The sequence below is a fragment of the Canis lupus genome, chromosome 31 (genome assembly GCF_011100685.1).
Source record: "Canis lupus familiaris isolate Mischka breed German Shepherd chromosome 31, alternate assembly UU_Cfam_GSD_1.0, whole genome shotgun sequence".
In the NCBI taxonomy this organism is placed as follows: domain Eukaryota; kingdom Metazoa; phylum Chordata; class Mammalia; order Carnivora; family Canidae; genus Canis; species Canis lupus.
This window is the reverse complement of record NC_049252.1, coordinates 38,806,025-39,342,926: the sequence shown is the minus strand read 5'-3', so window position 1 is coordinate 39,342,926 and position 536,902 is coordinate 38,806,025. Positions and strand designations below refer to the sequence as shown.

The 536,902-nt window shown below is 56.7% G+C and overlaps 5 protein-coding genes and 1 long non-coding RNA gene across 30 annotated transcripts; 2 read left to right on the top strand and 4 right to left on the bottom strand.

Annotated features, from left to right (window-relative positions):
* Positions 1-43,272: 43,272 nt before the first annotated feature.
* On the bottom strand, positions 43,273-60,796 carry COL6A1 (collagen type VI alpha 1 chain). Its single transcript, XM_038581692.1, has 35 exons — positions 60,621-60,796; positions 60,023-60,152; positions 58,420-58,620; positions 57,806-57,965; positions 57,561-57,689; positions 57,445-57,465; positions 57,198-57,218; positions 57,079-57,123; positions 56,295-56,348; positions 55,831-55,875; positions 55,710-55,736; positions 55,495-55,521; positions 55,365-55,409; positions 54,808-54,861; positions 54,576-54,638; positions 53,828-53,890; positions 53,656-53,709; positions 53,531-53,566; positions 53,264-53,326; positions 52,302-52,364; positions 49,898-49,960; positions 48,955-49,017; positions 48,596-48,646; positions 48,429-48,464; positions 47,891-47,953; positions 47,627-47,692; positions 47,152-47,187; positions 46,879-46,915; positions 46,564-46,572; positions 46,339-46,472; positions 46,126-46,235; positions 45,544-45,727; positions 45,269-45,449; positions 44,442-44,471; positions 43,273-44,316 (listed from the first exon to the last, which is right to left on the bottom strand). Exons 1-35 carry the CDS (start codon positions 60,712-60,714, stop codon positions 43,694-43,696), a joined length of 3,081 nt encoding a protein of 1,026 aa, XP_038437620.1. The 5' UTR covers positions 60,715-60,796; the 3' UTR covers positions 43,273-43,693.
* Positions 60,797-87,581: 26,785 nt separating this feature from the next.
* PCBP3 (poly(rC) binding protein 3) lies at positions 87,582-336,099 on the bottom strand. 21 transcript variants are annotated; one of them, XM_038581682.1, is made up of 17 exons: positions 172,692-172,784; positions 169,870-169,999; positions 142,654-142,785; positions 138,493-138,586; positions 116,662-116,816; positions 115,655-115,678; positions 115,099-115,131; positions 114,732-114,848; positions 113,676-113,807; positions 112,735-112,863; positions 108,393-108,536; positions 105,486-105,527; positions 96,965-97,043; positions 96,230-96,289; positions 93,767-93,819; positions 89,181-89,350; positions 87,586-88,326 (listed from the first exon to the last, which is right to left on the bottom strand). In XM_038581682.1, the coding sequence occupies exons 5-17, from the start codon at positions 116,728-116,730 to the stop codon at positions 88,290-88,292; spliced, it is 1,089 nt and encodes a 362-aa protein (XP_038437610.1). In that variant the 5' UTR covers positions 116,731-116,816; positions 138,493-138,586; positions 142,654-142,785; positions 169,870-169,999; positions 172,692-172,784; the 3' UTR covers positions 87,586-88,289. The 21 variants fall into 21 exon arrangements, with proteins under 21 accessions (XP_038437606.1, XP_038437607.1, XP_038437605.1 ...); XM_038581674.1 differs by lacking the exons at positions 138,493-138,586; positions 169,870-169,999; positions 172,692-172,784 and adding exons at positions 257,726-257,761; positions 336,023-336,099; XM_038581673.1 differs by lacking the exons at positions 138,493-138,586; positions 169,870-169,999; positions 172,692-172,784 and adding exons at positions 240,278-240,353; positions 257,726-257,751.
* Positions 336,100-337,591: 1,492 nt separating this feature from the next.
* Positions 337,592-342,855, bottom strand: LOC119867097. 2 transcript variants are annotated; one of them, XR_005382475.1, is made up of 6 exons: positions 342,594-342,855; positions 341,836-341,936; positions 340,116-340,918; positions 338,737-338,914; positions 338,068-338,238; positions 337,592-337,671 (listed from the first exon to the last, which is right to left on the bottom strand). It is a non-coding gene; the product is annotated as an uncharacterized LOC119867097 (long non-coding RNA). The 2 variants fall into 2 exon arrangements; XR_005382474.1 differs by lacking the exons at positions 337,592-337,671; positions 338,068-338,238; positions 338,737-338,914; positions 340,116-340,918 and having other exon boundaries at positions 341,695-341,936; positions 342,594-342,767.
* A 42,047-nt stretch (positions 342,856-384,902) lies between these two features.
* SLC19A1 (solute carrier family 19 member 1) lies at positions 384,903-405,199 on the top strand. Of its 3 annotated transcripts, none has more exons than XM_038581670.1 (6): positions 384,903-384,985; positions 390,487-390,724; positions 393,937-394,678; positions 394,750-394,942; positions 397,195-397,336; positions 404,365-405,199. In XM_038581670.1, the coding sequence occupies exons 2-6, from the start codon at positions 390,530-390,532 to the stop codon at positions 404,599-404,601; spliced, it is 1,509 nt and encodes a 502-aa protein (XP_038437598.1). In that variant the 5' UTR covers positions 384,903-384,985; positions 390,487-390,529; the 3' UTR covers positions 404,602-405,199. The 3 variants fall into 3 exon arrangements, with proteins under 3 accessions (XP_038437598.1, XP_038437596.1, XP_038437597.1); XM_038581668.1 differs by lacking the exon at positions 384,903-384,985 and adding an exon at positions 386,044-386,120; XM_038581669.1 differs by lacking the exon at positions 384,903-384,985 and adding an exon at positions 386,956-387,109.
* A 1,975-nt stretch (positions 405,200-407,174) lies between these two features.
* On the bottom strand, positions 407,175-448,934 carry COL18A1 (collagen type XVIII alpha 1 chain). 2 transcript variants are annotated; one of them, XM_038581665.1, is made up of 41 exons: positions 448,250-448,934; positions 437,464-438,008; positions 432,003-432,089; positions 431,334-431,381; positions 429,942-430,071; positions 428,739-428,809; positions 428,414-428,533; positions 428,106-428,132; positions 425,907-425,969; positions 425,714-425,800; positions 425,233-425,286; positions 424,973-425,131; positions 424,319-424,381; positions 423,772-423,798; positions 422,754-422,885; positions 422,367-422,429; positions 422,027-422,053; positions 421,397-421,432; positions 420,495-420,566; positions 420,203-420,238; positions 419,841-419,930; positions 419,218-419,247; positions 419,104-419,130; positions 418,876-418,938; positions 418,583-418,657; positions 418,099-418,125; positions 417,870-417,923; positions 417,361-417,435; positions 416,388-416,456; positions 415,734-415,776; positions 415,424-415,486; positions 411,652-411,695; positions 411,352-411,474; positions 410,947-411,100; positions 410,787-410,860; positions 410,387-410,518; positions 409,975-410,007; positions 409,046-409,303; positions 408,604-408,801; positions 408,338-408,453; positions 407,175-407,552 (listed from the first exon to the last, which is right to left on the bottom strand). In XM_038581665.1, exons 1-41 carry the CDS (start codon positions 448,902-448,904, stop codon positions 407,339-407,341), a joined length of 4,464 nt encoding a protein of 1,487 aa, XP_038437593.1. In that variant the 5' UTR covers positions 448,905-448,934; the 3' UTR covers positions 407,175-407,338. The 2 variants fall into 2 exon arrangements, with proteins under 2 accessions (XP_038437593.1, XP_038437594.1); XM_038581666.1 differs by having other exon boundaries at positions 410,387-410,515.
* On the top strand, positions 432,375-436,271 carry LOC119877781 (translation initiation factor IF-2-like). Its single transcript, XM_038581667.1, has 2 exons — positions 432,375-433,726; positions 433,829-436,271. The coding sequence occupies exons 1-2, from the start codon at positions 432,766-432,768 to the stop codon at positions 433,936-433,938; spliced, it is 1,071 nt and encodes a 356-aa protein (XP_038437595.1). The 5' UTR covers positions 432,375-432,765; the 3' UTR covers positions 433,939-436,271.
* Positions 448,935-536,902: the final 87,968 nt, after the last annotated feature.

The following is a 536,902-nucleotide window of genomic DNA, read 5'->3' as shown; positions in this document are numbered from 1 at the left end:
GGCCGAGCTGGGGCTGCAGCTCCGTCTCCATGGGCCTCGGTTTCCTCCACCGGGATTAAAAGAGCGGCGGCCTCCTTGGGGTGCCATGTGGTCACTCCTTGGGGCGCCACGTGGTTGTCTCAGCCAAGAAAATCCTTGGGGCCGTGGAGCCTGGCACCTCGTAGGCTCCCAGGGACCATCTGTGTCCTCGGGGAGCTTTGTGTCAACCTGGCCTCAGCTCGCAGGCCGGGCCATCGAGGCTTCCGGCACACGGACACCGCGCGGGCCTCGTGCAGGACGGACACCTGAGGCGCCCCCTCCCGCAGGTCACCAGTGGGGGCCCATCCAGCCTGCACCCCCCGCCCCGCAGCCACAGTCCTCGTCCCTAAAACAGCACATTGCCTGACCTTGACCTTTGTACGGCCGGACTCCTGCACCGGCAGCTCCTTCGGGCACAGGCGTGTCCCAGCCCCGTGCTCGGCTGTGGCCCGCACCCCGGCCTCCCACTGTGGGGACGCTGCGGCTCGGTCACCAGCACCCCACGCTTCTGTGGGCGCCCGGGCCTGGCGAGCTGAGCCTGGCCGCACCCCCCACAGGGCACCCCCCCTCCAGGTGCAGGCCGCTCCGGGCGTCAGCGTCGTTCGTGGTGAGCGGCACCTTGCATGTGAAGGCCACGTTTGGGCGCAACAGGTGTGGGGGGACCGGTGGGGACAGAGGGCTCCGGGCCGGGCTCTGCATTCCGTGGCGCTGACCCCTCTTCTTGCGTGGGGCTGACCTTTGTCACTGCAGAAGGGAAGTGCGTTCCTGCCCAGGGGCCCCCGACAGACCTTGGGGACCCCCCACTACGTGAGAACCTCCACCAGAGGAGCCCTGGTCCCCATACATCTTAAATTCTCTCTCACTGTTGTTTTTTCCCCCTGCTTCATATTCTCTTCCATTGCCTAGGAAATTTTCTCGAGCTTTTCTTTGAAATGATCTGGTTTTCTGTAAAACCTGAATCGCTATTCATTCTCTGCCTTTAAAAAATGGACTATGGCAAACGAAAAGCTACAGAAACAGCGTTATCAACACCATGGAGCTTCCACTTAGGTCTAACATACGGTGGCTTCTGTTTTATTTGTTTTCTTCCAGAAACGAAACGTCGTACACATAATGAGACTTTTGTGTGCTCTTCCCGATTCCGGGAGGCACCGGCCCCTGAGAGAAGAAATAACCATCCTGTTCAACACTAAGGAACGCACTGAGTCACGGCGCTACAGGAAGAGGTTGAAGAGAGAACCCGCACACTCACGATGGAAAGGGCAAAAACACCATTTCATAAAATTCACTACTCACTCAAAATAAAATATTAGCAAGTAGGAAATGTTCTTAGCCCAAGGGAGGGTATTTATTAATAAGAAATCCAGTGTTAACATCAAACTTAACAGGGAGGGACGCCTGGGTGGCTCAGCGGTGTTCTTCTCCTTACTTTCAGCCTGTCAGTGTGGTTTATTTTAGGTGTCTCTCACGTAAGCAGCACGAGCTGAGTTTTATTTTATTTTCATACAGTCTATTGGTCTTTATCCTTTAAAATATGAGCTTAATCCATTTGTAGTCACAATAAGGACTGACATCTTTAGACTTTTTTTTTCCCATCTTATTTTGGGCTTTTTACCTACTAGAGTTTTTGCCTCTGCTTTTCTTTTTCTTTCTTTCCTGACTCCTGAGGGGGTGGTAATTATTATTATTATTATTATTATTATTATTATTATTATTATTATTTTAAATCTATCCCCCTCCTCTGCTGGATTGGGAGCTAGGCGTTGTCATTCTACTCTCGCTGAGGTTACCTTAACGTTTTATGATGCCTTAGCAATGTTCTAAGGAAATCTGCAGTTACTCAGTATTTCCACCCTTCCGCAGAACACGAAATCTTAGCAGGCTCCCACTGTTCACTTACTTTTCTGAAAGACTAAACCTTCCAAAAACTAATTTATTTCAGAGACACAATTTAACCTTTTTTCTTGTAACCCATTGCGTTTGTTCAGATTCTTTTTCTTTTCGATGGAGGTACCTCCCTTAATCTCTCTGTGAGGAGGAGGTTTAGGTGGAGGGCTTTCCCGACCGCCTTGTGGTTTCCTGTTGCTGCCTCGCAAGCCCTGGCCAGACGCAGCGGCGGGAGCGGCAGCTCTTGCTGTGCTGCTAGATTCTGTGCGTCCGGAATCCAACAGAGCGCCGGTGGCCCGTCTCTGCCCTGTGACCCCGGGGTCTGGGCCGGCTATGTTGACCCGAGCACCTCTGCTCGGCCTGTGGGGCAAACCTCGGGGGCCCCACCCAGCACCCTCCATCCGTGGACCGGATCCCAGGCTCCTTGGCACTCACGGGGAGGCCCCCAGACTGGCTCCTCCCGGGGGGACGGGCTCAAAGAGCTTGCACCCATGTTTTCAAACCAGCACAACCTCTCCAGACAAACCTTACTTATATCCTTCCCCAAGCAGGATACACACTTTTCCTCCCACAACCTCCCCCCGTAGCTCCATCCCCCGAAGGCTGCTGGCACGTGCTCAGGGTTGAGTCCGGATGTGAGTAAGGCTCCTCAGGCACGGTCCCTCTCGTTCTAGAGACGTGAGAGGAGAGACGAGGTGTCTCCCCGCCACGCTCAGCGTACGGGGGCAGGGCCAGGCCGTCCCAGGGAGCAGCCCCATCGAGCACGACTGCAGCCAGGGACACCGCGGTCACTGGTCCCCGCGGGCTCCAAAGCACTGGGCATCTAGCTCGGGGCCTTGATCGGGGCTCCCCCACTTCTTCGGGGAGACCCTCTACTCTCTCACCTTGGCTTTCCGCGCTCTTGTTGATCCTCGGACTCGTCCCTCATCCTCCGTGAGGAATGACCAGTGTGTTCGCAGCTGAGTGTGCCTGGGCTGTTAGTTCGCTGCTGCTCTGTCCCCTTCAGACCAAGCTGATATATCGCCTTAAAAACATGTGGGGCTCAATTTGTATAAACTGTACCAGACCAAAGCTGCACCTAAAAATGGATCCTTCAGTACCTGGGCCCCCCACCCCGGGAGGTTACTGTGCAATGGGGGCCTTAAAATTTGTAGAGTCCTTCCTGGTTAGCATCGATGGTCTGGAGGGCGGCCTGCAAGAGCCTCAGAAAGCTGTTGTTCAACTGAAATGATCTTCGAGGCACTGCTTCAGATATTTCTGGGACCTTGGGGACTTCACAGTCACACCCTTGGTTTCGGTCTTTACCCTGAGACCACGTTTTCTGAACGGGGACCTGGACCGGAGTGTTATTCTTAGGTTCTGCAGCACTTTGAGAGTCCTACTTGGACGGGGAGGACTGTGCCTCTCTCATGCCTTTAAATTGTATTTAGAATCTGAGAAGTCTGCCCTTCAGTTTATCTCTTTCTTGTTGTACTTTATGGTGGCCGGAAGTCCCCTGCCCAGAAGTCGCCTTGCTGGGTCACCACGAGCACTAGAGCATGCCCTGTTTTCCATGTTCCTGCAGATGAATGTTGCCAAGCTTTTCTTTTTCTTTTTTTTTTTTGCAATTCATAATTATTATTATTTTTTTAATAATAAATTTATTTTTTATTGGTGTTCAATTTGCCAACATACAGAATAACACCCAGTGCTCATCCCGTCAAGCATGCTGCGTGATGCGTTTCTCTCTGTCCAGCCCCGAGGATGCTCACCCCGTTTCCTTACACCTGCCCAGGACCCCAGGCTTCTGGAGGCCATCTCCTCCCCGCGGTGACAAACTTGAGTTTTTGTTACGGCGACACTCGGCTTCCAGCTACCAAAATCTCAACAGATTTCTTCACGGTCCCACCCTCGGCTCTGTCTTTTCTCTGAGACGGTCTCCCCACCTGGCCTGGGTTTTATCTTTGCCCCAAGGCCCTTCCTTGCTTTGAGAATTCTCTCCCACCTGGGAAGACTGTCCTGACACTCCTGTTGTCCCTAAACTCTGCTGAGAGACTGAACGGCTCATTCCTTTCCTGTCATGTCTCCGCCCCGTTGTTTATTATCCTCTCACTTCTGAGGCAGGCCTTAGCTGGGTATAAAACCCTAGGTTGTCAGTCGGGGCTGTGTCTCCATCATTTTTCCTGGCTCTGGGAATCTTGCTGAGAAGCCTGCTGTTGGTCTCACTGGTCCACTGTTCAGGCACAGAACTGCAGTGTGTCTGGATGGTGGGCAGTAGCATCTCTGTTGGAAATGGGGACTCTGCTTCCTATTTAAGACAAGACAAGGAAGGGACTGAGCTCCTTGTGAGGACACAGCAGGTTGGCACCAGAGCCAGAATGAGAGCCCGGGCCTCCAGGCTCCCCAGTGAGTGCTCTCCCAGGACCTTGCTCCCCTCAGAGGAGTGTGGTCCACAGGCTGCTGTGTTCGCTGTCTCAGGCGATGTGTAAGGGGTGAGTGAGCAGGGGACCACACTCCCGTGGTGATGTTCTTTCTTCCCTAATTGGATGCACGTCTACTAAGGGCAGGGCTTCTATCTTCCCTTTTCCTTATGCTCGTTGACAGTGCAGTGTCATGGAGCATGGTAGGCTCATTTGAAAGAGAACAGACCTGGGTGCTGGGTGACCTGGGTTTAAATCCAAACTGCCGCTGAGAGCTGTATGGTCTTGGACAACTAGCTAATATCTCTGCGTCTTGCTCTTCTTGTTTATAAATTGAAGGCATCGCCATCTTCCTATAGGGCATGGAGATGTTGGGGCGCATAGTAGATGCGTGGCAGGCGCTCAGGACCGGCCTGCTGGAGAGGCGTTCGAGGCTGATGATGTGGGACTGCGAACAACTGACTCAGAGCCACCAAGATGCCACTGTCAGGAGGAGAGGAAGGGCTCACCGTAGGAGGACAGAAGTCGGCTCTTCCGCGTCTCCGTGAGCGCCTAGACCTGAGGGCACCTCTGGCTGGGAGATGTCTTGGGCTTCTCTGCTCCACCACGTGGATGGTGTAACTGTGTTCGGCTACCACCATCTCTATTTTTCTGAGAGTGGAGGAGAAAGAGAAAACCAGATGCCGTTCCCTGGCCTACTCCGTGAGGCCATCTGGAGCCTTCTGGTCATGTTCCCCAGAACTGTGAGCAAGTGTGGACTAAGGAGGGGTGAGCGTTTTGGTGCTTTTGCTGGAGGCTGGCTACTTTCCTCCAGCACTGGGGTGAATGGCAGTTTCCAAATGGGTTTCAGGCCTCGCTGTGAATAATGTCTGTTTGCTTCAGAATTGCTTAAAAGCAGGGTGATACACAAGTGAATGAAAAAGAACATTTTGAACTTATTTTCTCCAGGACAAAGCATGTGCACTGAAGGGCTCTGCAAAGATAAATTCCTTCACCTAACATACAATGACCTAACACTTCCAGCGCAAGTGTTTCGGGTGCCCGCTGACCGGTCAGTCCTCCCCGATGCTGGTGCCAGCACCCACCTGAGCCGAGCGCCAGCAGAGCTGAAGGACGCGTGGGGCTCAACGCAGAGGAGAGACCAAATCTCTTCTTATGAAAGTCCTGGCAGGCCAGACAGTCCTCCGTCCAGCAGATTCCCCTGAAATGAAAGCTGTTTATAAGAAATGCCAGAGCCTGGATCATGCTTTGAAAATGTTTTCTAAGCTCTGTGATAACCTCCCCAGGGTCACATCTGGCCTGAAGGCCGCGTGCCAAACACTCCATGCTTAGAGCTGAATTTGCAAGTTCACAACAGGAGGGAAAAATACAATAGAATGTGTCAAAATACCTTCTTTAGAGGGAACCTAAGGACACAGAATTTGTTGATTACGAACTTGTTTATCTCATTGGTCCACACGTGGCCAACGCCTTATGTCCTCACCAACATTACGTGTTGTCAGTCTTTTGAACTTCAGCTTTTTGTTAGTACAAAGTGGTATCTGATTGTGGTTGTAACTGGCATATCTCTGCTGGCTAATCATGTTGATCACCTATTGGTGTGATTATTGGATATCGTAGTATTTGTTTTTTTTTTTTTAAAGAAATGACTCTTCAAGGCTTTTGCTCACCTTTAATTGGGTTGTCTTTTAATTATTGACTGACAGGGTTCTTTATATATGATGAATACAAGTCATTTTTCAGATATATGCATTATAAATATGGTATCTCATTCAGTAGCTTGCCTATTTATATTTTTAACTGTGGGTTTTGATAAGGAAGTGCTTTGAATCTTGATAAGCTTAAATTTATGTTTTATTATTTCATGGTTAGTGATTTCTGCATATCCTGTCAGTGCAAAGGTTGCAAAGCTATTCTCCAGATTTTCTTCTCGAGGTGTTACAATTTTAGCTTTTATGACTACGTTTTTGATAGATCCATCTTGAACTATTTTTCATGTATGTTGTGAGACAGGCATTAAGATTCATATTTATTCCTTATGGTTAACCAGCTGTTCATGCACAGTTTGCTGACAGACTCTTCCCCTTAATGAGTTGTTTCAGTGGCTCGTTTGAAAATAACTGGACTAGATAAGTGCTGGTTTATTTCTGGACTATATTCTGTTTCATTGATCTATTTATCTGCCTTTACATCAATACCACACTCTCATAATTATTAGACCTTACTAAGTCTTCAAATCAGATATGTAGTATAAATTCTGATTTGGTTGTTTTTTTTCTCTAAAACTTGATCCTTTGTCATTTTCACTTGAATTTTAGAATCAACTATTACTTTCTATTTTTAAAAAGTCTACCGGGATCTTTATTGACATTTATGAAACCTATATATCAGTTTGGGGGAAATTGGCATATTAATAGTATTGATGTATCCCATCCTTGAGCATGATACCTATTTTCATAAATGAGTTTTCAAAATTGTCAAAATTAGATTTTTCTTAAATTTTTCTCAGCAATGTTTTATAGTTTTCTGTGGAGGGTTGTGTATCTTTCATTCAATTTAAACCAAAGTATTGTTAAATATTGATGCCATTCCCGGTATTTTTTCCATTAAATGGTTGCATTTTCCAGTTGTTTGTTGCTAGTGTATAAAAAATTCATCTGATTATTGTATTGACTTTATATCCTTTGACTTTGCATAATTCACTTGTTCTTAATTTTTTGTTGTTAATCTTCAGGATTTTCTCCATACACAATTATATCCAATAAAGACAAGTTTACTTCTTCCTTCCCTGTGTTTATCATTTTTATTTCTTGTTCTTATCTTATTGAACTTAACTAGGAACACCAGTACAGTGTTGAATAGAAGTAATAAGAGCCAACATCTTTGCCTTGCTCTCAATCTTAAATAAAAAACATTCAACATTTTACTACAAAGCATGATGTTATTCATAACTTTTCAGCTTAAGGAAGTTCTTTTCTATTCTCCGTGCTTGATAGTCTTTAAGATGAACAGGTTTTGAATTTTGTCACAGGGTTTTTAATACATTTATTTAGATGATCTTATGGATTTCATCTTTTAATATATTAAGGTTGTGAATTACATTTATTGAGTTTTGAATTGAATTCCTAGAATTAAACCTCACTTGATCATGATGGATTGTCCTTTGTGTATTGCTGTTTGATTAACATTTTGTTTTTCTTTGTTTTTCACTTATGCTCAGTAAGGATATTGATCTGTAGTTTTTCTTTCGTTTTGTAAAGGTTTGGTATGAGGATTATTATGGCCTTATAAAGTGATTTGGGAAGCATTCCACGGTCCTTTGTTCTTTTTTGAAAGGGTTTGTGAATAATAGGTATTATTTATTTCACAAATATTTGATATAATTTACCAGTGAAGCCATCTGAACTTGTAAATTTCTTTGTAGGAATGTTTTAAAGTATGAATTCTATGTTTATTTATTCTTGGGCCAGTTTTGGTAAATCCAGTCTTTCAAGGATTTTATCCATTTCATCTAAACAGTTGGATTTATTGATATAACATTGTTTATATAATATTCTACTAATTTTAGTAGTGGCTTTGAGACATAATTCATCTGCCAGAAAAATTCACCATTTAAAAGTATATATTTCCATGGTTTTTAGTATATTCATAAGGTTGTGCAATCATCATCATGATCTAACATTACAAACCCCCAAAGAACCCTTATACCCATTGGCAATCCCTCCATTTCACACCCTCCCAGCCCCTGGCAAGCACCGATCTCTGTCCCTGTGGATCCCTATCCTGGAGAGTTGAGATCATACAATGGTCTTCTGTGAATGGCTTCTTTTATTCAGCATAATGTCTACATGGTTCATGCAGGTTGTAGCATGAATCAGTACTTCATTCCTTTTTATGACTGAGTAATATTCCGCTGCATGGACACACTGTCTTTTATTGATCCATTAATCACTTGATGAACATTTGGGTTGTTTCCATATTTTGCCTTTTATGAATATGAATAATGCTGCTATGAATATTCATGCGTAAGCTTTCTGTGCGGACTCGTTTTGAATTCTCTTGGGTATATGCCATAGTGTAAAATTGCTGGATCATGTAGCATCTTCATGTTTAACATTTTGAAGAATTGCCAAACTGTTTCCAAAGTGGCTGCACCATTTTGTATTCCCATCGAAGGGCACAAGGGTTCTAATTTCTTCACATCCTTGCCAACACTCATTATTGTCTGTCTTTTTATTAGAGCCATCCTAGTGGGTATGGAAGTCTATCTCACTGTGGTTTTGATTTGCATTTCCCTGATGGTTAATAATGTGAGTAATACTGGAGTTCCTGGTTGGCTAAGTTGGTGGAGCATCTGACTCTGGATCCCGAGGTTGTGCAACTTCAGGCAGAGTGTGTAAGATTACTTAAAAATCAAATCTTAAGGGTGCCTGGGTGATTTAGTCGGTGAAGGGTCTGCCTTCGGCTCAGGTCATGATCCCAGGGTCCTGGGATGGAGCCCCACATCTGGCTCGCTGCTCAGTGGTGAGCCTGCTTCTCTCTTTCCCTCTGCCTGCCACTCTACCTGCTTGTGAGTCCACACACACACACTCTCTCTCTCATTCTGTCAAATAAATAAATAAAATCTTTTAAAAAAATCAAATCTTAAAAAAATTATGTGAGCACTATCTTACTGGCCATTTAGATAGCTTCTCTGGAGAAATATGCACTCAAGCCTTGGCTTTTAAAAATTAAAAACACAGAAAAATATTATTTTATATTAACTGATAGTTACCTAGTTACTGTCTTAGTCAATTTGGGCTGCTGTAGTAAAGTACCAAAGACTGGATGGCCTATAAACAACAGAAATTTCTCACAGTTCTGGGGGCTGAAAGCCCAAGATCAGGGTACTGGCACAATCATGTACTGCTGAGGGGCCCCTTCTGGGTTGCAGATTGCCAACTTCTCACTGTGTCCTCACATGGTGGAAGGGGCAAGCAGTTCTCTGGGGCTTTGAAAAGGGTACTAATCCCATTTACAAGGGCTCTACTCTCATGACCTAATTACCTTCCAAAGTCTCCACCTTAAGTTAGGTGTTAGGATTTCAATATATGGATTTTGGGAAACATTCAATTTCTGAAAAATACAAACATCAGGTCCATAGCAGTTTCCCTTTGTGGTGTTCTTCATTTCCCCTGGCATCCTTAATTCCCATAAGGGACATGTTTAGTTGTCACAACTGGAAGAGGGTGCTCCTGGAATCCAGTAGGTAGAGGCCAGGGATGCTGCAAAATGTGGTATGATGCACAGAATAGCGTCCCCCCTCCCCGCTCTCCCCCCGCCCCGCCCCGCCCCAGATTTATATGGCCCTACATGTCAATACAGCCATGGTTGAGAACTTGCTGGAGATCCATGTTTATATTCGGCATCATTTCTCTTCAGTCCCCAAATCTGCCTTTAGCATTTCTTATTGTGGAGGTTCAATTGCTTCATAATATTATTTACACTTTTTTTTAGCTTTTGTTTATCTGGAAATCTCAAATTTACCTTACTCTTTGAAGGATTTTTCTGATTATAGGATTTTAGGTTGAAGATGTTTTTTTCTCTCAGCACTTTAAACATGTTGCCTTCATTGCTTTATGCCTCCCAATGTTTCCAGTGGAATCAACCACTTAAAAAAAAATCATTGTTCTCTATGTAATACTTATTCTTTCTCTGTTTATAAGATTTCTCTTTATATGTGGCTTTCAGCAGTTTGATTATGGTTAGTTGTGGTTTTCTTTGTATTTACCATGTTTCAGATTCATTCATTTCCTAAGTATATGAATTGATCCTTTTCTTTTTTTTTTTTTTAATTTATTTATGATAGTCACAGAGAGAGAGAGAGAGAGAGGCAGAGACACAGGCAGAGGGAGAAGCAGGCTCCATGCACCGGGAGCCTGATGTGGGATTCGATCCCGGGTCTCCAGGATCGCGCCCTGGGCCAAAGGCAGGCGCCAAACCGCTGCGCCACCCAGGGATCCCGAATTGATCCTTTTCATCAGATTGGAATATTTGGGCCATTAGTTTTTCAAATATTTTTCTATCTTAATTGCTCTCTTTCATTTTTGAACTCCGAAATGCTCATATCTTAGACTACTTGATAGTGATCCTGCATTTCACATGTTCTTTAAATATTTTTTCCTCTTTTCTCCAGTTTGAATACTTTTCACTAGCCTTTTTTCAAGTTCACTGATACCTTCTTCTGTGTTATCCAATCTAAGCCCATCCACTGATAGTTTTTCCTTTCACAGACTACTTTTTGGTCTTTTAAAAAAATGCATTTCCATTCCTTTCCTGAAATATACCATTGTTCATTCATATTTCAAAATGATTTAGTTTATTCTTATTCCAATAACTAAACTGTCGATAGTTTCTTCTCAAGTATCTCATAATTGTTTTGTTGTATTCTTCACATTGTGCAGAAAAGAACAAAAGAAACTGAAGAATTTTGTTTTGCTCTGTTCCTTGATGATTGCAGTCCCCTTCCTCTGAAAGCAGTAGAGGTGAGGAACTAAGCACCCAGCCTTCTGCCAGTGTCTAGTAGAGCCAGAGAAGTTGCGGCTTTCCTCAGGTTGAGTTAACTTGTGATGAGCCCAACTTTAAATCCTGAGCGATAGCCTTTTGGAGCTTGTCAGTGTTTGGGCCAAGGGTTGACTGCAGTTTCAACTCATATAGAGGCACTGAATCCATTAACCAAATCAAGCATGGGACATTGTGATTTCTCTCTCCAACCCCCTTCTAACTTGTCCATCAGTCCCTACAACCATCTAAAGTCCAGCTGCCAGTCATTTGCTTTTGTAAATTTTCTTCATCCACAGCAGCCCAGCTCTACTAGCTTCAGTAAGGAAGTACACAGCTGTTATGTCTCTGCACAGTCATGCTTGTTTCTTTCTGGAATTTTCTCAAGACTTCCTTCTGTCCTCTGTTCTTCCCACTCTTAGAAAAATATAATTCTGTCGTGGTTTCTCTTGTTCCCATGGGAATAAAGATCACTCTCATCCAAATATGAATCAGAAATCTCTTATACTTGGCATTTTTGCCACATGCTTTTTTCCAGTCAACAGTATGTGATGGACATCTGTCCTTGTGAACACAAACGGGTTTACTACATAATTGTAGAGCTTTAAACGCCTTTATTTTAAAAAGTAATGACTTTTTCACTATATGCAACCTGGTAAAGTATTAAAAGCACAGACATACAATAAAAATAATATTTAAGTTCACTGTTGTTAACATCTCTTGCCTTCTTTTTTATTGAGGAATAATTCACACACAGCAAAGTGCCTACATCCTAAGTGTACAACCCAGTGAATTTTACATACATTTACACTTTGCAGTCACCACTGAGATCAAAGTATAGGATACTTCCATCATGACTCTTGCCAGTCAGGGTTCTCTCCAGGAGGCAATAATTATTTTGAATTCTAGAATGATAGGTTGGTTTTTCCCGTTCTTAAGTTTAATATAATTAAAAATCTATAGTGGGTATTGTGTCTGGCCTCTTTAGCTCAAATAATGTCTGTGGCATCAATCCATGTTGTCACGTGTTTCATGTTGTACTGTTCTATGTAATATTCCATTGATGAATTATACCGCCATTTATTTATTATCCAGTAGATGGGACAATTGAGTTGCTTCCAGTTTTTGCTTTGTCATGAGCAAAGCCAATATGAATGCTCTTGCATGTACTTTCTGGTAGGCATATACACTGGTTTTTCTAATTTTACCAAGGGCGGAATTGTGTGAAAGGGAGGTGCACTTACAGCTTTAGTAGAAACTGTCTGTTTTCCCGAGTAATGGAATCGTTTTATATTCCAGCAGTGTATGACAGTCACAGCTGCCGTGTATCTTCACCAACGTTAGGTATTATCAGTCTTTTTATTGTTTTATTTTTTAAAATATCTTTATTTATTAAAATTTTGTTTATTGGTGTTCAATTTACCAACATATAGAATAACACCTAGTGCTCATCCCATCAAAGATTTTTATTTATTTGAGGGAGAGTGTGTGCCCATGTCTGGGGGTGGACGGAGGTGGGGAAAGAGGGAGAGGGATAGAGAGAATCCCAAGCGGACTCCCCACTGAGCGTGGAGCCTGACACAGGCTGGATCTCACCACCCGGAGATCATGACCTGAGTTGAAACCAAGAGTCACGTGCTTAGCAGGTTGAGCCACCCAGGCGGTCCCTTCCATTCTTTTTTAACGGCTGCATAGTATTCCGTTCTAGAACTTATTTAGCCATTTAACTATTAGTGGATATTATCTGTTTTCATTTTTAATTCTTAAAAACAGCGCGGCATTACACACCCTGACCCACAGCTTGGAGCCCACATGCAAGTATTTTGGGGCACAGGTCTTAGGGTACTTGGCACCGGGGTAGGCAGCTGGAGGGGCAGGCCGGTCATGCAAAGCCCCCACAACCTGTCCACAGCCATCTGCGCTCCATGATGTCACCTTGTCTCGTGGGACACGGCCTCCCTGGACCAACACGTCAAGGGAACACGAGGACTCCCCAGCGGAGCCCAGAGCCACTTCTCACGCTGCGTTTGCAGCTCCTGGGTGTTGAGATGCTCTTTCCTGGGGTTCCCCTTTCCTCCGGCATCGGCGGGAGGGGATGCACTTCCCTGGCTCTTCCTTCCTGGCGCCCTTTTACACCAGGTATTTTGGGGGGCCCCTGGGGGGCTCAGCGGTGGAGCAGCTTCCTTCGGCCCAGGTCGTGACCCCGGGGTCCAGGATCGAGTCCCACGTCGGGCTCCCTGCATGCAGCCTGCGTCTCCCTCTGCCTCTCTCTGTGAGTCTCTCTTGAATAAATAAATAAGATTAAAAAGCAAACCCAGGCATTTTGAGAAAGACTCAGAAACCCGTCAGCGCGGGCGGTGGGCTTCGAAGGCCTCGGCGGGCCGGCGCTCGTCCACACCGCCTGACTCCAGCCGCCAGGAGGGGGTCGGGGGCTCCCTCGCCCGGACGGGCTCCTCTCGGCTCCGCCGGGGAAGTCGGGTCCGCGGCCGAGCGTCCTCACCGCCCCGGAGCCTCGCCGTCGCCTGCTGCTTGCTCACGGGCAGGGCGGGGCGGGGCGGGGTCGGCCCGCGGGTGTGGACCACGGCGCTGCCGCCCCGAGTCCGCGTCGGGCGGGTGTGGACGGGCCGGATCCGCGCTCAGCCAGCCGGGCTGGAGTCCGCCTCGCGCCCTCGGGGTCGCGTTCAGGCCTGTGGCCGCCCGCTCACCGTGAAGCCTCCGCCACCCGGCGGCGTCCGAGCGCCTCGGCCCAGGCCCGGACGCAGGGGCCTCGCGAGCGGCTGCAGCCCAGGAAGCGTCAAGGGCCCGGGGCCACCTCCCGCCGCGCGCCCCCGAGCCCCGCCCAGGCCGAGGCCGCTCTTCCTCCCCGACTGCGATTGGCTGAGGGAGGCACACGTGACGCCTCGCTGGCCAATGGGGTGTGAGGGCGATTGCCGGCCGAGCGGGATTGTGGGAAGGGCTTTCTTCCTGCGGGAGGGAACCGGGAGGAGCCTTCCTGTCTGGTGAGTCGGGGCGTGTGTAGTGGTCGTGGGAGGGGGTCCCGGTGAGGGGGTCCCGGTGAGGGGGTCCGGGTGACGGGGTCCCTGTGAGGGGTCCCTGTGAGGGGGTCCGGGTGAGGTGAGGGGGTCCGGGTGAGGGGGTCCGGGTGAGGTGAGGGGGTCCCGGTGAGGGGGTCCCGGTGAGGTGAGGGGGTCCCGGTGAGGGGGTCCGGGTGAGGTGAGGGGGTCCCGGTGAGGGGGTCCGGGTGAGGGGTCCGGGTGAGGGGGTCCCTGTGAGGGGTCCGGGTGAGGGGGTCCGGGTGAGGTGAGGGGGTCCGGGTGACGGGGGTCCCTGTGAGGGGTCCCTGTGAGGGGGTCCGGGTGAGGTGAGGGGGTCCCGGTGAGGGGGTCCCGGTGAGGTGAGGGGGTCCCGGTGAGGGGGTCCGGGTGAGGTGAGGGGGTCCGGGTGACGGGGTCCCTGTGAGGGGTCCCTGTGAGGGGGTCCGGGTGAGGTGAGGGGGTCCCGGTGAGGGGGTCCCGGTGAGGTGAGGGGGTCCCGGTGAGGGGGTCCCGGTGAGGGGGTCCGGGTGACGGGGTCCCTGTGAGGGGTCCCTGTGAGGGGGTCCGGGTGAGGTGAGGGGGGTCCCGGTGAGGGGGTCCCGGTGAGGTGAGGGGGTCCCGGTGAGGGGGTCCGGGTGAGGTGAGGGGGTCCCGGTGAGGGGGTCCGGGTGAGGGGTCCGGGTGAGGGGGTCCCTGTGAGGGGTCCCTGTGAGGGGGTCCGGGTGAGGTGAGGGGGTCCCGGTGAGGGGGTCCCGGTGAGGGGTCCCTGTGAGGGGTCCCTGTGAGGGGGTCCCGGTGAGGGGGTCCCGGTGAGGGGTCCCTGTGAGGGGTCCCGGTGAGGGGGTCCGGGTGACGGGGTCCGGGTGAGGGGTCCCTGTGAGGGGTCCGGGTGAGGGGGTCCGGGTGACGGGGTCCGGGTGAGGGGTCCCTGTGAGGGGGTCCGGGTGAGGGGGTCCCAGTGAGGGGGTCCCTGTGAGGGGTCCCTGTGAGGGGTCCGGGTGGGGGGGTCCGGGTGAGGGGTCCGGGTGAGGTGAGGGGGTCCCGGTGAGGGGGTCCGGGTGAGGGGTCCGGGTGAGGGGGTCCCTGTGAGGGGTCCCTGTGAGGGGGTCCGGGTGAGGTGAGGGGGTCCCGGTGAGGGGGTCCCGGTGAGGGGTCCCTGTGAGGGGTCCGGGTGAGGGGGTCCGGGTGACGGGGTCCGGGTGAGGGGTCCCTGTGAGGGGTCCGGGTGAGGGGGTCCCGGTGAGGGGTCCCTGTGAGGGGTCCCGGTGAGGGGGTCCGGGTGACGGGGTCCGGGTGAGGGGTCCCTGTGAGGGGTCCGGGTGAGGGGGTCCGGGTGACGGGGTCCGGGTGAGGGGTCCCTGTGAGGGGGTCCGGGTGAGGGGGTCCCAGTGAGGGGGTCCCTGTGAGGGGTCCCTGTGAGGGGTCCGGGTGGGGGGGTCCGGGTGAGGGGTCCGGGTGAGGTGAGGGGGTCCCGGTGAGGGGGTCCGGGTGAGGGGGTCCCTGTGAGGGGTTCCTGTGAGGGGGTCCGGGTGAGGTGAGGGGGTCCGGGTGGGGGGGTCCGGGTGAGGGTCCCCGTGTCGGGCCCGCAGAGGCCGCCGAGTCGCCGCTGAGCTCGGCCTCCGCAGGAGCACCGTGGGCGGCGGCCTGTTGCGGGCGGCGAGGCGGACCGTGGTGGTCGCCGCCGGAGTCGGCCTGGCGAGGAGGCCCCGCGGCGGGAGCAGTGCTGGGCCGCGCTCCTGTGCTCCGGGTGCCGGGCCGCGGGGGTCTGGCCTGTGTGGCGGGCGCCGCACGTGAGGAGCGCCCCGCGCGGATCCTCCTCGGGCCCAGCGGCCGCTCCTGAGCCCCCGGGGCCTGCGGCGCTGGCTGCCGCCTCCCGTCCAGGCTCGGAGCCCCTGCCTGGGCTGCGCCCCCTCCGGGCCTCCAGGAGCATCCCCCGGCTGCGCGCTCCTGCCAAGGCAGCGGGGACCGACCACGGCCCGCGGGCCCACGTGCCGGCGCCAGCTGTCCGCCCGCCTGGCGCCCTGCGTATGCGTGGTCACCTGCGTGGTCACCTGCGTGGTCACCTGCGCGCTCACCTGCGTGGTCACCGTGTCCCGCGGGTCCCCTGCGCTCTCTGCGCGTACCTGCGCGCCACTGCGCGTTCACCTGCGCGCTACCTGCTCCTGCGCTCGCTCGGCGGTCTTGCGGGTCGCCTGACTGCGCGGTCTGCGCGGGCCTCGCGCTGCGCGGTCACCTGCGCGGTCGCCTGCGCGCTCACCTGCGTGGTCACCTGCGCGGTCACCTGCGCGGTCGCCTGCGTGGTCACCTGCGCGCTCACCTGCGCGGTCGCCTGCGCGGTCGCCCTGCCCCCTCAGGTAGCGCGGTGCGTCCTGCCGCGCGGAGAGCCCTGCGGGTCCGGCCCTTCTTCTGCCCTGAGCCCTCGGCCCTCCGCAGGTCAGGCCTTGCTGCCCTCAGCCCAGCCAGCCCTGGGCTCTGCCGCGGGGGGGGGGGGTGGTGCGGACACCCTGACACCCTGCAGCGGCCCCCACAGCCTCTCCTGCCACATTCGGGAGCCACCTGGGAGACGGAGATCAAACGCGAGCCTGAGAGGAAACTTCATGGGATCCGCCTGGCAGCAGATGAACAAAGATGCAGCCCGCAGACCTCACAGAGGAGCAGAGGAGCAGCGTGAAGGCAGAAGTAGCGCGGATCTGACCGGGAGTGGCGTCTCGCCAAACACAAGGCGGTGGACGGCAGTGACGTGCGCGCACCGATCACACCTGGAGCGCAGGGCGCAGCTACAGGCCCTTGTCCTTTACTCCCACAGCCATGGGGTAGGCACTTGGGTTTTTTTTTTTTTTAAGATTTTATTTATTTATGAGAGACACACAGAGAGGCGGAGGCACCGGCAGAGAAGCAGGAGGCAGCAAGGAGACACAGGAGAAGCAGGCTGGCAGGAGGAGCCGGATGCGGGACTTGATCCCAGGACCCCGGGATCACACCCTGAGCAGAAGGCACGCACTCCGGCGCTAAGCCCCGCAAGCACCCGGGCTAGGCACTCTTACAGGTTATAGGCCTCATTTATACACTTCTCAGACTTGGCCAGCCCCAGGCACCGTGCAGGTGCCTAGCACACTGACATGCAGGACTGCAGTCTACTGGGGGTACTTCTGTTGCCCCCCATCAGAGAAGAGCAAACGGAGGAACCAACAGCCAGAATCTGAATCCAGTCGCTGGCATTTGCGCCCGTGCTCTTAGCCTCAGTGCTCAGCGGCCTCTGGCATGGCAGTCCAGGGCCAAAGCCTGGAAGCTACCGAGTCTGGGGTTAAGTCCTGCAAAGATGAGATCTGATTAGCCTGGACCCCAGCCTGGTGGAAGGTTCCCAGGGATCTCTGCTAATTCATGGGTACTCTCGCTTTCATGGCCTCTGTGCCCCAGCACCAGGGTCTGTCCACTGTCCCTGGTCCTACTCTGTATCCACCGGGTACAGGACTCCTCATGTCTCAAGACCCCTCAGAAACCTTGAATGAGAAACAGACCAGACTGAGTGGTACATGGGTAGTGGAGGAGAGGGTCCATGTAAGACACTAAAAGGTGCCTGACCTGAAGTCCACTTTGCTCTCTCTGGCTCACCTCCCAGTCTCAGCATTTTTGTCTTCCTTCTTACATTTAAACTTCTCTAGTGAGTTTAAATTCCTCTCCCTACTGTGTTGGACACCCCCATCATATCCTCCATCACCGTACCGCATAGCCCCATCACTCACTGGCTGAAGCTCTGGAGGAAGACTCTGGTTGCCCTTCAGCCAGGGATCAAGGTCACCACTCCACACCTTTGAAGAGTCGTCAGTTACTTTTGGCTCAGAGGCTGGGTGAGGCCAGTTCTCAGTCTCACTACCCTCAAACCAAGGATATGGACAACACAGGGATTTGGAGAAGTGAAGCCAATAACAGCAAAAGCCTTTATTGTTGAAAGGGAAGGAGGGAGACCAACCCTCTGCTGCAAAGCAGCACTTGCCCCCACCCTGCCTGGAAGCTGTGGAGAGAGAAGACTGAAGTCAGAGTCTTGGGGAAAACGCCCACCAATCCTGTCAGCAGTAGACAGCTGAAGGAGACGGGAGACAGCAGCCCTGGGAAAGGAGGTGAGAGTTTCAAAGAGGGTAGTGCCCTTCTCACCTCTTTCCTCTTGTCCCAACCGTAGTGATGGTGATTTCTTCTGGGCTAGGATAGGGTGGCTACCTGGCAGGGAGAAAGAGGAAGTGTCCAGTACAGCTTATCCTGAACAACAGACAGGAATGTGGTCAAAGACAAGGAAAGGAGAAGGCAAATGAAAGAAGACCTGAGAGAGCAGGATGAGGGGCTGGCACAGGAAACGTGAGAGCCCTGGGCTGCCTGCTGTGAGCTTTTATTCCCTTCTGAATTGGGAGAAAGATATGGAAGGCATTAATTTCCAGAAGGAGGTAGAATAGGCAAAAGCAAAGCCAGCTATCAGATTTGGGGGTGACACCCGAGGACCCCCTGCCCTGGACCAGGTATGTTCTGGACAGGGTAGAGTGAGTTCCCGCACCGGACAGCTGAAGCCAGAGCCCAGGCCTGCAGCCAGCAAAGCCCACAGGCTGGCTTGGTCTTCTGGTGGGGGAGGGAGAACATTGAGATGGTTCACCTGAACACTTAAGAATAAGGAAGACATTCAGCAAGAGCTAAGCAGGCTACACACGAGCAAGGAAAATACAAGCAAAGCCGACATTTTGAAGCTTTTCTCCATAGGGCTCCACAGCTGGACCACAGGACACAGAAAATTATTGAGTAACTGTTTTCTGAATTCTCCTAGCCTGGTTTATGACTAGTTCTATTCCAGATGCAGAGGATCAAGGTGATTTGTTATCAGCAACAGATGTCTTAGGGCTTTAGGATTTATTTTTCTTTGGGAACCCAGTTGAGAAAGGCTGAAAGAAGCCTAATATGAAAAATTCTTTTCTGGAAGAAAAATACCCAAGGGAGTAAAATCCCATGGGCACTTTCAGTTGTGGAGGTAATGTCAGTTATGCTTTAAAAAAAAAAAAAGATTGGAGTGGTAGTGATATGATGGTTAATGAGAGGTGGAAAAGGAAATTGTCCAGTCAAAGATGGGATGAGGGAACTGAAGCACTGAAAAGTCAACAAAAGCTGTGCCATGTCAAGTCAGTCAAGTAGAAAAGCAGGAAACAGTATCAAATATGAAATTACTCTGAATGTTAGCCTCCAGGAACTTTGTTAAATAGAACAAAACTCTTTCACAAGAGATGAAAGGAAAAGCTACAAGACAAAGATAGATGATGAGCACAGGCTTAACTCTATAGAAAGGCAACTCCCAACAACTACAGGACAGTGTCTCAGAAGAAAATTTCATAAATTATGATGAGGTAAAATTGACCAAAGAAATCACGAGGTTTGGGGGAGGGATTATGAGTGTATTAGAATATTGATCTTTCACGGTGGGAAGGCACAGATAGTTTCTAAGTTAAAAAAAATCAAGGAAGAGGGGCGTCTGGGTGGCTCAGTCAGTTAAGCTTACACCTTTAGCTCAGATCATGATCTCAGGGTCCTGGGATCAAGCCCCGTGTCAGGCTCCCCATGCAGCAGGGAGTCTGTTTGACCCTCTCCCTCTGCCTCCCATCCTGCTCCTGCTTTCTCTCTCTCCCAAATAAATAAAATATTTTATTTTTTAAAAAAGATTTTATTTATATATTCATGAGAGACAGAGAGAAGGGAGAGGCAGAGACCCAGGCAGAGGGAGAAGCAGGCTCCACGCTGGGAGCCCAACGCAGAGCTTGATCCCGGGTCTCCAGGATCACGCCCTGGGGCAAGGGCGGTGCTAAACTGCTGAGCCACCCGGGCTTCCCATAAAATACTTTGGATAAAGAAGATGTGGTTTATGTATACAATGGAATAGTACTCAGCTATTAGAAATGACAAATACCCACCATTTGCTTCGACCTGGATGGAACTGGAGGGTATTATGCTGAGTGAAGTAAGCCAGTCGGAGAAGGACAAACATTATATGTTCTCATTCATTTGGGGAATATAAATAATAGTGAAAGGGAATATAAGGGAAGGGGGAAGAAATGTGTGGGAAATATCAGAAAGGGAGACAGAACGTAAAGACTGCTAACTCTGGGAAACGAACTAGGGGTGTTGGAAGGGGAGGAGGGCGGGGGGTGGGAGTGAATGGGTGACAGGCACTGGGGGTTATTCTGTATGTTAGTAAATTGAACACCAATAAAATAAATAAATAAAAAATAAATAAATAAATAAATAAAAAGAAAAGTCAAGAAACATTTATAAAGGGACCCAGACCCAGGAGGAGCAGAACTAAAATAGAAATGAGCATGAATTGAAATCAGCAAAAACCTTTATTATTGGAAGGAGGGAAATCAGAAAGTAAGCAAGGGGGGGAGAATTGTGATTAAGAGGCAGGCATTGATTTTCTTATCTTCTTTAGCATTCTTAGCATTTTTTAGCATTTAGCAAATATTGTCTAGATATGCTAAATCTAGGAAAAGTATTAGGGTATATGAAAGAAGAAACTGGAGTGATTAAACAGATTGTAACTTTCAAATTACCAGGAGGAAAAAACACCCTTCAGAAAGAAGAAAGTCAAATAGCAAGAGTGAAAAAATTTAAAAAGCCTTTTATGCTAGCATTAAGGCAAAAACTGTTATGTCAAATACAAATTAAATAAACTCATCATTGAAAGTAATAGCAAAGCCCACATACATATTATAAATAAGAAATTAATCTAAAACAAAGTGATTCAGAAAAGGTCCATTAAACTTTAGGGAAACAAGGCACATTGATTTTAAGACTCAAATTATGAAACAAGTTAAAACATCATATATTTATGATGAAGATAAAACTGTCGTAAATCTCAATACACCAAATAACAGTGATAAAAATATGTGAAATTGACTACTTTTCTGGGACACGGACATAGTTTTCCCTATTCCACCCACTAAGTATAGCTAAAAATCTGGATATTGTATATAAAACAAGTATAAGCAGATTCTGCAAGGTAAAGAGAAGAAGAGAAACCAACCAGAGACATTAACTGAGGAACAACAGGTGGTGAGTTCCCTGGGTTTTATTTTTGCTTCATACATTTCAGACTTGGAGCTGAGGAAGCTGATAACTTAAAGGTAAGTAATAATGAGTGCAGACAAAACTAGTTGCAACAAAAACTTGCTCTTTCTGGTCAAAGGACCAGGAAATGGGCAACCTAGAAAGACAGAAAACTTTGAGACAATAATCTCTTTATTCTAGTTATAAATGACCTAAAAGGAGGAGGACTGCAGCACCACTCCCACCATACAAGCATAGTCTAAGTGGAGGAGCCTAGATTTGCATCCTCACAGGAATATTACAGAATGCCAAGTCCAGAGCCAGGATTTTCATCCTCTTCAGTTGGTAATGAGGCATGATTCCCTGCAGTTCAATGGAGACCATGGAAAGACAGGGCTTCTATTACCCAGCAGCAAGGAGATATCCTTCCCCCTGCTCACTGGAGTGGTGTCAGAGGAGCATGTTGAAGAATTAGGACTTACACATGGCTCAGCAGTAATGAGGCCATGTCCAGTGTGGTATCAATGGAGCCACATGGGGAGTTGGAACCCCCACCATCACCCAGAAGTAACAAAGAGTCCTCCTTCCCTCAATGGAGGGTTTCATGGGGAACATGTACTTCTACCTGCACCTGGCAGTGACAAGGTTGTGCCTCCTGTCTTTTCCAGAGCATTGTCAATGAAAGCCAACTAAAACAAGGTTTAAGTGAAATCCGTAGTCCGTAACATAAGACAAAAATGCCCTCATTTCAGTCACATGTTACTATTATATCAAGAACCAGGAAGATCTCAAAATGAACAAAAAAGACATTCAATAGATGCCAATACCGAGATAACAGAGATGTTAGTATTATCTGACAAAGTTTAAAGCAGTCATGATGAAAATTCTTCAGTGAAAAATTACAAACATGCTTGAAAAAAAATCGAAAGCCTCAACAAAGAAATGGAACAGAAAGTTTAATAAGATATAAGAAAGAACCAAAAGAAAAGTTTTAAACTTAACTATAATAACCAAAATAAAAGCTCAGTGGATGGGTTAAACAGTAGAATGAGGAAAGACTCAGTGAAATGGAAGCTAAAACAATAGAAATTACCCAGTGTGAACAATACAGAAATTATAAATTAACAACAACAACAGAGAGGCTCAGGGACCTGTGGAACTATGACAAAAGATTTGACATTCATGTCATCAGGGTTCCAGAGGGAGAGGAGCAAGAGGATAGGGGTGAAAAAGTACTCAGAGACTTTTCCACAAAGCTGCAAAATGAGTTCAATGGAAGAAAGATTGCCATTTCAGTAAGTGGTTCTGAGTCAACTAGACGTTTATAAATTTAAAAACCTCCACCTAAGTCTCACATCTTATACAAACATTAATTTAAAATGGATCATGGCTGGGTAGCCCAGGTGGCTCAGCAGTTTAGCACCACCTTCAGCCTAGGGCCTGATTCTGGAGACCCAGGATCGAGTCCCACATCAGGCTCCCTGCGTGGGGCCTGCTTCTCCCTCTGCCTGTGTCTCTGCCTTTCTCTCTCTCTCTCTCTCATAAATAAATAAAATCTTTAAAAAAATAAAATGGATCATGGAACTAAATGTAAAACATAGAAATAATAAGACTATTAGAAAAAATAAAAAATTTTTAGAATCTAACACTAGACAAAATTCTTAGACTTGACACCAAAAGCTTGATACATAATAGGAAAAAATTGTAAATTGGACTTCATCAAAATCGGAAACTTCTGCTCTGTGAATGATCCTATTAAGAGGATGAAAAGCTATAGAGTTGTAGAAAATGTTTGCAAACCACATATCGGACACAGAACTAGTAATGAGTATATAAAGAACTCTTAAAGCTCAACAGGGGAAAAAAACCAATCCAATTATGAAATAGGCAAAAGACAGAAGAGAAATTTCACTGAAGAGGACATTGATGGAAAATAAACAATGAAAAAACATTAAACATCATTGTGCCTAACGGAAATGTTAATTAGAGCCACAGTGAGATACCATTACATATTTATCAGAATGGCTAAAATGAAGGGTGGTGTTACCACCAAAAGCACCAAATATTGCTGAGGATATGGAGAGACTTACTTATACGGTGTTGGGGTAATGTAGGATTCTTATATCCTAAAATGATATAGGAATTCTGGAAAACAATTTGGAAATTTAGAAAAATAATGCAACTACTGTATGACCAAATAATTGTATTCCTGGTCCTTTATCCCAGACAATTGAAGATTTATGCTCATGCAAAACCTGCACATGAATGTATGTATCAGCTTTATTCATAAAAGCCTCAAACTTGAAACAACCAAATGTCCTTCAGTTAAACAAACTGTGGCACATCTATATCATGGAACACTACTCAGCAATAAAAAGGAATGAACTACTGATGCATACAACACCTAGATAAATCTCTAAAGAATTATGGTGAGTGAAAAAACAAAAATGCCAAAACACTTGTGAAATTACAAAATTAAAGAAATGGAAAACACTTTAGTAATTGCCAGTAGTTAAGGATGGAGTGGAGGTGGGAGGGAAGGGGATATGACCGTAAAAGGGCAATGGAGGGATCCTTGTGGTGATGGAACTGTTCTGTATCACAACTCGGTCAATGTCAGTATCCTGGTTGTGTTGTGCTATAGTTTCGCAAGATGTTACCATTGGGGAAAATTGGGTAAAGCACACACAGGATCTTTCTGTATTGTTTCTTAAAACAGCATGTGAATCAATAAGTATCTCAGAATAAAGAATTTTTAAAAGTTTAAGAAACATTTGAAAATTAATTAATATAATTCACCTTGATAACAAACTAAGAAACATGTAAAATTATCTCAAAAGATGCAAAAAACACATTTTTCTTGATTAAAAACACCCCAATAAAAAGATCTACTGTTAATGACATTAAGATGTTATTTCTCCCCAAATTGATCTGTTGATTCAGTACAAATTTTAACAGACAATTTCATAGAAATTGGTAAGATGATTTTAAAATTCAAATGCGGGGACGCTTGTGTAGCTTAGTGGTTGAACAATCTGCCTTCAGCTCAGGGCATGATCCTGGGGTCCTGGGATAGAGTCCCACATCGGGCTCCCTGCAGGGAGCCTACTTCTCCCTCTGCCTGTGTCTCTGCCTCTCTGTGTGTCTTTAAAAAAAAAAAAAAAACTCAAATGGGAATGCAAAAGACCTAGAAAAACCAAAATGGCTTTGAAAAAGAACATTGGAGGACTGATCCTAGTTTCAAGACTTAAGAGCCATAGTAATCAGAACAGTGTAGTATTGAAATGATATATAATGGAGCAGAATAGAGTTCAGAAATAGATCCACATGTTTATTTACAACCGATTTTTACAAAGGTGCAAATGTAATTCAGTGAAAAAAGAAAAGCCTTTTCAACAAATGGTACTGGGATGATTGGATATCCACATGTAAAAAAAAAGGGGGAATTGATCTGTATCCTGCATCATATACAAATATTAACTCAAAATAGATAATTTAAAACATAAAACGATAGTATTTATAGAAAAATGCTGGATTGGGCACTTTTTACATATGATCAAAAGTATGCTCCCTTTTTTTAAAAGATGAAATGGCCTTCATCAGAATTAAAAACATTCTTTTTTTTTTCCATGAGAGACACAGAGAAAAAGAGGCAGAGACACAGGTAGAGGGAGAAGCAGGCTCCATGCAGGGAGCCTGATGTGGGACTTGATCCTGGGACTCCAGGATCATGTCCTGGACTGAAGGCAGGCTCTAAACTGCGAGCCACCCAGGGATCTCAAAACTTAGGCTATTTGAAAGACGTTGTTATGCGAATGAAAAGACAAGTCACAGCCTGGGAGAAAATAATTGCAAATCATACATCTAGTAAAGGATTTGTATCCAACATATATAAAGAACCCTCAAAACTATATAAGATTAACAACCCAATTTTAGAAAATAGACAAAGGATTTGAAGAGACATTTCACCAAAGAAGATATAAGGATAACAAGCACATAAAACCTCTTCAACACCATGAGAATTGAGGACAATACAAATACAATGAGATACCACTATACATTAGAATGGCTACAATTTAAGACAGATCATATCAACTGTTGATGAGGATGTGAAGCAACTGGAATTCTCATTCACTCCTGGTGGGAGAGTAAGATGGTACAATCACCTGGAAAACTGTTTCTTAAAAAGTTAAACATATCTATCATATGACCCAGTTATTTCATTCCTAGGTATGTACCTAAAAGAAATAAAGTGTCCACATGAAGATGTGTATACAAATGTTCATAGCTGATGAATATGTGGCAAAATGGTCATGGCGATGCAGGTCAGTTAAGACTCCAGTTTTGCAGACTTTGTTTTTGGCGGCGGGGGGGGGGGGGGGGATTTAGCAATAACTATCATTTTTTTTTTCCCAAGAGAAACTTAGTCCTCAGTTTGTGTGAGGCTGGCTCTCTGATTACCTCCTTCATTTGGAATATTTTGGATTACTCTGGATATTCAGAAAGCAATAGATGTAGAACTGTTATAGAAATACACATTAAAATATGTTGGTTATGTAAGACAAAATCAGAGAGGGAGACAAACCATAAGAGACTCTTTTTTTTTTTTTTTGAGACTCTTAACCATAGGGGGAAAAATTAAGGATTGCTAGAGGAGAGGTGAGGTGGGGGATGGGGTCACTGGGGGACAGGCATGAAGGAGGGCACACGATGAGATGAGCACTCAGTGTTTTATGCAACTGATGAATCCCTGAACTCTACCTCTGAAACTAATACTACACTATATGTTAATTGAATTTAAATAAAATTTTAAAATATGTGTTTGTGCAGATTTTCCTTTACATGCCCTATTTTCCTTCCTTGTTATTAGTAGATTTATTCCAAATGGAAACTTTGTTGAAAACATTTTAATTGTGTGACTGTTAGTGCTTTTGCAAAAGTTGCTTTTTAAAACTTCCAAACAAAGGCTAATTTCATCAGTGAGTATAGTTGGTATTATTTTTATCCCTAAATACTTCAGTGTGTGTTTCCTAAGAATAAGAACATTGTCTTACATAGCAGTGCAGTGATCAAGTTAGGAAATTTAACATTGATACAGTGCCAATATCGAATCCACAGACTATTCAAATTTTGCTGATTGTCCCAATAATGTCCTTTATGGCTTTTTTCCCCCTACTGTCACATGATCCAGTCTCAGTTCACATGTGGCATTTATTGTCTCTAGTCTCCTTTAATCTGAAACAGTTCCTCAACCCTTCTTTGTGTTTTATGACTTTGATATTTTTGAGCAATAAAGACCAGTTATTTTATAGAATGTCCCTCAATTTGGGGTAGTTGGATGTGTCCTCAGGATTAGATTCTAATTATGCATTTATCTCATTATGTTATGGGCAGGAATGCCACAGAGATGACATTGTGTCTTTTTTCTGTATCCTATTAGGAGGCCCATAATATCTGTAAGTTTCAGGGGTTTTTTTTTTTGGTACGGTGTTTGGTTTCTCCTACACTATTAGTTGAAAGAGTTTTCTTTCCTCAGCAGCTTAAATCTTTGCTTTATCTTCCCCTTTTATTTATTTCTTATTTTTTTAAAGATTTTATTTTGTTTATTCATGAGAGACAGACAGAGGCAGAGACACAGGCAGAGGGAGAAGCAGGCTCCCTCTGGGGAGCCCAGTGTGGGACTCGATCCCAGGGCCCTGGAGTGACGCCCTGAGCCGAAGGCAGACGCTCCACCCTGAGCCACCCACATGCTCCTAACTTCCCCCTTTTAACCTGTGCTTTTCTTTGGGCCTCATGCACACTCCCCTGAATATATGCAGTTCAGGGCGCAGCCAAGGACCTGGAGTTGACATGCAGATTTGTGGACAGACATGCTGCCCCCCCCCCCCCGGCCCTCTCCTTTCACAGACCCTCCGCAGACACGCACATGTCACACACAGGGTAGTTTGAGGTGGCTTATAGGCTTACATGGAAATGCTGAAACAAATGTTAGAAGAGAGTGTCCTCATGACTTGGGATTAGGCAAAAGATTTTTTTAGGACACAAAAAAGTAAGCCTCGAGATAAAAATGGAATATTAGGCATTATAAATATAATAATATTTTGCTTATTAAAGGTAACATTGAGAAGGTAGTGATTAAACAAATCATGGGGTAGAAAAAATATTTGCAAGTATATGTAACAAAGGACTTGTTAATCAGACTATCTATTAAAAGAACTTGTTAATCAGACTATTAAAAGAATTTGTACACAACTACAGACACAGATCTAGAAAACTACACAGCCCAGTAAAATTGGGCAGAAGATTGCAGCAGGCACTAAACGATGGGTGGCCAGTCAATAAGTACTAGTCATTAGTGATCAGAGAGAGGAACATTAAAACCAGAATAAGAGAAAAAAAAAAAAAACACCAGAATAAGGTACCAGTCACACCCACCCGAATGCTAAAATTAATAAGCCTAGGAGTATTAAATGTTTTTTAATTTTTATTTATTTATTTGAGTATTAAATGTTAACAAAGATGAAGCAGCTGAAATGCATACATTTCTGATGGAAACACAAAAGGGTACGAAGACTTTGGAAAACAGTTAAAATGTTAAACAGATACTGTAGAATCTGGCAATTCTTCTCTTAGGTATTTATCTAAGAAAAGTGAAAATATTGGTCTAAATCAAAATCCGTACTGAAAAGTTTATAGCAGCTTCACTCAAAGGAACCCAAACTTGGAAACCAGTCTAGTTACCACCACTGTGTCAAGGATAATCAGAATACCCTTATAATGGAAACTGACTTCGCTCAGCAGCAGAAAGGAACAGACTCCCGACAGCATGGCTGGACCTCAAAAACATTGTACATTGAGTGAAAGAACTCCAGACACAAAGGAGTACATAAATATATGATTCTGTTGTTCGGCAGCTCTAGAATAGACAACTCTAATCCATATTGTCAGAAGGATGTCAGTGGCTGCTTGGGGTCTGGGAGGAGGTCTGAGTTCGGGGATGTTGATGTTCTTGGTTGTGGTGGCTGCTATCCAAGGATGTACATTTGTCAAAACTTAACCTAACTACACTTTTAAAACAGGTTCATTTAAGGGGTAATGGAAAGGGAGGTGGGCGGGATGGTTGGGGTGACTGGGTGATGAGCACTGAGGGGGGCACTTGACGGGATGAGCCCTGGATGTTATGCTATATGTTGGCAAATCGAGCTCCAATAAAAAAATGTATACAAAAAATAAAAATAAAAAAATAAAACAGGTTCATTATATTGTGTGTAAATTTGTTTTAGGGAAATTGATTTAAGTAAAAGAACACAGGGGCACAGGGGTTATGATTTTTTTTTTTTAGAAAGGGAGGTGTTGGTAGGAGGGCAGAGGGAGAGAGAGAAAGAGAATCTCAAGCAGACTCCCTGCTGAGCACAGAGCGGATGTGGGGCTTGATCTCACAATCTTGAGACCACGACCTGAGCCGAAATCAGGAGTCAGATGTTTAACTGACTGAGCCACCCAGGCACCCCAGAGGTCATGATATTGATATTGTAGAGGACACATTTGTGGCCAAGAAACATTAAATGAGAGGAGGAAGGACATGAGAATGTAGGCTACTTTTCATGACTGCATTTTAGAGACAGCTGTTTATGCAGCCAAGGACATAGCCACAATTGTCATGAAGCAGAAACTGTAAGACATAATAGGAAAAACAGAAATTCCATTGTAGGAGATTTAATGCTCCTCTATCAGTCCAGAACAGATCAAGGTGACATAGAGGATTAGGAATGGAGAAGTCCTATACAATATGGCATGGCGGGTCTTGTGGATAGCCATGGAAGGTTATGCTCCAATCATAGAGAATGTACCTTTTCTGTTCCAGTATACATCAGAAGAGTCAGGAAAACTGACCACAAACTGGGCCACAGTGGACATCTCAATTACAGATGCAGAAGTAAAGTAAACAACATGAGAAAAACTAAAAATCAAAATAGAAAGTATAAATGTTCTTTTGCCTATATATTTTAAAACTTTGCTTAAAAACTCTTGTGTCAAAGGGTAAAGACAAACCAATTTCAGAATTGCTAAGGAATGATGATAATGAAAACATATCATAATCTAGGGAATGTTCCTCAGGCAGTGTTCAGAGACAAACTTAAAGCTTATATTTATATCAAGAAAAACAAAAGAAAGAAAAATAAATAAATTAAATGTCCAATTCCAATTTTTTTCCCCAAAATTTTAAGTAAGAAAAATTAAATAAACTGAGAGTGGCCATTAATAAGGCAGCCAAGATTAACTAGTTGGAAAACAAGAGGACAGTAGAATTAACAAATAAAAACCCTGTTCTTTGAAAAAAAAAACAACAAATAAATCACTAGATACCCTAATCCAGAAAAGTAAAACCATAAATACATGTAACAAAAGTCCTAAAAGGAGGAAGAAATGACTATTAAGATAGAGGAAGTTAAATCTTAAGAGATTACTTATAGCTCTAGGCCAAACCCCTGGGTGAAAAGGTAAATTTTCTATGACTTACCAAAATTGAGTAAATAAATACAGAATGTTGAAGAAAATGCATTTGCATAGAAAAATTAGAACTATTTCTCTCCATCTCCTATACCCAAATTATCAGGCTTCAAAATAAACTAAGAAGAAAATTGATGATCTTCTCCATATATGCAAAAGATGATTGATTCCCTCATCTTTTATGGACAAATAGAAAAAAAAAAACCAGTGTCTTTATGAGGTACACTGAGCACTTCCACTGAAGTCAGGAGCATGATCAGAATGCCCACCATCATCACCCTTCCTATATAACATCCTAGTGGAGATCAGAATGCCCACCATCATCACCCTTCCTATTTAACATCCTAGTGGAAGCATCACCAAATGCAGTATACACACATATTTGTACACACACACATGCACACACCCAAGCATAGGAATTGGAAAGGAAAAGGTAAAACCATCGCAGATTGTACTTCTGGTAAAATCAAGGCAATCAACTGAGAAACTACTAAAACAAAAAGAAAATTCACTAACGTGCAGGATATGAAATCAACATAGACTCGGCCCCCTGGCAAGGGGCAGTGCAACTCTGCTCAGGCAAAGACACCTGAGAATGGGTGCAGCCGGCCCCTCCCCGAGGAGAGCAGCTGGAAGAACAGGTGAACAGCGAGTTTATGGGCCAAACAGAACTGCAAAACTAGGGGAAAATAGTGTATAAAATTTGAGGCTTTTTCTTTTTCTTTTTTTTTTAAGATCTTATTTATTTATTCACAAGAGACAGAGAGAGGGGATCCCTGGGTGGCACAGTGGTTTGGCGCCTGCCTTTGGCCCAGGGCGCGATCCTGGAGACCCGGGATCGAATCCCACATCGGGCTCCCGGTGCATGGAGCCTGCTTCTCCCTCTGCCTGTGTCTCTGCCTCTCTCTCTCTCTCTGTGTGTGTGTGACTATCATAAATAAAAAAATAAAAAAATAAAAAGTTAAAAAAAACAAAACAAAAACCAAGAGACAAGAGAGAGGCAGAGACCCAGGCAGAGAGAGAAGCAGGCTCCACACAGGGAGCCCAATGTGGGACTCAATCTTGGGACCCCAGGATCTTGCCCTGGGCCAAAGGCAGGCTCCAAACTGCTGAGCCACCCAGGGATCCCCCCAAATTTGAGGCTTTTTCTTATGATTATTATCTTTCAGTTTTAATTTTTCCATTTCTTTTTTTCCCTTTTCAACTAGTTTCCTATGTTATCAACTCTGTTTTATTTTATTTTTTAAATTTTATTTATTCATGAGAGACACACAGAGGCAGAGACACAAGCAGAGGGAGAAGCAGGCCCCATGCAGGGATACCTATGTGGGACTCGATCCCGGGACTCTAGGATCACACTCTGAGCCAAAGGAAGACGCTCAACTGCTGAGCAACCCAGGAGTCCCTATCAACTGTATTTTAAAGCCTTTTTTTAACTTTCATTTTTTTACACTTACAGTTTATAGATATACACATCATTTTTTGTTTCCCTTCACCGTATTCGATTTTATTTTTGTATATGTATGTAAGTTTTGCTTTCTTTAAAATTTTGAGATTTAGTGTCTTCTAACACACAGACCAAAGGACACTTAGGACCAAATGGATCACCCTGTTTTGTCCACCCTGTGAGATTATATTCTCTCTTTCCCCTGTCCATTTTACTCTGGGCAAAATGACTAGGAGGGATTTACAACAAAAGAAAGAACAAGAGGTAATACTCTCTGCCACCAATCTAATTGACATGGATATAAGTAAGCTGTCAGGGCTGGAATTCAGGATAGCAACTATGAAGTTACTAGCTGAGCTTGAAAAAAGCATAAAAGACACTAGAGAATTTCTTAGTGCAGAAATGAAATCTAATCAGGCTGAAATTAAAAATGCTCTGAGATGCAGTCTGAATTCAATGCTCTAACAGCTAGAGTAAGTGAGGCAGGAGAGAGTCAGTGACATAGAAAACAAGTTGGTGGAAAGGAAAAGTTGAGGAAAAAGAAAAGAGAGAAAATGGACCACAAGAGGAGGCTTCAGGAAATCAGTGATGTCATAAAGAAAAACAATATTAGAATTACTGGGGTCCCTGATAAAGAAGAGAGAAAAACAGAAGGTATATTTGAGCAAATCATAGCTGAAAACTTCCCTAATCTGTGGAAGGAAACAGGCATTCAAGTCCGAGAGGTAGAGAGGACCCCTCCCAAAATCAGTAAAAAATAGATGAACACCATGAAATATAATAGTGAAGCTTGCAAATCTGAGATAAAGAGAAACTCTTGAAAGCAGCTCAAGACAGCTTAATGTATGGGGATAAGATTATCAGATGGGTAACAGACCTACCCACAGAGACGTAGCAGGCCAGAAAGGGCTGGCGTGACATCCAGGTGCTATTATGAGAAAAACACGCAGCCAAGAATACTTTGTCCAGCAAGGCCGTCATTCAGAGTGGAAGTAGAGAGAAAGAGCTTCCAGGACGCACAGAAACTGAAAGAAGACGTGATCACAAAAGCAAGCCTGCAAGAAATATTAAGGGGGATCCCGTAAGAGAAGAGAGAGCCCCAGAGTAACATAGACCAGAAAGAAACAAAGACAATCTACAGAAACAGGGGCTTTACAGGTAATAGGATGGCACTAAATTCATATCTTTCAATAGTTCCTCTGAATGTGAATGGGCTAAATGCTCCAATCAGAAGACACAGGGTACAGATTGGATAAAAAAGCAAGGCCCCTCCATGTGGTGTCTACAGGAGACTCATTTTAGACCCAAAGGAACCTACTGATTGAAAGTGCGGGGGGTGAAGAACCTAATAGACATCTTGCTAATAGACATCACAAGAAAGCTGGGGTGGCAATACTCATATCAGACAAATTAGATTTTAAACCAAGACTACTAAGGGATGAAGAGGGACACTATATCATACTTAAAGGATCTTTCCAACAAGAAGATCTAACAATTATAAGTATTTATGCTCCTAACTTGGGAGCAGCCAGTGATATAAGCCAATTAATAACCAAATTAAAGAAACGCATTGATGATAATACAATAGTACAATAATACAATAATATAATACAATACTAGTACATAGGGATCCCTGGGTGGCGCAGCGGTTTGGCGCCTGCCTTTGGCCCAGGGCGCGATCCTGGAGACCCGGGATCGAATCCCACGTCGGGCTCCCGGTGCATGGAGCCTGCTTCTCCCTCTGCCTGTGTCTCTGCCTCTCTCTCTCTCTCTGTGACTATCATGAATAAATTAAAAAAAAAAATTAAAAAAAAAAAAAACAAAAAAAACAATACTAGTACATAATACAATCATAGTAGGGGACGTTACCACCCCACTCACAGCAATGGATAGATAATCTAAACAGGGAACAACAAGGAAACAATGTGTCTTTGAATGACACACTGGACCAGATGGACTTCACAGATATATACAGAACATTCCGTCCTAATGCAACAGAATATAGATTCTTCTCCAGTGCACGTGGAACATTCTCCAGAATAGATCATATACTGGGTTACAAATCAGGTCTCAACTGGTACAATAAGATTGGTATTATTCCCTGCATATTCTCAGACCACAACACTTTAAAACTTGAACTCAATCGCAAGAGGAAAGTTGGAAGGAATGCAAGCATTTGGAGGTTAAAGAGCATCCTACTAAAGAATGAATGGGTCAACCAGGAAATTAAGAATAATTTAAAAAATTCATGGAAATAAATGAAAATGAAAACACAACGGTTCAAAAATCTTTGAGATTCAGCAAAGGTGGTCCTAAGAGGGAAGTACATTACAATATGTCTTTCTCAAAAAATTAGAAAAATCTCAAGCACACAAGATAACCATACACCTAAGGGAGCTGGAGAAAGAACAGCAAATAAAGCCCAAACCAAGCAGGAGAAGAGAAATGATAAAGATTAGAGCAGAAATCAGTGAAATAGAAACCAGAAGAACAGTGGAACAGATTGACAAAACTAGAAGCTGATTCTTTGAAATAATAAGATTGAACCCCTAGCCAAACCGAAAAGAAAAGAGAAAGGACCCAAATTAATAAAACCATGAATGAGAGAGAAGAGATCGCGACCAACACCAAGGAAATACAAACAATTTTTAAAACATATTGTGAACAACTATATGCCAACAAATTAGGCAATCTGGAAGAAATGAATGCATTCCTGGAAACTTATAAACTACCAAAACGGAAACAGGAAGAAAGAGAAAATCTGAGCAGACCCATAACCAGCAAGGAAATTGAAGCACTAATCAAAAATCTTCCAAAAAACAAGAGTCAAGGCCAGATGGTTTCCCAGGGGAATTATACTAAATATTTAAAGAAGAAATAATATCTATTCTTCTGAAGCTGTTTTAAAAAATAGAAATGGAAGGAAAACTTCCAGACTCATTCTATGAGGCCAGCATTTCCTTGATCTCAAAAGCAGATAAAGACCCACCACAAAGGAGAATTAAAGATCAATATCTTTAAGGAACATGGAACCCAAAATTCTCACCAAGGTAGTGGCCAATAGGACCCAACAGTACATTAAAAGGATCAGATATTAAAATCCTGACTAAGTGGGATTTATTCCTGGCCTGCAAGGGTGCTTCAACATTTGCACATCAATCAGCTGATACTTCACATTAATAAAAGGAAGGACAAGAACCATAGGATCCTCTCAATTGACACAGAGAAGGCATTTGACAAAATACAGCACTCTTTCTTAATTAAAACTCTCCATAATGTAGGGATAGAGGGAACATTCCTCAGCATCTTAAAGGCCATCCACAAAAAGCCCACAGCAAATATCATCCTCGATGGGGAAACAGTGGAGCCTTTCCCCTAAGATCAGGAACACGACAGGGATGTCCACTCCACTCTCACCACTGATATGCACACAGTCCTAGAAGTCCTGGCCTCAGCAGTCAGACAACAAAAAGAAATAAAAGGCATTCGAATGGCCAAAGAAGAAGTCAAACTCTCTGTGTTCATAGATGACGATACTTTATATGGAAAACCCAAAGGACTCTACCCCAAAATTGCTAGAACTCATACAGCAATTCAGCAAAGTCACAGGATATAAAATCAATTCACAGAAATCAATTCCATTTCTATACACTAACAATGAGACAGAAGAAAGAGAAATTAAGGAATTGATCCCATTTACAATTACACCAAAAACCATAAGATTCCTAGAAATAAACCTAACCCGAGAGGTAAAGGGTCTGTACTCTAAAAACTACAGAACACTTATGAAAGAAATTGAAGGTGACACAAAGAAATGGAAAAACATTCCATGCTCATGGGTTGGAAGAAAAAATATTGTTAAAATGTCTATGCTACTCAGAGCAATTTTTACATTCACTGCAATCCCTATCAAAATACCATCATCATTTTTCACAGAGCTGGAACAAAAAAAATCCTAAAATTTGTATAGAACCAGAAAAGACCCTGAGTAGCCAGACGAATGTTGAAAAAGAAAACCAAAGCTGGTGGCATTGTAATGCCGGACTTCAAGCTGTATTACAAAGCTGTGATCATCAAGACAGTGTTGTACTGGCACAAAAAAACAGACAAACAGATCAATGGAACTGAACAGGGAGCCCAGAAATGGACTCTATGGTCAGCCCATATTTGACAAAGCAGGAAAGAATATCCTCTGGAAAAGATAGTCTCTTCAGTAAATGGCGTCGGGAAGCTGGACAGCCACATGCAGAAGAATGAAGCTGGACCACTTCCCTACACCACACACAAAAATAGACTCAAAATGGATGAAAGACCTAAATGTGAGATAGGAAACTGTCAAAATCCTGGAGGAGAACACAGACGGCAACTTTGTGACCTCAGCTGCAGCACGTTCTCGCTAGACATGTCTCCAAAGGCGAGGGAAACAAAAGCAAAAATGAACTATTGGAACCTAATCAAGATAAAAAGCTGCACAGTGAAGGAAATGGCAAAACTGATAGGCAACCTACAGGATGGGAGAAGATATTTGCAAATGACATATCAGATAAAGGGCCGGTATCCAAGATCTCTATAGAACTTGTCAAACTCAACACCCCAAAAACAAATAATCCAGTCAAGAAATGGGCAGAAGAACCCCGATGTTTCTAGCAGCAATGTCCACAATAGCCACACTGTGGAAGGAGCCTCGGTGTCCATCGAAAGATGATGGATAGAGAATCTGTGGCCTATGTATACAATGGAATATTCCTCAGCCATTAGAAACAACAAATATCCACCATTTGCTTCGACGTGGATGGACCTGAGGGTATTATGCTGAGTGAAATAAGTCAATCGGAAAAGGACAAACATTATATGGTCTCATTAATTTGGGGAATATAAAAATTAGTGAAAGGGAAAAAAGGGAAAGGAGAGAAAATGAGTGAAAATATCAGTGAGGGTGACAAAACATGAGACACCTAACTCTGGGAAATGAACAAGGGGTAGTGGAAGGGGAGGAGGGTGGGGGGTTGGGGTGACTGCGTGATGGGCCCTGAGGGGGCACTTGACAGGATGAGCACTGGGTGTTATGTTATATGTTGGCAAATTGAACACCAATAAAAAAATAAAAGAAAAATGGGCAGGAGACATGAACAGACATTTCTCCAAAGAATATCTACACATGGCCAACAGGTACATGAAAAAATGCTCAACATCCTTGGCATCAGGGAAATAGAAATCAAAATCATGAGATACCACCTCACACCTGTCAGAATGGCTTAAATTAATTACAAGAAACAACAGGTGTGGGGAGGATGTGGAGAAGGGAGCCTCTCTGCTGCTGGTGGGAATGCAGGCGGGCACCGTGGGGACAGAGGGGAGGGGCCTCGAGGAGCCTGACACAGAGTTGCCCTATGACCCAGCAATTGCACTGCTGGGTACCAACCCCGCAGCCCAGAGGCGGTGAGCTTCAGGGGCACCTGCACCCCCGTGTTCCCAGCAGCCGTGTCCACGGGAGCCGCGCCGCGGGAGGAGCCTCGATGTCCACGGACAGATGCTGGAGGAAGATGTGGTCCCTGCACACCCCTGGTGTCACTCGGCCGTCAGAAAGGACGGATATTTACTGTTTATATTGTCATGAGTGAACTGGAGGGTATTACACTGAGTGAAATAAGTCAATCAGACAAAGACAATTATATCGTTTTACTCATATGTGGAATATAAGAACCAGCACAGAGGATCATAGCAGAAGGGAAGGAAAACTGCACGGGAAGTCATCAGAGAAGGAGAAAAACCACTAGAGACTCTTAACTATAGGAAACAAACTGAGGGTCGCTGGAGGGGAGGGGGGGGATGGGATAATTTGGTGATGGGCATTAAGGAGGGCAAGTGATGTGATGAGAACTGGGTATTATATGTAACTGATAAATTATTAAACACTACATCTGAAACTAAGGCTGTACCATATTTGGCTAATCAAATTTAAATAAAAATAAATAAATAAATAAATAAATAAATAAATAAATAAATCCAACATAGAGACGTTAGTAGTCCCTATAGAAACAATGACCATACAATAGTAAATAGGAGTTAACAATAATATGCAAAATTTATATGAAGAAAGCTTTAATTTGAAAGAGACTGAAGTAGACAAACAAATGAATATATAGGGCATGTTTTTGGACAGGAAGAATGGGTATAATGAAGATGTCAAATCTCCTTAATTTATAACTAAAAATATAAGGGAGTTTTCCTCTCCTCCAGGGCCTCGAAAAATTTACTGTAAAGCTCATATGAAAAAATAAGCAAGAAGAGTCCAGAGGATGCTGGAAAAGATTAGCAGTGGCAGGGGGAGATGAGGCTATTTCTAGCAGATGTAAAAAATACAATGAAGTATCCATAATAAGAAGTGTGGTATGGTACATAAATGGACTGATCAGTGGAACAGACTAGAAGATCGAAAATGGACTTACCCACATATATGGAGTTTAAACACAATAAAAGCAGCACCACAAGTCGGGAAAAGAAATGAGCTTTTGAATAAATGTCATCGGGTGATTTGGATAGCCATTTGGAAAATAAAATTGAATACTTATGCCAACTATATACTATAGGACAAACTTCATAAATCTAAATATAAAACATAAAATCATGTAAGTACTGGAAGAAAACACATGAATTGCTTTATAACTTGTGTACGGGGAAATCCTTTCTAAATATTTTTCGAAGGGCGCCTGAGTGGCTCAGTGGTTGAGCGTCTGCCTTTGGTTCAGGGCGTGATCTTCAAGTCTGGGGATCGAGTCCCACATCGGGCTCCCTGCAGGGAGCCTGCTTCTCCCTCTGCCTGTGTCTCTGCCTCTCTCTCTGTGTCTCATGAATAAATAAATAAAATCTTTTAAAAATATATTTTTCAAAATTCAGTATCCGCAGAGGAGATGATCAACACATTCAACTGCATTAAAATACACAATATCTCTGGCCAAAGTTCAAAAAACGAAAGCAACCAATGATGAGTTGAGAACAAACACTTGGAAGATGTCCCTAAGGGCCAACCTATTTAATATGAAGAGTTATAGGAAATGGGGAAGAAAAAAACCAAGAACAGTGGGACAGATCCGGGCCCTGAAACACTGGCCCTCAGTCATCAGGCTGATAAAGCACCAGAGGTTTGACAGGTGGTTTTATCGGTGAGGCTTGGGGAGGCTCCGTGTCCTTGGCCACCCTGCAGGGCAGCGCAGCCTGTGGAGGGGTTGGCTGGATCTGACAAAGTTACAGATGTGCTTCCCTTGATCTGTTCTAAAGATGCACACATGTGCAAGAACAGGAAATGACACACGCATGGGGGTTTGCTTTGCAGCCTTAGGATTGGAAACGGCCCAAAGGCCTCACTGCGTGATGCTGCTTGAATCCAGGGCAGATCCGCAAGATGGAAAACCCAGTCACTGCAAGGTAGGGAGAATGCGGAGTGCCCTGCAGCTTCCGTTGTTAGGCGAGGGCCTGGAGTGCAGCTCTGCGAGTACGGGGCAGTTTTTTCAAAAAAGATTTTATTTATTTATTCATGAGACACACACACACACAGAGGCAGAGACCCAGGCAGAGGGAGAAGCAGGCTCCCTGTGGGGACCCCGATGAGGGACTCAATCCCAGGACCCCGGGGTCACGCCCTGGACCGAAGGCAGACGCTCGACCACTGAGCCCCCCCGGCATCCCTGGTATTATTTTTTTTTTAATTTTTTTTTTATTTATTTATGATAGTCACAGAGAGAGAGAGAGAGAGAGGCAGAGACACAGGCAGAGGGAGGAGCAGGCTCCATGCACCGGGAGCCCGACGTGGGACTCGATCCCGGGTCTCCAGGATCGCACCCTGGGCCAAAGGCAGGCGCTAAACCGCTGCGCCACCCAGGGATCCCCTGTCCCTGGTATTATATTGTGAACTTGATCCAGCGACAGTATTTTGCTTAAAAAGAAAGCAATCCTTATTTTTTAAAGAGATGAATACTGAGGTATTTATGTGTGAAACGGTATAATGTCTATAATTTAAAATATCTCAGTAAGTCGTCAAAGGCAGCCTGGCGAATGTGAGAACTGGAGTGCGGGGTCAGGGGAGGTCACTGCTCTGCCCTCCCGGCCCTGCTCTGTGTCTGGGCCCCCGGACGTGAGAATCCAAATGGCCATAAATGAATGAGCAGGATCCAACCTGGAGGGGCGCAGAGGGGGGCCGTGTGAGCTGGCCCTTGAGCCTGGAGACACGAGTGTTGGGGGAGCAAGGGGCTGGGGCTCAGTCAAGCCAAGGCTGCTTTTCCCTCTCGCGAGCTGTTAGCATTGGGGCGGTGGGGAGCGCCCCGGAGGGCCCTTCCAAGTCCTGGTCAAGGGGCTGCGGGTCATAAAGAAACTGGACTTTGTTTACATTCCCTTCTGCCTGTTTTCCCATCACTGGTGGAGGGGACCTGAGGGCTCCAGGAAATGGACTTGGGCCTCTGGAAGCACGGCTGTGGCCACGCTGGCTTTTGCGTCGTGAGCCCCTGGGCCCCTGGAAGCTGGTGGTGGTGAGGTCGGCGCCGCCCAGCACCCTGGTCTCTGGCGGGCAACCTGCCTTCCCTCCCGTGAGACTTAGGGCAGCCAGGAGCGCCTGCGGAGTGTCACGCACCCCTGACAGGCGGTTGCGGAGCGTCGGCTGCTGCGTCCCGGGCCCGCCTTCTTACTCCCTTGTCGGGGTCACAGGCCATTGGCGCCGTCTCCTGACCACCTCATTCCCTTGTCCCTCGGAAAGCCAGTGACCTGGGGGCCTGGCGTCACAAGGAGCCAGCGGCGTCCTCGCAGGCCAAGCGGGGCTTATCCTCCTACAGGAACCAGATGTGCGCGTGTTCAGCCAGCGGCTTCCCTGGAAGTGGGGCGACGCCTCGGAGATGAAGCAGCTGCTCCTGTCGCCCGAGGAGAGGAGGGGAAATCACGTGGGCGTCGTCTCGGCCCGAGAGGAGGCTCCTCCCGGCCTGTCCCTGGGCCTGAGGCCCGGTTGAGGGCAGGTCCCTCGTGTTCTTGCGGCTGATTTCTGCAGAACACAAAGTGTTTGGAAGCCAGAGTGATATAATCCGTGTTCGGGATTTGAGGAGCAACATGGAGCTACACGCTTGATGGTTATGTGCATATATAGCATCATTCACGGGCTCCAGGGACGTGCTGGACCATCGGGTAGATTTTCACAGGCTCCCCCGGAAGGTCCCGGGAGTGTGCAAGGCCCGGCTGCGGGGTGGGTCCAGCCTCGCGACAGGCTGCGCTTCAGGTAGAAAGTGCGTGTCCTTCAACAAATCACAAAACTGGGGGCTTAGAAAAACGTGTCCGGCCAGTGACGCTCCCTGACGTGCTGACCCGTGTTTTCAAGAAGCACAGATGGACAAATGTCCCCTTCCTGCACATCCTTAGCGCAAAAAAAAGCATTATGAAGACCAAATGTCGATTGTCCTAACAAATGGGAATGTGTTTCATTTTTCTGTTCGTTACAGCTCGGGGGGGCGGAGTCTAACATGAGCCGGTTCCTTGTTTCTGGCCTTTCCCAGCCTCTAGAGGCACCTGCGCTCCTTGACCCGCGGCCCCCCAGTCCCAGCAAGGGCGGGGTGTCCAGGCTTCCAGCCTCCCTGACCCTCCCTCCCCTGCCCCGTGCGTCTCCTCCAGGCATGAGGCCCTGGTGATGCCGCCTGCCCGCCCCCGCCCCTGCCCGCCCCTGCCCCCCCCCCATAACCCCGGCCTTGGAGGAGAGGAGCTGGTGAAGGGGGACGGAGGCCCAGCAGGGAGCTGTCCCTGGGGGGAGGCTGGGCTGCACTGAGAGGGGCGGGTGGTCTCAGGGACCCTGACAGGGGCCCTTCCTCCTGAGACAGGGATACCCAGCGAGGGCCCCCGGGCCGATTTTGGAGGTGAGAGGGGGACAGGAGGGCCGGGGCGAGGCACGGCGCAGGGGCAGAGCTGTGACCCGCAGGCTGCGCACAGATGATCAGTGGCCGGGGCTCGCACCAGCAGGGCATCTGGGGGCCCCTGCGGGCTCGAGGTCCCGCCTGCGCGGCCCGGGCTGGAACCAAGCGGTGGGTCCGCCTCGCCCGAGGCCCGGGGCGGCTCCCAGACTCGCGGGCTGTGGCCGGGGCTCAGCTCCTCGCAGGTGCAGGGCGGCGGTCCCCGTTCCGTTGCTGTCCCCGCAGGCTCTGGCTGGGTGGCCTCCCCGGGCAGCTCCCGGGAAGGGCCGAGGCGGAACCCTCCAGGTCGGACCGCCCCGGAGAATCTTCCATTTGAATTTTTTTTTAAGATTTTTTTTATTTATTTACTCATTTACTCATGAGAAACACACACACACACAGAGAGAGAGAGAGAGAGAGAGAGAGAGAGAGAGAGAGAGAGAGAGGCAGAGACACAGGCAGAGGGAGAAGCAGGCTCCATGCAGGGAGCCGGATGCGGGACTCCATCCTGGGACCCCGGGGTCATGCCCTGGGCTGCAGGCGGTGCTAACCGCTGAGCCACCTGGGCTGCCCTTCCATTTGGGTAACGCAGAGTCAACAGGTTAGGGACCCTGGTTACTCCGCCAAACCCCCGTGTCCTGCGGCGATTCACACCCTTGGCCGGAGCTGGAGCGCAGGGTGGGTCGCGCGCTGCGGGGATGCTGCGGGGTCGCCGTGGGTCGTGCCCTCGAGCTGCCACCAGCCACATGCGAGGCTCCGGGCCTCCCGGCCTGCAGCCATCGTGCGTGTCGTGGGGCTCCGCTGCATGGAGCTCTCCCCGCTCTCCGAGGAGGCTCCAGGGGACCTCAGTGACCCCATCTGACAGCTAGCCACAGGCCACCCCTGCTGTCACAGCAGCCGGCGGCATCCTCGGAGGGTGGGAAGCTCGCTGGCCGGCTCACACCTGTCTCCTCGAACCACAGGTGCACCAAGGTCCCTTTCCCACGTGCTTAGCGCAGGAAGGCCTTGCGAAGAGCGAGTATCTCAGGAACACGGAAGCGTGTCCCATTTTTCTATGAACGACAAGGACGGGCACGATGGCGGAAAAGGGCTTCGCCGGCCGCTTACACACCCAGCCGCCGCGGCTGGAGACGCCCGCGAGGGAACCGGGCTGCAGCTGGGGGCGGTGACCGGGCGCCCTGGCTCCCCTCACGTGGCGCGGTCCCTGCGGGGGGTGCAGGACCCCAGGTGGCTGGATCCCTTGGCCCACGAGCCCCGCCCAGGCGGGCGCTACAGGTTGCAAACCGAGGCCAGGGCCACGGGCGGTGGGGAGGGAGCCAGGAGCTGCTCGGGCTGCAGGTCAGGCTGGGCGCTCGCAGGCGGGCGGCCCACGCGGTTCAGGGTGCGGGGTGCGGCCACGTGGACGCTCGAGAAGGGAAACTGCCCGCTGGCAGCCGTGTGGCTCTTCACAGGGACGCGCGTGGCAGCAGAGCGGTTTGGCGGGTGTCGCTGAGACCCCTTGGCAGGCTGCGCTGGCACCGCTCCTTCTGGGGGGCGTCTCCGCGGGAGTCGTGCCCCTGCCCCTGCCGGGCTGTCCGTGGTGTGCACAGGGCGGCCCCCCACCCACCTGCGGGTTCCCGGCTGCAGGGCGGCCCCCCACCCACCTGCGGGTTCCCGGCTGCTTCCCACTGCCCGCCTCTCCTGGCCTGGTGCCTGTGATGTCCTGTCCTGCACACCTGCCCCCTTCACCCGGGGCCTGAGTGCACGAAATCCCACGTCCTGCCTGTGTCCTCCGGGCCCGGCAGCATGCGGGGTGCCACCGGCTGGGCGCCTCCTCCTTGGGCACCGAGCCACATGAGCTTCTCCGTGCACACCTGCTTCCTGAGGCCAGGGCCACCCCTGCCAAGGGCACAGCCACGGCTCCCTGCCCCTGGCCCCTGGACCCCGGCCGCCTGTCCCAGGGCAGCTCCCCACCCGAGACCTAACTTGCTGCTGCTTCTGCAGCCCAGGTGCCGGCCCTCCCCAGCCCCAGACCCCGAGGGGGCTGTGGGCGCCAAGCAGGGGGTTTGCGTCCCCACCGGACCCCCACCCGGCCTGCCTCCTCCTCCTGTTAGGGCGGGAAGCGCAAGCCGGGCCGGGATTTTAACTCAGAAAGATGACGGCACAGGGAGGAATGAACACCTTTATTCTGAAAAGTGGCTGACGTGGACACAGTGAGCAAACACAAGGAATCAGAAAACTAACACATAAAGAGGGTTTTCAGTAAAACGTAGAACCAATCACTCCCCTGAGGAAGAAGAGCTTTGGGTTGTTTTGTTTTGTTTTTTTGTTTAAAAAGCAACACCTCGCTTTGTGCCACCGAAGGCCCAGGGCCCAGGCTTCCGAGTAGACGGGGGGGTCTGCAGGATAGCACCTTTGTTCTCGGGGCTCAGGGGACGCGGGCTTGAGGGCGCCATGGCCTGCTGTTTGCTGGAGACGCTGGTGCGAGTCTGTCCGTGCTGAGCCCCGTGGCCCGAGGCCATGGGAACCCAGGTCTGACCCCGAGCAGCGGGGAGGGGGAGACTCAGGGGTTAGGGCTGAAAACTCCCCTGGACCCTGGCTTCCGTCCGTCTGGCCCTCACACGACGAGGTCGCTGGCAGACCTCGGGGGCGTGAAGAAGGCTAACTGAAGAGTCCCGTGGGATTGTCTCCGCTGTGAGGGGCACACGGGAGGGGAGGCGGTGCTCAGCGACCCCCCGGAAGGGAAGGGGGGTTTCGGGGACCTTAACACGGAGGGGACAGGGCGGGGGACACGGGGGCTTCTCAGGCTTCCCTGTATGAGCAGGTGGCTCCTCGGGTTGGTCGGAGCGTGCACGTGGCGCCCACTTCGAGCCGTCGGCGGAGGGACTAGCCCAGCGCCACCTTCCTGGACACCGTCTGGTAGAAGACGCCGCGCAGCAGGGCCTGGTAGCTGGGCACGCGGAACAGGTGGCGCTCGCCGAAGGCCACGTCGTACTCGGCCGTCTTGCCGGTGACCAGGACGCGCACGTGGGGCTCGTTCACCTGGCGGCCCACCACCACCACGAAGATCTCGATGTCCGCGCGCTGGGCCTCCTGCACCGCCTTCTCGATGGCCGCCGCCGTGGCGCCCTGCGAGTTGCCGTCGGAGAAGAGCAGCAGCCTCTTCTTGGCATCGCGGGTCGAGGCCTCGCGGTAGAAGCGCGTCACGTAGCCCAGGGCATCGTTGACGTCGGTGGCGTCGTTGAAGAAGTCCATGCCGTCCACGGTGCTGGCCAGCACGGTGTAGTTCTGCAGGAACCGCAGCGCCCCGCGGCCCGGCCGCTGCTGCCCGGGCCCGCTGTACTGCACCACCGCCACCCGCACGTCGTGCGCCGGGTCCGTCCTGCCTGCCGTCAGGAAGCGCTCGGCCAGCCGCTTGGCGAAGCGCTTGGTGGTGTCGAAGTTGTGGCTGCCCACGCTGGCCGAGCCGTCCAGCAGGATGGTGATGTCGGCCGGGGAGGAGAACATGACTGTAGGGGGGGCACGGGGTCAGCACCCGGCCAGGGCCCCCCGACACGGCCGCCCGGCCTCTGGTCACCCCCGACCCTCCTCCGCGCCCCCTGCCAGTGCCCGTCCGCGCACCCCCGCTACTCACTCGGGCAGGTGTAATCTGGACACTTCTTGTCTGTGAAAGAGAAAAACAGCATGGGGCCTGCGAGCCCTCGGACGGCTCTCCCCTCCGTGACCCCGAAGCAAGCTGGACCCGAAGCACCCCCGCGGCAGGCGCTGCGGCCCTGCACCCCGGAGCGCCCCTCGGAGCCTGGCCAGCACCTCCTCGCTGGGCCCAGAGGAGGGGGCGTCCCCTTACTGTCGAGCGGCACTGGGGCCGAGGACAGGTCGCCAGCTACTATCGAGGGGTCCTCACCCCAACCCTGTGTCAGAGCAGAGCCCAGGCCCCTTTGGGGGACGGGGATGCAGAAGCTCAGAGGGGACAGTGGCTGGTTTGTGGGCCCAACACCTCATGCCACACTGTCGGCGGGTGATGTGGACCTGCTGCGTCCCACGTAGGCAGATGTGACCCCGCACCCTCCCACCTGTCACTGGCTGCCCGCAGGTACACCCAGCTGTGCTGCCAGACGGAGCCCACAAGGACCCGCTCTGAGGTAGGCCCTGGGCCGTCTGGGGCACCAGCAGAGCAAGTGCAAGTGTGTGGGTCACACCAAGTGTGTGTGCTCGCAGGACAAAGCCTGAGAAGCACGGTGCAGCCCGCACCCTGGGGAGCCAGGCACGGACCCCGGGGCCCCGGGGAGCTGGGCGCCAGCGTCCTCAAGCAAGAGCGTGAGGCAGCCCTGGGGAGGCCCTGGCTCTGGGGGCGTGGGGCTCCTGCGGCCAGGAGGTCACGGGGGCTGGGGGTGCAGCCGGGCCTCAGCTGCCCCGAGGCGGCTCCCAGCAGGGCTGCGAGAGGCCCCCACGCGAGCCCACCTATACAGATCTGGGTGGTGACGTTCTTCAGAAAATTGTCCTCCAGCAGCTCCGCATAGTTCTCCTTGACCAGAGAGATGCCCGGCCGGCCCTGGGGTCCCAGGCCTTGGCAGGAGATGACGTTGAGCTGGTCAGAGCCCGCGACGTAGCCAAACATGTCCTTGATGCCCACGGAGACCACCTGGAGGGGAGAGGTGGCGTCGGCGCGGCCCAGGTGGAGGAGGCCCCCCGCTCCGGGCTCAGGGTGGCCGTGTGTGGCGCGGAGGTGGCCCCACCTGGATGTCCGGGCCACAGAGCACGCTGAGCGGGGTGGTGTCCCTCTGGGTGTCCGAGCGGCCGTCCGTGATGACCAGGGCAATGCGGTTGTTCTGGGTGGGCGGCAGCAGCTGGTTCCGCGTGTACTGCAGAGCCTCGCCCGTGAACGTGCCGCCCGCCATCCACCGCAGCTTCTTGATGGCTCTGTGGGGCCGGAGCCCTGCGGGTCAGTGCCGGGCGGGGCCTGGGGCGGCGGGGCGGGGCCTGGGGCGGTGGGGGCGGGGCCTGGGGCGGCGGAGGCGGAGCCTGGCGCGGTGAGGGCGGGGCCTGGCGTGGCAGGGGCGGGGCCTGGTGCATCGAGGGCGGGGCCTGGTGCAGCAAAGGCGGGGCCTGGCGTGGCAGGGGCGGGGCCTGGTGGGGCGGGGGCGGGGCCTGGGGCAGCAAAGGCGGGGCCTGGCGTGGCGGGGGCGGGGCCTGGCGTGGCGGGGGCGGGGCCTGGTGCATCGAGGGCGGGGCCTGGGGCAGCAAAGGCGGGGCCTGGCGGGGCGGGGGCGGAGCCCGGGCCCCTGCGAGGTTTGCAGGCTGCGGCGCGAGGCACTCACTCCTTGAGCTCCTGGACGCTCCTGATGTTGGGGTCCCTCAGGTCCACGTGCTCCTGCATCTGGTTGTGGCTGTACTGCACCACGCCCACGTGCGACTGGCCAGGCTCGAACTGCGGGGTCCCAGGCCAGGGTCAGCGGACTCCCGAGCTCTGGCAGGGCCCCGGCCCTTCCCCACCCGGTGTCCCGGGCAGCGGCGGGGCGGGCCTGCCTCACCTTGACCAGCTCGTCCCTACTCAGCCGGTCGATGACCTTGACAACGAAGTCCTTGGCGATCTCGAAGTTCTGCAGGCCGATGCTCTCGGAGCTGTCCAGCACGAAGAGGATGTCGATGGGGCCGCACTTGCACTCTGCGGGCAAGGGGAGGGTCAGCCTCCAGGGGCCCCCCGCCACCCCCCTGCCTCCCCCAGGGAACACCCCAGAAAGGTTCCAAGGACTCACCACAGCAAGCTGGGGAAAGAGGAGAAGGGAGGAGTCAGGTCTGTTAGAGATCCTACCCCCACGCCCGGGCTGCCCTCGCCAGGGTGGGCTGCGCTGCCCCACACCCAGGCCTCCCCCGTAGGGCAGCGGGGGTGACAGTGGCCCAGCCCCTTCTCCGGGAGCTTCTCAGGACCGGGGCGCACCCCTGCCCCTCCTGCTTGCCCCCCACCCCGCGGTTTAACAGAGCCCTCTCTGAACACCAAAGGTGGGCGCTGGCGCCGGTGGCACCGAATTCTTCCCAATGAAGACACTTGGTCAGAGATGAGAGACACTCACAGCACATTTTCATGATGATGTCCAGGATCTCACATTCCTGCGGGGACACACATGCACGGGGAGCTCAACGGGCGGCCGGGTCCCTTAGCCGGGACCACGGTGGGACTCGCTTTCCAGGGCGGCAGGCACCCTGGGGCAGGGGTCCCTGCCAGGCAGGCCACCCTGCGTCCCCTGTGGCCATCACACACCCCTGTCGCAGTCATAGTGCCCCCCCTCGGGGGTCCATGGCCAGAGAGGTCAGCCTCCCCCCAGTGATCACAGACGCCCACTTACATCTGGTCCCGGGGGTCCTGTGTGTCCTGGGGGTCCCTGTCAGAGGAAGGACAGGGGGAAGGTGGTGAAGGTGGTGAGGGCGCATGGCCTCCTGGACTGCGGGTCTGCCTCCCGGCCCTCGGGCTGACCCGATGTCCCATCAGGGGCCCCCAGACACTGGCACTTCCTCCCTAGCCTGCAGGGCCAGCGGGGGGGGCCCTGGGCATGGCTCGCCAGCTCTCACCGCTGGGCAGGGGAGTTGTTCCGGTCTGAGTGGATAGGGGTGCCCCCCAGACACCCACCCTGGGCTCTGCTGTGCTCTCCTCACGCCTCACCTGGTTACCAGCTGCTCCCCCATCCCTGAAGCCCCCCAACCCTTGAAATTGCCCGTCCCCTCCTATCCCCCCCGTCAAAGGGCCAGCCGTGCTGAAGCCTCTGCCCTCCGACCCCTCCGCAGCCTCAGAATTCCTGTGAGCCCCCGGCCACGCCCCCTCACCTGGGGACCTTCGGGGCCCCGGTACCCCTTTGCTCCTTTGACTCCTGGTGGGGAGATGTCATTGTTCTGGAAGGGAACAGCACAGCGTCACCCGACACGACCACCACCAACCGGACCCTCTGCGGCTGCTCTGTCCACGGGCCCTGGGCTGGTGTCCCCCTCGCCCCCCGCAGAGCCGCAGCCGCCACCTCCCTCCACCACCACCCCCGCCCCACGTCCGGACCCTGCAGGTGACCTCAGCACCCTGGGGGGCTCTGCACTCACGTCATCTCCGGGGTCTCCGGCTTCTCCCTCGTCGCCCTTGAGGCCTGGGTAGCCTTTGGTGCCCTGCGGGTGACAGGAGCACACGGCCCATGGGGCAGAGAGTCCCGGGGGCAGGTGTGTGTGTGGCGGGGACCCCCGCCCGCGCTGGCTGGGTCCTGTCCCCCAGCACCGGCCCCTGCCTGCCTTGTTTCTACCAATTTTCTATTTGAAACCAGCTTTATGAGCTGGAAGCCATGGTGCTGCGTTTCCTTTTTAAGAAGCAGAAGCTTTAAAAGGAAAAGATAGAGGAGACTCTGTCCCCGCGCGGGGACGGCACAAGGTCCTGGGGAGGCCCTGAGGCCCAGCGCCGGCCGGACGACACCCCGAGGCTTGGGGCGCAGTACCTGGGAGCCCAGGGGCAATGCCGGTCACCCCGGGCTGGGCAGGGGCCCCACAGACTGAGACACGTGTGGGGCTAAGGGTGCACGTGTGAGCATGTGCATGTGTGTTGCACACGTGTGTGAGTGCACCAGGAGCCCGGTGGTGGGCATGTACTCACGTTTATCCCGGGGGGGCCCCTGCTGCCCGGATAGCCCTGCAGGGAAAGACAGGACGGTCACAGCAGGCTCTGACTCGGCCGGGGGCAGGGGCGCCCAAGGGACACCCCCCGCCACCGCTTCCTGGTGCGGCCCCAGGGACGACGGGGCAGGAACCCGGGGCACTCACAGGGAAGCCAGGGAAGCCCTCGGTGCCGTTTCCCGGGGGGCCGTCTTCGCCCTGCAGAGAGTAGACCGAGTCCTGTCACTGGCTGCCGTCCAGTGCAGCTTCCCCCTGCCCAGGGTGCCCTGTGTGACCCGAGTCTGGAGTGGGCGCCCGGGGCCTACGGCGAGCACAGGGACCGCAGGGGCTGCAGCACCCCTGGTGCCCCCAGACACAGGCCGCGTCACCTGTGAAGAAGCACCTCCCCAGACACTGCAGCTGGGACGCTCAGACCCCACGCATGACCTCGAACCCACAGCTTTCCTCGACCCTGCAGCCAGGCGTCAGCCCCACCCGGGCCCTGAGCCTCTGGGACCACTACTCACCCTTTCACCCATCAGCCCGGGGTCTCCGGGGGGCCCCGCGGGCCCAGGAGCTCCTCTGGAACCCTAAAGAGGGGAGGAGGATTTGGGAAAGCGAAGTGGACGCGCAGCCAGTGAGCCCGGGGGCTCCGAGGCGCCACACCACTGAGCACAGGAAGGACGGGCTTCCGCTCGCCCGTGCGACGTGACTCGGGGAGGATCTTTAAATCCACCAGCTGGAGCTGGCCACGGGGCAACAGAGCCCCTGGGGGAGCCCGCACCTCCTGCCCAAGATCCCCCGGGCGCCCCCGGACGCGGCCAGAAGGAGACCCACGTGCTCAGGGCGGTGACCCCTGGGGCTGGGAGCCGCAGACGGCCGGGAGGCCCAGCCCCGGGGCTCCGAGAAGCAAAGGGACGCAGCTCTGGGGGGCTGCGCAGGCGCCTCAGGCAAGTTGTGCAAAATCATTAAGGGTGTTAGAAAATGTTCATAATGACAAAATTAGAAAACAAATTTTAGGAAGCCAAATGTATAAGGCATAGTATGCAAGTAAGAAAAATAAATTGGGGGGCATCCCTGGGTGGCGCAGCGGTTTAGCGCCTGCCTTTGGCCCAGGGCGAGATCCTGGAGACCCGGGATCGAATCCCACGTCAGGCTCCCGGTGCATGGAGCCTGCTTCTCCCTCTGCCTTTGTCTCTGCCTCTCTCTCTCTCTCTCTCTCTCTGTGACTATCATAAATTAAAAAAAAAAAAAGAAAAATAAATTGGAAAGAAGCCCAAACGTTCATTTTATCTCCGGGTGGTAGCATTTTAGATTTCAATTCTGTCTAATTTTTTTCCTGCATTTTTCAAGTTTCCTGAAAGACACAGGTGCCGCGAAATGCACTGAAACAGCTGCGCGAACCCGGAGCGGGGGCGCTCCCCAGTCCCACGGCCCTCCCGGGGTGCGGGCGCGGTGGGGGGCACTCACCTCAGGCCCCGGGGGCCCCTCGTCACCTCGGTAACCTTTAGGTCCAGCGGGGCCAGCCTCGCCCTGCGGAGATGGACACGCTGTCACACCTCTCGGCCCCGCAGAGCCCCCAGCGCCCCAGACCCACGCCAGCTGCTCCCCTGGGCCCACGTGTCTCCCCGGGGCTGCTGTCTGCCTTTCTGCATCCAGGTCTTGGTGCCCCGAGCACCAGGGGACACCCGGCCCGAAGACAGGGGAGTGCATGCCAGGTGTGGAGCCGGACCCCCCCCGCCCCCGCCCCCGGACTCGGGCCTGTCTGCCGACGCCTTCCGGGAGGCTCCTGTTCACGGGGTTCTCCCTCAAAGGCACGCACTCCCGGTGACCCGGTGTCCCATTCACTGGTGCTCAGCAGGGGCTGTCGCCCTCATGCCAGCGGCAAGGACCCGCAGTCTCACCTCGGGGCTCCTGGGGGTAGCTCTGGGGACATGAAATGGGGGCCAGGAGGATGGGTGGGAAACAGAGGCCCTCTGCGCCCCAGGCCAGGCCAGTGGGAGGAAGGAAGGATGGAAAGAGGGACGGAAGGAGGGATGGATGGATGGAAGGAAGAAAGGATGGAAGGATAGAAGGAGGGATGGATGGAGGGATGGATGGAAAGATGGATGGAAGAATAGAAGGAAAGATGGAAGGGTGGAAGGAAGGAGGAAGGAAGGATGGATGGACAAATGGCAGACAGAGACAGATGGGCATTGACGCGTCTTACGGTCCAAGCAAAATCCTGGACAGCGCCTGCGTACACGCTGACAGGGGACGAGCGGGGGCACTCGGCACGCGGAGTCCACGGTGCCCACCTGGACGGCCCCCAGGGGAAGAGCATCCCAGAAGGACGCTGCCTGTGTCAACAACGTGCCCGCCCCCGCACGCTCTCACACACGTGAAAGGATCAGAAAGAAACTGAACTTCGGAAGAAAGTAAAATCGATCCTTACGGGGGAGATGCGGGGGCAGGAGAACGGCGCCTTTGCCGCACGCCTTTCTCCCGTCGGAGTTAGATTCAACCGCGGCTCCGAAGCCGGAGACAGGGCCCAGCTACAGGGCTCTTTGTGCACGAGCCACAGAGCGTCTACACCCATCTTATTGGAGAGATGTCATCCTGCCTCTACCGCCGAGGAGACGCGCGGATGCTCCAGAGCGTCGGCCTGTGCTCACACGGCCGCGGGCCTGGGAACAGCTGGCTCCTAGGGGGCCCCACTTGGAATTACGTGGGAGGACAGTCCCCCACCGAGCTGGCCTCCAAGTGGGTCCACGCCCCCTGCGCCCCGCACTGGAACCGACCCAGCACATTTTTAATGCTCCTGCAGACTGGGCAGCCCTGCTGCGGTCGCTGCTGCTTTCTGGTTTTTTAAATTCCTTTTTTGTTAAAAGCCCAATTCCTAATTTCTTTCCACGAGAAAAGCCACCAAAAAGGCTTGAGGCCACAAGCCACGCCCTACCAGAGCCCGAGCCCTGGCGCTCTGAGGTCGGGGCCCCCAGACGCTGACTGCGCGGAGCTCCCGGCGCTCTCGGCCCCCCAGGGTGCTGTCCCCTCGTCCCCCACTGGCGCCTCCCAGCTGGGTGTGCGCAGACCCTGCCCTGCAGGCCAGGCAGCTGCCCCCGGGATGCCCAGCGAGTGGCCCCTTCCTGGGCTCGCCTGGGGGGTGGTCGCCCCAGGTCCACGGCCGCATGGCGGGTGAGCCTTGGGCTCCTCCCCGCGGGGCTTTCGGGGCTCAGGCATCTGGAACAGCGGCCTCCTGGCCACCGGCAGGAAGACAGAGCCCTCCCTGCGTGCTGGGGATGAGGCTCCACCGAAGGCCGCGGCCTGGTCGGACCCTCTGCTTCCCTAGCCGCCACTCTCATCTCCTCCCCCAGCACGGCCTCTGTAAAGTGTCCCATCCAGGAATTCCGGAAACTTCTATGCACCAACACTCCCACGTCTACCTCCAGCCAGGAGCTCACACCTGGATTCCCACTGCTGAGCAAGCCTCTTCCCCTGGTGCCTCCTGGGGCCTCAAGGATGCCATCTCCTAGCATGGGGATGACCCTGCCCCGCCAGGCCAGGGGGCGTCCCCGGGTGTCCCGGGGTCCCCCGCCGCTGCCCCTCTCACCCACTCTGAGGCGGGGGTCTGCTCACTCAGCCCTATGTCCCGGCAGGAGCCCGCGGGGTGACGGGGCAGCCTCTGACTCCCCTCCATGAGCACAGTCCCTGGGGGCCATGGGAGCTGGGTGGCCCCGGCTGCCTCCGCCTCCTGCCGCTGGCTCCTGCCCCTGGGCAGCCCCTGCAGGAGCCCGCACGTCAGAAGTGGAGAGAGCCCTCCCTTACACTCATGAGCTGCCGTCAGCCTTCCGGCCGGTGAGAACACCGCCCCCCCGCCCCCCAGACAGCTTCCTACCGGGTCTCCGGGGATGCCGACGGGGCCTTCTCGTCCCTGGTCACCTTGGGGTCCAGCTTCGCCCTGGGGAGGGACGAGTAGTGAGTGTGGAGGCCTGGAGAGGTCAAGCTGCCTGGGCGGCACGGGCAAGGCCGGGGACCCCAGCTCTCCGAGCCAGGAAGCGCCCCGAGCCCCTGCTGGCCTGGCCTCATCCCTCCTCCCGGGAATTCACCACGAGGAGGTCAGCGGCCCTCTAGAGACCTGCATGGCCTCAGGAGACTGCAGCGAGGAGGCTCCTCCCGAGGCCGGGGGCCGCAGCCCGCACCTGCTCCCCCTCCAGGGAGGCTCCCTGACTGGCCTTGGCCGGAGCGGCTGTGGCCCTGTTTGCCCAGGGGCTCCTTGGGGTCCTGATCGCACCAGGGGAGCTTGGAACGGGGGTCAGGCCATGTCGTCCCTGCACTGACATCCCTCCCCAACCCCCGTGCTGAGGGTCGTGGGGTCCCGGGAGCTACGAGGAGCAGGGCCGGGGCAGAAAGCAAATCCCTCTTCAGTGACCTCAGCCTCAGGCTAACATGCTCTCCGCATCGGGGCAGCTGGACACCCGTCCCCGGAGGAGCGGTTTTCCTGGGTGGTCACAGCAGGAGGGACCGCGCGGCCGCTGGGGGGTCCTGTTCCCGGCAATGCCCTCAAGGCTCGGTCCGCACCCCAGGCTGCTGGGGTTGTTGGTGGTGGGACGAGCTGGTCGCCGGGAGGGGGGCAGCGGAGAGCCTGCCCTTGGCTCTCCTGGTCTGGACCCGCGGCCTCCTGGCCTCCCTCAGGGCCCTTGAGACGCCCCGGGGCCCGGGTTGGGTTGTGCTGCTGGGAAACCAGGTGAGGGCGCAGGTCGCCAGAGTCCAACGGGGGGCCTGTGTCCTGGGGAGGTGGATGGTCCTGAGCCCCTGGGTGCAGGGAGGGGGGGCAGGCTCTCAGCTCGATGAACTCACCGGGTCTCCCCGTGGGCCCCGCACGCCTGGGGTCCCCCGTGGTCCTCTTTCCCCAGGGCCGCCCTGTGCGGAGAGAGGCAGACGGAGGTGAGGCTGCAGCCCAGATGCTGCGGGGAGGAGGGGGCGGAGGCCCGGTTGGGCTCTGACCTCCCTGGTGGGACACCCCGTCCTCTCAGAGCCCGGGGTCCCCCTGACTCCGACAGAAGCCCTGGGGCCCATGAGCACGCGGCTGTTTGGCGGTGAGGCCCACGCCCCTGCCCCACTCACCCTCTCTCCGGGGGCACCGTCCGGTCCGGGGTTTCCCTGGGATTGAGGGGAACAAACAGCGTCAGTTTGGGATGGGAACTCTGACGGTGGGTGGGGGGGAGCGGGGGCGGACTGTGGGTGCTCACCTCGTCGCCGGCTTCTCCCTTCTCTCCGGGGGGACCAGGCAGCCCCGGCTCGCCCTGGGGGGGACAAGGGTGCAGCTGTCCCTCTTGGACCCGCGCTGGGCCCGGGGCTGCGGCCGACCCCCGTCCCAGGGCTCGGGCCCCCCCACCTGCGGGGGACTCCACGAGCACTCACCTCATCTCCCGGTGGCCCCGTGTTCCCCGGCCTTCCGGGCTCCCCATCAGCTCCAGGGGCACCCTGCAAAGGTTGGAAAGGTCATGCCCATGCTGTCCTGGGGCACGGCCCTGCCCCGCCCTCCTCCCCCACCGAGCACAGGCACCCGGATGTGGAGGGCCCTCCCCAGCCCCACTCCTCTACCAGGACCGCCTGAAGCCCCCTCCCCGTGGCACCCCTGGGCTCAGCCCCGCGCATGCCAATGCGGATCCAGCTCTGGTCACCAAAGCCTGTTCCATCCGGCTGGAAGTCAGATGGAGGCCCCACGCAGGAGATCGCCCAGGAAGTCCGCGTGGCTGGGGTGTGTTGGAGGGTCAGCCTTACCTGGCCGCCCCCCTAGCTCCCCCCGCCGCTCAACACGCCAGGAAAGTACCCGCAACAGAACGCTGTGCCCCACGTCAGACGCAAAACCCCATGTCCCCATTCCTGACTTTCCTGCCCGCTCGCAGCCACCAGCAGCCTGTTTATCCTTACATTGTGCCCTCCTGGTGAGGGGACGGATTCCAGGCTGTGCGGCCGTGGGGGCCACCTGGCCTGCTGCAGGTGGGCAGCGTGGGGGGCCTGGGGCACGAGGAGGCCCAGCCCTCACTTGGGGACAGCTTCCGCCTTCTCCACCCTGCTCCCCACCTGCCCCCGCGGAGGATCTGCCTCCAGGAAGGACTTCTGGGTCACGCCGGGTAGGTGGGAGCGCCCGACCTGGGTCACTAACCTTCTCTCCTTTCCGTCCGAAGGCACCTGCGTCACCCTTGGGCCCGGGGGGTCCTTGAGCTCCCTGGTGGGAAATCGTAGGAGGTCAGCCCTTGGTCTGCAACAAGCAGCCGTTGGGCTGGGTGCAAACGCTGGAAAGGTAGGCCTGCGCGGGGCACCCCGGGTGACTTCCGAGGTCCACGTTTGCACCCGGGAACTTAGTCTGAAAATGTCAGCGACAGAATGCAACTTACGTCGAATCCGGGCGAGCCCTTGCAGCCTGGCAGGCCGGGGTAGCCCATCTCCCCCTGCAAGAGGAAGGCGGGTCAGTGCCCGGACTCGCGCTCCGGCCTGGCCACCCCTCCGGAGGCCCCGCAGGGACGGTGGTCTCCCCTTGGCCAGCCCGCTTGGGTCCGCGGGGTCTGGGGCTGGGTAGGACCCGCTCTGGCCTTTCCCGCTGCCTCCACGCCCCGCCCTCCGGCCACCAGGCCTCGCCCCTGGCCTCCAGGCCCCGCCCCTGACTTCCACGCCCCGCCCTCTTGCACCCTGGCCCCGCCCCATCAATCCTGGCCCCGCCCTCCAACAGCCAGGCCCCGCCCCTCACATCCTGGCCCCGCCCTCCAACAGCCAGGCCCCGCCCCTCACATCCTGGCCCCGCCCCTCACATCCTGGCCCCGCCTTCCCACCCCTGGCCCCGCCCCCTCACACCCGGCCCCGCCCCATCGCATCCTGGCCCCGCCCTCCCGCCCCTGGCCCCGCCCCCTCACACCCGGCCCCGCCCTCCCGCCTCCCGCGGGGGGGGGGGACCCACCTTCATGCCGTCCACACCATCGATGCCTCGCTTGCCCTTCTCGCCCTGCAGGGAGCAAAGACCACGGAGGGGTTCACAAGGGTCAGAGGGCACCCCCAGGGCAGAAGCCAGGCCCGGCCCCCACACTCACCTTGTAGCCCTTGGACCCCCTGGAGCCCTGCAGAGACAGGAGAGAGAGGGAGGGGGTGGCCCCCCAGCGTGAGGCAGGTTCCCGGGGAACTGGCCCGCGTCTCCCCAGGGAGGCAGAGGAGGGTGGCCGTGATGGGCGCCGCCGGCTCAGGCTCGGGCACGCGGGGGGCGGCTCTGTGCCCCGAGGGACACCACCCCAAGGCCCGCCTTACTCACCTTCTCCCCTCGGCTCCCTTTCTCTCCCTACAGAGCAGACAGGAGAGAGGGGGTGTCACTGGTGTCCCGGGTCAACGCCCCGGGGCCAGCCCAGATGTGTTTGGGGGAGGGGGAGACACACCTTCATCCCCTGGTAGCCGATGGGTCCGAGGTCCCCGGGCCTTCCCTGGAACAGAGGAGGGGGCACGTTAGACGCCCCCCGGGGCAGGGGCAGCCTCCCATCTGCCCAGGCCTGAGGCCCAGACAGCAGCCTGAGGTGGTGGTGGGGGTCTCCTCAGTGGGGCTCCAGGATGCCCCCCAGGAGGAGGGGGAAGGCCGGTCCAGGCTTCCCAGGAGTGGGGGGTGGACTATGGGGAGACATCCCTGGGCTGACCCCTCACTTGCTCCACTGAGGTCTGGGCCGAATGTGCTGGAAGGGACGGCTGCTCTCACTGCCCTTGGGGCCATATGCCCTGAAGGTCAGGCCACAAGACCATGGTGCCCAGAAACCAGCCATCCTTCTAGAAGTTTCCACCGAACCCAGCTCCCCTGCCAGCCTCAGGTTTCTCAGCACCCCCACCCCGAGGTCGGGCGCTCGGCACTCACGGGCTCCCCGGCTTCTCCTTTCTCTCCTGGGAGGCCCGGCTTCCCACGTTCTCCCTGGAACACAGAGCAGACCGAGGTTGGGGGATGATTTCTGTTTATTTCTGAGAACCTGGCGGCAGAGACCCCCCCCAACTTGTCCCCAAGAGAAGGATTCACAAGATATTCGGGGAGCTGCAGAGGCCTTGGGGTGTTGGGGCTCCTGCCGTGGCTGCGGCCTGCCCTGGGGTCTGCGAGCTCGGGTGTCCGCGCCCGCCCACAGCCCCCAGGCCCTGTGCTGGCCTGTGCGGCCGGCCCGGCCCCCGACCTTTCCCTCGGGCACCCCCACCCGTCCCCACTGTGCGGGGCTCCCAGGCCGGGGCGGGCTCAGCGCCCGCGGGCGGTGCTCCTGAGGTTCAGGGCCGCGGACTCCGACATTGCGCAGCAGCCAGGAGCTTGCACTTGAGGAGCAGCGTGCCAAGGGGCGCGTGGCGGCCGCTACCGCTGACTTTCTGTGGGGGCCACACCTGGCCTGGGACCCACATTTGCAGCCTGGCCCGCGGGGGGTGCGCCTCCAGGGAGCCGTGGGGAGGCCGGTCAGACCCCCAAGCTAGCCCCGGTCACGACGTCGGCGGGCCTGGACTCTCTCCCCACGGTGGGGGCCGCCTCGGTGGGTGGGCGCCCTGTGGGGTCAGGACAGCCGCCTGGGGGCCCGCCGCGTCCCTGGCACCAGGGGCTCCGGGCGCAGGGCCGTGTGTGCAGGGCTGTGCTCCATCCTCTGCCTGCAGGGAGGGGTGCGGCCACTCACCTCATACCCGGGGTCGCCCCGTGGCCCGGGAGGTCCTCTGGCGGGCTGCGAGACAGAGAGAAGGGTCAGGCCGAGCCAGCTTCCTGGGTGTCGGCAGAGGGGGCCGGGCCCCTACTCACCTGGCATTCGAAGGAGCAGCACTGCCGGAGGAGGGGGGACAGAGGACACGTTAGAACGCGGGGCTCCGCGGGGTCCCTGGGTGCCCGCCTGCGCTCCGACGGCGGGCCCCGGGGGGCAGAGGGGCTGGTGCTGCCCTGGACAGCGGGGGTGGGGGCGAGGGGGGAGGGGAGGAGGGGAGAAGGGGAGGAGAGGGAAGGGAAGGAGGGAGAAGGGGAGGGGGGAGGCGGAGGGGGAGGGGACCCCTACCACTTGCTCCACGTTGTTTTTCTGAAAAGCAAAAGAGGAAAAGCGGTTAGCTCCTGTGCTAGCTCCGGTGCGGCCGCAGGGTCCCCGCCGCAGGGTCCCCGCCCTGGGCTCCTCACGATCATGTCCACGATGGTGTCGATGGTCTGGGTGATGATCTCCTCGGCGTCCCGGCTCTGCCCCCAGTCGGCCGCCGTGAAGTTGCGCCGGTACGTGTGGTCCGTGGCGATGATGCTCAGGCGCGGCTCCTGGGGCGGACGAGGGGGGCGGCTGACGACGGCGGGGCCTGCCCCCCATGTCTGCTCCTCCCGGTCCCCCACCGCCCGGCACCCCCCAGGCCGCGGGGCGGGCTCGGGGCTCCTACCAGGTGGTCGGGCGTGATGGCCACGGAGAAGACCTTGACGCCCAGGTGCTTGGCCTCGTTCACGGCGTCCTCCAGGCCGCCGCACGGCTCCTTGTAGCCCTCCAGGGGGTGCCCGTCCGTCACCACTATCAGGTACTTGTTCTCCTTGAGGTGGGAGCCCCTGCAGGGTGGGCAGCGGGAGGCCCGGCCCGTGAGCCCGAGCTCGGGGCGCCGGGACGGAGCGGGGCCGCGCGGGGAGGAGCGGGGCTGGCGGCCTGGAGGGACGGTCTGGGAGGGCGGTTTGCGCGGGCCGCCGCCTCTCCGGGCCCACCCGGCTGCGGACAGAGGCTGTGACAAAGGACGTGAAGCAGGTGGCAACGGTTTGCGGGGTCACGTTTCTCGGCGACGCTGTCTTGGAAAACGCACGGGTACCGGGTACCGGGAGAGGCACAGGTGCCCGCTCCCGAGCGCCCCGACCGGCCGGGGCAGGAGGGGACGGGCCAGCGCGGGTGGGTGCTCGCCGGGGACCGAGCGGCCGCCGCTGCTGCCCACCGGGGCAGGTGCGCGGCGTCCCTCAGCGTCGAGGACACGGGCCGCTCGGGGCGGGGCGGCGCCGACCTGGGCCGGGCACTCACCCCACGAGCAGCTCCTCCAGCCCCTTCTTGATGGCGCAGTCCGTGTAGGTGCCCTTGCCGAAGTACTTGACGGCGTCCACCTTGGCCTTGAGGGCGTCGCGGTCGGCGGGCATGGGCGTCAGCGGGCTAATGATCTCCACCTCGTCGCTGTAGTGCAGGGCGCCCGCGTTCCACACCAAGTTGCGGTCACACCGGTAGTACCTGCGGGGCCGCGCGGGGTGAGCGCTGGTCCTCCCCGCAGGCGCCGCCAGGGCCCCCGGCTCCCCGTGTGTGTCCGTCCACGGGCACGACGGTCGCCCATTTCACAGGCCGACAGGCCGCCCCGCCCCGTCACACCCCGGCAGCGCTGGCTGGACTTCCCTGCCCTGGGGACCACGCGGGACACGCGGCGGGGCGGGGGGGGCTGGGGCGTGGTGGGGAGGGCCGGCCCCAGCCTGCGGGTGACCACTGTCTCCCCTGACATCCGGGGTGCTCAGAGGAGGAGGTGTGTGCCCCTCTGGGGATGGGGTCCCACGTGGACGGCAGGGGGCAGGGCGACAGTGCAGGGAGGCCCCTTCTAAGTGGGACACTGCGCGGGTCCCCGTGGCCCTGAGTGGCTGCCTTTCCTGCCCCTGTGCACCTTCCCTGGAGGTTTCAGGGGTCACTCGTTGGGGCCTGGGGTAGATACCAGCCAGTTCAGCAGTCAGGGTGACCGGGGCCCCCACAGCGGTGCCAACAGCATCCACAGCAGGAGAGCTCACCCCATTTCACGGCTGGGAAAACTGAGTCATGAGAAGTTGAGTAACCAGGCCTGAGGCACCTGGAGGAGTTGGGGGGCCTCAGGGACCCCGGCATCTGGGCTGAATTCAAGGTTTCAGGTCACACGGCCCTTGCTGGGAGGCCCCCACCCGCTGTCCTTGCCACCCCCTCAAGGTTGGGGGTTCAGTGCCCTGGCCCCAGGTCAGCAGGTCAGCAGGGGCGCAGCAGGACGGGGCCCAGGCCCTGCCCAGATGGGAGATTGGGGAAGAGCCTGCTTCTGACCTGGATTCCACCCCATGGCCTTGACTCCCCCATGGGTGTGTCCAGTCATCAGACTGGCTGCTGCCCGGGGAAGCCCCCAGTGCCACCTCCCCCCCCCGTCCCCCCCCCCCCCCCCCCCCCCCCCCCCCGCCCGCACACTCCTGGAGCAGATGAAAGAGTGAGGGCGCGAAGGAGGCCAGCCCTTCCGCCTCTGGACCAGGACACTGCGACAGGGTGTTGGCCTCGGGACACAGGCTCCCACCGTCCACGGGGCCAGGGTCCGAGTCCAGGGGTGGCGAGGGGGGCTCTCTTCCGGCACCAGGCAGAGCCACAAGCCTCCTGCCAACTCCTGAAACCTGCTCTGCTGGGTTGGGGAGGCACATCTGGGGTCCTGGGAGCCCCCCCAGTGCAGTGCTGTGCCACAGCCCCTGGGGTGCCCTGCACGTCCCCTCCTCACACTCAGCCCCTTCCTGGCCCGTTGGAGCCACTGTGGACGCAGGAGGGTGACTCAGCGGCCTGGTTCCCACCTGGCCCTCTGGTTGGGCAGGGGGTTGGCTCCAGGGTGGGGACCCTGCACGCCCCCGAGGCTCACGGCCGCTCCTACCTGTCCCTCAGGTTGTCGATGAAGCGCTTGGTGAACGCCTTGACCTTGTCCACCAGGGCCCCATAGGGCTTCAGCCTCAGGGCCACGCTCTCGGAGGTGTCCAGCACGAAGAAGAGGTCCACGGGGCAGTCTGGGCCAGCATGGGGGGCTGAGGTCACACCCCGCGCCCTCCTGGACACAGGGGAGCCACCTCCCCCAGGCAGGCCCCGCACGGAGGGGGGGGCAGGGTGACCCTGGGAGCCCCACATGGGTCCTGGCACCACGGGAGGGCAGGGTGACTCTGGGACCTCCACGGGGTCCCGGCACCGAGGGGCAAGGCAGGGTGACCCTGGGAGCCCAGGTCCGGGAGCCCTGCCTGGGGTGTCGGGAGCCCCAGCCTGTGGGGGGGCAGGACGGGGCTGCTTGCTCTGCGCCCCGGGGCCCAGCTTGGGGACCAGGTTGGGGCCCAGGGGAGTCAGACGCCGCGGCCTGGGCTGCTCCCGCAGCGCGTCGCCCTCGGGTGTCGGCCACCGGCCCGGGGTGGGGACGCTGGGGCCTTGGGGGCCGCGGGGCACCGGGACCCGCGCCGTCCAGGGCCGGGAGGGGCGGCGGGACTCACCCTGGAAGGCCACGGCCCGCGCGCTCCCCGGCGCGTCCTGAGCGGCGGCCCAGCAGGCGAGCAGCAGCGGCAGCAGAGCGCGGCCCGGCCCCATGTCCCCGCGGCCCGGGAGCGGGAGGCTCGGCGGGACTCGGACTCCGACTCCGACTCCGACTCCGACTCCGACTCCGACTCGCCCGGCGCTGGCGGCCGCGGCCCAGCCTCAGCCCCACGGGGCGGGGCGGGGTGGGGCGGGGCGGGGGCGGGGGTCCCGGCGGCTGAGTCACGGCCGCTCCCGCCCCGCGGCTCCCTGCCCCGCTGGGCCTGGGTGCCCGCCCCCCGCGACCCCCGCGCCCTCCGCGACCCCCGCGCCCCCCGCGCCCCCGCGCCCCTGCGTTCCCCGCGCCCCCGGCGCCTCGGCCTGGATGCCCGCGCCCCCCACGCTCCTCGCGCCCCCCCCGCCCCCCATGTCCCCTGGCTCCCCGCGCCCTCCGCTGCCCCCGCGCCCACCGTGCCCCGGCTTGCGCCCAGGGCGCTAGTTGCCGCCCCCTCCGCGCCCCTCCGAACCCCCTCGCGCCCATCTGTGTTTCTCCGCGCCCCCCGGCGCCATAGGCCTGGATGCCCGCGGCCCCCCCACGCTCCTTCTCGCGCCCCCGCGCCCCCCAGTTCCCCCTGCGCTCCCCGCGCCCCCGCGCCGCCTCATCCGCGCCCCCGCGCCCCCTGCCCCGTGCCTGCGCCCAGGCCTAGGTGCCCCCCGTCCCCCCGCCCCGCCCCCCGCTGCCCCCGTCGCCCCCTGCGTTCCCCGCGCCCCCGGCTGCCTCGGCCTGGATGCCCAGCGCCCCCCACGCTCCTCTCGCGCCCCCCCCGCGCCCCCCTGTCCCCCTGCCGCCCCTGCGCTCCCCGCGCCCCCCCCCCCGCACCAGGCCTGGGTCCCCACGCCCCTCCGCGCTCCCCCCCGCGCCCCCCCGCGCCCCCCTGTGCCCCCCGCGCCCCCTGTGCTCCTCCGCGCCTCCCGCGCCCCCCTGCGCCCCCCGCCGCCCCCCCAGTCCCCCGCGTCCCCCCGCGCTCCCCGCGCCCCCCCGCCTCCCCGCGCCCAGGCCTGGGTCCCCACGCCCCTCCCCGCTCCCCGCGCCCCCCACGTCCCCCTGCGCTCCCCGCGCCCCGCGTGCCCAGGCTCCCCCAACCCCCGCGCCCAGGCCTGGATGCCCGTGTCCCCCCCCCCCCCCCCCGCGCTCCCCTGCGCCCCCGCGGCCCCCGCCCCCCGCACCCAGCCCTGGGTCCCCGCGCCCCCTGCGTCCTGCGCCCCGAGGTCAGTGGCAGGCCCAGGCCCGCGCCGGGGCTGCGGGTGCGCGCGTAAATGGCCCCCAGTAACCGCTCATGTAGACGCTCCTTCTCGCTGGGGAAGGTCCCCACTTGATAGAACAAAGGTAACCAATAGGGACGGACCCCTTGAGCCTCGGTGCTCTGAGCGCTGTGGGGTCAGTGCCCGACTGGGCCTGTCCTGTCATGTGCCGAGTCGTCACAGCAAAGTCGCCGAGAGGAGGGAGCTGCTAAGTCCTGACAACATGGAGAAAATGCCACTGCGGAGCTCCACTGCGCCTTCAGGAGAGACCCCGCTGCGAGCCGACCTGCCTTCAAACCTGTGCTGTTCAAGAGTCGATTCTTTTTTTTTTTTAAGATTTTATTTACTTATTCAGAAAACAGATAGAGAGAGGCAGAGACACAGGCAGAGGGAGAGCAGGCCCCATACAGAGAGCCCGACGCAGCACTCGATCCCAGGACCCTGGGGTCACACCCTGGGCCGAAGGCGGCGCTGAACCGCTGAGCCCCCTGGGCTGCCTTCAAGAGTCAATTCTATACCCAGACCCTGATTCCGAGGGTGGCAGTGAAGACCCCACCGCGGTCCCGTAGGGTGGGACCCTGATGTGGCCACATCCACCCCAGCCCCGGAGAAGGTTCCAGAAGGCCTCCTCCAGAGCTGGAGCTGTTGACACTTGTGTGATGTCAGCCTAAATGTTTCATCCTATAAAACCACACAGACGTTGTACAACCATCACACATCCTTCGGGGGACACGCTCCGCACTGACCGCTCCAGCATGTCCTCGGCCTCTTCCCCCATGTCCCACTCTATGGGGTTTTCGTAAACGGTGAGAGCAATCCTACGTGCCCGGATCTCACCCCAGCCGTGCCATGGGCATCGCCAAGTGCACCCCTGTTTGGTGCCAGGGCCCCCGGCTTCCGGGCCAGACGAGGGGAGGTCAGACCCCCGTGGGAGCCTGGCCCCGGCTCGCTGGCTCGTCCTCGTCCCAGCTGTTGGGTCTGCAGAGCTCAGCAGGTGCCGACGCTCCTGCAGGTTTGGGACAAGTAGGAACACGTGAGGACAGTGAGGTGCCCCACCTGGCCTGGCAGGGGTGGAGGACCCCAGGGGCCCGGGCAGCACACGGCCGCAGGCGGAGCCGGGGGGTTCGCAGTTTTGTCACGCAGCAGGCGGCAGGTGGACACAAGCACCCGCGGGCTGGTGGCCACGCGCTCGGAGGAGGCCTGAGCTTCTCCCGGGGCCGGGCTGGGGGGCAGGACCACGGGGTCCACGGGGCCGGGGTCACGCTCTCGGGCACCAGCCACCGGCGCCTCCTGCCTCACAAGGGCTCAGCAACGACGTCCTCCGAAATTGTCATTTTTCATCTCACAAAAAAGATGTCATAGAATACATAGAGCGATTCCAAAATCAGAAAAACATCACCTGGTTTCACCGCCCAGAGGCAGTAGGGCTAATGCTTCGTGTCTTTTTTTTTTTTAATATTTTATTTATTTATGCATGAGACTCAGGAGAGAGAGAGAAGGGAGGGAGGAGCAGGCTCCCTGTGGGGAGCCCGACGTGGGACTAGATCCCGGGACCCCAGGGTCATGCCCTGGGCTAAACCGCTGGGCCACCCAGGGAATCCTAATACTTCGTGTCTTAACGGTCATTCTGCTGTAAACATTTTTAAAGGTTTTCATTTAAATTTGGGGCACTTAGCACCCAGTGCGGTATTAGTCTTGGGTGTGCCACAGGAGGGAGTCAGCGCCAGGGCCCCCAGGACAGACGCACGCCTGACTCCCCCCCCCCCCCCCCCCCGCCGCCCCAGTGACCAGCAGCCTGTTCCCTAGAGTTGGTCTGTTTCTCGGTTTATCAGCCTCTCCTTCCCCCCTTTGCTCATATGTTTTGTTTCTTAAATTCCACATGAATGAAATTGCATAGTTTGTCTCTCCCCGGCCGACTCGCCCCCCTCGGCATCACGCCCTCCGGCTCCCCCCACGTCGGTGTAAATGGCGAGATCTCCCCCCTCTGACGGCCGAGTGACACCCGGGGTGCGCAGGGACCACGTCTCCTCCCTCCAGCATCTGTCCGTGGACGTCGAGGCTCCTCCCGCAGGCGCGGCCCCCGTGGACACGGCCGCTAGGAACGTGGGGTGCAGGTGCCCCTGAAGCTCACCGCCTCTGGGCTGCGGGGTCGGTACCCAGCAGTGCACTTTCGGGGTCGTAGGGCAGCTCTGTGTCCGGCTCCCCAAGGCCACCCGCCCCCAGTCCCCACGGTGGCCGCCCGCCTGCGTTCCCACCAGCCGCAGAGAGGCTCCCCTTTCTCCACATCCTCCCTGCACCTGTCGCCTCCCGACGGTGGCCGTCCTGCCGGGCGTGCGGGGGGATCTCTCTGCTGTAAACGTTTTGACAGACGTGTGCTCACCTGGTACACGTGTTTATGTGCCTTCATCTGGGTTCTTTTCTGAGCACGAAAGTGATGCAACCTCACACCAGAGAGAATATGGAAAAGACACGAAATACGGGAAAGGACAAGAAAGTGCCACAGCCTGCGCCGCAGCAGCCGACTCCCCTCCATCCAGAGTCCGGAGCCTCTCTGTCCCCGAGCGCCACACCGGCCCCCAGGCCACCGTCCGTGTTCACGTACAGCTGCACCCCTGCACCCGCGTGGGGAGCCAGGCCGGGCCCCCGGGCCTCGAGCACACTGCTGCCCTGGGGGACCGCGACCCGGGAGGATTCGGGGCGCTGGGGGTGCGGGGCTCCACGGCCCTGCCCCTGCTTGGAGAGGAAGGGAGGTGGGCACAGAGGCATGAGCTCCTTTCTCGCATCCCCGACGGCCGCCTGGGCCCGCTGACCCTCCGTGGTGGGGCATCCGGCCCTGGGGGTCCCCGGCTGAGGTCGCAGAGCCGGCCCTTGGGGAGCGGGTCTTCACCCTTGGGCTGCCCACCGTGCACAGTGCCCCGGGACCCGGGAGGGGAGCCCCCCGGCCAGAGCGCCCAGAACCCCTGGGTGGGGGTCAGCGTCTATCCTGGGGAGCAGCTGCAGGGAGACGTGCACGGCACATCCGGGGGCACGTGAGCAGCACCGTGACCCCAGTGCGGGGGGTCAGCTGGACATCTAGGGGGTCCCAGGTGGGGGCTGCAGAGCCCTGGAGGGCGAGCAGCAGGGTGGCCACAGGTCTGAAACGACCCTGGGGAGCAGCTGGCTGCGGGGGGGCCTGGCGGGGCAACACCGCCAGCCTGGCAGGGAGGGGGGCCTCCAGGGGAGAGGAGGGAGGGGAGACAGCTGGGGGCCTGCAGGAGGGGGACGGCTAAGGAGCGGCCTCCGCGGTCCTCGGGGACGCAGGGGTCACCCAGCCAGGGGCCCACACACGGGGCGCCCGAGGGCACGGGCTCAGAGCAGGGCTCCCCTCCAAGGGCCTCCATCCAGCGTGTGCGTGTGTGAGGGTAGGAGAGCACGAGCGTGAGCACGGGAGAGGGTGAGTGTGAGCGTGGGTGAGCGTGAGTGTGAGCACACGTGAGCACCGTCATGTGCACGTGAGTGTGAGCGTGTGCTCGATGGTCCCACGAGGGTCCCCACACCCTGGCGGCCGCCACCCCCGGGGCCAGGCTCCGAGGACGGGGAGGGGGCCCGACTCCCCCAGCCTCCCCCTCCCCTTCCCTCCCCACAACGCACCAGGCAGCAGCGCCCCTCAGGCCTGATCCTGAGCCGGCGGGGATGGGGGGGCTCCTTCCTCTGCCCCAGAGCTGAGCCACCCAGCACGGGGCACCCTCGGCTTGTGGGGCTGCAGCAGGGGTGGCCGTCTCCGCAGCCCAAGGGCAGGGTCCCACAGACACGGGGTGCACCCCAGGGAGGACAGCAGGTAGTGGCCCAGGGGCCTTTGGGGGTGGCCGGGGCATCCCCGGGGCCAGGAGGTGAGGGCTGGGCACGGGGGCGGGGGGGGGGGGTCCGATGGGGGGGCACACCGGCCAGGCCACCCTGTGACGGGCGTGGCGACAGAGGGGGCGTCCGTGGGTGACGGCTGGTGCGTCCAGGGCGACCCTTCCCAGGGCGCGTCATCTGGAAACAGCTCAGCGACTTGAACAAAGACCCGCTTGATTTCCCTTTACTGCCTCCACTGGCCCCCAGCGTCCCTCCCGATTTAGAAGGTGACTCATCAGGGGAAGTCACATTTTCCGGGGGTGCCCATGTGGCCGCGTGGACGCGGGGGCTGCGGGGGCTGCGGGCTGGCCACCAGCACCATCTGTGGGCACGCGCCCCTGTCCCCGGAGAGCCCATGTCCTGGCGGGTCCTGGCTCCGCCTCCGGCTGCCACCTGGGGCCGGAGCGGCTGGACGGGGTGGTGGCGGGCCCACTGCGGGGTTGGGGCGCGGAGGGCCAGCAGGGGCTGTGCAGGCGTTGGGGTGCGGCCGGGTCACCCCCAGTGGCCGCCCTGGGGAAGGTGCCGGGTACGTGGGGGTGAATCACGCCGTCCTGCAGACGGGTCCCTCAGGGATGGCTCAGGGGCCCCCGGCGGGGGGGCGGCTCCCAGGGCAGCCGGTGCTGGGCAGAGCCCCCCGGGGAGGGCCACCCCGGCTTTCCGCGCCCGGAGCCTGCCGTCGGCAGGTGGAGCCCCGATGGTCTTCTGGAACAGTCCAGCCAGTTCACCACGCGGGCCAACGGCCGGGAAGCCCCCAGGAAGCACCCGACACGCTCGTTTGCGATAATTACACCAAAATGCCTGGTTCGGGGGCTGATACGATGTGGGGCGCCCCAGAGTCGGCGATGCGGGATCCGAGCAGGAGGGCGGCGCCCGCCCGACGGCTGCAGGGGCAGGAGGCCGGTGCACTCCGGGAGGCGCAGGGGATGTGCCCTCGGGCTCTGCTGGCCCTGCCCGCGGGCCCTCGCTCGTTCCGGGGGAGTCTCGGGACACCCTCGGGGCACCCTCCTCTGACCGTGTCGCTAACGATCGCTGCGAGCAGGGCCCCCGGCCGGCCGTCCCCACCCCGGCCCAGGACAGGTCGCCGGGCGGCCGTGGTGGCCCCGCTGCAGGGACGCGGGCGCACACCTGCCCACCTCCGTGGGGCCTGAGAGCTGAGAATTTTACTTTCCAGTCAGAAGCAGCCGAGGCGGGTGGTGAGGACGCAAGTGGGGGCACAGCCTGGGGGGACGCCCCGCGAGTCCTGGGCGGTGCAACTAAGCGGGGGGCCCTGAGGGTGAGGGGTCGGGGCACCTGCATCCCCAGGCCCCGCGGGACACGGGGGCCTGAGCACTGGGGGGGTCCGGGCGCTGGGGACCCAGCGGGGGCGGCCTTTGCCTGTCAGGGAGGAAGGGCCTGGACTGGGGGGCTGGGGTGACCCCGGGCACAGTGGGGCTGTTCGGGGCCCACGGGCACCTGTGTTTGCCCCCGAGCGCCCACCCCTCTCTGTGTCGCCGAGTCCCCAGCGTCCCTGGTGGCCTTGCGTCCCCGGGGAGGGCGTCCCACCCACCCGAGGAGGTCGGGCTCCGGGGAGGACAGGCCTGGGGCGACGGCTGCGGGACGTGGGGCCCGGGGACCCCGGGGAAGCGGGCAGGGTGGGGGCCGGAGGTGGGGCCGCGGCCACGAGGGGGGCGTCCAGACCCGGGGCGCAGGGCACGTCTCCTGGGCGCAGAGGGTCCCCCGGCGTCCGGCAGGGCGCCCCCCACCGCCCAGATCGGGGCTCGGGCCGGGCGGGGACGGGTTAATCTTTTCCCGGTTACCTCATGCTGGCCTCGGCTGCCACGGAAAAAAGCCGAACATCTGGCAATAATATTTCGGCAACGGCTGTCTGCGCCCCGTGGGCGGACTTGGCGGCTTTCGCGGGGTGGGGGTGGGGGGCAGATGCACAGGGACCCCCGGGGGTGGGACTTCCCAGGCCAGGGCCCACCCGCAGGGTCCCCGCGGAGTCACTTCCAACACGCTGACCTGGGGGGTCCCCGGGGTGCTGGGGGTGGGGGGTGTGCCCCGAGGGGGGCGAGGATCACCAGGGCCTGCGCCTCCCGCCCCCTTGCCTCCCAGGCTCCCCCGCTCCTGCCACCCTTGACCTTGCAGGGGTGGGGCTCCCCCTCCCCCCAGGCTGGGGCCTGGGACCCCGGCTGCCTTCCTCGGTGGGGGGAGCCCTCTTCTGAGTGTCCCCAGGGGTGAGGGCAGAGGAGGACGTTAGCGCTGGGGCTGGGGTCCCGACCCGCTCTGTCCTCCAGGGCTGTGGGGGGGCTCGGCCCCTGGGCACCCCCAACTGTGCAGCAGGCCTGATGCGGGGAGGCAGAGACAGTGGGCAGCGCCCCTCCCAGGCGCCCCGGGACCGCAGGGCCGAGAGGGGACAGGGCCCCCCCCCCCGCCGTGCCGTGACCCCAGTCCCCTCACTTCCCTCCGGGACTCCACGTCTGCACGGCCACTCGGTCCCTCCGTCCTTCAGCCTGACCTGGCCCGGGGCCGCCGGGAGCCGGGGCAGGAGGGGCAGGGCCCTGCGCACTCCAGGGACCGCGCTGTTCTCAGGAACACCAGTGGCTCCCGCCGCCAGCCAAACCCGACGGCGCAGCGGGAACGCTTTTGTTCCGCGGAACCGGGTCGCTCCCAGGGGTGAGGCCCGGAGGAGTTCTACGGAAGCGTCCTTAGCGTGTGCAGTCCCCACGGTGGCCCCCGGGGCTCCGGGCCACGCAGCGGGCAGCGGGAGGCATGGGGTCACCCGGTCCTGGGCCTCCGTGTGGCCCCAGGGTTTGGCAAGGGCCGAGGGGTCTCCGTGGGTGCTGGGCCGACCTCGGTGTCCCCACCACGACAGCAAGCTCACAAAGTCCTGACCCCAGAGCAGAGGGAGGCGTCGTACACGGTGGGACCCTCACTCCTCCCAGCAGGTCCCAAGTGTCGGGACCCCCCCGCTGGGGACCCTGGGGTCGGGACACAGGCCACTCCTTCCATCTGCTCGCAGCTCCACAGACCAGGCACCCAGCCTCGGGGGGTCCCAGCCTCGGGGGGTCCCAGCCTCAGGGGGGGTCCCAGCCCCGGGGGGCAGGCTGGCCTGTGCCGGAAGGAGGGATGTGACTCAGGGCAGCAGGACTGTGATGTGTGGGACCCCGTTGCCCAGTGAGAGGCAGTCCCTGTCCCTGGGGACCCAGAGGGGGTCAGTCCACCCTGGGGACCCTCCCCAGCCTCCCTGGACACAGGGACCAGGCGTCACAGGGCCAGCACTTCGGGCAGGGGCGAGTGTGGAGGGCCTGGGGCGCCCTCTGCTGCCCAGCGGGGGCAGGCCCAGAACCCGACCATGTCCACACCCGCTTGGCCCGGAAGCCAGGAGGCGGAGTTGCCGGCTGGGGGGGGGCCGGGTGACCGGGCCTGGTCTGGATCCCTAGGCCCTGGGTCCCCAGTGCTGGCCTGGGCAGCACGGCTGGGGCGGCATCGCCCGACGGGCCTTCTGACCCCACGCAGCCCCAGGCCAGTGGTGGGACACAGACACATGGTGGGCCCTGCCCCAGCCCCCCGCTCTCCCCAGAGGCCCCCCTGCCCCCAGCCCCCGGCTCTCCCCAGAGGCCCCCCTGCCCCCAGTCCCCCGCTCTCCCCAGAGGCCCCCCTGCCCCCAGCCCCCGGCTCTCCCCAGAGGCCCCCCTGCCCCCAGCCCCCGGCTCTCCCCAGAGGCCCCCCTGCCCCCAGCCCCCGCTCTCCCCAGAGGCCCCCCTGCCCCCCAGCCCCCCGGCTCTCCCCAGAGGCCCCCCTGCCCCCAGCCCCAGCTCTACGCCAGAGGCCCCCTGCCCCCACCCCCGGCTCTCCCAGAGGCCCCCCCTGTCGCCCAGGCCCCAGCTCTCCCCAGAGCCCCCCCACCCCCCAGCCCCACTGGCTCTCCCAGGAGGCCCCCCCCAGGCCCCCATGCCCACGGCTCTCCCACAGCCCCCCGGCTCTCCCCAGAGGCCCCCCTGCCCCCAGCCCCCCACTCTCCCCAGAGGCCCCCCTGCCCCCAGCCCCCGGCTCTCCCCACAGGCCCCCCTGCTCCCAGGCCCCAGCTCTCCCCGGAGGCCCCCCCAGCCCCCCAGCCCCCTGGCTCTCCCCGGAGGCCCCCCAGCCCCCAGGCCCCGGCTCTCCCCACAGGCCCCCCCAGCCCCCCAGCCCCCCAGCTCACCCCCCAGGACACTGGACTGCCTGCAGCCACACCTGCTGGGGCCCAGGACCAGGGTGCAGCCGGTGGTGGGTGTTGGAGGGCATCTGCTCCCCCTGAGTGGCTCTGCCCACCTCCGCCTCTGTGGGCCCAGGGGAGCCGGTGTCGCCCTGCGGGAGGGGACCGCGTGGGGTGGGGGGCTGGAGTGCAGGACCCTCGGGTTTGCCCCTGTGACCCACACCTTCTAGAAGGCACCCAGCGGCGCGTGTGCAGACCGACGACGAGGGGAGGCGGGTCCTTGGGGTCCGCGCACAGCTCCGCCCGGCGCCTTCCCGCCAACGGGCACTGGGCACTCCCCGCCTCAGTTTACCCAGAGAGCCGGTGGCACGTGGCCCCGTGGTGACAGCCAGCCCCGGCGCCCCGGGCGCCCGCTGCATCCGCTCCTTTGAGCCGCGTGTTTCTGGGCTGGTGGGCATCCCGGAGGGCTTCCTGGAGGCCGTGGCTGCTGTGTGGCACGGCCTCCCCCGGGGAGCGGGCATCCTGGGGGCCAGGGTGGGGGGTCCGGGGGATGGGGGGGCCCGGGGTCGGGGGTGGTGCCCATGGGGGAGGGCGGAGGCCACAGAGGGCAGCTGAGCCACGAGTGGGCGAGACACGCGTCTGCAGGGGCAGCAGGGCGAGGAACCCTCGGGGTGCAGGGGGTGCCCGTCCTGACCCCGGGGACACCGGGTCCCGACCCCACAGCCCCGCAGAGGCTCCAACACCTGGAGGAGTCAGCCGCCCGGCCTGGGCCCTGGGGTGCCCCTCTGACTGCTCGCGAGCACCTGTGCATCCTGGAGCTGGTGAGGACACCTGCTGCCTGCTCCACGGGGCTCTTCCCGTGGCCAGAACCGTGGGCTGTGCCATTTCCTGGGTCTCCGTGACCCCCACGCACACCCAAGACCTTAAAACAACAGAACTGCACCCTCCGGGGCCTGGAGGCCAGAAGCTGGGGGCCCAGGTGTGGCCGAGGGAGGGTCCTGCCCCCCAGCCCGGGTGGCGGTGGCCACCTGCTCCGACCTGGGCCGGCTCAGGGTGGTGTCCACTGTGCCCCCCCCCCCCCCCAGTCCGTGGGCCGCCCGGTAACTCCATCACATGTGCAGGGACCCCGTCGTGGACTCCTGTCGTGGGGAGCACAATTCAGGCCACAACCCCTGCTGTTTTACCTTTCTGTGTCCCAGTTTCAGTATGTTGCTTGGAAATAGTACCTTCTACAATATTTATCCAACGTGAGAGCTTCTGTTGCTTCAAGAATTAATGAGTTAGTACACGTCATTCGTGCAGTGAATTAACCACCTCATGAGATTAAGCTACTTCAAAAAAAAAAAAAAGAGAGAGAGATTAAGCTACTTCACACACGGATTACTGATACATTTATGCTTTTTTCTTTGATCTTACTGGGCGATTTAAAACCACCATGTCTTCTTCCCCATTTGCTATTACACCGGCCAAATTTACTCGAATTCTTTCTTTTCACCAACCATTCAGGATGTATACACCTATTTCTTTCTTGTTTTTATTCTATTTAACATGAATACTTCAAACTCTCTAAGATTCTAAATTTATTCGGCATGTTGGTGCCTCTTTGCAAGAAAAGAGGAATCCAGTGTGTTCCAACTTACATTAGGGCACCTGGCCACAGAGTCCTTACCATTTTTGTCAAGAATTTTGGCTCCAAGTGGAATTTTAAAATTTTTATTTTAATTTTTAAAAAAATTTTTTGAGAGAGAGCAAGAGCGAGAGTATATGTGCAAGCGGGAAGGGAGGGGCAGGGGAGAGAATCCCAAGCAGCCTCCACACCCAGCACGAAGCCCGACGCGGGGCTCCAGCTCGTGGCCGTGAGATCGTGACCCGAGCTGAAATCAAGAGTTGGACCCTTAGCTGACTGAGCCCCTGAGGCAATCCTCCAAATGGAACTCAAAGTATCATCGACAATTTACAAATGAGATCGCTCGTCATTACTCTTGCTTTGGTTCATAGTTCGGTTTCTCTCATCTACCCATGCTTGTTTCATAGTCTCCTGTTCTTGTTTCACGGCTTTGTTTCCCCCCCCTTATTTTCCTGAGGACTTAACTACTTATTTTGCAGTCATTTTCTCTGTGTCCTTGGGAATTATTCCTCTACTTGCTGGGTGCTGACGGCAGAACATGTTGCTCTGAAACGTACTACTTTGCATACGGATTATTTAGAGCTAAAGGGATTTGAAAACAGCAGGTACCAAGACTTAAGGTAATTCTAACCAAAGTCCCGTCCTGCTCCTTTGGGGCTCCGGCCTCCTGGGTATCAAGGATTATGATGAATCTGTGGTTATTAATACAGTCTGGTCCGGGCACAGCGATGGACACACGAAATGCAAGCGGAAAAGGGTGTGGAAACAGATGTGCGTGCATGTGGACACCAAGCCGTACCACAGAGGAGGTCCTGCCCCACGCCATGCGCAAGACCAGTTCCCTACGGACTAAGTGCTTGTGCGTCAGATCCCAGATGGAAAACTTGGAGGAGAAAACACTGCAGGATACAGATAAGACCTCTGGGTGACAAAGGAGTGTCTCAGACAACGCTCAGATTCACAAGCATAAAGAAGAGATGGAGAAGTTTGACTTGTTGAAATGATCATCAGGAGATGCTGAGGATTTCCGTGGAGCCGGAAGCTGGGGCGTATAACCATAGCTCACCCAGTACCAGGGATCAGTATCCAACATATGTAAAGAGCTCCTCACAGGTCATGAGAAAGACGAACAATAGAACAGGAAAATGGCAATAGCCACGAACAGGTGCTTCACTAAAAGAGGAAACAGGATCTGTATTCTAACGTAGGAAGGAGACTCACTCGTACGTGGGGTCAGGGAAATGCAGGTAAAGTCACAGCAGGTGTTTTACACCCACCAGAGGAGGAATATTACAAACTCACCTAATCCCTAGGGCCGCGGCCACTGGTAATGGGAGCAGGATTCCGCACGGCCGCTTTGGGAAGCAGCCAGGCACGATGCGGGCACTCTGCCCTGCGCACCCCCGGGCACACGCCGTCCAGGGCACCCCAGCAGGTGCGTCCCCTTGGCTGGCTGCAGGTGCAGCAAGACCGCCTCCCTCGGGCAGCCTGGCAGGGCCTCCGGCCACAGTATCGTCTCGTCGTGCGCAGGGGGCCGTCCAAACGCTAGTGTTTCCCCTGGGATGCCAAGCCTGTGCCTGTGCGGAGCCCCCAGGAGCGTCTGCGTCTCCGTAATAGCCAGCCCTAAGGGCAGCGGGAAACAAGGCTGGCTCCGCGTGGCCCGGAAGCTGTGGCCGCCGTGTCAGCCCACACATGCAGAGCCGCGTGGAAGTCGCCGGGCGTGGCAGCCTGTTGTGTTTAAAACATGGAAAGTGAGCAGCCCCGGTGGCTCAGCGGTGGAGCATCTGCCTTTGGCCCAGGGCGTGATCCTGGGGTCCTGGGATCGAGTCCCACATCGGGCTCCCTGCATGGAGCCTGCTCCTCCCTCTGCCTGTGTCTCTGCCTCTCTCTCTCTCTCTCTCTGTCTCTCATGAATAAATAAATAAAATCTTTTAAAAAGTAAATAAAACCTGGAAAGCTTCGCGTGGCTGTGTAGATGCGAGGTGACCCGTCCCGGGCGAGCGGCCGATGGCGGGCACGAAGCCCAGGTGCGGCCCCGCGGGGCCAGAGGGGCTCGGGGTGGGCTGCGGCTAGCCCAGGCGCGGCTCAGCTTCCGTCCACGTCGGGTCCGTGAGGCGCCCTCTGTCCACACGGGCGACAGTGTGGGCACTTTTTGGTATCTTGGCAGCTTTACCTAGATACGATTTATGCGTCAGAAACTCCACCCATTCAAATTGTGCAGCTCAGTTGTGTTCGTCTATGCACGAGCTGTGCAACCAGCTGCCTCTAGAATATTCCCTCATCGCAAAGAGATGCGCTGCTCGCTGTCGGGCTGCAGGGCTGCCGCTCAGAACGTGCACCGAGGGCCCCGGGCGGCCTGAGTGGCCGTTGCGGCCCAGCTTCTCCCCCCGCCCCCCACACCGCCCCGCCCTGCTGCTGAGGCTCCGCCGTGCTGAGCCGTGTGTCTGCTCCTTCCTAAGGTCAAACATGCCATCGTGCGGTGCACCACATCCTGTGTAGGGCAGTTAAGGACACTTGGGCTGTGGCCACGTTGGGCCTGTTACCGATAACACTGCCGTGATTGCGTGTGCAGGGTCTTCCGGGGACACGTCCTCACTTCACTTGGACAGACGTGAGTGGAACTGCCAGGTCGTATGGAAGCTCCATGTTTAATCTTTTGAGAAGCTTTAAAACCCTTTCCCGGGGGTGAGGGGGCCGCACCATTCTACATTCCCAGCAGCCACGTACCAGGACCCACACTCGTTACCGTCTGTCCTTTGATTAGAGCCGTCCTGGTGGGGGGAAGTGGTGTTTCATCGTGGGCTTGGTATGCACTTCCCCGGAGATGGCCATCGTGTTCTCCTGCACTTCTTGGCCATTTCTTCTTGGGAGAAATGCGTGTTCAAATTATTTGTTGTTTTATTTATTTCATTTATTTTTATATTTTTAAAAGATTTTATTTATTTATTCATGAGAGACACAGAGCAAGAGAGAGAAAGGCAGAGACACAGGCGGAGGGAGAAGCAGGCTCCATGCAGGGATCCTGATGTGGGACTCGATCCCGGGTCTCCAGGACACAACCTGGACAGAAGGCGGCGCTAAACGGCTGAGCCACCCGGGCTGCACTATCTGTCTTTTTAAAATTGTGTTAGTTGTCTCTCTATTACTGAATTCTGAGCATTCATTATGCAATCTGGATACAAATTCCTTATCACATATTCGATCTGCAAATATTTTCTCCTAGCTGATGGGTAGTCTTGACACTTTCTTAATGGCACTTTTTGAAGCACAGAGGCTTAATTTTGTTTAAATCCAAGTTACTGATTTTTTTTCTTTATAGCATGTTTTTGTGTCATATCTGAGAAATCATTACCTGATCCAAGGTCATGCAAATTTACTCCCGTGTTTTCTTTCTTTCTTCTTCTTTCTTTCTTTCTTTCTTTCTTTCTTTCTTTCTTTCTTTCTTTCTTTCTTTCTTTCTTTCTTTTCTTTCTTTCTTCTTTTCTTTTCTTTCTTCTTTCTTTCTTTCTTTCTTTCTTTCTTTCTTTTCTTTCTTTCTTTTTCTTTCTTCTTTCTTCTTTCTTTCTTTCTTTCTTTCTTCTTTCTTTCTTTCTTTCTTTCTTCTTCTCCTTTCTTTCTTTCTTTCTTTCTTTCTTTCTTTCTTTCTTTCTTTCTTTCTTTCTTTCTTTCTTTCTTTCTTTCTTTCTTTCTTTCTTTCTTTCTTTCTTTTTTTTCTCCCATGTTTTCTGCTAGGGTTTTAGTCTTGGTTCTCACATCCAGGTCTGTTATTTTTTTTGCCTTAATTTTTGTGTTTGGCATGAGGCGGGGTCAAAGTCATTCTGCACATGGGAGTATCTGACCAGAACCATCGTAGAAGAGACTCTCATTTCACCTGTTTAATTGTCTTGGCAGCTTTGTCGAAGGTCCCTTGACAGCAGGGGGTTGGTTATTTGTGGGCTGCTAATTCTATTGCACCCACCAGGATGTCCTGTCCCTATCCCAGTGTCACATCACTGTAGTGTCACTGTAAGTTTTGGAATCAGGACGTGATCCATCTGCTTTTTCTGCTTGGGTTTCATTTGTTCCTGTTTTTCTAAATTATCAGAGTGGGATGTTAGGTTATCAATTTGAGATCTTCTCTTCTTTTTTAAAAATATCAGTATTGGAGCAATAAATTTCTTCTAAGTACTGCTTTTTTTTTTTTTTTTGGTATGTTGTGTTTTCATTTTCATTCATCTTATTTTCAATTTTTTTTTCTGGTGATTTCTTCTCTGATGTGTTGATTATTTAGTTGCTTGGTTTCTTCATATTTGTGAATCTACCCCTAAATTTTTCCTGTTGCTGATTTCTAATTAGACTCCATTGTGATCAGAGAACGTGCTTTATTTGATTTCGATCCCTTTAAACCCGCCAAGGTTGGTTCTATGGCCGAGCATGTGATCTATCCTATGTCAGGTTCCATGTGCACCTGAGGGGAGTGGACTCACCCTGTTGCTTGGGGAGTCTCTGTGGCGATGTCCGTCAGGTGCAGCGGGTTTATCCTGCTTTCAAGTTTTTATCTATATCCTTGTTGATCTCCTACCTAGTGTTTCTGTCCTTTACTGAAATTTCTGTCCTTTACTGTGAAATTGAAGTCTCCAACCATTATTGTTGAATTGTCTATTTCTCTCTTAATTCTTTCAGTTTATGCTGCATGTATTTTGGAGACCTGTTGTTGCATATATGTTTATAATTGTTACATCTTCCTGATACATTAGCCTTTTTATCCATATAAAGTGACCTCTTTATTTCTAGTCACTTTTTGTTTAAAAGTTTATATTGTCCTATAATAGCATAGCCATTCCAGCTCCCTTGTATTTCCTGTTTGCTTGATGAATTTTTTCATACTTTTACTTTTTAATTTCAACTTATTCATATCTTCAAGTCTAACGTGTCCCTCTCGTGGAGAGCATCTATTTGAATCTTGAGTTTTATCTAGTCTGATCATCACTGCCTTTTGATGACTTTGTTTAATCCATTCACATTTAATGTTATTACTGATACAGTTGAATTTTTGCCTGCCAGTTTGCTTTCTGTTTTTTTTTTTTTTTTTGTCTCATGTTTTTTTGGTCCTCTATTCCTATTTGTTGTATATTTTTTATTGTTAGCCAGATATCTTCCATTGTACTGTTTACATTTATTTCATGATTTTAACTATGTATTTTAAATGATTCTCTTAGTGGTTGCTCTAGGGCTTATAACACTCATCTTAAGTTATATTGTATTTCAGATTTATAGTACTTTCTGTAAGATACAGAAATTTTATTCCTATTAACTTCATTTCATTTATTTTTATACATAACATAAATGTGTTAAAACCCCAACATTACATTAGTTTAATTATTGACATATATAATGTGTCATTTAGAGAAATAAAGAGAACAAAGGAAGCACACGTATTTATTGATTTTTTAATATTAACGCAATTATTTATTCTCTTTCATTCTCTTCATTCCCCTATGCATTTGAGGTGTTGTCTGGTGTCATCTCTTTTCTGGTGGAGTTTCATTCCCGCCCCTCCCCTTTGTGCTCCTGTTGTCAGGTAGCAGCTGTCTCTATATGTCATAGGCTCAACAACACAAATGTATAGATATTGTTTTATGCAACTGATTTTTTAAGTCAGGAGGAGAAAGGAAAAGATAGAGGCAACTCTACTGTCTTTATAATTATGTAAACAATGACCTTTCCTGGTACTCTTTGTTTTTTGTGTGCAGGAATCTGAATTACTGTTTGGGGTCACATGCTTTTAGCTCAAAGAAATTCCTCTAGCATTTCTTCTACAGCAGACTTACTAGCAACAAACTCTCTCAGTTCTTGTTTACTTGCAAATATTGCTATTTCATGTTCACTTGTGAATGATAGTTCTGCTGGATATAAGATTCTTGATTGATAGTGTTTTACTTTGGGTACTTTTCACATGCCATTCACCTGCTTCCTGTCTGCCATTCCTTCTGTGAGCCATCAGCTGTTACTATTATTGGGATTCCCTCCTTTGTGACAAGTCATTTTTCTCTTTCAGCTCTCAAGATTTTCTCTTTGTTTTTAAAAATTTTAAAAAGATTTTATGTATTTATTCATGAGAGACCCAGAGAGAGAGGCAGAGACCCAGGCAGAGGGAGAAGCAGGCTCTCTGTGGGAAGTCTGAGACAGGACTCAATCCCAGGACCCTGGGGTCATGCCCTGAGCTGAAGGCAAATGCTCAACCACTGAGTCCCCCAGGCATCCCTTAAAATTTTCTCTTTATTTTTGGACTTCAGTATTTCACTATAATGTGTCTGGTTGTGTAGCTCTTTGTGTTTATCCTATTAGAAATTTGTTGAGTTTCTTAAATATGTAGATTTTTGTTTTTCATCAAATTTGGGATGTTTTTAGCCATTATTTCTTGGAATATTTTTTCTGCTCCCTTCTCTCCTCTCCTTGTTGGTCTCATTATGGACATATGGGTGTGTTTAATGGTGTCCCACATTTCCCTGAGGCTCTTCCCATTCTCCTCCATTCCTTTTCCTTTCAGTTCTTCAGGTTATGTCATCTCTGTTAATCCATCTTCAAGTTCAAATCTACTGTTGAGTCCCTTGACTGAATTTTCCATTTTATCTATTACATTTTTCAAATCCAGAATTTCCATTTGCTTTTTTTTTTTTTTTCCATTTGCTTTTTTTTAAAATCACTTCTATTCCTTTATATTCCCTATTTGATGGGTCAGTGCTAGTATATCTTCCTTTTCTTCTTTAGAACATAAATTCCTCCAGTTCTTGGAACATATTTATAACATTGGCTTTCAGATCTTTATCTGCTAAATTCAACATTTGGGCCCCTCAGAGATAGTTTCTGTTGTCTAGTCCCTTCCTTGTGTATAGGTCACATTTTCCTGTTTCTGAAATTTTTTGTTGAAATTAGTGAATAATTGAATAATTATTTGAATTATTTGTTGAATAATTAATTTTCTGTTGAAAACTAGACATCTCTCAGTCAATATACTACAGCCACTCTTAGTGCTGGTTCCATCCCATCCCCTCACCCAGCTTGTCTGTGTGTTTGGTGACAAAATGGAGGAATTCTCCCCAAAAGAAAGGACAGAAAGAAGTAACACCAGGGATTTAGTCCATACAGATATCAATAAGATGCCTGGATCAGAATTTAAAACAATGGTCAAAGTTTCTGTGAGCAAAATTAGCTGGAAAAAGCATAGATGACACCAGAGAATCCCTTACTGCAGAGATAAAACAACTAAAAACTAGTCATAGCTATAACTGAGATGCAAAACTGACTGGATGCCATGACAACGAGGATAGACAAAGCGGAGGAATGAATTAGTGATATAAAAGATAAAATTATGGGAAAAAATGAAGCTGAAAAGAAGAGGGAAAGAAAGGTACTGTATCATGAATGTAGACTTAGGGAACTCAGTGACTCCATAAAGCATATATATTCATAATAACATTCATATCATAGGAATCCTAGAAGAAGAAGGAAAAAGAGGGCAGAAGGTTTATTTGAGCAAATTATGACTGAAAACTTCCCTAATCTGGGGAAGGAAACAGACATCGCAATTCAAGAGGTTCAGAGAACTCCCATCAAAATCAGCCAAAGCCGGCCGACACCAAGACATACTGATAGTCAATTTCACAAAATACATAGACGAGGAAAGAATCCTGAAAGTAGCAAGGGAAAAAAAGTCCTTAACCCACAGGGAAGACAAATCAGGTTCACAGCAGATTTGCTCACAGAAACTTGGCAGGCCAGAAACAAGTAGCAGGAAATATTCAATGTGCTGAATGGGAAAAACACGCAGCCAAGAATCCTTTATCCAGCAAGGCTGTCATTCAGAACAGAAGGAAAGATAAAGAGTTTCCCAGGCAAACAAAAACTAAAGGAGTTCATGACAACTAAACCAGTCCTGCCAGAAATATTAAAGGGGATCTTTTGAGTGGGAAAGAAAGACTGAAAGCAACAAAGACTAGAAAGGAACAGAGAATCACATCTTTACAGGTAACACAGTGGCACTAAATTCATATCTATCAATGATCACTCTGAATGTAAATGAACTAAATGCTCCAATCAAAAGACATAGGGTATCAGAATGGATTTTAAAAAAAACACACACAACAATAAAACAAGACCTATCGACATGCTGCCTAAGAGAGACTCATTTTAGACCTGAAGTCCCCAGCAGATTAAAAGTGAGGGAGTGGAGAACCATTTGTCATGCTAAAGGGGGCCAATAGGAGCCATCCTTCTATCAGACAAACTGGGTTTTCTTTTTAAGCAGGCTTCCTATGGGGAGCCCAGTGTGGGACTTGATCCCAGGGACTCTGGGATCACGACCTGAGCCGAAGGCAGATGTTCAACCACTGAACCACCCAGGGGCCCCAGACAAACTAGATTTTAACCAAAGCCTATAACAAGAGATGAAGAAGGGCACTATTTCATAATAAGGGGACAATCCATCAAGAAGACCTAACAATTGTAAATATTTATGCCCCAACTTGGGAGCTCGCTCCCAAATATATAAATCAATTAATAACAAATATAAAGGAAGTCGCTTATAATAACACAATGATAGTAGAGGACTTTAACACCCAACTTAGAGCAATGGACAGATATCTAAGTAGAAAATAAACAAGGATACAAGGGCTTTGGATGACACTTTGGGGCATGTGGATTTCACAGATATATGAGGAACATTCCATCCTAAAGCAGCAGAATACACATCCTTCTCGAGGCACATGCAACAGTCTCCAGCACAGATCACACACTGGGTCACAAATCAGCCCTCAACACGTACATGAAGATTGAGATCATATCATGTGCATTCTCAGACCACAGCGCTGTGAGACTTGAAGTCAGCCGCAAGAAAATATTTGGAAAGACCACAAATATGTGAAGATTAAAGGACATCCTACTGGAGAATGAATGAGTCAACTGGGAAATTAAAGAAGAAATTAAAAAAATACATGGAAGCAAATGAAAATGAAAACACAACAGTCCAAAACCTTCAGAAAGGATGGCAGCAAAGGCCGTCCCAAGAGAGAAATATATTGCAATACAAGCCTACCTCAAGAAACAAACATGCAAACTAACCCTACACCTAAAGGAACTGGAAAAGAAACAGCAAATAAAGCCTAAAGCCAGCAGAAGAAGAGAAATAATAAAGATTAGAGCAGAAATAAATGATATAGAAACAAACAAAAAACCCCAGTAAAACAGATCAATGAAACTAAGAGCTGTCTCTTTGAAAGAATTAATAAAATTGATAACCCCCTAGTCAGACTTATCAAAAAATAAGAGTCCTAGATAAATAAAATCATTAATGAAAGAGGAGATATCATAACCAACACCACAGAAATAAAAACAATCATAAGAGAATATCATGAAAAATTATATGCCAACAAACTAGGCAATCTGGAAGAAATGGATAAATTCCTAGAAATCTACAAACTACCAAAACTGAAACAGGAAGAAATAGAAATAGAAAATTTGAACAGACCCATAAATGGACAAGAAATTGAATCAGTAATAATAATAATAAAAAACTCCCAACAAACAAAAGTCCAGCCCAGATGGCTTCCCAGGGGAATTCTACTAGACATTTAAAGAAGAGTCGATTCCTGTTCTTCTCAAACTGTTCCAAAAGTTAGAAAAGGAAGGAACACTTTCAAACTCATTCTATGAGGCCAGAATTACCTTGAATCTAAAACCAGACAAAGACTCCACTAAAAAGGAGAATTACGGGCCAAAATCCCTGATGAACATGGATGCAAAAATTCTCAGAAAGATACTAGCAAACTGAATCCAATATTACATTAAAAGCATTATTCACCATTCTTATCCACTCACCATTCACATTCAGGTGGGATTTATTCCTGTGCTGCAGGCTTGGTTCCATATTTGCAAATCAATCTATGTGGTAGATTGATTAATACAATAAAGGATACAAATCATATGATCCTCTCAGTAGATACAGAAAACGCAATCGACAGAATACAGCATCTCTCTAGACGAAAACCCTCAAGTAGGGATAGATTGTGCATATCTCAACAGCATAAAGACTGTACAAGAAAGACCCACAGCTAATATCATCCTCAACTGGGAGCAACTGAGAGCTTTTCTTCTACAGTCAGGAGCTAAATAGGGATATCCACTCGCACCGTTACTATTTATTATAATACTGGGAGACTTAGCCTCAGCCATCAGACAAAAATAAAATAATAAAATAAAAAAAATAAAATAAAAAAAATAAAGTAAAATAAATAAAATAAAATAAAGTAAAATAAATTTGATAAAATAAAATAATAAAATAAATAAAATAAAATAAATAAAATAAAATAAAATAAAAATAAAATAAAATAAATAAAATAGGGCAGCCCCGGTGGCGCAGCGGTTTAGCGCTGCCTGCAGCCCGAGTTGTGATCTGGAGACCCTGGATCGAGTCCCGCGTCAGGCTCTCTGCGTGGAGCCTGCTTCTCTCTCTGCCTCTCTCTCTCTCTCTCTGCATCTCTACGAATAAATAAATAAAATCTTTAAAAAATAAAATAAAATAAATAAAATAAAAAAATAAAGAAAAAAATAAAAGGCATTCAGATTAGCAAGGAAGAGGTAAAACTTTCACTATTTGCAGATGACATGATACTCCACATAGAAACTAAAAAAAAAAACCACCAAGAAATTGCTAGAACTAATACATGAATTCAGCAAAGTTGCAGGATATAACATCAACATACGGAAATTTGTTGCATTTCTATATACTGATAATGAAGCAGCAGAGAAAGAAATCAAGTAATAAATCCCATTTACAATTCCACCAAAACCAGTAAGATACCTAAGAATAAACCTAACCAAAGGGGGAAGAGATCTGTACTGAAAACTACGTACACTTATGAAAGAATTTGAAGAGGACACAAAGAAATGGAAAAACATACCATACTCGTGGATTAGAAAAACGAATATCGTCGAAATATCTATACTACGCAGGACGCCCCCGGGGGGCTCGGTGGTGGAGCGTCTGCCTTCGGCTCAGGCCATGACCCCGGGGTCCTGGGATCGAGTCCCGCATCGGGCTCCCTGCATGGAGCCTGCTTCTCCCTCTGCCTGTGTCTCTGCCTCTCTCTCTCTCTCTCTCTCTCTGTGTCTCTCATGAATAAATAAATAAAATCTAAAAAAAAAAAAAAAAAATCAGGAGCAAGAGGAAGGAAGGAAGGAGCACAGAAAGGGGAGGGAAGACTGCGATTCCCTCTCAGTCCAGACAGAGGGAGGCAGAGCACAACTCCAGTCATCTCTGTGGCTACTCAGGGCACCAAAACCTTTGTGTGCTTAGGGTGATGGATTCCTTAGATCATTATTATAAACACTTTCATCCGAGAATTCCTCACCCTGAGGAAAAGGACGTACTTTTCAATCATTTAAGAGGAAATCTCAGCAAACTAAGAAACCACATTCTCTACCAAAAGAGTGAAAAAATTTAAAAAGCACTAATAATGAATATAGGCGCTCCAACTCAAAGACTCCTACTATCCAATATTCACTATTTTTAAGAGGAGAAATCTCCCAAAGGTAAAGGCTATTTAGAAAATAATATATAACAAAAAAACACTGCACACTAGAACCTATGTGATACAGTGAAAACATCAGGAAAAATTGTATACAAAAATATCTACATCCTGAAGGTGAAAACAGCCTGCAGCACTTGCCTGTTTCTATGACAGAAATATCTCTAGACGATGGCTCCTCTCAAGTCAAACTGTGAAGTGGCTCAACGCCCTAAACCTAAACCCAATCCCATCCCAACCCTAACTCTAACACTAGCCCTATCCTAGTCCTAATCCTAAAACCAAGTCCAACCCCAACCTCAGCCCTAATCTTATCCCTATCCTAACCCTAACCCTAACCCCAACGACACCACCAACCCCAACCCCACCCCTAACCCTAATCCTAGCCCTATCCTAGTCCTAACCCTAACCTCAAGTCCAACCCTAACCCCAACCCCAACCCTAATCCTAGCCCCATCCTAACCCTAACCCTAAACCAACCACGACACCAACCCCAACCCCACCCCTAACTCTAATCCTAGCCCAATCCTAGTCCTAGCCCTAACCCCAAGTCCAACCCCAACCTCAGCCCTAATATTAGGTCTATCCTAACCCTAACCCTAACCAAACCACGACACCAACCCCAACCCCACCCCTAACCCTAATCCTAGCCCAATCCTAGAACTAACCCTAACCTCAAGTCCAAACCCAACCCCAACCCTAATCCTAGCCCCATCCTAACCCTAACCCTAAGCCAACCACAACACCAACACCAACCCCACCCCTAACCCTGATCCTAGCCCTATTCTAGTCCTAACCCTAACCCTAACCCCAAGTCCAACCCCAACAGTGTGGACTCTGCCCACAGGCGTGGGCTACGGAGCAGTGACGAGGTGCCTGTCCGCTCAGGAGCCGGGCGACCTCAGGGCCGAGCCGGGCCGGTGCCCCGGGTGTACGCGGGCTGCAGACTCGGGGAGGGCCTGGAGGCCGGGGGGGCCCGCGCGGAGCGTGGTCGTGGGGCCGCCGAGCGCCCGCCAGCACTCGCAGGAGGCCCCGGTCCCTCGCAGCCGCCGAGCCCCGAGGATTGAAAGGCCGCGGGCAGGTGGCAGGTGGCAGGTGGCAGGTGGGGGTGAGCACGCGGAGTGGGCGGGGGGAGCCCGGCCGGCGTCAGGGCAGGAGGGCGCTGGCCCAGGAAAGAAGTCATCAGAAGAACCAGATGGAAATTCTAGCAGCAGAGCCGGGTCCGACCAGAGAGCTGCGTCCAGGGCGCCGGGGGCTCAGCGGCGGAGCCTCTGCCTGGGCTCAGGCCGTGACGCTGGGTCCCGGGATCGAGTCCTGCGTGGGGTCCCCACAGGGAGCCTGCCTCTTTCTGGGTCTCTCAGGAATAAATACAAACAAAATCTTTTTTTTTTTTTTAAAGGAGACCTGCATCCAGAATGTACGACGAACAGTTAAGACTCATCAAGATGTAAACGCGGCACCGGTTGACAGGCGGCGAAGCGCTGTCAGGGCCTCCTCCCCACGGAGGACGCGCCGGCCTGGAGCGCGTGCAGGGCTGCCCCATGCACTGCGGTAGCAGCCAGCCCAGCGGCGTGGGCAGCTCGCGGACCCCGGGGCCGCAATGCTCGGCCCGAAAACCCAGGTCCTCACGAGGGAGGCTGGAAACGCCCGGTGGCCGTGGGCGTCGATGCCACGGTCGCCTAGGACGCGGACCCCCGGCTGCAGGGTCTCGCTGGGGCCACGCGAGTGACAGCCGCCCGTCCCCGCGTGTGTGGCTCTGCATGTGGCCCCGTGGCCCGGGAACTGGGGGGGAGGATGCGGGGACCCGGGGGCCACGGGCGCGGGCCTCATGCCCAGGACGCAGCCGACGGGCGCAGCGCAGACGCCGGGAGCCCGGGAGCCCAGGAGCCCAGGCGGCGGGAGTGGAGGACGCGCCTCCTGTCCGGCCTCGCCCTGTGGCCCTGCGACCCATGTGCAACCGGGGGGCCCGGTGCAGGCAGGCGACGTCTACCTCAGACGTAAAACTGTCTGTCAGGCCTTTTACCTGCAAAATGGGCAAATTCAGGAAAAGCGGAGAGTTGCGATCCGGGACAAGTCACCACAAAATCCACAGGCGAGTCCGAGCAAGGCCGGCCGGGGTCCCCGGGCAGCAGGGCCGGTCGGGGCGCATGGAACCAGTGTCCTTTGGGGGGAGTGGGAAATCAGGGTGAGGCCCGTGTCTGGGCTCCCGGGTCGCGGGGCTGCGGGGACTCCACGGACCCCCCCACCCCCGCGGGGAGCTGTCCCTGTGATGCTCTCCCGGAAGGGTCCTTCTGCGATGTGGTCGGGGGCTGGAGGCAGGACCCTGTGGCCGGGAGACCCCGCTGGGCGACGGTGGCCTTCGTTAGCCTCACGGTGGAGGCCACGTGAGTCTAGATTCCTGAGCTGTGACTGTAAGTCCGTGCTGTCAGCATGGCTTGTCCTGGGGAGAAAAGGGGGGTGGCACTCACATTCGGGGGGGCTGTCGGGGTGCCTGCAAAGTCCTTTTTTTTTAAGATTTTATTTATTTATTCATGAGGCACAAAGAGAGAGAGATACAGAGAGAGAGGCAGAGAACACAGGCAGAGGGAGAAGCAGGCTCCACGCAGGGAGCCCACGCGGGACTCGATCCCGGGACCCCGGGGTCATGACCGGGGCCGAAGGTGGCGCTAACCCACTGAGCCACCCGGGGGCGCCTACAAAGTCCTTTCAAGTGATGAGAGGGAGGGAGGGGGGAGCGATTCACAGACAGATGCAGAACTAAAGTGAGCCTGGTGTGGATGGTTCAAGGGTTTTCATCATAAAATTTTTCAGATTTTCTGTATGTTTTAAGAATTTTTTTCTGGCCCCGGAAGGGCTGCAAGGTGAGGCCTCCCACCGCATCCCTGTTCCGCCAGAAGCCTGGAAGTTTCTGGGGCGGGCGAGATCCTGCGATGACGCAGGCTGCCTGGGCAGCACCCCAAGCGCCTTCCCGCCCATCACCCACCTGGGCCGCAGGGGCCACAGCTGCGAACCTTGGGGCCGCCAGCCAGACCCCACTTCTTGGGGTGAACCCACCCCCAAGTTTGCTCACAGGCGGGCGTCGAGGCCACGCGGGAGTGATCGCATGGGGTGTGCAAGGGAGCGCAGTCCCTGGGGCTGCTGGGCCCCGGCTCCCACCCTGAACGCGAGCTGAGGGGCGCAGGGGTGCCCCTTGCAGCCACTGGCCGGCCTGTCCGCCGCAGGCTCCGCGCCCCCAGGTGCCCGCCCCGGCTCTTGAAGCCTCGGTTCCCCTGCTCACAGCGGGCAGGCCGGGTGGGGGGGCCGGCGCCGGGAGCCCCTTACCCCCAGCTCTGCCCCAGGCCGTGTTCCAGGAGAGACCAGGAGGGCGGCCTGGGCCGGGCCCGGGAGCAGCAGGTCGGGCCCAGGTCCCCATCCCCCCGCACGCCCCGTGGGACCCTCCTGCCCTGCGCAGCCCTGTCGCCCACGGAGGGCGAGTGACCTTCCCAAGCCTGGCCGACGCCGTCCTGCCCGCCTGGACCCTCCTCGGCCCCTTCGGCCGCTTAGGAAGCCTTAGTTCTGCCTCAGGAGCCTTCCAGAACACGGCGCTCCCTGCCCGGGTGCCACCTCCCGCCAGTCCCCGCGGCCTTCTGCCCTCAGCCAGCCCCACTCGTCCCCCCGTTTTACCTGCACAGGCTCCTGCCCCCCACCTGCCCGCCTTTCCAGAATGCCTCACCTTGCCTGCCCGGAACACCCCACTCCGACGCCCTCCCCACCATGGCTCTGTCCTACTTCCGCGGCATCGTTTGCTTTCTGAGACGCTTATCCAACCCGTCCACTGGCCACCCACTGCCCTGCACCCCCACATCCCCGCCAGCATCTGGGCCCTGAGCACCACCCTGGGCCGGGCGGCCTGGCCACACCGGGCAGACGGGGCAGGCCCCTGGCCGAGAGCCAGCCTGGGCTCCTGGATGTGTGCCCGGGGCCCCGGCCCTTTCGGGTTTGCCCTGTGGGGGGGCGAGGCACGGTTGGGGCCGTGTCCCACCCAGAGCTCAGTGCCCAGCCGAGGCACAGAGGGCCCTCAGGGGCAGCAGAGGTGGGCACGCCTGCACGCCGCACGGGGAGCTGGTGCAGCACGCACACGCCCCAGCTGGGCACACACGGTAGTGGTGCGAGGGCTGAGTTCTAATCAGAGGCAGCGTTTTCATATTTGTCCTTGTAGTTTTACAAAAGCAGCACTGGAAGGACCTTGCAAGTCAGACTTAAATTTAAAAAGGGGAGGGGACGAGATCCCAACCTGTGTGAGAAAGAACCCGCTCCTCTGGGCAGGAGGCCACCGGAGGGCGTGCGCGTGCGTGTGCGTGTGCGCGTGTGTGCACGGGCCACTGGTGCCGGGGGCAGAGACAGGAGCCAGAGCCAGTGAGGGGCAGCGCACAACATTTATTGAACTCCAACGTGGTGCAGAGGCGCTTCCTGGCCCGCCACGCTGGAGATGCCTGCAGGCCCACGTCGCATCCCCGCACGCGACAGCTCGGTGACCTCAGGACCCCAGCGCCCACCTCGCCTGCACCTTGGCCCAGGACCCTGTCCTCTGTTCTCCCCCCTGGACCAGAAGGACAGGCGCGTCCTGCCCCCCACGCAGACCTGTGCGGACACGTGGATTGAGCGAACAGAGGCTTCGGGGAGCGGGGTCGGCAGGGGCGCTGGGTGGGAGCGGACCCGCTCAAAGCAGCCACAGTTCTAGGCGGTCTAGGACAGACGGCTTGTGGGAGGTGCTGTCAAAAGGTCAAACCAATTCTTAAACAGGTACACTGACACTACAGGACGGTACTTCTAAAATGTCACAGATGGGAGTGCCCCCGAAGCATTTAAAAGAATTAACACTGCATGCCAATGCATGAACACACGAGCATAAATTAATTCCGAGAGGTGTCAGGGACAGAGCCTGGAGCTGACACAGATCTAATATAGAGCCGCCTTGTCGGTGCGTGTATGTCTATGGCATAGATAACTCTCGTTAGTAAAGAAAACCTCTATTTATATTTGTGACGAAGGGCGGGTGGGCGGTCTGTACAGAGTGTGCGAGCGGGTGGAGGTGAGGGTTCACGGAGCGGAGGCCGTCAGCAGATTAGAGCGCACCCATCCCGGTGACCTCAGACGTCAGCCTGCAAGACACAGAGGCACAGGGGAGACAGGTCACAGTGTTCTGGTAAAACGGGAGCAGAAGCGAGGCGGGGCCCCCCCGTCTCAGCGTCGCCTCCCTCTTGGCTGTGAGATGCACGGCCGAGAGCTGGAGACCACGGCGGGGCGGAGGGAGGAGGCCCCACCAGGGACCGGGTCCCTGTCACCGCATCAGGGGCCTGACAATAACCACCTGGGCACGCAGAGGCCCACGACCGATTCTGCAGCAGCTGCTTCGGGAGGGGCCGGCCTCGCGTGGCCCACGGGGTGGAGTGGAGGCGCCTCCCCGGGGCCTGACTCGATATTCTGAGTTAAAGAGGAGGGTCTGACCCCAGGTGTGGTCACACTGTGTTCTCCAACACGTCCCTGGCTGGGGAAGCTGCAGGACGTCACCGGGCCCTAGACGTAACCTCTGACCCTCACTCGGTTCCGAGGTCTGCGGCTCTGCAGGGCTCAGGGTGGTGGGGGCGGCGTCTTTCAACCACGGGGCACGTGAGGGCAGGGTGGCCCAGTAACGTGCTCCCTGAAACTACGCGACCCAGTTACCCAAGTGCGAGGCTGACTGCAGGCCCGGGCCGAGGTGCCACAGCTCTCCGGGAACCAGACTCTCCAGGAACCAGACTCTCCAGGGTGAAAGGTCAGGTGTGAACGTGCAGAGGGGGTGCGGGGCCCCCAGTCTGCGTGGAGACCGAGTCCATCACATCCCACTCCCACACCTAGCCCGGAGCGAAGCCTCTGGAGAGGACGGGCCTGGTCTGGGCCCCCGCCATGGCTAGCCAGTCCCTCTGAGCGTCTTGCTCAACCAGTGCATGAAGGACGGGGCCCTGGGGGCACGCACCTGGCGTTGATGAGGTACTGGGCGAGGCTGATGTTGGCTGGGGTCCCCGTGATGGTGATCTGGCGCTCCGATGACCCTTCTGTGGCATTGGCGATTTTGATCTGAGCTCCAGACATCTGTCGAATTTCATTGATTTTGGTCCCTTGGCGTCCAATTATGCAGCCTATTAGCTAGAAGGAAGGATGGAGGACTTCCTCAGAGAGGGGCTCCCCACCCCAAGCGGAGAGCCTGGGGAGGCCCGGGAGGGGCACAGAGCAGCCCTGGTGTGCACCCCACCCCAAGCTCTGCCCTCCCAGGAGGCTTTCCTGCGGGGGGTGAGGCTGCAGACGCCCGGGCTCTGCAATGAGTCCTGACCAGTCCCAAAGGGGAAGGCACCGGCCGCGTCACCTCGCCTGGGCTCCCTTGGGGACCTGGGAGACGGGGAGCAGGTGGCTGCATCCCCAGGAAGGAGTGTTCGTGTGAAGCCAGAGTTTGTTAAAGCTCTCTGCCGCCCAAAACCCTGTCTTCTGATGAACTTGGGTGAAATTCTGAGGACATGTCAGACGTTCCCTTCCCTTCCCACCGTGTGACCCCCGGCTGCTCTGGGCCATCGGGCGGAGTGGGCGGTCAAGAACCAAGCAGCCAGAAGGACAGGAGCCAGGGCTCCAGGGGGGCAGGGGCACGGCCGGCTGAGCTGTGTGGGGACAGCCGGGCACGGAGCAGGCCGGGTTGCGGGGAAGCTCGCTCCCAGCACCTGTGTCCACCCTCTGTCCACGCGGCCGGTGTTACACGGCGGTGCTGGGGCCACGAGCGGCGGTGGCAGGAAGGAAGCCCGTTTACAGATGCCTCTGGACCCACGCGGGGGCAGCTCGGCCTTCGGGTGACCTCCACTTCTGGGCTACCCCAGCTGCCTCCACCTCCCACCAGCATCTCCTGGGCCCGCCCCACCCCAGGCCCCGCCCACCTCCCAGGCCCCGCCCCCCTCTTAAACTCTGCCCCCACCTCCTAGACCCCACCCCATCTCCCTGGCCCCGCCAAACCTAAGCCCCGCCCCCAATCCCCAGGACCTGCCCTCCTAGGCCCCGCCCCACCCCTAGGCCCCGCCCTCACCCCATCTCCCAGGCCCCGCCCCCACTCCATCTCCTAGGCCCCGCCCCCGCCCCACCCCCTAGGCCCCGCCCCCATCTCCTAGGCCACGCCCTCCTCCATGTCCCAGGCCCCGCCCCATCCCCGCCCCCACCCCATCTCCCAGGCCCCGCCCTCACCCCATCTCCCAGGCCCCGCCCCCACCCCATCTCCTAGGCCCTGCCCTCATCCATGTCCTAGGCCCCACCCCATCCCCAGGCCCCGCCCCCACTCCTAGGCCCCGCCCCATCCCCAGGCCCCGCCCTCACCCCATCTCCTAGGCCCCGTCCCATCCCCAGGCCCCGCCCCCCACTCCTAGGCCCCGCCCTACCTCCCAGGCCCCGCCCTCATCCCAGCTCGTAGGCCCCGCCCCATCTCCGAGGCCCCGCCCCCCCGGCCCCTCCAATCCTTGGGCCTGGCCCCGAGGTCAGTGAGGGAGACTGCTACGGTCCCCGCCTGCATCCTTGACTTGTCCTCCAGCCGCGGAGAACCCTGGACGGCTGCCCTCCCACGCGCCAGGCACGGCAGGGGGAAGTGGGGCCGGCTGAGCCCCCCGAGGATGCCAGCCCTCCGGAGGATCCTCACACTTCCTTGGCCACTGGCAGCCCAATGTCCCTTCCAGAACCTTCCCCTTTGGTGCAAGTACTGTTGGCTGAGTGGTCACGGCTGAGAGCCTCAGGCAGAAGCGGCTCGTGTCTCCTCCGGGGAACCTGTCTGAGGAAGGCTGGCGGGTGTCCACGCTCTCCCTCTCTGACCCGGCGGGCACGGAGGTCATGCCCCCCCAGCCCTGCCCTGCAGGCATGGGCATGGAGGCGCCTGCACCTGGCCTCACCGGTCTCCTGACCGCAGGGGGACCCGCGGTCACCCAGCTCTCCCCTCTCACCCTGCGGGCGTCCACGGGGAGCCCGAGGAAAGTCACAGAGACACTTTCTAGAGCCGTGGCCCCTCCTGGCCGGATTCACAGCTGCACCCCAGAGGATGTGGGGACACACCTATCCCGCTCTCGTCCTGGAGCCGCCTATGGGAGCCCTGAGATCTCTGGGTGGTTCTGGGGTTGGGACCAGGGCCGGGGCCAAGTGTGGGGCAGCCGCAGACACAGGGACCGTGACATCAGCCACAGAACCCACGGCCAGGGGAGCCGAGGAATGCCACCCGAGGCTGCCCACACACGCTGCCGGCCCTGACCCGGCCTGGGTCCCCGTCGCCACGCCCGCAGGGGGCTGTGCTGCGGAACTTACGCGTGGTTTGGGTTCCCACATGCACCCTGTCGTCCAGAAGGCCCTACGCTGGCGACACAGGTGTGAACAAGACTTCCCTTAGCACAGCTTTGACCGGGGACACAGACGGGTGTCGTGGCAGATGCACGTCTGATGCACACACGCCTCCCCTGGGGCCAGGTGAGTACGAGAAAGCCCCCTGCCGTGCTGTCACCAAGTCCTCCCCGCAAGAAGCGCCAGCTCGGAGCCCGGGGATCCTTGGGGCAGCCTCCTGAGGGGCGCACGGCCCTGGGGGCGGCCTGGCAGGGCGGTCGGCGTGCAAGGTGGCACCGTGTGCCCCAGGGCACGGAGCAGGCCTGCTGCTCACTCTCCAGACGAGCCTCATCCTCTCCGGGCTCATCCCACGTTCGGGAGGCAGGCCCGGCATCAGGGAAGCGGTTTTGGTCGGGGGGGCCCGGGCAGGGCGTGGCCCCGCCTTTCCCACGGGCGAGGTGTGCCCACCAAGATCGTGACGTGGGGGACGGTGTCGGGAGCTCCCAAGAGCAGAACCGTCTCCCGTAGAGACGCAGGAGCACATTCCCTGCAGCTGGCACCAGGGGCCCCATGCCCGCCCCCTGCCCTCCTGCTCATCTGTGCGCACAGGACGGCCACCGCCCCGCAGCCACAAGCCTGTGCCTGTCCAGGAAGAGGCTGGGCCGGGACGTCCCGGCCTCCCGGCGCGAGCAGCTGCCCCTGGACACGGCCCCCACCCACCCCGCTGACTTGGGCTCCAGCGGGAGTCCGTGCGCTCGGGGTACGGGGCGGGTGGGGCTGAGCCTGGGCAGGGTGGCCCGTGAGGCCGCGAGCTGGGTGGGCCCTGGGCAGGATTGGATGTGGGCTCCGGGCACGGGCGTCCCGCAAGCGCGTGGCATCCTGCTCAGCAGACCCCACCTGCTCTTCAGGGGCCAGCGGGGGGCGGGGGGGCAGCCTTCCCAGCCAGCTCGGCACCTGCCTGCTGATGAACCCTGAGGTCCCCTGGCTCCTCTCCTGCCGAGTGTCCCAGGACTGTGACATCACGTGCTTCTCAGGGCCACTGTACCCGACCGTGGGCAGGGAGAGGAGGGGGCCCAGGTGGGTAGGGTCTGGGGGTCAGGGCTGAGGAGTTGGCACCTGGGGGTAAGGACTGGGGTTTGGGGGCTGGCACGTCAGGGCTCCGGGCTGGCAGGTTAGGGGTGAGGGGTCAGGGCTGGGGGATTAGGGCTGAGGGGTTGGGGCCTGGGGGTAAGGACTGGGGTTTTGGGGCTGGCAGGTAAGAGGTGAGGGGTGAGGGTCAGGGCTGGCAAGTCCGGGATGAGGGGTGATGGGTGAGGGGTTGGGGCTGGGGGTCAGGGCTGGGGATTAGGGCTGGTGGATCAGGGGTTGAGGGGTCGGGCAGGGGGTCAGGGTGAGGGGTTGGGCTTGGGGGTCAGGGGTGATGGGTCTGGGCTGGGGCATCAGGGGTGAGGGTTTAGGGGTGAGGGGTCAGGGCTGGGGTTTTGGGCTGGGGTCAGGGGTGAGGGGTTGGGTTTGTAGGTCAGGGGTGAGGGATCAGGTCTGGGGTGTCAGGGCTGAGGGATTGGGCCTGGGGGGTCAGGGTGAGGGGTCAGGGCTGCAGGATCAGGGCTGGAGGATTAGGGGTCACAGATGAGAAGTTAGAGCTTGTCAGGGGCGAGGGGTGGGGCTTGAGGGTCAGGGGAGAGGGGTAAGGGTGAGGCGTCAGGGGTGAGGGATAGGGACTGGGGGTCAGGGGTCAGGGGTGAGGGGTCGGGGCTGGTGGGTCAGGGGCAAGGGGCTGGGGTTGGGGGTCAGGGGTGAGGGGCCGGGCTGGGGGTTGGGACTGGGGGGGTCAGGGTGAGGGATCAGGGTAAGGGGCTGGGCTGGAGGTCACGGTAAGGGGTTGGGGCTGGGGGTCAGGGCTGGGGGGTCAGGGTGAGGGGTCGGGGCTGGGGGTCGGGCCTGGGGGGGTCAGGGTGAGGGGTCGGGGCTGGGGGGTCAGGGCTGGATGTCAGGGGTGAGGGGTCGGGGCTGGGGGTTGGGGCTGAGGGGTCATGGCTCGGGGTCAGGGGTGAGGGGCTGGGGTTGGGTATCAGGGGTGAGGAGCCGGGGCTGGGGGGTCAGGGCTGGAGGTCAGGAGTAGGGGTCGGGCTGGGGGTTGGGGCTGGTGGGTCAGGGCTGGGGGCTGGGGCCGGGGCTCAGGGCTGGGGGTCAGGGTGAGGCTGGGGAGGGTGAAGGCTCGGGCATACTCACATCGTTGGGAATGGTGAGCTCGTGAGTGCTGGCCGGGGGGCTGGCGTCCAGACCTGGGTACAGAAGGGGACAAGGTCAGGCGGCAGCAGGCTGTGCACACGGCGCCCGGCGCCCACCCACGCGGCCCACCGAGGGGCAACACGCCCTGTGCGCTCTCGGTGTCAGACCACACGAGGTCTGGCGTCCCCGCTCCCCTCACAGCCAGGACACAGAACCCAGCAGATGTAGCAGATGTTCTGCGCTTTCCCTTTGGGCGCGTGGGGATCCCACTCCTGAGCAGCCGGGCACGGCTCGGGCGCCCTCCAGGCCCTGGGGGCCCCACACCACGCGCTCCGCGGCCTGGCCCCACGGCGCTGTCCTGCGGGGAGGCCGCGCGCTCCCGCTCGGTGCGGACACAGGCCTCCCCGGCCGCCAGGCCCCCAGCTCCCAGGTCTACGGTGTCCCCTCTGAGCACAGACCGCCTCTCGCGGGGCGAGATCTACCAACGGGGGCGACAGATCCGGGCTCCCTTGCCCTGGCCCTCGCGACTCCTCGTCCACCCGCAGCGGACACGCCGTCCTCCCTGCAGGCCCCACAGCCCCGACCCTGCAGCCCCCACCCACGGGACCACCGTCGCAGTCTGGCTCGTACCGTCAGAACGTTCCGGAGCCCGAGCCCCCTCCTGTCCCCCTCCTGGTTCCCGCCTCTGCCTTGGCCCTCGGCCCACTGTGCGCAGGCCCAGAGGCCTGGGGAGACGCAGTCGGACGCCCACCCTTCCTCCCCTCTCCCTGCGTCTTCCTCCCGCACTTGTGTCCCCAGCAGCAGACGCGCCGCGGTCGTCAGCCTCTGCCGGGAGCGTCCCCACCGGGCCCCGCCGTGCTGGGGGCGTCAGGGGCAAGTGCTGGGCGAACCCCTCCGTCCTGAACTGTCGTTTCCTTTCGCGCAACCACACCCGGAGTTTCTGTCCTTTATCTTGTTCCCATTGAGACGTTTTCGGTGCAGCTATCTGGTTGTCCGACCGTCTATACGCATTCCGCAGAGAGTGACCTCGGAGGAGAGGTCCTCGGTCCTGCGTGGGTCCCGTCAGGACCTCGGCAGCCTGCCTCGGGAGGGCGGAGGCCGAGCGTCGTGTCCGCTCGCCTCGGTGTACTCCGACCCACGGAGGAAAGTACGAGGCTTCTTTTCAAGAGGGAACTGAGCGCGACGTGCTGGGTCGGGGGCGCAGCTGCTTCCCGCTGGCGCCCCTGCACCTGAGGACCACGTCCCCGGCGGGGAGCCCCCGTCACCAGCCGCGGATGCCGCACACATCGGGCGGGACTCCAGCCTCGGCCCGCGAGCCCCACCTGCTTTGGGAGCATCAGTGACGCTGTCCCGGGAACCACGCATCCTACTCCACCTGCGGCCACCGCGGGACACGTCTGTGTGTGTGTGCCCCGTGCTCTCCCTGTGGGTCCCCCGGGGCGGGAAGTCATCCCAGGGACGCCTTAAAGAGGCCATGTGCACACATGTCCCGCGTCCGTGAGGCCCACGGAGGTGCTGCGGGAGCCATGGCAGGGTCGGTGGGCGGCTGGCGGGGCGGGGGCTGCGTCCCGGGCAAGCCAGGCCCTTGGTCCCACCAGCCCCGGGTAATCGTAAAAAATCACCGATAAGGTGCGGAGGGCTGACGGGCACACGTGTTGTCACCACCACCGGCTGTGGCCGTCATAAGGGTTGACACCCATTTCCATAATCAGAACGTCTTGTCTTTTCATTCTTTACGCTCTGCATTCGCTTGATCAAAGGCTGCACTGAAATGGGGCCCTTCGGGGGCGCACGGAGCATCGGAGCGGGAGCCTGGGGCGCACAGCGAGGCCCTGACGGTGGAAGCACTGCCCACCGCCCTCCCCTGCAGCTGGACACCTACCCCTGCCCTGGCCGACCGGGGTGGAACCCGCTCCGCCCCTCCACGAGCTCTCAAGTGGCGTCACTCCCCAAACACGTGGCGTCCCGGGCTCTGCAGACCTGCGCCTGCCCTGCCCCAGCCCCGGGGTTGACTGTGACCAGCCGGTGGGGACCAACCCGGCCGGGTGCCCTGCCCCTGAGCGTGTGCCGCGCTTCCTGGGAAATCCCTTCCTGCGAAGCACACGGCACCTCCTGTACCGCGGCCCCACGTGCGTGCTGCCCACAGCAGACGCTGGCCCACCCCGCGCACGGGGCCTTCGGGGCTGCGACCTGCACCCCACGGCGCCCGGGGCAGACCCGCTCACGGACGCAGAGGCTGCGAGGTGTGCGTGCGGACGTGGCGCCGGCGCTCGGGCTCCGTCCCGACAGCACCGCCGCCCCCGCCACCCCTCACTGAGGCGCTCACGTCCCCGCGCACAGGCAGTCGGGCCTCCGCACCCCTCCTCCCGCCCGGCCGGTGACCCCGAGCCCGAGCAGGGGCAGCAGGGGCGGGTGCCCGGCCTCCTGGGCCTGCGCTCTCTCGCTCAGCGAGCTTCGTTTTACCTGACGACTGGCCCATCAGATTTTGAGCTTCTTCGGAGGAGTGTAAAGGCAGCTTTTCTCCTGGAGAGCAAAGAAGAGACAGATTTAATGTTTGCCCTCAAGGAGATAAGCAAGGTCACTTCAACTAGGGAAGCTCAAAATCTGACTGGCGCATGCACGGCTGACCCATGCGTCCAGCGAGCGGTCACCTGCACGGCTGCCGCGGCAATGCCCTGCCATTGCCAGGGAGACACCGCCGCCCTAAGGCCCTCCCCCACCCCGGGGCCACGTGGGGTGCCGGGGGCCACCGCGCCCTGGGCGGGGGCTGGCGCAGCTCAGTTCTCCCCGGGGCAGGGCCGGCGGCCGTCCCGGGCAGGTGTCACTCCTGGGCCGTGCACGGCCTCCTGCACAAAGGCGTCCCCGTCCGCTTGTCGGAGCTCGGCTCCTGGGGACAACAGGCTTCAGGGCTGTGGCCAAGTGGATGCGCTCAGCCGGGCGCCCCGGGATGCCCGTGGGCAGCGGAGGTCCCTGGGCCACAAGGCCAGAGGGAGGCGACCAGCCTCCCGCGGGAGACACACGCACGCAGAGCTCCCGCCCGGCCCTCTGCGGCGTGCACGCCGCTGCGTGTCTACACTGCATCCTTGGCGTCCACAGCTAGAACTGTACCTGCGCTGCTCGCCGCCCCGAATAATGACAGTTCAGAAAGAGTCCCCAGGTGAGAAGAGAGGAGGTCAGAAAGGGCAGCTGGGTACGTACCGGGGAAAGCGGGGTTGGTCTGTCCGAGGGGAGGAAAGGGGGTTTGCTGCATGGCCAGCTGGTGGAGCTTGGTCAACTGCTGGGGTAGGAGGGACACGAGAGCTAAGAAGATTATTGTCATCGAGCACAAGTCACACCAAATTAAAACGGCAGTAACAGAACGTTGTACAAATAGAGGGGGGCCATGCGGACACATGGCAGACGCAGCGGACGCAAGGACTTGGCCTGGGACACCAATGGGCCGCTGGGCGGGCGCGCACCCAGGTCCTTTCCTCTGCCCGGCTCGCTGGCGGCTCGCACACACCTGGCGGCCACGACCCCCGGGCTGCACGTGGGCCCCTGGGCTCCCTGAGGAGGCTCTGAGAGCCCCCGAGCAGGGCCCGCCGGCCCCAGGGGCTGGAAGGTCACGGTCCCCGCAGAGAGCTTGCGCCGGTGACCCGGCCCCGCCCCAGCCCTGGACCCCGCGCAGCCAGCAGCGCCTCCAAGAGGCAGCCAGGGCTGCTGGAGTCGGCTCACCTGCGTCCTCCGTGCCCACTGGGTCACTCTGTCCCCTTGACCCCCAGCCCCGGAGCTTTCTTCCGTTGCTATTTGGGCCTCACTTCTTTTCCTTTTCTTAACCAGGCTCCACGTCCAGCGTGGACCGCCCTGAGATCACGACCTGAGCGGAGGTCGGGAGTCACGCGCTCCATCGCCTGAGCCACCCAGGCGCTCACCCTGGCCTCTTAAGGAGAAACCCGAAAGAACAGAAAGTAAAAGTAAGTGGCCCTATTTTGGGAACCGAGGGCTACGAGCTGGACGCTCAGCCGGGAGTCCTCAGGCCTAGCTCACGGCCGGGCCTGCACCGCACACCCTGGGACGCGCGTAGCTGCTGACGCCCTCCCGACGGCCCACCCACCCCGAGCCCTGGACTCCCGCCTGGAGGGAGGGCACACTCAGAGGGGAGCTGGCGTCCCTGCTGCGATGCGGGTGTGTCAGGGAGGCGGCGACCGTGCCCGAGACACTCGGGGGGCTTCTCAGACGCGCCTCGGAGCAGCAGGGCAGCGGGAGGTCCTGGCTGTCAGCAACGCAGCCCCACGCAAACACAGACACGGACGCGCCGCCCGCCGGCCTGCCCTGTGGGTGCAGCTGTGGCAAATACCCTAAGGTACCCGGGGCACGGGGGACGAGGAGTGGGTGGCACTGTCTGTGGCTGAGGTGCTGCCGGGGGCCCGAGCGCACAGACCTGGTCCCCTGACCCCGTGCCCAGCTGGACGGGACCAGGAGCCCCAGGGGCCGCGTGCGTAGCAGGCACACGTCAGGACACCTGGCGGGCTGCGCTCTGAACCCACGCGCGGCGGGGCTGGAAGCGAGGCTAAGGTTACAAGGTTCCCAGGATGGAGGAGGAAGCCCGCTTCCGGAGACGGCCAGGGGGGCTCAGGGCTGTCGGGCGGGGGGACCATCACGGTGCTCACACGGGGGGCGGCCTGCTGTGTGGCCACCCCCTGCGGGCTCCAGCCCTTTGCCCAGGGCACCTGCACGGCCCCGGCAGCCCTGGCCCCGCTGCTCTGTGCTCCTCCCGAGGGCAGGTCCTCTCCCGTCCGTCCCGAGGCCCAGGCGCACAGCTGCGTGTCGCTCAGGACAGCGGGGAGAGCCGGGCCCTGGCGGCGGACCTGGCCTGGGGCAGCGCCAGCACTGACCGGCCTCGTGGAGGTGCGCTCGTCTGGTGCCACAGGCCCCTGTCCTGATCTGTGGGGTCACGTGGGCAAACGGCTGGCCACGAAGTGTTGTCCACCTCGGCTGGGGACAACCACCATCGTGAGCAGCCTGCGGCCTCCCCACGCACCTGTCCACAGCTCCGCGACCTCGGGTGCTCCCCTGGTCTGTCCATCGCCTCCCTGGCAGGTAGGGGGATGGGGTGCATGCGGGGGGCCTGCTCCAGAGCCCACGGCCACGTGCGTCACAGGCACACAAGAGGAAGGCTCCCCGCGGCCGTGCACTTGTGCTGGAGTCGCCGCCCGCAGGCCCTACGCCCGCCCTCCTACTGCCACGCACTGGCTGCTGCTTACGACGAAATGGCCACGCTCCCTCCACCCAGGCACCGTGGAGGCAGGGACGTCTTGGGGAGACTGGATGGGCACACGCTGGCGCCTGGATTGACATCAGTCCGGGGGGCGGGTGGCCAGAGGGGAAGCCCGGTGACGGATGTCAGCTGGCCTCCCTCTGGTCTTGGCTCCGTCCCTATTTTGTCCGGCGCTTCTCCTCCTTGGGATGCAATCTCTACGTGTCTTAAGGGAGGAGCACGAGAAGTGCTAAGAGGACTCCTGCTTTTTTGAGCTATTTCTGCCCTTAAACCATCAGCCGTCGGGCACTCACAAGCGCCTGCACATGGCGGGAGGGGCCGCAGGGGAGGGTGTCGTGAGACGGGCGGCTCCCTGCCCCTTAGCTCTTCCACTGGATGTTGGGTTGGGGCAGACAGACAGACGCTAAATGCAGACAAATGCACCTACCGTCGCAGGTGCACAAGCATGGAGGTACCACGAGGCGGGCGCACTGCGCACGGGCCAGCGTGAGGAACGGGCCACCGTGTGGCATTGGCTGTGCTCACGCCTTCCCCTCCCGTGAGACGCTTCTGTCTCCGCCCATTTCTCTCCTGGGTTCACTTCCGCTCACTCACAAAAACCCCTTTTATATTTTGGATGCTAATCCTCTTTCAGTTGTCTGTGCTGAAAAGATCTTGTCCCCACTCTCCTTTGGTGTCTTTAGAGAAAAGATGATTTTTAAACTTTAATGGAGTCCAGTTCGTTACTATTTTCTTGGTGGTTTGTGCTCACTGTCTTCCTTACAAAACCCTTCCTGGACCTGAGAACAGAGGGATCTTCTCTATTTTCCTTGAAAGGTGCTGTTTTCCTGTCTTGTGTGACAAGTGTTCGGGTCTTTGTTCCCACGTGGATGACCATTTACAGATATTTCAAGTTCCTATCCATGAAATTGGTATGTCCCCCTCCCCTTTTTTTCATCTTTTGGTCTTCTTCAACTTTTTTTTTTTTTAAAGGTTTATTTATTTGAGAGAGAGCGAGCGAGCACGTGTGGAGGAGGAGGAGGAGCGGAGAGAGAGAATCTCAGCCCTCTGCGGGGCTCGATCTCACGACCCTGAGGTCATGACCTGAGTCACTCACCTGACTGAGCCACCCAGGTGTCCGTATCTTCTTTAACTTTCAATAAAAACAAGTTTTGTTTTTTTAAAGAGTTCATCTTTTAATTATTGATGTCAGTAATTAACTGCTTTGCAGTAAGAGAGTACAGCCCGTGGGATTCCAGTGTGGGACACGTGGGTGTTCTCGATGGCGTGATGTGCGATCCAGTTGTGTAGACGCCTCCAGTATGGACTTCAACGTCGTGTAGAAATGTGTTCCATCCACACCAGTCACAGCAGAGCTCGGTGCAGGCTCCCTACGTCTGTCAAATTCCCTTCACGGTTTGCTACCTTTTCTCTACATGAACTTGCAGATAGGCTCCAGGTGCATACAAGCGTTGAATTTGTGTCTTCTGGGGGAACTGAGCCTTTATCGAGACGTAAACCATGAAACATAGACTTGGCTTTATTATTTTTTTTATTTTTATTTTTTTAGACTTGGCTTTAAAGTCCTGTTGCTCCCCCCCCAACCCCCCAACGTTAATGTTGATAGGTAAGGTTTCTTTTCTCTCTCTCTTTTTTTTTTTTGGTTGATTTGACATGGATATAAGAAGAATTTGCCAAGTTACAGGGGTTTCTTTCAGTTAGTATTTTTCCATGAGAGCTTTTTCTATCCTTTCAATATTTCTGGGTCCTTATTCTTTAGGTGTGTCTCTTGGGATAAAAAAATGCTAGAGTTTTTCTCCCGTTTTGCTATTTGTCTAAAAATCTAATTTTTTTTTGAAAGACTGATTTTTTTTTCTTTTGGATTTTGTATTTATTCATAGAGACAGAGAGAGAGAGAGAGAGAGGCAGAGACACAGGCAGAGGGAGAAGCAGGCGTCATACAGGGAGCCTGATGTGGGACTCGATCCAGGGTCTCCAGGATCACGCCCTGGGCTGTAGGCAGCACTAAACTGCTGCGCCACCAGGGCTGCCCCTTAATTTTTTTTTTTTGGCTGTTTTTTTTTCTTTTTTAGTCAGACAGCCCTTTTTTAACTGGAACACTGGTTTTACTTTGATCACAATTACATGTATAAGGGACTAATTTCTGCCACTTTATTTTGTTTTGCACCTGTGACTGTCCTGACGGGATAGGCGTGTTACAGGAGGAGGGACCTGGACAGACCAGTCTCCCCTGCCCCTGGCCCCTCTGCACCTGGTGGCAGTCATGTAAGTAAGCTGTTACCCATCAGTGGTCACTCTGACGTCTTAACGCGCACATTCAAGGTCTAAACTCCATATCCGCCTCTTCTGGGATGGCACCCTGGCCTCCAGGAAGCTCAGACCCCCTTGGCCCACTGAAGCATACATCTCCTGTTTTGTTTTTTTTTTTTAAGATTTATTTATTTATTTATTTATTCATTCATTCATTCATTCATTCACTCATTCATTCATGATAGAGAGAGAGAGAGAGAGAGGCAGAGACACAGGCAGAGGGAGAAGCAGGCTCCATGCTGGGAGCCTGATGCGGGATTTGATCCCTGGACTCCAGGATCACACCCTGGGCCAAAGGCAGGCGCCAAACCACTGAGCCACCCAGGGATCCCCTACATCTCCTGTTTTTGTCCATTTGTTGTTATGTTAATCCCACAGGTCAGACGGCCTTGATTTTACAGACAATTTTTGCTTTCCTTTACCGACACGTTCACATTTTAGCGTCGTCACAACCATCGGTAGTTCCTGGCCTATTCCTGTGTTAATGAAACAAGCCCCTCGTCCCTCGTCTCCAGGCTTCCCTCCGCAATCACTGTCCTCCTGAAGGGCCAGGGGCACCCATACAGGCCCGGTGGCCACCACTGTCTGCCTGCAAATCCTTGGATGTGGGTCCTTGGAAGATCTTCTTAAAACAGAAGCCTGGGTTGACCATTACTTTCTGTGTCGTGACACCACCTTCTGGCTCCCGGGGCGGCTGATGCGATGTCCCCTCGCTTTCTCTCTTGCTCCTCTGTAACCTTCCTTTTCTGACAACTTTAGAGAGGTTTACTTTTGGTCCTGATGTTGTGTGGTTTTACTTTGATAAACAGAAAGTGGGTTTCTTTGTATTTATCTTGTTTGGGGTTTGTTTGGATTCCTCAATGTGAGGATTGGCTTCTTTTATTGATTCTGAGAAATGCTCAGTGCTTATCTTCTAGAATCTTCCGTCACTCTGTGTGATGACCTCTTGGGGCTCCGATGGGATGAAAACATAGATTTTGCCTCTGAGGAGGGGCGGGCTGGGGCGAGGAAGCCAGGCACCCAGAGGCTCAGCAGGAGAGGGGGCTGGCTGTGTTCACCCGCAGTGGGGGCAGGGAGACACGAGTGGGCGGGCCTCCTGCTTTCCCACCCCGGGGGTCAGGGCCGGGTGTGTGGGTGCCTCCCCACCACTCCGAGCTGCAGGTCCTGGAGGGAAGAGCAGGGCAGAGGTGCAGCCCAACAGCCGGTGGGCTCAGTGTGCTGGCTCCTCTCCCCGGGGTTCCCACCGCAAGGTGTGGGAGCCTCTGCACCCTCCCCATGGGTTCTGGAGGAGGTGAGCGGCAGCCCTCGGGGAGTTGGTTCCACAGCCACAGCGAAATGCGAGCAGACATCTAGGAAACATTGCCCACAGAGGACCTAATAACGTGCATCTTCCCACCGATGTCTCTCACTTGTGACTCCCATGTTGCCGTCTCCACTGCTTACTCTGAGGAACATACTGCCTGGACTCCTGGACGCTGGGCACCACCGGGGCTCTTCAGCTCTGGTGGTGAGCTTTTGAAGCCACCACTCCCTTGTGTGTGAAACTGGGGGGCTGTCCCGATCGCCACCCCGCAGTCAGTGCCAGGCCCAGGTGGGAGGCAGAGGTCGCAAACCCTTAGTTGTCACCTCCCATGCGAGGCTGGGTTTCGGCTAGCTTTTGGGGCCCCTTGGGTGAGGGGGGCTTACAGGAGGGACTTGGATACCCTGACGAGTGGCAGAGAAGCATCACACATGGGGGGCGGCTTGAGGTTGACTCTTCCCTCCCTCCCGTGTGACCGCATGTCTGTTCCTGGGGTCCCACAGGTCCTGGGGGGGCTGGGGAGTGGGGGGGGGTAGGCAGTCCGGCATCTGAGTCCCTGCTGCCTCCTCCACCACATCTGAACTCAGTGGACCAGGTGGTCAGGCTGTGGCTGAGGCCGTCCTCCCCACACCCGGCGTCCCAGTGCTTCTCCAGGGCACGTCTGGGAGGACTGGGGCAAAACGAGTGAGTGGCAGTGGCAGGCGAGACCCTGCAGGGACACTGGCCAGGCCACAGGGAGGGTGACCTGGAGCACGCTCTTCAGCACCAGGCAAGGACGAAACACTTACAGGTTCATTCTAGGTGAAGGAGTGCTCGGCTCTACGAAAGCGGTTTTCCCACAGGCTGCTTGAGGGTCCTGGTGGCGTGTCAGCCACCGTGACTCAAGTATTTATTACAAAATAAGGTACCGCTTCCTACCAGCATGACACCTGGGTTCTAGGAAACCAAGCCTTTACAATCCCTACTGACTGCTAAGCTCAGATAAACGCTGCCTTCCTGGCCATCATCATGTATGTCACCAGACAGTTGTTCTGGATGGAGCATCCCGTCTTCAACGCCGCGAGCCTGCAGGCTTCACACATTCTCTGAGCTCCCACCATAGAGTCCCAGCAGCTGCACGGCCGCGGGGGCCGGTCTACACCGCACAGAGGGCTGTTCCATGAGAATAGCCCAGTGTCTCGGGTCTCTACCAAACGTAAGGAGGCAATTATGCAACACTTAGAAGTTTGATCGGTCTGAGAAAAAAGCCTGCAGAACTACCCACTTTTAAGAGATTCTGAGAAAATCATGCGGGAAGACACAACCACCAAGTAACATAAAAATCAATCAGCCAGGCTGAAGTTCCTCAGCCTCACACAGGTGTGCACACCCACAAACCTGGGACTTCAGGCCAGAAATGCTCCTCTGTCGGCTCAGGGGCTGCAGGAAACCTCAGGCCCCACCTAAGAGCTGTGCCCTGGGGTCAACTGCCCTTTACTAGGGGCCTGACCACTGTGTCTCCTGAGCTTTGAAAAAGCCAACAAGCCAGGTTTTCCAATCTGCCCTTGCACATGTACCTGCACTTCCAGGGGGCACAAGAGCACCCGGCCCCACGTTAAGTAAAGACTGTGCCATCACCTGAGTTGCATCCTGGCCTCCCATTGCCCCCACTCGGGGCCGTCTGTGGGATGGGAGTGAACAGGTGGACAGAACTGGCACTGCCCACAAGCCACCGAGGGCAGGAGGTCTCCCCGCGATGGTACTGAACCGACGGCCCGCGTCCCCCACATTCTCACTCAGCCTGGCTGAGTTTCCAGAAGCCCTCGCCTGCTCTGCCCGGACGGCTCACTGCCACGTCAGCACTCGCCCACCTCAAACGCACAGGGGTTTGCAGACGATGCCAACGCCCGCCCGCCTGGCGCCACCCCCCCCACCCCGCGAGTCTCAGGTCACATGCAGGAAGCGCTTTCACAGGGAGGCTGTGAAGTCCGGCGACGTTCAGAATGGTTTAGAGAAGGAAGGGCTTCCCCACACCAGGCTCGCCGCACCTGCTGAAAGCAGTGCCAAGGCGGATCCCCAGTTCCTCCCGGCCTTGCCCTGTCCCCTCCTCCCTCCCCAGACCCGCCCTTCACAACCGGCTCACGCAGGCATCCTGGCCCCAGCCCCACACGCATCTAGATCCCTGTGGAGAGACAACCGTGGATCACGGCTGCTGCCCTGTACCTGCTGCACACTGTCTCCCCGCCCCCTGCACCCCACGGTGCATTTCCGGGTGTCCCCATCCTCACCCCTGATTCCACGCAGACTGTGACGCACTCAGGGCGGCTGAGCAGGCCCCGACGGCGGAGCACGTGGCTTCAGCCCTCAGACGAAAGCCAAGGCCCTTCTGTTGGCTTTGTCCTTGGGAATGGGGGTGCGGGGTGCTGTTGCACCTTGGGCTCCCCAGGGGGAAAGTCTAGCTTTACCAGACGTTCAAACGTCCCCTCCCGCATCTCTTAGAGCACCTGGCTGACAGTGTGTCATCTAACTTCTCAGGTGGCTGTAGGGCACCCCTGTCCCTGGCCGCTCGGGCGGGTGCCACGGGCAGAGCAGCCTTGCAGCCACCGCCTGAGGCCCTGTGTGCGGAGGAAAGCCCCAGAGTGCAGCAACGATCAAATCAATTTGAAAACAGGCCAAGTCCTCCAAACGAGTAGAATTAGTGCTAAGAGGTTAAAGGTTACTCAAGGTCATATGGATACGACACAGGTCAGGAACATTGAGAGAACGGTATTAATATTATTGCGTAATATTAATATTAGTAGCAAGTAACAGCAGCATGCAGGTGGGTAACGGTAATGAGAAGAGAAGGCGAGGGAGGCAGAGTGGAGACTCACATCTGGGTGGGGGATGGCGTACTGTCCCTGGATCGTGTAGGCCTAGAAAGAGAGACACACGGTCAGGTCGTGAAGCTGCCAGCCCCGCGTGCGCCCACCAGCGGCCCTCCCCCGGGGATGGGGCTTCCCGTGAGCAGGCCCAAGGCCCCGAGGTCAGAGCGTCCCCTCGCACAACGCATCTCTGCCTGCCCCCCAGTAGCTTAGGACAAAATCGGAACCCCCAGGGCACCGGGAGGTGTAGACTGGGGGGTGTCCTGGCGCCAGGCCTCAGCGGCACCCACGGGCGGGCGGGCGGCTGGAGCTACAGCCAGGCGGGGGCCGGGAGCCGCCCACCCCCAGCCCCGAGAGCTCAGGAGCGCAGGAGCGGGCAGCGCCAGGCGGCTCCCCACTCCCCGAGGTTCTTAAAACCAAACCCCTGCCGGGATCGCTAGTTACTGACCCTCTGACTCGTCATCAACTTTTTACAAAGTATTTATCCCAAGAAAACCAGGCCGAAGGACCTCTAAAAGGTGACTCAAAACCAATTCTGCGAAGCAGATGAAGAAAGAAAAGTGCCCCCGTCACAGGAGGCCCGACCTGCACACGCAAGGACGGCTCCCGGGGGGCCAGCGGGGTCCCCCCGGCTTCACCTTCCAGGCGGTGGCCCCACCAGCCGCGGCGCCCGCGTGGGCCTGGGCCCCCTCCGCCTGCCCGCCCCCTCCTGCCTCAACCGTCCACCAGCCGAGATGCTCCCAAAACTCACGGCCAGAAACACACGAACCACAGGTGTGAAGGGAGAGTGAAGACTGGAGACTTGCTGCCAGGCCTCGCGGGCCGTGACGGGGCACGTGCCACACCAGCCCCGGGCAGCCGCGCTCAGGGGCCCGCCACGCGGGTCTCTGTGCCGCAGCCCGAGGGGGCACGTCCCCCCACCCCATGTCCACGTGTGCACCCGAGGAGAACCCCAGGTCAGCGAGGGTCCCGTCTGGGGACCGCACACCGAGGGGCGGGGCCAAGGTGCGGCCAAACCATGGCTTTTGGATCTGCAGGGAGCACCGGGGGGAGCCCCGGGCACGTCACGGTCGCCAGAGGTGTTCCGAGGGGTAGAGGGATCTTATCAGATGCTCCAGGTGAGGGGGGAGCTGTGCACACGGAGGTAGCGGCGTGGCCCTGCGGTTTGCGGAGGTGCCACCAGGCACCTGCTCCGATGTGTCACCACCTGTAACGGCCCTGGGACACGCCCGCCGCCACAGGCCCGTTAGGTCGGGGCCCGTACGTCCGCGTGAGCTGCACACACTTCCCGGCAGGGCAGTTCTTTGCCCGGGCGTCTCTGGCTCGCTCTTGCCCAGGGAATTCTGAATTCTACTTGAGGCGTGAGCCTCTCCCGGGCTCTCTGGACACAGGGAAGGTATAAAAGTCTGGACGAAGCGTCACCACGTGTGACCTGCCTGTGATGCAGGGCTGATGCCCCTGGCGGGCACCTGGCGAGCACCTGCTGGCCGGTGGGCCTCCCGGGCCCTGGAGGGCCAGAGGCGCACGTCCCGGCACAGTGAGGTGCAGGCCACGGCTCTCAGGGCCGGGCTCAGATCGCATTCACGCCCCGTTTCTCAGCGTGTGCCGTGGCTCCTCTGTCCCCGCAGGGCCGAGAAGGACCACTGGCGAGAACAACTGTCCCAGGGGCACAGATGCAGGTGCCTATGGCCTGAGCACAGCCTGGGGACAAGTGCCCATGACGGGGGTGGCCTGGCTGCCCTGGGCTCCCATGGCTTCCTGGGCCCCCGACTGTGCTAAGGCGCCTCCCTTTGGGCTGAAGGCCTGTGCTTTGCCACGTGGCGCCACCGTGGGTTTGTTCACGTGTCTGGGTCCAGGCCACTGGACTGTCTGGGTGCCCCTCGGTGCCTCTGGCCCTTTCTGACCTGCAACATGGGGCTGTGACGGGAGGGCACAGCGACGTGAAGGGTCCAGCCCAAGGGCAGGGCTGCCGGGAGACCTCGGCGGGGGGGCGGGGGGCTGGAGGGAGGCCCTGGGGCAGCGCCCACGTACTCCCTGTGGGGAGCTGCCCACATGCTGCTCGTGGGGGTCTCTGCCCCTCGTCTAACGTGTGCGTTTGGAGGATCTGATAAGATTCCTTTAAAATGCAGACAGATTTTTATCTGACTTTGTCAATGAAAAAATCATGACCGTTTCCGCCCGACCCGGGTCACCTCCGAAAATTCCCCGTCTTCACTCTCCCTCCAACAGAGACACACGTCACCGCCAGCTGGACGCAGAGCTCCTCCAGGCACCACCGGCCGGGCGTCGTCCGGGGCCCTCCACCCCCGCTGTCGTGACCCCGGGGTGTGTGGCACGGGTGCCCGATGGCGGGTGGGCCCTCGCGGGGAGGCGTGCCCCGCCCCTCTCCCCGGCTCTCTAGGCCCCGCTGATTAACTGCCGGCCTCGGATGCAAATCTCCCGGCGACGCCTGGCCGCCCAGGCTCCGGGCCGGCGGGGGGAGGGGGCCAGCGGCTCTGGGCACAGCAGCAGGTGTGCAAGCAGGTGCTCCCGGCCCGGCTGGCTGGGGCAGGGCGGGGCGCCCGGCTGGGCCCCCCTTCCCTGTCCCCAGGCACCCCCGCACAGTGGAGCGTGTGCTCCAGGGGGAACAGGGACCCTGCTCTTGCAGCTCAGCTGCTTCAACCTGGAGCCACGGAGCCACGGGGCCACGGGCACGCCCCACCCCTCCGCTAAGCTAGATCTGGGCCTGGGCAGGGGCGCGGTCCTCCTGTGCCCGGGCCCGGGGGAGGACGCTTCCAGGGCCCAGCGCCGCGGGGTGCCCTCCCCCCCCGCCCCTGCCCCGAGCCGCCAGGGCCGCGGGCCGGGAGAGCTCTGCATCCAGCGCGGGTGGGGTGGGAGACGTGCACGTGACAGGGGAGAAAACCTGAGTGCACTAACGGGCAGCGGCGGGGGCTGCAGTAAGAGGCTGAGGTTGGCAGTGGAGGCCGCGAGCGGGTCGGCTCTTACCTGACCACCTGCAAAAATGACAGGGGTGGAGGCGGGCTTTGGGCGGTAGGGGATGGTGGCACCTTTCGGTGGGGACTAGGAAAAGGGACAGGAGAGGGAGAGAGAGCATTAGAGCAGCTTCGCAGGCCAGGGCCTGGTGAGGGGGCCTCCTTCCCGAGCCCGCCCCCGCGCTGCCGCCCGCCCCGCCCTGACCCCAGGCTGCGGCGGCCCCGGACGGTGGGGACACCCCGCAGCAGGAGGGCACGCCATGGGGACCCTCCTGGGGCCGCCTCTCTCCTCCAGGCTGCCACCAACCCCGCGGGGTGCCCTGCCAGGTCCTGACAAGGCGGGGAGAGAGGCCAAGACCCTGCCCGTGCTGGGGGCTGCGGGCTGTGTAGATGGGCTGACCCTGCCCGTGCTGGGGGCTGCAGGCTGTGTAGACGGGCAGACCCTGTCTGTGCTGGGGGCTGTGGGCCATGTGGACGGGCAGACCCAGACCCTGTCTGTGCTGGGGGCCGCAGGCCATGTAGACAGGCAGATCCTGCCCACGCTGGGTGCCACAGGCTGTGTAGACGGGCAGACCCAGGCCCACCCATGCTGGGGCTGTGGGCCGTGTAGACAGGGAGATCCTGCCCATGCTGGGGGCTGCGGGACGTGTAGATGGGCAGATTCTGCCTGTGCTGGGGGCTGTGGGCAGTGTAGACAGGAAGATCCTATCTGTGCTGGGGGCCGCAGGCCATGTAGACAGGCAGATCCTGCCCATACTGGGTGCTGTGGGCCGTGTAGACGGGCAGATCCAGACCCTGCCTGTGCTGGGGGCTGTGGGCCATGTAGATGGGCAGATCCTCCCATGCTTGGGGCGGCGGGCTGTGTTGACAGGGAGATCCTATCTGTGCTGGGGGCCGTAGGCCATGTAGATGGGCAGACCCAGACTCTGCCCATGCTGGGGGCCGCAGGCTGTGTAGACGGGCAGATCCAGACCCTGCCCGTGCTGGGGGCTGCAGGTCATGTAGGTGGGCAGATCCTCCCGTGCTTGGGGCTGCGGGCCGTGTAGACGGGCAGACCCAGACCCTGCCTGTGCTGGGGGCCGCAGGCCATGTAGAAGAGCAGACCCAGACTCTGCCCATGCTGGGGGCCGCAGGCTGTGTAGACGGGCAGATCCAGACCCTGCCCGTGCTGGGGGCTGTGGGCCATGTAGATGGGCAGATCCTCCTGTTCTGGGGGCCGCGGGCCGTGTAGACAGGCAGACCCTGCCCCTGCTGGGGACTGTGGGCCATGTAGATGGGCAGATCCTGCCCATACTGGGAGCCGCGGGCCGTGTAGACAGGCAGGTGGCCGCCTGAGGGCCGGGGTGCTGTCGCTCTGCACGTGGGCCAGCCTGGCTGTGGTCCTCTGCGAGAATCTCCGTCCCCGTGTCGTGCTCGGGGGAAGGCTGGGCTTGCTGGGCTGCTCCGCCACGGGGGCCCCATGCCCAGAGCCCCCGAGCCTCACTGGGCCGGGCTCACGATGCTCAGCAGGCCTCATCGCAGGAGGGCTAGAAGCACCTGACTCATATTAACAAACAGGCAACTTTTTAAGAAAGCTTAGGGTTCAAATGAAGTAACTCGCAGTCGTGATGAGCGCTGCCATCATCTCCTTTGCGTGTTCTGTGTCCAGAAGTGCAGGACCTCTGTCTCGCGGTGAACGATACCCCCCAGCACAGGAGTCAGCCAGGGTCTGCTAAGGTGAGCCTAGGGCCTTGCGCAGAGGCCCCAGGGCAGGAGGGGCCAGGGCAGCCTGATGCTGCCGGGAGTCGTCCAGACCACGGCCCGCACCCTGGGTGACGACCTGAGGGCCCCGCCTGGGAGACACAGCACAGAGGGCGTCAGAACAAGCCAGGCCGCGCGATGATGGGCACGCGGTACGACCGTGAGCGCGTGGTTTGACCTTGCACTGACTTGGGGTGCCGCATGACCTCGGGAGTCCGTGGGGCCAGGGCCGGGGGTGCCGCGTGACCTCGGGAACACGGCGCAGCCTTGCTGTGAGGTAGGAAGGGCTGCTGAGGGGCCTGCGAGCTGACCCAGGGCGGCTGATGCCTCCAGGGTACGCAGGGTTCAGGGTTTCTGCAGTTTCTGACCAAATGCCTCCAGAATCCTCTCTGTGCGGCCAGGGATCGCTGCAGCCTCAGAGGAGACCGGGTTCCCGGTGGCATACCCACGACTAAGCCGGGCTGGCTGGAATGACCGTCTCCCTGCACCCGCCGTCCAGCTGTGCCCCGTCCCCGCACAGGCGCCCCGCTCCATGGTGCCCGCTGGCCCCGCCGACGGCAGCCCCGCCGTCCCAGTACCGTGCGTGTGAGTCTCGCTGACATCTGACAGGAGAGAGGCCCTGGGAGCACAGCGGGCACTGCCGGGCGGGCTCCGGGGTGCCGAGGGTGCTCTCCACGGGGCCCCACGGACTTCCTGCCCCTGAGGGCACTGAATGGCCATTCAAGGGTGTGCGGCCACCCCAGAGCTAAGCCCGGAAGTCCTCTAATCTTTGCTCTGTTTGTTCGGCTGTTCTTCACTTAAAAATAGGCTCAACTTGGGCAGCCCCGGTGGCTCAGCGGTTAGCGCCGCCTGCAGCCCAGGGCACGATCCTGGAGCCCCGGGGTCCAGTCCCGCGTAGGGCTCCCTGCGTGGAGCCTGCTTCTCCCTCTGCCTGTGTCTCTGCCTCTCTCTCTCTCTCTCTCTCTATGAATAAATAAATAAAATAGAAAAATAAAAAAGAAATAGGCTCAACTGTTCCTAGGCGCGGTGGCTCCTCCTCCCCTGGAGAGACAGCAGCTCCCCCGCCGTCGGAGCGCTTCGGGACCCGGTGAGAGCGAGGTGTCGCCTCGGCCCTGTGTTTGCCATTCACGCCTGCCACGTGAGCTTCACGGTTCAGAGTCGCGTGAGCCTCCCGGCCGTCGGGAAGGACACTGGGCCGTTGCAGCCCCAGCCCGGGGCACCGGCGCCCACGGCCGCATCTGCAGGGCCACGTCTGACCGCGAGTGTGGTGCGGGCGACACCACTTGGGAGGAGTCCTGGGGAGACCGTGCGTTTTGTTCCAGCCCTTGCTCTTGGACGTGGGAAGCTGTGTCCTTCCTGGAGTCGTTCCCGCGACTGTGCCCTCTGCAGGCGCCGCTGCCACTCAACGGGCGTGTGCTCGGGCCAACGGGCACCCGCCAGTGCGGAGGAGGGCACAGCCCGCTCGCTGCCTCTGGGGTCCCAGCAGCAGGGGATGGAAGGAAGGGCAGATGGGCGCCAGCTGTCGCCGGGACCGTCAGGACCACAATGTTTGGAAAAACAGTTCTGACCTCACAAAATATACTTCAGGGGAGGAAAAAAAAAACCTATGCAATTGTTTTTTTTTTCTTTTTTTCTTTTTTTTTTTTTTTTGCAATTGTTTTAAAGAGCTGGACGTGGGTCTGAACAGCAAAGAAAGGACAAAAGAGGGGATCCCACAGAAGCTGGCCGAGGCACAGTGCCCTTGGGAGGCCGCGGCCGGGGAGCCCCGGTGCAGGGCCGCCCCCACGGGGACCCCAGCTCCCAGCATGGCCGTGGGAGCCGCAAATCCTTCGCTGTGGCCCACGACCAGCAGCTGGTGAGAGCGTCCGTGCATCCTGCTGCACCTGCGGTATTGGCTGCAACTTAAGTCGCAGGATTTTTTTTTTTTTTCTAAAAAAATTTCAGGAGAGGCTTTGGTCTCTCTCAGCCGTTCTCTCCTCTGCTTCTCCTTTGGTTCAAACCGTTCTGTTTACTCCTCCCTGACTTTGCAACTTGGCATTTTAGCTGCTTTTCCTCCTTGGCGCCCGGTGGGGCTGCAATGCCTGCAGGCGTGGCGAGCACGGGCCTCCTGCCTCCCCTTCCTCCATGGGCCCGGGACAGCGGGATCCTGCCCGCAGCGGGCAGCGTGTCCAGCGCAGACCTGCACCATGGTTAAGGCCTGACCCTTTATGAGGCCCCTCGCCCTGCAGACTAGGGACTTCTCCTCTGATTGCGACCTCACACGTCTGCTTCCCTGGCTCCCCAGCCACGGTGATGGGCACGCCCGGGGGGACAGGCACCCGCAGCTGTCCCTCCCGCGGCACCTGCACACCTAGCGAGGCTCTCGCTCAGGTCGCCTTGGGCCTGGGGGTGGTCTCGGGTCGTGCTCCTGACCCCCGGCCCCCACACAGCCCTGACCACGTGAACTCTCTGGGCCCCGGCCACGTGCCACAGCCAAGACAAAGCAGCCCCGGCCAGTGTGGCATGAGGAGTAGGCCAGCGGTGAGCCCTGGACGCCCAGACTGTACCTCCAGCATGACCACACAGATCTGCTTGACGCACTGGATGATGGCGTCGGGGGTCCCCGAGATGGTCACCGCCCGCTCTGTGGAGTTGGGCAGCATGTCCCCGGCCACCTGGACCTGGGCACCTGTGGACTGCAGAAACGAGACATTGGAAGGGGAACGGGAGGGGCGGGGGTGGTGGTGGCGGCCTGTGCTGGAGCAGCGCTCCTGGGTTCTCGAGACGCATCATGTCGAGGGTGCAGCACATGACACCCACCCCGAAGGCACCCCTCCATGCCCGCCTGGCACCCCAGCCCTCTGCGCGTCCCCTGGGGCCCGTGGGCAGGGCTGGTCCGGCGTCTCAGCCTGCAAGGGGCATTTGCAGAGGTGGAGACAGATATGGAATCACTTTCTTTCAATACGTGGAACTTTCTCGTCCTGTGGAGCCGGAGGTCACAGAGAAAGATGGATTCTAGAGGGGCCTAAACTCTGCCTGTCTTTCCTTGACGGAACCAGGACGGGGTGGCCGCCCGCCTTCTGGAGAGGGAAGGATTCAGGCTTTCCCTGAATAAAGGACCAGGAACATAAAGCCTGCACGTCCCCAGCCTGCTGGGTTGGCTCAGGCCTGTGGTCCCCGGAGGCACCTGCCTGGGGGCAGAGAGCGCAGCCTCCACGGCCTGGAGCCACACGACGGGGAGGCGGGGTGCTGCCCCCTGCCCGTGCGGGACGGCCCGGCCTGCTCCTGGTTGGGGTGCACAGCCCCCTGGCGGGTGCCCGGCACCCCCGCTCACCTGTGAGAGGCTCCACGCACACTCCAGGGCTTCCCCTGGCCCATCCTTCGGTGTTTGGACGGCTCTTCCCTACCGTAAGCTCATCCTGGCAGGGCGCGCGGTTCTGGGCCTCCCCGGGGGCAGGCCTCACCCTCCCGGGGGTGGGGCACCAGCGGCTGGGGAGGGTCCTGTTACCTCTCTGATCTCCTTGATCTTGGAGCCGCCTTTGCCAATGAGGGACCCACACTGGCTGGCAGGGACCACCAGCCTCAGTGTCACCGGTGGTTTGCTGGTGGCAGGGCTGTTGCTCATAGAGTTAATGATGTCCTGGGGAGGGAGAAAGACACACGTGGGGGCCTGCGGCGTACACACCAGTGAGTGCAAACGCCAGGCTCGGGGAGAGAGAAGCTGGTGGGACAGGGTCCCCGCGCCCAGAGGCACACGGTCTGGGGTGGGGGGGGCTCAGGGAGGACAAGTGCAGGGACTCGGGTGCTCCCAGGCAGGCTCCCGGGCAGAGGCGCTCGGTGCACAGTGTGGCAAACGGCTGGGTGTCCAGAGGACGGACGCCGCGGACACAGCGGATTATGGAGGCTCGAAGGCCAGCTGAGCTCAGAAGGGCAACGAGAGGACAGCCAGGTGGAGCGAAGGGGACCCACACCTGCCACCCACGTGCAGACCCACAGGCCGCTGCGGCCGCGGTGCTCCCGTGGACGGGCAGGGACGGGCAGTGCAGGACGGAGCCTGGACCCGGGCCCTGGCCTCTGCCCGTAGGGCGCGGCCCGGCGTGGAGGGGCTGGACACACAGGGGGCGCGCTCTGGAGGGAGATTATTCCTCAGCTCGATCGCCCTTGGAGTAAAAACACTGGCTGCGTCTCTATAAAACCTCTGGGAACTTAAACAGCATCAGAAACACATGAAAACCTTGATTTAACCTGCTAGCACAGCTACAGACGAGCCAGGCACGGGAGCGCACGCGTGCGGGGGTGTGCGCGCCGGCGGGACGGTCCCGGTCCAGCCCGTGGCCAAGCTCGCAGCCCGGGGAGGAGCCGCGGGGGCGGCTGGGGCTCGTGCCGGGCGCTGGGCCCACGGACACGTGAGGGGGGTGACGGGGGTGACGGGGGGAGGGTGCTCAGCCGCCAGGGGTCTCTGCTGGGCCGTGGTGCGCCCACGTCCAGACACAGGGATGGCCCCAGAGGCCCAGCGGAGACCGTGTCCCCCCCCAGCACGCGGGGTCCCTGGGGCCGACCTCACCTCCTCAAACTTGTAGGCAATCATGGCAAAGGCCTTGAAGATGGCGTCTGTGGGGCCCGTGATGGTCACGATTCTCTCGGGGCAATTTCCCTCAGAGATGTTGATCCTCGCGCCGCTCTGGAAGGGGGGGGCACACCCGGGGCAGCGTTACGGGGGGCAGTACCGGGCCGGGCTCCCCGGGCCTCCAGCAGCCGCGGCACGAGCCCCCCCACTAGCCCCTGCGGCCCCCGAACGGGCCCGACCGCGGGGGTGCAGGCCAGAGGGGCGCGGCCGTGGCGGGGCTCCCGGGGCAGGACCCTGGCCTCCCGCCTCCCGCCTCCCGCCTCCCGCCCGCCCACAGCTGGGACTCCATGGCCGGCCCACTCACCTCTTCCCGCATCTTTTTCACAGTCTCTCCTTTCTGGAAGAAAGATTCAGACAACGGGTTGAGGCGTCGCTCTGGGCTTCCGCGCGGGGTCGGGGCCCGGGGCCGGCAGCAGCCCTCACGGGGGGCCGAGAGCCTGACGGACGTGCACAAGCTGCCGAGGGGCCCCTCAGGGGAGGCAGCCGGGCCCTGGCCCGCTTGGGGTCAGTCTCACACCCCCACATCCCTCGTCCTCGTCACGGGCAAAGGGGGGCCAGGCCAGGGCGGGCACGCCCTTGAGGGAGGGCCTGGAGCACGAGGCGCCCCGACACCTGCCCCTCCCACAGGCTTTCGACTCCCAGATCTGCGCTCGCGCTCCCCACGGCCGCAGGGGCCACCGGGCACACGTCGGGGGAGCAGAGGCGCAGGCCGCGGGGCGGGGGCGGGGGGGCCGGGGCTGCTGGGGGCCTGGGATTCCAGCGGAATCCGCGTCCGCGGCGCACACCGCTGCGTGGCCTGCAGCCGGCACAGGCCCGCTGGCTCCGGCACCTTCTCAGCCCAGCAGAGGCGGAGCAGTTACCTTCCCGATGATGCTTCCAACTTCCTGCAGGAAAAGAATCACAGAAAGATGATGTCACAGCAGCGGGAGAGACGCCTGCGGCAGACGCTGTGTGGCAGCGAGGACGGGGCGCAGGACGGCCAGGGAGTCTGGGGGCTCCTGGTGCCCGTGTGGCCTCGGTCAGACCCAGGCCCTGCCTGTGACGGACACACAGACGCGCAGAAGCAGGCGGACAGCTGCCTACAAGTGCGTCAGGAGGCCCCCGCGGTGCACGTCAGGCCGCAAGGACCCCCCCCCCCCGACCTGTGATGTAAAGGTGATAAGCGCCGCCACCGCCTTCTCACGGTTGAGGAAGCCGCCTGTGCAGACGCCCGTGGGCACGGCCCCGCGGTTCTGGAGCCCGGAGCCCGCTGCAGCGGGGACTCGCTCCTGGCCAGGCCGCACGGCGCCTCCACCGGGGTCACAAACACCCCCCCCCCACCCCCCGGCGCCGCGAGCCGCCACGAGCCAGCCCGCTTCCCGCCCCGAGGGGGGCCTTGCAACCACACTCATTGCCCTTATTGCAGGGAAGGCCTTGGTAGTGACAACGCTCCCGGCGAAGCTCCGAAGTCCCACGGGGCTGTGGGAGGACGGGGAGGGGGCGGCAGCAGCCAAGGCGGCTGGGCACAAGGCGGCGACCCTCGGGCGGCCGCGGCGCCCCAGCTCCCGGGGCAAGGTGATGCCCGTGGCTGCCGCTGCAGCCCCCGGAGGTGGTGGCGGGCGCACTCCCAGCAGCTGACGGCCTCCAGCAAGCGCCACCCACACTCGGGAGACGCCAAGGGGACTGGGGGGTTCTCATGGCACAAACACACGACAGACGGAGGACTCAGGGCCGTGCCTGTGCTGCTGGGCTGGACTTGGGGGTAGGAACTCACGGGGCCCAGTCTATAGGGACAACACGGAAATACGGTTTACGCACACGTGCACATACACACAAGTGATTGTATGGACACAGAGGATACGCGACTCGGCGGCCTCGGGCTCCGTACCTTTCCATGCATCAGCAGGCGGATCGTCAGGGTCACGTTCAGGCCGCCTTCTGAGACCTTCGACTCCATCTTTCTCCCAAAATGCAGCTGGGGGTGATGGCTTAGGAGGCCGAGGGCGCCGTGAGGAAGGACGGATGGGGCCCAGACGGTGTCACCTGGAACGAGGAGGCACAGCTGCCACGAGCCGCGAACGCTGTCCACGGCTGCACGGTCGGGGGCGTCCGGCCTGCCAGGACCTCTGGCCTCTGGGGGGAAGGCGGTGCTGCCCTTGCGGTCACTGCTGGTGACACACCAAGGCTCAGGGAGGCGAAGGCTCCTGGGAGGGCGGCCCCATCCGCAACAAGGCCCGGCCCTGGGACGTGCCCTGGGGTGACCTCGCAGGGCTGGGGCGCACGGCAGCCGGGGTGTGGGTTTGGGGAAGCCGGGCAGGGGCCGACTCTGGGTGTGACCAGGAGGGTCGTGGAAGCCCTCTGGCCTCAGCTGCCGCCTCTGTATGGAGGGAAACAGGCCCAGCTCCGCCACCCGGACAGGGCAGGGGTCCTTGTGTGCGGCCACAGCGTTCCCACCCCCGGCCAGGATGTCATAGGTGCTGGTGGCCCCTGCAGGTAGAGAGCCAAGGACCCCCCGTGACCCCATTCCTAAAGTGGACCTAGTGTCTGTTAACCCAACGGCCACACATCTCCCTTATGAAGTCTTCCCAGAAGATGCTCCGCATCCCCGTATCCCAGTCCATGTTTATCGGATAATTTCCGCAGACGATGGGCCTAGCTCTTAGCCCAGCGAGCAAAACGGAGGCTTCACTTTATGATTTACAGGCAGAACACGATGACGGATAATAGGCCTGAAGGACCCCTGGGAGGAGTGACCAGACCGTCCCGGCGGGAGCCCCTCCTTGAGGAGGGTTCGGGTTCTCCTCCAGTGTACCTGAGGGACAGGCACCCGTGAGGATCAGGAAGGAAGGTCAAAAATAAATAAATAAATAAAAATAAATAAATAAATAAATAAATAAATAAATAAATAAATAGGAAGGAAAGAAGAAGGTCAGGTGGGGCCAGGGCAGGGGCACAGCAAGGGGACACGGTAGGACCAGGAGAGGTTCCAGAACAGGCGGGAAAGGTCGCAGAACCAGAATCCCAGGCCAGGCCAGGCCCAGGCGCCGGGGGGATGCTTCAGTCTGCAGGCAGCCTGGGTCACGGGGGTGGGCTGCTCGGGGGGCCCTCCCGGGGGTGCCAGCAGTCAGGGCAGCGAGGAGCTGGAGAGCCGCCCGCCTGGGTGCACGGGGAAGGTGTCAGGGCGCAGGCCGTGGGGGTGCCACAGGCCTCCGCGGGGGCGAGGAGTGGCCAGCCTCGGAGGGGGTGGGTAGGCGACGGGGCAGTGGCCGCAGGGTGTGACAGCAGGGTGCTGTCTGGGGGACAGCGAGGGAAGGAGGCCTGGCTGGGGGAGATTCCAGATGACCCGGGGCCCAGGGGTCCCCAGAGGGGCACCAGGTGGACCCCGAGCGCAGAGAGTGTGCACACCTGCCCGAGTGCACAGCTGGGAGGCAGGTGGGTGCCTGGGCCATGATGGACGGGGCCTTGGGACCTGAGTGACACCAGGGCCAGCTCTGTGGGCACCACCACATGTGGCCCCACGCTTGGCCCGAGTCCCGCAGGAGCCCTGAGGCCCGTGTGCCCCCCACCCTGGAGTCTGGACACCAGCCCTCCGATGCGACCTGTGGAGACGTGAGGCTCCATCCACGACTCTGCAGTTGGTCCTTGTTCTGGGGAAGATACCGACGCTCTGAGCAGCAGGGATCCTGACGTGAATGCTCAAGACCTAGCGAAGGTCCTAGGCCAAGTCCTAAAACCATCCTATATGTTAAAGGTGTCTCTGTCCCCGGCCAACACGGGCGCCACTGGCCCCTTGAGGCCACTTGGATCTGGAACAAGCTCGCCAGCTGCGCCGTGTGCCCCGTCGGCGGGTCTGGCTGCAGGAGGGCACCCGGAGGAGGACCCTCGGCAGGAGGAGACACGCGCTCGATGACTGCTGCGGCAGCAGGTGCACGGCGCTCCCTCTTGCACAGACACCCCGCGGCAGCCGAGGAACCCGCCAACGGAGGGGATCGCGTGCGGCGGGGCGGCCGGGCCTCCCTCTTAATTAGCAGCCTCTCCTCCCGCGTCCGGGGACAGCAGGGCCCTGCGGCCTCTGTTACGCAACTGTTTCCAGCCCCAGCAGAGAAAGTGGGTCAGCAGGCGCCGGGGGTGCTTCGGGGTCCAGGCTGTCGATCGTCATCCGTCACACAGGCCAGCGAGCTGCTGCTGCAGCGGCCGCTGCCGTCCTCTGTCACGCGGCGGAGTGCGAGCAGCACGGTGCCCTCTATCTGCCGGGGACAAGGAGTGGCCCTGCGGTGCGTAAGGTCACCTGCGACTCGGTGCCCGACTGAACCCACCAGCCGCAGAGGGGCGCCAGGCAAGTGGCTGCCCCAGGACCGTGACTCCTCCAGGATGCCGGGTTGTCCCAGTCCTGCCTGTGCATCACGGCGGCCCCGAGAGCGCCCGGGCCGCGTCTGCAGCAGCGCAGGGGCAGCACCTGGGGTCACGCTCACCCAAAACCAAGTGGACGGGACACGGTGGGAAAAGATTACTGGGACTCACTCCCGCCCACACTCGGGTGTGCCGGCCAGGGCCCCACTTCCGTTCTCTGCAGTGCTGGGAACTTCTTTGTCATTCGTCCAGAGGGAGGAGGAGGGGACACAGGCGTGGTCCCTGCAGGCCCGGGAGGTGCACTCGCCTGAGGAAGCCCGCCCGCGTGGCCCCCTGCCCCCTCCCGGGCGCCCGTCGCCGCTGCGCCCCTGCCCGCCAGCCTCAGGCCCCAACGTGGGGCTGCCGCAGGTCCCCTCTGTGGCCCCATCACATTCACTAGCAAACCCAGACACACGGACACGGAGCGAATTAATTCATCTTTTCTAGTCTACTTCTTGCCTAATACGGGCGTCCTGTTCTGGAAAATTCCTCTCGACGTGTGGCTTTGGCTGCATCCCACTAATTTTGATATTTGTGCTCTTTCGGACGCGTTTCAAAATACTCTCCAATTTCTCTTCGACGTCCTTGCTGGCGCGTGGGATGTTGTGCGGCTCGTCTCCGGGCGCCCAGTGTTTAGAGCCCGCCTGGATCGTTCCTCCGGCGATCTGCAGTTAACTCTCGGGGGGCAGAGAGCGCGTCTTGCGACGCCTCAGGGGCGTACTACACGGTGCGTGGGGCGCTGTGCCCTCTGGCGCCGGGGCCTGCGGTCAGGGGGGCCTGGGGGCCGGCTGGGCCCCGTGTCCTGCGCTGGAAGCGGGCAGCCTCGCCCCACCGCGCCGCCGCCCCAGGGGTTCCGCCGTCTGCTCGTTCCCGGCCTCCCGGCTGTCGTCTGACCGGCGGTAGTGGGACGTGTGTCCTTCCATCTGTTATTTCTGAGCGTCTGTGTGTCCTTATAGCTCGTTCCCCGTCGGCAGGGGCGGCAGGGCCCGGCCTTTGATCCACCTCTGCCTGAGACCCGGGTCTGGACCGCGGGCGCCGTGCACCTGGGGCCTCCGCCCTCCTACCTGCCTCTACGCTACCACCTGGTCCTCGTCCCCCCGTTTCTGGTGTTTTCTCCTCTGCCGCCTCTTGGAAGAGCTGCACGCCTGCAGGATTCCACGCGACCTCCGTCCCTGTTTCATGGTTTTAGGGGTGCCCTGGGGCCCGCAGCACCCCTTCACCTCACCCAGCACCTGTACCACTGAGCACAGGGCGGAGCAGCTCACGTGGGCGCCAGCTGTGCCTCTGTTTCCCCTCAGGCCTCTGCACTGCTGCCGTGGCCCTTGGGTTCTCCTGGGTTATAAACCAGCACTGTTATTTCTTTCTTTCTTTCTTTTTTTTTTTGTTGTTGTTATTTCTGATATAAGTGGCTTCTCCTGCTGCCCCCCACCTCCCTCCTTGTGCTGCCCCCAACCTCCCCCCTCTCCTGCTGCCCCTCTCTCCTCCCCTCCTGCTGCCCCCGACCTCCCCCCTCTCCTGCTGCCCCCGACCTCCCCCCTCTCCTGCTGCTCCACCTCCCCCCTCCTGCTGCCCCCGACCTCCCCGCTGCTCCCCAACCTCCCCCCTCCTGCTGCCCCCCCCCCCCTGCTGGTGGCAGGGAGACTCCCGCTGTCTCACTTGTCTCAGCATCTATAATGTGCCCCCTTCCCATGGCACATGTAAGGATTTTCCCTGAATCCCTGGCTCTGAACCACTTACTTAGCCTGTGCCTTCTCGTACTTTCCTCAAGCCTTTCTGTGCTCATTGAGCTTCCTGGATTTGTGGCCTTAGAGTTCTCAAATTTGGAGAATTGTAGCCTTTGTTCCCCCAACACACTTTTTGCCTTGCCCCACCCCCCCGGCCCCGAGGGCATGTCTGTGGGCTGCTTGACTCGAGCCCAGCTCACTTCTGGGCCTCCTGTGGGAGGTTCTGGTTCCATCCTGAAGTCTACAGCCTCCTCCCGCAGCTCCCGTGTGCAGCTAGTCCCACCCAGGGCACTTTCCACCTCAGACACGAGTTTTCACTCTAGAGCCTCAACCTGGGTCTTGGTTACATCTTCGACGTCCCCGTTTAACACACGTGACCCTTCGCGTCTTGAACGTGCTGGGCACGGTCTCGATAATGGTTCCAACATCCACGTCCCGCAGGCGTGCAATGATCACTTCTGGGTGGCGGTCAGGAGGCAAATGCCGAGCTGGGACAGCGCAGGCCTCTGCTCCCCCAGGAGGGGCTCACACCGCGGGTGCTGAGCAGCTGCAGCAGACGTGGCCTCCCGGGACCACATCAGCAAGCCGCGAACGGGAGACAGAAGCGCTGCCACCCGGGAGCCCGCACACGGAGCCACCTCTTCCCGCCGGCCAGGCCCTCCGTCCTGGGTGCGGGCAGGCACATGGCTCGGGTGCAAGGGCAGAAATGGGGTCCCGCCCAGGCCAGTCTGATGGGAAATGCAAAGTCCAGATCTGAAACCCCCTGGATTCCTAGTGCACGGGAGACAGAAATCCAGCTCAGACTGCTTTGTGCAGTCAGCCTGCTGGACAGCTGCAGCTCATCCAGCTCTGCTGCCCGAGACCAACAGGAGGGGAAGGCGGGGGTGAGGCTGCGCTGCGGGAGGGCAAGCCGGGAAGCCTCAGCGTGCTCCGTGGACTCCTGCAGAGAAAGCCTGGGGACGAGGCCACTGCAAAGGTTCCTGACACACGTCTGCGTCTCCTGCCACCAGGCAGGGACTGACAGTTCCCATCTGCAATGTCCTGAGGACCCTGGCAGTGCTGGTGTGAGTCATGGGCTCAGGTCCGAGGTGCCAGGTCACACGGCCCAGACCGCGGACCCGCCGAGCCGGGTGGAGCTGGTCTCACCCCTGCAGGGCACCAGCAGCCTTCAGGTGCACATTCACTCGTAAGAGCTATCCGCTCTCCACGTGCCCTTGCCGTCTGACGCCAGGCTGGAGGGAATCTGGGGGACAAGGTGAGCACGGGCAGATGAATCTTCTGTGTCTGCGTGAGGTCTCCAGGTGCTTCGATATTCTTCCCCCATAAAGCCGGGGAGCACATACAACCATGCGTATCCGTAGCTATTTCAAAGCACCGCCCCCATGCTGTGGGGGAGCCCGGGACCCAGTGCCGGAGCACCCGGCCTCAGCACCACCGCAGGGTCTGGGGTGATGAGAAGGGTGCTGGGCGTGCCCCATGGGTGCATGGGGCTGATGACACTGGGTGAGCAGATGAAGTGCCCACGCTGCCTCGCCGCCTGCTGGGACTGCTGGGACTGCTGGGTCCACGCCAACGAGTAGATCCCCCGCTCCTGGGCTCCCGTGAAGCCAGTCTGAAGTAGACGGGCCCCCTGTGCTGGGCTGCAGGGAAGCCAGATGCTCAGGTCCCCACATTCATGCCTGGACCACATCTTTGCAGGGGAGGCATCAGGAGGGAGGTGGAGGGGAAAATCCTTACAATTCCTAAATACACCCCCGGCTCTATGTGGCTTACTGACTTCCAGCTGAAGGTGCTGGATCTGAGCTGCGGCCCTGGGGCAGCCCAGGGTACATGCACTGGACAAGTGGCCCCTTCCTTGCACTCTGCCACCTGCAGCTCCTCTGAGCTTCTCTGAGAGCACTCTGTCTCCAGAGATGAAGCCGACCCAGGAAGGAACATTCAGGAAGCAAACCTGCTAGGGTTATTTGCTATGCACAATTGACAACCATCCCACGTGCAGATTCTGTTCGCATATATAAGACGTAATCATTTGAATTTCACTTTAAATTCATGATGGCTTTGAGAAGTCAGCTTCCATGCGGGATCTGTGAGTTGAGGCTGCACTCAGGAGGGCCGGCGGATGGGTGACATTGCATGTGATGCCAAAGGCCCAGTCACCACACAGGGGATGCTGCTGAGCAAGTATATGCAACCGGGAAGGTGCCTGAGAATGCCTTGCTGAGGGTCCCTGGAGACCAACTTTGTGGAGCCACACAGCCTGCCTGCTGCTGTCTGCACGGACTACACTGGAAGCCAGCAGCTGCATGTGCACAGCTGAAGAGCAAGGCCCTCAGGATGGCCTCCCCGCGGGGGGAGCCCTGGGGGCCGTCAGGATGGCCTCCCCGCAGGGGGAGCTCCAGCCTGCTGCCCTCCCGAGCCCTCCTCTGGCTGGACCTGTCCTCGGTGGTTGCCATCTACTGATGGCTTTACCCCCTCTTTCAACTCGGAGGTGTGGGTACCAATCGGCCCCACTTAACAGATGGAAGGACTGATGCTTTAAGAGGTAAAAGACCTGCCCGAGGACAGGGGCCCAGCCAGCCAGCCCAGCAACTGTGCCCTTAACTGTGATGTCTGAAAGAGGAGCAGCAGGACTTCGGCTTCCAGCGAGATGGAGCAGAGGTACCTCCCTGTAAAACAATGAAAAGCTGGCTAATTCTATGCGAAGCAAACATAGGAAGATGCTGGAATGTTGAGAGGAACAAGCAGACTGACACACCAGTGGCCTGTGGAGTGACATGGTGGTGAAGTCCTGGTTTTCTTTTTGCATCTTTATCTCAGACTTGGGGGAGGAGAGCCAGCAACCTAGAAACGCCAATGGGCACAGACTGAAAAAAGCTATAGCAAAGCCCGCTGCCTCCAGCCAAAGGACCAGAAAAGAGACAGCTCAGCAATACTGGAAACTTGAGATAATAGTGGCTCTGCTCCAGCAAGTGCCATGGACGACACTGTTAATCCAGCCCCACCAATGCCTGCACAGGTCTAGCTCACCAGGCCAGAAGGATACCCTCTAATCTCACACTGGCTGTTACCAGAGAAGGCAGAGTGGGAAGGAGGGGCCTCACCCCTGCCAGGCAGTAATAAGCCACTTGACCCCATGGGGCCCTGACCAGGCGGGTGCCAGTGGAGGCCCAGTGGGGAGCCACAACTGCCACCCCACCACAAGTAATGGGAAGTTCCTCAAGCCCCAGCTGCCAACAGAGGCTGAGGGGGGAACCTGGACTCCCACCCCACCTGTAAGTAATGAGGCAACACCCCTCCTTTCCCTTGCTGCAATAGTGTAAAAGGAAAACAGCTAAAACGAGAGGTTAAGTAATATTCAAACTCATAACATAATATTCAAAATATCTAGGATTCATATCAAGAACCAGAGAGATCTCAAACTAAATGAAAAACGATCAGCAGACACCACACTGAGATGATAGAGATGTTAGAATTATCCCACAAAAATTTCAAAGCAGCCATGATAAAGATTCTTCAATAAGCAACCAAGAATATTTTTAACCAAATGAAAAAATATACAGTCTCAGCAGAGAAACAGAAATACCAAAAAACAAACAAACAAACAAAAAAACAAGGTGTAAAGAACTAAATAGAAATTATAGTACTATTAGTACTAAAAAATACAGTAATGGAATGAAGGGGTCCAAGGAAAGAACCAGTGAACTGCAAGAACAACTTTCATCTGAAGAATAGAGTAAAAAAAAAAAAAAAAAAAAAAAAAGAATAGAGTAAAAATAGACTTGGAAAAAAAAAGGAGAACAGAGCCTCAGGGACCTGTGAGGCTGTGACAAAAGATCTAGCATTTGCCCTCTTAGGGTCCCAAAGGAAGAAGAGAAAAGGGCCGAAAAAGTACTTGGGAAAATAATGCCTAGAAACTTCCCAAACTTGGCAAAAAATATAAACCCACACATCTAAGAAGCTGAGCGAATCCCAAGCAAGATAAATCCAAAGAAATCCACATAAATGTATATAATCACATGTTTAAAAACAGAAGACAGTACTGAAAGCAGGAAGAGAGAAATGACATTGTACTTATAAAGAGAAAAGCAATTTGATGACCACGAATTTCATTAGAAGCCTCCGCGCCAGAAGAAAGTGGCACAATAGCTTTAAGTGGTTAAGAGGAAAGAACTGTCAGCCTGGAACTGTATACCCAGCGAAAATATCCTTCAGAAATGAAAGAGAAATTGAAATGTTACAAGGTGAAAAAAAAAACTAAGAGAGTTAGTTGCCCACAGACCTAGTCTACAAGAACGGCTAAAGGAGGTTCTCCAAATGGAAATGAAATGATACAGAAAGAATCTCAAAATCTCAAAATCTCCTTCTCTTCGAGAAGGAAGAAGGAACACAGTGAGCAAAAACACGAGTATATACAACGGCTTTCATTCTCCTCCTGGGTCTTCTAAATTATGTTTAATGATTGAAGCAAAAAATTACAGCACTGCCTGATGTGATTCCAACAGGATACTGAGGAAATATTTACAAAAATTATCTTATAAATGGGGGAGGGTAAGGAATCATAAAGGGAGTTAAAAGTTTCTATACTTCTCTCGGACTGGTGAAATGAAAACATCAATAGAATTCATAAATTGAACATATGTATCTGAATATATATAGGATTAATAAATTGATATGATTCATAATTTGATATATCAATTCATAAATTGATATTCATAAATTGATAATAAATATATATAGGATTCATAAATTGAACATATATATCAATATCTGGAGCAACATCAAGAAGCTACTAAAAACAGGTATACTAAAACACTATTAATAAACCAAAACAAGGGATCCCTGGGTGGCGCAGCGGTTTGGCGCCTGCCTTTGGCCCAGGGCGTGATCCTGGAGACCCGGGATCGAATCCCACGTCGGGCTCCCGGTGCATGGAGCCTGCTTCTCCCTCTGCCTGTGTCTCTGCGCCTCTCTCTCTCTCTGTGACTATCATAAATAAATAAAAATTTAAAAAATAAATAAATAAATAAACCAAAACAGAATTCTAAAAAAACATATAGCAGGAAATAAGAACACGAAAAACAGAGAGAACAAACAAAAATAAAATGGCAAATTTAAGCCCCAATATCCCAATGATTATAATAAGTGTAAATAGTCTAAATTCACCAATTAAAAAATAAGACTACGGCAGAGTAGATTAAGAAACATGACTTAACTAGATGCAGAGACTCACTTCAAATAGGATAATATAAGTAGATTGAAAAAAGTCATGGAAGAAAGATGTGTTATGCAATTATTAATCAAAAGAAAGCAGGAATGGTTATATTAACATCAGATAGTAGGAAGTGTTGGTGAGGATGACAAGAAAAAGGAACCCTTGCATACTGTTGGTGGGAATGCAAACTGGGGCAGCCACTGTCGAGAACAGTGTGGAGGTTCCTCAAAAAATTAAAAACAAAAATGTCATATGATCCAATAGTTCTTCTTTTGGGTATTTATCCAAAGAAAATGAAAATATCTATTCAAAAAGATCTTGCACCTCCCTGTTCACTGCAGCATTATTTACAACAGTCAAGACATGGAAGCCGCCTAAGTGTCCATCGATGGATAAATAGGTTAAAAAAAATGCAGTTTACATACCCAAAGAGAGATTACTCAGCAAAAAGAAATAATGAAATCTTGTCATTTGTGACGTTAAGGATGGACCTCGACAGTGTGTTATGCTAAGTGAACTTGTGTGATTTCACATTTATGTGGAATCTAAAAAACGAAATGAAACAACACAGAAGTAAACTACATACAGGAAACAAACTGCGGGTTACCCGGGACGGGAGAGGTTCTAGGGGGGACCAAAATAGGTGCAGGGAGACTAAGAGGTTATAAAATAAGTTATAAAATAGTAGTTATAAAATACTTCCAGTTATAAAATAAGCAAGACTTGGAAAAAAAAAAAAAACCTAAAAAATTTAGGGATCCCTGGGTGGCTCAGCAGTTTAGCGCCTGCCTTTGGCCCAGGGCCCGATCCTAGAGACCCGGGATCGAGTCCCACGTCGGGCTCCCTGCATGGAGCCTGCTTCTCCCTCTGCCTGTGTCTCTGCCTCTCTCTCTCTCGCTCTCTACATCTATCATGAATAAATAAATAAAATCTTAAAAAAAAAATAAACCTAAAAAATTTAAACCTAATAATCTAATTAAATATTAAAACTATTATGTACACCTGACTCTAATAGGATACTGTATATGAATTATCCTTCAGTTAAAAAATAGACTTCAAAGCATTAAAAATTCTCGGGGACAGACGGGGGCCTTGGATAAGGGCAAAAGGGATTTAGTCCATGAGGAAGCAACAACAATCCTAAGTGTGTATGAGTCAAACACCGGCGCTGTAAGGTATGTGAAGCAAAAACTAACGGAACTAAAAGGAAAAATACCCATATCTACAATTGCAGCTGAAGATTCCAATGCTGTGTCTCAACAATGGAAAGACCCAGGCATAAAACCAGCAGGGGGACAGGGGGACAGGGGGACAGCCACCACCCAGGAGAGACCACGACACCTGGCGGCAGAGGCCCACGTGCTCTTTCCAAGCACCCACAGCATATATACTAACACCCATCTCCTTCGCCATCAAACCAACCTAAGTTTAAAAGAATCCAAATCATATAGGGTGTTGTTCTCTGGTCGCAGCTCAATCACGCTAGAAATCAGTAACAAGTAGGCCCTCACTTCCTCGCTCCCTCCCCTGGGCACTGAGGGCGGCGGGAGGGAAGGAGCACGTCTTGGTAGGTCAACGAAGGATGCACACAAATGGTTCCGACACCCGCCACCACCCCCAAACCGACAGCGGCCACTCCCTCCTGGGTCCCTGGGGCGCACGGCCCGTCTCCAGGTTAAATCCCACGTGAAGGGCTCAGCTCTGTTTTTTCTCTCTCTTTTTAAAAGAATTTATTTATTTGTTTCTTTATTTTTTATTATTTATTTTTATAAATTTATTTTTTATTGGTGTTCACTTTGCCAACATACAGAATAACACCCAGTGCTCATCCCGTCCAGTGCCCCCCTCAGTGCCCGTCACCCAGTCACCCCCACCCCCCCGCCCTCCTCCCCTTCCCCCACCCCTAGATCGTGTCCCAGAGTTAGTCGTCGCTCGTGTTCTGTCTCCCTTTCTGATATTAGAAACGACAAATACCCCCCATTTGCTTCGACGTGGATGGACCCGGAGGGTATGATGCCGCGTGCAGTCAGCTCCGTTTTCAATTTGCATTAGCGCCTGGTCTCCTCTTGTTTCTTCCCTTCTGCTCGCTTTTCCTTTTTCTTATTCTTTTTTTTTTCCCCCCTAATTTCTGAAGGTGGAACCTTAGATGATACAGTCTGGAGAGCTTTTCTCCCGTTGGTGCTTCAGGCCGTGGGCTTCTCCGGGGGTGCTGATTCGCTGCACCTGCGCGTCCCGATCTGCGCCACTACTCCTCCCCCTTCAAGGTATCCTGCGAATCCCTTTGATACCTCCTCCTGGGCCGCTGTTCGGAGGTGTGTGCTTTGATTTTTTAAAAATATTTTGAAAGATTCTGGTTACCTTTGGTTACTGATTTCTAGTTTATTTACAGTCCGGTCAGAAGACATAGGATTTCAGTTGTTTTGTATTTGTTAGTCTTTTGTTTTTTTACACAGAATACGGTTCGCCTTGCAAATGTCCTGTGTTGTCATGGGGATGTGTGCCCTCTCGTCGTCGTCAGGTGGCAGATCTTGTCCGGTCAGGGAGATCCAGTCGGGGGACTGTGCCGGCCCCTCCGGCCTGGCCCCTCCAGCCCTGCCCCGCTCCAGCTTTGTCTCTCCAGCCTTGCCCCTCTCCGGCCCTGTCCCTCTCCGGTCCTGTCCCTCTGGCCCTGTCCTCCCACTGGGCCCTGTCCCTCTGGCCCTGCCCTCTCCAGCCCTGTCCCCCCACCGGGCCCTGCCCCTCCGGGCCTGTCCCTCTCCAGCCCTGTCCCACCAGGCCCTGCCCCTCTCCAGTCCTGTCCCCCTGGCCCTGCCCTCCGGCCCTGTCACCCCCCCCCCCCCCCCGGCCCTGCCCCTCTGGCCCTGTCTGTGCTGCTCCTCCTGCCTGCTCCACCGTTACTGACAGGTGCACCTGGACTCTCCCGCTCTAACTGTGGCTTGGTCCCCTCTGCTTTTCCACTGTCAGTTTTTGTTTCGAGTCCTTCAGGCCCCGTGGCTCAACACACATACGTGGCAGGGATTCGCCGCCCCGGTGAACTCGTCAGCTTATCCCGACGTGACGACCCTCCTCACCCCCGGTGCTCTTCCTCGTCCCGCGCCCACTTCGTCTGATGCTAACGTAGCCTCTCCAGCTGGCTGCTGGTTAGTGCTGCCGCGACACATCTTCTGTCCTGTAACTTCTCACCCACCGACAGGGTATTCCATGTGGGGTCCTGCTGACTGCACAGATTGCTCTTGCTTTTTCATACATTCTGATAATCTCTCACTTTTATTCATTTACACAATTTTTTTACACAACTGAACCATTGTCAATCCAGGGTCTGTGTGTGGTGTGTGTGCGACCTCGAAGTACGTCAGACCCATGACCGGTTGCACAAATAGTACAGAGGGTTCCTGTGCCCCCCCCTTGGGGATGTCCTTGTGTCCCATCCTGTCCTGGGGATGGACGTCGTCTGTCCATTTCCCGCCCGGAGAGCTTGCTTTCTCGCCGAGGGGTCTGAGGCGCTCTCCCTACCTTACAGAGTCGCCCCCACCCCCTTCGCTGGCCTGTGACGGACAAAGATCTCCCCTGAGCTCCTGTGTCTTCTCACGTCTCGACAGGGTCCTTCACAGGGTAAACGGTTTTAACTGTGACTAGGGCCAACTGCTCAATTTTATCTTTAATGGGCAGGACTCTCTCCTAAGGAGTAGTTTTATGTTTTACGTTCAGCTATTTGATCCATTTTGAGTCAATTTATTTTTTTATTTATTTTATTTTATTATTATTATTTTTTTGAGTTAATTCTTGTACAAGCTATGACGTCTAAGTCAAGTGTTTTCGGTTTTGGTTTTACTGTTTGGATACAGAGATCCAATAGCTTCAATGCCATTTCTTGCAAAGACTATACTACCCCTTCTGTATTATTATTATTATTTTATTATTTTATTTTATTTATTTTATTTTATTTTATTTTTTATTTTATTTTATTTATTATTTTATTTATTTTATTTTATTTTATTATTTTATTTTTTTTACCCCTTCTGTATTAAACCGCTGTGTTACCATCGTCCACACTCCTGCGGGAATAGCCTGGAGGCCGGGGTGCTTCATCTGTGTATGTGCCTCTCCACCCACCACCTCCACGTTGTGATTACTATTGTGTGACCACGTCCTAAAATCACTCCAACTTTATTCTTTTTCAAAATTCTCTTGGGTTCGCTAGTTCCTTTATGTTTTCACGAAAACCTTTTATTTATTTATTTATTTATTTATTTATTTATTTATTTATTTATTTATTTGAGACAGAGACAGAGAGAGAGAGAGAGAGAGAGAGGCAGAGACACGGGCAGAGGGAGAAGCAGGCTCCATGCAGGGAGCCCAATGTGGGACTTGATCCCAGGACCCGGGGATCATGACCTGAGCCAAAGGCAGATGCTTAACCACTAAGCCACCCAGGTGGCCCTGTTTTCACAAAAACATTAAATCAACTTGTTTATACCTATAAACATGCCCACCGGGACTTTGACAGAAAATGCACTGGCCCCACAGACGTGTCTGGGAGACGCTAGCATGTTTGTTACGCTGAGGGCCCCAATCTGTGACCGCGATGTCCCTGATGTGGGTCTTCTTGGATTTCTCTCATCGGTATTCCATAGTTTTCAGCGTGCAGGATCCTGTGCATGTTTTGTTAGACCCAGAGCAGGTACGTGACTCCTTGGAGTTCCTATAAATGGCACTGGATTTTTGAATTCGGTTTCCCATTGTTCACTGGTGGTCTGCAGAGCGGGACGGACTTCTGTAGGCTGACCCTGCGTTCCTAAACAGGCGGACCTGCTCAGTGGTTCTGGGAGGTTCTTGTAGACTTAACAACGGGATTTTCGGTGCACACAATCATGTCATCTGCAAGTAGAAGACGGGTTTGTTTCTTCCTTATAAATCTGTCAGCCTTTCATTTCTGCTTCCTGCCATACTAAGCTTGGCTAAAACTGCCGGCCCTCTGCTCAGTACAGTGGCAAGAGCAGACACCCCTGTTTTGCTGATGATTTTAGGGGGAAGCATTAGTCTCCCACCATCAACTATAATGTTAGTTGGTAGGTATAGTCTATTCCATTTTTTAACAAAGATTTTCCTTCCTCCCTCCCTTTCTTTGAAAGAGAGAACACACACAAGTTGGGGGATGGCTGGGGTGGGGGGCCAGCAGACCCCAGCAGACTCCGCACTGAGTGGGGAGCGTGGAGTCCATCATGGGGCTCAATCTCATGACCCCAAGATCATGACCTGAGCCAAAACCAAGAATTGGACACTTAACTGACTGAGCCACCCAGGCGCTCGCAGCTTGCTTCATTTTAATCAGAACCCAAACATCACTTAATCTTTCATGTTGATTAAACTGGCAAAATCGGTTTATAATCAGATTACGTCTAGAGAAATTCTGATAAATCGAATTTTCGATCACTCTTTCTTTTTTTTTAATTTTTTAAGGTTTTATTCATTTATTCATGAGAGACGTAGAGACAGGCAGAGACACAGGCAGAGGGAGAGGGAGAAGCAGGCTCCTTGCAGGGAGCCCGACGTGGGACTCGATCCCGGGTCTGCAGGGTCATGCCCCGGGCCAAAGGCGGCGCCAAACCGCTGAGCCACCTGGGCTGCCCTCAATCACTCTTTCTTAAAGAACATTCAATCAACAGCAGTGACGGGGCCCATATCCACGTCGTGCTTTCACGTATGTAGACCCACCCCGTCCTCACACTGGTGGAACCCACCCCAGTTCCGCCTGTTTTATGAGAAGAGCAGGTGCGCAACAGCGACCGACAGGCTAGTTCTCAGCCCGTGCTCCTGACCACCAGACAGAGGTCATGCTGGTCAAATACTAAAACCAGTGACGGTGTTGGTTTCAGACGTGAAGGAAAGCGTCGCGTTTCAAGGTGGCACTTAATGTCCCATTTGTGAGGCCTTTTTCTTCAAGGGAAGAGCAAACAGACTCGGGTGTTAAAGGAGAAGTCGTACAGCTGGGTGTGGAATTCACAACAGCCATCACACTCACTGCAAGCGTGCGACCCCGCTCTCTCCCGACGCGAGAAGGGAGCAGAGGTCCTGCCTGCAGACCTCCAGCTGAGCCCACGCAGCCGCCGTGGGAGCCGGGCTGGGCTGACAGCCCTGCTGCGGCGGCCCCGTGAGCGGTGCTTTGTGCAGGGCTGTACCAGGGCCTCAGTTGTCTGGGGGAGGTGACCGTGGAAGGCACCTCGAGGGACAACCGAGGACTTGATTTATCATGTTTAACAGTGCATCGCCCCGTTAGGCTGCAGGGGGCCAGGACAGCAGAAGCCGACAGAGCCTATTAGCTGCTTTATGCTCCCTGGGAGAGACTCACGGGGCAGACGATGTCCTTGGGGCCACAAAGGGGAGGGGAGACTTCTGCGGAATGTAATGCTCTTGCCAGTCACAGTTAGCGTTCGGAAGAGGTTCAGGGCTTATGCAACCCTGACGTGAGTGAGCATTCTGCATGGCCTGCTGGCTCGTCACCCAGGTGTCCAGACAGACCAGCGTGATGGGGCTGGGGGGCCTGCTCACCTTCTCTCCTTGCTCTGGAGGCCAGAGCACGTTGGCCTCGTGTCCAGCACGGTGCAAAGCTCTTCTCTTCCTAGCAATGTGTGGGTTTCACCCAGCGATGCCTCCCTTTGGAGGAAGGTGCCCAGGGTCCAGCCTCTTACAGATGGCCCAGTTATTTCAAATATATATTTCAAGATTAATAACATCTTCACTGTGGAGACAAGACAGGACTCCCCGAGACCTGCGTCCGGTCCTGTCCCTGACATCCCCACCGCCCTGCAGAGAGCAGCTGTGCCTGTGCACGGTGGACTGGACCCTCCCTGGGGCCATGGGTAACAGAACCCTGGCTTCTGTGTGTGCAGTGCCCGTGCCCGGTCTGTGTGCACACGTTTTATCTCTGCAGAGACCCTCTGGCCACAGCGGGAAGCCTACGGTGGCAGAGACAGGTGCCGGACACAGAGCGCAGGCCGGGGAAGCACAGTCCTTGAGCAGCTCTCAGTTTGGGAAAAGAAACTGGACCATAGGGCTGGGACAACCAGCAACCCAAGAGACTGAAAACACTCAGTCCCCCTTCACGCTCAGACATACATTTGAGATTGGTCAGAGATCCAGAAATTCCTTTTCTGGAAGGAAGGAAGGAAGGAAGGAAGGGAGGGAGGGAGGGAGGGAGGGGACGGAGGGAGGGAGGGAGGGAGGGAGAGAGGGAGGGAGGGAGAGAGAGAGGGAGGGAGGGACAGCTTCTTATGGCCTCAGGGTCCATGAGATGTGAAGACCGGGGAGGCTTCCACTGCACTAGGGGAGCAGGGGGTGTCCCTCCTCTCTGCTCTCGCCCTGGTCAGGGACGTCACCCAGCCCGTTGCTGGCAGGTGTCTGAGACCTCAGGGAGAAGCCGGCCGGGGTGAGTCGGGCCCCGAGAAGCCACAGAGAACGGCAGGAACACATGCGCCCACCTACCGGAGGGGCCTGCGCACTCAGCACTCTACAGGTGCCAGGCAGGAACACTCACCCCCTTCCCGATGTCCTGTGACTGAGCCCCTGGAAAATAGCAGGGACACGGCTGTGCCCTCAGACTCCTCCGTCCACTCGTGAGGATGGCAACAGGACGCCAGGACCTGACCCGATTACTGAGGCATCCGTGGCGATGCAGCATCTGACCTGGGGCATCCCGAGGAGCCGGGCATGTGGCACAGCACAGGGTGGGGATGCCCCGTATCGGCTGGTGGGGGGGGCTCTGGGGGAAGAAGGTGCTGGGTCGGGATGATGCCATCGCTGGGGTTAGTAACTTGCTTAGTGACCAGCACCCGCGCAGCACACCTGCTGGTTGTCACGTCCACCGTGGGTCTGCACATCCTGGATTTCAGGGCCCCCGGCAGGTAGGGCCCCCTCCAGAGGTGCCCGGTGACGCAGCGAGAGGCCAGCAAGGAGGAGCAGCACAACTGGAACGGGCTCACAGGGCCCAGCGCAATCTGTGCATGACGCTAGGGGGTGGGTGAGTTTGACAGGACGGCTACCAGCAAAAGCTAGAAAATGATTCAAAAAAAAAAATCATGTACAAGAACATACATCAGTTGAGATAAATGTAACAAAAAGTGTGTGAACCCTCTATGTAGAAATCTATAGACTATGAACAGAAATTAAAGAAGGCTTAGGAATTAGAGAAATACATCACGTCCGTAGACTCAAAAAGATGTTAATTCTCCCCAAATTGATCTGCTGATTCACTTCCATTCAAGCTGGCTTCAAAATGTACGTGAAAAACTCATTAGCCAAGGGTAGCCAGGACTTCCCTTAAGAGAAGGGTTGAGGTGAGAAGTGCTATTTGCGAGACAGTGGTTCAGCCCGTGTGCTGGGGGCGCGGGAGACAAGCCGGCTGCCGGGACACGGCGGCATCTGGGCACGCGGACGCCCCGGGCGCAGAGCACGGTCCTCCCACCAAACACGCCCTGGCGAGGGGAGGGGTGAGATCCGAGCCCCCCGCCCCATACACTCCGGGGCTGGGGTCCCCCCAGGAGGACCGCACGGGACCCCACCTACATGAGCTTCTGAGATGCCAAGAGCTTCCGCGGGAACACGGGGGGGGCCGCCTGGACGTCAGAGTCCAGGTCTGTCCCCAACCCGAGAGGAGAGTGGCCCGCACGGGGCCTGGAGCTCTGCGGCTCGTGGATCTGCCCGGGGCTCCCATCTGGAAAATCCTACGCTGCTCACAGGAAGGTGGGCACATCCCTCACGGCTAGCGACTGCACCCTCACGGGCGGCAGTGGGGCTCCTCGGTCGTGACGAAGCGTAGACGCGGCCGCGGTGCGGCACGAGCACGGCACAGGCTCCCCCAGTGCAACCTGGACCCGGGGTCCCGGAGCCGGCGGGCGCGAGGCCACTGCGGCCACCGGGAGGTGGGCCCCAAGTACCCACACGACGCTTGCTCTCAGGACGGACTTAACATCAGGAATTCCGTTCGCGGACGAACTGCAGCTCGCGGCTGGGGAGTGGGGAGCAGAGCCCAAGGCCCCCACCCCGCAGGCGCTGCTGGTGCACAGGTGCGGGGGGGGGGGGCACCCGGAGGCTCGCGGCCACATGACCCGGGGAGGGAGGGCAGGAGGACGGCTCACGCAAGGTGAGCATCGCTTATCCCCCCAAAATTCAGTCTGTGTCTTCACGACCATTTTTAGGGAAGGAGGCTCCTAATTCTGGCTTTTATCACACCAAAGTGGTCACGTATCGCAAGAGAGCTGGGAAAACCTGGGAAGAATTTTAGATAAATACAACAGAATAAGGCCGTGGCAAGGACCATCGTCTCCCGTCAGGTCTGAGGCTCCGAGGACGGGAGCTGGTCCTGCTCATCGCCGTCTGCCCCGAACCGCAGGGTGAGGAGAGGTCACCGCGCAGCCCCGAGGGGCCAGCCAGGGCGGCGCCGCCCAGCGTCCTTCTGAGCCCGGCTCTGCAGCCCCCAGCCCGCATCCCCCGAGGGTGCGGCCCCCACTCGCCAGGACGCCACGGCAGGTGGACGGGTCCGGGCACAGACACGGCACAGGTGACCCTGACGCAGCGCCCAGGGGACGTCCGGAGCCGTCACCGGGCCCGGGGCCTTGTAAGGATTCGCTTATCACGTCTTTTCAGAAGCGGCACAAAGAAGCAGGTTCGCAGGGCAGCGGAGGCCGAGCTGGCGGGCGGCCGTCCTGCACCCCGGGCTCTCCCACGCCGCGCTCGGCGGCTCCGTCCTCAGGCGCTTCCTGCGTGGCCGCCCACCCGGGCACGGAACGTCCCAGGCCTGGGGAGGGGTCCCCGGCCACGGCCTCCGTCACGGAACGCTGTGCGGCCACGATGTGCCCGGCGGCGGCGGGTCCCTCGGGGGCAGCCACGCGAGCCCCTTCCCCGGCAGGACCCACAGGTTTGAAATGGTTACACGCCCGTCCTACGAGTCCTCTGCAGCTGGGTCGCCCGCGCGTGGGGCGCCAGCTGAAGCCCACGTTGCCGTTCGCCACCGACTCCTGTTGCCCGTGGTGCCGGCGTCCCTCCCTCTCACTGGCGCAGCCCAGGTTCTCCCTGTGAGGGCCCCGCACCCGGGGCACGTCCTCTGTCCCCCGGGTTCTCCTGGACGGCGGTCGTCACGCTGTCCCCACGGCCCTCCCCTCGCGGTTCCCGAGCCCGTGGCCAGCGGCGGGGCCGGCGGGTCTGGGCCTGGACGGGCCGGGCCACGGGAGGCTGAGGCCAGTGGGTCCGTGGGCTCGTGCACCCGGCTCGCGGGGTCTGGGGGGGCCGGGGGGTGCCGGGCCGCGTCTGCCAGTGCTGGGCACGGGGCTGCGCGCCCCTCCAGGAACCACCGGCCTGCGCTGTGCTGTTCAGGGAAACACCGCGGCTGCCGCTCGGGGAAAGGGAAGCCCTGGACCCCCGGGCCCCGCCCCCACAGCCCCCACCTCGGGGACGATGTCTTTGTGAGGGTGTCGCCGTGGGGCCCGGGCCCCAATCTTCCCGAGGCGGGACCCCACGGGGCCGGCACACGCCCCCGCACACCGAGCGCTCCCCGAGGCGTCGAGGCCAAGGCGCCGCCCACGGCCATCCCCTCACCCGCGGCCTCTGTCCCCGGGGCGGCAGGAGAGAGGCGGCCCCGCTGGGGGCCCAGAGCACGGCACCCCCTTGCCCTGTGTTAGGACACTCTTCTGGGAAGCACATGGGGACGCCGCCTTGTCGCCTCTGCGTTGTTCTATTTATGTTATTCCTGCAAAAATAACGATCTACTGCTCCGGTCAGTAAGGGAAATAAGCATCCCGTAGCTCGCTGGAAGGCCGGTCCCACTTCTAGAGGGAGCAGTTCTCATGTTGCCCCGAAGGCAATAAATCGGGAGGAGGGTTTTTATGATTTCACTTGGACACACGATCCCAGTCTTGCTCGCTCCCGAGACAGCCGTGTGTGCACCCTGCCCTCGCCCGGGGGGCAGGAACGGGGCCGTGACCCGCGACGCCGGAGAGACCACGGCTTCCTCCAGGCGTAAGAGAAGCATTTACAACCGCAAATAATAAAGACTCCCGGATCTTCTGCTCTCTCTTAATGAAAAGGCAGAAAAAAAAATAATTCTCTTTGCTCAAGACTGTAAAATGGGTAAGAGCCTTTTAGAAAAGCCACGTGCGATGCGTGGAGAGGCTGCAGGTGAAAGCAGGCGGGGATCGCACGTTCCCGAAGGGAAGAGCTGCTTTTGTTGCCGCGGGCACAACCGCTGTTTTACATCTAAAACATCGACTCGTTCGCCATCCACCTGTGTTCGCATTTGCTTCTGTGAACTGAGCCACGGGCCCACGTTCCCTAGAAAGCTACTTAAAATACAAATTTTAGGGCATCCCTGGGTGGCTCAGCGGCTCGGCACCTGCCTTTGGCCCAGGGTGTGACCCCGGGGTCCTGGGATCGAGTCCTGCATCGGGCTCCCTGCATGGAGCCTGCTTCTCCCTCTGCCTGTGTCTCTGCCTCTCTCTCTCTCTATGTGTATCATAAATAAATAAATCTTTTTTTAAAAAAAAAATACAAATTTTAAAGATTTTATCTCAGAAAGGCAAAACGCTTTTGTCCTGTAGGACGTCCTCAGATCAAATACCGCTATGACTCTGCTTCTAGAAGTCTCTTCCGGAGGCATCTTCCCCAGCAAAACCGGAGGGGAGCGCGTCTTTGTCTAAACACCCGCCGCGCGGACGTCGCAACCATTCTGCAGCCCGCCCGTCACCTGCCGAAGGATGTCCGTCAGAAGGACCCCGAGCTAACGGGTACTTCAGTTCACTCACAGGATAGCAAAACCGACCAACCAACAAGTAAATGAATGAGATTCTGTTGTTCACAAGCCACCAAACTCACACTTAGGTCCGCATTCCACGTGCGCCCGGCTGCGGAGGAGCCACGTCTGCGGCCTGCCCGTACCTAAGAGAGCTGCTCTTCCTCGGTCTGGGCAACAAGCTCCGGTGCACGGTCTCTGTACCCGATAGCACACGCGTACTGGGGACCTGGATCTGACCCGTGGTTCCCCGGTGCAGGCGGCCTAGCGGAAGCCAGGAGCTCGCCTGTGGGGCGCAGGGCCCCGGATTCCGGCCGGGGTGGCCAGCGTGTCTCAGGGGAGCCCCGTTCCCACAGCCCCCCGTGTCGCCGGCCGTGAAATCTGCACGCTCACATTTCTACACCTCAACGCGAGGCGGAACAGTTTACCTTGATCCCCACAGAGGAGCCATAGCATTAAAACAGAACCGAACGTGAGGACCTTTTCCCCTGAATGTCACGGGAAAGTGCCGTGCCCGCCCCCGCGGGCCCCCCGAGGACCGTGCGTGCCCGGCTCCTCGACACTCGGCCCGTTGTCCTGGCCGGAGCGGCCTCCCCCGGCCCCGGCGCCCCTTACCTCAGAACAAAGCGGCTCCGGGGGGTCGGGAAGGGCCGGCTGGATGCGGCTATCGGACAGATGGCCACCCTCCTCGTCTAGAGAAGATAAAATGCTAAAGGAGAAAAATCAGAGTGGGTTTTGTCCTAACCAAAGGAGGCTACAAATCCCATTGGCCTCAGGTTGGAGACCTCGTGACATGGGACCGGGCACATGTGACCTACTTTTCGCCCAACTCCCCTCATTCCGTTGGAGGGGTGCACCCGGCGCGGATGTGCTGTCATTTCAATGACTCCTTCCCCCAAACAGGGGCCAGCGCACAAACCGGCATGCCTGCAGGACATGGGCCACAGCAGCTCAGCCCTCGGAGAGGGAGCCGTGGGTGGGCCCCAGCGACGGGGACTGAGCTGTCACTGCTGCTGTCAGCCGTCTGCCGCGCTCGGGCCTTGCACGAAGCTGGTCCTGTTGGAGCCCTTGCGTCCTGGGATTGCAGGATGAGGTGCCTGAAGCAGCACCAATTGCAAATTCTCTCCTTTCCCCGCTTTTTTTTTTTTTTTTTTTTGGTGACCTAGAGCTGCTAGGTCCAGGCCTAGAAGCAGGCTGCACACAGAAGCTCAGAAATGCGAGTGCTGCGTGTCCTTGCGAGCCATCCCGATGCAGGGCTCTGGCGCGGGCAGCGCGGACGGGAGGGCGGACGCGGCCCCGTGAGAGGCGGTGGGGAGTGTGCCGGCCTCCCATCCGGGCGGGCACCTCTGCCCCCGAGCAGGAGAAAGTCGCCCGCAGTCCACCTCTCACCCCCGTTAGCTCAGCATCTCACGTGAAATCAGACGCCCACAAATGATAAATACACGTAACAGGCAGAAGTAAAAACGTGGGTGCAGGGAGGGGTCGCTGGCTGTGAGGACAGGCTCCGAACAACAAAGGTGCCGAGAAAGTGGACGCATGCGGGTCCCCTTGACCAGAGTCAGCCCGGTTGTTCGTTATAGGAAAAAATTTAAAATAGTGCAAATATTTGGATGTTCATTACAGAAAGAAATAGAAAATGCATTTATGCAAAAAGTAACCCGTAATGTCATTACTCAGAAAGACCAGCAGTGCTGGTGGGGTATCTGGAGGTCCACCCAGGCTTTTGTCTAGGAAGTGTTGTGTCACTATATTTTTTAATAAAAACAGGACCAAACCACCCACATTTGTCCTATTTTTCTCATTTAACATTACACATGAAATATTTTTTATGTCAACATATTTAAATCCTACATAGCAATTGATCAAATTCCCCATGGCATTTTTACTATTCTTGTTATGCATAAAATTTGATGAATTTTTATGTAGAAAAATGGAAACGATACGTAATGCTTCTATTTCCAGGATTTTTAAGTTGTTATGCGTGTTTTTAAAGGTTTTTATTTGAGAGAGGGAGAGCACACCAACAGGGAGGAGTAGCAGAGGCAGAGGGAGAAGCAGGCTCCGTGGGATTCGATCCCAGGACCCCGGGGATCGTGACCTGAGCCGAAGGCAGACGTTTCACCGACGGAGCCATCCAGACGCCCCGAGCTGTGATATTAAAGAATGTTTCCACAATCCTCCTCCTGCCCCTTAGAACCCATATTTACAGATACTGTTCCTGGCTGGGAGGATACAGATGCTTAAACCTCGGCCCAAAGTGACAAACGGGCTCAGCCCGTGACGCTGCCATGATGCGGGCGGCTCCCTGTGCTCCCCCCAGCCTGGGCAGCTCTGTCATCACTCACTGACTGAGCCCTGAGTCCCGGGGATGCCAGTCGCTAGTGGCCAAGCAAGCAGGAGGGCGCAGACAGCCCTGCCACGTGTCCGACCCCGTCGGCGAATTCCCACCTTGCAGCGGGTCTCCGCGGAGGATCCGTCCTCACTCCCTGACAGATGAGGGAAGGGGCAGCACAGTGACGCAGGGCTCACTCCCGGTCCTATAGATCGGGTCATGGAAGCCCGGGCTCTTGCCCACTGGTCCCCAAGAGTGTCCAGTGCCAGTGAGAGCCTGGGGAGGACCGGACGCTGGCCAGCAGGTCTGGCCAGGGCGGGCTCAGCCCTTGACAGGCAGGTCTGGTGCAAGGTAAGCGAGCGGCCAGCGAGGCCGGCCATCCAGGGGATGGAAGGAGAGGGGTTGCCGGAAGCAGATATACTGCCCAGGGGCACACCTGCCTGTTTTGTGCCAGGTGGGAAGCAGAGAGAGCCTAGCTGGAAAGGAAGCGGCACGAGGAGGGACGTGAAGGGCCAGAGTCACCAAAGAGAAGTGGCTGAGGGTGTGGGGGCCATGAAACGGAAGAGGGGGAGGCCCCGAGAAACCAAGGGACGAGGGCACCCCAGGTGCCAGGGGCAGCCAAGAGAAACCAGGCCAGGCGAGAAATGAGGACGTGACTTGGGCAGTTGCAGGGTAGAGGGCGCACCGCAAATGGGGTGGGGGGGCCTGCCTGTGAGCACCACACGCCCAGGGGCTGGCCAGCTGCAGGCATTTGGGGCCTTCGGGTTCACCGGGACACGGTGGGCTCAGTGGCCAGTCACCTCCCAGATGGCGTGGGTTTCCTGTTCTCGTGGGTTCCTCCGGCTGCCTCTGCAGCCACGTCCCATGCCTGAGCATCGAGCACACGGGTACCTGGCAAACGCAGCCGAGGCGGGGGGCAGGGGGCAGGCTGACGAGCGGCGCAGACCTCCCCAACCTGCATCCGTTCGGGCCGGAAAAGAGGCAGAGAGTCCCGTGTGGGGCCCTCTCGGCTCCCAGCGTCGGGGAGGGGCAGCCCGGCTCCCAGTCACGGACATTCGGCCCAGGCACCTGGACGCTGAAATGGTCTCAACCGTCCTCCGTGGGAAGAAGGAAAGAGCAAAACCACCCAGGCCGCGGGCTGGTGGAAGTGGGTCAAGCGCCACCGGATTAAATGCTGAGCCGCAATTAACCGACCGATCGGCCCAGACAGACAACCGTGGGGGCGACAGCAGCTGGGCTGAGGACAACGTGGGGAGCAGCCGGTGCCCTTATGACTAGGTTCCCTGACGTTTCAAAGATCGTGTTTCTCTGACAAGCACCGGGGGGTACGTTAACTCAGAACCCATGCGATGTTTGCGGGTGACCGTGGACTGCTGCACTATACAGCTTCGAGATTCTCGGTGCTGCCCTCGTGTCTCCAGGTGAGGAAGGCACCCTAGAACGTGTTCTCAAGGCCTGAGCAAAGCCCGTGTAACATAAACACACACGTGAATAAATTAGAACCAGCCTGGGGACGACCGAGGCCTATGTGCCACGGAAGGAACTGGAGGCCTCAGGCTGAGGCCAGGGAAAGTCGGCTCCTGCAGGTGTAGAACCCGGAAGGCCCGGCAAAGAGAATGCGGACCTCAGGGTCCTGGAGCACACAGGGGCACAGAACACACATGCTCTTGCACTCGTGCACACACCTCACACTCCTGCACACATGCTCCTGGGCACATGCACGCACACATGCTAGATACACATGATCCTATAACCATGTACACATGCACTGTGCACACGGGCACACTGCCCCCCTCCTGCACACACATGCACACACACTCTGCATGCGTGCACCTTCCCCACACATAAGCTGTGTAACCATGCACACACATGCTCCTACCCCTGAATATACGCCCCCACACATGGTGCTGCACCCTTGCACATGCGGGAAGACTGTCAGTAGGGCCAGGCTAGCATGTAGTGCTTAGCACAGGGGCCCTGCATGTGGCTGGCACTCATTTATGGGGGATCCAATAAACGAGGTGACGACAGACCCAGCTCTTCGGAGTCCCCACCCGGCGTTCTTTAGAAAATGGTAGGAAGAGGGCCAGAGGTGTAAAAGCAAGGAATACTTAGGGGAAAACAGCTCTAAGGGCTCCCATCCTCCTCAAACATGCAAGGGGGAAAGCCACGGGTAAATGTGCTGCCTCAGCTTCGACCTGCTTCTCAAACTCCACCTCAACTCTAGAGTCAGCCAGGAAAGCTATTTACTCCTACACGATCACACGCGCATCCACCGCCTTTCTCTGTTAAACTTCCTGGCGCTGCTCCCCAGGGATACCGTGCTGTGGGCAGAAGAGGGCCAACCGCATATTGCCTCGCTGTTCTCAGGGCTGACTCTGACCTTGTTACCCATGTTCCAGGGAAACAGAGGAGCGAACAAAACATACTTTACAGTCACTCACCTTCCCCCATAAGCAGGCTCTAAGAGTCAGAGCAGATCCATAGACGGCAAGTGTTCACGCTTACAGTGACTTAGAGCATCATAGCTGGAACCGGTGAGTGACACGGCTGACTGCGTCCCGGGGCTCACCTACCTAAAACACAGAACACAGGGCATGTGAGTGTGCACGTTCGTGACCCTGTCCATCAGCACGGAGCCTCCGCGGCACGGTTTCTTGCTTCCGACACAGCAGCAATGTCTTCAGGCATTGGACAAGTATACGGCATGTGTGGGACACGGAGACGGAACGCCGTGAGACCCTGTTCTGGGAATACTGCTCCATTTACCCCAAATGAGGCAGCTCTAAACGTGAGGAGGCTTCCATTTTATAAAGGACAAGTCCAAAAGAAGCTTTTCGGTGAAACTATATCAACTTTTGAGGATGTAAATGACACGGTCAACCTTCTACTGACAGTGCTTAGTCCCGTTCTCTCCCTCTCCTCCCGCCCCACTGATTTAAGAACAGCTTTCATGAAATTACACATTAGCCCAAATGCATTGTGGTTTCCCATTCTCACAGGAAACATAATCTTGCTGTCCATCCTGCCCCTCCGGCCCCATGTCTTGGCGCACGTTCTCGTCCAGGCAGACCTGCCCCCCAGGCCGCCCAGTGGTTTTCCAGAGAGTATCAGTTTTGCCCGAGTCTAAGTTTCCTGACTGTTTACTTTTTAAATTCACTTTGGTTGCCCAAATTGGAAATTTAAGCCCCTGTCACAAGTGCCCATTTTTGTACATTATCCTCTTTGCTGCGTTATAATTCTATTCCATGAGTGTGTATTTATAGTCTCTATGAATTGTTACAGACATCTTAAAAGGCTTATTTATAACAGCATCCAACACGTGGAATTGTGAGGTCATAGCACCAAAAATAACTAGAGACCTATGTTCAATGTCTTTGCTTTTCTCCAAGTCAATCAGGTAACCACTTTGGGCAATAAACCACAGCACTGACTGCTTTGTTCCAAGCTAAAATGTGTCATCCATGTAATACACTGTCGTTCATAGTAGAACAAACTGGAAAACACCAAATTCAAGGAGATTTCAGGAAAGGTACTATTAAGAATCTCCATCTTGGGGATCCCTGGGTGGCGCAGCGGTTTAGCGCCTGCCTTTGGCCCAGGGCGTGATCCTGGAGTCCCGGGATCGAGTCCCACATCGGGCTCCCGGTGCATGGAGCCTGCTTCTCCCTCCTCCTGTGTCTCTGCCTCTCTCTCTCTCTCTCTCTCTATCATAAATAAATAAATAAATCTTAAAAAAAAAAAAAGAATCTCCATCGTGATTGGTAGAGAGGCTAGTATCTGTTGAGTTAGGTCTTAAAGTCAGTAAGTGGGAATTCATCAGAAAGCAAAGGAAATATTTTAAACAGGGATGCCACAACAGTTCAATGGGGAAAGAATAGTTTTTGCAACACATGGTGCTGGGAAAACTGGACGACCACTTGCAAAGAATGACCCTTCAAATCATACAAACACTAAGTCAAAGTGGACCAAAGGCCTAGACTTAGGAGCTAAAAGTACAAATGCTTACAGAAAATATTGGGAGAAAAATCTTTACGACATTGGATTTGGAAATGAGGATTTTATGGATACAACACCAAAAAGCACAGGCAACAACCAAAATTAAGAGCTTTTGTGCATCAAAGGGCATTAAGAAGAGAGAAAATACAATCAGCAGAATAGGAGAAAATACTTGCAAATCATGTATCTGAGAAAGGATTACTAACCAGACCATATAGAGAACTTTTGCAACTCAACAATAAAAAAACTTTTCTTTTTCTTTTTTTTTTTAAGATTTTATTTATTTATTTATTCATAGAGACACACAGAGAGAGAGGCAGAGACACAGTAGAGGGAGAAGCAGGCTCCATGCAGGGAGCCCGATGTGGGACTCGATCCTGGGTCTCCAGGATCACACCCTGGGCTGCAGGCGGCGTCAAACCTCTGCGCCACCGGGGCTGCCCCTAAAAGAAATTTTTCAATGTGCAGAGGATTTGCATATGTATTTCTCTAAGGAGGATGGACAAACAGCCAAATAAGGACATGAAAAGATGCTCAGCACCATTAGTCATTAGAGCAATACAGATGAAAACCACCGTGAGATACCATTTTACCCACGTAGGACGGCAGTAATAGTGATAATAGTAGCAACAATGATGATATTGATAATAGTGAGGAGGAGAAGAAAGAAGAAAAACAGAATATTATAAATGTCAGCCAGGATATGGGGAAACTGGAGCCCTCATACACTGCTGGTGGAAATACGAAATGGTGCAGCCACTCTGTTATATAGTCTCACAGCTCGTCAAAACGTTAAACCAAAAAAAAAAAAAAACCGTTAAACCAGTTAACATATGACCTGGCGATTCCACTCCTAAGTGTCTACACATGAGAAATAAAATAAAATAAAAACACACGTTCACACAAAAACTTGCACATGAAATTCATGGCAGCCGAAGAGTGGAAACAACCCAAATGGCCACCACTTGATGGAGGGATAGACCAAATGTGGTCTAGCCACACGATGGGATATCATTTTGTCACACGAAAAAGGAGTGAAGCCTTCAAAATGCAACATAGATGAACCTGGGAGACACGGATGCTGAGTGAGAGAAGCCAGACACGGAAAACCACATAAGTGTATGGTCCCAAGTAGATGAGATGCCGGAAAGACAAATCGGAGAGACAGGAAGTAGACTCAAGGCTCCCAGGGCGAGGAAAGGCGATGGGGACTAGTGATGTGACTAGTGATGTGTATGGGCTTCCTTTGGGGTGATGAAATGTCCTGTAGACAGACAGTGGTGATGACGGCACACCTTGGTGAATATACTAGAAACTGCTAAAATGTAGGCTTTAAAAGCATGGAGTTTATGGTGTGTGAATTATACGCAATTAAAAAAAAAAAACCAAAGGCGGGGCACGTGGGTGGCTCAGCGGGTGAAGCGTCTGCTTTCGGCTCAGGTCATGATCTCAGGGTCCTGGGTTCGAGTCCCATGTCAGGCTCCCTGCTCAGCAGGGAGTCTGCTTCTCTCTCTGCCCTGCCCCCCTGCTCAAGCTTTCTTGCGCTCATAAATAAGGTCTTTTTTTTTTTTTAAAGGCAATCAATACTCAAAGTTAAAAAAAAAAAGTAAAGAGAGAAACCTCCCATGAAACTGCAGAATTAATGTGCATTTGCTCAATAACACAAAATAAAAAGGCACAGACTCAGAAGTACTGAAAAGTCAGGAGGAGAGAGAACAAGCAACACAATACTGGCATCTGGGAAGCGTGTGACGATGTGGTAAATAATGTGGCAAAGCCTGGAAAGCTGAGACCCACGCCTTTAGGGGAAGAGGCGACTGGACGCCAGCCAACTCACGCACACATTCCAGAATGTCTGAGGGAAGGGCCAGAGGCAGGGGAGTAAAAGCGGGTAGTAAGTAGAATTTTCCGTGAGGCATCTGGCCCCAGAAATCCTCTGGCTCTTTTCTTCCAGGGACAACGGGAGGTTTCGCCTCTGCAGAGGGTGACTCATCCGGGACGCGGACTCAATGACAAGCGGTTCTGAGGACAGCGAAACGCCAAAATTAAAGCAGGAGCATTACACGGGAGGCGACCAGTGGAACAGTGAGGACCCCTGCCCCCCCCCCCCCCCCCGGGGCGATCCGAACTCTAGCAGGATCAGGATCTCAGTGAGTTACACAAAACAGCAACAGTGGGGATGGCAGGCTCTGGTAAGAATGTCATAAAACCAGAAATCAGTGAACTTTACCCAAAGGACATTCCACTTGCAACTCCTAACGTTCTAGATGTATCTAGAGGGAGCTGGTTTACTTAATATATATGGCCCTGACATGTCACTATGCTGGTGGGAAAGACCAGGAGACCAGAAATTTTTTTTTTTTTTTTTTTTTGAGACCAGAAATCTTTAAAGAAACGACAAATACCCACCATTTGCTTCAACGTGGATGGACCTGGAGGGTATTATGCTGAGTGAAGTAAGTCAAACGGAGAAGGACAAACATATGGTCTCATTCATTTGGGGAATATAAAAAATAGTGAAAGGGAATAAAGGGGAAAGGAGAAAAAATCAGTGGGAAATATCAGAAAGGGAGACAGAACATGGAAGACTCCTGACTCTGGGAGACGAACTAGGGGTGGTGGAAGGGGAGGTGGGCGGGGGGTGGGGGTGACTGGGTGACGGGCACTGAGGGGGGCACTTGACGGGATGAGCACTGGGGGTTATTCTGTATGTTGGCAAATTGAACACCAATAAAAAATAAATTTAAAAAAATAATAAAATAAAGTGGTGTGACAGCCAGTCCCATTCACGCAACGACCCGCTTCTTCCACCCCCAGCAGCGCGTCGGGGGCCGGGGACACCCGCGGCCTGCACTGTCTGAGGGAGCGACGCTGCCGCTGTCCCTTCAAAGCACGGTGGCTGTGAGGCCGGAGGGAGACGGAGACAGGCGAGGGGCGGGACCCTGTCCTCACCTCCGCGGCCTTCCGTCCTCTCAGCCACAACAGAAGCGACGGTCTCAACGCCCGGCTGAACGGGCCGCCGCCACGAATCAGCTTCAAAGGATGAGGCCCCAGGGACGTCACGGCCCCTTCCGGCACGGTCCAGACAAAGGAAGCCCATCCCGCTGCAAAGCGCACACGTGTACACACACGCTCACACTCACACTCACACACGTGCGCGCGGCCTAAGCGGCTCGGGCTGTTCTGTGCGTCAGCGAGCGCCTGGGCTCCACCAGGAGGTTTGCAGCGTCAGACCACGGGAGGCCAAGGGCTACCCACCCGCTTGGGCGGAGGGGAGGGAGGCCGTGGGGGGCAGCGCAGGAGCCACCCCGGGGGGGAGACACAAGGGGCCAATCGGGCGAAGACGGTAAATCCTGATACTGAACAGTCGGCCCCGGTGTGGGCCGGGAGGGCCGGGAGGGAAGTCGGGAGAAGGGTTAGGGGACCAGGCCATGATCCAGCCCGGAGCCAACGGGACGGCCGTGGGCGCGGAGGCGGGACAGAGGCTGCGGGGAGGGGGGGACACCTCAAGCCGGACCGCGTGCACGGCCTGGGAGACGCCCGCACAGCTCTCAGGAGCAGCCCGCACCGGCTCAGGGAAACCCAATGAAGATGCCGCCGCACGACCCCACGGACGCCGCGCGGTGCGTGACACTCGGAGCTTCCACGCTCCCCTCAGGCTCTCGGGGACCCAAACTGGCCACGCCCCAGCTCACAGTGCAAGTTTCAACAAGTTTTGAAGACACGGAATCAAACAGACTATGCTCTCCACCCATTAGGCAACTGAATTAGAAACCATTAGCAAAAGGATGGCTTTATAATTCCCCCGAACATAACATCTTTTAAAAGCTTCTGGGGGCGCCTGGGTGTCTCAGGTGGTTGAGTATTCAACCCTTGATTCTGGCTCAGGTCATGATCTCAGGGTCATGGGGTCAAGCCCCACTAGGAGCCACTTGCCCTCTGCCCTTCCCTACCCTGCTAGGATACACACACTCTCTCTCTCTCAAAAAACAAAAAACAAAAACATTAAAGGAAAAGCTTCTAAATAAGAAATGAATGCAATGACATAATGAAATTAGAAAATAACTAGACCAATAAACTTGCAACACGCCGAACTTTGTGGCAAGCGGCGACCGTAGAATTTACAGTCTTACAAGCCTGTGTTAGGAATAAACAGAGAACAAAAATTAGCGAGTAAAGAAATTCAACTTAAGAATTTAGAAAATAGCAGAAAGCATCCACAGAAAATACAAAGAATGTAATAACAAAGAATAGGTCTGAAGAAAAGACATGAGCCCATTGAGAAAATGAACAACTATAAAATTTAGTTCTTCAAAAATTTAGTTCTAGGTAGACACAGCCCTCTGATGACACTGATGAGGGAAAATAATTAAGAGGGCACAGATGGTGTCAGAGGCTACAAGGAGGACCAGGCCTCTGGTCGTGGCCATGACCGAGCAGCCACCGCGCTCCCGTTCTTCCTGCCGAGCACAACTAACTGGACGCCAAACACAAAACAAAGAAGGAAAACTCGGGCAAGCAGGGGGAGGGAGGCAGGCTGCCAGGATGCTCAGGATTTGAGGAATGACGCGGCGGTGAGCTCACCACTTCATTTTGTTTCATCTCGTTTCCCTCCTGTATATTCCAAACTGGTCACTGGAAAAGCCTGCAACCTAAAAATGGTGCAGGACACAGAAAAACAAGTCTCAAGAAATGTCTGCTCTCTCTCCAGGCCAAGGACTGGGACAGGAAGCCGAGGCAGCCAGACAGCCTCTGCCCTCGCAGGCAGGCGGCGACCAAGGAAACACCCCTCCCTGCCCCCGTGCAAAGAGGCTGGCCTGGGAGCTTAGCCTCCCCTGCCTGGCAGTACCAAGCACCCGCCCCCAGGTGTCCGGGGACTGAGGGAGGGGCCCGGACCTCCACCCCAGTCCGCTGTGAGCAGGGTGCCCCCATGTGGGGTCAGCAGAGGCCTGCTAAGACAGATTGCACGGATACCCCAACGCGATAGCCAACGTACCCAGCATACGAAGGAAAATCACTTATTGTGCCCCAAACTACGAAAATCTCAACATGAAAAAGGAAAGAAAATCAGTAAGTGCTGAACATGCTCAGGGCACATCTCTAAAAACTCACAGAGAAACAGGAGCTATGAAGAACAACCAGCAAACTACCAAAAATCAACCAAAATGAAATCATCAATCTCAATATCCCTATAACCACTAAAGAAATTGAATTTGTAATAAAAAGCTACAGAAAAAGAAATCTCCAGGGCCAGATGGTTTCACTGGAGAATTTTAACATTTAAAGAAGAACGAACACCAACCTGAGATAATCCTTTAGAGAAAACAGATGGAGAATTCTTCCCAACTCATTTTGTGAGGTCGCCATCACCCTGATACCAAAAGCAAAGCAATGTGCCCTATGGACATAGATGCAAATAAACTAAAACAACTTTTTAATTGGCAAAACGAATCTAGGAATGTACAGAGGATTTATACACCAGGACCAAGTAGGGTTTATCCAGGTATGCAAGGCTGGCTCCTCAAGAACAAGTCAATCAATATAATCCACTGTATCTATAAAACCCATATGATCATATAAATTGATGCATAAAAAGCATCTAACAAAATTCAACTTATTCACAATAAAAAATACCAGCCAATTAAGGACACAAGAAAATTACCACAACCTGATAAACAGCATCTATGAAACCTATAGCTAACATCATACCTAATGTTGATAAGCTGGATGCTCTGCCCTACAGCTGGGCACAGGGCAAGGCTGTGCACAGTCACCACTCTTATCCAGGATGCTGTGGGTTCCAGCCACTGTCATAGGCAAGAAAAATAAATCAGAGACCTACAGACTGGAAAAGAAGAACTAAACTATCTCTATTTGCAAATGATAGTTTTCTACCTAGAAAATCCCAAGGAATCTACACAACAAACCCCCTAGCACTGATAAGTGAGTTCAGAAAGGCAGAGTATAAGAATAATATACAAAAATTAACTGTATTTTCTAGATACTAACAGTGAACTCACATAAACCAAAAATTAAAACACAGTATCACTTAAAATAATTCAAAATAAAATGAATTACTTACATACACTTAACATATACAGGATCTGTATCCTGGAAACTGTGAAATGCTGATAAAGTAAATTTCAAAAACCTAAGTAAATGGAGAGAAACATCATATCCATGGATTGGAAGACAACATAGTAAAAATATCAGTTCTCTCCAAATTGATCTAAATGTTCAATGCAATTCTTTAAAAATCCCAGCAACTGGGTGGCTCAGTTGTTAAGCATCTGACTCTTGATCCTAGCTTAGGTCTGGATCTCAGGGTTGTGAGTTCAGGTCCCACATTGGGCTTCATGCTACTATTTAAATAATTTTCTTTAAATCCCAGCAATGATTTGTAGACATAAATGAGCTTATTATAAAACCTATACAGAAAGGCGCAGACCATAGAGTAGCTTTAAAAATCTTGTGAAAAAAAGAATAAAGCAAAAAGAATCACTCAATGAGATAATAAGTCTGAATCTGTAACTACAGTTTTCGAGATAGCAGAGACCAATAGAATAGAGAACCTAGAAATAAACCCACCCAAATATGCCCAACTGATTTTTGACAAGGTGGAAAAACAATTCAATGAAGAAAAAAGTAGTCTTTTCAACAAATGGATTTCAGACAATTGAATAGGCAATAAAATGAACCCTGATTGAGGTCTCTCGCCTTACACAAACATTAACTCAAAATGGATGATAGACACATATATAAAACAAGAAACTAAAACCTTTAGGAAAAAAAGCAAAGGAGAAAAATCTTCAGAATCTAGGGTAAGCGGAGTCCTTGGACCTGACACAGAAGGCATGATCTGTGAAAGGGAAAATTAATAGATTGGACTTAATGAAAATCAAAAACATTTGCTATGCAAAATCCCCTGTTAAGACAATGAAGACAAACTATAAACCGGGAGAAAATATTTGCAAACCACGTATCCAGCAAAAGACTAGCACACAGAATATATGAAGCATACTCAAAACTCAACAATAAAATTCTTTTAAAAATCAATTAGAGGGGCACCTGGGTGGCTCAGGGGTGGAGCGTCTGCCTTTGGCTCAGGGCGTGATCCTGGGGTCCTGGGATCGAGTCCCACATTGGGCTCCCTGCAGGGAGCCTGCTTCTCCCTCTGCCTGTGTCTCTGACTCTCTCTCTCTCTCTTTCTGTCTCTCATGAATAAATAACTGAAATCTTTAAAAAAAACGTGTTTAAAAAAAATCAATTAGAAAATTGGGGCACCTGGGTGGCTCAATCATTAAGGGTCCAACTCTTGATTTCAGCCAGGTCATGATCTCAGGGTCCTGGGGTTGAGCCTTATGTTGGGTCCACAACTCAGCATGGAGTCTGCTTAAGGATTCGCTCCCTCTTCCTCTACCCTTCCCCTACTCTCACATGCCCGCTTTCTCTCTCTCTCTATCAAATAAATAAATAAATAAATAAATAAATTGAGAGAAGGAAGGAAGGAAGGAAGGAAGGAAGGAAGGAAGGAAGGAAGGAAATGGCAACACAGGTCTATCTCAAGAACCATGAAAAGTCTCAAATAACCTAGTTCTGCACCTAAAGGGGCTAGAAAAATAACAACAAATAAAACCTAAAACCAGCAGAAAGAAGATTAGAGCAGAAATAAATGATAGAGAAACTATACATACAGTAAAACATATCAATGAAACCAGGAACTGGTTCTTTGAAAAAAATCAATAAAATTGAAAACCTCTAGCCAGACATACCAAGAAAGGGAATAGATTCAAATAAATAAAATCACAAACGAGAGGGGAGAAATAACAACCCATACCATAAAAATACAAATAATCATAATATTATGAAAAACTATATTGCCAAAAAATTAACAACCTAGAAGAAATGGATAAATTCCTAGAAACATACAAACTACAAACACTGAAACAGGAATAAATAGAAAATTTGAACAGATCAATAACCAGTAAAGAAACTGAATCAATAATCAAAAATCTCCCAACAAACAAAAGTCCAGGACCAGATAGCTATACAGGCGAATTCTACCAAACATTTAAATAAGTTAATACCTATTCTTGAACTATTCCAAAAGACAGAAAAGGAAGGAAAACTTCCAAATTCATTCTATGAGGCCAGCTTTACCCTGATTCCAAAAACCAAAGACTCCACTAAAAAAGAAAACTACAGGCCAATATCCCTTATGAACACGGATGCAAGAATTCTCAGTAAGATGCTAGCAAATCAAATCCAACAGTATATTCAAAAAGTCATTCACCACCATCAAGTGGGATTTATTCCTGGGCTGGGGGTGGTTCAATATTCACAAATCAGTCTACGTGATACATCACATCAACACAGAAAAGGGTAAGAACATGCGATAATTTCATAGATGTAGAAAAAGCATGTGACAAAGTACAACATCCATTCATGATAAAAATCCTTAACAAAGTAGGGATAGAGAGAACATACCTCAACATAATAAAAGCCATAAATGAAAAACTCACAGCAAATGTCATACTCAATGGTAAAAACAAAAACAAAAAAACCGAGAGCTTTTCCCCTAAGGTCAGGAACACGACAGCGATGTCCACCCTCACCACTGTTACTTACCATAGTACCAGAAGTCCTAGCAAAGGCAATCACACAACAAAAAGAAATAAAAGGTAACTGAATCAGTAAGGAAGAAGTAAAACTTTCATTCTTTTCAGACAACATGATACTCTATATAGAAAACCTGAAAGACTCCACCAAAAAACTGCTAGAACTGATAAACAAATTCAGTGAAGTCACAGGATACAAAATCAACATACGGAAATCTATTGCATTTCTATAGAACAGTAATGAAGCAGCATAAATAGAAATTAAGAATCCCATTTACAGTTGCACCAAAAATAGTAAGATACCTAGGAATAAACCTAATAACCAAAGAGGTGAAAGACCTGTACTCTGAAAACTATAAAATACTTATGAAAGAAATTGAAGATGACACAAAGAAATGAAAAGACATTCCAAGCTCATGGACTGGAATAACATAACATTAAAATGTCTATCCTATCCAAAGCAATCTCCACATTTATTGATTTATTTATTTAAGATTTTATTTATTCATGAGAGACACAGGCAGAGGGAGAAGCAGGCTCCCTGCAGGACCCCAGGATCATGACCTGAGCTGAAGGCAGACGCTCAACCACTGAGCCACCCAGGTGTCCCCAATCTCCGCGTTTAATGCAATCCCTATCAAAATACCAACAGTATTTTTCACAGAACTGGAACAAACAATCTCAAAATTTATATAGAAATAGAAAAGACCCGGGTGGCCCCGATGGCTTGGCAGTTTAGCGCTGCCTTCAGCCCAGGGCGTGATCCTGGAGTCCTGGGATCGAGTCCCACGTCAGGCTCCCTGCATGGAGCCTGCTTCTCCCTCTGCCTGTGTCTGTGCCCCTCTCTTTGTTTCTTTTTTTTTTTTTTTCCTCTCTTTGTTTCTAATAAATAAAATCTTAAAAAAAAAAAAAAAAAAAGAAATAGAAAAGACCCGGAATAATCAAAGTAATCTTGAAAAAGAAAAGCAAGAGTCATCACAATTCTGGATTCTAAATTACATTACAAAGCCATAATAATCAAACTGTATGGCACTGGCACAAAAATAGACACATAGATCAATGGATCAGAACATAGAACCCAGAAATGATTCCATAATTACATGGTCAGTTAATCTTTGACAGGGAAGGACAGACTATCCAATGGGAAAAGGATCATCTCTTCAACAAATGGTGTTGGGAAAACTGGGCAGCTACAGGCAAAGGAATGAAACTATACAAAATAAATTCAAAGTGGGGTAAAGACCTAAATATGAGACAGGAAACCATAAAAATCTTAGGAGAGAACATAAGCAGTAACCTCTCAGATATCAGCCATATCTGAGGCACAACATTTCCTAGATATGTCTCCTGAGGCAAGGGAAACAAAAGCAAAAATAAACTATTGGGACTTCATCAAAATAAAGAGCTTTTCTGGGACGCCTGGATGGCTTAGCAGTTGAGTCTGCCGTCAGCTCAGGGCGTGATCCCGGGGTCCGGGATTGTGTCCCGCGTCGGACTCCCTGCATGGAGCCTGCTTCTCCTTCTGCCTGTGTCTCTGCCCCTCTCTGTGTGTCTCTCATTAATAAATAAATAAAATCGTTTTAAAAAATAAAATAAAAACTTCTGCACAGTGAAGGAAACGATCAACAAAACTAAACGGCAACCTACAGGATGCGAGAAGATACTTGCAAATGACATATCTGATAAAGGGTTAGTTTCCAAAATATATAGAGAACTGATAGAACCCAACACCCCAAACCCAAACAATCCAATTAAAAAATGGCCAGAAGACATCTCTCCAAAGAAGACATCCAGATGGCCAACAGACACATGAAAGATGCTCAACATCGCTCATCATCAGGGAAATACAAATCAAAACCACAACAAGATCCCACCTCACACCTGTCAGACTGGCTAACATCAACAACGCACGAAACAACAAGTGTTGGTGAGGAAGCAGAGGAAAAGGAACCCTTGTGCACTGTGGATGGGGATGCAAACTGCTATAGCCATTGCGGAAAACGGTGTGGAGGTTCCTCAAAAAGTTAAAAACAGAGCTACCCTATGACCCAGAAAATTGCACTATTAGGTATTTATCCAAATGACACAAATGTCCATCAATAGATGAACAGATAAAGAAGATGTGGTGTATACACAATGGAATATTACTCCGCCATCAGAAAGGATGAGATCTTGCCATTTGCAATAACATGGACGGAGCTAGAGGGTGTTGAGATGTCAGTCAGAGAAAGACAAACACCAATTTCATTCATATGTGGAATTTAATGAACGAAACAAACAAGCAAAGGGAAAAAAAGTAAGAAAGAGGCAAAACAAGAAACAGACTCTCAACTACAGGAATAAACTGATGATTACCAGAGAGAGGAGAGTGAGGGGACGGGTGAAATAGGTAATGGAGTTTAAAAAAAAAAAAAATCAATTAGGAAATGAGAAAAAGTCATGAACAGACATTTCCCTAAAGAAAGTATATGGATGGAAAATAAACCCATGAAAAGGCTGTTCTACATCGTTAGCTATTAAGGAAATGCAAATCATGACCACAAGGAGGTGTCACTACCTATCCATTAGAACAGCTTTGAAAAATAGTGGTAGTATCAAATATTGGCAAGGAATGTAGGAACCGGATCTCCCATACATTTCAGTAGAAATATAAAATGGTATAGCCATTCTGGAAACATCACTTACTATAAAATGAAACACGTCCTTCTTATGGAAGCTGGCAATTGTACTGTTGGGTAATTATGCCAGAGAAATAACAACTTACATAGACATGAAAAAGGTGTGCTTGGGCTTACACTGTGGCTTTATTTGCAATAGGCAAGAATGGGAAACAACCCCAATATCCTTCAATGGGTGAGTGGCCAGACTGTGGTCATCCCACACCACGGAGTGCGACATGGCAGAAAAAGGAACACACTACCGATACGCATGGCCCCTGGGACAGGTCTGTAGGGCCTTATGTGGAGGGAGAACAGCCAGTGTTAAAAGGTTGCAAACTGTAGGACTCCAATTCTGTAACATTTTTTGAAAGGACATAATTATCAATTATCAAGAATCAATTATTGGTCTCCAGGGAAGAGCTGGGAGTGGGGTGGAGGGCGAATACTTCAGGGCATCACAAGGCAGTTCCTTAGAGGCGACCCAAGGGGCAGTTCTGTATCTTAGATGGTGGAGGTGGTTATACAAATTTGTGCAGCAGATAAAACCGCACAAAACCAAACTACTATTACTACGACTACGGTTATTGCTACTACAATTACCAGTCCTGCCGTTACGACGACTACTACCAAGGCTACAACACCTGCTGCTACTACTGCCACTATTACTACTGCTACCACCACCACTACTACTAGTAGGACCATTGCTGCTGCTACTACTATTACTACCACCACTAGTACTACTGCTACTACTACTGGTAGGATTATGACTACTACTACTACTACTACTACTATTTCCACTACTCTTGCTACCATTATGACCCACACCACTAATTACTGCTGCTGCTGCTGCTACTACTACTTCTGTTGTTGCTGCTGTTACTAACACTGCTACTATTAGTACTTCTGTTATTACCAATACTATTACTGTTACCACTACTACCACTGCTCCTCCTCCTCCTCCTATTACTCCTACCACACACACATAACTGAGTGCAGGTAAAAATTGGTAAAATTGGGATAAAGTTTGTAGTCTAATTAGCAGTACCGCACCATATTATTTTCTAGGTTTTCATACTGTACTAACGTTAGGTAAGATGTTACCACTGGAAGGAGCTGGGTAAATGTTATAGGAGACTCTGTGCTATTTTTGCTACTTCCTACGAGTCTGTGATTTTTTTTCAGAATAAAAGTCAAAACTAGGTTTGTTTGTTTTTGTTTTTGTTTTTTTTTTTTTTTTACAAATAATGTTTCTTATAGCAAACACAGAGAAATTCTGAAACAAGAAGCTCCGAAACCCGGTTTCAAACTCAGCTAACACGTTTAACAACAGTACTGTGCAGAACTGGAGAGATTTTATGAGCCAAAAACTAAGCCATGCGAGATGGTCCAAAAGGCAGCACATAGAGAGCCAGACGGGAACGCGAGAGATGAGACACACGCAGGCACCGTGCAGGCCCCGACCTACATTCGCTCAGGCTCCAAGGAGAAGGGAGGGGGCGGAGCCGAGGCTGTGTCTGCAGGGACTGACTCAGGCACCCGGCACGTTCCAAGCAAGCCTGACTGAGGAACTCATCCTGGCTGCAGCATAATAGGATCTCAAGAAAACAAAGACAAAGAAGAGATCTCCAGAGCAAATAAAGAAATAAATGAGATTATTCTCAAAGGAGCAGTCATTAGGCCAAAGGCTTCCTTCTCAACAGCAAGCACGGTTGCCAGAACAGAAGTAGAGCTGCGGTGTGCTGGAAATCACGGTGCGCTGAGGTCTGGCCCGCGTGTGGTCGGCGTTCCAGACAATCAGAAAACGGGGACTTTCTTCCTAGTGGACCCACTCTACAGTCAATGGTAAAGGGTATTGTTCAGGCACAAGGAAAATGGCCACAGAAAGAATACTGGATTTGCAGAAAGAAATACAGAATAAAAAATGTAAAAATATGAATAAAAGGAAATGAATATCAACCATATAGGACAATGATGTTTGTTGTTTACTTAACTGATTATTAAGTCTCCTAGGACTTAAATATAAAAATTCACTATTTCATGGTAACAGGATAGTTTTTTCTTTTTTCCATTTTTTTAAACAATTTTATTTATTTATTTGAGAAAGCAAGAGCATGAAAGAGAGAGATTACAAGCAGCGGGGAGGGGCAGAGGGAGAAGCAGACTCCCTCACTGAGCAGGGAGCCTGACACGGAACTTGATCCCAGGACCCTGAGATCATGACCGGAGCCAAATGCAGATGCTTCACTGACTGAGCCACCCAGGTGCCAATTTTTCTTTTAATTTTTAAAATTCCTTAAAAATCCCCAGATACTATGATTAGATAAACAAAGAAAAACCCCGAGACCTCTTCAGGGGTCAAATCCCCTGGATCAAATCCCCAGGATCGGGGTAGGTGTGGCCAGAACACAGCAGCAGGGTCTGAGTGAGTTCCCGGATGCACAGCGTTTGTAGGAAATAGTAAGTGGGGAAGAGGCCTTTGAATCACAAAGCTCAGAACCCGTCCCCCCGCCCCCAAATACCAACATCTCCCACAAAGAAATAGAACTGACGCTAAGTGGGAATCTAGGTGAATATTCTGAGAGCAAATGTTGAAACTCCAGGAGGTATGTGCTGAACCCACGTCCCCAGGTTCTGGGAAGGTGGAAACAAAGGAAGAAAGACAGGAGGGAGGGAGGGAGGGAGGGAAGGCAGGAAGGCTGCAAGGAAGGGAGGAAGGAGCTTGTAGGAAATTTAAACAGTGCTGAGGGCTCTAAGTCCTCAGGAATCTCAGAAATATACAATCTTCACTTCTGGAGAAAGAACCATATGGAGAAAAAAAAATGTCCCCAAAACAGCACAAGTGAAGCTACTGGAACACAGAAGTTTTCAGAGAAGGACAATGGGAGGAGGAACAGCCTCAGTGTGTCCTGGCTGACCACCTGACCCGTTAGGACAGGTGATGGCGGAGGGTGCAGGATGAGGGGGTGGGCCAAGGGTGATGGCTGAGGGTGATGGCTGAGGGTGACAGTTGAGGGTGATGGCTGAGGGTGACAGCTGAGGGGGTGGGCATAGCACAGCCATGGGAGGGGAGCATTGTGGTGGTGGGGGGAGTACTGAGCACTGTTCCTCTCCAGATGACGGACATCAGACTGTGGAAGTCCTCCAGAAGCAGGAGTGATGCTCACCAATAGGAAGGCCTGTGCGGAGGCCATTTAAAAAATCTTTCATGGCCAAAATAAAGGAGAAATCCCTTGGTCCACAAGGCTAGGAAAGTTATTCTGGCTCATTCCCAATTCCTCTGCAGGAACCTCTTCCCAAATGGTCCAGAAAATGCCTTATTAAAAAAAAAAAAGGCAGAAGAGAATTATGATTCAATCCCATAAAATAGTGAAAATAAAACACTGTAAGAGATAATAAAAATACATCAGAAAACTATGAACTCTGGGAAATGAACTAGGGGTGGTGGAAGGGGAGGTGGGCGGGGGTGGGGGTGAATGGGTGACGGGCACTGAGGGGGGCACTTGACGGGATGAGCACTGGGTGTTATTCTGTATGTTGACAAACTGAACACCAATAAAATTTAATAATTTAATAATTTAATAAGTTCAAATTTATTTATTTCTTTAATAAATTTATTTATTTAATTTATTAATTTAATTTATTTAATAAATTTAAATTTATTTATTTATTTAATAAATTTAATAAATTTAAAATTTATTATTAAAAAACAGCAAAAAAAAGAAAACTATGAACCCAAGGTAGAAAATTATAGTCTAATTAATATGCCAAATTGAACAAAAAATTTGAAAATCATCAACATTTTAGAAGAACAAATTTTATTTTTTATTTATTTTTTAGAAGAGCAAAATTTAAAATAGAATTAGAACATCTCAAAGTGACATGGCAAGAAAACCAGAAGACATAAAAAGGTGGTTGGTAGAGAGCTCAGGAATAAACCAGAATGTTTGTCAGAAGTGAGAAGCAGAAGAAGCATATGAGCAAAGAGCACAGAAGGCCCAGGAAAGAGCGTAGAGAAGAGAAACGAGAAAAAAAATAATGAGACAGATGTGCAGGAAGGAGACTCCAGAGAACATGACGGACACAATGCACGGGCAAGAGAGAGCCACCGTCCGTGCATGTGAGTACACCCCGCTGCGTCTCCACGTATACTCGTGAATCACCCCAAAACACTTCCGGGCGTAAAACAGCCTGAATCTACACCGTGACTGGGCACCCGACGTTCCTGAAGATTCAAGCCTGAGCAGCTTACAGCAAGACACACTTCAGGAAAACAGATGTTAGAGCCAAGTCTTCGGGGCACCCAGCCTAAAAGGTCCCACACACTTATAATGAAAAGAACATCAGAGCGAGGAGGTCGGGGTTCTCGACAGCAATGCAGAAGCAAAGCAACACTTTTTAAGACACTAAAGTGAAAAAAAAAAATAAACCAAGCATTTTATGCAGCTAAATTACAGCTGTGCTGCAAAGGCCACAGATAAAAAGATGTGAACGTGCAGGAACCCCGGGAACATTTTCCTGCAGAGCCTACCCCGAAGAACCCAACATGAGTGGGTTCCAGCCAACCGCGAGGTAAGTGGAGAAGCTATGTCACAAGAAGTACGGTGACAAGCATCGGGTACATTTAGCTCTAGAACCTGAACTAAATGACGCAGTTGGTGGTGACAGAGTAACGTATAAACGTTCCATGTGATGGAGATAAGGAACCGATAAAGCTAATAACGTGGGAGAAGAGGTGGGGGAGTATCGAGGGGAGCCTTAGAGCCCCCGAGAGGGAGAGAAGCGGCTCCCAGCTCCCTCTAACCCCCAGGAGAGCACATCAATAGACGAGGGAAAAGAAAAAAAGAAAAGAGAGGTTTTTGTGAATTATATAGACAATATTGGGATCCCTGGGTGGCTCAGCGGTTTGGCCCCTGCCTTCGGCCCAGGGCATGATCCTGGAGTCCCAGGATCGAGTCCCATGTCGGGCTCCCTGCATGGAGCTTGCTTCTCCCTCTGCCTGTGTCTCTGCCTCTCTCTCTCCCTAGGTCGCTCATGAATGAATAAATAAAATCCTAAAAAAAAAGCTATATAGACAGTAGTATAAAGCCAATAATAAATAAATAAATAAATAAATAAATAAATAAATAAATAAATAAATAAATAAATAAATAAATAAATAAATAAACTTTCCTAATAAGAATGAAAAGGGACGCCTGGGTGGCTCAGTGGTTAAGTGCCTGCCTTCGGCCCAGGTCATGATCCTGAAGTCCCACATTGGGTTTCCTGCATGGAGCCTGCTTCTCCCTCTGCCTGTGTCTCTGCCTCTCTCTCTCTCTCTCTCTCTGTCTCTCGTGAATAAATAAAATCTTAAAAAAAAAAAGAATCAAAAGAAATATGAACAAAAAGGAAATGTTTACTAAGTTGAGGAGCTCATTTACATATACACACATATATTTATTTATATTTTCAAGAACAAATAATGGAAAGAAAGACAAAAGCTACCTACCTGTGAAGGGAGGAATCTGGATGGAAAGGGGTGGACATGAGACTTTTCTGAATAGACTCCAATATATTTTTACTTTATTTTATTTTTTTTAAAGATTTTATTTATTTATGACAGATACACAGAGAGAGAGAGAGAGAGTGAGGCAGAGACACAGGCAGAGGGAGAAGCAGGCTCCATGCAGGGAGCCTGATGTGGGACTTGATCCCGGGACTCCAGGATCACGACCCGGGCCGAAGGCAGTGCTAAACCACTTGAGCCACCGAGGCTGCCCATATTTTTACTTTAGAATCATATAAATGTTTACATAATCAAAAATAAGAATTTTTTAATCCCCCCCCCAAAAAAAGTATACATGAAGCTGGTGACATAACCACACAGACAGAAGAATTGTGGCAACTGACTTTAAAGCACAGGAATCTGTCTCGATCTTCTCAGGGATGGACAGACATGCCAGGAAATCTTGATTAGCCATTTGTGGGCACCAGTAATACTCCAAACTGATTATATGTACATTTAGGGTAAAGCACATAAGTAATAATGCTAATAAGACAAAAGAGAAACAAGTACTAAATTTAAAAATTTTTAAGTAGAAACTCTGCGATCTTACATTTGACTGAGAACTATTTCTATGAACTCACTTTCCCCTTCTTTTCCCCTCCTTCACTCTCTCCACTAAAACTATGAAAAAGTGATGACGCTCAATTGCAATAAGCACCCTTAATGCCTAGACTATGGTCTCTAAATATCATTCCCCAACCAGGGCGAAGTAGGGCTCTGAGGAAATTAGCTGATTCCAGGAGATCTGGGAAAGCAAGCATCAGAGAGGAGAACAGGACGCGTCACGTGACAGAGTCAAGGAAACCGTCAAAGACCGGTGTGGTCATATCCACGCGGAAGCCCGCAAACACGGAACAATCTGAGTAAAGAGAAGAATAGTTGCAAGAGAACAAACGTACCATCTACGTAAAATCCATATGTTAATAATAATGCTTTACACAGAAAGAAAAAAAAAGCAGGAAGAGAAACAAAACCCATAGGACGGTGAAAAAAAAATAAAAAAAAAATAATTAAATCCAAAGAAGGAAAGAAACAGGTCTCCTGCCTTTCCGGTAGGAAGCATATTTTAGGTGACCGGACAGCCCCAGGGAGTGAGGAGACGTCACCGCATATGGAATAATCCCAGCTCATCCACGTGGAAAGGGTTCCACGGCTGGCAGGTCACTGTTCCACCCGCCCTGACGGAGCAGTGGGTCTGGCGGCAGTGACCGGCGGCCCCGGGGAACCCGCGACAGCCGCCGCGCCCACAACCTGGCTCCCCCCACGGGGCAGCGCACGGCAGTGCCTGAGTGTGTTCGTCTGGAAAACACGGCTCAGGAGGAACAAAGCCAGGTTCTATGATGTGGGGAGGATGAGGGAGGTGCTCAGTGACCCTGCAAGGACGCAGCCGAGCCCGGGACATGGGACGGCCCGAGAACCACGTGGCCACGGGCGGTGAAGGCCAGGCCCGCTGCGCCGCTTCCTGTGATTTGACACGAAGTCACAGGGGAGCCCGGGTTCGAGGGCAGGGAGCGCTGACCCCATGGGAGGGAAGGAGAAGTCCTGACACGATGGAAGCAGGGGGCTGGGCCTGCTGCACGGAGGCCACGGCGCGTGGACGGTCCACGGTGAGGCGGCGGGCGGGACGGCAGCGCAGGACGGTGCAGGCAACAGGCAGGACGGCGGAGGGCGTTCCGGAGGTACCGACGCACTCGCAGCCACGCTGTGTGGGGGTCATTCTGGCTCCAGGGGGGCCGTGACTGGTCCCATGACTGCAGGCAGTCGGGACAGGGGCGCCTTCAGGATTAGATGACACGGAGCCACTCTGAGGCTCCGTCAATGGGGCCTGCGACCCCCCGCAAGCCTGCCAGATGGCAGCAGTCGGCTCCTGGGGCAGCGGGGGCACATGGCAGGGCGAGGGGAGCATGACACACGGTGATGACCGCCCCCCACCCCCTGCCCCTCTCACGGGCCCGTCCTTGCCTGGCGAGCTCATGATGCGTCTGGCCCGGCCCGGCCGCTGCCCCGACGCCGCGCAGTCGGCCACACGTGGCTCAGCGGAGCCCGCTGCACCGGCCAGTGCCTGCCGAGCTCGGGGTCGGCCCGTCCGCGGTCACGCCGCCGCCACGGAGCAGCACAGCCCCGGAGCTCCGGCCCCCGCCTTCCTGGACTCGGCCTCCGGGCTCGGGGCCGGTCGGGCAGCGCTCCCCGGGTCGCGGCGGGCAAGCCGCGGCCGTCCCCTTGGCTGTTCGCCCGGCAGACGCGCACTCCTCCCGCGAGGACCGTCCTCCCGGGGCCGGGCGCAGGGCGGCCGGGTCACAGCAGCCGCAGGACGAGCGCGGCTCCGGGGCAGGTGGGGGAGCCCGGGGGGGAGCTGGGGGGCCCGAGTGAGCCCCGCCGCCTCCGGGCCGCCCCTCGGGGCTATCGTGCAGCGCGGTGGCACCTCCGGCCGCCCGGCCTCCTGCCCCCGCCGCCGCCCAGCTCGGCGTCCGGCCGGTACACCGGGGCCTTCGGATGCGCCGCTCTGCTCACGTCCCCATCTGGGCGAGGCTCCCGAGCCACTGCCGTGTCCAGCGCCGCCGCGAGCAGCGCCTCAGCCTCCGCGCCGAGGCCCGGGAGGACACGCCGCGGTCGGTCTCGGGGAGCTGCTGCGTCCGCGCACACTGGCCGGCCAGTGCCGGGGAGCCAAGAGCCTGGACCTGGCCCCCCTGCCACCCCCCGTCCCCCCATCAGGAGGGGGCAGCGTGCACGGCCTGGGGCAGATCCAGCTCCAGACCCAGGCTGGTAGAGAAGCACAGGCCTCTAGGTGGTGCGTGCGCCATCACAGGCGACTAGGCACAGGTCCCAAGTGAGCCACGGACAGTGCACACCTGTGCCGGGCGTCACGCTGTGGAGCACACACCCGGGGTGCACCGGGACCCGCGGCCGGGCATCCCCGCCCCCGTGTGTCAGGGCCCACGGCCTCGGGCCTCCTCAGTCGGGGCCTCTGCAGGGGGACCCAGGGAAGGGGACCGTAATGGTCGCCAACCTCCGAGAGCCAAGGACGTGGGGCGGCCTCTGCCCAGGGGTGCTGACACCCCACTCCCTCCGCTCACCGACCACGACCCGGCGCGGCCTGGCCTTCCCTGCACGTGGGCTTTCACTCGGGTGACCACATGTCGTCTGACGTGTGCTCGCTGGTCCACGTGGCCTGAATTTGTCTCCAACATTCAAAAACCAGACTTCACATTCGAATCCCATGAATGAGGGGGAACGGGGGAGCCCCCGGGAAGCGTGTGCTCAACGCGCCTGCCGCACGCCGGCCGTCCCCATCCACCTCCGCCTGGGCCCCCAGAGTCCCATCCCCGGACGGTGCCGGTGCCGGGGGGCGGGCAGGGGTCTCTGCGAGGCTGCGGGCGGCCACCTCCCCAGAGCCCACGAGCCGACGGGCCGTCGTGCTTGCAGCTTGTGGAACAAGGTGTCATCCCGGGTGAAAGCCGAAGCTCTTCAGAATCCCGCTGTGACCCCCACGTTACGGAGAAGCAAGACCTCAGCGGCCGACTCCCTGTCTGCATCCACAGAGGACTCCCTCCTTGGTCGCCGTAAATGAATTTCGGAGGCTGGAGGACCCAGACAAGCTGACTAACCAGTTCAGCCAAATTCCGTAAAACGAGGCAGGACCCCAGAAGGCTTCCAGCGCTTCCCTTCCCTAAACAGATCGAAGTACGCCCCCTTTGTCTCCTGAAGAGCCAGGCGTCTGGCGCTCAGGGCGCTCGTCGGCCTCGTGGGCCACACGACGTCGGCACAAGCCGGGAGGCCCCGAGGGTTGCGGGCGCTCCGCAAAGGCTGTGGCCTCTGCTACAGCTCCCCTGGCAGCACGTTCACTCGCGGGGAGGACGGGAAAACAGGATCACGCGCTAGTGCTCCGGACCCCGTGGGACGGGTGCTGCGCTGGGGGCAGGGGGGCTGCAGGAGGGCAGGGGCCCCCGGGACGGAGGATCGGCCACGACGCGGCAGCCCCCGCATCACCGGGACAGGCTTGCCGGGTGCGGGTCCTCCGTTCCGGGCCGAGGAGCAGAGCTGGGCTGCAGGAAGCCCGGAGGCTGGACGCGGGGAAGGACCTTCCTCCCGGGAGAAGACAGCAGGGAGCGGGACACCCGCTGCCCGGGAGGGGTGGGAGGGGGGACCAGGCTGCGCTGGGGCAGGAGAAGGGGGGACCCCGGGCGAGGGCAGGAGCACAGAGCTCCTCGTTTCTGCACAACAGTGACGGGAGCAGATGGTGATCACGCTCCTTTGATTCCCTTCCCTTTTGGAAAAGGCTTAGTCATGAAATGTTTGCAGCATCTTAAATTTGGCTTATAAACGTCGTTATTGTACCACGCTCCCCCATCGTTACCTATCTTGTTTTATTAAAAATATGATTTACACGACTGTCCAAAGACGGGGATCACTTGCACAAGCAGGGGAGGGAGCACAGTGGGCACAGTGGGGCCGCTCCTGCCCTCTCCCCTGGCCGTGGGTAGTGCGCAGGGGCTGTCTGCCCCCACTGAGAGCTGATCTGAGCCCTGGGGAAGATGTGGCTCACAGCTGGGCTCACTGGCACGCACATGCCCGCCAGGAGCCTGGGGACACGGAGGTCCCTGAGCTCGGGATGGTGCCTGGGGACTCAGGCTGCCCACTTGCCCAGGGAAGCCTACCTCTTGGGGCACTGGGGACCCGACGTCGCTGGGCAGACGGGCACAGACAAGGACCCGGAGACAACAGGAGGCTGCAAAGCTCCATGAGACACACGTGAGGCCCCGGCTGGGGGCCCGGCCAAGCCCGTGAGGCCTTGCTTGTTGCCCACCCACCTAACCAGCGCTTCCTACACCACGGATTGGCTCCTCTGCGGGAGCTCGGGCCCGACACACGGTTTCCCGCCCACGACCCAAGACATGGCCCAGCCACTCCCCCACCTCCAGGCGTCTTGTCTGGGCTCCCAGCAGCCTTGCAGACCACCACAGCGGCCAGCGTGCAGAGGCCACTCCTCTGCTCACCTGTGCCCTCCCTCTGAATGCCGGCGCATTACGTCCCCCCCCCACCTAAAATCACTCCCAGCCCGGAGTAAAGGCGTAGTGCACAGATTCTGCATAAGTGAGAAGAGAAGGAGAAGAGGAATCACAGTATGAGCCCTGGTGCACCCTGACAGCAGGGTGAGGCCACGGCCAGCCGTGTGGCCGAGGAGGAGGAGCAAACCTCTGGACCCTCTCATCACGGCCCACCCGACACGGCCTGGGACCCCCAGGGTGCTTGGCCTGTGCCATCACTCTCTTGGGCAGGGGCAGAAGCTGCAGAAGGGCTTGGGTCATTTCTCGCAACACCCGGAGGGAAGGCCAGAGCCATGCAGGGCTGACCATGGCCAGCAGCCTCCCCAGAGTGAAACACAAAGTGCCCTGTCCTGTCCCAGGGCTGGCAACAGAGCCAGGCAGATGGCCTTCCAGCCATCAGCTCAGGGGAGGTGGGCAGGCCCCAAGCACGGCTCAGGGGCGGGCGACAAAGGACGCAGGGTGGAGGACAGGAGCCAAAGAATGATGGAAGGATTTCCTCCAGGTGACACTGACGTCAGAGGGCCTGTGTGCTCGGCAAAGCCTCGGTCCCCCCTCCCCTCCCATCCCTGTGTCGTGCTTGGCCATACACTTGCTCTTCCCAACCAAAAGTGAGCAAAGGTGGCACATGCCACTCTGTGTTCCGGTGACAAACATCCCCCTGATGTCCAGCAGGACCGCAGTGGACCCAAAACCGATGGCGACCACAGCGCAGCCCAGGCCATGCTGACTGTTACGGCAGCCACCGGGGGGCCCGGGGCCACCACCCCAGGAGCAGGGAGGGAGTGAGGAGTGACGGCAGAGGCTGGGACGACGAGGGAGCACACAAGCGTCAGCACCATTACTGCGTGCTGGAGCAGAGCTCCGGTTTCCGGAGGAGCTTGGGGCTGCAGGCAGAGCGTGAAGGGCAGCTGGGGGCACGCCTCGTCGCAGAGGCTGTATTTGAGAAGGGACAAAAAAGACACCCGGGGGTGTGGGGGTGGGCTGGTGTGAGCGCAAACGGGAGGGACAGAAGGGGCTGACCAGGCGGCCTGGGAGCGCGGGGGTGCAGCGCGGTGCCCACAGCGGGGGGAGCCGTCCTCAGCACCCTTGGCCTCAAGACTTCCTTGGTCTCATAATAGTCACTGTGGACGCCAACCACGTACTTTTCATTATGTGGGTTGTATCCATCATCACTCACCTTGTTAGAAATGAAAACTACAACGGGAAAGAGGGGAGGAAGCAGGAAGAGGAAAGAGGAAAGAGAGAACAGGGAACAGGAGAGGAAGAGGAAGAGAAGGAGAAGAGAGAAGAGAGAAGAAGGACACAGGAGAGGAGACGAGAGAGGAAGAGAGGAGACAGAGGAAGGAGAGGAGAGAGGAGAGAGGAGAGGAGATTGTCTTATAATTACATAATAGATATATAATAATTACATATTATTATATTATATTATATATTATATTATATTTTATATTATAAAAAATATATTATATATGATATATATTATATATTACATGTTATAATTATATAATACATAATTATATAACTACATATTATATTATATATTATTAATATATTATGTATAATATTAATTATATTATATATTATATATTATATACGGATTATGTTACATATATTATATATAACATACATTATATATGATATATAATTACATATTATATTATTATATAATATATAATTATAATATAATAATTATATAACATAATTGATATAATTTAAACTTTTTTTTTTTTTAATTTTTATTTATTTATGATAGTCACAGAGAGAGAGAGAGAGAGGCAGAGACATAGGCAGAGGGAGAAGCAGGCTCCATGCACCGGGAGCCTGACGTGGGATTTGATCCCGGGTCTCCAGGATCACACCCTGGGCCAAAGGCAGGTGCCAAACTGCTGCACCACCCAGGGATCCCAATATAATTTAATATAATATAACATCATGATATTTAACATAATATTAATTATAAATGTTTTATTATTTTATTAATTTTAAATTATTTTGTTAATTCAGTTAACGATAGTAGCAAACCCACGCAAGTTAACTGTATTTTCCCAAACCAGAACTTGCCGAGACCGTGGCACAGGCCCACATTTTCATCCCTCGGTACGTCTGCCCGGGAAGACACAGCCGCGTCCTCCCACCTGCCTCTGTGCTAACCCGTTAGGTGCGCTCGTTCGGGCTGAAATGCGCGGAGCCCACCGGCCCCCACGGACGTGCAGCTGGAGGGGGGAGCGCTATGTCCACAGCCGTCTCAGTAACTGGGGACGCTCTCCTTTGCCAGGACACCGAAGCTCAAGCGGCCACTGCTTAAAGGGCAGTGAGCGGAGAAGGGCGATCTGAACCCAGAGGAAACCGTGGCAAAGAGCCTCCTCGGCTCTACGAGAAACTACGTAAAAAGCCATTGGTTCACCCCAAATTTTGAGTATACCCTTTACCCGTGCATGACTTCCATGATACCACGTAGGGGCCGTTGGGAAGACACTGGTCCAGCGACCATGCAGCTCTCCAGATACTTCCCTACCCAACATCAAAAAAATCCACATTTGTTAATATCACCATCGAGTTCATCAGAAAAGTCTTATGTCTTAGCTGTGAACGGCAGCAGCTATAAATTTGGGGAAATTCTAACTTTTACTTGAGAGGTCAAAGGTCACCGACGGCAACAACCCCACCAGCTGGGAGTCCCGGAAGCGACGGGCTAACGGGCTAACGTCAGTCTTTTCTGAGAAAACGTCTGTCAAGTAACGCAGTCTACACCGCCGTCCCCCAGGCCAGCAGGTGAGCGCACCAAAGCCGAGTTGTCACGAAGGCGGGTTCCCGCGGGCGAGGACGGCCCCGATTCCCTCTCCCTGCAGGGCTGAAGGCTCCAGGTTTGGTTCACCGGGTCACTTGGCCTTAACTGAGCGCGTCCTACAGCGAGAAGTCGGACGCAGGGCTCAGTGCCGGCGAAGCAGCCATTCCTGACCTCACAGATCCCCGCAAAGGGTCTCCGGACCCCGCCAGGGCGGCCCCCAGACCCCAGCTTAGCTACTCCCAGGGCTGGGGCTGGACGGCCGAGCTCAGGCTGGGGGCTCCGGTCACCCCCTCCCCCAGGCCTCTCTCCCACGCGTGGGAATGGCCACCTTCTCCCCGAGTTCTCGCACAGTTGTCCCTCTGTGCCTGTGTCCTCGTCTCTTCGCATGAGCCACCTGTCCTCCCGGGTCAGCCACCCTATGACCTCATTTAACCCCCGTCAAGGCCCGGTCTCCAGGTACGGCCACACTGGGGGGTTGGGGGGGGAACAGTTCAGTCCACGGCACCCCATATCCAAACTGCTTCCAGCCGGGAAGTGGGGGGAGCAGAAGGCTGGAGCTTTCTTTCCGGCTTTGGAACCCCAGGGCTCCAGAGCGACAGGAGGCAGATGGGGAGCTCACTAAGCCCAGGCTGGGATGCGCTGAGCTGTTGGTCGTCTGCCTCACGGGGAAGGAGGGTGTAAGCCACCGTGAGCAGAGTGCAAACTGCGGTGGCCGTATTACCTATCACTCCCGTCCCGGAGAGAGGTCAGGCCACGTGTGTAATGTCTCCTGTGGGAAGAAGTTTCACCGGCCTGTGTACAGCGGTCCTGCTCCCTTCCTTCCACTACTGATAAGGAAAGGGCGAGGGTACAGGTCACGCCGCTCACGTAAGAGCCACAAGTGTGGTCGCTGATATTAAGACTCAGGTGACAGGCTTCTGGGAAAGACCCGGGCAATCTCCCCCCCTTGTAGGAAGGGAACACTGTCCCCGTCCTAACCAGAGGGTAACCAGGTAACCCTTCACTTACCCTCTGGTTTCATGCTTTTTTCTCAAATGACTTCTCCTTTTCTCCAGGAACTCTATGTTTGTACTAGGGCCTCATCTACTGATATAGGTCATCACGCATTTAGGGGAAAGGATGCTCAGGCGCTTTACTGCTGAAAATAAACCAAAACCATTAATTGGGCTTTTGCTAACCAGAGCCTGGGGTGCACACAAACAAATGAGGGTTCCATATGGGAACTCTGAAGATACACGTGACCAGATTCCCCTGATTTCAGGCCTTATCTGGGAAGCGCACATATGGGCCGGCCACCCGGGGCTCTGAGCCTGCCCCGGGGCATTATGAATGACCACAGGGAGTCTGAGACACGTAAAAGGATGGAGACTGGCCCTGGAGGTCACAGCCCAGGGAAGCCGCCTCCACAAGCAGCACAAACCTACCCATAGATCCCTAGATACCAGTTTGTACCCTAGACGATGGCTGAGCCACCTAAATATTCATTCGGTGCTAGTCCAGAAGAGGGGGAGGGTCGGGTTGCAGGTGCAGGTCAGGGTGGCTCCTAGAGTGTTAGCCCATCTCATTGCAGGACTGGCCACCAAGGGATGCCCTGTAAGGGACAGAGAGCTGGTGTGTGGGGACCCTCAGAGGCCCCTCTCTATGACACGTATGGGAAAGTATGGGATTCATGGGATGGGAAACAGGCCATCCTCATGAGGAGTCCTTTGGATTGTGTAATGCAAAACTGGGTAGTCTCCCCTTGCAAAGCTTTTCTAGTGTTTTTTTTATGGGTTAAAAACTGTGGGTTCTTCAAGGCAAGGTAAAACAAGGTGTGACCTTTGCAGCACAACCTCCAAGGCAGGGTATTTCGGTCCATATGCCAGGCACCTACCTAGGAGGCAATAGGGACATGAGGGGGTGCAGCAGCATCTCTTCTACGGGGCCTGTAATGGCAGGCGGCATAGTGACTGTGGTCCAGGGATGGCTTGGTCGCTCGGACGTACCCTTTGTGGGACGCCACCCGGGTGTCCGTGGGTAATGGATCTTCTCTCTTCTTCAGTTCCCAAGGACTCTCCCTTGGGGATGCCCTTTAACTCACTGGAAATAATCTGGATTGCAAAATTTAGGGAAGGACTGAGCTCCTGTAACACTCCCTGTCCTCAATAGGATCTATCAGAAAACAGGGCTCTACCTCCTGACAGACTGGATGATAACTATCCACGTAGGCCTCCCCGGAACAAACCGGGTTGCTGGACGAGGCCAGGCCCTCCCTGGCAAACGGGACGCTGACTCTTATTCTCTCTCACTGTTCCTCCTAATACATGTGGGGGCTTCTCCCTCATTTCCCCGGTTAACGGCTGTAACTAAAACCAACTAGCTCCGGTTAGTCTCAAAGTTTCCGTGGATAATGGTTAAGATAGCTGTGAGTCTTTGGTGACCTGAAACTTTAAAGTTTTGCTTGGGTAATAAATTGGGATTAAATTCATTGGACACCTAGGTCCTTTCCAAACGGGATAAAGTACTAAAGCCCTGACTACTGGACACAGGCTTGAGCTTTTGACTTCTTATTGCAAAGAAACGGAATCTGCTTACATCTGCTTTGTACTGAACGCATTCCTCAAACCACCCTCTAAAGAGCTCTGGTGCGACAGGTCACAATTGGTGGCTCCTTAGTCTTCCCTGGAGGCTAAGGTTTCTTTTTTTTTTTTTCCTTTTTTTTTTGGAGGCTAAGGTTTCTAAGAGGGCGGAACTCTGCTAAGGGGAATTATGACTCCTGGGAATAATGGGAGCAATTCTGTGTGGAAGAGCAGGCGACGTGTAGGGGAGATGTGACGAGTGCATTTCTGTTCAAGGTAAAAGAAGGTAATTCTGTCCCAAATAAGACTGGTTGTTTGGGGGGAAAAAAAGGCTTGGGGCAAAATCTAAATGCACAGGAAAGTTGTAGGAGATTGTGAAGGAGACCTCTGGAAGGAAATGTTATACGTGGTCAGGAGGGACTAGGATCGAAACGAATGATTTCAAAGGTACACTGTAGAAGACTGAAATTCCACTTACAGTTAAAAAAAAAAAAAGAGTTTTCTTAAATTGATGGTTTCCTTTTGGTTAAGACTTTTAGGAAAAAAATACAGGCTTTTGATATCCTTAAAATCCTAAACTAAAATGGGTAAGAGTTTCTAGAACTAACTAAAGCTGCATTTAAACTGAACAAAGAGGGGATCCCTGGGTGGCTCAGTGGTTTGGTGCCTGCCTTTGGCCCAGGGCGCGATCCTGGAGTCCCGGGATCGAGTCCCACGTCGGGCTCCCTGCATGGAGCCTGCTTCTCCCTCTGCCTGTGTCTCTCTCTCTCTCTCTCTCTCTCTCTCTCTGTGTCTATCACGAATAAATAAATAAATAAATAAATCTTAAAAAAAAATAAACTGAACAAAAATTAGAAACATGGTCCTAAATGAGCTAATAAGCAAATGATTATAGTTTTGTGACCTGTTTAAAACACTGCTGGTTCTCTAATGTTTGGTCTTTCGGGTTAAGAAAACTATGACTTACAGAAACATAATAAAGAGTGTGCATTTGTAAACAAACTGAGGCATTTAACTTTTCTCTCTACTCGAACACTCTCAAATTCAGAAAGGTCCCAGTAACCACTCTTTCTTCCATGGCAATTATAGTGATTTACATAAATTCCGTAAGAATCCGTTCGGGACACCCTTAAAAACATTGGTTATTTTACCGAGGCCTTGACTGCAGTGTCGTATCTGAGTGAGACAAGCACAGACTCAGGACCAGATGGCTTTAAGGGACTAAGGTTGACTTTACGAAATGTGGAGCCACGAAGCCCCTTGGAAATGTACCTGGTTACAGAGTTCCCAGCGGCCTCGCCAGGTGAGCAGAGAATGTCACTTCCTTGCAGGTGCAGGAAACTGAGGATACCTGGAGACCTTGAAAAGGAATTCACCAGCTCAAATCGACAGGCATGTCTCATGGCAAGTACTTGGCTTCGCTTCTGGCCTAAAGAGGTACTAAAAGTACAACCTAGAGATTTCTTATAAAAAGGGCGCCTGGGGGGCTCAGTGGTTGAGCATCTGCCTTCAGCTCACGTTGTGACCCCGGGATCCCGGGTTCGAGTCCTGCATCGGGCTCCCCGCCTGGAGCCTGCTTCTCCCTCTGCCTGTGTCTCTGCCTCTCTCTGTGTCTCTCGTGAATAAATAAATAAAAATCTTAAAAATTTTTTAAAAGGTTCCAGCAAAGCAAATTTTAAAGATCTATACAAACAATCGCTATTCTTGCTGAGCGTATGTAAATAATTAAAACACGCTTGTTAGGTGCCTGGGTGGCTCGGTCGGTGAAGCGTCTGCCTTCGGCTCAGGTCATGATTCCAGGGTCCTGGGATCGAGTCCCACGTCGGGCTCCCTGCTCAGTGGGGAGCCTGCTTCTCCCTCTGCCCCCCCCCCATCCTCCTCTTGTGCTCTCTCTGTCTCGCTCACTCTCTCTCTCTCCAATAAATAAGTAAAATCTTCAAAACGAAAACAAGTTTGTTAAAATTGGGACTCGTTTTGCAAACAAATCAGTCTTGACTTGGCTATCTCTAACAATGAGGGTTATGATGGAGAGAAATTATGTTTCAGTTAACTCACCTTTACGGATGTTAAAGCCCAGTTCTTTTTTTTTTTTTTAATTTTTATTTATTTATGATAGTCACACACAGAGAGAGAGAGAGGCAGAGACACAGGCAGAGGGAGAAGCAGGCTCCATGCCGGCAGCCCGACGTGGGATTCGATCCTGGGTCTCCAGGATCGCGCCCTGGGCCAAAGGCAGGCGCCAAACCGCTGCACCACCCAGGGATCCCTAAAGCCCAGTTCTGATTATCTTTGAATCTCTGCTGCTTGCGTAAGCCAGACAGCTCGGGATGAGCTTCAGGGAAACTGACCCGATAGCCCGGGCCGCCTCCTTGGCGGGACTCCCAGGTCACCCCACATGTTGTTAACGTTACAGACAACTCCTGCAAGGCGTCCCAGTGAATGGGGACATTTGTGATCAGTTAAATGAGGTCGAGAGATCCACTGGTGTATTTGATGGACTTGGTATTTGGGGATCTTACCTAGTAGGTGTGATCATGATTTTGAGCTTGATATTGGTCTGTGCTTATCTTTTGCATACGTTGATGCACGTACCGCCTGCCGTCGTCACCCCCCACTGCCCCTGCCCCAGCCACGTATCACAGGCCCCTGGTCCGACCCCTGGATGGACTCTAACTGCCGTACGGCCTGTCGCCCCCATTGCAGCAGGCAGCAGCCAGAGCACTCAGCATCCCATTCCCTAACGGGGAAGACAGGGTCAAGGTACAGGCAGGGAGACACGGGGGGCCCCCGCCAGGCCGAGTCCTACGCCAGAGCGAGCAAGAGCTAAGGGAGCGGCCAGACCACCCGGCCCCGGCGTCAGAGAGCACGTTTCTTTGGCGGCCACGCCGTCATCACGGGGAACGACCAGATCTCGAAGACGGGAGTCCTTACGGGGTCAGCGGCAGTGCTCGTTCACACCAAGACGGCAGCGGCCTCAAGGCCACAGCTTCCCGGCCAGGTTTTGGATAACACACGGGCCCTAAACACCCTCGGTGGCAACCCACGAGGACCCCTCACTCTGGAGGGCGTTCCTCCGTTTCTGCTCTCACCCTCACTGAACACGCTCTCGCTTGACCCTCTGGGCCCCGAGATTCCTTCCTGGACCGTGGGGGACCAGAAGCCCGCGACCCTGCAACAGCCGGACGTGACCGTATCCCACCGCCTGGGAAGGCTCACAGCCGACCGCATGGCTCAAAACTAACCTTCGTATTTATGAGCCCCTGGGACTTGGGGCTCTTTAGCTACTGTGGCTCAACCAGGACGGTGAGAAGTCCCCACGGTGCTCCCGGGGCGGCTCCCAGACCAGCAGCACGGGCAGCGCAAGGCTCCGCGCGGCCTCCCCGCTCAGTCGCTCAAATTCCTTCCGGCCTTTTTGTCGCTATGAGTCTGGTCATTTCCTCCACCTGCTGGCGTCCTAGGTTTCTGATGCCCGGGACCCAGTCCAGGACGGATGAGGCAAAGGGAACTCCCGGGGACTCAGCACCACGTCCTCCCGGGGTGCCCAGGTCCGCTGGCTGCCCTGCCCGTGCCTCCACCTCTCGAGGTGTTCTGTGCTCGTTGGATATGGAACGCCCGGGGTTTGGGCTGTGCTCAGCACCTTGCTCCCGGAAGCAGAGCCTGCTGACCCGCTTTATGTCCCTGCACAGCCGTCCGCACCTCCAGATGTGACAGGAATGAGTCTGCGGAGCGCGGCCCTGCTCACGTCCCGCGCGTCTCACGTCTCGTGTGGGTCGGCAGTTCTGGGCGCCACGTCCAACCCTCCGCTAACGGGTGGTGCCTGCCCTGCTCTCGTTCGCTTTGTTTCCTCCCCTGCGTTTACTCGTAGATTCGGTTTCGTGGTGAGTGATTTGGCAATAATTGTATCGTAACGTTAGTGGTTAAAATAAGGAAAAATCAGGATCCCCGGGTGGCTCAGTGGTTTAGCGCCGCCTTCAGCCCAGGGCCTGATCCTGGAGTCCTGGGATTGAGTCCTGTGTCGGGCTCCCTGCATGGAGCCTGCTTCTCCCTCTGCCTGGGTCTCTGCCTCTCTGTGTGTCTCTGTCTATCATGAATGAATGAATGAATGAATGAATGAATGAATGAATGAATCTTTAAAAAAATAAATAAGGAAAAATCACACTTGCATCTATTTCTCTGCCAACATCAGACTGTGTGGTGACTCCTCCGTGTGAAATGAGATTCCACGCCCGCCCCCACGCCGATGCCCCTTCTGTTGGAGCAGCCGTGCTGTCCTGCCTGATGAAGGCTGCCCTCCCCCCCGCCGCCTCCACCACCGCTTCGGCTGAGGCATCTCCAAGGAAGGGAGGCTCGTGGTCCAAGCCGCCCCGTCTTCTAACTCCCACTTCCCTTCTAATCCCCAGACCTGCCTCTGAAATCCTACTGAAGGGAGGACAGGGCTGCTGAGGACTGCTGCCTGGCCTCAGGGACACTCCCAGGCACCAGGGATGCCCTCTCCAGTTGCCCACCTGTGAAATGCAAGGCTTGGAGGTTTGCAAATATTTCCCCGGGGAGAAGCACATTCCCATCCAGTAAGACTGTGTCTCACAACCCTGGGGAGCCCCTCGGGGACTTCGGATCTTTACCGCTGGGGACACTCGGCTCTCTCCTGAAGGCCCCCAAGTCCGGCATCATCGTCTTGAGGCATCTCCTACATACCCAGGGCCATCTGTGTTCTTGCAGAAGCGACGAGCTGAACTAAGAAGGCCTTGGCGCTTGTGAAAAGCCACTGCCCCACGCGGGCGGCCAGCCCCCTACACCTTTCAGAAAGCCCCCTCCGCCCACACAGACTGGGGGGGACGAAGCCCAGGCAGGGAGGCGAGAGTTTCACCGCGCCGTCCCCACTGGTGATGCTTCGCCGGAAGTAAGCGATCCTGATCGGAAAAATCTGATGACAGGCCAACGTGAGCCTCTGCTTCCACGACTGAGTTGAAAAACTCTAGATATGGCTTCGTGCCCTAAGACTCTCTGAGAACAGGAAGGCTGCGGAGATAAAGGGAAACAAGGGACAAAACAAAAAACAGCAAGAATCTGACTGTTCCGAAGCCTGATTGCAGTTAATCAGCCTCCCTGGAAAGGTCTAAAGTGTTTGAGGGAAGTAACGAGGGATGCGGACCGGGGGGGGGAGGGGCGTGGAAAAAATCCCCCCCCCCCCAAACAATGACAAAACTAGACAAAACCGCCAAAAAGTAACCACTTTAGGGTGCTGGAAATTAACCACAGGCACATACATATAGAAGTTGAGAAGCCGTTCTTCCAGAAAACCTACAGCATCTCCGACCCAGTGGCCAACGTGACGGGAGCCTCTCTGCCGGGCATGCAGCCTGTGACACTGGCCCCCGCCCCGGGTGGGGACCCGCTCACCCACACCAGCCCCGTCCCTAGCAATTCAGCCTTGAAAATAAAATCCAGAACACGGAGCAGAGAGCTCGCTCCGTCAAGGAGACAGATTTCACGATTTTCCAATCCCACGGCACCTGCAATCCCACAGGGCCCACCGGCGCACGGGTCCCGGGCCACGAGCAGCGCGCGGACCTGCTCTGGGTGCGTGGGTGGACGTGTGCGCGTGCACAGGAGCACGTGGCGTGTGGACGCGGTGGCGACGTAACTGTACAGCGAAACCCACGGAGAAACGAGATGCGGGAAGAGCTTACGGGTGAGCTGTGGCTGCTCAGAGACAAGAGCAATGACCGATCCCATCGCCTCCGAGGGATGGGCCGCAGGGCACGTAGGCAGTGCATTGCCAGAAAGGTGGTCCTTGGTGGGGAAGAGGGTGCTTCAACCTGCCGGCAGTAATCCAACCTGGGGAGCGACCGAGTGAAGCGGTATTTCCAGGTGGCGCCGAGCGCGTACTCTGCTTTTGCTCCGTCTGCTCCTGGATCTTGCGGTGTGACCTCCTCCGGCCTGGCCTCTGCTCTGCAGCCGCCTGCCTGCTGGGGGCTCGGGGCTCACATCTCCGTGTGTCAGTTGTGGGCAGGGCTTGCCTCAAGGCGACAGGAGCTAGAGGCGACATCTGGCTTTGCCTCGAACCTAAAACCATCTTGTCAGCCCCCTTGTGCACTGGGCATGTGGGGCAGAGGTCAGTCGGTGGGGGCTAAATCCCACCTGGAAGTGCTAGAGATGGCAGAGCTGTGGCGCTCCTCAGGACACGCCGCAAGCTCGCTGGGCCGTGGGCCTAGAGGCTCCTGCCACCGTCACCCCCGGCAGCGGCATCGCACCCGCTGAGGCCCCGCGGGCGGCTGCTGGACTGGCCGGTGCTGGAAGTCTGGCACCACGGGGCAAAGGTCCCCAGCCCCTGCAGACGGGGAGCGGGGAGCACCCCGGAGGCAGGGCGCCAGAGTGGCCTGCGCGTGGGAAGAAGGGCCGCACCCCGAGGGCCCTGTGGACCCCGTGCACGACCCCGGCCCCGCTGCACTCCCGGGGAACCTCACGAAGGCGTGGCGCGTCACCCAGACACAGAAAGAGACCCGAACGTCCGTGCTACTGGCACAGCAGCGCCGTGGGGTCAGCGGAACCAGCCGGAGGGGAGCACGACGGTAAGCGGGGGTCACGGGGGAGCTGAGGGGATCCCTTAACAGAGGTGCCGGCACAGCTTGTTTTAAGCCAAAAAGTAAAAAAAAAAAAAAAAAAAAAAAATGAAAGACTGATTCTAATCTCGCAAGCGATACGAACACAGATTCTAGCAGAAGTGAAGAGTTAAAGCTGTACTTCCGGCTCAGTCCTCAAGTGAGGGCTGGACAGAGCGACCCCCCGGCAAGAGCCCAGCGACACACGGAGCGGGGAAACCCGACAGACGCACCCGGGCCAGCGGCGCAGGTCGGCGTCAGCAGCGGGAGCCACGTGGAGGGTGTAGGCCCTGGAGGGGACGACCCGGGCACCTCGCCTCTGGGCTCTTCCTGGAAACAACTGGTAGCCCCAACCTAACCCCGAGACACACAGCAGGCAAACCCCAACAGAAGGACCTTCTACAGAATCCCTGGCCCCGGACTCCTGGGACCAACGTCACCTAAAACAGGGAGAGTCTCAGAGACCGTCAGGGAGGAGGGCCCTACACGCTTCCCTAGGGCTCTATGCCCGTCCTGTGTCCTGCGGCCCTACTCCCCGGCTTCGCCGCGCCCCATCAGCGCTATCACTCCCTCCCAGGTTGGCTGAGGCCACTTAGGCCATCTTAACCTCTGAGAAGCATCATCGTTCACAATTGTGCCCGCTGTGGGGGGCGGGGGGCACGGGGACGCTGTGGGTGCACACGGCCGTCACACGGTCCTCTGGCCTGCACGCGCCCCTCCTTGCTGTGCGGGGGGTGGGGGGGACAGTCCCGTCTGGCAGCAAGGCCTGGGAACACAGTGGCCAGGAGCCTGGGGCTGCCCCTTCTGCTGCAGGATGCACTCCGTGGTCAACAGACACTGTGAAAACCGGGAGGGCGGGTGAGGCGCTGGCACGGCTGGGAAGGGCTGTTCCGGCCCGATGCCCTGCCAGGCGGGGAGGGACCCAAGGGCCACCAGCCCTGCCATGAGGGCCGGGGTGGGGGGAGGCAGCTGGGCCCTGGATGTGAGGCCAGGGGCAGGCTCAGCGGGCGGTCTCCATCGTCGGCAGGTCGGGCATTCAGCGTGGCCATAGCCCGAGCCCGACACGTGCTCCTCAAGCCCACTGGGCGAGGAGTGGGGAGCAGGAAGGCTGGCTGCCATCCTCAGCAAGGGTCAAAGGCCTGCCTCGGAACTGAAAGGCCCTGTGAGCAGCGTTCAGGTGGGCCCCTCCCCTGCGTTCTCACACGCACCGCGTCAGCCTCCTGGTCTCCAAGAGGAGACTGTTGGCTCCCACACCTGACCTCCTAGTCCGATGGCTAACAGGTGGCACGAGGTGGCCCCTCTCCTGGGGCACTGCCAGTTGAGGACACTCTTTGTGTAACAGGTACCGACTGCCGGTCAGCAGCTCAGTGAGGGCCTGCTCAGGGGTGGACCTTCCTGGGAGGATGGCCTGCACCGACATGCAGGCCGGGATGGCATTTGGTGCACCGTGACCCTCCATGTCTGTGGGTTCGCTTCTCACGGCCGTGCGCCCAGGGGCTGCCCCCGTGACTGGCCCCCACTTCCGGTAGCCCCGAGCCCCATCTCTTGTCTAGATCAGCCCAAATGCATGGAGACGGAAGCTCCAGGCCCCCGGGTGGGCCAGACACGAGCAGGGCCCGGGCGGGCGGCGGCTCGTTCCTTCCCAGGCTCCCACGTTGATTTCCCCCGTGGCCCGTACAGGCTCCGTGTGTCCTCGCCAGCTCACGAGTCCATTCCAGAGAACCACCGGCTGCCCGTCCTCTGGCTGTACAAGGAGGCCCAGAGGAGAACCCAGGTTTCTGGATCAGGTCCATCGATGCTCTGCCTGTGACGCTAGGGGCTGCTGTTTAACATTTTTCGGATACCGGACAATATCCCAGCCACCCGGATCCCCATGATTCAACACCAAAGGTGCTCCAGGGGTCTCCAGGCCCCAAACACAGTGTCTCTGACTTAGCCTCTAGACCAGAGGACCGTTAGGCTCATTCTGCACAGCGCTCTATGGAAAGGACTGTCCACGCTACGGAAGGGGACCCCACGAAAGACAGTGTCGTCACGGAAGCCTGGAAGGATTACACCGCTGGAGGTGCCACCGTAGTTATAGAAAAAGCTGTGAAAACCGTGGAGCCTGAAACTCGAGTTCCTGCTGGAGAAAACGGCCCAGGGGTTGAGCGGGACTATGTGGGTTTATGACAGAGCCAATCAGGAAGTCGCCAGTGAGCCTGTGGATATGGCACAAACAGGTGAGCGGGGAAGGGTCTGAAGGTCCGGATGTGGGAGAAATTCCAGAGCTAATGGACACCACCCCGGAGGGGAGGAGAGATGATGATCCAGCGGGGAGGAGACTCCCAGGCCAGGGCCGCGTGACGTGGAGAAGGATGCGGAAGAAGCGGGGCCGAACAACCAACAGCTGACTACCACGTTCTGGCAGGAAAGTTCCAATTCTTCGACACTGCTTTTGCCTTTTTTTTTTTTTTTTTTTAATTTCAGTCTTCTTTATTTTTTAAAAAGATTTTTATTTATTTGACAGAAAGCAGAGAAAGGGAGCACGGGCGGAGTGAGGAGGCAGAGGGAGAGGGAGCAGCAGGAGGGGCTCGAGCCCAGGACCCCGAGATCATGACCGGAGCCGAAGGCAGGTGCTTCACCAACTGAATCCCCCAGGTGCCCCATGCTTTGACTTATTGTAGGACACGGGCACTGGACCTAAGCAAACAGCAGGAGGAGGACTGGTGCCATGTATAGAGACATTTTCAGAGGAATGGAAAAGCAAAAAATTCAGAGGAAATAACACAGTATTTCTGCAAAGTTACACCGGGTACGCTGCCTGTGCTGCCTCCCTCCACACCCTCCAGCCCCGAGACAGCAGGACCCCCGTCCTCCTCCTCCTCAGCCTGTCACCTGGGACACGACGCGGATGAGGTCTTGCATGAGGATCCACTCCCGCCTAGCGACTGGTGAGTCATCCGCAGGCCATACAGGTAATAAACGTATCTGCTGTGTGCAAACCTGTCCACGGGACGGCAGGGACCGTGAGACGCTTCCATCCCATCCCATCCCATCCCATCCCATCCCATCCCATCCCATCCCATCCCATCCCATCCCATCCCATCCCATCCCCATCTCCCTCCATGGCCCTCCCCATCCCCATCCTATGTGAGACGTCCTAGGCAAGACCCACGGAAGTGGACAGTCTATCCCTTATGCAGGCAAGACGGGAGTCATATTTAGCATATAATAACGCGTTGGTTTTCTTTCTGTTTCATAACTTTTTAAATAACTTGCTTTCAAACAATTCCATTTCCATGCAGTATGCCTCTCGTCACAGGTCGGTGGTTTTTTAAGAAATTTAACGATGTTTTCAATGCAACGATCATGAATATGACTGCAATACTTCATGCCATAAACATTTTGTAGCGATCGCTCATTGGCTTTGGGGCCAGGCTTCTGTGAGGCGATGTGTTGATCCCGCTCGGCCACCGTAAGGCGGTCACAATGCTGGATGAACCTATAAACACACAAGAATGTATTTTTCACATTTCCTTTCTGTTCTGATGTCTAGTGTTAGCGGCGCACGTAACATCTACGGTGTTTTGTATCACGTAGGACGACGCTGACGTAGGTGCTGACAGCCAATCCCCCTCGTATGCAGTCGACGTGAACCTACGCTCTGGATAAGCATGGCCGGGCCCGTAAGTGCGCTTCCTTTTCCTCAGGGCTTTCTTCATGGTGTTTCTTTTCCCTACGTCGCCTCATTGCAGAACGCAGTATAGACACACGATGCGTGTTAATCAACTGCTATGTCATCAGTAAGGCTTCCGGTCCACAGTGGGCTGTTAGTAGCCAAGCTCTGGGGAGCCTAAGTACACGCGTGTTTCTGATGGGCGGTGGGAGGGCACCAACTCGGTAATTGGGCCAGAGGGACTTCCAACCCCCGGAGCTGGAGACGGTGCCGGAGACGGTGCAGGGGACGGTGCCAGAGATGGTGCGGGAGACGGTGTGGGAGATGGTGCAGGAGACGGTGCAGGGGATGGTGCCAGGGATGGTGCGGGAGACGGTGCAGGGGACGGTGCCGGGGACGGTGTGGGAGACGGTGCAGGGGACGGTGCCGGGGACAGTGCAGGAGATGGTGCAGGGGATGGTGCCGGGGACAGTGCCAGAGATGGTGTAGGAGATGGTGTAGGAGACGGTGCGGGGGACGGTGCTGGGGACAGTGCCGGGGACAGTGCCAGAGACGGTGCAGGGGACGGTGCAGGGGACGGTGTGTGAGACAATGCGGGGGATGGTGCTGGGGACAGTGCCGGGGACAGTGCCAGAGACGGTGTAGGAGACGGTGCAGGGGATGGTGCAGGGGACGGTGCAGGAGACGGTGCAGGAGACGGTGCGGGAGATGGTGCAGTGGACGGTGCGGGAGATAGTGCAGGGGACGGTGCCGGGGACAGTGCCGGGGACGGTGCGGGAGACGGTGCAGGGGACGGTGCGGAAGACGGTGCGGGAGACGTTGCAGTGGACGGTGTAGGGGACGGTGTAGGGGATGATGCAGGAGACGGTGCAGGGGACGGTGCAGGGGACGGTGCGGAAGACGGTGTGGGAGACGGTGCAGTGGACGGTGCAGGGGACGGTGCAGGAGACGGTGCAAGGGACGGTGCAGGAGACGGTGCAAGGGACAGTGCAGGGGACTGCAGGAGAGCCTGGAGGAAAGGAGTGAGCAGACCCCACGAGCCACATCCTCACCACTGGGCGGCAGCAGAGCTCCACGGCCCCGCCGCGGGCCTTCAGACACTGGGGCCCTGGACCGCGGGGTTTCCGGGAGCAGCGCAGCCGCAGCCCATCTCTGCTGTTCCAGGTCACGGGCACACGGGCCGCCCGCTGCATGTGGTCTGCAGCTGGTTCAGGCTGCGAGGGCAGCGCCGCGGGTGCCACCACGACTGCACGGTGCAGAGCACGGCCTGGCTCTGGCTCACGGTGTGGGGTCCCCAGGGGTCCTGGCAACACGCAGCATCCCCCGGACCACCGGCCACACGGCCAAGAACGGCGTCCTGTCACAGCCCCCGCGGGGCTCCCCGAGGAGCAGCCGAGGGAGGCCCCGCCGTGTGTGGCTGAGTCTCAGGGCTGGGCTCACCCCCAGCCCAGCAGGAAGCTTGCTCAGGCCGGATCTTCACCTGCAGCCCACGGCCCCCTGGGACAGGGAGTGCGTCCGCCAGGGGAATCCGCCCTTTCTCCGCTCCCCTCAGGAAACAGAGTCCCCTGAACCCTGAGTCTCGCCTGAGTCGCCCGGAGCCACCCCGGCCTGAAGACAACTCCAGCCCAACCGGAGGGAAGGCCTGACCAGGCAGCAGGGGACAGGGCGGAGGACGTGGTGCAGCCACTGGGATCTGTCCTGGGGAAGGGGCACGGGTTGGCCTCTGAGCACTGTTGGGGGTGCTCTGGGGCAGTGGCCCCCAGAGGACAGGCTACCTTCCAGGGGAGCAAAGGAGCCTTTAGTGGCAGGAAGCAGACCCGTGACCAGCATGGCAAGTGCATCCCCTGGATGTTCCAAGAAGAGCCAGACATAAACGGGTGGGCAAGTGGGAGGGGTGGAAGGTGTCGGGGTCCGGCCAGCGTGTCCTGGTGAGCCCTTCGCAGAGGCAACGAGGGACAGAGTGGAAGCCGCAGAGCTCAGTGTGTTTGTCAACCTGGCTGTGGGGGACACGATCCTAGGACAGCAAAGGCCAGGGCCAGCAGGGCGCCCGGACCCTCAGTGGACTACAGTGTCCCCAGGACGGAGGTGCCCCCGACTTGGGCACAGTGAAGAAAACCCGAGAACCGGCAGGAGGGCCGACATCACCCACTTCCCAGGAGGGGCAGGAGGCTGGCCCGGGCTCTAGGTCCAAGCTGCCCACACAGCAGGGACCACGATGGGGACCGTGCAACAGCCTGTGGCACAGAAGAGGCGTTCCCCTGACCCCGACAGACAGACTGACAGGGTGACGGGGAGAGAGAACACCCAGGCCTTCCCAGGGGTGCTGGGGACTGAGCTCTCCCCAATTCCAGGGACGCAAACACCACCATGAGCCCTAGCTGACACGGCGGGTGGAACCCTGGCCCTTGGATCCAGCGGCCCCTGAGGCTGCACACGCAACCAGGGGATGTTTGGGTGACACACTGTGGTCCCCCGGTCCAGGACCATGAGGTGGAAATGGCCAAGTGTGACTCTTGGGAACCTCACCACCCAAGCTGGGGCGGCGTGCACGAAAAGCTGCAGTTGGGGCCACTACGGTGGACCTCGGACTTCGGGGTTGCAGGGCGCTGCCCTCAGAGCGCCCCGTCCACCCTCCACCAGGACACCACACAGGCCGTGGCCAGCGACAATGGACTGCCGTGGTCCCTGGCAAGTGGCAGCCCCAGTGGCAGGGCCGTGCGGCCTCTACACTTGCCTCGGCAGCTCGCCTGGGACACATCTAGCCGGTCCCGTCAGGACAGAGGACGGACTCCAGTGAGCCTCTCCGGGGAGGACAGCGGGGCACCATCACGGCTTCCGTCCGGGCTGCGTACATTGGCCACCTCCAGGAGCCGTGGCCGCGCGTCGTCCCAGCACACGTCATGCTGGACCGCGTCACGGCAGGTGCCTTCTGAACGGACATGGGCAACGGGCAACAGCAAGCGGTCTGGGTGCCTTGGGCGGTACAGGGTGTCAGCGGCCTGCGTGTCGGCACCGTGCGAGCCTGGGGCAGGTGCCACAGCAGGACGGCTGCTCTAGTGAAGGACTCACTTTGTGGCTTCCACCCACGAGCACGCAGAAGGGGCGGCCTCATGGGGCACCTGCACAGGCCCGTACCTACACGGGCCCTGCTGCCCTTGGAGGCTATGGGGGGGTCCTCTGCAGCCTGACCGACGGCCACATGAGCCCAAGGTGCACAGCTGCTGGAGGACGCTGGGGTGGAAAGCCGCCGCGCAGAGGCCCTGGCCAGTCCCACGGACGGCGACACAGTGCAGACGGCTCGGGCTCCGGCTCCGGGGCAAGACCACACTTCCCGCAACAGAGAACGTCACCCTACAAAGTAGCTCCTGCTGCACTCCTGGGACAGGAAGTCAGTATGTGACCACGAACGGCTCCACGCAGGCTTCACCGGATCCACCACGACCTACGGCCAGTCACCTTGGCCCTGGGCCCGAGCAGGAGCAAGGGCTCCGATCAGCTGCATGGGCAGGTGGCCTGGACCCCATGTCAGCCCTGAACTGGACCCGGCGTCTCGTCGCTGCTTCAGCTCACACCTCGGGGCGGCAACGGGGAGGTTAGCCGGGGGGGCCCGGGGGGGGGGGGGCAGGGAAGCCCGGATGTCGACAGCTGCTCCAGGGCAGGGCTCCCACACCAAGCTGGGTGTCCTACAGCCCGACTCCCGACTGACCCGCCTGCCTGGACGCGGCGTCAGATCCCGCGGCTCTCGAGGCCAGTTATTCGAGACTGCCCTCCCCCGCCTCACATGCCAGTCTCAAGAACCGGCCGCCGGCTGCCGAGGTGCCCGCGACCCCAGCCTCAGGTTCAAAAAATTCGCTAGAGGGACGCCTGGGGGGCTCAGCGGTTGAGCATCTGCCTTCAGCCCAGGGCGTGATCCTGCGGTCCCGGGATCGAGTCCCATGTCGGGCTCCCTGCATGGAGCCTGCTTCTCCCTCTGCCTCTGTTTCTCATGAAAAAATAAAATCTTAAAAAAAAAAAAAAAAAAATTCGCTAGCGCAGCTCACAGAGCTCAGAAAAACATCCTACTCACTGATCACCGGCTTAGCATAGCGGCGCAGGGATGGCCAGAGGAAGAGCGGTGCAGGACCCGGAGCCTGTGCGTCAGGAGGCCACTCTCCCCTCAGCTGTAGCAAAGCGCCTGGAGTGCGTGGGGGCCAAGGGGCACCCTCGGGCCCCCAGGGGCAGGTGCAGGTCCTGCAGGTCGGGGCCCCTCCAGACGGCTCCTGGGCTACGGCCTGGGCGGCCCAGATGCTCACTAGGGCAGGCCTCTCCCTCGGCTCCCACTGCAGCCTCTTCCTCACGTGGCGGACGGCTCCCGGAGGAACGGATTGTAACTTCTGTTTAACGCGGGTGTGGACAAGGCTTCCATGTGCCACTCCGGAGGGAGTGCCCACGCTCTCAGCCCCCTGCAGCACGCTGGCGCCCCGTCCGGCTCCTGCGCCCCTGCACAGCGGCTCTGCCCACACCCCGGCTTTCGGGCTCAGTGCACCAAGGGTCTGGAGGCCTCACGGGGGCACCCACGGCAGCCTCCCCCCCAGCACAGCCCACCGCCGCGGAGCCTCCCTTAGGTGTCGGCCTCGTCACCGCACAGTCACAGTCCCGGGTCCCTGCAGTGGCCCCTGCGCGCCCTGGGGGCCCCGCAGCTCTGCGCCGTGGCACGCCTCCACACCTAAAGGCTCCCAGGGCTTCCAGAACACTTGGTCGGGGGAAAAAGCAATTTCTTCTAAATAGCATGTGCTTCTCAAACTGCTCCGAGCCACGGAACCCCTTCTCAAAACACAGCCCTGTGCCATCGCTCAGGACACGAAGCAGCGTGGGTGCGCGGCCCTGGCAGACGCCTGAGCGGGACCCAGGGGCCACCTCGCCGCACGGCACGGTCTGGAAAGCACTAGGGCGAGAGGCCAGAGGCCCAGCCCCAGCTCCGCCGACAGGGCCCAGGAGCAGCACTGAGCCACGTGGAAAATGGGTGGAATTCCACGCTGCCGCCGAGGGTCTCCGGGGAGGGCCCACGGAGGGGCAGGCGAAGCACAGGCTCCATTCTTTCCCAGCCCACTTGGAGAGAACATTCCACGTAAATTCAACAAGGAAATGAAACACAGTTATTGTAGAAACTGCTCTTTATCTGTCCTTCTTGTCGCCACTGATGACGTTCAAATAAACTACGCTTATTAAAGTGCTTTTGTGAAAGTGGGTTCCCTGAAGACGCTCAGGCAGCCAATACCCAGGGGCGCGGGCGGGGCGGGGCGGGGGCCGCTGACACCTTCCATTCCCTGAGCTGGGCTCCAGGGCCGGAGCTCAAGGCAGGAAGGTGTGACAGGACCCAGGTCTAGATGGGCCGGAGAGCAGGCTGCAGGGCCCCCCCAGGACCCTCCCGGGGCCCCCCAAAACCGGCAGGCTGCAGATGACACCCTCCCTTTGGCACGGTCCCCTCCCGGAGCCCCAGGAGAATCAGCTCCCACCGCTGCACGGCTGGGAGGGTCCTGTGTGGGCCCCCCCACCGGGTGCACGCCTGTGCACGCTCCCTCCCCGGCCACGACACCCACCTATCACAACTTCTCAAACCCTGCCACACTCAGAGACCTCGTCTGTCTCCATCTTCACTTTAGAAATGCTCTTCGCACTGCAGTCCTCGAAGGTGCACAGCCCTGCCGAGCCCCGTGTACACGGATGCACGAGCCCCTGTTGCTCGTGCCCGGCGCCCCGCAGCACGCCAGTGACGTGGATGCCCGCACGCCTGCTCCCTCCTAGGTCCTGCGGGAGGAAAGCACCCTTGGCACATCCCATAGCAACACGTGACAGGACCCACGAGGAGCTCCCGGAGGCCGCCGAAGCCAGCCCAGGGCGCTGTTGCCCACGCCTCCATGCAGACAGTGGGCCCGAGACGGCAGGTGCGTCCCCTGCGCTGGGGAACAGGGCCCCGGGGCCCGGCAGCCTGCGAGCCCGTGCCACACGCCCTGTGCCCGCTCATGGCTCCGAAGCCCTGTCGGCGTGCCCTCGTGGCGCCCGGGCACCGTGGAACCGGGATCTCGAGCCCAGTCCGCAGGTGGGCTCTGCGGGCCCATGAGTCCGTCTGCCCGGGCACCCAGGCTGTCCGCCAGCCCTGCACCCGGCGCTGAGCCGCGGGCCCTGCACCTGCGGAGCAGACCCTGGAAGAGAGCGCGTCAAGCCACAGGAGCCGTGAGAGGGTCGGAGGGCACGGGGAGCCGCGGGGCGTGCCGTGCGCAGAGCGGGGCACACGGCTGCCTCAGTCCACGCCTGCTCCCGTCCCTCCTCCGGCCTCGGGGGCTCAGCAGAGGCCCTCGGAGACGCAGGACTGGCTTGGTCTCTCGGCTGCTCAAAGTGGCAGGAGGCCATCCCCGAGTCAGGCGGACACACTCTCCTAACCCTCGGGCACCGTCGGCTCGGCCCAGGCCCCAAGCCCCTTCGGCCAGGAGCCCGTGGCTTCCGCCCACCTTCCCCCCACGGACGGCAGGCGCACCCTGCACGGAACCCAAGAAACAACTTCCCGAGGTCATGAGAGCACCAGCAGCAGCAAGTCCTTTGAAGGGCCCTGCGCTGGGCAAACTCCCCTCTTGCTGTGGCTTTCGGCCGGGGGCAGCTGGCCCGCCAGGAGTGTCCCGGCCTCCCTGGCCTCAGGGCCTAAGGACAACAGCAGCTGGTAACTGAGGGGAAATCCTGGAAAGGAGAGCCACGAGGGGGAGCCCCAAGCTCTGCACACATGCTCTGCCCACATACGGGGGTGCATGGTGCTGGACTGCACGTGTGCAAGGCTACGGGGAGGGGAGTCCTGGACTGCACGTGTGCAAGGCTACGGGGATGGGGGTCCTGGACTGCACGTGTGCAAGGCTACGGGGAGGGGGGTCCTGGACTGCACATGTGCAAGGCTACGGGGAGGGGGGTCCTGGACTGCACGTGTGCAAGGCTATGGGGAGGGGGGTCCTGGACTGCACGTGTGCAAGGCTACGGGGAGGGGGGTCCTGGACTGCACGTGTGCAAGGCTACACGGGTTCCAGCTGCAGCCACCCAGGAGGTGCAGGCTCACAATGTGATGCCAGCAAGGGCGGCCTGTTAGGAGAAACCACCTCCCACTGCTCTAGGAAATGGGACTGCTATGGGGTGGACTGCACCCCCTCCCCGCCCAAACACTGAAGCCCTAACCCCCAGAGTGACATTTGGAGCTGCGGCCTCTTGGGAGGAGATCAAGGTGAAATGGGGTCACAGGGTGGGGCCCTGACAGGACGGGGTTAGTGCCCCTGAAAGGGGACCAGGGCAGCGCCCACCGCCCGTACCGGCCCCCCGCCCTCTCTCCCTGCCTCGGTCTCTCCCCACAGGCACACACTGAGGTCACAGGGAGAAGACAGATGTCTGTGAGTCTGGAGGGGAGGCCTCGCCGAAACCAAGCCCGCAGACGCCTTCGGCCTCCAGCACCCGGGAGAACAGACCTCTGCAGGGTGAGCCCGGGCGCGGTGGCTTGTTACAGCGGCCCAGCAGGTGAGGCCGAGACGGAACCCGCAGGCCCACAGCGTGACTGCACGACGGTCAGAACGCTAACCACAATTACCCAGCACGCAAAGAAACAGGAAAAAAATAGAACTGACAGGTAGTCTCCAAAGTGGCCACATGTTGGAATACAGAGACAGGGTCTGGAAAAGCTGTTATAGCCATGCTTAGGAGGCTGAAGAAAACATTCATGGAAGGAATAAAAATAAAGCAAAACAAGGGAAGAGAATTCTAAAGAATTGTGGCAGCTTTCTACGGCTCCCGCAACGGATCGCCACCGGCTGAGGACAAGACCGCAAGCCCCCGAAGTAGAGCTTCTTCCCTCACGGCGCGGAAAGCCGAAGTCCACGTGCTCCTGAGCCCACGCGCGGTGGCGGCAGGCACACGGGGGCACCTGGCCCCCTCCTCCTCAGCTTCCAGCGGCTGCGTGACTGCTCGTCGCCCCCTGCCCTGTCTTCAGCTGGCCTTCTCTTTGTTGGAGCAAATCTGCCTCTGCCTCCTCCTCCTGCAAGGACCCTGGCGATCGCAAGTGGGGATCCTCGCGCAGGATCACGAAGCACATCAAGGGGGACGGGTGCCATACGGCGCCTGCCTTTCCCTGCTGCCAGTGGAGCAGAGCGGGAGCCGGTCAGCCCCAACCCAGCACAACGGGGCCGGTTTCTGGGGGAGCAGGGAGCCAAATAGCAATGAGAGGGGAGAGAGACGACGAGGGACAGGGCCGGGGCGGGGCAGGTGGTGCCGTCCCGTGATTGTCCTTGTCCAGGCCAGAGGAGCTCAGTGCGGAGCTGCACGCCGCCCACCACCCCCCCCCCCCCCCCGGACCATCGAATCAGGGCCTCATGACGGGATACGCAATGTGCAGGAGACAAGCAACCAAAGCTCCTCAGATCCAAACCCGGAAAATCTCCACTTGAATAAGAGAAGATAATCCAGAGAAGCTAGCACCGAAATGACACAGATGTTGGAAGGATCTGACAGGGATTTTAAAGCAGCCCTAATAATAAAAAGCTTCAACGAGCAATGTCTACAGGCTTAAAACAAATGGGAAAAAAATATCTCAGCAAAGAAATAGGGGGTAAAAAGAAGAGCCAGATGGGAAATGTAGAACCGAAAATGCAGAAACTCAAATAAAAACCCTGTAGATGGACGCGGTAACAGAGGGCGATGACAGAGGAAAGAAGCAATGAACCTGGAAGACAGAACAATGGGAATGGCCAAACTGAATAACAGTGAAAAGAAAATGAAAAATAAATGGTTAGATCATTTGATGTTTGTGATATCCAAGTCTCAGAAGTGGGGGGAAAAGAGCTGAAAAGGTATCTGCAGACATGAATGGCTGAGAAATTTCCAAATTTGATGAAAGACAAACATGTACAGATTCAGGAAGGTTTGCAAATCCCTGAAGAAATCCACACCGAGACCTTTGGAATACTGAAAAGAGAAAAATTCTGGAAAGCAACCGGACAGAAATACTGACATAGGGCAATGGTTGCAATGACAGTGGGTTTCTCGTCGGAAACTACAGAGGTCAGAAAGCAGACGCGCGACATTTCCCGTCACATGCTGAAAGTAAGAACTGTCAGCCCAGAATTCTACGCCCAGTGAAAACAGTCTTTCGGGAACGAAGGTCGCCTTCTCAATTTTAAAAAGAAAAAGAAAAAAAAAAAAAAAAAAAAACCAAGAATTTGTCACCAACAAGCCTATCATAAAATAGCGACTGAAGGGAGTTTTCAAACAGAAAGCAGGCATAACAGAAAGAGATATGGAAAATCAGGAATGAAGGAAAAACAACACAAAGTAGAAATATGTGTAAATATGGTAGGTTGTCTTTCTCCTCTTGAGTCATCTAAATTACATGAGGCATCTGAAGGAGACAACACCACGGAATGTGGGTATCAGTTCATGTAGCAGAAATAGTTAAGACGATTGTATGACGGAGAAGGTAAAGTGATCGGAATGCAGGTAAAACCTCTATTATTTACTCAAACTAGTAAATACTGACACCACATGATGCTAAGGGACCATGTTACATGCGCAGCATAATACCTAAGGAACCACTGGAAAATCTGTATGAAGACATACACTGAAAAACAGTATAGATACATCAAATGGAATTCTGACAAAATGGTCAAGTAATCTAAAGGGAGGCAGAAGGAGCAAACAGAAAACAATAAAACGACAGTTTTAAGTCCTATAAATTCTCAACATAGCAATAATTATCACGTTATCATATAAATGGTGATATCACATATCATTTATATATCATATTATCATCGAAATACACCAACTAATAGAGATTAGCAGAATAAAGAAAAAATAGGTCCCAACTATATGCAAAGGTAAACATTATTTTTTAAAAAATCAGGGACACCTACATTAATACCAGATACAGCAGATTTCTGAGCATAGACAATAATAAGCAAAGACAAAGAAGGAAAGTAAACATAAAAAATAAAATAAAAATAATGATTTTTAAGAAGTCTTTCTATCAAAAAGCAAGCAATCCTAAATTGGTATGGGCCAAAGACACAAAATATATGAGGCAAAAACTGTGACAGAATTAATGGGGAAAGAGACAAATCCAAAATTATATTTGGAGACTTTAACACTCTTCTCCCAACAACCCGTAGAACAGGTAGACAGAAAATCACCAGCAACCTAGAAGAATTTAACACCACCCATCAAAATGCCGTGTCTGACATTTGCAGAATCCTAGTGGACAATGGTGCATGACAAGCAAGGAATATTCTCCAATATAGACTGTATCCTGGGCCATGAAATAAACCCTGACAAATTTTTTTTTTAACCCTGACAAATTTAAAAGAATTAAAATCACACAGAGTGCATTCTCTGATTACAATTAAGCTAGAAGTCAATAACAGAAAAATAAGAGGAATGTTCCTAAATAATGGAAATCTGACAACACACTTGTAATTCATGAGCCACAGAAGAAACCTCAAGTGAAATTTGAAATATACACCAAACCGAATGAAAATGAAAATAACAGTATATCCAAACGTGTGGCATGCTGCTAAAGGAGCACTGAGAAGAAAATTTTAGGACTAAATGCTTACATTAGAAAAGATAAAAGGCCCCAAATCTGTACACTAAGATCTCACCTTAAGAAACTAAAGAGCAAATCAACCCCAAATCAAAGAGAAGGGTTGAAATAGTAACTATAAAAGTAGAAGTCAACGGAATTAGAAACAGAAAAACAACGGAGAAAATAAATGAAACAAAAATCTGGTTCTTTGAAAAGCTCAATGAAATTGACAGACCTCTAGCTAGGCTGACAAAAAACCAGAAAAGACACAAATTACCAACATTAAAAATGCCACCAGGGCCGTCACTGCAGGTTTCACAGATAGGAAGAGGACGATAAGGGAATACTACAAGCCACTCTACACACATAAATTTGACAACTCAGGTGAAACACAGCAGTTCCTTAAAACTACAAACTGCCCTAAGTCACCCACTATGGAATAGATTATGTGGATAACCCTATACTATTAAAGAAATTGAACTTGGTTTAAAAACGCCCCTGAGAAAGGAATCTTCAGAGCTAGCGATGTTACAGGAGAATCCCATCAAATGTTTAGAGAAACTAACACCAATTCTACATAATCTGTTCCAGACAAAAGAAGACAAGGGCGTTAATTCCAAATAGCTCATTTCAAGAGGTTAATATTACCGTAATAATAAACTCAGACAAAGATAGAACCCAAAAAGAGAACTACAGGGCAATGTTCTTCATGAACAGGGATGTAAAAATTCTCAACAAAATACAAGTGAATGTAATCCAGTGATATATAAATATATATATTTAATATAAATATATAAATATAAATATAAATACCATGACAATGCAGGATTTATACCAGGGATGCAAAACCGTTCAACATCCAAAAATCAATCAATGTAATCCATCACATTAACAGGTTAAAGAAAAAAATTCACGATTGCAGCAATTCATGTATGAGAAGCATTTGACAAAAGTCAATACCTATTTGTGACAAAAACTAGAAACAAAGCAAACTAGAAACAGAGAACTCCAATTTGAAAAGAGCATCCACAGAACAGAGTTAACATCATACTTAACAGTGAAAGACTCGATGGGTCCCTCCCCCCAAGATGAGGAGCAAAAGGCAAGATGTCCAGGCTCCTCCCTCTTACTCAACATACCAATGTAGCCCTAGTCAATGCAATAAGGCAAGAAAAGGAAATAAAAGACATACAGATTGGAAAAGAAGAAATCAAATTGCCCCTATTTGAAGATGAACAGGATAGTCTATATAGAAAATCCCATGGAATCTACAAAAAAAGTCTCCTAGAACCACTAAGTGAGCTATAAATGTCACAGAATACAAGATCAACATATAAAAGTCAGTTGTAAAAACAAAACAAAACAAAAATAAATAAATAAATAAATAAATAAATAAATAAATAAATAAATAAAAGTTGTATCTCTATAGACAAGCAATGAACACATGGAAACAAAGTAAATGTGGTTTATGTATACAATGGAATATTCCTCAGCCATTAGAAATGACAAATACCCACCATTTGCTTCGACATGGATGGAACTGGAGGGTATTATGCTGAGTGAAGTAAGTCAATCGGAGAAAGACAAACATATGTTCTCATTCATTTGGGGAATATAAAAAATAGTGAAAGGGAATAAAGGGGAAAGGAGAAAAAATCAGTGGGAAATATCAGAAAGGGAGACAGAACATAAAGACTCCTAACTCTGGGAGACGAACTAGGGGTGGTGGAAGGGGAGGAGGGCGGGGGGTGGGGGTGACTGGGTGATGGGTACTGAGGGGGGCACTTGACGGGATGAGCACTGGGTGTTATTCTGTATGTTGGCAAATTGAACACCAATAAAAAATAAATTTATTATTAAAAAAAAGGAAACAAAGTAAAAATACACCATTTATAATCACTTAAAAAACGAAACACTTGGATATAAATCTAACAATCATACACAGTACTTAATATGCTTAAAATCTATAAAACACAGATAAAACAAATCAAAGATCCAAATACTGTAGGGACACATCATGATCAAGGAATGGAAGAGGCAACACAATAAAAAATGTCAATCCTCCCCAAATAGTAAGTTAAATGCATTTCCTACCAAAATCCCAACAATACTTTTTAGATATAGATAATCCTAATATGTATATGAAAAGGCAAAGAAACTAGAATAAGTAAAACAATTTTAAAGAAACAAAGCAGAAGAGATCACTTGATTTTTTTTAATTTTTTTTTTATGATAGTCATACAGAGAGAGAGAGAGAGAGAGAGGCAGAGACACAGGCAGAGGGAGAAGCAGGCTCCATGCACCGGGAGCCTGACGTGGGACTCGATCCCAGGACCCCAGGATCACTCCCTGGGCCAAAGGCAGGCGCCAAACCGCTGAGCCACCCAGGGATCCCCGAGATCACTTGATTTTAGGACTTACTATACAGCCATAATCAGGGCTGTATGAAGTTGCTAGAGGGATAAGCACACAGATCAATGGAACAGAACACAGAATCCAGAGACAGACCCGATAAGAGTCAACTGATTTTGGACAAAGGTGCAAAATCGGGAGGTACCTGAGTGTCTCAGTCAGTTAAGCATCTGCCTTTGGCTCAGGTCATGATCTTGGGGTCCTGGGATGGGGGACTAAGCCCCTGAGGACTAGTCCTCAGCTCCTGCCGAGTATGGGGTCTGCTTCTCCCTCTCCCTCTCCCCCCTCTCCCCGCTGCTTGTGTTCTCTCTCTCTCAAATAAAAAATAAAATCTTGTTTTTTTTTAAAGGTGCAAAGCCAGTGAAATGTAGGAAGGACAGTCTTTTCAACAAATGACGGTGGAGCAATTAGTCATAGGCAAGTACATAAATAAACCTAGAACTATACCTCACCCCTGAGCAGAAGTTGACTCAAGAAAACAAAGAAGAGACAAAAAAAAAAAAGAAAAAAAAAAAAAAAAAAAGAAAACAAAGGAGAAACTCCTCGGGAGCCAGGGCCTGGTGAAGAGTCACGAGATGCGATGCTCAACCCCGGCATCAACCGCAGTCATGAGCATGAGCCGTCCTGAATGTCCACCACTCGAGGCTTCAGACAACTAGAGTCAAGAACTGGCCAAGCAATGAGAGACACTATGTGGTGCCTTAAATCGCTAACTTTGGGGGTGATTTTACAGAGCAACAGGTAACTGGGGCAGTCCCCTCTCTCCTTTAGGGGATCTTTCTGATGTTTGGGGTCACATCACACTCCCAGCCGGGCTCTGTACCACCTGCCCCTGCCTAGTTCTCCTGTCACCTTTCCTCCTGAATCCCGCTCTCCAACCTATCGGAACCATAACCCGCTCACCAAGCACAGTCCGGATCTCTATTTCTGCTCCCGTACGCGCATACGTCATGGTTTCCGACTCCCCGCCTCTTCTGCACCCCTGTCCTTTTTCCTCTGCTGCTGATCCCCAGAAGAATGCATCTCCCGGCCCCACCGACAATGGGCTTGATGATGCTCGGCCGCTGGACTGCTGGCTGCCATGAGGAGAGCAGAGGCTTCAGCACATTTATGGGTGTGAGATCTCCGCCTCGTGCTTCTGCTGGCATCCCAAGGAGGCTGGCATCATGCCTCAGGGGAGCAAGGCGTAGGGCCTGGCCAAGCCAGCCTGCAAACGCGTGACCTTCCTGATGCCAGCCACTGCTGTCGCCATGCAACACGATCTTCGAAGTGTGCATGTGCGTGGTCGGCCGTGAGCTCCGAGTCTTGAGTCTCGAGTGCCACCTCATACCTCCTTGCCTCTTCTGTGACCTGTGACAGTTTGATTATTGTCCCCCACCTCACCCACGCGCTGCCTACAGAATAACACAATCCAGGTAGTACCGCGCCTTCCTGCACCTCCCATCTGGGGCCTCGGCCTGTGACCTGTTGGGGACAGCAGGGCCTTAATGGACAGGAGACGCAGGCCCCAAGGGTTCCAGCCCTGGCAGCACGCCCCACGTTCCCCTATCACCTGCAGGGCAGAGGCACGCCACTCCCCCTTCAGACAGGCCCACAGAGGGGCCAGGCTTCCTGCCATGAAGTTTAGACATCACGCCATTTCGCCAACAAATTCTTCAGTATAATTTAATCTAGAAATAGTTTTCAGGGACGGCTCAGTGGCTCAGTGGTTGAGCGTCTGCCTTTGGCTCAGAGCATGATCCTGGGGTCCCGGGATCGAGTCCCGCATCGGGCTCTGCGTAGGGAGCCTGCTTCTCCCTCTGCCTGTGTCTCTGCCTCTGTGTCTCTCATGAATAAATAAGTAAAATCTTAAAAAAAAAAAAAAAGCTTTTAGAAATATTTTCCATAACCACCACGCAATTCTCACACATAACAAAATCAAGAAAAATTCTTTAATGTCACCTAACACCCAGCTGCCATTCAAATCTCCAAGCGCCTCAAAGCTGTCTTTTTACAACTGCTCTGTTTATCAATAATCCAAATAAACTTTACAAAATGACATTTCTCCAACATCATTCTGTAACTGCTCTCTTCCTACATGCATTTTATCTGCTGAATGCGCAAGTTGTCTGTCTTAGGATCTTTCTCTCACTCTGTGACGGTACCTATTACTTTTCACGTTCAAAATGTCCCATCTCTGGCACCCGGAGCCCGTCAAGGTGGACCATGTCTGACTTTGGAATGACCTTCTTAGTCCCAATAGCTTCCTTACTTGTAGTCAAACCCAGAGGTCAGGGGCTCATCTTGCACATTTCCTTGAGTGTATGAGAAACCATTTCTCCAGGAAAGCTGCCCTTTTAGTAAAATAAAATAGTACCTAGAGCCCACAGACAGGGGTGCCTACAAGTACCATTCTGCAACTGCTCCTAGAACTCTTCCCTTTAACTGTGCTAGGATACGTTTTTAAAAGTGAATCCTATGGTCCATCCAGATACCGGGATGTCGTTCGGCGCTAAAAACACATGAGCTATCACGTCACGAGAAGTCATGGAGGGACCTTGAATGCTATTATTGGCTGGTCTGAAAGGCTGTGTACTATAGTGTTTTAGCCAAACAGATCGGATAACGTAGGAAGACTGAAACCACACAGGGTGTACCTGTGGCCACAACAGAATGAAACTAAAAATCAATAACAACAAGATTATCACGAACTCTCCAAATACCTGAAAATTAAAGAACACGTTCTAAATAACTCATGCATACGTCAAAGGGAGAAACCTAAGAGAAGTTAAAGATATTTTAGCAATTAAAGGATGAGAAATACCACCTGTCAGAGCCTATCAGAGGTACAGCCAAAACAGAGCTCAGAGAGAGGCACGCCATATTAAAAAAGAAGAGAAACCGGGGGATCCCTGGGTGGCTCAGCGGTTTGGCTCCTGCCTTTGGCCCAGGGCGCGATCCTGGAGTCCCGGGATCGAGTCCTGTGTCAGACTCCCAGCATGGAGCCTGCTTCTCCTTCCTCCTGTGTCTCTGCCTCTCTCTTTCTCTTTCTATATCTATCATGAATGAATGAATGAATGAATGAATAAATGAATAAATAAATAAATAAATCTTAAAAAAAAAAGGAAGAGAAACCTATAGAATCGATGATATAAGCTCCTATTTTAAGAAGCTAGTAAAAGTAGAGCAAATTAAGTCCCAAGCAAGTAGAAGGCAGGTGCGGCAGGCAGAGCAACCCCCAACCCGGCCCCTGGAGCCCCTGGGTGTGTGGCCTCGCAGGGCAAAGGGCTTTGCAGACCCGACAAAGGTCCACCCTGGAGGCAGGGGAGGCTGCCGGGGTTACCTGGGCGGCCGCAGGATGACCACGTGAGTCCCGTCAGGTGGAGAGCCTTCCCACGAGGGGCAAGAGGGAGAAGTGATGGGGAGCAAGGCCTGGGGAGAGACGGGCAGTGCCGAGGTGGGAGAGAGAGGAAAGGGCCATGAGTTGGGATGAGAAGCCTCCGGAAACTGGAAAAGGCAAGGAAACGGGTTCTCCCAGGTTCTCCGGAAAGGAATGCCGGCCTCGGACAACCTAGCGGCAGCCCAGTGAGACCGTGCCGGGACTCTGCCCCCCAGAACCGCAAGATGGTGAACCTGTGGCCTTCAGCCACTAAGTCGGTGGTGACATTTTAGGGCAGCTACAGGAAACAAATCCAGCTGGAAATAATAAATACATACGGGAGTCAATGAAAACATAGACAAAAACAATAAAGAAAAATAAAATGAAGGTTAGTAACCCGTAAATATATAAACAAATGAGGAAAAAAAATCATAGATGAAGAGAAAAAGAAAACAAAAATCTGGAATAACAAATGAACAATCCGCTGTCAGAACAGACACTAAAACGATGGTGCGGGATTATGATGATGAACAACTTCGCGCCAACATATATGCCAGCCTCGATGAACTGGACCGACTTGGAGCCACAGCGCTAAAAAGGGCACAGACCCGAGAGATGTTGAAAAATTGAATCTATTGTCAAACACCTTCCCATCAAGAAGGCCCCGGGCACTGGGAGATTCCGGCAAATGTGTTCAGAGGCCACGACACCAATCTCACACAAACTTCTCCAAAAAGCAGAGGAAGGGGAAGTCATTCCACAGACGCTGCACAAGGCAAGCATAACTCTGATTTATTTATTTATTTTTTTATTTATTTATTTTTTTATAACTCTGATTTAAAGATCTGACAAAGATACGGTAAAAACGAAAATTGCAACCCAATCTCTGTCGTGACCACGGGGACAAAACTCTTTACCAACACTTCCAGAAGGAAAAAAAAAAAAAAATCCAAGAATCAAGCCCAAGGAGGGTTTACACCAAGAGTAGCTTAACATTTGCAAAATATTTCGATGCAATTTAGCTCACGGGCAGGGTAGAGCAGAAATGATCATTTCAATCATGTGACGACATTCCACGTGTGACAAAGGTCTTCAACAAACGCTATCTTTTTCTGCTGAGCTAAAAATCTTGTTTTCTGACATCAGTCTCATCACTGCCTCGCTGTGGCACTTGGGATCCAGAGGAAGGGCGGGATGAACGCGGGGCTGTCGCGGTCGGGACGGCAGCCCTGGAGGTCAGCCCACCCACGCTGCCGGCACCCTGATTCTGAAGTCAGGCTGGGCGCTAGGCTGGGGCGCAGGGACTGTGTTTCGCGACTGCTCTGGAGAAGGAACCCTGAAAACCCGTGGGAAATTTCCCTCCTGTTCTTCGGTGAAACCTTAATTGTGTCCGCAAAGTGAGACTCTGGGACTCAGGGAGAGTCACGGGGAGGCCGGTTCAGGGGGAGCCAGTGGAGAGGCAGGGGCAGCTGGGGTGGAGAGGCCCTGGCCCCTGAGCGGTGATTTCTGCCGAAGTCCCTCGAAGGTGACGGGGATTCAGGCAAAATGGAAATTCGTATCTGTCGGGACAGAACTTGAGCCCTGAGAGGGCCCAGTGACCCACTAGCGGTTTCTGTCCCCGCCAGAGCACCGGGGACCCGTGGAGAGCCTTGCGACACTCCCCGACCCGGCCCCCACGCCCGAGGGGCCGAGGAGTCCCAGCCGGCGGCCGGGCTCCAGGGGGCAGGGAGGGCAGCGGGGAGCAGGGGGTGCGGATGCGGGTGGGATCGCCAGGTCAACAGACCTCAACGTGGCCGTGGCGGCGACGTGACAGAAAGCAGAGGAAACGAACACGGGCTATCTCAACAAAGAGTGAAGATTTAAGGGAAAAACCACATCTAAAAACTGAAAGTTTACAAACTACGGAAGAAGAGACTCCAGTGTGGACAGAGTGGAAGCCGGGTCGGTGGCCCCGCAAGGCGGCGGAGAGAAAAGGTCCAGGTGGAGCAGGCCGGGAGCACACGGCATCCGGGGAAGGGCCTCGGAGGGGCAGGCGGAAAGGATGCGCCCACACGGGAAGCGGCGGTGACCGTATCGTTGCCAGCAGTCCAGGCGACGGTCGCGCGCAGTGACTGGTCCCATTCGCTCACATCATCAGCTTGACGTTTATACATTTAAACGAATTAATGTCCTTAGATTTTCAACATTTAGGACGTGCCTTCTCATTTTTTTTTTCTTGATTTAAATGTTTATTACCCATAATCTTTACATGATACCAAGGTCAAGATTATATAAAATTTTCCTTCATAGAAATGTTCCCCTGTTTGGGGTGGGGGTGGGGGTGGGGGGGTTCAGTCGCTGGAGCATCTGAGCAGACTCCTGGTTTCTGCTCAGGTCGTGATCTCGGGGTCGTGAGACTGAGCCCCTGCGCTTAGTATGGATTTGCCTGTCCCTCCCCCTCAGCTCCGCCCCCTACTCTTTCTCTCGTAAATAAGAATAAAATCTTTGGGAGATCCCTGAGTGGCTCAGCGATTTAGCACCTGACTTCGGCTCAGGGCATGATACTGGGGTCCTGGGATCGAGTCCCGCGTCGGGCTCCCCGCATGGAGCCTGCTTCTCCCTCCTCCTGTGTCTCTGCTTCTCTCTCTCTCTATGTCTATCATAAATAAATAAATCTTTTTTTTAATAAATAAATGTTAAAAAAATTATACTAAGTGTTTAAAAAAAAAAGAATAAAATCTTAAAAAAAAAAAAAAAGAATCTTCCCATTTCGGTTCCCTTTTGGTCCCTTCTTTCCAATATAAGTAACAGAAGAAACAGAAGGGTAGTTTCTGGCATATTCTTCCATTATTCCTTTTAGAAAATACAAGTGCGTACCTTGCGTACATACACGCTTGTAAATGTAGAAGTTCGCCTTTTTACACCATAAGTGGTTTCCGCACCCAGCTTGTTTTCCTTTTCGCTCCCTGTGTTCCGGAGATCACTCTGAACCAGGGGGATCCAGAGCTGCGCGCTCCTCCACGGCACGCATTCAGCACAGTTCATCAGCCTGCGGGTGAACAGACGGATCACCCCCCATCCGCCGCTGACGCAGTGCCACCGTGGGTGCCCCTGGGCAGCGCCTCATTTCCAACCTTTGCCGCCGGTGCTCTGGGATAGAGTCCTCGAAACAGGACTGCCGGATCAAAGGGTAAACGCAAAGGACATTTTTCTAAACGTTAACAAATTCCCCTCCGTAAACAGGGTCTCCCTCCGCTTGGGCTGCTGCGAGGAAACAGCACGGCCCGGGGCGCTGACCCCACCCTGGAGGCCGGCCTGGGGGGGGGGGGGTCCAGGCGTGGGCGGGGCTGGCTCCTCCTGGGGCCCCTCTCCGGGGCGGGCAGGCATCGTCTTCTCCTGTGCCGTCAGGCACCTGGCTGTCCCTCTGTGCGTACACGTCTGCTGTGTGTCCATTTCCTCTTCTTCAAGGACCAGTCAGATGGGATTAGGGACCCAACTGGCCTCATTTTAACTTAACCACCTCATTAAAGACCATCTCCAGGGGATCCCCGGGTGGCTCAGCGGTTTGGCACCTGCCTTTGGCCCAGGGCGCGATCCTGGAGTCCCGGGATCGAGTCCCGCGTCGGGCTCCCTGCACGGAGCCTGCTTCTCCCTCCCTCTGCTCTGAGACAGGGCAGTTTAATGATTTCCGTTTATTATCAGCGGTTACGTAATTAATCCTACTTACCAACTCTTCCGTCGTTTTCAGTTTTCTTAGTTATATTTTCTTAGTATTTCTTAGTTATTTCAGTTTTCTTAGTTACTGTTTTGGTTCACATGAAGCGTATTTTCATCCGTCTCGGGGCACGTTACTGGGCGAGGCCCTGGGTATCTTGTTTATCTTCAGTAACTTGGAGGAGACACGCTCGCTCTCTTTCTGTCTCTAGCAGGACCGAGACTCGACACAGGGTCTTTTTGCCCTCATCATCGAGAATCAGGACAAAAAGAAAATGTCACCGTGTGTCCACTGGCCAGTCGGCGTCACTGCTTTAACTAAGCCCATGAGTCCGGACGCTGGAATCACCGTAGTGACTACTCGGTGACTCATTGATCTGAGAACCCGAAAGGTCTGGGTAGGCCCCACATCACGTCCCAGAGGCCGATCCCTCGGGAGACGGTACAGGCTCACCCCCAAACCTACCCCCGAGTCTCACTCAGCCACGCGGTGCGTCGTGGCCAGCGTGTCAGGCTCCCCATGTGGCCCGAAGCACCCACTGCTGGGCTGGCGGAGGGGACGTCGGGAGCAAGCCCTTGGCGCGGTTCTTGGTGGCACGGGGCCTTGGCTGCGAGGCGCCAGGGAGTGGGTCCCATGAACACAGGTCTTGGGACCCCGTAGACCGTCTCCAGAAGGGCCTGAGTCTCCAGGGGACCCGCAAGGGTGGCAGAAAGAGGACCCACCTGGGGCCAGGCTGAGCTGGGAGCCCTCCCCGCCACGCCCACACCCAGTGCCCCCACTCTGGCCCCTGGGCCACTGGAAGCTCCGTTTCTGGAAAGTGCCACAGCGTGTGTGAGAGGCAGGCTGGCCCAGGGAGGCTTCGGGGAGAACAAGCTGTCAGGCTTGCACAGGACACGGCCGGTCGGGGGTGGTCAGGGTTCAGGGTGGGGAGAACCTGAGGCCAACGCTGTGCTACAGTGTCCTGCGCGTCACCACTGGACAGCCGTGGGTAGCTGGGGCGCCACGGTCGCGAGGGAGAGGGCGTGCAGGCGGGGCACAGAGCCAAGGGGAGGTGGACCACAGGAGGGACAAGGGATGAGGACACTGTAAAACCACCACAGGGCGAGCAGCGGGGCCCGGGCAGGGACCCTGTGACAGACGGCCCCCCGGCGGCAGGCTCCCCAGAACAACTGCGCCTTGAGCCGCCCCAGGGCTCTACGACCTAAAGGGCGGCCGAACCTTCTCGCTGGAGCTCTCACCCGACATCCTGTGACGGCCACGGGACAGAGAGGCCTGCGGCTGTCCCCTTGTGAAGCCGGCGCGGCCGGGAGCAGGGGCTCATCAGAGCCCGGTCGCTGCGGAAGGCGGACGGGAAAGGGCGCGGCATGAGGGCAGCCGGTAACTGACTGCACGTCAGCCGGCTGGGGCCGGCGCACGCCGGGTACCTGCAAGGGCATCTACGTTGCTGTTCGCGATCCCCTAATTCCCTGCCCAGCACGCCCGCGGTACGAGAGCCGACGGGACACGGTTTGCCGCGGTGGCGACCCGAACCGGAGGTGCAAGACTCCATACCTTTGCTGGTATTTAGTCATACGGACGCATACCGGTGCCCCCGGTAACTACAGCAGAAACCGAAACACGAGCTATGGGACGGTCGAGGCTAAGTGAGTAAGGAACGTGCAGGACGTACGCCAAGAACGCTGTAAGTGCGACTGAACGCGGGACGCAGGACGAGCGGACCCCGGCCGCACCCAGCCCGGAAGGCCTCCCCGACGCGAGTGTGTGTGCGTCCGAGGCTGACCCACGTGCGCTCTCACGTCCGGGGGTACGGGCGTGCGAAGCACAGCGCAGTCGTGGAGAGCAGGAACAGTGGAGGGGTCAGAGCCCGGCTCTCCTGGGGCAAGGGCAGGCGTCCCGAGCAGAGCAGCGGGTCAGGGCCCCGGAGGCGGCGGCCACGCGGGGAGCGGCCGTTTCCCGCCGCTGGAAATGCTCTAAGACGGCGCGGGGACAGCGGCTAATCCTCTCAAACACCAGACGAGGCGCGACGCAGCAGCCGCTGCCGGCAGCCACGAGCCACGCGGACTCCGGCCCCACGCAGGCGTCCTCCCGTGTGGCGCCGGGGCCCGCTGTGCACCCTTCCCTGCCCAGGAGCAAGTCTCCGCGACCTGGGGGCGGACGCAACGCGGGGGGCCCCGCAGGAAACTGGGCCTCCGGGAAGAAGGGGCCAGAGCAGCAAGTCCCCTGGAGCTGGGCCCGCCTGGGGCTCAGCGCGACTCTGCGCCGCCGGAGGAGGACGCACGTCCCAGCTCCCTCGCGCCCGTCGGGTGGGGGCGGCCCCGCTCACCTCGGATCCTCCGCTGCTCCCCGTCTTGGACTCCGTCCAGCTCGCACCTGGCAGGTCTCGGCGGGAGGCCCCGCGTGGCGAGGACAGGCCCACCCGGGCCGCCTCCCTCCTGGTCGCCCCATCCGCCGGGGGAGCAGCCTCAACTGCACCTACGAAATGCGTCTGCCAGGAACAGGGCGCGGTCAGCGGCGGCGTCCAGGTCCCACCCACTCCGAAGGGGGCGCTGTGCGGGGCGAGGACGTGGGGGGCCGGACCCACACTGCGCCCGTTCTCCAGGGACAGGCGCTGCAGAGAGGCGGGCGAGGAGGCGGCGGCCCACCCGCGTCCGGCCCGTCCCCACGCGCTGCGGCCTCCAGACCCCAGGGGGACACGGCCCCGGTGTGGGGACCCCGGCCTGCGACCCTGGCCCCGGGGGGCTGCTCTTCGGAGGAGCCTGGGCCCATCCCGGTGACTCAGCGGCGCTCAGGCTCAGCTCGTCACTGAGCAGGGACCAGAAAATACCCCCGTCGGCGCCAGGCAGCACCCTGCGACTTGCGGGGCGCCCCACGCAGATGCAGAATCCGCAGCCTCGTCCGCCCGGGAGGATTCTGGAGCCGGAGCGGGGGTAAGAGGAAGGGGCAGACGCGAGCGCGCCGAGCTGCCCACCTCCCCCGCGGGCGTCCCGGGGGCTGGCGCCGGGGCACAGGCCGCCGCCTGCTCACTCGCCGGAGGGCTGGGCAGGACGGGGCTCCAGACGGGAGCAGCTCCGCCCCTCGAGCCCACGGGGAGCTGCCCTGGGCTGCGCCTGCCGCTCCCCCTTCTCCAATGACCCCGCTCTCGGGCCCCAGCAGCAACCCCAGTCCCACACGAGGCTTTTTCACACAAGGGAGCCCCCAGGGTCCTCAGATCCTCTCCTCCCGCCGCACGGGTCCCTCCGCCCCTTCCTCCGTCCGTGCCAGGTCCCCGGACGCTGGCCCCAAGCCCGGCCACAGAGCAAGGCCAGGGGCTCCCAGACCCGCAGCTTCCTGTCCGCAGCTCCCGTTTGCATGTGAACTTCTTGGGGAAGGCTGATGGGGACAGCACCTCGCTCCCTGCACAAAACCAGCCCAGGTTCTCCCTGACCTCCCCTCAGACTTCTCCTCAGGCCTCCCCTCAGGCCTCCCCTCAGGACCTCCCCTCAGGCCTCCCCTCAGGACCCCCCCCTCAGGACCCCCCCTCAGTCCTCCCCTCAGGCCTCCCCTCAGGACCCCCCCTCAGGACCTCCCCTCAGGACCTCCCCTCAGGACCTCCCCTCAGGACCCCCCCTCAGGACCTCCCCTTAGGACCCCCCCTCAGGACCTCCCCTCAGGACCTCCCCTCAGGACCCCCCCTCAGGACCTCCCCTCAGGACCTCCCCTCAGGACCCCCCCTCAGGACCCCCCCTCAGGACCTCCCCTCAGGACCCCCCCTCAGGACCTCCCCTCAGGACCTCCCCTCAGGACCCCCCCTCAGGACCTCCCCTCAGGACCTCCCCCCTCAGGCCTCCCCTCAGGCCTCCCCTCAGGACCTCCCCTCAGTCCTCCCCTCAGTCCTCCCCTCAGGACCTCCCCTCAGGACCTCCCCTCAGGACCTCCCCTCAGGACCTCCCCCTCAGTCCTCCCCTCAGGACCTCCCCTCAGTCCTCCCCTCAGGACCTCCCCTCAGTCCTCCCCTCAGGACCTCCCCTCAGGACCTCCCCTCAGGACCCCCCCTCAGGACCTCCCCTCAGGACCTCCCCCCTCAGGCCTCCCCTCAGGCCTCCCCTCAGGACCTCCCCTCAGTCCTCCCCTCAGTCCTCCCCTCAGGACCTCCCCTCAGGACCTCCCCTCAGGCCTCCCCTCAGGACCTCCCCCCTCAGGCCTCCCCTCAGGACCTCCCCTCAGTCCTCCCCTCAGGACCTCCCCTCAGGACCTCCCCTCAGGCCTCCCCTCAGGACCTCCCCTCAGTCCTCCCCTCAGGACCTCCCCAACAGGACCCCCCCCAGACTTCTCCTCAGGACCTCCCCTCAGACCTCCCCTCAGGAACCCCCCCAGACTTCTCCTCAGGACCTCTCCCCAGGATCTCCCCTCAGGAACCCCCCCTCGGAATTCTCCTCAGGACCTCTCCCCAGGGCCTCTCCCCGGGGCCTCCCCTCAGGAACCGCAACTTCTTCCCTAAGTAAAAGAACAAGAGAAAACCACCGCGGGCCTGGGCCAAACCATTCCGAGGCACAGAAGAGAAACAAAACAAATGCAAACAGAATAACAACAAAATACACACACGAGAATTCTGAAAGAGGCAAAATTAAAAACGTGGCTATTCCAGACGCCTGCGCAGCCGCGTGAAGCCTCGAAGGCCGCAGCCCCGCCAGGCCTCAGGCTGGGAGGAGACGAGAAGTAAGAATCGGTCTGATCTGGGAGGGGTCGCGCAGGGAGTTTTCAACGATGAGCTCAGTGAAGAAGCCAAACGATCACAACAGAAGTTGACGAAACAAAATCGAGAGTTTTCTTTCCAAGTTGTCGATCTGTCTGATGCAGATTTAAGTTTTTATTCTTTATTGAGAACAAGAAAAACAGCCACAGGGACCTTGGGGACTCCAGGGGAAGGCTGGATGTGGATTAACGGCAGGCCCCTGCCTTGGGCGACACCAGGGCCGTCGTCCCCGCACCTGCAGGCCTCCCTCGCTGGATCCTCTCACCTCCACCCACTCCCAGGGGCTCACGCCGTCCTGCTCCCACCGCCCCGCAGGCCTCCCCTCCGCCCGGAGCCCGGGGAACGTTCCAGAAGCACCAATCAGATCTGCCCTTCCAGTGCCCGGGCCTCGAGCGCTTGGGAGCGCGCCAGTCCTCTAGGGAGCCCTCGCCCCGCAGCACCCACCGCGCCCACAGCGCCCGCAGCACCCGCAGCGCCCGCAGCCTGCAGACGCCAGCGTCTTTCGGGAATATTAAGGCAGGAGGACGCCACAGCGGCGGGGCAGGCCGGGCCCCTCCTGTCGCGGAAGCTCACCCCGACCGCAGGCAAGGCCCGGCCCCACGGAGCCGCTGCGGAGCCGCCGAGGAGCAGGGCGCCCGCTGGACGGCAGCCCCGGGGCAAGCTCCTCGGGCACCGGCCGACGGTCCTGGCGGCCCCGAGACGCCCTGACGCGCAGCACGACGCCGCCAGCCACTCGGGGAGCATCGGGGAGGGGGGCACCGCGGGGACGGGCACCACCGGACGCACAGACCCGGTTCCTTTTCAGAGTAAGATCATTTTGAACTTCGGGGGACGACACGTTCACGCGCTGCTCCGCGGTCCCCCCCCCCCCAGGGCCAGTCGTCCCTGCGTCACCAGCGTGAGCCAGTCAGCAAAGGCGGCGCCCTGAGGGGCACGGCTGCCCTGGTCCCTTCCAAGGACAGCGAGGTCGAATGTGCAAGAATGTGCCGGTCCAGGGCCGTGGGCGGCAGCGAAGTCACGTGATGAAGGGCGCAGGTCCCAAGTGACGGTAAACAGGGACTCGACCAGCGTGACGCCCGGTGTGATCCCCTCCGGGTGATGCACGTGTGTGGAACGTGGAGTCGGCTTGTCCGGGACCGCCTGGCCGGACTCCCTGGCCCGCGGTCACCTCTGCCCCCGTCGCAGAGCGAGGCCCCGCAGCCGGGGCGGGGGACAGAGGCGCCAGCAAGGCGGGCGGGCGGCCTGGGCGGCACAGGGGCTCCGGCAGCAGCTCGCTCAGGACGAGGGGCCCGCGGGGCGGCTGCGACAGACACGGGGGCAAGGAAGGTGAGGCTCAGGCGCGGGCGATGGGCACGGCGGGCCCGGAGGGGACAGGTGCATGGTGCACGGTGCGCACGCTAGGAAGGGACTCCGTCCTGGGCAGGCCCGCGTGGGGGCGGCGGCAAGCCAGGCTGGCTGCGTGGGCGCGGAGGGACCGCAGGGTCGCTGTCAGGCCGGTCGCCCGAAGCGCCCGGGGCGGAGCGTCTCGTGAGCACGACTGTACGCGTGAACCCCTCCGGAGGGTCCTCAGGCCAGCTGCGGGGACACTTCCCTCGAGTTGTGCAGGCCGCACGCCCCGTCCGTGGCCACGACCCCAGCTGTGAAGGAGACACCTCCACTCGGCGGGGACCCGGTCCATCGGGTTCGGGGCCCACACGCTCGCTCCCGTGTCCCGCTCCGGGGCCCTGAGGGCGGCCCCCGCCAGGACTGGCTCTGCTCGGCGGGGTCTGGGCCCAGCGCCCGGCTCTCTGTGCCCCTTGCCCTCTGGCCCCTCGCCCCGCAGCAGTCAGCGCTGCTCCAGCAACCCGCTCCGGCTGCGTGAACGGGGCTCCCGGAGGCCACCGCACAGTCACGGCTGCCTTACGCGGGCCGGTGGAGAAGGGCGGCTGGGCCTCCCACCAGACACCAACCGACAGGCCTCCTGGGCCCGGGCGCGCAGCACGATCCAAGCGGCTGCTTGTCCCCGTGGCGGTTTGTGTTGCGCTCGGAGGCACCGCTCTGCCGTCACTGCTGCGCCAGGCGGAAGGAAGCCCGGGGAGGTAAACGGGGAAGGCCGCGGGCCGAGGCCGGCTCCCTAGGTTGGCAGGAGATCTGCGGGACGAGGGCCACCAATTCCCCACCGAAGACTGTGACGCACGTGGCATACTTCCTTGACAACTTATCACGACATGACCCAAACCTCATAAATTATTCCCGAGGACATGCACGTAGCCTTCTGTCCCGGTTACTCCCCGGGCCCACCTGCTGGCGCGTCCTCCCTGCCCCTCCTCCTTAGTAACCCACCGCCCGACGGTCAGTAGCAACCACCCTCCTGGACTCGGAATACTGCGTGCGTGCGTGTTGCCTGAAATCAGGGACGTCCAGATTCCCACAGTCCGACGGCCCAAACCTGAGCACTTCACATCCACAGGACGCTTCACCTAACTCCCTGCCCACCCGCCAGGCCCGGCCACAGACACTCACTTCATTTATTCAGCCTGTGTTTCAACACTTCATAAAAATAACAGAAGGGGGCATTCTAGGGCCATGAAATTAGAAGTGCTGCTATAAACCACGCCTCCTTCTCCGCTCAGGGAAATGGACTTCGTGAGAAGCCGAATCCCACGCCAGGGGTTTTTAAAGATAAAACAAGAAACAGCATCTCATCCCTACTGACGATAAACACACACCACAGAGACACACTAGCTAAAAAGAAATAATCTAATACCTTTAAATTGATTAAAAGGTATTAAGATGAGGGGGGAGATGAAAAAATCAATCAGAATTAGAAAACTAAGAAAAGGTCATAGAACTCAGGAAAGAATGAAGAATAAAAAGATTTTTATTTTCTATGATTTTTAATTATAAAATTAATCATTGGGATCCCTGGGTGGCGCAGCAGGTTTAGTGCCTGCCTTTGGCCCAGGGCGCGATCCTGGAGACCCGGGATCGAGTCCCACGTCGGGCTCCCGTGCATGGAGCCTGCTTCTCCCTCTGCCTCTCTCTCTCTCTCTGTGTGTGTGACTATCATAAATAAATAAAAATTAAAAAAAATAAAACATAAAAAAATAAAATTAATCATTATAATTATTTTTTTAAATAAAAAAAAATTTTCAAAACACTGAGATGAAATTAGAAGATATCCAACACCGAATAAGCAACAGAAAACAGAAGAAAACTTGTAAAAACCAAAAGGAAACCAAAAGGAAAACAAAGTGACGTGGGGCAGAAGGCAGGCGCCGGCGGAAGGAGCCACGGGCACAGGCTCGGCCCCACGCACGCGCGGCACGCACTGGGGGCCCATCCGCTCATTCTGGTCACGGTCCACACGTGTCCCCCGAAGGTACCGATGTTGGGATCACCAGCACTGTTTTTATAAAAAGCACGATCTGCTGATCTCATAAAGTGACGAGGGGAACCTTTGCCTTTTCTCTGTGCTATGAAACGATTTTATAAACCTTAAAAATTGTCATTTCCTTTGTTACGATGTGTGGCATGGCCCTAGTGGCACACGAGTGGGGATCTCTGAGCGCCATTTCGTCCCTTTCACGGTGGCGGGTTGTCCAGACTTATCACACCGAGGCGATTTGGTTAATTCACGATTTTTCTAGAGGATTATTCATTTCATCTAGATTTTCTAGTTTCTTTGCACAGAGTTTAAACAGCGGCTTCTGACAGTTTTAATAGCTTCCGCAAATGCAGTGACATCTACTTCCTGGTGGCCCCAGTTTTAAAGTTTTTAACCCCCCCCCCCCAAAAAAAAATAAAATAAAGTTTTTACCCTTGATTAAAGGTGCTAACGGTTTAACCGTTCCGTGATCTTTGTCCAGAAGTCATCGCACCAAGCGGCAGGTTTCCATGGTCCACTGGAGTCCCCTCTACCTTCCCTATTTTTCCCATTTGGGCTCCACTGTTTGGCAGCTCTTCCCCTAACATTTAGAGTCACGGGGCGGGCTCGCTTATTTTAGGCGGCTCGGTTTCCCGACACCGTCTCCAGAGGTGGCCGGCAGCCCCCTTCGTGCGTGGACACGGGTGTCTTCTCATCTTCGGTGCTTCGTAAACAGTTTGTGCCTCATTTAAGAGCATCCCAAACTCTCCAAGTACGTAGGGAGGTCTGGGTTATTTTTGGTCATCATCTTGCGGTTATTTCCCATTTTTACTTCATGATTTCTGCTGTTGAAAAATAAAGATTCTCTTTAGACTCAAATGCACGCTAAATATACTTGTGAATGGTCCTGGTTGTGTGGAAAGCAAGGAAGGGAGGGGAGGGGGGAGGGAGGGTGGGAACAGAGTTTGTAAGGATTGCTACTCAAATCCTTCATAACCGTACGAATTTGTCTTCTTGACTTTTCAGTTACAGCTTCCCAGGATCCCACTGGACTCACCCACTGCCTTTCCTTAGATGTTTTTCCTTCATGAATTTTACAGCTACGGTGAGGGTCGCCATGTGCGTGGGGGGGGGGGGGAGCAGAAAGAAAAAAAAATTTTACAGCTAAAAAAAATATATAAATTAATTAATAAATTAATTAATTAATTTTACAGCTATGTATTTATACACATAAAAGTTCACCAATTTATCCTCTTAGAGGATTGAAACTTAGCAAAACGACGTATCTTCGTCCAATTTAATGTGCTTTATCTTCTTCTTGAAAGCGACGTTGCGAGGCCTGCTTTCCCGTGATTAGCGTTTGCTTAGTGCCCTTCCCAGTAGTGCATTTTCCGTTCCTGTGTCATTTTTTTTTTAAAAATAATCCGAGTTTTGCCTCTTGATAGAGAAATATAACATACATTTGAACGAATCCCTACATTAAACTCTTGCCTTCTACGTTTTCTATGATTTCTATTTTTAATTTTTTCCCTTCTATCCTACCTTTTGGTGACCTCATCAGGTTTTCTTTGTTCCAGGGTTTTTCCTCTACAAGATCTGAAGTTGTCCGATCTGTGCCCTGCCTGGTGGCTGGTAGCGGATGGTGAGCAGCCTTCAACGCGCGTTCACGTAGCCATGGGCTCACGCGGTGCCCACTGCTCCCCTGAAAGACTTGGGGTTCGGGAAACGTGTACTTTTCTCCCACGTGAGACTATTTTCAACTATTATTTGCATACCGACATACATCAGAGATTATTTAGAGCTAGCTGCGCGTCACGCTGGATTATCACCGCTACAGATGGTTATTTATTTTCACTTTGTCAGGCTCAGGGGTGAGTCTAGTAACCTCTGAGGCCTTGCCTGTCCATCGGAAAATACCTTTCCTTTTTCTTTCTTTTTTTAAATGTTTTTTTTTTTAATTTTTTTTAATTTTTATTTATTTATGATAGAGAGAGAGAGAGAGAGAGGCAGAGACACAGGCAGAGGGAGAAGCAGGCTCCATGCACCGGGAGCCCGACGTGGGATTCGATCCCGGGTCTCCAGGATCGCGCCCTGGGCCAAAGGCAGGCGCCAAACAGCTGCGCCACCCAGGGATCCCTCCTTTTTTCTATTTGCATCTAGTCTGGCTATGCCCAAAGTCTCAGGTTTAGAATCATTGTTCCCAAGTACGTTGAAGACGCTGATCTAATTAATTCCAGGTGACAAATTGATCATTGAGAAATCCGAGCCAGCGGCACACCAGACCCTGGCTCCTCCTGCTGACGACCTCGGGGTTTTCTTCTCTTTGCCTGGAATTTTGCCGAACACATCCAGGCAATGCGGTTTCTCACTTCTGCTCAACACTTACCGTCTGGTGGGTTCTGGGCTCTGCAAGTGTTCTCTCTTCCCATTACTCTTCCTCAGCTTTCTCTGTTTCTCCTTTTTAGACTTCTGTGAGACGGAAAACGGAGCTTCTCCATCTCCCTGGGGTCTTGTTCTCCGACACTTCTCAGTGCTTGAAGTCAGCATTCCACGATAATTCAGCAGCCCCCCCGCCCCCCCCCCCCCCATCTGCCTTCCGGAACAGCTCCGGGTCCTTTAGCTCCGCCTTCTGGAATAGTCCTAGGTTTTTTTGGTCCAATCTCTCATTCTTTCTTCATTTCTGTCTGTTCTGACTCAAGCCATCCTGATTGTTCTGCTTTGACTTTGACTTTCTAAAATCTTTGGTGGTTTCTTGTGAAGGAGCAATGTTTTCTGAGTTTTCTTTCTTCTCTTTGTGCCATTAACTCATCCCTCGTGCATCATCTTTTGTTGAGTTTGGTACTTTGGGTTCTCCTGCCCATGCCCACAGTTCTACCTTTAAGAGGCCCGATCTGCCTCGTCTGGTCTGCCTCTGGGGCTGAGGGCACGTGCCAGCATCTTGTTTTCTGGAGGAGCTCCCTGCCCCTCCGTGGAGCGGGTGGCTGCCGGGACACGCCGCGGGACTGCCCTGGCCCGGGGCACACACTTGCAGTGGGAACCGGGTGCACACACCCCTGACCTTGCTGCACACGCCGCGGGGGCTGGAGGGGCCACCCGCCCTGCTCCTCTGCAACCCTGGTGTCCCCTGATCCTCAGCCGAGCGTCTGCGTCCTCGTTCTCTGCCTCGGGCCTCTCCACTTGTCTTTGCAGATGTTTGACTCCACAAGCATTATCTGTTTTCTCTCTTAATAATTCATCAAAATGTCTGATCCTTTGACTCCAGTTGTCCCTGTTTCCTTCCAAGGCAGCAATTTCTGCATCGCTGCTATCTTAAAATTCCTGCCTTTGGGGGGTTTCTGGTCCAGGGTGATAGCAGGTGAATGCTCTCAGGTACTCGTCCTGCTCCAGGCTGCAGAAGACTGGTCTGCGGACTGAGCTACACGATTTTTTTTTTTTTTTTAAAGAAACTTCTATTTAGGTTTTCTTTTCACAGCCAGTTGACAAACTACCCAAAGTCTAGAAACACCCTCTGCAAAGATCTGGTTGCTAAAATGATCAACAGCCCGGATCTGGAGCCCTGAGTTTGGCCTCCTCTGCTTCCCGGTCTGGCCCCGGGAAGGGCGGCCCTCACAGGTGCACGCTGAGGGGCCCTGGGGACAAGCAGGACTCAGCCCCCAGTGCCCGGGGCAAGGCCGGGCTGTGGCTGGAGAGCAGGCCCGGCTCAGGGCTGGCTGGGACTGAGGCGTAGCTCACGACCAGATGGGGCCGGAAATGAAGCGCTTTCTCACTTCCAGGAGCGGAGCCTAACCACGCAGTGGCTTTGTATTTACTTAAAACTTACCCTGCAATTTCCCTGTTGTCTGTAATTACCCTGTGTCACCACACAACTCTCGCCCTGTGGTTAAATGGCTGGCAGTTACCATGGAAACAAGAACTGTTCCCTAACTTGACAGAGTAGCTGTATTTTTAAAAATTTTTCTCAGTTGCGTTCTACTTTGACAGAGATCCGGAGATCCGGAGATCCGTTTACAACCGGCACCGACTCGACCGGGAGGCCAGCCGTGCTACGTGCGGATTCTGCCGTCCCGAGCACCCTCCGGGCTCGACTCGGTCCTTCCCTTTCCCGGCTCAGGCCCACGCAGGTCGCTGGCTCCTGCTCTCTGCGCGCTCGGCAGCTCCCTTTGTCCCACGGCTTCCCTGCCCTTGCCTGGCAAAAGCCACAAGCCTGGGAAGCCTGACTCTGGCATCCACACGTGTCCCCGAGCAGCCTCACGTCCCCGGGGGCGGACACGGACTGCGTGGGCCCGCACCTCAGGCCCCACACACGCACCGTCACCGTCGCGCCTCCCCTCCTCGTCCGGCCAGCTCCCCGACCTCCCGACACTCCTGCGCGGATCGTACCCTGAACCCTGTACGTGCAACACGAGTGAGCCCCGCAATCCACGGGACGGTGCGCGTTTCTCACGGACCACTTGTCTCCAAGCTCCCGAGGCTGGCCCGGCCCCAGCTCCTGCCACTGCCGGGCCCAGCTCCCCTTGGCCCCGCTCCCCAAGCGCTCGCAGAGCTGCCCTCTCTGCCCCCTTCTCCCGTCGCACCCGCTGTGGCATCTGATGCCCTGCCCATCGACGACGTGCAAGCCGCTGGTGACCAGCTTGGACCCCCGCCCTCCCACCCGATGGCAACTGAAGGCAGGGGTGGCATCAGCCTTGCTCCCCTGTGGCTGTCCTCTCCATCCCGTGGCTCAGACCCCTGCCGCCCACCCAGCCAGCTGCGGGAGGACGCCCGGACCCTGTCCTTGCTCCCCTGCTCCGTCCTGATGCTCCCCTGTATGAACTCCGCCCAGGTCTGTGCCGCCAGGGCGCTTCCCCCAGCCCGGGGCCAGTCCGGCCACTCTGTCCTCAGCAGCTGCCCGAAGGTCCACGGTGCGCCCTGAACTGCCCGCAGCCGGCACGCAGGACAGCTCCCTCCCAGCCCTCATGGTCTCTCCGGCCGGCCTCACACTTGCAGTGGCCCCTGCCCCCCCACCATCCGTCTCCTCCTCCACGCCAGGAGGTCCCTGCTCTGGCCCAAACACCCACTGCCTCCTGAGCACCACCTGCCCAGGACGCAGGCGGCAGCGCCTCCTAACACGCCCCTGCCTCCCACAGGGCCCCGACTGCCTCTGCTCCACCCAGAAGCCAGAACGACCTTGCAGGACCCTAACTCCGCTCTGGGCTCCTCTCCCACTCAGAGCAAAGGCTCTGACGCTGGCTCAGGCCGTCCACCTTCACCTCTGCCCCCGGCAGTTCCCTCCGCCTGGAAGGCTCCTCCCCATCCTTCACTCCCTCACACCTGGACTGAAGGGTCACTTTCTCAACGAGGCCAACCCATGCCCCTGCTGGTCACCAGTCACCCCAACTGTGCACACCTGTACTCACAACACAATAACCTCCACCTGGGCACACGCATGTACACACGATGACCCCGATCACACACGTGCACATGCACACTAACCCCAACCTTTCACACCTGTGTACACATGTACCCTAACTTCCAGCTGTGAACACCTGTGTACACATGCACGCTGAACCCCAACTGTGCACACCTGTATATGCACATACACACTGGAGTCCAATTTGACACGTGGTAATGCAGTCACACCCATGTGTATGCACAGCACACACAAATGCACGCGCTCACACCTGCTCTTGCTTCTCCTTTCTGCACAAAGCCCATCACCCTCTGTTTTCTTACACGTGCAGTCTACCTGGACGGCTTTCCCTGGGGCGCGCTTGCTGCCGGCTCTCACCCAGTCCAGACCAGGGCCTAGCACGGGACATGTGTTTGCCCCACCTGCTGAGTGGCTGTTGAACCCGTGACAGCGATCCAGCTCTTCCGTTCTCATTCTGAATCATTCCTAACATCAATTCTGACCTGAAGCCCCCTTTGCCATCACTAGGTTTCTGACCTGAAGACAACTGCATGCGGCCAGAGAAAGAGGAAACATTCTCCGCAGGTGAAGAGCGACAGTCACCACACACTCCGGACCGCGTTACTGAAGGAATACGTCGTCTCTCTACAAAGCACCCTGTTAGGGGAAGTGCACAGACTGAGAAGCAGGTCTGCATCCGAGAGGCCGGTGACACCAGCAGGTGGAGCTCATCCGGTCAGGAGGCCCTCTCCATCCACCCGCGGCCAAGTGAGGTTAATGGGAGTCGGGGTGCAATTCAAGGTTAGGAACCTCAAAAGAAATAGTCAAGCAAAGGGAGCAACCAGAAGTGAGGATGAGGCCGCGAGTCCAAGTGAGAGAAGGGAGGGTCAAGATCTGGGCTGAGGTGGGTCAACCAACAGGCACTGAGGTCGGGCGCAGGCAGGGCACAGGTGGGCAAAGCGGGCCAGGGAGGCAGGGGTCACAGGTGAGTCATCGTCTGGAACAGGACGGGGCCGGGCAGGCAGGTCACCAGCAGGGGTAGACGAGAGAGTACCTGGGAGTGTCTCCTTCTCCCGGCCTGTGGACGCCTGTCCTGCCAGCCCACCTGCTTCCCCGAGGGTGAGGACACTGTCCATCATCTACCAAAAAGCAAGGGAAAAGCGTCACGTTATCAGACAACTCAGGAAGGCCAACATCATGGCAAGCCCCGAAATCCTGCTCGACCCCAAATCCTTATCATCCTCACACGTGGGGTTTGCAGGCGCCTTGTACACTTGGAATTCGGTGCGTGTCCATCAGTGATTCAGAGGAGACACCATGTACCCCTGAATGCTCCCCCCCTCCCCCAAGGGTGCCCCCAACCCTTCCCACCTCTGCTCTGGTCGACTCAAAGACCTTCACCCTTTACTTGCAGTGAGTGTGCCCTGAAATGCATCTCAAAGCTTCGACTGTTTGGTGTGGCTTTTGACTCACAGCAGGCTGTCGGAATGGTGCACACCCCCCCACGCTTCAAGTGGGGTGACACTAAGGAGCCCCGTGCGCTGCGGGCCCCAACCGAGCATCACCATCCACGTAATGGAGCAAAGCGACTGAGAAGGAGGCCCGCTCCTGCGTGGCCATTACCCACTCGGCAGGCCTCCCGGGGGCTCCAGCTAGGCCGATGCCCCCCACCCCCCTGGGAAGCAGCCTGGGACTTGGAGGTTCCTCAGTGGAATCCAGGTGGCAGGGAACCACTTCCAGAAAAGTCCGACGAAATCCCAAGAGCTAGTGATTTTGCTAATCATAACTAATGAGTTACGTTCCAGAAAGAACATGCAAAATCAGGTTTACAAAACTAGATTACTGGGTTTACAAAAACACGCAAAATCTTTAAAAGGCTAAGAAAGCAACGCTTGCCGAGCGCCTGGTTATTTCCAAGCACTTCCGCCTTCGCCCTGCTATACCTAGTATCTGCCCGGCTACGAAGCAGGAACTGCTACCATCGTCTTGATAGAGGATGGGCCAGGCTCAGAGAGGGGAAGCACTTGCCACGGTCATGTGCCCGGTGATCTTCCCGGGGAGATCCAGAGCAGCTCTCCCGGGACCCATCCAGGGGGGCTGCTGGCCTCTGGGTCCCGCGTGCTCTCGTGGAGGAGGCAGGAGGTACAATTCCTTCAGAGGTGTGGGTGAATTTAGGACGCGCCGCTATTTACAGCATCTTAATGACTGTGATTCTGTGTCCCGTCCATGGAGGAGCAGCAATGAGGCTCTGCTCTGCTCTCCAAAGTGGGGGTGAGTCACGTCACCTCATGGCTCAGGCTCTCAAACTTCTCCGCCACGTCCCTACGCCGTGAGCTTGGAATAGACTTTGCACTCACGTAGATGCTTTTATTAACAATATTAACGATTAAGACTCTCGTTGGTCATGGGCGGTCCTCATAACTCTTCAAAGCTACAGATACTTAAATACAGAGTAAAAATGTAGACAAGCGATGAAAAAGAAGAAGACTGCTATTTCTGGGCTCGCAATCTCTACTAGCGTTCCTCGGTGGGCCCACCAGAGACTCCGTGTGCGCGCGGGAGGACAGCGCATGTGCCTTCTTCTGCACCTGGCATATTACTCTTTACATCGGCACATCCTAGAATTTGTTTTTTTTTTTATTTTTTATTTTTATTTATGATAGTCAGAGAGAGAGAGAGAGAGAGAGAGAGGCAGAGACACAGGCAGAGGGAGAAGCAGGCTCCATGCAGGGAGCCCGACGTGGGACTCAATCCCAGGTCTCCAGGATCATGCCCTGGGCCAAAGGCAGGCGCCAAACTGCTGCGCCACCCAGGGATCCCCTAGAATTTGTTTTGAATCAGCACGTTTAGAGGAACCTCAGCACAAGAAGCGAAATATTGTACATTTCTTTATTCCAGAGAACGTAGCCGAAACCTTGTCCGCGCGGGGCCCTGCGAACTACACCCCGTCCAATCCGTGGCAGCTCCGCCTCTAGCCAGTAGGCGTGCGATTCAAACATTCGATTTCCGGCAGAGTGAGAGGTAAAAATATTCCCTCGGTTTAATTATTTAGGGCTCTAACTGGGAACGCCTTCACGGAGGCGGGGCTCTGTTTCCTGCTTCCTGAACTCCGTGTGTGGACGGCTCCCTCGCGGCCTTCGTCCATCAGGCAGAGCTGGTGACTCACCAGAGATGACGTGGAACTGCCGTGTTTACGGCCTCCTCACTGCCCCGTGAGAGCTGCTATCTGGCTATTTTTAGTTCTTTTACTGATAGTCCCCGAACAAAGTCCTTAAATCCCTACATACTGATGACCTGGTCCGAGTGATGCGCACGGACAGGCCTCCTCCATCGGGCCACCCTGTCAAGGTCTGCGATACTCCGGAGCTGCCCCCCTTCCTGCCCTGTGCCCCGAGCATCTGGGGGTCGCTGCCAGGCTTGCTGTGTCCTTTTACCCTCTGATCCGCCGTTCTATCTGTTTCCGTCACCACGAGGGTCCTTCAGCAAGGGTTTCCGAATTCCCTAAGCCCTCACATGTTTGAAAATGCGTTATTGACAAATTTCTTTCTTTCCTAAAGCTTTTGGATACTTTGCTACACTCTAATCTAGCCGGAAAGCTGCCGTGGAAACATCTGAGGCCAGGCCTTCTGTTTCCTTTATAAATGATGCAGACATGAATAGAAAAATGGGTAAAAATTGAGAAAAGCACTTCACAAAGAAGAGATCCAAATGACCAATAAACACATGAAAAGGTGCTCGGTCTCGTTAGTAATCGGAGATACGCAAACCAAACCAAAACCCCGCGTAGATATGCCCTCGCCAGACCGTCTGAAATACGGCAGCCGGGCAATACCCCGCCACGAGCTGGCCAGGGCGAGGACCGCGGTGCCGAGGCGCGCAGGCCACCGTGGTGCTGCGAAGCCCTCCTGCCGCACAGGCCAACACGGGTCTGCGAAGTGTCATGGAAAGTTCTGATGTATTCCATCCCCACCAAGGATCACCAGTTGCCACAGGTGGGGAAGTGCGGCAAGTACTCAGTGGAAACAAACAGAAAGGTGACAACCCACAGGGAGTAAGCACTGCTGGCACTTGCCCACGACGAGGGGCCGGATGGGCTTCCCGCGACGGACGAGGACGGTGCAAGGAGCTCGTGCTCTGAGGGGCACGTCCTCATCTCTGCGCTATTTCCTCGCCAGTTTATAAACCCGTGAGAGGCTCGGGGCTGTGCGCGCTCTGGGCGCCCTGACCTGACCGACAGGAACGGCAGCCGAACACCACGGGGACAAGATGACGGCTCGGCACGAGCATCCCTCAGGACACGTGGCCTCGCGGAGGAACAGCGTGTGACGGGAGACGCCACCTCCGCGGCCTCTCTCACGAGACGTGCATACGCAGACTCTTGGGCGTTCGTCCAAAGACTGCGGACAATGACGGTCGCTCCATGTGGTCCGTGGCATACGGTAGCAAGCACCGCTGTCAGGAATCGCTAATAAACTACATCAGCATTCAGTACGGAAACGCAAATTAAATCCACGAGATCCCTCTTGTGCGGGGCATGACCCATCATGCCACCCACATATTTTCTTTGGTGAAGTGCATACCCAAAGGTCTTGGTCCTTTTTTTTTTAAGATTTTATTTATTTATTCATGAGAGACACAGAGAGAAAGAGGCAGAGACCCAGGCAGAGGGAGAAGCAGGCTCCATGCAGGGAGCCCGACGCGGGACTCGATCCCGGGTCTCCAGGATCACGCCCCGGGCTGCAGGCGGCACCAAACCGCTGAGCCACCCGGGCTGCCCTCTTGGTCATTTTTAATTACATTGTTTGTGTCCTTAGTAGCTCACTTTAGGAGTTCCTCATACTTCTGAATGCTCTAGATTTGCAAATGTTTTCACTCAGTCTGTGGCTTTTCTTTCCATTCCCTTAACAATGTCTTCTGGAGAGCAGATAATTTTGAAATTTTTACATTTAATGAAATACAACTTAGAAGTTTCATCATCTATGGGTAATGCTTCTTTTGACATGATTAAGAAAACTTTTGCCTAATGCAAGGTCACCAAAGAATATTTCATGCTTTCTTCTTGATGTTTAGTAATTTTGAGTTTTAGATTCCTGGTTTCCTTTCATTTTATATATGATGGGAGATATGGATCAAAGTTGATCTTTTTTTTCTTTTTTGCATCTGAAAATTATTCCAGCACCATTTTTGACTAAAGTATCCCTTTCCCCACTAAATTGCCTTGGCCCTGTTTGTTGAAAATTAATGGACTATATATGTGTAAGTCTATTTCCGGACTGTCTATTCTGATCCATTCTTCTACTTGCTGTCTTAACACCAACATCACACTGTCTTGATTACTATGGCTTGCAATAAGTCACGAGATCAATAGTGCTAGTTGTCAAATTTCTACCAAAACCCCTGCTAGACTTCTGACTGAGAGTCCATTGAACCTATGGATAAATCTGATGAGAATTAACATCTTAACCGTATTGAGCCTTTGAACCATAAACAGGTTTATTCTCCATTTATCTGTGTCTTCAATAACTCCTCTCAGCAATGTTTTGCAACTGAGAATATTTTTTTTCAATTTCTAATTATTTGTTGCTAGTATAGAGAAACAATAGATATTTGTAGCTTTTTTTTTAAGATTTTATTTATTTATTGAGAGAGAGAGAGAGAGAGAGAGAGAGAGAGAGAGGCAGAGACACAGGCAGAGGGAGAAGCAGGCTCCATGCAGGGAGCCCGACGTGGGACTCGATCCCGGGACCCTAGGATCACGCCCCAGGCTGAAGCCGGCGCAAACCGCTGAGCCACCAGGTGCAGCTTTGCAGCTTTGCATCCTGTAACCTTGCTAAACACACCTGTCCTAGCTTCCTTATGTGGATTCCAATGGGGCGCTCTCCACAGACAAACATGCTGATGGAGAATAAAGATGGTCTTACTTCTTCCTTTGCAGTTTCAATGCCTCTAATTTTATTGAACCTAACAGAACCTCCTGGAAAATATGAGAGCATGTTTCCTTGGCGTTTTCCTGGTTGCAGGGGAACACGTTCAGTTCTTCACCATTATTACTGTGGTGTTAGCTGTAGGATTCTCAGCTGAGGGGCTCCCTCCTAGTCCTAGGGCCCTGAAAGGCTTTATCTATCTGGTCAGGTGTGGGACTCTGTCCACTGCTTTTTCTGCACACACTGAGATGATCTGTGTTTTGTTTTCAGTCTGCTCATATGGTAAATTATACTATTGATTTTTATTTTTATTTTTTTTAAAATTTTTATTTATTTATGACAGTCACAGAGAGAGAGAGAGAGAGGCAGAGACACAGGCAGAGGGAGAAGCAGGCTCCATGCACCGGGAGCCCGACGTGGGATTCGATCCCGGGTCTCCAGGATCGCGCCCTGGGCCAAAGGCAGGCGCCAAACCGCTGCACCACCCAGGGATCCCCTATACTATTGATTTTTAAAACGTACAAGATACTCTGCACTCCTGGGATAAATCCCAATTACTTTTTCTATATTTTGTTTTTTTTTTTTTTTTTTTTCTTTTTCTTTTTCTATATTTTGTATTCGATTTGCTAAAACTTCGCTAAGTTTTCACTTATGTTCACGAGGCATATTCGTCTACCGTTTTCTTCTAGTGTCATTGTTTGGTTTTGTTACTGGGCTCATCATGTTTGGCTCATAAGCTGAGTCAGGAAGTGTTCCCTCCTTTTTCTTTTTTTTTTTTAAAGATTTTATTTATTTATTCATGAGAGACAGAGAGAGAAAGAGGCAGAGACACAGGCAGAGGGAGAAGCAGGCTCCATGCAGGGAGCCCGATGGGGGACTCGATCCCGGGTCTCCAGGATCACGCTCTGGGCTGAAGACAGCGCTAAACCACTGAGCCACCCAGGGATCCCCTGTTCCCTCCTTTTTAACTTTCTGGAAGAGTTTATATAGAATTGGGATCGTTTATTCTTTAAATATCTGGTAAAACTCACTAGTAAAGGCTTTTGGGTCTGGAGGATTTTCCTGGACAAGAAAAGGAGGATGTGTTGGCACTGGGCTGATGATAGTAGATCCATTTCTTTCCTCTACCTGATCTGGTTAAAAGTTTACCAATTTTTATTGATTTTCTTAAATAACCACCATTTGCTTCCACCCATTTCCTCGACTGCTGTTTCTAGTCTATAATCACTGATTGCTACTACTGCCCTTATTCTGTTTACTTTAATATGATCTTCTTTTTCTGGTTCCTTAAGGTGAAAACTAAAATCACTAATTCGAGACCTCTCTCCTTGCTAATAAAGTATTCAATGCTGCAAGTCTTCCTTAAGGTGATCCTTTAGCTGCTTCCCAGTTACTTGAGATATTGCGCTTTCATTTTCATTCATTTCAAAATAGTTCTCATTTCTGTTTCACTTTCTTCTTGGGCCACGGGTTATTTGAAAGTACGTCATTCAGTTTGCAGGTACTTGAGGATTTTCCAGCTCTCTTAGTGATTTCTAATTTAACTCCATCGTGGACAGAGAGCAGCCTCGATGTGACCTAAAATCCTTTACATTTATTTTACGGCCCACAACAGGCTCTGCCACAATAAACACTTGTGCTCCTGCACATATCTAAACCCTCTTGACCAGCATTCCGCCCCGTGCTCTGGCCCTCAAACACCTGGTCCTGGACAAGAAGTGTGGAGGGAGGGGAAGCACCTGGAAACTCCGTGAGGCACACCTCTACCTCTGTGAGTGACCACAGCAGGTCAAAGAGGCGCGTTTGGGGTGAACGACCACCACTACTTTCCTCTCCTGGGTCAGAAGCAGAAACTCACCGGGAAGACTGTGTATCCTAAAGGGATATGAGGGGAAATATGATCTCCTCCATAAAAGTTAGACTTCCCAGGGGCGCCTGGGGGGCTCAGCAGTTGAGCATCTGCCTTTGGCTCAGAGCGTGACCCTGGTGTCGTGGGATCGGGTCTTGCATCAGGCTCCTTGCAGGGAGCCTCCTTCTCCCTGTGCCTAGGTCTCTGCCTCTCTCTCTGTCTCTCACAAATAAATTTTTTAGAAATATATATATGTTTTTTTAAAAGTTAGACTTTCCAAAGAAAATATAAGAATCCGGTCATTTTGGCATAGGGGGAAGGCTTGATTGCTCCAGGATCTGGGGTCTGTACCTGCCTTATTTTAGTTAATACTTGGAAACTAATTGTAATGTTGAGAGGAAAACCCTCTCTCCTTAGTCTAAAGAGTTCAAACCTATCAGGAAGCCAAGTGAATGGCAGGGAAGGGACTTTCCGGGGCAAATAAGCCCAGTCTCTGCTATTTGGTAATTATGCCCATTTGATATATCAAACATAATGACCTCTCTCTCATACTAGACGACTGTCCTATTTTTTCCTCAAATATAAAACCAAATCCAAATATAGTTTATCAGAGGAAATGGACATAGTGAATTTAACTGCATTTGTCACCTAAAATATTTCATATGGTCACATGACCCAGGAAATGAACGGGGACCTGGGTTCACCCCACGCCTGACTGCCCCTCTATCACTTCTGACCCTGGGCCATCCACACAGCCCGTCCACCTCAGCTGGCAGCACACGGCCTCGTGCCCTTCCTGACTCACCTCCAAAACCTTTCCAGCATCTTCTATCCTGAGCCCACTCTGTTCCTACCACAGTTGCAGTTGTGCTGCACACAGTCCCCTTCCCGCCCCCTGCCCACACTCTGCGGGGCTGGAGCCTCGTGGGCTGACCACAACCTTCCACATGACTAAGGTGCCGGCCTCTCCCTCTCCTTGCCACTCGGCTCCAAGGCGCTGCACCCGCTGCGGCTGTGGTGGGTAGGACGGCCACCCTCTCCCGGTGGTGACACTGGCTCCCTTCGTTCGGGGCAATATGCTGCTCTCCAAGTGCTCAAAGCTGCCGCTGACTTCCAGCCACCCTCCACACTGCTAATTAAGCTTCACGTTAACCAGAACCTCTGCGTCGTTACTGAACACCCACCATGTGCTTCAAATAGAAGTTGAGTGAATTCACCAACCACGTCTCCTGTGGAGCCCTGTGTGGGATACGAGCCCACTGTCTTCGCCTCGAGATACATCATCTACTGGACAAGAAGATGGGAAAAGCCTGATGGTACAAAATCCAAAGCCCGGTTCACGGCAACAAGAGCAGCTGTGCTAGGAGGAAGGTGCCCTTCGGCCCCCGACAGCGGTGCAGATCCCTGGCTGGGCCAGGAGGAGGAACAAGCATTTCAAGCAGACAGGAGGACCGGTAAGGGCCGGGTGCTGGCACAAACACATCCACTTTCCTTTCTGTCTCCCAAATTTCCAGCAAGTAGAGCAAAGAAATGCGGAGAACAAACTGCTCATGGCCTCAAGCACAAGGCCTTTCTGCAAAAGCTCTCGTGGACAGTCGGATGGCTGGGTGTCATGAGGCCCCTCCGAGGTCCTTCCAGGGTGGAAGTGGGACAGGGAGACCCGGATGCAGCACACGGCCGGCGGGCGGAGAAGGGGAGCCACGCAGGCCCCAGAGGCCCCAGAGCCTCCTCTGCGCACCCGACGGGATGCTGGTTCCCACAGAGATGTGAGGCCGAGCCCAACCGAACTGCCACCAGCTGCCAGTCCCAGGGCCTAAGGGAGGATGGAGCGGAGGGGCGCGGGGGCCTCGCAGAATTCGCGCACATGCCTTGGAGCACAGGAAAGACAAAGCTGACCTCTTCGGGCAGAAGCGAACAGAGAGGAAGCAACACAAAAGCCAGGAAGGTATCCTGCCACAGAAGGAAAACCCGGAAGAGCGGCAGGAGGGAAGAACGTATGTTCAGAAATGCACCCAAAAGGCCTCATCGGTCGCCTGACGTGTGCTCTCAGACGCAGAAGACGACAGACGCTCGCGGGAGCAGGCAGGGAGGCGCGGGGCCAGCAGGCCAAGACATACAGGAAAGACGACTGCCAGAGCTGGGGTTCTAGCGGCATTTAGAGCAGCTTCAGACGCAGTCCCAAGAAACCGCAAGACACCGCAGGGTCGGGGCCGCGGCCGAGGGGTAACCGGGTGGCACCCCCCGGGGGGCCCGCGCCCCTCGCTTTCTAGAAGTTACCGAACCGCCACATGGCGGAACACTCCGGCTGCCTGGGGAGGTGGGGACGAGTCAAGACAGAGGCTCCCAGGGCCTGGCCGCCCGCCCTGCTCACGGGGACGTCCGGGTGCCCTGGCAGGCGGTCAGAGCCCACGGCCCCGCACCAGCCCACCAGGTGTGGGCTCTGCATCACTCTCAGCGGCGGGGACGCGCTTCCACCAGCCTCAAATCCCAGAATAAACGTGGGAGCACGGGGGGGAAGGTGCCAGTGGCACCTGTGGTCCCGGGAGGCCGCAGCTGGCGCTCGGTGGGCGAGGGTGACAGCGAGGAGGGCGGGAAGGCGGCTGGGCCCCGCTCACATCCCCCAAGCCGGGGCGCGGCTGCTGGGAACACCCACCCTGAACTTCGGGAACAGCCCACGCGGCCTCTTTCGGAGCCGTGCTCACTCGGGAGCTCGGGCGGGTCAGTGGAGCAGCTGCGGGCCTGCAGGCGCAGCATGAGAGGAGCACGCGTGGGCACCGGCCTCTCCCGGCCTCCGCAGGCCCCTGCGCCGTCGGCTGGGCGGCAGAGAGACAGCCAGGCTGCAGGAGGAGAAACCACCAGCTTCTACCGCGGGGTCGGCAAACCGCCTTTCGAGCAGTCTTCAACGTTTCTTCTGCTAAACAAATTTAAATCTCCACAACTTCCCCCCGAGGAAAAGTCATGCAGATACATTTTACTAAATCAAGTTGAACTGCCAGAAAACTATCACATAGGAATGTGATAATAATATACTGGGAATTTGAATAAATCTCCCTGCGAATGCATCTGCTTTGCAACCCTAAGAAACCACGACTGCATCCCACAGTCTGATGCTAAGTAACAAGAAACCTGCTAATGATTTTCACGGTGTGGCTGGAACGTCTGCAGCGATTTACCGGAAGTGCAAAGCCAAGTCAGGAACCATATCCCACGAGTGAGCCCCTCGGGTGGCAGAGATCTCGCCTTGAAGAGTCGGGGCTGGGGAGACAGCGGGGGGGGGGGGGGGCCTGCGGGGAGCCGGGGAGGCTGCTAGAACCGCCCCCACCGGGGCCAGGGCAGGCCCCACGCAGAGGGTCCCACGGCCCTGGGGTCTCCCTGGAAAGCAGAGACGGTGCTACGGGGGCGACTGTCAGAGAGTAGCCCGGGCGGCAAGCTGGCACGTCCAGGCGGGCGAGGGGCTGGCGTGGTCGGGCAGTGTGGGGGGCAGCAGAGGCTAAAAGCAAGACTGCCAGAGGCCACCCCAAGACCCCGGGCTAAGCCGCTGCTCACACTGCAGCTCCGGAAAAGGCCCAGCACACCTACCCCTCCCTGTGCCCCCGTCCCCGCGCCTCTGCACGGCTCCAGCCCGCCGGGGGCCTGGCTGGGGTGGCGAGGAAACCTGGCGAACGCCCCTCACTGGGCCCCCCCGCACAGACCCCGCTGTCACCCCCAGCATATCCCTCCACCTCCCCATGCATCAGGCCCTTCATTTATTAAAACGTGGATAAGGGGCACCCCCGGTGGCGCAGCGGTTTAGCGCCGCCTGCAGCCCGGGGTCTGATCCTGGAGACCCAGGATTGAGTCCCGCGTCGGGCTCCCTGCATGGAGCCCGCTTCTCCCTCTGCCTGTGTCTCTGCCTCTCAGTCTCTCTCTCTCTCTGAGTAAATAAATTAAAAAAAAAAAAAAAAAAAAAAAAACGTGGATAAGGATCCCTGGGTGGCGCAGCAGTTTGGCGCCTGCCTTTGGCCCAGGGTGCGATCCTGGAGACCCGGGATCGAATCCCACATCGGGCTCCCTGCATGGAGCCTGCTTCTCCCTCTGCCTGTGTCTCTGCCTCATTCTCTCTCTCTCTCTGTGACTATCATAAATAAATAAAAATTAAAAAAAAAAAAAAACGTGGATAAAAGAGCAGCCCCCTGGAAGCCGCCATGGTGCAGCTGCAGAAGCCAATCCGCGGTGTGTAACACCACGTGAGCCCGCAGTTCACTCCTCGGGACGGACCCCAACGCAGCGGGAGCTGGCGTGCAAACGGAACGTGGCCGTGGTGTCCGCGCTGCACATGGCCAGAGAGGAGAGAAGCCGTCGCGCCCCCCACGAGAGGAACACGGTCGACCTTGCAGCAGAGCAGCGTCCCACCACAAGGGCGGGATTCCGACGTGGGCCGCGCTACGCACAAAACCCAGGAACATGCCGAGCGAGAGATGCCAGACGCGAGGGCCACGGGCCGCACGGTTCTGCTCGTGCGCAGCGCCCGCGACAGGCAAGCCCAGAGACGGCGCACAGGCCGCTGGCAGCCCGGGGCGGGCGCTCCGACGGGGCCGTGACCACACGGACACTGTGGCCACGCAGCCCCGGGAACGCGCTCGGCACCCCCGAGCTGTACATTTTTAAATGGCTTCTCTCAGGCAGCGTGAGTCACACCTCAATAAAGAAAGGGGAAGCGGCCCCCTCGGAGCCGCTGCCAGGATCCAAAGGGAGCGTTAGGTCAGTGCGTGCGCGCGTGTGTCTGGATGGCGGGATGGAGCGATGATGGGCGTGGAGGGAGGAGGGAGGGACGCGGCGCCGGACACGCGAAGACATTGCGTTTTAGTTGTTCTCGTGAATTATGTGTTGTCCTTCCCATTGGGTTTAAAACAACAAAGAACCAGCTGTTAATGATCCACGGGTTAGCGGAGGGTGGGGGGGGAGGCCCAAAGGGCAAGAAGCCTCCAAGTGGCACAGAGGCCTGGCAACACTCCCCGTTCAGGTCGACAAGAAGCCAGCCGCCCCTCCGGCCCGTTCAGTGGCCAACATGTGACTGGGACACGGGCTGGCACCTGCTGGGCCTGGATGCAGACAGGCCAAACCTCGGCCTGCTCAGGCTGCCACCACAAAGCAGCACGGGCGGGCGGCTCAGCGGGCAGGTCCTGATTTCTCCCCATTCTGGAGGCTGGAAGCCTGAGGCCAGAGTGCCCACAGTCGGTGCGGGGCCCTGGTCCGGGCCTGCAGACGCTGCCTCCCCCCTGGGCCCTCACACGCGGGGACGAGACAGCACTGGTATCCCCCGTTCTTACCAGGCCACACCCTCAGGACCTCACACAACCGTGACTATCTCTATGCAGGTCCCACGGCCAGACACAGCCACACAGCAGGGCAGGGCTGCAACAGACGGGTCCGAGGTGTGGGGAGGGGGTATCCGGTCCCTGTCCCTGGTTTCTGAGAAGGAGAAGAGTTGCACCGTGGTGAGCACAAGGCCAGCTCAAGCATGTCGGTGGCTCCGGGTCTGGCCGCACAGCGATTCAGTGGCTCTCGCCGTGTGGTCCCCTCCAGCCCGGCTGCGAAGGCCACAGGCGATGCCGCACGAGGAGGTGGGGGTAGATCCGGGGAACGGCGCCGGGGCGTTCCCAGGTGTGAAAGGCGTAATAACCTGCACCCAACACCGCTCATCGCTGCTCTTAGGCTACTCCTGGGCAGAGTCTCCCCCAAGCGCGGACACGGCATTCTTCAGCACTTTTATTAGACTGGACATAATAGGAGTTTCCTCCCTGCCAGGTGACGTGAAGGAACAGAATGGCGGGCCCTTATTCGGAATGAATTATTTACTTCTACTTTTTCTCTGACTCTGTTGGGGTCATTCCTGGTTACTTTGGAGAAGGTCAGTGGTCCCCATGAAGTCCCCACGATGCAAGGCTGAAGCTGTGCCTCAGTTGGCAGCAAGGAGCACCCCCAGCCCACCAGGGAGCAGCCTGGAGGCAGGAGCCCCGACGGCTCTGGGACAGCAGACCACCAAGGAGTGGCATCAGAAAACTTTCCATGAAAAAAAAAAAAAAAAAGAAAACTTTCCATGAGCCCAGTGCATCGTCAGAGGCTGCAGGGTGACAGCCCCGGTCTGTCCTCTGGCTGGGACAGTGTGGCCACAGCTCTTCAGTGCAGTTGCTTGCTTGGCATCACCTCAGCATCGTCCTATTTATTTGTCTTGTCCTCCTCTTTTTATTTTTTTATTTTTTTCAAAGATTTTATTTATTTATTCATGAGAGACACAGAGAGACAGAGAGAGAGAGAGGCAGAGACACAGGCAGAGGGAGAAGCAGGCTCCACGCAGGGAGCCCGATGTGGGACTCGATTCCGGGACCCCAGGATCAGGCCCTGGGTGGGAGGTGGTGCTAAACCGCTGAGCCACCCGGGCTGCCCTGTCCTCCTCTTTTTAGTTGTTTCCACCAACTTCTTCATTGCAGAAACATAATTTTTCTGCAACAAAAAATTCTGATCGCATCACTACCTCCTTTCAAGCAGCCAGAAGCCTGCATTGGCCTGAGGATGCACTGACGCCTCTGGAAAGGCCTTCTGAGCCCCGGCCTGGCCCCCCAGCCCCCTGGAGCGGTCAGCACAGCACGCACACACCTGGCCCACATGGGCACCAGCTCATACTGCTCCACCCGGACAGGCACCCCGCTTTCCCCCACCCCTGAAGCGCCGTCACCTCCAAGTCGACAACAGCTCCGTTCCAAGCAGGACTGAGTGCCGAGCGCCATCCCAGACCCCAGCAAAAATAAACTGGCGTCAGACTTAGGCTGGAAGATGGCAAGATAGCTACAAGAGGCACAGGCCGCCCCAGGGGCAGGGAGATCTCCAGGGCTAGGGCCGTTCTGGGTCAGGGCTGGGGGGGGCGGGGGGGCGTGTGAGAAGTGCATGTGTGTGCAAGCCTGTGTGCAGGTGCACGCAGGGACACATAGGCATCTCCACATGTGCTCCTGTCTCATTTGCAACAAGATGCCAAGCACGCACACTTTCAGTGGCATCTGGAAATTTGTCTAAATCTCTAATGCTCATCAACTCACTAAATCACATAAAATTTGTACAGTGTTTCTCTTAATTTATCTTTAAAAAGGAATATCCTAGAAGACGACAAGAGGCAGCTCTAGCTGCTCCCTGAAGCCTCACTGCAGCCCCTGCGGGAGGTGCCAAGGTCCGCCCCTCTGCGAAGCGCACTCCAGGCGCTGGCAGGAGCACGGGTCAAGGTCACCCAGGAGACCGGACTGAGGGGCCTGGCCCGGCCAACCGGCAACCTTCAGGGCGCCTGAGCCGCTCTGCCCGCGTGTTCTCGGCCTTCGCCGCCAGCCTCAGTCCGGGCGGCCCAGACCCGGCCGCTGTCCCGCTGCCCGGCCCGCGGGGGAAGGCGCCCACGGAGGGGGGCGGGAGGGCGGGGAGAGCTGGCCCCGGAGCCCCGCGTACCCGTGGGGCTGCTCCCCTCCACCGAGCTAGGCCCCGGGAGGCCCGGGAGGCCCAGGAGAGGCCCGCAGCTTCCCTTGGAGCACTCCTGAGGGGACAGTGGGCCAGGCCGCAGGCGAGGCGTCTTCCCGGGGTGCCCGGTCGCCCCCAGAGCCCCCAGGGCCACGGCTCTCGGGACTCAGCAAGCTGTCGCCGTCACGTGGCGTCGGTGCAGGGGCCCCATTCAGACCCCCCCCTTGAGGCAGGCTCACCCGCTCAGCACCAGGCGGGGGGCTCGAGCCCACACCCCGGGCGGGGGAGGCTGCCGCCCTCCAGAGCACGTCTCCCCCAGAAGGGCCTCAAGGTTGCCCCCGTCAAGGCGGGCGCGAGGCAGGAGGAAGGCCTAGCCCCCCCCCAAGTCCCGCCTGCCCGGAAGCCCTGGAAGGTCAGCGCTGGTCCTGGGCCCCCGCAGCTCCCGGGCCGCGCTCTCCTGCGGCTCCCTGTGCAGGGCGCACGCCCCTGGGGGGACACGATGCGCGGGCGGGCAGGCTGTGTCCCGGCGAGCAGGGGGTGCACTCGCCGCCCAGCCCCCCCCGGGCCCCCCCCATCCAACCCAGGCAGCGCCAAGCCTCTGGGGCGCAAAGCGCACCCCTCCTCCCTCCCGGAGCACAGCGTCTCTGTGCGGCCCCCTCCAGCCCCCGGCAAGCTCACATCTGCCTCCACACTAGTAATTATCACTTAGCAAACCCCGAACTATGACACCCCCCTCTCCCTCGCCAGAATGTGGCAAACACAAACGAGCACGTTAAAGCTTACTTCTGCATTCTGTAATTTTGTTTAAATTAAAAGCACGAAAACACCTTTAAGGTGGCCGGCCCCATGGCCCCCCGTGTGCCCGCGCCCTCCCAGGGGACTCTCCAGGGCTCTTCACCTGCCAGGGCGCACCCACGTCCACCGGATGCTCTACGAGCGCCCCCGCCCCCTCCCCAGAGCTGGGTGTCTGAGGGGGGCTTCGTGACGGCAGCAAAATGAACCAGAACAGAGCAAGGTCAGAAGAGCCCGCGGAGACACACAGCAGGTAACGGGTGGACGGCACCTGGCCTTGCTGCTGCTCATGCAGTCGTGAGTCTGCCCAACAGAAGCCACTACTGCAGTATGATGAAGGGGGGAGGAAGCTCCCCAGCGAGAGTTTCACATCCCCAGTAATAAAGCTATTTTTCCACGGTTACTGCAATAATGAAAACCGTTACGTAATTTGAAGCTAAACTAGTTGGTGGCTGAACGCAGACCGGGGCCAGCCTGCCATCGCGAGCAAATCCCGAGTAAGGCAGGACCCAACCGAGGCGAACCGGTGACCAGACTAAGGCCTCCCGGGGCGCAGCAGCAGGGCAGGAAAGGACGGCCGGCCTACGGGGAGCCGCGGGGGGAAGAGGCAGGCAGCCGGGTTGGACAGCGTGTCCGGGGCGTGCAGGGCAGACGTGAAGCCGACCACACGCCCGAGGTCCAGCAGAGCCAAGGCGGGACGCTGGGCGGGCGGGCGGGGGGCCGTCCCCACGGGGCTGAGCAGGAGCACCCCTGCCGCTTCATTCGCCGCCGGGATGCTCCGCAGGGAACCTCACCCCTTCTACCCAGCTATCCTCTGAGTGGTCTACGCAGAGAGCACAGGGGAAGGAAGGAAGGAAGAGCCAGCATGACAAGATAAGGACAGGCTCTTGGACGGCTCCCCCACAGGGCAGCTCCAGCAGCAGGGGCGCGGCAGTGCGGGTCCCGTCCCCTGTCCCTGCGCTTCGGCACCAAAGGAGCCGCGTCAGAGTCCCGGGGCCCAGCGCCTCCCACGGCGCCTGGTCTGTGATCACTGAGCTGAATGAATGTCAAACAAATAAACTATCACCTACTTTGTCACTTCAACCAGAAATAGGGAAATGTGATTTCACTCATTGGCAGGAACTGCCAAACCTCAGCTCCTCAAAATCCGCTTCGGTAACAGAAACACTCCTGCTATCTGTACCGTGTTGTCGGCTAAGCAGTTGGTTAGGGGAGGGCGGATTTAGACGCCGTTGCAGCTCAGTCTGCCCAAGAGTGACTTAACTGGGAAACGTGGAAATATGTGTCAAACTCTACAAAAAGCAAGCAAGCACTAAAGCAACTGGACACACACTGGTTTAAAAAAAAAATTAACTAGACAAAAGCCTATAGCAAAAGAAAAGACGATGCTCCGGATGGGACACGGGGCTCAAAAACTAAGACACGGAAGAGCCTAGGTTGATGCTAATGCTTTGAAGGTGTGTGACAGTCTGGTGAAGGATGACGGCGTGGAGATGGATCCACAGGGCTACGTCCAGCTGGGCCACTCCGAAGTTCCTGACCCACAAAAACTAAGGGATAACACATATTTGTTGTTTTAAGCCACTCAGCTGTGGGTTAATGTGTTGTTACACAGCAACAGAAAACAATACAGAGAGAGCATGGACGGGTGACATCTATGGAAAGAGAATTACAAAGCAAGCCGGAGTACAAAGGCAAGCTTCTGTCGGCAAAGTCAGGAGCTCCGCGGAGTTCCATGGAGAGGTCAAAGAGAACCCAGATCTGATCTGCAAGCAGGAGCCTGGAGGTGCTCTCAGGAGTAATGTCCCCAGTGGGCAGTAGAGTCTGCTCCAGGGGTGCTGACAGAGAAGAGGGACAGTGTGGCTCCGCGGGCAGTCACTGCATCCCTCACAACACCAAAGGCTCACATCCCCACGGGACGAGCCATCACAGCAAAGCACACCTGGCTGCATACCCCCCAGCTTCCCACCGTAGTCACCAGAGACAGGCATTCTCAAAACACAAACCTTACCCACCAACAAAGAAACGATATTGGAAGAAAACTGATGGGATGAAAGAGAGACATCAAATAGTATCAGAATGGTCATCTGAGAAATCCTAAAGCAAACAATAGGCATTAGTTTATAGGTCCAAGGTAATGGACACAATAGTCCACACTTAACGGAGAAACAAGCAGACACCTTGAGAGAAAAATACTGTCAAAAACCTTAAATCACCTAAAAGGTAGATGAACACAGCTTAAGAGCAAAGTTAGAAAATGAAGCCAGGGAACTTTCCAGAATACAGAGTGAAAGGAAAAAGAAAGACAGTGCAAAGATAATAATAAGAGTCCTGAAGTTCTAAAAGGAATGAATGCAGAGGACCAATGAACAGTATCTCATTAAGTCTAGAAAATCCAGATAGAGCTCAAAAATTTCAACAGGGCAACACAGCGACATAGAATGCGAAGAGACAACGTAGTTCGGAGTGGAAATTCCTTCAGTGGAACTTTTTTAAGGGTCTAGATCAATATTCATAGAAACTTCTGATATATCTGGATTTATGTACCATTTTATGTTGTGTTTCCTGTTTTCCTTTTAAATCTCCTTTTGAGTCCTCTTTTAGATTTCTCCCTCCACTGATTTATACATGTTTTTTTTTTCTTTTTACTTTTTACTCTGGAAATATAATCGTGAGTCCCTAAACTTATCAAAGTCTGACATCCTCACATCCACCCAAGCAACCCAAGGACCTTAAAACCCGCTAGTTCTACTCCCTCCCCTCTGACACCATGTATTTTAGTCCTACCACTCTTTGTTAACCCTGGAAGACATCTGCTTCATGGCTTTAAACATCTAATATGCACATGCATACAACCTTCTCGGTTTTTAATTTCTTCTTAAATCTCAAACCTTTTATATGAGACTTTCTTTCCTTCTAAAATAGAACCTTTAGAAATGCTTTTAATGAGGGCCTATAGGTATCAAGTTATCCCAGCTTTTGTTTATATGCAAATGCGTTTATTTTAACCTTGCTCCTAAAAGATTCAGGACGCTGGATGATTTTTCTCCCACCACACGAAGACGGGACAAGGTCGTCCTGTCTCTGTTGGTACAGTTAAAAGTCGTCTGACGGCCTTACCACCTCTTCTTTCAACAATGTCTTTTATTTTAGTATTCTAGAGCCTGCCATGTTTAGACACGGACGGATCTCTCTCCATTTTACCTAATTGGTATCTATAAAGGGTTTCTGAAACTGTACAGTAGTGGCTTTCATCAGTTCTGGAAAACTGCTAGTCATTATCTCTTCAAATACTACTTCAACCCCGTTCCTCTCTCCTTTCTTTCTGGAACACCAATGAATTCTGTTATGTCTTGGCAATCTCTGTTCACGTCTCCTATCTTCTCTTTCATTGTTTATATCTCCTTGTCTTTGTGCAGCATTCTGGACAAGTGCTGTGAATTACAACAAAAGCCATAGAAGGATGGTGAATATGGAAAAGAGGTAACAGGAAGTGTAGGGTAAGAAAGTCTGACACGATGTAAACTGGGGTTTTTGAAGAAGACTAAAATGTGGCAGAAATAATATCTGACAAGATAAATAACATGAAATGCTAAAAAGAGCTCTTCCAGTAGAAGGATTATGATATCAAACAGTAACTTGGATCTATATAAGGAAATGAGTCTCCAATTACAGAAACTGAATTCATGGTTTAAAACTCCCCAACAAACTATGCTCAAATGGCTTTAATGAAAAATTCTAATAAACAATTAAGAAAGAATAGCAATTTCACACAAACACCCCCTGAAAATAAAAAAGGAAGGGAAAACTCCTTCACTCATTTTATGAGGTCAAAACTACCTTAACAGCAAAACCACATAAAGCATTTCAAGGAAAGAAAACTACAGACCAAAATCCCTCATGAATATACATGCAAAAGTCCTGAACAAAATCCCCTTTCTATAATACAGCGTAACTAAGCAGGACTTAACCCAGCAATGTTAGTTCAACATTCAAAATTTAACCAATGTAATTTAACCATTTTTATAGATTAAAAATGAAAAAAACATTGTTTCAATAGATGTAGAAATGCATCTGACAAAATTCAAAAGCATTCATGATAAAAATTCTCCGCAAATTCCTTAACCTGACTGAAGACACCTATGAAATATCTATAGCTATCAGCAAACTTCATGGTGAGAAACTGAGTGCTTTCCCCCCAGGATCAGAAATAAGGCGAGGATGTCCATTCTTACCACCTCTAACCAACATCACACTGGAAATACTAAGTAAATGCAATAAAAGAAGTAAAAGAAATGAAGTTTTTCTTTTTTTAAAGAAAAGAGCTAATAAATTCAGTAATGTTGCAAGATACAAGATCAATATACAAATATCAGTTTTATTTATATACATTAGCAAAAAAATCAAAATGAAATTTAGAAAACAATTACATTAACAATAGCATGGGAAATAATAAAATGTTTCAGAGTAAGTTTAACAAAAATGCAAGACGTACTGTGAAAACTACAAAGCACTGAAAGAAATTATGGAAGACCTAAATAAATGTAAAGATATCCTGTGTTCTTGGACTGAAAGACTTCATATTTTTAACAATGCAATCATTGCCAAATTTCTATCTGCCTTCTTTTATAGAAATGGGCAAGCTGATCCTAAAATTCATATGGATTTGCAAAAAAAAAAAAAAAAAAAAATTGCCAACAGTCTTGAAAAAAAAGAACAAAGTTGAAGGACTCACACTTGCCAATTTCAAAACCTACTATAAATCTATAGGACTCAAGACCGTGTGGTACTAGCAAACGGGTATATATAGATGATGGATTAGATTTGAGAGTTCAGAAATAAACCCATACATCTATGGTCAAATGACTCTTGACTGGGATGCTAAGACCATGCAACGAGTAAAGAACTGATTTTTTTTCAGCAACTGGTCCTGAGACTGGTAGATATCCACATGCAAGTGAATGAATTTGGACCCGGGATTCACACCGGAATCAAAATGGATCAGAGACCTAAATGTAAGAGCTAAAATTGTAAAGCTCTTAGAAGAAAACATAGGGGAAAGCTTCATAACATTGGATTTCACAACAGCTCTTAAAGACAAATAACCAAGGAAAACACAGATAAATTGAAGTTCATAAAAACTGAAAACTTCTGTGTATCAAAGCATACTGCCAAGAAAGTGAAAAGACAATACAAAGAATGGGAGAAAATTTATATAAATTATATATCTAACGGTCTGGTATCCAGTATACATGAAGATTCCTTCCTATTCAACAATAAAAATAATCCCAATTAAAAAGCAGACAAAAAATTTGAATAGATATTTCCCCAAAGAAGATACACAAGTGGCCAATACAAGAACAGGTGTTTCACATCATCAGTCATTAGAGACATGCCAATCGACACTACAATGAGATACCACTTCCCACCCACTAGAATGGCTCTAACCAAAAAAATCAGAAAACAGCAAGTGATAGACATTTCAGCACCTAAACATTGCTGGTGGGAATGTAAAATGGTGTAGCCACTTTGGAAAATAGTTTGGCATTTCCTCAAAAAGTTAAACACAGAATCACCATGTGATCCCATAATTTCACTCCTAGGTATAAACCCAACATAAATTTAAAAACATATTCACACACACAAAAAAGTTATATATGAATATTCATAACAGCCAAGAAGGGGAAACAACCTAAGTGCCCGTCACTTGATGAATGGATAAACAAAATGTGGCATATCCACACAATGGAATATTATTTAGCCACAAAAAGCAGTCAAATACTCATGTGGTACGGCATAGATGGGCCTTTAGAATGTTATGCTAAGTGGAAGAAGCCAGACACGCAAAAAGTAACGTATGATTCAATTTATGTGAAACGTCCAGAATAGGCAAATCCACAGGAAAGAAAGCAGATTACTGGTTGCCAGGGAATGGGCAGAGGGAGAAATAAAAAGACACAGCTAATGGATATGTGGCTTCCTTTAAGGGTGATAAAAGTGTTCTGGAATTAGACAGTGGTGATAGTTGCACAAGTAGTGAACATATTAAAAGCCACTGAATTTTACACTTTAAAATGGTGTATATGAATTTTGTTTCAATTAAAATAAAATAAAATATGCCAATCACCCCCATATTGAGCTATATAGATTCAACACAATTCCAATCAAAATCCCACAAGTCTTTATCATAGAAATTGACAAGCTGATCCTGAAATTTATATAGAAAGACAAAGGAAAAAAAATAAAAAAAAAAAATAAAATAAAAATAAAAATAAAAATAAAAATAAAAAAAAAAAATAAAAAAAAAAAAAAAGAAAGACAAAGGAATCAGAATAAGAAAACAATTTTTAAAAAGAAGACCAATGCTGAAGAACCCATCCTACCTGATCTCTAGGCTTCCTCTAAAGCTGCAGTAGCCAAAATACTGCAGTTCTGGCAAAAGGGAAGGCAGAGAGAGCAATGAAACAGAATAGAGTCCAGAAATAGAACCACCATATGTGGCTGACTTATGAGGGAGCAGAGATAATCAATGGGGAAAATAATGGTCTTTTAACAAACAAGGCTGAAAGAATGTACATACCTGGGGGGGAGGGAAACTGTACCCAAATCCTGCACAGTATTAAAAAAAATAGCTCAAAATGTATTGGAAGGGGGATGGATCAGAAGCCAAAATGTAAAACCTAAAACTATACAATTTTTAGGAAATTTTTACAACTTTGGGGAAGGTACAGAATTCTTAGCCAGGACATGAGCACAAACCGTAAAAGAAAACTGGCAAATTTTACTTTATCGATTAAGTATCCCTGCTTTTTTGAAAAACAGGCTTAAGAGAACATTTAAGCCACACTCTGGAAGAAAATATTTGGAAAACAAATATCTGATAAATAACTGGTATCCAGATTATATAACAAACCCTCAGAAGTCAATGGCACAAAAATTTTAATGGGCAAAATATTTGAGCAGACACTACCAATAAGAAGACATACAGCTGGCAAATAAACATAAGAAAAATATTCAACATTACTACTCATCAGGAAATGCAAAAAAAAAAAAAAAAAAAAAACAAGATACCACTGCAAACCTACCAGAAAGAGTAAAATTGTAAACACTGACACCCAGTACTGGCCATTACAACAGCAACAGGTGCTCTTACATGCTGCTTAAAGGATACAAAGCGGCAGGAACTCAGGAAAAATCTTGATAGGTTTTTACAAAGTCAAACATACACTTCCCCTGGTTTAGGACAGCCCACTCATATTTACCTATGAAAAGTGAGGATGGATATCCACATAAAGGCCTGCATGAGAAAGTTTACAGCAAGTTTATTCATAATCTCTGAAACTGTAAATCTCCAAATTTCCATCAATCTGCAAACGGCCAAACACACTGGTACATTCACTAAATATGACTCAGCAACAATATGGATGCATCTTATGCATTTCACAAACAATATGGATGTTTGTGAAAAAAAAAAAAAGAAAGAAAAACACAAACTGGAAAAGCTACATATTGTGATTCCATTTATATGACATCCTGAGGAAGAAAAACTGCCTTTACAATAAACAACGGTGTTTGGGGCTTAAGGTGAAGGGAGAAGAAGAGGCAGAGGGGAAGGTGGGGGATGCTGAAAATATTCTCTATCATGATTATGCTGATCGTTAATATCTACCTGTTTGTCAAAACTCATAAAACTGTATCTCTAAAAAGTGTGAATCTCTAAAACTGTATCTAAAAAGAATGAATTCCATACTATGTAAATTATACCTCAAATAAACAATGTGGATAGGGGCACCTGGGTGCTTCAGTCGGTTAGGCCTCCGCCTTCGGTCCAGGTCGTGATCCCAGGACCCTGGGACTGAGCCCCATGTCAGGCTCCCTGCTCAGTGAGGTCTGCTTCTCCCTCTCCCTCTGCTGCTCCCCCTTGCTCATTCCCTCTCTCTCTCTTTCTCAAATAAATAAAATCTTTAAAACACACACACACACACACAAAAAAAAATCTTGATGTGGAAAAAAAAAAGAGCCCATTTCTCTAAACACAGAGAAATCTACACCTTGGTATATAATGGTGAAACTGTAAAACACTGAAGACAGACACCTTAGAAGTAATCAAAGTTTAAAATATTCCTTAAAATTATAATTATTTAGATTGAGAGATGGCCTCTTTGCAGATTGGAAACCAAAGACAGCCATACAGAGTCCTTGTCAGACTCCAAAAAAATTACTTTATATCATGACCTTTAAGAAATTTCTTTTTAAAATCTTTTTAAGAATAAAGTGAAAGATAATTTTAAAGTTATTTCGAAACATGTTTCATTTGCCTTTGGCTAGATGTGGGGGTTGCTCCGTCATGGAGTTTTCAGCCACTCTGCTCAACTTTAAAGTAGGATACTTTGGTAATTTCCAGGTACGTTTTTACGGTACAACACAAAGATACAAGGTGCCATGCCAAATATGAAACTCATGAAGATTTCCAAGCTGTATCAAGAAAAAAAGTGGAAATTTTAAAACATGCTGCTAAAAATTTGAGATAATTTCTAGAGGTCATAGACACAGGCAGATTTTGGTAGATTAGCAAGCCAATGCTGAATAACCACAGAGAAAGAAATGAGTCAGTGAAAAATTAATCCGCAAAACAAAACAAAATTTAAAAAATCCCACTGGCAAAGATGCAATAAGTTAGTCAGCCCATTAGATTTCCAGAATATGACTGAAACGTTTTCTCATTTTTACACATCAACGTTTTACTAAATAAATACTTCAACTATTCCTATGAGATCTCTGCTCATTGCTACAGTTCTGTATACGTGTTTAACAAGACAAAGATATATCCTTCTTCCTGAGCTTGTAAATAAACATAGCTTCCTCTAAATAAGTGTAAGTCACATGCCAATTTTTCCCATTAAAATTGATTTTCACTTTTGAAAGCAATCTTGGGTAAAACAGCTTCAGAATGATTTAATATCTCCTGAACATTCAAAATGAAGCCTAAAATAAAAGGAAAATAAAGAAGTTTTCAGTTAAAATTTGTTTTCTACAAACACTCTCACCATGATGCATTTTAGAGGCAGCGATATCTCAGGTACATGAAGACATGAAGAGCGAAGCAGTAGGATGTGAATAAATCTGAAAGGGCAATGACAGTATGAAATAGTAAGTAAGGCTGCATGGCATTAAAAATACATTTGAATCAGGAGAGGATAATCAAAGACAAGGTATCCTAAGAGTCTTGAATTGTTTAGAAAGTGGCTAAACATACTAACTTTAGTCATAGATAATCAAGAATGCATATAAGACAAATACGAAAATAAGAGAAACTAAAATTACGTAGTGAAGAAGAAAATTTAATGAAGACAAAAATTTTCAAATGTGGGAAAAAACTAAATAGATGTGAGAAAGTGGAGCCACGCAAAAAGCCCAAAATAAGACTATAGTTAGAAGTCCAAATATATATGTAAGTAAAACAAAAGAGAGTAAACAAAATGTTCTTGTCTTTAAAAGACAAAGATTGTCAGAGAGGAAAAACAAAATTCATCAAATGCCATTTTGAAAGATGCATCTAAAACATACAGATACAGTGAGCCTGAAAGAAATATACATTGGGCAAACACATCAGACTTAAAATTTATTTTAAGGCAAAAAAAAAAGCATAATCAGAACTCTCTATACACCACTCTGCATAAAGATAAGAGGGTTCAGTGTATTAGGACAGTACTACTCCGGACGTGCACACACCCAAAAATGGTCTCAACATTTTATACGAAGCAGAAATGAACAGAAATACGTGAAAATAAATAAATCCACAATTGCAGTGGCAGATTTAAACATAGCTATCACGGTGGTTGATAAATCAGTTAAAAATACCTATAAGCACAGAAAAGATTTCAACAAGATCACTAAGCTTCCGCTAATGGACATCCATAAAACTTGTACTCCAAGCCAGCAGGATGTGTTCTGCTTCGAAACAGAACATGCATGTGGCTGGACCGCATGTGAGCCGCCCTCCACACACATCGAAGCCATGAACATACAGACCACCTTGTTGACAAGGCAGTGAACCAAGAAATTAAAATATTTTAAAATACTGTACATTATACAGATGTATTTTTTTTTTAAAGATTTTATTTATTTATTCATGAGAGACTTGGAGAGAGAGATAGAGGCAGAGACACAGGCAGAGGGAGAAGCAGGCTCCAACGCAGGGAGCCCGACGCGGGACTTGATCCTAGGACCCCAGGATCACGCCACGGGCCACGGCAGGCACCAAGCTGCTGAGCCACCCGGGCGTCCCTAGATGTATATTTTTAGCATAATACATACATACATATATATATATATATATATATATATATATATATATATACACACACATTTAAACTCCATGTGTTTGGAATTAAGAAATACTTCTAAATAACTTATAAGTTAAAAAAAGAAATCAGAGATGCCCGGGTGGCTCAGTCCTTTAGGCATCCAGCTCTTGATTTTGGCTCAGGTCATGATCTCAGGGTCCTGGGATTGACCCCCATGTCACACTCGGTGCTCAGCAGGGAGTCTGCTTGAGGATTCTTTCTCTCCTCTCCCTCTGCCCTTCCCCCCCCTCAAATAAATAAATAAATCCTTTTAAAGAATCATAGTGCAAACAGATAACGTTTATATGGATAATAAAAAGTACTATATATCGAAATTGGTTCACTGCAATAAGCCGTACTTAAAAGGAAAAATTTTTTAAGTTTTATTTAAGTGATCTCTCTGCCCAACATAGGGCTCAAACTCATGATCTCTATCATGACCCTAGATCAAGAGCTGGATGCTCTACTGACTGAGCCAGCCAGGCACTCCTAAAACAAAATTTTTAATTTTAAATGCTTATTTATATGAAAAGAAATCTCACTATCAGTGAGCAGACATCCAATATAACTTAGGAAGAAAACCATCAAAATGAATCCCAAAAATCAAAAGAAAAGAAATAAGAACAGAAATTAGTGAAATAGAGAACTAAATATCCTGTTAAAAAAAATCAACATATTGAAATTTTATCTAAAAAATTAAATTAATAGAAAACTAAACTATACAAGTACTAGGATAAAATATGAGTGATTCTCTTGTTCATCTGAGTGTAGGAAAGGCTTTCTAAGTATGACTAAAAAAATCCAGATGCAAGAAAACAAAAGGCAAATGTGATTTTATAAAAAAAAAAAAAAAAAACTTTGACATGACAAAAATACCTTGAATAAATGTTTATTTTTTAAAAGATTTTTATTTATTTATTTATTTATTTATTTATTTATTTGACAAAGAGCAACTACGGGCAGGGGGAGGGGCAGAGGGAGAGCAGACTCCCCGTGGAGCAGGGAGCCCGGGACTTGATCCCAGGACCCTGAGATCATGACCTGAGCCGAAGGCAGATGCTTCATGGACAGAGCCACCCAGGTGCCTTTTGAGAAAATGCTTATGACAAATAACAAATGAAAGAAAATATTTGCAGCATGTATCACAGAAAAACGAAAGAATATCCGTAACATATAAAAAATGTTTTTAAATTGAGAGGCAAAAAGACCCCCCCAAAATCCTGAAGAAAAACAAGCAGAGGGCAGCCCCGGTGGCCCAGCGGTTTAGCGCCGCCTTCAGCCCAAGGCGTGATCCTGGGGTCCTGGGATCGAGTCCCACACTGGGCTCCCTGCATGGAGCCAGCTTCTCCCTCTGCCTGTCTCTGCCTCTCTCTCTCTCTCTCTCTCTCTCTCTGCATCTCTATGAATAAATAAATAAAATCTTAAAAAAAAAAAAAAGTAAAGAAAAACAAGCAGAAGACATGGGAAGTGATAGGAAAACGTCTCCAAACCTATGAAAAGATGTTTCACTTCCCTCAAAGGAAGAGAAATGCAAAAAAAAAAAAAAAACCACACTGAACTACTGTGGCTCTCTGACCACCCTGGCAGAAATTCACTCACTTAACATGAGGAGCCACCGGGTGACACCTGGAGGTGTGGAATCACTATATTCACACCTGAAACTAATAAAACACTGTATATTAGAGAAAGAAGGAAGGGAGGAGGGAGGGTGGGGAAGGAAGGAGGGAAGGGGATAGGGAGGGGAGGGGGAGAGAGGGAGGCCTTTCTTTCTTCTTTTCCTCCACTTCTGTCCTTCTTCTTCCTTTTGTAAGAAGGAAGGGGGGAGAAAGGAAGGGAGGAGGGAGGAAGGGAGGGAGGAAGAAACAGGGAAGAAGGGAAGAGGGGGGTGGAGGGGGTGGGCTGTGCTGAGAAGGCACAGGCGTGTGCTGGTGGCCAGAAAGGAAGACGGCAGGAGCCCCCGGATGGGGAAATCTGGGAACACGGAGCAACACTGTACACAGGATCGCACGTCTCCAAGTTCACCCAGAGGGTACAACACCGAACACTAGCACACAGGGTCACCGGAGCCAGCGGCAGTGTGCACGTGCAGGACGGCGCCAACTACTTCGGGGTCCCGGCACCACGGCGGGGTGGGGGGTGCTGAAGGAACCGGGGAGTCCAGAGGAGGCAGCCGCACTACACAGCAAAACCAGACCAACACCAAGAATGAGGAGGCTCCCCGTGACTCAACAGAGTGATTTCCAGGAAATACTGTTGAATGAAAACCAGAGTGTGCAGAAGAGTATACGCAGATGGCTGCACGACACAGTGAATGCGATTCGTGCCACCGCATGACACGCTCACGAACGGTGAAGACAGCATATGCTACATACTGTTGAACATAATAAAAAAAAAAAATGTCAGCGTCTGTGGCGACATATATTATGACACAGATATTGCATAAGAAGCAAGGAGAAACGTAGACAACATACACGCATCTGCCTTGGTTTTTTACAAGAAGGAATACAGGAAGGGCAGCAGCCAGGCAGAGAGGGAGAGACTTTGTTTCCCCACAAGCCTCGAGCTGGTGAAGGGCTCACAACAGGCCCAAAGAGAAAAATGAGTGGAAATATCAGAAAGGGAGACAGAACATGAGAGACTCCTAACTCTGGGAAACAAACTAGGGGTGATGGAAGGGGAGGAGGGCGGAGGGTGGGGGTGACTGGGTGACGGGCACTGAGGGGGGCACTTGACGGGGTGAGCACTGGGTGTTATTCTGTGTGTTGGCAAATTGAACACCAAAAAAAATAAATAAATTTATATATATAAAAAAACAGGCCCGAGGGGAGGGAGGGACGCCGGGCAGCACCCACATGAGGACGTTGTACGTGGAGCAGGGAGGGCTGTGCAGCCCGGGCTCCCGGGAGCAGGTGACACACGGCTTGGGAGCTGGCATCTCCGAGGGCCGGGGGCGCTGGAGGGGACAGAAGGGCCGAAATGCTGCAATTACAGGAAATGTTGCATTTTTTTTTCCGATGCAAACACACGAGGGTTGAAATGTTGCATTTATGGTACATGTGCACACGTGTACAAGCTTCTACATGTGCGTGCATGTGTGTGCATATGCATATTTACGTGCGTGTACACGTGTGAGCACACATTTCCCATCCCTGTCTAGACAGGTTAGAAGCAAAGATTCCCCCAACAGGAACACACACGCCCAGCACCGAGATTTCAGCCCAATAACATTTCCACGTGACAAGGAACCAGAGCCCCTTAAAGAAATGCTGATCCCAGGGCTGGGCAGGTTAGGTACAAAGGTGAGCCTGAAACATGACATAAATAATGCTGGAAATTAAAAAAAAAAAAATTGAATTTAAAAAAATAAGGGAGAGGGAAGAAAAGGCAGGGAGGGAGGAAAGAGGGGTATCCTGAGCTGAATATTCGTGCTCCCCCAAATTCCTATCACTCAAGGTGGGGCTTTGGGACGTGCTCAGGTGCTGACAGTGGCGCCCTCGGGATGGGGCCCACGCTCACACAACCCCAGAGAGCCCCCCTGCCCCTCCAGCCCCGTGCTGGAAGAAGGAGCCGTCGTCGGCCCCAAAGCCGGGCCTCATCGGGGCCCTGCAGCGCTGCATTCTGACCCCGGACCTCCAGCCCCAGGGACGGGACGGGACAGGACGGGACGGGACGGGGGAGAGACATTTCTGGTGCGGATAAGCCACCAGTCAGTGGTTCTTGCAACTGCCCAAGGGGACCAGGGTGGGACTGAGCCGGGCAGGGGAGCGACGGGTGCCCCATGGGGACCGCGGAGGGCGGTGAAGAACTATAAACTAGAACAATGATGAAATAAAAAATAAAACTCCATAAAACCACACTGATAGTAAAGAGGTAAGCAAGCGGCAAGGGACGAAGGGCGGGGGGTGGGCGGCGGGCAGCCCCCTGCTAACAGGCAGGTGTCAACCTGCAGCCACCGCGGCGAGGACTGGCCAGGGCAGAGACCGTGGGTGCAGAGCAAATCAGGAGAAATCTTCTGGAAGGGCTGGTCTGAGTACAAAATGCCTCCCGCCGGATTGCTTACTGGTGACAAGGGGGAAAGAAGTAAGGCTCCCGGGACGGATGGGCAGCCCGTGACCGAGAGGACAGCGTGACGTCCCCACAGGGGAGCCGGACGCCCCGTGTCTGTGCGGCCCTGAGCGCCCCCACACAGGGAGGCCCACGATGCAATCTCCCGCAAACCCATGGGACAAAACTTCATTTTCTGGAAGGGGCCTGTGCTCTTCACAAAGTCAATGTCACAAGAGTGACAGGAAGGTTGCGAGCACATTGCAGGTCAGAGCCTGGGGATGCCCAGTAACAAGGGCAGATCCGCCCGGCCGGGCCCTGTACCCGTGGGGACACCACCACCCAGAGGTGCCAGCGTCAGCCCCGCCTCCCCGCCTGTGCCCACAAACCCAGGGGCCAGGCCATCCCGTCTGCAAACCTTGTCTCCACCAGCTCCCTCCACCTCCCAGTCGGGCCTGTTGGGAGACAACACTCTCCCAGAGCCGCATCTTCGAGTCCACGTTCAGCAGCCGCCACCCCGCTCCCTCTGCTCCCGGCTCCCGCTGTCCAACACCCAGAACTTCCCAAACCTCACAGACACTTGGGGACACTTGGGGACCCATCGTACTGGACTCCCTCCCTTCTCCGCCTGGAAGAAGCTGCACCTGCTGACAAGGCACGTGCCCCCAGGCCACGCCCGCACACACGCGCTCCGAAAGTGCACCCAGGTCCTGAAAGGTGAGGGAACCCACCTGCTCACAACTGAATAGCAATGAAGTGAAGGGATTAGGAAAAGGTTCTGGAACAGGAGCTCGCGACTTGGCCCTGTGCTCTGGAGCCCGCTTCAGTCTCCTTGCTCATAAAAGAGGGTGATTAGACCCTGAGTACTGCGGGGATGGGGTGAGGAACTCCCCAGTTCCCCCGGGACAAGGCAGTTATTATGGAAACCATCACAGGAAGACACCAATGCCCCCCTGCACTCTTGTAGCAACGCAACCAGCCTGGGCCTCCCCTTCCTGCCCTCACCCACCCACCCCTGCTCTGAGGCCAGGCAGGAACAGGTAAGCAGAAGCAGCGCAGACAGGGCCGGTGACCCAGCCAAGGTCATCGGGTGATCTGGGGGGGCTGGAAGGAGAATGCAGTCCCCAGATCCCCAGGTGGGCTGACTGCCCCAGGCCAGGTGGGCTCCTACCGGAAAGTTCTCCTCCCATGACTTCCGCCCCTGTCCTGCCAAACTGATATGAGGGGTGACGAGGACAGCACATGGCTGTGCTCTGGGGGCAGCTGCGCCCCAGCTGCCGCCAGCCCCGCGAGGTCTGGCCTGTGGCCCGGGCTCTGCAAAGACGGTGCATGTGGAGGCCGTGCTGGGGAGACCAGGCCCCTCACCAGCCTGCCGTGAAGCACCCTGACTCAGTTACCGGGTGAACCACGCTGTGGGGTTACGGTGTGCGTGAAACGGGGCGAGAGGGCACTTAGAAAAGGCAGAGGCCCATGCTGGGAGCTCAGCGTCATGGGCAGGGATCGCTGGTTACCCTTCACATCCGAAAACGGGGTGGCCTCCCCGTGATACAAGTGGGAAGCGTGCATGAAATCCAATGGTGCCACTGGCGAGTGCCACGGAGTCGCAGAGAAAGAAAAAATGAGGCTTGAAACCAGCAGAATGAGCGTGTTCGACCAGAGAAGTAGAAGCAGGCTGGGCCCCGTGACGGAGCCCGACACTCCCCCGGGTAGGAAACATCAGGCCGCCCGCCCTTAGCCGGAGGGGAAGGTGAGGCACAGCCCACCTGCGTGCACCTAACCCATCCTGGCTAAAGGACAGGAAAGGTCTCACGTCTGTACTGAACGGAAGGCACGTTTATAAAGGGAGCGTCCGGAAAGGCTGGCTCCCGGTGTCTAAATGTATACCTAGAGGTGACTCGTCCTCCGCCCCCACATGCCATCCCCGGTCACCACGGACCAGCGACAGCAGCGCTCCAGATCCATCACTGTCTCTGCACGCGGGGCCGCCAGACAGCCTGGCAGCGTGGCAAAGAGGGAGGAATGAATGAGTCATCTTGTGAAAAACGATCGGCCCCTTCCTGCCGGGCTGCAATGCATCTGAACCTCGGGCAGGACAGCATCTCCAACGTCCCCACGGGAGGAAAGAGGCAGAGAATACAAACCACTGGACCGAATCAGAGAGGAAAGCCAAGCGGAGGGCACAGCAGGGAACCAGGCGTCTGGAGGCCTTTGCGGGCCTAGTGGGGCAGCTCACGCATCATCGTGGCACAGACCCGCCCCCCCCCCGGCAAGGTGTCCCATGCCCACCTTAAATAGACCGCAGGACGGGAAGGCTGGCTGGAGGCCCCTGCAGCCACTGGCACTAGGCCACCGCTCATCTCTCTCCGAAAGGATGTGATGTAGCTTCCCCAAGGAGCACCCGCTCCACGGTGCTATCCCTGCCCTCCCTGCCCCCCCCTGCATGCACTGGGTCCTGGGCGTGGGCGGTGGGCCCCTGGGCAGTGCCCTCTCCACGTGCGCGTGGGAAGCACCCCCAGGTCTAGCTCCCTCCTAGACCTAACAGCATGTGGGCTACACAGGCACCTTTTAAACAAGCAGCCCCCTCTGCTAGGACCCCCCCCCAGCTCTGGTGCGGGTGACCCCCGGATCTCAGTTCTCATCCTTGCCGGTGGCTGACAGCTGGCTGCTCCCTCAAATCCGTCTCCCTCCTGTGTGACCACACTCGTGACTGAGCACAGGGCTACCCGGGAGGGGACAGCGCGGCCCAGCCTCTGCTGCAGCAGGGGCCACCGCGCCAGGGCCCTGCATAAACACTACCCGTGTACGAGGTCCTGCGTACCCGGGTCAGGTCGGCCTCATCCTGAAAGTGCGGTCATCGCCCTTCCTTCCCTCGAGAACACGCCAGACACACGTGCATTTGTTTCGACTGGGGGTCCTGACAGCAGAGGCAGGCACACCGTGCGGAGAACGGCAGGCCTCCTGGAGCCCGGGGTGGGATGGCCTCGGCGGGGCCCGGCCCACCCACCAGGGACCACTCCACAGACAAACCAACTGAAGCTGACGTCGCCAGCTTCATCTGCCCCTGCTCCAGCCCCAAGGACACTGCTGCTTGGGGCACGGGCACAGCAGCCCGCAGCCTCCCCTCCGCCTGCCCTCAGCTCTGAGTGAGGATCCCAAAGCCCCCGGGGCATGTGTCACTATGGTCCAACACGGATATTAACCTGCCCCCAAACCCCAGGCCTCTTGTCATTGCACGTGGTCTCCGTCTCCCTGGCCGCTCAGTGGCGCTCTCCCAGCTTCTGTGTGCTCCCACCGCCACACCCCTGTGACTTGCCACGTGTCCCCCCGTGTGAGGCCCCGGCCAAGCTCTGGTCACCGCTCCCATGTGGCAACCCTGCACCCACCGGCTCCCGTCCCCTGTGCCCTCCCTCACTGACTCAGAGAGGCTGACTCTCTAAGTGTGAAGCTTTAAAAGTAGCAAGATGGGACGTCCGGGTGGCTCAGGGGTTGAGCACCTGCCTTTGGCCCAGGGCACGATCCTGGAGACCCGGGATGGAGTCCCGTGTCGGGCTCCCTGCATGGAGCCTGCTTCTCCCTCTGCCTGGGTCTCTGCCTCTCTGTGTGTGTGTCTCTCATGAATAAATAGAATCTTTAAAAAATAAAAAAATGAAAAAAAAAAAAAGTAGCAAGTTAACAACCGAAGAACAGTGGGAGGAATCACCCAGAAAATGTTAGAACGACGCACGTAAATGACAAGCATCTGAATGACTACGGGTCATATGGAAACCAGTGGGGTGGAGTTCAAAGTGTCTTGGAAGAAACGTGAGCCCCGAGATGCATTCATCAGAAAACAAGGTAAACGTACGAAAGCAGCATTCGAAAAACAAAAAAGATGAAACGTCATTAAAGTCAGAAATGAAATTGCAAACAAAATTAAAACTGATCAGCATAACTCAAAAGATATTAAAAAATTAAAAACAGCTAAGTAAGAAACGAAAGCCAGCTTGACAAATCTGACTGAAGGGCTGAAAGAAAGTGTTAGAAACGAAGAAAAGGCAGCAGCAGATACAAAGAAGGCCACGACGACAGGGCCTTGGCACAGGTGCATGCGTGCCTGGGCCTGGGCGCGCCCACGGGGGCCGCTTCCTAAGGAAGAACCCGTGCATATAACACAAGGGAAACGGTCTCAGCTCCAAAACACGCTCTGGGCTTGGAGGCTTTGATAGAGTCGTCTATCAAATATCAGACCAACGATACCTACTAAATATAAAATTAAAAATTAGTTATTTAAAATAAAGGATAGAAAAATAGGGGAAGTTTCTCATGTCATATGGAGGCACGCTATCATTTACATGAGACCCCTAAAAATTAGAAATTAGAAAAAAAAAAGGAAATTTCTAGAGCAGTGTCACCCTAGTGTGAGCCCAACTATTAACCCTTTATGGTAACTCTGGCCCACACTAACCCCAACCCCGGGGTCAACCCTAACTCCACACCTAATCCTACTACTGACCCTTATTCTAGCCCAAATAAAATTCTGCAAGGGTATTATAACTGGAAGAGTATGAACAGGTATCGGTGTGACCCAAGTGTTGTTCCAAGAATCAACACTTGGAATTTCATCAGCGGAATTCTCTACGGTAAGAAATGAAAGGGGAAAACCACGGCACTATCTTAACAGCAGCAGCGGACAAGTTTACTAAAATGCAAACTTTCGCTTTTGATTGTGAAAAAACAACTCGACAGAAGAGCAACCAACCGCAGGGAACTTGTGGAACTTGGTGGAGGACACCGGCCAGGCAGCCACGGCAAGCACGCTTCCCGGTGGAAGCATTCGGGTCAGGTCGGGAGGAAGGCAAAAAGTTCAGCAGAGGAACCTATTACAGCTAAAAAGCACTTTAACACACGGCCGCGTCCAAATACATGAAGGCTCCAGTTTCCTGCACACTATTCAACATTAGAGAAGGGTAAGGAGAAAAACCCCAATTACAATAACCAGATCACACGGATAAGTTGGAAAAGGGTTCAGAAGAGAAAACCTACAGTGAGAAAGCTACAGACAAGCAACTGAAGGCTCAGAAGAAATGGCAAAATAGACTATCTTCCCAGTAGACAGTGGATAGTGATAAAAAAGGCAACTGTTTTCAATTCAAATTATTTTTTTTTAAGATTTTATTTATTCATTCATGAGACACACACAGAGAGAGGCAGAGACACAGGCAGAGGGAGAAGCAGGCTCCATGCAGGGAGCCCGATGCAGGACTCGATCCCAAGACCCCGGGGGTCATGCCCTGGGCTGAAGGCAGGTGCCCAACCACAGATGCCCCTCAATTCAAATTTTAGCTCTGATCTATCTGAAAAGAATCCCAATATGATTAATTTTTTAACTTGAAAGTCATTCTAAAGTCCATCTAGAAAGTGAGTAGCCAGGAATAGTCAAAATATTTTTTTAAGTGATGGGATTATCAGATAAATATACCATGAAACTAGAATAACTGAAACAGCTGTACCAGCACCAGAACAGATCAGTTAGAGACTGAAAACACAGACACTCACATACGCAGTATTTTCATCTAAGATAAATTTACAGGACAAAAGTAGCAGCACAAATCATTGGGAAAATGAAGTATTTCTCAGTAGGATGTATTTTCAATACTTGTAAGAAAAAAAATACTTGTAAGAAAAAAAAAGCATTTCTCAGTAGGATGTATTTTCAATACTTGTAAGAAAAAAAAATACTTGTAAAAAAAAAGTATTTCTCAGTAGGATGTATTTTCAATACTTGTAAGAAAAAAATATGTATGTTCACCTAATAACATGCATTAAGTTAAATTCCCAGTGGATTTACACAAGTCAATGCAAAAAAATAAAAGCAGAAAAGACAAATTTAAGTCAAAAAAAAAAAAAAAAAGAAAAGAAAAGAAAAGTTTAAGTCACCGCCCACATTTAAGAACAGGAAGGGGATTTTCCAAATGTAAGACTGCCTCAAACCCGGGGAATGGCCCCGCGGGGGACCGAGCTGCAGGACGCCTTCCCCAGGGCAGGGAGCTTCCACGGAGGAAGGCGAGCCCACCCGGCGCAGAGCTGAGCCCGCACACTGTGCGCTTCCTCTGGTCTCAGGGACGCGGCGCGGCTGGGACCCCCCCAGCGGGGCCCAACTGGCCTCACTCATCACTTCTGAAGCCCACGTCTCCTGCGATGGAGGTTTCCACGCGGACAAATGACGCAATCCCCCCTCGGGAAGAGGAAAAGCAGGTTCACGCACAAGGATGCTCACCTCACTACTACCGATGTGAGTGACAGACGTGAAGAAAACCCAAATAGGGCAGCCCTGGGGGGCTCAGCAGGGGGGCGTGATCCTGGAGACCCGGGATCGAGTCTCGCGTCGGGCTCCCTGCATGGAGCCTGCTTCTCCCTCTGCCTGTGTCTCTGCCCCTCTCTGCGTATTCTCATGAATAAATAAATAAAATATTTAAAAAAAAAGAGAACCCAAATGTATTAAACAAAACGGGGATGACGTAATAAAAAATACCTGCAGTTGACACTTTCCTTGAACACAGGCCTGAGCTGTTACATGGGTCCCACTTGGACATGAATTCCTTCGCGGTACACGCCATACAGCGCTGTGCATGTATTTTGTTACGATTTTCTTAGTAACGTTTTCTTCTCTCCAGCATACTTTACAGTAAGAATATGGCACATCACATACAAGTTACGTGCTAACGGGCAGTTCACGTGTGAGTAGGGCTTCCAGTCAACAGTGGGCTGTTGGCAGGTAAGTGTAGGACGGGTCAAAAGTCATACACGGATTTGCGACTGTGTGGGAGGGAGGTCAGCCGGGGTCCGCTGTCCATCTCGCAAGTGGAAACCCCACAAACTTTTTTAAAAATCATGTCTCTAACCAGGTAACGTGGGACATTTTGCAGCACAGCATTCAGTTTAAAAGCAGGGCCCAGGTGTCTCTTCACCCCGAGGAGAAGTTTGGGAGGAAAGAGACCAAGTGTGAGCAGCGGTGCTGCGGTGCCAGGGCCTGGAGCACCATCAGGGAAGGCTTAGCACAGAGGGCGGCGGGAGGTGATGACGCACGACAAACACGGGGACCAGGCGGCACGGGGTCTGGGAGCCTGGGAAAGAGCACGTCACGAGAGGGAGAGGGGGTCACTCGACGGAAGCTGCGGGGCTCAAGCTCCCAGGGGAGAAAGGCTTTTTACTGGATTCAGGGAAGTAGAGGCCTCGCAAGCTGGCCAAGTGGGGAGGATGGAGCCCCGCTGGGGAGCACCAGATGGCCAGGCAATGGAGCTGGGCCCAGGCAGGAGCAGAGACGGCTGCGGGTGGGGGAGTAGCTTTCCTAATTTTTTTTTTTTTTTTTTTTGGTAAAACCGTATTTGTCATACAATGTTTTAATTTTTATTTTTAACAAAATTAAAAATGCACAGTTTTAAAAGTCAGAGAAATCCACAGAGTTTACAGTCAATGGTGGCCCCCGCACCCCACGTCTGGGGCCTCGGTCCCACTGGCAATCTTCCCCTCTGGGTTCTTTCCCTCGTTGGTCTTTATCTCCAGAGTTTAATGACTACAGTCCTCGGTCCCTTCTATTACCTTCCTCCTAGGAAACATGAGACTCCCCTCCCCACCCCGCGGCCCCCTCCCCCCTGCCCAAGGGCGGTCCTTCCCCTCCAGAGGCTCCAGCCCTTGTTCGCCCCTCACACCCGCACACCCTCCCTTCTGGGACCCGCGGGTGCTCCCCGCAGTGCGTGAGGGCCGCATCTCGTTGCCTAGTTTTCTGCGTTCTCATTGCTAACCTGCCTCCCGACCCTGGGCCAGGGATGAGTCACCTCCTGGTCCCTGCAGCCCGGCAGGACACAGCTGAGCAGCCCCTGGCTTAGGGCCCCTCCCCTGCACAGTCCCAGCGTTCTGGGGGCCACCAGGGCAGAGGCAGGTTCACGCTGCCCCGTAGCCCCGCTGTCCCCTAGGGCAGTCCCCTCCACCGGCCTCGGGGCCTAGGACAGGAGGCCACGGGATCAGAGCTTCAGCCGGTGGCCGGAGCAGGCCTTCGGGCTCGGGGGCCGGGTTATTCCTGACAGGCTTTCCCCACTTTCCTACTTCAGCCCCATCTTTACCCCCCGCTCGTTTTCAGAGGCCCACGGCCGTGTCCCTCCCGGGACTTGGGGTCCTCGGCGGCGCAGTGCATCCGCGTCCGGGCTCCCCGCGTGACGCGTGCACGCCTCCCCGCCTCCTGATCGCGGGGCTGCTGGGCCCCCCGGGTCCGTCTGCTTTCTGAGCTCCCAGATCCTGTCACTCCCTTCAATCTCCTGGTGGCCTCTGCCTTTTAAAAATATCTCACCTGTCACTCGGGTGGGCTCTCAAGCAGCAGCAGAGGTCGCTGTGAATTCATCTGCCATTCTGGCCGCAAGTCAAGGGAGGAGTTTTTCTGATTTTAAGATGGGAGCTCTCCAGGCACCTGGAGGCCGGCAGCGCGGCCCGCCCTGCCCGGGAGAAGGAGCTGGACCCCGACCGGGGGGAGGCGGCCTCGCGGGGCGGCTTTCGGGCGAGAACGGGCAGCGCCTCTTCCCTCCCTGACCTCCGGGCCTGCCGGGCGGGCGGCAGCTGAGACCGGGCTCCGCTTAGATTAGGCACCTGAGGAAGCGGCAGCCCGGGCCCAGCGGTGGAGCATCTGCCTTCGGCCCAGGGCGTGACCCCGGGTCCCGGGATCGAGTCCCGCGTCAGGCTCCCTGCAGGAGCCTGCGTCTCCCTCTGCCTGTGGCTCTGCCTCCGTCTCTCTCTCTCGTGAATAAATAAATAAAATTAAAAAAAAAAAAAAAAGGAACCTGAGGAAGAGAGGCCGGACCTACGGAGCCCCGCCCCATCAGAGCGAGCCCACTGGGAGCCAGGGCAGGCCCGGGGGCCGCCACGGACACGGACACGGACACGGACACGGCGGGGAGGCGGGTGCTGCCGCTGCCGGAGGAGCCCGGTGCCCCCGGCTGGATCAGAACGGGCGAAACTGAAGGCTCCTTCTCCCGCGAGCCGCATCTGCCAATTCTACGGTGAGAACTGTTACCTTAAGGCGATGCAGGAAAACACCCCACATCGCACAACCAAGTCAGTATCACAGAAAAGGCCTCACGGTAAATAAAAAATCCGACAGTCTTGTTATCATGGTCTCTTCATGTCCTGATCCTCACGTGGTCGAAGGCGCAGCTGCGGGACAGGCGGGGAGCGGGTTCTGCCAAGGGGCAGCTGTGGGGCCCTGTCTCCTCTGTAAGACAAAGTGGGATGTCAGGGGTCCCGGCCGTGTCAGAGCACAGCCGTCGCACAGAAGCGGCTTTATCACGGAAGACTGCCCTTCACCTCCCTCTCGGGAAGTGTGGAAAGTTCTCAGAGATGTGCAAATGGAAAACCAAGTCTCTGCGAAGCTGCCACTTCCCCCTGGGAAGCCTCCCTACAGATGAGCTCCATGCTGGCTTGTGGAAGGCCCACGGGAAGGCCCAGCAGGACTGGGCTAGGACCGCCCCGGAGTCAGCCGCCTCTGCTCCGACCAGCTCGGGGCTCCTGACAGCTCCCTCCTCACCTGCAGAAGAGGCCATGGGTGCCCTCCGAGCTCCCTGCCTTTGCTTAACCAAGCCTCAGGGAATTCCCAGAATCGGTGCTGCAACCCTCTGGAATCACAGTCTGGGCAGCCAAGTGGTGCTGCTGATCCCTGCCTCTCAGCGTGGCTGCGGGGGCCTTCCCTCCCGGGAGCCCGAGGTGCCGTGCACACGAGCTGTGCACACAGGGTGGGCCACTCTGGGCCAGCCCATGCCACCCAAGCATGCTTGCTTACTTCCAGAACTGTTGGCCAGGTTCCCCATTTGCCAGGAGGAGATATTTGGACAACAGCAAACCTAGGGGGAAAGAGGCCCAATACATACAAGGCGTTGTTTATATGCCTGAATTCCAGAGGCCCTCCCCTCGGGATGTCTGTGAAAATTAGATCCAGATTTGCACAATTACAGAGTTGGTCCCAAGCCAGTGGGGATTTGGCTGTCCTCTAAGAAGCAAGTAGTATAACAGCTTTAGTTTAACAACCCGACACTGAGAGAAAAAAGACTACCGGGTTCCCCGCTCCCACCCTGGACCCCGGTGCCCCGCAGAGTGAGAACTGGCCTCAGGACAACCCTCCAGACCCCCGATGTGCACCCTGTTGCCCTGTGACCTCATCTCCTGCACCTGCACCCTCACTCACTCCGCTCCAGCCATACTAGTCCTGCAGTGCTCTGGGATCACGAGGGCTCGTGGAGCCCTGGCCTGTAAGGATTTGCTCCAGGACCCACAGGGCTTGCTCCTGCCCCTCCTGTAGGCTCTACACAGACACCCTAGTCAGGGTAGGCCTATTGCAACTGCAGCCAGCACTCCCACACCCGATCCTCCCGAACCTCCTCCACAGCAAGCATCCCCACCTGACACACTGTGAGGTGTTTATTTAGTATATTTAGGTTTTGTAAGCCTCACATGGGTATGAGCCAAAGGAAGCTGGGATTTCAGAAGAGTGCCTGGCATATCACAGGCACTTCGTAAATATTTGCCGAATGAATGAAAGAACAAACAAGGCCTTTGTTCATGCAATTTGTTAATGAAGAACTTTCCTCTTCTTTTTTTTTTTTTTTTTTTTAAGATTTTATTTATTTGGGCAGCCCGGGTGGCTCAGTGGTTTAGCACCACCTTCAGCCCAGGGCATGATCCCGGAGGCCCAGGATCAAGTCCTGCGTCGGGCTCCCTACATGGAGCCTGCTTCTCCCTCTGCCTGGGTCTCTGCCTCTCTCTCTCTCTGTCTCTTATTAATAAATAAATAAAATCTTTAAAAAAAAGATTTTATTTATTTATTCATCAGAGACATAGGTGGGGGTAGAGAGAGGGACAGAGAGGCAGAGATGCAGGCAGAGGGAGAAGCAGGCTTCCCGTAAGGAGCCCGATGTGGGACTCGATCCCGGGACCCCGGGATCACGCCCTGAGCCAAAGGCAGACGCTCAACCACTGAGCCCACCAGGTGTCCCATCCTCTTTCCTCTTCTAACATCAGTCAGGACTCTGGTTACCCTCCAGCCCTAAATGCCTTCGCACACCTGCTCCCGACTCCTCACCGCCGGCACTGTCTCTCTGAGGGAGCTGCTGATTCAGTCACAGCCCCTGCTGCAGGCCACAAGCTCCGGAAGCGTGCTGGGCTATGACTGTAGTGCTCTCTGACCAGGATCGCTGAGCTCAGGATGCCAGGGTGGCCCCTTGGGGCTGCCATCAAGACCATCAGGAGGGGCAGACACTGAATGTAGAGCCCCCGTCTCATCAACAAGGCCGTTCCTGCTTCTCCTACTGTTATGAAGAGACTCAAGCTCGTGAGATCAGAGGCCTAGGCTCAATTCCTCATCTCACCACTGACCACACAGTGGTGCCAAGTCACTGAGCCTTGGAAAGTGAGCAGAGCAATGGTACCTACCTCACAGGACACTGTGAGGACGGAGTGAGGAATTAGATGGGAAGAATCCCAAACCGGCAAAGCTGGCACAAATCAAGCACTTCACAAACATTAACTGCTATCATGACTACATTAGTATTCCATGCAAAAAATGCTAAAAACCAAGTTTCCTGCAGAAAACTTTTAGAAAACAACATTTATAAGCTTTAGGAAAAGACATGTTAAGGGTTTAAAAGGAATCATTTCAAGGTAGTTCCTGTAAAACTGGAGTCAAGGCCACATACAGGTGTCCACACAGCCTGAACCCCCCACCATGGCCAGGTACAATACAGTACACATTTGTCACTGCCAGGTTGGTGTGCACCGGTGAAACGTGGGACTAACACACACGTCCAGTGACCTATACTGACAATCGGCCCTCAGGCCCCCTGCTGGACAGTTTGGTCAAGTTAAGTTGGAGAAAAAAGTTTAATAGAAAAGGAGAAAATGGCTTCTTTTAATATCTTGGTTCTACAAGTCAGAAAGAAATCATGCAAATCACAGGTCCCTTGTGTGATGTGAAACCAGGCCACAAGCAGAGGCAGCGCGACACACGGCTTCATGTGCAACTGATGTAGAAAGAATCACTCAGTTTTAAGCCATAATCTCTATAAAAGCATTAGAAGAAGCACTACTTACATGGAACCATGTGAAGATCTCTCTCGGTAGATAACCCTGTAAATGGGTTAAAAAGAATAATTATAATTGGAAATCATACATAGAAAATAAACCAAAGAAAAATCTACCACCTTAGACGCCAAATTTTATCAAACCAAAGGGATTTATTTAAAAAATATACTCATAAATCAGTTATTTAGGAGCTCAAAGGAACTTTCCCAGAGGGAAAAGTTTCCACAGAAGAGGTTAGATTCTAAATTGAGTTCAGAACTTAAGATACGGGGGTGTAGGTGGGACCCCTAGTGCACCACATGGTCTCAGCTCCGAGTCTGAAGCACGTGTCACCTGGACAACAGGACAAGGCACCCTGCCTGTGCAAAGACTTAATGTGCAGGGAAACGGCACCACCAAAGGCTCCTACAGGCAGCTCAAGGCCTGTGTACAGTGAGGACTGAAGACCGGAGGAAGACCAGAAACCCCTAACACAGGACGTCCGTCCACTTCTAGCCAAGACAGAAGACAGACCAGATAGATTCTCCAGCTACAAACTGTTAAAACACTGACAAAAGACGTGAGACAGGGTTTTGAGACACAGGACAACAGGCAGCACAAGATGATCCTGAGGGGAGGAAACAAATGTGATGCCTCCTGACTGCACAGACTACCACTTGGGCTCAGGGTAGCGATCCTGGGGTCCTGGGATCGATTCCTGCATTGGGCTCCCCAAGGAGCCTGCTTCTCCCTCTGCCTATGTCTCTCTGCCTGTTTCTCATGAATAAATAAGTAAATAAATAAATAAAATCTTTAAAAAAAGAAATATGTCTCATAATAAGAATAGTTGATCACTAAGAAATAGATCCAGAAAGTATGCAAAGAAATAATTAGTACACAAAGCCTTTTAAAATAGCTGTTAGAAAGACACTGTTTATATTCAAGAAGATAGAGGAAAGCACAACATGCTAAGGAGAGACATGAAAAGGATTAAAAAAAAATCAAGTGTCTGAAATGGAAAATATACTTGATGGAACCAACAATACTTTAGACTCTGCAAGAAGAAAGATTAGTCAATGTGCAGACAAAACAAGCTGAGCAGACAGAAAGCATCTCAAATGAAACATAAAGAAAGGCTCCCCCCACAGAAGAGCAGAAACAGAATTGGATACGCACACGCACACACACATTACATAAACATAACGTAACTGAAGATCCGAGGGGAGGACAGGATGGGACAAAAAATAAACTGCAAGAAATAATGGCAAAAAATGTTTGAAATTCGATGAAAATTATGAACCCATAGATCCAAGAAGGTCAACAATTCCCAAAGAGAAGAAAACATGAAGGAAATTAAACCAAGGTACATCATAACCAGCTTACCTAGAGAAAAATCTTAAAAACAGCCAGACAAGGGCTCTTGGGTGGCTCTCAGTAGGTTGCACGACTGCCTTCAGCTCAGGTCATGATCCCAGGGTCCTGGGATGGAGCCAGAGTTGGGCTCCCTTGCTCAGCAGGCCATCTGCTTCCCCCCTCCCTCTGCCCTTGCTCATGCACTCCCCTCACTCTCTCTCTCTCTCTCTCTCTCTCTCAAATAAATCTTAAAAAAACAAACGAACAAAACCAGCCAGACAAAAAGGAAACATTATGTAGAGGGACACAGATATGGTGGACAGAGGTCTCAGAAACAATGCAAGTCAGAAACCAGTAGAATGACATCTCTAAAGTGATTGGGGACAAAACTGTCAACCCGAAATACCATACGTAGTGAAAATAACTTTCAAATACAAAGGCAAAAAAAAAAAAAAAAAAAGGCAAAATAAAGACTTTTTCCAACAAACAAAAGCTAAAATAATTCATCACCAACACACCTGAACTACAAATAATATTAAGCTAAGTCTATCACACAAGAGGAAAATGATATCAAAAGGAAATCCAGATCCACAAAAAGGAAGTAAAAAGTACTGGAAACAAAATTCAATGAATAAATATAAAAGCCTTTTTCTTAATTTTAAGACTGTTTTAAAACATAATAGACTATTTAAAGCAAAAATATTAACAATGAGCTTGGAGTTTATAAAATATAGAAGTAAATGGCTTGGGGATAATAACATAAAGGCCAGGAGAAGTGAGACAGAAGTATACTGTCATTAGATTTTATATTCTAAGTGAATGAGTATAATATTACTTGAAGACAGATGGTGACACAGATATATACAATGAATCTCAGGCAACCTCTTGAAGAGATATCACTACTAAGCTAGTAAAGGTGCTAGAATTGATCATTAAAAGTACACATCCAGGGATCCCTGGGTGGCGCAGTGGTTTGGCGCCTGCCTTTGGCCCAGGGCGCGATCCTGGAGACCCGGGATCGAATCCCACGTTGGGCTCCCGGTGCATGGAGTCTGCTTCTCCCTCTGCCTGTGTCTCTGCCTCTCTCTCTCTCTCTTCTCTGTGTGACTATCATAAATAAATAAAAAATTTAAAAAATAAATAAAATAAAAGTACACAGCCCAATATAAGGCAGAAAAAGAGGGCTAGTAACATATAGGACAAATAAAAAAAAAAACTATGGCAAAATGATAGATTTAAACAAAATCATATCAATAATCACATTAAATACGAATGATGTAAACACTCTAATGAAAGTTACGAGATCTTAAGAGTAGATTTAAAAAACCAGCAGTCCATTATATACTTTACTTATAAGAAACCCACTTTAAATACAAACATACAAATAGGTTGAAAGAAAAACATTGGAAAAGATGTACCATGCTAGCCCTAATCAAAAAAAAGATGAAATGGCTATATTAACACCAGAAAAACTGGGTCTGGGCAAAGCAAAGAATACTATCAGAAGTAAAAAAGGGACATTACATAATAATAAAGGGTCAAACAACTAAACAGAAGATCAGTAAAGGGTATATGAGACTCAACGACACTACCATCCAACACAACCTAATTGACATTTACAGTCTACACAGTAACAACACAACATACCTTATTTTCAGCGATCATGGAATATTTTTCAAAGACCATATTCTGAGCCATTTTTAAAAGTCTTAATAAACGTAAAAGACTAAAATCAGAAGTAGTGTGTTCACTGGCCACAAGGGAATTCAATTAGAAATCAGTTACAGAAAATAGCACACTTACAAGTAATACATGAGAAAGAAGAAATCGGGAGTAGAAACTATAAAGTAGTCTTAACTGAATAAAAATGAAAACACAACATATCAAAATGTGTGGGATGCAGAAAAAGCAGTACCATGAGGGAAAAAAATTTTAAGATTTTATTTATTTATTCCTGAGAGACACAGAGAGAGAGAGGGGCAGAGACACAGGCAGAGGGAGAAGCAGGCTCCACGCAGGGAGCCCGACGTGGGACTCGATCCCGGCATTCTGGGATCACGCCGAGCCAAAGGCAGGCGCTCAACCGCTGAGCCACCCAGGTGTCCCACCACGAGGAAAATTTATAGCACTAAATCCCTAGATTAGGAAAAAAGAAAGTTCTGAAGTCAATAAGCTAAGGATCTACTATCTCAAAATTAGAAAAAGAGAGAGCATATTAAGTCCAAAGTAAACAGAAGAAAAGGAATTAAGAAATGAGCTGAAAAGCAATTAAGAAAAATAAAATAGAGAATTGTTGAATCATTGTGTTGTATATCTGAAACAAGGGTATCACTGTATGTCGACTAACCATTAATTGAAAAATAAAACACAGAATTAATGAAATAAGAAATTGGTTCTTTGAGAAGATCAATAATATTGATAAACATCTAGCCATACTCATCAGGAAAAAAGGGTGAAGACACAGATGACCAGTCCCAATAATGATGAATAGAATACTACGGATACAAAGGCCACTAAAAAGACAATGAAGTTAAAAACCACCATGTGGAACCATTTCACATCTACCAGGATGGCTGTAACCAAAGCAGCAGAAAATAACATGTGTTGGTTAAGAACGTGGAGAAACAGGCACCTTGGCGTGTCACTGGTGTTAGTGACACGCTGTGCAGACTCTGTGGAAAAGCCTGCCAATTCCTCAGAAAGGTAAACACTGAATTACCATGACTCAGCGATTTCACATCACATTATACATCCAAAAGAGCTAAAAACAGAGATTCAAACAGATATTTGTTCATAGCCTCATTATTCTAAAATAGCCAAAATATGGAAACAACTTAAGTGTCCATCAGTGGATGAATTGATAACCAAACTGGAATATAGCCATACACAATGGAATATTCCACAGGCATTAAAAAAAAATTAAAAAAAAAAGAAAGGAAGTACTGATCCACACTACAACTCAGATGAGCCTTGAAAACATGACACTAAATGAAAGAAGCCAGACACAAACGGTCGTATACTGCGTATGATTCCATTTATAAGAAATAGCCAGAATAGGTCAATCTACAGAGATTGAAAGCAGATTCGTGGTGTCCAGGGCATGGGGAAAGAGGAAATGGGAAGTAATTACTTAATCATCCAGACAAACGGATACTCATTTATCTGGGTGATGAAAAAAGTCTGAAACTGGGTGGTGGCTGTATGACGCTGTGAATGTACTGAATGCCACTGAATCGTATACTTTAAAATGATTAATTGCATGTTATGTGAAATTTACACCAATAAATCAATAAATAAAACAGAATGCAATAAGGGAATGTTAGGACCTATTGCGTGTTAATAAATTTAATAACACAGATGGAATTTTTAGAAGAATCAAGCTATCCAAACTCACTCAAGAAGGTTATAGATAACCCTATATGGATTCAAGAAATTGAACTCAAGTTAAGAACCTTCCCACCAAAAAAGATGGCTTCAGTGGTGAATTCTATGAACTAGTCAAGGAAAAAAATAAGACAAATTCCTTACTAACTCATCCCCCAAATTTAATACAAATGAACACTTCGCAACCCATTCAGTGAGGCAGGTATATTAACTTGATACCAAAGAAACAGAAAAATACGCTAAAAGTAAACATATCATTATTCCTCATAAATGTAGTTGCAAAAGTTCTTAAATTCTAGCATATCAAACCATGTAATATAAAAAAATAATTACAACAAAGTGGATTTCAACCCAGAAATGCAGTTGGTCTGATTTTTTTTTAAGCTTTTTATTTATTTATTCATGAGAGACAGAGAGAGAGAGAGGCAGAGACCCAGGCAGAGGGAGAAGCAGGCTCCACGCTGGGAGCCCGACATGGGACTCGATCCCGGGTGTCCAGGATCACGACCTGGGCGGAAGGCGGCGCCAAACCGCTGAGCCACCTGGGCTGCCCTTAAAAAAATTCAATATAACTGAGTTATTTGGATGGGCCGTATAAACAGACTTGAAAAGGAAAACTATATGATTGTTTCCATCGACGCAGAAAAAGCATTTAACGAAATTCAGTATCACTCATGAAAAAGTCCCCAAACCCAGGTGGTAGGAGCACTTCTGCGCCTGACCCGGGAGCACCAGCTAGAGAGCAGAGCTAACGTCACACAAAGGTGCGAGATGGAGGCAAGCCCCTGAGAGCAGGAACGAAGAAGCTAAGGATGCCTCTCTTCGTGCCTCCATTCATCGAGATGTCAATCGCACCAAGGTGATCTACCAGTTCAGGGCCATCTCCATCAAAACCAGAACAGGCTAAGTGGATCGAAAAGTGTATATGGAAATATGAAGGAAATAAAACAGCTTTGAGGAGAGGGAACAAAGCAGGAGAACTTACAAGGCCTTATTTCAAAATCTATTATAAAGCTACAGCGATAAAGACGGATTGATCAAAAGGAACAGCATCGTCCAGAAATAGTCCACGCTTTGTTAAGCACGTGTTTTTAATTTTCTGTGTTCTCATGCTTTAGACGACACCTGGGCCTTACTGACCCTGGAGGGACTGTCCTCCTGGAGTTAGCCAGTTCCAGAGAGGATGAACAACTCACCCCAGGGGCAAGACACCCAATCCAGAACCCGCACCCTCCACCGCCTCCTCCGTGGGGCTCTCACGCTCTGGGCCGCGGTCCCCGTGCCCTCAGCACCCCAGGGCCAGGGACCAGACAGCCAGGGACGGCTCCTAGGCCCTAGGGCTGGTTAAAATTGTTCAAACTAGCCAAACTGAAGCCTGCTGCCCCTGCTGCCCCTGCCTCACCTGTTCCTCCCACGGAAACCACGATAAAACTCACGCCCACATTCTCCCCTCGCCTCCTCTGCCTCCCGACTGACCCTGGAGCTTCCTGGTGGGGCCCTGGGGGGCCTGCCTCCTTTTCCTCGGCACCTGTGAGCACAGACTTCCTCCTTCCTGGCAGTCATGTCCGTGTCTGCCTTACTTACCTTTCCTGATTAAAATGAATCCCAGGTACCCTTGAAAACACACACACGTACGTAAGACAAATGGTTTCTGGCCAAGGTTCCGGGGTGATTGAATGGGGAAAGGATAATATTTTTAGTAACAGCTGCTGAAACAACTAGATACCATATACCAAAAAAAAAAAAAAAAAAAAAAAAAAAAAGGGTCTTGACATTTTCTTCCCATCCATATAAAATTATTCAAGATAGATCACAGACTTAAATGTAATAGCTGAAACTGTAAGACTTCTGAAAGAAAGAATAAGAGAAAATCTTACAGACCTCTGGTTTGACAGAGAATTTTTAAGCGATACAGAAGACATGATGCATAAAAGAAAACAAATGGATAAACTGGATGTTATTAAAACTTAAAAATCTGATCAAAAGGCACTGCTATAAAAACGACAAGTGAAAAAAAAAAAAACAAAAAAAACAAAAAATGACAAGTGAGGTGGCTGAACAGAACAGTGCCCCGAAGGGCTGTCCAGAACACACGGAGCTCTAACATTTAATAAGAAAGCAAACAGCATCATTTTTCAAATGGGCTAATTAAATATTTGATCAAATACGTGGCCGGAGTGGACATAGGGACAGCCGGGTGGGCGGAGAGGAGAGCGTGCCCTGCAGGCCAGCCGCGGCCCGGGGTGGAGCGTGCAGGTCACCTAGACACATGGGTCTCCGATTCCTGAGAGCCACGGGAGAGGAAATTTAAGAGACGAGCCTCCACGACGTCCAGAGGGGCTGCCCCGGTGGGATGCAGTGCTCCCGGGGCGCTGGCCGGAGAAGCCCGGAGCACTCGGGGAGCCCTGGGCCGGGCACCACGGCCTCGGGGGCTGCAGCCTCTGCTTCCTGGGGTTGGGCTGGGGGAGCTCTGCTCCCCCCCGACCGTACACTTCCTCCTCCAGGTGCTCCCCGCACTCCACAGCCAAACACACATTCCCCACGGGGCTCCCTAATCCATCTCCCGGCCCTGCCCTCTGCCCCGAGCTGCCGCACCAACTGCCCACCTGACCGAGCAAGCAGGGTATCTAGACTGAAGTCCAAGAGCGATCCCTGACCACCTCGGTGCTCGGAGCTCGGCCTCCCGGAGTCGCTCCGGTCCTCTTCGCCAGCCTCCCTGACCGTCCCCCAGCAAGACCGTCAGCCCGGCCCAGCCCTGGCGCCCACCACGCTCTCCACCTGCCCTCCTGCTGGCTGTGGCCTCCCCAGCGACCCGCGTGCCCTGCCGCCCCGTAGCGGAGGGAGCTGCAGAGACCCCAGTGCTGGGGAGTGACCCCGCTCCTCGAGGGGAGGCAGAGAGCCGCCGCTGTCCTCCAAAGCACATTTCCGCCCACCCTTGGCTCACTGTCCCCACCTCCCCACTGGCCTCCCAGGCTGCTCTCCCATGGCGTGACCCCACCTCCTCTGCAAGGCCTCCCAGGCCACCTGGCGGGTGCTCCCCAACTCCTTGCCAGTCTTCCTGCTCTGCCCCCCCTGCCAGGCGCCGGCGCACTGTTGACTGAATTCCCTTGATTCTTGGCTCTCCCCCACCAGAAGGGACCCCCACGGCGGCAGGGACCGAGCTCCGGGAAGGGCACCGGTGGGAAGCAGGTCCCTGTGCGTGCCGGGCGGTCAGCTGCACGTGCGAGCAGACGTAAGGACAGATGGCACTGCCACTGCACCAAGCGGGGCGCACAAGCTCAGGGCTCCCGCCCCGAGAGGCGAGGCTCCAGCGCACCACAGGCCGCGCTCTAAGTGTGCTGGGAGGCTGAGGACGCGCGGGCCTCTGCGTCTGTGGCTATCCGCTCTTTTTTTCAAAAGAGCAGAATAAAATTACACTTCCTGGACGGGGTGGGGGCGGGGGACGAGATAAGCCCCGAGAACCTTGCAATTCAATTTTTTTTTTAATTTTTATTTATTTATGATAGTCACAGAGAGAGAGAGAGAGGCAGAGACACAGGCAGAGGGAGAAGCAGGCTCCATGCACCGGGAGCCTGACGTGGGATTCGGTTCCGGGTCTCCAGGATCGCGCCCTGGGCCAAAGGCAGGCGCTAAACCACTGCGCCACCCAGGGATCCCGAACCTTGCAATTCAATGAATGAGGGAAAAACACAGAATCAGAGGGTGTCTGATCCGAGGCCGTCATTTGCTCCGAGCGCGCACGGCCCGGGCGCACACGGCTGCCAACACGCCTGGGCCACGTGAGCCACAGCGCAGGGCGCAGGTTCCCCTCCAGCCCCGGTTGGAACAGGACACCCCAGCGCCCCAAACGTGACCACACACAGTCACAACAGAATTCTAGCATCAGAGATACATTTTAAAAGCACTGACTAGCGGATCCCTGGGTGGCTCAGAGGTTTAGCGCCTGCCTTTGGCCCAGGGTGTGATCCTGGAGTCCTGGGATCGAGTCCCGCATCAGGCTCCCTGCATGGGGCCTGCTTCTCCCTCTGCCTGTGTCTCTGCCTCTCTGTCTCTATCATGAATAAATAAATAAAACCTTTAAAAAATAGAAATAAAAATAAAAGCACTGACTAGAAAGGAGACAAAATGAACAAGCAAAATTCTATTCCTTTTTTGCAGATTTAGCCATAAATGCAAATACTAGTAATGTTCTTATTTGAGCTACTGTTTGTAGCTTTCCTACCGTTAGGTGCAGAGGACTTTTATAGGATCTTCGTATTCCAACCAGAGCTTCTACCTAGAAGCCCTCCCTTCCTGAAGGTGGTCCTCCCACAGCAGCCCCCGTGCTCATAGCCTGAAGTCACCCAGCCGATAACTCAGGGATGGAGGGTGCTCTTCGGGATCCCACAGAGGCCCGCATGCCAACCCCAGGGCCCCCTGACATATGCCTTTTTCCTCACCCATGGCCACCCACACAAGTCCATGTATCTGACACCCCTTGTCACCCTCATACTCACACAGACACTGCTGATATTTTACATCAGGGTTTGTTTGTTTGTTTGTTTGTTTGTTTTACGATTTTATTTATTTATTCATGAGACACAGAGAGAAAGGCAGAGACCCAGGCAGAGGGAGAAGCAGGCTCCATGCAGGGGGCCCGACGTGGGACTCGATCCCGGGACCCCAGGATCACGCCCTGGGCCGAAGGTGGCACTAAACCGCTGAGCCCCCCGGGGCTGCCCTACATCAGAGTTTTCAAATTCATGTTATGCAACGGCCCAGCCCATGGCTGTGAAGGCAGGGAGAGTCCTTGCTGCCCCACTGCACTGGGACCCCATAGGCTCCCCTTCTCCTTCCAACATGGAGCTGGCTTCTAGGGATCCCCCATCAGAGGAGGATGAGCGAGCAGAGAGCAGCAGAATGGGCGCAGTGGCTGTGGGCCACCACATGGAACGTTTTAGGCCACTGCTTCCAAAGGCCACTTAACAGTGACCTGCGGTAAGGCCGGCGGCTCTACAGCAGGACACACCTGGAAATGCCGCTCCTGGGACTCTGCTCAGAGGTCCTATTTTTGCTAAATGGGACTTCCGCACTTTGATGGCTCTTAACAAAGTAAAAATTAGCAAATGCCATTTTTTTATCCACGGGGCCACAGTAAAGCTCTGACTGCAGGACGGAGACAGCCTTGACTCAAAATTTCTCTAGATCTGGGGGACACACTGTCTCATTAACCCACCCCCTGCAGCAGAACGAACTTCGAGTTCTGCCAACGAGTCAGGGGTAACTAGGGTTTAAAAGAGCTTCTGTAGGGGGAGGACGGGCAAGGATGATTCAGCTTCATTCCCATCACAGAAGCTACCAATGCAATTACCCTTTCTAAATAATTATACTCTTGGTGATGGTCTCAGGAGAAAAGAGGAGGAGGTAGCCAGGGGGCCGAGCTTCTCTACTCCTCCACCTCAAAAAATAGCATCTAGAGGTCAATGCACGGTGGTGACGTGGTCAGTGAGGCCAAGGGGCCCCTGTGTGGCGGGCCCACCCCACTCCCTGGGCCCGGACAGCAGGCCCTTTCATCCAGCCACACACCAGTGATGATGCGCTTCCACCGCTTAGATCAGGCCTGTGCTCACAGCACCCACCCTCATCTGGGGATGGGGTATTCTATGTTTCATTTTCCCATTTAGTACACCATACAGCACGTGCATGAGTACAAACAGGTACACCCATATTGCAATATTTTTTATTATACTACTGAGATTTATTCACTAAGAACTTGCAATCATATATAAAAGGATTTTTGTTTCAACCTCAGCACAATGGACTTATTAAATTACAAAAACTCCATTATTTTTTCCCCTCCTTGGCTTTCTGAGGGGGTCACTCTCCCTACCAGACTCAGACACAGGAGATCCGTCTGCGCTCTCACCAGGTACTGAAGCGGCCTAAAATGCATCTACTAGACTTTCTGGACAACTGCCCAAATTCAAGGGTTTCGATCAGTGATAGTGGGTGAGTTCTGTACACCTGTGTCCTGGAACCCCCCGACGAGAGAAGCTGCCAAGCAGGGGAAGGCCCCCGCGTCGGTCTCCTGCCTTGTGCACAGACTCTGTCTTCATCGCAACAAGTGTGCATCATCCTGTGACAGCAAAACACCTGCCTGCTCTTTGTACAAAAAGTTTGGAAGGTACAGAAAAGTCCAAGAAATATATTCAAAAGCACCTCCAACTCCCAGATGAAAACACCAACAGCAGTAAACTTCTGTTTTCTTCTAGAAGTTTTTTTTTTAATCATTTACCTATATATATTTTAATTTTTAAAAAAGATTTATTGATTTGAGAGAGCACGAGCAGGAGGGGCAGAGGAGGAGGGAGAGAGAATCTCAAGCTGACTCCACAATGAGCACAGAGCTTGACACGAGGCTCGATCTCACTACCCTGAGATCACGACCGGAGCCAAAACCAAGAATCAGACACTTAACTGACTGAGCCATCGAGGCATCCCCTCTATTATTTTTTAAGCAAAATGAGATGATTATATATGCTTTCAGAACAATCTACCTGTGTCCGTAATATCTGTAGAAAATGTTCATATAACAGCTTGTTTTTAGCCTTTTAAGGTTTATTGATAACTAAAGAAATTTGTCCATAAAAATAAAACATATCTACTATTTGAAATTACTTGCATTGCTTTTATGCTTAGAAAATGCTTCTGCATCTCAGAGATCAGACTAATTTTCACATAGTTCTTCTCTATTAAAAAAAAAATATAGGGATCCCTGGGTGGCTCAGTGGTTTAGCGCCTGCCTTTGGCCCAGGGCGTGATCCTGGAGTCCCAGGATCGAGTCCCACATCAGGCTCCCCGCAAGGAGCCTGTTTCTCCCTCTGCCTGTGTCTCTGCCTCTCTCTCTCTCTCTGTATCTCTCATGAATAAATTTAAAAAAAATCTTTAAATATATATATATATTGTTTCTCCTCCAATTATAAAAGTGATATTTGTTCATTTACAAAAATTTCAAAAATTCAGAAATGTGTGAACATAGATACTGTCAGTGGTTCCAGATCTCAGAAGCAGACACCATAAGCCTTTGGTTTTTATCACATTGAGGACTTTAAAATACACACACACATACACACACGCCCCCCCCCGCCCCGCCCAATATTTCATGTGATAGATACTGTTTTTATGTGTATTTTGACTTCATATGCTGGGTGCATTTTTTCACACCATAAGTCATTCCTATAACTGCTAACTGCTGCCTAATATTCTCTGTGTTGAGAAAAACAGTAACTGATTTACTAAACCTCTGTTATTGGCCCTTTAGGCTGCTTCCACTGGTTAATTATTTAAATTAATACTGCAATGAACATCCTCCAGGATTGTTTCCTGAAGATGAATTCTTAAGAGCAGAATTTTCAGCCAAAGTGCCAGAGAATTTCAGAGCCCCTGACACACAAGGATGAAGAGCCCCCAGGTCCCCTTCTCTGTGCGGTCTGAGACAACAAGTGACATGTGACAGTCTGATCTCTGTGATTCTGTGCCAAAATTCCATATTTTAAACTTTCCCGGGCAGCCCAGGTGGCTCAGTGGTTGAGCACCTGCCTTCAGCCCGGGGTGTGACCCCAGGTCCCGGGATCAAGTCCCACATCGGGCTCCCTGCATGGAGCCTGCTTCTCCCTCTGCCTGTGTCTCTGCCTCTGCGTGTGTGTGTGTCTCTCATGAATAAATAAATAAAATCTTTAGAAAATAAAAAAATTAAAATAAACGCCAATGAGACAAAGAACGATGTGTGTGCATTTATCTGTTAGCACTGAGGGGCAGCATCTTTCCATATTTTTTGATATCTCTGCTCCTTCAATAAACTGCCTGCTCAAAATCCACTGGGTATGAACCAATGAAACACGTGAGGATAACAAAAAAAAAAAAAAAAAAAAAAAAGAGGGATGCACATTATTTTCTGGTCAAAGGCTCAACAAATTTAAGTAAATAGACTGTAGAAAAGAAGAAATTCGGGTGTTTTCTATATTGGATTTAAAAAACTTAATGGATCTAATAATAATTGAATTGGATTGGATTGGGAGGAAATCATGGTGAAGTCAGAGCCATAATAGGTCTACCTCTAGTTCATTTCGTGACAAGTGGACCCCTAGGGTGGAGATTTTAACCTCAACACTTCTTTCCCCCCAAATAAACAAACAAACGAAGCTCTTTGGGTGGCGGCTCTTTCCAGGACTTGAGGCAGGAGGCAGAGGGCCTACAACACAGAGGTGTGCCGGGAAAGCAAGGTGCCCCCACGTGTCGGGCGTGGCCCTGGGCAGCAAGAAAGAATCACTGTTAGATTCTAGTCTGAGGCAGGAGCTCAGGGTGAACTCAAGGCACAAATCATCGTAGACAAGTGACCAGGGCGCCCAGTCTCCCAGTGACCTGGTCGCACTGGTATGCAGCACTGCTGCCACGCTGCGGGAGGCTCCAGCAAAACCACTGTGACCCGCAGGGGGCCCGGTGATGGAGAAATCAGTTAGAACTACAGCACATGTATTTTTTGAGATTTATACGTTAGAGCCCCCCACCACTTGCACAGTGGCTCATCTTCTAGTTATGGGTCTAGAGGCCCCCTCTACTAGCAACTGGCTACCACATGCTCCCACCTCCCTTTAGGGGTCCCTGAATTTGGTACATGGGGACGATGCTATACAGAAGCTCTGAAATCCGGCATTCTTGTGGTTTCCAGGTTTGGTGTCATGCCGGGAGAAGTCAGACCCATGCTTTCTGCGGGAGTTCCTCGGCTGATTTCCCTTGGCTCTCCCAGCAACGCCCCCTGAGCCACCCCGAGAACGGCGGGGGAGTCCTCCTTTATGCTGTGAACACCCATCGGCTCTCCGCGACTCACCCTGTATCCCCTGGGACGCCCCCTTCTCCCACAGCCTCCTCTCACGGGGCAGACTACACATTCCTAATTCTGAGGCAAAGTCCCGACCTCAGGGTGGGAAATCATAAAGTTCGTTAGGCAGGGTTTAACCAGCCGGGACTTCACTCCCAGGTGAATCCCCCTTTTCACAGGCGGGGCTCTAGAGTCCTACCTTGTTCTGCTGAGCTGTTGTCTCTTCCAGCAGGAATACCAACTGCTTTGATTCCTTTAGCTTTACAGAAAGTTGTTTTTTTTTTGTTTTGTTTTGTTTTTTTTTTTGCTTTACAGAAAGTTTTGGTATCAAATAGGATGAGCATTCATGCCCTGTTGATCTTTTCCAAAACTTGCTGGTTAGTTTTATACATTTTCTTTCCTTATGACACTTAGAAGTAGTTAACCAATTTCTATAAAATATTCTGTTGCAATCACATTTTTTTTCCTAAGGTTTTATTTATTTATTCCTGAGAGACACACAGAGAGAGGCAGAGACACAGGCAGAGGGAGAAGCAGGCTCCCTGCGGGGACCCGATGCAGGACTCGATCCCGGGACCCCGGGGTCACGCCCTGAGCCGAAGGCAGCCGCTAGACCGCTGAACCCCCTGGGTGCCCCTCACATTCATTCTCTAATCATTAATCACGGTAGGAAGATGGTATGATTGGAACAGCAGAGTAAAGACGGCTGGCAGCTGACTTCTCCATAAGCCTGATAAGGACAATGACATTTTCCTAATTAACTGTTTAAGGACTCTGGGAATTAACCAAAGGCCTGCAGCAATCCAAGTATTATTCATTTATGCAAGAAAATCAACTGGATTTAGGTAAGAGCCAGAGCTTCGAAGGGCTTCCCCTGCAAAACCAGCCTCCTCCATGCCCCTCCCCAAAGCCCAGCACAGCAGATGGCAACTCCACAAGGGGCTGGACTGGGCAGCAGCTCCTTCAAAGTGTTGTACATTCAAAAATGAGAAAGATCCCAACTCAGTAACTTCAACTTCCGCCAAGAAACTAGAAAAACAAAAGAAAATTAAATCAAAGGTGAGCAGAAAGAAATAACAAGACCTAGAGCAAAAATGAGTGAGATCGAGAATGGAAAAACAAACTAAAAATGGGTTGTTTTTGTTGTTGTTATTGTTGTTGCTTTAAAGATTTTTTACTTATTTGAGAGTGAGAGGGAGGGAGAGAACATGAGCACCTGCACAAGCAGAGGAGAGCGGCAGAGGGAGAGGGAGAAGCAGACTCCCTGCTGAGCAGAGAGGGACAAGGGCTCCATCCAAGAACTCTGGGATCATGACCTGAGCTGAAGGCAGAGGCTTAACCCCCTGAGCCACTGAACTTGTTTCTTTGAATAGATCAACAAAATCGACGTCTTCATCTCAACTGACTCAGAAACACAGAAGAAGACTTAATTACTAAAATTAGGAATGAAAGAAACGTTACTGCCCAATTTTATGAAATAAAAAGGATTACAAGGATACACTGAAAACAATTTTCTATCAACGAATTAGATTAACCAGATGAAGTGAACAACTTCCTGGAAATAAATACAAACTATTGAAAGTGGCTCAAGAAGAAAGAGATGATCTGAGTGTAGATACAGATGATATAGGAGAGATCACATAAATGTTTCCATGGAAGAGAATTAAGAATCCGCAAATAAACCACTGCATTTACCATCAATGGTTTCCAACTGACAGCACCAAGACAATCCACAGAGAGAGACTCTATGTCTCAAAAAATGCTACTGGGACAGCTGGACATCCACGTGCAAAAGCACAAACGTGGACTCCTGCCTCATACCACACACAAAACTTAATTCAAACTAGATCAAAGACCTAAACCCAAGAGCTAAAACTATAAAGCTCTTAGAATAAAGGTAAAATCATGATCCCCGGTTAGGCAATGGTTTCTCACATGTCACACCAGGAGTATGAGCAACAAAGCAAAAAAACGAATAAACGGGACTTCATCAAAATTACGAAATTTTGTGCTTCAACAGACGCGTCAAAAAAGTAAAAACACAACCCACAGGATGGGAGAAAATTTCTGCAAATCTGATAACAGTACTCAGAGTATATGAGGAATACTTACAACTCAACAATAAAAAGACAAGTAATTCTATTAAACAGTGGGCAAAGGATGTGAATGCATTTTTCCTCAGAGAATGTACACAAACAGCCAATAAATACTTTAAAATTTTTAAACATCATTAGTCTTCAGGGAAACGCAGATCAGAATCACAGGGAGACAGCACTTCACACCCACTAGAATGACCCACGACAACAAGTGATAGTGAGGATATGCAAATACTGGAGCCCTCACACACCGCTGGTGGGAATGTAAAATCATAGGGCCATTCTGGAAAACATGAGCAGTTTCTTAAAAAGTGAAACACGTTACTGCCATGTGACCCAGCAATTCAACCCCTTTGTACCCCTGAGAATGGAAAATACGCATCTACACAAAAACTTGCACATGAATGTTCATAACAGCATTATTCATGATAGCTAAAGAGTGGAAACAACTCAAATGTTCATCAATGGGTAAAGGGATAAAAATATGCCGCATATCCACACAACGGAATATTATTCAGCCATAAACAAGGAATAAACTACTAACACGCGCTAAAACATAAGACGGACCTCGAAAACATTATGCAAAGTGAAAGAAGCCAGACACAAAATGACACGTACTGTATGATTCCATGTATCTGAAACGTCCACGGTGGGTAAAGCAATAGAGACAAAAGATAGATTAATGATATTCAGGGACTAGGGGAAGAGAGAGGAGAATGGGGAGTAATGCAAATGAGTACAGGGTTTCTTTTTTAGGTCACAGAAAATGTTCTGAAATTAGACAGTAGTGATGGTTGCAAAGCTCCGTGAATATTCCAAAAATACGCCAAACCACTCAATTATACACTTTAATGGGGGTGAATTTTATGGTGTGCTAATTATATTCCAACTCAAAAAAATATATAATAGGTACCTATGTACTTACCATGAAGAATAGAGTATACCTGCGGATACCACCAAAGCTCTAGACCCAACCAATAACCCCTCCTTCCCTATAAGTTGGTAATGACAAAATCTAAACCATCTTCACTTAATTCAGGTGTTTATCCCTTTACTGATTATGTAAATATCCCAAAACAGCACCGTAATGTACCCCTACCTGCTAGCTTGGCTTTTTACAGTCAACACCATGACTGAGATTTAGGCATCTTGATACACATATATCCAATTCATTCATTTTAATGCTGAATAATTTTTGACTGTGTGAATGAAATAGATGTCCGGGTCCCCTTATTGAGGCTGACTGGGTAGTTTCCACCATTTTATTATTAAAAACACAGTAGGCCTGTATCCTTGGCAGCTGTCAGCATCTTCTAGAGCAAACATCTGAAAATGGCATTGGTGGGTCCTCTTATGTGCACATTTACCACTTATGTAACGTATGTAACCAAATCCGCCTCCAAAGCAGTGAAACCGATCAACATGTCCAAGAGCAAGATGTAAGAGTTCCCATTTTCCCACACCTCACCAATATATACTCATTGACTTCATGCTTGTCAATCTGATGAGTATGAAATGACCTCTCATTGTTTTAGTCCATATATCATGGATTAATAGAAAAATCACACAGGTTTATAAAAAAAACCTTCCTGGTTTTCTCATTTTGAATTGTCTTTTTTTACATCCTTTATCCACCATAGGGTCATTCTTTCTAGATCTCTGATATTACTCCTTTTCATGTTATGTGACTTTCAAATGTTTCCTCCTGTCTGCAGTCTTTAATTCTATAAAAATCTTCTACCATACAGATGATTTCTCTATATAATATAGTCAAACAAACCAGTCTTTTCCCTTACAGTTAGTGCTTTTTGTGCCTGGTTGAAGAAATTCATCTGTACCCAGATGTCTCAGAAAGTCTTCTTTTCATCTATAAGTGTTAAGTTTTGCTTTTCACACTCGGGATTTTATCCCATCTAGAATTCAGTCTCATATTCGAAGCATTTGGTAGGGATCTAATTTTATCTTTACCATAGGGTGGAAGATTATTCCAGCGATATTGACTAAAAGGTCCATCCTTTCGCCATTGACTTATAAAACAGCCTCCAGTGTTACGCATTCCTGTGTGTGAGTATGGGTGTGCATGGGGGTGTGTGGAGTGTGTGGGATGTGTGGGATGAGGAGACATGGGGGGTGTAGAGAGGTGGTGGGTGGGGGTGGGGTACGGAGGGTGTGAGTGCAGTGGAGTAGGGCGTATGTATGGGTACAGGGGGGAGGTGTTTGTGCGGTGTGGGTGTAGGAAATATGAGAGGGGTGTGGTGTAGGTAAGGGGTGTTAGGGCACAGAGCATGTGAGAGGGTGTGGGTATGGGGGGCTGCGAGTGGGAGAGGCATGGGGTGTAGATAGGTGGTGGGTGGGTGTAGGTGGGTATAGGAGTGTGAGGGGGGTGAGTATGGGGGGGGGAAGTGTGAGAGTGGGAGGGTATGGAGGTGTGTGTGGGGTGGTGTGGGTGTGAGTCTGTTCCCTAACTCTGCTGCATGGATGTATCCGTCTATCCCTGAGGCCAATAACACAAATCCTAAATACTACACCTTTATAATAAGCTTTGACATCTGAAAGGGCAAGTCTCCCAGTATTTTTTTTTTAGCCTACCATTTTGGTTCCTTACTCTTCTATCTATATTTTAGGATTAACTCTTCAAAACCCATGAGAAGCCCTATCAGAATTTAGTTTTGCACTTAATGACAAATATCATCTTTAAATATTAATCACTCACGTCATTAAGATGATGTAACAGTGTTTACTCATGCCTTCTCTTTTTATTTTTTGATCAATCTTACCAATGATTTGAAATTTCTATTTTTTCTTTACAAAGAAGCAGCTTTTTATTTTATTACTTCTATTGTTCTTTGTTTCCCATTTCACAAACTTTGGTTCTTACCTTTATAATTTCCTTCCTTATACTTTCTTTTGCCCTCTTCACTTCATAACTTGGACACTTCCTTGGTCAATTTTGAGGCTTTGTTTCAAATAGGTAACTTAGGATGTAACCTTCCCCGCACACACATTCCACAAGCCTTAATTTACATTGTTATAATCAGCCAATTCTGGAGAATTCCATTGTGATCTCGTCTTTAATTTGAACGATTTTTAGTGTTTTGTAGATGTCAAATACATAAACTTTCCTTCTCCATACTTTTATGATTGATTTGTGGCTTAATTTCACTGGGTCAGAGGACACGGCCTGAAAATACTTGAGGTCTACTTGGTGACCAAATGCAAGGTCAGATTTGAAATGTTTCATGTACCTCAAGAAAATACGTATTCTCTATTGGTTATTGTTCTTTTCATATGACCAAGAACTAGAGCTTGTTCAAACCTTGTACATTTTTATGTATGTGTTTGTATCTGACCTATCAATTCCTGAGAAAGGAACATTAAGATAGTCCCATATGATTGAAGAATTATCAATTTCTCCTTCTAAATCAGCCAATTTTTCTATACATTCTGAGGCTCAGTTATTGCGTATATATGTAAATTCAGAGTTATTTTATCCTCAGGACTGTTTTCTTTTATTATCTTATAGAAACAACTTTTTACATCACGAAGCTTTTGTCGCCACAGCACTCATCTCATATTGATGGAGTTGCACCAGTTTTGCTGGTGTTAATTGCCCCGTGTATTTCCCTCACATATACCACCAAACGCTCTCCCAGATAATGTTATCAGAAACAACTGAGTGGATTTTGTACTGTATTGTTTAAATCCAATCTTAAGACCTGATGGCTTCACCAGCTCGCTGTGCCCAGAATCACGGGATTTCCTGGAGGACTGAATGTAGGGTTTGAGATAAGAAATGGAAATCAGGGAAGGCCCCAAGGCCTCTGGCTTAGAGCCATGGTGGAAAGCTCAAGAGTTCAGTTTTGGGTGTGTCAGTCTGAAATGTTTGTTTGCCTTGTGAGTGTAAATGTCAAACAGGTGACAAGATACCAGAGTCCAGAGTTGATGGGACAGGTCCAGGGAGGGAGCCGTGAGAACAGAGAAAGGGTGAGACCTCTGAAGGACTGAGGGGCATGGAAATGCAAACAGACACATTGAAGTGAGCAGAAACATAGGGAAGGTAGAGAATCCCACGAAGTGGAGAAGCCAGACCGTTCAGGGCAAGAAAGCAAAAGGGCAGAAACATGAACCCATCACATTCCCCAACCCCTACACAAGGCAGAGTACAAATACCACCAGAGTGTGAGCAAGTGGCTCAGTACACGTCCCACTCCTAGCTGCCCTGGCGAAAGCCAAGCCAACAAGAAGAACACAACAGGCAAATGAAAAAAAACAAAACAAACAAAAAAAAACCACGGCAGAATCAGAGGCAGGGCCATGAGAGTTGTGCGGGCTCCTCCTTTGGGAAGGTTTGGGGAGGAGACACCGAAGCAGAAAAAGAGCCAGGTCCTGAGGAAACTAATCTGCATATGACAAAATGGGCACACATGGGTTTCTGCACGCAGTAGAGCTAGGCTGAGCTGGCGAGAAGTTTTTCTGCAGACCAGGCCAAGCTGGAGTCACACGGCTGCACACCTTCACGGTCCTTCCTTCTCATGGGCATCGTCATCTCTGAGAGCCCACAAGCTAAAGACGATGCAGCCCCTCACCTCTGGAGGACCCATCTTTGAGATGGCGAGATGGGTGGCATGCGGAGAGGGGGCCCCCGGCACCGCGCTCCTGGCACTCATCACGTAGACTGGGCCCTCCAGAGAAGGCACAGCCCGGGGCATGAACAGGATGCAGCACAGCCCCAAGGGGCCCAGGCTTCGTTAGGAACGGGAGATGCGGGCCCAAGGAGCCATAAAGCCGGTGCAGCAGCAGCCTCCCTCCACCCCGCAAAGGTAACAGGGAGCTACACTGCTCAGGAAGATACCTGCGCCCTCCCGGGTAGACGAGGGAAGGACACAGACAGACAAGACACGTAGGCAGGACTGGCCACGCAGAGTCTGCAGAGGGAAAACGAGAACAAGGCCAGGGACTCAGCCCAGTGGGCTGGAACATAAGCTAAGGCACAGGGAGAAGCGGCAAGTTGAACTAGGGAGGCAAGCTGCAGGCGGGAACCCAGAACACACGGCTAAGGGGCTTGCTTGCTCGGGTTTTATCAGAAAGATAACAGAATGCCAAGGAAAACGTCAAAGCCGTGCTGGCATACGGAAATCTGGAACTGTATCACTCTTGGCGTAATTTCCTGAAGTCTAGACAATACATTTACCCCAAACTCCCATGTGCCGCTAGGAGCTCACACACAGCTCTCGCGGAGAACGCAGCGACGCTGCAGTGCCAAGTGTACAGAAGCGACCCTCGCTGAAAATGTATCGTCGCAGTCAGTACACAAACACAGACGCCGAAAGCAGCCCGAGCTAATGAGATGCTGCACCAACTACACTGATGTTTGCACTGTCAATGGAAGACTTGGACGCAGATCATTTGGAAAAGAAAAGGTTTACTTGAAGTATACGGGAGAGTCAGTCTTCAAAACTGACTCACCAAATGAAAACACAGCAAAATCTCAAATTTTAGGATTTAGGGAACTGCATACTAAAACGAGATACAGGGCAGCCCCGGTGGCTCAGCGGTTTAGCACCGCCTGCAGCCCAGGGCGCGATCCTGGAGACCCGGGATCGAGTCCCACATCGGGCTCCCTGCATGGAGCCTGCTTCTCCCTCTGCCTGGGTCTCTGCCTCTCTCTCTCTCCTCTCTGTGTATTTAAATAAATAATAAAAAATCTTTTAAAAAAGTAATAAATAAATAAATAAATAAATAAATAAATAAATAAATAAATAAATAAATAAAACGAGATACAGAGGCACCCGGTGGCCCCATTGGTTGAGTGTCCGACTCTTGATTTCAGCTGAGGTCATGGTCTCAGGTCGTGGGATGGAGCCCCACGTTGGGCTCTGTGCTCAGCCTGGAGTCTGCTTGAGAGTCTCTCCCTCCTTCTCCCAAGTAAATAAATAAATCCTTTAAAAAACAAAATAGGGCAGCCCCGGTGGCTCAGCGGTTTAGCACCGCCTGTGGCCCAGGGTGTGATCCTGGAGACCCGGGATCGAGTCCCACATCGGGCTCCCTGCATGGAGCCTGCTGCTCCCTCTGCCTGTGTCTCTGCCTCTCTCGCTCTCTCTCAATAAATAAATAAAATCTTAAAAAAATAAAAATAAAACAAGATACAGCTACATGTCTATTGTTAAAATTTTAAAAGCTGACAATACTAAATGCTGACAAGGATGTGCAACAGCAGGAATGAAAAGTTGTGCAGCCACTTCAGATGACAGGTTGGGAGCAATTGTGCTTCCCAGTATCTGCCCAAACGAACCTGATAACTTATGTCCAAACAAAAACCTGTACAGGAATGTTCAAGGCACCTTTATTCGTAATTGCCGAAAACTGGGAGCAAAAAAGACATCTTTTAATAGGTAAACTGTGGTACATTTGTCCAATGGACTATTATTCAGTGATAAAAAGAAATGCCCTACTGAGACACACACACACACACACACACACACAGAGAGACAAATCTTAAATACAAAATTCTAAGTGATGGATGTCAGCCTGAAAATGCTACATCCTATATGATTCTAACCATATGACATTCTGGAAAAGGCGAAACTGCAAAGATGTAGCACAGAACTGTGGTTATCTGGGGCCTCAGCAAGGGGCTGGGAGGGCAGAGCATCTGCCCAGGGGATTTTCAGGGCAGTGAGACCATTCTGCGTCACACGGTGATGGGGACCGTACGGCGGTAAGCATTTGTCAAAAAGCCATAAGACTTTACAGCACAAAAAGTTAACCTTAGTGTATGTAATTTTTTTAAAAGCCATTTAGGATGTCAGGGGAATCCCAGGACGGAATGTGCAATGCGATGAAGACTCTAACTGCATGACAAATGTAGGAAACGAGCTCCCTGAAGGGGGGTGGGGAATAAGGTGCTGACCTAAGTCACCTGCACAGCTGAGTGCAGTCTGTGAGGAGCAGAAGGAGCTGAGCTCAAGGACTGTCCCCCAGTTACGAGGCGGCTTCCTGGGGGTGCCAGCGAATCCTGCGGCTGCTGGACCTGCACATGGAAACCCAACAGCTGAGTGGATGGCGGAAGGTGGGAGCCGGGTGTCCCACGGCTGCAGGGGGTTCACAGAAGCAGGAGGCGGGGACGGCCCACATGGTGATGGACGGGAGCTGGAAATGTCAGTAAGAACACATGTCTAGCCTAATGTAGACACAGGTGGTTACTGATGGAGGTATCTGCAGAACACGCATGTTCACGGGTTAACATACACACACGTGTCTCCTCTGCTCCGTCAGCCAAGGGCACCTCAGATGATGGCTTCTTGTATCATTCTCCAATAAAAGGAACTGGGCTCGGGGATCCCTGGGTGGCTCAGCGGTTTGGCACCTGCCTTCGGCCCAGGACCTCATCCTGGCGTCCTGGGATCAAGCCCCGTGTCGGGCTCTTTGCATGGAGCCTGCTTCTCCCTCTGCCTGTGTCTCCGCCTCTCTATGTCTGTCATGAATAAATAAAATCTTTAAAAAAAGAGAGAGAGAGAGAGAGAGAGAGAGAGAAAATAAAAGGGAGAGACCAGACGCAACTCCTGAGCAGACAGTTCTAACCACTCCGTGGCCAGGGAGCAGAGCGCACCCCCGCGGCTCTCGCCCACCCCGTGCACAGCTGCCATCTCCTGGAGGAGACAGCGTCGGCAGAGGGAGAGGAGGCGTGGGCTGAGGGGATTCTAGGACCAACAACAACATCAGAGGAAAACTCGAGAAATCTAAAGTGTGAATTTCTGTTAATAATAATATATTAATATTGGTCCACTAATTACGACAAACGTACTGTACGATACTAAGCTGGCTATGGGACAGCTATGAGCTATAGAGATCCTCCGTGTTATCTTCATGATAATTCTGCAAATCTAAAACTTCTAAAAACAAGCAGCTTAGTTTTTAAGAAACCCAGTAATTAAGGATGAAAAAAAGACCAAGGTCACCAAGTCTTCGTTAGCCTGGTTGTGGTGGGAAGACAGCAACTTCCTCAGAGCATCATCAGTTTCCGGAAGATTGTCCAGTCGCTTCCAACACTGATAACTGCAGAGTCACAGCGAAGACGTTTCTGCTAAAAGGTCCAAGTTTACAGGAAATGCTGAGATTTCACCCCCTGGGCCACCGCGCAACTTGCAGGGCATCTAAGACACCAAGGGTTTTGTCTGTGATCTGCTTCGTTGTAGCAGGAGCAGACAGTGCCAGCTTTGCCTCAGTGGCATTCCTAACCCTCACGTGGGATATTCAGCACAGGACAGAGAATTCTAGAAGGCGGCTATCGATTCCGGACACGCTGAGCCCCTCTTGCCTTGCCGGTCATGGGCGCCGCAGCAGCCCCCTTTGCTGCGCACGATGCCAGCAGGCTAGACGCTGTCTACACTGCTGCCCTCCTCACACCAACTCAGCAAGGCCGGGACTATCCCTTCCCCTCGCCAGACGTGGACACCGAGGCCCGGAACCTCAGAGCACGCAGGCAGCGGGGGCGGTCTTTGGGCTCCTCCTTCCACGCCAGCTTCTGCCCCGGCCCCCGGGCCCCGTGCGCACAGCCAGGTGTGCAACCCAGCGGCTGCCCAGCCAGGGCCTCGCCAGCTGAGAGCAGAGCTCACCGGTCGGGCAGACATTTCTGTGAACGGTGCAAATGCTCCCAAGGGAATGGAGGATTCTTCTACGTGGAGAGAGATCGGGAGTCATTCTGAATCTGTGCCCTTGAAACAGAGCCAGGCTCTAAAAGCTTTTACAGAACCACATGCATCACGATCATCAATATGCCATTAGATCCTGGACATTAATCCCCTAAAAGTATTTCTGAACCTTTGAAAGGATTAACCCTTTACTCTATTAACCCCCAGACACACACACACACATTAGCTAGAGTTGCTGGCTTTTCTTTTTCTTACTCAACGAGGCACTGATTTTATTTTTCTATTTTCATTAACGTTACTTCGATAAAACTACGTTTTGCAAGTGATGCCTTTTCCTTTTATTTACCAAATATTAGAAGAATCCCCGTTGAGCTTCCAAAAGTCCTACAGTTTTCAAAGCTGAAGCTGGAAAACAGTGATAGTTGCCTCCTTGGCTTCTTTTTTTTTTTTTTTTAATAAATTTATTTTTTATTGGTGTTCAATTTGCCAACATACAGAATAACACCCAGTGCTCATCCCGTCAAGTGCCCCGCTCAGTGCCCGTCACCCCGTCACCCCCCACCCCCCGCCCTCCTCCCCTTCCACCACCCCTAGTTCGTTTCCCAGAGTTAGGAGTCTCTCATGTGCTGTCTCCCTCTCTGATATTTCCACTCATTTTTCTCCTTCCCCCTTTATTCCCTTTCACTGTTTTTCATATTCCCCAAATGAATGAGACCATATAATGTTTTCTTGATCAACACAGGGTTTGGTGCACAGGGTTCCAAAAGTCTCCAGGAGAACTGGAGAGGATTTCAGGAAGTCCCCTGCCCTAGCCCCCTCAGGCACCCTCCCCGGCCCCCTCCTCCGGCAAGATGGCCCAAGCCTGTGCGGGAACACCTTTGGGTGTGGAGCCCCCTTCCTCCCCTCAGTCGTGGAGCTGGGCCCCGAAGTCCGCTCCTTCCACACACACCCACCAGGACTGCTATTCACCGGTGAAGCAGGGCCAGCTCAGCAGCCGGAGAAGCTGGGGCTGAGGCCTGACACCTGCTCCGGGGGAACCACCTCGGGCCAGCCTCCCCCACGGGCAGCCAGCTTCCGGGGCTGCAGGAGCGATCCCCAGGCAGCACGTGTGAGCGTGCAGCACTGCGGCCTAGCAGACGGCTCGGTGTGCCACTCCTCTGACGCTCCACCTGTCTGCACACCCAGTGGCAGCCCCACTCTCGGATGCCCCTCTAGGAGCCTAACAGCAGGCAGGCAGCACACAGTGGAACAGGAACATCACCTCCATCACCGGATGCCATGCTCCTAATAATACAACTGGATTATTAGGAATCAATCTAATTATGCCTCAGAGGAGGATCACGGGCAAAATGGCCCAAGAGCCTCTCATGGGCAAATGCAGATTCACAGGCCTCACGCCCACCGGCTAACAATCTGCATTTTTGAAACCCCAGTGCTTCACGTACACACTACAGTTTGAGGAACGCTGCTGGCCTTGATCCTGAGAGATGAAGAAGTATTTCAATGTCACGGTTCCTCTGAGGGAATATTTCAGAGCAGAAAGCACACTTTCTTTCCCATTCCTGCTATTAATAACACGTATGCACATTCAGTCAGCAGGGAGAGTAAACAGAGACTGGCTTCAGGGGCCTAGAAATAAAAGTTGTAAAAAAAAAAGGGAAAAAAAGAAGTGTGCTGACGAGTCTCATAACCATGAGCTTTTCTGACATCTTTTTACCAACCTCCCTCTAAGCACTTTCTCCTCTGTTGGATCAAAGTTTGCAAAGTTTTTTGTTTGGTTTTTTTTTTCTTTTGTTTGTTTATAAACACCCAATTCCTAACCGTAAGTCCCACTGGGAACTGGAACAGCATCAAATTGAAGAAGGAGACCATGGATTCACCAGTGTTTTCTGACATCTTCCTAAAGCCGGTGAGCTCACCCCTGTGTTCAGGGTGACCAGCCCCGCCTCCCTCCTCTGGGCCATGACTTCATCTAAGCTGCTAGAAGTCCAGCCCACGCCAGCTGCGATTTGTGGCGACTGAACCAGCACTCGCTGATTAAGCCAAAACTTTCCTCATTCTAGAGCCTTTACTGCATGGGGCAGGGGGTGGGCGGACAGGGGGGGAACCGGGGGGAGGGGGAGGGGACTGGGAGGGCAGAGCCAGGGGCAACAGGAGCTCTTCTCACACACGGGCGTGTGAGACCCCGGCTCCTCGGGCACCCAGGCAGCACACAACAGCAGGAATGAACCATGTCCCAGACGTGGCCTAGATGTGACGAACCAGTCCTGACTGTACTGCTGCACTGCAAAGCCCCCCAGGTGGCTCTCATGTGCACTCAGGGTAGAGGAGCATTGTTCCGGAAAGGATCTGCTCAAATTCATTACAACTGTTCTGCAGCGTAAAGTGGATTTTCTAAACTATAATGCTGCTAACAAGATGCTGCAAGTGATCACTCGGGGACCAGGCACCCTGAGCGGTAGAAGAGTCTTTAAGGCAGGCGGACAACATGCACACATACAAAAGCGATGGTCGGTTCCAACGCCAGAACATTCTCCGGGCCTCTCTCACCCCTAAGTGCACCAAATTAGTGAAGCTAAGGCCAAGCCAGCATCCCATCAGGGCTTGCTCCGCTTGCGCAGGGGTCAGTGCCTGCTGCCTGGTTTTGTACCGCCTATGAGCTGAAGATGGTTTTTATGATTTTAAAAGGTTGACGAGGTGGGGGAAGAACATAACAAAGCCCACATGTAGCCCACATATCTACAATATTTACTATGTGGACCTTTACAGAAAACACTTCCAGACTCCTGGCTTGTGGCAACCATAGGCACCCAGGTATCCCCAGCACAGGTCCACCCCAGCGGCAGGCACTTGCTTTGCCAACCACACAGCCAAGAAAGCCTGGAAATGCCTTGAAAGCATGAAACCAGGTGGAAACATGTGCTCGGTCATCCTGAGAACCTAGTAAAAAACACAGCCACTAAGTGCCAAGCTCCCTAAGGAGCACTGGGAAATCTTTTCTCCATGCACACATGGGGACCCTCCAACTGAGTGAGCTCAGGAACCTCGGCTGGTGAGGGGCCCTGCCTGCCTCAGCCCCGGCTGGTCCCTAACCCGCCGGGCCCCCAGTCTGATGCCTGCTGTGCCTGGTCTAACTGGGCCACTACAGCAAAGTGCCACAATGCCCAGGTGAGCCTCGAGTCGAAGCCAGTCCTGGAACTAAGTGCCAACAGCAGCACCCCTGCTCATCCCCGTGGCTAACCACGGCACCCGGCTCATCGCGGAAAGGACGGCAGGAAGCCAGGCCTAGAACCACGCCTCGCAGACAGCAACAGCCAGTGCTAAGGACAGTGCAGGCAGGGGCCCTCCCGCCGGGCCGGAGCACCCGTCCTCACCCAACCCAGGCGGCCCCGCTGACAGACGACGCGGTCAGCTCACTGGAGGGGAGAAAGAGGCATCTTCCCCAGGACGGCTTCCGTGGAGGCTGAGGAAGGGCGTGCCAGACTCCCAGGAACCTAGGCGGGCAGTATCTGGTTATCTCCACGATCAATTGTCATAATGTATTCAGCAGATGGAGCGCTGCGCCCTATACCTGCACTGTATCACATCCCTCTGTAGGTCATTTGGCTCGCAAAATTGATTTAGGAGAGATTATTCAATTCCATTTTACATTTTCATGTTTGGGAACTGTGCCAGCAGCAACTTGTGTTCTTCCAGAGGTCAGGAAGCGATGGACAAGGCAATCTCCCGCTGTTGTAAATGGAACTCCATATCCCCTTTATGAATTTCCTGTCAATCTTCAAATTACTTCAAATACGATTGCCCTTCATTCAGACAGTGTTTTATGTCTCCATGTCTACCTTCTTCCCATATCTGATGACGGCCTTGGCTGCAGACAGCGCTCCCTGGGAGCCGCTCTGGGCGCCTGTATGAGACGAAGCGTGGGCCGACGGGGACAGAGGGGCCCTGCAGCCTTCGATGGCAGCAAGCCAGCTCGCACCAACCACAGCCACGTGCCCCTGCTTTTCCTGCAGGAGCACATGACCACCATCATTGCTCCAGTCGGGCTTTGCCTGCCCTTCTCGCAGCCACCAGCCACTCCATGTTGTCCCAGTCCTGTCACCAGCATCCTCCCGAGCGTTCCCCACATCTGACACACATCACCCTATCCTCCAGGGCTCCTTTGGCTCTCTGCCACCCGACAAGCTGCTCCTCTGTTACTCTGATGGAAGTGGTCTTCTCCTTGACCTCTTGATACCAGGCAGCCCAGCCCCAGCCCCAGGTCCTTGTCCCTCTGTGCCTCCTCGGGTAACCCCGTCCACCCATCTAAATGCACAGTATTTCCAAATCCCAACCCATAGGAAGTGGCCTGTTCCTACCTCCAACATGAAATGTCCAAACCTCCAGCTTCCCACCTTTCCCAGCTTGAGGCCGCTGAGGGCTTCTCCACCCCTGACCACCAAAAGCCACCTTTTGGTACCAAAAGGTACCCTTCTCATGTCACACATCTATGTTTGTGAGCAAGCCCTGTGAGCTCTACTAGCAACCATATCCAGCATCCAACCACTTCACATCCACCACCCTTGTGCACGCCACCATCACCCTTCCCCGGCTCAATGGGATAACCTCCTAATGGGCTCCTTTTGCCCTTGCCCCCTGAAAGAGCTGGGAGTCACCCTGTGAGAGCCTAAGTGCATTTGTGTCACCACTCTGCCCAAAACTCTATCACAGCTCCCTATTTCCCACAGAGTGGAAGCCAAATTCTCCCACTGGCCTCCTAGGCCCGTGAAGATCTGCTCACCCTCCCCTGCCCCCCACTGCCCTCAGCTCTCAGCCACCCTCTGCTCATCTTCCGCTCTGTTCCACCACCCAGACTCTCCTGCCGTCCCTGGCATCTGTAATTATATCCTTGCCTCTTGGGCATTCTTCCCCAGAGACCCACTCATCTAACTCCCCCCCCCCCCCGCCCCAAGTCTATCCCCAGATGCCCCTGGGTCAACGAGGGCAGCCCTGCCCTCCCATGGCCAACACTCCCAATCTCCCCTACCCTGCTCCACCCTCTATCACAACACACTCCTTCATTATGGCCCCTGTACACTGTGTCTGTCTCCCCCTGACAGAATGTAAGGCTCCTAGGAGCAGGGGTTTCTCGCCAATCTGTTCACTGAGTGTGCCCAAGTACCTAGAACAGGGCCTGGCACTTGAAAGGTGCTTCATAAATTTGAATTTAAAATTTTTTTTTGTCCAAAAATATAAGTTTCCTGGAAACCGAAGTAAAAGGGGGAGTGAAATGAGTTTCGGTTTTGACTATGCATTTGGTGTGTGAGGAACATCAAGGATGCCAATGTGATTAAACGAAGTCAGCTGGGGCAAGTGGCAGGAAGCCACAGAGGCCAGGTCATGTGAAGCTCGATACAACTCTGCCTTATACTAGGAGGGGCACAGGGAGACTCTGGAGAGTTTTGGACAGAGGGAAGGCATGATCTAACCTGTATTTTTAAACTAAACATTTGACTTTAAGATAATTATAGATTCACATGTAGTTGTAGAAATAATACAGAGGTAATCCATGTACTCTCACCTCAGTTCCCCCAATGGTGACATCTTATAAAATTACAGAACATTATCACAACCAAGATACTGACATTGATTCAGTCAAGATGTAGAACATTTCCACGTCCACAAGCATCCCTCGTGTTTCTCATTTACAGCCACAACCTCCCACCCCCATCTCTTCCTGAAGCCCTGGAAACCACTAATCTGTCCTCCATTTCTATAATTTTCTTATCTCCAGAATATCATATAAATGAAATCATACAGTATCTAACCTTTTATTTTTTTTATTTTTTTTAGTATGCAAAATTAGGATTTTGCTTTTAGGATTGGCTTTTTTCAGTCACCCTAATTCTCTGGAGACTCATCCAGGTTGCCCCATGTGTGCAGTTCAGTCCTCTTCACCGCTGAAGAGCATTTCATGGAATGGATGTGCCACAGTGTGTTTAACTGTTCACCCACTGAAGAACATATGGGTTGCTTCCAGATTTTGGCTATTTCAAATAAACCTACTGTGAACATTTGTGAATAGTTTTTGTGTGAACATAGTTTTCATTTCTCTGGGATAAATGCCCAGGAGCTTTTATTGCTGGATTGTGTGGTAGTTATAAGTTTAGTTTTATAAGAAACTGCCAAACTGTTTTCCAGAGTGCCTGTACCATTTTACATCCCTACCAGCCATGCGGGAGATCTAATTCCTCCGTATCCTCACCATGATCTGCTATCATCACTATTTGTTTTATCATAACCATTCTGAAGTATGTGTCATAATATCTCATTGTGGTTTTAATTTGTACTTCCCGAATGGCTCATGATGTTGAGTATCTTTTCATGTACTTATCTGCCATCCATATCTTCTCTGGTGAAATTTCTCTTCATGTCTTTTGTAACAGTTTCCAGTTGAACTGTTTTTTTTACTGTTGAGTTTTGGTAATTCTTAATATATTCCATTATCAATCTTTTCTCAGATACGTGATTGGCAAGTATTTCTCCTGGTCTGTAGCTTGTCTTTTCATCCTCCTTTTTCTTTTGCAGAAAAAAAGTTTCTAATTTTCATAAAATCCAATTTATTACTTCTCCTCTTACAGACGATGTTTGGTGCCAAGTCTAAGTACTCTTTGCCCAATCTCTGCCCTAAAATGAAAACAACTGTTCTATTTTTTCCTAAGTTTTATATTTTATATTTGAGTTTGTGATACATTTTAAGTTAATTTTTATATAAGGTGTGAGACTTAGATTAAGTTTCATTTTTTGCCTCTAGATATTTGATTGTTCCAGCATTCTTAGTCATAAAAGCTATACTTTCTCTCTTGAATTGTTTTTGCAATTCTCAAAATCATTTGAGAAGATAATTTTTCAAAAATCATTTGGGCATATTGGTGTGATTCTTTATACTATATTCTACACTGGGTTCCCTGTACTGTTCCAATGATCTCGGTGTCTATCTTTCGGACAATACCACATAGTTTTGATTACTGTGGCTATAAAATCTGGAAATTAGGTAGATTAATCCCTCCCCCCTTTATTCTTCCTTTCCAAAATGGTTTTACCTACTCCAGTTCCTTAATTTTCCATATGTATTTTATAATCAGCTTGTGCATATCTACAAAAAAATTTGCTGTGATTTTAACAGAACTTAACATTAAACCTGTATAACAATTCAGGGAGAACTGACATCTTTACCATGTTGAATTTTCCAATCCATGAATATGGTATGCCTCTCCCTTTATTTATACCTACTTTAATTTCTTACATCAGGATTTTGCAGTTTACAGTATGAAAGCCCCATAAGTGTTTTGTTAGATTTATCCCTACATGTTTATTTTTCAGGAACTGTATTTTAATTTTGGTGTCCACATATTCATTAATAAAATAAAATAAAGTTGATTTTTGTGTGTTTACCTTGTATTATGCAACACTGCTAAACTCACTTATCAATTCTAATTTGTTTTGTTTTTGTTTTGTAAGTTCCTTCCTTGGGATTTTCTACATAATTATTGTATTTCCAGATACAGACCATCTTATTTCATCTTTTCTGATCTGTAAATGTTTTATTTTTTTGTCTTGTCTCACTGCATAGTCTAGAACTCCCAGCACTATGTGGAATAAGAACAGATATCCTTGTCCAGTTACTGATCCTAGGGGGAGATCATTCAGTCTTTTACTTTATGTATGATGTTAGCTGTAGGTTTTTGTAGATACTGATTATCAAGTTGAGCAACTTTTCTATTCCTGGGTTTCTGTGAGTCTTTATATAATATTGGATTTTGTCAAATGCTTCATTAAATTGAGTGATATGATTATTTACTTTTTCTTCTTTAGCCTGTTAATATGGTGTATTACACGGGTTTTCAAGTATTGAGGCAGACTTGCAACCCTAAAGTTATCCAAGTCTTCATATATATTGCTAAATTCTCTTTGCTAATATTTTGCTATAGATTTTTGCATCTATATTCATAAAGGATGTTGGTCTGTTTTTTACTGTCTTCTTTCTGGTTTTAATATCTGGGCGATAATAACTTTATAAAATGAATTGGTAAGTGTTCTATATCGTGAAAAAATACAATAATCTTGTCATCAGAGTCCCAGAAAAAGAGGAAAGAACTGCAGTTGAGCAGTTATTGTCTAAAAGTTTTCTGTTTTGCTAGGTTGTCTCTTCCCTGGTCCTTTGGTTAGAGGAAGCAGGCTTCTGTTGCATTTTTTGTTTTTGTTTTCTGTACCCGTTGGCATTTATGGGTAACCATCTTCTCAGATTCAAGGCTAAGATGTTAAGAGAAAAAGTACTCAGAGAATTCACTATCATGTCATTCCTTATGTTCTGAGGCCCCTGGCTGATCTTCCTTCTCAGCATCTTTCAGAGTCTGCATTTGTTTTACATATAATGTCCAAGATCTTTAGTTTTACTTAGTGGGAGAAATGGGGAAAAGCACATCAAGTCCATATTCCCAGAAAAGGAAGTTAATCCACATTTCTAGGAAGAGCATTCTGGCCACTGTGGGGATAATCATCTGTAACTAGGCAAAAACTGAAGCAAAACAAGACCTGTTAAAAGGCTAATTATCTAGGTGAAAGATAAAGGTGGCTTGGGACCAGGCTGATAGCAGTATAAGTGGTAAGAAGTAGTTAAATCCTGAGTATATCGTGAAGGAAGTGCAGACTAAATTTGCAGATGTATTAGACATGGGGTATGAGAGAAAGCAAGGAATCCAAGATGATTCCCAGGGTTTTAGACTAACAAGTGGAAGAATGGAGTTGCCACCAACAGATACAGAGAAAGCTGAGGAAGGAGTAAGGTAGGGGGAAAGAATGATGATTTTCAAATGTGAAATAAGAAATGCCCATGATACAGCCAAATGACAGCGCTAGGTCAGCAGATGAATATAAGCCTAGAGTTTAGAGGCTGGGGTTCAGGCTGGAAAGATATACTTAAAATCTATAGGTAGTATTTAAATTTTTTTTAATTTTTATTTATTTATGATAGTCACAGAGAGAGAGAGAGGCACAGAGACACAGGCAGAGGGAGAAGCAGGTTCCATGCACCGGGAGCCCGATGTGGGATTCGATCCTGGGTCTCCAGGATCGCGCCCTGGGCCAAAGGCAGGCGCCAAACCGCTGCGCCACCCAGGGATCCCCTATAGGTAGTATTTAAAGCCATAAAACCAAGTGGGATCACTGATGGAATGAGGTAGAAAGAGAAGAGTACGCTCTCAACTCTCCAATGAGGAGTAGGATATGGAAGGAGCCAGCAAAAACATATTAAGAAGCAGTCAGAGAGCTAGGAGAAAACTTAGGACAAAAGTGTGTCCTAGAAACCAGATGAAGAAAAAATGTTTTAAGGAGAAAGGAGCGAAAACGTGGATTCAGATGCTGCTGAAAAGTCAGGTAAGAGACTTGACTGCTGGATTTGGCAGAGTCAAAGAGATCTTTGGTGATACTGACAAAGCTGTTTTTGTGAAGTAATAGGGGAAAATCCAGATGCAGTGGGTTCAAGAAAGAACAGAAAGGAATTAGAGACAAAAAAATGTAGACCTGAAACTTAGGTGAATCACTGACTTCAACTATAATTGAAGATAATGATGCCCTTTCTTCCTTAAATTAATTTCTACTTTGGGTTAGATACAACAAAATAAGGAGATCTAGGTAATAGGACTTGTAGAAAGAGACATAAACATAATAAGTACATTGGATTTTAACTGGAGATCATAGATACATAGAATACCACAGTGAAATGACAAATTCTATACTGGTGATACTAAGTCTTAAAGAAGGCTACCATGAGATCAACAAAGCTCTTCACACAAAAGCTTTTTGAAAATATGGCCTTACAGATGTGTAATTAAGAGATAAGAATCAACGAAACTTAGGCAGTTCTGGTAGTGTCACTTGCAAGAAGAGACCTAAGTTTAGCTCATAAGAGAAATAGATAATCACTGAGTTCAGTGAACATACAATGTCCTTTAAGCCAAAAGAATATGAATGGGCAGTACTATGGTTTAATTCTTTATCCTTAACATTTATAAAGAATCTAAGTGCATGTCAAGCTACGAAATAAAAACAAAAGTCTATCCCATCTCACCAAAAAATTAAACAAATAAAAAAAATCACACCAACATATTGTCCTCTCATTCTGCCATTAGCAGTTGTTGGCTTTTGAACATTCTGAGTATTGTAAACCATCATCTTAACATTATAATCAAAGACCAAATGATACACTTTCCTTAAAAATAAAAGGAAGTGATATAAGCCAGTCATAAGAGGAAAAATCCTATATGATTCCATTTATGTGAAGTACCTATAGTAGTCATATTCATAGAAACAGAAAGTAAGATAGTGGTTTCCATGTGTTAAAAGTGAGGGGGAAATGGATAGCTATTATTTAATGGGTATGGAGTTTCAGTTTTCCAAGATGAAAAGAACTCTGGAGATGGTAGTCATGGTTGCACAACTCTGAATACACTTAATGTCACTGAACTATACACTCAAAAATAGTTATTAAGATAGTAAATTTTGTTATGTGTGTTTTATAATTTTTAAAAATAAAAGAATTTTTTTTTTAAAAAGGAAAGAAATTTTGCTTCAGCCCATAATGAAGTAACCAGGGTAGGACTTGCCCTCTGGCTATGAACCACCAGAAAAATGGAAAAATATGCATATGAAACAACTGATTTCAGACAATAGTCTGCATAAAATTGTCAAAAAGCCTTACAATTTCCTTGACTTTCTTAGGTAAAGCACTTTCTAGACTGCATGGCAAGGGTGGGGGGAACCCAGCAGAACATCACAGCATACTGAGTTGGTGAGACATATCAGAGTTCAGGGAAGCTGAGGCAGTTGGAGATTATGAAGAGAAGATATGCATAAAGGCTCTGAAGAAAAGAGCCACTCATAAAAAGAACAAAAATCTGTATGGGGGTCCCCTTCACCTGTTGCCAAACTCTAAGGAACACATGAAAGTCAATGAAGTGAAGGAAAACTGACCAGAGAATTATAAGCTAAACAATTTTTATTGCTCAACAACGCATCGGGAGACATTTATAGTTTTGACCAGCCTGAGTGGAGAGCCCCAGCTGAACCACACAAGGCAATAAATGGAGACAGCCAAAGGGCTGCACTTTAATAATGGGGCTAAATTAGCCCTAAAGTAAAAGATATCCTACAGTCAGCCCAAAAAACTTAAAACCTTAACAAATATCAAGCTGATCTATAAGTAACCTATCTGCCTAAAAGAACAAAGTCCTACACTCTTATAAAAATGTCATAATCCAGATACTTACTGTAATATCTATAATGTCTACCATCCAATTAAAGTTACTGAACCTACAAGGAAACAAAAAAAAAAAAGCATATAAACAAAAATGACAACAAAAACAAGAGAAAGAGCAGTCAAGAGGAGCAGACTCTGAAAGGCAGAGATAATGAACTGGATTTTAAGAATTATTATACCTATGTGCAAGTTTGAAAAAGCAACATGAACACAGTAGGAAATAGAAGATTTTAAGAAGAACCACATGGAACTTACAGAGGTGAAATAAATACATATATGTAGGAAATAAAACTTTCAATAAATGAGATCAGTAGTTGATTAAGTATGCAGAAAAAAAGGTTAACAGATATAGAAAATACCCAAAGTGACACACAGAGAGAAAAAAGACTGGAAAAAAAAAAGAGCCCCAGTTACCTGTGGGACAATATCAAGTAGAGTAACATAACCAGAAGCAAAGAAATGAAGAAGAAGGTACACAGAAAAAATACTTGAAAAAAATGTCATAAAATGCCAGATAATATTCCAAATTTGATTTTCAAAAACCCATTAGACCCACAGACCAAAAAAGCTTAATGAAATTTAAGAAAGAGAAACACAATGAGAACCATACTGAGACATCAAAGAGCAGGAGAACTTGGAGTACAGAGGAGGAAATATAAGAATTAGCACAGATATTTTATTAGAAATTATACAGCCAAATACAATGGACCAAAGTTTTTTAAGTGCTGGAAGAAAAAAAGGACTGTTAATCTAAAATTTCACTTCCAAAAAAATTCTTCCAAATTGAAGAGAAATAATGTCACTTCCTGATAAACAAAAACTAAATGAATTTATCACCAGCAAACTTAAGCACCAACAAATGTTAGAAGAAATTCTTTAAGAATTTCCTTCCTTCAGAAGGAATTAAAATGATACCAGGTAATTAACCATCAAAAAAATAACAAAACAACAAAACCAAAAATTAAAACAGATAGGAATTGTCAGTGATGGAGATAAAATGGAATATGAAAAAGTACAGAGCTAATATAAAAGAAAGAAGAACAAAGAACAAAATTTTTTTAATAGCAAGATAGATTTAAACCCAACCATATCAATGATTACAATAAATGTAAATGGTCAAAACATTCCAGTTAAAAGGCAAAACTAGGTAAAAAATAAGACCTAACAACATATCATCTACAATAAAACCCACTTTAAAGATAAAGACATAAGTTGGGGAGCCTGCATGGCTCAGTTGGTTGAGCATCCGACTCTTGATTTCAGATCAGGTCATGATCTCAGGGTCATGGGATCAAGCCCCATGTTGGGCTCCACACACAGTGTGGAGTCTGCTTGTCTCTCTCCCTCTGCTCTTCCCCCTGCTCATGTTCTCACTCTGTCTCTCTCTAAAATAAATAAAATTTTTAAATCACTAAAAAAGATAAAGACATAAATACGTTAAAAAAATAACAGAAAAAGATATACCACACAAACACTAACCAGAAACAAAGAAGGACATCTTATAATGAAAAAAAAAGTCAATCTATTAAGACACAACAATCCTACACATAGATGCACATGGTGACAGAATTAAAAGTAGAAATAAGACAACACATCTCTCTGTACTCTATAAAGCAAGTAAATATGAAATTAATAAGAAAATACAAGACTTAATACCACCAATCAATTGTCCTAACTGAAACTTTTAGCATACCCCAGCAAATAACTGAAGAATACAAATTCCAAGTGAACAAGAAAAAATTTAAAATAATACAATGTATATTTTTACTATTTTTACTACAAAAAAATTAAATTAGAAATCAGCAAGAAGTATACAGAAAAACCCTAAAAAATTGTAAATAAAATACCACATTTCTAAAAGACCCAAGAAACAAAGAAGTTATTACAAGGAATTTCAGAAAATAATTTAAACTGACTGAAAATGAACACACAAAACAGTAAAAATGTGGGATATTCATATATTTCCAGTGGCAATGTAAAATTATACAGCCAATCTGGAAAACTGTTTAGCACTTCTAATTAAACTTGCAACCATCACATTACCCAGAAGTTGCAGTCAGGGGCATTTGCCCCAGAAAATGAAATTTTACATATACACACACACACACACACACACACACACACACACCCCTCTATACATGAGTATTCAAAGCAGCTTTACTCTTAAGAGCAAGACCGGAAACAATCCAAATGCCCTTCAATGAGTAAGCAGTTGAACAAACTCTGGTACATTCATACAATGCAATACAACTTAACAATACAAGGGAATAAACTACTAATGCCTACAATAATCTGGTAATACTTCAAGAAAAAGTGGAATATTATATGATTCCGTTCATATAACATTCTCAAAATGACAAAACTATACAGATGGAAAACAGATTAGTAGTTTCCAAGGGTTAGGGATAGGGGCTAGGATGGAGAATGAGCATGAAACAAAGAAGTACAGGGAGTTTTTTTGTAGTGAGGAAACAATTTTGTGTCTTGATTGTGGTGGGGATTACACAAATCTAAACAGGGGATAAAACTGTACACAAACATGCACACATACACACACAGAAATATGCAGGTTAAAAATATGATTAAAGCTGAATAATGCCTGTGATCTAATTAACAGTATATCAATGTCAAATATAACAATATATCAATATTAATTCCCTGAATCTGAAATTATACTACAGTTATATAAGATGTTGCCATTGGGGGAAAGTGCACAAAAGATACAAGGGATTCTTTATATTATTTTTGCAACTTCCTATGAGTCTACAATTATTTCAATATAAAGTTTTAAAAATATTCAAGATACAGCTAAATCAGTTCATAGAGGAAAATTTATAGCTTCTAAATACAAATATCATATCAGAAAAATTCAGAATCAATTTATCTTAGCTTCTATCTTAATAAGCTAAAAAAATAACAGCAAAGTATACTCAAAGTAGAAGGAAGAAAATATTAAAGAATAAAAATCAAAAAAGGAAAAACAGAGGAAAAAATAGGAAAAAAATCAGTAAAAGTAAAATCTATATATTTGAAAAAGTCAATAAATTGATTCGCTTGCTAGCTACACTGATCAAGAAAAGAGAAAAAAATACATGTTACAAATTTCAGTAATAAAAGAGGAGAGACATCATTATGATCATACCATAATGAAAAAAATAATAAAGCAATATAAAAAGAAACTTTGTCACTGAACTTGACAACTTAGAAAAAATCAATACCTTACAAAACACGAAATACTAAAACTGACTCAGGACACACAAATCTGAAAAGGTTTAAAAAGCTAAACTCTTTTTTTTTCTTAATGTTTCAAGTTTTTATTCATGTTTTAGCTAGTTATTCTTAACTAAAAATCTTCTCACAAAGAAAACTTGAAGCCTAAATTCCACCAAAAACTTCAGAAACAAATAACACAATCCAATACAAACCCTTTCAGAAAATAGAGGAAGTAATACTAATATATCTAATGAAATCAGCTTTATCCCATCACAAAACCAGGCAAAGATAAAACAAGAAAAGAAAACTGAACCATTTCCTTCTTGATCACAGATGTAAAAGTCCTTTTAAGAGTATTAACAATAGGGGCACCTGGGTGACTCAGCGGTTGAGCATCTGCCTTTGGCTCAGGGCATGATCCCGGGGTCCTGGGATTGAGTCCCACATCAGGCTCCCCCCCGGAGAACCTGCTTGTCCCTCTGCAAGTGCCTCTGCCTCTCTCTGTGTATGTCTCATAAATAAATAAATAAATAAATAAATAAATAAGTAAGTAAATAAGTAAATAAGTAAATAAGTAAATAAATAAATAAATAAATAAATAAATAAAATCTTTAAAATATATATATAAAAGTACTAGCAACAAACTCAGGAAGAACATGCATATATACATTTTTAAAAATCCATCAGGACCACATGAAGTTCAACCTAGGAATAAAAGTTTGTTTTAATATGTAAATTTCACCAAATGCAAGTAAAAATATTAACAAAGAAAAATAACCTATGACTATCACAATAAATATAGAAAAAATCATTTGACAAAATTCAACAAACATCCATGAAAAAATATTAAAAATTTAGGAAAGAAGAAAGAAAAGGGAATTTCCTCAAAAAAAGTGATCTATGAAAAACCTACAGTTAACATTATAATTAGGGCAGCCCCAGTGGCGCAGCGGTTTAGCGCCACATGCAGCCCGGGGTATGATCCTGGAGACCGGGGATCAAGTCCCACGTCGGGCTCCCTGAGTGGAGCCTGCTTCTCCCTCTGCCTGTGTCTTTGCCTCTCTCTCTCTCTCTCTCTCTCTCTCTCTGTCTCTGTATCTCTATGAATAAATAAATAAAATCTTTAAAAAAATTTTAATTATAAAAAACATTATAATTAATGGTGAATGAGTAAGCACTGTACCCTAAGTTAACAAAGCAAGAAGATCCACTCTCATCACTGCTATTCAATTTTATACTGGAGGTCCCAGACAATAAAGTGGGGAAAAATACATAAAAGGTATACATAATGGAAATCAGTAAGTAAAACTATCTTTATTTGCAGATGACAAGATCATAGAGGGAAAGGTTATTAAAACTAATAAGTAACTTTACCTAAGTTGAGAATAAAAGTTCAATGTACAAACGAAAAAACAAGAACAAAAACAAAAAAGTATATGCCAGCTAAGAATTAGAAATGAAAATCTCTTGTGGCACTGGGTGGCTCAGTTGGTTAAGCGACTGACTCAATTTCAGCTCAGGTCATGATCTCAGGGTCATGAGATCCAGCCCAGCACTGGGCTCCACACCCAGCAGGGAGTCTGCTTGAGATTCTCTCTACCTCTTCTGCTGCTCCTTGTGCGTGCTCTCTCACTCTATTATAAATAAATAAATAAATAAATAAATAAATAAATAAATAAATAAATAAATAAATAAATAAATCCTTAAAACAAAAAAAGAAACAAAAATCTCCTAAAACGACTATTTATAATAGTATCCAAAACCATGAAACATTTGAAGAGATAAATTTAAGGAAACATGTGCAAGATTTGTATCCTGGAAGAAAACTTCAAGATACTACCAAAAGATATTAAAGACTTATTAATAAAAGGAGAGATTATGGGGTGCCTGGGTTGGTGCAGTTGGTTAAATCAGTTTCGGCTCAGGATGTGATCTCAGGGCCATGAGACCGGCCCCACCTCTGGCTCCATGCTCAGTGCAGAGTCTGCTTGAGTTTCTTTCTTCCTCTCCCTCTGTCCCTCCTCCTCCCACTCTCTAAAATTAATAAATAAATCTTTTTTAAAATAAAAAATAAATAAAAGAAGAGAGTATAATTTGCATTGACTGAAGCATTCACTATTGATAAGGCATTTGATACTTCTTGAATTGATCTATAGGTGCAAAGCAATCTCAATCTAAATCCTAGCAAAATTCTTAGAAGTTGAGAGCCTCATTCTGAAAAACATTTTTAATGCAATTTTTTAATGCAAAAACTTAGGATAGTCACAGCTATTTAGAAAAAGAACAAAATTGGAGGACTTATTTTACCTGATTTCAAATATCCAGTAATCAGTACAGTCTGATATTATTAACATAAGAATAGGCTTATAGATAGAACAGAATAGTAAAAACAGACCCAAGCATGTATGATCAACTGATTTTTTTTATAAAGTTGCCAAGGCATTTCAACAGGGAAAGAAAAGTGTTTCCAACAAACTATGTCAGAAGAGCCAGGTATCCACATGAGGAAAAAAAATGAAACTGGATTCTTAAATAACACCATACACAACAATGAACTAAAATATAAAAGCTAAATCCATAAAACTTCTAGAACAAAACAAAGGAGAAAATCTTTCTGACCTTGCAGTAGACTAGGATTTCTTTGATACATTTAAAGAAAAAAAAAGGGGGGCAACATACCAACCAAAGGAGGAAAATGGTCATTTATATTCCATCAAAATTTTAAAATTCTTTATTTGAAAGACAGTTGTTACAAAATGAAAAAGTAACAGAAAAAATATTTCTCAAATGTATATCTGAAAAAAAAAAAGACTAGTATTCAGAATATACAAAGAACTTATACTCACTAATAAGGAAACAATAGCCCAATTTAAAAAATATTTCAACAGACACATCACTGAAGACATACAAACCAGCAAAGGAGCATATGAAAAAGATGCTTGCTATTATTAGGCCTCAGGAAAATTAAAATTAAAATCACAGTGAAAGGGCAGCCCGGGGGGCTCAGCGGTTTAGCGCCGCCTTCAGCCCGGGGCGTGATCCTGGGGTCCTGGGATCGAGTCCCACATCAGGCTCCCTGCATGGAGCCTGCTTCTCCCTCTGCCTGTGTCTCTCTTTCTCTCTGTGTGTCTCTCATTAATAAATAAATAAATAAAATATTTTTAAAAATAAAATAAAATCACAGTGAAATATGATATACACCTAATAGAATGGCTAAAATAGAATGAAATAACAACTGTAGGTACAAATGGCAGTTAGATAGAACTGTCCTATACGGCTAGAGACAGTGTAAAAATCATTCAAGAACTTTAGAAAGCAGTTTGGCAGGTCCTTATGAGACCACTTACTGTAGAACTGACCACACTACCTCGCCTAGCTATCTACCCAAGAGAAATGAAAACGTATTCCCTCCCGCACAAGGGACATGAACACAGGTGTTCAGGGCGGCTTTACTGCTAACACTCAAAAGCTAGAAACAACCTAAATGTCTATCAATAGGCAACTGAGCCAACATAGCACACAACAGAATACCAGTTAGCAACAAAAAGGAACAAAATACACCCACAGAACACAGATGAGGCTCACAAGCGAAGATGTTGAAAGAAAGAAGCCAAACACAGAAAAGAAACCAGTGCACACTGTACGATTCCGCGAACCTCTGGGGATGATGCTCTATACCTTGACTGCGGTGGTGGTTAAATTGCAGTACGCAGATCTCAGAATCCATTAATCTGAACACTTGAAATAGATGCACTTGATTGTACGGAAGCGGGGGAGGGGAACTCTGCCTTCAATTAGAATGTTGTAGGTCAGAGCGGGGCAACGCTACCAAGGAACAAGCAGATTTTTTCTGAATGATAAATTGCAAAAACTATTATTTCTGAAACCATCAAAACAATGAAGACCATATGAATTAAAATTCTACACAAAGAAGAGCCCTTCTAGATAAGCTAAAAATAAGCAACTAATTCTGAACATTGGCTAAGAAGCAGTCTAAGCAAAGGGAGTCTATGGGAGGAAAGAAAAACCAGCACAACTTTGCAGTCACGGGGGCTGCAGCAGACTAAGGAAACTAAGGGCCCCGGAAGACGAGGCTTGTTTCCACCCCCACCCTCCCCACCAAACAACTCCTGAGTTCTGGGACTGTGCAAAAGGACAGGGGACTGGGCAGCAAGACAGACTGACATCTTTCCCCATGTCTCCAGCTGTTAGAGGACAGAGTCACAGGAAAGGAAAAGGGCCTTCAACAGTCCATCTACCCCTCAAGTCTTGCCAGATTTCACACCTCTCAGTGTGTAAAAGAGTTCAAAATCTTTAGTTGGTTGAATCTTCAGGACTGAAGGGAGAGGGACTTGTGTCTCAGGAATCCAGGAAGGCCACTCTCAAGATCAGGGATAAACTACAGATTTCTAAACAATGGCCTTCAATTCTACCTCAAAGCAGCTTAAAACAAACAAACAAACAAAAACAGAGAAGATCAAAGTAAACCCAAAGTAAGTTGAAGAAAAATAATAGCATAAGTCAACAAAATGTAAAGCAGACTTGGAGAAAATCAACCAAGCTGAAAACTGGTTCTTTGTAAAGATCAACAAAACGTATAAATGTATAATAAACTCATGGCTAGAATGATCAAGATAAAAAATAAAGAAAACATAAATCATCAATATCAAGAATGAATTATCTCTACAGATCCTACAGACAATAAAAGAATATCCTCAACAAATCCAATAATTTGGAAAAAGTTGTAAAATTCCTTGAAAGACAATTATGAAAGTTCATTCAAGAAGCAACAGATAGGGCAGCCCGGGTGGCTCAGTGGTTGAGCTTTGGCTCAGGTCGTGATCCCAGTGTCCTGGGATCGAGTCCTACATCAGACTACTCTCCGGAAGCCCGCTTCTCCCTCTGCCTATGTCTCTGTGTGTCTCTTATGAATAAATCAATAAAATCTTAAAAAGAAAAAAAACAAAAGAGAGCCTACATAGGCTCATATCTATTATATAAATTCAATTCCTTGTTAAAAACACTAAGCTCAGAGGGCTACACAGGTAGCCCTTATTTTTAAGAAAAAAATAATGATTCTAAACAAACTCTTCCAGAATACAGAAGAGAGAACACTGAACTCATTTTATGAGATATTATCTTGATACCAAAACCAGATGAAAACACTAAAAGAAAACAAACCTACAGATCAATAACCTGCATGTAACTAGACACTAAAATCCTTAAAACATTCTCAAATTAAACCCAGAAATATTTCAAAAGGATAAAATATCACAAGTAAATGAGGTTTATTCCAAGAATGGGAGGTTGGTTTAACATTCAAGGTCATTCAATGTAATTTACCATATAACCAGAATAGATCACAGACTGGCCCCTGTGCACTACGGATAACCAGGAGAGAGGAGCAAAGGACGAGGCCGAGCGCTCCCCGTCAGTAGGGAGCTTCCTCCGAGGCCTGTCCTGGGCAGCCCAAGACCAGCAGGACTCCACACCCACTCTCCAGTTAGAAGTTCCTATAGAAGCCTTCACTGGATTCAGTCACATGCACGATCCAGATGGATCCTGTGTGGCTATGCGTCCTCGGAACAGTCCCCACAGTGGGAACACAGAGGCCAAGCACACTTTCCAAGGACCAAGGACGGGCAGGGAGTGAGCAGCCTCCAACTGATTGCCTAGGTCAAGCTCCAGGGTCAGCACGTGGTCATGTCCTCTTCATGACCTCCTTCAATGTAGCAGAATAAAGAATAAAAATCAGGATCCCTGGGTGGCGCAGCAGTTTGGCACCTGCCTTTGGCCCAGGGCGCAATCCTGGAGACCCGGGATCGAATCCCACGTCGGGCTCCCGGTGTGTGGAGCCTGCTTCTCTCTCTGCCTGTGTCTCTGCCTCTCTCTCTGCGTGTGTGTGACTATCATAAATAAATTTAAAATTTTTTTTAAAAAGAATAAAAATCAAGTGATTATCTCGGGCAGCCTGGGTGGCTCAGCGGTTTAGCGCCGCCTTCAGCCTAGGGTGCGAACCTGGAGACCCGGGATCAAGTCCTGCATCAGGCTCCCTGCGTGGAGCCTGCTTCTCCCTCTGCCTGTCTCTCTCTCTGTCTCAAATAAATAAATAAAATATTTTTTTAAATCAAGTGATTATCTCAATAGACGCAGAAAAACATCTGACAAAATTCAGCAACCACTGATGATAAGAATTCTCAGGAATAGATGAATTTTCTCAACCTGATAAAAAGCACTTCCAAAAAAACAACAGCCAGATGCATACTTAAAGGTGAAATATGGAAAACTTTCCTCCTAATACTAGCAAATAGGTAAGACTGTCCGCTCTTACCATTGCTATTCAACACAGTGCTAATACTCACAACACGGATGAATCTCAAAAGTATCACACTGAGTGAAGGAAGCCAGAGAGAAAAAGAGTACATAGTACATGCTTACATAATGCAAAATACAAGACTATTCTAAAGTGACAAAAAGTACGTCTGTGTTTTCCTGGGACCCACGGCAGAGCAGGGGATGGACTGTAAAGGAACACATGGAAGCTCTTGGGGTGATGAAAATGCTGTCTCATGGCTGTTGTACACAACTGTCAAAACTCACCAATTATACACTTTTAACGGATGTTTATTTTATGTAAATCATTCTTCACTAAACTTAGTAAGAAAAAAATGATTAATATGTTTAAAAACAGGAAGAGGGGGCAGGGCAGTCCTGGTGGCGCAGCAGTTTAGCGCCATCTGCAGCCTGGGGTGTGATCCTGGGGACCCAGGATCGAGTCCCGCATCGGGCTCCCTGCATGGAGCCTGCTTCTCCCTCTGCCTGTGTCTCTCCCTCTCTCCCTCTCTGAATAAATAAATAAATAAATAAATCTTTAAAAAAAAATCAGGAAGAGGTGAACAAATGGATGAAAGGTTGAAGAATTTCAACAGTTTTAGAATCTATAAAAAAGTAATAATAAAATGAACATTCTTTAATTGAAGAACATAATATCTGCAATTAAGAACTTATTGGGGGATCCCTGGGTGGCGCAGTGGTTTGGCACCTGCCTTTGGCCCAGGGCGTGATCCTGGAGACCGGGATCAGGCCCCGCGTCGGGCTCCCGGTACACAGAGCCTGCTTTTCCCTCTGCCTGTGTCTCTGCCTCTGTGTGTGTGTGTGTGTGTGTGTGTGACTATCATAAATAAATTTAAAAAAAGGAAAAAAAAAGAACTTATTGGATGGGGAATCCCTGGGTGGCTCAGCGGTTTGGTGCCTGCCTTTGGCCCAGGGTATGATCCTGGAGTCCCGGGATCGAGTCCCGCGTCGGGCTCCTGGCATGGAGCCTGCTTCTCCCTCTGCCTGTGTCTCTGCCTCTCTCTCTCTCTATCATGAATAAATAAAATTTTTTTAAAAAAAAGAACTTATTGGATGTCTTAAGAGTAGAGCAGCAAGAACTGAACACCCAATTAGAGAAACTCAGATAAACCCAACAGAAAATATCCAAACTTTCAGAACTATAGATCTGAAACTTAGGTTCAGGTAGAAAAAGTATCAAAAAGAATGAACACAACACAACTATACAGAGCATAGAAGACATGTAGGATGGGCAAAAAGTATCAGTATGTATCAATATGTAATCATATTGATCATATCCATATCAATATGTAATAAGAAAAATACAAAAAAAAGAAAAAATAGGGCAATAGCAGTATTTGAATGAATGATGTCTGAGAACTTTCCAAACCTGATTAAAGACTACACAATTCGGGATCCCTGGGTGGCGCAGCGGTTTGGCGCCTGCCTTTGGCCCGGGGCGCGATCCTGGAGGCCTGGGATCGAATCCCACGTCGGGCTCCCGGTGCATGGAGCCTGCTTCTCCCTCTGCCTGTGTCTCTGCCTCTCTGTCTCTCTCTGTGTAACTATCATGAATAAATAAATAAAATCTTTAAAAAAAAAAAAAAAAAGACTACACAATTCAAAAAGTTCCATGAACCCCAAATAGGATAAATACAAAACCCATGCACATGCACATATGCACACACATGCACAAAGAAGAAAATCTTAAAACTGGGTAAAGAAAAAAAGCACACTACTTTATAGGAACAACAATAAAACAAAAGGCTAATTTCTCAACAAGTTACTATAAAAGCCAGAAGACATAAAGAACATAGTAGGGATGCCTGAGTGGCTCAGCGGTTGAGCGTTTGCCTTTGGCTCAGGGCGTGATCCCAGATCCCAGGATTGAGCCCTTGAAGCCTGCTTCTCCCTCTGCCTGTGTCCCTGCCTCTCCTTCTGTGTCTCTCACGAATGAATAAATAAAATCTTAAAAAAAAAATAGTAAAAATGCTGACATATTTAGAACGTTGAAAAAAAAAAAACTGTCAACCTAGAATCTCTACCCAATAAAGATATTTTTCAAAAATAAAGGTACAGAAATAATGTGTTCTCAGACAAAGGTCAAGAGAATTTGCTGTGAATAGATCTGCAATATAAGAATACTTCCCATGAAGTTCTCCAGGCTAAAAGAAAATACTCCCCAATATAAGCCAGAACTATAGGAAAGAATGAAGAACACCCTAAAGGATAAATATATGAATATTTTAAAATATTGACTGCTTTAAGCAGAAATGATACCATGTTGAATCTATAACACATAGAAGAAAAAATATATGACCAGATCAGAGTACTCTATAAGTCACGATGTCATTGAAATTTCTTGAGTAACTACTAAAAAGATAACACAAGAACGAATACATAAGAATTTAAGAGGTGAAAACAACAGAATAAAAAAATACCTGCTTAAATCAAATAAAGGCAAGAAATGGGAAATAAAGGAACAAAGAATATGTGGGACAAAAAAGGTAACAAACAAACAGAAAGATGGTAGAATTAAGCCCAAGATTTCAAAACTACTATGAATCAATTAAAAAACAACTAATCATAATGGCAAAATACCTGAGCAGGCACTTCGCAATAGAAGACCTCCAAATGGGCAAGAATATAAAAAAAAAAAAAAGTGCTCAACATTGTCAGCTGTCATGTTGTGACTTAGAATAAGCTTTATCTATATATCAATATAGGTATCTCAGGTCTTCGTGGCATTCCTGGTGCAGAGATCCTACAATTCTAAATCTCCTGAAATTATGAAGGGATGGAGGTGTTATTTTGTTATGTTAATGAGGGAACTTTTTTTTTTATTTTTATTTATTTATGATAGTCACACAGAGAGAGAGAGAGAGGCAGAGACACAGGCAGAGGGAGAAGCAGGCTCCATGCACCGGGCGCCCGACGTGGGATTCGATCCCGGGTCTCCAGGATCGCGCCCTGGGCCAAAGGCAGGAGCCAAACCGCTGCGCCACCCAGGGATCCCAATGAGGGGACTTTTGAAACATCCTGCATTCACCTAACGAAAGGGCTGGTCGCCAGGGGAACTAATTACGTGATTAGAGAGTAGGATGCTTCAATCCCCCCCCCCAGATCTCCTAGGAGGGAAGACGGGCTGGAGGTTGAGTTCAATCACCAATGGCCAATGACTTAATCGATGCCTAGATAATAAAGCCTTTATGAAATATCCTATATAATATACATTATATATCCTATATAATATTATATATCCTTTATAATAAACTGGTACATGTAAGTAAATGTTTCTCTGAGTTCTGTGAGCCATTCTAGCAAACTAGAGGAGTGCAGTGAGGGGTGGGATCCTCCAGTTTATTGCCAATCAGTCAGAAGCACAAGTAACAATCTGGACTTCTGACTGGCATCTAAAGTGATGGGGGGCACACGGTAGTCTTGTGGAACTGAGCCCCAAACCTGGGGGATCTGATGATATCCCCAGGAAGTTGATGTCAGGATTGAATTGAATTGTAAGACACTCAGCTGCTGTCAGAGAATTGCTTGGTGGTATGGAAAAAAAAAAAAAAAACAAAACAAAACAAAAAATCAGTGATCAGGAAAATGCAGATAAAAAACTACAATGGAAAAAAAAAAAAAAAACTACAATGAGATGCCACCACACAACCTGCAGAAAAGCATGAAAAAGAAAGAAACCAGCAAGTGCTGAAGAGGATGCAGAGGAACTGAATTCTCACTCATTGTTGGTTAGATGCAAACCGGTTCAACCACTTTGAAAAGCTGTCTGGCATTTATCTACTAAAAATAAGCATGCCTGTGATGCAACAGGTCCACTTCCTGGGTAGATACACAAGAGAAATGGGTGACATGTTGGCCAAAAGACTACAAGGACAGTCAGAGAAGCTTTAGTCTTTTTCAAGTTTTTATTTTAATGCTAGTTGGTTAACATACAGTGTTGTATTAGTTTCAGGTGTACAGAGAAGCTTTATTCTTTTTTTTTTTTAAGATTTTATTTATTTATTCATGGGAGACACAGATCGAGAGAGAGGCAGAGACACAGGCAGAGGGAGAAGCAGGCTCCATGCAGGGAGCCGGATGCGGGACTCGATCCCAGGTCTCCAGGACCATGCCCTGGGCCGAAGGCAGGCGCCAAACCGCTGAGCCACCCGGGGATCCCGAGAAGCTTTATTCTTACTTAATAGCCCAAACTGGAAACATCCCAAATGCCCATCAGTGGTGGAACAGCTGAACAGACAACTTGCAGGGCATGCACACGCTGGAATACCGCACAGCCCTCATATAAAAGTTCCTCTACACGTATTTTTAAACGTTTCCTCTGGCACAAACTTATTGAGAATACTCTGTTAATTTTTTTTTTTTTTTAGCTTTTAATTTTTAAGACTTAAAAAATCACAATGGGCTTGTTTCCCTACTTAACGGTGTCTTATGAGTGAGACAGAGACAGAAGTGTACTATTAACTGCTGCCAATTACCTAAAGTGGGGCGTTTCCTCCACTCTGTGGCAGCAGAAGAGGCAGAGGGTGGACACCACCCCGGCTCCGATGTCTTGGTCACTGTGCACGAGGCACCAGGTACCCACCTTCCCCACACACTGCTGCTCCCCAGGTATCTTAGCCTGTCATGTCACCTGGGCCTCACGAGGCAACCCCTGGGAGTTGTGGAAGACAACTTTTTTCTGTCGTACTCATCAGAAAACACAAGTCTCGTATGTGGAATCTAAGAACCAGCACAGAGGATCACAGGGGAAGGGAGGCAAACTGAGAGGGAGACCAACCAGGAGAGACTCTTAACTCTGGGAAATAAACTGAGGGTCGCTGGAGGGGAGGGTTGTGGCGGGGAGAGGGCAGCTGGAGTATGGGCATGAAGGAGGGCAGGTGATGTCGTGAGCACTGGGTGTTCTACACAACTGATGAAAGCTGAACTTTCCATCTGAAACTAATGACGTACTATTATGTTGGTTAATTGAATTTAAATTCAAAAAAAAAATAGAAAACAGAAGTCTAGCAACAAAAGGGACAGTAGCTGTCACTTACTGCACACTTCTCGTGTGCCAGCTGGAGACGGCGCTTTAGGGCAACAGGCTTGAACACTGGAACCAGGAGTAAGGTAGAAAAGCCCACAGGAGCCCCAACCCCCCTGGCTGAAAACCAAAGAGGCCCATTGGGTGACTCACCTCAAAATACCCATAGGCTCCAACTAACCAATGAGCCACTTACAAGGAGGCGCAGTTATCAAAAAAGGGAAAATTCTCTACATTCCTGTACCTCCTCACTTTCCCCCTTCAAATACAGCCCCCGCCCACCGCCTCGTGGCAGACAGTCTGCTTTGGTGTCCTGCCCACTGCTGCCTTGCCGTGTATTTAATAAACTTCTAATTCCTTTGTTCCACCTCGGTTCTTTCACGGCCCATGGGGCTGGCTTTCACCCAAGTAGGTTGCTCCACATTTGGGGGACGCCATCCATCGGGAGAGATATCACACCGGCTCCATCCTATGGTTCCCAAGGTCAAGCTGAAATTGCCGTCCTCTGCAAGGCCTCCTTCCACGCCTCTTCCTACCGCTCCGAAGCTCCATACCCTTCCTTTGCTCCTTCTGATGATGCATAACTGACACTTTACGGTATTGAGGACCTAAGTGTTTGTATACTGTTCACCCCCCACGACGGATTACGTGCTCCGTGGGGGGCGGGGGGGGGCATCTCTCACCTGTATTTTATATCCCCAGCAGCCACCAGGATACAGCTCCTCAATAAACAAGCATCGCAACTCAGAACCTCACCTGAGAAAGCTTTCTGAAGGACACGGGTTCGGGCACTTGATGAAAAGCAAGGGCCAGCGCGTGACACGGGAAAAGAAAGCACAACCTTTGTAAGGGTTCCGGTCTGCTGCAGTGACAGTATTAATTCCAGTGCAGCTCTTGGCCAGGAACGGGGGAGCCAAAAGGCTGATTAGCTCATTGCTGAAATGCTGGCAGCATGCTGGCTCTTGGCCCAGCCCCAAAAGAATGTGATGTGAACATTACACGCCATTAAGCTGACTCAGAGAACAAATGACTAAGTTTCCGATAATCAAGGAGAAGATTTTGGCTTGGCCATTCTTCATTCTGATGCAACCTGGGTTTAATGGCATCGTGAGGAATGATTCCGGCCCAACCCAAAGGAAGTATCTCCGATGTGGTGTGTGTGTTCTCAGCCAGTCTGGCCCCGTGGCAGGGGCGGGGTGAGGAGCGTTTTACTGCCTTTCTAATGTTCTACCAGCCATTCAGAATCCTCTGTGAGCAATCTTCTTCAATATCGGGCTATAAAATAGGTGATTCTGTTTATAGGAGCTGTGCTATTTAAAGACCAGCTAGCTCATTAACGTCACCTGCCACAGGCCTGCGCTTGACGTAGCAACCCCAGTATGGCCCACAAATGGAGGAAGATCTTCGTACGCCAAGGAAATGAAAGACATTGGAGGGAACTAAACAGGGTGGAGGTCCCCGAACCACCATTCTGAAGGCATCAGAGAGCAAGTCCCCAGGCGGGAGTGACCAGGGTTCTCCCAAATCACCCAAAGGCTAGCAATTCCACGTCACTGTCCGCACGGGGGTTATTCTTTCTTTCTGGAGACCCCGTGTGTGGTGGGATGGGAGGTAGTCCAGGATGCCATTGAGACAGTAAGCGGAAATTCAATTTCCACGCCCGGGGATGGTGGGGGGGGGGGGGTCTCAACTACGTAGCCTCCTCCTGCTGGTCTCTAACAACAACCTCACCAACACTCAGTTTCCAGAAAGAGACACAGGCTTTCACAGAGTCCAGAGGCACACACTGCTTGCCGTATTGGGGCCACGAAGCCAGGTCTCTAACTTCATTTCTACCCCCAAGGAAAGGAGGGGCAGGATCCACTCACGACAACGACAGTGTTTGCCCCACAGGCACTTGTGCTCTGAGACAGGACATCCGAACCCGATGATCTGGAAGGAGCGGTGATCACTAAGGTTCTATGGTCAAGGACGCCCCAAGGCCCTGTGAATCCCTGTCTTTAGAAAGATTCAACCACGTTTAACATATTCTAGGTAATAAATCAGAAACTTAGTCTTATGGTTTAAATTCTTTTTTTTTCTTTCTAATGATGGCCTAGAAACTGGAAGGGATATGCAGTTAATCAGAATTCCCTACTCCCCACTTCCCTTCGAAGTAGCTTTACTGTTCTTTCCGCTAAGAGCCCTGGAAGCACCCCGGGCTCCCACCCAGGGAGAGGTGCTGAGACAGAGCAGGGATGAGCACCGGGCACCCCTCACCCCCAGACACATGGGCCCCATGTCCCCACACGTCCACAGGGGCGACTGCTTGCATACACAGCTCACCCAGCCACAGTGACCTCCCTGGTGCCTAGAGACAGGCCTCTCTACCTCTGTTTCTCCACTGGCACCCGGTAACTGCGGGTGAGCCAACAAAGCTCTGCTTCCCGACACCAGGCCACAAAGGGACATTTCTGTCCAGAGGATCTGACCTGCCCTCCTTATACCACCCTTTTCCTCTGGCACAGGGGTCCTTCGGCCCAGCTGCCCTGTCCCCTTTGTCTTTTATCTTCTTAGCCAGGTCTCAGCTAAGATCTGGTCTTACCAACCTTCTCTCCCTCATAAATTCCTAGAAACAGGAACAAGCAAAAAAGCAAACAACTATGTTCTGGGTAATCTGAAAAACTATCTACACTACCTCTGACCTCCCTCTTCACCTAGCAGAGGTCCAGATCACCTAATAAGATCAGTGCTTAACAAATGTTGCTGACTCACAGAACATTCCAGGTTAAATCTCTCATTACAGAGCAGATCTGCGTTGAAAAGCAGATTTGCCTTGAAAATCCAATTCTGACATCAACTTCTAAAATTATTTACAACAAAAAGAAAATAATAAAATAAAATTATTTACAACATTAAAGTTGAAATGAATCCTTCAGACAATTTCCTTCCAAAGTCAGTCTTTCTGTTGTTGAGTCTACTTTCCTATTAACTTTCACCTAAAAACAAACAACTTACAAACAAAAAGCCAAAAAATAAAAAAATAAAAAATAACTCAGGTCTTCTCCCTTATTCAGTGTTTGGGAACAGCTAAATATCAACATTCTGAGTTCTCACCAAACCTCCTGCATCTCTACTCAAGCACCACAATATCCTATGACACTAACTAGCCATTCTCAAACTTTTTGGCTTCAGGATCCCTTCACTTTCCTCATATTATTTTTTAAGTAGGTTCTATCTGTTGCTATTTATAGTACATGAAATTAACACAGAGATATTTCAAAATTATTTATTCGGTAATTCATTTACAATGAATAATAAACCCATTACATAATGACAAAAATAACTTTTTTTTATAAAAATAACTATATTTTCCAAAACAAAAATAAATCCGTGAGAAGAATTTCTGGATCCCTTTAATGTCAACATTAATAGAAGACAGCTGGATTTTCCTCTCTGGTTCCGCATCCAGTCTGCTATGGTACATTGTTCTGGTTAAAGTACGCGAAGGCAACGTCTCCCGGCGCGGACGTGGCTGGAAACGGGAGGGGCACTTGGCAGGCTCATCAGGTCACGCGGACGGGGCTCTTGGGCAGAACATTGAAACCTGACAAGTGGTCGCTTCTTAAAGATTAGTTGCAGCGTGGAATCTGAAACCCCGTCAATGAACTTTTAGGATCGTGTTACGCTGCGGACAGATGTGCCTTCCCAGGTAGACTCGTGTTGACACCGCGTTTCAGTCGTTTGGAGGACGCGGCCCGAGTGAGATCTCCCCGCGTCGGCACATTTCACCGTATAAAGTAAAGAAGGAGCCGCTGGCCGATGTCCGGCACTGAGCTCGCTCGCGCCGGAGCCTCCTGAGCACCGGGGTCAGGGTCAGGGTCAGGGTCAGGGTCACCACGCCAGGCCCAAGCTTTCCAAAATTCTAATTTTTGACTGAAAACTCACACGTTATCAGTGGCAACAAATGCAAGCAGTTACCTCCTCTGAAGCGACAGGCGCGTGGCGTGGCCCGTGTCACACGGCGTCTGCCGGTCGCCAGGCCTCGGCCACCGCGGTCGGTCTCTCAGCTTCGGAAGGTAAGAGCCGCGCGGGGCGAGGGGCTGGGCCGCCCCGACCGCCGGGGCCTCTGCGGCAGCTGCCGTGAGCCCGTGCACACGCGTGCCGCACGCGCGCTTCCCACCGTGTCTCTCAGAATCCAAAAGAAAAAGAAAAAAAACCTGAAGATTTAATAAAACGATTCTCAGTGCTTCATCAAGGACAATATCGGATGACGGCCCTCTAGACGTGACCGGCCGCCAGAAGGACGCGGCGGCCGCAGCAGAGCTGGCGGCCCTGCCCGACGTGCCCGGCGCCCGCAGCGGCCCCCGGTGCCAGGTGTCAGCGGCTCACGTGGCAACACGCTGAGGGACGAGACGATGGCTCGGGCCCTGGCGAAACGGCTGCGACCCCGCGAGCCCCTCAGAGGCCCGGGCGGGGCGGGTGCGGCCTGCGGGCGGTTCCGGGGCCCACGGAGCCTGCCCCGGCGCTGCCTCCGGGCCTGGGGCGACAGGGGCCCCGCAGCCAGGCGGGCTCCGCTGCCAGCTCGAGGCCCCGGGGACGCTGGCACGACGGCAGGCCGAGGAGGAGCCGGGGCGCCCGGAGGAGGACACTGGGCGACAGGTGCCGCGCGGCGCGTGCCCAGGGGCAGGGAAGCTGGGATCCACCTGCCGGGAAGCCGAGGCTGCCAGCTGCGGCCGAGCCAGGCGCGGGAGCCCCGGGCCGCGGGAAGACGGGCCACGAGCATCACACGCGCCCGTGCACACGCGGAGGCGGCTGCCCCACGCCTCCCTCAACGCGGCATCCACGCGGCCCACGTGGGTAACACGCGCTTCTGAAAAGACCATTTAACCAAAACTTCCAGATTCCTAAGGAGACCTACAGAAGTATGGCTGTCTCAAGACTAACAACTTTTTAATGAGCAAAACAATCTACTTCGTTGTTATCTGTGTAATTAATGAGATAATAAAGTCTAGAAAATGCAGCAACAATTTAATCCAAAGGAGTTATGAAAGGCATCGGGAAGAAACACAGTTCTGTTAGAAAGTCTCCTATTTTTTTAAAGTCTCTTATGTTCAAATTCCATGAAAACTCAAACCAGTCTGGGAACACTTAAGCACAACTGACCCTTTCTTGAATAACATGGATTTGAATTGCTCAGGTTCACTTATACACGATTTTTTCCCATAAATATGGTACAATACTATGAATGCATTTTCCTTATAATTTTCTTTTTTTTTTAAGATTTTATTTATTTATTCATGAGAGATACACACAGAGAGAGGCAGAGACACAGGCAGAGGGAGAAGCAGGCTCCATGCAGGGAGCCCAACGTGGGACTCGATCCCGGGCCTCCAGGATCCCGCCCTGGGCCAAAGGCAGGCGCCAAACCACTGAGCCACCCAGGGATCCCCATGATTTTCTTAATAACATTTTCTTTTCTCCACATTGCTTTACTGTAAGAGTTCAGTACACAATACATATAACACACGTAATGTGTGTCAATCGACTGCTATGTCATTGGTCAGGCTTTCAGTCATCAGTGAGCTATTAGCAGTTAAGTTTTGGGGAGGCAAAAGTTATACACAGATTTTTAACCGCTGGGGAGGGCATTCAGCACCCCTAACCCCCAAGCTGTTCAGGGTCAACTGTACTATAGATGATTAACTATGTCACACTATGGATAACTACAGACTGCGCTCCCTACGAAATGCTGCCCCTTTGGACTTTTCCTTAATCACTTAAGGATAATTAGGAAGAGCTCAGAATTCTCTGGAAAAACACCCAACTCAGTAAAAATCACATAGCAACGTGCTCACTGACCCTCTTCTCCCTGCGATGCTTTAAGTTTTCAAGGTTGCCTTGGGCACGTTATATTAGGAGCACTTGGCCTCAAAGGATGAACTTAGTGTGCTACATAAATTATTAATCCCACCAAAGTACTTCAGGATGAAATAATAATGCCTTATCCACCCAGAGAGTTTTACTATTAAATGTGTTTGCGTGTCAATCATCTCATTTCACTTCCACAATGGCCCCAAGAGAAATACAGACCAGGTCCTCACATCTCTCTTCTTTCAAAGCAAAAACAACACTCAGAGCAGGGAAGGGCTCCAGGTCCTGACTACCACAGGGCATAGAGGGGTGCCCTTGTGAGTCTCCCATATCAATGTAACCTGGATTCAAAATCATTGCTTCGTTGATTTTATTTACCTTATTTATATCCCACTTTATTCCCAAAAAATTGAAGTCTTGTTTTTCCTTTTTGTAAGAAATCAGAAAAGTCTTGATTTTCTAATGTGAATACGGTTAAATGCAAGAAAGAGGGACTATCACACTATGCCCTTGTGGTGACGTCAGCCTGGGAAGCTGCCAAAAGTATACAGCTTCATTTCAAGTGGTCAAGAAACAGAGAAATAGAAAAGGGGTCAAATAATTCCTGAAGGAAGGGTTTAGATCAGAAATCTTCCTCTTTTAAATTCTCTATCATTAAACACATATTTCAACAGAAATGAATTAAGACCGAAATGGGTTCTCTAAAGAGGGGTGATGCCATAATAAAAACAATTGTCAGGCAGCTGGTAATGAGGAAGCCCTATTTCATGCATTGCAAAGCGTTTCCTATGATCATCTGAAAGTAGATCACACTTCAGAGAGAGGAAAAAAGAGGGTGCCAGTAGCTGGAGTGACTGCTACCCACTTTATGGATAACATAATGTCATAACGTCACAGCAGAGAAAGAGATGACCTTAGGCAAAAACTGGCCAACTTGAGAGAGACTGGAAAGCATCTAGAAGACAGTCCCAAAACATGGGGTCACCTAGTGGGAAAAGCCACCCTTTCTGACCCCAAGTGTACGATATAAGGTGGAAAGTGTCCTGAAAAGCAAAGGCCCACAAAGACTCCTCAATTACGAGAGGGCTCAGCTGTACACACAGATCAGATTACAGGGCTTCGCTCCCACCCATGGCCATGCCTTCAAGATGATCCTAAATAGAAAGGGAGACACAGGTACGAGAAAGCAAACATATGAAGTAGGCTGGAGGATCAAGACTAGGACAGAACTCCTGATGTAGTTATTAGCACACGAGACTCCCAGAAGCACAAATTAGAATTTGGGGGGGGTGGGAATTGTATTCCCAAAGAAAAATGAGCCTAAAATACAGTCATTGACTGTCAAATCCCAGGTCTCCAAACTTCCACAAGCAGAAAGCAAGCTATGATATCTGTGCAACCCCCAACTCTCAAGTTAGATATGTCAAGGCCCCAGGCAGATGTGTCCATGGAGGACAAAGGACAAGGACAAGCCTCCCAGGGGCAGGGCAAGGAGTCTCGGAAGACAACAGCCAGAAGTTCCTCCTGCCACACTCTCAGAGCAGAAGTGAGTGAATCAGACACGGGCTGCAGTGGGACCAGGATGGATCATCATCACAGCAGAACACAAAGTATGAACCTTGTCTAAGCCACAAACACCAAGCATGGTCCTCTCCTGGCTAATGTGAGTGACATCTGCTTCCTTACCAAACATAGCATTAGCCTCATCCTAGCCCAACCTCCCTATAGGTAAGATTCACTGAGATACTCATAAAATGGTCCCACTTACTGACAATACCCCCTTTCTTGGGCCTTCCCTCAAACCACTCAACCAAATCCCAAATTCTATAACAGGTTCTTTGTAGCACTTTCCTACCTCAATGCCCCATGGTTCCCCATGGTTTGTAGCCCGAACCTGCTCTATCATAGGTGCCAGGTGAGTTCCTGGTGGCCTTTGATCGGCAGGCACTGGCATACACTTTCTTTTTTTTTTTTTTTAACTTTATTTATTTATTTGAGATAGAGAGTGAGAGAGAAAGCAGAAGCTGCAGGAAGGAGCAGAGGGAGAGGGAGATGCAGACTCCCCACTGAGCAGGGAGCCCAAGACACAGCTCAATGCCAGGACCCTGAAATCACAACGTGAACTGAAGGCAGATGTTCAACTGACTGAACCACCCAGGTGCCACATGACAGACACTTTCATGATACCTACCCACAGGGTGTCACTCTTGCTCTGGACTAAGGACTGATGTCTATCTTCCACTCCCTCCCTTTCAAAATGGAAGGTTGTTTTAATTGCACTTGTCCCAGCTCAGCTCTACCTCCGTACAGTGTAAGTAGAAGATAAGCTGTATGTTAGTTCAGTCGCCAAACCTCATGAGTCACATCTGGACTTGACTGCCTCCCTGGGAGAGTGTGTTATGATTACAAATGTAGGATGTGCATGGGTATTTCGTGGCCACAAAATACCCATGAGAAAACTAAGATGAAAATGAGTATCCACCAGACTTGCAGCTGCACACTAGGGACTATACTTGCCAACCTCGCACTTGCATTTAGGTGGGGACATGTGACCAGATCTCACCAGTGGAATGTATGAGGTTATGATACATGTCATGTCCAGGCCAACACGGGTAAGAAGTATGTGTGCCTCCTCCACGCTGTGGAGCAGCTGGACAAAAGGAAGTTCAGTCCCTAGAGGATGCTACCAACCTAACAGATGGCAGGACCAGAGCCATATGAAGCCAGAACCAAATCATCATGCAGAGGAAAGTGGATCACTGATGAAGAATATCCACAGTAGAGTGTTAATTTAAAGAGAAGTAAATTTTCTGGGCAAACTTCCAACATTTGGGAGATGCTGAAATTACCCTAAATAATCCAGAAATTGGGGGCTACAGGCACAGAGCAAAAGCATAACTGGACTCTTCGAAACCAGCCCTCAACTTGTGTTGGAACCACAAAGGTCTAAACCCTAATGGTGAGAAATCCTGAAAACCAAACCAGACCTCCCAAGAACCACAGCCTGGTCTACTCATCTGTTTGGCCTTAGGCCTATACTAGAATTAAGATGGTTCCTTTAAGACTAAAGAACTCTAGAGGTAACAAGTTAAAAGCTCTTCAAAAATGATAGGTCTCAAACTATTCCTCAAAATAATTCTGCAAATACAATGTCTAGCACACGCAAAGAAATAAGACACCACAAGAAACAGAAGAAATCACAGAAGAAAAAAAAAAAAACTCCCAAAAATAAACAGATCCAAAAGACTTGAGAAGTTAGAATTACCTAATATAGACTATCAAAAGAACTACACCTGCAATAACACAAAAACAACAACCCCTTTAAAAATGGGCAAAAGATCTAAATAGACATTTCTCTAAAGAAGATATACCAATGGACGATAAGTACATACAGAGATGGTCGACATTACTAATCATAGGAGAAATGCTAATCCAAATGGTAATGAAATATCACTTCATTCCATTAGGATGGTTAGTTTGAAACAATTAGAAATTAGCAAGTGCTAATGAGTATGTACTATTGGTAGGAAAGTAAAATGGTGCTGCTACTGTAGCCAACATCATGGTGGTTCCTCAAAAAATTGAACACAGAATTACCATTTCATGCAGCAATGCCACTTCTAGGTATATCCCAAAAGGTTTAAAAACAGGGTCTTGAAGAGATATTTGTATACTCATATTTATAGAAGCATTATTTAAAATGGCTAAAACATGGAAGCAACCCAAATGTCCACTGACAGATGAATAAGAAAACTGTGGTATACACACATAAACGAAATATTTTTCAGCCTTAAAGAAGGAAGAAACTCTAACACATGCTATGACATATATGAACCTTGATGACATTATACTAAGTGAAATAAGCCAGTCACAAAAAAAATAGACAAATATTATATGATTTCATTTATATGAGATACTCAGTCAAAACCATAGGGAAAGAAAGTAGAATGGTGGGTGCCAAGGGCTGGGGGAAGAAGAGAATGGGGAGTTAGTGTTTAATGGATACAGAATTTCAGTTTTACAAGAAGAAAAGAGCTACAGAGATAAATGGTGGTGATGGCTGTACAACATTATGAATATATATAATACCACTACCACTAAACTATATACTTAAAAATGGTTAAAATGGTAAATTTTGTTATGTGTATTTTACCACAATTTAAAAAATGGGGAAAAAAACAAATAAGCAAAAATACTACACTTACTATGGCCAAAAATATAAATGAGAAATAAGCAGCTATAAAAAAAAATAACATAGTTTAAATCTGTTTTAAAAGAAATCTAGAACTATAAAGTTAAAAAAAAAAAATCCTGGGGGTCCCTGGGTGGCGCAGCGGTTTGGCGCCTGCCTTTGGCCTGGGGCCCAATCCTGGAGACCCGGGATCGAATCCCACGTCGGGCTCCCGGTGCATGGAGCCTGCTTCTCCCTCTGCCTGTGTCTCTGCCTCTCTCTCTGTGTGTGACTATCATAAATCAATAAAAATTAAAAAAAAAAAAAAGCTTTAAAAAAAAAGTCCCGAATGGGTTTTTAAGCAGATTAGGTGAGGTGCTACTGAAGACAGAACTGATGAACTGGAAATTAGGTCAGAAGAAAGTACTCAACTAAAGCATGGAGAGATCAAAATCTGTGAAACACAAGAGAAAAGGCATGAGAATTTATCATGAGAAATCTAATTAGACTCCTTTTAAAAAAAAAAAAGATTCTATTTATTCATTAGAAACAGAGAGAAAGAGAGAGAAAGGAAGAGAGAGAGGCAGAGACACAGGCAGAGGGAGAAGCAGGCTCCCTGCAGGGAGCCCGACGTGGGACTCGATCCCGGGACTCCAGCATCACACCCCAGGCCGAAGGTGGCGCTAAACTACGGAGCCACCCTGGCTGCCCAGCAGGAAAGAAAAGATGAGGCAGAAACAACTATCTGAAGATAATGATGGTGAATTTTCTAGACTTATGAAAGATCTCATACCACAGATACAAGAAGCCAACATACTATATAGGTAGAGATATGTGGGAACTCAGTGAAACTACAGAAACCTAAGGGCAGTAAGAAAATCCTATAAAAGCAATAGGAAATGCACAAATTACCTGTAGAGGCACAGCAGTTACAATGACTACTGACATCTGAACAGAAAAAACAAAAGCCAGACACCGTGGAAAGGTAACTCCAACATACTGAAAGAAAATAATGCCAACATGAAATTCAATATACAGGCGAAGAGTCTTTTAAGAATAAAGGTGAGAGAGTGATGTCAGTGAAAATAGCAAAGTAAGGACCTCCAAAAATCCCCTCTTCGAGAAGAAATGTGTGGGAAATATCAGAAAGGGAGACAGAACATAAAGACTCCTAACTCTGGGAAACGAACTACAGGTGATGGAAGGGGAGGAGGGCGGGGGGGGGGGGGGGGGGGGGGGGGGGGGGCGGTGATTGGGTGACGGGCACTGAGGGGGCCACTTGACGGGATGAGCACTGAGCGTTATTCTGTATGTTGGCAAATTGAACACCAATAAAAAATAAATTTATTATTAAAAACAAAAAACAAAAAAACAAAAATCCCCTCTTCCATAAAAGCAGTAAAAAAAATAGTAAAAATTATCAGACTCAACTTTGTCAGAAATGTAAGAATTTAATCAAAGGCTTACAGCAGACTGGGGAGGATCTGTTAGAGGAAAATGTTTGAATCTCCATAAGAACAGCACATTTGTAGTGTTTTACTTTCCCTATTCTCACTGCCCCCACCCATGTCCCCTCAGTTCTACAGCTGTCTTAAAAACTAATAGTTTGTAATAATAGTGGAAAAACAGCAGGCTGGCAGTCACAGAAAGGGACAGAACAGGATTACAACTCCCTCAAAGCCTTATTCCCAGACAACTGTTATTATTTGACATGGCTAATAAGTTCCACTTGCAAGGATGTCTTTATTTGACCTGAATCAGAGTAAGATCAGTGTGAAAGGCATCTTCTCAAAGGTGTTTGTTAAAACAATTAGAGTCAATTGTTTCATTCTGTAACTACCTGAGACAGGAGACAACAGGTGGGACAAGTAACACATTAACCCAAACCTTAATGGGAAAAGCTGGGAAATAAGACATCTGTAGGGGACTACAAGAACTCTCAACATATTCTGTAAATGTAGATGTAAAACATGTGTATGTAGAGCTGTGCACACACTCAAGGTTGTGTGAACGCTCAGGAAAAGACCCGAGACAGCTGTCAGCACTCACACTGGGCTGACTTTGAGGCTCTGTACAAGCAGGAAGTAAGGACTCAGGCAGGGCTGTAAATGCCTGATTAAATGTTGAAGCATACCCCAACACACACCCACAGCTCCTCGGGAAAGTCTCACAGATTTTCTGATTCCTGGCATTTAAGTAAATCTCTGCCCAATCATGAGCTGATCACAAATGAGTGAATACAGACTTCGCAGTCTTCGTTCAAGAGAGTCACTAAACAAAACAACAGAAACTACTACAGCAAGCAGAAGCACCGAAAAATCTCAGAGGAGAGAGGAGAGTCAAATTTCCAGAGCTGCTACATGTATGATTTAAAATATTTTGTTTCTGGGGATCCCTGGGTGGTTCAGCGGTTTGGCGCCTGCCTTTGGCCCAGGGCGCGATCCTGGAGTCCCGGGATCGAATCCCACGTCGGGCTCCCGGTGCATGGAGCCTGCTTCTCCCTCTGCCTGTGTCTCTGCCTCTTTCTCACTCTCTGTGTCTATCATAAATAAATAAATCTTTTAAAAAATAATAAAAATTAAAAAAAATAAAATATTTTGTTTCTGGTAAGTCATTGTGACAGAGACAGAGAGAGACAGAGAGAAAGAGAGAGGCAATACGGCCCATACACAGGAAAAAAAGAGATCAACAGAAACTGCCCCTGAGGAAACCCTAATGTTGGACTTACACGAGAAAGACTACATATAACCTATTTTAAATATCTTCAAAGAACTAAAGGAAACCACATCTAAAAGATTAAAGGCAAGTATGACAAAGGTGCCTCATCAAGTAGAGACTACTGATAAAGAGAATATAAAAAGGAGCTAAATAAAAATTCTGGAGCTAAAAAGTACAGTAACCGAAATGACAAATTCACCGGAAATATTCAGCAGCATATCTGAGCAGTCAAGAACAAACTGGAGAACTTGAAGATAGGTCAACTGAAATCTTCTAGTCTAAGGAACAGAAAGTAAAAAGTAGGAAGAAAAATGAACAGAGCAGGTATTGAGCCCAATCTCTCTCCCCTATTATACAACCCCCTATATAAACTGAACAAAATCTTCCTTACGAGAAAAAGAACAGAGCCTCAGAGACCTGTGGGACACCATCAAGCTACCAACATGTGTATAATGAAAGTTTCAGTAGGAGAAAAGAGAGAAAAGAAGGCATATTTGAAGAGATAATAGCTAAAAACTTCCCAGATTTGGGGGAGGAAAAACCCAACATTATATATCAAAGAAACTCAATGAACTCTAAGGATAAACTCCAAGGCATACGTAGACACATCATCATCAAGCCGCTGGAACACACAGACAAAGAGGAAATCCTGCAAGCAGTGAGAAGCAATTTATCATTTGAAAGAGATCCTCAGTAAAAGCAATGGCTGATTTCTCATCTCAAGAAACCGTGGCTACTAGAAGGTCGTGGGATGACATATTCAAAATTATAAAAGACAAAGACTGCCAAACAAGAATTCTACAGGTAGCAGAATTACCCTTCAAAAGTAAAGGAGAAATTAAGACATCTTTAGATAACAAAAACTGACAAAATAAGTTTCTAGAAAACCTGCCCTCCAGGCTAACATGACAGGATGCCAGACAGTACCTCAAATCCAGGTGAAGAAATAAAGAGCACCAGTAAAAGTGTTTACAGAAGTAAACAGAAAAGACAGCATAAATGTAATGTTAAGTCTTTCTCCTGACACAAAACAAATAAACATGGATTATAGAGAAATATTATGAACAATTATTTGCTATCAAATTAGATAACCTCGGTGAAATGGACAAATTCCTAGAAAGACACAGACTATCAAAACTGATTCGAAAAGAAAGAAAATCTGAATAGACCTAAACAAGCAAAGCCATTGAGTTAGCAACTGGAAACTTCCCGTAAGGAAAAACGCAGGACCAGATGGCTTCACGAGTGAGTTCTACCAAACATTTAAGAAGAATTAACCCCAATCTCTCACAGAATCTTCCAAAAAAAAATACTAAGAACACTTCTCAATTCATTAAAGGCCAATATTACCCTGATATTAAAACCAAAAATATCACAAGAAAAAAAAAAAAAAAAAAACATAGGCCAGTCAGTATGCCTTAGGAATACAAATGCCTTCTTTGGAAAAACATCTATTTATGTCTTCTGCCCACTTTTCAATTGGATTATTCAATTTTGGGGTGTTGAGTTTTAGAAGTTCTTCACATATTTTGGATACTAACCCTTTATCGGACATATCATTTGCAATATCTTCTCCCAATCGATAGGATGCTTTTTAGTTTCGCTGATTGTTTCCTTCGCTGTGCAGAAGCTTTTTATTTTGCTACAGTCCCAATAGTTTATTTTTGCTCTTGTTTCCCTTGCCTAAGTTGCTATAGCTGATGTAAGAGACATTACTGCTTGCATGTTTTTCCAGGATTTTTATGGTTTCAGGTCTCACATTTAGATCTTTAACCCATTTTGAATTTATTTTTGTGTTTAGTATAAGAAAGTGGTCCAGTTTCATTCTCTTGCCTGTTGCTGTCCAATTTTCCCAACACTACTTGTTGAAGAGACTTTTTCCCATTGGATATTCTTTCCTGCTTTGTCAAAGGCTAATTGACTATATAATTGTGGGTTCGTTTCTGGGTTTTCTATTCTGTTCCACTGATCTACATACATATGTCTATTTTCATATTCGGTAGCATACTGTTCTGATGACTACAGCTTTGTAGTATAACTTGGAAGTCTGGAATTGTGATGCCTCCAGTTTTGCTTTTCTTTTTCAAAATTGCTTTGGCTATTTAGGGTCTTCTGTGGTTCCGTAGAAATGTTAGGATTGTTTGTTCCAGCTCTGTGAAAAATGCTGCTGGTATTTTCATAGGGATTGCATTAAATGTGTAAAGAAGACCTGCAGATGGCTAACAGACATATGAAAAGATGCTCAACATCACTCATCATCAGGGAATGCAAATCAAAACCACAGTAAGATATCACCTTATGGGGGCACCTGGGTGGCTCAGTGGTTGAGCATCTGCCTTTGGCTGAGGTCATGATCCCAGGTCCTAGGACTGAGTCCCACATGGGGCTCCCTGCATGGAGCCTGCTCCTCCCCCTGCCTGTGTCTCTGCCTCTCTCTCTGTGTGTCTCTCATGAATAAATAAATAAAATATTTAAAAACAGAGAGAGAGAGATCACCTCACACCTGTCAGAATGGCTAAAATCAACAACACAAGAAACAACAGGTATTGGCGAGGATGTGGAGAAAGGAGAATCCTATTACACTGTTGTTGAGAATGCAAATGTGCAGCCACTCTGGAAAACAGATGGAGGTTCCTTAAAAAGTTAAAAATAGAGCTACCCTATGATCCAGCAACTGCACTACTGGGTATTTATCTAAAGAATAAAGGGATCCCTGGGTGGCGCAGTGGTTTGGCGCCTGCCTTTGGCCCAGGGCGCGATCCTGGAGACCCGGGATCGAATCCCACGTCAGGCTCCCGGTGCATGGAGCCTGCTTCTCTCTCTGCCTGTGTCTCTGCCTCTCTCTCTCTATCTGTGTGTGACTATCAACTTTAAATCTCAGATGTTTAGGGATGGCTGGGTGGCTCACTTAGTTAACTATCTGCCTTGGGCTCAGGTCATGACCCCTGGGTCCTGAGATGGAACTTGGCGTCAGGCTCCCCGCCCCACTGGGAGTCTGCTTCTCCCTCTACCTCTGCCCCTCCTCTGTTCTCAAATAAATAAAATCTTTAAAAAAAAAATAAAAAAAAAAAATAAAAAAAAAAATAAAGAATAAAGAAAAAATAATTCATAGGGATACATGCACCCTAATGTTTACAGCAGCATTATCTACAACAAACAAATTATGGAAACAGCTCAAGTTGCCCTTGACTGATGATGCATAAAGAAGATGTGGTACATATACAATGGAATATTACTTAGCCACAAAAAGGAATGAAACCTTGCCATTTGCAATGACACAGATGGAGCTAAAGAACATAATACTAAGGGAAATAAGTCAGCCAGAGAAAAACAAATACCATATGATTTCACTCATATGGAATTTAAGAAACAAAATGAATGAGCAAAGGGATAAAAAGAGAGGGGAGGGGGCAAACCAAGAAACAGACTCTTAACTGTAAAGAACAAACTGTTAGTGACCAGACAGAGCTGGGGGGTGATTCAAAAAGTTATTATTGGTGCCTGCCTTCAGCCCAGGGCATGATCCTGGAGTCCCAGGATCGAGTCCCACATCAGGCTCCCTGCATGGAGCCTGCTTCTCCCTCTGCCTGTGTCTCTGCTTCTCCACCGCCCCCTCCCCCCGTCTCTCTGTGTCTCTCATGAATAAATAAAATCTTTTTTTTTTAAAAAAAAAGCTTATACATGACTGTTTATAGCACATTAGTCATAATAGCCAAAAAAGTGGAAACGACCCAAATGTCTACCTACTGATCAATGGGGAACTAAAATGTGATATATCCATACAATGTGATACCATTCAGCCATAAAAATGAATGAAGTACTGATACACAATAGAACATGGATGAACCTTGAAAATATTACACTAAGTAAAAGAAGCTAGACATGAAAGGCCACATATTTATATTCCATTCATATGAAATGTCCCTAATAGGCAAATCCTTAGAGACAGAAAGTAGATTAATGGTTGCCAGGGACTGGGACAGGGAGGAATGAGGAGTTACTGTTAATAGGCATGAGATTCTTTTCTAAGGTGATGAAAACGTTCTGGAATTATGTAGTGATGATGGTTCCACAACCTTGTAAATATACCAACACCCAATGAATCAGAAACTTTAAAAGGGTGAATTTTGTGGCATGTAAATTATATCCCCGCCAAAATAAAAAATAAAATAAAATAAGTAGATTTAAAGAATTTTTAAAATTAAAGTGAAATCAAAATACTTCTAGAAAGAAAAAAAGACGGGGAGTGTCTACTGCCAGCTGATCCACAATAAGGAATTTCTAAAGGAGGCTCGCTGTTGAGGCAGAAGGGAAACGACCCCAGAATGAAGGTCAGAAATGTCAGAGAGCAGTGAAAAGCAAAAAATGGATAAAGCTGTGAATAAATCTAAATGAACACTGATGATACATTAAATAACAACACTGTTAATATTTCATTGAGTTTAAAAAGAGCTTATAAAATTAAAATACATGATAATAGGCACATGGAGTTCAAGCGCTCTATGATACTATGATCTCTGCATGGTCCAGAAGGCAGGTATAACTGCATTATCTGGATAAGTTAATAACACATTATCTAATTTACATGGTAACCATGAAAAGAAAGAAAAATAAAATGTAACCCCAACACAGTGAAGAGAGCAGAAAAATAGAATGATTTTTAAAAATCGTAATACTGTTTTAATATAACAGGGAAAAATAAACAGAACAACGTGGGACAAGAGAAATAACAAGAGTATTGACTTAAACTCAAGTAGATTACTAATTATATTCAACATTCAACATAAATGAGTTGAATGTTCTAGTTAGACAAAAATTATCAGACTGGACGAAAAACAATATAATTGATTATTACGCAAGATACCTACCTAAAGTTTAAGAATACAGTAAGGCTGAAAATAAAATGATAAAAAAACAAAGATATCATGCAAATATGAGCCTAAAGCAATCCGTTATGGCTACTTTCACATTGGCATATGATACCATAAAGGTAAAGATTCATTACTAGAGATAAAGAGAACCAATGTTAATAATTACAGTCTCAGCTCTTCAGGAAGACATAACAATTTTATATCTGCATGCCCCTAATAGCATGGTCTCAAACTATATAAATAAAAATTGACAGAACTTCAAAGAGAAATAAGACAAATCCATAATCATAATGAAATTGGGTAATTACCTTAGTAATGGATATAACCACCGGACAAAAAAATAGTAAAAATACAGAAGATGTGAGTAATATGTTATAAGCTAGCTGAGTAGAATATATGGAACATTGAGCCTAATTCTTTTCAAGCACACCGGAATGTGTGAGAAAACTTAGAGTCCATATTCTGGGCCATAAGGCACATCAGCAAATTTTAAAGAATTAAAACCATTAAGAGCAAGATTTGGGGGCAAAGCAATCGTGCTGGAGAAGAATAAGAAAATGTACATATGTTTGGAAATTTTTAAATATTCTTCTAAATGACCTATAAATTTAAAAAATCATGATGGAAATTAGAAATGTCTATAAGACTCACTGCCCTAGTTCGCTTGGGCTGCTGTACCAAAACACCATAGAGTGAGGGTCTTAAACAATGGACATTTATTTCTCACAGTTCTGGAGGCTGGGAAGTCTGAGATCAGAACGCCAGGATTGGAGGGTTCTGGTCAGGGGCTTCTTCCTGGCTTGGGGATAGCTGCCTTCCTGCTGTATCCTCACACGGCAAGGAGAGAGAGAAAGAGAGCAAGTTCTCTGGTCTCTTCTAATAAGGTACTAATCTCATCAAACTCATGACCTCATCTAAACCTAATTTTCTCCCCAAAGGTCCATCTCCAATACGATCATACTGGGGGTTAGGGCTTCAACATATGAATCTGAGAGGGGCACGATTCAGTGTATAGTATATACTAAACAATAAGAAAATTACCTCAAATCAAATTCTGTAAGATGCAGATGAAGCATTATTTATAAGGAGATGTATAACCGTACATACACATATTTAGTAGGGGGAGGAAAGCTGCAAACTAATAAACCAAGTACTGGGCAGCCCGGGTGGCTCAGTGGTTTAGCGCTGCCTTCGGCCCAGGGCCTGATCCTGGAGACCCAGGATCATGTCCCACGTCGGGCTCCCTGCATGGGGCCTGCTTCTCCCTCTGCCTGGGTCTCTGCCTCTCTCTCTCTCTCTGTCTCTCATGAATAAATAAATAAAAATCTTTAAAAAAAATTAAAAACTAAGTATTCATATCAAATTAGAGAGAAAACAGCTACAGAAAAGGAAAATTATGGGCCAATTTCACTCAAAGACATGGGTGCAAAAATCCCAAGCAAAACATTAGTCACCAAAAAAAAAAAAAAAAAAAAAACAAAACAAAACAAAACAAAACAAAAAACAAAACAAAAAAAAAAAAACATTAGTCACCGAAATCTAATCAATGTACTCTAAGAATAAGCTAGTATGAACAAGTTATGTTTATACACTGGTCACCTATGGGTGACAGAATGAAGTATTTTTATTTTGCTTTTGATACTAATCTTTATTTTAGAAATTTTCTAAATAAACACTCATTTTCTGAATCAGGAAAAATATTTTTAAATTAATAATTTTCTGCTGATCTCTTATACTTATGAAGTCAACTAGTTCATAAATAGCAAGAAGAAAAGAGCAAGAGGTAGCTCAAAAAAGCCATTTCATCTGACTAATCACAAGGCTACAAGACCTTATGTGTCTCAGTGTCTCTATTTGGTTGAGAACAAAGAAAGGGAGGATCGAGTAGAAATGGATTTACAAAGATAGGGATGTGATAAGAGCAATTCGTAGGCTTTTTGCCCAGGCACTAAGGGACCGATCTCATACACAAATGTGTCTATAAATAGAATCCATACTGCACTTTAATGAATAATTTAAAAGCACTTTGCAAACAGGTTAAGAAAACAGGAACCTAAATGCTCAAAAATCAATAGTTCTGTCCTATCCCAACCTGGTGAGTTACACAAACAGATGTTTGAGCTTTATATCATTTTTTAGAAACACTGGAAGCTGGGGCAGGGGTGGGGGGTGGCAACTGGGTGGCTCAGTCAGTTAAATGCCTGACTCCTGCTTTTGGCTCGGGTAATGATCTTAGGGTTATGAGATCGAGCCCCAGATTAGGCTCCATGCTAAGCACTAAGTCTGCTTGAGATTCTCTCTCTCTCCCTCTTTCCCTCCCCTGGCTTGCACTTCTCTCTCTCTAAAATAGAGTAAATAAATAAAATCGTAAAAAAAAAGAAAAAAGAAAAAAGCAACATTGGAAGCTGGATGGTTAAGTATCAAAAGGTTTCAAAACATCTACAAATTCTTTTTTTTAAAAGATCTTATTTATTTATTCATAAGAGACAGAGAGAGAGGCAGAGACACAGGCAGAGGGAGAAGCAGGCTCCATGCAGGGAGCCCAACGTGGGACTCGATCCGGGGTCCCCAGGACCACGTCCTGGGCTGAAGGCGATGCCAAACTGCCAAGCCACCTGGGCTGCCGAACATCTACAAATTCTGACCTAATAATTCTGCCTTTAGAAACTTATCCTTCATATGTAATCAGTGATACACACAAATGATTTTGGTATAGGTTATCGATTATTGATCGAAGCATTATTTATGATGATAAAAATTTCAAGCAGCATAAATGTCCAGCTATAAGCAAAGTGGTTCAATCACTTGGGATACCCACTAGAATAGAATACAGCCATTTAAGCCATTTAAAATCATAGTTTAAAAGAATATGATATGACACAGGAAATTCTAACTATGTGGTACTAAGAAAGAAAACTGTTCATAAAACATTATAGAACGAATCCCAACTTAGGATATGCACATTATACCATATGTAAAGGTAGAAAAACATATTGGTAGAAAAACACACACATTCTTGTGTCATAAGATTATGAATGTTTGTTTTGTTCTTTTGTTCTTTATACGTCCCACTTGCTTCAATTTTTCTACACAAAACATTTGTATCACATTAAAATAGGGAAAAAAGGGATGCCTGAGTGGCTCAGTGGTTGATTGTCTGCCTCTGGCTCAGGATGTGATCCTGCCAGAGTTCTGGGATGGAGCCCCACATCAGTCTCTCTGCAGCAAGCCTGCTTCTCCCTCTGCCTATGTCTCTGCCTCTCTGTGTGTATCTCTCATGAATAAATAAATAAAATCTTTAAAAAAAAAAAAAAAGGAAAAAAGTTTTAAAAAATTATTTAAAAACTGACTACCTTAACTAGATTCAAATACCCTTCATCAAACCAAATCTACTTCTAGTAAAAGTAAGTGGGAGATCAGTAAAGAGCTGATACATTCGTTTTCTATAGCTGCATAACAAACCATCACACACTGAGCGACTTAAAATTTATATTTATTATCTCACTGTTTTTAGGAGTCAAGAGTCTGAGCAGGCTTAACTAGGTTCCCTGCCTAGGGTCTCATAAAGCTGCAATCATGGTGTTGGCCAGGCTATGTTCTCATTAGAAGACTTAACTGGGGAAGAATTCACTTCCCAGGTCACTTTGGTTATTTTATGGTAGAGGCTGTTTCCTTGCTGTAGGACTGAGGGCCCCTGCTCCTTAGTGGTTGTCCCTGAAGGCCCCGCTCAGCTTCTAGAGGTTACCTGAAGTTCCTGCCATGTGGGCTTCCCCAACATTGCAGCCTACTCAAGCCGGCAAAGAAAGTCTCTAAATGACTTTCCAGCAAAATGAAATTTTATATAATGTAACATAATCAGGGAAGGGACATCCCATTACTTTTACCATGTTGTGCTAGTCAGAATAAAGTCCTATCACAGGGATCCCTGGGTGGCGCAGCGGTTTGGCGCCTGCCTTTGGCCCAGGGCGTGATCCTGGAGACCCGGGGTCAAATCCCAGGTCGGGCTCCCGGTGCATGGAGCCTGCTTCTCCCTCTGCCTGTGTCTCTGCCTCTCTTTCTCTCTCTGTGACTATCATAAATAAATAAAAATTAAAAAAAAAAAAACTAGTTACTTAAAAAAAAAAGTCCTATCACAACAGCAAAGTATTATACAAAAGCATGAATCGTGAAGATCATGGTGGGACCATCTTCATACAGTTTGTGCACCGTATCTTGCCTCCCAGGCCAGAGCCCTGGCAAAGGAGGGAAACAAGTGCTTGGGTCTGAACCCTCTTCTGATCAACTGACTACCCATGAACAAAACCAAACCCTGGTCTCTACACAGCTGGGCCAGAATGGCGACGTAAGAAATGAAGGGAGAGTTCACCATTGGTCCAAGTTAACATGGAGAATTTAAGCAGGGTGCTGGGAACTATGCCAGCCTTGAAGGATAGTTAAGACTTAGATCACTGCAAAGGAATAAGAAAGGGAGGCTTTTCCTCTACAATAAAGAGACGTTGAGAGGTAGGAATTCCCAAGGTGGGTTCTGAAGAGAGTACATAGGATGGTGTGTTCACAACAGATATAAACCAGCATGTTAGTTTTACATTCTAGTCGGTCCCCTGATGACCAACACACCTGCAGACCTTGCACACTTGTAAACCTTCAAGCAAGACCTAGAGAGGAACACGGTTGGAATTTTGGCTGTGTAGTACTGACATCAATTAACTCCCATAGTTTGGTACGTGTTACTAATATTTTCCAGTATCCAGTTATCCTGAACTTCTGGGTCATGGAAGACTCCACCCCCCCTGCTCCATTTGAAGCTAAGTACGGCCAGAAGGACTGCTCCTGGCCAACGAAATGTGAGAAGAATGGATCCGTAACCCTTCTAAAGCGATAACCGCTGGTGCAAGTCTCCATGTTCTAAGAGGGTCCAGCCCCAGGATATTTAAGAATCAATTTTGCCAAACTTGAAAGGAACAAAAATCTCTCCCTTTCAGAAACTACTATGGGGAAGATGAAGCATCACCATGATACCAAATCTCAATAAGGGCAATACAAGAAAAGATTATTATTGGTCAATACTTCTCATGAAAATATATGCCAAAACCCTAAATGAAACAGTGAGATAATAAATATAAATTTTAAGTCGCCATATTGGATCCAATAATGTTTAAAATAATAGGTATGACAAAGTACAGTTTATCCCAAGAAATCGATGGCTTAAAATTAAAAGATTAAAATAGTTCATCTCAGTCATAATTTAAAGAAGAAAAAACATAAAATCATCTAAGTAGGTAAAGAAAATCATTTGTCAACATTCAAAATCTATTAATGGTTTTTAAAAAATCTTATATCAGGGACGCCTGCGTGGCTCAGCGGTTGAGCGTCCACCTTTAGCTCAGGGTGTGATCCTGCCTGCTTCTCCCTCTGCCTGTGTCTCTGCCTCTCTCTGTCTCTCATGAATAAAAAAATAAAAATTTTTAAAAAGGGATCCCTGAGTGGCTCAGTGGTTTGGCGCCTGCCTTCGGCCCACGGCGTAATCCTGGAGACCTGGGATCAAGTCCCACATCGGGCTCCCTGCAGGGAGCCTGCTTCTCCCTCTTTCTGTGTCTCTGCCTCTCTTTCTCTCTCTCTGTACCTTTCATGAATAAATTAATAAAAATCTTTTTAAAAAAATTTTTAAAACCTATATCAAACTATTAGCAGAGGAGACCATCCTTAACCTAATAAAAGGAATCTACCAAAAATAATAACAAACTTCATATTTAAGGCTCTAAAAGTATTGCCTTTCAAGTGTAAAACAATATTAGCACAGCCTTATCAAAATTCCTATGCAACTTTGGTTAGTCTCCAAATGATGGAAATAAGACAAAAAAATAAATAAAAGACTTAAAGGTTAGGAAGGAAGAAATGAAATTATCATTATTTACATGAAAAAAATCAGAAATGGATCCACACATTTGTAAAATGTTGTGTTTTGAAAGCAGCACTGCATATCATTGGGGTAAGTATGGTATTCAATAAATAGTACTGATACAACTGGTTATGCATTTGGAAAAGTTCTAAAATTATATCTCTGCCTCACACCTCACACAAAAATAAGTTCAAAGTAGAATATTAAAAAAGCAAATATTCGATTTTTTAAAGACGAGGATATCCTATGACCTTGGGGTAACAGAATTTCTTAAATAAGACTCAATAACTACAAACCATAAAAAAAAGATTGATAAATTTGTCTTAAAATTAAACATCTGTTCATCAAAACAGCATTTTTAAAAGGATTTAAAAAAAAACAGGGCACAAACAGAATCCAAAATATACACACAGGATCTCTAAAAAGCTATAAAAAGGACAACCCACGTAACAAATGGACAAACAATATATGAATATAATTTACACAAGAGGAAACCCAAGTGGCTACTAAATGGATAAAAAGCCCTCACTCACCCTTACTAATAATCAAGAAAATGCAAATTAAAACAATGAGATATTTCACACTTAGCTAACAACAATTAAAACATCTGAAGATACAAGGGACTAGAGAGGCTGTGAAGAAACAAACCTTTGGAAAATACTTTGACAACAGCTCGGAGGCTAGAACTGGCCATCCTCCGACCCCCCAATCCCACTGAGTGCCCAGCACAGAGGGAAGGTGGGCCAGCTGGAAGCGGCAGGAAGCAAGGGTAGAGACCGAACAAACTGCTAGGAGAAGACTTCAGGTGGGACTTAGGCCAGGTGGGAGTATCAGATGCCAGGCTTGCCGGGATATGAAACTAAGAATCAGAACCATGCTCACCTGGGGCAACCTGCTAACAGCAGCTAAATCATTTTGTGTTCTCCTGCCTATCTGACCACATTATTTCCTCTTTAAACTATACCAGCTAGGCTTTCGGAAATTATTTTTCAGTTCTGGAGGTCAGACATAAGGTCTCACTGGGTAGGGCTGTGTGTTCCCTTCAAGGAAGGGCTCTGCGTGAGAACCCATTTTCTCACCTTTTCCTGCTTCTGGAGCCCTCCCACACTCCTTGGCTTATAACCCCTTCCATCTACTAAGCCAACAACGGCGGCGGGTACGCTTCCTCATTTCACATCACTCTGACACCAGCTCTTCCGCCTCCCTCTTCCATATTTAAGGACCCTTACTTTGGACTTAACTGGGTAATCCAGAATAATCTCCTTGTTTTAAAATCAGCTTTAAAATTAGCAACTGTCATTCCATCTACTACTTAAATTGTCTTTGCCATGTAACATACCATGTTCATAGGTTCCGGAGATTAGGATGTAGACAGCTCTGGGAGGCCATTACTCTGCCTGCCACACCACCTCCAGTCCACTCTCCCCCACACCTCTGAGTTCCAGCGTTTTCACAATACCCTCCACACCTTCACCATCACACACGCTGTTCGCCAGCTACACCAGCCTTCTGGTGTTTTTGTAATAAATTTTATACCCATCCAACGCCCAAACAATGACCATTCACCCTTCAGGTCTCAGCCCGAGGCCACCTCCTCTCCTCTATGAAGCCGTCCTGATTCCCAGTCTAAATGAATTACCCCACCTCAACACACCAACCCAACTTTCCGTGAACCCTAACTGCAGCACTGAGTAACCCCCTGAAGCCCTAAGTGTACATGTTCCTCCATCAGGCCAAAGTGGGGTCCTTCCATGATAAATACTGTATCTCCTTCCCCTGTGGGCTTTCAGAACACAGCACAGGGCCAGGCAAAGGTGGGCCCTCAGAGGGTGTTTCTGAAGCTTGAAGGGGCAGAAAGAAGCTGCCCTGGGTTTTCCTCAACAAAATAGGCTGCTCTTTCGCAGAGTAACCCAAGTTAAGTGTGCAGGTGATGAGGCCAAATAACTAGTTCAGACACTTGGAACAAAAACACCTTAACAATCCACTGCTTAGTTAGACGCACAATTTACTGTTATATAGAAGAATCTCTGTACCTGCTATTTCTTATTGCTAGCCTATGGGGCAATTTTAAAGAAGCAGACAAAATTAACCTCAAGAGAATAAAGAATTTATCTAAAATGATTTACAGGAGGGCAGGTCCAGTGGCGCAGCGGTTTAGCACTGCCTGCGGCCCGGGGTTTGATCTTGGGGACCCTGGATCGAGTCCCACGTTGGGCTCCATGCGTGGAGCCTGCTTCTCCCTCTGCCTGTGCCTCTGCCTCTGTGTGTGTGTGTGTGTGTGTGTCTCTATGAATAAATAAAATCTTTAAAAAATTTTTAAAAAATGATTTACAGGCGATGTCCTCAGAATTATGGAAGAGAGAGTAGATGCTGCTCTAACACAGCAGGAACTGGCAACTGCCCAACAGCCCCACCACGTCCACCGAGGGCTCCAGTCCCTCTCTGGGAAGGCTGGAAAGCATCACATGAGCGTGAGGGGTGATACAGCTGGCCTTGTTTAGGGAAAAAACAAATTGCCTCTACGTACAAATACATGCGCATATTACAATAACGGGTACATTTTTAAGAGGGTGTTGTTGGGCAGCCCCAGTGGCTCAGCGGTTTAGCGCCGCCTTCAGCCCAGAGCGTGATCCTGAGGTCCCGGGATCCAGTCCCACGTCAGGCTCCCTGCATGGAGCCTGCTTCTCCCTCTGCCTGTGTCTCTGCCTCTCTCTCCACTCTGTGTGTCTCATGAATAAATAAATAAAATCTTAAAAATAATAATAATAATGATAAAATAAAAAAAAATAAGAGGATGTTGTTAAGGAAACCGGATCTCATTTAATTTCACTGATCTGTTACTTGATGTCTATCCTCCAGCAAGAAAATGCCCACACGCTCAGAAAGAGACTAAGTAGGAAAGGGATGTTGAGTCGGCACAATTACCCCTTTGGGGGGGGAAAAAAGAGAGAGAGAGACAACAACAACACGGCTTGAGTTTTTAAAGAGGTGCTTCCATTCGGGCTCAAAAGAACTTCCCGGCTCAACTGTCCAACTTTTCTTTAATTGTGTAAATTCTGAAAGTGATTTTATTTTATTATTATTATTATTATATATATATATACATATTTTTTTTTTCTGAAAGTGATTTTAAAACCTCCTCCGAGACACCCTCTCAGGCTGGAAAGGAAGCTGAAGACCCAGAACCAGAGGGCGTGTGTTCAGCACCATGGACAGTGGACGCTCGCCGGCCCGAGGAGTCCCCGGGGTGGGGGGGCCGAGACCCGGGGCCGCCTCCAAGTCTACAGTTCTCATTGTAATGCTCAAGGTGGGGCTGATTTCAACACTTTAGCAGGTACCTGTCTTTGTTATGACCCAAAGGACCAGCTCAGCACAGGGATGTACTATCCCATCCACCGCGATCTGCTTCAGTGCTCACTTTTACCATAAAGCCCTGAGGTTTCTGTGAAAATAGGCATGAATGAAAATAGGAATGACTCTGCCGCGGACACAAGGTAACCAGTCCAGGAACCGGCTGGGCGGCCACGGATGAAACTGTTGAAACTGAAACACAACACCCAGCCCTGAATGGCTACATTGTTTCCAGCACCTTAGAACGCAGGATGCTCCCGGCCTCCCTCCAACAACAGGGAGAAAGACAACTTCCTTTTAGACGCCAGGCGAAACGAATGCATGGGCTGGAATTTTTTTCAGAATTACCTAAAAAGTGTCACAACAAGGTCCTGTATTTCCTCCAACCCTGGGCGTTAACAGAGATCCCTGGAGGCGGGGGGGGGATACCTTGAGGTCCCGTCTCGCCGCTGACCGGCTCTACGTAGGGCAACACCGGCCCCCAAGCCCTGAATTCTGAGCACGATGGAAGGACACCTTCCCTTCTTTGACCACCAAAGCTTTTTAAAAAACCCTATAAATATTGAGCATCAGCTAAACTAGGAAAAAAAAAAAAAAAACAAACATGAAGCCTAAGTTCTAAAACGCTTGCAGGGAACTTGCGCGGTACAGCGAGGAGCGTGCACGTACGAGTGAGACCGGCCCCACCGCACCGGGGGTCAGCAGGTGCACCTGTCCCCGAGACCCCCCCCAAGTCTGAAATCAGCACAGCTGCCCCCGGCGCCCCTGACCTGAGTGTCAGCAGGTCCCCCCCGGCTCGTGTGCACCATCCCCCGAGGTGCAGACTGCCTCCTGGGCCAAAACGGGCGTCTCCGGGGCGCCCCTGGGACGATGCAAGTGGGGCGCCCGGGGGCGCTGGGGGTCGCCGCCCACCGCTGAACGCGGGGTCCTGCGGGGGGGGGGCGGGGGTCTCCGGGCTCTGAGTCCCGAGGCGCGAGGTCCCCGCTGCCCGGGGCAGGTCACCTGGGGCGCGGCCCCCCGCACCTGCACCAGCGACACACTCCGGGGCGGGCGGAGCGCACGTGCACCGAGGGGTCGGCCCGCAGCGCCGCGCGGAGCCCGCAGGTGTCCGCCCACCTGACGCCCGAGCCCACCCCCGGCCCCGCCCCCCGCCCCGGCCCCTGACCCCGCGCGACCCCAGGACCCGGGCCAGAGCCCCCCGCCCCCGCCCCGCCCCGCCCCGCCCGCGGCCACTCACCTGTCCGCGGAGGAGGGCGTGCCCGCCGGCTGGCCCGGCCGGAGCCCGGGGTGCGGCCGCGGCCGCGGGGGAAGGCGGGTGACGACGGGGCGACCGAGCGGCGACGGAGCCCGAGGCCACCGAGTCCGAGACGCCGGAGGCGGCGGCAGCTGCTCCTCGCGCTCCAGCCGAGGCGCTGCGCGCGGCGCGGGCCCGCCCCCCCTGCGCCGCCGACCAATCCCGCGCCTCCCGCCGCCGCTGGCCCCGCCCCCCGCCCCAGAGCGGCGCCTCGCGAAAGCGGGCGCGGCGGGCCAATCCAACGCAGGAACCGCGACGGCGGAGGCCAATCAGGGCGCCGGACGCTCTCAGGAAAGAGACCAATTAGCGTCACGGGGCGGGGCGGGGCGGCGAGGCGGGACCAATGACGACGGGGGCGTGGCGGAAGGCAGGGCGGGTCTTGGGCGTGTGAGGCACCGGCCGGGGGCGGGGCCAGGCTCGAGGCGGCTCCCGGGGTGAGGCGGGGCCACAGGCGAAGGGGGCGGGGTCTCGGCGGGGCAGGGCGGGGCAGGGGCGGGGAGAGGGGGTGGGACCACAGGGGGCCGGGCAAGAGGCGGGCTGGCAGCCGGGGCGGGGGCCTGGGCGGGGCCTGGGCGGGGTCTGGGCGGGGGCGGGGCCTAGGGCGAGCCCCGCGGCTGATGGAGGCGAGGCAGGGCCCGAGGAAGGGCGGGCCCTGGAGCCGCGGGGGGCGGGGCATGGGCGGGGCCCTGAGCGGCGGGGGCGGGGCCTGCAGGGCGGGGGCGGGGCCTGAAGGGCGGGGGCGGGGCCTAGGCCGGGGCCGGCGGCTGATGGAGGCGAGGCAGGGCCCGGGGAAGGGCGGGCCCTGGAGCGGCGGGGGCGGGGCACGGGCGGGGCCCTGAGCGGCGGGGGCGGGGCCTGCAGGGCGGGGGCGGGGCCTGAAGGGCGGGGGCGGGGCCTAGGCCGGGGCCGGCGGCTGATGGAGGCGAGGCAGGGCCCGGGGAAGGGCGGGGCCTGGAGCGGCGGGGGCGGGGCCTGGGCGGGGCCTGGGAGGCGGGGGCGGGGCCACAGGGGAGGGCGGGTCCCTGGAGGGAGGGGGGTGGGGCGCTGTGCAGGGCGTGTCTCAAGGTTAGGGGTAGGAGCGGGGCGGAGGGTGGGAAGGGCGGGGAGGCGGAAAGAGGAGGGATCGAGGGGACGGAGGGGAGGGGGGTGCAGGGGCGGGTCCCTGAGGGAACGGGGTGGGGCGCTGTGCCGGGGCGTCTCAGGGCCAGGAGTGGGGGGCGGGGAGGACAGGTGGGGGGAACCTTGCTGTGAGCTTGGCCTGTGGCCGGGACGGGTCACTGGAGGGGAGTGTGCCCTGGTTGGTCTCGGGCGTGGGACCGGCCGGTGGACCTGGACCTGGGCCCTCCCGGGCCGGCGCCCGCCCCCTCCTCCCCCGGGGTCTTGGAGGCGCGGCCGAGCCCGGCCTGCGGGGCCTGGTCCCGAGACCCCGCCCCGGGAGAGCCCGCCCAGCGCCCGCCCCGCCCCGCCCCGCCCCGGGCCCCCCTTCCCGCCCCCGCCGCGCAATCCACCTGCACCTGCGAGTCTGTGGGTCCGGACGCCCCGGACGCGGCTGTGCTTCTGCATCACGTTCGCAGGTGCTGGGGTCCACACACCTGCCGGCAGGTGACCCAAGGAGGTGACTGCTAGGCCGTCCTCGCGTGTTTAACTACCCCTCCTTCCACACCTCTTGGGCTTCTGTTTTGTTGGTATTAGTCACTTTTGTGGAGTGAACCCTGTGTGTCATCTGTGCATTGGGGCCTATTCTTAGGATTATTTCTTCCAGGGCAGCATCGCACAGCACGAGCCAGGTCAGACACCGCAGCCACACCTCCGAGGGCAGCCGGGCCTGCAGGGGTCCCGGGACTCCCTACCCCGCACCCCTCCAGGTGCCCCGGGAGGGAACTAAGCCTCGCTGGGCCTCCTTAGGCCTGGGAGCAGCTGGCTGCCAGGGCAGGGACTGCGGGACCAGCCTGGGGCAAGGCTCTGACTCTTGGCGCCCCGATCGGTACCTTTTGCCCTTAGACCAGCCAGGAGGCATTTTCCAGGCTTCTCCCCTGTGAGCTCTACTCCTTCATGGGCCACTGGCAGCCTACTCGCTCAAAGGTCACCGTGATGACAGTTTTGTAGGAGCCTCACTCCAGCACACAGAGGACCCCTGAGGTGTTCAGAGACAGACGAGGCTGGGTGACACACAGACACAGGACAGAAGTCAGTGCAGGCACGGGGGGTGGGTCAGGAAGAGCTGTCTCATTTGCCTTCACGTGTCCCTTGTGTATTCAAAGACAACCTTTGAAAAACAAAGGGCCCCCATCCTCAGGGTAAGAAGGGACTATGGGTGCATCCACCCCGGAGCTGCTGGGGAAAGCAGGAATACAAACATCTGGGTCGTGAGTCCTTCCAAAGAAGGGGTCACAGAGGCAGGGGCCACCCCAGCAGTGTGGCCAGCAATGGCCACTTCGAGCAGAGAGACATGCTTAACCGTGCGCTCTGGGAGGACGGCTCTGGGGTAGGAAGGAGGCTGCAGAGGAGGAGGACATGGCGGCCCTGGCTGGGTCTCCCAGTCGGTCGGGAGGGGAGCACGGTGCTGGGAAGTGAGCAGGAAGGAACAGTGGACCCGGAGCCCGGGGTTGCAAGGATTTGTCACGTCCTGACTACGTGGCTCTGGCTGCCACCCTCACCTTGACTCTCTGGGCAGAGGATAGAAGGACCATGAGGCTTCCGCTCCTGAGGCCGGGGGGTGGGGGGGCGCCCACGGGCAGAGTACCTCCAGTCCACCCCCTAGATTACAGGCTGCCAGCTTCCCACTTCCCCATCCTCTCCAGGGGCCCTCGTCCCCTCAGCTGCCTTCATTGCCTCCTGAAAGACACAGTTAGTCATTAGGAAATTAATGATAGTGTTTTCGGGACAGCATGTTGGACCCTAACAACTTTCAATTATTTCCAGTTCCTGCCAGCCCTGGGAGGAAAAAAGCAGCTCATCTCATGCCTCCGCCCTTGACACACGAGACAATCCACGTCTGCCGGAGTATTATCATATGTTAGCAGATCTCTGAAAGCCAAACTGCAGACCACAGCAGCTGGGCCGGGGCCTGGAGCAGGCCTGGGCTCCGCCCCCTAAGCAGGACCAGCCTGCCGCGAATTCCCCACACACTGTGCTCCACGCACTTCCCCCTTCATTAGCACCGTGTGTGCTGTTCGCCACCCTCTCAATCGCTGTCACTGCGGTCCTTCCCGTGAGAAGTGCACCCAGGGGCCCGCATTTATAAATAACTCCATGGTGTCTTGTGGGGATGCAGGGAGCAGGGAGAGAAGGAGCCTTGTAATTATCATCTGCTTGGAATGATGTCAGATCAAGCCCTGGGAAGCCTCCTAGTGCCCGGCCTTCCTGATTGTCACACACATCCCCGCCACCAGGGAGTCTGGGGCATGGAGGGTGGGGGCAAGGAGCCTTCTCGGTTCCATATTAGATGGCTAAAAGGGCCGGGAAAATAGCTGCGCAGGAAGCAGTCCCAGTGGCCAACGGTGTCCAAGTCTTCCGGGTGGTGCATGTTCCCGGGCGTGATCGCAAGTGGCACCCAGCACCCAGCTACAGAGGCCCCCTCCCCTGCTACGGAGAGGGGTCTGGAGCCATCGACCTGGGCCTGGTTGGAGTGCGGGGCGTCTGCCGGCCTCTACGTTGGGCCTGTTCTCCGCAGGGAGAGCTCACATCGGCCTCTCTGCCACCCCTTGAGCTCACGCTAAAGCGCAACGACACAGTTTACCTGGTCACAAGTCGAGAGCCTAGGGGACGAGTGTTGCTGCTAAAGCCCCGTTCACAAAACGCTGAGGCGGGACCACGCCGCCAGCGCCTGGGCACAAAGTGCGGCCCCGGGGGCGGCAGGGCTGGGTCTGCTGAGCTCAGAGGAGATTCCGTGAGGCCAGCGTGATGGAGCGTGAATCGGGAAGCCGGTAGACCAGGCCCACGCCAGCTGCCCTGGTCGGGGAACACGCCCAACGCTGCCCACTAGGCTCCTCCCCCGTGACGCAGGAATCCGAGCTGTGCACCTGGCCTTTCTTACCTGGTTGCTGAAGCCTCTGATGGCTCTTTCATCAGGTGAGGCGATCAAGGGGGCTCCTCTTGTGCCCCCCTGCTGGAGGAGCAGCTCCTAAGCAGTCATTGGCCATGTCCCCGGCCCGCGACTGGGCGGGTGTGGGAGGAGGTGAAGTCGCACCTGCGCAGAGGCAAGCTGTACCAACCAGGCTGCTGAGGTGCCCGCGCCTGGATGATGGTGAAGGCTGGAAACGTGCTCCAGGAGGAGAGCGGAGCATGCACGGAGCATCCAACACAGACGTGCGGGAAGAAGGGGGGAAAGAAGCAGGGACATGAACGGTGCTGCAACCCGCCGGGACCCACAGACCCTCTCTCCTCTGGGGCTGGCAAACTGACCCACCGTCTACAGCGGCCCTGCACCCCAAGGTTCTCCCGGACCCACATGCTGCCCTGCGTCTGCACTCCCGTTGGACTGGGTCACCGTCCAGCCAGGCATGCCCCGACTGCAGCAGACTGCTCTGTGGGTATGAGGGGCTGGGAGACAGCAAAAGCTGTCCTTACGGTGGACACAGAAAGTTATCCCCATGCTGGGAAGTCGGGCTCAAACCACGCGTGGAAGCCATGGCTCTGACCCAAAGGATAAACGTGGGGGTGAGCAGAAGTCCTGCTGGCACCTGCCAGGACCCCAGCTTGCCTGGTGGGCTCCCTGCTTTTAGCCTGTAACAAGCATGGTTGTCGTCCCCGGTCTGGTCGTGGACGGGGGCCTGGGTTTTGTCCAGTGTTGTCGTCATCCCCGGGGGACTGGAGTCAGCGGCCTACGTCCTCTAGGCCCTTCACACGAAAAAGCAAGTGAGTCACAGCTGCCCTTGACTGCATGTCCCGATTCAGACAGCAGGCTCTAGAGCCGATGCGCCAAGGCCATCAGGGAAGAGAAAGCCAGAGCCAGAGAGGGGGACGGAGCCAGAGAAAGAGAGACACAGAGAGAGAGGGATAGAGAGAGATGGGAAGGGAGAGCCAGGGCCAGAGAGGGGGACGGAGCCAGGGCCAGAGCTAGAGAGGGGAAAGAAACAGAGAAGGAAAGACAGAAAGGGAAGGACACACAGAGACGGAGAGAAGACGCAGAGGGGGCGAGAGACAGAGACAGGCTGCTCCCGAGTGTGCTCCGGCCCTCCAGCCCTCCCCCACGGCCAGCAGAGCGCCACGCGCACACCTTTTTATCTGCACGGTCTCTAGTGTTTCCTGTAAGGGAGGGAGGTGTGGCCTTCCTCCTCCTCTCTGAAAGGACGGGGCCTGCACACACCTCACAGCCCCCACCCCAACGTCACCGGGGCCGCCCCTTCTTCAGGGAGACTCCTCACAGTGCCTCCATGGAAGACTCTAGAGTGAGACCTGCTGTCCGAGCCGCCTCCCCACCCCAACACCCGCTGGGCCGGCAGGAAGAGGCCGGAAGGGCGAAGCAGAGCTTCCAAAGCCCTGAGCCTGAGGGAGGAGCCGCAGGCTGCGTGGCGGGACGCAGGGGTGCTGCAGGTGCCTGGCTTTGCCAAGCAGACCGAAGGCTCTACGGGGACCCACACACTGGCTGTTTTTCAATTAGGGTCACGTGAACGTTTTCGGTTGCCATAAATCATCTCTAATTAATAACTAACAGTGGAGATGGATTTCAACACCCAAGAATATTCGTGCAATAGCAAGAGTGTGAAGGGGCAGGTATGGCTCAGCCGTTCCAAGACGATCTCCTTCAGACCCACATTTTCTTAGGGTTTCATCCATGGCGTCCTTCCTTTGGCAACCACGCTGCCTTCCTGCTTTATCCATTTGATCGCTCGCTGGCAAAGACCTCTGATGAGAACTTTAAGGTGAAATTTAAAAATGTCAGTGTTGAGAAACCATTAAAATGCAAATTGTGGGGCTCTCAGAGGGCCGTCTGCAGCCCCTCTCCCAATCACCCCCTCCACTGCCTCAGGTCAGGCCGGCCCCCCACACGGGTTCCCCCAGGCCAGTGGGGAGCGAGGAGCTTGCAGACCCACAAACAAAGGCAAAGCAATGAAGCAAACCGTCAAAAGCTCCCAAGTGCACTGCACCTGCCACTCGCCCCCCAAGATGGGGAGCCAGGGGTCTTACAGGAGACCGTGTGAGCAAAATCGGAGCAGGAGCACGTGGTAGGTGTGCTGCAGCTGCAGACCCCTCCCTGCCCCAACCCGACACCCAGACCAGCAGTGCTTGGTCACCCAGCTCACTCATACACGGATGGTCCCTCGCCCCCGTCTCTGCCGCTGGTGCCGGCTCAGCCGTCCAGGGGCTGCAGATGGAGGCGTCTCTGCTTTTACATTCACACGTCCCAGGCCACCGCTGCCCAGGGCCCAGAGCAAGGCCACGGAGGCAGGATTGCCTCCGACCCCAGGGCCGGCCGTGCCACCAGCTCTCCACTCTCCCACCTGCAGAGCAGCAGACCCAACCCTGTCTGCCTTTGTCTGGAAGGCCCCAGAAGGAGCTGAGTGCCACTCACCCCGCTGGTGGGAACTTTACGTCAAGGGCTCGTAGGGTGGAGAGACGGTGGTGGCTCCTCCCGGACAGTGGTAGGCTTTCCAGCCACCAAGTGCCAGGCATATGCAAGGTGCCATCGCCATTGTGGTGTCTCTGTCACTCTCCCCGCTGACGTGGCACGGCCAGGATGCCACACTGAGCTTGAGAGGGGACCACACCCAAATCGCAACACCCGGTGGCAAAGCAGCTCTGCCACACTGCCGCCGCCCTGGCTGCTGGGCAGACTGAACCACGGGGCAGGCGAGCCTCCCAAATGCAAATTACAGGTGCCTGGTTGTACTAGGAGTACGACAAACCCAAGTGCTAGACAAATGGCCACCTTGTCTAATGCTCGCACACCCGCCGGCCCGTGCTGCGAGTTTCTGTACGGGAGGACGTGGAGGCACGGTCCAGACGAAGCCAGGAGAAGCTGGAAGTGTATTTGCAAAGCAGGTCATGTACAGTAGCGCGCTGCTGAACGGGGCTCGGGCCTGATGGCAGCTGAGAGCCAAGCCTAGGGAGGAAGCGCACAGCTCCCCACAGTCCACACAGGCTCGCAAGCGCACACACGCCTCCATGCACAAGCACACGTAACACACCTGCATGTGCAATGTACAAGCAACGCACACATGTACAATCACATATACACATGTATGCATACACGCATGGACAAGCACACATACAAGCACTGTATGCATACGCACATGCACACGTATGCATATATGTGCATATGTATAAGCACATGCACACACTCATACACACATGCACAAGCACTGCGCACACATACACCCTGCATGCACATGCATGTACAAGCACTGTGCACGTGTATGCATGCATGCACAAACACACATATACCTGCATGCACAAGCACACGTACACCCGCATGTACATGCCTGTACAAGCACCTGTGCACGTGTGTGCATTTGCACACGTGCACACAAGCATGTGGACACGTATGCACACATGCACAAACATGCGCATGTACACACAAGTGTGCATACACACACACACTCTGAAGACGGTGGCCAAAGCTAAAACCTGATGCTGTCCCCCAGCCTCTGTCCTCGCGGGGAAAGGACCAGGGTGGGCAGAAACCCTGAAAGGCTCAGTCTCCCCAGGAGGACACTTTGGGACGGGAGGTCCCCCCTCCACCTCTCCACCCTCTACCCGGTGGAGGAGAATCTCCAAGAGAATCACTCCCGGGGCCAGGCAAGGGGACAAGATGGACACTGACACTTCGGACCCGCCAGCCTCCCCCAGGGTCCTCCCTGAGTGGGACACGGCGACAGACCTCAGGAGATGGGGACAGACTGGTGTTGGCTCCTCAGCTCCAGGTCCCTGAGGCAGGAGGTGAGCAGGAGGGTGCAGACCAGCAGGACGTGTGTGACCAGGCAGAGAGGGTGCCCCGCAGCTCCCCGCGTGTCCTCCTGGCATCCCGAGGCGCGTGGGGACAGGGGCAGGCCAGGCCGACAGGACAAGCCCTGGAGGCAGACCAAGGGCCTCGGACCCCTTCCACTCGGAGGGAAAGTCACTTGTCCTGACAGACGCTGACATATACTTGAGCGCGGGTTTCCTCCCCTGCCGGCCTCGTAGAGCCCCGGTCTCCTGACACCTGCGTGGAAGGTCAAGACGGCCGCAGTCTGCGACAGTCCCCGTGTGAACAGGGGAAGCCCGTGCTCCTCCGAGTGACAGGCTGAGCTCTCTGACCTGCACGGCTGGACGGAGGGCTGCTGCGCTGGTTTCTGGGGCCAGGCCTCGGGGGCCTCCAGTGCCGCTCTCGGATTGCTCGCTCTCAGCGAAGCCAGCCAACGTGTGAGCCGTCCAGGCCCGGGCCCACCTCGCCCCGTGCGGGCCCAACCGAAAGATGCGTCTGCAGCCCTTCCAGCCCGGGGAAGGGGGCTTCGGATGGTGCCAGCAACGCCACGTATGAAGGATGGAGCTGACCCTGCCCACCCCCGGAGGGCTGAGAGGCGATTATAAACCATGGTTTGAAGCCGCTACGTGTTTACGTGGTCTGCTGTGCTTGTTAGACAATCAAAACAGGGTTCCACATGACATCGTCTTATACCAAGAGACCTATTTCGCCGTAAAGAGGGTCTGAAAATGGGCACATGCCCATGGTTCACTGGTGTGACCCTGGACCCCATCGCCCAGAAGCGGCCGACGCAGTAAGGGCGACGGCGAGGCGTGTTAACGGCGAGCTAAGGTGGCAGCCCTGGGCCAGAAGCCCACAGGAGTCCGCCGCTGTCCCCCAGGACGCAGGGTTTGTGCACACGCGACGGTCAGGGAGTGGCCCTGGGTCCCCAGCGCCTTGGGTACCAGCTGCAGGAGCCACAGAGCAGAGCAAGTTTGCTGTCCCCACCGTCCTCGTGAGTCCGCGGCACGATTCCCGCTTCCAGTCACTGCAGGTACAGGCTGTGCCCGACGGGGCGTCCTGGTTCCCTGCTGGGGGCGGGCGAACATTTCTGCCAGCGTCCCCAGCACGCCGGCGGCCGCGACTACCACTCGGCCACGTCAGCTTCCCAGGTCGAGCAAGCAGAGAAGGGACTGAATCAGCCCCAAACACCGCGGGGGGCTAGGCCTGCTGTCGCTCGATGGGGACGGGAGGGAAATGCCTGGAACGGGCCCGTCCGCTGGGACACTTCGCTGTCCGTGCCAACTGATAAACTGTAGGAGGACAATTGCAGCCACCGAGGCCCCTCTGAGGACAAACAAATCCGAGCAGCCGAGCTTCCAGCTGAGGGAGAACCGTCCAGAAAGGGGGGTGGATGAAGGAGTATTGACCTCAGCCGCGGGGACCGTAGCCGGGACCACTGCCCGCTTGGACATCCTCTCTCTGACCTTCCGGGAGGCAGCAGCTGGTAGCGTCGTGAAGCACCGTGCTGGCACCGCCCTCCCAGGGCGTAGGTCCGGGCACCCGTCCTCGGGCGGGACGTGTGTGAGATGCCCTGTCATCGGCGCCCTGTGGGTCCCACCAGGTTGCCCGGCTGGAGCAGCTCTGGCCACACCCGGCCCGCCCTGCAGCCCCCACGGCCCCCACGGGTCCCACGCGCCCACCTGGGGGCTGTTTGCAGGGCTGCGAGCCGTGGGTGAGCGACACCCACAGAGCCTTTCCTCGGGGTCACGGCGGAGGCCTCCTCCCGGCTTCCTTGGGGCGTTCTTGTTGGCTCTGAGGATGCGCTGCACCATTACGCCGCCGCCGCCCATGCACACGCAACCTGCACGTGCACGTGCCAGGGTGGGCACCCCAGCCTGTGAGCAGCAGGACCTGGCAGATGAATCCCGTCCCCTTCCCTTCCCCGCGCCGACGGGAACTGAGTTCCAGGAGCTGCACAGAGCGTCTCTGAAGGCGGAGCATCGGCTGGTGACACCCAGCGACCCCCCTGGTGTCTGTTGCCCTGCCTTCCCGCCTGCGCCCCCTCTTCTCCGAGACTGCAAACCCCAGGAAAACCGTGAGCACAGAAGCCTTTGCCTCAGGCTCTACTTTCTAGGGCAAGTGAGCTAAGAATAGACAACAATAATCATACAATTTTAACTATGCAGCCTTGTTCAAAAAAAGGGAAGGAGAACTTTATAGTGTCCAAAATAAATGCAAAGTCAAAGCCGGAGTAGTGACAGGAGCTGACGCCGGGTCAGCCCTCAGGGAGCAAGGGACAGACGACAAGAGTGGTGACAGGCTCGTGCGTAGCTCAGAGTGGAGATGGGGCCCGGGTCTGCATTCGCTGGGGCGGCCAGGGGCCACCTCACCCACGTAACGAAGCTGCTTCCAGAAATGAGCAAGGACGTTTTCCATCTTCGTGGAGGTCGCAGGAAGAGGCTCACGGAAGAAATGGGAACTCTGAGCACACGCGTGAGGACGTGCAGGTCCCGGCCTAACATGAGAATAAAAGCCGCGTCGTGATTGGCGTCCCCCGTGCACAGGAAGGGGGAGAGGCGGGCGGTGAGAGCCGTTCACGCAGGAAACAAGGACGAGAGGTCAATGATAGTAAGATCAGGGGCGACATAAATAAATAACAAAACTTTTTATTTATTTATTTTTAATTTTTTTTAACAAAATTTTTTAAAGAAGTAACTTAGAAACTTCGGAGATGGAAAATATCACAGGAAGGTGGAAAGTCTCGGGGCGAGGGCTGAGGACAGGTGAGACAGTGGGCCGGGCTCCGTGAGCTGGAACGGAGGCGGGAACGGTCCCCGGAAAACAGCACAGAGAGGTCAAAGGTCGCTTCAATCACGGGCCATCAAGAGACGAAAAACAGAGACAATGCAACGGAGGTGTTGAGGGGGGACTAAAGGCAACGCTCGGAGAAAATGACGAGGAAGTTTCCAGAATGGACCGTGCGCGAGTTTGCTGGGCCGCCGTGACCTGGAGCCACGGGGGGTGGGCCGGACCGGCGGGGCTGCTCCTCCCGGGGCCTCTCTCCACGAAGTGTCCCCGCTCCTACGAGACCAGGCCGCGCTGTGGCCTCAGTTTACCTTAACCACCTCTTCACTAAGGACGCCGTCTCCTGCTATGGCGCCTTCCGAGGAGCAAAGCCAGCCCGCGACAGACGCCGCCGACGGTGGACAACGTGGAAGCTGCCACCTGAGGCTCGAGCAAAGCCGACACACGGGACCGTCACAGAGAGGAGCCCGCAGGCGACGGAGGCAGAGGCCGCTGTCGCTGTCCAGGGACCCCGCCGCCGAGCGAGCACGGACGCCCGCAGAAGCGTCCCTCCACGGGGAGCCTGAGTGTCTCGACAGACGGGGGTCCCCGAGCGCTCTGGAGCGACACGGAGCGACACGGCCCCGGGACGAGAGGGCGCCCACGGAGACGGCCATGCAGGCGGCAGGCGGGTGCGGAGTCCCAGCAGCGGGGCCGAAACAGCAGCGTAGTGGCTCATTGGGGACCTCGAAGGTCATGTGGGCCAAGGAGGGGGCACTCAGGCCTCCATGACCGGAGTGGGCACCGGGAGACGTCCCCAGAATGATCCCTGGTGCAGGAGAAACTCTGGGTTCTCTCCACAGAAGCCTCGTGACCCAACACCAGGCGGACAAGGGGGGACTTCTGTGCCCTGGGGGATGGACAGCAGGGCCCTCGCCCGGGCCACCGCACACCGTGTGCTGCTGTCCATGCTGCTCCCAGGCAGGGGACCACAGCGGGCAGCACCCCGCAGGCTCTGCCCAACAAAGGGGAGCCTCTCGTTTTGCACAGGGGAGCCCTGCTCCCTGCATGTGTCTGGGCACAGCAGGATCCACGGGGGCAGGCCTACCCCTGGTGGCTACATGGCCCATGGCAGCCTCGAGCCTCCCACTCCCCTCTTGTCCCATCCTCAGCTCGTCTCACCCTGCGGTAGATGACCCAGACCTCTCAGACCCCCACCCGGGTCTGCCCTGGGAAGGCCCCGGGCCTTAGCAGCTCTCCAGGAAGGCTGGCAGGTGTGGTCCACAGGGGCTGGTGTGGGATGCGGGTGGACACAACCCTCTGGCCATGAGGCTTTTGATGTACAGGGAGGGGCAGAGTAGGGCCAGAGCGGTTGGAGGGGATCCCTCAGATCCGGGAGGGCCGCATTTCAGGCTACTGTGCCCACCGCGTGCTTTACAGGTGACGTCTCATTTTATCCAACCCACCCTCACAAAGTGGATAAGTGCTTTAAAAGTCGTGCACCCGAGTGCACACATGCATGCACATCTGCATACACACCTGCACACACACACCTGCACATGCATGCCATGCACACCCCCACACACCCATGCACACATGCATGCACACACAGGTCGCACACACACCTGCACATGCACGCCATGCATACCTGCACACATGCACACACAAGCACAGGTGCCATGCACACCCTCACACACCCATGCACACACAAACAACCCCACAACCAGAAACCCCGCTAGCAATAGGAGCCCACGGTGGCCACGGGAGGACGCGGTTGACCCAGGCCTCCGGCTCCCACCAGCTGCTCCCAGGCCACGTCAAAAGGCAAAGCAGGCTGATGGCAGGATGTTCTCCTCGGGCCTGGTAGTGGACGGCTAGCCCGTATTTTTAACAAGAGGCGTAAGAGCTTATGTAACCTGTTCCTTCCAGGGGAAAGTGAAGTTTCTAGCAGTCGGTGAGGAAACCCCCGTCCTTTGGAAGAAGCAGGTGACATGCTCTGAAAACAGATACTCCATCTAACGTCCTGTGGCTCCGTTGCCAACACCTGTTCAGTGTGTCACCTAGAACGGTTCTCGCATCTGCTCGTTTCTAAAACGTAGAAACAATGTTTTGTAAACCATCAAAAATGGTCTTTCAGATAAAACGTCTCAGTGAGTTTTGAACCCATTTGTTAAAGACGCGCCAGTGCGACCCTTCCAGCCGGTCTGCAGGACCCCGGAGGGCTCCAGGGCCGACGGCGGCTCCACACTAGCCTCCGTGCAACGCGGGCGGACCCCAACAAGGCCCGGACGTGGGAGGACCTGGGAGGAACTGGGAGGCCACAGAGGGCGCCCCCCTCGGCTGGAATCCCCGTGTTCTTCTGCGCCGTTCCCTTCTGCTGCGACAGCCGCGTCCTGAAGCCCGCCCGTCACATCAGGAGCCGTGGGGCACAGGGCCCGGTGCACCAGCCCCCGGGCTTGGAAGCGACCAAGTGCAATCGTCCCCACCAGCCTCCCTAAATACCATTACAATGATCGATTTGTTAAAAAAAATAATAATAATAAATAGATAAATAAATAATTTGTAATGCTAAATTGAGAGCAGAATGGTTTTTTAAATGATAAATGAACATTTTTGAAATGTTCATTTCATTTTATCAGAAATGATGGGATCTCATTTTCACGTATGCTTTGTATGTCTGATATTTTAGTGCAGCGCGTCGCACTACGTATTTTTAATTACATAGATTACATATATTTGGAAGGAGGTCATCAGATGCTTTTTACTGATGTGCGGGTGATCAAAATGCTTAAAGACCATGCGTCAAATTAAATTTTTTAAGATTTAATTTAGTTTTATTTTATTTTTAGATTTATCTATTTGTTATTCATGATAGACACACATGAGAGAGAGAGAGAGAGAGAGAGAGAGAGGCAGAGGCACAGGCAGAGGGAGAAGCAGGCTCCATGCAGGGAGCCCGACGTGAGACTCGATCGCTGGTCTCCAGGATCACGCCCTGGGCCAAAGGCAGGCACCAAACCGCTGAGCCACCCAGGGATCCCCCGCCTTTTTTTTTAATTTTAAAGAATTAAAAACATTCATAAAATACCGAGAGGAAAAGAAGGAACAGCAGAGAACAGCGTGTGATTGGCTAGGAGTGTCAGGTGGGCCTCGACCCACCCCTGCTTGTGGCGCCCAAGGGGACCCTGCTGCAGGGCGGAGGGGGACCTGGGATCTGGGACCCTGCCCAGGGCGTCACTGGGCACCTGCAGCCTGAGGCTGAGCCCTGGGAACCCGCGGCGTTCAGGCGTGGGGCCCACAGGCCGGGCTCACGGCCCATTGCACGCGCGAGCAGGGAGCGTGGCAGTGGGCTGGCCGACCACGCTCCCCCAGACCCCCGCCTGCTGCCTGCCCAGGGCTCCTCTCACCCTGCTGCTGGCCTGCGGGGGGGGCAAGCCCGGAGTCCTGGAGGCGAGAGGAGACGGCAGGCACCCCACAGTCCCTCGGCAGCAGGCACGGAGCAGGGGCCTGGGGTGCAAGTGACACAGGGAGCCCACCCACGGCGGGAGAGCCTGCTGGCCGCGTCCCCAGCCCTGCCTCCGAGGACCCGTCTCGGCGCCGGCCAGCTCGTGCAGGACCACGGGAGGGTGGCTCAGCCGCACCCTGTTAGAGCCCCACAGACGGCCCTGCAGGCCCGCCCCCGCCCCCCCTGCCGCCATCCAGAGCCCTAATCAGCCCCTCGGGAACAGGACGGGCCCTCCCAAGCCGCAGGATTAGCCGCTCAGAACGCAGCAGCGCAGGCTCCAACGTGCGGCGACACCCCTGGGACGGCCCCGGCCCGTCTGTCCTGCGAGACTGTGTTGCTCGCGATAACCAACGACACTAACTCGGGGACAAAACTCGGCATTAAGATGTTCAAGGAGGAAAAAAAAAATCTCCGGATAGTTTTGACGGGGATGAAGCGACTGATCCTTTCCGGGACTTTGCACGTCGGCGCGGGGAGGGCCTTGGATTAACCCGCCCGCCGAGCAGCGCCTGTGCGTCCTGCCGCCTGTCACTCGAGCGAGCGAGAGCATCGGCTTAAGCTTCTTTTTCCTCTTTAAGCTGCCCGGCCCGGCTCCCTGCCCCGAGACTGGTTTTACAAAGCAAGGATATTTATTTCCCGAGTCGTGGAAAATCCATACCCCTCCCCCCGAGTGACCTGCTTCTGCGAGGAGTTAAGTAACGAAGCACACGTGCCAGGCACTGCCGGGGCGCCGACGGCTCCCGCCTCACAAGCGCGTGACTTGTGCCAAGGGGGACGGTCTGCACGGCCAGATAAGCCCCGACGGGGAGGGCCCTGCCCCCTGCGCCCCTCTGGGGCAGCCACAGGGACGTGAGGGGCCCACGGCCACCACCAGCTGTGCCCACAGGCCTTGGGAGGGGGGGTAGAGTGACTCCCTTTCCCCCGGGGTGGGGATGTCCAGCCCCACCCGCCGCGGGGCCAGCGCAGGAACCAATGGTGTCGTCATCAGTTACGAGGGAGAGCACGCGGAGCAGGGCGCAGTATTGCCACCCCAGGGGCAGCCGGGCTGGGGGGTGCCCGCGGCCACCCTCGTCCATCCCTGGAAGTCGGGCACTTGCCTTGAGCAATGCTGGGGGTCAGGCGGCCAACCACGGTGCAGGGGTGGGGAGGGCGAGAGGCCGGAGGGGCTGCTTCCAGGGCACCCCCAGCGCTGCCCCCTCCCCCACACCCAGCCCAGGAACCCCCCCATCAGGCCTGACCTGTCCCAGCCCGCGTGGGGCACGGGTCCTCCCCGCTGCTCCCGTCGCCACCTGCAGATCTCTCACCTCCTTGCAGACGGGAGGCGGGGTGCCGACCCCAGCCCAGCTGTGTGCCCACCCCCCGGAAGGTGCCGGGACACCGAATGGCTGTCCCGCCTGGGTTCTGTTTCCTCTGCCCCGCGGTCGCCACCCCCTTCCCCGCGGCTCAGCGTCCCCATTCATAAAACAGTCAGCGACACAGATGATATTCAGGGACCCCCCTGGGGCCCACATTCTGAGTCTAATGTTTAAAAAGAATGAAATGAAAGTAAAAGGAGAAGCCGGTCAGGGTTAAAGACGTTTCCATGGAAATGGACCCCCACCCCCACCCCCCCCAACCCCGGCCCTGGCTGGAGTCGGGCCATTCAGAGCCCTGGAGCAGCAAGGAAGCTTCCAGAACTACGGCATCTGCCGGCGTCTCACCCACCCGCCAACACCACTCTGACAGGCCACCCAGAGCCACCTGCGTCCTGATGCCTGGAACCTGTGAACGTGACCTCGTAGGTGGAAGGAAGGCCCCGTGGACGGGGCTGGGGTAAAGTCCTGTGCCGGGAGATGGCCCTGGATTATCAGGATGGGCCCTAAATGCGATCCCAGGCTCCTGTGCGAGGGCCGTGGAGAGGAGAGGCTCCACCGCTGAGCCCCCCAGGCGTCCCATGACGTCTTTTCAATAACAAAAGGCTTTGATTCAAAACCAAATCCAATCCATCAGGCTGCCTGCAGAGTTAGCGGTGGTGCATCCTAAGACCACAAACACGCATCCTATTGTCCTACTACCCCAAGATCCTAAATATAGTTTCCCATATTATCCATTCCCATATTATCCAGTAGAAAACTTTTTTTTTGTCTCTTTTTTGGTTCCAAGGTCTCCCTGGAATTGGCTTCCGTGGATGCTGTGAAATAGGGGTTTCATCAGACGCCTGTTGCCAGATAACAAGCCCCCAAAACCTAGACGTTTAAAACATCAGCTGTGCATCTGCTGAGTGTGAGCTTGGCCTGGCTGCCCCGGGCTGTCCTGGTTTCTCGATCTCTGTGCCAGCGGCAGGTCGGCCGCCTGGGTGACCGGCGAGGCCTCCCCCACACCGTGGGGCAGTGGGCTGACCGGCAGGGGACACGGGTGCCTGGGCCGCACGGCGGCTCTGACGGGGTCCTCGAGGACAGCAACGCGGGAAGCCCAGGACCCAAACTCTCCCAGGTCTGCACGCGTGTCCCAGCGAGACCAACAGGGACAAAGGAGTCTCGAGCCAGGCCAGGGCCTGCGGGAGGACACCCGAGAAACACGCCGATGGGGCGCAGAGATGGGGAGGGGGCCCCGTGCCATGTTCCCAATCCAGCAGGCTGCTGGCCTCACGTGGAAAACACACTCGACCTCCCCAGGACCCGGGTCTCATCTGACCTCAGGCCTACGTCCTGGATCCTCTCGGTGCAAAGACCCAGGGAGCAAGGGGTCAGTGCCTGCCCCCAAACCCACCCTGTGCCGCCGACCCTCGACTTGGGAGGGTGGGACCTGTAGACGCCCCAAGTCCTTTCACCTGGCTGAGGGTCCAGTTGCATCGCCTCCGATCCTCCAGCGGGGTGCACCCCTCGGTTTGCATGACCCTGAGGCCAGTCACCATTTGGAGAGTTTTTGAGACATTCGAGCCGCGAGGCCCAGCGGCCCCGGCCTTTCCATGTTCCCTCACGATCTCGCGTGTGCACGGCTGACGCCTCTGCAGCTCGTGTCCCCGTCTGCGTGAGACCGAGGCAGCGGGAAGCGGCAGCTGCCTGCATCCTGCCCGACGACGCCTCGCTCCCACCTTGGAGCAGCCCAGGCGCCGCGGTCCCCGACGTCAGCTGCCCGCGTCCAGTTCGGTGGTAAACCGCCCGCGCTTCCCTGGCCTCTGGCGCCGGAGGTCTCGGTGCCGGGTGGGACCGCGTCTGGAGGCGATTTCTGCACGCGGGGGAGGGGGGTATGGACCCGTCAGCCACGTATTCACGTTACTTTCCCTTTCTCCCCCTTTGTCCTTGGTGTTCACGTCTTCGTTTTTGTCCCCTTAGGTGACGTGCTCCTTAGATTTTCCTGCTCGGTGTCTTTGGCGCTTTCTGAACCCGGAGCCCAGTATCCGCCGTCAGTTTCAGCGAATCACCAGCCGTCATGGCTTTAAGGACCTCCCCGGCTCCGACTCTCCGTCCTCCCCGTCGGGGACGTGAGGGACACGTCCGTGAAGCCTCCCACTGAGTCACGCACGCCTCCTCCCATCCCCTGTGGTGTCCGGTGTTTGCCCACTTCCCTCTGCTACCCTCCAGCCCACCAGCACGTGAAGTCAGCCCGGGAGGAGCTGCACCACGCGACCCACAGAGCCGCTGACCGTCCGGGGCGTCAGCCTTCATCAGAGGGGAGGACCCAGCCGGGGCCCCGCCGCCTGCTCGCCTCCTGGGACGTGGGCCCTCTGACGCCCTGGGCCGTCGGCCACCTACTGAGTGTTAGTAAAGGTCGGTTTCTCTCTCATGGTTGAAGATTAAATACAGAAAATCCCCGGTCTGCTGTTTCCACGGGTGGCAGCCCGCTAAGTGGCGTGCTCACATCCTGGGGAAGGGCTGGTCCTCTCCCCCCATGCCTGGAGCCCAGGAGGTGCCCAGGGGAGTCTGCCCAGAAGAGCGAGGAACAAAGCGCCTTCCCTTGGCTGCTCTGCACATCCCCAGGGACCCGACTGCGCCCCCTGAAGCCGCACACAACGCCCAAACCCCAAGCGGTGCCGCTGTTCTGAAGGCCTCCGGCCTACATCTTAGTTTTGCCCCAGGATGTTTCCGGAGACGGCCTCTGTCAGAAGGAATCTGAGTCACTTCTGGGCTTATTTAAAATTTGATGTTCTTGGGGTGCACTGCCCTCGGCTCATCGCTGTCTGGTCAGGAAGAGCGGAAGCGCCTCTCGTCTCAGTAAGGCCCGGCCCGGCCCCCGCCGCGGGGAGCGGCCTGCAGCCAGCTGGCCTCCGTGCACCGAGCTGCACCTTCTCCAGGCGGCCCAGGGCGTCATCCTGGAGACTCAGGATCGAGTCCCGCATCGGGCTCCCTGCATGGAGCCTGTTTCTCCCTCTGCCTGTGTCTCTCTCTCTGTGTCTCTCATGAATAAATAAATAAAATCTTAAAAAATAATAATAATAAATCAATACATTAGACTTCATCAAAATTAAATGCTTCTGCTCGTCAGAAGCCACCAGTCAGGAAAGCCAGGCCGCGCCAGACGGACGAGGTCTTTGAAAACGGGGCCTCCCAAGTTCGACACAGGCAGGTCTGAGCAGCCTGACGTGTCCCGTGTCTCTTGCAGAAATTGAGCCTGAAACCAGACACCTGCCTGCGAAGAACCCGGGCGGACGTTCCTTTGAGGAGAGATGAATACCATCCTGCTCTTGCTTCTGCAGAAAACAAACAAGGGGACGCACCCAGCTCACTCACACGGCCCAGCCTGGGACCGAAACCCCCCGGTACCAAAGCTCACGCTCCCCGGGAACGTCACACAAAATCTTAAACGCAGTTCTAGGACGTTGAACTCAGTGACTGGGAGGGGCCATGCCGGCAGTGCTTGTTTTCACATCCGAAATCAGTCAACAGAGAAAAAAACATAGGATCAACCCAACAGGTGCCGAGAAACGATAAAGTTCAGCCTGTTTGTGATTTTTCTTTTTTTCAAAGAACCACCTACAAACTGGGAACAGAGGTCCCAATCTGATCGAGTCACCTGCAGAAACCCTGCAGGTGAGGTCATGCCTGATGGAGAAGGACCGTCGAGCGTCACACGGTCAATGGAACCGGGAGATGGAAACACGTGCGGTCCGCAGTGCCGCGGCACCTGGCGTCCATGTGGACGTAAGGAAGCATGGTCGTGGTGTTACGGCTCACATCACAGCCCTGGAAGGATGGGGGGGGGGATGCATGCAGGATCCAGCTTCTAGAGGAAGCCACTGAACAGTGTCCCCTGACCTTGGCGTTGCTGAGGATTTCCTGGGCAGAACGAAAAAGTACAAACTGTAAAATAATAACTCCAGGGCAGCCCAGGGGGCTCAGCGGTTTAGCGCCACCTTCGGCCCAGGGCGTGACCCCGAGGTCCCGGGATCGAGTCCCACGTCGGGCTCCCTGCATGGAGCCTGCTTCTCCCTCTGCCTGTGTCTCTGCCTCTCTCTGTGTGTCTCTCATGAATAAATAATAAAATCTTTTAAAAAATAATAATAATAAATCAATACATTAGACTTCATCAAAATTAAACGCTTCTGCTCGTCAGAAGCCACCAATCAGAAAACATAAAAGCAAGCTGAACTCCGGGGAACACGTCTGCGATACGCGGGCAAAGGACTTCTACCCAGAACACACAGGGAGCAGCAAGTGAGAAAAAAAAAAAAAAAGAAAAGAAAAAAGAAAGAAACACCACAGCCAAGATGCGAGCAGATGCAGCACGGAGGACACTCGCGTGGCCCGCGTGGCCAGTAGGCGTATGAAACCATGTGCAGCATCGTCACTGCGCAGAGACGTGCGGCGTCCAGCCGTGACGAGGTGCCCCGCGCCCCCGCCAGGATGGCTACGACGACGAGCACGGCAGCAGCAAGCGCCGGCAGGGATGCAGAGCTGCAGGGACGCTCGTCCACGGCTGTGTCTGCCCCGGGCCCGGGACGCTCCTCTGGGCACATCCATCCACGAGAGACTGAGACCGACAATTGCACGGCGGCCTCCTCGTGAACTGGAACCGGTCGGCAGGCGGAGAATGGACACGACCCGCAGGCCCCCGGGGCCGGAGCCGCCCGCCGTGGAAGTCAGGAGGCCTGCGCCGTGCGTGACCTCGCACGTGGCTCTCAAAGGGTCAGGTTGGTGGGTGGAGTGAGGCTGATGGGGGGCACAGGGTGGGGCTCCCCTCGACGGGACATTCCGGAAAGGCCCAGCGACGGTGTGGTGCTCGAACCGGGCAGGGCACGCACGGTGGGGGTGGGGGTGCGGCCTGGGAAGAGGCAGGAGAGGCCGTCACAGGCGTGTGACAGGCGTAAAACTGGCGGTGCTACGATCTGTGCGTCTCACTGTACGTAAACTCACCTTCACTGAAAGAAGCAACCGAGAACCTTTCAAAACGCAAACCGACACTCGCCGCAAGTGGGCACGAGAGACGCGGCAGGGCTGGGCCGCGGGGGCTGCGAGGGGCGCACCTGGGGACGCCGCCAGCCCAGCCCCGGGGAGGACGCCCGGCCCCCAAATCGGGCAGAAGCCCTTGACTTTCTTCCAAGCACAAGGACAGCAGCAATTTGGGCTTGGTTTCTCCTGAGACGGGACTCAAGCCGAGGGGTCGCGAGGTCCAGTGTGGAGCGGGGAGCGGGGAGCGGGGAGCGGGGTACGTGTCCGCCGTTTTGCAGAGGTCGGCTTCACACCGTCTGTTGCTGCACTGAGGCGCCGGCGCCCACTCCGCGTGCCTCCAAGCACCGGGCCGGCTGCGGTGTGACGGGGCCCTGAACCCGAGCCCACGGCCCAGACGGGAGCCAGGCCCCGGCCCCGCAGCCCCGCCGACCCTCCACCTCTGCAGGCCCGGCCCGGCCTCCGGGCGCCGCCCTGGGACTCCACCCGCAAGGACTCACACTGCCCCGCTCCGGTGAGCCCGGCTCGCTGTGACCCCCGCCCCGCTCTGTACGACCCCCCAGTTCCGTATGACCCACCGCTCCGTCTACCCTCCCTGCGCCTGCTCCGCACACGGTTTCGAGTGTCGTCCGTGGGCTGCAGCCTCCACCCTCACGCCCGCCCCCGCCGGGCAGCGGCTCAGCGCAAGGACACGCGGCAAGTTGCACCGTCCACTTGGCGACGGCCGCCTGGAGGTCTGGGCGTGGGCCCCTCCGAGCGAGGGCGCCGAGGCTGTTCTTCACCTGGGAGCCAGTGGGGTCAGCGCGCTTCACCTCCCAGGACACTGCCCAAGCGACTTCCAAGGTGGCTGCTCCCGATTCCCTGCGGCCTCGCCCTCCCCGGACACGGTCACGAGACCGGCCCAGCTTGAGTGTCCCGGGGCCACAGCAGGCCCTCCCCTGCCGCCGATGGGGTCCAGGACCGGCCCTGACGGTGGCATCTCCGACCTCTGCTGGGCTGCCCTGGGGACCGGGGACCGGCCGTGCTCGCCGTCCCGGCCGTCGCGGGGCTGCAGCTAGGGCCCGTCCCCTGCTGCCTACGCCTGGTGGGCAGAGGGAAGAGGAGGGAAGCGTTTCCAGGTGGGCGTTTCTTGGGCTTTCCACCACCGCACTGCCCCCCATCACTTCGGGGGTGCACGGCCAGCCTGGGAGTGTCCCCAGGAAGGGGCCGCTCACGTGCAAGGCCCTGGTGGTGGGCTGGGCGGCCAGGCCCCCGAGGGGCTGCTGGTGGCCTCCCGGGTCACGCAGGAGGGGACGCTCAGCTGCACGTCCTCGGCCCGGGGCTAAGAGGACCCCGACTGGTGGAGGGCGGCCGTGAAGCGGGCCTTGCGGGCAGGAGCGCCAGCGGCACCCTCATGGTGGGGCACGGGCTCAGAGGCGGAGGCTCTCAGCGACACCTCTTCCCTGTGGCATCACATGTGCGCCCACATCGCTGCCTGGTCCCGTCTTCCCCCCCCCGGGGTCCCCATGGCTGCATTTAGGGCGAGTCCCAGGCCGGTACATGCACACCACCCAGAGTCTGGACTTGGGGCGGCCCGGCTGGGGACGGGGTGTATGAAGAGGTGGGGCCACGGGGGTGGGCAGTCCTGGCTTTAGCCCTCTTCCTGCGTCAGGGGACCCCCCGACTTCCGGAGGCTGAGCCAGAGCAGCCCCCGCCCCCTGCCCGGGTTCCGTGTGCTCCGGGCACGTGCTCAGAAACGGCCCCGGTTGGAGGAGCAAAACACCGCACCGTTTTATCTCCCAAAATGTGTTCTTTTTCCCCGAATTGGGACTTTTTCTCCATACAGAGCCACAAATTATGACGTAGCTTGGAAGCCCAACAATCTTCGATGGCAACTTGGGGGACAGATGATGTCACTGCCTCCCGGAATCTAAGCTGGAGGTTCCGCGTGGGAGCCTCCGGAGGCCTGCGTGGACTCCGCATGTGCCAACAGCAGGGCGGCGTGGGGGCACCTGCGTGAGGACCTTGGAGGCCCCGGGCTGGGACAGGGCGCCACACCGTCCCCGGAGAGACACCTCCACGAGGCCCGGCCGGCCGAAGCCACACGAGGGGCGCTCACCGCCCGGAGAAGGGGCCGAGCCGGCGGCCTGGTCCCGAGGCCAGCGCCCCACAGCCCTGACGGCAGCAGGCCCTCCCGCCCCGCGGCACCTCCGTGTTTTATTCACTCGTGTCTTAAATATTTCAGGGCCCGCCCCCGGAGGCTTCGGAAGGAATGCACGGCGTGCCCCGGCAGCCGCCCGGACCTCCTCCAGGACGACCTGTCCCGTCAAGCAGAAGCTCCTCGTAAGGCTTTTCCGTTTTTAAAGCATTGCCTGAAAACGAGGTTAAAGGAGAGCTCGCCCAGTGTGGCAGGAGGGAGGGTTGTGGCGTCCGGACACGCGTGGGCGCGGACCCCTCTGCGCAGGCTCCCGGGCGGCCAGGGCGAGGAGGGCCGCCTCCTCCAGGTCTGTAGCAGGAGCCCGGCCTGCACCTGCCGCGGCCCAGCTGACAGCTGGGGCTCCGCGACCTGGGTCCCCCTGGCCCACTGGCTGCACGTCGGGCCCCAAGGTGCCCACCAGAGCCCCCAGTCCCTGAGGCGCCCCCGCCCGCGGCTGACCAGGACAGCCCGGCCTCCTCCTCCTCGTGGGCGGCCACGTGCTCAGAGGCCCCCAGGCCTGATCCCCGAGGGCTGACGGTGCCACCACGCTGTCCCGTCTCGGCGGGGGCACCCGGGTGCAGGGCAGCACAGCTGTCGGAAAGACACATGGACCGTGTGCACGGGCACGCAGACACACAGACACGCATGCACACGCACAGTGCACAGGCACACAGACACACACAGACATGCGTGCACACGCAGACACAGTGCACATGCAGACAGTGCACAGACACACATACACATGCAGACACACGTGCACATGCAGACATGGTGCATAGGCACACGTGCACACACACAGTGCACAGCCACACAGACACTTGTGCATGCAAGACACACACGTCGACACTGCACATGCAGACACACATGCAGACACAGACACGCACAGTGCACACACCCACATGCACACAGACACACATGCACTCACACACGGATGAAAGGGAGAGTTGCAGAAAGAGAGAAAATGACCCCAGAGCAAACCCGGGGATCAAGGAAGGGGGGAGCAAGAGAGAAATGGTAAATAAACAGGAGCAAACACTGTCGTAACAACAAGTGACAAGGGTGACTCCTCGGGTTTAAAATGTACGTAGAATTTTAAAATATAAGAACCATAACACAAAGGCTGGGGCAGACTGGAGTCAGGGCATCTGCGTCCTGGTGCATCTGCTAAGAGGTGACAGTTCTAATTCACACTAGACTCCAACAAGCCGAGGACACGTTGCAACCCCGCGGAGGCCACTGAAGGAGGCAAGGGAATTTTTAACGGCGAGCGAATCAGCGATGAACACGCAACAGAGACCCGACCAGCGTGAACGAAGCCAAGGGGAGAGGAGGGGGTGGTAAAGGGTCCACCTAAGCCCAGGTAATCAGGCCGCACGCAGAAGACCGATACTTCAGCTGAGAGGTGAAGCTCGTCAGACTGGATGCAGTGGGGACCCCAACAGGAGGGCACGTGAGGGTGGACCAGATGCACACACCCGGGCGGGATAGGGGCAGGGGCACACCTGGGGGCCGGGGCACACGTGAGGGCAGGTGCACACGCCCAGGTGGGAGAGGGGTAGGGGCACATGTGAGCGCAGGTGCACACACCCTGGCGGGGGAGGGGCAGGGGCACAGGTGGGGGCAGATGCACACGCCCGGGTTGGGGAGAGGCCTGTGCAGGCGCCCAGAGGACGTGGGCCTGGCCGCGGGGACTGTGGTCCATGGTCTCGCGCACTGGCTGAGAGGCACGAGGTGCGACACCGGGGTGTCCTGCCCTACGAGGTCCCGCAGGCAGGTGCAGCTCCGCGGGGCCGCCAGCTCTCCCAGATCAAGGAAGCAGTGGCTCCCACCCGCCCCACGTCAGGCGGAAGGAGGCACGAGGACGGAGGCCTGGGCGACGCCACCCCCCGTGGCCGTGAGCGTGGCCCCCCATCACAGCGTGGGCGCAGCCGGACCCATGGGACGATGCCCACGTGGTCAGCGCAGGAACTGGGCCCGCGGGGACCTCCTGCAGCCCCTCGCGCGTGGGAGCCCCTGCCTGCCACGGGCTCGTCTCTAAGTCACAGTCAGGGTCGCGTAGCCGCCTTTAAGCTTAGACCTTTGCACCCTTGTCCACGAGTGGCCTTGGCCAGTGATTCTCTCTGCTGCTGACGTGTGTCCCCGGAGCGGCTGAGCCGGGCTTTCTCCGCAGCCGCCCGTGAAGGTGCCAGATGCCGGGGCAGCTTGCGCCGCCTTGGAGGTGGGAGCACTGGAGCCCCCGTGGGTCTGAGCCGTGTGTCGGTCCAGGGCGAGGCCACCCTCCCACTCCCCCCCCCGTCACGCACCTAAGCCGTCGCATATCCGCTTGCCGCCACCCTCACCGCTTCCCCACACCCTGTCCTCCCCGAGGCCTCCCCCGGCACCCCTCCGAGAGCCCAGCACCGCTTCCAGACTATTCCGAGAGCCTCCTCTTCCCCCGGCCGCCACCCCACTCTGCGCCTGCCCCCAACACGGTCGCCAGAAAGACTCTCCTGAGGTCTGAAGTCAGACGGCGCGCTCTGCCCCCGCCCTCGTTCCCATCCTCTGCGTCGAAGCCTCCGTCCTCCTCACGGCCACAGGCCCCCTCCCCTGCCCCAGGCACGCTGGCCCGACGTGCCGCTCCCTGCTCGTCCAGCGTCAGCCCCTGTCCTGCTGTCCTGCCCACGGAGCCCTGGACAAGCAAGGTCCACCCTCCAGCCGCGCCCTGGCCGGCTTCGCTGCTCCCCCAGCACGGGCAGGCCCCACCCCGCAAGCAGCGGGGGCTCTAGCAGGTCGTAGCAAAGGACTGAACCTCCTGCCTGCTGGCCACCCTCCTGGGCCTGCGCTGGCCTTGACCCTGACCCTGACCCTGACCTGAGCCCCTCAGGCAGGACCTGGGCTAGAGGCGTGTGCCCACCCTTCGGCGGAGGCTGTGAACGGGGTGGTCCCGGTCCCGGAGAGGTGGGGTCTGTGACTAGGGCATCAGGGGGTCAGAGTGAGGGCAGTGCCAGCAGGACGGCTCCACGCGGGGGTGACCTCCCCGGCCTCCCCCCAGGCCCAGGCTGCATGCTACGTGATGAGGACGCACTGACCACGCAGGCCCCGGGCTGGCGGGGCGGCTGTCCCACCCCAGCAGGGAGCCCAGAGCTGAGGATGCAGAAGACCCTGCTAAGGACAAGGGAGCTTGGGCTGCGCCTGCGGGGCTGGACCCCCCACACCCCCAGCTGTCCTCATGGACACTCTCCTACCCCAGGCTCCAGGAAGGCCGCCGTTAGCACGGCTGCCCCACTGCAGAGCCTTCTCAGAGGCCTGGGCGCCCTCCCAGGAGCTGGTGTGACGGGAACGGAGGCTCCTGCGGCCTGTCCCCCCACCCCTCCCGCCCGTGCTGGGTGTGAATATTTGATCGAGCCACGCAGACATGTCAACTTCCATTTGCAGCCAGGAGGAAGACAGGTGGAAGGAGACAATGAACACCTCGTCTTGGCAAAGATCGGTCCTGCCTCCCGCTGAAGGAGCAGGTGGGGTGGGGGCGCCTGGGGCTTCCACGGGAGGGGGAGGGTGGGCTTCATCCCGAAACCCAGACAGAACAAGGGGTCCCTGAAAGGGCTGCGGCCTCCGCAGGTCGGGAGGGCCCCATGGAACCGGCCAGGGGTCGCCCCTGCAGCCTGTCCAGGGCGGCCTTGGTCACTGCTGCACGAGCGGGGGGTGCAGGCCGCGCTGCTGGACGCTGAGCCAAAGTGGACGGAGCCCTGAGCCCACGCAGGTGTGGTCGGTTTTCTGCTCCCCTGTCACCCCCCCTGCTCCAAGGAGCAAGACAGCAAATGCAAGAGCCTCTGGGAGCCCCGCTCCCGGCTGGGTGGCCAGGGCCCTGTGAGCCTCACGAGCCTCGATTTCCCCACGAGAGCAATGCACGGCGAGCGCTCAGGCTCCCGGCAGCGGCTCCCTCTCCAGGGCAGTAAATGCCCATTCTCTCTGTCTCTACAAGAGGAAAGTGGGTGAAACAAGGACGTTTTCCAGGAAGACAAGTCTCTGCTGCTCCTACTGGAGACCCCGTCCTGTGCAGAAACATCACAACGGCGTTTCCAAGGCCCAGCTGAGCTCACCGTGAGTAAGGAAAGCAGGAGAAAGACGGCTCCTGGGGTCGCTGAGCCCTCACGACCTGGAGCCCGGGCGCTGAAGGGCTGTGGCCATGGAGGGGAGCCCGCAACTGGGAGACCAGAGACCCCATATAACCCGAGGCCCCCAGAGAATCACACATGCAGGGGAAAACCTGGGCCCTCAGGAGGATCTATTGGAATAAGAAAAGATAAAATAATAATAATAATAATAATAATAATAATAATAATAATAATAAAAGGGAGAAAGAGGTCTTCCCTGGAAACAGTGAAGCCAGCTCACATGAGTGCCAGCCAGCAGCCACGTTCCCTCGTGGAGAACCAAGAAACCCAAGACAAAAAGTGTGGTTCACCATGGCCTGGGGTGGTGGTAACTTGAGGAAACCCGAGAAAGTATTGAAAATAGTTGGACAAGAAACATGATCAAAACAGGAGGCAGATAGGAAAACCTCTAGAGAAATAAAAAAGGATAAATGAGGTAGCAAACGCAGGCTTCCAGACTGTCCGCAGCAGGGCCTCCCCCCAGCACCCAAGGGCTGCACGTCTGGCAGGAGCCAGGGGCCATGCGTGGGACAGGATTTCTCCAATTGTTGCTGAGCCGATTTCCGGAGCAGTGTCCCGATTCTGCGCCGTCCCCTGCGGGACCAGGCCGCGGCCACCCCTCTTGCCTGGAGACGGATGCAAATCTCTCCCTGGCCCGGGGACGGGGGTGGGAGCAGCCTGGGGCTCCGGGGCCAGGAGTCTGGGGTAGAGCCGCGGGCGGGTGCGTGGGCTCCCCGGGCTCCTGGGTGGCAGGGCTGCTGGGGGGCAGCCAGTGAGCAGGGGCGCGCCTGCACCCACGCTGACCCTGCAAGGGGTTCCCCGGAGACAGCCACCCGCGGCCCCAGAGGGAGGACCTCTGCCGGGGGGTGGGGGGTGACCACGACCCCCCCTTGAGGCTGACTCATTCGCTAGGGGGGCTCACAGATCTCAAGGAAGCTCGTCTCCAGGTTCGCTGTATCATAAAGGATGTGATGAAGGGAGCCGATGAACGGCCACATGGAGGGGGACGGAGGTCCCGAGCACAGGAGCGTCTGTCCCACCGAGCTGGGGGGCGTCACCCTCCCCGCGTGCACCTGTGACTCACCCGGCAGCTCACCCGGACCCCGCACTGTTGGGATTCTCAGGGGCTTCCTCCCGGGGCCTGAGATGCCTCATTGACCCCGTTGCCAGCCCCTCCCCTTCCCTGGAGGGGGGTGGGGGGGGCCTGAAATTCTGGAGCTTCTTTGTGGGTTCAGCCCCCACCCAGGAGCCCCCCAGGAGCCCACCTGCATCACCATTAGGACTCTGGTCACTTAGGAAGCGAGGAGGGCTCGGGAGCGCAGGGCCGGGCCCCGGGGTGGGGGTGGGGGGGGTCAGCCCAGGACGGACATTCTCCGTGATCTCACTGCAGCCAGCCCCGGGCATGATTCCCGAGAAGTCACCCTTCATGTGAGGCCCTGGCCTGACCCCTGGGGGACACGAGGGCTGTCTCACCCCCCCCGGGAGGCTGACCTGCCTCGTCAGAGGCCCCGAGGGACCCCGGCGCCCCACTGAACATCCTCAGCCCCACTGCCCCGATCCCAAGGAAAGGACTCCGCAGGCCCCGACCCGGGAGCCAGGGAGCTCGCCCCTCAGCTCAGAGTCCACAGGCCCGGCGGCCCCAGAAGGACTCCCCAGGCCCTATGGCTTCGGGATCTGTCGCCGGGTCGGTGTGGGCTGCGCCCTGCCTCAGTCGGCTCAGCGCAAGGCGTGGGGACGGCTGGGGTCCCCGGGGCGGGTGCGTTCCTGCGGCCCCCAGGAGGAGGACAGACGCGGGACAGAGACGCGGCTACTCGTGCCAACTTTCGTTCCCCAGGATTGAAGGACAATATGCCAGATGTAATCAGCTAATGGGGGGACGCTGGGGACAGGGTGACGCTGGGGACAGGGCGGCGCCGACGCAGCTGGGCGCCAGGGCCCGCTGGAACCTCTGTGCTTGAAATCTAAATCAGCCACGGGAGCCTGACGGCCGATGGCGGAGGAAGCAGCAAGGGCCGCAGAGCGCAGCAGGCGGCCTGACCAGCGGCTGGCTGGACGCACGGGTGGACGGCAGGGCCCTCAGGACGCAGCAGGGCGTGGGCGCAAGGAGCGCCAGCCCCGTGCCACCTGCCGCGGGCCTGGAGGGACGGAGAAGCCCCTCCCGACGCCCCCCAGGGCCCCATCCTGGCTGCCGGGCCAGACTCCCCGCGGCAGAGAGCAAACCCAGCGGCCCAGCTCCGGGGACGCCCCCTGCCCTCAGCCTGGGGGCCGGGTGACCAGAGGGGTGTGCTCCCCCGTGTTGCACATCGATGCCCCGTGGGCCCCGAGAGGCTGGCTGTGGACCCCAGGCCCAGAGGGGTGCACGGCGGGAGCTTCCATGGGGGGGCGGGGGCGGGGCCTCAGCAGCAAGGGCAGCGCCCAGGGCCTCGTTCGGAGGGGCCAGCAGCCGCCTGCGGGGTTTACCCCAATCAGGACCCCACTGGGGATCTGTCCACAGCGGGGTCTGTGGGGCCCGTCTGCACGGGGGCTCACCAGGGTGTTCTCCTGCTGCTGGGGGGCGTGGGGGGCCTGCCTGCCTCGGGGTCACTGAGGTCAGGAGACGGGGCCCTGGTCCTGGCAGGTGTGTCTGGGTGATGCTGGCCCTGCCCACAGGGCGGGAGACCAAGCGTCCACGTGTCCACAGACCACAGGGCCACATGCAGCCCCTCAGGCGCAGCCCTCGAGTGGGGGGACGTGGCCCAGGCCCGGAGTCAGCCTTGTGCGCAAGGCCCCTGAGGACGGGGCAGTGGGGGGGGTGCGCAGCCCGGGTGCCAGGCCCTGCCGCGGGGCCTGAAGGCCTTCCAGGGGCACACGTCCTCCCAGAGCGGGGAGGATGAGAGCTCTCCCTGCACATGTACACACACGCACTCGTGGACGTGTCGGGGCCACTTACCTCCGCCAGCTCCAGGCCGGAGGCGTCCAAAGGCCGGAAAGCGGGCAAAACCGCGCAGGATCTGTGCCCTGGGGGCTGCTCAGGGCTCGATGTCAGCAACAGGCCAAGCCCACCCGGGGGAAGGAAACGGGGTCCCTGTGGGGGGGCGCGGGGGGAGGGGAGCTGAATGGACACGGCTCCGTCCGGCAGGCGGCAGGTGCACACGCACGTGTCAAACTCAGACGTGGACACTAAGATCTGAGTGTTTCAGCGACGACTTGTTCATTCCAGTGACACGTATTTACATGAAGCACTGTGACCCGAACCACTTCCATCCTCGGCCTCTTGTAAGAAAGTCCTGATCCTGTCTTTGCCACCAGGTGTCGCTTGGAGCCGGATCCCCATGGTCTGCCCCTGTGAGCGTCCCCTGGTCCCCTCGCCCGCCCCTCGCTGCAGGGCGCCCGCCCCGGGGCGAGTGCTGGGCGTGTGTGGAGCAGTCCACACCCTGGGCCCCCTCTGTTGTCACTCAGAAGTGACAGGTACCTGCACGTGGGGGGAGGTGAGCAGGGGCAAGGTGGGCAGGGGGAGGTGAACAGGGAGGAGGCGGGTGGGGGCGAGCTGAGCAGGGAGGAGGTGGGCAGGGGGAGGTGAGCAGGGAGGAGGCGGGCGGGGGGAAGTGACCAGGGAGGAGGTGAGTGGGGGCGAGCTGAGCAGGGGCGAGGTGGGCAGGGGGAGGTAAACAGGGAGGAGGCGGGCGGGGGGAGGTGAGCAGGGAGGAGGTGAGTGGGGGCGAGCTGCCCGGGGGCCCAGGAGCCCCGGGGCCGTGTCCACCGCCTCCCACGCCCCCCACATCCGACTCCCTGGTCAGAACCTCCAGATCCGGGGCCGCGCCCGTCCCGTGGGGAGGCCCCATGTCTGCGCACCGCGGGGTGGGGGGGCCGCCTAGGGCCGGGCAGCCATCGTGGGACAGGGCCGGTGGCCTGGAGACCCTCCCGCCCTCCCTGCCCCGGGGCTGGGCAGCTGCTGCTCACGGCCGCTGGACGCCGCAGAGGTGGAGGGCTGCACCCGAGGGGCCGACCGAGGCCCGGGCTTCGGGAGACAGGAACAGGGTCCCCGCAGGGAAGGTGAGGGACGGGGCGGAGCAGGTGCAGGCGCAGGTGCAGCCCCGGGGCTCAAAGTGCACAGGCCCTGGCGTGGCGGGCACCCATGCGCAGGGAGAGGGCCGGGGGCGCGGGCTGCACGCGGGGCCGTGGAGGCTTCCCGGGGACAAGCGGGCGCCACTGGGCGCGGCACAGCCGGAGAGCAGAGCTGGAGCGGCTGCGGGGGCCCCGGGGTCACGGGGGAAGCAGAGGTGGGGCTGGCGGCGCCGTCCCCGGGGGGCTGCGTGGGAGGCTGCGGCCCTGTGTGGGGTCAGTGACACCCCAGCCTGTCCTCGGTGCCGCTGCTCGCACGGGGTGCTCACCCCCCTCCCGCTACTGTTCCGCGTGTGACTGTGGCCCCTCAGAGGTAATGTCAGTGACCTGGGGGGCAGCAGACTCCCCCGTTCTAGAAAACGGGGTGGCCCCCTGAGTGGAAGAGCGCACGACGGAGGCGGCTTACCCGAGAACTGAACACAGTAGCCGGGACGGGCGGCTGCAGGTGACGGGCCATCAGGCTCAGGCCGCCCGCCCGCCCGCCGTCCTCCCCTGGGGCGCCCCCCCCATGTCAAAGCAGCCGCCAGTTCCCTTCACGCCCGGCCCCGGAGTTCCCGGTGCTGGGGGGGGAGCGTGGGCGCCCCGCAGGGCTCAGGGCAGCCACGGAACGGGGGGCAGGTGGCGGGCGGCCAGCCACGGCTCGGGGAGCTGCCCAGGTGGGGCCGCGGGGAGCCCGCGGGGTGGGGTGCTGGGGCGCCGGGCCTCTTGCAGCCCCGCGCCCCTGGGTCTCTCTGCAGGACTGGGCAGGCTGCTCATCCCGCGTCCCTCACCCCAGAGCTCGGGTGAAACCTCTGGGTGCCCCCAGCACCCCTGCCGCCCCTCTGCTCCCCGGGTGCCGAATGGCTGATGGGGTTGGTCGCACGAGTCACGTCGGGAAGGCTTTACGGGTTCCCCGGAGCACCGCTGAGGGAGGACACAGAGGGAGGGCCCCGACCCGGCGGGGGGTGGGGGGCGCAGCTGCGGCCTCGACGCCGTAGAGAACACGCCGTCCTGTCACACGGAGTCGGGGTGGAAAGCCCTAGAAGGTTGGAGCAGCTGGAACCCTCGTCCGCAGGGAGGAGACGCTCGGGGCACGAGAGCAGGTGCGTCTCAGGGTCGGGGCGCCCCGAACACAGTCCATAAGTCGGGCCCTTAAGCACAGACCATTGGCGGCGCCGGCGCTTCCTGTGCGGCCGCGGGGTCTTCCGACCTCAACGGGGAGAAGCTGTGCCTTCAAAGGGGGGCGTGTCTGGGGGCGCCCGGGGGGCCCAGCGGTGGAGCGTCTGCCTCCGGCCCAGGGCGTGACCCCGGGGTCCCGGGATCGAGTCCCCCGTCAGGCTCCGCGCAGGAACCCTGCTTCTCCCTCTGCCTGGGTCTCTGCTCCTCTCTTGGGTCTCTCAGGAATAAGTAAAAAAAATTTTTTTAAATAAATAAAAAATAAAGAGAGGTGCTCCTGAAAAGAAGGGGGCCCCTGGGTGGCTCCGTCGGCTGAGCGTCCGACTTTGTCTCAGCTCAGGTCATGATTTCGGGGGCGTGGGATCGAGCCTGAGCCACGCTCCGCACTCAGCGGGGAGTCTGCTTGGGGCTCTCTGTGCCCCTCTGCCCCCTCCACCTGCCGGATACATATATATATAAATAAATAAATCTTGAAACCCCGCCAACGGAGGTGCGTGGGGGCTGCCGCGCGTGGCTCAGCACCAGCGGGGCACGGGTGTCCCTCCCGGAGTGTCCCCGGCCCAGCGGCCCTCAGGCTGGTGTTGGTCCTGGTGTCAGGTCGGAGGCGTCTGGAGACAGCGGCGCTGGGGCTCAGGGTCTGTGTCCACCGAGGCAGAGACGCCCCCTCCCCTTCGGGACGCTCGCCAGCTCTTGCCTTGGCAGCTGCGTGAACCTGGCAGCCGAGCAGAGAGGCCCATTTGACAAATTAAAGACATGACAAAGGACAAAAGTCTCTGGAAATTTCCATCCCAGGGCCGGAACCCAATCACGGGGGGTGGGGGGCGCCGCTGGAGGGGGGCGGGGAGCCCCAAGTGTGCGTTTTCAAAGCACGCTTCTCATCTTAAAATCCTGAGAACTAAAATAAAATAAAATAAAAAAATAAATAATAAATAAATAAAATCCCGAGAACTGCAACGCAACCTTGAGGTGAGTGCCAGAGGCCCCCGCGGGGCGCAGCGGCAATCCACAGATGCTTCCAGAAACCCGCCATTCCCGGGTCCTGGTGGCTTCGCGTCTTCCCCGCGGCGTCACTGGGACCGCAAGCCAACCGCTCGCGCACGCACGGAGGAACCTCTCCCTGACGCCAGGGTCGCCAACAAATTCACGCCCCGGTCTGTTCCTGCTCCTTCGGGATCTCACGTCCTCAGGCGACCGCGGACCTGCCTCATCACTGGCCACGAGTGTGCCTGTCCCAGACTCGGTGAGGGGGAGCCATCGGCGGGCGCACCCCGGGCCCGAGTCAGCAGGACGGCCCCGGGGTCACCTGGCGGCAGGTGGGCCCGGCTCCCCTGGCGGCAGCTGCCTACCCCAGACCCACCTGGGGCGGCGGCGGCGGGTCAGCTCGGGCTCGGGCTCAGAAGTGGAGCCGCTGCGCCTGCACACTTGGCTTCTCCGGGTGAACACTCAGCGTCGGCACAGCCGGTCCTGGGGCAGGTGCGTCTTTACCTGCTTAGGGAGATGCTGCCCGTGCGGCGACGGCGCCTCCCTCGGCACCTGGTGCTGCGTCCCCGCGGCGGAGCGTCGGTCAGGCAGGTGCTGGCTTTTCATGGGCTTATTCGCTGGAGGTAAAATCTTTGCCTCCCCCCAACCCCGATATAGTGTTTTATTAAAAAAAAAAAAAAAGAAAAGAAAAATGAATTTTGTTTATATAACAACAGTTTTAGATTTACGGAGAAATTGTAAACCAAATACAAAGATTTTCCACGTGTACCCTGGCCCCCTCCACACACGTCACGTCAGCCCCGTACGTCTGTTAGAGTCAATGCACCAACGTTAGTATTATCTAAGCATTCACGTTTCCTCAGTGACCCCTAATGTCCCTCTTCTGTCCAGCATCCCTCCAGCACACCACGGGACATTGGCCACGACCCTTTACATCCCCTCTGGGCCCTGACAGCTCCTCTGATGACCCTGAGTTTTGAGGGGCACTAGTGGGGCATTTGGGGGGCTGCCCCTCGGTGGGATTAGCACGATGGTTTCTCTGATGGGACAGGGTCCTGGGTGGTTGGGGGGACGACCCCGGAGGGGGATTGCCCGGCCCATCCTACCCGGCCCAGGTGCATGCCGTCCACACGACCTGTCGCTGATGTTGGCCGTGGTCACCTGGCGGAGGTGTGTCTGCCAGGCGTCCCCACTCCACGGTGCTCCCCCCTCTGCCCGCGCTGTCCCCTGGGGAAGGGCGTCACCGTGCACAGCCCACACCTGGGGAGTGGGGAGGTGGGTGCCGCTCCCCGGGGACGGAGCCGCTGTGCCCACATGGTGGGATCCTCTTCGGGAGGAGGAGGGTCAGTACTGTTTCTGCGTCGGGCGGGACTGAGTCCCGCGTGGACGTCCTTAGGGACGCGTGGATATTTATTCACTACCGTGGGCTGTGATCCAGCACACCTTCCCTCTAGCCAGGGCTGACCCCGCTCTGGCCCCCGGGAGCTCCTTCAGGCCTGCTCCTTCCCTGGGTGTGGACACGTGGCCTGCGTTTCTCGGAGCCCTGAACGGCGTCGGGCATGCGTCCTCACGTGCCTCCTCTCAAGGACGAGCCTGCCGTGACTCCCATGTCTGCTCCTCTGTTTTCCTCTCTTCTGCAGGTTTTATGATTTTTCTCTTGGTCACTCGTTCCGAGCGGCTGACGATGATGGGCCTTCGCTTGGGTTCGTTGGGCGCCGTGGCTCTCTGGGTTGACGTTCAAACACGTGTCTCGTCTGCCTCCGGGGACTTTCCGTGGCGCCCTGATCTCTGGTCATCGCCTGTCCGACTTCCCTGCACGCAGCTTCTGTGGCTGTGTCTTCAAGCTCACTGACCTTTTCTTTTCTTTTCTTTTTTTCCACTGACCTTTTCTTCTGCGACATCTAATCTGTTATGAATCCTGTCCAGCGTGTTTTCACCTCACGCTGTGCAAGTCTCTTTCTGCAACTTTGATCTGGGGCTTCCATGTCCCTTTATCCAGCTCCATCTCTCTCCACCTTCTTGACTGTGAAAACGTCCTTGCACTGATTGTTTCAACGCCCCTGTGTGCTAGATCCGTCTCCTCTGTCATTTCTGGATCTACTTTTATCGGTTGATGTTTACCCTCATTTTGAGCCGTACGTTTCTGCTCTTTTGCAGGCCGCGTGATTCCCAATCGGATGCCAGAATCAGGGTTTTACGATGTTGCATAATGGATATTTTTGCGTTCCTATAAATAATCTGGAGCTTTGTTCTGGAATGCAGTTGAGTTACTTGGAAACAGTTTGTTTCTCCCAAGGCTTGCTTTCGACTCCTAAGGCAGGATCAGAGCGGCGTGTAGCCTGGGGGTTGTTTTTCTCCGTTGCCAGGGAGGCAGACCCTGCCCCAGGGACTCTGAGCTCCCTGCCCGTGGGGAGCAGGCTCTATTCCTGCCCCGCATGCACTCTGGGTGGGATCTCGCCCCCTTCCTCGTCGGGGTCCCTTCCCTGGCCATGAGGAGCTGCTCACACGCACACACCGATCAGCACTCCCCAAACCCTCGGCGGCGGGTCTGTCCCTGCAGATTTCTGGGACTCCCTCGGGGCAGCTGTCCTCTCAGTGGGGCCCGTCCTGTGACCCCGCTGCCCTCCCTCTCGGATCCTCCACGCGGGAGCCCAGCTGGCTGAGCCCGGGCCCCCTTCCCCACGCGGTGGGGGGAACTCGGCTCCCACCGCCCTTCCCGGTGTCCAGTGTCAGGACCCGTCACCTCATCAATTTGTCTAGTTTCCACGGTTCCGTGTGGGAGACAATGTCTGGGCTCTGGTGACCCGGCTCAGCTGGGATTGGACGTTGAAAGAGCTGGCCTCCTCACGAAACCCCCAGAGGCCGTCCCGCGTCGTAAACAGTCACCGGGGCTTCCCCCTGGGGTGCGTGTGTCGTTAGTGGGGTGAGCGTGTGAGGGGGTCCGTGTGTCCATGTGCCGACTACGCAGCACGCACCTCAAAAGTGGCTCCGGTTCAGGCCTGAGCTCTCCGACCGATCATCCGTTCCAGATCCGGGGGGAGTGGTGCTGACTTAGTGCCCGTTCCCGGAAGCTCGGTCTTCCTCTGCTGCCCCCGCTCCGCGACCGCTGGTGCAGCGCGCAGCCAGGCCTCTGGCTGTGTCCGCTGGGCCGAGGGTGGGTACGAGCCCGCGACTGCGTGTTCCCACCACCCGCCACAATCCCGATTGGGGGGACCCCGCAAAATCCAGGCTCTCGCATCGTCGCCAGGAAGGACAAAAGTCACTGTCCCGACCTGGCTGACATTTGCTTTGCTACAAACAGAAGGTGAGCGTGAAAACAGAACACCTGCACTTTCAGTTCCCACCTTATTTTCAGGGCGGAGGTAGGTTCCGTCTGGTCCCCATATTCGCCTCCGTCGCGATTCTCAGAAGCCGTTGGCCCCAAGCTGTGCGTCACTCAGACCAGCAGGACCTCGGTGTCTCCGGGTACCGGCCGGAGGACAACAGACGCCACGTGCCCCGTGCGGCCCGTGAGGAGGGCGCCCAGGACACGCTCTGTCCTCCCAGGTGGCGGGTGGAGGAGAAGCGGCCGCGCTTGCCGTCCGGGAAAACCCCAACAGCGACGGGAACGGCGGGGGGCCACGTGAGCTCCGCAGCGTGGCCTGGGCTGTGCCCCCAACGTCACCGAGGACGTGCAGGGTCACACATCTGCCCCACGGGGACAGCAGGCCACCCGACGACACGCGTCACGCTCTGTTGCGAAGCCCGCTGCCTGTTCTCTCCTTCCTGCGCCGTCTGGCTCCACCCAGACTGGGGTCGTGTGGTCGTGCCCCCGCTCCAGGAACTGTGACCCTGGGCTCTGTGGGCGCGTCCGGCCTCTGTCCCCTCCCCCGTCCCCACCGACTCCCCGCCGCCATGGACACCTTCCTAACCAGCGTGTCTTGCCAAGGTTTCGTGCACCTCCTGCCTTAAGTCTGGTGGGCGCTGTGGGGTCGGCACACGTCCTGCCCCGTAGCTTGTGTTTCTAAGGTGCATGCACGCGTGGAGCTCAGGAACCACGGCTGAGTACCCAGCACAGCCGCCACCTCCTTCCCAGGTGTGGCCCGATGCAGGGCTGGTCCTGGAGCGTGGCCCGTGTGGCTCCAGGACAGGAGGCCTCAGGGACATGGACCTGGGGCCACAGGGTCCCGGGCACTGTGTGGTCTGCGCGGGGCGGCGGCCCAGCTCACGCCCAGCGGTCAGCGGAGGGCTCCCGGCCCACTCCGCGGCCATCCGGGCCTGTCTGGTTCCCCACGTCTCCCGCTCAGCCGGGTGCAAGGACCTGCTTGGCCTGCGCCCTGGCCCCGCACCTTCCCGCAGGGCCCACAGACACTGACCCCCGCGCTCACGCCCACGCCTCGAGGCGGGGACGCGGCTCCTCGCCGTCCTCCCCACGCCCCGCGGTCCACCCTGCTGGCTCTGTCTCCTGCCGCACGCAGCGGCTGGGGGGCCCGGGCCGTGAGGGAGCGCGTCCGGACAGCGGGGTCGGGGACGTGGCCGGTGCTGCCCGCGCGGCTCTCCGTGGCCCCGCAAGCAGTCTGTCCGGCACCTGCCGTCCGGCTCATGCAGCCTTCACTGCGTCTAGCTGGGGCGGGGTACAGTGGGGCCGTGGCCCCTGTGCCGGACAGCGCTGGGGGCCCTGACCACCCGGGTGACCGAGGCAGGACCGCGGTCGCAGAGCCCGGCCCGGGTTTGTGCTGACGGCTCAGCGCCTCTGGAATCTGAAGTCCCGGCGAGGAGGGCGGAGGTGGGTGAGCACTCTGCGTCCCGGGCCACACGGGGGCCGACTGGCGGCCGCGGGCAGACAGTCCGGGACGCTGCTCCTCTGTGCCGGCCGTGACCCGGGGCACCGGGGACCGCGGCTACTCAGCCAGGGGACGGCGAAGCCGGTCCTCAGGTGTCCGGAGGCCCGGCCCCCTCCCCGTGGTCTGGGGCGTCCCCGGCTGGTGTGGGTTTGGGGACCTCCCCATGCAGGGCAGCTTCCATGTCAGCTGATGGACAGGCCTTGTCGCCGCTCGGGTCCCCGCGGGAGCACCAGCGGCACGAAGCCTCGAGCCCGAGGAGGGAGACAGGAAGGCGCACAGGCTTCCCTCCGCCCTCAGCCTTCTTCTTGGAGCCGCTGCCACATGCAGGTGTCACCTTGGTGGATGCCCTCGGAGGCCCGAGGGCAGCCGGACCAGCGTCACCCCCGGGCCAGGGTCACCTGATCACCTAGTCACCTGGTCACCTGCCGAGCTCCCGGGGTGAGTGAGCCAGCAATGCTGGGGCCCCTGTGTCCCCTGCCCCCACTCAGAAGGCCCACGCATCTCCCAGCACTTCCGACCAGACCCCGGGACGGAGGCACACAGATGACAGCCCCGTCCCTGGGTGCGGCAAGCAGGGCCCCACACGGTCGGCTCTGCTGGGGGCTCCCCCACCGAGGCCCTGCTCCCACCCTGTCTGGGCCTCCCACCCTGTCTGGCGGGACCGAATGGCCCCACGTGCCCGCCTGGACATGGCCCCAACCCGTGGCCGGGCTCGCAGGCCTCAGCTCTTTGCTGGCCTCCGCATCCCGGCAGGACAGCTCTGCCCGCAGCCGCCCCACCTCAGGGGACCGTGTCCTGTGTGGGGACCAGGGGCCAGGACAGAGGCAGGGCCTTGCCCACACAAGCAGCTGTGGCCCGCTGCACCCGGGTCCCCGGTGAGAGGCGTCAGGCTGCTCGGAGAACACGAAGGGGGCGGCTGTCACGCCCCGCAGCAGCCCGTGTGGCCTCCCCGCCGCTGCACAGGGGCGCACGCAGACACAGCACCCTCCGGCCCCCACCGCGGGGCGGCTGCATGGTTCGCTCGCCTCCCCCGGGTCCTCAGCTGGGCCAAGCCCCTGTCCGCCCCCCCGGGCGCCCTGCACGACCTGTCCCGGGGCAGGATCTGTCTCGGTGCAGCCGGAGGCCCAGCCGGTCCCTGCCACACGCCCACAGGCTGGAGGAGGCTGTCCGATGTCTGGGCCGGACAGAGGGGACCCGGCCGACCCCCGAGATAGGGACAGTGCATTGCAGCCGCCTTGGACAGCGGAGCCTGCCCCGGGTATCCCGGGATAGGAGGCCTCTCGGTGTGCCCCCCACCCCGGGGTGGGAGCTCGTGTCCCGCGGCAGCCAGCCCCTCCCCGTCCCGCACGGATGCTCTCGGGAGACGCACGACGGGGCCCGTGGGCACGGTCACGGCCACGCTGGCCTTCCTGCCCCATGTGGGCTGGGGCCTAACCGGTCCGCAGCTCCTCTTCTGGGTTGTGAGGACCAGGCCCTCTCCCCCACCAGCGTCACTGGATTCCCTGAGGGCCGAGAGGGTGGCCCCGCAGCACCCCGATGGTGCCGGGTGGTCCACGGGCTCCCCGGCCTGCCCCCCCGCCCCAAGAAGGGGCGCTCACACAAGGCCGTCCCGCTGCGGCCGTGCTCTCCACCAGCCTCACCAGAGGGGTCGGCCGGGCCCATCCCTGGGGCAGCCTCCCAGGTCGGGGCGCACGCTCCAGCTCTCCCGGCCAGCATCTGGGTTCCCCCGCGGCACCCTGAGGCCCCCGCTGTGACACAGGGACACGCAGTAGGGCCACAGTGCAGAGGGTGGGTGGGGGGTGCAGGGGCCACAGATGGGTGGGGGCAGAGGGTGGGCAGGGGGTGCGCAGGGGAGCGGTGTCGGGCTCCATTGATTACACGCGCCTGCCTCGGGGCTTGGCCACTCTGAGTCCTGGACGAAACCCGTCCCCCCTGACAGGACAGGCAGCACGGGCCCAGGTCCGGCTCTCCCTCGTGTGTCCCAGGCTGCCTTGCGCGGTGTGTGGGGCACCGATGGGTGCTGGGTGGGCAGGCGGCCCCGGGCCCGGGCCTGTGGGGGCCTGCTCGGCCTTCAGGGGGGCCCAGCTGGGGACAATGCTGCCCCCCGAGCAGGACCTCCCACGGCCCGTCACCCCCTGGCTCCCACACGCCAGCGACACCAGGAGGCCCCGGGACTAGGGAACCAGCTGGTGGTGTCGGTCCATGTCCTCGGCACAGCCTGGAGCCAGGTCGGTGACAGCTGCGCCCCAGACCCCTGGCCCCACACGCCCAGGAGGCTCGTCTGCAGTGTGTCGGGGAGAATTCCATTAGCTTTAATTAGTACAAATGTAATCAATTTTAATTAGTTTTAGCTAATTTTAAACTTTTAATTAGTTAAAAACCAGGGTGTTCACATAAAAATGTCAGATTTCAGGCTTCTTTTGAGAAGTTGGCAGCACCAACAACCTCCCAGTGGGAGCTGGGCAGAAGGGCGGACGGGGGATGGGGGGCGGGAGATGGGGCCCGGGGGAGATGGGGGTCCTGGGGGAATGGGGGCCCTGGGGGGTTGTGGGGTTCCCTGGGGGGATGGGGGTGGGAGATGGGGGGCTGGGGGAATAAGAGGTCCCTGGGGAGATGGGGGTCCTAGGGAAGATGGGGGCCCTGGGGGGTTGTGGGGTTCCCTGGGGGGGATGGGGTGGGAGATGGGGGCCTGGGGGAGTAAGAGGTCCCTGGGGCGATGGGGGTCCTAGGGAAGATTGGGACCCTGGGGGGATGGGGGTCCTGGGGAGATGGGGGCCCTGGGGGTTTGTGGGGTTCCCTGGAGGGATGGGGGTGGGAGATGGTGGCCTGGGCGTTGTGGGGTTCCCTGGGGGGATGGGGGCCCTGGGGGTTTGTGGGGTTCCCTGGGGGGATGGGGTGGGAGATGGGGGCCTGGGCGTTGTGGGGTTCCCTGGGGGGATGGGGGCCCTGGGGGAGATAGGGGACCCTGATGGAGGATGGGGGCCCTGGGGAGAGATGGGGGCCCTGGGGGATTGTGGGGCTCCCTGGGGGGATGGGAGTGGCAGATGGAGGGCTGAGGGAGATGAGGGCCCTGGTACCCCAGGCCCTGTCCACGACCACCCCGTGTCCTGTCGTCCCTGCATGTGGGGAGCCTGCTGTCCTGGGCAGGGCCCACTATTTCCCTCTGGGGTGGGTGGATGTGCTCTATTTAGGCAGCACCCCACGGACCGAGGGCCAGGAGCCCCCCGGGTGACTGCAGTGGCAGCAGCCGCCCTCCTCTGGGGACACCCCTGTTGCTCCCTCTCTTCCAGGAAACATGGTTGAGACCTGAAGGGATGCCGCCAGAGGCACCCAGGTCCTCACGGCCTCTTTCCACGTCTCTTTCCACGTGCCCCCCTACCCCACGGAGCTCAGCAAGGGCCGCGTGTTCCACAGCTCTGACCCATGACATGTGTCACTGCCCGTGGGCACCAGGCCTCCCACCCATGAGAGCAGAGCACCGGGGAGCTCACCCTTCCCGGGTCCCCCAAACAGCCAGGGGCAGCGAGGCAGGGTCAACCCCCACCCCCTCCGAGGCTGGGCAGGCTCCGCAGGGCTCCCCTGAGTCAGGCAGAGGTGGGGGCCTGGGAACTGCACCCCTGGGGGAACCTTCCCCTCCCCAGGCTGGCCCGGCCAGGGGGCCAGTGACCCTCAGAGTCAGAGAAGGAGCCGCGGGACCTGCAGTCAGTGGGCAGCCTGGTCCCCTGCTGGTCCCCTCACCGTTGGGGCCACCGCATCGCCTGGCCTGTCAACGACCTGTCAGCTCAGGGGGCCCGGAGGGCGGGAGCCTGGTCACTGTGGGTCCCAGAGCTGGAGGGCAGGTGAGGGCATGGAGGGCAGGTGAGGGCAGGTGAGGGCAGGTGAGGGCCATGGGGGGCTCTGGGGCTGTGCCTTTCCTACCTCACCTCTCCCTGCAAAGCCTGCTGCCCACTGACCCCTGTGCCAACAGAGTCCACCAGTGGCCACGGCCGCCCGGCTCTACCCTCAAGGCCTGTGACCCCCACAGCCGGGCACGGTGTCAGGTGGCACCGACACAGCCAGAGCCCGGGGGGCCCCTGAGCACCCTGCATGTCCACGCTCCTCCCTACGCTCCGGGGGGACATCTCGCTGGGCCCCTCTGCTGGCAGGGCGTCCCCCGCTGGTCAGTCCGTGCCACCCTCCCTGCCCTTGACGGAGGGTGGTCATGTGCCCCCCAGGGCGCTCCACGGCTCCAGAGACGGTCAGGAGGGGCTCTCTGGCCCCGAATCCCGGCCGGGCTCCCACGATCCAAAGGGCAGCACCGGTGTTGCTGGGAACGGGGACGTGACGCCAGGAGCCGCCTGCCACCTGGTGGCCGCGTACCCCGCACGGGCGCATCTCGCCGGCCCGGCGTTCAGAGAAAGGAGTTAAAGGCATAAGACCAGGCCACTTCACCCTCTGCCGCTAGCCCGGTAACAGGAATCACATTTCGGGGACATAAAACCGCGGAGCGGCTGCATGACCCCTGAATTTGTGATGAGAGATAGGAAACAAGGCTTACCATTAGGATCTGATAAATCTGGAAGGTCGGTTAAAAGGCAAAGGAGAAAGACCCCGAACTAGGAAAAATGCTCACCCATCGTTTTGTCCATTAACAGTAAATTAATAGTAGTAAAGTAACAGCGGGGCCAAGAGGTAGGAGGAGCCAAGCGTCCACGGCTACTGGGGGGTCAGCGGCGCGGTCGGGGTGTACAAGGGGGTCCCGGGGAGCCCCCCACGTGGAGGACGGCCGGCGCCCGCTGCAGCCTGGACACGTCAGGAGGTCATCACGCTCCGTGACTCGAGCGGGACACAGAAGGACGAGGCCCTGGGCTCACACGGTGTAGACACGGAAGGCAGGTAGTGGCGCCGGGGCGGCGGGGCCGGCATCGGGGAAGACGGAGACCCCGGAGGCGCACCGGGGGGACGGTTCCCAGCAGGGTGGGGGGAACTACTGCCACCGAGCTGCACACCGGAAGGTGCTTAAGTCGGTAAACTTGGTGTTGTACGTATTTTGCCATCATTTAAAAAATGGTAACAGCGAGGCCCGGGTCTCGGGTGTGACGTGGCGCCGTGGGGCTGGGGGTGGGGGCCTGAGGGTGGAAGGTGGCCACCAGGCCGGGAGCACCCGCGGGACCGCGGCCGGGACTCTAGCCTGCGGACACCCTCGTGGGGAAATGAGGACCTGCCCCAGACGTAGTCCTTACGACCCGACGCAGGACGAGTGGCTCGGAGAGATCCCCCTACACCCTACACCACGGCCCCCGACGCCTCGGGGCGCAGCACCCCCTGCTGCCCGCCAGCCAGGGGGCCCCGGGGGCGGGGCGGCTCCCCTCTGCCAGCACGTTCCGATTCGGGGAAAACCTGTCTGCTTGGTGTTTCTGGGACAAAAAGGGCCTTTGTCGCTCTAGGTCTTGTGTAGACGCAAAGACAAGGCCATCGTATATTCCGTGACTCCCGCGATGCGAATGGGAGCACAGGCCGCTCCGGGCAGGGCGCGTGCCTCCTGGGGGCACCGGGGTCCTTCAGGAGGCCCCGCGCACCTGCGGGCTGGCCCTGGGGCAGACTCCATGCAGGGGGGCCTGTCTCCCCAGCGGTGCCTCCGGGTGCCAGCCACCAGCCTGTCCCCACGTGGGAGCCGAAGAAGCACTTTGAAGCGGGTGATGGGCCTCATCTTACAGCCAAAATCTGTAAAACACTTTTTTTAAAAAAAGCCTTGGGACGCCTGGATGGCTCAGTGATTGGGTGTCTCTGCCTTTGGCTCAGGGCATGATCCTGGGATCCAGGATCGAGTCCCCCGTTGGGCTCCCTGCGTGGAGCCTGCTTCTCCCTCTGCCTGTGTCTCTGCCTCTCTCTCTCTCTCTGTGTCTCTCGTGAATAAATAAATAAAATCTTAAAAAAAATAATAAATTAAAATGAAGTGTAAACATCAGCTCCAAGCGTCGGCCCAGGGCTGGGGCAGGAGTGGCCCTGAGCAGCCCCTCCCTGGCCGCCAGCGGTGCTGTGCTGGATGACCCCACAGGAGAGGTTTCCCCACCTTGGGGGGGGGCAAATATTTCTCAGGAAACATCAGGCGATATTCACAAAAGGGAAGTGGACACTCAGGACCCATCAAAACCCCAGGCTTCCGCCCCACTCGGCCACCCAGGCAACAGGCCCGCCACACCACGCAGCTCGCGAAGGACCGGGTCACAGCTCATCGCTCCACGACTCACACAACAACCCAATTTTTAAAATACGTGAAAGATCTGAGCAGATGGAGCAAAGGCAGGAAGGCCACGTGCAGGAGGATGGGCTCCATCTGGGGGCGCGGGTCCCAAGGCAGGACCACCCACCAGGGAGGCTGGCGGCCCCACGTGGCGGCGAGGACCCGGGGATGGACGGGGATGGTGGCATCTGGGAAGGCGCCTGCAGGCTCCTGTGAGGTCCGCGCCACCTCCGGGTGGCCCCGCCGTCCACGCTGGGCGGCTACTCCGGGAAGCGAGGGCTTAGGTTCACGCGAAAACTCGGCCGCAGGTGTTGGTGGTGCTTCATTTACAGTCGCTGAGCCTGGAGGCAACCCAGGCGCCTGTCACAGCACGAAGGATGAACACACGGTATATCGGTACGTGGAAACTGCTGGAAGAGGCAAGCTCGGCCCGGGGCGGCTGGGCCAGTCCTCGGTGGACCCCCCCACCAGCCGCGGACCCCCTACATCCAGCTGTGTGTGCGGGAAGCCGCTGGGCGCGGGCCTGAGGCCCGGGGGGTCCAGGTCGGGCTGCGCGTCTGGGCGGCGTCCAGGTGAGGGTGTGTCGCCCGCCCGCCCTGGGCTACAGGTGTGCAAGGGCTGCGATTTCCTGCATGTGAATTGCACCCCAATAAAGTCGGCTTTTCTGAAAGCCCGCACTGCCGCGCCGGGCAGAGGCAGGTAGTGGGGGCTCCCCGTCTCCCTCCCCCGGGGGGGGGTCTGCCCCAGTGACCTGGGGTCCCAGAGAACCAAGCTGGGGCACAGGCCGCGGCTGTCAGGGAGGGGCTGCTGCGGGAGGGCAGTGAGGCGGACGGAGCTCCAGCCTCTGGCCCTTGGTCACAGGTCGGACACAGTGTCCTGGAGCCTCCACGTGGGGACACAGGTCAGGCGCTGGGGTGGGGCAGCCTGACACCCCCACACAGGCCTGGGGGTGCCTCTGCAGACACCTTCCACGCAGACCCCGCCCTCCAGCCCTTCTCTGGGGTTGCAGACCCCCCTGCCTCCTGCACTGTGGGGTCTGTCTCTGGGAACCCCAGGCTGATGATGCACTCGGCCTGGAACGCCCAGACTGCTGCATGAACTGCACTGACCAGCCCCCCCCCCAGAACTTCCTGTCCCCACCTGACCACCCTCCCGGCTCCCGGACCCCACGCATCCTCTGAGATGCCCCCCTGCTCCCCGCCCACCAGGGCACCTCCTCCGGGTCTGAGACCTCCCTGGTTTGGGGCTGCCCTCCTGGTGCCCCACAGGGACCTGGATCCCGGACCCCACCCCCGTGGCAGCCAGGGGTCCTCATCCTACCAGACCCCACCGACGATGTCACTGTCCCTAAAGTGACATTTCTGGATACGAAGGGTGGTTTCTCGTTGGAACTTCCTTCACGACTGTGTCTGACTTAGTCTCAGAAATGAAAACGTATTTGCCAAGTTTCAAGCACCAAAAGCTCCCCCTGGGCCCTGGGCCCGGGGCAGACCTGCAGTAACCAGGGGGCGGGGGCAGGTCTGGGCAGCAGCGGCCCCCCACGGCCTGAGTGTCCCCCCAGGACGGCCCGGCCTCATCCCTGACGCTGGCGATCTGGGCGGCTTTCCTCTGCTCCCTCCCCCACGGTCCGGCCGTGGTCCCCGGACCCCCAGACGCTGAGCGCCTCCCTCTGTGCTGCCAGGGACCCCGTTTTCATCTTGTTCCGTGGTCCCGTTGCCGAGAGCATTCTCCATGCCATTTTTTTTTTCCGTTTTATTTTTCGAGGAACCGTAGTTTGGATTTTAAGAAGTTTTCCTTGCTTTCCAATGAATGCATTTGCTCTTTTCTCCCACCTGACTCTGTTTCAGTCTCTCTTGTTCACCCCCTTCGTTGCTCCTTTTCCGTTCGGGTTTCTCCGTTAACCTCTATGTTGCTTTAATTTTAATAATAGAACCAAGAAAAATACAAGCGATCTACGGTGAATTTTCCCAAGGCCCCGGGCTAGGTCTTGTGGGAGTCCGTGATGTGGGGGCCCTGGTCTATAAATAGGAGCAGCGCGAACTCCGACTTCCTCTCTGACTCACTGCGGACTGGGGATTGGTTGGGTTCTCGGGCACCTTTTGTTTCACTAACGTTTAATTTTATAGGATGAAGATTTCAGTGCAGCCCAAGTGATTTTCATTTTTGAAATCATTTCAACCTTCAATTTGCAACTTGGTTCTGTGTCATCTTTCTACTTTTTTCATGTGTTTTTTTTTTGGGGGGGGGAGTGTGTATTCCCTCTATGCATACTGCATTTTATATATATATAAAAAAGACGTTAAAAACAAAATTCAGCGGAGTAAATTGGAAGATCTCATTGGCTTTATTCAACAATTCCTGACTTGGGCAGCGTCCCATCCAGCAGATGGAAGGGCGCTCCAAGAAACTGTACCAGAAGGAAGGTTTTTATAGGCAAAGCAGGGGTAGAGGGGACGAGGGAATTGAGGGTGGATTATTTCCGGCAAGGTCACCTTCCCTTACGAAGCAGGGGTCTTATCAGGCCGATGACCTTTTACCTTATCAGGAGGATTAGTGCTGACCAGGAAATTCCGAACGGATTGATTTAAAATTCCATTCCCGGGAGAGGCTGGAACTGCAATTAGGTCAGGGGTTAAGCGTCGGTGGGGCTTCGCACAAACGATTCCGTTTGGGGGCCTGTTTCTTCTTAACGATAAAACCTAAATCACCGGGCAGCCCGGGTGGCTCCGCGGTTTGGCGCCTTCAGAGCCGCGTCTGCTGGCTCACTTCCTCCTTAGCAAGTTTTTCCCCTTTAAATTCTAAGGTTGGTTAATGTCGCCCCTCTGATCTCGCTGTACGGCCCTGCAGTATGTCACCGTCGGGGGAAGGGGACACTGTGCTAAATGGACCCACAATGATCTCGATATAAAAAAAAATCACAAAAAAGCAGCCTGATTAACATATAGTTAAAGAAACAGCGACCCAGAAGGTGAAAGGTTGGACTATGCAGGGGAGAGGATTTTAGTTTACTGCATCAGGGAACCTGTTTACACGTGTGAAAAATAATAAAGGAAAACCTCCCATAGAGAAGCCGTGAAGACGGAGCTCGCGTGCACCAGCCCTTACAGACCCTCATGGGCACTACCCCAGCAGGGGAAGATCGTCTCCTGCCCTGGCAACAGCTCAGCCAACGAGAGAGCCAGGGCCCGGCCAGCGGGGGACACCCAGGGCCCGGCCAGAGGGGACAGCCAGGGCCCGGCCAATCAGAAGCCGTCACCACCTGGCTCTCCCTTTCCTCCAGTGGATTTTCCTTCAAAGCGGCCCCTTCCCACCTTCCTCCTTTTTGTCCGTACAGCAACTTTCCTATGTTCTCTGGACCCTCCTGTGGTTGTGTCACACCTTGCAGGTCCCGAATTTCCATTTTTCTGCTATCCTCAAACAAACCCACTTTTCTGGGAAGGAAAGTGGCCAGTTTGCGACACTCAGCAGTCAGCAGCTGAAAGCCCTGTTCCCTGTCCCCCGGCTGCGGGTGGCCTGACATGGGCTGTCCAGGGGGCCCTAGTCCTCTCTAACAGGCTCTCGCCCTCTCTGGACCCCAGAGTGAGAGATCAGGGGCGTGGGGGGTCCATGGCCGCCGGCCTCCGGGACCTGCTGCTCCCTTCCTGGGGATGGGTCCCGCAGGGTGCCTGCTAGGCCCCGGGCATGATCCCCTCTGCTCTAGGGGGGCCGCCCTCCTGGTCACTCCTCTGTCTCATGTTCCTCTACAGGGACGAGGCCCAGGTCCTGCCCCTGCCGCCCCACCCCCAGCCCGGGGCCTCCCCAAGGAAGGCCAACCTTGCCCCAGCGGGGTCTATCGGCCACAGGGGTCCTGCCTCCAGCCCCCCAACTACATCACAGACCCCACAGAAGGACCCTCCTGGGAAAGCATCACAGGGACAGGTTCCCCACAGGGGGAGTTCGTGGAGTCCCCGCAGCCAGGAGCCCAGACACCGGCATCACCCTGATTTCCCACTCCCCCCCCCCGAAAGGACTTTTGTTCCGCACCCCCCCAACTCCCTCCTCCTGCCCCATGGACTCTTGTCCCCGGCCTTGGTTGGACTCGCCTATAGCTTCGCCCGAGCTCGCAGGTCCCAAGCCACGGCCCTGCCTTCCCAGACGGGCTCATCGTGCTGACCCAACTGGCTGTGAGGTTAACACCTCCTTGCTGCGTGCTTCCTGGGGGCCGTGGGGGCGCAGGGGCTGCTTGCCCCTCTTCATTCTCCTCCCTGGGAGCCCAGGGGCCAGACTGCCCCTCCCCCACTGCCCCTCCCCCCCAGCCTGGTGGGTTCTTGGGCAGTCTGGATGGCTGACAGGGGGACCCCAGGGAAGCACCGCTGGGACTCAGGCACTGGGTGCATTTGGGTAGGAAGGGGGCTTGCTGTGACCCCAAGAGCAGGTGCCTGTGCCCTGTCCGTAGGCAGCCACCAGACCAAAGTGGGTCAGGGTGGATCCTACAGGCCGGGCAGCCTGGGGGGAGGGGAAGTTCGCCCAAACCCCAGCAGTTCTGTCCTGCCTGGCACAGGGACCAATGTCCCTGGCTTAAGCTTGTGGGTTAGCCAGAAAAGGAACGTGTAAAATGAGCCAAAAAGCAAAAGCTCATGAACTTGTAGCTTGGGATGGCAGGCGGGGTAAACCCCAGCAGGGGTCAAGGGGCTGGCACTCCAGCAGGAGGCGGTCACAGCCCGTCAGGGGCAGCAGGGCCTCCCTCTGGAACCTGAGCTGCTGTGGCCAGGGGGCCGGGCTGGTAGGTGTAGGTAGGTTCAGTGGGCTCTGGAAGGGGCCTCCCAGTGGGGCCTGCGTGGGGCAGTGCGGTCCAGTGGGTTTTCAGGAGGAGTGGTTCTGCCCGGTGTTCATGGGAGGGGTGAGAGGAGGGACAGGGGAACAGACCAGAGGAACCAGACGGTCCAGTGGGGGCTGCATGGGGGCGGGGCAGGGGAGGCTGAGGGCCAAGGGGGTGCAAAGGGTTGGTCCAAAGCAGAGTGGGGTCAGGGCACGGTCCACTGTGAGTACAGCCCGGGGGTGGGGGAGGCTGCACGGGGGCCGGGGGGAAAGAAGGACAGTCGGGGGTGGCTGCATGGGGGCGAGGGGGCTGCAGGGGGGTGGTGGTGGTGGTGTGGGGGGGAGTGAGCCACAGCCCACGGGGGCTGCATGGGGGTGGGGGGGCTGCACGGGGCTGCGTGGGGGGTGGGGGGGAGGGAGGGACAGTCAGGGGCGGCTGCATGGGGGCGGGGGGCTGCAGGGGGGTGGCGGTGGTGGTGTGGGGGGGAGTGAGCGACAGCCCACGGCGGCTGCATGGGGGTGGGGGGGCTGCACGGGGCTGCGTGGGGGGCGGGGGGAGCGAGGGACAGTCGGGGCGGCTGCATGGGGGCGAGGGGGCTGCACGGGGGGAGCTGCACGGGGCTGCGTGGGGGGTGGGGGGGAGGGAGGGACAGTCAGGGGCGGCTGCATGGGGGCGGGGGGCTGCATGGGGGGGTCAGGGGAGCTGCACGGGGCTGCGTGGGCGGCGGGGGACGGCCCAGGGCGGTGCGAGGGGCTGAGCCCACGGCTGACCGTGCGGGGCTGCGCCGGGCTCCCCACCGCGGCGTCCGGGGCTCGGGGCCGCGCCACGAGGGGGCCGCGTGACCAGGGGCGGGGACCGGGCGGCGGGCGGCGTGGCGCGCTGGGGCGGGGCCGGGGGCGTGGCCAGGCGCGCTGGGGGCGTGGCCTGGGCGTGGCCTGGGCGTGGCCAGGCGGGCCCGGGGCGTGGCCGGGCGTGTCGGGGGCGTGGCCATCCCGCCGTCTTTCCCGGCAGCGACCGCGGCGGCCCCCGGGCGCCGGGAGGGCGCGTGCGCGGGGAGCAGGGTCCGCGGCCCCGCGGTGCACCCGGAGGAGCTGCCGCCCGCCTTGCAGGTACCGGCGAGGCGCGGGGGCGGGGCGCGGGGCGAGCAGGTCCGCGGCCGCGTAGGGAGGGTCGGGGCATCGCCCGCAGGTGCTGCCGCCTGGATCTGGGCGCCGCCCTCCGACCCCGGGGCCTGCCCGCGGAGGCACCGGCCGCGTGGACGCGGGGCCCCCCGTGCACGTGCGCCCCGGGGCAAGGCGGGTCCCCGGGCCCCCAGCCCGGTGCACGGAGCCGTGTCTCCCGCGCAGACTCTGCGGGGTCGGTTGCTCCTCGGAGGAGGAGGAGGAGGAGGAGCCGGGGGTGGGGGGGCGCGGAGCTGGGGCTGGGGCTGGGCTTGCAGCTTGTGCCGGGTGCACCGCGCGGGCTCCGCCAAGGGGGAGCCGGGGTCGGGGTCGGGGGAGCCGGGGTCGTCAGGCTCGTGGCCCAGGCAGGCAGGTGTGCTCCCGCGGTTCTTCACTCTCCCGGGCCGTCCAGCCACGTCCAGCCCCCACCTGCCTGGTCTGCACGTGCAGGCTGACACCTCGGCCAGCTCAGCAACCCCGAATGCACCCCCCAAAAAAGCCGTTTCCCACTCTGCCCCCCAGTGCTGGTGGGGTTGGGAGCTGCCTGCTGGTGCCCTGCAAAGTGACCAGGTGCTTCCTCTGTGGGCGGGAGCGGGGGGCCCTTCTGGCCTCTGCAGGCCCAGGAGCCCAGAGCCCGCACCTGAGGGCTCCCTGCTGTCTCCCTGCTGCCCCCTGCTACGCTGCGTGGCTCGTTTTCTTACCTGGTCCTGACCTGGTGCTTCTAATTCCTTCCTGCCCCAGCCCCCGCCCCCCCCCCCAGGGGTTTTAAACCTGTGGGTCGAGTGTCTACAGCCGCGATGGCCAGAGGGCTTGACTTTCCTCTTTGGAGTGGGAAACTACGTCACACGATCTGGGGGGAGGATTTTTCACCGCGGATGTAAGGAACCCCCCTTGTGAACCGGGGAGAGTGGTGGCTGCGTTAGAAGACGGCGAGGCAGGTGCTGTTTGCTTTGGTTTTGGGGTCTCTGGGCTCACGAGGTCCTGGAGGGACAGAGCCAGGAGCAGCAGCAGGTGCTCCAGGCTCCCCCACCCCACCCGGCAAGATGGGGGCTGGAGGGTCCCCGTGGGAAAGGTTAGCACCTGCTCTTGGAGGTGGTGATGGGGGCCTGGGTCTCTCCTGTGACTGCCCTGGGGGCTGGTGTCTCCTTTGGTCGCCCTGAGGAGGCCTGAAGTTGCAGGGTGTCGGGCTCCTGCCAGCCACCTGCCACCTGCCAGGCACCCCGTGCCATGTGGACTGTTAGCTGGGAGCGTGCGATGGGGTCTCCCCCTTCCCTCCCTGCAGCGGGAGCCTGGAAGGGCCTGTGCGTTTAGGAGAGCGGTCGCCTTTCCCAGAGGACTCTGAGTCACAGCCACGGCGGGTGGCTGCCTGTCGGGGCTGGCGACTACGCCCAGCTCGGGTGAGGTGAACAGATGGACCTGAGGCAGACGAAGTCCACTCCTGGACGCAGGCGGGGCTCCTGGGTTGCTTGTCTTGGAACCTGTGTCATGGGCACGGGTGGCCTCTGCTGGGAGGCCTGGGCTGGCGGGTGCACTGGGGCCGTGGGGCTCGGACCTCACGTCGGGCTCTGTCGTCCTGGCCTCTGTGTCTGCGGCAGCCGGCGCTCCAGGGATGGGGCCCAGTCCTCCCCGTGACCCTGCCCTGCCCGGCTGGGTTCAGAGTGACCTGTGGTCCAGCCTGCTTCAGGAGTCCCCGACCCAAGTGTGTGAGATGCACATTCCAGACCTCCTGTCCCCAGGGTGTCTCCGCCGCGAGATCAGCTTTATCACCAACCACCTCACGTGGTGGCTCTTGCAGTGGCCGGCCCGCCCTACTTCTCGGTCACCTGTTGGTGGCACTGGAGCTGGGAGGGGTGAGCACACACGCCCCTGCCGTGGGGCCCGTCGGGGATCCGGGAGCTGCCTGGGAAGGGCGGTCCGGGGCTGTGTCCCCCACCCCCAGGTCGGAGGAGCGGCGGGTTTTCCGAACACTCAGGAAGATTGTCTGAAGCAGAAACGCAAGTGCCTACTTTTATAGGGACGCCCTCAAGGGTCCGGTGCCCTTTGTGCTCCTCGGGGTTTTCTCTGCCCTTTCTGGCCCCGGGGGAGGCTGGGCCAGCCGTGGGGCAGTACAGGTGGTCTGGTGCAGGGGGGCATCTCCACGTGTGACCTTGGAGCGCAGGCCCTGGTGCCCCTGGTGCCCCTGGTGCCGGGCTGGGGGGTGGAGAGGGAGCCTGCATCCCCCTTCCTGGTGTGCGTGTAGGGGTGAGAGACCCCTGCCCGGGAGACCTGGCTGGCTCCTGGGCCCCAAGTGTAGCGTGAACACAGTGTGGTCCCCCGAGGTGGACGTGTGTGCAGGACACGGAGCCCAGGGCTGGGAGTGGGCTCTGGGGACATGGGGACCCTTTGCGTCGTGGGATCTAAGAACAGAGCTGGGGGAGGCCTCTGGGGAGGTGGGTCGTCGGTCCTCTGTGCCCTGCACTGGGCAACGTTCCCAGGGCTGGGGCGGGCTCCCGGGGGCTGGAAAGGCCTGTCCAGAGCCTGCCCCGGAAGCCCGTGCGCCTGTGCCCCGGATGCGACGGCTTCCTGTTGCATCACTGCTCCCCCATCTGGCCGACGGTTCCACGGGGCCCCTGGAGTGTTCAAGAGCCGCCCCAGGACCTGGTGACTCCTGGGACCCCCCTCCGCTCCCGTGGAAGCCCCGGCCTTCTTGCAGCTGCGCCTCAGCCCTGCCCTGCTGGTCCCGTCGCCCCCACAGCCGGACCCGCCAGCCTGGCTCCTCGGGGGCTGCTCTGCTCCGTCCCCTAGCAGGCGGCCGGTCCTGCTCCTGGGGCCTGGGTGGGGGGCGCCCTCTGCCCTCTGCCCTCCTGGTCCTGGCTGGGGAGGGCCCCCTGCGGTCACCTCATCCTGGGGGCTGTGGGAGTGCTTCCTGCTTGGACGGTCTCTGGGAATCTGGTGGCTCTTCCTTGGGGTCCTGGCCCCCCCTCAGCCCCACACAGCTGGCCCCACATCCTGGGAACTTTCTGTGCCGGCTGCTGGGAACTGGACGGAGGATGGAGGGGGTGGGGGTGGTCCCTGACCCTGGAAGGGCCTCCGCAGTCTGCGGTCTTGAACAGCGCACGGACGTGAGCGGAGCCATCCCAGCATCCTGCAGGCGGCCCTGCCCCTGCCCTGCGGAGCCTCGGGGCTGCCAAGCTCCCCACCTGAGCTCCCCACACAGCTCCTGGCTGCCTGCTTTTGACTTGCTGATTTAAAAAGGGATTTATGGGCAGCCGGGGGGGGGGGGGGGGGGGGGGGGGGGGGGGCTCAGCGGTTTAGTCGGCCCAGGGATCGAGTCTACTGGGCTCCCTGCATGGAGCCTGCTTCTCCCTCTGCCTGTGTCTCTGCCTCTCTCATGAATGAATGAATGAATGAACGAATAAAATTCTAAAAAATAAAAAGGGATTTACGCCAACGCTGTGCAAAGCCGGTATTCTAGGTAGAGACATCGTAACGGCTGGACAGACAGACGCGGAACTGAGTCCTGTCCTTGTTAGAGTAGGTTAGGGGGCTGGGGAACGGGGCCTTCTGGACGGAGGGTTCTCCCCGCGTGACCCAGCGCTCTAGCCGATGCTGCTTCTAGCTCTACCCGAAGTGCCCTTGGGGACCCGGGGCTGGACAGTCCACCTGGCGGCCCGCGCCTCTGGCTGCCTCTCTTCAGGGGAGCCTTGGGCTGCCAGGGTCACCCCCACAAGGCTCCTGCTCTCCCTCTGCCCTTGTCGCCCGCAGTCAGCTTTACTGCAGGCCCCATCTGCCGTGTCCCCAGAGATCGGTGGCAGTTGGGGTCACCAGCCCCCCACGGACGGCCCGTACGGTGGCCCGGTGTGTGCCTGGCGTCCCAGCGGGGACTCCCCCAGCCCTGAGCTGTTGTGGGGCCGGGTGACACTACGGTAGTTCCGTCTGGGTGCCGTGACGCAGGACGCCGGCTACACCCCGGGACCTCTCCTGCCGGGGAGTCGGGCCCAGCTGGGGCCACGGCCGCCCACTTGAGCACGTGCGAGGAGTCTGGTGTGCCTGGGAGACTGGATTTTAAGTTGTGTTTGGTTTGAGCTGGTTAATGTTTAAGGACCCCCCTGCCCCCCCATGGCTGGTGAGGTACGGGGTGAAGCAGCCTGGGCTCGGTGGGCCTGGCGTCTGGGTTGTTAGGAGCTCCTGGCGATTCTCAGGTGTGGGGCTCGTGGGGCCCCTCCCTGTGTGGACGTAGAATCCTAACCCTGTGAGGGCCCGGGGAGTTTCCGGGGAGGGCGGGGGGCCCATGGGGTGCGGGGGGAGCTGCCCTGACTCTTGGCTCCTCTTCCAGGACCGGCATCGCCTCCTCCGGGGCTGCGGGGGGCCCGGGCAGCATGGTGCCCTCCGGCCCGCTGGCGCAGAAGCAGGCGGCCCTGGAGCCGGAGCCGGGGCCGGACGCGGAGCGCAAGCCCTGGAGGTGCCTGGTGTTCTACTTGTGCTTCTACGGCTTCATGGCCCAGCTGCGGCCCGGGGAGAGCTTCATCACGCCCTACCTCCTGGGCCCCGATAAGAACTTCACGCTGGAGCAGGTGCGTGGGCGCGGCAGGTGGGGGCGAGCTCGGGGGCGCTCCCTGGCCTGGGGCAGCTGAGCCCGCGAGGTCCGGTGGCCGCGTGGTGTTGGGGTTCCCGCCGCCCGCCCCCAAGGGGCACCTTCGCACCTGCTGAGGGTCTGAGCGCGGGGAGGAGGCACCCGTACCCCACACCCTGCCCCCTGCCCCCGCGGCCTCCCTGGGGGGAGGGCTTCCTGCCCGGACCTCCGTGCCCTTTGTCTGAAGAGAAGACTCTGGAATGTTCCTCATACTTGCTGGCTCAGGGCGGCCAGGTCTCCTGCTGAAACTTGGCTAATGACTTACACCCTGGGGCCGGGAGGAGTGGGGGCCGGGAGGAGTGGGGGCCGGGAGGAGTGGGGGCCGGGAGGAGTGGGGGCCGGGAGGGGGGCAGGGAGGAGCAGGGCCACGGCATCAGAGCGAGCCGCGGGGCTGCTGCGTGACCGGGAGGTCGGGCCTTCTGTCCAGGGCTGCTTTCCCAGCTCCCAGCTCGGGGCCCCCCACCCCCCGGCCCGCTGGTCCCGCTCGCCCCCCTCCCCCCCCCCCCGCCCCCGGCCTCGTCTTCCCCTCCAGCCTGTGCATCTCTGCTGCTGGGTTTCTCCGACGCCCTGCCTCCCCCCGAGGGCCTGACCCCTTGCCCTGCAGACGTCAGGATTCCGTAAGCCCTTGGGCTGGCCGTGCAGGCGAGGCCTGGCCCTCAGAGTGGCCGTCTCAGGGAGAAATGGAAACACACGCGTGTCTGGCTCACGGGAGCTCACACCCCGCGCGTGTGTGGTGGCATCTGATGCCGCGGCCGCCGCTGACTGCGAGCTGGTCACCTCTGGGCCTCCTCCGAGGAACCCGTCCCTCACCTCCCTCGCTCACCCACGGGCCGGGGGCTCGTCCGCGCCGGGGGTCACTTAAGGAAGAAGCACGTAGGTGCAGCTCCGTGAAAACTGGAGAAACGTGTGCGGCAGTTTGGGAGGCACCTGCGCGCTCAGGCTGCCTGGGAAGTGGCCCTTGAAGAGCTCGGGCGAGGGGAGCCCACCCCCGTGCTGTGACTCTTGGCTTCCCTAGAACTTGGCAGCCAGCCTAGTGCCGACCAGCAGCCGTGCCCACGACGTAATTAATGACGTGGTTCACGGGGCACGTGCGTCACACGCCGTGTGTTCTCGTAGTAACATGAGCTAGAGGAGGAGGCAACCCCGTGGTTCCAAACGGCCGTCGCTGGGAACCGCGTGGATGTACGTGGACCCCGTGGTGCGGGCTGTTCAGCTGTCCAGCGTGGTCGGTTCCAGAACCGAGCCGCCCCAGCGGCCCCGGGGATGTCCTCGGAGGGACGGCAGAGGCTGGCCGCTGCCCACGGGGAGGGCCGGGCGTGCGGGGCGGAGCCGAGGCCTCGCCGGGGTGTGTCACGCACGTCCAGGCCGCCCTGAGCTCCGCGCACCCGGGGCTGGACCACGGGTCGCCTGGTGCTTAGGCGGCCTCTGGTTTGTCACCCCAGGGAATCGCCGCTGCGGGTGTCGCCGGCACGGCCCCCTGCTCCCGCCGCACGCGTGGCTGCCTTCCCGTCTCCCGGGCCAGCGGGGATCCGCTCTGCTGAGTCTGCCCATCTGATAGCTGGGAAGGGCCGACGTGCCGCTGGCTTGTGTTTTCCCTGGTGTGCGCCGTGGCCGGCGGGCCTGGCCGTCCCTGGCTGTCACCTACCCGGTGTCGCTGCCCGCTGGGCCGCGTCCACACCTTCCCGCGGGGTCTGCTGCGGCCTGTCCTGGGGGCCGGACTGCCTGACGTCACCTGTTTCTCCCAGGCTGGGCTGGGCCCATCGCTTTGCTCGGGCGTCCTGTGAGGCCGGGGTGTGGAGTTCTGGTCGCTCGGGGTCCTTGCTGCCCACCCCCACCCACCCCACCCCACCCACCGGCTGCTTTCTGGGGCCCAGCCGAGTCTGCCCGTCAGAGAAGCGGCTGCCCTGAAGCCACCTGGATGCGGATCTGGGCACCGATCCTGTGTTTCCCCGTCGGCCTGGCCCTGGCCCGTCCACACAGCAGGGTGCTGGGAACCCGTCCAGGCGACACTGGGCTCGGGCCGGTCGGAGGCTGTCCTTGTGCCGCTGCCAGGCCGCTTGACAGATGCCACCTGCCCCAGGGCCTTGGGGTGCCACTCAGCACCGTCCAAGGACGACACGGGTCAGCCGCGTCTGCTGCCAGTTTGCCTGCCCAGCCTGGGGACCCCGCTGAGGAGGGAGGCCAGTGGCTGGTCCTCCTGGGTCTCTGGTCTCCAGCCTGTGGGCTCTGTAGTGAGCCGTGGGGTGTCGTCGCGGAGGGGCTGTTTGATGTTCCTGGACACCGTGCTCACGGGCTGGACCCCGCAGGTCCCGGTGCCCCGCGGGGGGTACTCGTTCCCCTGGGACGACCTGCACTCGGCGTCTCCGTGTCCCGGGGTGTATGTGCACGCCGTCGTGCGGACCACACCGTGCGGTCACCTGGGCTCCCCTGTGGCTGCGCAGGTTCAGGAGGCCGCCGGGCAGGGGCCGTGTGTCAGCAGGTCCCGACAGCCTTCCTCAGCACCCGAGGCTCGTCCACGCGGGGCCCAGTCGGGGGTCCTGGGCACAGCCCCAGGAACGCTGCTTCACACTCATCCCGCGACCACCTGAGGCCAGGCAGGGGTGCAGACACCCTGGGACGGGCACGGCTCCACCCAGCGGCCCCGAGCCTGTAGGTGGCGGGCGCGGCACGGCCCCACTGCTGACCCAGGGCTGTGCTAGGGCGCTTGGTGTGCTCGTGGGGGTCGAGGGCAGCCTGGGCTCCGGGATGCTCCGTGGGCAGGTCGGGGTTCTGCCCGGAGGCCGCGGGGTGCCTGCCCGGGGGATCCGATCCGTGGCCGGAGCCGCGTGGTGGGGTCTGGTGGTGGGCGGGGACCGGGCTCCCCTGGGTGCGCCCTGCGCCCTGGGACGGAGCGGGCTGGCTGCGGGTCCCCGCCCCGTGGCCTGCTCGCCGCCCGTTCCCCTTGTGGCTTCTCCCCTCCTCCTGCTCCGAAACCCGTGGCCTGAGGCCCTCCTCCCCGGGAGGGCAGCGCGTCAGCGCGAGCGAGGACGGTCCGTGCCCCCCAGGAGAAGCCTGGTCGCGTGGCCGTCTCCTGAAGGGAGACCTAGGGTGGCGCACGTCCCGCGTCCTCCGGCGCGGCCCCGGAGGCGGTGTCCCGAGCCTGCCGTCCCACAGGTCACCAACGAGATCACGCCGGTGCTGTCGTACTGCTACCTGCTGGTGCTGGTGCCCGTGTTCCTGCTCACCGACTACCTGCGCTACAAGCCGGTGCTGGTGCTGCAGGGCCTGAGCTACGTGGCCGTGTGGCTGCTGCTGCTGCTGGGCACGTCGGTGCGGCACATGCAGTGCATGGAGCTCTTCTACAGCGTCACCATGGCCGCGCGCATCGCCTACTCCTCCTACGTCTTCTCGCTCGTGCGCCCCGCCCGCTACCAGCGCATGGCCGGCTACTCGCGCGCCGCCGTGCTGCTCGGCGTCTTCACCAGCTCCGTGCTGGGCCAGCTGCTCGTCACCCTGGGCCGGGTGTCCTTCTCCACGCTCAACTACGTCTCGCTGGGCCTCCTCATCTTCAGCCTGGTCCTCGCCCTGTTCCTGAAGCGCCCCCGGCGCAGCCTCTTCTTCAACCGCGACGGCCCGGCCCGGAGCGGGGCCTCGCCCTCCGAGCTGGACCGCATGAACCCGGACGCCCCGCGGGGCGCGGCGCGGCTGGGGGCCTGGCGGGACTGGACGCTGGTGCGCATGCTCCGGGAGCTGGGGGACAGCCTGCGGCAGCCGCAGCTGCGCCTCTGGTCCCTCTGGTGGGTCTTTAACTCGGCGGCCTACTACCTGATCGTCTACTACGCGCACATCCTGTGGAACGTGGTCCACACCACCACCGTCTACAACGGCGCGGCCGACGCGGCGTCCACGCTGCTGGGTACGCCCCGGCCCCCGCCCCGCCCCCCCGCCCGCGCCCCCGGGCGGCCCTGACGCGCCCTGTCTCCCCAGGTGCCATCACCTCCTTCTCCGCGGGCTTCGTGAAGATCCGCTGGGCGCTGTGGGCGAAGCTGGTGATCGCGAGCGTGACGGCGGTGCAGGCGGGGCTGGTGTTCCTCATGTACAGCACCAACAGCATCTGGCTGTGCTACGTGGCCTTCGTGCTCTTCCGTGGGGCCTACCAGTTCCTGGTGCCCATCGCCACGTGAGTCGACCCGCGGGGGTGTCTGGTGAGGCCGCGGCCTGGGTGTCCCTGCAGCGCCAGGCCCAGGAACGGGCGGAGCCGGGCAGCCGAGGCCACGCTCCTCCCTCCTGTGGGCGGGGGCGGCCGGACCGACCTCCCGCGTCTGCTGAGAGGCCCCTTCCAGGACATTCCGCGTGGCCTCCGTGGGGGCAGCCGAAGGGGACCGTGCGGGCGGCGTGAGCCGGTGGGGTGTGCACTTGCTCACCTCCGGAGGGCGGTGACCCCAGGGTGCCGTCCGCTGGGCCCCGGTGTCCGCGGTCCTCGGCGCAGCCCGTCCTGGCTTCCGTGGCCCTGAGCCGGGCACACAGCCTGGCCCGGGCGCCGTCCCCTCTGCTGCCCCCACGGAGGCCACGTGGCGTCCACAGCAGCAGCCTCGGCGCCGCCTCACCAATGCCAAGCGCTGTGGGCCCGTCCGCGGTGCTCGAGGCCTGTCTGGTCCTCGTCGCGGCGGGGCAGGGACGCACGGCCGGGGGGTGGTGGCCAGCCGTCCAGCTCGCCCTCCGCCCAGGGCCCTCCCGGTGCCCTCGCATTCCTCGCACCCCCGGGATCTCCTCTTCCTGCCCAGGGATGTCCCCAGAGCTGCCCTCGGCCCACCCGTGCTTTCCAGAATCTTCTCTGGCCCACGTCCTGCTTGCTGCCAAGGTTGTCTGTGCTCCTTGAACTGACCCTTTCACGAAGCTGATGCCCCACGTGCCCCGTTACACGCATGTGCCCCCTGCGCCGGCGGGTGGGCCTGGGTGTGTGACGCCCCCTTCCCCCGCTGCCGGCCCCGTTCCCCTCTGCGCCTCACCCCTGGGGACGGCGGGGCCCTCCTGGTCGCCCCGGGCTCCCCGCGGCTTGGAGCCGCCTCCCCGAAGTGCCGCCCGCCCGCCGCGCTCTGCACCCCGTCCGCTGCCCCGGGCGGCCTTCCTTCTCCCCCCGGACGCCCGCCCCCTCGGCCGCCAGGTGTCCCAGACGCGCTTCCTCGGCCGGGCGCCCCCGTGCTGTCCCCGGCGGCGGGGAAGGGCTCCGGGCCGGCGGCTGTGACTGCAGCCACTGGCTTTACGTCCTCCTTGGACGTTTTGTCATTTGCAAAAAGCGCCGAGAAGGTCACGCAACATAGGCGGCAGGTGCAGGGGGGAGGAGACGCCTCCTGCCCACCCCCCCCCAGCCTCACTGCCGCAGCCGGGTGCCTGGCATCGGGTGTCTGGCCTGGCGCAGGTCGCACTGGCCCCCCCGTCCTGCCCGCGTGGCTGTGGTGGGGTCATGGGCAGGTGTCACTGGTCCCCTCGCCGAGGCCCCCGGTGACCGGGCTGCCGTGTGCCGGGTTTTCCCCCCACGGCCCTGAGAGCGGGATCTTGTCACTCGTTTCTTCGTGTCGGGACGACGGCCTCAGAGGGGTCCCGGAAGGGGACAGGCCGGGGCGTGGGCCTTGGAAAGTGGGTGCCGGTAGATACGGGGCACGTGCGTGGTGGCCCTGCTAGCCCGCCGGCCTTCCATGGGGACAGCGGGGGTGGCTCCCCCTGGGGACTGTGTCCTCGTCCCTCTCGGGTCAGTGGCGTGCGGGGGGAGCCTCCCATGGGCCCCGCGGCTCCCCTGGGTTTCTCCCGCTTGGGGCCGGGGGCTTGGGAGCCGTGCAGGGGGCGGCGTGGCCTCTGCCTGTGGGGATGCGCCCGCCGGGGCCTCCCTGGGACCTCGGCTGTGCCGTCCTGCCCTCGCTCCCCCGCCCTGCTCGGCCTCTGTCCCCCGAGAGGCCTCCGGGCACGTCCGCTCCCCGCCTTGCAGGGCTTCACAGGGTCTCTGCCGTTACTTGTTTCTAGAGGCGCTTTGGGGCTTTTATTTTTATTTTTTTATTTTATTTTATTTTTTTTTGCTTTGGGGCTTTTAAAGGGAAGGACCTTCAGATGTTCATTTCTGTGCGCAGGACGCAGAGCTGGGTGCGCGCTCCTTCCTCCTGCCTCGATTTACCCTTCTGTTCTCATCCAGTCACTTAACGACGACCCTGCTTCCAGAACCCTCCGCGTGGGGCGCTGCACGGTCTCATGAGGATGACCACCTCTGTCCCAGAACTACCAGGACCCGTTTTGAACGTCCCCTGGGGGGGCTCCTGGTCTCGGAGTCACGGGGCCCGGAGTGTGGGTGGCCTGAGTGCCGGCCCGTCCTGCCGCTCCCCCTTAGTGCTGGGGCGCTTCTCAATCCCCCGCTGAGCCTGACCTCGGCCGCTTTCCGTTCAGTTTTCAGATCGCGTCTTCCCTCTCTAAGGAGCTCTGTGCCCTGGTCTTCGGGGTCAACACATTCCTCGCCACCGTCCTCAAGACCATCATCACCCTCATTGTTTCTGACAAGCGGGGCCTGGGCCTCCCGGTCCACTCGCAGGTGAGCCCGGTTCAGCCCCACTGCCGGGTGGGGGGAGCCCCTGGGGCCGGGGGGGTCTGGCCAGCGGCATCGCCCACCCCAAAGGTCTGGACCGTGGGTGCACTGTGGAGGGTGGGGACGTGCACAGGGTGGGCCGGGCATTTCCGGCCAGACACCCAGACTGGAGTGGGAGCAGGAGCAGGAAGCCCCGAGCCGGGAGGGGAAGGGAGGGGATGCCCTGTGGGCAGCGCACGGCCGACCCCATTAGGCCCCCCGGGGCCCCTGAGGCCGGCCCAGGTGTGGTCCTTCCTGGAGGAGCCCTGACCGCCCTGTCCGCCCCCCCCTGGGCTGGCCGACGTCCCGAGGGCTGGCTGCGTGGCCGGGAGCCCTTTCCCCGTGAGGTTACACTCACTGCCCTTTGCGTCAGAGCCTGTCGGACCCGGGCCCCGGCTCACGGGTCTGCTACACGCGAGCCAGGAAGGTGGACCGGGCGGGGTCGACGCTGGTGCACGCTGGGCTCTCTCCGGTCCCTTCCCTCGAGCCACCTGGAGCAGGTTCTCAGTGTCCTCAAGCTCAGAGAAAAGCTTAAAAGTTCCTGCTCCCTGTGGGGTTGGAGACACTCACCCGTGTGACTCGGTGGTCTCGGGCCGGCGAGAGTCAGCAGGGGACAGCGTGCAGGAGGGGCGGCGACCCCACCTCCTGGCGGCCCTGACCTGTCCGGGGGCCGGGGCAGCGGGCCTAGAAGCCGGGAGGGGGGCTGGGCTGTCCCACGTGGTGGCGCCCGGACGTGCCGGGTCAGGTGGACAGAAAAGACGTTGGTCTTCCCCTGTTGGTCTCGTTTCCCAGTTAGAAAACCAATCTAGGAGCGGGCGGTCAGCTCACGATTGGACATGCTGACGGGAGCCACAGGGAACGGCATCCCCGCCTCTCGCTCGCCGTCCCCGTTCACGGCCGGGAGCTCTTCGGCTCGTCCCGAGTGCTCTTGACCTTAACGTCAGAACAGCAAAGAGGGGCGTATCCTGGGATGACAGAGCTGCGGTTCAGGACGGTTCAGGCCGAGCCCCAGCAAGGGCCCGCAGAGGCCGGGCGGGGTCCCCGGGCAGCAGGGCTGGGCGGGGTGCGTGGAACCAGCGTCCTTCGGGGGGAGCGGGAAATCAGGGTGAGGCCCGTGTCTGGGCTCCCGGGTCGCGGGGCTGCGGGAACTCCACGGACCGCCCCCCCAGCCCGTGGGGACCTGTCCCTGTGATGCTCTCCCGGGGGGGTCCTTCTGTGATGTGGTCGGGGGCTGGAGGCAGGACCCCTGTGGCTGGGAGACCCTGCTGGGCGATGGTGGCCTTCGTTACCCTCACGGTGGTGAGGAGCCGGCGCCCGGGCTGGAGACTGGTGGGGTCTGGGGTGCAGCAAGTGGGGGCAGGCCCAGCTTTGCTTGGTTCTTGCGTGAGGCCTTCAGAGTGGTCCTGGGTGGTGTGGGAGGTGACGCAGGCTCGCGGGGCAGCAGCCCGACGGGGGCTGACTGCACACAGGTGGGGGAGCCCCGTGCCCTCCCCACCCACCCGCCCTTTCTGCCCTTCCCCTTCCACGGGTGTCATTTACAGGGAACCGCCGTCTGTCACTGCGGGGCGGGCTTTCTCAGCCTGCGCCCCGAGCTCCACGTGCTCACTGCGTGGGTCCGTCCCCACTGTGCTCTGCTGGGAGGCGGCCCGGCCGCTGCACCTGCCCCCCGAGGAGGCCCCGGCTGGCTCCCAGTTTCTGGCTGTTGCGATTAAAGGTGCTTTAAACCCTGGACGTCGGTTCCCGCCTATGTGGACAAGTGCCCAGAGGTGGGGGCGCGTCGTTTGGAAGTTGGCGCTGAGCTGTTTTCCTGGGTGGCGGCTCCGTTTTTGTTCCTACGGCAGGTCGCGGGGCGCGCGTTTCCCCCGGTCCTCAGGAGGCGGTGGTGTGGGCCGGACGCTCCCCCGGCCGTCGGATGGGCGTGGACGCCGCTGGTGGCTGTGGTGAAGCGTGTGGACTTTGTCCGGCTTCGGCGCTGTGGATGTTCTCGTTACGGTTTTCCTGGTGTTTCCTGGAGCTCCTCGTCCGAGCACGGCGCGTAGTGGACAGCCTGCCGCGTCGCCGTGTTGACGGCTGAGCTCCCGGCCCACGGTCGGGTACTCGTGGTGGGGCTCTGGGGGAGTCAGGACGCACGTGGCATCTGTAGCTCCTGCACGTCTCAGGGTTCACACACCTTCCCCGTAGCTGCCGCCCGGCTTCCCCTCCTCACAGGGCATCTGCAGAACAGAGCTTCAGTTTTGGTGATTTTGGTGAAGTTTGATCTGTTTCTCCCTTTTATGGATCAGTCTGGGTTTTGCCTCCAAATATAAGAACTTTTCACATAACCCAGGCTCTCGAAGGTTTTCCCCAATATCTTTTTTGAAGTTTTATGGCTTGGGAGCACATGGTGGGCTCTGTTGGAAGAACACGTGAACTCTTCATCTGAGGGCTGTGAGTTCCAGCCCCACCTTGAGTCGAGAGATCACTGAATAAATAAATGTAAATGGGGCGCCTGGCCCGGCTCAGGTAGTCAGTCATCGGAATCTTGATTTCCACTCGGGTCATGATCTCAGGGTCTTGAGATCGAGTCCTGCATTGGTCTTTGCACTGGGCGTGGAGCCTGCCTGAGGTTCTCTCCCCCTCTGCCCCTCATCCCCCTCCCTTTCTTAAAAAAACAAAAAACCCTATAGGTTTTATAGCTTTTTTTTTTAAGATTTTATTTATTTATTAATGAGAGGTACAGAGAGAGAGGGAGAGACACAGGCAGAGGGAGAAGCAGGCTCCAGGCAGGGAGCCCGATGTGGGACTCGATCCCGGGACTCCAGGATCATGCCCTGGGCTGAAGGCAGGCGCTGAACCGCTGAGCCACCCGGGCTGCCCTGTCTTTTATTTAGAACTTCCTTGATTTCTTTCAGCATTTTGCAGTTTTCAGCAAAGCTACCTGCTATGGTAGGTTTATGCCTGAGTATTTCGTTGTTTTCTGAGCAGCTGTGAATATGATACCATATTTTTGATTTTAGCGTCTACATTTTTTCAGCTAGGGCTGCGGCAGCAGAATCCCGTAGACCCAGTGGCTCAAACAGAATTTATGTCTCCAAGTCCTGGACGCTAGAAGCCTGGGGTCGAGGTGTGAGCAGGGCTGGTGCCTCCTGAGGAGCTCATTGGCCAGTGGATGTGGTCTTCTCTGTCCTCACGTGGCCTTCCGTGTATGTGTGCACGTCTGGTGTCTGCCTCCCTCTGAGGTCACTACTGTTCGGACCCCTTTGGACCTTGATCAGCTCCTTAGAAGGCCTTGTCTCCAGATACAGTCACACCGGGCTGGGGCTTCCACAAGTGGCTTTCGGGAGGGACGCAGTTCAGTTCATAGCAGGATCTGTGTGTTCGCCGTGAAGATACAGAGATACAGCCGATACGTGAGTGTTAGTCTCACCGTCTGACTGAGGTTTTGTCGTGACGCTGTTTATTTGCTGCTCTAACCTTGCTGCAACTGGCTCCAACTTCCTCTTTATCATTTCCTTTCTCGTACTCGGTTTACATTTATATTGTTGATCTTTTCCTAGGTCCTTGAGATGGGAACTTAGATTAATGACAAGGGTGCTGTTTTTTAGTTTTATTTTTTTTTAAAGATTTTATTTATTTATTAATGAGAGATAGAGAGAGGCAGAGACACAGGCAGAGGGAGAGAAGCAGGCTCCATGCAGGGAGCCCAATGCTTGACTCGATCCCAGGTCTCCAGGATCACGCCCCGGGCCAAAGGCAGGCACCAAACCGCTGAGCCACCGAGGTGTCCCGAGGCTGCTGTTGTGACATTTGCATCAAGTGCTATGCATTTCCCTCCCACGGCTGCCTTAGCTGCATCCCACAGACCCGAGGGTTGCATTTCCGTTTTTGTTCATTCCCGTGCAGCTTCCGCTGTCTCTACCTATAATTATTTCAAAGGGTTTTGTTTATTTTCCAGCTGTTTTCTTGTATCTTTGTTACTGATTCCTATTTCTGTTCTATTTTGTGATCAGAGAATACAGTCTATCTGATTTCAGCCCTTTTAAATTTGTTGGGGTTGGTTTTAAGGCCCAGGATGTGGTCCGTCTTGTTACGTGTTACGTGGATCCTCGAAAAGGCTGTGAATCCTGCTGTTGTCGGGCGGAGTGTTTTATAAATTCCACTTAGATCCTGTCGTTGATTTGTTCTCTGTCCTTGTGATTTTTGTCTCATTCCATTGTTGGCAGAGGGGTGTTGGCATCTCCATCTTTGTGTGTGTTTTGGCTGTTTCTCCTCTCCGTTCCATCACGTTTTCGATTCACAGTTTGCAGCTGCCAACTGTCGCACACGCCCTGGGAATTCCTGTGCGTTTCGACGGCCTGAGTTTCTGATCTGATCGTTACGGAATGGAAAGTCCTTCTCTGCCTCTGGTTATTTTCTTTTCTCTGAAGTCTGCTTTACCTGAGTTAACGTAATGTTTGCGTGATAATATTCTCTCCTGCCCCTTTACTTGTTACCCGACTGCATCACTGTATTTGACATCAGTTTCTTGTAGGACCACACATGGTTGAGTCATGTTTTCTAATCTATTCTGCTAACATCTGTCTTACCTGGTGAATTTGGTCCGTCTACAGTTAGTGTAATGATCGACGTGTTCGAGTTCTAGGCCGCCCTACCATTTTTGCTTTGCTTCTTCTCTGCGTTTTACTTTTTTATGCCATCCTATGGACTGTTGGCACGTTCTTCAGGATTTCACTTCGGTTAATCTGTTGTGTTATTTGAGTGTATCTCTTGATAAAGCTCTTTTGACGGGGTTTTATGTGTTAAATGACCATTGTGAGTCAAGTATAGACATCTCACCTCCTCCTACCGTCCATACTACAGTTGTCTTAAGCGTTTTCTCCATGTACCAGTACAGCCACATGACGTGGGTTCTGACTTTTGCTTTGACCATCAAACATTTAGAGAATTCTAGCGGAGAAGGGAAGTCTTATTGACGTGTGGTTTGACTCACTGTGTTATTTCTCTTTCCCTTGGTCCGGGGTTTCTCCTTTCTGCGTAGAGCACCTCCTATAAGCCATTCTTTTAGGGTCTGTTGGCTGGTGACAAATTTGCCTCTTAGTTTGTCCTTTTCCTGAGAGCGTCATGATTTTCTTTTTAGTCCTAAAGACGATCATCGCTGGATATAGGCATCTACGTTAATAGTTTTTATCTTGTAACTGAAAACCGTATCCGTTCCTTGTGGTCTTCGTGGCTTCTGATGAAAGATCCACTGTCGCTTTTTTCCGGCTGCTTTCATAATTTTTCCTTTCTTTGCCTTTGGCTTTCAGAAGCTTAAATACAGTGTTTGTGGTTCCTTTGTGTCTCGAATCTGTAGGTTTATGTCTCTTACCAAATTTGGGGAGTGTTCAGCCACTATCTCCTCAAGGACTTTCCCAGTCCCGTCCTCTGTCTTTTTGTGGGATCCCCGTGACACGGCGTCCCATGTTGTCATAAAAGGTGTTGAGGCTCTGCTTCTGATTTGGCGATTTCCGTCGCCCCATCTCCCAGCTTTCTCTGTCCCGTCTGTTCTGCTGTTGGGGCCATTCATGGAGTTTTTAGTTGGGTTCTTGCATTTTCAGTTCTGTTCTTTATCCTTTATATTTCTTAGAGGTTTTCCTCTGTTCCCAGTGTGCTATTGCTTGTCGAAGCATTTTCGTCTTGGCTGCTTTAGTCTTTCTCCGATCCCTTAATGTCCATGTCATCTCAGTGTCCCTGTCTGTTGCCCGTATCCATCCAGTTAGCGATCTTTGTGGTTCTAAGTAGGCTGAGTGATCGATTGAAACATGGACGTTTTGGACATTATGGTGTAAGATGTGGATCTACTGCAGCCGTCCACCTTTAACTGGCTTCGCCTGACGCTGCTCTAGCAGAGGAGGTTGGGAACGTGTGCCCTGTTACGCCAGGTAACAGGCTCCCGACTCAGCCCTCCTGACTGAGGGGTGGAGAAGGGGGCTCCTCATTACTGCTGGGCGGGGACTGGCCTCCAGTCTCCAGCAGTTAGGAGCGGCCTGAGGGCCTTGTTACCGCTTCTCACGTGGCCTGCAGTGACCCCGCCGGGGGTGCGGTGTTCTTGCTGCCTCTGGGTGACAGTAGGTCCTCACTCTTGCAGGGTGGGGGCTTGGGGAGAGTGAGAGTGAGAGTCCAGGCTTCTGTGTGGTCTCTGTGCCCACTGCGCCTTGAGCACCACCACCTGCAGGGGCCTGGGGCCTGGTTCCAGTCTGGGCAATGAGGGTGGGGTCTGGCTGGGGTCAGGTGGTCCACCTATCTGTTCCCTGTCCTGCTGGCCTGTCCCTCGCCTCGTCCTTTGGTCAGAAGAACAGCTTTTATTGGAGTTTATTTCCTTCATCAGCTGGCTTTTCTGGATTGCTGGTTTCTTCATTTCTAAAAATAAGCGCAGCACGAAGTTAAAGCCCAGGGGACGCCCTGCTGCGTTCTCCTCGGCCTCCCGCGCTCTGGCAGGTGTACTGCCCACCACCTTTCTGAGCGACCTTCTTACATGTGTTCTGTGCATAATGTCCAGGGTTTTAGCCACAGTCGGGGAGGAATGGGGAAAACCTGTCTGCTCCGTCCCCTGGAAGCAGAGTCCTGGAAGGGGGCCAGCCAGGGGCCTGCGGGCGCAGAGTGCCACGGTCTCAGGCAGGATGCAGCCTGCCTGGCCCACGGACGCCGGAAACCACCCAGGACCCCGCCCCGGCGGTCACGCGAGTCAGGAGAGACGTCCCCAGCTGTGGGTGCCGTCCCCGGGGTGGAAACTGGCTTGGTGCTCGGGGCTGGGCTCGCCTGCGCTCCTGAGGGGCTCCCGCGCACAGGGCCCCGAGCACCGGCCGCCGTGGGAACTCGGCCCACCACGCGAGGCTCATGTTGTCAGAAAAGAGCAGAGCGCCTTGGGGGGGCCGCACTGACATGGGGATGGCGCCAGGGTGGGCGCCCCCGGGGCCGTGGATGGGGGCGGGGGGCTGCTCCCGGCTGACCTCTGACCTCCACCTCCTCTGTTCTAGTTCCTCATCTACTTCGGGTACTTCCTCGTGCTGTTTGTCATCTACCTCTTGGGGGCCATCCTGGTGATCGTGCAGCACATCCAGGAGGCCCGCCGTGCGCCCCCGGAGCCAGGTAGCCCTGCAGAGAAGGCCATACCCATGCTGAGCACACAAAGCAGTGGCCTCAGCAACCTGCAGCCCACAGCCCCGCCACAGACCTCCCCGGAGCAGCACCCGCAGCCCGAGGCCAAAGCCTGACGCAGCGCGGCCACCGGGAGGCCAGACTCCTCCGACACCAGAGGCCACTCGCCATCGTCCTCCGCACCCTGGGGCCTGTGCATCTCAGACCGGACTCCCCCACTGACCCCGTGGCAGGGGGCCCACCCCTTGGGCGATGCCAGCGTTCAGAGCCACTGACTAACGGGGAGCCCTGCACAGCGCGTCCCTGTGACCTGCCCCTGGGGGGCTGCCTGCCTCAGGGGGGCCTTGGCTTGGGTGGCGGAGGCCCAGGGACTGTGCCCCTCTGCCCTGCTAGGTGCTGTGGCCCTGTCCCTGGCCTGCTGGGGACACTCAGGCAGCTGCTGGGCACTGTGGGCTGGTCTGCTGTCCCCTGCCCACATGTGGCGGGCGGGGGGAGCTCACATGCCCACCAGGCCTCCCCACTGTCAACCCCCCTTGGGAGACAGGCCCTGCTTATCCCTGGGGACCAGTGAGGGGCCCCAGACGCCAGCCCTGGGGACTCAGGCCCCGCTGGGCAAGGCTGTGGGTAAACAGATGAGGCCAGTTGTCTAGGTAGTTGCTTTAGATAAATGCTCTTTTTTTTAAAAAAAAAAAAGATCTAAATGAGAAACCGTAATGAGCTCCTGTTTGTGTGGGAGAAGCCAGGCGGTGGCCCGTCCCTGTGAGGTGGAAGTGGGGACGCTGGGGCCCTGGACCCCGCTTCTCCCCAAGCCCCCGGTCCTGCCCTACCACCCCAGTGTGCCACCCCAGGGTCTCAGGGCCAGTTGTGTCCCTTCGGAGACCTGCGCTCCCTGACATGGGTTAGAGCACAGGCCAAGCATGGAGGGGCTCCTGATCCTGCCCTAGCCTGACCTGTGGGGGTGGGGGTGTCAGGAGGGCCAAGGAAGGGGCCCCAGCCACAGGCGGGGACCCACACCAGGCCCACGTGCCCTTGAGCCCAGCACGGCCTCCCCTACACCCACTCCCTGCTCCTGGGACCTGAGGGAAGGGAGGCAGGGGGAGGCCCGAGGGGCTGCTGGAGCCTGTTGCACCCAGGGGTCGTGGGAGGGCTGCTTGGGTGGCTGGCATCTTAGGGAGGATGCTGTGCAGAGGGCGGGCAGGAGCATCCACACGCACAGGGCCTGGTGGGGGGGCAGCGCTGTGCCCCTTCTTGCTCTGAGATACAACAGGCCTTGGATTTAGGGGGCGGAGGAGCCGAGGCTCCCTTTCCCCTCCCGTCACTGACCCGGGATGCAGGGCTCTGCTCTGTGCCCGCTTTCCCGTTGCCTGGCGTCACAGCAGCCGTGGGCGGAGCACCTGAGTGGGCAGGAGTTCGAGCCCGTGAGGGCTGCCGGCCACCCCCAGGGAGACTCCCGAGGGAAGGTTTAGGGCACCCGAGCCCCCCTGTGCACCTGCTCCCGCACAGGCCCCACCGGCTGGGGTGAGGGCTCCTGAGGATCCGACTCATAATGACGAGCTGCCTGCAAACCTAGTGGCCCTTTTTACTTAGAGCCTGAGAAGCACATTGCAGTTTGCAGAAGCAGCTCCTGGGGTTTGCAGCATCCAGGCCGCAGGGCTGAGGCACTTGGGTCCTTGCCCACTACGCTTCCAGCACGGCCGCGGGTGGGGGTGGGACCCCTGCCGGCTTCCCCAGAGATGCTCAGATGCACCTCAGGGCGGCCCCGACCCCCCTCTGCGCGGCCTCCTCTGTTGGGGCTCAGCTGGGGGCAGGTGTGGCCATATTTGCCTCTGGGTGTTTTTTTAAGATTTATTTTTTTTTAAAAAAGATTTTATCTAGTTATTCATGATAGACAGACAGAGAGAGAGCGAGAGAGAGGCAGAGACACAGGCAAGAGGGAGAAGGAGGCTCCACGCAGGGAGCCCGACCTGGGACTCTATCCCAGGACCCTGGGGTCACGCCCTAGGCTGAAGGCGGCGCTAAACCACTGAGCCACCTGGGCTGCCCTTAAGATTTAATTTTATTTGAAAGAGAGCAAGAGTGAGTACAAGCAGGGAGGGGGAGGGAGGTGCCCCGCTGAGCAGGGAGCAGGACTGGATTCCAGGACCTTGAGGTCATGACCGGAGCCAGAGGCAGACCTGTCACCACGGAGCCTCAACCCCCCACCACCTCTGGATTTCTGACCTCTGGTCCTGCAAAGATAACCTGGGACCTTAGCCCTGGGCTCAGTGGGCGGGAGTTCTGGCTTGAAGCTGGAGGGGAGGGTGGGGGCTCCAGGACGTCGGGGCTTGCCCGGCAAGCCTCTGCTTTAGCAATCTAGGAAAGGAGCCCTGGCCATAGGTCAGAGCCCACCTTGGGCGTGAGAGGCCTCGGCTGGGTCAGCTCCATGCTGGGTGTGATCTCATGGGCCTGAGGAGCCCGGGGTCATTGGCAGGGGAGCGCCGATGTGGGGGGGGCCCCCGACAGCGCACAGCTGGGGACGGAGGGCCCACTGCAGCTTCTGGAGCTCAGGGCTGGGTCCAGGGAGCGAGGGCGGCCCCAGAGGACGGCCCCGGGGCATGCACCCCTCCCTCCCCTGCACCGCATGCACCCCCCGGGCTGCTTGGGGCCAGGGCCCGGCGAGGAGGAAACGAACAAGAGTCTTGGCACCAGGTTTCGTTTTAAACTTTGTAAAAAATACACTCTTTGGCTTCCTTTTATTTCTCGAGGATTACATTAAACGTGACGGTGCAGGCAAGCGTCCCGGCCAGGCCCCCCCGGGGCGGCGGATGCTCCTGCGGGCGCCCCCTCCCCCGCCTGTCCGTGGGCCGCGCGGCCCTACTTGGAGAAGGAGGTCATGACGCTGTTCTCGATGCAGAGCACCACGAAGGCGTGGCGGCAGCTCGCGGCCTCCTGCTCCAGCAGCCTGCCCGCCAGCAGCGACGACGCCTGCCCGGTGGCCGCCGGGGCCTCCGTCCGCCACGTCTCGCAGTAGCTGTCGGTCAGGCGGCGCCCGCTGGGGTCGGAGCCGTGCCACACGCTCTTCCGGGGCCTGCAACACGCCGCGGCCGCGCTCAGCCCGGAGCCCGGAGCCCGGAGCCCGGCCGCTGGGGCGAGGCCCTGGATGCGGAGCCGGGCCGCTGGGGGCGGGGCCACGGGGTGGGCGGGGCCAGTGGACGCGGGGCGGGGCTGCTGGATGCAGGGCGGAGCCACTGGGGTGGGCGGGGCCCTCCACTGGGGGCGGGGCCTTCCATTGGGGCAGGGCCACTAGCAGGGTGGGTTTGCTGGACCACTGGGGGCGGGACTTTCCACTGGAGGCGGGGCCAGTGGGTGTGGGGCGGGGCCTTCCAGCTGGGGGGGCGGGGCTGGTGGAAGCGGGGCGGGGCTTTCCACTGGGGCGGAGCCACTAGGAGGGCGGGGTAGCTGGACCACTGGGGGCGGGGCCAGTGGGGCGGGGCGGGGCCTTCCAGTGGGGGCGGGGCTGCTGGATGTAGGGCGGATCCACTGGGGTGGGCGGGGCTGCTGGATGCAGGGCGGGGCCTTCCATTGGGGCAGGGCCACTAGCAGGGTGGGTTTGCTGGACCACTGGGGGCGGGGCCTTCCACTGGGGGCGGGGCCTTCCACTGGGGGGCGGGGCTAGTGGATGCAGGGCGGGGCCTTCCACTGGGGGGCGGGGCCACTAGGAGGGCGGGTTCGCTGGACCACTGGGGGCGGGGCCGGTGGATGCGGGGCGGGGCCACGGAGGGCGGGCGACCCTGGTCCCCGGGGCGCCCCTCCAGGCCACACCCCCCGCCGCCGCTCCTGGGCGCACCACCCAGGCCTCCTGGGGGCACCTACCAGGCGGGGTGCTGCAGGACATCTCTGCCGTCGAAAGAGAAGATGCGGGCCCCGGGCTTCAGCTGGCCCTCGGAGCCCGAGAATAAGGCCTCCCAGCTGGGGAAGAGCACCTCGTCCTGGGGAGGGACGTGCGGGGGGCTCAGTGCCCCTGGAGCTGTGCGGCGGGAGGGGCCCCGGCCCCAGCCCCAGCCCCAGCCCCAGCCCGCCCCCAGCGGCTGCACGGGAGGGTCCGGCCTGGCCGCAGCAGGCGGGGGGAGCGCGCGCACCCTGAGGTTGACGACGGGCACCCCGGTGCGGTCGGCGCGGCGCACGATGCTGTAGAGGTCCTGCAGCCGCGACGACAGGAAGGCCCGGAAGGTGCCGGCCAGCCCCGCGGCGCGCGCCTGCTGGAAGCACTGGAAGTCCGCTCCCCGGATGCCTCGCATGCCGCCCGGCTGCGGGCTGTTCAGGGCCACCAGGTGCAGCTGCGGGGACCAGACGCGGTCCAGGCGGGTCCCGGCCCGGAGCACCAGCCAGGCCCCAGGCGGCAGAGGCCCGCGTGCTGGGGGCCGCCACCGACCACCCCACCTGCCCCGGGGCACGTCCCCGTGCTCAGGCTCTGCCGCCCTGACCTCCAGGGAGACAGCCAGGGGCTTGGCCCGGAGAAGCCCCTGGGAGCCCTGTGGGCCGAGCGCTGGTGGGTTCCGAGCCACCGCGGGGGCCACTCACCACCGGCTGGAAGTCCTGGTGGGTGTGGGTGTGGGTGTGGACGGGCCCACCAGTGGGGCGAGCCGGCTGGAAGTGCACGTAGGAGCCGTGGTGCGGGGCCCCGGGGTAGGGCTGGGGGTCCAGCAGGCGCGGGGGGCTGGCCAGGATGTCATCTGCCCGCCAGGGCCGCGCCGTGGCGTGGGTGGGCTCCCGCCGGGGGTATGGGTTGCCCTCGTGCAGCTGCACCACGGGGGGCTGCAAGGCGGCCACTTCGTTGTCCTGCAGATGGAGAGGCCGACGGTGCCCGGTGGCAGGGCCGCTGACACCCAGACACCCCCTCCTCTGCACCCGGCCCTGCTCTTGGTCAGCACGGGCCCGGCCTGTGGGCGGTGAGCTGGGGGGCACCCACAGACCCTGGGGTGCCCCAGGGAGTTAGGGCGGCAGCGGGGGCAGCGAGCCCTGCCAGCCTGATGCCTGGAGCGGCCCCCAGCCGCCCGGCTCAGCACAGCGGTCCCTGACCCTCCAGCCGCCTCACCGTCAGACACCCCCGCCCTGGCTCCCGGGCCCTCGCTCCACCCCACCCACCTCACAGAGGCCGCTGCCCCGGCGCCCAACGCCTTCTGACCCTGCCCTCCACGTAACCGCCTCCCGCTTCCCCAGTACCAGGGACCTGCTACCTGTCCCCACCCCCCCAACAGTGCCTGGCGGGTGCGAGGGGCTGAGACCCTGCTGAAGAATGAATGAGAGGGGACCCACTGGGCTCCACGCAGGGACAGACCCGCAGAACCAGAGACACACGGCACCTAACGCAGCCCCGGTCCTGGCCTATTTGAGGAAAGAGCCCAACCATCCGGGGCTCCATCCCTCAGGCAGGGGGCATGACCTGCCCGCCCCCTCCCGGCCCGCAGAGCCCTGGCCGTCCTCCGCCTCCGTCCTGCAGCCGCCCTTACCGTCCCGCGTGGGAGTGGCACCCGCGCCTCCAGCTGGAAGAAAACGCAGGGGTTACCCGGCGACCCCTGACGCCCGCCCGCCCTCCCGGGGAAGCTGGTGCGGCCGCGTCCCGGTGCCCAGGCCAGCGCCGGGCACACGACACCGGACGTGCACCTGCTTTAAAAAGCGGGGGGAGCGCTTCTCTGTAAACGTACAACGTCTCCCAAGACTAGTCAACTCGTTTGAGAGTAACGAGGAGCAGCGTGGGTCACTCACCCGGCCAGGCGCCCGCCCCCAGGACACGGACACCCCCGCTCAGTCCGCCCTGGGCAGCCAGGCACAGGGCTCCCTCCCTGCAACCCCACCGCAACCCCACCGTGCCGCGGGCCAGCTTGGGAAGCCCTCTGGCCCCCTCTAGGTGCGGGGACTCACCAGAACCTTCCGGAACCCGTTCCGGACCCGGACGTACAGCTCCTCCCTCTCGGCCACAAACATGAGCCAGCCCTCCGGCACGTCCGGCACCTTGTCCAGCATCGTCTGGTACGTGGCCCAGATGCGCACCTGCTGGAAGCCGGCCTAGTGGGTCCCGGGCACAGAGGCAGCATCCGCGCTCACAGGCGAGGACGTGGGCGCCTCCGGGCGAGGGACCCACCAAACACCCTGTGGCTTCGGATGAGGCCCCCGTGGGGAGGGCTGCTGGGGGCCCTCCCCTGCCCTCCTGACCCCCAGGCCCCCCACTTCTGCTTGGGAACCCCCGTCTCAAGCCACCCGTGAAACAGTCCACCCGCAGCCTCCGAGGGGAGGGTAGCCGGCCCGGGCTGGGGGCTCTTACCCCTGAGGACGTGCCCATGGTTCCAGGGGGGCCGGGAGGCCCGGGGGGTCCGGGGGGGCCGGGGACACTGATAGCTGCGAGAGAGAGAGCAGACATGGGGCACGCAGCCCCGGCTGGACGAGGCGGGGGCCCAGGTACCCACCCCCCTCGCCCGACTTACTCTGCCTGTAAGGGCCAGGAAAGGAAGGGGGTCCTGGGGGCCCGGGGGGGCCGGGGGGCCCGGGAGGCCCCCGACGCCCCTCATGGCCGATGCCAGGGGGACCCTGAGGTCCAGGGGGGCCGGGATGGCCCTGAACGCTCTCTCCCTTGGGACCCTGTGGGGGGACAAGAGAGCCTGAGGGGCCCGGCGGCTTCAGCCAGAGGCCCCATGGGGAGCAGCCGAGCCACCCGCCTCCCCCCAGGCCGCGGGCAGAGGTGCAGCCCCCAGAGAGGAAGGAGCAGCGCCCGCAGGACAGCAGGTGCCCCCCACCCCGACGCCGGGGGCAGGACCCGGAGGGGAAGCTGGCGGCCGGCCGCTGGGCCTCGCAGGCGTCCCTGGCCCCTGGGGCCCCGAGCCCAGACTTACCGGGATGCCGGGGTAGCCCGGGGGGCCGGGGGGGCCGGGCACGCTTGAGCCGAAGAACCCGCCCCCCCCGGGCTCACCGCGCTCGCCCTTCTGCCCGGCGTCGCCTCGGTCGCCCTTCTCCCCCTGAGGACAGAGATGCTGGTCTGAGCCCGACCCCGGCGGCCGCGGTGGGAGGGCAGGGCAGACCCAAGGAGCAGGAAGCTTCTGGAGCCCGTCTGTCAGGCCTGGCAGGACCTTCCTGCACCACGTGGGCCCCGGGGAAACTGAGTCAGGGTGGCGCAGGGCGCAGGTGTCACCCACCTTCATCTCAGCCCCGAGCTGGAGGAGGTCGAAGGGGAACTGGCCTGCGGGAGAGAGGGCCCGGGTCAGCCACGCGCCCGCGTCTTCCTCGCTTCCGCCACTTCCTTGGCGCCCGCGGATGCCCTGCGGCTTGTGGCCCTTGTCCCCAGGCCCCCGACACTTCTGTCAACGGCGCCCTCTTTCCCCTCTGGCTTTCCCGGGCCCCCGACGCCAGCTCCAGGACCCCACAGCCTCCGGGAGCCCCGACCCGGCTCCTCGGCACGTGTTTAGAAGGTTGACTTCTGTCAACTGCCCTCCTGGCGGCGGCAAAGCGCCCCACGGGCTGGGATGGTGGCCGCGCGGCCCCCCGGGGGCTGAGCTCACTGCCCTGGTGCCTGTTTTATTTCCTCCTTCCCATAAATATGCAGCCCATGTCCCCCCCGCTTGCTGGGGCGCCCTCTGACCGTGTCCCCCCACACCAGCGAGCCCCCCCGCGGCCCTGCGGGGGACGTGCCCGGATCACGGCTCTTTTCAGAGAACTGACTCTGTAAGGCTTGTCATTCACGTGGGGTCTGGCCTCTTTCTTCCAGTTAAACCTGCCCTTGTGCCCCGAGCCCCGAGCCCGTGCTGGGTAAACCCTGGGCCGCGTGGGGAGCCCCCCGCTGGGAGCCCCCTCCGGGTGCCAGCCGCACCCCCTCCTATCCGAGCAGGTGCGCTGCTCCGCGGGCGTCCCCCAGTCGCGTCTCTAGCGCTGACCTCCCGCTCGCTTGCAGCCCCGCGTGGGCCCAGCGGTCGGGGCGCTCACCCCGTCAGCTCCATCTCCCCGCTGAGCTGCCCTCGCCCCTGCCGGGCGGCCACACCCTGCCCCGGCCGCCCTGTCGTCCGCAGTCCTCCCCTCCGGTGCCCCCGGCGTCCTGCAGCTCTGTGCTTAGGTGCGGAAATGGGGAGTTGCTGTACGTTCCCGGCGGGATTTCTCTTTTATCCTTGTGAAGAGCTTGTTAGAGTTTCTGCGACCTTTCCTGCTTTAAGATACTCTTGCCTGATTCCTCTCTCTCATACACACGCACCTGCATTTGTACACAGGTGCGCACACACGCACAGGCACATTCACAGGTGCACACACGCACAGGTGCACACAGGAGCCCACACAGCTGCACGCAGGCACACACACAGGTGCGTTCACAGGTGCACACACACACACAGGTGCACACAGGAGCCCACACAGGTGCAGAGATGCACACGCACACAGGTGCACACAGGAACCCACACAGGTGTGTTCACAGGTGCACACACGCACACAGGTGCACACAGGAACCCACACAGCTGCATGCAGGCACACACACAGGTGCGTTCACAGGTGCACACATGCACACAGGTGCACACAGGAGCCCACACAGGTGCAGAGATGCACACACACACAGGTGCACACAGGAACCCACACAGGTGTGTTCACAGGTGCACACACGCACACAGGTGCACACAGGAACCCACACAGGTGCACACACGCACACAGGTGTGTTCACAGGTGCACACACGCACACAGGTGCACACAGGAGCCCACACAGGTGCAGAGATGCACACGCACACAGGTGCACACAGGAACCCACACAGGTGTGTTCACAGGTGCACACACGCACACAGGTGCACACAGGAACCCACACAGCTGCACGCAGGCACACACACAGGTGCGTTCACAGGTGCACACACACACACAGGTGCACACAGGAGCCCACACAGGTGCAGAGATGCACACGCACACAGGTGCACACAGGAACCCACACAGGTGTGTTCACAGGTGCACACACGCACACAGGTGCACACAGGAACCCACACAGCTGCATGCAGGCACACACACAGGGGCGTTCACAGGTGCACACATGCACACAGGTGCACACAGGAGCCCACACAGGTGCAGAGATGCACACACACACAGGTGCACACAGGAACCCACACAGGTGTGTTCACAGGTGCACACACGCACACAGGTGCACACAGGAACCCACACAGGTGCACACACGCACACAGGTGTGTTCACAGGTGCACACACGCACACAGGTGCACACAGGAGCCCACACAGGTGCAGAGATGCACACGCACACAGGTGCACACAGGAACCCACACAGGTGTGTTCACAGGTGCACACACGCACACAGGTGCACACAGGAACCCACACAGCTGCACGCAGGCACACACACAGGTGCGTTCACAGGTGCACACACACACACAGGTGCACACAGGAGCCCACACAGGTGCAGAGATGCACACGCACACAGGTGCACACAGGAACCCACACAGGTGTGTTCACAGGTGCACACACGCACACAGGTGCACACAGGAACCCACACAGCTGCATGCAGGCACACACACAGGGGCGTTCACAGGTGCACACATGCACACAGGTGCACACAGGAGCCCACACAGGTGCAGAGATGCACACACACACAGGTGCACACAGGAACCCACACAGGTGTGTTCACAGGTGCACACACGCACACAGGTGCACACAGGAACCCACACAGGTGTGTTCACAGGTGCACACAGGAACCCACACAGGTGTATTCACAGCTGCACACAGGTGCACACAAGAGCCCACACAGGTGTGTTCACAGCTGCACACAGGTGCACACAAGAGCCCACACAGGCGTGTTCACAGGTGCACACGCACACACAGGTGCACGCAGGCACACACCCAGGTGCATTCACAGGTGCACACAGATGCACGCACGCACACAGACGCACGGCTTGCCCCCCGCAGCTCCCTTCCCGGCGGAGTGCCTTCCCGTCCTGCCGCGTTTAGCTGCGTCCCTGTTTGCGGATCGTGCCTTGCAGGCGGCACGTGGTTTTGCTTGCGTCCAGCCGGCTGCTTCTGTGGTAATCGAGTGTGGTACGGCCCCCGGGACGCGTACCCCCAGCATCACCTCCGGCTCCGGGAAGGGCCCCCCAGCTCCCCGGCCCCCCTCGCCCCCCCACCGCCGCTCATTCCCGCGGACGCCCGGGCCCAGGGGCTGCGGCTCTCCAGCTCTGTCCCAGAGTGGAACCGGCTCTTCCCACAGGTCCCAGCTCCCCACGGACACCCTCACCTCGCCCTTGCCCCCACCTTAGCTGGCCCCCCGACGGCCTGGCTCGCCCGCCACGTCCGCCCCTCTTGGGTTCTGGGCAGTTCTGGCCGTCCATCACCGGCTCGGCCTCAGGGGCTCCTAGACCCTGGGGAGCCCAGGGGTTCCCTCCTGGCAGCCGTCTGGGGAAGGTGGGGCTTGGTCTCCACCCGCAGGCCTGTCTCTGACCCGCCTTCGCCCCGGGCTCAGCCCCGTCCCTGCAGGCCCTGCTCGCAGCCCTTATGGGCACGGCCTGTGGGGGCCCCAGCTCTGCACCTCGGATCCGCTAGCTCCCTGACGTCCACACCGGGGGTCCCAGGATCTCAGCAAGGGAAGGGCTGGGCAGAGGGCTCACCGTCCAAGGGAACGTCTGAGGGCCAGGCCTTCACCCCCCACCCCGGGCATGTGGCCTGATGAGGGGTAATGGGGGGCCATCCCGAGACCCCCAACACGCCAGGACCGGCCCCACTCCTTGGCACGCAGCCAGAGCCACCTGTCCTCGAAGCCCTGGGTCCTGGCCCTGAGGCTTGTGGGGCCAACCTGGGGCCTCAAACCCAGACTCAGCACCACAGGTCCTGTCAGGGCCCCATGAGCCTGGATGGGGTCTCCTTCCTTCAGGAGGGCAGCCAGGTCACCATGGATGCAGCAGCCCCCCCCCCCCCCCCGCCCCAGCCCAGGGCAGCCCAGAGCATCGTCACCTGGTGGTCCTGGAGGGCCCACGTCTCCTTTGTCACCCTTTGGTCCAGAAGGTCCCTGGTGCCCTGGAGGGACAGAGACCCGGGGCCTGTTATGGAGTGTGTACCCTGGGGGTCCCACCCAAGGGGCTGCTCTGGGGACCAGGCCACTCCTGCAGGGTGTGCCAGCCGGTAGGACGAGGCAGGGGAGCCGGGCCAGCGTCCACTGCTGTCCAGTCAGGCTGCCTGGGAGGGCCCAGGGGCAGGGGGTTCCCAGGACCCACAAGGCCCCCACGTCCCGCCCTGGCCGCCTCGAGGCCCCAGGAGCCCTCACCTGGCAATCCTGGAGGTCCGGGGTGGCCAGGCTCCATAAATGCCTACAAAGAAGCCAGTGAGGAAGGTGCCCTACAAGCTGAGCCCCCCACGCGGGGCTCCCAGGGCCCAGAGGCCCAGCCCGCCGTGAAGCCACACGGATGCTCCCCAGGGGTGCAGGCCACGGAGGGAGAGCAAACCGGGCTTTGGGATCAGGAGCCCCGCTCACGATGTGATCGGCCCCTCACGGTTCACTTCATGGGGCCGAGCCTCAGAAAACAGGGGTGTGTGACCCCCCCAGGACCACGGGGCTTGAGCCTCAGGCTCCCCGGTCCAGAGAGCCCCCCATCTCGCTTCCCCAGGTAGAGGCTTGTTTTCTAACAGAAAACCTACCAGGCACGTGGGCCTGGGTCCCACTAGCCACCCTCTGCTGGAAACTGGGCTGTCCCCTGGCTGGGGGTCAGCACCCCCCTGGAGGTCAGCCTCTTCCTAAGGTCAGGAGCCCCCCCCCCGAGATCAATCCCTCCCTGGGGGTCAGCACCCCCTTACAGATCAGCCTCTTCCTGGGGTCAGGACCCCCCTAGAGGTCAGCCCCTCCTCGGGGTCAGCACCCTGGGGGTGGCACTGGGTAGGGCCCATGAGGAGGAGGGTGGGGAGCGATCTTGGGAGGACTTACGTTGCTGTCATAGACGGGAGTCCCAGGAGGGCCTGGGGGCCCCGGAGGCCCTGGGGGACCGGGTGGACCCTGCGTGGGAAGGACAAGAAGCCTGTGAGGTCCATGGCCAGGCTGTGGACAGGAGCAGGGCAGCAGATACAGGCAGGAGCGTTTCTAGGCGTTTCCATAAAATCAGACGACTGAACTCCGGGACAGCACAGAGTCAGGAAGCGCCCGGTTCACTCTGGTTGTGGGTCCGGGGGACAGAGCATCCCCCAGAACGTCCCTTGGGCGACAGGACTGGACGTGGGCGTGTCCCCGCGGGAAGGGGGCACCCCAGGGGCGGCGGGCGGGGCTCCGAGTGACCCTCCGTTCATTATTCACAGAAAGGGGACAACGCGGAGGGACCGGGCGGCACCAGGAGGGCTTCTGAAGGGGCGGAGCGTGGGAACCAGGGCGGGTGGGCTGGGCGCCTTCCCGCGGTCACCCCGCTGCCCCACTCGGAGGTGGGGTCTCGGGCCCCAGAGAGGCCACTGCCAGCTGGGCCCAGTCCCAGCAGCCGCCGTGTCACGTCCACCCTGAGACTCCAACGTGCCCAACGGACCCCGGCCGGGTCTTCCCGCCGACCCCTGACCTAGCGTTCTCGCGCTCCCACAAACTCCACTGGAGGAAGAGGCCCCGTGGGGACGGGCAGCGAGGGCCCAACCACAACGGTGGGGACGGCTGCGTGGGCGGCCGCAGGACCCTGGTCCCCCCACCCCGGGAGAGAGGGTTACAGAGGCCCAAGCCACGGAGGGAAAGCCCTGCTCGGGGCTGCCACGCCGCGGTGCTGGCTGCAGGGACACTACCGCGGGCAGGGAGGGCCGTCAGAGGTGGCCGCGCGGGCTGTGTGTGCACGCGGCGGGGTCCTCGTGTCACAGCCCGCACAGTGTGGTCACAGCGGACGGCCCCTCTGTGCCCCCGGGGGTGCCATCGCCCCTTGGGGGACACTCACCGTCATACCGAAGCCGGCGCTGGCCTGTCCTGGCTCCCCTTTCTCCCCCTTCAGTCCGTTCATCCCGGGGCGACCCTGGGGCAGAGCACAGGGGCGGGGACTGCGGCTGCTGGCTCACCCTGGCCTCCGCAGCTCTCCGTCCCCACCTGGGGTCTCCGTCCCCACCTGGGGTCTCCATCTCCCTGACCCAGGGTCTCTGTCCCCACCCGGGGTCTCCATCTCCCTGACCTGGGGGTCTCTATCCCCACCTGGGCTCTCTGTCTCCACCCAGGGTCTCCATCTCCCTGACCTGAGGTCTCCATCCCCACCCTGGTGTCTCCGTCCCCGCCCGGGGTCCCCTTGGCCCCAGCCCCTCAGCCCCAGCCATCAGTGGGCAGGCTGGGCCTCCCTGGGCTTCGTCCTGGAGAGAGCGCTCCTCATGCAGGACGGTCCCCGGGGGCAGGACAACGGCAGGGACTGCCCCCCCCCACCCCCCGGCCCACGCGCGGCCCGAGGTCCCGGGTCCTTACCGGCCGCCCAGGGAAGCCGATCTCTCCCTTGTGCCCCGGCCGCCCGTAGGGACCCTGCAGAAAGGAGGCGCCACCTCCCAGGTGAGCAGAGGCCAGCCCCCCGGGTCTCCGCCCAACACCCGCCTCTGCCTTGAAGGGATGTACGGGGCCACCCGCGCCCCCTCGGCGGCCTCCAGCCCCTTCAGGCTGCGCCCGTGCGTCCGCTGTGGGGAGGCCTGGGCCTACTCACCGGGGGGCCTCGGAAGCCGGGTTCTCCCTGAACGGAAAAGCAGAGGCACCGTCAGACGCCGCACCCCGGGGGTGCAAGGACCGCCCCCCACAGCCCCTGAACCCCCAGTCCGGCTCCAGAGCCTGGGGGGGCGGGGGACCTGGCACAGGTCACCCCAGCCGCCCCGGGACCCCCAGCACTCCGCAGGGCGCTCAGCCGACAGGCGGGGAGAACCGGGGGCCGCCCGGTGCCGGCCGGGTGGGCGTGCAGGGCTCTGAGGACCTCAAGGACCTCCCCGGTGTGGCTGTGACAGGGACGGACAAGAATGGGCAAGGGGCCCCGGGTGCAGAAGGTTCTAGAACCCGCTCAGGAGCAGTGCTCACGCCTGGGCGGGAACAGGCTCCCCTCGGGAAGACAGACCCCTCGTGCTCTGTGCGTGGCCCCTGGGGACGCCCCCTCCCCGGCCTGGACAAGGGGAGCCACCCCAGGCGCCCCCCACGCTCACCTTGGCCCCCTTCTGGGCGGGGGCCAGCATGCTGCCGTCGGGGCTGAACGCCGGGCCCGGCTCGCCCTTCTCGCCCTGGAACGGGGTGGGCGGCGGCGTCAGGGAGGCTCCGGGGAGGGGTCCTCACCCCTCACTCAGGGCACCCACACCCCAGAGCAGGTGCACAGCGAGCAGAGGTGGGGCGTCCCCTGGGGCCTCCCGGGGCCACAGCGAGGTCACGGCTCTCCCGTCCATCCCCCCCGGGGTCACGGAGGGGGCCGTCCCTGGGCGGATGGCACCCCAGCCTCTCTCACCTTGGGCCCTGGGGGGCCCCGCTGGCCTTTGGAGCCCAGATCTCCCTTCGGCCCGGCCGGACCCTGTGGGGGGACAGGCGGGCATGAGGGCCACATGCAGACCCGGACCCAGCACGGCTGTCGGGGCACCCGCCACACCTGGCACCGAGACCCCCGCCCCCCGAGTCCACCCGGGTCCCCGGGGGCTGCTGCCCAGGACCCGGGGCGCCGGGCTGAGCGGCCACTTACAGGAAAGCCCGCGTGTCCCGGCCGGCCCTGCGGGGAGAGGGGCGGGTCAGGGCGCGGGGTGCAGGGTGCGGGGTGTGGGGCGCGGGCTGGGTGGCCCCGGGCCGCCGCACCTACCTCGGGTCCCGGCACGCCTGTCGCCGCTCTCTGTGGCCGCCGCGGGAACAGCACCGAGCGGGAAAGGGAAGGACAGCGGTTCCCGAGGAGGATCCGGCTCCTCACACGGGGCCAAAAACCGCGCAAATGGACGCACAGGAAAACCGCCTCGACGTCCCCCGGTCATACGGGGAGGCGCCCGCCGGAGCCCGCCCCGGCCCGGAGAACCTTCTGGACACCCTGGGGCCCGGGCCGGCCCCCGTCTGCGGCCTGGGCTGGGGGCCCGAGCCCACCTGCCGGCGTCGGCAGCGGCGAACCGAGGGGACCCGACGGGCGGCTCCGCAAGGCTTGCTCGGCGGCCGCGGGACTCGCGGGGCTCGGGGGGCGGGGGGCAGGGGGCGCCTTGTTCCGGGTGGATTTTCTGCTACAGAACCTGCGTTTCTCCCCGGACACCCAACCTCATATTTTTCTTGTCTTTTAAATAATTTAAAAATCTCACCAGGATGAGACATGGTCACTGGTTCTGAATACGACCAACAGACCGTGAGCCCCGGCGTCTTTGGGGGTCACCTAGGTGGGGAGCGCCGGTGGCCCGGGGACTCAGGGTGTGCTGTGGGGCCGGAGCAGCGGGGAGGGGGCCTTACCTCCTGCTCTGACACGTAGACGACGGGCCCCGGGGGTCCGGGGGGTCCGGGGAGCCCAGGCTGCCCCACTCCGTCCCTCCCTGGCTCGCCCTGGAAGACAAAGCCAGCGTTGGGCACTCAGATGGCTTGGGGGGGCCTCTGGAAGGGACCCCCAAGCCCACCCAGCGTTAGAGGGGTTCCCGGAGCCCATCAGGTATGGGGAGGCGCCCGGGGCTGAGGGCAGCAGCCCCGAGAGCCCAGCACCCCGACGTGAGGGTCTCTGCCCAGGTCTCCAAGGCCACGCCGGTGGCACGGGGTTGGGGGGCAGCCCTGAGGCCTGGCCATGCACCTGCCCTGCCTGGGGACCCCGAGCCCCGACTCACTTTCTCTCCCTGGGTCCCTTTTTCTCCTTTGGGTCCCTGCAGAGATGGGAAGGAAACAGGTCACCTGCACAGAACGGAGCTGCCTCCCCGGCCACGGACCACCAGCACCGGCCCCGAGGGGCCATGTAGACGGCCGGCACCCCCCGCCCACGTCCCACGGACCCCTTGGGGTACAGAGAACTGGTCGGGAGCCCCCAGAGACCACACGGAGGCACCAGCTTCCTCAGAGCAGCTCCTGTGGGGCTGTCCCCCGCCCCCGCGGCCCCCACGGCCCCCCTAGGGAGTCACTCACCTGCGCTCCGGCCGTGCCCTCTCTGCCAGGGAGGCCGGGGAACCCGGGAGGCCCATCTGCGCCGACTTCTCCCTGGACCACACGGGGGAATGGGGGTCAGCCCCCCGCCCGGCAAACCCTGTTGTCGGTCACCAGCTCGTACCCCGAGGGCGAGGGGCAGAGAGGAGGGGGCCCCGGGGGATGGACTCGTGTGGTTCCCCAGACTCATACTGGCAGGAGGAAGCCTGTCCTGTGGCCTGGGGTGGGGGTGTCCTGGGGTGTCAGGGGTCAGGTGTCCTGGGCAGGGGTACCCTAGGGAGTCAGTGTCCTGGGGGGTCAGTGTACTGGGGAGTCAGTGTCCTGGGGGGTCAGTGTACTGGGGAGTCAGTGTCCTGGGGGTGGTCAGTGTCCTGGGGTCAGTGTCCTGGGGAGTCAGTGTCCTGGGGAGTCAGTGTCCTGGGGTCAATGTCCTGGGGGTGGTCAGTGTCCTGGGGGTGGTCAGTGTCCTGGGGGGTCAGTGTCCTGGGGGCGAGCAGTGTCCTGGGGTCAGTGTCCTGGGGAGTCAGTGTCCTGGGGTCAGTGTCCTGGGGGTGAGCAGTGTCCTGGGGTCAGTGTCCTGGGGAGTCAGTGTCCTGGGGTCAGTGTCCTGGGGGTGGTCAGTGTCCTGGGGGGACAGTGTCCTGGGAGCTGCCCCGGGGGCGGGTGCCCCTGGAATAACCCTGGACCCTAAGGAATGAAGCTGAGCCCAGACAGCAGGAGCAGGAGCAGAGGGAGCAGGACCCTGAGTCTGGCCCTGGAGGTCACCGAGCAACCTCATCCCGAGGTTCTGTGGCTCCGGGGGGACGGGGCGATGGGGCAATGGGGCCCCCCCACCCTGCTCCAGACCTGGGCTGCTCAGGTCACTCATTTCCAGGCTCTCTTACCTTGGCGCCCGGTGGTCCCACTATCCCAGGGTCCCCCTAAAGTGGGAGAGGCGCCCCGTGAGCACAGAGCACAGCACCCACCCCGCGCGGGGTACCCACCTCCCCAGGCTCCCCCCCACGCGGCCCAGAGCGGGGTCCGGGGCCCCCCCAGCGCACACAGCCCAGACTGTTCCGGAAGCTGCATCATCCGTTGGCCCAGGAGCGGCCCCCCCGGATTAAGAATAAGCGTGTCTCTCGACAGCGCGACCCCTGAGCCGACCCAGGTGTTCCAGGTCACACCTCCTAAGAGGACCTTCGTGGAGGAAGGCTCCGCGACACCCTGCGGTGGACACTGACCGCCTGGAACCCGCGGGTGTGGGAGCGCGGCGTGCCCCGGGGGCGCCGTCGGGGGGCGGGGAGGGCGGGGTCCCCAGGGCAGGGCGGGGGAGCAGAGGGCCCAGCAGGGAGGCGGGCGGGCGGGGTCCGGTTCCCGTGTCCCCCAGGCCGGCATCGCCCCTCGGTGCGTGAAGCCAGGGACGCAGGCCCCCCAGCACCGAGGCTGGGGAGGGGGGCGCGTGACGGGCGGTTCCCTTGGGCTCCTCAGGCCCCTGAACCCGCAGGTGCTGCAGAGAGGGCGGCGCGCTCACTGACCTTGACCCCGGGCAGGCCTGGCGGTCCCTGTGGGGCAGAGAGGGGACACAGCCTGAGCCCCGCAGCGGGGGACACGGCCAGGCCCAGCGCAGCCGGCGCTCCCGGGGCCGAGGGTCTGTCCTGGGCACCGCGGGGACCCTCGGCTGCACGTGGGCCCGACCCCCCCGGTGCCCGGCAGCTCAGGGCCACCCCCACAGACCAGGAACCTTTAATATTTAATTTGGCGGCAAGGCCGGTCGAGCTCATCAGTGCTCGGAGATCCCGGGGTGGACGGCGCCCGGGCGCCAGCAGACGTGTCCCCCCGCGCCCCGCGAGCCGAGGGACCCCGCCGGGGCCATACCTGCGGCCCGCTGGCTCCGTGCGCCGTCGACCAGAAGGGTTCCCCCGAGCCTTCCATGTCAACCTGCGGGAGCACATGCGGGGCGCTCGGGCTGCGGCCTCTCGTGGGAAGAGACCCCTCATGGCCCGGGGGCAGGGACCCCGCTAGGTGGGTGTGAGCTCAGCCCTCCTAGGCCGGAGCACGTGCGGGGGGCCCCTGGCCGTCTGCTGTGTCCCCCCCGGCCCTGAGCGGTGACCGCCTGCGGCAACGGGGGGCTGCTCCTTCCATGGACGCAGTCGGGGGTCAGCAGGGCACCCCGGGGAGCTCGTGGCTCGGATGGGGCCGGGGAGCGTCCTGTCAGCTGGGGTGCCCGGGGCTTTCTGGGGGGACGGGGCCACTGGTACTCACAAACCCCGCGGCCAGTCCTGGTCCCGGTGGCCCCGGGGGTCCGGGGGGCCCTGGCGGTCCAGCCGGCCCGGGGGGTCCTGCCAAGCCGCTCTCCCCTGGAACGCCGATGGGGCCGGGGTCACCCTTGCTTCCCTGCAGGGTGGGGAGATCAGGTGTCAGCACTTGCGGCCGTCAGCGTGTCGGCTCAACCCAGGGCACCCACGCGCCCCCATGCGCCCCCGTGCACCCCCGTGCCCCTGTGCTGTTCCGAACCTGAAAAGCCAAACACAGGACCGACATTTCCCAAAACAAACCCAACAGGGGGTGATTCTATTCACTTTAAAAACGAACAGCCCAGGGTGAGCGTGTGTGGCCACCAGACAGACGGACACGGCCCCCCCGCCAAAGCCTCCGTGCCCCGCGGGCAGCCCTGACCACACGCTCCCCCAGGGTCATGTGAGCAGAGGCAACACCTGCCGCGTGGTGACCCCGGGGGGGGGGTGCACAGGGTGGACGGCGGGAGCCGAGGGGCCCAACCCAATCGCAGCCGCGGCCCTAACCCTTATCTGCCCAGGACTCTCGGGGCAGCAAGAAATGAACTATTTTGCTATTTTGCTGAGTCAAAAAATAAAAATAAAAACAAAGCAGCAGAGGGAGCCCCCCCACCCCCCGGCCGCCCCGACGCTCCTTCTAGGCCTGGTGCCCTGGTGCCCTGGTGCCCGGGGAGCACAGAGCATGCCTGGGGGAGGGGGCGGGGAGGAGCCGGGCGGCCGGGGCGGGGGGGCAGGAGGGCCTGAGGGTCCAGGACGCCTCGGACAGCGCCGGCCCGGCCCAGCGGCTTGCGAGCAGGGCAGGGAAGTGGGGATCCGCGGGGGCCGCCGTGCAGGGCGGGTCCTGAGGCGGGCGCTCCGGCCCACCCGACCCCCCCCCCCGCGTCCCCTGCAAACCTGCAAACGAGGGACACGGACCCCCCCCCCCCCGCCAGCGCAGCAGCACGACCCTGCCCTGTCAGGGGGCAGCTAGGGGGTCTCGCCCGTACCTTAGGTCCTGGGGCGCCCGCGTCACCCTGCGGGAGAGAGGACGACCGCTCAGACGTGCGGCCAGCGAGAGAAGAGCAAACACTTTCAGTCGTTTCGTCCCGACCCGGGGAGCCGGTGCCTGAGCGCCGCGCCCCCGAGACGCGAGTCCTGCGCTCCCGCTGCCGTCCTGGCCCGGGCACACCCGTGGGCTGTGGCCGTCGTCATCCCGTCCTGGCCGGCTGCCCCGGGGCCAACACCGCCGGGAGGACAGGCTCTAGTTGGCGAGCCCACAGCCCCACGGACGCGCCCCCCGCTCGGCCCCACGCAGCCCGGCCCCCACGGGAGGACGGCACCAAGGACGGCCCACGACCCCCCGGGTCATTCGCCGAACCACGTGGAAACCAGACCCCGGTCGCGACCAAAATTAGAACTTGAGCTAAAACTTCCAAACCCAGAGTCAGTGTTACTTGAAAACCCTTCGTGGGGGCGGCCTCCGTGCGGGGTCCCCGGGCATGGGGGGCGCCCCCCGGCCCCTATACGGCGCTGCGGCCGCCCCCCCAGACTTACGGGGCTGCCTTTCGGGCCGGGCTTCCCTGGTCCTCCTTCTTTCCCCGGAGGGCCTGGCGGTCCCTGGGGGAGAGAAAAGCAGAGCGTGGGGCCCGGGGGGATTCAGTCACTGAAAGATTCCCGGGGCAGCGGGCGATCGCCTGGGCGTGGGCACCTCCCGAGAACCCAGGGCGCCGGAATGTTCCGGAGACGCAGGACCGAGCCCAGGCCGGCAGGGCGCAGGCGGCTCTCTCTGGCTGCACACCTCTCGCCTTTACTTGTGTTTGAGCGGATCCAACGGGGGGTACGGTGAGAATGGGGGGCCCCCGGCCCTGCCCGGTCACCGCAGGGCGCCGCGTGTGCTGAATCGAACGCCCGCGTGTGTCGCCACGCAAATACCACGTGACTGGCACCCAGTTCACGTGGCAGCGGCGCCGTGGAGCAGCGCCAGGCCCCTGGGTCCCCCGGGGTGCAAGCAGGGGCCACCCCCACCCCAGGACGCTGCGGGCCGAGCAGTCACTGAGCAGCCACTCAGGCTCCTCCCTGGGGCCCGGAGACCAGAGCCCCTCCCTACGAGGAGGGGGAGGACGTGGTGGGGCCGACGGTTCACCCCGACTCCAGGACGGGCTCGGGTGGGGACGGGGCAGCGAGGGGCTCCAGGGAGGCAGGCCTTACCGGGGCGCCGGGAAGTCCAGGGGGCCCGTCCCGCCCGGGGACACCAGGAAGGCCTGCGGGGCCTGGGACGTCCGAGCTGTTCATCCCGAAGCGGCCTGGCTCTCCGGGCAGGCCTGGGACGCCGGGGGGCCCAGGGGGGCCGGGGAAGCCTCTGGGGCCCTGGATGTGGAGAAACAGGCGACGGTTAAAGCGGCACCTGCAGAGGATGGCCCCACCCCCACCCGGGCGCCCGCCGCCCCACACGACCCACGGACACTCACTCGGAGGCTCTCCAGGTCACCGCCGAACCCGGAACCCTCCATGTCAATGAAGGTCTGGGGGAAGGAGCCCACGGACACGTCACTGGGAGCCCAGGCCACACCCCCCGGGCCTCCCCTCTCCTGAGGCCGGCAGGTGGGGGCCTGCCCCTGCCCGGAGCTCATGGGGCGCGCTGTGCCCACGGGCAGCAGTCGGGAGGTTTCCAGCAAGAGGCCGAAGAGGGGAGCGGACGCGGCCCCCGAATGGAAGGAGCCAGAGTCAGGCAGGCCCCACGGACGCGCATGGACCCCACGGACCCCCACAGACCCCACGCCCTGCTGCGTGGACAGCGGGGAATGACTCCCAGACCCGGACACCCCCTTGGGAAGGCGGGAGAGAGCTGAAGGAGGCATGAGGAAGCCAAGCCGGGGACGGGGCGGAGGGTCCCTCCTCTGGGGACAGCGGGTGGCCCCCCTGCTGGAAGAGGCTGCAGCTGGGACTCACCAGCTTGTCGTGTCTGAAGGAGGGTCCTGGTGGCCCTGGAGGCCCTTGGGGTCCTGGGGGTCCTCTTGGCCCGACCCCAGGGTCGCCCTGGGGACAGAAGGCACCGATTACATTAGGGGGCGCGGCCCCACGGTGGTCAGGGCTTGAGGACGTAACACGCACGGCCCGCCGGCCAGACCGCCCGGCCTCTCACCTTCTCGCCCTTGGGGCCCACGTCTCCCGGGGTTCCGGGGAAGCCCTGCGGCCCAGGGTCACCCTGGAAGACAAGGACCAGCAGCTCCGTCAGAAGGCACCTCCGTGCCGACCCTGCCCGCACCGCCGAAGACACGCGGCCGGGACCCGCCGAGCCCCCGGAGGACGTCACGCAGGACCCGAGGTGGACGTGCCTGGGGATCGCCATGCGGACCCGCCCTAAACGCTGCGCTGTGGCCTCCCCGTGGACATCCTCGGGGTCACCAGTGCTCTCTCCCGCTGGTGTGCATGCCTGAGTGTGTGCACCTGTGTGTGCATGTGTGTGTGCACCCGTGTGTGAATCTGCATGCGTGCATACGTGAATATATGTGTATGTGTATACCTGTGTGTGTACACCTGCTTGTGTGCACCTGCTTGTGTACCTGTGTGCACCTGTGTGTGTGTGCACACCTGCGTGTGTGCACCTGTGTGTGCACCTCCATGTATGCAGCTCTTGTGTGCACCTGTGTATGCATCAGTTTGTGCACCTGCGTGTGTATACCTGGGTGTGTGCACCTGCATGTGTGTGCTGCACCTGCATGCACGCACCTGCCTGTATGTGTATACCTGTGTGTGTCGCCCTGAGTGTGTGCACCTGCGTGTATACCTGTGTGCACCTGCTTCTGTGTGTACCTGTGTGTGCACGCATCTGCATGTGTATATGTATATACCTGTATGTGCACCTGCTTGTGTGTGCACCTGCGTGTGCATGTGTGTGCACCTGTGTATGCACCTGAGTGTGTGTGCACCTGCATGTGTGCACCTCCGTGTATGCAGCTCTTGTGTGCACCTGTGTGTACATCAGCTTGTGTGTGCACCTGCGTGTATACCTGGGTGTGTGCACCTGCGTGTATACCTGGGTGTGTGCACCTGTGTGTGTACACCTGCATGTGTGTGCTACACCTGCTCATGTGCACCCGTGTGTGCACCTGCTTGTGTACCTGTGTGCACCTGCGTGTGCGTGTGCGTGGACCTGTGTGTGCACCTCCATGTATGCAGCTCTTGTGTGCACCTGTTGTGTGCATCAGCTTGTGTGTGTACCTGCGTGTGTATACCCGGGTGTGTGCACCTGCGTGTATGTGTATACCTGTGTGTGTGCACCTGCTTCTGTGTGTACCTGTGTGTGCACCTGGGCATCTGCCTGTGTATATGTATATACCTGTGTGTGCACCTGCGTGTGAATGGTGTGCACCTGTGTATGCACCTGAGTGTGTGCGCCTGCTTGTGTGTGCTCCTGTGTATGCACCTGAGTGTGTGTGCCCCTGCATGTGTGCGCACCTGCACGTGTACCTGTGTGTGCACCCGAGTGTGTGCACCTGCGTGTATGTGTGTATACCTACAAGTCTGCACCTGCATGTGCATGGGTGCGTGAGGGGAGGCACTGTGGACAGAGCGGCTGCCCCTGGTGGGGCGGAGGTGGCTTGTGTTTGCGTGTCCACGGGCGCCGGGCACACTCGAGACTCTGGCTCGTTCGAGCAGAGCGAGCTGTCCCCGTCCCCACGTCCTGCGGGGTCCAGGCCGCCCGGGCTGAGCACTGGCTGGTGTCCTCAGCCCCCAGGACCCCGCAGGCGACCGCAGCACCGGGGACTCAGGGACGGCCTGGCCTCAGTAGGAAATATCCCTCCTGTCCTCCGCAGCATCCCAGACGCGGACGAGCGGTGTCGGGGGCACCGGGGCCGCCCCTCCCGGGCTCCCTACTGCGCGCCGCCTGCGGGATCCCCCATCTTCGCGGGCAACCTTCCCGCGGCACGTTATCAGCATCTGTGGATTCCTAACAACCCGGACGCGGTGCTTTCCACCCAGACGCTCTCCTCTGCGGGGACTGCGGGCGGGTCTGCGCCACCCCTCGCCCCTCGCCCCTCGCCCCTCGGCCCCGCGGCCCCCAACCCACCCCTCACGTGTTTGCTCCTCTAGGAGCCTGGAAGCTGCACCTTTTCTCTCTCCCCTTCCGTCCTGCAAGGAGCCTAACTGCCGGTACCTCGGCACAGCTGTGTTTTTCTATCAATACACTTGTATTTTCTCAGCGGACGTTAAGTTGCATTTTCAAAACGGTTCATTTAAGAATCTGTGTGCTGCGTGGCGCTGACGGGGGGTCACGGGGAAGGGCCCTGAGGGTCTCACACACACGAGACAGGAACACCTGGCTCTGAAGCAAACTCACCGGCCTCCCGTCCTCACCGGGATCCCCCTGGAACGTGCAAGAGAACCGTCAGCGACAGACCGACGCCCCGCGCCCGCCCGGTCTGAACAGAGACCCGCACCTGAGCCCCAAGCCCCACGGATGACCCGGGGAGGGACAGCGTCCCCCTAGCGCAGCGGCCCCCTGCCAGCCCCCCTGGCCGCCCTCCCCTCCCGGAGCGGCGAGGAAGCAGCCTCGGGGTCAGGGCCGCCCCGGGGTCTCCGTCCCGGGACCTGCTGCCCTGGCACATGCCCCCGCTGGTGCCCGCCCAGCCCACGGAAGGTGCTCACCGGCTCACCGTCCCTTCCAGGGGTGCCATCCTTCCCCGGCGGCCCTGGGGGGCCCGGGGGGCCCTGTGGCCCGGGTCCCGGCCATGCTTCAGGGTTGTGCGCCGCAGGGCCTGTAGGAGCCTGGGGACGAGGAGGCGAGGGCACAGGCTGGGGCCGGCGGCTGCACCCTCCTGAGGCCCCGGCTGGGCCTGGTATCCCAGGGGCCTGCAGGGGACGCGCCGGCACAGGGCACACAGCGCTGGCCACGGGCTCCCGGAGCTCGGGTGAGGGGACTGAAGCACCGACCACCCTGGGGTCCGGGGAGGGGTTCAGGGAGGGGGCTCACCTCCTGCAGGCTGCCCCCAAGGCGTTGGGCGCTCTCTGCAGTGACTGTAGCCGAGCCGGGGAGGGTCCGAGCTGGGGAGGCAGAGGCGGCCGTCGGTCCCCGGAGCACGGCCAGGCTCCCCTGCTCCTGCCCCGACCCCAGGCTGCCCGGAGCCCAGCCGTAGCCCCGACACACACACACCCACACCCACGCCCACGTCACTCCTCCTCTCACTGGGCACCGGAGCTCGCCACATTTATCACCACCCCTCCGCCAGGAGGCACACGGCCCCGAGGAGCGAGGACGTTTCCTGACACCAGATGCTCACACTCAGGACGTGTTGGGTTGTAATCTACGGTGACTGACACGCACCCCGGCCCCCAGCCTCCAGCAGGTCCACGCCCGAGTCCCCTGAGCTCCTGCACCCCGGCCCCCAGCAGGTCCACTCCCGAGCCCCCTGAACCCCTACACCCCGGCCCCCAGCAGGTCCATGCCCGAGCCCCCTGAGCCCCTGCACCCCAGCCCCCAGCAGGTCCACACCCGAGCCCCCTGAGCCCCTGCACCCCGGCCCCCAGCAGGTCCACACCTGAACCCCCTGAGCCCCTGCACCCCGGCCCTCAGCAGGTCCACACCTGAGCCCCCTGAGCCCCTGCACTCCGGCCCCCAGCAGGTCCAAGCCGGAGCCCCCTGAGCCCCTGCACCCAGGCCCCCAGCAGGTCCACACCTGAGCCCCCTGAGCCCCTGTACTCCAGCCCCCAGCAGGTCCACACCTGAGCCCCCTGAGCCCCTGCACTCCGGCCCCCAGCAGGTCCAAGCCGGAGCCCCCTGAGCCCCTGCACCCTGGTCCCCAGCAGGTCCACACCTGAGCCCCTGCCCCGCAGCCCGCCCCGAACCTCCAGGGCCACAGGGAACATCCCCAAGCCCAGAGGCCGACCTGGGACGGGCCTGCTTCACGGACGTCCTGGGCAGAGGCTGACCTGTGCAACCAGCTGTCCTGCAAAGCCAGCCCTGGGGCCTCCTGGCGAGCCCCCTGCACCCTCGCGACGGCCCCACCGATCCCCACTGGTGACACGAACGGGCGAGGCCAAGCAGCGGCTCCGGGCCGAGTCCCCTGGGGCCGTGGGGCCAGGCGGGCGCTGACCACTGCCCGGGCTGGGCTGGGCGTGTGTCCCCGACGGACGGGAGCCCTTCCGGCCCCACACACCACCCACCCAACAGCCTTACCTCCCAACGGGGACGCCGTGGCTTCTTCCTCGATTTCTTCCATTCTGGAATCTTCCACGTCCCTGCCTCCAGTCAAGGGCGGAGAAGTGACCGGGGGAGCCTCGGGGAGCTCGGCTTTGGGGAGCAGACCCTGGCAAAAGGTGAGGGTGGGAGAAGCAGCCCGTTACTCCGCACAGGCGGCCGTGCCAGTCTGTCCGTGGGGCGGTTTGCACTCCCGCACTGGCTTCTCCTAAACAGCCCGTGGGTCGGGGTCCCCCGCGCGCCCCAAGCCTGGAGGTCTCCCCGCGGGCCAGGGAGGCTCGGGGCCCAGGACGGCCCGGTGACCCTCAAGCGCCCCAGCTCCTCCCCGGGGACAGCGACCTGCCTGGCGGGGCTGGATCTACACCCCCCGAGGGGGAAGGCCGGCCCCGGGGCACACGCAGCCCCAGGATGGGGCCCCAGGCACGCGGGCGCCCAAAGGCTCCTGCCACCACCCGCCCCACCCTGGGCAGGAGCTCCGGTGACCCCACAAGGTCAGGGCACTCGGTGGCCGTCCTCCTGTGACCTGCCAGCTGCCAGGCCCCCCAGCTGGCCCCCGGGCCCCCGCTGGCCTCCCAACATCCGCGAGCCGCTGACCCCGAGGGAGCGGAGGCCCCGCGCGGCCACGGAGAGTGGGGGGCGCCCCGGGAGGGCTGAGGCCGGTCCCCTGGAAGCAGGGAAGCCCCCAGCAGCGGGCCGGCCTGGCCTGAGGGCCGCAGGTCGGGGGCAGAGGGTGGAATGTGCGACCGCCCCACGTGGTCACGGGCACGTCACGCCGCGGCCCTGGCACAGCCCGGGCACCCTTCCCGTGGGGCCACGTGCCCAGCTCTGGTTTGCAGCAGGGACAGGAGCTCGGTGGGGGAAGGGCCCACATCCCGCCACAGGCCGCCGGACGCGGGCAGGGCCGTCACGGGCACCCGGGCCCACTGGGCGCCCTCCCAGCACCGCTCCGGCCACCGCAGGGCCAGGGGTCCCAGCGCCCCGGGAGGGAGGGGGCGGGGGCCACCCGTCCCTGCACGTGGGGCAAAAGCGGCCTCTTCCCTCCCGCGTGCCGTGTTGGGTGGGGGGAGCCGGGCGAGCTCTGGCCCGGCCTCCAGAACCTTCCTCGCTGTGACCCCTGCCTGCTTTCCCTTCCATGGGAGTTACAGACCCACCGGCTGGGTGGGAACGGGTCACCAAGGTCACCCAGGGACCCGGGCGGGGGGCGGGTGTTAGGATCAGAAACTGAACTAAATCCCTCGGGACAGAGCTACGGAGGCGCATCTCCCGGACGGGCCACCTGATCCCAGCGTCCCGGGTCCGGCTGGAGCGTGTCCCACGTGTGCTCACCGGCCACACTGGCAGGACCCCAGGAGGGCGGCCCCCGGCACTCACCGACGGCTCCCGGTCGTCCTCCAGCCCGCTCCCGAAGTCTCCGGACACCTGAGGGCGGCAGGGGAGGAGCAGGGCACCGGTGAGCTCCCCCTGTCCCCGCGGGGCCACACACACACGCGCCTCTTTCAACTCGTCCCCCTGCTCCCGGGACGCCGTGTGGCCAGGGGACGGAAGCCCAGCACGGGGGGCTCCACGACACGAGGCTGCGCAGGTGGACGGGCCGGTGGCGCTGAACAGGGTGGGCGGCGGCCGCGGGGACCGTGACCGGTCATGTCCCCCCTGCTCGTGGCTGGCGCCTCACTGTGCACCCGGGGTCGCAGGGGGCACTCTGAGCTCCGGATCCCCCAGGACACCGGCTCCCTGCCCTCCGTCCCCCACACCCGAGACCTGGATTTTCTTGTTTAGACCCGAGGCATGTGCACATGCACACACGCCGCGCGCTCTGGCCACGAGCGACCGCGGGGCCCCGGCTCTTCCCGGTTGTTGGAGCTCCCGCCCGGATCCGCGGGAGCTCCCAGGGGAGGGCTGGAGGCCCGGCGGCTCCTCCTGACGTTGCCGTTGATGAGGGCGGCCCCGGCTCGTGGCACCCACACGAGCCCTCGAGTCCCCCGTGGGGTTCCCGGCTGCCCCCGCCCTGCGCCTCCACCCTCCGGCCGCGGCCCCACTCACCCCGCCGCTGTCGTCGTCGTCCTCCTCCAGGCAGTGCAGGGGGCTCACGTGCGGGTCCCCACGCACCCTCAGCTCCGCGATCATCCCCTGAGGCAGAGGGACAGGGGGTCACCGTGGGCTCCGGGATGGGGGGTGCACACCGGCCGGCACCCGGCTCGCAGTGAGAAGGTCTGGGACGGGGCTCCCGAGCACCCACACGAGGCCGGGGAGGGAGGCCGTGCTCCCGGACGGCGCGGCGAGCGGCAGGACACGCGTCTCCCCACACCAAGGAGGGCCGGGGTGGCGGAGGGGGCTGCCAGTGGGCGACCATGTGGGCAGCTCCCCCGTGACGCACCCCCAGGCCTGTTCCGGTGCTTCCTGTTCTCACTTGACGTCCTTCTCCGCAGGGACTCACTCTGGCGCTTCTCCCCCAAACCGAAGCCACACTTGGTGCATCGGCCTGCGCGTCTGCACCGCCCTCGCGATAGGCCGCGGCCAGGCGGGCCCTGGGGTGCGGTGTCCGGGGGCCGACAGAGCGGGACCCGGCCCCTGCATGCTGCGCTGGCGCTACGGACCCCGAAATGCCCTTCAGGGCCGCCCCACACCCCAGGGGCCTCCTGTCCCTCCGGCCTGCGGGCTGCGCATGCCCCCCCTACGTTCTTCTGTTTCTTCCTCCCAACGACCTCCAGACTCCCTCCATCGCCGACCCTGCACCCCGTGACCCTGCGGCCCCACAGCAACGAGGAGCATGTGATGACAACCCAACAACACCCCGCGTGTCCCCATGAGCCCTGCAGGAGGGCTCCCCTTGCTTCCCAAGGCTGCCTCCTCCAGGAAGCCCCCTGGATCCCTTCCCAGGAGGGTTAGACCCTCCAGGGGGTCGGCTCTGACCCTCTGCCCCCCCACCTCCCTGCATTGGACAGCGAGGCCTGCGGGGCCACATCCCATCTCCCCGTGTGTGCACACGTGTCCATGTGTGTCGGACGTGCACATGTGCTCCTTCAGGCCCCGACACCCGCCCCTGGGAGGCCAAGAGGGCTGGACCCAGGCCCCGAAGCCCCACGGTCCCCACGGGGCCCCAGCACGAGGGGAAGGACACGCTGAGGACACGGGCGGGAAGCGGTCGGATGCCGGTGCGTCATTTCCAGCCCGCGGGGCACAGGCACCGACCCCTTGGCACAGACGCACACAGGGGCCGAGGCCACAGCAGCCGGCGCGGCTCGGGTCACCAGCGGAGTCGCAGATGGGATCTTCCCGAAGCTGGGCTGACCCGAGGGCGCTGAACACGGCGGCCACGGCAGGACCGTCTCCGTCACCGCCGTCCCCACCTAACCACGGTGTTTCAGGAGGTCGGAGGCAGGGATGGCCCGAGGCCCCGGTCAAGGCCCAGAAGGCAGCTGCACCGGTTCTCAGTCGGGTCAGGATGGTCATGGGTTCCGGAAGGTTCTTTGGGGTGGCCGGGTGGTGTCCAGGCCTCGCGGCACCCCAGGGAAGCCAACGGACAGTGGCCGGTAGGAGGGCCCAGGGGGCAGGGGCAGGGGGGCGGCGTGCGGGGCCTGACCCCACACAGGAGGGCAGCGGCCCCGCAGAGAGAGCACTGTCTGCCGGGGCCGGAGATCAGCCCCCGACGTTTCCAGGACACCAGCCGCGGCCTGTGTCAGCCCAGAGCCCACGGGGCCTGCCACGCAGCCGCCCTCGCCGCCCCCCAGGGCCCTGCCACCCTGCAGCGTCCCCACAAGCGCCAGGTCAGAGTGAGGCCGGCCCCCCTCACTGTGGTCGCTGGGACCCGCCCCCTGCAGAGCCACCCTCAGGGCTGCCTGCGGTCCTCACCCCCGTGACCCCTGCAGGTAGAGGAGACGCAGCGAGGGGACCGGCTCAGGCTCCAGGACCAGAGACGCGGTCCGTGCCCCGCGGGGGAGTCGGCTGTGGACGGGGCTGGGTATGCGTGAGGAACTAGTGTCCTTCCTTCTAATTCTGGGATGTCCTGACCACCACGGAGGGCGGCCAGGCTGCGTGGGAGGTGTGTGAGCTCTGTGGACGGGTCACGTGTGAACACGTGTGCGTGTGGACAAATGTGCAGGTGTGTGTGCATGTGGTGAGGGCAGGTGTGGGCGCACCTGTGTGCACGTGAACCACCGCACCCCTCGGTGCATGGGGCAGGTGTGCATGTGGTGGGGGCACGTGTGAGAGAGCACATCGGTGCATGTGAACGGTACGCACCTGTGTGCATGGAGTGTGCGTGCATGTGGTGACGTGTGAGCGCCCGTGTGTGCACCTGCGTGCCCTGAGCACGTGTATGCACGTGAGCCTGTGTGTGGGAGCACAGCACACGCAGATGCCGCCCGCCGCCCGCAGGAGACAGGCCACGCTGGCCTCACAGAGCAGGGGTCAAGTCGGGGGGCGGCGGCACAGGGCTCGGACGCAGGTGCTGGGATCGCCCGCCCTGCCGAAGGAGGGACGGGGTGGCCCCGCTGACACGCGTGCCCAGGTGTGGAGGCGCAGGGACGGCACAGGGCTGATGTTAGGTGCCAGAAGGCCGAGCTCTCCCCGGGGTGGCAGCGATGAGGGGGGCGCGGGCGCTGCCAGCAGGTGGGGGCAGGGGACACACGTGCCCCCCGCAGACCCGGCCCCGACCGACCAGCGCAGAAGGGGAGCCGGCCGCCGCTCCCCGAGGACACGTTAGTGGGGAAGACGTCGGTTGTGCAAAAGCCACAGCCCTGCTGGCAGCAGCCCACGGGCCGGGAGGCAGACGTTGTGAAACCCGGAGACGCCGCTGAGCCTCGCGAACAAAGGCCGCGGCAGCCGTGTCCTGTGGCTGCCACCGCGGGTCGTAGGGACCGTCACCCCGACGGCCTGGGGTGGGCTGCCCCCGACTCTCCGGGGAGGGCCGTGTCCTGGCTTCGGGGTGCTGAGTGAGCCTACGGGGGGGGGCACCCCGCACTCCCGGCCTGACTCACCCCTGCCTCGCTCGGCTGCTCCGCCCTCCGCCCTCCGGACCCTCCCCGCCCGGGGGCCTGGCCCCGGTCACAGCCGGGCCGCAGCGGTCCCTGACCCCCCCCTTGGTCCCCGCGCTCCTTGCACCAGTGGCTTCTGACCACCTGCTTGCGTCAGGCCCTGACTGTTGGCACGAGAGCACCGGGCTCCTCCCAGCAGGGTCGCGTCGGGGCACGTTACTGTGTCACAGACGCTGCCGCTGTGGCCTCCGTCTCCCCCCTCCTACCGCAAGGAAAAGGGGCGGGCGCGCTTGTCCTAGAGACGGGGGCGGGGGCGGGGGCGGGTGCCGGGCGTGGGGAACCTGGGCCCCTGACGACACGCTCCGGCCTGCCCCACGCCGTCCCGGGCATCCAGCCCGCCCGTGGCTGGTCGGTGACCCCCGGCTTCGGGGAACCGGGCGCTGCTTTGGTCCACAGCGTGGCCACGGGGCCGCACACCGAGGCGGTCCCCCCTGCCGCACGGTGGCCCTCGGGCGCAGTACGTGACCGGCCCGCGTGAGGTGCCACCGTGGAAGTAGGTAGGGACGTTCAGAGGCAGCGGGCCGGCAGCCGGCAGGCGCCCCAGTAACGGGCGGGAGCGCGGCCCCGGGGGACACCCGCCCCACGCTGGACCCGAGAGGAGGAAACCTGCAAAGCCCCGCTTTCCTGGGCAGACACAGCAGAGGCTCCGTGGGGCGCCGGGCGGGGGCGCGGGGGGGACGCCCACCCGGAGGGGCCGCCCCGCGTGCTGCGCCTCCCGGAGCCCGGTCGCACGAGTCACGGCGGGACCCTCGCCCCGAAGGCCTGGAGAGCCCGGGGCTGGGGCGGCTGGTCTCCGGTCCCACAAGCCTGGCCCCTCAGCCAGCTGCAATCGGACCAAACCCCACACGGAACATTCCTGAAGCCTCCAGTCGGGCCGCCAGGGGCCGGACACGGGGCTCGGGAGGACGCGACTCGGGCGACATCCGCTGGGCCTCCAGCCGCCCCCCAGCGCTCACGGGGGGGCCCACGCCCCGCTCCGGCCCCGTCTTCCCAATGCCCAAGGCTCGGCCGCCACGCTACACGCCACGGGCGTCTCCCACGTTACGTATCTCAACGGCTTGCGTGAAAAAGTGACAAGATAAAAAGGCAAAAAGCAAACGGGAGATAAAATTTACAGCGGACGGGACGGAGGAGCGGTTCTCTCCTACAGAAAGAGCTTGGGACAAGCCGGTAAGAAGCCGTGGAACCGCTCAGAGCAAAGCCGCAAAGCGCAGAAACAGGCCAGTCACAAAAGAACCAATTGTGTCTTTTTTTTTAAAGAAAAAATTGGAATAACCAAAAATTGTGTGCAAAAATGAAAGTGTGTCTACGCCAGCAACCCAGGCACACACGTCCACACACCCGGACGCCGCGGGCCTCTGTGGACTGGCGGCCGCGCCCTGTGTCGGGGACCCGCAGCCGCGCCCCGGGCCACCCCGTCCCCGGCCCCCTCGGCGCCCCGGGAGACGCGACGACACCAGCCCTCCCGGCCCCCCCCAGGCCTCCTCCCACTTCATCGTGCTTGAGGCTCAGCCTGAAAACACAAAGGGGCCCAGTGTGGTGTCCAGGCCCCGGCGGCCCGACCCCGAGGCGCGGAGTTCCCGCGGGGGGAAGGTCGGCCGCGCGGTCGCCGTCCGGGCTGAGAACCTCGCTCCTCAGGCCGCCCTTTGTCTGGGCGATGATTCACCTTGTCCCCGGGGGCCGCCCCCTCGGGCCCGCACAGGGACCCCGTCTGGACCACGCGGCAGGGCCGGTGCAGGGGCGGGTGGGGACCCACGAACCGTGCCCGCGAGCGAGCGTGGGAGGCCGCGGCCCCGGGAGAGACCCCACCCGGGCTCCGGGATCTGCGTCCCGCAGAGAACGAGGCCGGGCCTGGGCCTGGGGGACGGGGTGTCCCTGAGGGCCGGGTGCAGGCCTGGGGCGACGGCCTCGCTGCTCCCCAGCCAACTGCGCGGCGGCTGCAGGGGTCGGTGAAAATGAGGACGAGCAGCAGGTTGATGTAGGGGTGACGTGACCCCCCCGAGCCCCCCCCAGCGCAGCAGGTGGGCGGCCTTCCCGCCAGGAAGACCCTCGTGGAGGGAGGTCCCCACGGGGCTCGGACAGCAGGGAAGAGCCCGACCTGCGAGGACCCTGGACATCCCCGGCTCCGCAGCACAAGGGGGTCACAGCACCCATCCCTGGAGCCCCCACCCCCCGGGCAACCCCCACCCCCGGGGAGGCCCCCACCCCCCGGGCAGCCCCCACCCCGAGGGATGACCCCCGACCCCAGGAACAGCCCCCAACCTCCAGGCGGCCCCCACCCCGGGAATGGCCCTCACTCCTGGGGACGGCCCCCACCCCCCCAAGTGGCCCCCACCCTGGGGCAGCCCCCACCCCAGGAACATCCCCCACCCCCCAGGCGGCCCCCACCCCCCAGGGACAGCCCCCACCCCAGGAACATCCCCCACCCCCCAGGCGGCCCCCACCCCGGGGTGGCTGCGGTCGCTTACCTGGAACTTGTCGGGGTCCGCTCCTCCCGCCTGGGCCACGAACAGGCCGGCGCCGGGCTCCAGCTGCAGGCCCCCCGGGGAGCGCTCCAGGGGCACCCTCTGGAACAACTCGCAGTCCACGAACAGCGCCACCGTCGCGCCGTCCACGCTGAGCGCCAAGCGCGTCCACTGGCCGGTGAAGGCGGGCAGGCGGAAGCTGGCGGCCGTGCGGGTCCGGGCGGCCCCGGGCTCCGTGTACAGGAGCTGGACGTGCTGCTGCCCGTCACGCACGCCCGACAGCTTCACGCCCACGGAGACCACCGCCTGGGCCGCGTCCGTGATGGCAAACAGCACCCCCGGGCCCTCGGTGGCCGGCCGCACGTGCATGAGCAGCGAGAAGTCACGGAAGAACGGGCTGGGGACGTGGTACCGGGCCACCTGGCCGCTGTTGGCGTCCGGGCCGAAGACGAAGGCCGGCCCCACGTCGGGGTCGTCCACCTGGGTGACCTGCTGGGGCGGGGGCTCTCCCAGCAGCTGCAGGAGCCCCACCTCCGAGCCCCGGCTCTCTGCAAAGAGGAGAAAGACCCCGGTGAGGCTGTGCCCGGGAGCAAGCAGGCAGGGCGCCAGGGGACACTGAGGCACGAGGGGCTCCGGGCCTGCCTCTACAGGCACCACGGACGGCCAGGACTCGTGGCCACGGGCCACCGTCCCTCCTTCCATGGGCTCCCAGGCCCCGGGGGACGTGACAGGAACTGTCCCAACCAGGGGGCCAGAGGCCGTGGCTGCGCAGGGCGCCCTGTGAGCTCAGGGCCGGCGGCCCACGCGTGTGCTGGGACCCCAGCCCAGCCTCCACCCCCGGGACCACCCCACCTGGCCGCGGGCCTCAGTGGGCCTCAGCCACACGTCTGCAGGGCCACAGAGGGAAACCCTACAGCCCAGCGGCCCCGCAGGCTTATCCCCGTGAGGAGCCAGCCTGCACACAACTAAACCCCGGGGCAGATCAGGGCCCGGTGCTCGTGGTCTGAGCCCTACGCACACTTGTAACACAGCCCACCAGGCGCCCAGCTTTGTCGGGGGCCTTGTGCAGTGTCCCCGCCCACCGTGTCGTGGAGTCCCAGCCCCAGCAGGTCCCTCTCGGGGTGACCCCCCAGCACAGGGAGGTGGCGCGAGTCTAGGCTGGGGACACAGCACGGTGCCCAGCCTTCTCCCGCGTATCTTGTCCTTCCAGGTGGGACCAGAAGGCTTCCTGGGCAGGCAGGGGCCACCAGAGCCTGCGACCTTGGGCCGGGAGCATCAGGCGCTGGGCACAGAGGGCAGGGCCTCTCCGTTGGTGATTTCCTGCCTACGTGCCCACAGCCGGAGCCGGGAATCCGGGGCCACAGTGCGGCCAAGAGCCCCGACCCCAAGCCCCTTCTCTGAAGACCCTGGTGTGGTCCACCTGCAAGGGGAGAGTTACGTGGAGGAGATGCTCTCCGGGGAAGGGGCTGCTGGCGAGCGGGAGTCCTGAGGAGGGCGGTGGGTGGGTACCTGGGCTCTGGCCCTGAGCGGTGGGGCCCGGCTGACCCGGTCAGAGCAGCGGGGAGAAATGCCAAACCCCAACTTCCTAAGGCAAGCTCCATCTTTCAAAGAGCTCTTGGAGACAGAACAATGAACACAGAGGAGAGCCCGGAGCCACGGAGGGCAGGAGCACATGCCCTTTGGGTCCCTCCCAGGGCTGGTGCGCCCGGGGCGGTGCTGGGCGTCCCGTCTCCCCTCTGCAGGGCCCTGACTTCCCACCAGCACCACCAGCCAGGGCCCCCCTCGCCTGCAGGCAAGACCCTCATGCCAAGTCAGTGTAGGCACAGCCTTGCTTGGGCAGCGGCCTGGCCTCAGGCCTAGGGAGCAGGGGGTGCCTCGCGGGAAGACCCCAGGCCGCGGGAAGACAGCCCCTGCTTGATGCTCAAAGTCAGACCCTCCCTGCTGTGCACCCAGATGGCAGCTGCTGTGACGCCCTCTTCACATCACAAGTTCCCGGGGCTGAGGGTGCACTCGGGGAGACGTTCTGAGACTCAGGAACAGGACTCTGCCCAGCCTGCATGTCATGGCGCTGCCGTCCTGACTCAGCTGTGCCCAGAGTTAAACATGGGCACGCCCACCACCGCCCTTCCTCCCAGGCAGCTACGAGTTCTCCAGACTGCTGTACAATGCAAGATGCAGCAGCCGTGGATGTCCTGGGCTGCAGGGCAACGGCACGCTACAAGGGCAGGCCCGGGTCCCTGGCGAGCCTCGGGCAGCTCCTCTTCCTCCACGAAAGTCCTCATGGTTCCCACGGGGAGTAAGTCTCCAAATGCCACGGCCCGAAAATCATGGGTCCGTTGTCCAGTTGCAGGCACTGTGAGTGGAGGACGCGGTGTGGTCACCTCCCTGCAGAGCTCGTGGCAGCTGCTGCTCTGAAGGCCCTGGACCAGCTGTCGTGGGCAGGAAACCAAGATCTCTCCAAAAAAGCAAATGCCCGTGCCACGCTCTGAGAGTCTGGAAGAACACCTTCGTGGGAACACAGTGGGTGATATCTTTTGGCAAGTGGGGCCCCCTCCTATTGGCCGATGCTCACTCGGGTTAAGGAATTGGGGGACTTGCCCAGTTGGGGACAACCTCCCTTGCGGACAGGCCAGCCGTGACCAGGTGGGACTTATCCTGGTACGTCAGGCTGGTTCAGCCTTCAAAACCCAACTAAGGGAATCCACCTCCTAAACACAGTGACTAAAAAGAATCACAAAATCATGTCCACGGATGAAGAAAAAGCATTTGACCGAATCCAACACTCACTCATGGTGAAAGCTCTCAGTAAATCAGGAATAAAACAGAATTTCCTCCATTGGATGAAGAATTCCTACAAAACATCCCTACGGCTTATAACCCACTTGATGGTGAGAAACCTGAAGCTTTCTCACCGAAATCGGGGACAAGGTAAGGACGTCTCTCTCACCGTGGCTTTTCAAAACCGGGCTAGAGATCCTGGCTAAAGCAATAAGGCAAGAACAGGAAATAGAAGTACACAGATTGGGAAGGAAAAGGAACCACTGTCTGTCCGTAGAGGATGTGATCGTCTACGCAGAAAATCCAAAAGAACTGACAGAAAAACAAAACCAGTCTCCTGGAAGCGATTACTCAAGGTCGTAGGATACACGACCAATATAAGGAATTCAGTCCCTTTCCTACGTATCAGTAACGAACAAGCAGGATTTGGAATCAGAGACACACCATTTCCATTAGCATTCCCGCCGACAACTTATCTAGGATAAATATAACGCGTATACGCACAACATCCACGGGAGGAAAACTGCAAAATTCTGCCAAAATAAATCAAAGAACTAAATCAATGCATGGAGAGTCCCTGCCCACGGATAGAAAGACTCAGGCTTGTCAGGACGTCAGGTCTCCCCGCCCTGGCCTGTAGACTCAATGCCGCCCCAATCAAAATCCCACCAAGGTTTCTGTGGATAGTGACAAACGGATTCTAAAGTCTCTGTGAGAAGCTAAAGGACCCAGAATAGCCAACACCGTGTTGGAAAAGAGCGAAGTCGGAGGACGACACTCCGCGGCCCCAGCACTCGCTGTAGGGCGGCTGGGATCAGGACCGTGTGGCCCTGGGGGGGGCGGGGGACAGGCCAGCAGGTGGACGGAACAGGAGGGAGAGCCCAGAAACAGCCACACGAACGCCCCCGACGGATCCTTGACAAAGGAGCGAGGCCACCCACGGGGCGAAGGCCGTGCCCTCCGCAGGCGGTGCTGGACAACTGGACGTCCACACGCAGAGGGAACGTGGACACGGACCTTATGCTCCTCTCGACTGGCTCACAAGGGGTCACGGACGCAGGCGTAGGATGCGAAACTATGACACTTCTAGAAGACGACACAGGAGAAATCCCCGGTGACCCTGGACGGGAGGATGACCCTGTAGACCCGGCACCACGGGTCCAATCCAGGAGACAAACAACTGACCGGCTGGACCTTGTCCTGCGAGAGTCAGGGGGGTGAGAGGACAAGCACCGGCCGGCAGCAAATATTTGCAAAAGACACAGCTGATAGAGGACGGCGCCTACAATACGTAAAGATCTCTGAACACTCAACAACACGACCTGACAACGCGTTTAAGAGCGGACGGGAGACCTGCACGGAGACACGCAGGTGGCAGATCAGGAAGGCTGCTCCGCGTCCCAGGCCGTCAGGGAGACGGCGACGAAGACGTGGGTGACCCGGCGACGGCAGCCAGGGCGGGAGGGCTGCGCACCGCGACGGTCGGGGGCAGGCACAGCCGGGGGGACGGGGCAGGCTGGGGGGCCGGGGGGTGGGGAGGAGGACTGTGAGGGGCCGCAGTGCTGGGCGCGTCGTCCCCCGGCCCCCGCCGACCTCACGTCCCCCGCGGGCCCCGGGTGATGACGACGTGTGGGTGCGGGTTCACCCGGGGTCACACACACAGCGCGGGTGCGGGATGTGGGGGGAGAGAGCGGGGCCTGCGGGGCAAGTGGGTGACACTTTTCAACAATCCACGGAGACGTGACGGTCCAGGCATCAGCCCACACACCCCACTAACACCCCCGGTGAGACGGACGAGCAGGGACTTCCTGAACCTGATAAGCGTTGGAAGGACGCTGCACTCCCGTCCCGCGGCTTATTACACTCGGTCACAACCACAAGGTAACAGACGGCCGAGCTGTGTCGACAAATGTGCTGGGAACGAACACCTCGGGGCACCTGCTGGAGCCTCTCCCTCTCGCCCCCCCCCCCAAATAAATAAATAAATCCCGGTCCCTCGGTGGCGAGGGTGCCCGCGGCTGACGTGTGGATACCATCACGCTCGTCTTCAGGTTCAACGCAGGCCACCCAAGCCCGAGCGAAAGGTTTCTGAAGCTCTGGAGAGAAGATGCCCAAGGACATGATGACCTCTGCAGAGGGTCGTGACCCCGGGGCCCAGGGCCACGCCAAGCACCGCCGTCACCAGGAGCCCAAATCAGGGCCCTCGGGGACGGGCGAACAGATCAGAGAGGGTGTGCGGAGCCAGTACAGCATCCTCTGCTACAGGAGGCGGGGGACACCCGAAGGTCCACCCTCGAGGGGGAGGGAGGACACACCAGAGCACCCAAGCCTGAGAGCACCTCCCGGAGTGCCACGGGACGTTTGAGACCCGTCGCCGTAAAGAGGGACTTCTAGATACACAGAAAGTGAGCCCATCCGTGCAGAGCAAGGACCGGGGTGTAGATCCATAAGGGCGCCTGTGCACGCACATGCACACGCACACGCACGTGCACGCCGTGGTAGGCAGCTCAGGGCCCTAATGTCCGTTCTGCGTGCCCGAACCTGCAAGTGGTGGTTTGCAGAGGGGCGGAGTGACATGGCCCCAGATGGGGAGGTTCATCAAACCTAACGCGTGCATCCCTAAGAGCAGGGGCACCTCCCAGGCGGGGGCACACTGGCGGCTCCCAGAAGCCTGCAGAGGCGGACACGCTCTTCCCTGCGGCCCCCAGAAGGAGCACAGCCCTGCAGACACACCTCCACCTTAGCCCCGTGAGACTCCGACCTCGAGAACAGCATTTGTGTCGTCTTCCGCCACAAGGGTCGTGGTCACGCGTCACAGCAGCCACGGAAACTCAGGCACACGCATCTGTGCAAGCCCACAGCGGGAACAGAAAGACGCCCCATCCCAGCAGCCAGGGGCGCTTGGAAGGCGCCTTCAGCCCTCTCCTGTGCGCTCCAGTCTCGATGCCAGCATGCCCGTGAGCTAGTCCTGGGGTAGACGTAACCCGGGGAGAACAGGAAGACAGAGCAGCGTGGTCCTAGGGGAGGAGAGGGGCAGGACAGGTGGCCCCCCCAGGCCGGCGTTTGCGGGTTCGGGGGCAGGAAGGCTCACTCCGAGCACTGGCTCTCTCCTCCTCAGAACTGAGGCCACGTGTCTGCAGAACCGGGTCTTTCCAAGGGGGTTGCCCGCGGGTGCAGTGCAAGGGGGCGGGGGCCCTCAGAGGTTTCACATGCTTCAAAGACACGTTGGGGCCCCTGGGACCCTGGCCGTGGTGCCTGCAGTGGACGAGGCAGCACTGTCAGCCTCCGGGCACACGGCCCCAGGGGAGGGAGTGGCTGCGGGCCTCCCGTGTGCCCAAGGACCAGGAATCAGGAGAAGAACTTGGAGGGAAAGCAGCACGGCGGTGGGGGAGACGCTGGGCCCAGACACCAGCAAGGGAAAGTCTCACGGGCAGCATCCTGCACCGGAATCACTGACACACAACACTGCTCAACAGCACAGGGCTGAGCGTCTGCCCCCGCCACCTGCTTCGCTCCAGACACAGGTTCCACGACAGAAGCAAACTGCATATTACGTGGGACAATCACATTCCAACATGGTAAACCTGATCCAACACCCAGATGGATGGACAGATGGGTGGGTGGGTGGAGGGAGGGATGGGTAGGTGGATGGATGGATGGATCTGTGGATGGATGGGTGGGTGGAGGGATGGAGGGATGGAGGGATGGATGGGCAGGTGGAAGGTGGATGGATCTGTAGATGGATGGAGGGGTGGGTGGGTGGGTGGATAGGTAGATGGAGGGATGGGTAGGTGGATGGATGGATCTGTGGATGGATGGAGGGATGGAAGGATGGGTGGATGGGCAGTGGATGGATGGATGGAGTGATGGGTGGATGGCTGAATGATGGATAGATGGATGCTGGGTGGATGGATGGATGAATGGGTGGATGGGTGGATAGGTAGGTGGATGGACGGATGGATCTGTGGATGGATGGAGGGGTGGATGGAGGGATGGGTGGATGGGTGGATGGGTAGGACAAGTGGATGAGTGGACAGATGAAGGTGGGTGGATGGGTAGATGGAGGGATGGGTAGATGGGTGGATGGGTAGGTAGATGGATGGATCTGTGGATGGATGGCTAGATGGAGGGATGGAGGGATGGAAGGATGGGTGGATGGGCAGGTGGATGGATGGATGGAGTGATGGGTGGATGGGTGGATGATGGATAGATGGATGCTGGGTGGATGGATGGATGAATGGGTGGATGGGTGGATAGGTAGGTGGATGGACGGATGGATGGAGGGATGGGTGGATGGGTAGGTAGATGGATGGATCTGTGGATGGAGGGCTGGAGGGAGGGATGGAAAGATGGGTGAATGGATGGAGGGATGGATGGAGGGATGGAGGGAGGGATGGATGGACAGGTGGATGAGTGGACGGATGAAGGTGGGTGGGCTCCCTTCTCACATGATCTATAACAGTAACAATAACTTAAGACTTGATTTCTCAACTGAAAAGGAAAGCGGTCACAGCTTACGGCCGTGCAGCAGGATGGACAGCTCCTCCACCAGGGGGAAGGACAGTGTCAGGGAGCTGGCCCCCGGGGGAGGACATACTCGCAGCCACCATCTCGCTCCTCCTCAGTGAGGCCAAAGATGCGCTCCTGTCTCCACGATGTCCCACGTCAGCCTTCCTCAGAGCAGGACGGAGTAACCGCCAAGACCACGCTGAGCTGGATGCTGAGGGGCGGACGCAAACCGCCATTCCGAGAGCCACCCGCGTCCCGACCTGCAGGCCGTCGCATCCACGGCTCCGGGCCCCTGACGCCCCAGCAAGGAAGCCGAAGCCATGGGGGCGCCTCCGGGAAAGTTCAACCATGTCCTCAAATGGTACTTGTAGGTTTGCTGGTTGAGGGGGGTCAGGCGTAGGCACCCGTCCACGAGGCGGCCTCGTCTCCTTACATCAGAGTTACGTGGACACCGCGGGCGACTGAAGCATTTAAACAACACTAACCGCTTCTGAACTCACATCCTATTAAAGGCAGTGGATCGAAGCCCAGCGTCTGGGAAGCCTGCGTGCTTGGCGGGTCCCTGACAGACGGGCTGGGCTGGGCGTCGTCCTCAGAGCCGTCACCGTGACGCGTCCCCACTGGCCAGCTGGGGTCCCCGCGGCCCGGGGCTCTGCTTCTCCGGCGTCCGTGCGGCACTGAGGCGCAGTCCCGGGCCACTCCCGCTCCCTCTGGCTACCCGAGCAGCGCACACCCCGTCTCCATCCCCACTAGGCCTCGGTTTCTCCCCTGCAGCAGGAGTAACACCTGCTCCCAGGCTCGGAACACAACCCGTCTTCACCCTCATCCCTGGGGACGTCACAAAATTTGCAGACAGAGCAAAGCCCGGGGTGCCCCTGTCAGTGGGGACAGTCCCCCTGCTGCCTGAGCCTCCCCTGCGCAGGGGCCCTACCTGCTTTGCTCTGGGGTCTGAGGAACGAGCCCCCACACGGACAGAGGGCCGTGGTCCCCGACAGTGCACTGACCCACGGCTGGCTGCAGCCACAGCACGGGGGCTCCCAACGCAGCCCTCGCCTCCCTGGGCCCCGACCCGTGGCTGCGCCGTCCCCCCCGTTTCCCCCCACTCCAGGGCTGTCGTCAGCCCTCCCCGACCCACTCTCCCTGTGGGGACCGGAGGGAAGCAGACAGAGCTGCGGCCTCGGCTGGGGCCCATCCCACACCGCGCTGCCCCCACAGCCATCTCTGCCCCGGGGCCTGGACGGGGACAGCCCTTGCCCTGTGGCCTCCGTCCCCTCCAGACAACCTTCGTTGCCCCCCACCAACCCCCACCCCGCGGCCTCTCGCTACCCAGGCGGCCCAGGGACCTCCCTCAGCCAGGACCCTGACGCTCACCACCGGGGGCCCATCACCAACATGAGAGAGGGGCCAGGGTGACCCCCGATCAGGGCCCCCCAGACCTGCCCCCACCGGGCAGGGATGCAAAGGCCCCGGGGCCCAGCAGAGGCCAGAGGAGGGACGATGCTCCCGGCCCCGGCTCCCCCTGGACCAAGGCCTCCAGGCCCCGCCCAGCACGGATCCTGGGTGATGAAGGCCTGACCCCCGCCTCCGGCCTGAGGGGCTGGGCAGTTAGCACGGCGTCCCCCAGGGCTCTGCCGGGAACGCGGCCTCCCTGAGCCTGGCCCCGCCAGCAGATGCAGATGTCCACTGAAAAGTCCCTTTCAGGCCGCTGGGCCGAGAAGGCAGCTGCGGTTGGAGCCTCTCCCCGCCCCCGCCGCCCTGCTCCGGCTCCCGGTGCGGCTGAGCCCCCGGCCCGGAGACTGGCGGGGGCTCCCCACGTGCGTCCAGGCCCGGGGCGGACAAGACCCGAGGGCAGGCCCGGCCTCCCGCCCCGTGGAGGAGGAGGCGCAGAGTCCGAGTGGCCCCTGGCGCTCCCGGCCGGCCTCCCTGCGCCCTCAGCCGACACGGCACAGAACCCGGACGCCCACACTCGCCCAGCATCAGGCGGCCCGGGGCCCAGCGCCCTGGGAACAGCTCACCGAGGCTCCGAGCCCCGCGTGCGGCCCCAGCGCCCCGGCCGCTCCGCCCTGCACACACCCGGACCCCAGGGCAGCCTGTGCACGTGACCCCGAGGCCGCTCCTGCCGGCACAGGGCTCAGCCTCCCGTTCCCGGTCTGCGGCAGCCACGCACCCATCCCTGTCCCCTCATCACCCACCTGGCACGCACCACGGGCCCAGCAGGGCGACACCCCCACCCTGGGGTCCGGGGCAGCTCCTGCACCACCAGCCCGGCCCCAGAGCCCAGGGACCCCAGAGACGGCGGCAGGGGCAGCCTCACCGCGGGGCCCTCCCTCCCGTGGCTGCGGGGGCAGCTGGGGCGTCTCTGAGCCACGGCCCTGCCGACCACGTGGGCCGGGGGCGCAGCTCAGGTTGGGGGTGAGGCCCAGGAGGCCCCAGAGCGCACACCCGGGGGCTGGGGCGGCGCCGAGCTCTGCAACTCACTGCTCGCGTGGCCGAGACCACCTGCCTTGTGGGCAGCAGGAACCCCCCAGCATCGGGCCTGCACCTCGCCAGGCGGCTGGACCGGCGGCCGCTCCCGGCCCCGTGCCTCGGGCTCCCCTCCCGACCGCGGTGTAACGGGCACCTCGGGGCCGTGGGTGGACGAAATGAGCCCCCGGCTCAGGCAGGGGCTGCTCCTGAGGGTGGGCCGTCGCGGGGTCACCAGCCCGGCCTCCCTCTCCAGAGCCTGCCCCCCACCCCGCAAGGGCGGCCCCGCGGCCCCGCTCAGCACCGGTTCCCAGGCGCCCGGCAGGACGCGAGGGCCGCGGGTTACCTGCGCCCGGCCCAATGAACACGCACAGCCCGTCCTCCTGGGCGGGGAGCGAGGCGCAGGGCACGGGCAGCCCGGCCCCGGGCAGGTGGCTCCAGCACGCGTCCTCCAGGGCCTCGCAGAACTGGCGGCAGGGCGGGGGCGCGGGCGGGGGGCCGGAGCGGCAGGGCGGGGCCAGCAGCAGGCAGACGAACCGGGCGAGGAAGCGGTGGCAGCGCGTCCGCAGGAGGCCCCCCCACGCCCGGGCGGCGGCGCGCACCTCGTCGCGGCTGGCGTGCTGCAGGTGGTTGGGCAGCCAGGCGCGCCCGATGCCCAGGCGGCCGCACACCGGCAGGGCGGGCGGCAGGGGCAGGCAGCGGCCGGTGGGGGTCAGCGGGGCGGAGTTATTAGCAGGCCCAGGCCCCAGAGAGTCCGCGGTGGGAGCAGCCCAAGCGCCCCTGCCCCCGGTGACAGCTGAGAGTGGGGTTCCAGGCAGCAGGGCGGGGGGGTCAGAGGACAGAGCCGAGGGGGCCGCGTCCGCGCCCAGAGCACCCATCACCAGGGGAAGCAGATGCGGCGAGCGCCCGCGGAGGCCGGGGAGTCGGTGCTGCAGGCCGGGCCGGAGTCCCTCGCCGTCCAGATCCTGGGGCGGCCCCGGGGACGGCTGGATCCCCCCGGGAGGAGCCCCACGGGGCGCGGAGGACAGAGAGGCTCTACCTGGAGAAGGCGGCGGCCCCGAGGGCTCCCTGAGCGCTGCCCGGGGCCTGTCCAGGGAGGGGGGCAGCCGGGTGGGCGCCGGCAGGGTGCTGGCCTCCACGCGCGGGGCATCCGTGCTGCCCAGCCAGAGAGCCGTCCCGTTCTCCGGGGGGGGCCGGGAGGGCCCCGGGAGGGCGAGGGGGCTGGTGGGGGTCACGGGGGCGGGCGTCCCGGCCGTGCTGGAGCTCTCCGGGCGCGTGGTGTCGTCCCACAGCTGGACGAAGCTCCGGATGCCCTGAGCCACGTTCAGGATCTTGGCTCCCACGCCGGCGATGTTCTCCTCCTTCTCCTCCTTCGGGTCCGGGCCCGCGGGGGGGGCAGAGGGTGCGGCGGAGGCCGCGTGCTCGTCGGTCTCCAGCCCCCGCAGAGGCGGCTCCGGGCTGGCGGGGGCATTGCCCTGCTCCGTGGGGCCGGGCTGGGGGGTCACAGGCGTGCCGGTCTCGTCTCTGGGCTGCACATGTGGGCTCCCCGGGGCCTCCGACACCGGTTCGGCCGTGGGCCTGGCGGTCCTAGTGGACCACAGCCAGTTCAGGCTCAGTAGGTCAACCTGGGCGGCCGCAGGGCAACAGGTGAGCAGCAGCAGCAGCAGCAGGCAGCGGCCGGGGTGGCGAGCCATCGGAGCTGTGCGCCCCGCGGGGCCGCGGGCGGTGTCTGCGTCCTGGGGGCGGGCCCAGCCCGGCTCCGCCCTCCCCGCCCGCCCCGCCGGCCTGCTGGCTCCCTTGCAGCGGACGCTGTCTCGGCTCCGCCTTCCCGCCTTCCCGCCCTGGGCCAGGGGACAGGATCCCGGGACGGCTCTCCCTGCACCCCTGCACTCCTGCACCCTGGGCGGCAGGACGGCTTCCAAGCTCTGCCCACCTCCCCCTGCTGACCCCGGAGCTGCGTCCCCAGGCAGGGCAGGCGCGGGGGCTCCTCCAGGGGCTGGGTCCCGGAGACAGCTGGGGGCCCGGGGCCTGTGCTCGAGGGGGGGCAGGAGACCCGGCCACGGAGAGCAGCCAGGCCGGGGCCGCCCACCGGTGCCAAACTGCCCCTCAAAAGACGCTCAGCGTCGCGGTTCTTGTGCAGCAAGCGTCGCCTCTGAGACGTCGACGGTGCAGCCCCCGAGGGCAGCAGTGCACCCCCCGGGCCACGGCTCAGAGGCAGGGCACCCCCGTGCTGGACGCACCCCCATGGCTCCGCCGTCCTGAGGGCGTCCTAGCTAACCTGAGCCGCCAGGGTGCAGAACACTGCCACGCGGGGGGCCGGGGGGGCCGTGGGGCCTGTGGGCACTGGAGGTGCAGACCGTGTGTAGACGCGCCGCAGGATGGCACTGGGTGGGGGGGGGTCCCTGGGCAGCCGGGCGGCAGAGGCGGATGGGTCTCCCCATCCACGCACGGGCCCAGGCCTCGGCCTTCGTCCCACGAACCTCGCGTGACACAGAGGCCAGCCGGCCTACGAATGAGCCACTGAGGCACGGCTGAGGGTGCAGGGCCCAGAGGAGCGGGCCAGAGGGCGCCGCACACACGCTTACACGGCGCGCTCGCCCCTCGCACACTCACGCCAGCGCACAACCACATGCTGCTTTTACCACCACGTTGTACAGTGGCTCCCACGTCCCCTGGAAACCCCGCCTTCCCCGGCCCACCCACCCCGGGCGCCGGGGTCAGCCGTGTGGCCCGACAGCCCTGCAGCGTGTCCCCGGCCGTCCCCAGCTCGGGGCGCGGATGCGATCAATCAGCTGCCGTCCAAAGGGCAGAGCCGGCCGCCCGGGTCAGAACTCGGGTTTCAGGGAAGCGGAACACTGTGTCCCCTCCGCAGACGGGCGCGTCCCATATGCAAACATCTGTGTCCCGGCCTCGCGCCCAGCGCTAATCCCCGCAGCGCTCAGAACTCCCACAAACGCTCAGAGGATCCTCTCTTTGCTTGAGGACGCGCTAATGTGATTTTATGCCTAAAAGTGTCTCTGGAAAAAAATCTCGGGACAGAAATGCCAAAGGCCTGCTCGTCTCTGGCACGTGGAGGGGGCCCTGGGCGCAGGGGGGCCGGGATGGCTGCTCTGCACGGGTGGCCCCGGCCCCGCGAGCTCCCCCACACACGTCACTCGCACGTTCAGGTGCACGCGCACGCCTTCCGGGGGTGCACGCTCGCACACGTACACGCACACACGCTCACACGCGTGCACAGAGCTTACACCCACACGCACACTCGAGCATGCACACTCACGCGACGTTCATATGCAAACACACAGCCGCACACGCAGGCGCAGCCGCAGCTCTCAGGAAGTGCCGCACCGTGACCAGCTGCCCCCCCTGCACCCCCGTCCGGCTGTGGCTACAACAGGCCCGTCCCCAGCCCAGTGCCCACCCGGGGGCCCTCGCCGCAGGGTCTGGACGCTGGGGCTCCCATGGGCGCCCCGTGTAACGGGTGCCGTCGGCCTCGTGCCCCTGGAGCCTGCCCCCAGCAGCCGCGACGGGGTGAAGCAGGGGCACCCACTTGAAATCCTGGAAACGGGAATATCATCGGGTCAGCGCTACCTTCCCCGAAGCGGCTGGGTCATGAGGCCCCGAGACCGGCCGCTCCTACGGCCCACGCAGACCTCCACCCGACGGCAGGATCCCGCCTCCGCGGCCCCAGGGCACCCCTGCGCTCCGGCCCCGAGGCAGGTGGCCAAGCGGGGGTCTCCTGCGGGCGCCGCTTGGGGGGTGGGAGCTACACTCCAAGTCCCTCCCTACGAGTGTCTCAAACTGTGTCTCCCCAGGACTGAAAACTCAGGGTCTACGGGGAAGAGCAGCCCCAACCTGCCCGAGTTTCTAGAGATGCAGAGGCCCCCCCACCCCCAGCCCCAAGGTGGCTCAGCGCTCGGGCACTATGGCCAGAAGGAGCCCCCCCCGGATTAGGCCACAGGGGCCTGAAGGGAGGGTGCAGGGCTGCGGTGACCCGGCCCCCACCCCCCACGGTCGCCCGGCTTCCGCGGCACTTCACGCACGTGGGGATGCGTCCTGGTGCCTGGTGCCCCCGGGAGGCCGGAGTGACCAGACGGGCTCAGGGTGTCCGTGCTGCCCCGGGCACCCCCGCCCTGCGCCCCCGCCTCCCGCCACCCGCCCCCCCACCACCGCCAGGGTTTGTTCGGTCTTGCCGGCCTGTCTGGTTTGGATTCCTGAATAATGTGCTCTTTTATTTTCGTTTTTGAAAGAGCAAAACACCCACACGGGAGCAGAGAACACGGGCTCTCTGAGGAATGGGCCGCCGCCCGGACAGGAGCCCCCGTCTGAGCCCCGGAGAACGGCTGACGGTCTCTCCGGCCCCCCCCACCCCCCACTCCCACAGCCTCCCCGGGACCTGCTGGCAGCCCTGGGGTCCTTTTTCCTCCCACCCCCTCCAGCCCAACACGTGTCCCCGAGCCTCCTGGGAGCCGACCTGGGCCCCGGGCTCCCTGCACCCGCTGCCCAGGGACAGGCTCCCAGGTGCCAGCACATCCAGGACAGGTCCCTACCCCGCGGACACGTGTCCAGCTCTTTCGAAACGAAAACACAATGTTTCATCTTCCGGTGGCGCAACTGGTTGATCATTGCCTCCCGCACCAGGAGGACTTCTGCAAGCACCATGATAAGAGACCAGCTCCTGAAGGCTGGGGAGGGGCTGACGAGCGGGCTCCCAGCGGGTCCCCGGTGGGCGGCTTGGGCGCTGCTGTCAGACCCAGGGGCACGCGGTGGCCGTGCAGCGGGCCCAGGTCAAGGCCCAGGCCCCTGGCCTCGCCCGTGGGACAAGAGGGACACGGCACCTCGTCTGACCTGTAACCACCCGGATGCCGGGTCCTCCTCCAACTCCGTGCTCCCCGTGAGGCTCACACACACCCACCCCTGGTGGGGAACGCAGGGACCCCCACGGCCCTCACACACGGCCCGCAGCTGGCAGCCCGGCATTGCCAGGGCTCTGCTGCTGTCCCTCTGCCGGCGAGGGGGGCTGGTGGGAAGCAGCACCCCCAGCCTGCAAGCCCAAGTCCCTCTGCAGGTGGCAGCGAAGCCTGGGAGAGCCCTTCGGCCCCTAAAGGAGGGCCACGCCCTGCCCAGCACACAGCACCGTCCCGCCGCGGGCCTGGGGGCGACAAACGGCAGGAGGGTCTCTACAGCCCCCGCCCCACAGAGGCCGCCCTCGGAAGGACCTTGGCCAAGGAAACCAGCCCTGGGGAGGACGGTCGAGGGAGCACGGTGCAGCGGAAAGCAGACCAGACCCGCGTCAAGGGTCACGGGGGGAAAGCACCCGGTCCGCGCGGCCACCGCGGCCACCACCCGCTCGTGATGGGAGGCCACCCACACGGCACGAGGTCATCTGTCCAGGGCACCTGCCGAAGCCCAGAGCTGAGCATGGAGAAGCCGCTGGATGAGTCAGAGCAGGCAGCGTCCCATGGGATGTGGGCTGCACCCCCTGAAAGGGGCCCCAGGAAAGAGGGTGGGAGGGCCTTCCGGGCGAGGAGGCAGGAGGAGGAGCCCCCAGCAGGTGCCGCGCGGGCCTGAGCGACCGTCGGAGCCGCCCCGCCAAGGACGCACTGGGCCCTGCTGAGATGGACGTCACCGCGCACGTCCCGGCCTTAGCAGACACGCAGGGGTGCTGGCGGGTGCACACACGCCGATGTGTCCACGTGTGCATGAGCGTGGCTGCCTGTGTGCATCTGCGCGCCCACAGGGGGACGGCAGGGGAGAGCCAGGACACGGCGAACGCGAACGGCCAGCGAGGTGCGGGGCAGGTGTGCGTGAGCCAGCGCGGCGCCCGCCTCCCCTCCCCGCCGCCCTCTTCCAGGGCTGGGAACGGGGCTCCCCACGGGGGTGCTGAGCCCCCCGGGACAGCTCGTCCCCAAGCCTTCACACCCCGTCTCCTACTCAACGTCATGACTCACGGTCATCTTCATAGAGGGGACCGGACTGCGCTCGCTGTGCTCCTCGCACTGGGCCCCGGGGCCTCTGCGAAGGGCCACCTCCCGCGGGATCCCCCCTCGAGACTGCTTTGGGCCCGCAGGCGCCGAGACGTCCCACGGGGGTGAGGGTCAGGCAGCCAGGGTGTCGGGCAGGGTCGGCTCCGCAGCCTCAGGGGTGACTCGGGGTGAGGCCGGCCCCACGGTGGGGATCTCCCGGTTCGGGAACACGGAGCGCTCGTCCGCTTATTTAGCTCTGCCTTGACTCCGAGCAACGTCGTTTCCGGTTCCCAGGGTGTGAGCTTCGCCCTCCTTCTGTGAAATTTAGTCCTAAGTAGTTTATTGTCTCCGTGCTTTTGTGATCGGGTCACGCGGGGTGTTTTTCTCCTTCGTCTCATTTTTGGATCATCCGCCGCAAGTGTATAGAAATCCCGCGGATTCTTCACGCTGACCCTCGGAACGGGTCGGTGAGCCATGGGTGGTCCCCCGGGGGTTCCTGGGGCTCGGCGTCTCCAGGACCGGGTGGTCTGTGGGCAGACGCAACGCTGAATGGACGAGGGGCGTGGGGCAGCCTTGTCTGGTTTGCGGCCATGGGGCCACACGTCGGGGCCCCGCCAGCAAGGAGGAGGTCGGCTGTGGGTTCTGGTGGCTGAACCCCTTTTACAGGGTCCTAGAAGCTCCCTTCTGTTCCTAGTTTCTTTTTTTTATTTTTTAAGGTTTTATTTATTTATTCACAAGAGACACACAGAGAGAGGCAGAGACACAGGCAGAGGGAGATGCAGGCTCCATGCAGGGAGCCCGACGTGGGACTCGATCCCGGGACCCTGGGGTCATGCCCTGGGCGGAAGGCAGATGCTCCACCCCTGAGCCCCCGGGGGCCCCTCCAGTCGCTCCTCTGCGCGGCCCGTCTGGTTTGCTAATCCTCAGGCGTGTGTGTCCACGTTTATAATTCGTACTGCACCAGTTTCCTTTCCTGGGACGTGTGCGTCCGGCTCTGGTGTCCGGGTCGCACAGGCCTCAGAGGCCACCTGGGAGTTCTTTCCTCCCATTTATTTATTTATTTTTTCCTTTTTTGCGTATCTGGTTGTCCAATTCCTTGACTGTTTCTGGTAGACCTGAGCAGCAAACCTGGGCTTTTCCTTATGGGGAGCGTCTGGATTATTAAGTCAATCTCTTCTAAGGGTTGCAGGTCTGTCCAAATGGTCTCTTTCTCACGAGGTCCCGACGGCTTGTGTGTTTCCAGGGATTTGCCCTTTGCACCGAAGCTCCCCAGTGTCCTGACACAACCGTTCGTCCTCGGGTTCGAACGCTGTGCGGGGTTCAAGCAAGGCTGGAGGACCCTCACTTCCCGATTTCCAAACCATCGACGGGGCGGCGGGGGCTGAGGCAGCGTGCAGGCGGCACCGGGCTGGGCATGCGGCGCGGCGGGAGGACGCCCTCGTCTCTGGTGGCCAAGACAAACTTCATCCAGGGAGAGAACGGGATTTTGATAGATGGAGCGGAGCCCCCGGAAACCTGCAGGCGAAAGAATGAAGTAGACCCCTACCTCACACCACACGCAAGAACTAACCTCAAAAAAACACAAAAAAACAAAAAAGCAAAAAAAAAAAAAAAAAAACTAACTAACCTCAAAGGGATCAAAGACCCAAATGCACGAGCTGCAGCTACCGGACTCTTAGGACACGTGGGAATCCACCTCCGTGACCTCGGACTCAGCACCGGAGCCTTAGATTTGATCCAAAAGCCGAGGCCACCAAGGGAAAATAAATAAACCAGACTAACTCGACATTTAAACCGTTCGTGCTTCAAAGGACGCCGTCAAGAAAGTGAAAGGACAGCCCCATCTAACGGAAGGAAGTCTCTGCAAACCCCGTATCTGGTAACGGGGAGTCGTGCCTGGACCGTGTGCAGACCGGCTGCGCCCCAGCCACAGAAAGGCAAGTCATCCCACGAAAACGTCGGCAACAGGTCTGAACAGACGTCTCCCCAAGGAGGGTCCACAAGCCCCGCAGGCCCACGACGGACACTCGGGAGCCCCAGCCGTCGGGGAAATGCGGCGTGAAGCCGCCGTGGGACACACCGAGCGCCCACGGGGACGGTCAACAGTGGTCCAGGATGTGGAGAAGCCAGAGCCTCGTCCGCGGCCGCGGGGGGGACACGGGTACGGCCCCTGGGGGACAGCGTGGAGGCCCTCGAAGAACAAAGCACGGGGCCACCCCGTGTCCAAATGCCCGCCTGGGAGACGGGTCCCGAGGAGGGCATGTGCCTGCACACGAGCCATCACAGCAGCATCTTTCATGCGACAAAGCCCCAATGCTCGCCATCCGTGCGGCGGGAACCCCGCACCCCTGGGAAGGGGCAGGGGCTCTGACAGCGGCCACCACACATGGACCCCGGAGACGCCAGGCCGAGCGGGAGAACCGGGTTCCGTTTACACCGCGGCCCCACAGCACAGAAGCCCACCAACGCAGGTGCGGGTTCGGGGCCAGGGGGAACAGCGGGGGGCTTCCGTCCGCGGAGATGGGGCGGCTCTTGGGCGACCCCAGTGACACTGCTATGTCTGGGGCCCGCAAGGAATTTGTCCCGGTGAATCGTGCACCGTGTCAACGATGCCACAGGAAGGTGTCTGGAGGGGACGCAGGGGGCTCATGCCGGGTCGTGAAACCCCGCGGTCTGCGGTGCCATGAGGCCTGCAAGGGCTGTCAGGGAGGCTGGCCTGTCCCCGGGCAGTGACCACAGCATTTCCTGGTTCCTGAATCCCTGCGCACCTTCACTTGGTTTTCCACGGGAGCGTTTGCCGCTTTTAGAACGACGGATGTGCCGCTAAGACGGCTTCGGAGTCCACGGGACACACGGCCTCAGGGCCAGGAAGAAAGCCGCCTCCCCCGCCTGCGGTCGGCCTCCCCCCCGGCGCACCTGCAGGGCCGCGCTCCGGCCTGCTTCTGTGTGCAAGGCCGCCAGGTGAGGGCGGGCCCCCAGGTGAGGGCACAAGGCTGCCAGGTGAGGGCAGGGCCCCCAGGTGAGGGTGCAGGGACCCCAGGGTGAGGGTGTGGGGCTGCCAGGTGAGGGCATGGGGTCCCAGGGTGGGGGCACGGGGTCCTCAGATGAGGGTGTGCAGCCACTAGGTCAAGGGTCACGGGGGAAAAGCACGGCCACCAGATGAGGAGGTGGGGACCCCCAGGTGAGGGCATGGGGCCTTTAGAGTGAGGGCAGGGGGTCCCCAGGGTGAAGGTGTGGGGCCCCCAGGTGAGGGCTCGAGGCCCCTAGGGTGAGGGCAGGGGGTCCCCAGGTGAGGGCACAGGGTCCTCAGGGTGAGGGCGGGGGTCCCAGGGTGAGGGCGCTGGCTCCATGGGCCGCCCTGTGATCCCAGTCCACGTCCTGGGGACCGTGAACCTCACAACCTGCTACCGCCCCGTGGGCCCCGGGGGAGGCGGGCCAGCCCCAGCAGGCGGGGTGTGGGGTGCGGGCTAAGGGCCCTCCCGCCCGGGCCCCCCACCCTGTGCATTACCCCTTCACCTCCCCGGGACGTCCTGTTTTTCTCTCATTGTCCACGTGCACCCCAAGCTCCTCCTGGGCGACCTGCCCTCTGGGCACCACAGTGCGTCAGCTCCGGGGCAGGAAGGTCCCGGCACAGTGGACACACGGGGCACACGGGTGACCGCGGCCAGGATGCGGGACGGAGGAAGGAGCAACGCAAGCATGTTCCCCACGGACGGACACCAGATTCCCGCGCGGCGACTGGCTCAGCGGCCCGGGAGGGGACAGGCGGGGGACGGTGCCCCAGGGGTCCGGGGGCCCAGCAGCCCCAGCGACACCACGAGGCCTGTTTTGCAGGTTGTCTCCCGAGAGCAGAGTCCCCGGGGCCTGCCGTTCTGGTGTTTTTCCGGGAACCAGGCCACACAAGGGGGCGCGCCTGGCCCGCGTCTCCCACAAAGGCTCTGCGCCCAGGAAATTAATATTTGACTCGTGTTTTCCCCGGAGCGTCCCGGGGACCCGGCACCCAGAGCGTCCCATCCCTGCTGCATTCCTCAGCGGCGCCGACAGCGAGTCACCCGCAGCCCCCCACCCCGGGGGACACCTGCGGAGGCCCTGGTGCCCCGGCGGGGGTGCGGGGGCGGGGGGCGGCCTCTCAGGGCGCGGGCAGCCGCGAGGCGCTGAAGTCGTGGAGAACCGCAGAACCTTTGAAGCCACGGAGGATCCGATTAGTGTTTAAGGGTTTAGCGGGTTGCTCATTAACCGGGTTTTTACCGGGAGGCTGCAGGGCAGGCTGGCGAGGCCAGGTTCCCACAGGAGCGGCGGCGACGGCCCCGCTGCGGTCCGGTTGGGGCGGCGGGTCAGGCGGCTCCTCGGCGCCAGCACCCCAAAGCCACAGCAGCCTCGAGGTCCCGTGAGCCCCGCCACTGGGCCTGGCCTGGGCGGCCGGGTGACGCGGTCGGGGGTCCTGAGAGCCACAGGAGGGTGCGGGTGGGGGAGCCTGCCGGGCAGGACACGGGCGACGATGTGACCCGGGGGCAGGGCGTCCCTGTGGCTCTGTGACCGCGTTCGCGGCGCCGAACGGGAGTCCGTCCTTGTCCTTGTCCTTGTCCTTGTCCTTGTCCTGCTGAGGTTTTCCGGTGGGGAACTGGGGGTTGGGTGGTAATAATAAAAATAAATCGCACAATTAAGAATAAAGTAGGAGAACAGCAAAACACAGGAACCGAGAAATCCAGCTGTCGGCTTCGGGCGCACAGGCCGCGCTGGTGGGCAGCGTCCAGGGACAGCCCCGAGGCGGCCTGGTGGCGCCCAGGGAGGGACGGCCCGCGAGTGCGCCTGAGCCCACGGGGTGGAGGACGGGCACGTGCACCTCCCGGGAGGCCCCGGAGTTCGGGCACCAGAGGGTCTGGACCGTCCTCCAGCTCAGCCAGGCCCTCCCCGTCCTCCCCTGTGGCCGCTTCCCGCTGGGGACCTGAGGATGGTGGGCGGGGGGGAGGGCGGTGAGCAGGCTGGGCCAGGGGGTGGGGGGCAGGGGGGGCGGTGACTAGGCTGGGCCAGGGGAGGGTGCTGGGCTCCCAGGCTCCCCAGGGGGTGTCCTGCACTGCTGGGTGCGAGGGGCGAGAAGCACACGCTCACATCTGCATCACATCCCAGGGCCAGGGGTTCCCAGGGGACGGTGGGAGAGACGAGGCTCAGAGGTCCTGCGGCAGGTGGGTGGTGGCCTCAAAGCTGTGCCTGAAGCCCCAGGGACCCCGATCCCCCAAACTGCTGGGGAAAGAGTCTTTGCGGGTGTGACGACTCGAGGACCTCAAGGACCGTCCCGGCCTAGGACGGACTAAACCCAGTGACCGGGGTCCCCATGAGGGACGGGCAGGAGAGACAGACTCGGAGGGGAAGCCGCGCGGAGGTGGAGGTGGGACGACGCGGCCACAAAGCAGCGACCCCCGGGGCCCTGGTACCCTAGGAGGTAGGGAGGATCCTGCCCTGGAGCCTCGGGGGGAGCGCAGCCCCGGGTCCCCTCCGCCCTGACGGGACGGATTGCTGCCGCAGCGGGGCCAGCCCCGGGCCTCACACCCACCCCTGCGGATCCACGGGGGCAGCACAGGGCCCAGGGGTCAGGCGGGGGGTCAGGGAGCAGCAGAGCCCCCAGAGCCATCGGGAGAGGCCATGGGCCGCGGGCACAGCGCCCGTCATGACCCCCAGGGCGGCTCCTGTGGCCTCGCTGACCGTCGTGTGGCAGCACAGCTGGGACAGCGCCGTCAATGCCACCCAGGCCCCGGGAGCGTGACCAGACCCAGGACAGACCAGGACAGACAGCCGTGCTCGGAGCCCCGCCTGCGTCTCCACCCCGCGGGGTGTCGGGGAGACCCGGGGCGCCGGCCGCCAGCACCACCCGCGGGTGCCTGCCTCCCGCCCGTCCGCCCCCACCGGCCCCACGGAGGGCCCCACGGAGGGCCACGTGGACGGGCAGGGTCCCAGGGCCACCAGCTAGCCCACGCGGGTCCTGTCTGCGTTTGCACAGCAGGGCGGCCCAGGCACCGCGTCTGCGCCTTCACCCCGGCTGAGCATGGGCAGGGCGGGGGGGGGGGCTGCAGTCCCTCCCACGGGGGCAGGTTCGCGGCGTCGGGGCACCCTTCAGGGCCACCCAGGCAATGCGCCCCTCCACATCCCGAGCCACACGCGCTTCCCGCGCCCAAACCGTCCCTACTGGCAGCAGATGGAGGGAGTCAAGCCCTGCACGTGGGCTGAGGAGGCCCCCAGGCCGGGCTACACTGGATCCAGTCTACACCAGGATCCGCCCTGCACCGAGGGCTGTCGGACTCCGCTGGCCGGCAGGGGGAGCCACAGACCACGCAGACGCCCGCGCTCGGCAGGCCGGTCCCCTAGGGCGCACGTGGCGGGAGTCAGGGAGGACGCCTTACAGGGGGCTCCCCGGTGCCCACACGCCCGCAGGCAGCCCTTACACACAGCCAGGGGTGCTCCCTGCATCCCCGCCCCGCCGGCCCTCGGGGCTCCCGGAGCTGGGGGTGGGCACCATGCAGGGGTCACACCTGGCCCGGCCCCGCCGGTCTCCCCACCGTTCGGCGGCTCTGAAACGATGCTGGACCCACGTCCCGCCAGGTGGGTGCTTGGTTTATGGAGCACCGACTTCCAAACCCGGGAGGGCAGGGCCGTCGGAGGGGAGCGCAGGGGGGGGGGGGGTGTCCGCCTGCCGCAGCTGCCCCCTCCTCACCCCTCCATTCCCTGCCTCCTGCGCCCCCTCTGAGCTCACCAGCACCCCAAACACCCAACAGATGTCCCTCCCAGAGGTGGCCAGCCCACCCCAGCCTGCACACCCACGGGGCAGGGCCGTGCGCCTCACCCCTGCAGCCCGCCCAGCCCTCGGGTCCACACCACGGCCCCCTCTGCCCGGATGGGGAGGACCCAGCCCTGTGCACTCACCGGGTTGGGACCACTGCAGCGCCCAGCCCGTGGCCACACTGAACCGGCACCCAGCCTGGCCACCCGGCCCTGACCCAACCGCTGGCTCTGGGAGCTGGGAGGTGCTCCTGCCAACCTGTGGGGGCACCCGGGCAGGGGGCAACCCGGGCACAGGGACACTGAGGAGTGTCCAGCACTGTCCCTCCTGCTGCACCCCATGTCCTGGGGCCCTCGTCTACACCAGCACCCCAGCAGCGGGCTCACCCGTCCACACCACTGATCCACCTGCCCGCGTCCCTGCAGAACGGCACATGGGCCGGATGCCCCCTCCTCGACTTATTCCCACCCGACGGGGGTCCTCACGCCCCAAACTATTGTCAAACTGCAGCCTGTGTAACGCGCACAAGGACAGCAGCAGAGTTCTGACCCCACGGGAGCCGACCCCGATGGCGGAGCCGCCCGTGGAACCCGCCGCGCCTCCACAGCAGCCCAACCGGGTGCTTTCAGGTCGGCTAAGAAAACACTTACCAAGTCAAGGATTGTTTTTATTTAAAAAAACTGAACGAGGCGCCGGGCCACCCGGACTCCGCGCGGACGAGCTTCCCGGCCTCACTCTTCCAGGACCCTCGGGACCCTCGGGGTCCAGGAGGCTCTGCCGCCTTCCGCCCGAGGCCATCCTGGGGGTTTTCTTTGGTTCGACTCTCAGGTCGAGGTTCCAAGAGGACGAGCATCCGCACGCCTGCCGCTCTCCTCCGGACGCTTTCCCGCACGGTCACTGCGGCGAAGGGCCGGCCGTCGGGGGGCGCGCCCCGGGCGCCTTCAAGGCACGTTTGGCAAAAAAGCACCTGGAAGTCCGGCGGGCAGCTGCGGGGCGTCGCAGCCTGTGCAGCCCCTGCCGTGCGCCCGCTGCCTGCCCGGGGGGCCTCGGAAGTCCCGTCCTCACGCGGGCAGGGAGACGGGGCTCCATCCCGGCGAGCGTGCAGGTGCACGGACCGCACAGCCTCACGGGGGACCGGGGGCCCCGGGGGCACCGCTCAGCCCTGGAACAGGCTGGTCCTTGAACAAGCCCCCAGGAGGCGGCTGTGGGGTCCCTCCCCCCCCTCCCTGCTGCTTCTCCCCAGGCTGGCCTGCCCCCCCCTGCACCCGACAGGAGGCCATGACCCCCCGCGCGGGCACCCAGGTCCAGAGGGCAGAGGAGGCAGCCTGGCCCCTGGCCTTCGCCCCATTTGCACCTGAAGCAGCTTGACGGGAGCAAGTGCCCCCAAGACATGAAGGGTGGGGTCTGCTTGGCCTCTGACAAGGGCCTCCTGCCGCAGGACCCGAGTCCAGAGTGACCGGAGCAGCAACGGGGCGGCCAGCACGTCCCCATCCCCTGCGGCCCAGTGCAGCCCAGCCACTCCCCGCCCTACAAGCTCCCCTACAAGCTCCCCTACAAGCTCCCCGGCCGCCGTGTCTGCATTTCTTTTTTTTTTTTTTAATTTTTTTTTTCATTTATTTATGATTGTCACACAGAGAGAGAGAGAGAGGCAGAGACACAGGCAGAGGGAGAAGCAGGCTCCATGCACCGGGAGCCCGACGTGGGATTCGATCCCGGGTCTCCAGGATCACGCCCTGGGCCAAAGGCAGGCGCCAAACCGCTGCGCCACCCAGGGATCCCCATGTCTGCATTTCTCTCAACTACCTCACCCCGAAAGCCTCACAGAGCCGGCTGGGGTGCTGCCCTGGGGGCCTCGGGGAGGACTCCGGAGGGTCTGCAAACACACCCAGCACGTCCCCACCCTCTGGGGGCATCGGGAACCCCCACGAGAGGGAATCCCCGCACCCCCCCCAACCAGAGCCTGGCCTCCACCCCCAGGGGTGTGCATGGGGGGGTCCGCCCCGCCGCCTCCCCAGGGCTGCAGACAAGGAGTCTGCACACAGCAGGCGCTCAGTGGAGCTCTGCAAACACGTCCGCAGCCTGGGACCCCAGAGCAGGAGCTGGAGAGCAGAGCTCTGTTCTGTGTCAGACCCCCTCCCGGCCGCCTGACAGCCCAGATAAGCCGCTATGAATGGAATGTGACCTCCCCCGGGGTGTCAGCCACCCCGCCCCCCCCACCCCCGCCTGGCCAGTAAATCACCTGGAAGGAAAAGGGCAGGTGCCCGCCGGACAGGACAGAGCAGTCACGCGCAGGTTACAGACGGCGCGGGGTCCCGGTGCTGCTCAGACGCCCGCCTCGCCCTCGCCCCCCACCCCCCCGCAGCCCCGTGGGCCGCTGGCGCCGGTGCAGCCCCGTGATCGTGATCGCGGCTTCCGGGCCGGCGGGGCCCCGACAGCTGCCTGATGAAAGCGCTCAGGGCCCGCGTCACCTGCGGGGGAGCCCGCCAGGCAAGAGGGGCTCTCGGTGTGGTCGTCGCCTAGACACGAGGGCGAACCCACCCGGCGACCCGGGAGGAGGCCGGGATGAGCCCTCTCCACATTCCGGGGCTTCCAGGGGCTTAGGCCGCCACCCACGTTCTCTGTCTGCTTTGTAACCAGACCCAGGTCACCAGCGGTGACCCCGGCGGGCCCGGCCCCTCCCCTGCGGCGCACACAGGCCTGCAGGAGCCCCGGGCGCCCCACCTGGGACCCTCTGGGGCGAGGAGGCAAGTGGCAGAGGGCCCCGGGGCAGAGGGGGCCGTGCGGGAGCCCGACTGAGCTGCAGGAGGGCAAACACGGGGGCTGCGAGGCCCTCCCACCCGCCCCAAACTTCAGCTCGGACTCTCCGCATAGAGGACACAGGGACACCACCGAGACCCCGGTCCACTCCCCACGTCACGGACACAGCCCTGCAGCGGTGAAGACACACGAGCAAGCGGCCCAGGAGGGGACGGGCCGGGGAGGCCGGGGGACACCAGCCATGAGCGTCACTCGGCTCCCAAAGGACCCCGATGGCGGGAACGACGCCCTGCATACGGGGAACCGCCAGCTACACACGCAGGGAGGTGACCGAGCACCTGCTTCTCCTCAGCGCGTCTGCGGGCCCGGGGCCTGGAGGTCGTCGGAATTTGAAACCAGAAGACGCCTCCGGCCCCCCAGGACCACGGGGAGGGGAAGGAGGGGGAGAAGGGACCCAGGAGCCCACCCTTCCGGGACGCGCTCTCAGCAGAGGCGCCGCCTGCACAGGGGTGAAGAAGCGCGAGCGGGGTGCACACGGTCCCCTCCTCCCGGCACGCCTCACCTCTGCTCTCTCTGCCCAGCTCTGCCTCTCGGTCCTCACCTCCCGCCCCGGGGCTCGCCGGGAAGCCGGTGACACTCTCCAGGGGACATGCGGGGGGGGGGGGGGTTGGGCAGCTCGCAGATGCGCCCGGGGCCGTCCTCAGTCCGGAGACGGCTCAGCAACACGGAAACGCCGTACTCCTGGAGGCGCCTGCAGGGCCGCGTCCTTCGCCACAGAAGGGGACGCCGCACTGGCCCGCGCCACCGCCCGCGCCACCGCCCGGAAGGGCCCAGAAGCACCGGGAAGGGTCGTGCTCTGCGGAGAAGCCAGACGCCACCGGTCACGGGGTGGGGGTGCAGTCACGTGACGCGCCCGGAGCATGCGGACCCTCGCGCAGAGCGGCAGCCCTGGGTGGGCGCGGGGATGGGGAGTGAGCGCCCACGCAGGGGGCGTCCTCCTGGAACATTCCAGAACCAGACTCCAGACAGCTGAATGGCAATGTGACCACTGCATGTCCCTGAATCATTGACTTTAAAACGGCTGATTTTGGGGCAGCCCGGGTGGCTCAGCGGTTCAGCGCCACCTTCAGCCCAGGGCATGACCCCGGGGTCCCGGGATCGAGTGCCCACGTCGGGCTCCCTGCATGGAGCCTGCTCCTCCCTCTGCCTGTGTCTCTGCCTCTCTCTCTCTCTGCGTCTCTCATGAATAAATAAATAATCTTTAAAAATAATAATAAATAAAATAAAACGGCTTATTTTTATGCCACATGAATCTTAACCTCCCAAAAACCGTAAAGAACCCAATTGCTCCCGACCTACGGAAGTTAGAGCTCACGACGTGCGTGGAGACGGCCCGCCTCGTGCCCGCAGACTCCCGACCTCCGTCCCCGACCCTGGCCGCGCGCTGGTCACTCCCTGTGCCCGTGGGCCGAGGTCAGCCTGCCTTCCCCACAGGCCGCCGCGCTCTCCGGGGAGGCCGCCCGCCCCATCATGTGCCCGTCCAAGCCCACGGCCTCGCCCGTACGTGCTCCCCGAGCTGCCAAGACGGCGAGATGTTCCCTCCAAGGTGCTCATAGGGGGGACGGGTGGGGGGACAGCCAGGAGGGCCGCATGGGGGCGGTGACACGGCCCGAGGGCCATGAGTCACCCACTGTGCCTCATTAGTCAGCCCTGAGCTCACGGCCCAGGTGTGAGCCTCAGATTCCTGAGGCCTCAATCCCACGTCAGAGCCAATGATCTCCCGGGCAGACCCCAGAACCTGCCGCGACCCCGGGTGGCTGCCGGCGTCAGGATGCTCAGGGCCTGGGGCAACGGCCCACGTCAAGAGGGCGGCACGGAGCGCTGGCAGCTCGGGGAAGCTCTCCCCGCGTGGGCCCAGGAGCCCCCGCAGGCCTCCCGGAGCCTCCCGCCTACCGCGGACGGGCTGTCCCGACACGCAGGCAGCAGCCGGGTGAGGTCAGGGCCGGGATGGGCGAGGGGCAGGAGGGGGCCTGCCCGGGAGGGGCGGTACGTGGCCCACAGGGCTCGGCGCTCGCCAGGCCGGTCCCAGCCAGCGCCCGGGGGTCGGGGTCAGGCAGGGGGACGCGAGGCCTCTTGGGCTGCGGGTGGGCGAGGGGGGTCCTGACCCGCCTCCTGGGGGTCACGGGCGGGGGGGGGGGGCCCGGGGAAGGTCGTGCAGGTGCAGGAGGGAGGGGACACGGCATGTGAGGCGAAGGCCCTGGGGAGGAGAGGCCGACGAGGGAGGCCACGGGAGCGCCGCGGGGTGCAGGGCTCAGCCGCCCGGCTGCTCAGATGCTCTGCTCAGATGCTCGGGAGAAACGCTGGTTTCAAACTCCACGCACACGTGCCATGTGTCTGACCAGAGGCCACGTGACGTTGGGGACCGGCTGGTCGGACCCGCGGCAGCAGCGCCCGGTCCCCTCGTGCAGAGAACGGCAGGCCCCGTCACCCCTGCGAGGATTCCCAGGTCCCCGCCGGCCCGAGGTCTGGCCCCCTGCTCCCCGGCCGCGAGTGTCCACGGGGTGACCACGGAGGGCTCCACGCCAGGGATGGGGCCAACCCAGGAGTCCCCGACTGGACCTTCTGTCCTCGTCCTCCCTGACGGGCACCGTGTGCGCGGCCAGCGGGCCAGGCCCGGCAGACGAAGCAGGGGACACGCGAAGCCAGACAAAGCTGGGGCGCTCGCTGTGGACACAGGCCTCACAGTCGTCCTTGAGTCACAAAGCCTGGGGGCCTCCTCCCGCAGCGGCCCCCCCGAGCATGAAAGCCCTGTCCTCCCGCGGGGTCGCTGGGCCTGGCCGTGCAGGGACCTCAGCTTCTGCGGGAGGAGGCACCCCCAAGGCCCGACGCCCCCCTGCCCGGTGCTCACCCCCCCCACAGGTGGGCTGGCCGGGCTCGGGGCAGGGGGCCCATGGGACCCAGTCCCGGGGGTGCAGGCGCCCCTCACCTGGGAACACAGCCCGGTCCTGTCCCCCACCGGCGCTGCAGAGCCACGTCCACATCCCGCTGTCCCGTGGGCCCCCGGCCCTCCACTGGCCGCACGCAAGGAGCTCAGGCCTGCCTCACCCCTGCCGGGGTCGCCCTGCAGAGCAGCGCAGGGGCAGCGCCAGCCCCGCCGAGACCAGTGGCTGAAAGCGTCGACGGCCGGCAGGGCTGGTGGGCAGACGTGCTCCCCGCGTCAGCGACCCAGGCGGCCAGGCCGTGCCCAGGGGGCGTCTGCTGACACAGACTTCGGTGGCAGGTGAGCGTGTGCACCGACCAGGCCCTCGGCCACCTGCTCCCCCCTCCTGCACCTGCTCTCCATGTCGCTGGGGCCACGGGCAGACTCCGGGTCCCCTCCAGGCCCATGAAGAGCCCTTAGCCCGCCTCGCCCGTTCCGCACAGCTGTGAGCCCTCGGGTGGCCTGCAGGGCTCAGGGGTCCACCCAGGCCCCTGCCGCCAGCACGCGCTTCCCTGCGGCACCACGTCTGTCCCCAGGCCCTGCGCCTTCCTTCTGGGGACAAGGCATGATTGGGAAGGTTCAAGAGGCTCAGGAGGTGGCCCCTGCACCCCACCCGTCCCCCCAGGGCACCCCCCCGCCCATCCCCCCAGGGTGGCCCCCACCCGTCCCTCCAGGGTGCCCCACTCTGAGCCGCCCCCAAGCTCAGAAGGCGCTGGGTGAGGGTGGGATCTCAGGCCAACGCGGGGCCCAGACACCCAGTCGCACGCCGTGCCGGTCTGCAGGGCCCGAGTCACAGGCTCTGCCCCCTTCCCCCAGTGACGGGGAAACCCAGAGGCTCCCGCTGCAGCCGCCGGCGTCTGTGGAAAGTTCTAGTCCTGTGGCTGTGCTGGTTCCGGGAGCCAGCTGCCGCCAGGGCTGCGGGCCCTGCCCTGTGACCCTCCGGGGTCCTCAAACTAGCAGACCCCATCCCCAGCCAGCGTGGGCCGCCTCCTCCTGGAGGTCCCCCGGGGGAGCCCGGGGCTGCCGCGGCCACCCTCAAGGGGCAGGCGGGGGACGGACGCCTCGGCAGGGCTCGGGCCCAGGCTGCAGAGCCGCAGGAGGCCAGTGGTGCCCGGAGCCTCGGCCCTGGGGGCTCCCCCAGACGGGGGCGGGCGGCTCCCGGTCCCCCACATGGCAGGCGGCAGCCAGTGGAAGGTGGCCACAGCCCCCGCGCTCCGAGGCCGGGCACAGGCCACACCTCGGCGCCGCTTCCCAGGCCCGGGCCAGCTCTCTGCCATCGCCCCCGTGTCGTCTCGGCGGGGACAGCTCGCGGGCCGCCCCCCTCACGCCACGTCCCCCAGTCGGCGGCGTCCCCTGGATACGGGCCCGGGGTCCCGCAGGCAGAGCTGGGCCCAGGGCCCCTCCCGCCCCTCCCCCTGCTTCATCCCATCGGGCCGGCCGATGCTCCCGGCTGTGCACACGCACGTCCACAGGCGCCTGAGCAGGAGGCGGCGTGCCCGGGCCTCAGGGTCTGTCCCTCTGGGTCTGTCCATCCAGATCTATCCCCCAGGTCTGTCCGTCCAGGTCTGTCCCTCAGGGTCTGTCTCTCAGGGTCTGGATCTGTCCCTCCGGGTCTGTCTGTCCGGGCCTATTGCTCAGGGTCTGGTGTGTGTATCTGGGTCTCTCCGTCCAGGGCTGTCCCTCTAGGGCTGTCCATTCAGGCCTGTTCCTCGGGGTCTGGGTCTGTTCATCTGGGTCTGTCCATCTGGGTCTGTCCCTCAGGGTCTGGGTCTGTCCGTCCAGGGCTGTCTGTCCAGGCCTGTCCATCTGGGTCTGGGTCTGTCCGCCTGGGTCTGTCCATCCGGGTCTGTCCCTTGGGGCCTGGGTCTGTCCGTCCGGGTCTGTCCATCCGGGTCTGCCCATCTGGGTCTGTCCCTCAGGGTCTGGATCTATCCCTCCGGGTCTGTCTGTCCAGGACTGTTCCTCAGGGTCTGGGTCTGTCCGTCCGGGTCTGTCCCTTGGGGCCTGGGTCTGTCCATCCGGGTCTGTCCATCTGGGTCTGTCCCTCAGGGTCTGGATCTATCCCTCCGGGTCTGTCTGTCCAGGACTGTTCCTCAGGGTCTGGGTCTGTCCGTCCGGGTCTGTCCCTTGGGGCCTGGGTCTGTCCATCCGGGTCTGTCCATCTGGGTCTGTCCCTCAGGGTCTGGATCTATCCCTCCGGGTCTGTCTGTCCAGGACTGTTCCTCAGGGTCTGGGTCTGTCCGTCCGGGTCTGTGCGTCCAGGGCTGTCCCTCCGGGGCTGTCCCTCCGGGGCCAGGCTGGCCGCACTGTCCCTGCCTGCACAGCCTGGAGGCAGCCCCAGCTCAGCCACTCCAGCCTCACTCAGGTCGTCCCACCTTGGATTCCAACTCAAGGTGCCGCCCAGGACTGCCCCGTCCGGGGGTGCTGAGCGTGTCCGGGCCCTGCCCGCGGGGACGATGCTGCAGAGCCTGGTCCCGAGGAGGCCCCAAGGCTGGGACTGCACCTGGGACCGTGCAGCAGGGGGGCGGCCCCGTCACGGCCTGTGCACAGTACCTCTGGGCGGAGGCGGAGCCGTTCTTCCCCATGGGGGCGCGGGGGGGGGGGGGGGTAGCCCCATGGGGCCTGATGTGTTAATGGTTGACCAGGCCTGAGATAATTAACTTGGCGCTAACCTGGGTGAGTCCAGGGCCACAGGGGGGCGGGGGAGGAGGCGGTCCGCACTGACCCGGGCTGACCCTGCGGGGACGGGGGCTCCGAGGTCCACACGGCCCTGCCCACTGGAGGGAAACGCCGGCAGACAGAGGCTCCCACGTCCTCTCGGGCCACCTGGGCACGGTCCTGCAGGAGCGTGAGGTGATGGGGGGGTCCCTGGTGACCCCCCGACGAGAGCAGCCATCCTCAACCCTCCACGTTCAGGCCGATTTCCAAACGGGGTTTGCCCTGGGCGTGGGGCAAGCAGCACAGGCGGCGTGCCACCGGCTAGGACACCCGAGGCCCCGAGAACCCCCAGAAGCCACGCAGCGGGCCCCAGGAGGCCCCCCCGGACAGCACCCAACCCGCGGGGACCACGTGGCTCTGCCTTCGGCCGGGGCAGCGAGCCTGGGAGCGGTCCCCATGCCGAGACACGGCCCTACGAGCACGGGGGCACGTGTGGGAGTGAGGACCCCCCGGGAACGGGACAGGCTTCGGGAACATGGGGGGGCACAAGCTGGACGACTGGCGGGCTGGGCGCTGACACCCTGCGCCCATCCCAGAGGGTGGCCGGGGCATTCCAGAGGCGCGGTCACCCTGAGCTGCCACCGCCCCCGGGGCCCGCGGGAGACGTTTATCTGCGCCGCGTCCCAGTGTCCTGTGCAAGCAGGTCCCCAGCCCAGGGGTTGGGGCGGGGGGGGGGGGGGGGGGGGGCTGGCAGCCTGCTTCCCGGAGCTGATGACGGGAGGGTCTGCACCGCGCGGCGACCGTGACAGCTCACCCGAGAGCTGGACGCAGCCGGCTGGGGGCTGCCCCCGATAACCCCGTAGGTGCATCCGGGGCATCCGGGGGCCCTCGAGGGACACCACACCCAAGGGGGGGGCGTTTCTCGTGCAACAGACAGCAGAGGAGCCCAGTACAGGGCGCTCCAGCTGCTGCTTCCCCGGGGTTTCTGCATCTGCTCCCTGCAGGGTCCTCTCGTGGCTCAGTCCCCGCGCCCCGGCCCGCACCAAACCACCGCTCTGCCAGACGGAGGGTGGCAAGGGGGGCGCCCAGCCAACGTCCCCCCAACTCCACCGGGCCTCGCAGATAGGCTGGACACGTGGGGGCTGGAGGGGCACCACGGAGGCCAGGCTGGGCACCTGGGGGTCAGGGGGCCAAGAGGTCGGGCTGGACACGTGGGGGTCGGGGGGCACCACGAGGTTGGGCTGGGCACCAGGGGTTGGGGGCCCCTGCAGACGGTGGTCAGACGGAGGGGATGACCTGTTACGGCCACTTTGCCGCCCGAAGTCCCGGGCAGTGGGGCCTCCCCGCTCTGTCCTCCCTCCACCTGCGACAAACCCCTGCCACGCCGTAACCCTGCTGCTCAGCCCACCCCGCCGCGGCACCCCTGCTTCCCGGGCCGGCTGCCCTCCTGTCCTGGGGTGATGCACGCACCCCTGCAATGGGCACAGGGCACACAGAGCAGGATTTAGAATTTCAGTGAGGGGCACCTGGGGGGCTCCATCGGTGAAGCATCTGCCTTCAGCTCAGGGCATGACCCCGGGGTCCTGGGATCGAGTTCTGCGCCGGGCTCCCTGCTCTGCAGGGCTTCTCCCCTCCCTCTCTCCCCTCCCCAGCGCCCCTACTCTCTCTCTCTGTCTTGCTCACTGTCTCTCAAATAAGTAAAATCTTTAAAATAGTCGTAACGATACTCATTTCGGCGAGGATGACACATAAGGGCTGCAAACATCTCCCAGGACGAAGTCCAGTCTTGCCCAAGCCTGTCTGTCCGTCCACCTGTCCTGAGGGGCCCGAGCACCTCACGCGCTAGCCCCGCACAGCGTAGGAGCAGCGTGGACAGCCCGGGGGCCTGCGGGGAGCTGCAGAGGCCAGTCCCGCGGTGGGGGGGGGCGTGGGAAGCAGGGAGAAGGTGGCTCCCGGGGGCACGGCCCCTTCTCCCCGAGTCCTGCACCTTCTCCCCGAGTCCTGCACCGCCGTCTCCTGGTGGCCAGGCTGAGGCCGGCGAGCCTTCCCCCCACAAGCCATCCCCCACCGCCGGCCGCAGAAGGTTCTGGAGAGCGAGCCTGGGAATGCCTCCGCGCAGGCCCTAATCCTGTTGCTGGGATACCCGCGGGGGGAGAAACGTGGGCCTGTAGGGTTAGCTATGACCGCAGGGCCTTTCCCCTCCCCCGAGGTGTGATCGGAACCAAGTCGCAGGGGGACGCAAGGGGACGGGCAGGTCGGGCCCCCAGCAGGACATTGTGTCGCTGGCCCCGCCGCCGTCCATGGCCCCGCAGGCCGGTCGCTGGGGCAGCCGAGCACGGGGCCCCACTCAGCTCCGAGGGTGCACCCAGCAGGCGCTCAGCGTCCACCCAGCCCCCCCCCAGCACCTCCTGCCCCCAGGGCTCGAGGGGACGCCCTGAGCTTGTGCAGACCTGGGACCATGCTCTGCTCATCCACTTCCATTTTTCTCTGGAAGCTGGTCGTTAATTCTCTGCGCCCATAAAAGCATCTCAACGGCCTCCTGTTTTGAGTCGGAACCACCCAGCCCCGGGGCCCCCAGCGGATGAAATGACGGGAGGTGAGCACTGCTCCCAGGATGGCCTCCCGGGTGGGCGGGGTGGGGCCTCGGCTGCACCAAAGTGTCTTAAGAGTCATGAAGGTTGCACAGCAGGACCAGGAGGACCCAGACCCCCTCCCTCGGGGCCGCGGGGCCACCCACCCACCTGCAGAGCCAGCTGTTCTGACGTTGCCTAAAGAGAGAAACTCTGTGCCCGGGCACCAACAGGGGCGAGGGGTCGGCCCAGTGGCCCCGGGAAAGCTGGAGCCGCACACGGGTGGGCCGCTGGCCCCCGACACGGCCCCTGACCCCGACTCGGCGATATGGGCGGGAGCGCGCCGGAAATGCAGCTCTGGAAATGCAGGTCGGGGCCGCCGCCTGGCCGGCCAGTGACGCAAACACAGAGGAGCCGGGAGCTTGGGGGACCCTGCTGTCCTCGTCCGGCGCCGACGGAAGACAAGAGAGCGCAGCCCGGTCAGCAGACACCCTCCGCCAGGAGGACGCTGGGCAAGCCTCCAAGACGCGTTTGGGATCCCACGGTCATCTGCCCGGCCATTTACGGGGGTGACCCCGCAGGCTGTCGGGCACGCGGCCCCGGGCGACCAGGGTCTCTCAGAGGACTGGACCGGACCCCAGGGCCCCGACCCACGCAGCTCCGCGCTGGCCAGCCTCCATGCACATCACGCAGGACAGAGCGGAGTCTCTCCTTCCCCTGCGGGTTTTCATCATGTCGCAGGGTCACGACCCACATGCCGCCCGGCGGGCAGGGAGACGGAGGGAGAAGCCACTGCGGGGTCCTGGGACACTTCCTGGGAGGTGGGGGCGCCCAGAGCAGGGCCGCGGGGCCGGGCGTGGGGACGCGAGCCGGACGTCGCAGAGGCCGCGGCGCATCCACCACCGGGTCTCCGTCCTCAGCGGGTCCTCCGGGTGCCCGTCCGCACGTCCTCGGAGCGCACCTCCTGCCCGCAGCCGGCGGGTGGCACAGCCTCGCCTGTCCCAGCGCGACGGGGACGACACGCCCCCAGCTCCTGGGTGACGAGGTCGGCGAAGCCCGTCGGAGCCCGGCAACAGCCGTGACCCCGGAGAAGGGCCTGGAGACCGCGCGAGGGCAGCGGCTATGGGGACAGCGGGAGCGTCCCGCAGACACTCGGACTCCAGGGACGGACGGCGGGGGCGGGGGGGACAGGGCAGGGAGCAGGACCCTCCGAGGGGCGCGAGGACCCACCCCCCACCCCCATTAGACAGGAAAGGAGCTGCGTGCGGCAGTGGGAGGGCCTCCCAGGGACCCCGAGGACCCCGCCTCGTTCTGGAAGCTCAGACCAGGAGCCAGAGCGCTTGTTAAACAGCACGGCGGCCAGGAGGTGCCTCAAACACCCGCCAGGTCCCACGCGCGTCACCCTGGGCGCTCCATCAATCCAGCCTGTGGCCCGAGCAGGGCCGCCTGCCGACGGACCCAGTGAGGCACAAGGGGGAGACCGAGGCAAGGTCCGGACGGTGGCCGGGGCAGCTGTGTGGACGCGGGGTGTGGGCGGCAGGGCTCGACGAGTCCTTGTTCGCCAACTAGTGAGGACCCAAGAGCCAGTTTAGACGGCTGAGTGCAGGCCCCGCGCTGGGACCACAGAGGAGGAAAACTCACCGTCCCCACGGCCCCTGGGGCCCGAAGAGGCCGGTCGGCTTCTGGGAGCCTGGGGACGGGACCCCGGGCCTGCCCTAGCCCTCCCCGCCGCCCTGGGGCAGCCCCCCAGCACTGCCCCCAGGACCCAGAGCCGCAGGGGGAGCCGCTGGCCCTGCCTGCACGTCCCCCACGACGGCTCAACGTGTGAGGTCCCGGCAGAGGCCACGGTGCCAAAGAACCGGCCAACGTCGCCCACCAGATGGAAGCAAATGAAAGCATGTTAGGGGTGTGGCCAGTGGCCAGCGGCCAGTCCCCCGGAGCCCGCTGGTGCCGCCCACCGGGTCTCCCCCGCGGCAGCGTCCCGGCTGACTGTGGCCACGTGAGCATCAAGTGCTCCCAGGCCGCTGGGCACATCTGGTCAGCGCTCCTCGAACGGCGGGCTGGGTGCTGAGCAGGCCACCGCCCTCCCCCGGGCTGCCTTCCCACCATCCAGGACCTCTGCGCCCCGAGACCCCGTGGTCGGCCGTTCCTGGGCGCGCCCACGCCCCTGGCTGCTGCCCAGGGCATGTGGGGTTATTCTGGGGCCTGGAACGGGAGCGCCGCCTGAGCTCTGGAAGGCTGCTAGGACGGGCCCAGCTTGGGGGTCTGTGTGGGGAGCCCACGCCCAGGGCCACGGGTCAGGGGCCTGAGGGGCGGCGAGCACATCCGGGGGGCCCGGCACGGGGCTGGGGCTGGGGTCTCGGCCGGACGCGACACTTTGCAGACGACAGGCCGCTTCCCACGACCTAACGGTGGGCTGGGCGGGGTCCTGCAGCTGCTTGACAATCTGCCACAAAGCTGGTGGCTTAGAACAGCACATATTTATTTTCTTGCAGTTCCAGAGGTCACAAACCACCGTGCCGGAGACACTGGGCTCCTTCCCGGAGGCTCCAGCAGAGAATCCGCTTCCTGTCATTTCCAGCCGCTGGACGCACCTGCACCCGTGGCCCCTCGGGCACCTGCAGGGCCAGCGGCTCCGTCGTCCCACGTCCTGCGTCCCGCCCTCCGACATCTGCTTCCACCACCACGTCTCCCTGACCCCGACCCTGCCCCCTGCCTCCCCATCCCTGTTAGGACGCCAGGATCACACGGAGGCCCCCGCACTCGTCGCCCCGGCTCAGGGCCTTCACCGCACCTGCAGGGTCCTTCCTACCACGTGAGGCAGCGTCCATGCGTCCTGCGGATCGGGCCGCGGGTATCCCTGGGGCTGGCCACGGACGCACGGGAAGCAGAAGCATAAACGAGGGGTTTTCGTCTAGAGGCTCATGTGTGGGGATGTCGGGCACCTGGGATGCCAGCGTGCCATCCGCCCTGTCAGGCCGGGCTGCTGTGGGGCTGGCCTCAGACCGGGGCGCCCAGAGCAAGGGGCGACCCCAGGGGCCGGGCTGGGGGGCACGTTTCCCCAACACAGCGAGAGAGGCTGGGTGCTCTGTGCTCTTTCCTTCCTGCTCCCAACCTCCAGAGCTTTCTTACTCGTTTTCACAACAAAAGGCCATGTCCGGGGAACACGGGGGACCCTAAGCCGAAGGCCCTGGAGGTGACACTCATTTTAGCCAGAAAACAGGAAGATCCTGGCCGCCCCAAAGTGGGCCCCCTCAGCACCCCGGGGAGACTGAGGCCGAGAGCCCAGAGGTCACTGCCAGCCCTGCCCGCCGCAGAGGGCACCCGCTGACCCCGCAGCGCGGCAAGGGGCCTCCAGACCCGAGTCGGGAGCCAAGCAACAGCCTTGGCAGGGGCGGGCCTGGGGCCCTGGAGGGGGCTCTGGACGCACAAGGCTCCCCCCTCCTCCCCGAGGCCGAAAGGCTCAGGGCAGGGAAGCGGTTCAGCTCCAGGTGTAGACTTGCTCGGGGTGGCGGGAAGTGCTTAGCTGAAATAATTATTTATGTTAGAAAAAGCCTCTCCCAGCTCTGACAGCTGGCTCCAGGGGACACCTGCCGCCTTCTGTCCCGTCCTAGAAGATTTCCCAGGGGACCTGCCTTTCTAAAACCCCAGGAGGCAGGTGAGGGCAAGGGGTGTGAGGTGGAGGGGGCTGCAGGGCAGAGGGGAGGGGAGGGGGTGTGAGGTGGGGCTGCAGGGCAGGGGGGGTGTGAGGTAGGGGGGCTGCAGGGCTGAGAGGGGAGGGGAGGGGGTGTGAGGTAGGGGGGCTGCAGGGCAGAGGGGAGGGGAGGGGGTGTGATGTGGGGGGACTGAAGGACAGAGGGGAGGGGAGGGGATGTGAGGTGGGGCTGCAGGGCAGGGGGGGTGTGAGGTGGGGGGGCTGCAGGGCTGAGAGGGGAGGAGGGGGTGTGAGGTGGGGGGGCTGCAGGGCTGAGAGGGGAGGAGGGGGTGTGAGGTGGGGGGCTGCAGGGCAGAGGGGAGAGGAGGGGGTGTGAGGTGGGGCTGCAGGGCAGAGAGGAGGAGGGGGTGTGAGGTGGGGGTGCTGCAGGGCAGGGGGGGTGTGAGGTGGGGGGGCTGCAGGGCAGAGGGGAGAGGAGGGGGTGTGAGGTGGGGCTGCAGGGCAGAGAGGAGGAGGGGGTGTGAGGTGGGGGGCTGTAGGGCAGGGGCGGTGTGAGGTGGGGGGGCTGCAGGGCAGAGGGGAGGGGGTGCAAATGCAGGGCAGGGGGACCTTACCTTCCTGGGGCCGCAGGGCAGCAGGGGGGAGAGCCCGGAAGGTGCGCGTAGGCGGAGATGACGGAGGGGGCGCGTGCTCCCCCCCCCCCCCCCCCCCCCCCCCCCCCCCCCCCCCGGGCTGCGCTCAGGCTCCGGCTCCGTCCACATGTGCGAGCACGGACCGGGCCTCCGTCCAGGAAGCTCCTGGCTCGCTCTGGCTCGCGGAGAACAAGAGACTTTCTCAGCGGGAGAATTTTTTTACAACACGGCGGCCTGGTAACAAGATCCAACACGCACAGGCGGGCCGGTGGCCCTGATCCTCCGAGGGGACATGTGCGTGGGCGTGGCCGGGGGCAGGGAGTGGGCCGCTGGGTCCCACAGCAGCCACCAGTTGAGCGGGCACAGCCCACCGCCGAGTGCCCCACGTCTGGGGCCCACGTCCTGCTCCGGATGCACGCCCGTCCCTCCTTCCAGGCCCTGCCCTGCCCGCGGGGGGACGCCGTCCCCGAGAACCCAGGAGTGACGTGCACTCCCTGAAGCAGCGTCCCGTCAAATCCCACAGACCCCGCTCTCCCCCCACCTCCCAGACACACACAGGCCGAGAGGGTGAGTGGCCCGCCCGGGGCCACACAGCGCTCGGGGCCACACAGCGCTCGGGGGCAGCCCCGGCTCCCCCATCCCCATGAGCGGCGTCGCACCCACGAGTGCGCAGCCAGGCCACCTGCCAGGTGCCGCCGCCCTGTGTCCAGCGTCGAAGCGTCCTTTCCAGGGACCAGCCCGAACCCCACGCCCTCGAAGGCAGATGAAGACGCCAACAGCCCCCCGACGCCCCCACGGCGCTCCCCTGCGGTCTCACCTCTCCCCGTCCCTGCCCCCGGGGCTGCCGGGCACTCGGTGCCCCCCACGGGAAGAAGCCATAAAATTAGGGGGGAAAAACCACTCTGCACCTCAAGAAGCACCTGGAGAGGCTGACCCCGGGGTCGGACACGCGCCCCTGCACCAGCTGCTGCCGCCAGCCACGAGGACGACACGCCACAGAGCACGGCCACTCGGAAGTGAGGGGAGCGCACGGGCCGCCCCAGGCGCCCACCCCTAGCCGAGGAGCTGCCCTAGGCCTCCGCTGCCCCGGCCAGGACAAGGGCCCCCCGGCCTCCAGCCTCCCCAGCCCCCTGGGTGGTTGGGTCTCTGCCGCCCAGGGGGCCACTGAGGGTCGGGGGACGCACCCCTCTCCCTGCGTGCCCCTGCCCGACCCCACAGCCCAGGGTGGGGACCACACTCTCCACCCGGCTCGAACCCATGATACGAGGCCCCTGGTTGTCTGAATGGAAACGGGGCAGAAGGCCTCCTTCGTCCTGGAGGCGGAGGGCGTGAGGGCCCCGGGCCTGCAGGGGGGCGCCCAGCCTCGGAGGAACCCGCAGCCCCAGGGGCCCCGCACGTCCCCAGGGACGCTCGCGTGGCACAGCTGGGCGCCAGGAGGCGGTGAACCCGCGGCGGAGCCCTCCCCGCAGCGCTTCACGTGGGCCCAGGCCACCCCAGCAGAAGGGCGCCCCCCGCGGCCCGACGACAGCTCCCTGCGGACCGCGTGGCCCCATCTTAGGATTTCCACACCCGGGTGAAACAGAGGCGGCCCCCTGGTGACTAATTCTGAACGTCCTCGAAGGAGCAGCGCAACACGTAAGACAAGAATTCAGACTAGAATGAAACAAGGCGTGAATAAATATATAAATCCTCAGCACGTGGTGGCCGCAGCCCCCGCCCGGCCCGCGGGCGCCCCGGCTCCCCGGCTCCCCTGCTCCGGCTGCCCGCCCATCCCGGGAGGCGCCCCAGGCCGGCCCCACGGGCAGTGCTCGGCCTCCCCGTCTGGCCCCCCAGGAACCGGGCGAGGCCGGGAGCCCCGCCACACCCGGCCCAGCTCCGAGCCCGGCCCCGCCTCGTCCCCCGGAGCGACCCGGCGGCGCGAAGTCCCAGGAGGAGGTACGTGCCCGCGAGCCTTCTCCTGAGCCTTCTCCTTCCCGGGGCCCTGGCTGCAGCCGGCCAGGCCGTGCTCGGGCTTGCCGCCGCCGGAGGTGCCGGGGAGGCGGGCTGCGCTCCTGCGGGCGCCGGGCGGAGCTCAGCCCCTGCCCTGCAGCCTCCGGATTTCATCTGACTCAGCTCGTCCCGGGTCAGAAGCGCCCTGTGACAGCCGCTCGGCCGCCACGAGCCCCCCGCGCCCCTGCCCACCCTGGGCCGCGCTGGGCAGTGCCGGGAGGAGGACGGGAAGGGCCGGCGTGGGGGCACACGTGTGGCATAACAACATGTGCATCATATGCGGCACGTGGCCTAAGACGTTTGCAGAATGACCTCCTGCTGCCCACAGCACCCCAGGGAGAGAAGGGGGTGGGGGACGGCCCGGAGGCCAAGCACCCCGGGGAGGACGGGGCCTGCAGGGGGCTAGTCCAGGGAGGGGAGGCCCTGCGGCCAGAGCAGCCCGGCCATGGAGCCGCGGACGCCCCAGAGCACACTGTTGTCATCTTTCGGAGCCACTGCTGGGAGCACACCCGACACACACCTGGATTTCCCCAGTGTCCCCCCTCCTCCCGGAGAAGAGCATCAGGTTCCTGGGAGTTGCACGTGCCGGGCCCTGCAATGTCCCCCTCTCAGGCTGAGGTCCGAGCATGGACGCCTGGTGCTCCGCCGGCTGAGGGGCTGACACCTCGGGGCACTTCATCGGCTCGCTCCGGAGCCGAGCGCACAGCGTGACACCTGTGACCGGCCACACAGGCGCTGGTCGGCCCACTGCCGACGGAGCCCGGGCTGGGGGATGCTCGTGAGCACGGCCAACCCGCCGCGCCCCGCACCCTCACCTGACCCCGGAGAGCTGGAGGGAAGGCAGCCCCCCTCCATCGCGGGGGCCACCCCTGCCCAGCGGGCCTCAGGCCAGGAGCCAGGAGGCGGCTCACTGGACATCCTATCAGAAGGCGGGCTTTGCCCCTGTCGCCGCTCACGGGCTGTGAGGTTCTGGGGAGCTGCAGGCCTCCTCTGGACGGTGCCATGTGTCCATCACCAGGCCCCAGGGGTCTCAGTGTGCCCTGGCCTCGGCAGCATGGACAATCTGATGTTTCCCCTCTTGCGGGGTGGACGGCACCTCGCTGCAGAGAGGCAGGTGGGCCACCCCCAGCCCTGGACGGTGCTGAGCAGTGGGGCATCGAGGAGACTCCTCCCTTAGGGCTCCCCTCTCAGGGCGACAGCTTCCCTCCCAGCCCGGCTGCCCTCTGGGGCCCTGGGGCTGCTTTCCAGGCAGTGTCACCACCCACATGAAGAAGGACGGGGCTGCACACCCCACCCAGGGCCCCTCCGCCTCTCCCAGTGGCCCAGAAAACCGAGCCTTTTCAACAACTTGGATGAAGAAAACTATGCCCTTTTGGTGGACAGCATGGATGTGTGTGTGCACGTGTGGGTACCTGCATGTGCACCCGCATGCACGTAGTGTGTGGGTGCGTGCGTTTGTGCCTCTGTGCACGCATGTGTCGTGTGAGCAGCTACGTGTGTGCACATCAGTGCATGTACTGTGTGCACGTGTGTACATTTATGTGTGTGCACATACGTGCACGGACGTAAGCATGTGCACACGTGCATTCTGGAAGGTGCAGCGAAGGTGGGGGCAGGGGCCTCTGGCCGGGGTCGGCGTCACTCCTTCTAGGGTTCCCCGCACAGGACTCCCCCCTCTCCTCCTTCTCTTTAAGGAAAACAGGAGCACCCTGAAAAACAAGTTTTGCTGAAATTCAAAACTATCTTATGAAGTCCCGCACCCGAACCTGCCGACGCCCCTGAGCGGGGCCGCAGCTTCTCGGAGAACCAGGCTCTAGGAACAGGCCGCCTGGACGAGGGCTTCGCAGACGGCTGGGTCCAGCATCGCCCCAGTGCCGTGGCCCCAGGATGACACACACCCACGGACACGGGGCCCCCAGGGTTTGGGCTGTGTCTCGTTTAAACCCGGGGTGGGGGGGGCCTGGAGCTTCCTGCAGGAGTCCGAGTGGTGGGCGGGGGAGCCCCGGGCAGCGGGGTTGACAGAGCCAGGTGCCAGGGCCAGAGACAAGAGGACTTGGACGGAGACCAGGGTCGGGGCAGCCTGTGAATGCCGGCCAGGCCAGACTCCGGCCAGACTCCGTCTCATTCTGAAGGGCAGACTCACCAGCACCCCAGGCGGGGGGCGGGGGGCGGGGGGCGGCCTCTGCAGCCAGGCTAACCCACGTGAATCCACCTCCACCAGGAGAGCCTCTGGGGCCACATGCAGGGCTCCGCCTGGGGACTCCCAGGTGGCTAGTTACGGGGGCGGGAGAGGCACAAGTGCCTTCCCAGATAAAACAGCAAAAGACTTTCTTCTGTTGCCGGGGGGGGGGGGGGGGGGGGGGGGGGGGGGGGGGGCGGGGGGGGGGTGTCAGGTGCAACACAGAGGCACCGAAATGCATCCTTTTTTGTCAGAAAAAATGTGCAAATCAGCAGACGGGGCCTCCAACCTTTCATTCCCAAGGATGACCTTTCAGGGTTTCTAGAAGACCTTGGGCCTCTGCTAAGTTAGGATTTCACACACATTAACTCTTCTCCAATGACACCTAGAGGGGGCAATCATCCCATTTCAAGGGGACTTAGTCCCAGCAGGGACGAACCTGTGCTCCCCACTGAGCCCGCTTCCTGCATTAACCTCCAGGATGCAAAACGACCTGCATTCCGGCGGCCTTCCCTCCTTCCCTCCCTCCTTCCTTCCTTCCCTCCTTCCCGGAGGACCCCAGCACCACCCGCCCCCCCTGAGGTCCACCTGAAGTCCAACACCCTTAGATCCCCAGATGCCAGCTCCCCGACGCTCACTGACATAACATTGTATTGTTTCCACTCTGTGGCCAAAAGCCATCAGCCCTGGTTTCCTTCCCTTGATTACAAAGTTTCGTGAACTGGGGGCTGGGCGCTCCAGGGTCGGAGGATAGAGGAGGTGTCGGGCTTTACAGATTCCAGCTCGGGCTGCCTGGTCCGGTCCCCGTGGGCATCACTGCCGCCGCCGCAGCGGGGGGACAGGGGCAGCCCCCGAAGCCAGGACTAACAGCCCCAGTGGCCCTCCGTTGCGCCTGGTAAGAAGACCCAGGGGACACGGAACGGTTCCCAAACGCCCCTGGAGTTAACGCACATCCACGAGGAAGCGAACAGGTGCTTCCAGCAGATCTAGTGATGAGGCTGCTACTTTTTAAAAGAGGTCTGTGCTGCCCTCTAACCTGGCCACTACGCCTCCTGGAAACAAGGGAGCGTGACTGTTTTTCCCTGTGTCAAGCCCTGTCCCTCCTTCCCGGCCCGCTGTGGCCAGCAGGTGTGTGGCTGCTGTGCCCACCGCAGTCAACAGCGTCCCACCATCACTCCAACCCCCAGCGGCGGGCTGTCGGGGACACACGTCCACGGCGCATTCCGGTTCCACCAGTGACAAACGCCAGGCTCCCTGGGGCGGGGCCCCCCCGGGGTCCTGGCAAGGCCACCGCCACCTCCGAGGGGCCTTTGTTGGGCCGCTGGGGAAGACGACCTGGCGACCGCGTGGCGGGGCGGGGGTCCTGGGGCTGCGGCACAGGAGGTGGCGGCCTGGCTGGGACGGCGGCCCTCGCACAGCTCAGCTCGCGGCCCAGGCGGAGAGGCCGGTGCCGGCCAGACAGCGGGCTTCGGAGCATTGTTCCTGGCCGCGGCCGCATCAAAGGGGACGGCCGCAACCCGACACCCGGCGGGCGCGGGGACAGAGGCCTGCGGCCCCGCGGCGCACAAAGGCTGGCCCCGGGGAGCCCGGGCAGCTCGGCCTCAACAGGTTGGAGACGCAGCCAGGGCAGCCGCGCTCCGGGCTCCGCGGGAACCTGCCGGGCCGCGCGGTCACCAGGCCCCGGAGGGGACCCGCCGGGCTGAGCGGGCTCGGGGAGCGACACCCCGGACGCTGCCCCCCCAGGCTCCGCGCCCTGGAGCCCGTGCCCTGCCCCCCAGACCCCGCGCCCCGGAGACCCGGCCCTGCCCCGCAGACCCCGCGCCCCAGAGCCCCTGCCCTGCCCCCCAGGCCCTGCGCCCCAGAGACCCGGCCCTGCCCCCCAGGCCGTGCGCCCCGGAGCCCCTGCCCCCCAGACCCTGCGCCCCGGAGCCCCTGCCCCCGAGCGCGCCAGCGGCCCCTCGGAGCCGCCCAAGCCTGTGCCCCCGCCAGGGCGGCGCTGAGCCCCGCAGCCCGGAATGAATGGGCGGCGCGGGACACCCGGCCCCGGCCCCGGCCTCGGCGCGCCCCCGCCCCTCGGCTCCCCCGCCCCCCGCGCCCCCGGGTCTCACCTGGATCCGCCGAGGCCGCGCGGGCTCCGAGCAGCAGGACCAGCGGCGCGAGCACGTCCAGCGGGCGCCACCTGCGGGCCCCGGGCCACCGCCCCCGGGTCAGGCCGCCGCGCGCGCCCCCCGCCCGCCCGAGCCCCCCGCCGCCCCGGGCCTCCCCGCACGACCGCGCCATGCTCGGCGGCCCGACCGTCAGCGCCGCGGATGCTGCGCCCTCCGCAGCCGTGCGCCCTGGGCCCGCCGCGCTCGGCCGCCGGGTCGGGCAGGGGCGGGGCGGGGCGGGGCCGGGGCCGGGGCGGGGCGGGGCTGCCGGGGGCCGCGGGACGGGCAGGGGAGGAGCGGAGAGCCGCGGGGCGGGGCGGGGCGGGGCGGGGCGGGGACCCGCAAGGGGGGGCGGGGGGCGCGGGGACCTGCAGGGGCGCGGGGCGGGGGCAGGGCCTCGGGCTCGGGGGACCCGGCGGTCCCCTCCCCCGCCCTCTGCCCTGCGCTCTGCCGCCCGCGCGTCCCCCCGGAGCTGCCGCCGCCCCCGCGGGCGCACGTGGGTCCCGGTCTCCACGCGGGCAGGGTCCGGGCGCCGAGGTCCCACCCGCGTACCCCGGAGGCGGGAGATTCGCGCAAGGCCCGTTGCCAGGGGACCGCGAGGGGCATGGGGATGGAAGCAGCTCCTCCCGCCCGCGGCGGCCTCCCCGGCCAGGACTGCGGCGCTGCCCGGCCCCCTGCTGGCCTCCGTGGACGGCAGCCCCGGGCCCCCACCCCTGGGGCGCCTGCCCCTACTTTGCGGACGGACGTGAGGGTCGGGGAGGGCAGTGGGAAGGCCACCGCCTCCGCCCTGGGGTGCCCTGCGCACCCTGCCCCCCGCAGCTGGCCCCAGCGCCCTTCCCCCCCAGCTGCCGGTCTCCAGGGCCCCCTCCTCAGGCCAGAGCTCCAGAACCCCACCTGACTGCAGGTGGACAGCAAAGCCACCTGCCTGGGGGGGGTCCTGCCCTCAGAGCCCCCGGGGACCCCGCACTCCACCAGAGCTGCTGACACCCCACTTCCCAGAGTTCAGCCGCCTTTCCCAGGCCCCAGGCCCTCCCAGCTTGCAGAGAACCTTGCCTTGGCTTCCTAACGTTTAGCCAGAAGTTCTGGCTCGCCCTCCTCCATCCCTACCGGGTCCCCCCCACGCCAGGTGGAACAGGGCCCGGTGGTCCAGGGCAAGGAGGGAAGTCAGTCAGCGGGTTGTGACCCACTTTTTTTAAACAGGAAACAGAAGGGCATAGATCAGAAATGATTAGCATACACTGTTTTGCAGAATTTTTGTTTCACGCGCAGAGAGGTGGACAGGGGTCCAGGTGGGGCGTGTGTCTGTGGGGGACTGTGCAGGTACAGGTGTGTGTGTGTTTCCATCGCTACATGTGGGGGTGCGCGCCTGTGTGGTGTGTTCACGGGTGTGGTAGGCACGAGCATGCCCTGGGTCCCAGTGGCAGCCCTTCCTGTGCCCCGTGGTCGGTCTGTCCATCTGTCCATACACCCTTCCGTCTGTGGTCCCAAGCCCTGCTCCAGGATGGGGTCTGAAATGCAGTGTTTCACCTCTTCTAGGTCCCCTGCCCTACAGGCCTGTCTTGCTTCCACCCAGCCCAGCCCATTCTCTTTTTTTTTTATTTATTTAAATTCAGTTAATTAACACATAGTGTATTGAGTGTCAGAGGTGAGGTCAGCGACCCATGGCTCTTATGTAACACCCGGTGCTCACGACATCCCGTGCCCTCCTCAACCCCTGTCCCCAGTGACCCCGTCCCCAACACCCCCGCCCCTCCAGCAGCCCTCAGTTTGTCTCCTGGAGTTAAAAGTCTTTTAGGGTTTGTCTCCCTCTCTGGTTTCGTCTTGTTTCACTTTCGCTCCTTCCCGTGACCCTCTGGGCTGTTTCCTCTAGTCCCCGTGTGAGGGAGGCCGTGTGATCATGTCTCTCCCCAGCCGACTCGCCCCCCTCGGCATCACGCCCTCGGCTCCCCCCACGTCGGTGTAAATGGCGAGATCTCCCCCCTCTGACGGCCGAGTGACACCCGGGGTGCGCAGGGACCACGTCTCCTCCCTCCAGCATCTGTCCGTGGACATCGAGGCTCCTCCCGCAGCACGGCCCCCTTGGAGACGGCCCCTGGGAACGCGGGGTGCAGGTGCCCCTGCAGCTCACCGCCTCTGGGCTGCGGGGTCGGTACCCAGCAGTGCAATTGCCGGGTCAGAGGGCAGCTCCATGTCAAGCTCCTCGAGGCCCCACCCCGTCAGCACCACGGTAGCCATCCTAACGGGGCGTGTGGGGTGGGGGTGGGGGGTCCCACGTGGTGTTGGTGTGTCTCCCTGACACCAAGGGATCAGCCCAACTCGTTCTTTCATCTTCAAATCAGAAGCCCTGCCTCTGCAGCTGTGACTGATGCTGGCCCTGGAGCCTGTCTGTGGCTCTAGGGAGGGGGCTGGAACCGCAGGGCGGTGCTGGGTCCCTGCCCTGCTCCTGTGGCTTGGGGCTCCCCTCCTCTCCCCATCCCTCTCCTCCCCTCCCCTCCTCTCCTCTTCTCCAGGGCTCACTTCCTCTGGTTGGAAACGCCAAGGCAGGGATGAGCTCCCCTCTGCAGGCTTTGGGGGGGAACGCCAGCTTCAAAGGGCATTCTGTGGAACGAAAGTGCCATCAACAACCAAAAATACAAAAATAAGTCTTTCTACCCTGAAACACTTACGATGGCTCAACTCATAGCTGTAAAAACATACATATTCTGCTCCTTTTCTTTCCCCTTACTGTGTTACCGTAGGGCCATTGCTGTGCCATTCCCATGGCACTCACAGCTTTTTCCTATCAGAGGGTTTTTCTTCCCCTTTATTTACAAGCAATAGGTGATCATTATAGAAAAGAGAAAATACTGACAGGCACACAGAAAATTAAGGCCCCAAATCTCAAGCAGCTAGCAGTGTGCTGCGGGTCTTCCTGCCTCGTCCGCAAAGACCCCCGTTCACTGGGAGCCGGGTGGGTGACACAAAGGAGCTCAGCCCAAACACGTGCAGGGGGCCGGCCTGGTCTTCAGGGCAGCGGGGAAGCCGGAGGTCAGGGGGTCCCGGGTGGGCTGAGGGGCGGCGGCCGAGGGGCAGAGGGGCCGTCCAGAGCGAAGGCGCTGGAGAGAGCGCCCCCCCTGCACGTGGTGTGGTCCCTGGACACTTGGCAGCTCGCGGGAGTGGGGGGGTGTGGAGCTCAGGGCCGCACCACGTGGCGCCGGCTGACCCGGGGATACGGGGGGTCCCCCTCCGTCCCTTGCATTATTTCTAAGCCCGTCCGTCTGCTGCGATCGCACGTTTCCTCACGCAGGCAGAGATGACAGAAACGAGAGGGAAGCGCTATCGTGTCCCCGGCTGGCGCCCCGAAAGGCCGAGCGGGGGTCCCGCGCTGGCCAGCGGAGCCTGGCCCCATGCTCCACGGACACTGCCGCCGGCCGCTAGGCCCCGGCTCCAGGTCCACTCGCACGCCACGCTGGGGTTGTTTTCGCCTGGAAGTTGGTTTTTGTTGTAAATTGATGGAGTCCACCCGCAGCCATTTCTCCCAAGTCCAGTGCCGTGGGTGCTCCGTGGGCAGGCAGGGCCCGAGGTGGGGACCCCGGGCGGCGCGAGCAGGCGGGCAGGACGGGCAGGAGGGCGAGGCCGAGGCCCCGTCCCCGGGCGGCCCCCTCCCTGCGTCCAGGCACCGCGTGCTTGCTGTGCTGAGAAGGTGGCTTTGCACCAGGAAGTGGAGACGCTGAGCGTGGGCAGGGCACTGAGTGTGCGGCTCAGGGCTGGGCCACACACGTCAGGGCCCCGGCCTGGATGGCACGGTCTGCCCCGGATCCACACGCAGCCGGCCGCCACCATCGGGCCGGGCCGACCGACGGCAGGCGGGGGCTTCGAGACCCGCACTCGGGCCTCCTTTGGCCTCTCACGTCTCCCCGGCCGGGCGCTGGGCTCCACTGCCCTCGTCGCGGCTTTCTGCTTATCGGTCGTCCTGCTTGTGCCCCACCTGACGCTCAACCGTGTACCGTGGCGCGTCCACCTTCCCGTCCACACCGGCTGCCCCGGGGCTGCCCGCCTCTGCCGGGTGCTCGGTAATACCTGCCGAGGCAAAGACCAGGGCAGCCGACTGCCCCCGCCGGGCGGGTCTCCGGCCTCCCGGCTCCGCTGGACTTGAACCCGTGATCTGCTGAAGCGTGGGCAGCCGGGCAGGCAGCCGAGGGGCCCAGCTGTTCGTGGGGGATTTCCTCAGCAGAATCTGGGAACGGCGAGTGAGTGATGAGACTTCCGCCAACTGGAATCTTACGGCCCCTGAAGAAATGTGATGAAATAAGAAGGGCTCGTGTGGAAGGACCTTGTGCAGCACCAAGCGTGCCGGTGCTGCTGTGGCATCGAGCGTGTGCGAGGCAGGTGAGAGCCCAGCCGCTGGCCGTGCGTGGCTCGGAGGGCCAGAGTTACGGGAGACCGTTAGGCTTCTCTCTATTCTTTGCCACATCACCAAAGGGTCACGATAAACATTTATATTAATTTTAGAGCGGGCCATTTCCTCACTTCACTGCTGCAAGGAAATGTCTCAGTTCGTGTTGAGTCATCGGGGGGGAAAGGGAGGGGTCCCCGAACTCTCAAGTGCATCATCTAACAACCTGGAACATTCTAGTTCCCAGGACAGCCTTATCCCCATAGAGACTGGGGGGCACTGGTACGAAGGGAAACGCACCGCCCTTTGTGTTTGGCAGGTGCCGCCAGCACACGCAGCTGGAAGGAAGGAGTCCAGGTGATTCCCGTTCCTGCCAGCCTGGCGACCTGCCACCGCAAACAACGCAGCCCGTCCCCGCTCCTTCCTTGATAAATGGACAGTCTCGCAAAGCCCCCCTCGGGCAAGGTAGCCTCAGTGTCGTCCCCCCCCCCCCCCCCCCCGCCACTCGGCTCCTGCTCTTGCCCTGAGATAAGCCAGGATGACTGCTCAGCGCAAAACAATCCCAACTATGCATTCAGCCTCCACTGCCCCCCACGCACCTCAGGATCAGTGCAGACACATTTCCATCCCCTGTTCCAGCCCACCCGACGGTGGGTCGTGGCCTTAGCCGTGCATGCCCATCCCTGCCCTCCCCATCTGCCGTGCTTTGTGCGCAGGCCCCTGGGGACCAGCAGCCTGGCCATCGGGGCCCACCACCGACTCCGTCGTTCTGCAGACCCTCCACAGCTACGTAATGCTCTCATTCCCTCATTTGCTCACATCCCCGATATTTGCTTAGCGCCTTCCCTCTTACCTCCAGTAGAATTCAGGCCACCAAAGGCCAGTTCCTTTGCTTTGTTCACTGATGAACAGAAGGAAGGGGGGAGGGAACAAATGCAAACATGTTAAAGCTGAGGCAGACATTGCAGGATGTTCCTTGTGGGGCATGCCAGCACCCCAGGGGGAATCTTCAGGGTAGGACCTCTCTGCACCTACCACAACCTCCACCTTCCTTTACTCATCACGTGATATTCCAGGCATTTGTGTACACCCCCCTGCTCACTCTCACCCCCCAAATGTGAGCGTTTTGAACATATAAAACTGACATGCGCTGTAACTCATTATAAAAATCCCCAAACACCTCCCAATAAAGCTCAAGACCCGCTTTGACTCGCCTTTTCATCTCAGCTCCTGACAAGATAGTCCTTGTTATTATGCTTCTGTTGGTTATTTTAAAATGCATCTTATAGATGTGTGCTACTCTAGAAATGTAGAAGGTTGAAACTCGTAGAACATACATGACATAATGCTCATGGTTCTATGACTTGCTTTATTATAACACGATATATGTTGTAGCTTTTCTCATGTCAGTATATATGCATGCATGTATTTAAATGACTGCACAAAAAAATTAAAAAAAATAAATGACTGCACACAGATTTCATAGTATGAAAATAGCATACTCGGTGATCCCACCATTAATGAGACTTAAGTTGTTTTGAATCCTTTGCTTAAAATAATATACTGCCTTGAAAAGAGATAGAAAGCCGGATTAAGAATGAAACAGAAAAGCCAAATGTGGAAAGCACAGCAAAAGGTGAAGAATGGCTTTGATAGGCTCATCGGTGAGCTCAACTGGAGAGTCAGGTCAACAGAAACCTCCACGTTGAGACACGAGGAGAAGACAGAGTGGTATGGAAGACAGAGCTGTGCGTTTGGGAGCCATGGGAGCAGAAGAACTCTTTGAAGAGAAATAGCTGAAATTTTTCCAAAATTAATGACAGGCATTAAACCATAGATCATAACTCAGAGAACATGCATTAGGGTAAATGCTCCAATAAAAAAAAAAAGTAAAACAAACAAACAAACAAAATAAAAATTCCTTATACATGACATATTCAAGCTGCTGGGGGAAAAAAAAAAAAAAAAAAAAAACAGAAAAAGTCTCTAAGGCAACCAGAGTACAAACATGGAAACGTTACATGCCGAGAGGCAAAGATAAGACTTATGGCACAATTCTCTCAGAAACTGTATAAACTGGATGACAAAAGGCCTGAAAGAAACAAAAAGTGTTGACTCAATATTCTGTACCAGTGAAAATATATGTTACAAATTAAGGATAAATAAGGCTATCTTAGGCAAACGAGAACTGTGGGAATTTATTGCTGGCACACATTCTCTAAGAAATGATAACCAGTGTTCATCAATCAGAAAGAATGGTATCAGTCCCCCAACTGGATCTTCACAATGAAAGAACAAGTGCCAGAAATGGAAGAAATAAAGATAAGATAAACTTTTCTCCCCTTATTTTTAATTGCTATAAATGATAGCTGCTACCTACAGGAAATACAGTGAACTTGTGTTCATGGCATATACTAAAGTGAAATAGATAATTATATCAGGAAGGATGGGAGGAATAGATTGGAAGAATATTGTTGTAGTAAGCTCCCTATATTACATATGAGGTAGTCTAATATTATTTGAAGGTAAACTCTGAGTAATTTAAGATCTATGTTGTAAACTCTAGGGCAAACACTAAAAAAAAATTTTTTTTAAAGTATAAGTAATAGGGATGCCTGGGTGGCTCAGTGGTTGAGCATCTGCCTTCGGCTCAGGGCGTGATCCCTGGGTCCTGGGATCGAGTCCTGCATCGGGCTCCCTGCAGGGAGCCTGCTTCTCCCTCTGCCTGTGTCTCTGCCTCTCTCTCTCTCTGTGTCTCTCAAGAATAAATGAATGAATCTTTTAAAAAAAAAAGTATAAGTAATAAATCAAGAGGACCTAAAACAAAAAAGATTTTAAAAGTGCTCAATCAAAAAAAAAAAAAAAGTGCTCAATCAACTAAGAGAAGGCAGAAAAAAAAGTTAACAAAAAAACAAAAAAGAAAAGGAAAACCAGGTGGAACAAACATAAAACACCTAGCAAAATTATAATTTTTATTCAATCTTATCAATAATTGGGCAGCCTGGGTGGCTCAGCAGTTTAGCGCCGCCTTCGGCCCAGGGCGTGATCCTGAGATCTGGAATCGAGTCCCTCATTGGGCTCCCTGCATGGGGCCTGCTTCTCCCTCTGTCTGTATCTCTGCCTCTCTCTCTCTCTCATGAATAAATAAAAAAAAATTTAAAAAAATCTTATCAATAATCACATTAAATGTGAATGGTCTAAACACACCAGTTAAAAGGTAGAGATGGTCAGATTGGATTTAAAAAAAAAAAAAAAGCAAGACTCAACTACAGTATGTCTTTAAGAAATCCACATTAAATATAAAACATCTACAGATTTAAGGTATAAGGATGAAAAGAGATATGCCACTCAATCATTAGCCAAAAGAAAACCAGAGGAGCTAACTTGGTGACAGACAGACTTTTGAGGAAGAAATATCATCACACATAAAAAAGGACAGACATTACATAATAATTTTGTTAATTCTCAAGAGGACACAGCATTCATAAATGAGGATGCACCTAAAAAATAGGATTCAAAGTATTGAAGCAGTAACTGCCTAGATTGAAAGGAGAAACAGATCCCAAATTATAGTTGAACATGTCAACATGCTGGACTCCTGGTAATCATTAAAACAAGTGGACCCAAAATAAATAAGGGCATGGAAGACATGAATGCTGTCAGCTATCTGGACCTCATTGACATTTATAGAACGCTCCGCCCACCACTACTTCTTGAGAATAAGAATAGACTCTTCTCAAGTGCACATTCACATCACCACGGTATACATTTTTTTCTGGGCCACAAAATATACCTAGGCAAACTTAAAAGAATATAAATAAAAAAAACAAACAAGGAAGAATATAAATCATACAAAGTATGCTTTCAAGTCACAACAGAACAAGGAGTCAAAAAGGAATTTGTGAAGTCCTAAGATATTTGGAAATTTTAAGTAACACACAAAAGATTTTAAGTAACACAATTCTAAGTAAGCTGTAAGTCAGAGAGGCATCTCAGGGAAATACAAAAACATTCCAAATTAACTGAAAATGAAAACACAACATCTCAAAACTTATGGGAAGGAGAGGAAGTAGTGCTTAGTGGGAAATTTATAGCACTAAACACTCATATTTTTAAAAAAGAAAGCTCTCAAAGAAATGACCTCAGCTTCCATTATACAAAACTAGGAAAAAAAAAAAAAAAAAACAAACACGTCCAATTAAGCACAAAGGAAGTAGAAGAAAGGAAATAATACAGATGAGGACAGAAAACAATACCATGAAAATTACTGGAACCAAAATCTGGCTGTTTTTTTGTTTCTTCTGGGGTTTTTTCAAGCTCTGGCCAGACTGCCCATGAAGAAAAGAGTACTGACATAACTCGCCAACGCCAAGAATGAAAGCACGCACATCACTATCGATCTTGCAGCTCCTTAAAAGATAATAAAGGAATATTACAAACAACTTAATTTTATGCTGATAAGTTCTATAGCTTAAACAAAATACACAAATTCCTTGAAATACACAGACTGTCCACACTGATACAAGAAGAAATTTTAAAATCCAAATGGCTCTATAGCTGTTACAGAAATTGAACTCATAACTAAAAACCTTCCTAGAAAGCAAACCCCTGACCCGAATAGCTTTGTTGGTGAATATTATAAAATATTTATTGAAGAAATAACTGCAAACCTACATAAGCTTTTTCAGACAATGGAGGAGGGAACAGTTCCCAATTTATTTCGTGAGGCCTCTATTACCCTGGTAACAAAGACACCACAAGAAAACTACAGACCAATGCCCTTCATGAACAGCATGCGGAAATGTTTAACGAAATGCTAGCAAATAAGACTAGGTAATATATAAAAAGGATAATACATCATAACCATGTGAGACCTATTCCTGGAATGCAAGCCTGGCTTAATATTAAAAATCAATATTATTCACTGTATCGATAGAATAATGGAGAAAAATCCATAGGATCATCTCCCCAAATGCAGAAAGAGAACATGACAAATTAAATATCCATTCTAGAAATAGAAGGGAAGGCCTCGGTCTGATAAACAAAAAGTTTATAGATAACATTGTACTTCATGTTGAATGCTTTCTCCCTATAACAAAGAATACAACGAGACAGAAGAAGCATTGCTAATCAGTGTTATTTGGGAAATCTTAAGAAAGGTTTTTAGCTGAGAAAAGAAGTTAAAAGATGTACAGATTGGGAAGGAGGAAATTTCTATTAGCATAGGAGACGATCAATTGTAGAAAGTCCTAAGGAATCTACATATAAGCTATCAGAGTTAATAGGGAAGCATAGCAAGGTTGTAGGATTTAAGGACAATATACAAAAAAAATTGATTTACTTCTACATACTAGTAATGAACAATTGGGAATTGGAATTTTTTAGAAGATTTTATTATTTATTCATGAGACAGAGAGAGAGAGAGAGAGAGAGGCAGAGACATAGGCAGAGGGAGATGCAGGATGCCTGCGGGGAGCCTGCTGTGGGACTTGATCCCAAGACCCTGGGATCACGCCCTAAGCCGAAGGCAGACGCTCAACCGCTGAGCCATACAGGAGTCCCAGGAAATTGAAATTTGAAAAAGTACATATATTAGCATAAAAACATAAACTAGTGATGAATGTAATAAAATATACGCAAGATTTGTGTACTAAACCCTGTAAAACATCACTGAAAGATATTAAAGTAGTTCTTTTTTTAATTATTATTAAAGTAGTTCTGAGTATAAAGATGGTTACACCGTGTGTTTGGATCAGGAGACTCAATATTGTTAAAACGTCAATTCTCCCTAAATGGACCTACAGATATAATATGATACCAAGAAAAAACCCACCAGTGTTTTTGGTAATATTAGCAAGCTGCTTGTAAAATTGATATAAAAATGCAAGAATAATCAAAAGAAGGTTGAAAAAGAAACACTAGCTGGAAAGATACCCCACCTGATTTCGATAATTTATTATAAAGCTGCAGCAAGGGCAGCCCGGGTGGCTTGGTGGTTTAGCGCCGCCTTTAGCCCAGGGCCTGATCCTGGAGACCCGGGATTGAGTCCCGCGTCAGGCTCCTTGCATGGAGCCTGCTTCTCCCTCTGCCTGTGTCTCTGCCTCTCTCTCTCTCTCTCTGTGTGTCTCCCATGAATAAATAAATAAAATCTTTAAAAAATAAAAATAAAAAAATAAAGCTGCAGCAATTTAAAAAAACGGTGCAGCATTAGCAAAAGGATACACGTATAGATCAATAGAGCTGAAGAGAGAATCAAGAAATAGACCCATGTGTATATGGCCAATAAATTTCAGCAAAGGTGTCTGATCTTCTATGTTTCCCTTTACCGTCAAGTGACAGCTCAGATGTGAAAGAGCAAGAGCCCCGGGAATGGGTAAAGCCACCCTGAAAAAAAAAAAAAAGCCACCCTGGCTTAAAAGCTCCATTTCCAAAATAAATAAAATAAAATAAAATAAAATAAAATAAAATAAAATAAAATAAAATAAAAATAAAAAAGCTCCATTTCCCGTGTACAGCTCAAGGGGGTTGGCACAACACCCAGCAAGAAGTGTGCCCCATTACGGGTCTTGTCTTGAGAGAAGCTCAAATCAATGGCATGCCCTGCCCACCGGGCATTTCGGGAGCACGCACAGACCAGCACGTGCAGGTGCAGTGTGCCCATCAGGGGTCATTTTTGTCAGCATTAATTCCTGTGTGATGTTCACCTTTATGGGATTTCCAGAGGAACAGACCCAGAGAGCTGAGCTGACCTCAAACCTAGCTATAGGGATGATAATGGATTGTGCCAATCCTTTACTCACCCACCGGAATTGGCTAAATAGAACTAGGGAGACCGTACCATGGTTCAGAGAGGATATGGGGCAACCGGGGTGTTCATAATGCCGCTGGTTGAGGGGGGCATAGATCGGTCAATCACTTTTAAAAACTACCTGCAGGGGTCCCTGGGGGGCTCAGCGGTTTAGGGCTGGCCTTCCGCCCAGGGTGTGATCCTGGAGACCCGGGATTGAGTCCCGCATCGGGATCCCTGCATGGAGCCTCCTTCTCCCTCTACCTGTGTCTCTGCCTCTCTCTCTGTGTGTCTCTCATGAATAAATAAATAATCTATAAAAAAAATAAGAAATAAAAACTAGTGGCATCGAGTAAAGTGAAGCACACACATATCCCGATGCAGCAGTTCCTCTGCTGAGAATACATCCGATGGACACAGTTGCATATGGTCCCTAGAAGACGTCCAAGAATGTCACAATCGCAAAAACTGGAAACAACCCAGATGTCTACCCATAGTTGTATTAAACTGGGGGCTCCTGGGTGGGTAAGTGTCTGCCTTTGGCTCAGGCCATTATCCCGGGGTCCTAGGATCGAGTCCCGCATCGGGCGGGAGCCTGCTTCTCCCTCTCCTGCTGCTCCACCTGCTTGTGCTCTCTTTCCCTCTCTCTCTAATAAATAAAATATTTTAAAAATAAGTAAGTAAATTAATCAATTAACACTATAAGATACTATTCAGCAATGATGAAAAATATGCTGTACGCACAACGTGAGTGGATCTCACAAATATTACCGCTGAATGGAAGAAGCCAGACATAAATGAGTGCATATTCTAAGACTCCGTGGACGCTAAGTTCTCAACTGTTCAATGTTCAAAAATACTGAAAGTCATCCTTATGGATCATAAAAATAATGGAACATTTTCTTTTCTTTTTTTGGGGGGCCGGGAGGACATTTTCTAATTCATTATGCAAGGTGAGTATAACCTCCGGAATTCCAGCAAAGAGCGTGCACATGCATGCACACACGCAAGCTGAAGCCTCACCTCCCTTATAGATGGGCGCAGAATGCTATCAAATGGAGCCCGTCCGTGCGTTTACTGAACACTAACTTATCTCAGGACTATGAAGGTGGTTCAATGTCAAAAGACATACAACAAGAGTCCACTTGACAGGTCAAAAGTCAAAAGCCATGTGATTACGCAAATTCCAAGGTATTTGATACAACTCAATACCTGATGATATAAACTCTCGTGCTTCGGGGCAAAACATGCTTTCTTTCTCAACTCATTAAACGTTATCTCCCCGATATCTAAAATTAATTGTGAAATATTACACATTCCTTTTAAAAATCAGCAAGAGGAAAAAATGATAAGAAAAAACTCGCGAGAACAAACATTTAATTATTCTTGAGATCCTAGACAATGGGATAGGGCGAGGAAAGAAATTAAGAATAAATATTGGAATTGGGGATCCCTGGGTGGCGCAGCGGTTTGGCGCCTGCCTTTGGCCCAGGGCGCGATCCTGGAGACCCGGGATCGAATCCCACGTCGGGCTCCCGGTGCATGGAGCCTGCTTCTCCCTCTGCCTGTGTCTCTGCCTCTCTCTCTCTCTCTTTCTCTGTGTGACTATCATAAATAAATAAAAATTTTAAATAAATGAATAAATAAATAAATAAATATTGGAATTGAGTGTGCCGATGACGGCGTCGTGCCGGTTTAGGAATTCCGGGAGGATCTCTGCAGAGACATTAGAATAAATAAAAGTTGAGAACGGTGGTCAGAGACAAGGTAATTTAAAAAAAAAAAGAAAACAATAGTTTTCTTACAAATCAACCATAATAAATACAGTATGTTGGGAAAAATATATCACAATAGTGATAAAACACATGAGATGCCCAGCAGTGAACTTAGTGAGACGTGCTTACGACTTGATGAAAATGATAAAGAACTATCAGGGGATGGAAAAGAAGACCTCCGTAAACGTGAGGCCCTCCCCGTTCTGGGAATAGTGAAGCCTAATGGTTAGGAGAAGACCACCCAATGTCCGAGACAGGATTGAGCAGCACGCAGGGGGCCCAGGCTGGCCAGCTCGGGACCAGGTCCTGTGCTCACCCCCCCACCCCGCCACATACGCACCCCACTCCGGATCCCAGGTCACAGTCCCCGTAAAGCCTTCGCACTTCACCTTTTTTTTTTTTTAATTTATTATTATTTATTTATGATAGACATAGAAAGACAGAGAGAGGCAGAGGAGAGGGAGAAGCAGGCTCCATGCCGGGAGCCCGACACGGGACTCGATCCCAGGACTCCAGGATCACGCCCTGGGCCAAAGGCAGGCGCCAAACCGCTGAGCCACCCGGGGATCCCCACACTTCACCTTTCATTCCAGGCCCTGTGTTCAGGGGAACCAGCCGCCGATTCACAGCTGAGCGTCCACACGGTGGGCCGGGAGAGCGGACAGGTGACGATCTACCCTTTTGGCCAGGTGGCCTACACCTGCTCTCCGGCGTGGACCTTGGCAAGCCTCGTCTGTGAAATGGTGGCAGCAGCACTGTTTGCCGTCGGTGCTGGCTGAGGACCCAGTGAGACAGTCGACAAGTTCAGCACCGCAGGGCGTGGAGGCTGAGGCAGGAGAGGGAGTCTCGGGGGTATTTTGTTCCACTTTAGACATGGGGCTCAGGGAGGCGAGGCACCTCCCCCTGGGTTGCAGGGCTGGTCGGGCACGGAGGGGACCCAAGTGGATGGTCTAACAAACCAGCGCTCACCCCGCCACCCCATGTGCCAGCCTGACGGCAGCTCTTGGCACTCCCGGTCCTGGAGAGTCGTGCCCCCCGCCCCGGGCCAGTCATGTGGGAGCCTCTGCGTCACCCTTCTCTCCTCCCTGCCTCCCAGCCCGCGCTACCGCTGTCTCCCCAGTGCACCTGCCTCTCGATCTCTGCCTCTGCCGCTCCAGCCGACACGACCACCAAGCCATTCCGTGCCCTCGTGGCTGTTCCAATCGTCCTCCACCAAGAAGGTAAAGGCGCAGTTTCACCGCGACGGGGGAGCCCGTGGTGGCTCCGTCCCCCTGCTGGCTTGGTGCATGGGCCTGCAGACCGTGGCCGCCGGGCCCGCCTCTGTCCCCGGCCGTCCTGGCCCCCTTCACCGTGTCCTGCTCACCCTCCACTCCTGTTCGGGCCCCCTCGCTGCGCAGCCTCCCGCTCTTCCCCGTGCCCGGAGGCCTATCCCCCTCTCGGGTGAGGTGGCCCCTGCGTCCTCAGGCCCACCCGGGGAGCCGGCCCCACGCTCCCGCGGGGAGGCTCTTCTCGTCTCCTCTCCTTCCTCCACTGGGGTTTCATCCTGAGCCGTGGGTTCCAGGAAAGCTGCAGACGGTTGTTCACTCCAAGCTCCTTCAGGTCCGGCGAGCCGCGCGGCTGCCCTAATACCTGGGCGGCTCCGGGCCCCGTGCAGCCCTCGTCGGCGGTGCCGAAGCTCCCGGACAGTCCTGAAAGCGCCGACTCTCCTTGCGAGTTTTCTTGCAGAGACGGGTATGGCCACGTCCCCGCACGTCCGCTGCATCTGTTTCCCCTGAGACCCCAAAGACGCGGGCTGGGCTCCGTCGCCCCCGGGCCCTCCCGGTGCCATCGCGGGCAAGGCGGGCTCAGGAGGCGCCGCGCCCGCTCCCGTGCGGCCTGGGCCGGAGGCGGCGGGTGGGGACGAAGCCACCGCCCAGGGTCACGAGGAATGGGGCGCCGACTCACCTCGCGCCCGCGGGCCTGGCTGTCTGGCTTTGTGCAGCACGCCGCCACCAGGAGCGCGTGCAAGAAGGGAGCCAACCCCAGCGAGGAGCGGGCCCGTGGGTCTCCATCCCGCTGACTCATCCGGGTCGGAGCACCGCGCCCGCCGGGCTCACGGCTTCTCTCCCCAAAGCAGCCACCGGGCCTCTCCCGCTATGGCAGGGCTGGGGAGGGTGGGCCGCGGGGTGCCCTGTGCATCTCAGGCCGGGCCGCATGTCCCCTCCTTCTCCACCTCAGCGCCCCCATCCCAGGTGGCCCCGACCTTCCTTGTCACAGAAACCCCGGCCGGGCTGCGAGGTCCTGGCTCTGCAGAGTGGCCCAGACATCATGGGTGTTCAGCGGCCTCTGGGGACACCCCCTGCCCCACAGGTCCTTGAGAAGCGACCGCTGAGGACAGGAAGTCTTCGCGGCTGAGGGCAGGGGGCCTGCCGCTCGTGGGGTCAGATGCCCTTCCTGGAGGACCCCACGGGGACCCCCGCCCTGACCCGGGGCCTCACCAGGTTGGTGACGTGGGGAAGGGTCGTGACCTCCCTGCGTCTGAGTCCCCACGGGGGCAGCGGGGACAAGGAAGGGGCAGGGCTCCGGAGAAGGCCAGGTGCTTCCGTGGGCGAGTGCGGACAGAGGTGTGACGGAGCCTTCGCCTGCGGAGACCGGGGGACCCTGCGAGAGCCGCCCGGGGCTGGAAGGCCCACCCACCGCGTGTGGGCAGGATCAGCTGCTGCCCCCCCCAATCACGGGGTTCGGGTCCGCCCCAACTCAGGGTGGGGTCCCGGCTGCTAACTCCACCCTAAGTTGAAAAGACTGTAAGTGGAAATGCATTTAATAGCCCTGCGCGGTGCATGCAGGGGGGCGGTGAAGCCCTGGGGCAGGGCCTACCCGCCGAGAGTCCAGCCCTCATGTGACTGCCCAACGCCCGCTGGGACCAATGGACAGCGTGTGGGCAGGCGACGGCGGCCAGTGTGTCGGCGGGCCGTTGCCCCTCGGGCTGCGTATCGCCAGCCCCGGGAAGGGGCCTTGTCCCGGGTGCGAAGGATGGTGTCTGCTGAACGCGTGTCGCCCTCGCACCGGCGTCAAGTCAAAACCCTGTTCGGTGAGCCGGCGTGAGCGAGGCGTCCGCAGAGGGTCAACCGCGTCTGAAGGCAGGTGGACGGTTTCTCAAAAAGGTACACGTGGCCCTGCTGTGCCCGCCCTGGGGGCTGGTCCAGGGGAAGGAAGGAGGGATCCACGCAGGGACGTGCACCCCAGGGTGCAGGTGGCTTCATTCGTAACAGCACTGAGCTGGGAACGTAATGCGGGGCTTGTCCACCACGTGGGTGCTGCCGAGGGATCCCCGGGGCTATGCAGGCGTCGAGCCGCATCGGATCGTGGAGCTTCCGTGCGGTTCACTGACTGCCAATCAAGGATCAACAACGCTGTTCACGGGTATATCAGAGGCAGGTCGGGTGTTAATCCAATCTGCACCCTGGAGCCGTGCTTGCCAGGCCGGGAGCTCGGGCACCCCGGTGGTCAGGGCGTTCCCCACGCCGCACGCTCGCCGCCGCAGCCGGTGGAGACGGTCACAGCTCGTGAACCTTATCTAAGGGCCAAAAAGTGAGATAACGAGCAAAAGGCAACCTTAGCTTTGTTGTTTCTGAGGAGCAGAGGTCGGCGGGCGCGGAGCAGGAACCACCTTTGGAAATTTGGAAACTCAAAGGCCAAGGGGCCCCTGTGCTGGGGGACAGCAGCGGCGGGGGCGGGGGCGCTTGCAGCCACTTCCCTGAGCACATCCACCGTTTCCCCAAAGGAGCGTTTCGGGAAAAGGCCATTAGCCTGCAGGTCGGCGCCGCGCTGGGCAAAGGCCCTCAGGTGGCTGCAGTGTGTGTTCGTGTTAGAGAGAGAGCCCGTGCCGGTCACGGACGCGGGGACCCTCAGGGGACGGCGGGGCCCGGCCCTTGCACCGGAGCCTGCGTGTGGCTCCAGGGAGGAGCCCAAATGCCAGCTGCCGCCGTCCTGGCTCCTCAAACCAGAGTCCGCTGAGCTCACCCGCCTCACAACTGCCGGCCTTCCAGAACCACCCTGAACCACGCTGAGACCCCAATGACCGGCCATGGCCAGGAGGGGCCCTAGGGCTGCAAGGTCACGCCGGCTCTCCAGCTCCCCACGCAGGCTTTCCCTGGAGCAAGTGTGGGTGGGAGCCACCCCGCGGTGTGACCGCAGCGGACCCCAGCAGGCCCCATCCTGCCTCAGGCCCGGGCTCACCCTCCCTCTGCCCCACACAGTGATGAAGACCAATCAGCTCAGGTGAGAGGCATGTGTCCCAGGTGTGGGAACATCCTGTGGCCGCCGTGACAAAGGGCCGTGGACCGGAGACTTCACAGAAACCTACTGCCCCACAGTCTGGAGGCCGGACACCTGAGGTTCAGGCTTGGGCAGGGCTGGCTCCTCCGAGGGCTGGGAGGCGGACCCTTCCCAGGCTTCTCCCCGCTTCTCTGGTTGCCGGTGGTCCTTGGTGTGTGCGGCTCGTGGACACGTGCCTGTCTTTACACAGCTGTCCTGTCCCCGTGTCTATGTCTCTTCCCTTCTTTTTTTTTTTTTTTTTTAAGATTTTATTTATTCATGAGAGACACAGAGAAGGCAGAGACACAGGAAGAGGGAGAAGCAGGCTCCATGCAGGGAGCCCAATGCAGGACTCAATCCTGGGACCCCGGGGTCACTCCCTGAGCCGAAGGCAGGCACTAAACCGCTGAGCCACCCAGGGATCCCCTTTTCCCTTCTTCTTATGAGGACACTGGCAATGGGATTTAGGGTCCACCCCACTCCAGCCTGCCCTCTTCTTGACTTATCACATCTGCAAACACCCTACTCCCAAGTCAGACCACACACTAAGATTCTGGGAAGGACCTGGACTTCGTGGACACGCCATTCAACCTGGAGGGCAGAGTGACGATGGGCAAATAAGAGGACCACTGTTTCCTAGAAGGCCACCTCGAAAATGTGACGAATGACATGTTTGATTTGCATCCACAGGTTAAAAAATGAAAAGTTTGTTGCAGAAAATGAGTGGGTTTGGAACAAGCGGGTTTTCTTGCAGTTACAGAAAATCTTGCTCCTCACCTGTGACAGGTGCTGTGGTGGCCTCGTGTCCCCAGACACTGAGCCCAGGCCACTCCAGGTCAATGTCAGCTTCTGCGTCCCCCAGCCAGAGCCAGGCCATGTGCAGGGGAACAGATACCCCCCTCACTACTCCCCCCTCCATGAGGTGCTCCCAAGCTGTGGAACAACCCAGCAGGTGCCTTTCCCTGGGGGGAGACGCCACGCTCGTGAATAGGAAAACCAGATCCTCGTAAGATGCCTACAATTTGATGCTCTCCAAACTGATGTTCAGCTTCAGCGCAATTCAGATAAAATGCCAGTGGGGTTTTACGGGACCTCACGAATTGAATCGAAGATTCGTATGAAAGAACACATGTCCAAGAATTGTTAAGACACTCCAGAAGAACCAGGAGGAGACTTTGCTAACTCAAGATGTATCGAAGCCACAATAACTGGAGCACCTGGGTGTCTCAGTCGGTTAAGCATCTGACTCTCGATCTCCACTCGGGTCTTGATCCCAGGGTCGTGAGTTCGAGCCCCACATTGACCTCCATACTGGGCATGGAGCCTACATAAAAATAAATAAATAATAAATAAATAAATAAATAAATACTACAATAATTAAGACAGAGTAGTGTGGGCAGGGGAAATAGATGAAGAGATTAACCAAACAGAGTAGGAAGCCCCCCAAAACACCCGTGCAAATGTGGAGACAAAGCAGTCATTTACAGCTCCTTGGGAAGGACAGACCTTAGAAATGGTGCAGACCTCACAAAGCATTGTATCCACAGGGTTAAGATGGAAATTGAATCTCTACCTCAGATTCTGATTCAGAAATAGTAATGAATCCCAAACAGAATAAAGGAATGTAAATGTGAAAAAATATTGTAATCTGAATATATAGAAAAAGATTTTATGATCACAAGAGAAGGAAGGATTTCTTAAAACACAAAACTTTCATCCGTAAATGACAGGATTGATACATACAATCACATTGAAGTAAAGGACTATTTGTAAAAAGACACAAAAAGGAAAGTGAATATTAGGCCGTCAATTGAGAAAAGACATTTGCCACAAAGGATTAGTACCCTAAATATATAGAGAACATCTACAAATTAAAAATGGAAAGAATCAGGAGTGCCTGGGTGTTGAACATCCAACTCTATTTCAGCTTAGGTCTGATCTCAGAGTCGTAAGTTTAAGCCCTGTGTTGGTCTCCATGCTGGGTGTGGAGCCTACTTAAAAAAAAAAAAAAAAAAGAAAAAGAAAAAAAAGAAAAAATTGAATGACACAATAGATGATGGGCTAAGAACAAATGTCACAGAAACGAGGTAGGAATGTCGGGTAAGGAAATGAAAAGTTGCTGTCCCTCATCAGTAAGCAGTGCAAACAGACCTATGGTGAGGTTACTCGCACAACCAGGTGTTGGCAAGAGCTCAAGGTGATTGGGGCTATCCTACATGGCCAGGGGGTCCGCAGAGCAGTCCTGTTTGCAAAATACTTATCGTTTCCTTATAAAGTTAAAGACATGCACACCCAGTGATGCCACTGTGCCATTCCCAGATATCCCCCTGGGGCAGCGTTTTTGGAATCTTCAAATTGTATTCATTAGAGAGTGAGTCAATCAAGTTAGTGGGACACAAGCAGTGATGATGATGGTGGTGATGATGGTGATGGTGATGGTGGTGATGATGATGGTGGTGATGATGATGGTGGTGATGATGGTGGTGATGATGGTGATGATGGTGGTGATGGTGATGATGGTGGTGATGGTGGTGATGATGATGGTGGTGATGATGGTGGTGATGGTGATGATGGTGGTGATGGTGATGATGATGATGGTGGTGATGATGGTGGTGATGGTGGTTGTGTGGTGGTGATGATGATGGTGATGATGGTGGTGATGGGTGGTGATGATGGTGGTGATGATGGTGATGGTTGATGATGTTGTATGGTGCTGGTGGTGTGATGTGGTGGTGGTGCTGGTGGTGCTGCTGGCTGTGTGGATGTGGTGGTGTGGTGGTGTGGGTGCTGACTGATGGTGGTGCTGATGCTGGTGGTGATGCTGGTGATGTGGTGCTGGTGGTGCTGGTGGTTGTGTGTGCTGTGGTGGTGCTGGTGTTGCTGCTGTTGTGTGCTTGCTGCTGTGTGGTGCTCTGCTGGGGTGCGCTGGTGGTGCTGGTGGTGCTGCTGGTGGTGTGCTGGTGCTGGTGCTGCTGGTGGTTGTTCTCTGTGCTGATGTGTCTGGTATGGTGGTCTGCTGATGGTGGTTGGTGTATTATGCTGTGTGTTTGTGGGTCTGTGGTGGGTTGCTCTGCTGCTGGTGGGGCTGTGATGCGTTGGTGTCGATGGTGGTCTGGTGGTGCTGGCTGGTGCTGCTGCTGCTGCTGGTGTTCTGCTGGTGTGCTGGTGGTGCGGTGGTTCGCTGGTGCTGGCTGCTGCTTGGTGGTGGCTCTGGTGGTGCTGGTTGCTGCTGCTGCTGGATGGTGCTGCATGTGGTTCCTGGTGGTGCTGGTGGTGCTGCTGTGGTGCTGGTGCTGCTGCTGTGCCTGCTGGTGCTGCTGTCTTGGGTGGCTGATTACGCTGTGCTGCTGGTGGTGCATGCTGGTGCTGCTCTTCGGTTGGTGCTGCTGGTGGTGCTGGTGGCTGCTGCTGGGTTGAGTGCTGCTGGTGGTGCTGTTGGTTCCTGCTGGTGGTGCCTGCTGCCTGTGCTGCTGGTTTGCTGCTGGTAGAATGCTGGTGGTGGACTGGTGCGGGTGCTGCGGGTGATGTGCTTGTGGTCGGTGCTGCTGGTCGTGCTGGGTTCTTCCTGGTGCTGCTGGTGCTGGGGTGGGTGTCTGCTGGTGGTGCTGGTGCTCGCTGGTGCTGCGGGTGCTGCTGCTGCTGGTGGTGCTCTGGTGCATGCTGGTGGTGCTGGTGCTGCTGGATCGTGCTGGTGCTGGTGGTGCTGCTGCTGGTGGTCTGCCTGGTGCCTGCCTGGGTGGTGCTGCTGGTGCTGCCTTTGGTTGCTGGTTCTGCTGGTGGTGACTGCTGTTGGATGATGGTGGATGCCAGCGTGATCGGACCTCAATGGCCAAATCCCCGCACGCACTGCCCCCTCTAGAGGTCGGGTCTTTCAAGACCATTGGCGTGTGTGTGTGTGTGTGTGTGTGTGTGTGTGTGTATGTCCCGGGTCAGAAAGTTTGGAAACACTGTCTAGAGAAACACTTGCCATAGACAAACCAGGTGACATGCAAAGCAAAGCTTATGGGAGAAACCAAGCACATGGTCAGTCCAGGAACACCACACAGGTGTGAGCATGAACTATGCACACCTCCTTTGTCTGCTTGTACTCCCCACTTTACTCTCCCACTCCCCCACCCCCCCCCCACCTCACACTACCCCCCCCACCCCCCCTCCCTCCACCCCCCCCCCCACCTCCCCCCACCCACTCCCCGACTCCCACATCACTCCCCCCCCCATCCCCACTCCCACTCCCACGCCCGCTTCTTTTTACTTTCCCCTACTCCCCCACCCCCCGTACCCCCCCCACCCCCCCACCCGTCCCCTCCTCTTCCTCCCCCCCCTTTTCCTCCCCCCCCCCCCCCCTATCCCCCTCCCCCCCGCCCTCCCCCCCCCGCTTTCTTCTTTACTCGCCTCTACCCCCCCCCCCTGTCCTTCGCCCCCCCCTCCTCCCTCCTTTACCCCCCCCCAACCCCCTTCCGCCCCCCCTCCCTTTCCCCCTACCCTTGACCGCTCGCCCCCCCCCCCCCTTCTCCCCTGCCTGTCTCTTCCTCCCCCCACTGCCCCCCCCCCCCCCCCCCGAACCCTCTTTCCTTTTGCCCCCTCCCCAAGCCCCCCTCTCCCCGCCCCTAGCCGCCGTCGGTGGCCCCACCCCCCCACACCGCCTCCTCGCCCCACCCGCCCCCCCCGTCCCCATCCTTCCCCTTCCCCACTCCCCTCCTCTTTACAACTCCTCTCGCCCTCTCCCTCCCCCTGAGTGTTCCTTCGCCCTCGCCTCCTCCCGCCGCCCCCCCTCCGTCCCCTCCCCCCTACACACTCCCCCCCTTTCCCATTCCTCAGTTCCCTCCCCCTCCCCCCCGCCGCGCCATTCCGCCCATCCTCCGTTGTGTCTCCTCTTCCCCTTTCTCCTCCCTCCCCCCTCCCCCCTCCCCCTCCCCTACTCTCCCCGCGCCCCCCTTCCCCTCCGCCCCCTCCTTCCTCCCCCCCCCTGCGCCCAGTCCCCTCCCCCTCTTACCCGCCCGCTCCTCCCCTCCCTCACTCGTCCTGTTCGCGGTCTCCCCCCCCCCCTCCCCGGGCCTCCCATCGCACCTGGCCTCCCGTTCCTCCTTCCCGCCACTCACGTCCTCCCTCCCTAGGCGCTGCCTCTTCTTGCCCCTTCCCCGCCCCCTCCTTGCAACCGTTTCCTCTCCTTCTGTCTCCGTTACTCGCCCGACCCCCCCCCCCTACGCCTCTGGCCTTCTGCCGCGCGTCCTCCTCCTGCCTCCCCTCTTGCTTTCCTTCCCCCCCCCCCCCCCCCATTCGCTCCTTCGTGCCTCCCCCCAGTTCCTCCCCCCCCCCTACCTCCCTCTCCCCCTGCCCCATTGCCCCGCCCCGCTTCTGCCCCGTTTTCTTCCCGGCCCGTCCCCTCTTCTCCCGTGCCCCCCCCGTTTACCTCCCCCCCTCCTCGCCTTCCCTCCGTTTCCTGTCTCTCACCCAGGCCCGCCCCCCCTCCCCACCCAGTCTCCCCCCCCCCTTCGCCTTCTGGTCTCCTTTCTCGTCGGCTCCTTTCTTTTCCTTTCTTTCCGTCGCCCTCTCACTTTCCTCCCTTCTCCGGGGGATGTTCTGTCCTCGCATGCCTTTTGGCCTCTCCCGCCCGGCCCCGCCTCCCCCGTTCTTCGTCCCTCCCCCCGCTCGGCCTGTCGTCCCCCTCCGCCTTCCCCTACCCCTCCCCCCCCTCTTTTCTCCGCTCCGTGGGGGGGTTTCCTCCCCCCCCTGCTCGTGCCCCCAGTCCTCTCCCGCCCCCTCTTGGTCCTTTATCGCTCCCGCTTTTTCTTCTTGAGTCCCTTTTTTCTCCCCCTCTCCGCTTTCTTTTCTGGGTCCCCTTTCCCCCCCGTCCGCCTCCCCCGGCTACTCCCCTGCCCCGCGCTGCGCCCTTCCCCCCCGCGCCGTTTCGCCCCCCGATCCGTCCCCACCTCTCCGCCTGGCGGTTTGATCTCTCTTGCCCCTCTACGCCCCGCCCCCTCGCGCCGCCTGTTGTCTTGTTGTCCCGCCTGCTTGCCTGTGTCCGTTTTGCCCTCCCTTGACTCCTGGTCTTTCTCTCGTGTGTATCCTCCGCCCCCCCCGCCTTCGGCCCGTACTTCTCCCCCCCGCCCGGACTCTCCTGGCCCCATGCCCTCCCGCCCCTTCCAACCCGGCCCTCTCCGGCCTTGTCGCCCCCGCCCTTCGGCTGCCCCCACCGGTTCACCGCGTCCTTTTTTCTGTCTCCCGCTCCCTCCTCTCCTGCCCCTCCCACGGCTGCCCCCCCGCCTACCCCGTCTCGCCCCTCGCCTTGGTTGTTTTGTCTGCCCCTTACCCCGCGGCCTTTGGTGGTTCTAGTCACTCCCCACTTTTGCGTTCCTCTCCCTCTCGCCTCACCTCTGCCTGGCCCCCCCCCCGCGGTTTCCTTCAGAGCTTCTCGTACAGGCGGTCTCACCTTCTCGTACCTTTTCGTGCTCCCCCGGGCCTCTCCCCCTCCCTCCCCCGGCCCGTCCCTTTTCTTCCTTTCTCTTCGTCCCACGCCCTTTCTCACCCCGTGCCCACCCCGCGTTTGCTCCTCGCTCGTCCTGTTCTTCTTTGCCCTCCGCCCCGCCGTCGCTCCCCCCCCGCTCCCCGTCTCTTTCTCCTCCTTCGCGTCCTTTCCCGCTGCCCCCCTCCTCCCCCCCTTCCCTGCCTTTCCTTTGTCCTTGATCTGCCGCCCATTCGTCCATCGCCCGTTCCTTGGGCCCCCCTCCTTTCTCCCCGCCCATCGGCTCTTGTCCCCCGCACCCTCCTTCGTCCCCGCTTCTTTCTCTCCCCCTGCCCTCCCGCCTCTCTTCCTCCTTTTCTGCCGGCCTGCCTCGTGCCCCTCCCCCTTTCTCTCTCGCCGGCCTACTCCCCCCCCTCCCCCCCCCCAAGATAAGATCCATTCCTTGCCCTTCCTGTGCCAACTCTGACCCACACCAAAAAGGTACATCTCCCAGCCTCCTGTCAACAGGCAGCCAGCAGGCCTCAGGGGCAGGGAGGTGCTGGCAAGAGGTTGGAAGCCGGGGGGAGGGCAAGGCCAGGGCATTTCTCCCACTCGCATGTCCGTCAGCGCATGTGCCCTCCATGTTCCAATCCCCACCCAGCAGTCTGCCTTGGTTCTGGAAGGTGGCTCCTGGCCTTCTCCCCCGCTCCCTCCAGCAGGGGGACAGAGTGGTTTCCCGCCGTTGCCTCACGCCGCCTGCCTGGTATCTCAGTCCTGTCCGTGGCCCTGTTCCCCACATTCAGTTCCGTGTCTCGAACGAGGTGTGGATGGTTTTCCTTCCTGCATCCCAGGTGACACAGGAGGCTGCACCAACGCGATGGGCCTCAGCAATGTCACCTTGTGGGAGAGGCCGGCAGGAGGCATCCAGGGAGGTTCTTCACAGAGCTCAAAAAGCACAACAAAATGTATGCGAGTGTCCACACACATGGGGTCAAAGTGTGATGAAGAATGATGAGCGTCTTGGGGGACAGGAAGGCTGTTTGGGAGATGGTGCAGCAGACGCCGCCGGGGCCTCACCCAAATCCCCGCTGTCCGGCCAGTTCAGGTCACTCCCTGGACGAACGAGAGCGCCACCAGCCTCCGCTCTGGGCCCGAGGGCTCCCCGGATGCGCACGGCAAGCCTCCCGGGTGGGCCGGCTCTGAGCCGCTGGTCCCCCAGACGTCTGCCCGCAGTGGCAGCTGGTTCGACCACAGGCCCTTTGAGGGCCGGTTCCCGCCACCTCTCGTTCCTCCAAGCCCTGCCGTGACTCCCGGGCTCGTCCCCTGGCCTGGAGTCCTTGCCCGGAGTTGCTTCAGGAGCAAGCTGACCACCCGGTGGTGCATTTGGGGCAGTGGGTGTTTACGTTCCTGCTCTGTGAACCCTGCGCAGGCACCAGGCGCACGCTTCTGGCACACGCTCTCTCTTACAATAAAGTAAATAAAAGCCCGAAGACCAGAGTTCCACGTGAACGGCTGTGGTGGGAGGGGGCCTCCGGGAAAGCGCTCGGCTGACGAGGGGCACCCAGGGCAGGCCCTGCCGAGCCGCCAGGAGCCGTGGGGACCTGCGAGCACTCCCGGCCCTGGACCCGGCAGTGGTCAGGGAGGCCCCAGGGCTGGTGACCCGGGGCTCAGGGGGGCCCCCCATCCATTGTGCCCCTTCCTCTGAGCTCCCGATGGCTGCCCCAGCCGCTCCCCCCTTTCCTGTTTTCTCAGCCTCCCTCTGGGGGTTCTGCAGAAAGGAAGGAAAAGGCAGGCCCGAGGCCTGCTGGGCGGAGGGGAGACCACCGGCCCGGTCCCTTTGCCCAAGGCCTGCAGACCGCGGGGCTCGGCGCTTCCTCCCAGCCGGCTCTGCTTCCGACACGCGCGGGGCTCCGTGGGCGTCATGGTTCTCAAGAGTCGGTGCATCTGTGCGGCCCCCGCCGCCCTGCGCTGACGTGGCCTGTGAGGTGGCCGCTGGCAGCCGAGCCCTCTGTGCCCGTGACATGTTGGTGTGAAGGTTCCCCGGAGAGACGCCCTCAGGGTGGCCTCAGTCTCATCATGGCAGAAGGAAAGGGCTGGGCCACGGAGGCAGCCGGCCCATCCCAGGCTGGGAGCCACAGAAATCCTGGGACGAGGGCGACAGGGAGGTGACAGGGGGGTGACAGGGAGCCGCCGGGCAGCACTCGCACCCGCGCTGCCCAGACCGTGCTGGGACGTGGGCGCTTCTCTGGGTTCGTTCTCCTTGTGTTCAGGTGTTTGGGCACAACGCCTCAGAGGCACCTCCCTCCCCCCTCCCCTCCTTCCCCCCTTTCCCTCCCCCTTCCCTCCCCCTCCCCTCCTTCCCTCCTCCCCCTTCCCTCCTCCCCCTTCCCTCCTTCACCTTCCCCTCCCCCTTCCTTCCTTCCCCTCCCCCTCCCTGTCCTCCTTCCCCTCCCCTCCTTCCCCTCCCCCTTCCCTCCTTTCCTCCTTCCCCTCCCTCTTCCTCCCCCGCCCTCCCCCTTCTCCTTCCCCTCCCCTTCCCTCCTTCCCCCTCCTTCCCCTCCCTCCCTCCCCCTTCTCCTTCCCTCCCCCTTCTCTCCTTCCCCCTCCCTCCCCCTTCCCTCCTTCCACCTCCCTCCCCTCTTCCATCCTTCCCTCCTTCCCTCCTTCCCTCCTTCCTTCCTCCCTTCCTCCCCCTTTATTTCAAGAACAAATTGGTAACATATGTTCGGAGCAGTAAGAATTTTCAGATCCTCTGACCCTGTAACCTGGTTCGTCGGGGCTGCGTCATCAGGAAGCGGTTCAGATGCCCCCCGAGGAGCACAAAATAGGCTCTGAGCTCAGGCTCAGAAATAGGCTGCGTCATTCACATGCAGCCCTGAGACTTGGGAAAGCAGCTCTCCTCCTTGGGTAAAGCAGGCAAAGGGGCCCCAGGTGGCGAGAAGCCCTCCTGGAGCCTGCGGGGTTGTGGGGAGCATCTTCTGTATTAAATAAAAGGGAACAGAGGTGAGCGCCAGGTATGGCTGGTGCTAGGGCCCATGTGGACGGGAAACCCTGCCGCGCCCCCTGCCCCCTGCCCCTGCCTGCGCCCCTCCGGGGCCTCACACCCCCTACTTTAATCACGTTGACATTTCAACCAGGTCGTCAGTAAAGAAGTGCCGAGCCTCATGAGTGTGTGCGGCCATGCGGGGTGACAGGGATGACCACAGGCCTGAGGCCCCGTCCCCAGGACCTTCCATCTGCCCGGAGGACTCACACTCGACTCCCAGCAGAATGGACCTGTTGGGAGAAAGTCGTAAACAGGTGGGGGGTCGTGAGGCACCCTAAGCTGAGACCCTGTGAGAGAACCACAGCCGTGAGCCGCCCCGGGGACCTGGGCCATTGGGGCCGAAAGGTGCCGGAGCCGCGCAGAAGGGCAACACCTCCGGGAGCGGGGAGGTTCCCCCCAGGACTCACGCTTGGGCTCGGCCTCAGAGAACCGCGCCCTCACAGGGTCTCTGGACAGAGAAGACCACAGAGAGAAGGACACACGTCCAGAGGGACAGAGGCTCAGGGGCCGGGGACATCCAGCCTCATGCAGCCCAGGCCAGCAGACGCTGACCGACCTCCCGCCCGGCCTCTAACAGGGACTTACTGACGAGATCGAAACTTGGGTGGAGGGATCCCTGGGTGGCGCAGCAGGTTTGGCGCCTGCCTTTGGCCCAGGGCATGATCCTGGAGACCCGGGATCAAATCCCACGTCGGGCTCCCAGTGCATGGAGCCTGCTTCTCCCTCTGCCTGTGTCTCTGCCTCCCTCTCTCTGTCTGTGTGACTATCATAAATTAATAATTAATTAATTAAAAAAAAAAAAGAAAGAAACTTGGGTGGAGCCAGGTCATTTCCGGGACAGTGAGGAGGACCTGTAAGGAGCTGGGCAGTGTGTCCTTCCTCCACGAGGAGTGCCTGACCCTCTTCCCTGTTAACTACGTGCTCTCTCGTTCCGTTGGTTTGTTCTGTTCTTCTCTCAGCATCTTCTCGTGCCGAATGCTTACTCATTTATTGCCATCCTTTCTTATTTAATAATCCAAGCATTCAGGGGTGTGGGAGGGCATGGCTGGGGCACCACACATATGCTGTGCTATGTGTGTTCTTGTGTCACTTGCTTTACACGAATCCTGCAGTTGTAGTGTTTTTAATGAATTTTTTATTGAAGTCTTCGTGCAGATACAAAAGTGTACAAATTCTAAGTGCTGAGCCCTGCAGATCCTCACAGAGTTAACACACCCATGTACCCAGGCCAGGAAGCAGAAGGTCACCAGGATCTCGGAAGAGCCTCACATCCCTTCCAAGTCACCACCCTCTACCAAGGTGATCACCTTCCGACAGACTTGCCCTGGATTTGATGTCACTGCACACACTTGGGTTTTGCTTGATGCTTGCATTATGTTTGGACTAAAGGTGGGAGCTGAGGGTAGATGAAGGCCCTCCAGGGACTCTGGGTCTGGAGGTCAGGGTACATCTGATGTCTCGTTGGCCAACCAGGACTTCCTGAAGTTAATGGATGTGGAGACGCCCACCTCCACCTCCAGCTGCAGAGCCTGGTCCGAACCTGTCAGACAAGATGGTTCCCCTGCAGGTGCCTCGAGAGGAGGGCTGTGCTGCCCCCAGGCTGACCTCCTCTGTCTGTCCCTCCTTGAGCTTGCCTGGAATCCCCTGCCAGCTCTCCAAAAATCTCCTTCTCACAGGCAAGCTAGAGCCATACTTACACATTGGCTCAAAGTCACAAATTCTCAAGGTCTTGGGTGGAAGGTTCACCCGGAGCCCGTCAGCCCACCACAGGATGATCCCACAGGTGATTCCTAGCAGGGGTCAAATCCCAACCATCAGAATACCTGTGGGTGTTGTTTTTAAAAACACAGATTCCTGGGCTCTTCCAAGACCCTGTGGGGTCAGAATCTGCAGAGATGAGGCCCAGCCGGGTGGTCGTGTGGGGTCCTGTGGGGTCCTGTGTGGTTCTAATGATGAGTCATTCTGGGGAATGGCTGCCGGGCAGGGCAGGTTGGTTGGGACACTCTGGATGCCTGGTCTCCATGCTGCGGGTACGAAAGGAGAGGCAGGTATAGATGTCACAGACCCCTGTGGAGTACGACTCAAGCTGGGCCACAGGCTCACAGTGCATGAAGGTGCAGGAACCCTCCGCCCTATCCTGCAGACTGGGAATTTGTGAGCCAGACAGTAAGTAGGCTGATCTAAACACTTCCAGTTTCTGAATATTGGATTTTGAGAACCACTGCCACCAGGCCAAGGTTGCTGGGGAAAAGAAGTAAACTGGGACTCAAAATGTGGAAGCTGGAAGTCACTTTGGTGTCACGTAGACCACCTCACCTTGTTCCTGCTTCCCAAGAAATGCGGTACCTCAACCTCACTCAGGATACCTTCGTGAACCGACGGAGGCGGTCTCATCTGTGATGTGCTGCTTTTGTTGCTAGAAGGGTCCTTCTGTATGAATTTGAAGCCTGCCACCCTGTAACTACCCCAATTGGTGTGATGCCATCAAGGACTGAAAAAGAGGAAGCAAAGCTGCCTCATTTTCAGGTACCATGATTGTTTACATTAACACCTCCCCCCCAAGAATCTACAGATGTAAATAAAAGGAGAACTTAGTGAAGTAACCAGAATATAAGATTAATATATAACAGTCAGTTGGATTTCTGCATACTGCTGACAAACAAGCCTCAAGAAAAGAGAGAACACATTTACAGTAGAGTCGCAGAATATCAAGCATTTAAGAATAAATCTAACAAAAGATGTGTGAGACCTCTGCAGTAGAAATTATGAAATTTCACTAGGATAAATTTTTCAAAAACATAAATAGAATGGCATACCATATTCATGGATAGGGACCCATATTATAAAGATGACAATTCTCCCCAAATTGATGCCTAGCTTTAATGCATTTTTAATCAAGATCCCAACAAGGTATTTCACGGAACATGTTGAGATTGTTCTAAAATGTACACAGAAGAATTAAAAAAAAAAACTGGGATAAGCAAGATCTTATCTTGAGGGAAGAGGGAAGGGAGTTTCCCTACCACATGTTGGGATCAGCATAAAATCATGGTAATTGGGGTGATATGAGGTTGTTGCATAGAGAGACGACTGGGTGCCAGGATTGGATGGAGAACATGGAAAGAGATGTATGCATGAGGGCATGGCGTGTCCATGGGAAAGAAGAAACCCTTTCAGCCAGTGGGGCTAGGAAAAATCACTATTCATATGGAAAAAGATACAACTAAGTCCCTGTGGATTGAGGATGCAAATGTCAAAAACAGAACAGTGAATTTCTAGGCAGAGAAATAGGTGACTCTCTTTTAGAGATCGCAGTTGGAAAAGATTTCACAAACATGGTGCACAAGTTTGGCTATTGTACCCATCAGGGCCCTGGCAAGACACAGAGGGTACCCTCAGAATGGAGATTTTGTGAGAATCTTAGAAAGAGATTCTTTTTCATTAAGGTGTGGATAGTAAGGTTTAAGGAATCCAGCAGGATGCACGCACCTGGGACAGGTAACACCAGGGAGTAGGGAGACACATTTGCTGGAGCCAGAGGGAGTTCCAGGGAGCAGACCCCTGCGGGAGCTGCAGGCTTTGTGGAGGGTCTCACTGACCTCAGTGACCAGCAGGAGGACCTGGGGACTCGGTTCCCAAACTCAGTGCTCACAGTCTCCACTCTTGCTGGAGCCTCCCTGGGGCTGGACCCACCAGAAGCCAACGGGCAGGAGCCAGGGTGCAGGCCATCCTTGGGCCTCTGGCATGAACTGGATGCAGAAGGAAAGAGGGCACCTGTGGCAGGGGATGGGTGTCACCCACCTGGAGAGAAAGGTCCAGCATGCTCGGCTGTGTCACACGGAAGAGCCTTGTGAGTCAAAGATCCTAAAGAAAGTTGAGAGACAGGTGGTAACGGGGGGGGAGAAGATGTTCTTGACACCCACACCCGGAGGAGGGCCACACACGGGTGCCTGGAGCATATCTGCTGCTCGACAGAAGGGACACAGTGATAAACAGTCAGGAAATCGCTTGCAGAGACATCACACAGGAGCCTCGTGTGCAAGGCCTGTGAGACAGTCCCCAGGTGCACAGTCTGGGAAAGCAGGGCCTTTGGTGCTCGTTATTTGCAGGCAACTTAAAGATCTGAAGACACTGAGCAGAGGATCTCGAAGGCCACCCCACTGTGTCCTGTCTCTGCTGGGGTCTCTGGAGCCAGCTCAGCCACGTGCCCCGGCCCCGCACCCCGCTCCAGACCACATCCTTGTTTTGTAACAGGGACGTGCATGCGGTCGTAGCAGCAAAAGCCTGAGAGCAACCCAAGGGAGACCCTTTGAGAGAGCTCCATGTCGGGACGGTGTGCAGGCATCGGGACCGCCAACACTGACCCCGCCACCCCGCTGTGGGCCCCGCAGCCACTGCACATGTCAAGAAAACGGACTCCGAGGGCAGAGGCAGCATGATCCCATTTCTATGCCGTTAAAACAACGAAAACAGAAAGTTTATACATATTTTAAAGATTTTATTTATTTATTTGAGAGAGAGACAGCAAAAGAGAGTGCAGAGGGGAGGAGAGGGAGAAGCAGGTCCCCTATTAAGCAGGGAGCCCGATGTGGGTCTCAGTCCCCAGACCCTGGGATCGTGACCTGAGCTGAAGGCAGATGCTTCACCGATGGAGCCACCCAGGTGCCCCAGAAATATCTTTTTTAAAAAATACATAATATGCAATACAACCAAGGAGGAGGGAAGGTGAAGGATGGAGCCCATGTGCCCTACAGGTCTCTCTGGTTGGGAGTGGGAACTGGAGCAGGACCCGGGGATCAGGAAGGTTCCGCACAGTCTCCACCGGTGCCTGGGGTACCCATTAAATTGCTTAAGTTAAGGAGGCAACACACACGCCAGCAAGGGCTGTGTGCAGGGCCGGGGGCGCCATGTGTGGGTCCAGGGCGGGCCGGGTGCAGGCGGGCGATGGGAGGCAGCGTCCCGGTCCCAGGCCTGTGCTGCACCCAGCTCTGCATGTGCTGCAGCCTAGAAGAAAAGGCAGGCAGGGGAGGCTTACACACCTCTGCACACCCCCGAGCAGCCCCTGGGCTCTGGAGCCTCCTGCACCCCCCACAGCTACGAGGCAGGACGGGGCATTTGCAATGTGGTCTCAGCTGGGCTGGCCCAGGAAAGATCCAGAATTCCTCCAAGCCACAGAAAGCCATGACCTCGAGCAGAGACCCTCGGGGACAGGACGCGGCTCCTAGGGCCTGGATTCCTGCCCCAGCTGCAGCCTGGGATTCCCAAGGCGGGGGTCACCAGGGAGGCTCCTTTTAAGGACAAGCAGCTGAGCCTTTCTTGCAGGACGGATGTGCTTTGCTGGGACGCTGCTGGCCCACGAGCCGGAGGCTGGGAGGTGGTGGCATGTGGCCCAGCGGGCCCTCTTCTCCGGGGCCTGGAGACGGCGTCCTGTAGACACGGGGAGGGCAGAGGTGGGCAGAGGTGGTGGCCGGCTCTCGGCACCAGCAGGGCCGGCCCCGTCACCGTGTGCAGGTGATTCACAGACGCTCGGAGGCCTCCCCATTTTCAGCAAACGTGCCGCCGTCCCGAGAGCCACAGTGTGACATGTGCGCTCTCTCTCCGGGCCCAGAAGGAGGGCTGTGTTCCTCATTCCATTTCCCTTTGTGCTCAGTCTGATTTGGTGAGCACAGCGGCCTTTGCTCTAGAACGTTCCAGCACAAACAGGGAGCCCAGGTGTGCTTGGACGTGCCTGCGGCAGCCACTGGCCGCCCGCCCTGCGGTGTCTGTGTCTCAGCGAGGACTCACGCGCACGCAGACCCAGTCCCGCCTCCGCCCCGGGACACCGTGGTGTGAAAAGTGCAGCAGGGCGTGAAGTGCTTCCACCTGCTGGATTCAGGTCTGGGGGGTGTGCAGACCTTCTCAGGGCAGCTGACGCGGCCGTCCGGGGGGCCCGGTTCCCATCGCTCGGCACGCGGCGGGGACTGACCCGGGAGGCGCCGCGGGCCTGCCTCTGGGGTGACCGGTGCGTTGGGACAGGTCTGCATTTGCAGACCTTGCAGAGCGTGAGCCTCGATGGTATTTTCCTTGAAGGGAAACTTAGAGATCAGAAATCATTCGGATGCAACGTTGTGGGAGGGCGGCCTGGCCGCTGGGCCCTCCTCGTTTCGTGTCCTCGTGCCGCCACCACCGCCGCTCAGGGTGCGTGGGTGCCTTCGCTCAGGTCCGCCCGAAACGGCTCCGCAGGACGACGGCGGGGGCCTGGGCTTGGCCCTGGGATGCGAGGGCCCTCAGCATCCTCCTCCACGAGGCCTCTCAGGCAAGCTGAGGCGAGTCCCCCCCCAGGAGGCACCTCGCTGGTGGCGCCGAGCTCAAGCCCAGTCGCATCCCAGATGGCGAGGTCAGAAGGAACAGGGAGAGGTTTGTCACAGTGAATCATCTGCCGCTTGCCCTTGGGACAACTAATTTAAAAATAGTTGGGACTTTTTCAGGGTCACCGTGACCGGGCTATTTTAGTGCGAAGTCAGATGGGAGAGATGGAGAGAGCAGACCGGGCCTGCAGGGACCCCCCGGCTCTCGGCATGGACGACGCCCACGCTGGGTGGCTCGTGCCCGCAGGGTCCATCCGCGGGGTGCTTGCTGGGTCGGCCACGTGGACACAGGACGGAAACGCTGAATGTTCCCCCTCCTGTCCAGGGTACCCCCACCCGGCAGGGGTGAGCCTGCAGGTGAGGGTCAGCTGAGGGGCCCCCCACCCGCCCCGGCTGCATGCAGGCCGCCTGGAAGCTCGCATGGCCTGTCCCAGCCCCGACTTGCTGGCCCGGAATTCCTTGAGAGGGACGCGTCCGACCTTGCGGTGCCTGTTCTCAGAGAAAGCCTGGCTAGCGCCTGCGGGGGGCCGAGCGGGGCGGGATTCCTCGCATAGCCCAGGATCCCTGGGAGGAGGGCGGCCGGCTTGGAATTCGGCTTTCCCGGAACTAACCTCTCCTGGGAGACGCGTCTGTGCATCCCAACGTGCTCCTGTACCTCGGGCGGGGGCCCCTCCCCAGCACGCGCCTGGCGGTCGGGGCCACAGCCACTGGTGCAGAAAGGGGCAAATCTAGGGAGTTAGCTCCCACACAGGAAGTGGTCCCTCCACTTTTGTTTTGTTCTGTTTTTAAAGATTTTCTTTATTCATGAGAGACACACAGAGAGAGGGCAGAGACCCAGACAGAGGGAGAAGCAGGCTCCCTGCACGGAGCCCGATGCGGGACTCGATCCCAGGACTCTGGGGTCACAACCCGAGCCAGAGGCAGATGCTCAACCGCTGAGGCCCCCAGGAGTCCTGCTCTACTTCTGTTTCCAGTTTTTAACACAAAATTGTCCTTCTCCTTCGGTAAAGAAAGAGCATAGTCCGTGCACAGGCCCGTTTGTGTGCGTCTGAGTCAGCGTGGACGGGCTCCCAGCTCCTTCACCATCAGTCTCCGAAGCTCACAGAACCATCTGGAAATACCACTCCCCGCAAGGCATCATGGTGCATCCACAGGCTCCTCTGGACAGAGCGTGGCTTCTACCGGGACGGCCCACCCCAAGTGCCACATGGGACCAGGGGTCCCTCGGGAGCATGGAGAGGGGGAGGGAGATGAGACGAGGAGTGGCCTTGGATGCATCTGGGTCTTAAGCAGCTGTAGCCACAGGGGTGAGGACAAAGGTGCTGCTTTCCCATAGATTCGTAGATACGAGCTCCCAGCTAGGACAACAGCCTGAAAGCAGTCATACCCACATACCCACGGGGCGGGCCCTGAACAGAGGGAACAATGGGTTCCTACCCACTTTCCTCCCATCCTGCCTCCCTGGGACACCCACTGTCTGTTGGGGCAGAGGAAGTTCCTCTGGTTCAATCTGCCCTTGTCTCTGTTGTGCCCTGATCCTTGGCCCTATCTTCAGCCCCATCCCCATCCACATCCCCACCTGCACCCCCATCCCCATCTCCATCCCCATCCCCATCCCATCCCCATCTCCATCCTAATCCTCATCCCCATCCCCATCTTCATCCCCATCTCCATCCACATCCTTACCTCCATCCTCATCCCTATCCCCATCTCCATCCCCATCCCCATCCCCATCCCCATTCACATCCCTATCTCCATCCTCATCCTCATCCCCATCCCCATCTCCATTCCCATCCCCATCTTCATCTCCATCCCCATTTCCATTCCCATCTCTATCCCCATCCCCATCCCCATCCCCATCCCCATTCACATCCCCATCTCCATCCTCATCCTCATCTTCATCCCATCCCCATCCTCATCCCATCCCCATCCCCATCCCCATTCACATCCCCATCCTCATCCTCATCTTCATCCCCATCCCCATCCCCATCCCATCTCCATCTTTATGTCCATCCCCATCTCCATCCTCATCCCCATCCCCATCCTCATCCCCATCCCCATCCCCATCCCTATCTCCATCCCCTTCAATCTGCGTCTTATCTTCATCTCATCACATTTTGTCCCACCTCCGTCCCTTCCCCTAGTCCTAGTGCATCTTTAGCTCTATCCTCGTGCCTTCACCAAGCTTTGAGTGGCCTCAGAAGTGTTCGCACCTTTTGGGGCTGGCAGACCCTGGACGCGGTCTGTGCTGATCAACCCCGTCTGCACACAGGGCAACAGAGTCCTGTCACCATGACTGGGTCTCAGTCGCCAACAACTTAAGGGGGCAGAGTCTAGTCCAGTCCCTGGTCTGCTCACTTTTGTGGCTACATCCACGGCCCGTGGGCATGGCCTTTGGTGAGAAAGAAATGAATATGGGGCCAGTTTCCTGTGGGAGTTGGACATGCTGATGGCTGGTTGCTGGAAAGTGCTCCTGCCCCAGCAGTGCTGCCCTCACCCCAGCACATGACTCAGGGCGCCTCCGGCTCAGCTGAAAGGAGCCCTGGGAAGGGGCACTTTTTTCTCTCCTTTTTGGAGTCATGTGTGTTTCAGAAGATACATTTCCTTTTCTCTCTACAGAGAAAGCACATTTTTTTATGGGAAAATGAAACCGGAGAACTCCTTCAACCAGGAGCTGTGGGCGGATACATAAGACAACACACACGCCCTTCCCGGGACAACGGGACAGCCCCTCATCTCCCTGAACCCCGCGGGCCGGGCACACACGTACTCGCACCTGCCACTTACCTAAAGTGACCAGGACTCCCAGGCCGACCACCCCCAAGTGACACTGGCGCCTCTGCTCCGCTCGCAGCCAGCCCGTCTGGGCCAACGTCTGCTCCATAACCGTGTTTCTGTTGGCCCTGCTGTCCGCTGAGTTAGAGAAGTCAGCCGCCTCCGCCTGGGGGATAGCGAGGGTGACCCCTCTCTGGTCTCCTGTCTTAATTCGAGAAACGTTGCCTCTAAGGCATGAACGGAGCCGCTTCGAATCTCGAATCTCGGAATTTCCATCCTGTGCGGGGGAGGACTCCAGCTCCGTGACCCTCCTGGGAAGCCGGAGAGGGATCGTCCACCCTCCGCAGCGATGCGACGGCTGGGGAGGGCTGAGACTCCGTGCAGGGGAGCAGCCTCGGGGTGCCAGCCCCTGCCCCCTCTGCGGTACCTCCGCCCCCCCCCCCCCGGGGCCCCTCAGCTGAGGACGGTCGGTGAATTTCTTCTGTCCTGACGCCGAGGGCCGAGCGCTGCTCAGGAGCCGGGGCCCACGAGGGGGCACAGAAGGCCCACCGATGCCGGCCCACCTGCGGGGAAGGGGCCCCAGGGGTGCGACGAGGCACTGGCTGTGCGGCCCCAGGACCAGAGGGACCCCACCCGGAGATGGCGCCGCCCGAGGCGAGGTGGTCTCCCTGGCGATGGGGGCCCAGCCCCGAGGGGGAGGACGGCCTCACACTTCCCCTGGGACCACACGGTCCCTATTTAGGGGCTCGTTACCGGGTCTCAACGGCTCACTGGGTTCTTCAGAGCTCGCTCCCTGGGGTAGCGGGCGCCCAGCCCCATGCCATCGAGGGGACCGCGCACATCCACTTCCACGGAGGGACGGGTGACAGGCCCGGCGTCTCAGTCGACCCTCCCACGGGGCCGGGTGTGCATGGGGCATACCACCACGAGCGATGCCCTCTGGGGCGACACACCCTGCGCCTCACGGCCCGCAGAGCAGATGGAGCAGCCCCGGTTTAGCAGGGACGGAAGTCACCCACCCGACGGGAGGCTGGGAGCCAGGACCCCTCCCGCGAGGCTCTGCTGGTGACCTGCAGGACGGAAGAATGGACAGGACCCCGGGCGTTTCCCCGCGGGCCCAAGTCACGGGGACGGGGCTGTGAGGTCTTCACAGGTGAATGTCCGTGTCCTGGTAGCCAAGCGGCCGGGCATCCCTGGCCTGCGCTGCCCCAAGGGGGTCGGGGGGCCACATGGGCCGGGCAGGGCGGCAGATCCGGGAGCATTTGGGAGGTGATGGGTGTCGGGGCCTCTCGGCGAGCTGGCTTTGTGGGCGCCGGGCCCCAGGCCGCAGCCCCGCCGTGGCACAGAGGGCGCCTGGTGAAAGCGTGGGGACCCTGGCCCGGGCGCCCCAGGACCCGAGGGCGGGCAGCCTGGACTGGCTTGGGATTCTCCACGTGGTTCGACAGGTTTTCAGTGAGTGTCCGGCTCCGGGGTTGACCCGTTTGTTTGCTGGGGAAGCTTCTTTTCCGCTCGTGGGTCTTTAGAGGAGGCACAGGGAGGGCCTGGGGTGTGCGGGCGTCCTGTGCAGCGCCCGCCTTGCCTTGCCTTTCAAGTCCCCTCCCTGGAGTAGTTCCTGGAATGTGGCTTTTAGTTTGCAACAAAGCAAACGTCTTGATGTTTGTCTTCCTTCCCCAAGTCAAAGTCCGGGAAGACGCAGCAGCAGCAGCCCAGGACCGTGATGGACGAGGGAGGAGCCCGCCCCCTTCCTTCCCCAAGAGTAGGTCCTGCCTGAGGTGGGATTTTCCAGGGAAGCCACAAATCCCAGGACTTGTGCTCCCGTCCCCACGGGGCTCCTGAACCGGGGCGAGCTTCCCAGACTCTCCTCCTCAGTGGGAGCCTTCCTCCCCCCGGGCGGCCCCGCTCCGAGCCCCGAGGCCCGCGGTCCCCGCTGAGAACAGGAGCCGGACGCCCGCCTCGCCCCGGGAAGGCCTGCACCCAGCTGCGCCCGACGTCCCTCGGGGTCTTAATGAGACCAGCTGGTGGGGCCCCGGCCCTGGGGTGCTTCCCAGGGGCCCCATCGGAGCAGCGGGTCCAGGCTTCACGCCACGGACGGGTCCCTTCCACTGACGTGAGGGGCAGCTGCGGAGCAGCTGGGGTCCCACAGCCCCACCGTCCACGCACACATGCGTGCACACACATGCATATCCTACAGGTGCGGGCTCGTGCTCACGCTCACAGCCATGCACACTCATGCACATGCACTCACATACAAGTGCATGCTCACATGCAAGTGCATACTCATGTGCACGCACACACCTGCACTCATACACAAGCACACATTCTCACGTACGGGTTCACATTCAAGCGCATCATACGGGTGCACGCCTGTGTACACACTCACGAGCGCACACCCACGAACACACATGCACACACGAGCGCACACCCTCACACACGTGCACACAAGCGCACGCTCTCACGTACTCGTGTGCATACTCACATCCTCACGTGTGTGCACTCATGCTCGCTCTCGCACGCGCACACGTGCACACGTCCCACCCTTGTCTTCCGCGTCCCCAGCTCGCCGCACCTTTGTCACGAGCCCCTGGGGTCCTGTGGTGGAAAGAGCAACACAGCCCCCGACTCGTCACCCCCGGCGGCTGAGGGCGACTGCACAGCGGTGGACGCGGCACGCGGTTCCAGAAGGTAGCTCGGTCCTCAGAGCGGGATGACGTCGTGAGGGGGGGAGGACACATGGCTGCGGCCGTAAGGCTGGAGATTTTACAGTCCCAGAAAGAAACACACAGAGAAAGTACCTGCGTCTGAGCCTGTGTGCAAACACCTCTGGCCTCCCGTGGCCAGATGGGGTCTCCGGGTCGCTCCTGGGGGCAGGGGTGGGGCACCCAGCAGAGGATGATGGATGCTCCGTGTCGGGGTCACTGTTTCTGTTTCCTCCAGGGAAGCTCCTGGAGTGGGGTCCCTTCTGCGTGGGCGGTGCTGGGAGCACCTGGTGGGGGAGGCCCCCTCCCATCCCCGGCTGGGGCTAGCGGACCTGCCCTGGGCAGCACCCCACCCCCCCGAGGTTTCTTCAGATTCCCCCAAAGCCCCCAGTCCTGCTCCACGTCCCACCTAAGGCTGAATTTGACTTGCACACCGAGGACCGGGACCCCCGCCCTGGGCTGGACCATCTGCAGGGGGCACGGGAGCCTGTGTGGTGGGTGCATCGTGCGCCGGGTGATCCGGGGCCGACAGATGCCCTCGCCCCGTGGGAAGCCAGGCCCTGGGTGCTGCAGCACCTCGCTGTGGCCCAGCCCGCCGACGAGGGCCCCGGGCTCCAGGCGCTCACTCCCCACTTACCCACCAGCTCCTCACCCAACAGGAGGATGAGGCTCCAGACCCAGCTCCAAGGCCTGCGCCCCAGGACTGACCCCGACCAAGTGGGGGCGATGAGCACAGAACTTGGGGGGGGAGTCGATCCCCTCTCAGGCCCTGCCGACCCTGCCCTTGGGGTCCTCCGCTCACGGCCAGCAAGGGGGCCGCTTCCCTGGGGGGCAGGCGTCCCACACATCATGTCAGTATCTGAGTTTGGGAAGGGGCAGCAGAAGCAGAAGTGATGGGCATCTTACCCCGGACCCGGATGGACCGGGTGCCCCTTCTGGACCGGCCGGCTTGGGTGTGACCCGCACGGGGCTACGCGACTGCACAGCCCGTGTGAACTTGTGGGGCAAGGGGCTGGTCACACGAGGGACGGACGTGATGGCGAATGTACAAGGAGCGCTCACGGTCTGGGAGAATCGGGCCCAAGCCCGGGACCCGCACACCCGTCGACGTGGCGCCTTCACGGCGAGGCCGGTGAACACGTGGAACGGCCTCACCCGCATGAACCGCCCGGGAAGCGCCGATTCAACCGCGGGCCACGTCCTACCAGGGGCCTCGGTCGCAGGACACCGGCGGACACGGGAAACGGAGCCCTCAGCCCGCGCCGGCGGACCCCGCGATCCTCACGGCGCTCTGGGCGCTACTTGCTCAAGGTCGAGCGTTCCGGGCCCCGAAACCGGCATCTCCGGGCCCCGCGGGAACACCTGCTCGCCTTCCCGCGGAGACTTCGCGATCGTTCCCAGCAGCAGGTGCGACCCGGCCGCGGGGCGTCCTGACCGCCCGCCACAGAGGACGGCCGAGCCACCGCGGCCCGCGTGGAGAGCAGGCGGCAGGGAGGCCCGCTCTCGGGGGCACACTGGGGGTCACCCCTGGGAGGACGGCCCCCCACACCTGCACCTGCTCCTGGCCCCCCGCGCTGCCCCGCGGAGCTGGCCTGGCCGCAGAGGGACGTGGTGGCCGGGACGCGGTGACCAGGACGTGGTGGCCGTGTGCGGTGCCTGGAGCGCGTGGGTGAGCGCAGAAGGGAACGCCGGGCACGGAGTCAGTGCGGTGAGTCACCCGTGATTCTGCTGAGTCACCGCGCTGCGGCCTGGGGCGTCCGGGGGCTGGCTCCGAGCAGAGGAGCAGAGGCGAGCGCCCACCCCCGCGAGCGAGGCAGCAGCCGCATCTGCTAAATGTCCCGGAGGAAGTGGCCGGGACCTGACTCGGGCCTCGCCCTCGCGGGCCTCAGCGGCCTCTGCTCATTTGGAAGCGGAGGGAGCAGCAGCCGAGGCAGGAACAACGAGGTGGACGCCCGCCAAGTCCGAGCGGCCGTGCCAGCGCTCCCCCCATGACGCGGGGACCCGGGGACCCCGGAGCATCTCGGGGAGATGGGCCGACACACGCGATCAGCCCCTCTGCATCTCCACCGACGATCAATTAGATGTGTCACGGCCGCCAGGGTTCCCAGGAAAGGGGAGTCGGGCCCCCCGGGAGTACAGGGAGGAGACGGCCCCGACGCCCGGGGCACGCAGCCAAACCGGGAGGCCGAGGGGCCAGCGCGGGGCACAGAGGGCCTGGCCGCCAGCGTGGGGCTTGGACGGGGCTACCCGGGGTCAAGGGCGTCTGAGGAGCGGGGGCCCAGCTCCCCCCTTCGTGCTCCAGAGGCAGCCAAGCCGCGCTCCCTCCCCCGAGGGGCCTGGGGCACACGCGCCCACGCGGAGGCGGCACATGAGGGCGAGCTCCCCCCAGCACGGGTGCCAGCTGGAGCCACTCGTCCCCGCAGAGCCTGGACAGTCGGCCCTGGGGGCTGGCCTGCGCCTCCGTCCCCCTGCGCCCTCAGGGCCCGGCACAGCGGGCGGGAACTGCTTCCCAGTATGTGGCCTCCCCTGCAGCCCCCACGAAGCTGAGCCCCCGGGCCGTCTCCACCTTTCCTGCCCCACCAGGACACCCCAGCCGCGGGGACAGCACCTGGCGAGGACCAGGAGAGGATGTGCTTCTGGGCTCCGGGTCCTGGAGGCTCGGGACACAGCGCCAAGTGCTGACCCCAGGACCCCTGGGACGGGAGGGCAGGGGGGCCACAGGACAGCCCCCCACCTGGCAAGCCTGAGACGCAGGGGGAGTGTCCGCAAGGCGCCCGCCCACCTGGGGCGGAGACCCCCAGGGTCCCCAGGAGGAGCCCTCCCCGGAAGAGACCACGTGCGACCCTGAATCGAACTGCCCCTGGGGCCGAGCAGGGCCCAGGTGGGAGCAGAACCGCCAGGTTCCAGCGAGCGAGCGGCCTCCGTGGGTTCATCCAGGCGGGGTCCTCGGGGGCACGGGCACGAGAGCTCAGTGGGCGGCGGGCGCAGCACAAGGAGGGCCTTCCCCTGCCCGCGCCGCTGCATCGGGCCTGCACGTGGCTTTGATGCCCAGCGTCTGTGGCAGGCCCGCCCAGGCCCGGGGACACATGGCGCCCGCCCGGCACACCCTGTCGTGGTGCTCGGGGGTTCGGCCCCCACAGAAGAAGCAGGAGGCCCTGCATGCCGGTGGCCGTGCCTGTGCCCCATTAGCTGATGACACAACTCTCCAGGGACCCTGGGGATGCAGGGGGTGGGGACGGCGGGCGGGGGCTGCAGGGTCTCAGCTGATGAGACGCTGGCGGGGACCTCAGGGTGTGGCCAGCCTCACACAGATGACGGAAGCCAGATTCACTGCACCTGCCAACCCCCTCTGCCCTCGGCTGTGCCCGTGGGCCGAGGGGACATCCTCGGGTGGGGACAGCGGGACACACCGGCCGGAGGGCTGGGGGGCAGGGAAGGAAGGTCGGCCCACGAGGTGGCCCTGCAGGCTCCGAGCCGCGCTGGCCAGCGGGTCAGGGGCCTGGGGACGTGGGCATCTGAGGTGCACAACAGGCCTGGCGGGGGCGGGGCAAGGGCCAGGCCCTCCCCACACTGGGCACAGGCTGTGACCCGAGGGCCACACCGTCCTCCCGGGGAGCCTGGGGGCCAGCCTGGCCGCCCGCCCACCCCAGCTCCGTGGGAGACCCGGGCACCCGGACACCGGCGGCGTCTCCCGGCCCCTGGAGACTTGAAGCGGCCCCTGCTCCTCGAGAAGTGGATTCCGTGGGTCAAGACGAGCCGAGCTGAGGTCGGCAGAGCCGCCGGGCAGTCGTCACACCTCCCGGTCACCATGTGGACTCGTGGGACACCTGGCTGCTGTCTGGGGGCCGCTACTGTGATGTTTTTAAGGAAAAGAGAGCATTTCTGAGCCTTCCCGGAGTTTAAAAGTGATAGACTCTGTGGTCCCCTGGAGCTGAGGGCAAGCCGGGCGGCGGCTTCCCCTCTAGACATCCTGCAGGGGGGGGAGGAGAAAACCCTTCATCTACCCTCTTAAGTTCTGTGCCCGACACCTGCTAATTAATGTGACAAAACCCAGATGAACAGCAGGAAAGGTTTATTTGGGATGCGTGTGGTGGGGGCTCAGGGGAGGGGATGAGGCCTGGGGGGGGCGCTGGTACCTTTTAACAAAGGGCGACGCCCATGGGTGGAGAGGAGGCCGGGAAAGGGAGCGGCTTTGGTTGGGGGGCGGCTGCGGAAAAGTGAGTGGGAAGCGCGGCCAGTGAGGCGTCTCGCGGTTCAAGGCCGGGGGTCGTCTCCCGAGGACGCGTTCGTTACCCGGCACGTTTTCCTCCCTGAAGGGAGAGTCGCGGCCGACTTTGGGGCGGCGGGGGGGGGGGGGGGAGGCAGGGAGACCTCCGTTCCTGCTATTTCTCCACTGTCCATCCTTGGGATCTCCGGGTCTCCTGCCTCTGCTCCCGCAGCTCTGTCACGGCCCCTCGTGAGTCGGCCCTCGGTCCCCAGAGCCCTGACCCCAGGCGGCGAAGCCCTGGACCCACGTCCCTACTGCAAGGACCGCGCACAGAGTCCGGCCAGTCCCACGGCCTCCGCAGGCCTCGTCTGCCCCATTTGATGGACGCAGGAGGCTCGTCGGCCTGGGGGGTCAGTGGAGTGAAGGCTGAGTGTGGCGTCGCCCTCTGTGACTTCTCGGGGCACCCCCGATGCTTTCCTCCCACGCGTGCATCGGTTTCGTGCGGCCGCCGTAGCCAAGGGCCACACACCAAGCGGCTTCAAACAACACGGTTGTTATCTGACAGGTGGGACCCCAGAGGCCCGACACGCTGTGGGGCGGCTCCTCCCGAGGCCACTCGGGCTCTGCTTCCGGCCTTTCCTGCCTGAGGGGTCTCGGGGCCACGTCTCCCCTCGGGCCCTCTGCGGCCCCAGTGCCCTCTTGCCCTCTCCTGAGGACCCCGTGACCATGGGAGGGCAACCCCGGGGGTCCCCGGTGTCCAGGCCCGGGGAGGGGGGCACCTGCAGGGTGCACTTTCCTGTCCACCGCCCGGTGGGACAAGCGCACCTTCTGTGGGGGTGGCCTCCCCACCCCGGCATCTGTTCCACAGGTCTCGGGCCCGAGCTGCTGAGACGCTCATGCTTACCAGGGTCGGGGCGTAAACCCCAACACTGACCTCTCCGTGTGACCCCATCGCGCGGGAAGCCCCTCCTCTGCCACATGCCCCGGCCCACGGAGGGCGGGGACGGCCCTCGGCCACGCTGTGGATGCCAGCCCCGTTCCTTTACGTTCTCTAGTGTTTAGGCATAAAATAAATTTCACCATCACTTCAAGCTCATAAAGAAGACCACTTGGGGTTGTCCTCACGGCAAAGGGGCCTCTGGCCTGCTGCCCCTCCATTGGGAAAAGTGGGGCCTGACCCTGGGATGGCCGCCCCCGCAGGGACCTCCCAACCCCCACGTGGAGGAGCCCCCTGCCCTAGTCTCATCAGAGCCATCCTCACTTGAGAAGATGCAGTGGGTGGGCGGCCCAGGAGGCGGGTGGGAGGGCCCAGCCTGTCTCCCGGGGTCTCCCCGGGCCTGGTGCCCCCCCCAGGGGCCTCGCACACAGGTGAGCCTGTGAGCAAGCACCTGGCGAGTGGTCCGCCCACCCCCTCCCAGAGGCCTGAGGTCCCCTTGAGCGCTCCCGGAGCAGCCCCAAGTGTCCCTGTCCCGGCCGCACACGCTGGGGGCCTCCCGCCCCAGGATTCCGACTGGGAGCAGGGCCCGTTTTGGTCCCTGGTTTCCTGGCTGGTGTCAGTGGGGAGGGAGCTGTAGCCTGCAGGACGCCCCCCTCCCCCAGGGGACTCCCCGGGCAGAGGGACGGGCCACTAGGCTTCAACCCCGGAGCCGGGGAAGGCACCACCCTGGGCCTGGACACCAGGGAGGCCAGGAGGCTCTTCTGGGCCCCCGGCACCGCCTGTCCACGCGGGCCCTGCCACCAGCCCCGTAGGCCTTCCTGGGTGGGGGGGAGTACAGAGCTGGCTGTGCCCCTCGGGGCTGTGCTGTCCCTCCTCCCCCGTCTGTTCTGCTCTCCCTGTGCCTGTCCTGTCTCCTGTTCAGGGGACGGTAATGGTGCCCACGTGGCATCTCCGGGGCCTGAGTGAGCCGCGTTAGAAGCGGCCACTGGAGTGTGCTGACCGGGGCTCACTGGTGTCCCCACGTTGGAATTAGGTCGTGACCAGTGATGCTCTCGTCAGCTCTGAGCCCAGCGGCCGGCGGTGTCCTGTGCGCTCAGGAGCAGGTGAGCGAGGGCCCGTGGATCCCAGCTCTGCCCCGGGGCCCCTCTGGGTCCTGGCCTCACTCAGGGGCCGTGGCAGGCGGCCTGGTCCCTGCGAGCCCGAGGCCCCCGGTCACCATCGCTCCCGTCTGTGGGCAGGAGCAAAGCACAGCAGAGCAAGGAGAGCAGGGCTGGCGAGAAGCAGGCCCCCGGGCGGCGTGCTGACCACCCAGCAAGGCGGGAGCCACGCCCCCAAGCCCGACCCTCAGGCGGTGTTGAGCAAAGGTGACGCCACTCTGGGTCCCCAACCCGGCCTGGAGGCCTGGGCCTGTGCGCGGCTGCCCACGCGTGCCCGTGCTGACGGCGAGCCCTCCCTGCAGAACCAGGAGGCGTGGGCGGCTCCCCGGTGCAGCTGGAACCATGTATTTTTGTGATTCACACCGTGGCTTCGGTTCCACCAGTGCTGCCGCTTAGATGGTGGATCGAACGTCGGAAAACCCCAGGACCCGGGCATCCCGGCTGCCCTTCCCGCGCTGACAGGTGAACGGGACCCTCTCCCACCAGGCTGCCCAGGGGAACCGGGCTCATCCGCGTGGCCCGAGACATGACCGCGCCCCTCGTGGCGGCGGCCACAGGCGCTTTTCCCTTAGCGTAAAGAAAGGGGTGGGGTAGGTCTGGGAGGGCGGCGCCGCGCTCATCAGGAAAGCATCCCTGCGAGCCAAGCAAGGAACGGAGCATTCTTTCTCTGTGAAAGAACATCTGATTCCACCCTGGGGAGCTAAGGGCAGCCGTGGAAATGTGCAGCCTCAGCAGATCCTCCAGCAAAACACCTTCGTAAACTCCCAGCCGGAGCCTCGCTCCTTGTGGTTTTGACCATACGGGCCCTTTCCTTTGAGAGAAACACTGATTTTCCTTCCTGACTTAACTGTTCTTATATATCTGTGGGGTTTTTTGTTTGTTTCATTTTGAAGTGATGTCAAAGTTGAAGAAAATTAAAGTTGCACAAAGAGAGAGCTTGCTGCATAGACGCTCCTCTGACGTGTTCATTCAATTTCTGGGGCTGGAATGTGTTGAGGGCCCGTGGGAAGGAGGTGGGAGCCCTCGTGTCTCTCCGTGTGTTGGACGCATCAGCGTGCGGTTCCTGGGGGCGCGGACGGTCCGTGGTCAGATTCTGCTATCCACTGCGTGATGCTCCCCCCATCAAGGGGGCCGAACGGGAGCCCACAAGTGGATTTCATCTCCCCCGGGCACTGGGCCTTCCTGTCCCCCCAGACCGTGGTGGCCTCTCTGGCACCACCGGTCAGCACAGTGTATGTGGGAGGTGGCGTGGATTGCAGAGCCTCAGCCCCAGGAAAGCCACCTGAAGAATGGAGTAGGTTTGGGGTGAAGGACGATCCTCAGGAACAAGCACACTTCCCAGATGACGCACCTCTGATTTCCTCGTCTTGTCTTATTGCATAGGCCGCGGTGCCCAGACAACGTGGACTAGGTGCGGTCAGAGCAGACGGCCCTGCCCCGCTCCCAGACTTCACCACCAAGTTTGGGCTTACCTGCAGGATGGCTCAGGTGAGGAAGTTCCCAGATCCCCGGGTGGCTCAGCGGTTGAGCATCTACCTTCGGCTCAGGGCGTGACCCCAGGGTCCTGGGATCGAGTCCCACATCGGGCTCCCTGCATGGAGCCTGCTTCTCCCTCTGCCTGCATCTCTGCCTCTCTCTCTGTGTCTCTCATAAATAAATAAAATCTTAAAAAAAAATAAAAAGATGAGGAGGTTCCGTTCCGTTCTTGGTCTGGCTGGCACTTTTATCACAAACAAATGCCGGTGCTTGTGGAAAGACCCTTCTGTGTTGTTGAGGTGCTCACAGCGTTATTCCTTTATTCTGCTGAGATGGTGAATCACTCGTCCTCAAGGACTAAGCAAACCTCCTGTTCTTGGGCTGTACGGTGCCTGGTCCACTGTGGGACGCCCGCCCGCTTGTGTTTCCTTTCATATTTAGTGCATATGTTCATGTAGGATGTTAATCTCCTGGTCCCTTTTATTTATTTATTTATTTATTTATGTTTAGAATTCAATGAAGCAAAGGTTTTTTTTTTTTTTTTTAGATTTTATTTATTTATTCATGAGAGACACACAGAGAGAGGCAGAGACACAGGCAGAGGGAGAAGCAGGCTCCATGCAGGGAGCCCAATGCGGGACTCGATCCCAGAACCCCGGGGTCACACCCTGAGCTGAAGGTGGATGCTCAACTGCTGAGCCACCCAGGGATCCCCCCGTAGTTCCTTTTCTTATATTTCTTGCCAGTCGTGGTGTCGGGTGATGTCAGCCGCCCAAGGCGAGCTAGGCATTGCTCCCCCTCCTACTCTCTGAATGACTTTGTGTCAGATCGGTGATATTTCTGCTTTAGTCTTTGATAAAACTCGCCAGTGAAACCATCTGAACAAGCAGTTTTCTTCATACAAAGTTTTGATGACAAATTCGATCTTTAGGAAGACGTAGGACCGGTCGGACTGTCTCCTTCGCTGTTGTCAGTGTCGGCAGCCGTCCTTTCCCAGGAGTTCGTGCCGCTGCAGCAGTTGGATCTATCGACACAAAGTCGTTCACGTCGCTTCTCCACATCCTTCCGTGCTCCACATCCCTTCTTTCCTTCTCAATGTCCGTGTCTCTTTTATTCTCGCTACAGAGTTTTCGAATCCAGTTTTGCCTTGTTATCCTTTTTATTTGTTTTCTATTTCATTAATGTCTGCTACTGTTTTATTATTATTTTTTACGTTCTGGAAGTAGTTTGTCTTTCTCCAGCTCCTTATGGTGGAAACTTAGGTCATTGATGTCAGGCCTCCTCGGGTTTCTAAAGCAAAGTCTTTAAGCCCCGGTTTCCCTGAAGCACCCCTGCTGGCCGCATCCTGTGATTTACCCCACGTTATACTTTCACCGTCATTCATTTCTTTTTTTTTTTAATAAATTTATTTTTTATTGGTGTTCAATTTGTCAACCTACAGAATAACACCCAGTGCTCATCCCATCAAGTGCCCGCCTCAGTGCCCGTCACCCAGTCACCCCCACCCCCCGCCCATCTCCCCTTCCACCACCCGTAGTTTGTTTCCCAGAGTCAGGAGTCTTCCATGTTCTGTCTCCCTTTCTGATATTTCCCACTTATTTTTTTCTCCTTTCCCCTTTATTCCCTTTCACTATTTTTTATATTCCCCAAATGAATGATCATTTCTAATAGTGTCTACGTTATTTAGACGTGTACTGTTTGATTTCCAAGTAGGTGAGACTTTTTTTAAGGTTTGCAAGGTGGTGCAGGAAACAGTGTGGCCCTCACAGCGTCAGGCCTGGGCAGAGTCCCACCGTCTCTTTGAAACAACCCTACGAAGCAGGGATATTATTGTTCCCATTTTCCAATGAGACAACTGAGGCTCAGGACCATTAACTATTCAAAGTCAAAGAGGTTGAGTGAGGCCAGCCAGCCCTAAGCCCAGCTCTGCTGGTGGGGGTGGGGAGAACGTCAGGGCTGTGGGTGCTAGCGTGTCACGTGTGCTTGTGTGCGTGTACACACACGCGCGTCTGCCCGAGCCACTGTGACAGAGAGGATAAACGACAGAGACTCATCCCCTCGCAGCCTGGAGGCCCAAGACCTGGGGGGCCGGATCCCTCCGACACCCAGGACTGGGGTATCTGTTCCAGGCTCTCTCGTACCTTCTGGGGGACCCTGAGGGCTGCTTGGCCCATCCGTGGATCACCCCGTCTCCGCCCGCATGTCCACATGGCACTCCCCCTGCACGTCTATCTCTCCGTCAGAACCCCTCCTTTGTAGGACGCACTCCTGTTGGATTAGAGCCCGCCCTCATGACCTCATTCTGACTTGATCCTTTGTGTTAAGCGTGTGCGTGCCGCTGCGTGTACGCCGCATGACTAAGTAGGAAGGACACAGGTGATGAGGCTGGTCCCGCCGCAGAGACAGGGCTTGCCAGGGGCACTCGGGGAGTGGCTTCCCCTCGTGCAGCTCCCACCACACCCCTGCCCCTCCTGGGGGAGACCAGCGAGGGCTGCCGAGGTCGGGGCGATTGGCCTGCCACCCTGGCTGTGGGCCACCCCCTGCAGGCCCTGCAGCCGCAGAGCTGTGAGCAAGCACCATGTGTGGAGGCACCCAGGCAGGGCTGCAGGGCTGGCAGCAAGGCGGGCTGCTGAGGGCCCGGGGGGTGGGTTGCAGAGCCGTGGATGGGCCCTGCGGGGGACAGAGAGCACGACCGTGGGGCGGGGCCGGGATGTGGGATCAGGACCACTGTCCAGTCGGGTGGCCGGCAGGTCAGTCAGGCCTCTTCCCAGTGAGCCCGCGCCCCCACCCCCGAGCAGCACGGGCTTCTGCTGGGTGCTCTCCGGCGTACCTTCCACAGGGACCCCTCCCCTTCGGCCCTGCAGCCCCAGACCCTGGCAGCCCCTCTGGAGACAAGGCAGGAGCTGGTCCAGGTGACTTCCTTGCGTGTACTGATGGGCGAGGGGCTCCTGAGAGTCGGGACGGGCCAGCTGGCTGCGGCCCAGGATGTACAGTGTGAACCAGCAGGAAATGGGTCCCAGATGCTAGTGAACAGATCAGGGCGTGAGCCTCCCGACGTATGGAAAGAGGAGGTCTGCTGCTGTTAGCTGCTCAGATTTTCCAGGCCTGGGCCCCGGGGTCACCAGTGTGGGAGGAAGGAAGTGGTCCTGGGAGGGGCAGATAAGCCTCCTGCCCCCACAGGAAGGGTGGGCCGCTTACACTCCTTCTGGACCCTTCTTCCCCAGAAGCCGTGGGCCCAGGTTCAGCTCCCAGGGCTCCTGTGGGGGCAGGGCATGGGGGTGAGTGGCCATCAAGGCTCCAGGGTCGGGGAGGGAGGGGGCCTCTTCCCGTGACCCCAGAGCTCCCCAGGAGCACGGGGAGTCAGGGAGGCCTGGCCTCTGCAGGCCTCAGATCCACGATGCTCTGGAGGCCCTGGTGTGCACGGAAAGTGTGCCCAGTGCAAGGCCTCAGCACCCCGCACCCCAGGCTGGACGGTCCCTAACTGTTGTGCAGACAAGTTTGCTGAGTTTCTCATGTTTTGGCGACACAACCTCTCTGGCAGGTGTGAGAGGCCGGTTAGAGCTGCCTGAGCCTCGGTCTCTTGCCAGGTGTGTGTCAGGGGCCTGGCCTGAGGCCTCTGCTCCGCTCCTGGCTTCTAGCAACCTCCGCCTGGGCCAAATCTCTCCTCTTAACTCTGTGATTTTTCTGTGCGAAGTTACCGAGCAGAATTTCGTCGAGCTGGTGTCTTGACCGGAGTCCTGGGAGGTGTGGGAGACCTCGCTGGAGGTTGGGGCTGGGGTCTCACTGCCCGTGGGAGCTGGGCCTGCTTCTTGTGGGCTCTGCGGGCGCCAGCCGGGCTCATCTTCCCTGAGACGCCCCGTGTCAGTTGACTCAGGGCGTCTGGGGATGTGGGGTGGGGTTCTGCGGTCAGCCGTGTCCTGAGGACCCCTGGGGCTTGTCTTCAGAGTAGGGTCCGGCGTGGCCTGAAGTCCTGGAGAACTGGGGGCAGCACAAGAGGCTCCTTGGCCACACCCCTGGCCCGGCAGGTGAAGCCATCGAGGCTTGATGGACGGATCCCCTGCCCAGAGCAAGGCCCCCCCGAGAAACCCCAGTCAGAGGCGCAGGTGGGCAAGGGCTGGGCCTCGTGGGTCAGAGGCCGCAGAACCTGCCGTGGCCATCCTCGGCCTAGGGAGCCTGCTGAGGGCAGCCCCAGGCTCCCGAGGACATGCTCCCGGCCCAGCGCGAGTTTCCAGCGACCACGCACCCCGCGCCTGCGCTCGGAAGGCCCGGCTGGGCTCCAAGAAGCCAGAACTCGAAGGCCCTGTCCCGGCCGGGGGGTCTCTGGGCCCCAAGTGACCCAGTGCAGCCCTCACTTCCGGGGGCCTTCCTCAGGCTCCTTGCCTGGGCTTCCCTGGGGTGGGAAGGGGCAGTCGAGCCGGTCAGGCCCGTACGATGGCACCAGCAGTGCCCTGACCTCTCCTAAACGTGTGGGTGCCGTGTGGGGTGTGTGTCCCGGAAACCGGCCTCGGTGTAGGTCAGGGCCACCACCTGCCCCGTCCCTCCCGGAGCCGTGGGCCCCACGGACAGCAGGGCTTCCCTCCCAAGGCTGGGGAGGTCCCAGGGTCACGCTAATCTGGGTGTAAATGTGCAGACGCCGGGTGCTGGGCGGCGCCCCCACTTTCTCCTCAAGACCCTGCACGAGGAGGTGCCTGGGCCCATCTTACAGATGCGGACCCTCAATGCCCAGCTAGGTCAGGTGACCTGCCCCCGGCCCCACAGCGGGAAGGAGGTACAGGCTGCCCTGCCCCCGGCCCCCGGGGAGGCCGACGAGGGGCGCCTCGCGCCTGACGATGCCCTGGGAGAGGTCTGCACGGGTCCGGACTCGTCCTCGCCTCAGTCTCTGTCGTCACCCGCCAGTGCGAGCCTTTGCTGGGACTCGGTTTCCCCGAGTTATTCTCTTCCGCAAACATGCCGTCCCCGGCAGCTGCACCGGGCCCCAGGGGCAGGTCGTGAGGTCAAGTGAGACACAGAACCAGGCCGAGGAATGCGGGACGGAAACCAGAGGACCCGCCAGGGCAAGACGGGGCCTCTGGCCTGGGCCGTGTGGGGAACGGCCTGCGTGTGCCTGCAGGCCCGTGCGTGCGTGCCGGCCCCCGGGGGGCGGGGGGCTCCCCAGAGAGGAACTCAGATCTCCCTCTCCTGCCTCCCCCAGCAGCTGGCACGGCACAGGGCACGGCGCAGCGGCCAGAGGAGGCGGGTTGGGCCGGCTGAGCGCATGGCTGACCACGAGCAGTTTTCTCACCTGAGTCTACAGCCAAGCCCATCGGGTTGACCGTCGGGGGCTGAACACTCCAACGTGCAGACACCAGGAGCCCTCTGGAAGCCCCCGCCGTGGGCTGGACCTGGACGCGGAGTGGGTGGTTGTTTACTCTGGTGGAGGTCAGATTCCTGCTCCTGGGCCAGGCCCCCGGCCTCCGTCCAGCTCCCTCCGGGTGGGCCGTGCTGACCCGCGGGTGGGCCCACTGGCCACTAGGCCCGCCCCCCCCGCCCCGTCCTCCGAGGGCACGGTGCTGTGTCCAGCTCACTCGTTCCCTCACCCCCACCTGACACACCAGCTCCTGACTCTGGACGCTTTGTTCTATCTGCTTGGTTTTTTGGGTTCCGAGTCCTCCCCACCCGAGAGCAAAACCCTGTAAAGGAAGGGACTCCGGGGCTTGGCACTAAAGACACCCCCTCACGGTTGTTCTCTTTTTCCAGAATCATCTATGTCTTAGCTTTCATGTGTACACCCACAGGCCAACTGGGAACTGTGGTATAAACGGCGACCTAAGGTTCATTGTTCCCATACGGGTTTGCAATTAACCCAGAATTATTATTTTTTTTAAAGATTTTATTTATTCATTCATGAGAGACACACAGAGAGAGGCAGAGACACAGGCGAAGGGAGAAGCAGGCTCCATGCAGGGAGCCTGACGTGGGACTTGATTCCGGGGACCCCAGGATCAGGCCCTGGGCTGAAGGCGGTGCTAAACCACTGAGCCATCCCGGGATCCCAACCCAGAGTTACTTATTACAGAGCTTTTCCTTTTGTCTTGTTCCGTAATCCACATTAATCAGAAATCAAGCATCCCATGTACCTGTGCCTCTGTTTCCAGACCCTTCATTCCATTTTTTTGGTCTGTTTGTCACCTGATTAATAACGAGAGCATTCGATTAAGTCTCAGTATGTGGTGGTGAAGGCCCTCACTTCGGTCTTCTGCACGGTTGTCTTGGCTGTTCTCATCCTTTCAGGTTTCTACCTAAACTATAGGGTCAGCTTGGCAACATGTCCCTCCCCCACCGCCACCCCCACCGAGGGGTTTTAGCTGCATCTACAGATCACTTTTATGACTTTATAACTCTTGCTTTTAAGCCGCAAATATGTCATTTCTCTTTCTGTATTTAGGTTTTCCTTAACCTACCTTAATAAATATTTTATGGTTTCCAGGATATTTTATTGGATTCACTACGGATAGTTGATATTGTTTTGATGCTATGGTGATGATGTTACTTTCAAATTCCCTTTTCGTCTCTCTCATTATTGTTGCAGGTCTGCACAAATATAAGTGACCTTTGTATATTTATTTTATATCCAGTGTCCTTGCTAAATTCAGCATTCAAAATAACAACTTTATTGTTTTTCTTTTTCTTTAAATAACAACTGTATTAAGACACAGTGTGCACACCACGTAATTCATCCATCCAAAATGGAAAAGTCTTTTTTTAATAATAAATTTATTTTTTATTGGTGTTCAATTTGCCAACATACAGAACAACACCCAGTTCTCATCCTGTCAAGTGCCCCCCCTCAGTGCCCGCCACCCAGTCACCCCCATCCCCCCTAAAATGTAAAATTCAATGTTTTTCAGTACGTTCACGGAATTATGCAACCATCCCAACCGATCCCAGAACACCTTTGTCACCAACCTCCAATAGTGTGTCTCTGTTAAATTCACTTTCAATCCTCAGCATTTACCTGTAGCCTCTTTTGGATTTTCTGCACACAATCGCCCTCCTCCTGCGCTTGCTATTATGAAGCTTGACAGAATCAGAGAAGGAAAAGGTTTAGTAAAAAGGTGTCCCTCCGGGGAGGGGCGGCATTTGCACGTGAGCTGATGTGAACAAGCACACCCAGAGCAGGGTGCCCAGGTGTGCGAGGTGTGCTCCAGAATGGCCATAACTAAAGTGTGCACTACATTAGGTATAGATTGAGAATTGATCAGGGACGCCCGGGTGGCTCAGCAGTTGAGCACCTCCCTTCAGCCCAGGGTGTGATCCCAGAGTCCCAGGATCGAGTCCCACGTTGGGCTCCCTGCATGGAGCCTGCTTCTCCCTCCGCCTGTGTCTCTGCTTCTCTCTGTGTGTCTCTCATGAATAAATAAATAAAATCTTTAAATAAAAGAGAGAGAATTGGCCAGATGTGAACAGCGTCAAGAGTTCTGGGTGGTTCTGGGACATGTTCCTGAGAGCCTTGCCTACAAAGGGGCCTCCTCCCCAGGGAAGATGAAATGTGCCGGCTTCGTCAGGGCAGCCCAGGGAGCAGGATGAGCATGGCCAAGCCTGTCCCCTCACCTGTGCTGCTGGCAGGTCAAGGGCCCCCGGGCAACGTGGCGACTATGCTCTGGGAGGTGCTGCTGGGGGTAAAGGTGGACCAGGCACCAGCCTCCGGCATCTGAGTGGAGTCCTGCCCCATGGTCCTCTGAGAGCAGAAGCTCCTGCCCCAGTAGAGGGGCTGTTTCCCGGCATTCAGACGCCTGGAACGAGTAGGACTAAAATAGTCTTTGAGTCTGAGCTCGTCTTCTGTGCCAACCTCAGGTGCACAGCCTGCCATGTTCAGGGGGAGAATTATGTCAATGACAGCACAGGAATTTCTGTTTAGACAAATGTGCACATTTTGTGATTTTGGTGTTCACACTATATAAAATACCAAGTTTTAGGAGCTAACGTCAAATTCCCGGGGATGATGGGGCGGTGGCTTCGCTCGGAGGAGAGGGAAATCCCCCACTTGCTGGTTTCTTCCTTCTGCTCCCTGTTTCTCTCTGTCTCCCGTCCTGGAACTGCCCGAAACCGCAGGCGTGGGCCCAGAGGTGAGGAGGGTGTGAGCCCCGCGCGGACTCTCACTCCCACGCACTATGCGCCAGCTGGCCTCGGCTCGGGGATGCCTGGACAAAGCTTGTGCCTCCTGAGACGAGCTGGGGCTGGAACCCCGTCTGCTGGACGACGGGCACCTGGGCACTACAGCCAGGAAAACCAAGGGGCTCCCGTGAGTCCCGGCTGCGGCCTGAACCGAAGATTCCGCCTGGAGCGTAAGCGTGAGCTCGGAAGGAGAAACCGGCTCTGAGCTCCTCGTCTGCAAACTGGCAACACGCCCCGGGGCAGATAAGATAACGCGCCCGTGGACGTGTGCCCGAAATGCAGAACAGTGGCCAGTTGTTAAAACATTTCCTCAAGGTTCGTGTTTGCAGAAGCAAAAATACCACAAAGACGATTACCACCAGCCTGGAATCTGGAAGGCCTGCTCTACTTTTCAGCCTGACACGCAGGAGCCAGACTAGCGATGGGTCCTACTTGCGGGGCGTCGGGTGCAAAGGTGAAGCCTGCTGTCGGCCGTGGACTTGGGGTTACAATCACGTGGGAACGGACCTGCTCACGGGAGACTCAAGGGGCGACCGCGGTGGGGACGGCCGAGCCACAGTGAGGGCCCCGGGGGCTCCGCACTCCCCCTTGGCTTCTGCTCTAACAGCGTCAGCTCATCACAAGGTTTTGTAAAGGGAGCCAGACCCCAGTCTCCATCCTTAGCAAACCCCATATGGCTTTTCTGAGTGATAATATTAATCATTTTATTTTGTTTTATTTATTTATTTTTTAAAGATTTTATTCATTTATTCATGAGAAACAGAGAGAGACAGAGACGCAGGCAGAGGGAGAAGCAGGCTCCATGCAGGGAGCTGATGCGGGACTCGATCCCGGGACCCCGGGGTCACACCCTGGGCTGAAAGCAGGCGCTAAGCCGCTGAGCCCCCCAGGGATCCCATATTAATCATTTTAGATGTCAA

Excerpts from the sequence above, each read along its gene's own strand:
- COL6A1 (XM_038581692.1), bottom strand. The coding sequence starts at position 60,714 with ATGGGGCCGGGCCGCGCTCTGCTGCCGCTGCTGCTCGCCTGCTGGGCC. Across the intron at positions 55,737-55,830 it reads TCGGCTACCAGGGGATGAAG|GGAGAGAAAGGGAGCCGAGG; the intron begins GTGTGTCTCCCC and ends TCTGCTCTGTAG. Across the intron at positions 45,450-45,543 it reads TCTGTGGCCCGGACATCCAG|GTGGTCTCCGTGGGCATCAA; the intron begins GTGGGGCCACCT and ends TCTCCCCTCCAG.
- PCBP3 (XM_038581674.1), bottom strand. Across the intron at positions 115,132-115,654 it reads TTGGAAGCATCATCGGGAAG|AAAGGAGAGACTGTGAAAAA; the intron begins GTAACTGCTCCG and ends TCTTTCTTCCAG. Across the intron at positions 88,327-89,180 it reads CAGTACCTCATCAACGCCAG|GCTGACGTCTGAGGTCACCG; the intron begins GTGCGTGCCCCC and ends TGTGTCTTGCAG.
- SLC19A1 (XM_038581670.1), top strand. The coding sequence starts at position 390,530 with ATGGTGCCCTCCGGCCCGCTGGCGCAGAAGCAGGCGGCCCTGGAGCCG. Across the intron at positions 394,679-394,749 it reads CGCGGCGTCCACGCTGCTGG|GTGCCATCACCTCCTTCTCC; the intron begins GTACGCCCCGGC and ends CTGTCTCCCCAG. Across the intron at positions 394,943-397,194 it reads TTCCTGGTGCCCATCGCCAC|TTTTCAGATCGCGTCTTCCC; the intron begins GTGAGTCGACCC and ends CTTTCCGTTCAG.
- LOC119877781 (XM_038581667.1), top strand. The coding sequence starts at position 432,766 with ATGAGCCCTGCAGGAGGGCTCCCCTTGCTTCCCAAGGCTGCCTCCTCC. Across the intron at positions 433,727-433,828 it reads AGCGTCCCCACAAGCGCCAG|GTAGAGGAGACGCAGCGAGG; the intron begins GTCAGAGTGAGG and ends TGACCCCTGCAG.
- COL18A1 (XM_038581665.1), bottom strand. The coding sequence starts at position 448,904 with ATGGCTCGCCACCCCGGCCGCTGCCTGCTGCTGCTGCTGCTGCTCACC. Across the intron at positions 425,132-425,232 it reads GTGACCTGGAGAGCCTCCGA|GGCCCCAGAGGCTTCCCCGG; the intron begins GTGAGTGTCCGT and ends CTCCACATCCAG. Across the intron at positions 420,239-420,494 it reads AGGGCACGGCCGGAGCGCAG|GGACCCAAAGGAGAAAAAGG; the intron begins GTGAGTGACTCC and ends CCATCTCTGCAG.